The 468,366-nt window shown below is 61.4% G+C and overlaps 265 protein-coding genes and 2 pseudogenes across 265 annotated transcripts, besides 2 other annotated features; 135 read left to right on the forward strand and 132 right to left on the reverse strand.

Moving 5' to 3' along the window:
- Window positions 1–1,417: 1,417 nt before the first annotated feature.
- Window positions 1,418–4,405, reverse strand: OSTLU_40550 (predicted protein; the record flags this gene model as incomplete). Its single annotated transcript, XM_001421639.1, has 2 exons — window positions 1,418–2,179; window positions 2,318–4,405. Coding segments are annotated over 2 exons (2,850 nt in total), but the record flags the coding sequence as incomplete, so codon positions are not given.
- Window positions 4,406–5,027: 622 nt separating this feature from the next.
- Window positions 5,028–5,177, forward strand: OSTLU_27680 (predicted protein; the record flags this gene model as incomplete). Its single annotated transcript, XM_001421506.1, has 1 exon — window positions 5,028–5,177. The coding sequence occupies one exon, from the start codon at window positions 5,028–5,030 to the stop codon at window positions 5,175–5,177; it is 150 nt and encodes a 49-aa protein (XP_001421543.1).
- Window positions 5,178–5,357: 180 nt separating this feature from the next.
- Window positions 5,358–6,869, forward strand: SDG3519 (predicted protein; the record flags this gene model as incomplete). Its single annotated transcript, XM_001421507.1, has 2 exons — window positions 5,358–6,384; window positions 6,430–6,869. The coding sequence occupies 2 exons, from the start codon at window positions 5,358–5,360 to the stop codon at window positions 6,867–6,869; spliced, it is 1,467 nt and encodes a 488-aa protein (XP_001421544.1).
- An 86-nt stretch (window positions 6,870–6,955) lies between these two features.
- Window positions 6,956–8,613, reverse strand: OSTLU_27682 (predicted protein). Its single transcript, XM_001421640.1, has one exon. The coding sequence runs from the start codon at window positions 8,401–8,403 to the stop codon at window positions 6,982–6,984; it is 1,422 nt and encodes a 473-aa protein (XP_001421677.1). The 5' UTR covers window positions 8,404–8,613; the 3' UTR covers window positions 6,956–6,981.
- Window positions 8,614–9,126: 513 nt separating this feature from the next.
- On the forward strand, window positions 9,127–9,840 carry OSTLU_18241 (predicted protein; the record flags this gene model as incomplete). Its single annotated transcript, XM_001421508.1, has 1 exon — window positions 9,127–9,840. The coding sequence occupies one exon, from the start codon at window positions 9,127–9,129 to the stop codon at window positions 9,838–9,840; it is 714 nt and encodes a 237-aa protein (XP_001421545.1).
- Window positions 9,841–10,076: 236 nt separating this feature from the next.
- On the reverse strand, window positions 10,077–10,889 carry OSTLU_40612 (predicted protein; the record flags this gene model as incomplete). The annotated part of the gene is made up of 1 exon (XM_001421641.1): window positions 10,077–10,889. One exon carries the CDS (start codon window positions 10,887–10,889, stop codon window positions 10,077–10,079), a length of 813 nt encoding a protein of 270 aa, XP_001421678.1.
- A 270-nt stretch (window positions 10,890–11,159) lies between these two features.
- OSTLU_18243 (predicted protein) lies at window positions 11,160–12,203 on the forward strand (the record flags this gene model as incomplete). Its single annotated transcript, XM_001421509.1, has 1 exon — window positions 11,160–12,203. One exon carries the CDS (start codon window positions 11,160–11,162, stop codon window positions 12,201–12,203), a length of 1,044 nt encoding a protein of 347 aa, XP_001421546.1.
- Window positions 12,204–12,267: 64 nt separating this feature from the next.
- OSTLU_27686 (predicted protein) lies at window positions 12,268–13,059 on the reverse strand (the record flags this gene model as incomplete). The annotated part of the gene is made up of 1 exon (XM_001421642.1): window positions 12,268–13,059. One exon carries the CDS (start codon window positions 13,057–13,059, stop codon window positions 12,268–12,270), a length of 792 nt encoding a protein of 263 aa, XP_001421679.1.
- Window positions 13,060–13,165: 106 nt separating this feature from the next.
- OSTLU_27687 (predicted protein) lies at window positions 13,166–13,917 on the reverse strand. The gene is made up of 2 exons (XM_001421643.1): window positions 13,897–13,917; window positions 13,166–13,656 (listed from the first exon to the last, which is right to left on the reverse strand). Exons 1-2 carry the CDS (start codon window positions 13,901–13,903, stop codon window positions 13,238–13,240), a joined length of 426 nt encoding a protein of 141 aa, XP_001421680.1. The 5' UTR covers window positions 13,904–13,917; the 3' UTR covers window positions 13,166–13,237.
- A 467-nt stretch (window positions 13,918–14,384) lies between these two features.
- On the forward strand, window positions 14,385–14,818 carry RPS27 (Ribosomal protein S27, component of cytosolic 80S ribosome and 40S small subunit; the record flags this gene model as incomplete). Its single annotated transcript, XM_001421510.1, has 2 exons — window positions 14,385–14,569; window positions 14,689–14,818. The coding sequence occupies 2 exons, from the start codon at window positions 14,385–14,387 to the stop codon at window positions 14,816–14,818; spliced, it is 315 nt and encodes a 104-aa protein (XP_001421547.1).
- A 132-nt stretch (window positions 14,819–14,950) lies between these two features.
- Window positions 14,951–16,288, reverse strand: OSTLU_27689 (DMT family transporter: phosphate/phosphoenolpyruvate). Its single transcript, XM_001421644.1, has one exon. It carries the CDS (start codon window positions 16,118–16,120, stop codon window positions 15,044–15,046), a length of 1,077 nt encoding a protein of 358 aa, XP_001421681.1. The 5' UTR covers window positions 16,121–16,288; the 3' UTR covers window positions 14,951–15,043.
- A 457-nt stretch (window positions 16,289–16,745) lies between these two features.
- OSTLU_40730 (predicted protein) lies at window positions 16,746–18,617 on the forward strand (the record flags this gene model as incomplete). Its single annotated transcript, XM_001421511.1, has 1 exon — window positions 16,746–18,617. One exon carries the CDS (start codon window positions 16,746–16,748, stop codon window positions 18,615–18,617), a length of 1,872 nt encoding a protein of 623 aa, XP_001421548.1.
- Window positions 18,618–18,661: 44 nt separating this feature from the next.
- On the reverse strand, window positions 18,662–20,149 carry OSTLU_93753 (predicted protein; the record flags this gene model as incomplete). Its single annotated transcript, XM_001421645.1, has 1 exon — window positions 18,662–20,149. The coding sequence occupies one exon, from the start codon at window positions 20,147–20,149 to the stop codon at window positions 18,662–18,664; it is 1,488 nt and encodes a 495-aa protein (XP_001421682.1).
- A 50-nt stretch (window positions 20,150–20,199) lies between these two features.
- Window positions 20,200–20,973, forward strand: FBP17-3 (peptidyl-prolyl cis-trans isomerase, FKBP-type; the record flags this gene model as incomplete). Its single annotated transcript, XM_001421512.1, has 1 exon — window positions 20,200–20,973. The coding sequence occupies one exon, from the start codon at window positions 20,200–20,202 to the stop codon at window positions 20,971–20,973; it is 774 nt and encodes a 257-aa protein (XP_001421549.1).
- Window positions 20,974–21,081: 108 nt separating this feature from the next.
- Window positions 21,082–22,151, reverse strand: PRPL4 (Plastid ribosomal protein L4 large ribosomal subunit; the record flags this gene model as incomplete). Its single annotated transcript, XM_001421646.1, has 2 exons — window positions 21,082–21,594; window positions 21,909–22,151. The coding sequence occupies 2 exons, from the start codon at window positions 22,149–22,151 to the stop codon at window positions 21,082–21,084; spliced, it is 756 nt and encodes a 251-aa protein (XP_001421683.1).
- A 229-nt stretch (window positions 22,152–22,380) lies between these two features.
- On the reverse strand, window positions 22,381–23,106 carry OSTLU_27694 (predicted protein; the record flags this gene model as incomplete). Its single annotated transcript, XM_001421647.1, has 1 exon — window positions 22,381–23,106. One exon carries the CDS (start codon window positions 23,104–23,106, stop codon window positions 22,381–22,383), a length of 726 nt encoding a protein of 241 aa, XP_001421684.1.
- A 365-nt stretch (window positions 23,107–23,471) lies between these two features.
- OSTLU_27695 (predicted protein) lies at window positions 23,472–24,119 on the forward strand (the record flags this gene model as incomplete). Its single annotated transcript, XM_001421513.1, has 1 exon — window positions 23,472–24,119. The coding sequence occupies one exon, from the start codon at window positions 23,472–23,474 to the stop codon at window positions 24,117–24,119; it is 648 nt and encodes a 215-aa protein (XP_001421550.1).
- A 154-nt stretch (window positions 24,120–24,273) lies between these two features.
- OSTLU_18251 (predicted protein) lies at window positions 24,274–24,897 on the forward strand (the record flags this gene model as incomplete). The annotated part of the gene is made up of 1 exon (XM_001421514.1): window positions 24,274–24,897. One exon carries the CDS (start codon window positions 24,274–24,276, stop codon window positions 24,895–24,897), a length of 624 nt encoding a protein of 207 aa, XP_001421551.1.
- A 100-nt stretch (window positions 24,898–24,997) lies between these two features.
- Window positions 24,998–26,026, reverse strand: OSTLU_40586 (predicted protein; the record flags this gene model as incomplete). The annotated part of the gene is made up of 1 exon (XM_001421648.1): window positions 24,998–26,026. One exon carries the CDS (start codon window positions 26,024–26,026, stop codon window positions 24,998–25,000), a length of 1,029 nt encoding a protein of 342 aa, XP_001421685.1.
- Window positions 26,027–26,134: 108 nt separating this feature from the next.
- Window positions 26,135–26,553, forward strand: OSTLU_9603 (annotated as a pseudogene; the record flags this gene model as incomplete).
- Window positions 26,135–26,553: a sequence feature.
- Window positions 26,554–27,048: 495 nt separating this feature from the next.
- On the forward strand, window positions 27,049–29,976 carry OSTLU_27700 (predicted protein; the record flags this gene model as incomplete). Its single annotated transcript, XM_001421515.1, has 1 exon — window positions 27,049–29,976. One exon carries the CDS (start codon window positions 27,049–27,051, stop codon window positions 29,974–29,976), a length of 2,928 nt encoding a protein of 975 aa, XP_001421552.1.
- A 629-nt stretch (window positions 29,977–30,605) lies between these two features.
- Window positions 30,606–31,022, forward strand: PRPL12 (PRPL12; Chloroplast ribosomal protein L12; Chloroplast large ribosomal subunit protein L12; the record flags this gene model as incomplete). Its single annotated transcript, XM_001421516.2, has 1 exon — window positions 30,606–31,022. A coding segment is annotated over one exon (417 nt), but the record flags the coding sequence as incomplete, so codon positions are not given.
- Window positions 31,023–31,734: 712 nt separating this feature from the next.
- Window positions 31,735–32,147, forward strand: FTR (ferredoxin thioredoxin reductase beta chain; the record flags this gene model as incomplete). Its single annotated transcript, XM_001421517.1, has 2 exons — window positions 31,735–31,954; window positions 32,056–32,147. The coding sequence occupies 2 exons, from the start codon at window positions 31,735–31,737 to the stop codon at window positions 32,145–32,147; spliced, it is 312 nt and encodes a 103-aa protein (XP_001421554.1).
- Window positions 32,148–32,237: 90 nt separating this feature from the next.
- Window positions 32,238–33,889, reverse strand: OSTLU_51545 (predicted protein). The gene is made up of 2 exons (XM_001421649.1): window positions 33,878–33,889; window positions 32,238–33,464 (listed from the first exon to the last, which is right to left on the reverse strand). The coding sequence occupies exon 2, from the start codon at window positions 33,449–33,451 to the stop codon at window positions 32,318–32,320; it is 1,134 nt and encodes a 377-aa protein (XP_001421686.1). The 5' UTR covers window positions 33,452–33,464; window positions 33,878–33,889; the 3' UTR covers window positions 32,238–32,317.
- Window positions 33,890–34,401: 512 nt separating this feature from the next.
- Window positions 34,402–35,648, reverse strand: OSTLU_27704 (predicted protein). The gene has a single exon (XM_001421650.1). The coding sequence runs from the start codon at window positions 35,632–35,634 to the stop codon at window positions 34,594–34,596; it is 1,041 nt and encodes a 346-aa protein (XP_001421687.1). The 5' UTR covers window positions 35,635–35,648; the 3' UTR covers window positions 34,402–34,593.
- A 1,073-nt stretch (window positions 35,649–36,721) lies between these two features.
- On the forward strand, window positions 36,722–37,441 carry OSTLU_18257 (predicted protein; the record flags this gene model as incomplete). The annotated part of the gene is made up of 1 exon (XM_001421518.1): window positions 36,722–37,441. A coding segment is annotated over one exon (720 nt), but the record flags the coding sequence as incomplete, so codon positions are not given.
- Window positions 37,442–37,573: 132 nt separating this feature from the next.
- OSTLU_18258 (predicted protein) lies at window positions 37,574–39,127 on the forward strand (the record flags this gene model as incomplete). The annotated part of the gene is made up of 1 exon (XM_001421519.1): window positions 37,574–39,127. One exon carries the CDS (start codon window positions 37,574–37,576, stop codon window positions 39,125–39,127), a length of 1,554 nt encoding a protein of 517 aa, XP_001421556.1.
- A 172-nt stretch (window positions 39,128–39,299) lies between these two features.
- Window positions 39,300–40,567, reverse strand: lhcp2.1 (prasinophyte light harvesting complex, chlorophyll binding). The gene is made up of 2 exons (XM_001421651.1): window positions 40,472–40,567; window positions 39,300–40,021 (listed from the first exon to the last, which is right to left on the reverse strand). The coding sequence occupies exons 1-2, from the start codon at window positions 40,535–40,537 to the stop codon at window positions 39,386–39,388; spliced, it is 702 nt and encodes a 233-aa protein (XP_001421688.1). The 5' UTR covers window positions 40,538–40,567; the 3' UTR covers window positions 39,300–39,385.
- Window positions 40,568–40,829: 262 nt separating this feature from the next.
- OSTLU_27707 (predicted protein) lies at window positions 40,830–43,615 on the forward strand. The gene has a single exon (XM_001421520.1). The coding sequence runs from the start codon at window positions 40,992–40,994 to the stop codon at window positions 43,602–43,604; it is 2,613 nt and encodes an 870-aa protein (XP_001421557.1). The 5' UTR covers window positions 40,830–40,991; the 3' UTR covers window positions 43,605–43,615.
- Window positions 43,616–44,039: 424 nt separating this feature from the next.
- Window positions 44,040–45,753, forward strand: OSTLU_27708 (predicted protein). The gene has a single exon (XM_001421521.1). The coding sequence runs from the start codon at window positions 44,065–44,067 to the stop codon at window positions 45,646–45,648; it is 1,584 nt and encodes a 527-aa protein (XP_001421558.1). The 5' UTR covers window positions 44,040–44,064; the 3' UTR covers window positions 45,649–45,753.
- Window positions 45,754–45,813: 60 nt separating this feature from the next.
- Window positions 45,814–48,580, reverse strand: OSTLU_18262 (predicted protein; the record flags this gene model as incomplete). Its single annotated transcript, XM_001421652.1, has 2 exons — window positions 45,814–46,919; window positions 47,266–48,580. 2 exons carry the CDS (start codon window positions 48,578–48,580, stop codon window positions 45,814–45,816), a joined length of 2,421 nt encoding a protein of 806 aa, XP_001421689.1.
- Window positions 48,581–48,811: 231 nt separating this feature from the next.
- Window positions 48,812–50,116, forward strand: OSTLU_93762 (predicted protein; the record flags this gene model as incomplete). The annotated part of the gene is made up of 1 exon (XM_001421522.1): window positions 48,812–50,116. The coding sequence occupies one exon, from the start codon at window positions 48,812–48,814 to the stop codon at window positions 50,114–50,116; it is 1,305 nt and encodes a 434-aa protein (XP_001421559.1).
- Window positions 50,117–50,124: 8 nt separating this feature from the next.
- Window positions 50,125–51,237, reverse strand: OSTLU_27712 (predicted protein; the record flags this gene model as incomplete). The annotated part of the gene is made up of 1 exon (XM_001421653.1): window positions 50,125–51,237. The coding sequence occupies one exon, from the start codon at window positions 51,235–51,237 to the stop codon at window positions 50,125–50,127; it is 1,113 nt and encodes a 370-aa protein (XP_001421690.1).
- A 249-nt stretch (window positions 51,238–51,486) lies between these two features.
- On the reverse strand, window positions 51,487–54,094 carry OSTLU_19841 (predicted protein; the record flags this gene model as incomplete). Its single annotated transcript, XM_001421654.1, has 3 exons — window positions 51,487–52,203; window positions 52,522–52,892; window positions 52,950–54,094. 3 exons carry the CDS (start codon window positions 54,092–54,094, stop codon window positions 51,527–51,529), a joined length of 2,193 nt encoding a protein of 730 aa, XP_001421691.1.
- A 129-nt stretch (window positions 54,095–54,223) lies between these two features.
- OSTLU_18265 (predicted protein) lies at window positions 54,224–54,943 on the reverse strand (the record flags this gene model as incomplete). The annotated part of the gene is made up of 1 exon (XM_001421655.1): window positions 54,224–54,943. A coding segment is annotated over one exon (720 nt), but the record flags the coding sequence as incomplete, so codon positions are not given.
- A 497-nt stretch (window positions 54,944–55,440) lies between these two features.
- On the reverse strand, window positions 55,441–56,202 carry OSTLU_93763 (predicted protein; the record flags this gene model as incomplete). Its single annotated transcript, XM_001421656.1, has 1 exon — window positions 55,441–56,202. A coding segment is annotated over one exon (762 nt), but the record flags the coding sequence as incomplete, so codon positions are not given.
- A 182-nt stretch (window positions 56,203–56,384) lies between these two features.
- On the forward strand, window positions 56,385–56,999 carry RPL23 (Ribosomal protein L23, component of cytosolic 80S ribosome and 60S large subunit; the record flags this gene model as incomplete). Its single annotated transcript, XM_001421523.1, has 2 exons — window positions 56,385–56,397; window positions 56,590–56,999. 2 exons carry the CDS (start codon window positions 56,385–56,387, stop codon window positions 56,997–56,999), a joined length of 423 nt encoding a protein of 140 aa, XP_001421560.1.
- A 1,168-nt stretch (window positions 57,000–58,167) lies between these two features.
- OSTLU_40610 (predicted protein) lies at window positions 58,168–58,599 on the reverse strand (the record flags this gene model as incomplete). The annotated part of the gene is made up of 1 exon (XM_001421657.1): window positions 58,168–58,599. One exon carries the CDS (start codon window positions 58,597–58,599, stop codon window positions 58,168–58,170), a length of 432 nt encoding a protein of 143 aa, XP_001421694.1.
- A 161-nt stretch (window positions 58,600–58,760) lies between these two features.
- On the reverse strand, window positions 58,761–60,479 carry OSTLU_40662 (predicted protein; the record flags this gene model as incomplete). Its single annotated transcript, XM_001421658.1, has 1 exon — window positions 58,761–60,479. One exon carries the CDS (start codon window positions 60,477–60,479, stop codon window positions 58,761–58,763), a length of 1,719 nt encoding a protein of 572 aa, XP_001421695.1.
- A 520-nt stretch (window positions 60,480–60,999) lies between these two features.
- OSTLU_40454 (predicted protein) lies at window positions 61,000–61,902 on the forward strand (the record flags this gene model as incomplete). Its single annotated transcript, XM_001421524.1, has 1 exon — window positions 61,000–61,902. The coding sequence occupies one exon, from the start codon at window positions 61,000–61,002 to the stop codon at window positions 61,900–61,902; it is 903 nt and encodes a 300-aa protein (XP_001421561.1).
- A 47-nt stretch (window positions 61,903–61,949) lies between these two features.
- OSTLU_18270 (predicted protein) lies at window positions 61,950–63,014 on the reverse strand (the record flags this gene model as incomplete). The annotated part of the gene is made up of 1 exon (XM_001421659.1): window positions 61,950–63,014. The coding sequence occupies one exon, from the start codon at window positions 63,012–63,014 to the stop codon at window positions 61,950–61,952; it is 1,065 nt and encodes a 354-aa protein (XP_001421696.1).
- Window positions 63,015–63,758: 744 nt separating this feature from the next.
- OSTLU_5621 (predicted protein) lies at window positions 63,759–64,727 on the forward strand (the record flags this gene model as incomplete). The annotated part of the gene is made up of 1 exon (XM_001421525.1): window positions 63,759–64,727. A coding segment is annotated over one exon (969 nt), but the record flags the coding sequence as incomplete, so codon positions are not given.
- Window positions 64,728–64,878: 151 nt separating this feature from the next.
- On the reverse strand, window positions 64,879–66,564 carry AOX5 (Amine oxidase). The gene has a single exon (XM_001421660.1). The coding sequence runs from the start codon at window positions 66,561–66,563 to the stop codon at window positions 64,905–64,907; it is 1,659 nt and encodes a 552-aa protein (XP_001421697.1). The 5' UTR covers window position 66,564; the 3' UTR covers window positions 64,879–64,904.
- A 2,373-nt stretch (window positions 66,565–68,937) lies between these two features.
- OSTLU_40725 (predicted protein) lies at window positions 68,938–69,816 on the reverse strand (the record flags this gene model as incomplete). Its single annotated transcript, XM_001421661.1, has 1 exon — window positions 68,938–69,816. A coding segment is annotated over one exon (879 nt), but the record flags the coding sequence as incomplete, so codon positions are not given.
- A 336-nt stretch (window positions 69,817–70,152) lies between these two features.
- Window positions 70,153–72,090, reverse strand: OSTLU_89243 (predicted protein; the record flags this gene model as incomplete). Its single annotated transcript, XM_001421662.1, has 1 exon — window positions 70,153–72,090. A coding segment is annotated over one exon (1,938 nt), but the record flags the coding sequence as incomplete, so codon positions are not given.
- Window positions 72,091–72,281: 191 nt separating this feature from the next.
- Window positions 72,282–73,412, reverse strand: OSTLU_89244 (predicted protein; the record flags this gene model as incomplete). Its single annotated transcript, XM_001421663.1, has 1 exon — window positions 72,282–73,412. One exon carries the CDS (start codon window positions 73,410–73,412, stop codon window positions 72,282–72,284), a length of 1,131 nt encoding a protein of 376 aa, XP_001421700.1.
- Window positions 73,413–73,490: 78 nt separating this feature from the next.
- OSTLU_18275 (predicted protein) lies at window positions 73,491–74,738 on the reverse strand (the record flags this gene model as incomplete). The annotated part of the gene is made up of 1 exon (XM_001421664.1): window positions 73,491–74,738. The coding sequence occupies one exon, from the start codon at window positions 74,736–74,738 to the stop codon at window positions 73,491–73,493; it is 1,248 nt and encodes a 415-aa protein (XP_001421701.1).
- Window positions 74,739–75,268: 530 nt separating this feature from the next.
- Window positions 75,269–76,474, forward strand: OSTLU_18276 (predicted protein; the record flags this gene model as incomplete). The annotated part of the gene is made up of 1 exon (XM_001421526.1): window positions 75,269–76,474. One exon carries the CDS (start codon window positions 75,269–75,271, stop codon window positions 76,472–76,474), a length of 1,206 nt encoding a protein of 401 aa, XP_001421563.1.
- An 81-nt stretch (window positions 76,475–76,555) lies between these two features.
- Window positions 76,556–77,276, reverse strand: OSTLU_40654 (predicted protein; the record flags this gene model as incomplete). The annotated part of the gene is made up of 2 exons (XM_001421665.1): window positions 76,556–77,050; window positions 77,166–77,276. 2 exons carry the CDS (start codon window positions 77,274–77,276, stop codon window positions 76,556–76,558), a joined length of 606 nt encoding a protein of 201 aa, XP_001421702.1.
- Window positions 77,277–77,478: 202 nt separating this feature from the next.
- psbW (psbW, PSII-W, photosystem II polypeptide) lies at window positions 77,479–77,868 on the reverse strand (the record flags this gene model as incomplete). The annotated part of the gene is made up of 1 exon (XM_001421666.1): window positions 77,479–77,868. The coding sequence occupies one exon, from the start codon at window positions 77,866–77,868 to the stop codon at window positions 77,479–77,481; it is 390 nt and encodes a 129-aa protein (XP_001421703.1).
- Window positions 77,869–78,227: 359 nt separating this feature from the next.
- VDE (violaxanthin de-epoxidase, chloroplast precursor) lies at window positions 78,228–79,355 on the reverse strand (the record flags this gene model as incomplete). The annotated part of the gene is made up of 1 exon (XM_001421667.1): window positions 78,228–79,355. The coding sequence occupies one exon, from the start codon at window positions 79,353–79,355 to the stop codon at window positions 78,228–78,230; it is 1,128 nt and encodes a 375-aa protein (XP_001421704.1).
- Window positions 79,356–80,049: 694 nt separating this feature from the next.
- Window positions 80,050–81,336, forward strand: ZEP (zeaxanthin epoxidase (ABA1) (NPQ2); the record flags this gene model as incomplete). The annotated part of the gene is made up of 1 exon (XM_001421527.1): window positions 80,050–81,336. A coding segment is annotated over one exon (1,287 nt), but the record flags the coding sequence as incomplete, so codon positions are not given.
- A 393-nt stretch (window positions 81,337–81,729) lies between these two features.
- On the forward strand, window positions 81,730–82,881 carry OSTLU_27729 (predicted protein). The gene has a single exon (XM_001421528.1). It carries the CDS (start codon window positions 81,746–81,748, stop codon window positions 82,829–82,831), a length of 1,086 nt encoding a protein of 361 aa, XP_001421565.1. The 5' UTR covers window positions 81,730–81,745; the 3' UTR covers window positions 82,832–82,881.
- Window positions 82,882–82,898: 17 nt separating this feature from the next.
- On the reverse strand, window positions 82,899–83,816 carry OSTLU_93767 (predicted protein; the record flags this gene model as incomplete). Its single annotated transcript, XM_001421668.1, has 1 exon — window positions 82,899–83,816. The coding sequence occupies one exon, from the start codon at window positions 83,814–83,816 to the stop codon at window positions 82,899–82,901; it is 918 nt and encodes a 305-aa protein (XP_001421705.1).
- A 67-nt stretch (window positions 83,817–83,883) lies between these two features.
- On the reverse strand, window positions 83,884–85,365 carry OSTLU_40506 (predicted protein; the record flags this gene model as incomplete). The annotated part of the gene is made up of 2 exons (XM_001421669.1): window positions 83,884–85,002; window positions 85,069–85,365. 2 exons carry the CDS (start codon window positions 85,363–85,365, stop codon window positions 83,884–83,886), a joined length of 1,416 nt encoding a protein of 471 aa, XP_001421706.1.
- An 865-nt stretch (window positions 85,366–86,230) lies between these two features.
- OSTLU_89248 (predicted protein) lies at window positions 86,231–87,589 on the forward strand (the record flags this gene model as incomplete). Its single annotated transcript, XM_001421529.1, has 1 exon — window positions 86,231–87,589. One exon carries the CDS (start codon window positions 86,231–86,233, stop codon window positions 87,587–87,589), a length of 1,359 nt encoding a protein of 452 aa, XP_001421566.1.
- Window positions 87,590–87,775: 186 nt separating this feature from the next.
- OSTLU_18283 (predicted protein) lies at window positions 87,776–88,600 on the forward strand (the record flags this gene model as incomplete). The annotated part of the gene is made up of 1 exon (XM_001421530.1): window positions 87,776–88,600. The coding sequence occupies one exon, from the start codon at window positions 87,776–87,778 to the stop codon at window positions 88,598–88,600; it is 825 nt and encodes a 274-aa protein (XP_001421567.1).
- A 1,102-nt stretch (window positions 88,601–89,702) lies between these two features.
- OSTLU_51525 (predicted protein) lies at window positions 89,703–91,118 on the forward strand (the record flags this gene model as incomplete). Its single annotated transcript, XM_001421531.1, has 2 exons — window positions 89,703–90,315; window positions 90,409–91,118. Exons 1-2 carry the CDS (start codon window positions 89,739–89,741, stop codon window positions 91,116–91,118), a joined length of 1,287 nt encoding a protein of 428 aa, XP_001421568.1. The 5' UTR covers window positions 89,703–89,738.
- A 1,242-nt stretch (window positions 91,119–92,360) lies between these two features.
- OSTLU_27735 (predicted protein) lies at window positions 92,361–93,566 on the forward strand (the record flags this gene model as incomplete). The annotated part of the gene is made up of 1 exon (XM_001421532.1): window positions 92,361–93,566. One exon carries the CDS (start codon window positions 92,361–92,363, stop codon window positions 93,564–93,566), a length of 1,206 nt encoding a protein of 401 aa, XP_001421569.1.
- A 353-nt stretch (window positions 93,567–93,919) lies between these two features.
- Window positions 93,920–94,153, forward strand: OSTLU_40601 (predicted protein; the record flags this gene model as incomplete). Its single annotated transcript, XM_001421533.1, has 1 exon — window positions 93,920–94,153. One exon carries the CDS (start codon window positions 93,920–93,922, stop codon window positions 94,151–94,153), a length of 234 nt encoding a protein of 77 aa, XP_001421570.1.
- Window positions 94,154–94,242: 89 nt separating this feature from the next.
- Window positions 94,243–94,653, reverse strand: PRPS6 (Plastid ribosomal protein S6 small ribosomal subunit; the record flags this gene model as incomplete). The annotated part of the gene is made up of 1 exon (XM_001421670.1): window positions 94,243–94,653. The coding sequence occupies one exon, from the start codon at window positions 94,651–94,653 to the stop codon at window positions 94,243–94,245; it is 411 nt and encodes a 136-aa protein (XP_001421707.1).
- A 562-nt stretch (window positions 94,654–95,215) lies between these two features.
- OSTLU_93771 (predicted protein) lies at window positions 95,216–96,646 on the reverse strand (the record flags this gene model as incomplete). Its single annotated transcript, XM_001421671.1, has 1 exon — window positions 95,216–96,646. The coding sequence occupies one exon, from the start codon at window positions 96,644–96,646 to the stop codon at window positions 95,216–95,218; it is 1,431 nt and encodes a 476-aa protein (XP_001421708.1).
- Window positions 96,647–98,448: 1,802 nt separating this feature from the next.
- OSTLU_40626 (predicted protein) lies at window positions 98,449–100,092 on the forward strand (the record flags this gene model as incomplete). Its single annotated transcript, XM_001421534.1, has 1 exon — window positions 98,449–100,092. One exon carries the CDS (start codon window positions 98,449–98,451, stop codon window positions 100,090–100,092), a length of 1,644 nt encoding a protein of 547 aa, XP_001421571.1.
- A 70-nt stretch (window positions 100,093–100,162) lies between these two features.
- Window positions 100,163–103,378, reverse strand: OSTLU_27740 (predicted protein; the record flags this gene model as incomplete). Its single annotated transcript, XM_001421672.1, has 1 exon — window positions 100,163–103,378. The coding sequence occupies one exon, from the start codon at window positions 103,376–103,378 to the stop codon at window positions 100,163–100,165; it is 3,216 nt and encodes a 1,071-aa protein (XP_001421709.1).
- A 288-nt stretch (window positions 103,379–103,666) lies between these two features.
- OSTLU_27741 (predicted protein) lies at window positions 103,667–104,710 on the forward strand (the record flags this gene model as incomplete). The annotated part of the gene is made up of 1 exon (XM_001421535.1): window positions 103,667–104,710. One exon carries the CDS (start codon window positions 103,667–103,669, stop codon window positions 104,708–104,710), a length of 1,044 nt encoding a protein of 347 aa, XP_001421572.1.
- An 89-nt stretch (window positions 104,711–104,799) lies between these two features.
- OSTLU_93774 (predicted protein) lies at window positions 104,800–106,329 on the reverse strand (the record flags this gene model as incomplete). Its single annotated transcript, XM_001421673.1, has 1 exon — window positions 104,800–106,329. The coding sequence occupies one exon, from the start codon at window positions 106,327–106,329 to the stop codon at window positions 104,800–104,802; it is 1,530 nt and encodes a 509-aa protein (XP_001421710.1).
- A 77-nt stretch (window positions 106,330–106,406) lies between these two features.
- OSTLU_18290 (predicted protein) lies at window positions 106,407–107,456 on the forward strand (the record flags this gene model as incomplete). The annotated part of the gene is made up of 2 exons (XM_001421536.1): window positions 106,407–106,825; window positions 106,958–107,456. 2 exons carry the CDS (start codon window positions 106,407–106,409, stop codon window positions 107,454–107,456), a joined length of 918 nt encoding a protein of 305 aa, XP_001421573.1.
- Window positions 107,457–107,623: 167 nt separating this feature from the next.
- On the forward strand, window positions 107,624–107,992 carry OSTLU_27744 (predicted protein; the record flags this gene model as incomplete). Its single annotated transcript, XM_001421537.1, has 1 exon — window positions 107,624–107,992. One exon carries the CDS (start codon window positions 107,624–107,626, stop codon window positions 107,990–107,992), a length of 369 nt encoding a protein of 122 aa, XP_001421574.1.
- Window positions 107,993–108,139: 147 nt separating this feature from the next.
- OSTLU_27745 (predicted protein) lies at window positions 108,140–110,901 on the forward strand (the record flags this gene model as incomplete). The annotated part of the gene is made up of 2 exons (XM_001421538.1): window positions 108,140–108,286; window positions 108,489–110,901. 2 exons carry the CDS (start codon window positions 108,140–108,142, stop codon window positions 110,892–110,894), a joined length of 2,553 nt encoding a protein of 850 aa, XP_001421575.1. The 3' UTR covers window positions 110,895–110,901.
- A 26-nt stretch (window positions 110,902–110,927) lies between these two features.
- OSTLU_27746 (predicted protein) lies at window positions 110,928–111,749 on the reverse strand (the record flags this gene model as incomplete). The annotated part of the gene is made up of 1 exon (XM_001421674.1): window positions 110,928–111,749. The coding sequence occupies one exon, from the start codon at window positions 111,747–111,749 to the stop codon at window positions 110,928–110,930; it is 822 nt and encodes a 273-aa protein (XP_001421711.1).
- A 1,067-nt stretch (window positions 111,750–112,816) lies between these two features.
- OSTLU_27747 (predicted protein) lies at window positions 112,817–113,767 on the forward strand (the record flags this gene model as incomplete). The annotated part of the gene is made up of 1 exon (XM_001421539.1): window positions 112,817–113,767. The coding sequence occupies one exon, from the start codon at window positions 112,817–112,819 to the stop codon at window positions 113,765–113,767; it is 951 nt and encodes a 316-aa protein (XP_001421576.1).
- A 111-nt stretch (window positions 113,768–113,878) lies between these two features.
- OSTLU_27748 (predicted protein) lies at window positions 113,879–114,523 on the reverse strand (the record flags this gene model as incomplete). Its single annotated transcript, XM_001421675.1, has 1 exon — window positions 113,879–114,523. The coding sequence occupies one exon, from the start codon at window positions 114,521–114,523 to the stop codon at window positions 113,879–113,881; it is 645 nt and encodes a 214-aa protein (XP_001421712.1).
- A 308-nt stretch (window positions 114,524–114,831) lies between these two features.
- Window positions 114,832–115,551, reverse strand: OSTLU_10319 (predicted protein; the record flags this gene model as incomplete). Its single annotated transcript, XM_001421676.1, has 1 exon — window positions 114,832–115,551. A coding segment is annotated over one exon (720 nt), but the record flags the coding sequence as incomplete, so codon positions are not given.
- Window positions 115,552–116,120: 569 nt separating this feature from the next.
- OSTLU_27750 (predicted protein) lies at window positions 116,121–117,305 on the forward strand (the record flags this gene model as incomplete). The annotated part of the gene is made up of 1 exon (XM_001421540.1): window positions 116,121–117,305. Exon 1 carries the CDS (start codon window positions 116,604–116,606, stop codon window positions 117,303–117,305), a length of 702 nt encoding a protein of 233 aa, XP_001421577.1. The 5' UTR covers window positions 116,121–116,603.
- A 97-nt stretch (window positions 117,306–117,402) lies between these two features.
- OSTLU_25591 (predicted protein) lies at window positions 117,403–119,199 on the reverse strand (the record flags this gene model as incomplete). The annotated part of the gene is made up of 2 exons (XM_001421677.1): window positions 117,403–117,539; window positions 117,580–119,199. The coding sequence occupies 2 exons, from the start codon at window positions 119,197–119,199 to the stop codon at window positions 117,486–117,488; spliced, it is 1,674 nt and encodes a 557-aa protein (XP_001421714.1). The 3' UTR covers window positions 117,403–117,485.
- Window positions 119,200–119,820: 621 nt separating this feature from the next.
- OSTLU_18298 (predicted protein) lies at window positions 119,821–123,648 on the forward strand (the record flags this gene model as incomplete). The annotated part of the gene is made up of 1 exon (XM_001421541.1): window positions 119,821–123,648. The coding sequence occupies one exon, from the start codon at window positions 119,821–119,823 to the stop codon at window positions 123,646–123,648; it is 3,828 nt and encodes a 1,275-aa protein (XP_001421578.1).
- Window positions 123,649–123,708: 60 nt separating this feature from the next.
- On the reverse strand, window positions 123,709–124,122 carry OSTLU_93776 (predicted protein; the record flags this gene model as incomplete). Its single annotated transcript, XM_001421678.1, has 1 exon — window positions 123,709–124,122. A coding segment is annotated over one exon (414 nt), but the record flags the coding sequence as incomplete, so codon positions are not given.
- Window positions 124,123–124,749: 627 nt separating this feature from the next.
- Window positions 124,750–125,829, forward strand: OSTLU_27754 (predicted protein; the record flags this gene model as incomplete). Its single annotated transcript, XM_001421542.1, has 1 exon — window positions 124,750–125,829. The coding sequence occupies one exon, from the start codon at window positions 124,750–124,752 to the stop codon at window positions 125,827–125,829; it is 1,080 nt and encodes a 359-aa protein (XP_001421579.1).
- Window positions 125,830–126,031: 202 nt separating this feature from the next.
- On the forward strand, window positions 126,032–127,552 carry OSTLU_3943 (predicted protein; the record flags this gene model as incomplete). Its single annotated transcript, XM_001421543.1, has 1 exon — window positions 126,032–127,552. A coding segment is annotated over one exon (1,521 nt), but the record flags the coding sequence as incomplete, so codon positions are not given.
- Window positions 127,553–127,660: 108 nt separating this feature from the next.
- Window positions 127,661–129,103, reverse strand: OSTLU_27756 (predicted protein; the record flags this gene model as incomplete). The annotated part of the gene is made up of 1 exon (XM_001421679.1): window positions 127,661–129,103. The coding sequence occupies one exon, from the start codon at window positions 129,101–129,103 to the stop codon at window positions 127,661–127,663; it is 1,443 nt and encodes a 480-aa protein (XP_001421716.1).
- A 192-nt stretch (window positions 129,104–129,295) lies between these two features.
- Window positions 129,296–130,675, reverse strand: OSTLU_27757 (predicted protein). The gene has a single exon (XM_001421680.1). The coding sequence runs from the start codon at window positions 130,354–130,356 to the stop codon at window positions 129,310–129,312; it is 1,047 nt and encodes a 348-aa protein (XP_001421717.1). The 5' UTR covers window positions 130,357–130,675; the 3' UTR covers window positions 129,296–129,309.
- Window positions 130,676–130,971: 296 nt separating this feature from the next.
- Window positions 130,972–132,396, forward strand: OSTLU_1811 (predicted protein; the record flags this gene model as incomplete). Its single annotated transcript, XM_001421544.1, has 1 exon — window positions 130,972–132,396. A coding segment is annotated over one exon (1,425 nt), but the record flags the coding sequence as incomplete, so codon positions are not given.
- A 308-nt stretch (window positions 132,397–132,704) lies between these two features.
- On the reverse strand, window positions 132,705–133,679 carry OSTLU_27759 (predicted protein; the record flags this gene model as incomplete). The annotated part of the gene is made up of 1 exon (XM_001421681.1): window positions 132,705–133,679. One exon carries the CDS (start codon window positions 133,677–133,679, stop codon window positions 132,705–132,707), a length of 975 nt encoding a protein of 324 aa, XP_001421718.1.
- An 819-nt stretch (window positions 133,680–134,498) lies between these two features.
- On the forward strand, window positions 134,499–135,006 carry HTA3504 (predicted protein; the record flags this gene model as incomplete). The annotated part of the gene is made up of 2 exons (XM_001421545.1): window positions 134,499–134,660; window positions 134,779–135,006. 2 exons carry the CDS (start codon window positions 134,499–134,501, stop codon window positions 135,004–135,006), a joined length of 390 nt encoding a protein of 129 aa, XP_001421582.1.
- A 148-nt stretch (window positions 135,007–135,154) lies between these two features.
- OSTLU_27761 (predicted protein) lies at window positions 135,155–138,052 on the reverse strand (the record flags this gene model as incomplete). The annotated part of the gene is made up of 1 exon (XM_001421682.1): window positions 135,155–138,052. One exon carries the CDS (start codon window positions 138,050–138,052, stop codon window positions 135,155–135,157), a length of 2,898 nt encoding a protein of 965 aa, XP_001421719.1.
- Window positions 138,053–138,238: 186 nt separating this feature from the next.
- Window positions 138,239–138,763, forward strand: OSTLU_27762 (predicted protein; the record flags this gene model as incomplete). Its single annotated transcript, XM_001421546.1, has 1 exon — window positions 138,239–138,763. The coding sequence occupies one exon, from the start codon at window positions 138,239–138,241 to the stop codon at window positions 138,761–138,763; it is 525 nt and encodes a 174-aa protein (XP_001421583.1).
- A 1,048-nt stretch (window positions 138,764–139,811) lies between these two features.
- On the reverse strand, window positions 139,812–140,117 carry OSTLU_40769 (predicted protein; the record flags this gene model as incomplete). The annotated part of the gene is made up of 1 exon (XM_001421683.1): window positions 139,812–140,117. A coding segment is annotated over one exon (306 nt), but the record flags the coding sequence as incomplete, so codon positions are not given.
- A 1,322-nt stretch (window positions 140,118–141,439) lies between these two features.
- Window positions 141,440–142,975, reverse strand: OSTLU_10071 (ABC(ATP-binding) family transporter (Uup-like protein/duplicated ATPase); the record flags this gene model as incomplete). Its single annotated transcript, XM_001421684.1, has 1 exon — window positions 141,440–142,975. A coding segment is annotated over one exon (1,536 nt), but the record flags the coding sequence as incomplete, so codon positions are not given.
- Window positions 142,976–143,251: 276 nt separating this feature from the next.
- Window positions 143,252–144,115, reverse strand: OSTLU_27765 (predicted protein; the record flags this gene model as incomplete). Its single annotated transcript, XM_001421685.1, has 1 exon — window positions 143,252–144,115. The coding sequence occupies one exon, from the start codon at window positions 144,113–144,115 to the stop codon at window positions 143,252–143,254; it is 864 nt and encodes a 287-aa protein (XP_001421722.1).
- A 268-nt stretch (window positions 144,116–144,383) lies between these two features.
- On the forward strand, window positions 144,384–145,127 carry OSTLU_40512 (predicted protein; the record flags this gene model as incomplete). The annotated part of the gene is made up of 1 exon (XM_001421547.1): window positions 144,384–145,127. One exon carries the CDS (start codon window positions 144,384–144,386, stop codon window positions 145,125–145,127), a length of 744 nt encoding a protein of 247 aa, XP_001421584.1.
- Window positions 145,128–145,214: 87 nt separating this feature from the next.
- Window positions 145,215–146,663, reverse strand: OSTLU_1672 (predicted protein; the record flags this gene model as incomplete). The annotated part of the gene is made up of 2 exons (XM_001421686.1): window positions 145,215–146,103; window positions 146,254–146,663. Coding segments are annotated over 2 exons (1,299 nt in total), but the record flags the coding sequence as incomplete, so codon positions are not given.
- A 446-nt stretch (window positions 146,664–147,109) lies between these two features.
- OSTLU_13306 (predicted protein) lies at window positions 147,110–147,841 on the forward strand (the record flags this gene model as incomplete). Its single annotated transcript, XM_001421548.1, has 1 exon — window positions 147,110–147,841. One exon carries the CDS (start codon window positions 147,110–147,112, stop codon window positions 147,839–147,841), a length of 732 nt encoding a protein of 243 aa, XP_001421585.1.
- Window positions 147,842–147,995: 154 nt separating this feature from the next.
- OSTLU_27769 (predicted protein) lies at window positions 147,996–149,563 on the reverse strand (the record flags this gene model as incomplete). Its single annotated transcript, XM_001421687.1, has 1 exon — window positions 147,996–149,563. Exon 1 carries the CDS (start codon window positions 149,448–149,450, stop codon window positions 147,996–147,998), a length of 1,455 nt encoding a protein of 484 aa, XP_001421724.1. The 5' UTR covers window positions 149,451–149,563.
- A 1,107-nt stretch (window positions 149,564–150,670) lies between these two features.
- OSTLU_40695 (predicted protein) lies at window positions 150,671–152,962 on the reverse strand (the record flags this gene model as incomplete). The annotated part of the gene is made up of 2 exons (XM_001421688.1): window positions 150,671–151,972; window positions 152,018–152,962. Coding segments are annotated over 2 exons (2,247 nt in total), but the record flags the coding sequence as incomplete, so codon positions are not given.
- A 195-nt stretch (window positions 152,963–153,157) lies between these two features.
- OSTLU_27771 (predicted protein) lies at window positions 153,158–154,249 on the reverse strand (the record flags this gene model as incomplete). The annotated part of the gene is made up of 1 exon (XM_001421689.1): window positions 153,158–154,249. The coding sequence occupies one exon, from the start codon at window positions 154,247–154,249 to the stop codon at window positions 153,158–153,160; it is 1,092 nt and encodes a 363-aa protein (XP_001421726.1).
- A 694-nt stretch (window positions 154,250–154,943) lies between these two features.
- On the reverse strand, window positions 154,944–155,207 carry OSTLU_27772 (predicted protein; the record flags this gene model as incomplete). The annotated part of the gene is made up of 1 exon (XM_001421690.1): window positions 154,944–155,207. The coding sequence occupies one exon, from the start codon at window positions 155,205–155,207 to the stop codon at window positions 154,944–154,946; it is 264 nt and encodes an 87-aa protein (XP_001421727.1).
- Window positions 155,208–155,528: 321 nt separating this feature from the next.
- Window positions 155,529–156,500, forward strand: HDA3502 (predicted protein; the record flags this gene model as incomplete). The annotated part of the gene is made up of 1 exon (XM_001421549.1): window positions 155,529–156,500. One exon carries the CDS (start codon window positions 155,529–155,531, stop codon window positions 156,498–156,500), a length of 972 nt encoding a protein of 323 aa, XP_001421586.1.
- A 21-nt stretch (window positions 156,501–156,521) lies between these two features.
- Window positions 156,522–157,403, reverse strand: OSTLU_27774 (predicted protein; the record flags this gene model as incomplete). The annotated part of the gene is made up of 1 exon (XM_001421691.1): window positions 156,522–157,403. One exon carries the CDS (start codon window positions 157,401–157,403, stop codon window positions 156,522–156,524), a length of 882 nt encoding a protein of 293 aa, XP_001421728.1.
- Window positions 157,404–157,572: 169 nt separating this feature from the next.
- On the reverse strand, window positions 157,573–158,697 carry OSTLU_27775 (predicted protein; the record flags this gene model as incomplete). Its single annotated transcript, XM_001421692.1, has 1 exon — window positions 157,573–158,697. The coding sequence occupies one exon, from the start codon at window positions 158,695–158,697 to the stop codon at window positions 157,573–157,575; it is 1,125 nt and encodes a 374-aa protein (XP_001421729.1).
- A 190-nt stretch (window positions 158,698–158,887) lies between these two features.
- OSTLU_27776 (predicted protein) lies at window positions 158,888–159,559 on the reverse strand (the record flags this gene model as incomplete). Its single annotated transcript, XM_001421693.1, has 1 exon — window positions 158,888–159,559. The coding sequence occupies one exon, from the start codon at window positions 159,557–159,559 to the stop codon at window positions 158,888–158,890; it is 672 nt and encodes a 223-aa protein (XP_001421730.1).
- A 319-nt stretch (window positions 159,560–159,878) lies between these two features.
- OSTLU_27777 (predicted protein) lies at window positions 159,879–161,048 on the forward strand. Its single transcript, XM_001421550.1, has 2 exons — window positions 159,879–160,408; window positions 160,574–161,048. Exons 1-2 carry the CDS (start codon window positions 160,006–160,008, stop codon window positions 160,936–160,938), a joined length of 768 nt encoding a protein of 255 aa, XP_001421587.1. The 5' UTR covers window positions 159,879–160,005; the 3' UTR covers window positions 160,939–161,048.
- A 2-nt stretch (window positions 161,049–161,050) lies between these two features.
- OSTLU_27778 (predicted protein) lies at window positions 161,051–162,782 on the reverse strand. The gene has a single exon (XM_001421694.1). It carries the CDS (start codon window positions 162,778–162,780, stop codon window positions 161,137–161,139), a length of 1,644 nt encoding a protein of 547 aa, XP_001421731.1. The 5' UTR covers window positions 162,781–162,782; the 3' UTR covers window positions 161,051–161,136.
- A 443-nt stretch (window positions 162,783–163,225) lies between these two features.
- Window positions 163,226–164,548, forward strand: OSTLU_18317 (predicted protein; the record flags this gene model as incomplete). Its single annotated transcript, XM_001421551.1, has 1 exon — window positions 163,226–164,548. The coding sequence occupies one exon, from the start codon at window positions 163,226–163,228 to the stop codon at window positions 164,546–164,548; it is 1,323 nt and encodes a 440-aa protein (XP_001421588.1).
- A 650-nt stretch (window positions 164,549–165,198) lies between these two features.
- Window positions 165,199–166,914, reverse strand: OSTLU_40572 (predicted protein; the record flags this gene model as incomplete). Its single annotated transcript, XM_001421695.1, has 1 exon — window positions 165,199–166,914. One exon carries the CDS (start codon window positions 166,912–166,914, stop codon window positions 165,199–165,201), a length of 1,716 nt encoding a protein of 571 aa, XP_001421732.1.
- An 883-nt stretch (window positions 166,915–167,797) lies between these two features.
- Window positions 167,798–171,615, forward strand: OSTLU_13310 (predicted protein; the record flags this gene model as incomplete). Its single annotated transcript, XM_001421552.1, has 4 exons — window positions 167,798–167,935; window positions 168,072–168,097; window positions 168,256–169,165; window positions 171,526–171,615. The coding sequence occupies 4 exons, from the start codon at window positions 167,798–167,800 to the stop codon at window positions 171,613–171,615; spliced, it is 1,164 nt and encodes a 387-aa protein (XP_001421589.1).
- A 107-nt stretch (window positions 171,616–171,722) lies between these two features.
- OSTLU_18320 (predicted protein) lies at window positions 171,723–173,622 on the reverse strand (the record flags this gene model as incomplete). The annotated part of the gene is made up of 1 exon (XM_001421696.1): window positions 171,723–173,622. A coding segment is annotated over one exon (1,900 nt), but the record flags the coding sequence as incomplete, so codon positions are not given.
- A 3,135-nt stretch (window positions 173,623–176,757) lies between these two features.
- Window positions 176,758–178,323, reverse strand: OSTLU_27784 (predicted protein; the record flags this gene model as incomplete). Its single annotated transcript, XM_001421697.1, has 1 exon — window positions 176,758–178,323. One exon carries the CDS (start codon window positions 178,321–178,323, stop codon window positions 176,758–176,760), a length of 1,566 nt encoding a protein of 521 aa, XP_001421734.1.
- Window positions 178,324–179,268: 945 nt separating this feature from the next.
- Window positions 179,269–180,183, forward strand: OSTLU_18322 (predicted protein; the record flags this gene model as incomplete). The annotated part of the gene is made up of 1 exon (XM_001421553.1): window positions 179,269–180,183. The coding sequence occupies one exon, from the start codon at window positions 179,269–179,271 to the stop codon at window positions 180,181–180,183; it is 915 nt and encodes a 304-aa protein (XP_001421590.1).
- A 248-nt stretch (window positions 180,184–180,431) lies between these two features.
- Window positions 180,432–181,409, forward strand: OSTLU_93786 (predicted protein; the record flags this gene model as incomplete). Its single annotated transcript, XM_001421554.1, has 1 exon — window positions 180,432–181,409. One exon carries the CDS (start codon window positions 180,432–180,434, stop codon window positions 181,407–181,409), a length of 978 nt encoding a protein of 325 aa, XP_001421591.1.
- A 76-nt stretch (window positions 181,410–181,485) lies between these two features.
- Window positions 181,486–181,665, reverse strand: OSTLU_27787 (predicted protein; the record flags this gene model as incomplete). The annotated part of the gene is made up of 1 exon (XM_001421698.1): window positions 181,486–181,665. The coding sequence occupies one exon, from the start codon at window positions 181,663–181,665 to the stop codon at window positions 181,486–181,488; it is 180 nt and encodes a 59-aa protein (XP_001421735.1).
- Window positions 181,666–182,220: 555 nt separating this feature from the next.
- On the reverse strand, window positions 182,221–183,261 carry OSTLU_93787 (predicted protein; the record flags this gene model as incomplete). Its single annotated transcript, XM_001421699.1, has 1 exon — window positions 182,221–183,261. The coding sequence occupies one exon, from the start codon at window positions 183,259–183,261 to the stop codon at window positions 182,221–182,223; it is 1,041 nt and encodes a 346-aa protein (XP_001421736.1).
- A 467-nt stretch (window positions 183,262–183,728) lies between these two features.
- OSTLU_40543 (predicted protein) lies at window positions 183,729–184,583 on the forward strand (the record flags this gene model as incomplete). The annotated part of the gene is made up of 1 exon (XM_001421555.1): window positions 183,729–184,583. One exon carries the CDS (start codon window positions 183,729–183,731, stop codon window positions 184,581–184,583), a length of 855 nt encoding a protein of 284 aa, XP_001421592.1.
- A 218-nt stretch (window positions 184,584–184,801) lies between these two features.
- On the reverse strand, window positions 184,802–185,176 carry OSTLU_27790 (predicted protein; the record flags this gene model as incomplete). Its single annotated transcript, XM_001421700.1, has 1 exon — window positions 184,802–185,176. One exon carries the CDS (start codon window positions 185,174–185,176, stop codon window positions 184,802–184,804), a length of 375 nt encoding a protein of 124 aa, XP_001421737.1.
- Window positions 185,177–185,350: 174 nt separating this feature from the next.
- OSTLU_40667 (predicted protein) lies at window positions 185,351–186,349 on the reverse strand (the record flags this gene model as incomplete). The annotated part of the gene is made up of 1 exon (XM_001421701.1): window positions 185,351–186,349. The coding sequence occupies one exon, from the start codon at window positions 186,347–186,349 to the stop codon at window positions 185,351–185,353; it is 999 nt and encodes a 332-aa protein (XP_001421738.1).
- Window positions 186,350–186,907: 558 nt separating this feature from the next.
- Window positions 186,908–187,597, reverse strand: OSTLU_18327 (predicted protein; the record flags this gene model as incomplete). The annotated part of the gene is made up of 1 exon (XM_001421702.1): window positions 186,908–187,597. A coding segment is annotated over one exon (690 nt), but the record flags the coding sequence as incomplete, so codon positions are not given.
- A 675-nt stretch (window positions 187,598–188,272) lies between these two features.
- On the reverse strand, window positions 188,273–189,083 carry OSTLU_27792 (predicted protein). Its single transcript, XM_001421703.1, has 2 exons — window positions 188,920–189,083; window positions 188,273–188,815 (listed from the first exon to the last, which is right to left on the reverse strand). The coding sequence occupies exons 1-2, from the start codon at window positions 189,055–189,057 to the stop codon at window positions 188,336–188,338; spliced, it is 618 nt and encodes a 205-aa protein (XP_001421740.1). The 5' UTR covers window positions 189,058–189,083; the 3' UTR covers window positions 188,273–188,335.
- A 214-nt stretch (window positions 189,084–189,297) lies between these two features.
- On the forward strand, window positions 189,298–190,873 carry OSTLU_27793 (predicted protein). Its single transcript, XM_001421556.1, has 2 exons — window positions 189,298–189,743; window positions 189,910–190,873. The coding sequence occupies exons 1-2, from the start codon at window positions 189,414–189,416 to the stop codon at window positions 190,585–190,587; spliced, it is 1,008 nt and encodes a 335-aa protein (XP_001421593.1). The 5' UTR covers window positions 189,298–189,413; the 3' UTR covers window positions 190,588–190,873.
- Window positions 190,874–190,961: 88 nt separating this feature from the next.
- OSTLU_89274 (predicted protein) lies at window positions 190,962–191,774 on the forward strand (the record flags this gene model as incomplete). Its single annotated transcript, XM_001421557.1, has 1 exon — window positions 190,962–191,774. One exon carries the CDS (start codon window positions 190,962–190,964, stop codon window positions 191,772–191,774), a length of 813 nt encoding a protein of 270 aa, XP_001421594.1.
- Window positions 191,775–192,055: 281 nt separating this feature from the next.
- OSTLU_7521 (predicted protein) lies at window positions 192,056–192,691 on the forward strand (the record flags this gene model as incomplete). The annotated part of the gene is made up of 1 exon (XM_001421558.1): window positions 192,056–192,691. A coding segment is annotated over one exon (636 nt), but the record flags the coding sequence as incomplete, so codon positions are not given.
- Window positions 192,692–193,143: 452 nt separating this feature from the next.
- On the forward strand, window positions 193,144–193,545 carry OSTLU_7707 (predicted protein; the record flags this gene model as incomplete). The annotated part of the gene is made up of 1 exon (XM_001421559.1): window positions 193,144–193,545. A coding segment is annotated over one exon (402 nt), but the record flags the coding sequence as incomplete, so codon positions are not given.
- Window positions 193,546–193,680: 135 nt separating this feature from the next.
- On the reverse strand, window positions 193,681–195,723 carry OSTLU_40458 (predicted protein; the record flags this gene model as incomplete). Its single annotated transcript, XM_001421704.1, has 1 exon — window positions 193,681–195,723. One exon carries the CDS (start codon window positions 195,721–195,723, stop codon window positions 193,681–193,683), a length of 2,043 nt encoding a protein of 680 aa, XP_001421741.1.
- A 2,703-nt stretch (window positions 195,724–198,426) lies between these two features.
- Window positions 198,427–199,452, forward strand: OSTLU_27798 (predicted protein; the record flags this gene model as incomplete). The annotated part of the gene is made up of 1 exon (XM_001421560.1): window positions 198,427–199,452. One exon carries the CDS (start codon window positions 198,427–198,429, stop codon window positions 199,450–199,452), a length of 1,026 nt encoding a protein of 341 aa, XP_001421597.1.
- A 63-nt stretch (window positions 199,453–199,515) lies between these two features.
- Window positions 199,516–200,862, reverse strand: CCS1 (chloroplast cytochrome c biogenesis protein, Ccs1-like protein; the record flags this gene model as incomplete). The annotated part of the gene is made up of 1 exon (XM_001421705.1): window positions 199,516–200,862. One exon carries the CDS (start codon window positions 200,860–200,862, stop codon window positions 199,516–199,518), a length of 1,347 nt encoding a protein of 448 aa, XP_001421742.1.
- Window positions 200,863–201,375: 513 nt separating this feature from the next.
- Window positions 201,376–202,932, reverse strand: OSTLU_27800 (predicted protein; the record flags this gene model as incomplete). The annotated part of the gene is made up of 1 exon (XM_001421706.1): window positions 201,376–202,932. The coding sequence occupies one exon, from the start codon at window positions 202,930–202,932 to the stop codon at window positions 201,376–201,378; it is 1,557 nt and encodes a 518-aa protein (XP_001421743.1).
- Window positions 202,933–203,282: 350 nt separating this feature from the next.
- On the forward strand, window positions 203,283–204,683 carry OSTLU_25601 (predicted protein; the record flags this gene model as incomplete). Its single annotated transcript, XM_001421561.1, has 1 exon — window positions 203,283–204,683. The coding sequence occupies exon 1, from the start codon at window positions 203,310–203,312 to the stop codon at window positions 204,681–204,683; it is 1,374 nt and encodes a 457-aa protein (XP_001421598.1). The 5' UTR covers window positions 203,283–203,309.
- A 40-nt stretch (window positions 204,684–204,723) lies between these two features.
- OSTLU_40563 (predicted protein) lies at window positions 204,724–205,269 on the reverse strand (the record flags this gene model as incomplete). Its single annotated transcript, XM_001421707.1, has 1 exon — window positions 204,724–205,269. The coding sequence occupies one exon, from the start codon at window positions 205,267–205,269 to the stop codon at window positions 204,724–204,726; it is 546 nt and encodes a 181-aa protein (XP_001421744.1).
- Window positions 205,270–205,455: 186 nt separating this feature from the next.
- On the reverse strand, window positions 205,456–206,789 carry psbQ (psbQ, PSII-Q, OEE3, photosystem II polypeptide, oxygen evolving enhancer 3; the record flags this gene model as incomplete). The annotated part of the gene is made up of 4 exons (XM_001421708.1): window positions 205,456–205,725; window positions 205,830–205,937; window positions 206,202–206,327; window positions 206,679–206,789. The coding sequence occupies 4 exons, from the start codon at window positions 206,787–206,789 to the stop codon at window positions 205,456–205,458; spliced, it is 615 nt and encodes a 204-aa protein (XP_001421745.1).
- Window positions 206,790–206,961: 172 nt separating this feature from the next.
- OSTLU_18337 (predicted protein) lies at window positions 206,962–209,745 on the reverse strand (the record flags this gene model as incomplete). The annotated part of the gene is made up of 1 exon (XM_001421709.1): window positions 206,962–209,745. The coding sequence occupies one exon, from the start codon at window positions 209,743–209,745 to the stop codon at window positions 206,962–206,964; it is 2,784 nt and encodes a 927-aa protein (XP_001421746.1).
- Window positions 209,746–209,879: 134 nt separating this feature from the next.
- OSTLU_27805 (predicted protein) lies at window positions 209,880–219,379 on the reverse strand (the record flags this gene model as incomplete). Its single annotated transcript, XM_001421710.1, has 4 exons — window positions 209,880–213,578; window positions 213,641–213,731; window positions 213,791–214,086; window positions 214,163–219,379. The coding sequence occupies 4 exons, from the start codon at window positions 219,377–219,379 to the stop codon at window positions 209,880–209,882; spliced, it is 9,303 nt and encodes a 3,100-aa protein (XP_001421747.1).
- Window positions 219,380–219,920: 541 nt separating this feature from the next.
- Window positions 219,921–220,835, reverse strand: OSTLU_27806 (predicted protein; the record flags this gene model as incomplete). The annotated part of the gene is made up of 1 exon (XM_001421711.1): window positions 219,921–220,835. The coding sequence occupies one exon, from the start codon at window positions 220,833–220,835 to the stop codon at window positions 219,921–219,923; it is 915 nt and encodes a 304-aa protein (XP_001421748.1).
- Window positions 220,836–221,013: 178 nt separating this feature from the next.
- On the reverse strand, window positions 221,014–223,326 carry OSTLU_27807 (predicted protein; the record flags this gene model as incomplete). Its single annotated transcript, XM_001421712.1, has 1 exon — window positions 221,014–223,326. One exon carries the CDS (start codon window positions 223,324–223,326, stop codon window positions 221,014–221,016), a length of 2,313 nt encoding a protein of 770 aa, XP_001421749.1.
- A 1,094-nt stretch (window positions 223,327–224,420) lies between these two features.
- OSTLU_10581 (predicted protein) lies at window positions 224,421–224,765 on the forward strand (the record flags this gene model as incomplete). The annotated part of the gene is made up of 1 exon (XM_001421562.1): window positions 224,421–224,765. A coding segment is annotated over one exon (345 nt), but the record flags the coding sequence as incomplete, so codon positions are not given.
- Window positions 224,766–225,488: 723 nt separating this feature from the next.
- On the reverse strand, window positions 225,489–225,686 carry OSTLU_9930 (predicted protein; the record flags this gene model as incomplete). The annotated part of the gene is made up of 1 exon (XM_001421713.1): window positions 225,489–225,686. A coding segment is annotated over one exon (198 nt), but the record flags the coding sequence as incomplete, so codon positions are not given.
- Window positions 225,687–226,464: 778 nt separating this feature from the next.
- Window positions 226,465–226,977, forward strand: RPL21 (Ribosomal protein L21, component of cytosolic 80S ribosome and 60S large subunit; the record flags this gene model as incomplete). Its single annotated transcript, XM_001421563.1, has 1 exon — window positions 226,465–226,977. The coding sequence occupies exon 1, from the start codon at window positions 226,471–226,473 to the stop codon at window positions 226,975–226,977; it is 507 nt and encodes a 168-aa protein (XP_001421600.1). The 5' UTR covers window positions 226,465–226,470.
- A 125-nt stretch (window positions 226,978–227,102) lies between these two features.
- On the forward strand, window positions 227,103–228,314 carry TPR1a (TRP-containing protein; the record flags this gene model as incomplete). The annotated part of the gene is made up of 1 exon (XM_001421564.1): window positions 227,103–228,314. One exon carries the CDS (start codon window positions 227,103–227,105, stop codon window positions 228,312–228,314), a length of 1,212 nt encoding a protein of 403 aa, XP_001421601.1.
- A 25-nt stretch (window positions 228,315–228,339) lies between these two features.
- Window positions 228,340–229,086, reverse strand: OSTLU_13316 (predicted protein; the record flags this gene model as incomplete). The annotated part of the gene is made up of 1 exon (XM_001421714.1): window positions 228,340–229,086. One exon carries the CDS (start codon window positions 229,084–229,086, stop codon window positions 228,340–228,342), a length of 747 nt encoding a protein of 248 aa, XP_001421751.1.
- A 309-nt stretch (window positions 229,087–229,395) lies between these two features.
- CPN10 (co-chaperonin 10, mitochondrial) lies at window positions 229,396–229,996 on the forward strand (the record flags this gene model as incomplete). The annotated part of the gene is made up of 3 exons (XM_001421565.1): window positions 229,396–229,482; window positions 229,672–229,741; window positions 229,872–229,996. 3 exons carry the CDS (start codon window positions 229,396–229,398, stop codon window positions 229,994–229,996), a joined length of 282 nt encoding a protein of 93 aa, XP_001421602.1.
- A 621-nt stretch (window positions 229,997–230,617) lies between these two features.
- OSTLU_27814 (predicted protein) lies at window positions 230,618–235,258 on the forward strand (the record flags this gene model as incomplete). Its single annotated transcript, XM_001421566.1, has 1 exon — window positions 230,618–235,258. The coding sequence occupies one exon, from the start codon at window positions 230,618–230,620 to the stop codon at window positions 235,256–235,258; it is 4,641 nt and encodes a 1,546-aa protein (XP_001421603.1).
- Window positions 235,259–235,359: 101 nt separating this feature from the next.
- On the forward strand, window positions 235,360–236,938 carry RPS21 (Ribosomal protein S21, component of cytosolic 80S ribosome and 40S small subunit; the record flags this gene model as incomplete). The annotated part of the gene is made up of 3 exons (XM_001421567.1): window positions 235,360–235,645; window positions 235,826–236,573; window positions 236,873–236,938. Exons 2-3 carry the CDS (start codon window positions 236,391–236,393, stop codon window positions 236,936–236,938), a joined length of 249 nt encoding a protein of 82 aa, XP_001421604.1. The 5' UTR covers window positions 235,360–235,645; window positions 235,826–236,390.
- A 6-nt stretch (window positions 236,939–236,944) lies between these two features.
- OSTLU_27817 (predicted protein) lies at window positions 236,945–237,771 on the reverse strand (the record flags this gene model as incomplete). The annotated part of the gene is made up of 1 exon (XM_001421715.1): window positions 236,945–237,771. One exon carries the CDS (start codon window positions 237,769–237,771, stop codon window positions 237,334–237,336), a length of 438 nt encoding a protein of 145 aa, XP_001421752.1. The 3' UTR covers window positions 236,945–237,333.
- Window positions 237,772–238,576: 805 nt separating this feature from the next.
- OSTLU_5620 (predicted protein) lies at window positions 238,577–239,665 on the reverse strand (the record flags this gene model as incomplete). The annotated part of the gene is made up of 2 exons (XM_001421716.1): window positions 238,577–238,938; window positions 239,029–239,665. Coding segments are annotated over 2 exons (999 nt in total), but the record flags the coding sequence as incomplete, so codon positions are not given.
- A 306-nt stretch (window positions 239,666–239,971) lies between these two features.
- On the forward strand, window positions 239,972–241,313 carry OSTLU_40469 (predicted protein; the record flags this gene model as incomplete). Its single annotated transcript, XM_001421568.1, has 2 exons — window positions 239,972–240,127; window positions 240,237–241,313. 2 exons carry the CDS (start codon window positions 239,972–239,974, stop codon window positions 241,311–241,313), a joined length of 1,233 nt encoding a protein of 410 aa, XP_001421605.1.
- A 655-nt stretch (window positions 241,314–241,968) lies between these two features.
- RPP1 (Cytolic 80S ribosomal protein P1; Cytosolic 60S large ribosomal subunit protein P1) lies at window positions 241,969–242,283 on the forward strand (the record flags this gene model as incomplete). The annotated part of the gene is made up of 1 exon (XM_001421569.1): window positions 241,969–242,283. One exon carries the CDS (start codon window positions 241,969–241,971, stop codon window positions 242,281–242,283), a length of 315 nt encoding a protein of 104 aa, XP_001421606.1.
- Window positions 242,284–242,501: 218 nt separating this feature from the next.
- OSTLU_13319 (predicted protein) lies at window positions 242,502–243,221 on the reverse strand (the record flags this gene model as incomplete). Its single annotated transcript, XM_001421717.1, has 1 exon — window positions 242,502–243,221. The coding sequence occupies one exon, from the start codon at window positions 243,219–243,221 to the stop codon at window positions 242,502–242,504; it is 720 nt and encodes a 239-aa protein (XP_001421754.1).
- A 762-nt stretch (window positions 243,222–243,983) lies between these two features.
- On the forward strand, window positions 243,984–244,952 carry OSTLU_40647 (MC family transporter; the record flags this gene model as incomplete). The annotated part of the gene is made up of 1 exon (XM_001421570.1): window positions 243,984–244,952. The coding sequence occupies one exon, from the start codon at window positions 243,984–243,986 to the stop codon at window positions 244,950–244,952; it is 969 nt and encodes a 322-aa protein (XP_001421607.1).
- Window positions 244,953–245,189: 237 nt separating this feature from the next.
- Window positions 245,190–245,548, reverse strand: OSTLU_27824 (predicted protein; the record flags this gene model as incomplete). Its single annotated transcript, XM_001421718.1, has 2 exons — window positions 245,190–245,389; window positions 245,515–245,548. 2 exons carry the CDS (start codon window positions 245,546–245,548, stop codon window positions 245,190–245,192), a joined length of 234 nt encoding a protein of 77 aa, XP_001421755.1.
- A 258-nt stretch (window positions 245,549–245,806) lies between these two features.
- Window positions 245,807–246,940, reverse strand: OSTLU_27825 (predicted protein; the record flags this gene model as incomplete). Its single annotated transcript, XM_001421719.1, has 2 exons — window positions 245,807–246,545; window positions 246,714–246,940. 2 exons carry the CDS (start codon window positions 246,938–246,940, stop codon window positions 245,807–245,809), a joined length of 966 nt encoding a protein of 321 aa, XP_001421756.1.
- A 160-nt stretch (window positions 246,941–247,100) lies between these two features.
- OSTLU_27826 (predicted protein) lies at window positions 247,101–248,165 on the reverse strand (the record flags this gene model as incomplete). The annotated part of the gene is made up of 1 exon (XM_001421720.1): window positions 247,101–248,165. One exon carries the CDS (start codon window positions 248,163–248,165, stop codon window positions 247,101–247,103), a length of 1,065 nt encoding a protein of 354 aa, XP_001421757.1.
- Window positions 248,166–248,241: 76 nt separating this feature from the next.
- Window positions 248,242–249,282, reverse strand: OSTLU_89287 (predicted protein; the record flags this gene model as incomplete). Its single annotated transcript, XM_001421721.1, has 1 exon — window positions 248,242–249,282. The coding sequence occupies one exon, from the start codon at window positions 249,280–249,282 to the stop codon at window positions 248,242–248,244; it is 1,041 nt and encodes a 346-aa protein (XP_001421758.1).
- A 569-nt stretch (window positions 249,283–249,851) lies between these two features.
- OSTLU_18354 (predicted protein) lies at window positions 249,852–252,651 on the forward strand (the record flags this gene model as incomplete). Its single annotated transcript, XM_001421571.1, has 2 exons — window positions 249,852–250,218; window positions 250,451–252,651. 2 exons carry the CDS (start codon window positions 249,852–249,854, stop codon window positions 252,649–252,651), a joined length of 2,568 nt encoding a protein of 855 aa, XP_001421608.1.
- A 684-nt stretch (window positions 252,652–253,335) lies between these two features.
- Window positions 253,336–254,142, reverse strand: OSTLU_40450 (predicted protein; the record flags this gene model as incomplete). Its single annotated transcript, XM_001421722.1, has 1 exon — window positions 253,336–254,142. The coding sequence occupies one exon, from the start codon at window positions 254,140–254,142 to the stop codon at window positions 253,336–253,338; it is 807 nt and encodes a 268-aa protein (XP_001421759.1).
- A 169-nt stretch (window positions 254,143–254,311) lies between these two features.
- OSTLU_27831 (predicted protein) lies at window positions 254,312–255,618 on the forward strand. Its single transcript, XM_001421572.1, has one exon. It carries the CDS (start codon window positions 254,340–254,342, stop codon window positions 255,546–255,548), a length of 1,209 nt encoding a protein of 402 aa, XP_001421609.1. The 5' UTR covers window positions 254,312–254,339; the 3' UTR covers window positions 255,549–255,618.
- A 24-nt stretch (window positions 255,619–255,642) lies between these two features.
- Window positions 255,643–255,996, reverse strand: OSTLU_27832 (predicted protein; the record flags this gene model as incomplete). The annotated part of the gene is made up of 1 exon (XM_001421723.1): window positions 255,643–255,996. One exon carries the CDS (start codon window positions 255,994–255,996, stop codon window positions 255,643–255,645), a length of 354 nt encoding a protein of 117 aa, XP_001421760.1.
- A 167-nt stretch (window positions 255,997–256,163) lies between these two features.
- On the forward strand, window positions 256,164–256,976 carry OSTLU_18357 (predicted protein; the record flags this gene model as incomplete). The annotated part of the gene is made up of 1 exon (XM_001421573.1): window positions 256,164–256,976. One exon carries the CDS (start codon window positions 256,164–256,166, stop codon window positions 256,974–256,976), a length of 813 nt encoding a protein of 270 aa, XP_001421610.1.
- Window positions 256,977–257,020: 44 nt separating this feature from the next.
- Window positions 257,021–258,073, reverse strand: HDA3508 (predicted protein; the record flags this gene model as incomplete). Its single annotated transcript, XM_001421724.1, has 1 exon — window positions 257,021–258,073. The coding sequence occupies one exon, from the start codon at window positions 258,071–258,073 to the stop codon at window positions 257,021–257,023; it is 1,053 nt and encodes a 350-aa protein (XP_001421761.1).
- A 45-nt stretch (window positions 258,074–258,118) lies between these two features.
- Window positions 258,119–259,600, reverse strand: OSTLU_89290 (predicted protein; the record flags this gene model as incomplete). Its single annotated transcript, XM_001421725.1, has 1 exon — window positions 258,119–259,600. One exon carries the CDS (start codon window positions 259,598–259,600, stop codon window positions 258,119–258,121), a length of 1,482 nt encoding a protein of 493 aa, XP_001421762.1.
- Window positions 259,601–260,189: 589 nt separating this feature from the next.
- Window positions 260,190–261,509, forward strand: OSTLU_18359 (predicted protein; the record flags this gene model as incomplete). Its single annotated transcript, XM_001421574.1, has 1 exon — window positions 260,190–261,509. The coding sequence occupies one exon, from the start codon at window positions 260,190–260,192 to the stop codon at window positions 261,507–261,509; it is 1,320 nt and encodes a 439-aa protein (XP_001421611.1).
- A 276-nt stretch (window positions 261,510–261,785) lies between these two features.
- Window positions 261,786–262,640, forward strand: CMK (4-diphosphocytidyl-2-C-methyl-D-erythritol kinase, putative chloroplast precursor (CMK) (4-(cytidine-5'-diphospho)-2-C-methyl-D-erythritol kinase) (CDPMEK) (ISPE); the record flags this gene model as incomplete). Its single annotated transcript, XM_001421575.1, has 1 exon — window positions 261,786–262,640. A coding segment is annotated over one exon (855 nt), but the record flags the coding sequence as incomplete, so codon positions are not given.
- Window positions 262,641–262,713: 73 nt separating this feature from the next.
- PSBP4 (lumenal PsbP-like protein) lies at window positions 262,714–263,529 on the reverse strand (the record flags this gene model as incomplete). The annotated part of the gene is made up of 1 exon (XM_001421726.1): window positions 262,714–263,529. One exon carries the CDS (start codon window positions 263,527–263,529, stop codon window positions 262,714–262,716), a length of 816 nt encoding a protein of 271 aa, XP_001421763.1.
- A 221-nt stretch (window positions 263,530–263,750) lies between these two features.
- OSTLU_4127 (predicted protein) lies at window positions 263,751–264,968 on the forward strand (the record flags this gene model as incomplete). Its single annotated transcript, XM_001421576.1, has 2 exons — window positions 263,751–263,846; window positions 263,895–264,968. Coding segments are annotated over 2 exons (1,170 nt in total), but the record flags the coding sequence as incomplete, so codon positions are not given.
- Window positions 264,969–265,483: 515 nt separating this feature from the next.
- On the forward strand, window positions 265,484–268,001 carry OSTLU_27841 (RND family transporter: Niemann-Pick type C1 disease protein-like protein; the record flags this gene model as incomplete). The annotated part of the gene is made up of 1 exon (XM_001421577.1): window positions 265,484–268,001. The coding sequence occupies one exon, from the start codon at window positions 265,484–265,486 to the stop codon at window positions 267,908–267,910; it is 2,427 nt and encodes an 808-aa protein (XP_001421614.1). The 3' UTR covers window positions 267,911–268,001.
- Window positions 268,002–268,486: 485 nt separating this feature from the next.
- On the forward strand, window positions 268,487–270,169 carry OSTLU_18363 (predicted protein; the record flags this gene model as incomplete). The annotated part of the gene is made up of 1 exon (XM_001421578.1): window positions 268,487–270,169. The coding sequence occupies one exon, from the start codon at window positions 268,487–268,489 to the stop codon at window positions 270,167–270,169; it is 1,683 nt and encodes a 560-aa protein (XP_001421615.1).
- Window positions 270,170–270,663: 494 nt separating this feature from the next.
- Window positions 270,664–271,485, forward strand: OSTLU_18364 (predicted protein; the record flags this gene model as incomplete). Its single annotated transcript, XM_001421579.1, has 1 exon — window positions 270,664–271,485. One exon carries the CDS (start codon window positions 270,664–270,666, stop codon window positions 271,483–271,485), a length of 822 nt encoding a protein of 273 aa, XP_001421616.1.
- A 63-nt stretch (window positions 271,486–271,548) lies between these two features.
- On the reverse strand, window positions 271,549–272,702 carry OSTLU_27844 (predicted protein). The gene has a single exon (XM_001421727.1). It carries the CDS (start codon window positions 272,652–272,654, stop codon window positions 271,572–271,574), a length of 1,083 nt encoding a protein of 360 aa, XP_001421764.1. The 5' UTR covers window positions 272,655–272,702; the 3' UTR covers window positions 271,549–271,571.
- A 1,072-nt stretch (window positions 272,703–273,774) lies between these two features.
- Window positions 273,775–275,385, forward strand: OSTLU_27845 (predicted protein; the record flags this gene model as incomplete). Its single annotated transcript, XM_001421580.1, has 1 exon — window positions 273,775–275,385. One exon carries the CDS (start codon window positions 273,775–273,777, stop codon window positions 275,383–275,385), a length of 1,611 nt encoding a protein of 536 aa, XP_001421617.1.
- A 146-nt stretch (window positions 275,386–275,531) lies between these two features.
- OSTLU_40704 (predicted protein) lies at window positions 275,532–275,750 on the forward strand (the record flags this gene model as incomplete). The annotated part of the gene is made up of 1 exon (XM_001421581.1): window positions 275,532–275,750. The coding sequence occupies one exon, from the start codon at window positions 275,532–275,534 to the stop codon at window positions 275,748–275,750; it is 219 nt and encodes a 72-aa protein (XP_001421618.1).
- A 99-nt stretch (window positions 275,751–275,849) lies between these two features.
- Window positions 275,850–279,911, forward strand: OSTLU_27846 (predicted protein; the record flags this gene model as incomplete). The annotated part of the gene is made up of 1 exon (XM_001421582.1): window positions 275,850–279,911. The coding sequence occupies one exon, from the start codon at window positions 275,850–275,852 to the stop codon at window positions 279,909–279,911; it is 4,062 nt and encodes a 1,353-aa protein (XP_001421619.1).
- Window positions 279,912–280,347: 436 nt separating this feature from the next.
- OSTLU_40728 (P-ATPase family transporter: calcium ion) lies at window positions 280,348–283,438 on the forward strand (the record flags this gene model as incomplete). Its single annotated transcript, XM_001421583.1, has 2 exons — window positions 280,348–281,172; window positions 281,483–283,438. 2 exons carry the CDS (start codon window positions 280,348–280,350, stop codon window positions 283,436–283,438), a joined length of 2,781 nt encoding a protein of 926 aa, XP_001421620.1.
- Window positions 283,439–283,462: 24 nt separating this feature from the next.
- On the reverse strand, window positions 283,463–284,785 carry OSTLU_18368 (predicted protein; the record flags this gene model as incomplete). The annotated part of the gene is made up of 2 exons (XM_001421728.1): window positions 283,463–284,099; window positions 284,163–284,785. The coding sequence occupies 2 exons, from the start codon at window positions 284,783–284,785 to the stop codon at window positions 283,463–283,465; spliced, it is 1,260 nt and encodes a 419-aa protein (XP_001421765.1).
- A 166-nt stretch (window positions 284,786–284,951) lies between these two features.
- OSTLU_27849 (predicted protein) lies at window positions 284,952–285,764 on the reverse strand (the record flags this gene model as incomplete). Its single annotated transcript, XM_001421729.1, has 1 exon — window positions 284,952–285,764. One exon carries the CDS (start codon window positions 285,762–285,764, stop codon window positions 284,952–284,954), a length of 813 nt encoding a protein of 270 aa, XP_001421766.1.
- A 56-nt stretch (window positions 285,765–285,820) lies between these two features.
- OSTLU_27850 (predicted protein) lies at window positions 285,821–287,124 on the reverse strand (the record flags this gene model as incomplete). The annotated part of the gene is made up of 2 exons (XM_001421730.1): window positions 287,032–287,124; window positions 285,821–286,839 (listed from the first exon to the last, which is right to left on the reverse strand). The coding sequence occupies exons 1-2, from the start codon at window positions 287,081–287,083 to the stop codon at window positions 285,821–285,823; spliced, it is 1,071 nt and encodes a 356-aa protein (XP_001421767.1). The 5' UTR covers window positions 287,084–287,124.
- A 716-nt stretch (window positions 287,125–287,840) lies between these two features.
- OSTLU_40532 (predicted protein) lies at window positions 287,841–289,289 on the reverse strand (the record flags this gene model as incomplete). Its single annotated transcript, XM_001421731.1, has 2 exons — window positions 287,841–288,118; window positions 288,191–289,289. Coding segments are annotated over 2 exons (1,377 nt in total), but the record flags the coding sequence as incomplete, so codon positions are not given.
- Window positions 289,290–289,953: 664 nt separating this feature from the next.
- On the reverse strand, window positions 289,954–290,757 carry OSTLU_4304 (predicted protein; the record flags this gene model as incomplete). Its single annotated transcript, XM_001421732.1, has 2 exons — window positions 289,954–290,448; window positions 290,518–290,757. Coding segments are annotated over 2 exons (735 nt in total), but the record flags the coding sequence as incomplete, so codon positions are not given.
- A 647-nt stretch (window positions 290,758–291,404) lies between these two features.
- Window positions 291,405–291,872, forward strand: OSTLU_27853 (predicted protein; the record flags this gene model as incomplete). The annotated part of the gene is made up of 2 exons (XM_001421584.1): window positions 291,405–291,425; window positions 291,552–291,872. 2 exons carry the CDS (start codon window positions 291,405–291,407, stop codon window positions 291,870–291,872), a joined length of 342 nt encoding a protein of 113 aa, XP_001421621.1.
- Window positions 291,873–291,934: 62 nt separating this feature from the next.
- On the reverse strand, window positions 291,935–292,321 carry OSTLU_40633 (predicted protein; the record flags this gene model as incomplete). Its single annotated transcript, XM_001421733.1, has 1 exon — window positions 291,935–292,321. The coding sequence occupies one exon, from the start codon at window positions 292,319–292,321 to the stop codon at window positions 291,935–291,937; it is 387 nt and encodes a 128-aa protein (XP_001421770.1).
- A 1,211-nt stretch (window positions 292,322–293,532) lies between these two features.
- Window positions 293,533–294,315, forward strand: OSTLU_18371 (predicted protein; the record flags this gene model as incomplete). Its single annotated transcript, XM_001421585.1, has 1 exon — window positions 293,533–294,315. The coding sequence occupies one exon, from the start codon at window positions 293,533–293,535 to the stop codon at window positions 294,313–294,315; it is 783 nt and encodes a 260-aa protein (XP_001421622.1).
- A 636-nt stretch (window positions 294,316–294,951) lies between these two features.
- Window positions 294,952–297,270, forward strand: OSTLU_27856 (predicted protein; the record flags this gene model as incomplete). The annotated part of the gene is made up of 1 exon (XM_001421586.1): window positions 294,952–297,270. The coding sequence occupies one exon, from the start codon at window positions 294,952–294,954 to the stop codon at window positions 297,268–297,270; it is 2,319 nt and encodes a 772-aa protein (XP_001421623.1).
- Window positions 297,271–297,914: 644 nt separating this feature from the next.
- Window positions 297,915–298,664, forward strand: OSTLU_27857 (predicted protein; the record flags this gene model as incomplete). Its single annotated transcript, XM_001421587.1, has 1 exon — window positions 297,915–298,664. One exon carries the CDS (start codon window positions 297,915–297,917, stop codon window positions 298,662–298,664), a length of 750 nt encoding a protein of 249 aa, XP_001421624.1.
- A 520-nt stretch (window positions 298,665–299,184) lies between these two features.
- Window positions 299,185–300,312, forward strand: SDG3516 (predicted protein; the record flags this gene model as incomplete). Its single annotated transcript, XM_001421588.1, has 1 exon — window positions 299,185–300,312. The coding sequence occupies one exon, from the start codon at window positions 299,185–299,187 to the stop codon at window positions 300,310–300,312; it is 1,128 nt and encodes a 375-aa protein (XP_001421625.1).
- A 525-nt stretch (window positions 300,313–300,837) lies between these two features.
- On the forward strand, window positions 300,838–302,711 carry OSTLU_51596 (predicted protein; the record flags this gene model as incomplete). The annotated part of the gene is made up of 1 exon (XM_001421589.1): window positions 300,838–302,711. The coding sequence occupies one exon, from the start codon at window positions 300,838–300,840 to the stop codon at window positions 302,668–302,670; it is 1,833 nt and encodes a 610-aa protein (XP_001421626.1). The 3' UTR covers window positions 302,671–302,711.
- Window positions 302,712–302,752: 41 nt separating this feature from the next.
- On the reverse strand, window positions 302,753–304,034 carry OSTLU_27860 (predicted protein; the record flags this gene model as incomplete). Its single annotated transcript, XM_001421734.1, has 1 exon — window positions 302,753–304,034. One exon carries the CDS (start codon window positions 304,032–304,034, stop codon window positions 302,805–302,807), a length of 1,230 nt encoding a protein of 409 aa, XP_001421771.1. The 3' UTR covers window positions 302,753–302,804.
- A 170-nt stretch (window positions 304,035–304,204) lies between these two features.
- Window positions 304,205–306,239, reverse strand: OSTLU_27861 (predicted protein; the record flags this gene model as incomplete). Its single annotated transcript, XM_001421735.1, has 1 exon — window positions 304,205–306,239. The coding sequence occupies one exon, from the start codon at window positions 306,237–306,239 to the stop codon at window positions 304,242–304,244; it is 1,998 nt and encodes a 665-aa protein (XP_001421772.1). The 3' UTR covers window positions 304,205–304,241.
- A 376-nt stretch (window positions 306,240–306,615) lies between these two features.
- OSTLU_27862 (predicted protein) lies at window positions 306,616–309,624 on the forward strand (the record flags this gene model as incomplete). Its single annotated transcript, XM_001421590.1, has 1 exon — window positions 306,616–309,624. One exon carries the CDS (start codon window positions 306,616–306,618, stop codon window positions 309,622–309,624), a length of 3,009 nt encoding a protein of 1,002 aa, XP_001421627.1.
- Window positions 309,625–309,855: 231 nt separating this feature from the next.
- On the forward strand, window positions 309,856–310,461 carry OSTLU_27863 (predicted protein; the record flags this gene model as incomplete). The annotated part of the gene is made up of 1 exon (XM_001421591.1): window positions 309,856–310,461. One exon carries the CDS (start codon window positions 309,856–309,858, stop codon window positions 310,459–310,461), a length of 606 nt encoding a protein of 201 aa, XP_001421628.1.
- A 610-nt stretch (window positions 310,462–311,071) lies between these two features.
- On the forward strand, window positions 311,072–311,359 carry OSTLU_27864 (predicted protein; the record flags this gene model as incomplete). The annotated part of the gene is made up of 1 exon (XM_001421592.1): window positions 311,072–311,359. One exon carries the CDS (start codon window positions 311,072–311,074, stop codon window positions 311,357–311,359), a length of 288 nt encoding a protein of 95 aa, XP_001421629.1.
- Window positions 311,360–311,410: 51 nt separating this feature from the next.
- On the reverse strand, window positions 311,411–313,438 carry OSTLU_18379 (predicted protein; the record flags this gene model as incomplete). The annotated part of the gene is made up of 1 exon (XM_001421736.1): window positions 311,411–313,438. One exon carries the CDS (start codon window positions 313,436–313,438, stop codon window positions 311,411–311,413), a length of 2,028 nt encoding a protein of 675 aa, XP_001421773.1.
- Window positions 313,439–313,847: 409 nt separating this feature from the next.
- OSTLU_27866 (predicted protein) lies at window positions 313,848–323,439 on the reverse strand (the record flags this gene model as incomplete). The annotated part of the gene is made up of 1 exon (XM_001421737.1): window positions 313,848–323,439. The coding sequence occupies one exon, from the start codon at window positions 323,437–323,439 to the stop codon at window positions 313,891–313,893; it is 9,549 nt and encodes a 3,182-aa protein (XP_001421774.1). The 3' UTR covers window positions 313,848–313,890.
- Window positions 323,440–325,181: 1,742 nt separating this feature from the next.
- On the forward strand, window positions 325,182–325,967 carry OSTLU_40737 (predicted protein; the record flags this gene model as incomplete). Its single annotated transcript, XM_001421593.1, has 3 exons — window positions 325,182–325,298; window positions 325,356–325,457; window positions 325,671–325,967. Coding segments are annotated over 3 exons (516 nt in total), but the record flags the coding sequence as incomplete, so codon positions are not given.
- Window positions 325,968–346,902: 20,935 nt separating this feature from the next.
- On the forward strand, window positions 346,903–349,977 carry OSTLU_27868 (predicted protein; the record flags this gene model as incomplete). Its single annotated transcript, XM_001421594.1, has 1 exon — window positions 346,903–349,977. The coding sequence occupies one exon, from the start codon at window positions 346,903–346,905 to the stop codon at window positions 349,975–349,977; it is 3,075 nt and encodes a 1,024-aa protein (XP_001421631.1).
- Window positions 349,978–350,014: 37 nt separating this feature from the next.
- Window positions 350,015–352,507, reverse strand: OSTLU_25613 (predicted protein; the record flags this gene model as incomplete). The annotated part of the gene is made up of 2 exons (XM_001421738.1): window positions 350,015–351,126; window positions 351,334–352,507. The coding sequence occupies 2 exons, from the start codon at window positions 352,505–352,507 to the stop codon at window positions 350,015–350,017; spliced, it is 2,286 nt and encodes a 761-aa protein (XP_001421775.1).
- A 2,029-nt stretch (window positions 352,508–354,536) lies between these two features.
- OSTLU_27870 (predicted protein) lies at window positions 354,537–355,241 on the forward strand (the record flags this gene model as incomplete). Its single annotated transcript, XM_001421595.1, has 1 exon — window positions 354,537–355,241. The coding sequence occupies one exon, from the start codon at window positions 354,537–354,539 to the stop codon at window positions 355,239–355,241; it is 705 nt and encodes a 234-aa protein (XP_001421632.1).
- An 82-nt stretch (window positions 355,242–355,323) lies between these two features.
- OSTLU_40562 (predicted protein) lies at window positions 355,324–355,680 on the reverse strand (the record flags this gene model as incomplete). The annotated part of the gene is made up of 1 exon (XM_001421739.1): window positions 355,324–355,680. A coding segment is annotated over one exon (357 nt), but the record flags the coding sequence as incomplete, so codon positions are not given.
- A 603-nt stretch (window positions 355,681–356,283) lies between these two features.
- On the reverse strand, window positions 356,284–357,702 carry OSTLU_89316 (ZIP family transporter: zinc ion; the record flags this gene model as incomplete). Its single annotated transcript, XM_001421740.1, has 1 exon — window positions 356,284–357,702. The coding sequence occupies one exon, from the start codon at window positions 357,700–357,702 to the stop codon at window positions 356,284–356,286; it is 1,419 nt and encodes a 472-aa protein (XP_001421777.1).
- Window positions 357,703–358,017: 315 nt separating this feature from the next.
- On the forward strand, window positions 358,018–358,680 carry OSTLU_27872 (predicted protein; the record flags this gene model as incomplete). The annotated part of the gene is made up of 1 exon (XM_001421596.1): window positions 358,018–358,680. One exon carries the CDS (start codon window positions 358,018–358,020, stop codon window positions 358,678–358,680), a length of 663 nt encoding a protein of 220 aa, XP_001421633.1.
- Window positions 358,681–358,952: 272 nt separating this feature from the next.
- On the forward strand, window positions 358,953–360,167 carry OSTLU_40657 (predicted protein; the record flags this gene model as incomplete). The annotated part of the gene is made up of 1 exon (XM_001421597.1): window positions 358,953–360,167. One exon carries the CDS (start codon window positions 358,953–358,955, stop codon window positions 360,165–360,167), a length of 1,215 nt encoding a protein of 404 aa, XP_001421634.1.
- Window positions 360,168–360,634: 467 nt separating this feature from the next.
- On the forward strand, window positions 360,635–362,359 carry OSTLU_18387 (predicted protein; the record flags this gene model as incomplete). The annotated part of the gene is made up of 1 exon (XM_001421598.1): window positions 360,635–362,359. The coding sequence occupies one exon, from the start codon at window positions 360,635–360,637 to the stop codon at window positions 362,357–362,359; it is 1,725 nt and encodes a 574-aa protein (XP_001421635.1).
- An 82-nt stretch (window positions 362,360–362,441) lies between these two features.
- Window positions 362,442–362,798, reverse strand: OSTLU_8463 (predicted protein; the record flags this gene model as incomplete). Its single annotated transcript, XM_001421741.2, has 1 exon — window positions 362,442–362,798. A coding segment is annotated over one exon (357 nt), but the record flags the coding sequence as incomplete, so codon positions are not given.
- A 536-nt stretch (window positions 362,799–363,334) lies between these two features.
- On the reverse strand, window positions 363,335–364,252 carry OSTLU_27876 (predicted protein; the record flags this gene model as incomplete). Its single annotated transcript, XM_001421742.1, has 2 exons — window positions 363,335–363,706; window positions 363,980–364,252. The coding sequence occupies 2 exons, from the start codon at window positions 364,250–364,252 to the stop codon at window positions 363,335–363,337; spliced, it is 645 nt and encodes a 214-aa protein (XP_001421779.1).
- Window positions 364,253–364,597: 345 nt separating this feature from the next.
- On the forward strand, window positions 364,598–365,095 carry OSTLU_18389 (predicted protein; the record flags this gene model as incomplete). The annotated part of the gene is made up of 1 exon (XM_001421599.1): window positions 364,598–365,095. One exon carries the CDS (start codon window positions 364,598–364,600, stop codon window positions 365,093–365,095), a length of 498 nt encoding a protein of 165 aa, XP_001421636.1.
- Window positions 365,096–365,467: 372 nt separating this feature from the next.
- On the forward strand, window positions 365,468–366,952 carry OSTLU_40743 (predicted protein; the record flags this gene model as incomplete). Its single annotated transcript, XM_001421600.1, has 2 exons — window positions 365,468–365,627; window positions 365,676–366,952. The coding sequence occupies 2 exons, from the start codon at window positions 365,468–365,470 to the stop codon at window positions 366,950–366,952; spliced, it is 1,437 nt and encodes a 478-aa protein (XP_001421637.1).
- Window positions 366,953–367,109: 157 nt separating this feature from the next.
- On the forward strand, window positions 367,110–367,283 carry OSTLU_27879 (predicted protein; the record flags this gene model as incomplete). The annotated part of the gene is made up of 1 exon (XM_001421601.1): window positions 367,110–367,283. One exon carries the CDS (start codon window positions 367,110–367,112, stop codon window positions 367,281–367,283), a length of 174 nt encoding a protein of 57 aa, XP_001421638.1.
- Window positions 367,284–367,348: 65 nt separating this feature from the next.
- On the reverse strand, window positions 367,349–368,980 carry OSTLU_27880 (predicted protein; the record flags this gene model as incomplete). Its single annotated transcript, XM_001421743.1, has 1 exon — window positions 367,349–368,980. One exon carries the CDS (start codon window positions 368,978–368,980, stop codon window positions 367,349–367,351), a length of 1,632 nt encoding a protein of 543 aa, XP_001421780.1.
- A 41-nt stretch (window positions 368,981–369,021) lies between these two features.
- Window positions 369,022–369,712, reverse strand: OSTLU_27881 (predicted protein; the record flags this gene model as incomplete). Its single annotated transcript, XM_001421744.1, has 1 exon — window positions 369,022–369,712. The coding sequence occupies one exon, from the start codon at window positions 369,710–369,712 to the stop codon at window positions 369,059–369,061; it is 654 nt and encodes a 217-aa protein (XP_001421781.1). The 3' UTR covers window positions 369,022–369,058.
- Window positions 369,713–370,005: 293 nt separating this feature from the next.
- On the forward strand, window positions 370,006–370,605 carry OSTLU_40630 (predicted protein; the record flags this gene model as incomplete). Its single annotated transcript, XM_001421602.1, has 1 exon — window positions 370,006–370,605. One exon carries the CDS (start codon window positions 370,006–370,008, stop codon window positions 370,603–370,605), a length of 600 nt encoding a protein of 199 aa, XP_001421639.1.
- Window positions 370,606–370,653: 48 nt separating this feature from the next.
- OSTLU_51587 (predicted protein) lies at window positions 370,654–372,387 on the reverse strand (the record flags this gene model as incomplete). Its single annotated transcript, XM_001421745.1, has 2 exons — window positions 370,654–371,721; window positions 372,112–372,387. The coding sequence occupies 2 exons, from the start codon at window positions 372,385–372,387 to the stop codon at window positions 370,654–370,656; spliced, it is 1,344 nt and encodes a 447-aa protein (XP_001421782.1).
- Window positions 372,388–372,529: 142 nt separating this feature from the next.
- OSTLU_89323 (predicted protein) lies at window positions 372,530–374,176 on the forward strand (the record flags this gene model as incomplete). The annotated part of the gene is made up of 1 exon (XM_001421603.1): window positions 372,530–374,176. One exon carries the CDS (start codon window positions 372,530–372,532, stop codon window positions 374,174–374,176), a length of 1,647 nt encoding a protein of 548 aa, XP_001421640.1.
- A 102-nt stretch (window positions 374,177–374,278) lies between these two features.
- OSTLU_18395 (predicted protein) lies at window positions 374,279–374,758 on the reverse strand (the record flags this gene model as incomplete). The annotated part of the gene is made up of 1 exon (XM_001421746.1): window positions 374,279–374,758. One exon carries the CDS (start codon window positions 374,756–374,758, stop codon window positions 374,279–374,281), a length of 480 nt encoding a protein of 159 aa, XP_001421783.1.
- Window positions 374,759–374,938: 180 nt separating this feature from the next.
- Window positions 374,939–375,097, reverse strand: OSTLU_10632 (predicted protein; the record flags this gene model as incomplete). Its single annotated transcript, XM_001421747.1, has 1 exon — window positions 374,939–375,097. A coding segment is annotated over one exon (159 nt), but the record flags the coding sequence as incomplete, so codon positions are not given.
- Window positions 375,098–375,726: 629 nt separating this feature from the next.
- Window positions 375,727–375,963, forward strand: OSTLU_27886 (predicted protein; the record flags this gene model as incomplete). Its single annotated transcript, XM_001421604.1, has 1 exon — window positions 375,727–375,963. The coding sequence occupies one exon, from the start codon at window positions 375,727–375,729 to the stop codon at window positions 375,961–375,963; it is 237 nt and encodes a 78-aa protein (XP_001421641.1).
- An 82-nt stretch (window positions 375,964–376,045) lies between these two features.
- On the reverse strand, window positions 376,046–377,359 carry OSTLU_93811 (predicted protein; the record flags this gene model as incomplete). The annotated part of the gene is made up of 1 exon (XM_001421748.1): window positions 376,046–377,359. One exon carries the CDS (start codon window positions 377,357–377,359, stop codon window positions 376,046–376,048), a length of 1,314 nt encoding a protein of 437 aa, XP_001421785.1.
- A 155-nt stretch (window positions 377,360–377,514) lies between these two features.
- On the reverse strand, window positions 377,515–378,636 carry OSTLU_27888 (predicted protein). Its single transcript, XM_001421749.1, has one exon. The coding sequence runs from the start codon at window positions 378,470–378,472 to the stop codon at window positions 377,579–377,581; it is 894 nt and encodes a 297-aa protein (XP_001421786.1). The 5' UTR covers window positions 378,473–378,636; the 3' UTR covers window positions 377,515–377,578.
- Window positions 378,637–378,686: 50 nt separating this feature from the next.
- OSTLU_27889 (predicted protein) lies at window positions 378,687–379,194 on the forward strand (the record flags this gene model as incomplete). Its single annotated transcript, XM_001421605.1, has 1 exon — window positions 378,687–379,194. Exon 1 carries the CDS (start codon window positions 378,700–378,702, stop codon window positions 379,192–379,194), a length of 495 nt encoding a protein of 164 aa, XP_001421642.1. The 5' UTR covers window positions 378,687–378,699.
- Window positions 379,195–379,430: 236 nt separating this feature from the next.
- On the reverse strand, window positions 379,431–381,276 carry OSTLU_27890 (ZIP family transporter: zinc ion). The gene has a single exon (XM_001421750.1). It carries the CDS (start codon window positions 381,080–381,082, stop codon window positions 379,676–379,678), a length of 1,407 nt encoding a protein of 468 aa, XP_001421787.1. The 5' UTR covers window positions 381,083–381,276; the 3' UTR covers window positions 379,431–379,675.
- A 416-nt stretch (window positions 381,277–381,692) lies between these two features.
- On the forward strand, window positions 381,693–383,148 carry lhcb4 (possibly CP29, chlorophyll a/b binding). The gene is made up of 3 exons (XM_001421606.1): window positions 381,693–381,853; window positions 382,260–382,345; window positions 382,429–383,148. Exons 1-3 carry the CDS (start codon window positions 381,716–381,718, stop codon window positions 382,985–382,987), a joined length of 783 nt encoding a protein of 260 aa, XP_001421643.1. The 5' UTR covers window positions 381,693–381,715; the 3' UTR covers window positions 382,988–383,148.
- Window positions 383,149–383,586: 438 nt separating this feature from the next.
- On the forward strand, window positions 383,587–384,177 carry OSTLU_18400 (predicted protein; the record flags this gene model as incomplete). Its single annotated transcript, XM_001421607.1, has 1 exon — window positions 383,587–384,177. The coding sequence occupies one exon, from the start codon at window positions 383,587–383,589 to the stop codon at window positions 384,175–384,177; it is 591 nt and encodes a 196-aa protein (XP_001421644.1).
- Window positions 384,178–384,304: 127 nt separating this feature from the next.
- OSTLU_27893 (predicted protein) lies at window positions 384,305–385,474 on the forward strand (the record flags this gene model as incomplete). The annotated part of the gene is made up of 1 exon (XM_001421608.1): window positions 384,305–385,474. The coding sequence occupies one exon, from the start codon at window positions 384,305–384,307 to the stop codon at window positions 385,472–385,474; it is 1,170 nt and encodes a 389-aa protein (XP_001421645.1).
- A 25-nt stretch (window positions 385,475–385,499) lies between these two features.
- On the reverse strand, window positions 385,500–387,301 carry OSTLU_27894 (predicted protein). The gene has a single exon (XM_001421751.1). The coding sequence runs from the start codon at window positions 387,226–387,228 to the stop codon at window positions 385,528–385,530; it is 1,701 nt and encodes a 566-aa protein (XP_001421788.1). The 5' UTR covers window positions 387,229–387,301; the 3' UTR covers window positions 385,500–385,527.
- A 196-nt stretch (window positions 387,302–387,497) lies between these two features.
- Window positions 387,498–388,361, reverse strand: OSTLU_4851 (DMT family transporter: phosphate/phosphoenolpyruvate; the record flags this gene model as incomplete). The annotated part of the gene is made up of 1 exon (XM_001421752.1): window positions 387,498–388,361. A coding segment is annotated over one exon (864 nt), but the record flags the coding sequence as incomplete, so codon positions are not given.
- A 403-nt stretch (window positions 388,362–388,764) lies between these two features.
- OSTLU_27896 (predicted protein) lies at window positions 388,765–390,717 on the forward strand (the record flags this gene model as incomplete). Its single annotated transcript, XM_001421609.1, has 2 exons — window positions 388,765–388,968; window positions 389,239–390,717. 2 exons carry the CDS (start codon window positions 388,765–388,767, stop codon window positions 390,715–390,717), a joined length of 1,683 nt encoding a protein of 560 aa, XP_001421646.1.
- Window positions 390,718–392,125: 1,408 nt separating this feature from the next.
- OSTLU_27897 (predicted protein) lies at window positions 392,126–392,920 on the forward strand (the record flags this gene model as incomplete). Its single annotated transcript, XM_001421610.1, has 1 exon — window positions 392,126–392,920. One exon carries the CDS (start codon window positions 392,126–392,128, stop codon window positions 392,918–392,920), a length of 795 nt encoding a protein of 264 aa, XP_001421647.1.
- Window positions 392,921–393,071: 151 nt separating this feature from the next.
- OSTLU_27898 (predicted protein) lies at window positions 393,072–393,605 on the reverse strand (the record flags this gene model as incomplete). The annotated part of the gene is made up of 2 exons (XM_001421753.1): window positions 393,072–393,195; window positions 393,499–393,605. 2 exons carry the CDS (start codon window positions 393,603–393,605, stop codon window positions 393,072–393,074), a joined length of 231 nt encoding a protein of 76 aa, XP_001421790.1.
- A 442-nt stretch (window positions 393,606–394,047) lies between these two features.
- On the forward strand, window positions 394,048–396,090 carry OSTLU_93816 (predicted protein; the record flags this gene model as incomplete). Its single annotated transcript, XM_001421611.1, has 1 exon — window positions 394,048–396,090. The coding sequence occupies one exon, from the start codon at window positions 394,048–394,050 to the stop codon at window positions 396,088–396,090; it is 2,043 nt and encodes a 680-aa protein (XP_001421648.1).
- Window positions 396,091–396,263: 173 nt separating this feature from the next.
- OSTLU_27900 (predicted protein) lies at window positions 396,264–397,934 on the forward strand (the record flags this gene model as incomplete). Its single annotated transcript, XM_001421612.1, has 1 exon — window positions 396,264–397,934. One exon carries the CDS (start codon window positions 396,264–396,266, stop codon window positions 397,932–397,934), a length of 1,671 nt encoding a protein of 556 aa, XP_001421649.1.
- Window positions 397,935–398,025: 91 nt separating this feature from the next.
- OSTLU_27901 (predicted protein) lies at window positions 398,026–398,349 on the reverse strand (the record flags this gene model as incomplete). The annotated part of the gene is made up of 1 exon (XM_001421754.1): window positions 398,026–398,349. The coding sequence occupies one exon, from the start codon at window positions 398,347–398,349 to the stop codon at window positions 398,026–398,028; it is 324 nt and encodes a 107-aa protein (XP_001421791.1).
- Window positions 398,350–398,544: 195 nt separating this feature from the next.
- On the forward strand, window positions 398,545–400,288 carry OSTLU_40716 (predicted protein; the record flags this gene model as incomplete). The annotated part of the gene is made up of 2 exons (XM_001421613.1): window positions 398,545–398,700; window positions 398,891–400,288. 2 exons carry the CDS (start codon window positions 398,545–398,547, stop codon window positions 400,286–400,288), a joined length of 1,554 nt encoding a protein of 517 aa, XP_001421650.1.
- A 97-nt stretch (window positions 400,289–400,385) lies between these two features.
- Window positions 400,386–401,534, reverse strand: OSTLU_27903 (predicted protein; the record flags this gene model as incomplete). Its single annotated transcript, XM_001421755.1, has 1 exon — window positions 400,386–401,534. The coding sequence occupies one exon, from the start codon at window positions 401,532–401,534 to the stop codon at window positions 400,386–400,388; it is 1,149 nt and encodes a 382-aa protein (XP_001421792.1).
- Window positions 401,535–401,599: 65 nt separating this feature from the next.
- On the forward strand, window positions 401,600–403,908 carry OSTLU_27904 (predicted protein). The gene has a single exon (XM_001421614.1). The coding sequence runs from the start codon at window positions 401,605–401,607 to the stop codon at window positions 403,888–403,890; it is 2,286 nt and encodes a 761-aa protein (XP_001421651.1). The 5' UTR covers window positions 401,600–401,604; the 3' UTR covers window positions 403,891–403,908.
- A 14-nt stretch (window positions 403,909–403,922) lies between these two features.
- Window positions 403,923–404,552, reverse strand: OSTLU_27905 (predicted protein; the record flags this gene model as incomplete). Its single annotated transcript, XM_001421756.1, has 1 exon — window positions 403,923–404,552. One exon carries the CDS (start codon window positions 404,550–404,552, stop codon window positions 403,923–403,925), a length of 630 nt encoding a protein of 209 aa, XP_001421793.1.
- A 128-nt stretch (window positions 404,553–404,680) lies between these two features.
- On the forward strand, window positions 404,681–405,208 carry OSTLU_7390 (predicted protein; the record flags this gene model as incomplete). The annotated part of the gene is made up of 1 exon (XM_001421615.1): window positions 404,681–405,208. A coding segment is annotated over one exon (528 nt), but the record flags the coding sequence as incomplete, so codon positions are not given.
- Window positions 405,209–405,441: 233 nt separating this feature from the next.
- OSTLU_89332 (predicted protein) lies at window positions 405,442–406,293 on the forward strand (the record flags this gene model as incomplete). Its single annotated transcript, XM_001421616.1, has 1 exon — window positions 405,442–406,293. The coding sequence occupies one exon, from the start codon at window positions 405,442–405,444 to the stop codon at window positions 406,291–406,293; it is 852 nt and encodes a 283-aa protein (XP_001421653.1).
- Window positions 406,294–406,444: 151 nt separating this feature from the next.
- On the forward strand, window positions 406,445–407,527 carry OSTLU_27908 (predicted protein; the record flags this gene model as incomplete). The annotated part of the gene is made up of 1 exon (XM_001421617.1): window positions 406,445–407,527. One exon carries the CDS (start codon window positions 406,445–406,447, stop codon window positions 407,525–407,527), a length of 1,083 nt encoding a protein of 360 aa, XP_001421654.1.
- Window positions 407,528–407,569: 42 nt separating this feature from the next.
- OSTLU_25622 (predicted protein) lies at window positions 407,570–408,747 on the reverse strand. The gene has a single exon (XM_001421757.1). It carries the CDS (start codon window positions 408,615–408,617, stop codon window positions 407,595–407,597), a length of 1,023 nt encoding a protein of 340 aa, XP_001421794.1. The 5' UTR covers window positions 408,618–408,747; the 3' UTR covers window positions 407,570–407,594.
- Window positions 408,748–408,871: 124 nt separating this feature from the next.
- OSTLU_40498 (predicted protein) lies at window positions 408,872–409,807 on the forward strand (the record flags this gene model as incomplete). Its single annotated transcript, XM_001421618.1, has 1 exon — window positions 408,872–409,807. One exon carries the CDS (start codon window positions 408,872–408,874, stop codon window positions 409,805–409,807), a length of 936 nt encoding a protein of 311 aa, XP_001421655.1.
- A 101-nt stretch (window positions 409,808–409,908) lies between these two features.
- On the forward strand, window positions 409,909–411,420 carry OSTLU_93818 (predicted protein; the record flags this gene model as incomplete). The annotated part of the gene is made up of 1 exon (XM_001421619.1): window positions 409,909–411,420. One exon carries the CDS (start codon window positions 409,909–409,911, stop codon window positions 411,418–411,420), a length of 1,512 nt encoding a protein of 503 aa, XP_001421656.1.
- Window positions 411,421–411,508: 88 nt separating this feature from the next.
- Window positions 411,509–412,381, reverse strand: OSTLU_27912 (predicted protein; the record flags this gene model as incomplete). The annotated part of the gene is made up of 1 exon (XM_001421758.1): window positions 411,509–412,381. One exon carries the CDS (start codon window positions 412,379–412,381, stop codon window positions 411,509–411,511), a length of 873 nt encoding a protein of 290 aa, XP_001421795.1.
- A 688-nt stretch (window positions 412,382–413,069) lies between these two features.
- OSTLU_2524 lies at window positions 413,070–414,589 on the forward strand (annotated as a pseudogene; the record flags this gene model as incomplete).
- Window positions 413,070–414,589: a sequence feature.
- Window positions 414,590–414,919: 330 nt separating this feature from the next.
- On the forward strand, window positions 414,920–417,989 carry OSTLU_25624 (predicted protein; the record flags this gene model as incomplete). Its single annotated transcript, XM_001421620.1, has 2 exons — window positions 414,920–417,137; window positions 417,169–417,989. 2 exons carry the CDS (start codon window positions 414,920–414,922, stop codon window positions 417,180–417,182), a joined length of 2,232 nt encoding a protein of 743 aa, XP_001421657.1. The 3' UTR covers window positions 417,183–417,989.
- On the reverse strand, window positions 417,985–419,853 carry OSTLU_25626 (predicted protein; the record flags this gene model as incomplete). Its single annotated transcript, XM_001421759.1, has 1 exon — window positions 417,985–419,853. One exon carries the CDS (start codon window positions 419,851–419,853, stop codon window positions 418,024–418,026), a length of 1,830 nt encoding a protein of 609 aa, XP_001421796.1. The 3' UTR covers window positions 417,985–418,023.
- A 346-nt stretch (window positions 419,854–420,199) lies between these two features.
- OSTLU_27916 (predicted protein) lies at window positions 420,200–421,933 on the forward strand (the record flags this gene model as incomplete). Its single annotated transcript, XM_001421621.1, has 1 exon — window positions 420,200–421,933. The coding sequence occupies one exon, from the start codon at window positions 420,200–420,202 to the stop codon at window positions 421,931–421,933; it is 1,734 nt and encodes a 577-aa protein (XP_001421658.1).
- A 506-nt stretch (window positions 421,934–422,439) lies between these two features.
- OSTLU_40732 (CPA1 family transporter: sodium ion/proton) lies at window positions 422,440–423,612 on the forward strand (the record flags this gene model as incomplete). The annotated part of the gene is made up of 1 exon (XM_001421622.1): window positions 422,440–423,612. A coding segment is annotated over one exon (1,173 nt), but the record flags the coding sequence as incomplete, so codon positions are not given.
- Window positions 423,613–424,598: 986 nt separating this feature from the next.
- Window positions 424,599–424,904, forward strand: OSTLU_18417 (predicted protein; the record flags this gene model as incomplete). The annotated part of the gene is made up of 1 exon (XM_001421623.1): window positions 424,599–424,904. A coding segment is annotated over one exon (306 nt), but the record flags the coding sequence as incomplete, so codon positions are not given.
- A 114-nt stretch (window positions 424,905–425,018) lies between these two features.
- Window positions 425,019–427,274, reverse strand: OSTLU_40751 (predicted protein; the record flags this gene model as incomplete). Its single annotated transcript, XM_001421760.1, has 2 exons — window positions 425,019–425,498; window positions 425,550–427,274. The coding sequence occupies 2 exons, from the start codon at window positions 427,272–427,274 to the stop codon at window positions 425,019–425,021; spliced, it is 2,205 nt and encodes a 734-aa protein (XP_001421797.1).
- Window positions 427,275–428,346: 1,072 nt separating this feature from the next.
- Window positions 428,347–428,826, forward strand: OSTLU_40439 (predicted protein; the record flags this gene model as incomplete). The annotated part of the gene is made up of 1 exon (XM_001421624.1): window positions 428,347–428,826. A coding segment is annotated over one exon (480 nt), but the record flags the coding sequence as incomplete, so codon positions are not given.
- A 786-nt stretch (window positions 428,827–429,612) lies between these two features.
- On the forward strand, window positions 429,613–432,273 carry OSTLU_19853 (predicted protein). Its single transcript, XM_001421625.1, has 2 exons — window positions 429,613–429,890; window positions 431,074–432,273. Exons 1-2 carry the CDS (start codon window positions 429,878–429,880, stop codon window positions 432,267–432,269), a joined length of 1,209 nt encoding a protein of 402 aa, XP_001421662.1. The 5' UTR covers window positions 429,613–429,877; the 3' UTR covers window positions 432,270–432,273.
- Window positions 432,274–433,261: 988 nt separating this feature from the next.
- OSTLU_8959 (predicted protein) lies at window positions 433,262–433,669 on the reverse strand (the record flags this gene model as incomplete). Its single annotated transcript, XM_001421761.1, has 2 exons — window positions 433,262–433,436; window positions 433,494–433,669. Coding segments are annotated over 2 exons (351 nt in total), but the record flags the coding sequence as incomplete, so codon positions are not given.
- Window positions 433,670–436,008: 2,339 nt separating this feature from the next.
- Window positions 436,009–436,233, forward strand: OSTLU_9043 (predicted protein; the record flags this gene model as incomplete). Its single annotated transcript, XM_001421626.2, has 1 exon — window positions 436,009–436,233. A coding segment is annotated over one exon (225 nt), but the record flags the coding sequence as incomplete, so codon positions are not given.
- A 748-nt stretch (window positions 436,234–436,981) lies between these two features.
- Window positions 436,982–438,511, forward strand: OSTLU_1559 (predicted protein; the record flags this gene model as incomplete). The annotated part of the gene is made up of 2 exons (XM_001421627.2): window positions 436,982–437,563; window positions 437,633–438,511. Coding segments are annotated over 2 exons (1,461 nt in total), but the record flags the coding sequence as incomplete, so codon positions are not given.
- Window positions 438,512–438,633: 122 nt separating this feature from the next.
- Window positions 438,634–439,194, reverse strand: OSTLU_7611 (predicted protein; the record flags this gene model as incomplete). Its single annotated transcript, XM_001421762.1, has 1 exon — window positions 438,634–439,194. A coding segment is annotated over one exon (561 nt), but the record flags the coding sequence as incomplete, so codon positions are not given.
- An 859-nt stretch (window positions 439,195–440,053) lies between these two features.
- OSTLU_40699 (predicted protein) lies at window positions 440,054–440,416 on the forward strand (the record flags this gene model as incomplete). The annotated part of the gene is made up of 1 exon (XM_001421628.1): window positions 440,054–440,416. A coding segment is annotated over one exon (363 nt), but the record flags the coding sequence as incomplete, so codon positions are not given.
- A 620-nt stretch (window positions 440,417–441,036) lies between these two features.
- Window positions 441,037–442,410, forward strand: OSTLU_40656 (MIT family transporter: magnesium ion; the record flags this gene model as incomplete). The annotated part of the gene is made up of 3 exons (XM_001421629.1): window positions 441,037–441,416; window positions 441,531–442,015; window positions 442,058–442,410. 3 exons carry the CDS (start codon window positions 441,037–441,039, stop codon window positions 442,408–442,410), a joined length of 1,218 nt encoding a protein of 405 aa, XP_001421666.1.
- A 253-nt stretch (window positions 442,411–442,663) lies between these two features.
- On the forward strand, window positions 442,664–443,284 carry OSTLU_7494 (predicted protein; the record flags this gene model as incomplete). The annotated part of the gene is made up of 1 exon (XM_001421630.1): window positions 442,664–443,284. A coding segment is annotated over one exon (621 nt), but the record flags the coding sequence as incomplete, so codon positions are not given.
- Window positions 443,285–444,124: 840 nt separating this feature from the next.
- OSTLU_27929 (predicted protein) lies at window positions 444,125–445,667 on the reverse strand (the record flags this gene model as incomplete). The annotated part of the gene is made up of 1 exon (XM_001421763.1): window positions 444,125–445,667. The coding sequence occupies exon 1, from the start codon at window positions 445,319–445,321 to the stop codon at window positions 444,125–444,127; it is 1,197 nt and encodes a 398-aa protein (XP_001421800.1). The 5' UTR covers window positions 445,322–445,667.
- A 325-nt stretch (window positions 445,668–445,992) lies between these two features.
- Window positions 445,993–447,032, forward strand: OSTLU_27930 (predicted protein). The gene has a single exon (XM_001421631.1). It carries the CDS (start codon window positions 446,102–446,104, stop codon window positions 446,999–447,001), a length of 900 nt encoding a protein of 299 aa, XP_001421668.1. The 5' UTR covers window positions 445,993–446,101; the 3' UTR covers window positions 447,002–447,032.
- A 49-nt stretch (window positions 447,033–447,081) lies between these two features.
- Window positions 447,082–448,652, reverse strand: OSTLU_25632 (AAAP family transporter: amino acid). The gene has a single exon (XM_001421764.1). The coding sequence runs from the start codon at window positions 448,603–448,605 to the stop codon at window positions 447,202–447,204; it is 1,404 nt and encodes a 467-aa protein (XP_001421801.1). The 5' UTR covers window positions 448,606–448,652; the 3' UTR covers window positions 447,082–447,201.
- Window positions 448,653–449,076: 424 nt separating this feature from the next.
- On the forward strand, window positions 449,077–450,405 carry OSTLU_27932 (predicted protein; the record flags this gene model as incomplete). Its single annotated transcript, XM_001421632.1, has 1 exon — window positions 449,077–450,405. The coding sequence occupies one exon, from the start codon at window positions 449,077–449,079 to the stop codon at window positions 450,403–450,405; it is 1,329 nt and encodes a 442-aa protein (XP_001421669.1).
- Window positions 450,406–450,458: 53 nt separating this feature from the next.
- On the reverse strand, window positions 450,459–452,963 carry OSTLU_40456 (predicted protein; the record flags this gene model as incomplete). The annotated part of the gene is made up of 1 exon (XM_001421765.1): window positions 450,459–452,963. A coding segment is annotated over one exon (2,505 nt), but the record flags the coding sequence as incomplete, so codon positions are not given.
- A 1,111-nt stretch (window positions 452,964–454,074) lies between these two features.
- On the forward strand, window positions 454,075–455,511 carry OSTLU_27934 (predicted protein). The gene has a single exon (XM_001421633.1). It carries the CDS (start codon window positions 454,231–454,233, stop codon window positions 455,404–455,406), a length of 1,176 nt encoding a protein of 391 aa, XP_001421670.1. The 5' UTR covers window positions 454,075–454,230; the 3' UTR covers window positions 455,407–455,511.
- A 362-nt stretch (window positions 455,512–455,873) lies between these two features.
- Window positions 455,874–456,218, forward strand: OSTLU_27935 (predicted protein; the record flags this gene model as incomplete). Its single annotated transcript, XM_001421634.1, has 1 exon — window positions 455,874–456,218. The coding sequence occupies one exon, from the start codon at window positions 455,874–455,876 to the stop codon at window positions 456,216–456,218; it is 345 nt and encodes a 114-aa protein (XP_001421671.1).
- A 185-nt stretch (window positions 456,219–456,403) lies between these two features.
- OSTLU_40637 (predicted protein) lies at window positions 456,404–458,029 on the reverse strand (the record flags this gene model as incomplete). Its single annotated transcript, XM_001421766.1, has 2 exons — window positions 456,404–456,955; window positions 457,049–458,029. 2 exons carry the CDS (start codon window positions 458,027–458,029, stop codon window positions 456,404–456,406), a joined length of 1,533 nt encoding a protein of 510 aa, XP_001421803.1.
- Window positions 458,030–458,229: 200 nt separating this feature from the next.
- Window positions 458,230–458,532, reverse strand: OSTLU_27937 (predicted protein; the record flags this gene model as incomplete). The annotated part of the gene is made up of 1 exon (XM_001421767.1): window positions 458,230–458,532. The coding sequence occupies one exon, from the start codon at window positions 458,530–458,532 to the stop codon at window positions 458,230–458,232; it is 303 nt and encodes a 100-aa protein (XP_001421804.1).
- Window positions 458,533–458,613: 81 nt separating this feature from the next.
- Window positions 458,614–459,171, reverse strand: OSTLU_27938 (predicted protein; the record flags this gene model as incomplete). The annotated part of the gene is made up of 1 exon (XM_001421768.1): window positions 458,614–459,171. The coding sequence occupies one exon, from the start codon at window positions 459,169–459,171 to the stop codon at window positions 458,614–458,616; it is 558 nt and encodes a 185-aa protein (XP_001421805.1).
- Window positions 459,172–459,423: 252 nt separating this feature from the next.
- Window positions 459,424–461,042, forward strand: OSTLU_25634 (predicted protein). Its single transcript, XM_001421635.1, has one exon. It carries the CDS (start codon window positions 459,496–459,498, stop codon window positions 460,918–460,920), a length of 1,425 nt encoding a protein of 474 aa, XP_001421672.1. The 5' UTR covers window positions 459,424–459,495; the 3' UTR covers window positions 460,921–461,042.
- A 60-nt stretch (window positions 461,043–461,102) lies between these two features.
- On the reverse strand, window positions 461,103–461,288 carry OSTLU_27940 (predicted protein; the record flags this gene model as incomplete). Its single annotated transcript, XM_001421769.1, has 1 exon — window positions 461,103–461,288. One exon carries the CDS (start codon window positions 461,286–461,288, stop codon window positions 461,103–461,105), a length of 186 nt encoding a protein of 61 aa, XP_001421806.1.
- A 103-nt stretch (window positions 461,289–461,391) lies between these two features.
- Window positions 461,392–462,945, reverse strand: OSTLU_27941 (predicted protein; the record flags this gene model as incomplete). The annotated part of the gene is made up of 1 exon (XM_001421770.1): window positions 461,392–462,945. One exon carries the CDS (start codon window positions 462,943–462,945, stop codon window positions 461,392–461,394), a length of 1,554 nt encoding a protein of 517 aa, XP_001421807.1.
- Window positions 462,946–463,930: 985 nt separating this feature from the next.
- Window positions 463,931–466,066, forward strand: OSTLU_1175 (predicted protein; the record flags this gene model as incomplete). Its single annotated transcript, XM_001421636.1, has 1 exon — window positions 463,931–466,066. A coding segment is annotated over one exon (2,136 nt), but the record flags the coding sequence as incomplete, so codon positions are not given.
- A 585-nt stretch (window positions 466,067–466,651) lies between these two features.
- Window positions 466,652–467,830, forward strand: OSTLU_18435 (predicted protein; the record flags this gene model as incomplete). The annotated part of the gene is made up of 1 exon (XM_001421637.1): window positions 466,652–467,830. One exon carries the CDS (start codon window positions 466,652–466,654, stop codon window positions 467,828–467,830), a length of 1,179 nt encoding a protein of 392 aa, XP_001421674.1.
- Window positions 467,831–467,949: 119 nt separating this feature from the next.
- On the forward strand, window positions 467,950–468,099 carry OSTLU_27944 (predicted protein; the record flags this gene model as incomplete). Its single annotated transcript, XM_001421638.1, has 1 exon — window positions 467,950–468,099. One exon carries the CDS (start codon window positions 467,950–467,952, stop codon window positions 468,097–468,099), a length of 150 nt encoding a protein of 49 aa, XP_001421675.1.
- Between the last annotated feature and the right edge of the window lie 267 nt (window positions 468,100–468,366).

A 468,366-nucleotide genomic window follows, 5' to 3' on the forward strand; every position in this document is an offset into this window, starting at 1 on the left:
CCCTAAACCCTAAACCCTAAACCCTAAACCCTAAACCCTAAACCCTAAACCCTAAACCCTAAACCCTAAACCCTAAACCCTAAACCCTAAACCCTAAACCCTAAACCCTAAACCCTAAACCCTAAACCCTAAACCCTAAACCCTAAACCCTAAACCCTAAACCCTAAACCCTAAACCCTAAACCGAAACCCTAAACCCTACGCATGAGGGAGGGAGGCGCTTCGGGAGAAGTGCCGTAACCGACCGACTAGCTAATACTTATTACACCCAACCCTAGGTTCTCTGGATCGTACTAAACCCGAAAAGTCACTAGCATTCGCATCCGTCCTGTGCACCTTCACGACACCCTACGGCCATCACTCGTCGACCAGCACGGCACCGCAGACTTCCCCCTCGACGCTCCGGACGTCTCCGGACTCTTGCGTCAAAGTGCCTTCTTCAGTGTTCGTGTTGGGCGACAAACGACCGGTCGTAGTTTGTCCTCTGTGAAAATAATGGAACCCCAAGCACTCATCTTGCGTGACACACAGTCGATTTGGGTAGAAAGCCTGCGGAGGATCCTTTATGCCGCAAGCTAAACCCTAGTTTCAGGGAGGCGCGTTCGAGGGGCGACGCGCTGGGAGACGACGCGGGACGACGACGGCGCGGGTTCGTTGTGATATTACGAGAGAATTTCGACTCTCTCTTCGATTCGTATTTTTTTAGATTTTTCCGACTCATCTAATTCTCGCACATCCTCGGTGTACTCGCGCCGTGCGCGCTCGCTTCGCGCGCTCGCGTCTCGAGGGGCGAATCTCTTCAGCAGGACAGGCAAGGCAAAACAATTAATTCTTCTTCATGTTCGCTATCGTTGCTAGTCGCTAAATTCGAAACATCAAAGTGGTTCGCCGTCTTTCAGGCATTTGTCGATGTGCGCGTTAATGGTTTCGCTTTTCGCGCCTTCCGGAAACTGTTCGCCGCAGATGCAGCATTCTGCTTTCGTCCGTTTATTCGCGTTTTCAGTGAGATCGAAGAACGGCTTCTTCGGTTTGTCTTGTTGAACCGCGGTGACACCGACGGCTTGGTGAGATCGTTTTGACGAAGCGGCGTTTGTCGCCGGTTTCGCCTTCGCGGCGGCGCCGAAGAAATCCACAATCGTCTTCGTCTTCCGAAAGCACTTCGCCCTGGAGGCTGCGTCTACCGGGGTAGGTGCTTCGATCGACACACCTAAGATGGCGTTCATATTTTCGTCGCCGTCGCCGTCACCGCCATCCAACAAAGCGAGCGACTCCGGAGTGGAGAATTTTTCTGCCCATTGAACTTCGATGCTTTCCTTCACGTGCGCAAGCAAGGTCTCGGGATATCTCAAACCGATGACTTTGCGGCCAACTTCGTCGACGACACGCACCGTGCGCATGCCGCGATCGGCCTTATTAAACTTGTGCGCGTTTCTATCCAAAGTTCGTTCGAGCTCTCCCCAGCAAGGCACGACGGCGCCGCTGATCACGGTGCAGTCAACCGTGCGTTTGCCCGCGGTACAAGCGCCCATGGTTTGTCGAACGTGACAATTCACGCCGTGCATGCAATGCTTCTCGGTCAATTCGTGCACAAGATCCCACGGTTGTTTCGCCACGTCGGGCGTGCACATCATGTATTTGCCGCGCAATTCGTCGTACTCCATCTCGAAAAGACTTGCGCCGGTGTTCGGACGCCACAGCATGAACAAGTTTCGCGAACCTGGCTTGGTGATGGCCAGAACGACTTGCGCGCGCCCATACATCTCGCGCTTCATCTTGTAGAAGCCGTCTCGATCGTGATTCTTGCTCTTTTCCAAAATATCCAGCGCACGCTCAAACGAAATACCGCGATCTATGAAAACCTTGGTCGACACGAGTTTTTGTCCGTGGTACGGATCCTTAAGAATCGTCTTCGACTCTGGTTCGATGCGAATGGAAGAACCACCGAGATCGCTCACGCCCTCCGTGTACTTCCCCTCAGCCTTTGCTAATTTGATTTCGCAATCCAAGGTTTCAGCAAAGTATGCAAACATGATATTTTGCGTTCGCACCGGAAGTCCAAGTAGGCGATTGAGAAACTTGCGCACGTCGCCGAGATCTTTGTTGCCGTATCCAATTTCCTGCAGCAGCGTCGCTTCTTCGACCGAAAAGCCGTCATTTCGCAGTCCAACCTGCACTCCGAGCTCCAATAACGCTGAACGAAGTTCAAGCTTCAAATCCTGCCAGCTCGAGATGGGTTTCCCCTCGAGATCGTCGTCGTTCACATGCGACATGATGCCCTCGAGCGTGACGCCCGACGGGAGATTCGCATCGAGCGCGACGAGCGCCTCGTAGAGCTTCTTCAACGCGTGTCGCCCGAGTGACGAGTCGAGATTGCCATCGGATAAATCAATGCCAGTCGCCGCACGTCGATCACCTCTCGTCAACGCCCCGAGACTTTGCAAGCGTCGTGCGACGGCGGCGACGAAGCGTCTTTCGCCTCCGATATTCGTCGAGCACATCACGTACACTGGACCCGTAATCTGATTGGATCGATGCGTGCGACCGAGCTGCTGAATCGCCTTGTCCGCACTCCATGGAAGTTCTATCGTGACGTGCACGCGGCGGCGGACATTTTTCGCGCCTTTCGACGCGTGCAATGAAATCCCGGTACTAGCCGCGTCCGAAATTATGGCCACACGTTTGTCACCATTCATAAACGCGTTCTTCTCGGCGATGTTCACTCCGAGCACATCACCGTCGCCGCTGATGCTCGTTCCTTTTCTAGACGCCGTCGTGCCACGCGATTCGTACATGAGCCTATCGCCTCGACGCACGATGCGACCGCTTCTTCCCGTGAGTTCGGCAACTTCTGTCGGCCCTCCGAGCCCATCAATCAGAGCATCGAGAAAGTTCGGCGGTAACCTCAACTTGATGACTTTATTGATCAACTCTTCCTTAGCGTCCACGAGCTCTTCGTCGACCTTGGCTGGGGCATTCGTGTGAAAACGACCAGTGTAGCCTTCGCTCTCTACCTCCGCGCCGCCTGCACGCCTCCAATCGCTCGACCAATCGGAAGGCGCCGACTTTTCCGCCGCCGCTCCGTCTGAAGCGCCGTGGATTTCAGTCGGAAAGTGCACGTTCAAGAAATTGACGAGCATTTCGCGCGTCGTACTCAGGAACCCGAACTCCGTGACGTCTTCACCAAAAGTCAAGTTGGCTGACGCATCTTGAGACTCACCTGTCGTTTGCAACCCGATGACGACGCATTGCTCTCGCGCGAGCGCCTCGTTCGCCTTGGCGATGACCGCCGGAACTTTCATGCTGATGCACAAGAGCTTGAAGAATCTTTGATGGACGCTCCAATACGCACTCCAAACGCCTTTTCCATCGGAACCAGTTCGACGCACAGCTTCGATACACGCATTACGGATGAGCGACATCAAGTCGCACGCGTCATCGTACATTTGACGCTGCTCTTTGCTGAGCGCGATCGTGTACTGCTCAAACTCTGCCTGCCTAAAAGATAAACCTCGACTAACATACTTCCCACTTGCCTTCATTTCCATGGCGAGCATTTCTAAAAATCCTACACCGCGAGACTTCATGCTCTCAATGAACGTATCCGCGGATTTAAATGGCGTCCCTTTGCCCCAGAAACCGAGTCTGGCCAAGTAGGTCATGTGCCCAACTTCAGAGATACCTGTGGCGCTCGCGTACACAACGCGCGCGCGAGGACAGCGTTCCTGAAACGCAATCACAGCCGCCGCAACTTTACTACCCGAATCAGAAGACGCGCTAAAGTTCTTTGCCTTGTGGCACTCGTCAAAAATCACGACGCCCTCGGCGTCTTCGCCGCCGAACCAATTTACGATTTGATCGAGACGACTCTTCTTCTGCGTCTTGCTCACTAACGTGCTGTAGGTGGTAAACAACACGCCCTCTTGATACTCTTTCGATAACCCGAACGCGCGAGTTTCGCGATCGAGCTCTGGGCACGAATTAATAACCTTAATAGTGCTTCCCAAATCGCTCAAGTCGCGCTCGGCGTCTCGGTGTAAATCGCCCGAGCTCGATATCCAAACCGCTTTCCGACGGCCTCGCACGAAATTATCGATAATAATTCCACTAATTTGTCGTCCCTTGCCCACCCCCGCACCGTCGCCAATCATGAAACCCGAACGCTTGCCATCCGGCGCGAATTCGCAGTGCTTTTGACACGCGAACATGACACCCTCCAGTTGGAGCTTGCTCAGTTTTCCAGTCTCCACGAAATCGTCGCCGATGGCGTCAAATAAAGGATACTTGGCCGGTGGTAAATCGATGCTCGCCAGCGACGCGGCTTCGGCGATATCTCCCGGGTGTACGCGTCCTCTCTGCGCCCGTCGATGAAATAATATATGCCCAGTCAGTCGTCGGTTTTGAATCATCTTGCAAAAGCATCCGTCTCGACGCGAACGTGCGCGCGCGCGCCGTACCTCGATGGAGTGACACGTGTATCCGCTGAAAACTTCACCCACGACCTCGCTCACGGACTCCTGCGCCCCTAACCCATCGTTCCCGCGTTCGCTCGACGGAAGGCCGTCGTGCGCGCGCGATGCCGACAGCTCGACGTCGTCGCCACCGTTCGTCGTCGTCGTCGTCGTCGCGCGCGCACCGCCGTCCTCGCTGGACATGACGACGACGAGTCGCACGTTCGCGATTGAACCGTCGCCGCGGTCACCGCGCTCGCGATCACAGCGCGCGCGCTTCTATGTCGGCAGTCTGGGGCGCTGGCGTCATCGGCGTCCATCGGTCCGCACACGACGCCGCACACGTCCGCACACGACGCCGCCGTTCGGTGCGAAACCGTCGCGATAGACGACGACGACGACGAGGACGATCGTTCGTATGGGTTGGTTCACGTCTAGCGCGACGACGGTCGAGGGGTGTCAGCGAATCGCCAGCGCGTGCGCGCCCAAGGCATCCGCGTTGAAGCAGTGCGTCGCGATTAACGGCGAACGCGCGTGCGAGGGGTTGGCGAGCGATTACGAGCTGTGCCGAGCGACGCGAATGAAGGCATGCGAAGACATCGCAGAGGCGTTCGAGAAGTGCGGACGAAAGAACGTCCACTGGAACGGGCTTCCAGAGGACGCGCCCGATTGCGCGCGCGAGCTCAAGGCGATGCGCAAGTGTGTGCGGAAAAACTGGAGAACGGCGTGAGAACGACGGACGCGCGCGTGGGGAATTTATTTTTAATGTTAGATCTCATTAGTTACCGGTAGACGTGATCCATCGTTCCTTCGCCGCGAACGCCCTCGCGCGGACGCTCGACGCCGCGCAGACCGCACACCGCAACGCATGCGCGGGGCGATAGCGCGAGAGTCGCGTCGTCGTGCGAACATGTCCGACGCTCCCGCTTCGTCGACGGCGTGGTGGCGTCGTCGCGAGCTCCTCGCGACGCGCACGACGACGACGACGACGACGACGGCGACGACGACGACGACGGCAGAGGAGGAGCGGCTCGCGAATGATGCGAAAGCGCGAGTTCAAAGCGGCGTTCTGGCGACGTTCGCGACGTGGTTCGATCATCGAGGCGGAAAAATACACGAAAGGGTGCGCATGACGTACAGACCGAATTTCGGTTGGTCGCTCGAGGCGGACGGTGACATCGCCGACGGCGAGAGGCTCGTCTCTCTGCCGCCGAAACTCATGTTGCGGTGCGACTCCGACGACGTCAGCGAGCCGCTGAAGAACGTCGTCGATCGAGTGCCGAACGAATTTTGGAGCTCGAAAGTAGGCTTGGTGCTGCTTCGCGAGCGCGTGGCCGGCGCCCACTCGGCGTTTGCACCATATATCACGCTCCTTCCTGCGGTACACGAAGGCTCGCCCACGTTTTTCCCGCCGGACGCCGTTCGAGCGCTGGAATACGCTCCGATCGTACAGCAAATCAATAAGCGTGCGCGATTCCTCGGTACTTTCGCTGGAAACGCTCTAACGGTGGATGATGGCGAGAGTTACGTCGACGAAGCTCACCCTGGGCGACAGCGCGTGGAGATGACGATTGACGCGAACGCGCTCGGATGGGCCACTGCTTGCGCGAGCAGCAGGGCGTTCAAGGTTGGTGCGAACTCGGCTCCGGCGATGCTTCCGGTCATAGATATCTGCAACCACTCGTTCAATCCATCCGTCAGTGTGCGGGCTATCGAAGAAGGCGACAACGCCGGTGGCGTCGAGTTGATTGCTCGACGCGCGTTGACGTCCGGCGAGCCCATAGAGTTGAGCTACGGGAACTTGTCCAACGACGAGCTATTGCTCGATTACGGATTCATAGTCAAAGACAATCCGTTCGACTGCGTGAAACTCAGGTGGGACTTAAAGCTCATCGAGCTCGCTCGCGAAATCGGAGGCTTAGCCGCAGCACCGATCGGTGCGGCGACGAGCGAGTCGGCGAGCGAATCCGCGACGCATCTAGACACCGTCGCGAAGGTGGCGCCTTGGCAAGCGACGGCGCTTGAGAGAATTGGATTAGTCGGAGATGACCCGAACGTTGAGTTAAGCGTGTTCGGCGCGGGTCAAGTGATGGATAAAAAGGCGCTCGCGGGCCTACGCGTGTTATATTCGAAATCATCGGCGGAGGCTTCGCGCGCGGCGGACGCGCCGTTCGGCGAGATTGACGCAGACGTGGTTTCGAAGGATACGGAAATCAAAGCTCTGCGCACGTGCATGTCTCTTTTGGCTTTGGCGCTCGGCAACTTCTCGACGACGCTCGAGAAGGACGAAGAGTTACACGACGCCGCGACGTCTCCGCAAGTGAGGTTAGCCATCGCTTTTCGCATGGAGAAGAAAAAAGTGCTGGCGAAGAGTATGGCACGCTTAAACGAATCGATCGAGCGTCTGCAGAGAGACGAGTAGCGACATAGCGACTCATTAGAACAATTATCAAGATCTTGATGGATATACTGCGTAAACCTTGACATCTGGAAGTGAAATTTAATATTGCACCTTTCTCTAAACGTATCGGCAATTAGATGTCGCCGTAATCGATGACGACGCGGCTCTCAGTGACGGCGGCGTCCAAGTCCGTGTACCTAGCCATTCCCTTGATCATCTTCGCTCCGCCAGTTCCCATGGGAACCTGCACGAACTGACCGTCGGGTCCGGAGCCTGGGACTTGCATCATCATCACCCCTCCGAACCGCTTTTTGTGATCCTTTTTGTTCTCCTTGCGGTGTTCGTCGTACTTTAAGAATTCGACGACATTCTTGCGGTACTGTTCGTCAAAAAGCCGCTCTCGCATGTCTTCGACGTGATGCGCTTGCTTCGTCTTGATGTGCTTGATGACGAATTCTTCCGCGACAAAGAGCTTGGTGCTCAACGTGCAACCAAATCTTTGCTCGTCGTGTTTCACGACGCAAGATTGAATCCACTCGTCGAGCTTGCTCTCGATCTCAGACGTGCCGAGCTTCTTCACCTGGGGATCGCCCTCCGCGATGCGTCGCTTCACGTTCGCGTCGACCGTCGCGAACAGACGAACGGCGTACGGATTTTGCGCAATCGAGGAGACCGGGGTGTCCTCCGGCTTTGGATCGCGCTTCGCGAACGCCGAGGGAAGCTTTTCAAGAAACGTCACCGGTTGCATTTCGGAGATACGTCTGTAGTAATCCACGCCGTGCACGCGAACCAAGTAGCACAATCGCTCGTCCAACTTCTCCGGCGTGCTAGCCTCGTTTCCGAGCGCCTCGAGCGCGGCGACGTCGTCCTCGGCGGCTTCGGCGTCCATCCCCGAGTCTTCGTCGCCGTCCAACAATGGATTGTTGTCGATGCCCTTTTCCGCGTCCAAGGCGGCGATGAGTCGACCGGTTTGCTTATAGTCGGTTCCGAGGCGAGTGGGGTGCCACGCTTCGATGGGCACCATCGAGCGCCTCTTTTCCTGCTGGTGTTCACCTTGGTGTTCGCCTTCGCCCATGTCGGCGTCTTTTCCTTCCGCGTCACCTTCGTCGTAAATCCGTAAGCTCCCGTCCGCTTTCGACGCGAAGAACTCGTGCGCACGGGCGCAAGCGAGCTCGTCGCGTCTCTTCAGCGTCTCCACGAGCACGCGCGGATCATTTCGCGCGCGTTCGCCTTCGTCGTGCCTGTGATCTCGAAAGTACCTCTCGTAAAACGCCTCTTGATTCTCCTTCTTGTACTCTTCGTATCGCCTCTCAGCCTCCGCGGGCGTGGTGTCGTCGCGCAAGTACTTGTAGCAGAAATCACGAAACGACAGCGCGCCGTCGTCGCGCCGTCCTCGCCCTCGTCCTCCCCCGCCTCGTCCCCCGCCTCGTCCGCCGCGGTGGCCGTCGTCGCCGTACGGGTGGTGTCGATCTCCGCCGCGATCGCCTCGTCCGCGTCCTCTTCTCCGGCTTCCTCCCCCCCCGTCGTCGTAATACTGCTCCTGGTCGACGTCCATCGCGACCGGCTCGACCTCGACCTCGGTTCGCGTCTACCGCGCGCGCGCCGTCGCGCTCGAGATCAGATTCGCGCCGACGCGGGTCCGTCTCGTTGCCGTCTCTGCGTCGCGGCTTCGACGACGACGCGAGCGATCGACGCGCGGTTCTCGTCTCGATCGACGAGCGCGCGCGAGTGCCGAGCGCGCGCGCGTGACGTCGCGAACCGCGAACGTGTGCGAATGGCGTCGATTCTCGCGCCTGAAAAAACGCGCGCGATGCATCAACCTAGGGTTTCGCGCGCGTGTGTTTATTTTCGCGCGAACGCGCGCACGATTTCGTATTCGAGTGACGTTCAGACCTGCGTAGATTTCGACCGACCGCGTATGCGTCACGATCGAGACGTCGACTTTCTTCGCGCAACGCGCGCGAATAGACACGGCGTCACACACGCCCGCGATTGAACGCGATTGAACGCGCGCGGCGCGCGCGGGCGACGCGCCGACGTCGTGCCGCGCGTCGCGCCGCGGAACGAGTGCGTCGCGTCGCGCGAGGCGCGCGAGCACTCGACGCGCGCGCGCGTTCGAGCGCGGCGGCGTGGCCGCGCGCGGCGAGAGGTGGACCGACGCGCGCGCGAGCGCGCGAGCGCGCGACGTTCGTTCGGGCGGTGACGTTCGTTCGGGCGGTGCGCGCGCCGAGGCGTCGGGTTCTCGCGAGGTCGCACGTCACCCGCGCAGAGAACGCGTATGTCGACGCAACACGGCACGCGCGCGCGGGCGCTTGCGCGCGATCGTCGGCGCAAAGCGGTCGAAGGAGCAAACGCGCTCGACGTGAAAACGACCGGGACGCCGCGCGTCGCCGCGCGACTTCACACAGACGAACCGACCGATGTTGCCACGGCATCCGACGCGGAGAAGAACAGGGTTAGCTCTGCGAGCGCGGCGAAAGCGTCTTCAAGATCGAAACGTGCGAAGGGTGAACTCACAGAGTCGCCGACGTCGCCGAAACGCGAAGGCGAGTCGGCGGACGCCGAGGACGCGCGCGCGTTCGAAGACGAGGACAACGAAATGGACGAAGTCAGCTCGGGGGGCGATGAAGGACATATCGAGTCGATGCTCGCGACGGCAGGTAGCTCGCGAGGCGACGCGATGGATCCCGACGTCGATTTTTCCGCCGTGCTTCACGAAGTTCCGATTGAAATCAGAAGACGTCTCGCGCCCAACGAGTCTGGTTTCACGGAGTCGGTCACGCATTCAGAAGAGTCAACTTTTTGCAGAGGCTGTCGACGAACGCTGAGTGTGGTTCTTCATTTCGGTGTCAACAACAAGACGTGTCGCCAGTGCTTGATTCGACAACGGCTGAAGAGGAAGAGGTGCGCCACGAGGAACTCGGAGCAGTTCGGCAACGGAAGGACTACTGAGGCTCGAAAGGATAAAGCAATGAATCCGACCGGTCCATGAATAGCGATGGGTACGATCTACCCTATTAGTGAGATGCGCTCGGCGGCGTCGAGCGTTTCGGAGTTTAGTGATTTGCGTATTGAACGCTTCGGGTTTAGCCTCGTCGGCGAGCGCGAGAACGCGCGAGACGACAAATAGATCCGACCATACACCATCCAACGATTCAATTTGTATTATTACTTACTTTGCACGCATTCAGCACTTTGTGACGTTATCTTGTATTCATTACGAAACTTCTAAGCGAGCGAGAGCTCTTCGTCGTTCGCGCGCTTGCCCGAGACCAAATCGTTGTAGAAGTGGTGCGTCTCTTCGATGACGCCGAGCGTGTACGCTCTATCCATGCACTTGTCGTCCAAACCGAATTTGTTTTGTGGCTTACCGTCCGGAGTCTTGTAGTCACGGAACCACACGCGAATCTTTTCGAGTTCGCCCGGGAAGTGCTTTTCGACGTCGGCGACGTCGTTGATGTCGCTCGCCTTCGGGTCGTTGACGCTAATCGCGATCACCTTCCAGTCAAGCTCACCATCGTCAATCATGGCGTAAACGCCCACGGGTTTCACCGGCGTCACCGAACCCATGGCCAACGCGCTGGAACCGATCTCCACGACGTCAACCGGATCGTTGTCGCCCGAAACCTTCATCGTCGGGTGTTCGTGCTTGGGATCTTCCCACGTTTGCGGTAACATGCCGTAGTTCCAGTTGATGTTGTACGGATAATCGCGAAGCTTGCCCTTCTTCGTGTCTTGCTTAATCGGGGTCAACTTCTCATCCGTCGCCACTTCCATCTTCGCCTTCGTCTCCTTCGGGATCTCGCACAAAAAGTTGAACGTTCCGTCGGCGTTCTTGAGCGGAACGCCGTGCCACGCGCTCACGGTGTTCTGCGCCTCGTCCTTGATGAAGCATCGGAACTCCAGGCTCGGGAAATCCCCCACCTTTTCATTCGCGTACGCCGCGCTGATGACGCGCGTGCGCTGCACGCTTCGTCGCTGCTGATGCGCGCGCGCCGTCGACGCGCTCGGCGCCGGCGTCGATCGCACCGACGAACCCATCGCGCGCAAACGCGACGTCACCGCGCGCGACACCGCGCGCGCCATGAAAATCTGAGACGCCGAGGACATGTCGAGCGAGGCGCGCGGTCCGCGAGATTCGCGCGATCGACGGCGCTCGCGTGTCGCGCGCGCTCGAGTGCGCGACGCCGCGCGCGCGCTATCCGAAACGAACGCCACAAACACGGACCGTCACGTCCACGGACAGTCCGCGTGTGACTGACGATCGGCGCGTCCGTCGCGCCGTCGGCGGCGACGGAGCGCGACGCATCCATGGCGAGCGGGGCGCAGCGACGGAAGCGGAAGCGAGAGAGCGAGAAACGCGAGGCGTGGGTGCGATTCGACGCCGCGGGCGGGGACCTGAGCGCGTACGAACGCTCGTTAGAGGAAGATGCGACGGCGAAAAAGGCGCGCGCGGCGGCGGCGAGACGGGCGGCGGACGTGGAGGCGCTGAACGACGCGACGGGGTCGAGGGAGGCGGACGAACGAGGGCAAGATCGCGAACGGGCGTCGTCGTCGCTGCTGCGGGACGCGGTCGGCGTGCGCGTGCGCGTTCGCAAGGACTCGGCGCACGCGCTGCGCGTGCTCTGCCGAGCGACGAGCGACGGCGACTGCTTCTTCGCGTGCGGGCAACCCCGATCGTGGGGGAGACGAGGGATCGAGGCCGTGGTGAACGCGCTCGGATTTGGGGTTCTGGAGTACGACGAAATCACGCTCAGTAAGGCGCCCGAGCTGGCGGCGTGCGTGATTCGCTTGGACGCCGACGACGAAAACGCCTCCGTCAAGCGGAAGAAGAAGCGCGCGGGCGGTGTGGGAAGCGCCGTGGAGACATTCTTGGCGCGAGCGGAGAAACTAGTCGAGCCCATTCAAGCACCTGACGTGAGCGGGGACGAGATCGATCGCGACGGTGGTGGGCTCAACGCTTGGGTCGCCGCACACCGCCGCAAGCGTCCCGGCTCGGCGCAAGCCGTGACGGCGAGCATCGACGCGTGGTTTGAGAAGAAGGAAGCCGAGGAAGCGGCGGCTGAGGAGGCTGCTAACGCGGTAAAGAGTGACGATGGATGGACAAAGGTAGAAGCGAAACGTGGACGCAGAAAGACGACGGAGGAGTCCACGGGAACAACCATCGGAAGCATACGCGCCGCCACCGCGGATAGAAGGCGAAAGGAGCCAAAGAAAATCGCCGGCGAACAGTTTTATCGCTTTCAGAGCAAGGAAAAGAAGCGCAATGAGATTATCGAGCTCCAAGCAAAGTTTGAGCAGGACAAGCAACGTATCGCTCGTCTCAAGGCCGCGCGTAAGTTTAGACCGATGTGATTCTAGAAATAGTAGATGTGCCATAACAGACGACGAAAAAACTCATTCTATCGAGCCGAGCGACTCAGTGTCCGTGTCCGTGTCCGTGTCCGTGGTCGTGCTTCTTTTCACCGTGTCCGTGTCCGTGGTCGTGCTTCTTTTCACCGTGCCCGTGTCCGTGGTCGTGCTTCTTTTCACCGTGCCCGTGCCCGTGGTCGTGGGCTTCGCACTTTTCGTCGGAGCAGCACTTTTCACCGTCGGCGTGCGAGTGCCCGTGATCGTGCTTCTTCTCGCCGTGCCCGTGCCCGTGCCCGTGATCGTGCTTCTTCTCGCCGTGCCCGTGTCCGTGGCACTCCTCACCGCCGTGGTCGTGCTCGCACTTTTCGCCCTCCGCGTGCGAGTGCCCGTGTCCGTGCGAGTGGTGCGTGCCGTCGCAGGGTACTCCATCGTGCGAGTGCCCGTGCGTGTGTTCCTCTTCGTCATCCACTTTAGGTTTTTCCTTTAGCACCACCTCGCCATCGTTTGACATCGCTTCCGTCGCCTTCGTCGTCAAAGAGTACGTCGTCTTTTCCCCGCCGCTCGCCGTCACGGTCACCTCGATCGTCGCGTTCGCCGGTCGATTCGCCATGTTCCCGATCACGCCGTCGATCGCGATCGTGCACCCGGGTGCGAACGACGTCGCCATCACGTTCACGTGCGTCGCTCGAGGCGCGATCAAGACGTCATACGCCGTCGTAGACGCCGCAAACTTGGGCGACAACGTCGCGTCGAGTTTGACGAATCCTTTCGACGACGCGTCGTCGAGCGATTGCGCGGCGTCGTCCAAGGGGCGTCGCGCGTCGACTTTGAGGAAAGCTAGAGTAGGAGCGGCAGACATTTTCGCGCGTGCGTTCGCGCGCGACGGGGAAAAACGCGCGCGGAAGTGCGGGCGCGGAAGCGCGTCGGGTTGCTCGAGTCGCGTCGCTGATGGGGGGGCCGGTGTTAAGTTTATGTGTCTGCGTTTTTCATCAATCGCTTCGGGCGCATCCAAACCCGCGCCGACGAGCGCCGTTAATCTAAAGGAAATCCATGAACGCGTCGTCTTCTTCCGCCGCTTGTTCCTCGCCAAAGTTGAGCGCGGTGAACATGAAGTCCGCCTTACCCCCCGGGACGACGAGGCCCTTGAACGTCTGCTTCTTTCGCAAGAGCTTGTTCAACGCGAAGTGCTGCTCGTCGCCCAACTTTTGGTCGCAAATATAAAACACGGCGGAGATCTTATCGTTCTCGACGTCATCGACGCAGAAGATGAACTCTTCCTCCCACGTCGGGTCCAAGCCCGCGAGCTCTTCGCTCGTGTACTCGTGGTCCTTGTACTTCAACACGACTTTGCAGCGCGGCTTTTCGATGCCGTAGAACTTCAAATCGAGCTTCTTGACGTTGCAGCAGTTGACTTCGATCTTCAATTCATTCGCTCCCGTGCCGAGCTTCTTGAGTTCTGCGCCGCAAACGAAAACAACCGCGTCAGTCGCGTCGATCGCCCATCGTCATCGCGAACGCGGATCGATCTATCCACCCATCCGTCGTCGTCGTCGTCGTCGTCGTCGTCCGTCGGGCTTCCGTCGCCGCCGATCGCGTCGTCCATCGCGATCGGTGTGCGCTGTCGCCCATCGCGCGCGCTCGCGCATCGCGCGCGCGTCGTCGCTCGCGTCGTCGTCCTTTTTCACGTCGCACGCACCCGCCATCTTTTCGTCGTTCGCGCGCGGTGTGACGGCGGCGGCGCCGCGACGACGCGCGGTTTCGTCCGAATAAACGCCTCGACATCGCGCGTCTTCTAGCGATGCGCGCGGTCGGAATACGGGATCGGGACCACGATCGATTTCACCGATCGCGACTCGAGCGCCGCGGCGACCGACCGACCGCGCGCGCGCGCCCCGCGTCCCCCGCGTCGTCGTCGCGCGGTCCGTCTTTCCGCGCCGCACGAGAGTCCGATACGATGGTACGTCGCGCGGTGATGCGATCGCGCGAGGGCGGTGAACGACGCGCGATGGTCGTCGCGCTCGATCGCGCGGCGCTCGATCGCGCGTCGCGCGTCGCGCGCGCGCGCGCGTCGACGATGATGGCGCGCGCCGTGACCCTAGTTTGCGCGTCGACGCGCGCGCATCGCCGCGCGTGACGGACGCGCGAGATGCGCGCGGACGCCGACGCGCGCGCGGAACGCGAGGAATGTTTACGCACGCTCGATCACGCACTGACATCGCACGTGACGTCGCACGCGCCCAGGTTCTCGCTCAAGACATCGATCTTTTGAACCCGCCCGCCGCGCTCGAGGCTGGCAAGCACAAGCTCAAGCGATTGGTGCAGTCGCCGAACTCGTTCTTCATGGATGTCAAGTGCCAAGGCTGCTTCAAGTGCGTACACGGAAACGAACGCGCGATGCGACTCGATGCGACCGACGCGCGAGGCTTTCGATGGCGGTGTCTGAACTCGCGACTGACCGACGCGCTCGCTCGCTCTTCGTCTCGCGCAGCATCACGACGATCTTCAGCCACTCTCAATCCGTCGTCCTCTGCGGTTCGTGCTCTGCGGTGCTCTGCCAGCCGACCGGTGGTAAGGCGCGACTCACGGAAGGCTGCGAATGGCGCCGTAAGGGCGATTAATCGCGTTCGCCGCTTCCTGTAGTCTAGTATCAGAGGTTGTGAGAGGTTCTTGGCGACGCGGCGTTAGGGCGCGTGGTCGAAAAGAAGAATTTGTAGGTGTGTGAGTTTGTAACGACGAACGTTCGCATTATCTTAAACACGCGGTCTATTTTTCTACGTACGAATACACGAATACACGCAAACGCGTTTCACGCGTCCGCGGGGCGGGAAATAATTCTCTGCTCACTACGCGGCGTCGGACGCTCGCCGCGCGGAGACGTCGATGCTCTGCTTCTTCGCCTGCTCTCGCTTTTTCTCTCTGAGCTTGTTCAAATTGTACATGAAGACGGACAGAAACGCGATGACGTAGCCGACGTAATTCAGAAACGTCACCGGGTTACCGAAGAAGTGCTGCGAGGCGAAGATTAACATCCAATCCTTGATGACGCCCGCGATGTTCATAGTCAACGCGCTCGTCTTGCCGATGAGTAAAAACACCGCGAGGTTCAGCGCGAACGCGCACGTGGCGTTCAAAGTCAACATCTTCCAATCGAAAACCAACGTCGCGTCCGCCATCATCGCCGGGTACTCGACGAACATTAACGGAAACGCCAAGAAGAACGCGCACGCCGGGGAGACGTAGTACAAGGACTGCAGCGGATTCATCGCCATGCCTTGACGCGTGATTAATATTTGTACCAACATCAACCGCACGGCCTCGAACAACAGCGCGCTGAGCTGCTGCGTTACGCCTAGCGTGTCGAAGTTCAACTCCCCGTACGCCGCGATGCCGACGCCGATCGCGATGACGAACATGTTCATCGACGTCGTCGCGGTTAATTTTTCCATTCTAAAAAACACCCCCACCATGTACACCAACCCCGGCATCAGCGCCTTGGTCATCTGAATGAACGACACGCTCAAGTGCAAATACGCCGAATTACTCAACCACAGCGACGCGGCGTAAAAGAACCCGATCGGCATCACCTTGCGCGTGTACTCTTTTCGCGTCATCTTCAACCTCTTCGTCACCTTGAACACCCTGACGAGGACGGTGACGAGACTGGTGCAAAAAACCATGTGCCACATCGTCAGCGCCACGGGATACCGGAATCCGCTGTACGCCAAGATCCACTTGTTAAACATGATGACGCACATCGAGATCGTCATCCACACCGCGACAAAAAAATACGCCCTGAGACACGACCGCGCGATGGTTTGCTCGCTCGCGTTCGCCCTCGCGTCGTCGTTCGTCCTCGCGCGCGTCCCGCCGTGCGTCGCGCTCGGTTCCGCGAGCACCGATTTTGATTTCGTCGACGCCATGACGCGCGCCTCTTCGCCTCGCCCTCGCCCGCTTCGGCGCCAATCTCAATCTCGCGCGCGTCCGAGCGTTCGATCGCCGCGCGCGCGACCGCGCGCTCGCGTCGCGCGTTCGGTGCGACGCGCCCGTCGACGGTTCGTTCCTTCGCTCGCGCGTCGACGGTTCGTTCCTTCGCCCGCGCGCCGTCGTGTCGCGCTCGTCCGTCGCCGCAATCGACGCATCGAATCGACGCATCAATCCATCGCGCGAATGCCTCGCGACGGTCGCGCCGGGCGCCAGTGCGCGCCTCGCGATCGACGAGACGCGCGATGAAGTACACGGTCGCCGCGGACGCGCTGGCGAAGATTGAACACGATGGGAAGGAGGGACACGCGGGAGCGAAGCCGCGCACGGTGATCGAGGCGCGTCCCGACGCGCGCCGCGACGAACGACGATCGAGGGGGGCTCGGATTGGATTGGCGCGGATTGGCTCGGATTGGATTGGATTCGGACCCGTGTCGTCGCGCGCGAGCCGCGTCCGAACGATCGCACGACGACGACGCGTCGGCGAGGCGCGGAATGCGATGATGGCGTCACGGACGAACGACGACGACGACGCGGAAGACTGACGAGGGCGATCGACGCGCGATGCACCAGGTTTTCAAAGCCGCGAAGGAGAGCAAGCTTCGACACACCACGGCGTTGGTGGCGTGCACGGGGGAGAAATGGACGGTGAAGGAATACTACGACGATTGCGTGAAAACGGCGAAATCGTTCATTCATCTCGGATTGGAACGATACGAGTCGGTGTGCATTCTCGGGTTTAACTCTCCGGAATGGCTGATGGCGAACAACGGCGCCATCTTCGCCGGGGGGTTCGCGGCCGGGATTTACACGACGAACGAACCGGCGGCGTGCGAGTACATCATCGAGAACTCGAGCGCGCGCGTGGTTGTCGTGGACGGGCAAAAGCAATTGGATAAGATCTTGGAAATTCGATCGCGATTGCCCAAGCTCAAGGCGATCGTGATGTACCGCGAAGACTCCTTCTCGGATCCGGCTGGCGCGAAGGACGCGTCGCTCGCCAAGGTGTACACGTGGAAGGATTTCTTGAAGCTCGGCGATGCGGTGAGCGATGATACCCTCGAAGCTCGCATGTCCGCGCAAAAGCCGGGCAACTGCTGCACGCTCATCTACACTTCCGGAACCACGGGCAACCCGAAAGGGGTGATGATTTCCCACGACAACTGCACGTGGACGGCGTCGTCGAACATTTTGCACAACCCAACGATTACTTCGGGGCCGTTGCGTGTGGTGTCGTACTTGCCGCTTTCGCACATCGCCGCGCAAATTGTCGACATCCATTCGCCGTTGATGTGCATCGTGGACTTTGACAAGACCGCGGCCGTGTATTTTGCGCGCCCGGACGCGCTCAAGGGTACGCTCAAGGAAACGCTCATCGAAGCCAAACCGACGGTGTTCTTCGCCGTGCCGCGCGTTTGGGAGAAGTTTGCCGAAGGCTTGCAAGCCAAGGGTAAGGAAATCACCGGTTTGAAGGCCAAGATCTCCGCCTTCATGAAGGGTAAGTGCGCGGGCGTGCACGCGGCGTCTCAAGTCGGAGCCACCGTCGGCCACCCGTTCATGGGCGGCTTCGCGATGAAGTTCATGAAGAAGAAGGCTCACGCCGCTATCGGTCTCGATCAAGCGCGAGTATGCCTCACGGGCGCTGCGCCGATCATGAAGCACACGCTCGACTACTTCGGCACGATCGGCATCCACATTCTCGAAGTTTACGGTATGTCCGAAAACACTGGTCCGCAAAATGTGTGCAAGTCTGATTACTTCAAAGCCGGTTCTTGCGGCGTGCCGATTCCGGGCGTCGAGATCAAGCTCGACCACGTCAAGGGGCGCGACAAGGATGGCGAAGGTGAGATTTGCTTCCGTGGCCGTCACGTCATGATGGGTTACCTCAACAACTTGGCGAAGACCCAAGAAAGCATCGACGAAGACGCGTGGTTGCACAGCGGCGACGTCGGCGCCATCGACCCGGAGACGAACATGCTTTCCATCACCGGTCGCATCAAGGAACTCATCATCACCGCTGGTGGCGAGAACATCGCACCGGTTCCTGTCGAAGATGCCATCAAGGGCTACCTTCCGGCGATCTCTAACGTCATGATGGTTGGCGACAAGCGCAAGTACAACACCATGCTCGTCACCTTGCGTCAAGTTCCCGACGGCGAAGGTTTCACGGAAAAGCTCTTCGGCACGTCTCTCGAGGTCAACCGCGACGTGACGACCGTGAAGCAAGCGCAATCTGACGCGAAGTGGAAGGCTTACATCGAAGAAGGCATCGCCAAGTACAACAAGACCGCGGTTTCCAACGCTCAACGCATCCAAAAGTTCAAGATTCTCGACACCGATTTCTCCGTGCCGGGCGGTGAGCTCACGGGCACTCAAAAGCTCAAGCGCAACGTCGTCACTGAGAAGTACGCCGCTGTTATTAACTCGATGTACTAATCAACTATTCAAATGCTACGAGTAATCCTATGCTACTAATCCCATCAACTTATCACGCAACAGCCCGGCTGTTTTGACTCGTCGATTGACTGCGGCGAGCGCGGTTGCATTTCCGCGCGTTCCTCTCGCGCGTTTCGCTCGATCACCGCCGCCGGGGCCGGGACGACGCTCGACTTCTCGTTCGCGTGCGTCTCCGGCACAGGGGCCTCTTCCGCTTCCGCAACGGCGCGTTCCGGATTCGGCTCTCCCATCGGCGGCGACGGTTTCTTTGGCTTTGGCTTTGGTTCGGCGTTCGCCTCGACCGCAGGCTTTTCTTGCGGTAGCTTTTCTTGCGGCGCATCGCGCTTTATGGCGTCATACGCCTTGTTCGTCTCAGCGCACTCCGCGTAAGCTTCCGCCGCGGTTTCGGCGAGCGCCAGGAACTCCTTCACGGCTTTTTCACCGTTCGGCACCATCCAGAGCGGCGTCACCGGGGACACCCGTTTACCATTCTTTGCGTCTTTGATTTCGCGCTCGTCCGGAAGCGTTACGTTCACACACGTGTACGGCATGTCATGCAGCGCGTTCTCGCCACCGCCGCCGTAAATGTCCAAAAACACGGTGAGGTGGACGTTTGACGGGACCGCGTCGACGCGCAACGCCTCTCGAAACTCTTGGCGCGTGATCCTGGCCGTGGGGTCGCCCGGCGTGTCCGACGCGCACAGCGCGGTTTTATTCAAACCCTTGTACGCGCCACCTCCGGCGACGCTATCCTTGGTCGTCGTCGTCGTCGCCGTCTCGCTCACTTCTTGCCCGCGTCCGCTAAAGTAAAAGAACAGCGAATCCCCCGCGCGCGCGCCGTCGACGAGCCATCGACACGCTTTCAAAATCGCCTTCTTCGAGCACGAGCGATTGATGGATCCATCGTTCGTACTCGCTTCGCTATCTTCCAACAGCACCAGCACTTCGTCGTCCTCGTCGTACCCACAGTGCGTCTTTAAATATTCGCGCATTCGCAACGCGTCGCCCCCGCGTCTTCGCAACCGCCACCGCTCGACGCCGCACTCCTCGTAATTTATCCCCACAAACACCCCTCTTCGCCTACCCACGTTTCGCATCGTTTTCGAGAACGTCATCCTTTCGTGTTCGATCGCGATGCACCGCGTCGCGCGCACTCGTATCCCGCTCGACGTTCCCGGCGGCAGTCGTTGCATCGCTCGCTGTTTGCTCCTCAGGAATTGTCCCCACGACGCCGTCGTCGCACCGTTTCGCCGTTCGAGCGCGTTCAGGCACGCGCGCGTCAATAAACCACCCACTTGCGCGCACTCTCGCTGTCGTTCGCGCTTTCGCGTCGCCATAAAGATCCTCTTCGCGTCGTCCGTCGCGTTCATCCTTCGCATCGCGCCTTCGTCGTCGTCGTCGTCGTCATCGCGCGCCTTCGTCGTCGTCGTCGCGAGCGCGTCGTGCGCCGCGCGGTCTAGATACGATTCGCGATCGTCCCTGCTCGTCGCCACGAGCACGACGACCGCGTCGTCGCCCATCGCGTCGCCCATCGCGCGCGACGCCGAGTGTCGCGACACGGCGACGCGCGACGACGCGAACGATGCGCGCGACGGCGACGCGCGCGACGGCGACGGCGACGGCGACGGCGACGCGCGCTTCGACGCGCGCGCTTCGACGCGCGCGCGCCGCGACGACGGCGCGGCGCTTCGACGCGTCGAGACGCGCGGCGTCGACGTCGAACGATGGCGACGGGAGCGACGACGCCGACGCGAGCGACGCGACGCCGACGCGAGCGAAGCGAGACAAACCGCTGCCCGGGTCGGGGGTGAATCTGTACGACCCCGTGGCGACGGCGTCGAGGTTCCTGACGCGACGGTTCGGCATCGTCGGGGGGCTCGGTTTGGTCGCGCTCCTCGCGAGCGTGGAGGGCGGGGAAATCGTAAAGGCGTTGCTGGAGCGCGACGTGGACGTGTCGACGACCGCGGAGGAGTTCGCGGTGGAGGGCAACGCGAATGGGTTGCGAGCGCGGGACGTGAAGATCGGCGGCGGGGCGAGCGCGAAGCGAGGAGACTTCGTCGGCGTCAACTTGACCGTCGTCGACGCCGAGGACGGCGTCGAGTACTTGAACACGAAGAAGGCGAAACGACCGATCGCGTTCACGTACGAGAAGAAACCGTTGTTGGCACCGATTTGTGAAGCGATCGAGGACGGCGTGCGGACGATGAAAAGGGGCGGCGTGCGACGGGTGTTCGCGCCGAGCGCGGCGGCGTTCGGCGAACGCGGCGTCGTCTTGACGGATGGCACGCGCATCAAGCCGAATCGCGACTTGATCATCGACATCGTGCTCGAGGAGGTGTCGCCATCGTACGTGTAATATAATTCAAAGTAAGCGTTATGATTGGGAATTAACGATCAATTACATGGTCGGGTGGTTCCAAAGAAGCATTCTAAAGTGTTATACGTGTCCGCGCTCGCTCGCAACCTATTCCCACGCGGCGCCGTTCTCGCCGAAAAAGGAGGAAATGTGCGCCAACGCCGACGCTTCCACGATGACCTTATCCGCGTTCAAGATGTCGTACACGTTCAAGTGCGAGACGTCCGTCTGCACGACGCGCTCAATGTTCCGCGCGCTCTTCGCGACGTTTTCGTTGGCGTCCTTGGTGATGACGTACGCCTTCTCCGAGGCGCCGACGCCCCACGCCATCAAAGACTTGTTGAACGCGTTCGTGCCCGGGGCGGAGATGTTACCCGAGATATCATCAACGACAATCATCGCGCTCGCCGCCGATTGCAACGCGGTCGCCATCGCCAATCGACGCTCCTTCTTGTTCATCTTAATCGACCAGTCGCGCGGCTTCGGCCCGAACGACACGCCTCCGCCCGGCTTGAGCGGCGTTCGGCTCGAACCGGCGCGCGCGTTACCCGTACCCTTTTGCTTGAACGGCTTTCTCCCGCCCCCTCGCACTTCGCTCTTCGTGAGCGTGCTCGCCGTGCCCTGCGTTCGTAAGAAAGTCCGTCAGTCTCGCCGGTCGTCATCGTGGATAACCACGCCCGCTGAATAGGGTTTGTTTGCCCTCGAGCGATGGCGTGGGGTGGCGACGACGATCGCGACGACGTTCGCGACGACGATCGCGACGACGCCGCGAACGATAAATCGTCGCATTCACCGGCGTTCGTCTCGTCGTCGCCGCGCGCGTCGCGCGTCGCGTCCCGCGTCCCGCGTCCCGCGCCCGCGCCTCAGGGTTTCCCGGGATGCGCGCCCTCGCGGTGATGTTTCATTCGCGCGTGTCGCGTCGCGCGCGCACGTACCCTGCGAGCATTCTGTCGAACCATGACGACGTATTTATGCACCAACCCTCTCGCCACCTCCGCGCGCGCGGTCTTGAGCTCGAGCGTGGCGGCGGACGATTTCGCGCCGTCAAAGGTGACCGCATCGATCGCCGCCGCGCGCGGGACGACCGGGGCGACGCGCGCGTTGGCGCCGCGCTTACCGGCGATCGGTCGCGGAGACGTGATCGCGGTGGTGCCTTGGAGCGCCGCGCTCGAGCGCATGGTGAAGCCTTGCATCGCGTCGCACGAGAGCGAGTCGCGAAGTGATGACGCGCGTCGGGGCGGGGGAGTGGGTGCGTGACCGGACGTCACTGCCGGTTCGAGACTCGAGAGGAGTACCCCCTCGAGACGTCTCGCCGCGGGTGGCGAAGCGATCGCGCGCGCGACGCGTTTGGCTCGATTTCGGGGGCTAACCTAATAATATTACTCTCACGTCACTCTCACATTACGCTCACATCATCGTCATATTACTCTTGAACGCCTCGAAAAAACGCATCGTTTTGCCGTACGCGTCGTCGTCGATGACGTATTGCTCGAGCACGAGGGACACGCGCTCGGAGCCCGAGCGCGTCTTGTACGAGCGCACTTGGTGGAACGCGTCGCCGCGGAAATTCACCAGCATGTTTTCTTTCGGACGAATCTTCTTCTCCGGCGCCGCGCCGGTGTCGGGGTATCCATCGCCGTAAGGGAACAGCTCTAACTCTCCGCCGACCATGTCGTTCGGCACGCTGTTGTACAGCACCGAGACTTGGTGGGCTATGAACATGTGACGAGAGTAAATTCCGACCGTGGTATCCAAATGTAACCCCACCGAAAGCTCTTCTGCGTTGTACGCGTCGTAATCACCGAGCTCGCACAACAGAATATTCATCACGAATGCGTTGGCGTCGGGTAGCCGCAATTCGTCAAACACCGACGCGAAGCACTCGTAGTCTGGCGACGCCTTGAACTTATCCACGCCCTCGAGATTGAACTTCACCACGAAACCTCGCGTCTTGCTAAACCCGGCATCGTTTAACCCACCCTTGACGCGCAATTTGGGATGTTTCAGCGCGCACTCTTTGAGGTCGCCGTACCTCTTAAAATCTAAAAAGTCCTCCCTCGCCTCCACGAGCGGTTGCTCGTCCGTCGTGCTCAGGTATCGCGCCTCGCTCGCCGCGTACCACCGCTGGGCCATTCGCAGGACGATGAACACGAGGATCGCCGCCACGCCCGCGCGTTCGTTCGCGCTCTGCGCCCCGGCCCGCCGCGCCGCCGCTCGCTTCGCGTTCGCGTCGTCGTCGTCCTCGCGCGTCGATTCGCGCGTCGCGTCGTCGCCATCGTCGCGCGTCGTCCTCGCGTCCCGTCGTCGCACGCCCGCGCTCGCGTTCACCGGCGCCATCGCGCGCGTCGCGTCGTCGCGTCGTCGTCGTCAACCGCCCGCGCGATGTCCGACCGACCGCGATTTATCATCCATGCGAACTGTTTGCGCACACGAGGGACGGCACCCGAATTCGAATCGACCGCGTCGGCGTCGCGCGTCGCCGCACGCGTCGACGCGCGATGGCGACGACGCCCTCGACGCGCGCGCTGTGCGAGGCGACGTGCGTCGTCGACCGCGCGATCGCGTCGTGGCGCGCGCGCGACGGCGCGATCGACGACGCGCAGCGACGCGCGTCGCGCGCGTGCGAGACGCTCGTGGCGCCGTTCGTCGAAGCGCGAGCGACGGGCGAGGACGCGTCGCGCGACGCGAGCGAGGCGCAGCGCGCGGTGAAAGCGCTCGAGAAGCACCACGCGCGGTTGCGAGCGCTGGCGGACGCGCGGGTGAAGCTGGCGCAGGCGACGTACGACGCCGTCGACGACCACATCACGAGGCTGGACAAAGATCTCGCGACGTTCGAGCGCGAGCGCGGTTCGGCGCATCGCGCGGGCGAGCGCACGAAGTTTGATCTCGCGCTGGCGGGCGAACACGGATTCGAGGCGCTGACGAACGCGCCGAGCGCGTCGCCGGGATCCGCGCTCGCGTCGCCGGGGAATCCAAACGAGCCGAGATATTGCGTGTGCCGGAGCGTGTCGGACGGAAAGATGATCGGGTGCGATAACGACGATTGCGCGATAGAGTGGTTTCACTTCGCGTGCGTGGGGTTGAATCCGAACGCGGAGGTGAAGGGAAAATGGATCTGTCCGCCGTGTCGCCGGAAGAAGCGCTGATAGACGCGTTGTTAGAGAGTAGTCCACTAGGCGTAGCGCGCGCCGCACTCCTCGTCGCGCGAACGCGACCGCGACCGCGACTCCACCATTAACGCGCACCATTAACGACGCGCTCGTGCCGAGCGACGACGACGCCGCGCGCGCGAGCGTCGTCATGACGTCCGTTTCGACGCTCGCCTCGAGCGCATTCGCCGTCTTCGCATTCTGGATGGCGCGCGCGTACGTCCCCGCGGCGACCCTGTTCGCGTGGCATCCGCTGTGCCTGAGCGCCGCGATCGGACTGTGCGGCGCGGCGTCCGTGATCGGCGTGCGCGTCAGGGCATTCGCGCCTGGGCGCGAACGAGTGCGCGCGTTGTGGTGTCACCTGGCGCTGAACTCCGCGGGCGGCGCGGCGTGGGTGATTGGATTTTGGGCCATTTACGCGAATAAAAATAATCTAGGCAAGGCACACTTCACGAGCGCGCACGGGAAAGTCGGGGCGGCGGCCACGATGGTCTTGGTGGCGACGTACGCGCTCGGGTTGTTTTCGTTCAACGCGCTCGGGTTGCTGACGCGACTGGATATGAACCGCAGAGCGAAGGACGTCAAGGCGACGCACCGCGTGGCGAGTCTCGTGGCTATTTTCGGTGGAATACTCGCGGCAAGCATGCGCACGGGACACGACTCCACCGGATTCGGCGCCGCGGGGCGGGCGGTTGCGGACGTCGCGCTGTTCGCGGGCGCCGGCGCGCTGGCTTTTTTGGCGGCGACGACGCCCGCGTGGAAAATAGAACGTTAGTCCGTAGCGTGGTAAAATTGCGAATTCTTCATTACATAAGGTACAGTCTGTTCACATTAAACGTAAAAGTCTCGAGACCGCGTCCTGGTCCAGCGCGTCCTCACAGCGGCGGTTTGCGCATCGTAATCAGGTTGAATTTTATCGTCCCCGTCGCCAAGCCCGTTTGCATCAGCGGCATCACCAACGCGCCGCGTAAAGTCGCGGCGCCGGATTTAAGCAGACCGATCACACCCTTGAGCGTCAACGCGGTCTTGATCACGCCCTTCCAAAACGGCTTGACCTCCTCGCTCCAATCCTCGGTTTCGATGTCGACCAACCCGGCGTCCTCGGCGAGCGCCTTGTAATCGGCGATCGAGCACCACGCCGGGAGGTAGTACGCATCGCAAATGCGATCGAGTAAAACGCGCTCCGCCGGCTCCAGCGCGCTCTGCCCCGGCTCGAGCGTTCGATGACACCACGTGACGATTAAAATCCGTCCCCCCGGCGCGCACACTCGCGCCAACTCGTCGACGAATTTCTTCTTGTCCGGCATGTGTTCCCCGCTCTCCATCGACCACACGAAATCGAACGAACCGTCCTCAAACGGCATGTTCAACGCGTCCGCGACGCGATATTTCGCCATATTCTCGACGCCCTCCTCTTTCGCCAGCGCGTTCGCTCGCGCCGCCTGCACCGGCGAAAGCGTCACCCCCTCCGCCTCGCACCCGTATTTCCTCACCATGTGCCTCGACGACCCCCCGATTCCGCACCCAACGTCCAGCACTCGCTTCACCTCTCGCACTCCCGCCCAGCGCAGGCTCTCCTCGATCATGTCCACCTGCGCCTTCGCGTGGTTCACCGGTTCGCCGCGTCGGTAGTACCCGTGGTGCATGTGCGTCCCGTCCCCTCCCTCGCTTCCCCACACGTCCTCCCACACCCGCGAGCTCTCGTCGTAAAACTTCGCGATCCCCTCGTTCAGCGTCTTCGTCTCCGCGATCAGCGGTTCGACGACGCGCTCGAGCTCGAACGTCGACGTCGTTCGCTCCTCGTTCGCGCTCGCGGACGGCGTCGTCGCCGCGCGTCGCGCTCTGCGTCGCGTCGCGCGCGCACTCGGCGACGCGGTCGTCGGCGCGCGCGCGATGGACGCCATCGTCGCCGAGTGCGGCGAATCGCCGAAGAATGAATGCGTTGATGAATGCGCGCATCGCCTCGGCACACGCCGACGCGCGCGCGATCGACGATGAGCGCGTCCGAGGGGAAATCGCCCGCGGATTTCCTCAAGGCGATCAAGGGGAAGACGGTGCTGGTGAAGCTGAACACGGGCGTGGATTACCGAGGCGCGTCGAGACGCGTCGACGCGGGGCAAGCGAGATGAATGAATGAAATCGACGACCGCGGCGCGTCCGATCGAGCGCCGCGCGAACGCGAACCCGACTGACGGACGACGCGACGTCGAACCGACGCAGGCGTGCTGGCGTGCCTGGACGGGTACATGAACATAGCGATGGAGCAGACGGAGGTGCGAGAGAGGGAGCGGACGGACGCGCGCGAGAGCGCGCGAAGACGCGGAACCGGGACGAAGGAGGACTGACGAACGACGACGGCGCGCGATGGTAGGAATACGTCAACGGACAGTTGAAGAATAAATACGGCGATGCGTTCATTCGCGGGAATAACGGTGCGCGGCGAGGGATCGAACGCGCGAGCGACGCGCTCGAATCGGCGCGGCGAGAGGAGGTTTCAAAGGTTTCGATTCGGTTCGGTTCGGTTCGGTTCGGTTCGGTTCGGTTCGGTTCGGTTCGACTCGCGCGCGGAGGAGACTGACTCGGCGATCTCGTTCGTCGCGAAACGCAGTGCTTTACATCAGTGCGGTGAAGAAGTGAGCGCGGTGTAGCTGAGCTTGAATCTAGGCGACGACCGCGACGCGGCGGACGCGTTTGCTTTGTAACGTCGCGTCGCCGCTCGTTGTTAACTCGCGCGCCTCCCTCGGTCTAGAAAAGAACCCGTAACGACGAACACGAAACGACGCCGATGTCGCTCCGCGCGCGCGTTTCGCCATCGATCGTTATTCCGGGTGCGGCACTCTCGATTGCAACCGCCGAGGAAATTTTTTGACTCGTCAGCGCCTCTGCGGCACCGCGCGCGCGCCGCACATCGACGCTCGGCGTCGCGATGGCGCCGCCGTCGGCGCCGAACGACGAGCTCCTGTCGACGATACTGTTTTTGATCAACAATCACTACTGGTGCGCGCTGTACGAGCTCTACGTCGACGCGCGAAGGCTGAATGTGTTGGATGCGGATTTGCCTTCGCTGAACACTTTAAAGTCGTTCTTTAACGACTCAAAGCGGTTCCCCGACGGCGTGTTTCGCGCGGTCAACGACGCGTTCGACAGTGGGGTGTCGGCCGCGCGCGTGGTGGACGCGGAGTCGCGCGCGGCGGTGGCGGAGTACGAGTTGAGGTGCGCGCGGGAAGATTTGCAAAACTCGCGGCGAGGCGCCGGCGGAGGCGGAGGCGAGGACGGTGGCGAAGACGCGAGCGGGGCGAGCGTGCGGCGAGGCGTGGACGCGGATGATGCGTTTGCGCCCACGAGCGGTGATTCCGCGCGCTCGAGCGCGGATGACGTGGGTTTGGATGCGAAACTAGACGCGGCGACGTACGAGTACCTGTCTCGTCGCGGATACAAAGCCACGGCGCTTTCGATGCGCGACGAATCGTCCACAGCGGCGAAGTTGATGGAAAAAGATTTCGCGAGCGATGGAGAAAGAAGTTTCGGGGCGCTGCGAAGGATGTACGAGCGCGCGAGAATGACCGAGACGACGGCGAGCGCCCTGGAGAGCGAACGCGCGCGCGTCGACGACGTGGAGAGCGAGCTGATTCGCGCCCGCGCGCGAATCGATGAACTCGAACGCGAAAATACGACGACGACGACGTTGCGCGACGCGTTATCGTCGAAATTAGCGCTAGCAGAAAGTGAGCTGAGCGATTTGAAGGTTTCGGCGGCGCAGTGGGAGAAGAAGGCGACGGAATCCGCGAGCGAGGTGAATAGGCTGTTGTCTGAACTCGGCGCTGGGAACGAGGAATGGTCGAGTCGCGACGGCAACGGAGTGCCGCGAACGACGATTGAAGAGAACGATACAATCGACGCGGTCTTGTCGTTCATTTGCGCGATCGCGCCGAAGGTTTCGCCGGCGGCGCGGAAGGAGTTGCTGCCGATGATTTCCCGCGCGTGCGTGCGAGCCGCCGGCGATGAAAAACGCGCCGCACGGTCTTCGAATCTGTTTTTTGAGCTCTTCAAAGCCCCGAATGCAGAACAGAGAGATGCAATCGTCGACGCGATCGCGAACGTTGGCGAAATCGTGGGCATGAACGCCTTCGAGGGGACATTCATTCGAGGCTGCCTCGGATCCGAAGCCGTGGCGACGATGAACGAAGAGCGACGAGTGCTCGTGCTCGACGCCATCGCCAAGCTCGGCGCATCATCGTGGTTTACTTTGAATAATTTTGTCATGGATGGTTTCAAGCGTGCCGCGGTAGATCCAAGCGATGGTGTTCGAGCGGAGTGCTCACGAGCGGTGGAGCGTTACATCGCCGCAAACGCGCCGAGCGACGACAACATGGAAACGATTGAAGACGTTTTGATGACGCTCGCGTGCGACGGCTCCGACGAAGTTGCCGACGCCGCGCGAGCGACGCTCGCCCCCGCCGTCGCATCTTGGTACCTAGGTGCGAATCCACGACGGTTCACGGACGTTTTCGCGCGAAAGGTGCTCGACAAAGCCGCCGAGGCATTGCGGAGCGGATGGACCGGCGAAGGCGCCGAGCGGGAGTTCAAGGGTTGGGTGTCTCCAGAAGATGGTGATCGTCATCGATGGCACGCGACGAGCCTAGTAAAGACGTTTGAAGCGTTTGCGCGGCCGATTCGCGAGGCGTTAAGCGCGACGAAACCCGCGTCTATCGCAGACGGCGTCGACGACGCGCTGAGCAAAGACGCTCCAGATTCCTGGCCTTTCGCGCAGTGGTGCGTAAAAGAAGCCTCAGACTTGATTGTCCAAGTCATTAGCTCCACCGCACCCGATGTCGTCGGTCAAGAGTCCGTGAGAGAGAGCATATGCGCCGCCGTCGCGTCTTGGTGCGGCGTTCTCGGCGCGCTCGCCACGCGAGCGGTTTTGATTGGAAAAGTGAACGATGCTTGCTTGGTGAGTTACGATCAGCGTCGCGCGGTGATGCCAATATTGCTCGCGGGCGTGGTTCCTTACACCCCGGACGGTGGCGCCGTGCTCGGAGATTACATTAAGCGCCTGATTCAACAAGCCAGCGCGGAGTCGTGCGATGAAATCATCGACGCCGCGCGGTACCTCGCCGCGTTCGAGCAGCACACCGCAAACTTGCTCGATGCGTTGAAGCGGTGCGCGCATCCGATCGCTGAGAACCCACCGACCGTGCGCCTTATCACCGCACGTCTTCTCGCGGCGACGTCGGAGATTTTGCCGCTCAAGCACGTGCTCGAACACGTCTATCCCGCGCTCAACGTTTTGCGAGCCGATCCCGAGACGAGTGTCCGCCGCGAAACCGCTCTAGCGCTCGCGGTGTGCGCGTGCACGCACTACGAGACTATCGAACCGACGACGCAAACGATGCGTCAGCTCGAGTCGTTGATCGGCGACTCCGACGTCGGCGTCCGCGTCGCCGTCGTCGAGGCGATGTCCCTCGGCGCGTCGGTGCCCGGAACGTCGTTCGCCGTCTCCGCCGCCAGCGCGCTCTCAGCCATCGCGCAGCTGCCGAGTGAAGAACACGAGATCGCGCACGCGCTTTTCGCGGCCATTCGCGACATGCTCGGCGCGGATGGCGATTTGTTCCCTCAAATCTCCCCCGCCCTCGTCGCCTTGCTCGCGAGCGGAGGCCTCGACCAGGGGCGTCGCGCCCAAGTCGAAACCATGCTTCGCGACGGCGGCTGGTCCCCCGACACCGCGCCATCGAGCATCACCAACGTCACCGTCGACGCGCCCCACGCACCGGGACGCGGGAGGTCCTCCGCGTTCGATCGTATGAAGAGCGTGGGCCGTTCCGCCTTCGGCGGCCGCGGTCGCGACGCTCGATGACCCTCGCCGCGCCCATCGCGCGTCTCGATCGATCTCGGCGATCGATCGATTAGCACTAGAAAAATTTGTCGTCGCGAAATCTCGCACCGAGGTCCCGTTCGATTGCGCGAAATCGCGTCCTCTCTTCCTCGTCGTCGTCGTCGGCGTAACCCCGCGACGCCGCCCCAGCGAAATTCGTCACGTCGCGAGCGCGCGCCGCACATCGCGTCGCGCTCGGCCGTCGCACTCGCGCGCGTCGCGCACGACCTCGAGCGCGCCATCGTCGACGCCCCCGCGCGCGTTTCCGCGATCCTCCGCGCGGTGCGACGACGATGTTTCGATCGTCGAGCCGCCGCGCGATCGCCGCCGCGGTGCGATGCGCGCGCGCGCCGCCTCGAGCGGCCGATTGCGCGCGCGCGACGCGGACGATGCCGACGGACGCGAACCTGTCCTCGCCCGCGCGCGTCGGGCGCGCGACGATGCGTCGCGCGTCGACGATGGAGCGGGACGGCGAGAATCGCGCGCGAGGCTTCGCGTCGGCGTCGAACGCGACGCGTATGAGCGCGAACGCGGACGACGAGGCGAAGAACGCGAAGGACGATGACGTGGTGGTTGATTTGGACGCCGAGCTCGGCGCGCCGAAGAGCGCAAAGGTGGCGGAGATTGCGGATCGAGTGTGCGAGTTGACGCTGATCGAGGTGAACGAGCTGTGCGACGTCTTGGCGGAGAGACTCGGATTGGGCGATATGAGTGGGATGATGTTCGGTGGAGGCGTGATGCCCGCCGGCGGTGGGGGCGGCGGTGGCGGCGGCGGCGGCGGCGGTAACGCCGCGGCGGCGCCCGCGGAGGAGAAGACGTCGTTCGCGTTGAAGCTGGAATCCTTCGACGCGGCGCAAAAGATTAAAGTCATCAAGGAGGTGCGCGCCATCACCGATCTCGGGTTGAAAGAGGCCAAAGAACTCGTCGAAGGCGCGCCCGCGGTGTTGAAGAAAGAGTTGAAGAAGGAAGAAGCGGAGGCGTTGATTGCTAAATTGACCGCCGTGGGCGCGGTGGCGGCGCTCGAGTAAATTACGCCGGCGCGCCGGTTAGCGTTTCTAGACAGAGTTCAATAACGACATCGACGACGATCGCGTCGCGTCACCGTTCGAGATCTCACGCCTCATCGCGCGCGCGCGCGCCCGTCCCCGATTCTCGATTCGCGCGCCGCGCCGCGCTCGCCGCGCGCGCCGCCCGTACCCCCCGTCGCGCGCGTCGAAATTCCATCGACGCGGTCGGTTTCGATTTCGAAACCGATCGATCGACCGATCGATCGATCGATCGAGACGATCGATGGAGACGTTCGACGTCGGTCGCGCGCGCCCGCACTCGGCGACGACGACGATGTTCGCGCCGACGCAGGCTCGAACGATGGCGCCGACGCGCGTGACGATGGCGCCGACGCGCGCGCGCGCGACGCGCGTCTCGACGGTGACGCGCGCGAGCGAAGGTGCGCGCGCGACGACGCAATCGACGCGGCCTCGCGTCGTGGATAGGTCACGCGCGACGACATCGTTCGCGACGACGACGCGACGCGACGGCGCGCGCGAGCGAACGATCGCGACGTCGATCGATCGATCGCGCGCGTCGATGCCGCCGTCGAGAGATCGGTCGACGCGCGAGGGGCGCGGCGCGCGCGAAGACGATCGAGGGAGGGCGCGCGGGACGCGCGCGGGACGCGCCGCGACTGACGACGGAACGCGCGTTTAATCGTGAATAGCGTCGGATAAGAACTTGGAGGTGATGCGAAAGTTTTCTGAACAGTACGCGCGCGGGAGTGGGACGTACTTTTGCATGGATAAGAGCGTGACGGCGGTCGTGATTCAAGGTTTGGCGGAACACAAGGACACGCTCGGGTCGCCGCTGTGCCCGTGCAGGCACTACGACGATAAGGAGGCGGAAGTCGCGCAGGGATTCTGGAACTGTCCGTGCGTGCCGATGCGCGAGCGGAAGGAGTGTCACTGTGCGTGTGCGCGCGATGCGACGACTCGGCGAACGAACCGCGCGCTTTTCGAATCTCACGACGAACGCTCGTTTACTGACTTCGCGCTCCTCGTCGAACAGGCATGCTCTTCTTGACGGAGGATAACGACTTCGCGGGCGACGAGCAGACGATCACGATGGACGAACTGGTGGAATTGACCGAGGACATGTAGAGCCCTCGATCGGGACGAAACAGCGCGCCTCAATGTATTTAACTTTACCCATTTTCTTTCCAAAACTGAACCCGCGCGCCCCCCCCCCCAGCGTCGACGCGCGCGCGCGCCGAGCGTCGAATGTTCACTCTAATGTCGTTTCGTGCAGTGTTACAACTGAAAAGTATTGATTAGAAGCACTTACGGTGGACGATAGAAGGTCCGGCTTCGTTGTACTCGCTCTTCGCGATCCACATTTGTTGGAACGTGGACAAAGACGCGAGGATGGACCCGCCGATCCAAACCGAGTACTTGCGCTCGTGCGGGGCGACGACCTTGATTTTCATGGACGACGGCGCCAGAGCGGTGAGCTCCTTGGACACGCGATCGGCGATGCCGGGGAACATGGTAGTACCACCGGAAAGCACGATGTTGGCGTACAAATCGCGCCTGATGTCGACGTCGCAACGCATGATGGAGTTGTACGTCGTCTCGTGAATGCCCGGGGTTTCCATGCCGATCAAACTGGGCTGGAACAAAACCTCGGGGCAACGGAAACGTTCGTTACCGATCGTGATCATTTGTCCATCGGGAAGCTCGTACGACTTCTCGATCGTGGAGGAGCTTTGGCTCGCCGCCATTTCCTCGTCGAAATCCACCGCGACGTACGCGAGCTTCTCCTTGATGTCGCGAACGATTTCGCGCTCCGCCGACGTCGTGAAAGAGTGTCCGCGCTCGGTCAAGATCTTCACCATGTAATCGGTCAAATCTCTACCCGCGAGATCGAGGCGAAGGATGGCGTGCGGTAACGCGTAGCCCTCGTAAATCGGCACCGTGTGCGATACGCCGTCGCCGCAGTCGAGCACGATGCCCGTCGTGCGGCCCGAGGCGTACAGGGACAACACGGCCTGGATGGAGACGTACATGGCGGGCACGTTGAAAGTCTCGAACATGATTTGGCACATCTTCTCGCGATTCGCCTTCGGGTTCATCGGGGCCTCGGTCAAAAGCACGGGGTGCTCGGCCGGGTCCACGCGAAGCTCGTTGTAAAACGTGTGATGCCAGATCTTCTCCATGTCGTCCCAGTTGGTGACGATCCCGTGTTCGATCGGATACTTGAGCGTCAAGATCCCTCGCTTACTCTGCGCCTCGTCTCCGACGTAGCAATCCTTCTGCCCCATGCCCACCATGACGCCGTGGTGTCGCGGTCGACCGACGATGGACGGAAACACCGCCTTCGGGGCGTCGTCGCCCGCGAACCCGGCTTTCACCATCCCCGACCCGTTATCGCACACCAGCGCGGACACTTCGCCCTCATCCGCCATCTTTCTTTCGTTCCTACGAATTCCGTCCGCGTCCTCGTCGCGCGTCGTCAGTCCTCGCTCGCGCGTCCTCGTCGCCGATCTCGTCCCGTCGCGTCGCGTCGCGTCGCGTCGCGTCCTCGTCCGCGACGCGACTCGCGCCGTCCTCTCGCGCGCGTCTCGCGCGCGTCTCGCGGTTCGTTCGTCCACCCCGAGCCGTCGCGCCCGATCGATCGTTCGCGAATCGTTCGCGAATCGAATCGTTCGCGAATCGGGGTGCGAATCGAATCAATCAATCAATCAACGACTCGCTTTGAAATCGTTCGCGCATCCGTCGCCCGTTCGCGTTTTGTCGTTCGCGTCGCGCCCGCGCGACCGACGTCGAATCCTCGGGACGTCGCGCGCGCCTCGGTCGCGTCGGTCGCGCGCCTCGCCTCGCCTCGCGCGCACCGTCGTCCGTCGTCCGCCGCGATCTCGCGGTCGTCGCGAACGCAATCAATCGCGACGTCGCGGGCGCGTCGCATCGTCGCGGGCGCGCGCGTCGCGGCCCGGCGGTGTGTACCGTATATAAAATACGAAACAATCGCGTATACGTTAGATCCCAAAACACCCATATATCGATCAATCACACGACCCAGATGTGCCCCGATCGCGATCGCGCGGCGCGCGGCGCGTCGCCGACGGGGGGTCTCTCGTCTATATAAAATACGAATCAATCACGTATACATAACACCCCAAAATTGCGAGCTATACCTTATCAGTATGTATTACTTTCCACGTCCCTAATATGTGCGCGCCGTCGAAGTGCTAATAACTCGCGACGACGCTACAACGCGACGCGCGGCGCGCGCGGCGCCGGGATCTCGCGCTCGTGATCTTTTACTTTCCGCCGACGCGCCGTTCGCGCGGAACTGCGATTCCGAAGTGTGCCGCTTTCATGCTAGACGTAACTTTTTGATTTTAGATTTTAAGGATACAAACGAACTACTCGCGTGATTACACTGGGATACCGCATGGAATAGCGCGTTTGTGACCTAGATACAACTTCGGACAATGGTCTCGAATACAAAGTATATTAACACATGAAAACCCATGGGCCACGTCACAAGCACTGGCGTATCAACTTTCGTAGGACATGTGCCAAAGAAGTGTCAATTAATTGCCCATCAGCGCAGTGGCGTTTTAGAACCAGAAACTTTTTGCACATCTATATACTTGAGGTTTCCTATTTGGATGTTTCCTGCGGACTGCCAATCCCACTCATACAAAAGAATGCTAAGTACAGACTGATCGTATCGGTGCACAATATATTCTGTTGAAGGTGGGCCTTTGCGTGGTTTCGTCAGCTTACGACTGGATCCTGGAGGTGCCATGCAAGAAAGACAGTTATGCACGCCGCATGCTATCCAAGGCGCGAGAACTGTCTTGTAAACATCCGACTGGAGGTTCGCTATCCAATATGTGGCAGCTATCTCCGTAAAGTTTTTGAATTTCGTACGGTCGACGTTCAGATAAGCATAAGTGGCGGGGTGTGTGTTCACCCCCATACCCAAAGCACCCAAACGACCGGCGAATCCCACACCATCTTCGAGCACGTGAGACACCCACGTTTCCGGGTTTCCAAGGAAACGTGTTGAAGAATCTGCCCACATGAAAGCATCCAGGTCGTCAAACACACGTAAAAACATCTGCACTACACGTGGTTTAAAACAGTACGTGTCTAAACGCTCTTGCTCTTCTATCACTAACGTCTGCAACTTGATCTGCGCCTTTACTTTTTTCAATTGTAGCTTGTACTTTTGCAATAACCTGAACTCCGCATGCGCCATATCCAACGCGTCAACCTTGTGCATGTAGTATACAGAAACTATCCCACCATACCGGCTGTCTGCTAGAGAGCGCAGCATATCGAGATTTTCAGCGGCGTGGTTCGATGAGCACGCTGTCACTATTGCAAATCTGACTGTCTTGGCGCGAGTCCTGTGGCCGAGTCCTAAAATAAATTGAGGCCTGTGAAAAGCCAAATATCCCAACAATAACAGGAGCAGCGTGTTCAAGTGCGTACACGCCCTGAATTTCCACCGGTCTGCTTGGTCGTCGCCCCTGAATTTCCACCAGTCTGCTTGGTCGTCGCCCGCGAACCCGGCTTTCACCATCCCCGACCCGTTATCGCACACCAGCGCGGACAGTTCGCCCTCATCCGCCATCTTTCTTTCGTTCCTACGAATTCCGTCCGCGTCCTCGTCGCGCGTCGTCAGTCCTCGCTCGCGCGTCCTCGTCGCCGATCTCGTCCCGTCGCGTCGCGTCGCGTCGCGTCCTCGTCCCCGACGCGACTCGCGCCGCTCTCTCGCGCGCGTCTCGCGCGCGTCTCGCGGTTCGTTCGTCCACCCCGAGCCGTCGCGCCCGATCGATCGTTCGCGAATCGTTCGCGAGATCGCGAATCGTTCGCGAATCGTTCGCGAATCGAATCAATCAATCAACGACTCGCTTTGAAATCGTTCGCGCATCCGTCGCCCGTTCGCGTTTTGTCGTTCGCGTCGCGCCCGCGCGCGCGACGTCGAATCCTCGGGACGTCGCGCGCGCCTCGGTCGCGTCGCGTCGCGTCGGTCGCCTCGCCTCGCCTCGCGCGCACCGTCGTCCGTCGTCCGCCGCGATCTCGCGGTCGTCGCGAACGCAATCAATCGCGACGTCGCGGGCGCGGCGTCGCGGCGTCGCGGGCCGGCGGGGTGTTGTACGATATATAAAATACGAAACAATCGCGTATACATTACACCCCAAACTACCGATATGTCGATCAATCACACGACCCAGACCCCCCGCGATCGCCGTTCGCCCCGATCGCGATCGCGCGGCGCCGGACGCGCGCCGCGCGATCTCTCGTCTATATAAAATACGAATCAATCACGTATACATTATCCCCCAAACCACCCATATATCGATCAATCACACGACCCAGATGTGCCCCGATCGCGATCGCGCGGCGCCGGCGCGTCGCCGACGGTTTCCGCGGCGTCGGCGCTTTTTACGCGCCGCGCGACGCGCGCGCGTCGCGAGATCGCGCCGCGGTGGCGTCGCGCGGCGTTCGAGCGGACGCGGTCACGCGCGCGCGTCGTACACACATACGCGCCGACGCCACAACGCGCACCGCGCACGCACAACGCGCGCATCGTGTCGCCGTCGACGCGAAAAAGCGTCGTAGGTTTGTCGGATAACGTGACGCGGATCGCGCGCGAGCGCGACGTCGGATAACGAGACGGCTCGCGAGGGGGCGCGCGTCGCGAGATCGCGCGCGCGATGGCGATGACGCGCGCGATGGCGCACACCGCGTCGCACACCGCGTCGCATACGCGTCCGACGTCGCGAACGGGACGCGGGACGCGACGCGCGCGCGCGCGCGCGATTCGGAACGACGAGGCGAGCGACGCCGAGGCGGGCGTCGAACGAGGCGAAGACGTCGAGCGGGCGACGCGGGCGACGCACGCGGTGTACGTGGAGAATCCCGACGGTGGGACGAACACGTGCGTGCGCGTGGTGGGGCCGAATCGCCGGGGGGGGTTGGCGAAAATAATCGCCGCGTTGACGAATTACGGGTTGGACGTGCAGAGCTCGTTCACGCGGACGACGGCGAACGGGAGCAGCGTGGACGACGTCTTTTACGTCACGTGGGATCCGAGAGAGGCGGGGAAGTCATTCGATGAATCTCACGCGCGATTGGCGTCGCAGTTGGAGGAAGATCGATTCGAGGATTTGAAAAGGTTCATCGTCGACGCCATGACGCCGACGGAGACGCGCGAGCGGTACACGTCGCGCATGCCGAAGATTTACGGCATCGCCGCCGAATCTGAAGTTTTGGCGATGAAGCGACGATTGGATGACGCGATCGACCCGTCGAATCAGGAGGAGTCGAAGATCGCGCGCGACCCCGTCTTCATGGCGTCGCAGCTCGAGTTCGTCGCCGCCGAGTTGGCGAGCGCCACGGCGCGCCTGGTGCAAATCGACCGCGTCTACGCCAAGGTTGAATCTTGCGGGGTGGAGTATTTATGGGAACTCGAAGGCTCCGATGAAGAAGTCGTGAACGACGAGTGCGTCGTCATCGAAGCCGAGCGCTCCGACGCTCGCGCGATGTTTGAACGCAAGCTCGCCGCCATGGAGGCGGCGCTCGCCGCTCGCGACCGAGCGCGAAGAGGGCTCACGACATCATCGGACACCGCTTCGGGTGTCGCGGTGGTGCAACGGACCGATGAAGCGACGTCCACGCTCGCGAAATCACGCCAGCCTCTGAACGAAAACAACACCACCAAGGCGAAGCTTTCCAAGCTTTCCACGGATATGGCGCCGCAGACGCCGTTCGCCTCGCCCCTCAGTCGCCCTCTCCCTTCGACACCGTGCGGAAACGGTCGGGAACTCATCCTTCAAGGCTTCAATTGGGAGTCGTGCAACGAAAAAGCGAACAACGATCGATCTTGGTATCAACTGTTGAATGAAAAGGTTCCCGAAATCGCCGCCGCGGGCTTCACCTCCGTTTGGATGCCCCCGCCGACGAAATCCGTGAGCAAGCAAGGGTACCTTCCCACCGACTTGTACAACTTGAACTCCTTCTACGGCTCAGAAGATGAGCTGAGATCATGCGTCGCTCGCATGCGCGAGTACAACATCACGCCGGTGGCGGATATCGTCATCAATCACCGCTGCGCCGAGGCGCAGGACGACGCGGGGCGATGGAACAAGTACACGGGGAAGATTGATTGGGATGCGCGCGCGATCACGTGCGAGAACCCGCAATTCGGGGGACAGGGATCGCAAAGCACGGGCGAGGACTATCTTCCCGCGCCGAACATCGATCACACTCAACAGTTCGTCCGCAAGGATTTGAAGGAGTGGCTTTCGTGGATGCGCGACGACGTCGGATTCCGCGGCTGGCGATTTGATTTCGTCAAAGGCTACAGCGGCGTGTTCACTGGAGAGTACGTCGAAGAAACGCGTCCTTTCTTATCGTTCGGCGAATTTTGGGACGAATGCTCATACCGTGACGGGGTTTTGGAATACAATCAAGACGCGCACCGTCAACGAACGTGCGACTGGGTGGATTCCACCGGCGGTAACACGGCGGCGTTTGATTTCACCACCAAGGGTATTCTGCAAGAAGCAGTCGCACGCACCGAGTACTGGCGATTGATCGACACGAAAGGGCGCCCACCGGGTTTTTGCGGCATGTGGCCCTCTCGCGCCGTTACGTTCATCGAAAATCACGACACGGGCTCGACGCTCCAGCACTGGCCGTTTCCGAGGGATAAAATATTGCAAGGATACTGCTACATCCTCACCCATCCGGGAACACCCACGGTGTTCTACGACCACTGGGTCGACCCGAAGTGGTCGGAGGCCATCGGCGTGATGTTGGATATTCGCAAGCGCACCGGGCTTTCGTCCAACGCCGCCGCCGTGCACATCGAGCGCGCCACCGCCGGTCTTTACGCCGCGCACATCGGGCACGCGCAAGAGATGTACACCGAAGGGTTGAGCATGGACGTCGATGTCAAACGTCCGTCGATCTGCATGAAGCTCGGCGTCGAAGACTGGTCGCCAAACGCGGCTAAAGTTGGAAACTTGTCGTGGAAGTGCACGGCGAGCGGCGATGGATGGGCGATTTGGGAAGACAAGAACCATCTTGAAGACGAAGAAATCAGCAAAGCGAGGTGAAGGAGATCGCAAATTTAATCGAAACGCATAGCTCCACTGTTTCTTTTAAATGTAATGCAAAATTGACGCATTAAACACACCGGCCATCTGCGCGCGCCGACATCGTAGAATTCTGCGCGCCGGTTCGGGAGCGCTCTATCGAGAAAGATTGGCGAAGCAGAGGATGATTTAAGAGCAAGTAACATTGAAACGCATAATATTAATGAGTAAATTCGAGCGCCTCACGCGAAAACGAGTTCATCGCAGGAGGTGAACCGCTTAGTAGAAGCCGAAGCCCTTGGCCGCGTTGGTGAGGACGTTGGAGTGAACCGGGTCCGCAACGTGGGATTGCCAGTTGGCGATCGGGCCTTCTTGGGTGGCGAGCGCTTGGAAGATGCAGCCCAACCACGCGAACATGGACAAGCGGCAGTGCTTGAGCTCCTTGATCTTGAGTTCTTCAAGGTCGCCAGACTCGGCGAGGCCGAGCGGGTCGAAGCGTCCACCCGGGTTGACGTCACCGACGGTGAGGCCATCATCGAACGGAGAGTCGGAGATACCGGTACGGTACGCTTCCGCGGCGCCGACGAGAACGATCTCGATGATGAGAACGTTCCAGAAGGACGGGTAGCCAGAGCCTTCCGGCGCGAGCGGGGCGACGGCGCCCGGGAACTTGTCCGCAACGGCGGTGCAGTCATCCGGGGTGCACAAGGTACCCGCGGTGAACCACGGGATACCGGTGCCGTTTTCGGCGGCCCACGCGCCGGTGACACCGAGCATCGCCCAGCGGCCGTGGATCACTTCACGCTCGGCGTTCTTTTCGTCGCCGAACGGGATGATCGGGGATTCGCCACCGCCCGGGTAGGTACCGAATTCCGGGTAGATGTCAGCCTTGACCGTCGTGGAGACAGACTTGGCCTGCGATCGTTAAAAAGCGCGCGAAGCGAACGTTCGTCAGTCACCGATCGCGCGCGCGTCGTTTCACGCCGCCGTCCCGCCTCTCCGCGCGTCGCGCGCGAACCGCGAACCCAATCCACCGTTCACGACTCAGCGCCGACCCCCTCCCGAATCCCCGCGCGATAAAGATACGATACGGAAACCGCCACGAATCGCGTATCGCGCGCGTCTCGCGCGTCTCTCGCCCGCGCCCTCCCCCCCGCGCGGCGCCTCCGATTCAAATCATTTCTCTCCGCGCGTTCGCGTCGTCCCAGCGCCGTCGCCTCGCCGCGCGCGCGTCCCGCGTCGCCGCGCCCCGTCGCGCGCGATCCCATCCCATCGCGCGCGTCCCATCGCGTCCCGCGTCGCCGCGTCTCCGCGCGCCGCGTCCCCGCGTCTCCGCGCGTCGCTCGAAGGCTAAAAAATACGCACTTGGATCTTGGTCGCCTTGAAGGCGGCGACGCGGCCGACGAAGGAGGAAGCGAGAAGGGCAGACATTGTAGAAATGCGCGTGTGCAGGAATGCCGATACGCGTGGGCGCGATCGCGTCTTGGGATTCGCCCGCGGTCGGTCGCCGCGATCGTCCGCGCGCCGCGCTCGTATTACGCGCGTCGCGAACGCCGCTTAGTGTTCGATCGCGCGCGATCGCGCGCGTAAATAAAAAAAATACGACCCGCGATCGCGCGCGCGATCCGATCGGTCTCGCGGCGTCGCGCGTGCACACACGGACCACGCGCGCCACACCGTCGTCGCGCCGTCGCGCGCGCGATCGCGCGTCGCGAGAGCGCGACGCGCGTCGACGCGCGTCGACGGCGCGACGCGAGGCGAGGCGAACGCGATCGTCGAGGCCGCGCGCGTCGACGCGCGCGTCGCGAGCGTCGGCGCGGCGTCGCGCGACGCGGCGAGGGACGTCGCGAGCGTTGGGTGTTACGCGCGCGCGAGCGGCGACGCGATGACGCGCGAGGGCGACGACGGCGCGGCGGCGTGGCCGCGACCGAGCGCGACGTTGGTCGCGGTGGGATGCGCGGCGCTGGCGCTGGCGTGCCTGGGCGACGGGACGAGGGTGGCGACGAGCGGATTGCTGGGAGGGGCGTCGACGACGGCGCGCGGCGACGCGGGACGGGAGCGCGTGCTCGACGACGTGCCGTTCGAGGATGATCACGTGCGACTGGTGGTGCCGAGAGTGGAGCGAGATATCGCGGCGGAGGAACTGCGGGGGGAGGTGTCGTGGACGCGAGCGGCGACGACGGGGGTGTTCGACGCGAGGGCGAACGGCGGCGCGAGCGCGACCAACGGAACGGAGTATCGTCCCGTGGCGACGTACGCCGCGCTCGGGCGCCGACGGCATCACGGCAGAAAACATCATCGATACGATGATGACGAGGAAGAACTGGCGTACGAGACGAAAGGGGACGATTTCGAGCTTCCCGAGTTGTCCTCGGTCGAGCCCAAGGATTCGAAAAAGAAGGAGACGGAGACGTTCGGCGGCGAGCTCACCGCGAGTGAGGTCGAGTCCATCTTGGACAAGCTCCGAGCGCAGTCGCAAGCTTTAGAAACGGGATCAGACGCGACGAGTAGTTTAGGGGCAAAAGAAGCGTCGACGCCCGGCGAGCAGATTGACGAGCTCGAGAAGACGCTTGCGCGGGGCTCGTCTAATGCCGCGAACGAGATTAAGACTAAGAAGAGCTCGCTCTTGAGCTCGATCGAAGAAACGTCGAAAGATTTGGTTGAAGAGTTAGATTCGGTACCGGCACAAACGTACAAGCTCACGTTTCCGTCGCCCAAAGCTCCGTCGAAAGATGACAAGGCGCGCGACGAGACGTCCACCGCTGACGCGGATGCGCAACCTGAAGCAAACTCTGAAATTTCGAGACAGATTTCGAGCATGGCAAAGGGCGAATCGGATGCTGGAGATGCCGCGTTCCTCAAATCGTTGATCGAAGATCCGGAAACATCGGAGTTGATGTCGGAATCGATGTCTTTATCGTCGGCCCAGCCTACGTCGAAAGCGCCGACGCCGTCGAACACGCCGCTAACGCCGTCGCCGGCGACGGATGCGACGGTTTTGGGTGATAATGGGACGACGACCTCGCCTGTTGACATACCGACCAAGCCAGCCATTCTGCCAGACGTTGTGCGCGCGACTGGCGACGTTGCTAAGAATACGACAACGTACGACGACGCGTCAGATGGAAGCTCCCACGAAGATTTGGAGTACGGCGAAGGCTCTGAAGTCGCGCCGAACTCAAAACACGACGACGCAGAATCGAAATTGACAGAAACGGCGCAGACGGGAGAACCTGCGATCGAGTACAAGAAGAAAATCGATACGACAAACGACATAAACCTATACGAGAACGCGTTGCGAGGCGAGGCGCACCCTGAGCGATCTTGGGCACAGAAGGGTCTGAAACCCGCGGACGAGAGCGTTCTGACGGAAGAAAACATCAAGCAGAACGAATTAGCGGAAGACCAGTCGCTCACAGTTGATTTTCTCAATCGTTTCCCGGTACAATTGCCTAAATCGGAGCGAGAGACACAAAATTGGAGGCGTTATCAAAAATTGCGAACGCGCGCCGGCGCGAAGTCGGCGGAGGAGCAGTCGGAAGAGGACCGAGAAACGGTGGAGAGAGTCACCGCCGCCGCGGTTGAGCTCGTTCGCGCGGAAAAGAAGGGCGAAGATGACCGTAAAGAAAAATCGTGGAGAGATGTGGTGTTTTCTCTGTACTTCATGGGCCCGCTTGGTTTCGTAGCATTCGTCAGCGTGTTTTACGCCGTCGTCGTGCTCGTGGTGAGGAAAAGTAAAAAGTCGCCCTCGAAGACCGGTACCGATCCCGATGACGACGAGGCTTTTGATAAGTTTCTTCGCGACGTGACTGTGACAAAGTCAAAGACTCACACGAGACGAGAGAGCGACGGTGGATTGGCGTCCTTCCTGGGCTTTGTCAAGAAGCGAGTCGACGACGTGGATGAGTTTGCAAAGTACGCTAGCGCTCGATTACAGCGTACCGTGGACGAAGATGGTGAGGATGATGTCGACGAAGAAAAGGTGTGGCATCAATCCACGGTAAGCGCATCGGGTTTGGAATCGACCTCCATCTCTGGAACCTCGACGCCACGCGCGTCGACGTCGGCGTCGTCGCCGAATCGAGTCAATCACGATCCCGATCGCGTCTTGGATAAAGCGGTGGTGAATCGAAGTTTGCAGTCGATTCGTACGCGTGAGCTTTCATCGCCCGAACGCATACGAAACGTGCGCTCGCGTGCGGGGACGGCGGATCCGTCGCCGGCGACGACTCCTCGCGAAACATCGTATCTAACGCAACAAACCATCGATAGACTCGAGCCGGAACGACCGAAGCAACGGCAGCCGCAGTCGGATCAGGAACCACCGCAACGTGAACAGCGTGAGCGGCAATCGTCGCGAGCGAAGGCGAACAAACCGTCACCGCAAGTGTATCGCTCGCTCTTCCCTAGGGAACAAACCGAGCCGCCTCCCGCGCCGCCGCGCCGCCCCGGAGACGCGCCGCAAATAGTGCGTTCGATGACGACTAAATTCTACTAGATTAGATTACGTTGGAATTACACTTTCCTCTCGATTATATATACGCGCTCGCGCGCTCACCGTCGCGCCCGCCGCACCGGTCGGTCGCGCGCGCGGCGACCGACCGACTTATCCGTTTATCGCGACGCCGATTTTCGCCGCGCGCGACCAACGACTGCGCATTGTGAGCGCGCGAAGCGGTAACGCGACGCATCGCGAGGTGCCCTCGGCGGCGGCGGAAACCCGGAAACCCTCGACTGCCGGGTGTGTTCGGTTGCGCGCGCGACTTTGACGCGCGCGCGCTCGGACGCACGCGCGCTCGATCGAACGCGTCGACGAGACGCACCGCGAGAGCGCACGCTTCGCGCGCGAACGCGTCGACGAGCGCGCGCGCGCGCGCTTCATCGCGACGCGGGCGAACGGCGAGCGACGCATCGGACACCCGGGAGGATAAAGCGCGCGTCGAGCGCGGACGGCGAACATGGGACTGTCTCGAGGGGCGCGCACGGGGTCGTACGTCGATCTGTCGAAGGAAGCGACGCGTCCGGGGCAGACGGGGATCTTGGATAACGGAGACGCGGCGTCCGATGGGACGTTCAAGTCGAAGATCATCTGCACGCTCGGACCGGTGTCGCGAACGGTGGAGATTTTGGAGGAAATGTTGAGGGCGGGGATGTCGGTCGCGCGGTTCAACTTTTCGCACGGCTCGCACGAGTATCACCAGGAGACGTTGGATAATTTGCGCGCGGCGTGCGCGAACACGGGCATTCATTGCGGGGTGCTGCTCGATACCAAGGGGCCGGAGATTCGCACCGGGATGCTCGCGTGCGGGGGACCGGTGATGCTCGAAGCGGGGAAGGAGATCGTGCTCACCACGGACTACGAGTTCAAGGGTAGCGCGGAAAAGCTCGCGGTGTCGTATCCGGACTTGGCCAAGGACGTCAAGCCCGGTTCGAAGATTTTGTGCGCCGACGGTTCCGTCACCTTCACCGTGCTCGAGTGCGACGTCGCCAAGGGCGAGGTGCGATGCCGCCTCGAAAACAGCGCCAAGCTCGGCGAGCGCAAGAACATGAACTTGCCGGGCGTCAACGTGAACTTGCCCACGATCACCGAGAAGGATCGCCTCGATTTGATCGAGTGGGGGGTGAAGAACAACGTCGACTTCATCGCCGCCTCGTTCGTTCGCAAGGGAAGCGACGTCGAGTACATTCGCTCCGTTCTCGGCGACTTCGCGAATAAAGTTTCCATCATCTCCAAGGTTGAGAACATGGAGGGCTTAGATAACTATGACGATATTGTCGAAAAGTCCGACGGCGTCATGGTCGCTCGCGGCGACTTGGGTATGGAGATTCGCATGGAACAAATATTCTTGGCGCAAAAGCGCATGATCAAGCGGTGCAACTACGCGGGCAAGCCCGTAGTGACGGCGACGCAAATGCTGGAGTCCATGACGGGTGCCCCGCGCCCGACGCGCGCGGAGGCCACGGACGTGGCCAACGCTATTCTCGACGGTACCGACGCCGTGATGCTCTCCGGGGAAACCGCCGCGGGCAACTACGCCATCGACGCGGTCAAGTGCATGGCGTCCATCTGTCGCGAAGCCGAAGCGTACGTGGACAACGTGGCGAGCTATCACCAAATCCTCGAGCAACAGCCGATTCCTATGGGCGTCGAAGAGTCTTTGGCTTCGTCCGCCGTTCGTACCGCGCAAAAGGTGCAAGCCTCCATCATTGTATGCCTCTCTCGCACCGGCACGACTTCTCGTTTGATCGCCAAGTACCGCCCGGATGCGCCAATCTTATCTGTGTGCTACGCTGAAGAAGCCGATCCGGCGAGTGTTGCGCGCCGCTCGCTCGTCAGCCGTGGCATTATCCCGGTTATCCAACCGCCGGAGTGGGGTCAAGGCAACGCCATCGTCCCGCAAGAAGTCATGCGTAACGCCATCCTCTACGCCCGTGATACGCTGAAGATCGTCAAGCCTGGCGACGCTGTCGTCGGCGTGCACCGTCTCTTGGGCGAAGCCATCTTGAAGGTCGTCGTCTGCCCAGAAGGTAACGCCTTCTAAGGACTCAAAGAATCGTTCTTTTCCATCACACGTATTGTCGGCAGCACGCTCTGCACACACGCGCTCTGCACCCATCGCGCGGTAGGAAGTAATCTCGCCTTATCCGGCACATCACAATATTACACAAAACTATTTTCTCCAAAAGCTACCGCTCGACTGCTGGCGTTAGTCGTCTTCGTCAAAGACAGATTCCATCATGAGCTTGAACTCGTTCATGCTCTCGACGCCAGCGATGCTCGGTGTGGAGTTGTCGCCGCGCATCATGGGCGAAACAATCGGCGGTGCGCGCGGATGCAAGTCGTCACCCGCGACGGCGTTGGACCAGGAATCAATCTGATCGTCTTCGTTCGCGAGCTCGAGGATGGTCGCCGCGTCTTCCCTGGTGTACTGGTGCGTGAATCGTCTCTCTTCGTCGCCCGAATCGCCATCTTCGACGTCTTCCACGACAACCTCATCTTCTAATCGCGCAGTGGCGACGACATCCTTGTACAAATTCGTCGGAGCTCGAGTATACTCGATCGGTTTACTCTTCACTTTCTCCTCCAAATCCGCCACGAGCTTGAGCGTTGTCTCGTGCGTCAAAGACGCGTCGACGGGCAATCCCAAAACCCGCGCCTTTGGTGGCGAAACCGGCGTCGGCGGCGCGCTCGATCGCGGTCGTAATGCCTGTTCACGTCCGACGCCCATAAATGCGGCATACGGGTCCCACGGCGCGTCATCTCCGCCCGCGGGTTTCGGCGACGTCATCGCCGGCTCGAAATTCGCCTTCGCCTCCGGGCTGTCTTCGACGGGCATGGGTGTCAGGCTTAACGCTACGCGCGGTGTCGGCGTCGATACCTCCGCCTCATCACTTCTCCTCGTCTCTATCGTGTTCAACGGCGGCGAAGGTGCGCGCTCTACGACGCCCGGAAGCGCCGCAGCGCTCGCCGCCTTCGTCGGCGTCTCCACGACGCTCTGCAACGCCTCGTCCACGACGCGTTCACCCAACAGCTCGCGAAGCTCGTCCTCAAGCGCGCGCAAGCGTTCCAACGCGCTCCCCTTGGACGGTTCCCACGGTCGCCACGGTCGCTCACTGTCTCGCGCGTCTCTCTCTCGCGCGTCCCGCTCGGCGTCCCGCTCGGGCGCCGCCCCGCCGTCCTCTGCGCGACCCGAACCCGTCGTCTCCCCCTCCAGCTGCGCGAGCACGCGCGGTAAATCACGCATGAGCACTCGCGCTTGCGCGAGATCGATCTCGTCCAGTTCGTCGTCGTCGAACGCGTCCGACGCGACGTCTGGAATACCGCTCGAACGTCGATTCGCGTCGTCGCCGGCTCCGCGCTCGTCGCGCATGATCTCGAGCGCGCGCGCGCGCAGGTCGACGTCGACGTCGACGTCCGTCGGCGCGCCGCGCGCGGCGAGGGGCGACATCGACGCGCGATGGGCGCGAGGCGACGACTGAAGCGGCGGTTCGTTCGCGCACCAACCAACGTTTATTTATTTCTGCAACGAGCGAGACGCGCGGAACGGGCGGCTGCGGACGCGCACGCGCGAGGCGTCGCGCCGCCGGATGACGAGGCGAAAGTTGACGACTATCGCGATGTACAACACGGCAGGACGCGCGATGCGTCGGCTAAATACCATCTAAATCGTCGAAGATGTCGAATTCTTCCTTTTCCTCGTCGCGTTCGCGAGGATCGAGTCGACGCTCGCGGACGAAGAACGCGGAGGCGAATCGACCTTTGCGGTAGCGTCGAGCGACGACGCGACGCTCGGTATCGTCTAACATCGCGCTCGGTGGGCCTTGGTCGTAGCGACCGCACTCGACGACGAGTTGGTCGTCGACGGATTCGACGAGGACCCAAATGTGGTTGGGAAGGAACACCAACGGCGAGTTCCCGCCGAGGACGTACTCACCGCCCATGGCCCAGCTCGATGGGGACTTGACCGCCCACCACGGAACCACAAGCATGCCCTCGGGATCACGCGCCGCCGCCTCGATTTCCTCTTTCGCTCGTCGCTCCTCTGCTTCCCTCTCCGCCTCCGCGGCGCGCGCGAGCGCTGGATCGTTTGGTTTTTGTTCCGCAAGCTTTTGCGCTGGACCGACGTCTATCGGCGAAGACGTCGACGCATCCTCACCACTTGTTTCGCGCTCTTCGGGTACATCTGCTAGCGCTTCGAGCGCTATGAATGTCACCCCGCTCGTCGCTCGCCATTCGCCGACGCTCACGGCGTCTTCGGTTAAAATATCCCCCGTCGCCGGACTCGCCGCCCGCGTCTCGCATTCGCTCGCCGTCTCGTGAGTGATTTCGATTCCACACAACTCCCAGTTCCGCCTCTGTCCCGGTGCCGCGCGCACGCGAAGCGAGATCCGCCGCCGCTCTCTCGGCGCCTCCTCTTCGGCAAACGCAAACGCGAACCCAACCTCCGCGCCCTCGACGCACTCTGGAAGCGTCTTCGGCCCATCGCAATAACAACCTTGCACGATGAACATTTTAGCCATCTGTCCGCCCGCGCACACGTCGTGCGATTCCGCGAACGCAACGTCATTCTTCCCGTATTCGCACCCCGCTTCCGGGTACAACTTCTTCGTCTCCAATCGCAACCCATCGCCATCGCTCGTCTTGCCTCCGCTCGTCACGATTTGCCACTCCATGACGTCCACACCGTACTCCTTGAACGCATCGGGGACGTAATTACTCGGCAGCGGCACCGCGGCACCCGTGCGCGGATCGAACGTCGCGCTCGCTCCGGCGTATTCGCCCGCGTGCGCGGCGACGAAGTCATCCCAGACGTCCGAGGGCGGCCAATCGCGATTGGCTTCGAGCGCTCTCGACGCGACGTGCGCGCAATGACGCGCGTGAATTTTGAGTCGCGCCGAGGTCGACGTCGAGCGCGCGCACGCGCCGTGGCGATGCGTTTTCTGTACGCTCCAAAAAGTACACTGGGACGTCATTGCGCGCCTCTCGCGTCGTCGATGCGACGCAAAAGACGCCGAAAGCGCGCGTGTCGAATGACACACCGCGCGTTCCGTCAACAAAACTCGCTTGCGTCGTAAACGTCGCGTTTTCGCGTCGACGCGGGGTGAAATGGCGAACACATTGGGACAGCAGGTTGTTAACATTTGGCGAGTCAAAACTTGTGACGGTCGAACTCGTCGCACATCGAGGCGGGCGACGACGCGAGAATGCGCGCGCGGCGTAAACGGTTCCAAGTAATTGTCAGCGCGTGTTACGGCTCGCGCGGGGACGTGATGCCGTGTTTGACGATCGCCGCCGCGTTGGCGCGGCGGCTCGAAGGCCAAGCAACGGTGGTCGCCATGGCGAATCCAGTGTTTGAGAATGCCGTCGCGGCGAACGTGCGGTTCATCGGTGTGGGGAGTCGAGATGAATACGAGTGCGTGCAACGCGACCACGCTTCTAGGCGAGACGCGCGCGTGGTGGTGCGGTATTGGTTGGATCATTTGGAGACGCACGCGGAGCGTATTCTTGAGGCGCGCGCAGACGCTGGAAGGACGATTGTGTTGGCTCACACGCTCGATTTGGCGGTGCGGTGCGTGGACGAGCGCGCTAACGACGAATGTTTAACGTGTTACTCCCTGGTGCTCTCGCCCGCGCTGTTGAGAACGCCAAATCAAACGATTCCGCCGTTCGCGGGTGAGCGCCTTCGGTGTTTCGGGCGATCGCGTTGGGCGATGCGCGCAGCGGATTGCCTAGTCGATATCGCGTTCGCACCGCAGCTCAACGCGTTTCGCGCTTCGCTCGGGTCGACAAAACCAGTCAAAAGAGTGTTTGACGAGTGGTTTTTATGTAAAGCCGGCGTGTTCGCGATGTATCCCGAATATTTCGAGCGAGCCGCAGACGCCGGCTCGAGAAAAGTATTCCAAATAGACTTTCCCCAAGAAGGCGGCGACGTGAACGTGACTGGCTTGAATGCGATTCGCGTCGCTCGAGAGTTCATCGATCGCGATGACGCGCCGACCGTCGTTTTCGTATCAGCCAGTGGAAATCCACCCTTTGCGTCGCAATTTTTCGCCACCGCCGTGAAGGCGATGCGACGGCTGGCGGGCGCGAAAGCCATCTTGCTGACGCGTCATCGCGATCGGATCGGCGAGTTACCCGAAAACGCGATCCACATCGACTTTCTCCCTTTGCACCTCTGTCGCGACGCTGGCTTGAAAATCGCTGCGCTCGTTCATCACGGGACCATCGGGTGCTCGGCGACGGCGTTGCGAAGCGCATGGCCGCAAGTCGTCGTTCCAGCGGCGTTCGACCAGCCGTACAACGCCGCGCTCCTCGAAGCGATGGGTGCGGCGCAAATTATCCACATGACACGTCTCACGCGCACGCGGCTTGTGAAAGCGCTTAAAATTGTGTTCAAGGAAGAGGCCCGCGCGCCGGAAACCGCGCCGCGACGTCGAGCGAACGACGCGTCGTCACCTCAAGCGCGCGTCGCGGAAATCATCGCTAAGGAATTATTGCAATACGGCTAAATATACATCTACTCTACGATCACGTCGCTGTCGCTGTCGTGCATATCGTCGTCGCTATCATCGCTCACGTCGCTCACGTCCCTGGCCCACGATTGCACTCTCGCGCGTTCGACTTCTCTTCTCTCCGCCGACCGCAAGCGTCGGATCTTTTCAGTCGACGTCACGACTTCGCCGTCTCGCTCGCAATCACGCGAGGCGTGGACTCGAGGCGTCGTCGTTTCCGTCGCGGGTTCTCTCGCCGCGCCGGCGCCGATCGCCGCGCCCCAGGTGAGACGTTTTCCGCACCGCGCGCACGGCCCGTGGTCCGGGATCAATCGACTCGACCACGACAACGCCTCGTCCCCGGCGCGATCGAAAAAATGACGCGCCAAGCACACCGGATGAAAACGCGCGCCGCACGTCGCGCACCCGACGGCGCGATCGCTTCGAATCGCCTTCCCGCACGCGTCCACGCCGCACTTCAGCGCTTCCCCGCCCGGCCGAGACGCCGACGCCGACGCGCTCGGCGTCCCACTCACACCGACGTCCATCACCCGCGCTCGCATCGCATCATCCATCTCCTCATCCATCTCCTCCTCCTCCGCGTTCGCGCTCGCCGCGACGATCGCATCCATCTCCCGCGTCGTCGTTCGTCTCCGCTCCACGTGCGCCGGAATCGCGTCCGCGTACTTTTCAATCAGCCTCTCCCCGACCTCGCTCATGCAGTGCACCGTCAGCGGCATGTGTTTCCACGGCGCCGTGTTCAACATCCCACACATCACCATCGCCTTCTTCCCCGGCGCGCTCGTTTTATCGCTCACTCCGCGCTCCCTCGCCAACGTTCGCGTCGCTCGACAGCTCGCCGGTCGCTGCCACGCCCACTCAAACTGCAGCGCCTGCACCTTGTCGCTGAATCCCGAGACGACGAGCACCATGTCGCACGGTCGCAGTCGCATCGTGTACTTGGCCCCGTTCGCGATCGCGCCGTTGTGCTGCGCGAGTCGTCGCGGCGGGTTCGTCGTGAATCCGACGTACGACTTTCCCTTCTTGCTCGGATCGAGGCTCACGACGAGGTAACACGCGTAGAGCGCGCGCGCGGGCGCGCGGCGCGTCGGCGCGTCGCGCGTCGGGGGCGCGCGCATCGCGCGGCGCGCGCGACGGCGACGGCGACGCGCGATCGATTGTGACGGTTGGTGTCTGCGGTTCTTTTTTTCGCCGTGTGTAGTGGATTAATGATGGTATCCAGAATATAGGCCGTTTCGAGGAGTGTGTGCGGAAGGACACCGGACGCTCTTAATTTTTTAAGAGGTCGGCGTTGTTCACTTAAGCCTACTGCGTCGCGTTCGTCGCCTCGCGAAGGATGAATGATGAATGATGAATGTGGCGTTACAAGGCGCGGCGATGGCGAATAAAGGTGACGGCGGCGCGCTGCTACGCGATGGCGTCGTCGTCGTCGCGCGCGTTCAAGGCTTGCGCGATGAGACGCGCGTTTTCGGCGTTGTGAATGGCGAGCGAACCGGTCGCCGGCGCGGCGCTCGGCGGGCGGCCGACGAATCGAACGCGTCTGTTTTCTTCGTCGACAGACGCGCGGACGCGGGTGGCGCGCTCGGTTGTGGCGATGCGCGGAGCGACGAAAGACCAGTAACCCATGTTTTTCGGCTCCTCTTGCGCCCAGACGAGATGGGCGTTGGGATAGCGCTGTAATCGACGCGCCAGGGCGTCGTGAGGAAACGGGAACAGCTGCTCCAATCGAATGATGGCGACGTCGTCGATCTTCTTCGCCGCGCGTTGCCTGGCGAGCGAGTAATAAATCTTGCCCGTGCACAAAATCACGCGTTTGATCTCGCCGTTCGGTTTGAGCGGAATGTTTTCGTGACGCGTGACGTCGTCTCCCGCGTCGCCGTCGGCGATGACGCGCCGGAACGAAGACTTCGGCGCAAAGTCCATGAGCTTGGACGCGCAGTGCTTGTGATGCAGAAGCGTTTTGGGCGTGAGCACGACAAGTGGTTTTGAGTGCGGAGAGCTTATTTGCCGCCGAAGCGCGTGGAAGTATTGCGCCGGCGTCGATGGCTGCACCATCACGAAGTTGGCCTGCGCCATGACAGAGGCTCGCGCGCGGCGGCGCATGTAACGAATCCAGTCTCGCCTGTGCACCTTGCCGCTCGACCCGAAATACGCTTCGACGTCGTCCCACATCCCACTCTCTGCGGCATCAGCGCCGTTCGCATCTTGGCCTTGGCCGAACGTGTCCATCTTAGATTTACTCTCGGCGTCGTTTCGCGTCAAGATGGAGCGAATGTTTTCCAATTCCACGAAATCATTCTTGTCCGGCCCGAGCGCGTCGAATGTGCGTTGGGCGAACGCGAGATCGGCCGCGGCGTTCCCAGGGAGCGAGTCGCAGTCGTCGTTCGCCGCCGCGAGCCAACGTTCGGGGCGTGCTGTGGAGTGATCCGGGCCTTGACCCTCATACCCGTGCGGTAAGAGTAAAACGATGTCGCTTCGCTGACCCCAACGTTCTTCGCCCGAGCAAATATATTGGTCGATGATGACCTGCGCGTTGTTTGCGAAGTCGCCAAACTGTGCTTCCCAAAGCACGAGCGCTTCTTTACCCATCTCGGATGCGAAACCGTACTCGAATCCCAACACCGCGTGTTCGCTCAGTGGGGAATTCGCAGCGGTGAATTTGTCTTGCGGACCCATGTTCATATTGTCCAGCGGCACGTGTTCATGCGACGTGCGATTGCAATACACCGCGGCGTGACGTTGATTGAAGGTTCCTCGAACGCAATCTTGCCCACTCAGTCGAACGTGCGCGTGGGAGCCGATCGGGGGATCTTCGCCTTCGCCCGTCCACCACGGGACGTGATTTTCCCATCGCTTTTCGCATGGGTGCATGAGAAGCGACGCAAAAGCGAGCGCTTCGGCGGTCGCCCAATCGATTTGCCCTGCACCTACCTGGACATCGGGCTCCATGGCGCGTCGACGCGCTTCGAACATCGCCTTGACGTGTGGATGAAGCATAAAATCAGTGTCCTCGGGAGGCGTAGTGATGGAGTGGCAAATCTTCTGCAGCGCATCAATCGGCATCCCGGTGCCCGCCGCCGTCACGCGAGCTTCGCGACCGGATACGCCTGTAGAGACCGCTCGCGTCGACGCGAGCCACGATTCGGTAGTTCGAATGAAGTCTTGGTGCGTGGCACCTTCCGCGGCGAACTCCTTCTCCATCCCTCGACGCAAGTCGTCGAGCTCATCCTTGCTCAGGATGCCCTCCGCCACGCACGCGTTGGCGTAATTCTCCGCCACTCTCGGGGTGGCTTCAATTCTTCGAGACATGAGCGGAAGTGTGATGGATGGATCATCGAGCTCGTTGTGACCGAATCGACGGTAGCACACGTAGTTGACGACGACGTCGGATTGAAATTCAGCTCGATAGTCCGCAGCCAAGCGCATGGCGGAGACGACGGCGTCAGGGTCGTCGCCGTTGACGTGAATGATCGGCGCGCCGTAGGCTTTCGCGACGTCACTCGGGTGTGGACTCGAGCGCGCGCGTCGAGGCACAGTGGTGAAACCGATCTGGTTGTTCACCACCACGTGCACCGTGCCCCCGGTGGTGTAATCGGGCAAGTCTTGCAACTGCATCACCTCGCCGTTTTGTCCGAGCCCACAAAATGACGCGTCGCCGTGCAACAGCAAGGGCAGAACGTGCGCCCGCGCGCTCGCACCTTCGGTTTGTGAATCACGCTTGAACTGTTTCGCGCGAACCACGCCGCTGACGACGGCGTTGACCATTTCCAAATGACTCGGATTCGGCACCAGAGTCAGCGCCACTTGCTTTGCTCCTCGCTCGACGTCGACGTCCACAACGGCTCGCGCGCCGAGATGGTATCGAACGTCTCCGACTAGAAATGATGACCTATCGTCTACGATTTCCGCGCATATCGCTCCCAAGGGTTTGCCGAACACGTTGTGTAACACGTTCAAACGCCCCCGATGCGCCATGCCTAGAACGACGCACCCCACGTCTCGCTCCGCGGAACGCTCGACGAACGCTTGTAAACCCGGCACCAAGCTCTCCGCGCCCTCCAACCCGAATCGCTTCGCCGAAGGGAACTTTTCCGCGAGAAACACCTCCAATCGATCCGCCGTCAACAACCGCTCGAGCGTTCGTCTTCGCTCCGTCGCCGAAGCTTCTCGAGGGCCGCACTCGACTTGTTCCCTCAACCATCGCTTTCTCTCCTTGCTCGTCAAATGATTACACTCCACGCTCATCGTGCCGCAATACACATCTCTCAACCTTTCGAATAACTCATCGACGCGCCACGCCGTCTTCGCGCGCGCGCCGCTCGGATCCAGCGTCGCCGCGTCCTCGCCCAGATGAAACCTCTTCTCCGGCGCGCGACGCGCGCTCTCGCTCAGCCCCAAATACTCCCCCAAGCTCACCTTCGTCTTGCAGTCCTCCTTATAAAAGTGATCCGGGTACCCTTGCAACAGCGCGTGAATGTCTCGCGCGTCTTTCGGCGTCGTGGCCTCCATCGTCTCGTACCCTCGCACGATCGGCCCGAGCGAGCGCCCCAGCGGGTCCAACGCCGCCGTCAGGTGTCCCCGCGCTCGCACCGCCCGCGTGAGCTCCGTCAGCGCCAGCGCGTCCGTGACGTCGTCGAACCGATCGCCGTCGTCGTTCGCGCCCGTCGACGCCGTCGTCGACGCCGTCGTGGACGACGCGCGACGCGCAATCACCGTCAACGTCGGCGGATTACCGTTACCGCGCGCACCCCTCGCGCCGGCGTCCGCGGCGCGCGCGCGGTCGAGCGCGCGCGCGAGCGCGCTCGTGGCTCTTCGCGTCGACATGCGCGCGGCGCTCGCGGCGACGAGGACGCGAGCGACGCGTCGTCGTGTGCGGATGCGATTCGTTCGTGAATCCTCAGTCGACGACGCGATGTCGGACGCGCGACCGCCGCGCGCGCCGCGCGAGGACGCGCGCGCGGCGACGCCGGAGCACGTCGTCGTCGACGGCGCGCAGTGCGAGGCCGTGATCGCGCGATTGGCGCACGAACCGTCGCTGGGACACGCGTACGTGGTGTCGCACGCGAAATCCCGCGCGGCGTTCTTCGCGCGCGAGGCGCGCGCGATGGACGCGCACGCGTCGGGGACGTGCGCGAGGATGGCGAGCGACGCGACGAGCGCGATGGAGACGATCGGGGCGGTGGCGAGGGTGGATTTTGATGGGGTGATGGAGAAGATGGATCGGTGCGCGGCGGCGTTGGAGGCGTTGGCGAAGCCGTCGTAGATAGATTCGTTGCGTAGCGTAGCGTAGCGTAGATTATCGTTGATTTCGTCATTGTCTTTCATTTCGTGGCGTACAGCGCGATCATTCTCGAGAATCGCGCGCGCGATGTCATCGGTTTGAGGTCGGCGTCGAACAGAATCCATCGTATCACGTCTTCTGGCAAGTCAAGTTCGGGCCAAGCGCGAAGGAAGTGATTCACCGCAGGCGTGAGCTCGCGCAGCGACACGTACCCGTCACGTTGACGCGACAATGCGATTTGGACAATCAAATCTGTCGTACAGGCGCATATTCGTTGCCAACCGACGACGTATCGCGCCGATTCCGGCGCGCTGTGATCTTGCGCGTACTTCAAACACCCCAAACGTCCAGTATAGGCGGCACATGCGCACGTCTCCTCGTTCCAAGGACACCCGTGCTCGTGCGCGTACTTCAAACACTCCAAATGTCCATGCATGGCGGCAAATGAGCACGTCCACTCGTCCCAAGGACACCCGTGCTCGTGCGCGTACTTCAAACACTCCAAATGTCCACTATAGGCGGCACACCGGCACGTCCCCTCGTCCCAAGGACACCCGTGCTCGTGCGCGTACTTCAAACACTCCAACTCTCCATACTTGGCGGCAAACTGGCACGTGTACGCGTCCCACTCGTGCCCGCACTCGCGCGCCATCCGCACGAGTTCCAAGTCTCCCAGAAACGCCGCGCACGCCGTCACGCACGCCCCGTGGCCTCCCCCCAGCGACTCGTCCTCGAGCGCGCGCAGCGCGTCGTCTATCGCACGCGCCGTGAACCAACCGACGCTCCCTCTCGCCGACAGCAATCGCGGTCGCAACCGCCGTCGCAACCGTCGCCTCGCGCGCGCCATCCTGTCGATATCGACCGCCTCGACGGCGACCTCAACCGTCGCGATCGATCGACCGATCGGTCCGTGTTGTAACCCTCGATCGCGACACCCGCGCGCGCGTCGGCGTCCGCCTTTCCGCGCCGCGACGCACGCGCACGATGTCCAAGAGAGGTGCGCCGACGACGACGCGACGCGCGCGCGCGCGAACGCCATCGATCGATCGATCGACCCGCGCGACGCGCGACGCCGCGCGACGCGCGCGCTCGAACATCGACGCGCGCGCGATCGCGCTAGGGCTTTGACGCGCGCGACGCGAACGATGGACGACTGACGCGATGGACGCGCGCTTCGACGACGCGACAGGCGGCGGTAATGCCTCCGGCACGAAATACAAAATGTCCTACGGCGTCCCCGTCGGCGCGGTGGTGAACTGCGCGGACAACACCGGGGCGAAGAACTTGTATTTGATCGCCGTGAAGCGATGGGGCTCGCGACAAAACCGCTTGCCGGCGGCGAACCCCGGTTCGATGGTCATGGCGACGGTGAAGAAGGGGAAGCCGGATTTGCGTAAAAAGGTTTTCCCGGCCATCATCGTGCGTCAGCGCAAGCCGATTCGACGCAAGGAAGGGTTGATCATTTACTTTGAGGACAACGCGGGGGTGATTTGCAACCCGAAGGGCGAGATGAAGGGGAGCGCCATCGCGGGGCCGGTGGCGAAGGAGTGCGCCGATCTCTGGCCGCGTGTGGCCAGCGCGGCGAGCTCTATCATCTAGATCTCGACGCGATCGAGATCGAGAGAGAATCGCGCGGTTTGAAGTAGAAGTAGACTCGCCCGGTTTCATTCAATAGCCAAGGAGGTTTTGCCCAAACTTTCGCGGCGCGCGCGCGCGGTTTGTGTGTTTGCGTTCGTCGTCACGTCGCGGCGCGCGAATCGCGATGCGCGCCTCGATCGCGCGCGCGTGACGCTCGCGTCTACATCGCAGGACTCGCTCGCGCGAGCGCGCGGCATGCGCGCCGTCGACCTTTCGTTCGTCGTCCAACCGACACTAAAAAGTGCACCGCGGCTGCGGGCGACGTCCGAGCGCTGGCGGCGCGCGCGCGCGCGCGCGTCGCCGCGAGAAGGCGCCGCGTCATCGTCGTCATCGACTGATTCGTGCGTCACGACGCGCGATCTCGTGGATACGTCGCTGAAGTTTGCCTACGCGTGGGCGGCGTTCGGTTACGTCGTCCCGAGCGCGGCGCTCGCGGCGATGGTCGACGCGGACGATCTCGGCGCGAGCTTAGCGGTCGTGCAGCTTTCGTGCGAGAGCGCGAAAGCCGCGGCGACGGTGCGGGTGCTGGACGAGATAGATCGGGGCGTGGGAAGTCTGAGCTCGAGCGACGACGACGGTTTCGTCGCGCGCGGCGCGGCGTTCGGCGGCGTCGCCGTCGTCCTCGCGCGCGCCGTCGATGGATTAGTTTCGACGACGTCGACCGTGGACGCCGTCGCGGCTGCCGACGCACCGACATCGCTCATCGCGCACGCGGGTCCGTTCGCTGCGTCGTGCGCCGTCGTCGCGTCGTGCGTCGTCGCTCCCGCGCTCGAAGAGCTGTTCTTTAGAGGGTTCCTCTGCGAGGACATTCGTCGACGCACGTCCAACGCCGCGCTCGCGATCGGCGTTTCTTCGGCCATCTTCGCGCTCGCGCACTTTTCTTTGCCAGACGTCCCATCGCTGTTCGCGTGCGGCGTCGTCTTCGCGCTCGCGAGTCAAAGTCGCGGAGGCGTTCGCTCCGCCTTCGTCGCGCACGCGCTGTTCAACTCCAGCGTCCTCATCGAGCGCGCCGCGGTCGCGCGCGCCATCGTCGACGCATCATAGCTCGCGCGGGCGTCTGAGCGCGCCTCTCATCGTACAGTGCTGTGGTATTCATTCCATTCTAGTTTGCTACTTGCCCTCGCCGCGTCTAGTCCTTGATCCGCTCCAGCTCCGCCAATCGCTCCATGATCGCCCGCTTACTCGTATCCTGCACCTCCCCTCCCAATAAAAACTCATCCACGAGCAAGTACACCTTCTGGAAGTTGAACACCAGATCGAGTTCGCACACGTTGGCGAAGAAGTGATCCAGCATCTCCACGAATAAGTGAATCGATTCCAAGTGCGTCAGCTCGTTGTCGTTCAGGTCCACGCACAGCGAGAAGAACAACCCGGCGTAGCGTCTGTATATCACTTTATAGTTGCGAAACTCCACGAAGTTCGTGTGCTTCGGGTCGCGGTTGACGACGAGGCGGTGGACTTCGGATTCTAATTTTCGCTTTTCATCGTCGGCGAACGGGACGTAATACTTGGCCAAGCGCGTCTTGCCTTGACGGTTTTGGAGCAGGATGAAGCGTATCATCGATCGGTTTCGACGTCGGGCGGTGCGTGACGCGCGCGGTGGCGACGCGCGCGCGCGTGTGCGGACCGCGAAGGATGACTGAGGACCTGGGCCGTCTCGAGGCGTCGCGGCTTTGTACGAGGTGCAAGATTTCTGATTTAAAATTATTAATTGTGCTTGATTTATTCGGGAACGATGATGACTTTAAGCACGGCCTCGCCCATGATGCGATGGACGCCGACGATGGCGTCGCCCGGTTTCACTAAACCTAAAATGTCGCGGCAGTGTACGATGGCGTTGCGCATGACTTCTTGCGGGTGGCCGCTCTCGCCGCGCCACGCCGGGTTCTCCAAGAGAGGTACGAGGCCGCGCGTGATGAGCGAGCGGTGCACGACGTCAAGAGCGCGACCTTGGTGATCGGGCTCTTCGATGCAAACGTTCACGATGCGAGTCTCGGGTCGATACTTGGCGATCATTTGCGCCGTGTGACCGGTGCGAGACAACGTAACGATGAGCGCGGCGTTCACCTTTTGCGCGGTACGAACGGCGGACGAAGCCAAGGCTTCGGTGATGCCGAGCGGGATCACTTGCTGCTCGAGAATTTGGAAATAGCTCGCGACGTCATCGACGTACGCTTCGGCTTCGCGACAGATGGACGCCATGCACTTGACCGCGTCTATGGCGTAGTTGCCCGCGGCGGTTTCCCCGGAGAGCATCACGGCGTCGGTACCGTCGAGAATAGCGTTGGCCACGTCCGTGGCCTCCGCGCGCGTCGGGCGCGGGGCACCCGTCATGGATTCCAACATTTGCGTCGCCGTCACGACGGGCTTACCCGCCAAGTTGCACCGCTTGATCATGCGCTTTTGCGCCAAGAATATTTGTTCCATGCGAATCTCCATACCCAAGTCGCCGCGAGCGACCATGACGCCGTCGGACTTTTCGACGATGTCGTTAAAGTTATCTAAGCCCTCCATGTTCTCAACCTTGGAGATGATGGAAACTTTATTCGCGAAGTCGCCGAGAACGGAGCGAATGTACTCGACGTCGCTTCCCTTGCGAACGAACGAGGCGGCGATGAAGTCGACGTTGTTCTTCACCCCCCACTCGATCAAATCGTGGCGATCCTTCTCGGTGATCGTGGGCAAGTTCACGTTGACGCCCGGCAAGTTCATGTTCTTGCGCTCGCCGAGCTTGGCGCTGTTTTCGAGGCGGCATCGCACCTCGCCCTTGGCGACGTCGCACTCGAGCACGGTGAAGGTGACGGAACCGTCGGCGCACAAAATCTTCGAACCGGGCTTGACGTCCTTGGCCAAGTCCGGATACGACACCGCGAGCTTTTCCGCGCTACCCTTGAACTCGTAGTCCGTGGTGAGCACGATCTCCTTCCCCGCTTCGAGCATCACCGGTCCCCCGCACGCGAGCATCCCGGTGCGAATCTCCGGCCCCTTGGTATCGAGCAGCACCCCGCAATCGACGCCCGTGTTCGCGCACGCCGCGCGCAAATTATCCAACGTCTCCTGGTGATACTCGTGCGAGCCGTGCGAAAAGTTGAACCGCGCGACCGACATCCCCGCCCTCAACATTTCCTCCAAAATCTCCACCGTTCGCGACACCGGTCCGAGCGTGCAGATGATCTTCGACTTGAACCCAATCCTCTGCGAGTCTTTCGCCCGAAACGCCGCCTCGCTGTCGTTAAACGCATAGTCCTCGCTCGCCTCCCCCCCGTTCTCCAGCACGTGCGCCGCGCGCCAATCCCCGACCGATCCTTTGCTCGCCAGCGCGCTCAGCGCTCGCTGGCTCGACAGCCCCGCCAAGGCCACCGTCCGCCGTCGTTTCTCGTCCCCTCGCGCGTCATCGTGCACGATGGGATCCACGCTCGAGTTTCGCGCGTTCAGTCCCATCTCGATCGCCCTCTCGCGCGTCCCGTCGCCCTCGCCGCGCCGACGTTCGATTCCAAATTCCGAATGCGCCACCGATCGATCCGGCGGCGGCGAACGATCGCGCGTCTCTCGCGCGTCTCTCGCCTCGTCTCGCCCCCGCGCGCGCTCGGTTCGCTCGATCGACGCCTCGCGCGCGTTCGCTCGCGTCCGGGCTCGCGCGCCGCGGTCGCGCGCGTCGTCGTGTCGCGTCTGTGCGCGAACACACCCGGGATCGCCGCGTCGGCGCGCGCGATCGATCGCGCGCGCGCGCGACGCCGCGATCGTCGCGCGAGGTTCGACGCGCGCGCGTCGACCCTCGACCGTCGATCGATCGATCGCTCGAGCGATCGATCGATCGATCGCGCGCGCGCGCGGCGCCGCACACGACGACGGGCGACGCGCGCGCGCGCGCGCGATGCGCGGCGCGGCGCTCGAGCGCGCGTCCGCGGCGCGCGGCGCGGGACGACGCGCGATCGCGCGCGCGCGGGGCGACGGCGGCGCGATGCGCGCGCGCGGGCGCGCGATCGTCGCGACGCGCGCGAGCGCGGACGGCGCGACGACGCGCGTGATGGTGAACGGGGTGAGCGGAAAGATGGGACACGCGACGGCGTGCGGCGTGGTCAAGCGCGCGGGGTTCGAGCTGGTGCCGTACGCGCTGACGAAGCGGGCGACGGCGGCGACGACGGATGTGCTGGGGACGGAGGTGCGAGGCGTGGACGTCGGCGAGGAGGACGCGGGAGAGACGCTGGAACGCGCGAAACGGGAGTATCCGGGGTTCATCGTGGTGGATTACACGCAACCGGACAGCGTGAACTCGAACGCGGCGCTGTACGTGAAGCACGGGGTGCCGTTCGTGATGGGGACGACGGGGGGTGACCGCGAACGCATGCTCCGAGAGGTGAAGGAGAGCGGAAATTACGCCGTGATCGCGCCGCAGATGGGGAAGCAGGTGGTGGCGTTTCAAGCGGCGATGAAATTGATGGCCGAACAGTTTCCCGGCGCGTTCGAGGGGTACACGCTGACGGTGACGGAATCGCACCAGAGTAGTAAAAAGGATACGAGCGGCACGGCGAAAGCCATCGTGGCGTCGTTCAACGATCTCGGGTGTGGGTTCGATTTGAACGATATCGAGCTCGTGCGCGACGTGGAGAGCCAAACGGGGAAGATGGGCGTGCCCGAAGAACACTTGTTGGGGCACGCGTTTCACACCTATCGCCTGACGAGCGCGGACGGCACGGTTTCGTTTGAGTTTCAGCACAACGTGTGCGGACGAAGCATTTACGCCGAAGGTACGGTCGACGCGGTGGGGTTCTTAAAGCGCAAGGTGGACGCGAAGGATCCAAAAACGTTGTACGACATGATCGACGTCTTGAAAGAGGGCGCTATGGGGGAGTGGGTCAAGTGAGCGCCGCGCAGAACAAAATCTAATAAAGAAACAAACGTCATCTACTATCACGCTACTAGTCTACCTAAACGCACGAGACCGCGCTCGGCGTCGACGACTAACGCGCCTTGATTTCGCAAGACGGATAATCCAGCGAAGACGATGTGAAAATCGTCCCCGCAGCCCGGCCACGGAACGTCGATGGGGGTGACGACGAATAAACAATCCTCGCTCAGCTTGCACGTCCGCAGCGACGAGCCGCAATACTTTGTCTCACCGTTCGTGTCCGTGAACTTCATGTGCGTCTGGTACGTGCCGAGATGAAAATCGCTGTCTTCGTACAACTGCCGATCGACGAGCATGCCCGTGGTGCCGCTGTCGAAGACGACGTAAATCGGCTTGGACGTCTCGAACCGCTCGCCGTTTATCCACAGCTCGTCGCACGGCGTCGCGTAGTGGTACACCGGCGCCCCGATCGAGCGCAAATCCACCGTTCGCAAGACCCCGATCTCGCTCTCATCGACGAGCGAGTCCCGACTCAGCGTCAGCGTCTCGCGCTCGAAATCCAACGCGAAGCTCGCGATGTCCGTCTGTTGCAAGAAACTCGGTCGAATGCCCCGTTCGCGATTCGTGTACTTCACCAACCCCACGAACGGCGCCGCGTCTCGTCCTCGCACGTCATCCGTGACGCCGAACACCAAATCTTCAAACTCCAAGCTCCCCAGCGTCGCTCGCTTACCCGCGTACCACGACGTTCGTCCGTCCGCCTGCAGCCCGTACGTCTCGAACGTCGCGTCGTACGCCTCGAACCGCACGTCCTCGGCCTCGACGCACCCCCAACCCGCGCCCGCCCCGCTCGCGTCGCACCCTCGCCGCTGCGACGTCAGAAACGGCGACCCGGTGTCGACGACGCCTCGCAGCGTCCTCGCCGCGTCGCCCAGCGTCCACTCGACGGCGTACGCGCCGCCGCGCTCGAGCGTCATCGGCACCGTCGTCGTCGCCGCGTTCCGTCGCAGCGCCTCGAACGCGTCCGCGTACTGCGCGCGAAGCGTATCGCTCGCGCTCGCGTCTCTCCGCGTCGCGAGCGCGCTCGCGGACGCGCACGACAGCGCGAACGTCCGCCGCGGCATCATCGCGCGCGCATCGCCGTCGTTCGCGACATTCGCGCCGTCGCGCGCGCCCTCGCGCGCCCTCGCACGCGCCCGCGATCTTCGCACGCGTCGTCGCGGTCGCGTCGGCGTCGTCACTCGCCGCGACGCGCCGCGCGACGCCATCGAGTGGCGTCGCATCGCGTCTCGACGCGTCGCGCGATGATGCCGCGCGACGACGCGAATACCGCGCGCGACGACGCGTCGCGCGCGCTGACGACGCCCGCGACGACGACCGACCGCGACGATCGCGCGCCGCGCGTCGACGACGTGTTCAGCACGCGCAGACCGAAAGATCTCGGCGCCGGTCTGAGCTCTGGATTGCAGAGCGCGGCGAAATCGGTGGCGCTCGGCGCGGGCGCGCTGCTCACGGCGCCCGTCGTCGGCGCGCGCGAGGACGGCGCGCGAGGGTTCGTCAAGGGACTCGGATTGGGCGTCGCGAGCGCGATCGTGCTGCCGGTGGTCGGGGCGAGCGTGGGGGTGGCGCAAATCGCGCGCGGCGCCGCGAATACGCCGAGCGCGGTGGCGGCGCGCGCGCGAGGCGAGCGATTCGATCGGAAGACGCGAGAGTGGGTGGCGGAGGATCTGGCGCGCGATGGGGCGTTTTTGGGGGAGACGAGCGATGGGGCGATATTCGAGCGAGCGGTGAGGCGGGCGGAGACGCGAGGCGCGCGGCCGGGGATCGGAGGGATGCTCGAGGAGGCGGCGGGATCGAGCGGGGGGGGCGCGAGGGAGACGGAGTATTACGACGCCCTGGAGGTGTCGCCGACGGCGACGAGCGCGGAGATACGACGGAAATATTATCTTCTGGCGCGAAAGATGCATCCGGATAAGAATCCGAACGATCCCACGGCGAAGGCGCGGTTTCAGGAAATCGGCGAGGCGTACCAGGTGCTGAGCGACGAAAGTTTGCGACGCAAGTACGACGCGCGCGGGAAGGACGCGCTGGGCGACGTTCCGATCGTGAATCCAGCGGCGTTTTTCGGCATGTTGTTCGGGAGCGAGCAAATGGAAGGGTTCGTGGGGAGGTTACAGCTCGCGTCGCTCGCCATGGCGGGGACGGATTTGACCGGCGACGAACAGGATTTGCTGCAGAAACGCCGCGAGGCGAGGTTAGCGATCAAGCTCGCGGCGATGTGTGACGTGTACGTGGACATTGACTCGAAGATGGGCACCGAAAAAGAGCGCGCGGCGCAATTTGTGGAGACGATGCGCCCCGTCGCGCAAACTTTGGCCAACGCGTCCTTCGGGCAAATCATGGTGCAAAAGATCGGCTGGGTGTACGCGATGGAGGCGGAGAAGTTCCTGCACGACCCACTCGCGGGAACGGGGACGTGGCTCGATCTCGGCTTGAGATCGACCGGGGTGACGATGCAACAAAAAGCATCCAAATGGAAGAATAAGTTTTCGGCGCTCAAGGCGGGGGTGAACATCTTTTCTACCGTCCAAAGCTCGGAGGCAGAGGTGCAAAAGGCCACGAACGAGCAGCAGGCGAACGAGCTCAGGGCGAAACAGCAAAGAGACGTCTTACCGCACGTCCTCGACGCGCTCTGGTCGACTTCGAGCGTGGACATCGAGTCGACGCTTCGACACGTGTGCTCCAAGGTGCTTCACGACGCCAGCGTCGCGCAGTCTCGTCGCGCGGGTCGAGCGAAAGCTTTACTGTACTTGGGTAAAATGTTTCAAGAGACGAAATCAACAGATCCCAAAGCGAAAGACGCAGCGGCGGTGCTTGAGGACGCCCTACGCGCCGCGTTTGAACCCGAGCGCGGCGCCGACGACGCCTGAGCGCGTCTTTTCTTGTAACACAACATTCCGACAAATGCATGCATAAATGAATAAATAAATCAACAAGCAAGTGCTAGCTATGATACACTACGCCACGGATTCGTGCACGGGCTTGACGCGCGTCGTCGGCTCGACGCCCGCGAAGGTCTCGGCGACGACTTCGGCGGCGAGTTTTCCGGAGAGCACCGCGCCTTCCATGGACCCGAGAAACTTTTGCGACGTGTAATCACCCGCCAGGGTAAAGTTTTTGATCGGCGTGTGTTGACTCGGACGGAACTTGTTTCGTCCCGGAATCGCGGCGTACACGGAGCGTGGCGTCTTCACCACTGCAAACTTTCGAAGCTTGGCCCCCGACGCGCCGTCTTTACCCGCGCCGAGCTCATCTGGGAACAGCGTTTCGAGCTCTTTCATCGTCGCCGCGACGATGTCTTCGTCGCTGGCGCCGATCCAGTTCACGTCGGAGCCTGCGCGTTTGTCGCACGGCGCGAAGACGAGCTCGAGCATGGAGCGGTCGTCGTCCTTATATTCTGCGCAGCATTCGGACATGTCCGCGTACACGCTGAGCAACGGCGAGCGACTGAACACAAGACCGTCGTACGGGCGCAACTTGCGGTCGAACCAGAGGTGCACGTTGATGACAGGGATGCCTTCGAGCTCGTTCAACTGCCTGAAAAACGGCATCGCTTTCCAAACGTCGGGAAGTTTTAATTTCAACGCGTCCACGGGCATGGCGGACACGTAATGGTCCGCCGTCATGATTTGACCGTCGCGCATCTTCACCCCCTCCACATTTCCGTCGGCGTCGACGAGAATTTCTTGCATGGGCGCGTCGGTGATGACTTTGCCGCCGCCCACGCGTTCGATGTGCTCCGCCATGGGAGCGCACAGCCTATCCGGTTGGTTTCCGTCCAAAAACGCAGTCTTGCTCCCGTGCGTCTCGTTGATGAACCGATTCATCGCCGTCAAAATGACCGTCATCGAGAGCTTATCAGCGTCGATAAAATCCAACGCCTTGCCCATGGCGATGAACAGCTCGTCGCGCACTCGCTTTGGCATGAAATTCTTCTTCATCCACTCCTCGCACGACAACTCATCCTGGGCGTCGATGTAATCCTGTCCCCCGACCAACATGGGCACCAACGGCGCGCCCGTTCTCAATTTCTCGCTCCACGTCAACATCTTATCGTTCGACAAAATCGCGTAACCCATATTGAGCGGCGCGGGCAAAGCCGGCGGAAAGTAAAACTTCGTAAACTCCCCGGGATAATCCTTCATCGCGAACGTCATCGCGTGCTCCTTCCACTGCAATCGATCCTCTATGTCGAGCTCTCGAAACAAATTCATCACATTCGGATACGCGCCGAAAAAAATGTGCAATCCAGTTTCGATCCAGTCGCCGTCGTCGTCTCGCCACGCGCTCACCTTGCCGCCCAGCGCCTTTCCTCGTTCGATCACCGTGGGCGCGCACCCCGCGTCGGCGAGATACTTACCGCAGCTCAGGCCCGCGAGACCGCCGCCGATGACGAGCACCGTGGGCTTTTCCGGGGCGTCGTCGCGTCGCACGCGCGCGCGAAACGTCGCGAGCCTGGCGCTCTTCGCCTTGGCTTCTTGAAAGTTGGCGTTGGATTTGACGTCGAGGTCGGGCTTGGGGTAGTCGGCGCATCGCGTGCGAGGCGTCGCGGTGCGCGCGCGCGCGCCGGACGCGCGGGAGAGGGGGATGGGACGCGGCGCGAGGGCGGCGCGCATGGCGACGTGTGCGGCCGGGACGCGGCGGGACGGGAGCGACGTATAATACAATCGAGTCGCTGGGCTACGACACCGCGCTCGGGGGGGTGAGCTTGTTCTTGACTCTGAGAACGTACTTTTTTAACGTGTCGTCGCCGCGGCGCGCGAGGTCGTCGAGGATGGGTTTCAACTTTCTCGACGCGACGCGCTCGCGGCACGCGCGATGGCGGCAGACGTTGCCGAGGGCGTACACGGCGATCTTCACCACCTCGGCGTCGGCCGAGGGGTCGCCAACGACCTCGGATGGGGTGGACATCAAGTTGATAATGGCGTCGAGCGCGCCGGAGTTCACCATAAGATCGCACAGAATGCCTGAATTGCGAACCAAGTTTCCGAGCGCGGCGCACGCGTTCGAGCGCGTCTTCGCCTCCTCGGTGGCGTCGAGCAAGTGCATGAGCGGATCCACAGCGGCGGTTAGTGGGCCGTACAAAGCGTCGGAATGAAACGCTGCGTTTCCAATCGCGAACGTTGCAAACTTGCGCGTCGTTCGGTCTCGATCACCACATCGCTCGATGAGCTTTTCCAGCGTCTTGACGTCGCGGAATTCTTCGTAAAAGAAGTCGTCGTGGCGGCACACGTTTCCGATGGCGTTACACGCCCTCGCGCGCACGTTCGGGTCGTGATGATCCAGCAGATTCGTGATGCGCTCGATAACGTCTGCTTCGTCGATCAAGGGGTAGTTTTCCTTCTTCATGCGCGCCAACTGCATGATGACGATGAGCCAGTCGACGACGATTTGCGCGTTGCCGCGTTCGCCATCGAGAATCTTTGAGCACAGCGTCGGCTCTAAACCACCGTTTGCCAGGAACTCGCTCGCGAACACGCTCGGACCCATGACTAAGCGACTCAAGAGCGCGATCGGTGCCGGCCAAATCTCTCGCGGAGACGACTTCAAGCGAGCGATGAGCGCTTTCACGACGCCGCGTTCGCTCAAGATGCCTTGGTATCTTCGCATCGCCCGCTCCGTCGCTTCAGGGTCCATTTCGGGCGTAAGCATGTACTTGAACGGCAGGTGGAGAAGCTCCGACGCCGGGACAAGGGTGACGTCGTGAATGACGTCGCCGCTCATCTTCTTCCCAACCTTGGTGAACGCCGTGAGGGCCAAGCACAGCGCCTCGCACACGCCGACGTCGAGCATGGTCACGACGGGGTGCCGCGTGCGCGAGCTCAACAGGGGCTCCATGGCGCACAACACCGCCGCCGCTAATTTCGCGTTATCAGAGGTAATCGTCCGCTTTGAGGTTTCGTCGACGACTATGGCGGCTAATATGCGCACGCCGTCCGCGTCGATCGCCTGCGCTCGAACGTCGTCGCTCGCGTCGGCGACGAGTCTCAGCAATTTCGCCGAGTGCGTCTTCGTCGTCGCGCTCCTAATGAGCTTTTGCGTGCCATCTTTCTTCAGTGATAGCGTCGCGGCGACGTAAGCGGTCAATGGCCCAATTTCCGTCGCCGCAAACAACGCCCGACACGTCTCTGTGGCTGTCGCTTGCGTAGACGACTTCGCCAATGCCTGACACAACGCGTCGGTGACACCGCCGCCGCCCTTGGAACTGTGCGGCCCTAGAGCGCTGCGCGTCGCTGCGAGTTCGGCACTCAACCCTCGCGCTTTTGCGCTTTCTATGGCGTCTGCAATCGCTCGTGACGCCGTCGTCGCTACCGTCTCGCCGACGTCTCGATTTGTGTACCCGAGCAATTTGCCGAGAAATATCAAGTAACCGTTCAAGCCGAGTCCGCACCACGGTGACGGGCCGTCGGGAGACGCCATGGCGGATACGACACTGATGGCCAGCGCCAATAATTCGGGTTGCGGTGGATCCACCGCGTTCGCCGCTGTCGTGCACGCTGCGATGACTGCCGCGGGCATTTCTTTCGTCATCGCCGTTGATCCACCGCCGACGCTCATCAGCGTCGCGCGCGGCACGCGCATCATCGCCAACGTCGTCCTCAAAGCCGACGCAATATCCGCCATTTTCGTCGGCCTAGCTTCTACTTTCTTTGAGGCAAGCGTGCGGTTCGAGATGTAGCTCGGCAAAAACTTGCTGCGATACGACGTCTGCGGCTGAAGCGTGTCCAAGAGCTTGGTCAACGCCGCTCTGTCGCGTCTCAAACCCGCCGCGGATTCCGCAGACTGCCTCGCAGTGTTCTCCAACTCGCGCAAAACCTCGCTCACGTCTTCCATACTCGTCGCCGTTATTGTACCATTCGCGTCTGCGACTCTCCCGTCGCGTCGCCCCGCACCCATGGTGCTCTGTCTTTGGCGTTCACTTGTCGGCCTTGACGGCGTCCTCGGCGACACGTCATCCTCAATGGCGTCGGGCGCCGCTTCATCACCGCTCTCGTCGCCGTCCTTGCGCACGAACGGGTGATCAAGTACGGACGGCCAATTCAATCGCTGCTGCGGCTTCTTGTTGAGTAATCCTTGCAGAAACGATTTAAACGACGGGCTCATCGTGTCCGGCCACTTGACGTCCTCCTTGACGATTTTCTGAATCAACGTATAAATAGACGTCGTGTAAAACGGCGGTTGCCCGACGAACAACTCGTATAAAATCACCCCAACGCTCCATAAATCTACCGCATGATCGTACGGTTGCTCCTGCACGAGCTCGGGCGCCATGTACAACGGCGTTCCCTTGATAGAAGTCATCACCAACGACGACTTGCTCATCGATCGCGCCAATCCAAAATCGCACACCTTGACGCACCGATCGGTACCGATCAATATGTTCTGCGGCTTCAAATCTCTATGAATCACCCGATTACTGTGCAAATAATACAACGCATCGACGAGCTGCCGCGCGATCATCCGCACCTCCTTCTCCGGCAACCGCGCGTCGTGTTCCAACACGTCGTAGAGCACCCCTTGCGCAAACTCCATCACCACGACGAACTCCATGTTCGTCTCGAACGCGTCCAGCATCTTGATCACGTTCGGATGATCGAGCGTTTTCATGATATCGATCTCACTTCGCAAGCTCACCAAATCTCGCTCGGATTTCCCGTGTTTCGGGATAAACTTCATCGCGCACGCCCGTCCGCTGTATCGCTGCCGCGCCTGAAACACCTTCCCGAACGATCCCTCACCGACCGGTCGCAATATGACGTAATCATCCAGCGTCGTTTTGCTTCGAAGCGGCGCGCGACCGGGGGCGTTCGCGTCGCCGTTGCGCTCGCGGAGCGTCGTCGGCGACGCCGCGGTCGTCGGGTTTTCCATCGGTCGCGCGCGGGGGGACGTCGAGATTCGACGCGATCGACTACGATTTCAGCGTCGACGAGCGCGCGCGGGGCGATTCGCGCGCGCGCGAGCGCGTCGCGAGTCGTCGTTGACGCGTCGGCGACGTCTCGCGGTGTCGCGCGTCGGTCCCGGCGCGCGGAACGCGCGCGAGTGCAGATTGTCGCGGTGACAGCTCGAGTATTCTTTGAAATCGACGCCGCGGGACAAATCGCCGCGCGACACCATCGATGTGAACGCGCGAGACGCGAGCGCGACGGTGGGAACGGCCTGAAGAAAGAAGCGTTGTTACACGGTGCGCGAGGGCGGGACGGGTGATCATCGCTTGCCGCGACCGCGACCGCCGCGGCCGCCTTTGCCGCCGCGGCCGCCCTTGCCGGCGCGCTTGGCGGAAGCGCGTTCGCCGCGTGCGTCGGCGAGCTGACGCTTGTCGACGCTCGGGCCGCCGGCGTTGCCGCGATGATACTTGCGAGCGACGACGACTTTCCGAGGCTTTTTGATCGCGCCGCTTGTCGCTCGGCGCGCCTTGGCGAAGACGCGCTCGATTTCCTTGGCTTTGCTGACGTCGGGAACGTCGTCTTGCTCGATGATGGCGGAGGCGCGTACTCGGGCTTGAGAAATCTTCGCCTCCGCGCGTTTCTTCTTACGCCATTTCGCTTCGGCGACTTTCTTGATCGGGCGCGTGTTCACCGCGGCGAGCTGCGCCTTGGCCTCGGCGAGCTCAGCGGCGGTGTACTGCGGAATCGGCTTCATAAAGCGACGCTCGTCTTCAGCGAACCAGTCGGGCACGTCGTCGTCATCGAAGGCGTAGCGGTTGTACGCGTCTTCGATGAGTTCTTCGCGGTCCTTCTTGCGAATCATCTTCTTCCCTAAAGCTAAGATTCGCGCCCGAGTGTCGTCGGAGAGCTCGTCGACTTCGGAATCGTACCCGTAGCCCTCCGCGTCGGAGTCGCTATCTGTAGGCGGTTCCGCCTCGGCAGTGACGACTTCGAAATCGCCACCATCGACGGCTTTGCGTCTCTTTTGCCGCGTGGTGTCTTCATCGGATTCGTCGTCGTACGTGTCGTCGCGCGCGGCGCCCTTTCCGCCGCGACCCGATCCCTTCGTCTTCGCCTCCGACTTGGCTTTCTTTTCCTTTGCCTTGGCTCTGAGATCATCGAAATTTTCCTCTTCGTCTTCGGTCGCTTGTTTTTTCTTCTTTTTCTCCTTCTTGCTCGATTTGACTGGAACTTCCTCCTCGTCTTCATCGCTGTCTAAAGCTTCCGCGGGCGCGGCCTTGGCCTTCTTTCCGCTCGCAAACAAGTCGTTCGAGAACCACATGTCCGCAGCCTTGACGGCGTTTTTCTTTTGCTTAGTGCCGAGATCGACGACGAGCGGGTTTGCATCTTTCTTCGACTTGGACTTTTTACCTTTAGGCGCGTCCTCGTCCTCGTCTGCGTCGTCCCACTCGAGCTCGTCGCTGTCCGACTTGAATTCGTCGTCCGCGGGGTCGCTCGCGTCGTCGTCGTCTCCGTCTTCGTCGCTTGAGTCTTCGTCGTCCAACTCCCCCGCGCCGAGTTCAGTGCGCCTATCTCTACCCTTGCTAGCCTCGGTGAACTTTTCACCCTTTTTCTGTCGACGCGCCTTGTACATGTCCCACATGTCATCGACTTCTTTATCTAATCTTCGCTCGTCCTCTTCGGTGTCGGAATCGGCGTCCGAGTCGTCCTCTGGCTCCTCGTCGCTATCGCGCGCGGCGTCGATGCCCGGCGTCGGCGCCTTGGAGACGACGTCGAGCGCACCTTTGGTTTTGATGCGCGCGAGCGAGAACAAATCCATCTCTTGCTCCACGATCGCCTCGCCGCTGCTCGCCAACCCTCTCGCGACGCGAAGACGCTCCTTGGCTTTGATTTTAGCCCTCTTCTTCTTGTCTCGTCTGGCTTGGGCATCCATCGAGTTTTTCAACTCGCTCATCTCGTCCAAGAGTTGATCCTTTTCATCGCCGGCGTTTTCGTCATCGCTATCGCCAGCTTCTTCTTCTTCGCCGGATGACTCGTCGGAGGAATCCTCGTCGTCGTCTTCGCCGCGTTTGCCGCCTTTGCGAGCGTGCTTCTTCTTTTCGAGTCCCGCTTGCTTACGAATCGTCATGCGCCAACGAAGCAAGAGCTTGAAGTCAGCCTTTCCTAAAACACCAAGATCGCTCATCAACGAACGAATTTCATCCGTCGTCGTCGGGTGATTGTCGAGATCCATCCATCCTTCCTCGGGCGGTTCCAAACCTTTTCGATTCTGCGTCGAGAAAAAGTCAAATCGGTCAGTCGTCGTCGTCGTCGTCGTCGGATCCCAGAGAGAAAAAGTCACAAAAGTACGAGCGATCGAAAGCCTCAGATGGGTAAACGGCATTGTACTATAGGTTTGTTTCAGCAGGGGCTCTGACCTCCCTTCAAACAAACTGTGAAGCTGTATCTTCATAAGCTTTCGATCGCCGCGAGAAAAACGTCGCGCTCTTGACGACGCACCTTGCCGTCCAAAATAAACGTGTGATGACTCCCAAGCATTTCTCCCGGCTTTTCGTTCACGATGAATTCTTCCGCCGTGCATTCTTTGTACAGCGTGGACACGCCGTCTTCGTAACCGCTACGATTCCGCTTTCGCTTGCCGTTGTCCTTCGTGACGTCGAGCGGCTGAATCTCCGCCTCGGTGTCCGCAAACAAATGCCTCGCATCCAATAATCTTGGATCAATCTTCGTCGGCGCCAGGTACCCACTACACACCACGTAAATTTCAGCCGAGGTTCCGCGCGACGCCACGGGCTTGGTGCTCTCAACCTTTTTAAACAACTGTTGAAACGCGTACAACAACGCGTGATACTCGACGCTCCGGAAAACCTTCGTCACGAACCACCCTCCCGGCCCCAAAAACTCCGTCGCCAGCCGCAACGAATCCAACGTCAGCGCCGCCTGCGTGTACGACTCCTTCGCGAAGTTCCCACCGACGTTCGGCGCCCCATCGTGTATCACCACGTCGTACTTTAATCCCTGCGGCGTCACGCGTTTCAGCGCCGCGCGACAGCTCTGCGTCGTGATATCCTCCACCAGCGTCGTCACCCCTCGAATCGGTCGAATCGGCGCTAAATCCACCCCCACGATCGTCGAGCTCATGGGCATGTATTTCTGCGCCACTTGCAGCCATCCACCGGGCGCGGCGCACAGATCCATGCACGCGCGCGCCTTTGACAAAAAGTCATACTTCCGGTTCAACTGCACGAGCTTAAACGCCGCGCGCGAGCGGAACCCTTGCTCCTTGGCGAGGTAGTAGTACTTATCTGCGATCGATCGCGCGCATCTCGCGCGCTCGCGGGTCAGTCTGGCGCTCGCGCGCGTCGACGCGGCGTCGATTCGGTTTGCGGCGGCGGCGGCGGCGGCGCAACTCGCGCGCGGCTCGCGCGCGGCTCGCGCGTCGCGCGCGGCTCGCGCGCGGCGAACGACGTCGTACCTAATCGATGCTTCCCCTTGGCGCGTTTGCCCATGCCTGCGACGACGCGAGGCGCGAGGCGCGGAGTGCGACGCGACGCCCGGGATACTTTGACAAAAAGTCATGCTTCCGACAGCGTCGGACGCTCGAATGGATGGGAAAGGGCGATGCGCGAGCGATCAAAGGACATCGCGCGATTAATATTAAGCGTCGACGTTATCGGGCGTGCCCGGGGCGGGCGGGGCGTCGGGAGCGACGACGCCGAATTCTTCGGCGCGTTGCGCGACGAATCGAAGGAGGTCGTTGGCGCGCGCCTCGACGGCGACGGCGGCGTCGGCGTCGGCGAATGATTCCGGTGGGAACATCGTGGACAGTCGATTGAGCATGCGCAGGAGGTGCGTCGCGCCGTACGCCTCGCTCGGACGCGCGTAGACGGGGTTGTGCCATTCGTCCTTGTACAGCAAGGACGCGTCGAGCGCGGCGTTGAAGGACTCTTCAAAGCCTCGAACGATGGCGCGCGTGCGCGCGGCGGTGACTCGCTGCGTGGAGGTCTTCGTCCTCGCCGGATCGGCGCGATCGGCGACGAATCGGTCCAGAATGTTCGCGACGTTGACTCGAGGGGCGACGTACGCGCGCGGATCGACGCCGCGCGAGTCTTCGTAGTCGCGAAGGAGCGCCTTGCGCAGCGCCGTCGGCACGTTGACGCGAATCGTCCTCGCGACGCGCTCTTCCTCCGTGAGCTCCGGATCCGCCGCCGAGGGCTGCGCCTTCGCCGCACCGCGCGCCTCCGCGCTCTTCCCGACCGCGCGCTTCGCGACCGCGCGCGCGGCGTCGCCGCGTCTCGCGCTCGCGCCTCTCGGCGCCGCGTTCGAGCTCGCGCGCGCCGCCGTCGCCGCCGTCGTCTTCGCCCCTCCCACTCGCCCTTCCTTCCGGTGCTTCGGCGCGATGCTCGCCTTCGCCGTCTCGGCCAAACGCCTTTCCCGCATCCTTCGCTTCGAGACGTGACTCTGTTCATTCTTCCACAACCGCCGCCGTTCCCTCGCCTCCGCCTCCGTCTCGTTCGGCGTCGCCGCCGGCGCCTTCCTCCGCTTCCCCCCTCGCGCCTGCTCGACCGCCCCGTTCGCTCGCGCGCGTTTCCGTTTCTCCCGCGCTTCCGTCGCGTCGAGCGGTCGCAGCGCCGCCGCGTCGACCCACTCGTCGTCCCGTCTCGGGTGGTGGTACCCGCCGTACCTGACCAAGTACTCGCCTCGGCCGTCGTCTCGCGCCCGCGCGCCGACGATCGTCGCGTTCACCGCGTCGTCGCCCTCCAAACGAATCGCCTTCGCGCCGAGTTCAAATCCAGAAATCGCTTTCGACGTCGCGCGCGGCGTTCGCGCCGGTCGCGCGCGCGCGGCGACGTCCGGGACCGCGCGCGTCGCCGCGAGCGCCGCGGCCTCGGCCGCGGCGAGCATCGCGCGTCGAAAACGACGCGACGCGACGCGATGTGGAGATTTGAAATCTTTGAAATCTCGACACTCGAGCGCGCGCCGCGGGACGCGCGAGGCGTCGCGCGCGACGACGGACGCGCGCGCGGGCGCGCGGACGGACGACGCGCGACGCGCGACGCGCGAACGCGCGGCGCGAGCGACGCACGACGCGAATCATCGGAATCATTCATGACGGTTGGATAACGAACGACCGCGTTCGAATGGCGACGACGACGACGACGCGATGCGACGACGACGACGGCGCTCGACGCGCGCGGGACGCGCGGGGGAAATTACTGGACGCGCGGGCGCGACGAGACGCCGCGCGCGAGGCGGTGCGAGAGGCGCTGACGCGACCGAGCGCGACGACGCGGTCGAACGCGGCGACGACGACGGCGCTCGAGGAGGGACGACGACGGCGCGTCGGGGACGCGCGACGCGAGATCGACGCGCTGCGGGAGGTTTTGAAGATCGAGCGAGCGGCGCTGGAGGCGGCGCGGACGAGGATCGAGGCGATGGAGGCGACGGAGGCGGAGGCGTACGCGACGCTTCGGGACGCCGAGCGCGCGGCGCTCGAGGTGGAGGTGCCGTGCGCCATGGCCGAGGTCGAGCACGAGTTTCGCGCGGTGAGCGCGGCGAGGGCGTTGGAGACGCGACGGGCGATGGTGAGGCTGCGAGCGCTGCTGCCGGTGAGGATCGATGAGGAACGAGGGAGCCGCGAGGCGCCGCGAGGCGTGCGCGCGTGCGAGTGGCGAGTGCCGGACGCGATCGACGATCGAGGGTTCGACGCGCACGAACTCGCGGCCGGGTTGGGGGCTTTGATGCATTTCAGCGCGCTCGCGTCGCGGTATCTCGACGCGCCGCGATTGCACAGAGGATCGCACGCGGCGTCGCAGTCGTACGTGTGGGCGCCGACGAGCGCGTGGGACGACGTCGACTCGTCGGTGTGGGAGAATAAAGGCACGGTTCACGTTCGTGATTTCGCGGGCGTGAATTCAGAGCGTTTGGAGCTATTTCTACCGCGCGCGGTCGTCGAAGGATCGTGCGATCCCGCGTCGGTTCGCGAGAGCAGACTGCGGCTCAAGCGAGCGATTCGACTGTTGACGAGATCCGTCTCGGTCATGTGCGCGCACCAATCGCGAGAGTGCGGCGTGATCGCGCCGCCTAATTGGGGACCATTTTCTCAACTGTGTGCGCTCACTTCGGCGGTGGCGAAAGGAGAAGAGACGACGACGACGGCGCCGCAACGCGCGCCCGCGCGGCGACAAACGCCGCCACAAATTTTGCGCACCTCCACGAACGATCGCCGCCGCGAGTCCGTGGAGAGTTTTGAATCACGAGACATGGTTCAACCCGTAACAGACGGCGCGCACCGCGGCGATGTGGTTAAACGCGCGGTGTCGTCGACAATAGCGGAAATTTCGCGAAACCATTGGTTTTCCGCTCACGCGTCGACGCCGCGAGAATCCAACGCGATCGTCGACGACGACGAGTTGCTTTTTGAGACTTTAAACGCCGGTGATTTCTTCATCGATCACGATTCAGTGGACGATATCGGTGGCTGGGAGGCGATTCACGGCAATCGTTTGCGCCCAGCGGCGGTCGAAGACGCCGTCGCCCCAGTCTCGAACCGCGGCCTCGTCTTACCGCCACCACCCAGCGCGGTGGACGACATAGAGCATTGGGAGCGCGCCATGCTGGTGGATAATGCTGGTGGATAACCAGTCAAGTTGTTGAACGGCGCGTGCGATTGTAATTCTACGATGTACACTACATTTCACTCGCGCCGAACGAAGCGTCTTTTACGACTTCACCAGACTCAAAATCTCCTCCACCCGCGCCCGCGTCTGCGCCAACGAGCACGACGTATCGATCACGTAATCCGCCTTCGCCCTCTTCTCCGCGTCCGGGATCTGACGCGCCGCGATCCCATTAAACTTCTCCTCCGTCATCCCGTCGCGTTTCAACACGCGCGCCCGCTGCGTCGCCTCGTCTCCCGTGCTCACCACGCACACCGCATCCACGCTCGCCTCGTACTCTTTCTCGTACAACAACGGAATATCAAACACCACCACGTCATCGTTCGCGTGCGCCTCGACGAACGCCTCTCTCGCGCGTTCCACCAGCGGGTGCACCGCCGACTCGAGCGCGCGCATCTTCGCGTCGTCCCCGATGACGATCGCCCCGAGCTTCGCGCGGTCAATCGCCCCCGTCGCGGCGTCTAAGACGCCATCACCGAACATCTCGGCCACGACGGCGACGGCGGCGCCGTCGGGGGCGTATAAATCGTACACGACCTGCGCGCGGGACGACGAGCGGGACGGTTGGGTCAGCGCGCGGCTTCTCTCGAGTCTTCGACGCGTCGCGAAAGGGCGACGTCGACGCGAGCGCACGCGCGAAGGCTCGACGCACCGCGTCGGCGTCCATGACGGCCACACCGAGGTCGCGAAACATGGCGGCGACGGTGGACTTGCCCATGCCTATGGAGCCGGTGAGCCCGAGTCGCGTCGTCGAGCGCGACATGACGACGCGCGCGCGACTATGAGCGCGCGAGAGACGCGCGATGCGCGCGAGGGTTCGAGTTATGCGCGTCGTCGACGTCGTGGGCGCTCGCGATCGATCGGTCGAACCGACGCGCATGCGCCGAGCGAGGCGCGTTGTGGCGCGCGGCGGCGCGCGCTTCTCAAATCGACGAAATCATCACAAACTCAAAGCTCGCGCTAGTTTACTTCTTGGCGAAGCCGAGACCGTTATCCTCGGCGTAACGCGCCATGAATCGCATGAATCTGTCCCAATCTCTCTCCGTCTTCATCACGTATCGCGCCTCGATGCCGCTCGGTTTACCGTTGATGAACTTCGCGTTGACGTCCACCGTGCTCATCTCTCCCTCCTCGTCGTTCAGGAACATCCCCGTGATGTCACCTTGACCGTTTTCAAACACATCCGGTTCGGCGAAGATGAAGAACGCCGTGCCGTTGGAGCCGTCCTTGCTTCGCGTGAGTTTCACTTCGGGGACCGAGGTTTCGTTTTGACCCTTGACGAACTGAATCGACGTCGTCCCCGCGCGCGTCACCGCGCGCGACGCGCGAGTCGCGCGCGCGACGCCGCGGTTCATCGTGGACGGTCTGTGGGCGATCATCGCCCGAGAGGCGAGCGTTTGCGCGTGCATCGCGCGGTTCGTTCGCGGCGAATGGGACAAAGTTGCGTGACGTCGACGGTCGTTTCGACGGTCGTGCGGCGCGCGCGAGCGGTCGTGCGGCGGTTTCGCGGGCCGTGTGCGCGCGCGGAAGGTCGGTCGCGAAGACTGCGCTTCGCGGGCGAGATCGGCGGTCGTGCGAGCGCGCGCGTCGATGTGCGGCGAGTGGGCGCGTTATCCAGAGGCGTCTCGGCGCGTGGCGTCGCGGCGAAGTGATATTGAAATGAATGTGCGCGTGCGCGCGAAATTGCGTGAGTCGATCGTCGTCGATGCGCTCGCTAGTCGTTGCGCCCGTCGACGACGCCGGCGTCGTCTCTGAAATTATCTTGAAGCTTGTCCAGACGCTTGGCCACCTTTTCGAGCTGTCGCTGTTCCTTTTTGGTGAGCGTCGAGTTTTTATCATCCTTTGTGACGAAACCGGCGGGACGGCCCGGACCGGAGTTGACGAGACCGCTCTCGAGCCGTCGAAGCTTCTCTTCCAGAGTCACGGCCTCGGTGGTGAAGAAGGATTCGATCCGTTTGACGTCTTTTTCGATGTCTTTTTCGATCACCTCGGCGTCGTCGACGAGGGTGTCGAGATCCGTCGGCTTGGTGAGCTTGAGCTCGGGGGCGGGCTTGCACGAATTATCGGTGATGACGAAGTCGCTCCACTTCACGCCCACCTTTTTGGACGCGGCTTCGAGATCGGGGATCCACTCTGGCTTGAGATCGGGCGTCGTCGCGTACACCGTGGCGCCGCCGTATCCGTCCCACGCGTCGTTGGTACCGCGATAGTAAATGTACACCCACTCCCCTTCCTTGTACGCGGGGATGTACCAATCGTCTTGATAGTGCAACATCACGTTCCCGTTGTTGTGCAAGATGGCTTTACCGTCGGGTTCTTGGTAAAATCTCTGCACGTCGTTGCGTTCGTAGAATTGCCCATTCGGCCGGTTCACGCGCCAGTTAATCTTAATGTACATCTTCCCATCGTCTCCTTTGTCGAAAAAGTGTTCTTGGCAATCGAAGGTGTCAAAGTCCTTATTCAATCCGGCGACGATGTACCAGCGCTTTTCCTTCACCATGGTGTCGATCGTGAATCCATCCGCGAGCGCGTCGAACGGCGGCACAGGATACGTTCCGTCGTCCTTTCGCTGCGCCACGCACGACTTCTCCGTCACCGCGCACGTGTTGAACGTCCCGACCGCTTGCGAGGCGTACAAATCACCGCATCGAATCTGACAGTCCCCCTCGTCCGGCTGTCCGAAGCATCCCTGCAGGCACACCAAATCTTCCAAACACTTTTCATCCGTCACGCACTTCGCGAGCTCCTTCCCGCAGTTTTGCAACAAACACGCCCCCGTGTCCTTCATCTCCGCCTGCTTCGCCGCGCTCACCGCCAGCGCGCTTCCCGGCGCCACCGTCATCGCCGACGCCGCGATCGCGACGGCGGCGAGCGCGCTCGCCGCGCCTCGCGCGACGTCGCCCAGCGCCGTCGTCCCGTCGTCCCGCGCGCCGTCGTCCCGCATCGCCGCGCGCGCCCGCGAGATCGGCGTCCGCGTCACCGCGCGCGCCTTCGACCCCTTCCGCGCGCTCGCCGATCGCGCGCTCGCCGCGCGCGACCGCGAAAACATCGCGCCGTCGATCGCCCGCATCGCCGCGACCGTCGCCATTCGCCTCGTCCCTCGCGTCCTCGCGCCGCGTTCGACCCTTTCGGCGCGCCGACGCGCCTCGCGCGCGCGCTCGCGCGTTCCCGCGCGCGCTCGCGGCGTCTCGCGCGCTCGCGGCGCGTTTTGCGGCGCCGCGCGCGTCGCCGCGAACGGATAAGACGACCCGCGATCGCCGCACACGCGCGCGCGCCGTCGTCGCTCGCGCCGAGCGCGCGCGTCGCGACGGCTCGTCGCACGCGCCATGCGCTCGACCGTCGCGCCGTCGCGCGCGACCGCCGCGCGCGCGACGCCGGCGCCGTCCCCGCGCGCGGTGCGCTCGACCGCGGCGTCGCGTCCCGCGCGCGCGCCGCGCGCGATCGTCGCGCGCGCGCGACCGCGCGACCGCGCGCGAGCGCCGCGCGGACTCGCGCGCGCGCGCGCGGTCTCGGACGACGTCGCGATCGACGCGACGAAGCCCAAGGTGCTGGTCGCCGGCGGCGGGATCGCGGGGCTCGTCGCGGCGGCGGCGTGCCGACGCAAGGGCATGGAGGTCAGGGTGTTCGAGAAGGTGAAAAAGTACGAACCGTTCGGTGGACCGATTCAGCTGCAGTGCAACGCGCAGGGAGCGCTGGATTCGATCGATCCCGCGATGGCGGAGGCGGTGACGGCGAAGGGGACGATCACGGGCGATCGCGTCAACGGGTTGCTGGACGGCGTGAGCGGGGAGTGGTTCTATCGGTTCGACACGAGAAAACCGTGCCATGATAATGGATTGCCGCTGACGCTGGTGCTGTCGAGGTTCGAACTGCTGGACATACTGTCGAACGGGGTCGGGGCGGAGAACATCGAGATGGGGACGGTGGTGGAGAGGTACGAACACAGGGGCGAAAAGGTGGTGGCGACGCTCACGGACGGACGAGAGTTCGAGGGAGACGTGCTGATCGGGGCGGATGGGATTCGGTCCAAGCTTCGGGCGCAGATGCGCGGCGCGGATCCGGAGAAGCCGCCGCTCGCGTACGCGGGCTACGCGGTGTACACGGCGGTGTGCAAGTACTCGCAGCCGCATCGAGAGCCCCAGCACACGGACCCGAACAAGGTCGGCTACCAAGTCTTCCTCGGTCCGAAGCAATACTTCGTCTCGTCGGACGTCGGGAACGGCGAACAGCAGTACTATGCCTTCTTGGAAGTGCCTCCGGGCGGGGACGACGAGTTCGCCAAGTGCGAAAAGTGGGAAAACTATCGCGAGATGCTCATGGACCGCTTCAGCGGCTGGGCGCCGGCGGTCATGGAGCGTCTCGAGTGCACGCGACCGGAAGACGTCGAGCGCCGCGACGTGAACGATATTCTCCCCGATCCTCGCTGGGTCGACGGTCGCATGGCGTTGCTCGGCGATTCCGCGCACGCGGTGCAACCGAACCTCGGCCAAGGCGGCGGCCAAGCCATCGAGAGCGCGTACGTCTTGGCGGATGAGCTTTCCAAGTGCGAGGGCGGCAAGGGCGTGCAGAACGCGTTGATGGCGTACGCGTCTCGTCGATTCTTGCGCACGGCCTCCATTCACGGCTTGTCGCGATTCTCGTCGTTGATGAATACGTTTTACCGACGACACCTCGGCGACGAACCGTACGACTGGTACCCCGAGCCGGTCAAAAACATGTGGAACACCGTCGCCAAGGCGAAGATTCCGCACCCTGGCTCAGTGATCGGTCAAATCGCGCTCATCGGCACCATGCCCATCATTTTAGAGTACGTCGGCGCCGGTTACGGCTTGCCCGGCGTCTTGGGCGGCGCGTCGACGGGCAACGGCAAGGATCGCGTTCCGCGCTCCCAAGTCCCGGGCATCTCCGCCCCTCTTCGAGACTTGACCGCCGAAGATTTCAAGATGCGTGGCATTCCCGGTTTCGCCAAGTGATCGCCACGCACCGGCGCGATCGATCCATCGATTCGCCGCCGACGAAGAGCGACGCCTCGCGTCGACTCAACCCACACCACCGCCGCTGTACCATCAAACGTCACCATCTCACGTTGAAGAACGTCTGAATTCACGAACAAAGACATTTACCGTACTGAACTATTATTAATAACCACGACGACACATCGTATCGCTCGGCGCGCCGCTCGCTCGACGCGCCGCTCGCTCGACGCGTCCGCAGAGCGCGACGCCGATCCGCATGCCTCCTCTCCCGCGCCGCCGCGCCGCGCGCGCGCGCGTCCGCGCGCGCGCCCGCGCGTCCGCGCGCGCGTTCGTCCTCGCTCTGCTGTCGCGCGCGCGCCCGAGCGCGTCGTCGGCGCGAACGTCCAAGATCGGTGCCCTGCGCGAGTGCGTCGACGCGTCTCGCTCGCAGCGGCGCCTGTGCGGCGCGTCCGCCGCCGTGGTGCTCGGTCAGAACGTCTACGTCGCGTCGTCGCGCGCGGACGCGGTGACGGTGATCGACGCGAGCGATCCCGAGGCGATGCGGGTCGCCGGGAGCGCGGCGAGCTTCGGCGGCATGCGACGACCGACGGATTTGCACCTGCACGCGTCGCAGAGCTACGTCGCGGTGCTCGCGACCGGTGACGTGCAGACGAAAAAGTCGAGCGTCGTCGTCGTGGACGTGAGCGCGTCGAGGTGGTCGGCGGACGGGACGACGATTACGCCGACGATGGCGGCGAGCGGACACAACTGCACGGCGACGGAGAAGGGAGGACGGACGTTTTACGACGGATACCTGTGCGGCGCGACGGCTTTCGCGATCGTGGGTAATTTGGCGTACGTCGCGTGCGGAGACACGAATCGGTTGACGGTGATGTCGCTGCCGAGCGACGTCAGCAAGACGGCGCTCGAACCGGTGGCGGTGGTGGGGACGATTCAGAGCGAGGAGTTGACGAACGCGGAAGCCATCATGGTGGCGAATAATAAGGCGTACGTGCGATCGGATGGTGTTTGTGGGTCGTGCGTGGCCGTGGTGGACGTCACGAGCGCGTCTTCGATGTCGATGTTGGCCACGAAGGACATTTCTGAGATTTCATCCGACGTCCCGACGTGGCGATGGTCGACGGGATATTTAGCGCGCGGCGCGCACAGAGACAACGCGTCGTACCCGTACGATTGGGTAGTAGATCCCGTGAGTTCGAGCGTGACGAGCGTGGCGAGGGAATGCGTGAATGTGGCGCTCGCAATAGGCGATACGCCCGCGGCGTGCGTCGGACGGAACGAATTCGCTTACGACGCCGACGCCGAGACGAGCGCGTTCAATTTCGACTTGTTGACGTCTTAGGTACCGATAGCTATAGCTATAGATTTTGTAGATTTTGTTACAGAACGATTGTAGTATTAGGTGTGTTCTACGCGATTTTCTCCAAGAGCTCGGGCGAGGCGGCGCGAATCAACGTCGGGTTCGGCAGGAACAAAAGCCGCATCCCGCCGACTTCGATGAGCGTATGCGGCGCCAAAATGCACCGCTGCCCCGTGGTGAGCGGAGAGTTATTGCACCAAATCGGTCGTCTTCCGACGTTACGAAGCGCGAACTCGCCGTTCCAACGAAGCTTCAAGAAGGCTTGCTGTCGAGAAATCTTGCTCGCGTTTCCCTCCGACCCCAAGTCCACGTCCACCTTCAAATCCTCCGTCGACCGTCCGATGACGCAGTCCCGCTTCGCGATCTCAAACGTCACGTTCGCCCCCACGAGTTCCGCCAGCGCTCCCTTGGCCGTGGCCAACCGCGCCGTCGCCGCCTGCGCGCTCCGCTCCAACGCTTTGATTTTCTTCAGCGTCGTCGCGTTCGCCCCTCGCCCGACCTCCCTCTTCGCCTTCGCCTTCGTCTCCGCCGCCCGTCCCGCCTCGGTGCGCTCCACGAGATCGCTTCTCAATATCGCCTGCTCGGCGCGCGAAAACCTCGGCGGGGCGCCGTCGTCGCTCTCCGGCTCCGTCTCCGCGCCGCCGTCCCGGCGCCGCGACGTCCCCAGCCCCGCGCGTTCGAGCACCTCCCGCAGCGTCGCCCCTCGCGGCGCCACTCGCTGCGCGATCGCGCGCTCTATCTCATCGTCCCGCACCTCGGCGAGCCTTCGGACGCACGCGCGCGCGAAGGCGTCGTCGCGGAGCATCGAATTCCAGCGCGCGCGCACGTCGTCGAGCGTCCTCACCGACGCGAATTTCACGCACGAATCCGCGCCGACGAGCGATTCGAGGGCGACGCCGCTCTCGCACGCGAGTTTTAACAGGTAGTCATCGATCGCGGGCCAACGCGAGAGGTCGGGGTCGGGCATCGCGCGCGAGTGAGGGATTCGATGTGACAAGGACGCGCCGCGGGACGGCGACGCCGCGCGGCGACGGCTAGACGAAGAGAAACATCGGACGCTCGTCGTCGTCGATCATCTTGCGCGCTCTGGCGCAGCCGACGATGCGCTCGAGCTTTAAGGCGTCGAGCTTGCTGAATAAGGCGACGACGCCGGCGACGTGACCGACGACGGGGGCGCCGGCGACGGCGTCGGTCGCGCGCGCGCTCGCGGCGGCGGACGATCCGGCCAAGTAAGAGACGAGCTCTGGGTAAAAGTCCCGATGCTCGGGGAGGGAGTAGAAGCAAATCTCGCGGGCGCCTTTGATTCGACGCCTGAAATAAAAGTGCGCGCGCTCGGAGAGGAGCAACACGCGCTTGCGACCGTCGGCGAATAAGGTGCGAGCGCGAGCGGCTTCGCGAGGCTCGGTGTACTCGCTGTTCACGGCGAAGGAGACGTCTTCGGCGACGAGCAAGTTGCGAACTCGGACAAAGTCAAAGTACGAACTGACGAAGATCACGACCCCTGGCTCGGGGTTTTCACGTATGCGCGGTAAGACCTTCTTGGTGAAGTACTTGAACCGAATGTCGTCGGCGTCGACGACGTCGGAGGCTTTCATGGCGACGCGCTCGAATTGTTGACGCGTCTTCACCGCGAGCTTGCCGAGGACGCCTCGTTGAGGGGCGCGGAATCGGACTTTGCCCTCGAAGTTGACGCATCGGCGGTTGAACAACGCGTTGATTTCAGGGGTTTGGAACGCCGATAACAGAATCGTCTGCCTGAGATGACGCGCGTGACCGTTCAAGTGCGACTCGTGCACGCGTTGAATGTCGCAGTCGCGCGTGTCTTTGGGAAGCGCGTTCGTGGCGTCGACGAGCGTGGCGACGTGCGCCCAATTCTGCATCTGAATCACGTGCGCGTGATCGATGACCAAAATTTCGATCGCGCTCAAGAAATCCGCGGCGGATTTTTCATCCTGTAACGCGGTGACGATCCCGAGAGGCGAAGCGAAGATGATATCCGCGCCGAAGAAATCGACGTACAAGCGCACGCTCGCCTTCGTGAGCTTCAAACCGAGTCGGAAGTGGTCGTCGGTGTTACCCTTGAACAGCGCCTTGTGATCGTCTGGAACAAACGGCTTGTACTTTTTCTTCTTGTTTCCGTGTTCGTCCTCCACCTCGTCTTCGCTATCGCTCCCATCGTACGCTAAAAAGTCTTCCTCGATGCGTTCGAGCTTGTTCACCGCGTCGTTTCTGCCGTGCGCCGCCGGACACAGCTCGAGCAAGCGCATGATGGCTCGACCGGCGATGTTACGCATCGGGGTTAAAAATAACACTGTCGGTCGCACGAAGCCTTGATCGCGAGGGAGGTCGTCTTCGATCACTTTGACGCCCGCCTTTGCCTTTTTCGCCAGGGATTCGTTATTCTTCATCACGCGATTTCGCGTCCTCGTCACGTGATCGATGACGTGCAAGCACACCGCATCGAGCGTCTCATCGTTCAATTGTTGTCCCGCCGGTCCTTGGTCGGGAATCAACATTCTATTTCCGTGCTGTACGTCCACGTACGCGGCGAGCATGGAGTACAATCGCGCCTGATCCTCGCTCGCGAAGCCTTCGCTCCCCGTCACCGTCCTCCATCGCTCGCGTAATTTCGCGTTCACGAACCTCGGCACATCCAGCGTCTTCGGCGGCTCCAACCCGTTCGCGCCCTCCCACGCTCCCTTTTTACCCACGCTCTCCGCCGACGTCTTCGGGAACGACACTCTCTGCGTCTTCAAGGCCTCCGCCTCGGCGTCCGCGAGCGTCTCTCCGACTCTCAAATGTCGCGCGAGCGCGCCCTCGTCCTCGTCCATCCCACCACCCTCCTCCAGCTTCTCTCCCGCGCTCGCGCTCGCGTCGTCGTCGGCATCATCGTCGTCGTCGTCGTCGTCGCTTTCTTCGCCGCGGGCGTCGCTTTCGTCGTCGCTCTCGCTCGAATCGCTCGCCGCGCCGCTCGCGCGCGCCGAACCGCCCGCTCGAGCGTCCGCCGGCGGCGAATCCTCATCTTCCCCGTCCGACGCGCTCGACGTCGTCGTCTCGCTCCCCGAGCGCTCCGACGCGTCGGACGACGACGCGTCCTCGTCCTCGTCGCTCTCGCGCGCGACGTTCGCGCCGAGCGACGCCAACAGCGCGCCGTACGCGTCGCCGCCGGCGAGTTCGAGCTCATCCTCCGAGTCCTCTCGCGCCGCGTTCGCGCCGTCGCTCGCGTCGACGCGCGCCGTCTTCGGTCGCGCGCGATCGCTCGCGCGTCTCGAGCGCTTGCGCGCGTCGCTCGCGGGCATCGCGCGTCGCGTCGCGCGAGAGAGTGACGCGAAAAGCGATGCTCGACGCGCGCGTCGACACTTCGACGCGCCGACGCGCGCGATGTCGCGCGCGCTCGCGTTCGGCGTCGCCGTCGGCGGACGACCCGCGTCGCGCGCGATCCGGACGCGACGCGCGACGCGCGGACGCGCGCCGAGAGCGCGAGAAACGCGCGCGAAGGTTGACCAAACGCTCAATGAACGCGTCGCCAACTTGCAGCCGTCGAAGACGGTCGCGCTGACCGATCTCGCGCGCGCGATGCGCGACGCGGGCGAGGACGTCATCGGTCTCGCCGCGGGCGAGCCGGATTTCGCGACGCCGCGCGCGGTCGGCGACGCGGGGAAGGCGGCCATCGACGCGGGGAAGACGAAGTACTCGCCGAACGACGGCGACGCGAAACTGCGAAACGCGATCGCGCGAAAGCTCGAGGAAGAGAACGGATTGACGTACGATGGGAAAACGGAGATCGTGCTGTCGAACGGGGCGAAACAGAGCGTGGCGCAGTGCGTGATGGCGACGTGCGGACCGGGGGACGAGGTTCTGGTGCCGGCGCCGTATTGGGTGAGTTATCCGGAGATGGTGCGGTTGTCGGGGGCGGAGAGCGTGATCGTGCGGACGACGGCGGATGAGGGATTTTTGGTGACGCCGGAACAGCTTCGAAAGGCGATCACGCCGCGGTCGAGGTTGTTGATTTTGTGCTCTCCGAGTAACCCGAGCGGGGCGGTGTATCCGAAGGAGACGCTGGAGGAGTTGGCGAAAATCGTCGTCGAACATCCGAGATTGATGGTGCTGAGCGATGAGATTTATGAACACATCGTGTACGCGCCCGCGGAGCATCACTCGATCGCGGCGATGGATGGGATGTGGGAGCGCACGATGGTGGTGAACGGGTTTTCCAAATCCTTCGCCATGACGGGATGGCGTTTAGGATACGTCGCCGCGCCCAAACACTTCGCGCGGGCGATGAGTATGATTCAATCTCAAATCACGAGCGGGCCTAACTCAATCTCTCAAGAGGCTGCGCTCGCGGCGTTGGAATTAGGCTACAAGGGCGGCGAAGACGTCGCGGCGATGGTGCGAGCGTTCGAGCAACGTCGCGACTTCGTCTCCGCACGCTTAAACGCCATTCAAGGCGTCAAGCTCCCGAAAGTCGACGGAGCATTCTACGTATTCCCAGACGTCAGCGCCTTCTTCGGTGGGAACGCGTCGGCGGAAGGCTTCGGCCCCGTCGCGGACGTCGACGAGCTCTGCCGGTACATTTTAGAAAAGGGCCAAGTCGCCCTCGTCCCCGGCAGCGCCTTCGGCGTCCCAGAGTGCCTGCGCATCTCCTACGCCGCATCAAACGCGACGCTCGAGGAAGCGCTCTCGCGCATAGAGCGATGCCTATCGCTCGACGTCTTCACGCGAAACTCCCGGCGTTGAGCCGAGCGAGCGACGCGACGCCGCGCCAACCGATGGTTCGCGTCCTGGGCGTCCGAAATACGGCAATACGACGCAATCATCATTAGCGAGCGCGCGCGCCTCGAAATCCTCCCCCAGCTCCCGCGCCGCGCGCGTCGTCATCCGTCCCGCTCGCGTCGTCGCCGCACTCGTCGCCTCGCTCGCCGAATGTCTCGCGCCCGACCTCGCGCCACCCTCGACGACGCCCTCCGCGCGCGCGCGCTCACCGTCCTCGGCGCCCCCGCGTCCGCGCTCGAGTGTTCGACGTCCGCGAGCGCGCTCGCCGCGCTCGCGGAGTTTCTCGAGGACACAGTCATAAGAGCCCTGCCCGCGGACCAACGCGACGGTTTGCGACGCGCGCGAACCGCGGACGCGCGCGGCGTGCGCGACGCGCTCACGGCGTACGGCGAACACCTCGAACCCGCGATCGAGGCGCTGGGCGAGGGCGCGCTGGACGCCGTCGCGGACGAGCTGCTGGAGCGAGCGACGGCGCTCAAACACGCCGACGCGTCGCCGTCGGCGGCGCGGGACGACGTCGAGGCGATCGAACGGTCGAGCAAGAGGCTGAAATTGTTTTCGCGAGACGCCGATGAAGTGAGCGGGGCGCTGGCGAGCGACGCGGGATGGGAGGCGTTGACGCGGTTGGCGACGGCGCTCGGCGCGGAGACGAACGGGACGGGCGGCGGGAGGGATCCGCTCGACGCGTGCGTCTTGCTCGAACGCTGCGTGGTGGCTCAGGAGAGGTTTGTGACGGCGTTCGCGTCGGCGAGCGGGCGAGAGACGGCGAGAAATCCGCCGAAGCTGGAGGACATGCCGAGCGGGGTCGGACTGAACGGCGACGCCGAAGTGGAGCGCGCCGTCGCCGTCGCTCGGTTATTGCACGTGAACGATCTGCGGAGGTTACAGAGCGAAGTGGATGCGTTTTTAGTCGCCATGCAAGAGTACACCGCCGATCCCAAGACGGATTCTCGCATCGGAAAAGTCGGACGATAGTCGGCGCGTCGCGTTCACGTTTTAATTCACACGCCGTCGCTAGATAGCTAAGCTCGCTACGTCCTAACCGATCGCTACTTCACAGCATGAAATTGCACGAACCGTCTGTCCGGATCGACTTGCGCATCAGCACCCTGGGAGACTGTTTCTTCCCGCCGAACAATCCGCCGAGCGAAAACGCGCGTTCCCGCGCCACCTCGTCGTAACCTTCCCCCGAATACAACGCGTACGCCGCCGCATCGTCCGCGCGCACGTGCAACCACACATCACATCCACCCATATCCAAAACCAACGCCTCGACCGCCTTCAACAGCCCCCGCCCGACGCCTCGCCTTCGTCTCGATTTCGCCACGCACGCGTTGGCGAGATACGCCGCGTCGCTCGGCGGCGACACGCTCGCGTCCCTCTCGATCGGTCGCGTCTTCGCGCTGATGCTCGTCGTCACCAACCCCACGACCTCTCCCCGAGCGTCGCTTCCGTCCTCGACGACGTCCCGCGCGACGAGCGCCGTCTCCTCCGCGTCCTCGCCGTTCGCCAGCCCAATCAAATACTTCAACACGTACGCCCTCGGCTTCGCGTCTTCCGTGTCCCCGAACGCGTCGACGACCAAATCGACGCACTCCCGCACGTCTCTCTCGCGCAATCGCTCCACGCGCGCGCGTCGCGCGTCGCCGAGCGTCATCTCGCGCCGGAACGATTTCTGAAGCTCGAGCAAGTCGTCCCGTCTCGCGCTCGCCGCGCGCGTCCCGCGCCTCGCGCGTCCGCGACGCGCGATTCGCGCGCTCGCGCGCGTCCGCGGCGCGCGCGCGCTCGCCATCGCGCGCGCTCGCGTCGCGCCGTGGCGCGCGGCGCCACTCCGACGCGCAGTCGTTGACCGATCGCGTCGACGAATCGCGACGCCGCGACGCGACGCGAGGGACGGCGCGCGATGTCGACCAAGGACGAGGTCGCGAGGCTCGAGCGCGAGCTCGCGAACATGGCGCTGGACGCCAAGCAGGTGCGCGGCGGCGACGCGAGCGCGATGATTGATGATTTCGATCTCGACGCGACGACGACGACGACGACGACGACGACGACGGGATGACTGACGGGACGCGACGACGCGCAGCCGGGAAAACTGAACGAGACGCTCGATAAGATGCTGGCGCTGGAGAAGACGTACCGCCTGGCGGCGGACTTCGTCGCGACGCCGCGGCTGTGCGTCGCGATCGTCGACGTGCTGCGCGCGTGCGAAGACTGGGACGGATTGCGAGAACACGTCGCCGCGCTCACGAAACGACGGGCGCAGTTGAAACAAGCGATCGCGGCGATGGTGCGACGGTGCATGGAGTTCATCGATGAAGCGCCGGGGGCGGAACAGCGATTGAAGCTGATCGAGACGCTGTGCGACGCGACGAGCGGGAAAATTTTTGTCGAAGTCGAAAAGAGTCGGTTGACGCGAGCGCTGGCGAAGATGCACGAAGACGAAGGGCGCGTGGCGGAGGCGTGTGGGGTGATGCAAGAGGTGGCGATCGAGACGTATGGGGCGCTGACGAGGCACGAGAAGTTGTTCTTCATCGAGGAACAGGTGCGGTTGTGCTTGGCGAAGAAGGATTACCTGCGAGCGTTGATTTTGAGTCGTAAAATCAACCCCAAGGTGTTCGACGAGCTGATTGAGAAGGAGAAGAAGGACGCAGAAAAGGCGGCGCTGGCGGCGAAGAGCGCGACGGAGCTGAGTGAGACGGAAAAAGCGGAGCTCAAGGCGGAAAAATTGAAAAAGGAGGGGCAAGTCGAGCACGCCGAGGGATACTTTGAACCCACGGACAAAGGCATTCCTTCGCTCGAGGCGCTGAAATTGCGCTATTACGAGCTCATGGTGGAGTACTATAGTCATAGCGATGAATACCTAGAGCAGTGCCGGTGCTACCAGAACATTCTGGAGTGCGCCGAGGTGAAGCACGACGTCGCGCGGTGGGGGCCGACGCTGAAGAAAGTCGTGTGGTTGGTGTGCCTGAGCAAGCACGAGCCGATGCAACAGAGCATCTTACACGGCGTGAAGGGCAACTTAAAGCTGAGCGATTTACCCGCGCACGAGGCGCTCATCAAACAGTTTTGCACCAAGGAAATTATTCACTGGACGACGCTGCAAGAACGATACGCCGGGGAAATCGCCGCGGAGACGGAACTCTTCGGCGGCGAGAAGGGCGCGAAGCGCGTGGAAGACTTGAAGCTTCGCGTGATCGAGCACAACATGCTCGTCATCGCCGCCTACTACTCGCGCATGTCCCTCAGCAGACTCTCCGAGCTCTTGTGCCTGTCGCCCGAGGAGACGGAGAAGCACCTCTCCTCGTGCGTCGTCGACAAATCCGTCGCCGCGAAAATCGACCGCCCGGCCGGTCTCGTCAATTTCTCCGCCGCGAAATCCAGCGACTTTTTGCTCAACAAGTGGGTGTCCAACATCGATTCCCTGCTCACGTGCCTCGACAAGGCGTCGCACTTGATTCAAAAGGAATCCCAACAGTTCAAAGTCGCGCTTTAGTCTCAGAAACCATCGCGAAATACATACAACGCTCTTCTTTTTTACAATCCCGACTTCGCCGCTCGCCTTCGCCGCTCGCCGTCGCTACTCGCCGTCGCCGCTCGCCGTCGCTACTCGCCGTCGCGTCCGGCTCCCTCGCCTCGCGCCTTTTCGTCCCGCTCCAGCTCCGCCAGCCTCTCCACCGCCTCCCGCTCTCGCGCCTCCCGCGTCGCGATCGCCTGTTCGAATCGTCGCATCTCCTCGCTCCCTCGCGTCAGCGTCACCTCAAACTTCCCGTTCGCGTCCGCGCGTCTCTCGCACGCCTCGGCGCACGCCAGCGCGCACGTCTCCCCCGCGTCCTCGCTCGCCTCCGCCCCCGCCGCCGCGCGCTCGCACCCGCCCGCGCACGCTCTCTCGCACGCCTCCGCGCGCGTCACCCGCGGCTCGTTCGCGCCGTCACCGCGCGTCGTCGACGCCGTCGCCTGTTTTTCATCGCCCTCGACGCGGCAAAACACGCGCACGATGAAATCGTCGAATTCGTGCGCGTCGTCGTCGTCCTCGAGCGCTTCGGAGGCGTCTCGACGCGCGCGCGCGACGCCGCGGACGCGAATGACGCTCGCGCGCCGTCGCGCGACGCTCGACGCGTCGTCCGCGCGCGGCATTCTGCGGCGACGCGCGCGCGCGTCGAATTCGAGCGTTCGACCGACGACCGCGACAGAGCGCGGCGCGCGCGACGACCGGGCGCGCGCGAAGGGCGCGCGGGACGACGCGCGAGCGCGACGGCGCGTCGCGAGGGCGAGCGCGGGCGCGAGGGCGAGGGAAACGGCGCGCGAAACGCGAATGGGTGGGAATCGTGACGGGACGACGATGCGGGCGCGGGGACTCACGAGCGCGCTCTGGGCGTCGATCGACGCGCGCGCGCGCGACGGGGGCGCAGAGGGGGACGCGTTCGACGCGCGGGACGCGCGGGGGGGCGCGGCGACGACGAAGCGTGGATCGGGCGAGGTCGGGACGGCGACGACGGCGACGACGGCGACGACGCGCGAGCGAGAAGAGACGACGGATGATTTAGAGCTGTACGCCGCGCGGTGCGCGCTGGAAGCGACGCGGGCGATGGAAACGCGCGCTGTGCTGTGGGCGGCGATGAATCAGTGGAAACTGGCGATGGGAAGGAGGGTGAGGAACGAGGCGTTGGCGACGACGGCGCGGAGACGGAGGCGCAAGCGGGAGCTGAGGCGATGCTTCGCGCGGTGGTGCGTGCAGATGCCGATGCGGGCGGCGAACGATGGGTGGAATCGGTTCGGCGCGCGGTCGACGTACATCGCGGGGTTGATCGAGACCGAGGATGGGGACTTCGACGACGAGGAATTCCCGACGGATTATCGCGCCGAGTTGGAGATTCGGCTGAGTCAAATCGCGCGCTTGGAGGACGCGTTGAAGGACGCGAACGCGCGCGCGGCGGTGGCGAGACGCGAAGAAAACGTCGAGGCGCAGATGAGTAAGTTTCGTACGCACTTGCAAAACGTGCAGCGCGAGTTAGAGAACGTCAAGCGCGAGAGGGACGCGTACAAGATGAAATGGCACGCCTCGTCGGGTCCAGCCGAGGCGAAGACGCGCGAGGCGCGTCGGGCGAATCAGCGCACGATGGCGACGCAGACGACGTTTGACGACGACGAGAAGAAGAAAGACGCAGAGGTGGCGCCTTCAAAGAAGGAAATTCGCGCCGCGGAGGAAAAGTGGATGGAACAGGCGCGTCTCTTTGAACAAAAGTTTGAACGCCAAATGGAAATCTCCAACGAGTACGACCGCAAGTTGCGAGACGAGCGCACGAGGTTGATGCGCAGTGAGGCGAGATATGAGGCAAGAATCGAGGAGTTAACGACAAAGCAAGCCGAATTGATCGCCGAGTTGTCCGTGCGAGGCGTCGGGACGGCACCGACGAGCGAACAAACGGTGGATTTCAGCCGCAATCAATTCGCCGAGTACGCGAAAATCGGCGCCGAGGCGGCGACGACGCGCGCGTTCCCCGACGCTTCCCCGATCGCGACGCTCCATCCGCCGTCGCCACCGATGGAGATGTTTGAGTCGCCGTCAGCGAATTTCGACGACGCGGAAACCAAGTCCGATGTCGAAGTTGAGAAGATTTCCCCCGCGAAATTCGAGAGCGCGAAGAAGCTCAACTTCGCCGCGGCGTTGGATGATTTCTCCTCGAGCGACGACGAGGATGTCAACCGCAGACCGATGCCACCGCCGCAGATACCAACCACAAATAATATGCAGGCACCAACACCGCCGCTCGCGCGGACATCGAGCGCGAGGAAGCCTCTTCGTCTCACCGTCGCCGTGGCGAAAATCGTCATGCTCGGTTACTCGCAGCGAGACGCCATCGAGGCTTTGAAACACGTCGACGGCAACGACGTCCACGACGCCTTGGCCTGGCTCGAGCGTCGCGCCCGCACAGCCGCGTAGCTCACGCGTGTAACCATATTTCGCACACTTCGCCGCGCCTTCTTCGTCCTTCGCCGCGCCTCGTTCGCGGTCGCCTCGTTGACCGCGCGTCGTCACACGCCAGCGCGGTCACAGCGCGGACGGACGCCCCCGCTCGCCCGACGCGACACCGACGCACGGAACCGCACTCGCGCGACGCGTAGGCACCGCGAGACGTAGAAATCAGCCACCATGGTGCGCGAGCGACGCGCGTAAAGTTTGATTTCCGCCCGATTCACAACAAACTTTCACCGCGAAAATCGCACGCGTGACGCCCGCGGAGCGCGCTCGAGACCGTGACTGACGCTCGAACGCTTGCGCGATGTCTGTCGCAGATGATCAAAGTGAAGACGCTGACTGGGAAGGAGATCGAGATCGACATCGAGCCCACGGACAGCGTGGAGCGCATCAAGGAGCGCGTGGAGGAAAAGGAGGGCATTCCGCCGGTGCAGCAGCGGTTGATTTTCGGTGGGAAACAGATGAACGACGAGAAGATCGCGAAGGATTACAACATCGAGGGTGGGAGCGTGCTGCACTTGGTGCTGGCGCTGCGAGGAGGGCGGAAGTAGAGCGCGACGAGTCGACGAGACGACTGAAATGTTAGCCTAAACGCTGTAATGGTAACCTAAAGAATCGCTGATTTATCACACAAATTGAATTACGCAGTCTTCATGAACATCGTGCGAAGGACAACCTCTTCGCTCCCGACAGCCGGTCTCGCGAGTTCCTCGGAGGCGGCTTTGAACACCGCCGGCGCGCACGTAAAGTTGACGACGACTTGGTACGCATCCGGGTAACCCTTAATCTCGTACGAGTTCGGCTTCAATCCGTGCTCGGTTTGCTCCCACGCCACCAAACCTTCACCAAACATCGCCTTGAAATCATCCATCGTGGTCGCACGCGTGGCGTCATCGCAATCCGGGCGCAACAACATGACGCCCTCGTACGAGTTCGGCTCGTTCTTCTTCGCCACGGCGCGCGTCTTTTGGCATTCACCACGACGCGTCGTCGACGTCACGCGCGTCGGCGCGCGCACACCAGAGGTCACTGTGCATTCACAAACGCGCATCTTTCGTCAGTCATCGTTCGCGTCGTCTCGATCGAGCGTCTCGCCGCGCCGCGCCGCCGCGATAGGTTCTAGGGCAGCTTCTAGGGTCTCGCCGCATTCGACTCGTCGTCCGTCCCACGCGACGCCCTCGCGCGCGCGCGAACGCGCGCGAACGATCGCCCGAAATCCCTCGCATCGGTTTCGTCGCTCCGAGCGCCCGCGCGACGCGTTTCGCCCGCACGCGCGAGGGAAATCGCGCCGTCGGCGGGACGTCACCGCGAGCGTCGGCGTCGCCTATCCATCGTCACCACCGCGCGCGCGCGCGCGCTTTCGCGTCGCGCGTCGCGCGAGGTGGTGAAGAATATTCGCGGTCGTCGTCTACGGGCGTACCTCGAGCGATGGAGTGCATGTTCGCGCGTCAATGTGTCGCGCGCGCGCGGCGTGGGGTGCTTTCGGCGCGTGGGACCAGGGACACTGACTGTTTATAGTGTACATGACTGTTTGCCCATAGACGGATTGACATCGGTCGGTCGACGCCGGCGACGGCGACTGACGAGCGCGTCCTGCGCGAATACTAAGCGAGCTAAATCTCTAAATTCTTACCACCACCCATCGCGATCGGGTGGTCGTGCCAAGTGCGCGCGCCGCACTTGTCCACGACGTCGCGCGGCTCCGTCGCGACGCTCAAGCCTCGGGAGTCGGCGCCCTGCGGGAACGACCACGGGACGTCGGCGTGCCGCGCGGGATCGTACCGCACGACGTCGCGCACGCCCGCGTTCCAATCGAGAACTTCGTAACATCGCGCTTCGGCGTCCAGAAGACACTCGGGAACGCCCTCGGCGCGTTCGCGAAGCGCGGGATTGAAGACTATGGGAAGCCACGCGCGCTCCAACGTGTGGGCCCACTCCAAAGCGGCGAAGTACTCGAAATCGACCGCGCTCGTGAGTTTGCCGTCGCAAGCGACGAGTAAACTGAGCGCTTCGTAAAACTTTTGCGAGCGATGCTTCGCCATGTCGCGCGTCACGGCAAAAATCGCCGAAATGGGCCAATCGAGCCTCTCCCCGAGGTACCGCGACGACACGCGCCAGCCCGGTCTTTCGGATGCGTTCCTATCGGGCGCATCCGCGAGTTCGCTCGCCGGATCCTCGACGTCTTTGACGACATCGAAGAACGTTCGCAGAAGCAGCGCGAAGGCGTTGGTGTACATGTAAGTACCCACTAAAGGCTCTCGCGCCACGCTGTACGCGATGAACGTGTCGCCGTCGAAGTCTGTCGGCGCTTTTCCGTCGCGAGCGACCGAAAACTCTTTCTCCATCTTCCGCGCGCGCGCGTCGACCACGCGCGTAACCGTCCCGTCTCGCTCTCCCGTTCGCAACTCCTCGACGAACGCGCGCAGACTAGGCCAAAACGGCCTGTCGTCGTGCGCGAAGATGAAAATCTTCGGCGCGTCGCCGACGTACGTTTCGCGCAAAAACCACGCCATCGCGTCCACTTCGCGCGCTTGTGAATTCGGCATCTCCGCGCACATCCACGTCATCGCCCTCAAATCGTCGGTGAGCGCGTCGCACGCGCTCTCCGGCGTCTTCGCCGCGAAGACCAATCCGAGCGTCGTCGCCGCCAAACCGTCGAATCGTTTCGTCAAGTGCGCCACCGAGTTCCCGCAGCACCACGTCACGACGTACGCCACCTCGGGCACGACATCGCTTCGCCACGCGCCACTCACCGCGCCCCGCGCGAGATCCGCGGACGCCTCCGCGCGCGTCGCCGTCGTCGCGTTCGCCGCCGCCGACCCCAAATCCAAATCCGCCTCCACCGTCTCCACCGTCTCCACCGCCGACCCCTCCACCGCCGCGCGCGACGCCTCGCCCACCTCTCCCGTCCCTCCCGACCTCACCGCGCGCGTCGCGATGCCTCGCGTCGCTCGCGCGTCGTCGAGCGCGCGTCGCGTCGACGCCCGCGCCGCGCCCCGCCCCCTTCCCGCGCCGTCGCGCGCCGTCGTCCACGTCGTCGCCATCGTCGCGATCGCCGCGATCGCCAGCATCGTCCGCGCCGTCTCGCGCCGTCGCGTCGTCCGCCGCGGCGTCGCGGTCGTTCGCGCGTCCCGTCGACGCCGCGGCGAATCGCCATCGGCGTCGGCGTCGGCGTCGGCGTCGGCGTCGTCGCGGCGCGTCGCGGCGTCGTCCCGCGCGACGCGCGTCGCGGCGCGCGCCATCGGCGCGCGCGTCGCGGCGACGCGCGTCGCGATGCGTCGCGCGCCGCGCGCGTCAAAGATTAAAAGATTGAAAATCTGCGACCGCCGCGCGCGCGCGCGACCCGGCGTCGCGCGTACGGGCGTCTTTAAAAAAAAAGACGCACCGCGAACGCGCGACCGGGCGAACGTACGAACGCGGGTCGTTCGAATCGACCCCGCGCGCGACGCGGCCGTCGCGCGCGCGCGCGCGCGTGCCGGCGTCGCGCGACCGACCGTTTTTTCGGCGCGCGACCGACCGTTTTTTTTTTATCCACGCGCGCATTCGTAAGAACGCTCGAATGAACGCCATGTGCGCGCGCGGCCACCGCGCGCGACCGACCGTTTTTTTTTTTGAATCCACGCGCGTATTCGTAAGAACGCTCGAATGCACGCCATGTGCGCGCGCGGCAAAACCCGTAATCGATCGCGCGCGCGCGCCCACCGCGCGATCGATTACGGGTTTTTATCGCGCGCCGCCCTAGGTCGCGACGATCGCGCGTGCGCCGCGCGCGACGCCGCGACGCGCGTCACGTCGCGTCGATCGGACGCGCGCGCGCGTGGCGTCGCGTCTGATCGTCCGATCGACCCGCGGCGACGCGATGGCGCTCGGCGCGCGCGCGACGACGCGGGATTTCGCGACGGGCGCGACGCGCGTCGCGCGACGACGACGACGACGCGCGACGACGACGACGACGACGCGGGATGTCGCGACGCGGGCGCGCGGTGACGACGGTGACGCGCGACGCGTCGCGCGCGCGGCGGTCGGCGACGACGCGGCGCCGATGGCGAGCGAGGACGGGGCGACGGCGACGGGGTCGGCGAGACGCGCGCTGGGGCGAGCGCTGAGCGTCGACGACGACGACGCGCCGGGACGACCGTCGGCGCTGATGAAGACGCCGCGACCGACGGTGAAGCCGACGAAGGTGCCGCGGTGGTTGGCGCCGCTGGTGGATCAGTATTTCGTCGATCACAAGGCGCAGGCGAGGGCGCTGCGAGAGGGTCGGAGGTGGGACGGCGAGGCGGAGGATAGGGAGTACGCGGCGGCGTTTAAACTGTTCAAGACGGACGAAAGCGAGCGACCGGTGGAGATGACGTATCTGTTGGAGGATTACCCGAAGTTGTTGAAGCGGATGGGGAAGATGCGCAAGGCGCGACGGGCGAGTCGGGCGCAGCGGGAGGACACGTACCCGGATCCCGACACGAAGACTGTGAAATTCGGGTACCAGCGAATCGCGGAGAAGATGGGCGTGTACCCGCGCATCGATGGCGAGGCGACGTACGCGCAGTTTTTGGAGTACCTCGAACGACGCGAGGTGACGCGGGTGTTGCTCTACGAAGAGGGGAACATGGCCATCGCGGAGATGGGCGGTCCGGCGACGCACTTGGATCCGAACGTCGACGTCATTCGGTGGAAGGTGCAAATCCCGGGCGACGCGCACGATGAGGTGACGCGGGCGTGTCTGAAAGCGTTTTACACGAAACCACACAACCCGGAAGATTTGTTCACTCCGGCGCAAACGCCGTGCCACCTGTTCATGAACATCAAGCCTTGGAACGTGGGCGTGCACGGCGCGCGCAACTGGCTCATGGCGTCGACGTTTTTCTACCTCGCGGGTACCGTGTGCAAGGGGGTGATTCAGGCGGACAAGGATCCCGAGGTCAAAAAGCGACGCGCGTTGAGGCAAAAGATGAAGAACGAGCGCGCGGCGCTCGCGGGGCAGATGGGAAAATCCAAGGCGAAGCTGGTGAAGAAGAACCAATCCAAGGTGCGCTTCAAAGACGTCGCCGGTCAAGACATGGTGGTGAACGAATTCCAGACCATCATCGACGTCATGAAGGGCAATCCGAAATACAAGGGGCGTTACGTCGAGCCGCCGAAAGGGATCTTGTTGGAAGGACCGCCCGGCACGGGGAAGACGCTCTTGGCGAAAGCCGTCGCCGGCGAAGCCGGGTTGCCATTTTTTTACGCCAACGGTTCCGAGTTTGTGGAGATGTTCGTCGGCGTCGCCGCGAGTCGCATGCGCAACCTGTTCAAGCGCGCGCGTGAAAACGCGCCGTCGATCATTTTCATCGACGAGCTCGACACCATCGGTCGCGCTCGCAACGCTGGCGAACAGCGCGACTCGTCGACGTCTGAGCGCGAGCAAGGGTTGATGCAAATGTTAGTCGAGATGGATGGTTTCGACAACAAGGAGTCCGGTTGTGAGATCTTGGTCATCGGTGCGACAAACTTGGCGACGCAACTCGATCCAGCGCTGCTGCGTTCGGGGAGATTCGATCGCACCTATCACATCGGCGTGCCGCCGACGTCCGAGGCTCGCATGCCGATTTTGCAAGTGCACGCTCGCAACTTAAACATCGACCGCGGAGGTGACGACAAGTACGAGAGCGATGCCTTCTTACATCGCGTTGCCGATCTCACCACCGGCTTCTCCGGCGCCGAGCTCGCGAACGTGCTCAACGAAGCCGCCATCTTGAGCGTTCGCGAAGGCAAGGACTCCATCGATATCAACGACATAGAAGCCGTTTTGGAAAAGCAAGCCGTCGGTCTCATCAGCGCTCCGCTGGACGATGGTTGGGGGAAAGAGCACTTGGCCATCATCGAAGCGGCCAAGGCTGTGATTTATTCCGCTCGCCCCGAGCTCGGCCCGGAGCTGCTGCAAGTCTCCATTCGCCCTCGAGGAACGCAAATGTCTGGCCTCATCTTGACGGAGCGCTCGAGCGAAGCCGAAGCCGAGATTCGCACCAGGATAGGTCCGGACACGCTGGGTTTGTACATCGACGCTCTCGCCGTGACGTTGACTGGTCGATGCGCAGAGTTGCACTTTTTCGGTCCCGACGGTGTGTCCATTCGAACGAATGAAGAAGTTTCCGCGGCGGCGGAGATGGCGTTCGACATCGTCACCACGTCGGGTCTGTACCCGGATAGCAAGTTTGCGCCGCACTTCGATATGGCCATGGTTCACCAGCTCAGAATTCCTCGAGAAAATATGGAAAAAGGCACGCTCGATGTCATCCTTCGCGCGCACACCAAGGGCATGGAACTCATTAAGGAGTATGCGCCGCTCATCGAACGCGTCGCGAACGAGCTCATGGAGAACGAACGCTTGTACGGCTCCACGGTTCGCGCAATGGTGAAGAAATACCAGCAAGAAGAACTAGGCGGCAACTTTACGCGCACGCCGTCGTTCTACGAAAGGGCGGCGATGAATAGCGCATCCAGCAATTAGACACTAGCCTACGAATTAATACCAGTTCTACAACAATGATTTGCTATTTTCTAAAAGCAAAGCTTTTCTTCTACGCGGCGCCCCTCGTGTTGCGACGCACTTCGACGTAGTGCTCGACGGCGTAAGACACACAGTTTGGACACGCGACCGCGCACTTTTGCAATTTATAGTCGCTTTCGAGTAACATGGACGACAGGGGTAAATCCAGAATCTTCAATCTCGCCTTTGCGTCGTTGACTTCGCGCTGCAACTCTTCAGAGCCGTAGCGGTGTCCGCACGTGAATGCCCAGCACTGCGCACCGTCGACTGAAGTCAGAGAGTCCAGTTCCATCGCGTCGAAAGCTCGCGTTTGAACAAACTCGGGGGAATCCAGGCGAGATGCTAGATCTTGCTTGATTTTCAACCAAACGCTTTCGATTGTAGCGCCATCCTTCGAAGAATACTTTGACTCGTCCTCGGCTACTCGTTTCGTCGCGACGGCGAGAATGAATTGACCGCTGAATTGAAATCCGAGATCACTTTGCAGTACAACTTGCATAGCCTCTGCGTGACCTTGAGAGACGAGTACGTCAAGAAACAAACGTTCGAGTTCGTCGATAGGCAATCCATTCCTTTGCCAGCATCGTGCTACGTCTTCGATTGATTTCACTTGCGCGCGCGTGTCGACCACCCGCGCGACGTACGTCTCGACGCCCAGCTCGAGCTCAGCCTGTAAGGTTGACGGCGACGTCTCGCCCACAGCGGCGAGCTTTTGAACAGCGGCCACGTGGCACATAGCGGCGGTGGCAAAGTCTTCCATCTGTGACGCTGCCAACTCGGTGATGCGAAACTTTCGCTTGTCCAGACACTTGGACGCGATCCAACCAAACAACTTTGGATCGTCTTCCAACATGACTTCGATGCGCTCGGCAAGAGCGTTTTCGTCGTCCAAGTACAAAAGTATCGTTAGCTCGATTTCAGCTGCACCGGTGACGCCAAGATTTTTCGCCTCGCGCGCCATATCCGCGAGCGAGCGCAGCTCATCTCTCGTCAACATGTCGTACACAAGTTCCAAGGGCGACGCCTCGCACGTGTCCGTCGTGTCGCTGTCCAAACCGAGCACATGAACGATGTCGTACAGATTTTCCATCGTCTGCGTAGCGATGACGTAGTACGTGACATTCGGATCCCAAAACACGAGTGGTTTGGACTCCCAAGTACGCACGGTGCCGCCGCTGTGCTCGGCTGCTTGCGTCATCAAATTCGCTGTGACGCCACCGAGCATGTGCAAGCTCTCAACGGTGGATGATGAGGACAACAGCATGGTGAATAACGTTTTGATTCGATCTGAGTACTCGTTCGCCGCACACGACGAGATCACGGATGTGCTCACCGCGTTCGCAGCCTCGAACGCGACGACGGCGGCGCTCGCCGAGCACGCCACGTCGCGCTGCACGCCCGCGTCTTTGGTGGCTTCGATACCTTCACCGATGACGCGCAAAAGATCCTTCACCGCTTGTTCAGGGGAGCGTTCTTCTTTCAGGTTCAACTTTTGGAGCTTCGCTTGAATCGATTCTCCCAAATCGTGCGCGGCGGCGTTGTACGCGACTGCGTTCGACGCTTCGCACCACGCGTGCAAATGCGCGTGCGCGGCGGCGGCCGTCTTCAACCACGAAAGGTTCGCCTGTCCTCCGTACGCCTCGACTGATTTTCCGTGGAAGTTCGTCAGTGCTTGCGACGCCTCCCACGCCTCTAAGCTCAGCGAGATGAAATCTTTGAGTGGCTTTCCAGTCTTCCCGAATAAATCGCGCGCTCGAGAGAAATTTTGTCGCTTGAGCTCCTGGCGCGCAGCCTCGACGAACACGGGCATGTGATCCTCGTCCAAGACGTGCGCGACGAGTTTTAAGCGTTCGTCTTGGTCGAGATCTACGCTTAAAGCGTTGTCACCGAACTCGTCGCGTTCGATCGGCGCCCACGCGTCGCGGCGGGTCGAGGCAACGACCGCGTTCGGCGACATGAACGATCGCAGCGTAGACGCGATGTCGACTTTTGACTTAATTTCGTACACCCCGTACGATGTCCACAACATGCATCCGCACAGCGTCTCTCGTCTTCGCACGTACGTTTCCGGGAGCTCAGCCGCGAGGAACTTTTTTGGCACGCCCGCGGAGCGCGGCACGTGAAACGTCTGCAGCGTAAACGACTTGGAACCGTCGGTCCCGAATCTTCGCGCCAACACGTGCACGGACGCGGTGAATGAGGTTAAGTCTGCGAGATCTTCCTCACCGAAAACCGGTTCGCGCACCAAGGCGAATATTAAATCTTCAGTCACGTGCACGGCGACGGTGTGATTCGGCAACGCGTGCGTGGATTTTGGCTCGGTGGCGCGATCCACGTCGTACAACTCCAACGTACGGCGATCGATCAACGCAGCGATGAGCGAATATCCATCGCTCTCGCCGGTCTCTTGCACGCTCAGCGTCACCTGCCGCCCCTCGCGAACGCCGTACTCATCCTTGAGCAGGTGCGCGGCGAATCCGTGCGAACCCGCGGCGTCCGGTAACGATTCAGCCTTGGTCGTCGTCTCCACCTTGCCTTTTTCGCTCGTCGACGTCTTCACCACGCGCGACATTTTCTCCAGCATCAACGTCCAAACTTCGCCCTGAACACCGTTGATGACGAGAAATTGCTTCGTCGCGCCGCGCGCGAGCTCCGCGCTCGCGCACTTGGCGCCGACGACGCACGCGCCCAGAGGCGACCCCTCCTTCACGTCCCACGCCCGCACCTCCCCGTCCACGCCGACGCATATCCCCACCACCGGATCCTCGCGCTCGGGTTCGAGCGCGCGATACCACCACAGCGCGCTCGCCGGCTTCGGCCCTCTCGACGCCAACACCCGCATCGCCGGCGACGCCTCCGCGTCACGCGTCAACTCCAAAATCGGCACCACGTACACCCCTCCCGCGCTCGTGCAGCACAACAAGCTTTCCCCATCGCGCGAGTGCGCCATCGCGTGGATCCTCGCGCGCGATCCCTCGTACCACGGCGCCAACCGTTTCGTCGCGCGTCGTCTCGCCGCGATAAAATTTTCCACCTTGGCCGCTCGCGCGCTCCCGCTCGCGCCGAATCCGCTCACCGAGCACGCCAACGCGCGTCCTCGCGCGTCCGCGTCGCCCTCCTCGCCGCGCGCGCGTCCTCGCGCGCTCGACGCCGCGATGAATTCCATCGCCCCGTCGTCGAATTCTTCCCTCGCCGCCGCCTCCGCGCCCGCGCTCGCGCCGCCGTCCGTCTGCGCGTACCCGAACATGGCGCTGATGCTGAACGACCGCTCGACCGCGCCGTCGGGCGGTCGCGCGCGCGCCCGGCGCCGTCGGTCGACGCCGAGCGCGTCATCGACGACGAAGATTTCGCACTCCAATCGCGCGTCCGCCTCCGTCGACGCCCCGGACGCGTCGCGCGCGTCGCGAGCGCGCGCGTCGCGACGCTCGGCGCGCGTCTCGCGCGCGTCGGCGTCCATGACGCGCGACGCCGCGCCGTCGCGGCGTCGAGTGCGGATTCACCGTTGGCGCGCGAATCCGCTTCACCGCACTTCGCGATGCGCGACGCGCTCGATCGCCTCGCGTCGGACGCGCTGGTGGTTCTGAACGACCTCGGCGACGCGGTCGACGCGCCGAGCGCGTACGGGGACGCGCACGGGACGCGCTTGAGCGCCGCGGATGCGAATTTGTTGAAAAAGTTGTTTCGCGCGTTCGCCGCGCGCGACGGCGGGGCGCCGTGGCGACGCGCGAGCGACGCGGACGGCGCGCGCGTGTATCGCCGCGCGTCGGCGAGCGCGGCGTCGAGGGCGCACCAAGTGCTGGGGGTGACGGAGACGAGGGCGAGCGCGGATGAGGTGTTCGCGTTCTTTAGCGAGGCGAGCGCGTTCGACGAACACTTTAAGATTCTGGACGACATGTTCAAGGGAGGGGACGTGCTGAGCTATAGGTTGTACGACGACATGGTGAAGACGACGGGGGGCGAGGGCGGTGCGGTCGAGCGCGCGGGGGCGGGTGGAGGAGAGGGGGCGAAAACGCGACGGCGCGCGCGGGGACTTTGGAATCGAGGCGCGAATTTCGGCGAGTTGTTCGAGCGGTTGGAGAGATCGGCCAAGGCGAAGGCGCGAGACGCGAAGGCGCGAGGGACGGGGCGCGCGAGCGAGGGGAATCGGTCGGCGATGGAGACGATCGAGTCGGTGCCGCCGGAGCGGCCCGACGCGAGTAATCCGCTCGGATGTCGTCCGGGACACGCGATTTTGCGAGGGACGTTTAGGCTTCCGTCCATCATACGCGACCGCGATTTCGTGTGGGAGCAATTGACGATGAAGATGCCGAACGGGGCCGTCGTCGTCGCCGCGCAATCGATCGAAAATGGCGTCGTCAACGCCGTGGCGCCGCCGCTCGAGGGACACGTGCGCGGTGCAATTCTCGTTTCGGGATACTACGCCGTGCCGAATCGGGAGACCGGTGGATCGACGTTGTTTTACGTCGTTCAGGCCGACCCGAAAGGCGTGCTCCCGATGTGGGTGGTGAACTTGGTGGCGCCGGATCAAGCGCAAAACGTCGCTCGACTTCGTAACCACCTCGACGGGCCGAAGAAGTGAATAGATTATTTCGCGGCGGCTCGCGCGCGCGGGCTAGGAACGCGTAACAACAACGCCGCTAACGTTCTAATGTGTATCTCTAAGGTAATCTAAAACGCGTCGTCGACCTCGCACCCGAATAACGCGCGCGCCATTCGCCCGACGATCATCTCCAACAGCGCCGGTTCGCGCGCCGCGGCGTCGATGAAGCCTTCGACGTGGCGCAAACGTTCGTGGCCGTCGACGTCGACGTCGTCGTCGTCCGCGACGTTTCGCGGCGCTAATTTCACGCGCATCATAGCGCGCGTGGGGTTGACGTGCGCGTGCACGCACAGCAGTAGCGTTCGCACGGATTCGCGAAACGCCGCGGGAAAGTTTTTGTGCGACGCGCGACTCCAGCGCGTGGGATTGCCGACGCGCCAGCAGTGCGCGACGCCGCCGTCACACGTCGCGCCATACATCTCATCTCGAGCGGGCGTGATCGCGAGCAAGCTTGGAAGCGTTCGTCTGTGCCCGCTCGTGTCGTGAAAGTGCTGCGCCGGGTGAAGCGAGGTGATCAACGCGCCGTTGCCCGGATTGATGACCCAAATCGCGCCGTCGCGATGCGCCAAGAATAAGCTCCCGCCCACGCTGCACAGCGAACCGCAGTCGATGAAGACGTTGGACGCGCCGAGCCCTTCGATGCTAAACCGATTCACCTCCGCGCCGTCCTCGGCGTCTAAAATCACGAGCTTTACGGACGAATCCGGAGCCGCGTACGTCGTCCCGTGCACCATCTCCTCGCACGAGCACGTCGCCGCGCGAGACGACAACGTCCCTCCCCTGTCGATCACGGCCGCGCCGGCGAGAAACACCCCTCGTCCCGGCTCGCGCCTCGAGCGCCAAATCAACCGCGCGCGCCCGAGATCGTTCACCTCCACCGCCGCGACGCTCTTTTGATCCATCGACGTCGCGACGAATCCGTCGCCGCCCAACGCCGCGTACGCCGACGTCGTCCCCAACCACGTGCTCTTCGCCATCGACGCGAATCCCTTCGCCTCTCCCGAAGCCGTCGACGGCGACAGCGTCTCGACGTCCCACACCGCCAGGCTCGCCCCCCCGGAGCCGTGCCGCGCGACCAACGTCCCCGCGCGCCGCGCTCGACCGACGACGACCAGCCGCGCGCACCGCGTCGCCGACGCGTCCCGCGCCCGACCCCATCCCGCGTCCCATCCCGGCGGCGTCAGCGTCGCCACTTTACTCGCCTCCATCCCGCGCTCGCGCGCGCATCGATACACCCACACCGACCCGTCCGTCATCCCGACGGCGAACTCGTCCGCGTCGTCGCGCGTCGCCGCCGCGCTCGCGCACCCTCGCGCGCCTCGCGCGCGCCGCCACACCCCCCGACCGCGCCCGCGCGGCGCGAAGTACACGACGCCGTCCCCCGGCGCGCTCGGCGCGCATCCCGCGCACGCGACGACGCCGCGCGACGTCGCGAGCGCGTGACACTCGAACCGCGTCGCGCCTTCGTCGTCGCTCGACGCGTCGCCGTCGGCGTTCGAGACGCCGATCGAGACGCGACGCGCCGGGCGATCGACGTAGTCGTCCGCGGCGCGCTCGAGCACGACGGCGCTCCGCGAGCGCGCGCCGCGCGGACGCATCCCGCGGTGTGACGATTACACGCCGCACTCGCCGACGCGCGACGACGCGCGACGACGCGCGTGCCGGCGTTCTCGAGATGCCGGAAGACGCCGCGACAACCGACGCCGTCGCGCGCGCCACCGCGACGCTCGGCGACGCGCGCGCGCCGACGCCCGCGCGCTTCTCCGCGCTCTTCCAGCTCCGCGCGCTCGCGACGCCCGACGCCGTCGACGCGCTCGTCGAGCGGCTGCGCGCGTCGCGCTCGGATTCGGCGCTCGTGCGGCACGAGTGCGCGTTCGCGCTGGGGCAGATGCGCGCGCGACGCGCGATCGACGCGCTGATGGAGACGCTGCGGGACGGCGACGACGACGGGATGGTTCGACACGAGTGCGCCGAGGCGCTGGGCGCGATCGCGAGCGACGATGGACGATGCGCGACGGCGCTGAGGGAAGCGGCGGGGGATGCGCGCCGGGAGGTGGCGGAGACGGCGGCGCTGGCGCTGAGGAAACTGGAGATGTGCGGCGCGGGGGGCGCGAGGGACACGGGGAGCGCGACGGGGAGCGCGAAGGAACGCGCGAGTCGACGACGCGACGACGGAGGGACGACGGGGGGGGCAGAGGAGGGTAAAACGGAGACGACGTGTTTGAGCGTCGATCCGATCCCGGCGATGCCGACGGAGACGCCGTTCGAGCGATTGAAGGCGGTGGTTTTGGACGACGCGCACGAAATGTGGGAGCGGTACGCGGCGATGTTCGCGTTGCGGAATAAATCGTGCGCCGATCGAGAATCCAGCGACGCGTGCGCGGACGTCCTGGGCGAGGTTTTGAGCGCGAGCGGGAGCGCGCTGCTGAAGCACGAGGTGTGCTACGTGTTGGGGCAATTACAGAGCGCGAGCCCGGGGGCGCGAGACGCGTTGATTCGATGCCTCGAAGACTCGCGCGAGCACCCCATGGTGCGTCACGAAGCCGCCGAAGCGCTCGGATCGATCGCGCATCCGAGCACGCGAGGGTACCTCGAGTCGTTCGCGTCCGATCCCGAGCCCATCATCGCCGAATCGTGCGAAGTGGCGCTCGAAATCATGCGCCGAGAGCGCGAGGGCGAAATCGTCACCGCCGACGGCGCCGTCGTCGCCGTCAAACGCGACTGAGCGCCACCGCGCGATACCGCGCGATACCGCGCGCGTCTACGTTTTATAAAATGCGCACGCGCACGCATTCATCGCCGCGTATTCATCGCGCGCGCTCGAAGAGATTTCCTCGCGTCCCGACGCGCGTCCCGGTCGCCGCGGCGCAACCCTCCCCACAATCCCACGCCATGACCGCCAACCTCGCCTCCCGTCCCCTCGCCCGCCTCCCGCCCGAGGTCAACCGCACGCTGTACGTCCGTAACCTCCCCTTCAACGTCAGCAGCGAGGACATGCACGAGATATTCGGTAAATACGGCGCCCTGCGACAGATTCGCCTCGGGACGACCAAGGCGACCAAGGGCACCGCCTACGTCGTCTACGAGGACATCCACGACGCCAAGCAGGCGTGCGAGCACCTCAGCGGATTCAACGTCGCGAACCGCTACCTGATCGTGCTGTATCACCAGAGCGGAAAGGCGACGCAGAGCGTCGAGCGACGCGCGGCGGAGACGGCGCGTCTGCAGCGCGAGCACGGCGTCTCGGGAACGCAAACCTGACGCTCGACGCCCGCGAGCGCGATATTTTAGCGCGTGTAACGATAGTGATTAGCGTACTAGTGCCGAACGCGGCGCCGCGGACGCGGTCGGATTCATCGCGTCGCGTCGCGTCGCCGTCGTCGCCACTCGTCGCCTCGCGCGACGCGAATGCGCTCGAGCGCGCGACCGTACGTCGCGGGTGCGCTCATTTTGTGGGCCGTCGCGCTGCAGGCGCACGTGTGGAGCATCCCGGACGCGGAGTTGAGGCGATTGCGCGGAGATTCGCGCGTGTCTTTCGTCCCCAGCGCGCGCGGGGTGCATGCGCGCGGGGCGAGGCGCGACGGCGACGACGACGACGACGCGAGCGCGCGGCGACGCGATTAAAGCGAAACGCTCGAAGGTCGCGCGAACGACGCGCGCAAACGCGCGGCGAGTCATGGCGGGAGAGGCGGCGGCGATCGACGTGACGACGCTGCTGTCGACGTGCGTCGACGCGGCGGGACGCGGGTGCGCGGAGATACGGCGAGTGCAAAAAGCGCGCGATGAAGCGGCGAGCGACGATGAGAGCGCGTTCGTGGTGACGAGAAAAGTGGCGAGCGATCCGCGGTCGGCGCTGACGGAGGCGGACGTGGCGGCGCAGAGCGCGATCGTGAGCGCGTTGAGGGCGCGGTGGCCGACGGTGAAAATCGTGGGCGAGGAGGACGAAAACGACGACGCGGCGCCGATGAGCCCGAAGCGAGGGGCGCCGCTACGCGAGGATTTGTGTGCGGCGATTGAAACGTGCGATGACGCGCGATTGCGGACGATGCGGGTGAAAAGCGAGGACGTGACGGTGTTCATCGATCCCGTGGACGGGACGCGAGAATTCGTCGAGTCGCGTCTGCGCGCGGTGCAGTGCTTGATCGGAATCGCCGTGCGCGGACGCGCGGTGGCGGGTGCGATCGGGTTGCCGTTTCCTGATGGTGACGTCGCGTCGTCGGAGGCGTGCGTGGTGTACGGCGCGGTGGCGCCGGGGGCGAAGCGCGGCGCCGTGGGCGCGCACGGCGAGCGCGGCGCCGCTCTCGAGATACGATTCGACGCAGAGAACGCGCAGGTGCGCTCGGTGACGGGAGATTCCAAAAATGCGGCGTTAATCGCGGCGAAAGAGATTTTGCGAGAGACGGCGACGAAAAGCGGGGCGACGTACGCGCACGGCTCGATCGGCGGCGCCGGGAATAAATTGCTCGCCGTCGCGGAAGGTCGCGCCGAGTACGCTTTGATGCACTTCGGGACGTCGCTGTGGGACACGTGCGCACCCGAAGCGATCGTTCGCGCGTGCGGGGGGAAAGTGACGGATTTATACGGCGCGCCGCTGATGCATTACGAAGACTCGCCGGGGGGGTTGGTGAACCAACTCGGCGTCGTCGGTTCGTCCGCCGCGTGCGAAGGCGCGATTTCGCACGACGCCGTGTGCTCGGAGATGCGTGGAAACGAAGACTTGAAGAAGATGCTGAATCGCTTCACGGGTGGTGATAGCTCGCTCGCATTCGGCGGCGATGAAATTCAGGCGAGCGACGTCGCGCGGTGTTTGGGCGGCGGACCGTTGTCGGCGCGAGACGTCGGCGACCGCGTCGCGCGCGCCGTCGGCGCCGAAGGCGACGTCTCGCTTTCCGGATACTCCGCCCCCGAGCGCGACGCCGTGCGCGGTTTGATGAGCGATGCGTGTCGTATCTATTTCAAATGGTCCACAGACGACGACGGTCGTCTGCCCCGGTCGGCGTTCTACAAAAAAGTCGACATGGGCAATCTCGAATACATGCGCACCAAGCAAGTCACGCAACCGCTCAAAATTGCGCGCGACAGTAAATCGTACGCCGTCGAGGCGTCGTTTCTCGCCTCGGACGCGTGTAAGGCGCTCGAAGAAGCGGGCATCGGCGTACCGATATGCTACGCCGCCGACTTGCGACCGGTGCACGACGACCCGATCGAGAGCAAGTTTTCCCTCTTGCTCGAAGACTTTCACCCGAGCGACGGTTGGGAACAGGCGAAGATGCTTCGACCGGATCAAGCCAAATGCGCGCTCAGAGCGCTCGCGCGCATGCACGCGTTCTTCCTTCCGGGAAGTCGCTTCCGAAAGTCATCGAAAGCCGCGAATGAGGATCTTCTCGCCACGGTTTGGAGCTCGGGCGGATATTGGCAACCGAACATGCAACCGGACGATCAGATGGACGTCGTGGCGAGCGCGTGGGAGCAGCATATGTCCAGCTTCGGCGCCGCGATTGAGGCCGAGCCGACGATCGACATCGCCGTGGCGCGAACCGTCGGTGCGAGATTACAGTCGCACGCGCGTCGAATAGGCGCGGAGACGCACCCGTTTTCGGGATGTCCGGGCGCCGACGACGCGTTGCGACACGGCGGCGAGAGACTGGCGGCGCTGCAAACCGTCATCCACGGTGATCCGAAATCGGGTAACATTTTTGAGCGACGCGCGGGGGAGTCCGACGAATGGGAAATCGGTCTGATCGATTTCCAATGGACCGGGATCGGGCTCGGCGGTACGGATGTCGGGCATTTTATGTGCGCGTCCGTGGCGCCGGAGGGGCTGAGCGCCGACGGCGCCGCGGAAAACGCACTCGTCGACGTGTACTACGACGCGTTTTGTGAAGCCGCGGCGGAATTCGGCGCGGTGTCGAGTAAAGAAAACGCTGGCGAAGAGTTGCTCACGCGAGAAGAGTTACAAGTGCAGTATGAAAACGGAGTATTGGATACGATGCGATGCGTGTTTGGCTACCAGTGGCTTCGCGTCAAGGCGTCGCCCGAGTCGCTCGCGAAGAACGCACAGTCCATAGGGCGCAACAGTTACAACAAGTCGCTCCCGAACGCGTTGTGGATGATTCGCACTGCGGATTTGTATCTCAAGGCGCGCGAAGCGAGAGCGCATTAAATGATTTGTTGAGTAAGATATGAGTTGAAATTTTCACGCGCACACGCTCTTCTTCGATCGAAGCTCGACGGTGTATTTGTCTGGAATCGCGTCGCGCTCCATTTCTTTGACTTTACGCTCGCGAATTTGTTCAAGTAAAACGTGCGTTTGTCTTTCGCGCCGGCGCGCCTCTTCAGCCTCTTCAGCCGCGCGCGCCTCCGCCCGTCGTTTCGCCTCTTCGTTGGATTGCATTTGATGGATTAAATCGCGCTTGTGCGCCGCCGCTGCCTCGCGCCGCGCCTCCTCTCTCTGCCGCTCCGCCAGCAGCTGCGCCTCGTACTCTCGTTTCAAACGTTCGGCGTTTTCTTTTTCGTTCTCCTTCTCGATGCGCTGCAATCGCACCTTTTCTTCGTGCTGCGCCACGCGAGCGGCGGCTAAATCTTCAAGCATTTGGCGTCGCTTGGCGCGTTCGGCGCGTTCCTTCTCGCGCGTCTGTCTGTCGTACTCATCTTGCAGCTTTTGAGCGCGAATAAAGTCTTGCTCGGCGCGACCATCGATGTACTTTTCTTGCATCGAACGAAGACGCGCGGTCTCGAGTTCGCGCGCTCGGCGCTGCGCTTCCTCCTCGGCGGCTTTGGCGGCGTCGCGCTCGGCTTTCAATCGCAAGTACTCCATCACGCGTTCATCTTCCGCGCGTTCGGCGCGCTCGGCCTCGGCTTTGCGCTTGATTTGTTCTTCGTTTTCAGCGTTTATCTCGTCCAGAAGTTTCAGCGCGGCCACGCGCTTGCGCTGCTTGTCCGCGGCGTCCTCTTCGAAGGCGCGCTCGATGTCTTCGACGCGCTTGCGAGATTCCCGCTCGCGGCGTTCCTGCTCCATCGCGCGCGCGCGCTCGCGCTCCGCGATTTGCTCGCGCAGCGTATCTGCGCCGAGTTTCATCTCGAACCTACGCTCGCGTTCGCGACGTTCCATGCGCGCGATCGCGGCGACGCGATCGCGCTCCATCTCCTCGTCCAACCGTCGCCGCTCCGCCTCGGCGGCGATTCGCAGCGCGCGCTTCTCCTCCACCTGCGCGTCTCGCGACGTCATAACCTTGCCGTACAAAACCATAGAATTCATCTCGCGCACGTCCGCGAGATCATTCTCGAGCTCAGCCGCCGCGCGCGCTCGAGTCTCCCCATCCGTCTCCTCTCGCACGGTGCGCCTCGGCGCCGCCGCGTCGCCCTCCCGCGCGTCCTCCGCGCCCCGATTCGTCTCCGCCTTCCCTCGCGCGCGCGCAGCGTCCGCCGCGCGCATGCGCTCGCGCCGCGCGCGCTCGCGCGCCGCCGCCTCCGTCCCACCGTCGCCCGCGCCCGCGTCCGCGTCCGCGTCCGCGTCCGCGCGCGTCGCTTCGTCTCGCTCCTCCCCGCCGTCGTCCCACCGCCCGCGCGCGCGTCGCGCCATCGCGCGCGCCTCCTCGCGCGTCACGCGCGAAAACCCACCGCGCGCGCCCGCCGCCGCGCGGTGGGTCGTCGCCATCGTCGCGCGCCGGTCTCTCGCGTCGACGCGTCGACGCGTCGATTCGTCGATTCGCGTCGCTATTTTTAGCCGCGACGCGTCCGGTCGCCCCGCGCCCTCGCCGACGACGATCGCGCCCGAACGCGTCGCGCGATCGCGCGCGGCGGTATTATTTAACGCGCGCGTTTCGTTCGCGCGTCGTTCACGCGTCGTTTTCGCGTCGTTTCGGCGTCGTTTTCGCGTCGTTTTAAATCTTCAAGTCTCGAGACGCTCGAGCGAAACGATCGATTTTCGCGTCTGTGCGCGACGTTCGCGTCGCGTCGCGTCGCGTCGCGTCGCGCGTCGTCGCGATGGCGCGCGCGATACCGTCCGCGATGACGCGCGTCGACGCCGCGCCGTCGGCGAGCGCGTCGGCGCGCGCGTCGTCGGCGACGCGCCGACACGCGCTCATGTTCGCGTGGCTCGGATTGATTCACGTCGACGTCGCGGTGACGGCGCTGGCGGTGTGGACGCTGCCGAGCGCGATGGCGGTGACGGCGCTCGCGACGCTGGTCGCGGCGGCGGCGATCCCGCGGACGGTGGCGACGCCGAGGTGGGGCGCGCGGTTGGCGCGCGCGGTGACGAGGACGGCGACGGCGTACTTTCCGACGCGATTGGAATTCGAAGACGAGGAGGCGTATCTGCGAGCGGTGAGGAACGAAGAGGCGTGCGTGATAGGACTGGAACCGCACGGGGTGCTGCCGCTGAGCGTGATATCGTTCGCGGAGTATTTTATGCACGATGAGGAGGGGGCGCGGCGACGAGGATTGACGCCGGCGGCGAGACGAGGCGCGCGGGCGCTGGCGAGCGCGGCGATATTTAAAGTCCCGCTCGTGAAACATCTGTGGACGTGGTTGGGGTTGGATCCGATCTCGAAGGCGTGCATGCTGAGGATGCTGCGAGCGGGGAAGACGGCGGTGATCATTCCCGGCGGCGTCGCCGAGTGCATGGCGATGGAACGCGGCGTGGAGACGTTGTATTTGCGCAAGCGATACGGATTCGTGAAGATCGCCATCGTGACCGGAGCGAAACTGATTCCCGCGTACACGTTCGGACAAAGTCGGACGTACGGGTACTGGCGGCTCGGGCCGCCGATCGTGCCGAAATTCGTGGCGGATTGGATCGGGAAGACGTTTTCGTTCGCGCCGATTATTTTCTGGGGGAAATTTTGCACGCCCATCCCGTACGCGACGGCGCTCAACACGGTCGTGGGCAAACCGATCGAGGTTGAAAAAAACCCAGATCCGAGCAAGGAAGAGGTTCAGGCGAAATTGGACGAGTTTATCGACGCCATGCGTTCGCTGTACGACAGTCACAAGGCGAGATTCGGTTACGAAGACGTTCGACTCGTGATTTGTTAGGATTTGTTAGACACATCGAGCGGCCGCGCGATGTTAAATATAACGTTACAACGACGACAACGACGACAAACGCGGTCCGACGCGGCGCGCTATCGCCGCCTCAAACGCGCGCTATCGCACCGAACCAACCCGTTGCGTGAACAAAAAGTCCGGATACACCTTAGTCAGTCGCTCCAAGCTCGGCATCGTCATGTTCGCGATGATCTTCTCATTCTTCTCCACCAACGTCTTAAACTCCTTCATGGAAATCACCCCATCCTTCGTCAAATCGCAATCCTCGAACGTTTTGTTCAGCACCGCCTCCATCATCTCCTTCGTCAGCGTCATCGCCTTCGACTGTCGCAGCACCGCCTCCAACATCTCTCGCACGTCCTCCCTTTCGATCGCGCCCGTCCCGCGCAAGTCATACACCCTAAATGCAAACTCCGTCTTCTCGTTTCGCGTCGCTTGCGGATGAAACACGCTCAAGCCTTTCACAAATTCCTCAAACGTCAACTGTCCGTCCCGCGCGCTGTCAAAGCACGCGAAGATTCGTTCGCTAAACAAATCTCTCGTCTTCCCTCCGTTCACTTCGCGGCCGAAGAGCGCGAGTTGGAACTCATCCGCGTCGATCGCGCCGTCGGCGTCGTGCGAGCGGCTCACCTTGGAGAAGACATCGCGCAAGACTCGAATTTGTCCCGGTCGAAAGTGTGTCTGGTCGGCGAGGCGTTGGCGCTCGCGCTCCTCGTCCACGGGACCGGAGGCGACGCAGCCCATGCGCGCGGGTGACGCGACGTTCGTCGCGCCGATTCGATGCGCGGTCGGACGAGGCGCGCGGCGCGGCGCGGCGCGGAGTGAGGCGAGCCCCTGCGGCGGTTTGGAATTGGTTTCGCGGCCAACAAGAGCTAAAGGAAATCGAACAATCGCAAAATGGCGTCGAAGACGCCGACGGCGACTTTTTCATCCATCACGGCGTCGACATCGATGGCGACTTCGTCAGCCATGAGGGCGGTTTCCGCGATTTTCTGAAACGCGTATTGCGCGGCGATTAACGCCGCGATGGCGGCGGTTTTCGCGTTGACGGCGTTGGGAGAGCTAATGTCGGAATCTTCGCGTTGACACGCGTTCATGGTGTTCACGTGCTCGCCCTCGTCGTCGCGAATGTTGCTAAAGACGTCGAACAGCGATCTGATTTGCGGACGTCTCAAGCGCACCTCTCTCGCGGTTTGGAACTCGTCGAAAAGGTACAAATCGGCGGCTTCGTAATATTCGACGGCGATTCTCGGCGCGGGCATGCTCTTCAGGAGCTCGGCGTTTTGATCGACGAATTGCCCGTACGTGTCCACGGCGTGTCCCTCGATGAGCTCTGAGAAGTTATACGCCAACGCCGGAGATATGAGCCACAGCGCGACGAGCACGAAGTAATACACGATGGCGGCGTGCTGGCCCAAAAAACGATCCCGCCAACACGCGTCGCCGCCGAGCGACTCCATGACGAGCAGATGATGATACTCGTTCCATTCCTCCGCGAAGTGCACTTTACGAAGCTCCGAGCTTCGTCGCCACCATCCCAAGATTTCATAAAACGTCAGCATGGACGTGTAACTAAAGTACGGCATCCTCGCGACGGTTTCAAGAAACCAAAACCGTTGCACCGGCTGCGTCTCGTCGAACAATTTATCCAACATCACGCACAGCGCCACGTACGGCACCTTCAGTATCCAAGGCGCCGAAATCTCCGGCCTCGCTCGCTCCCGCGCCCAAATCGCGTCCGCGTCCAATCGCAGCGCGTCCATCTTCGCCCGCAACTCGGCCGGCATCGCGTCTCGCGCCTTCTCCGTCTCTGGCGTATTCGCGTCGAAATACGCCATCATCTCTCTGAGCTCGCGCGCGAAGTTCTCGGTGCCGCTCTGCAAAAACCCTCGCGGCACACCGTGTCGTTCGATGTCGATGTAGCACCCTCGCAAGCTCGCGATGTAGCCGTACGAACACGAAAACTCGACGTCGTCGTCGTCGTCTCGCGACGCCTCCCTCGCGAGCGTCGCCGCCGCGTACGCCAGCTCCGCTTTCGCCAGCGCCGCCTTCGCCGCGTCGCGAGACGCCCGCAGGGCGTCGACGTCGGTGTTTCGCGCGATCGCGGCCCTCGTTTCGCGCGTCGTCGCGCTCGCGAAGGCGTCGGCGACGTCTTCCGGGACGTCGGCACCGTCCTCGACGCCGTCGCGCGTCGCGCGCGCGCGACGCCGCGCGCGCGACGTCGCGAGACGCCGACCGCGCCTCGGTCCGTTCGCGCGCGCGACGACGCGCGCGCGCGACGGCGCGACGGCGCGCGGCGTCGTCATGACGCCGACCGCCGACGACGCGCCAAACAATGACGCGATGTTCGACGGCTCGCCTCGCGACGCCGAGCCCGCGCGCGCGCGCGCGCGACGCGCGCGCTCGAGCGGTTCGCGACGACGCCCCCGCGCGCTGGCGATGTCCGGCGTGCCTTCGACGGGGCGCGCGGGAGCGGTTGCGGTCGGAGCGGGACGCCAACTGTATCGACGGCGGCGATGAAAAACGCGCCGCGGCGACGTATCGCTGCGCGAACGGACACGCGCTCGACGCGAGCGCGTCTGGGTACGTGAATTTGTTCGTCGGGAAGCGCGCGCGAGGGGACTCGAGGGCGCAGCTGCGCGCGAGACGGCGATTTTTGGTCGAGGGCGGGCACTTCGGCGCGCTGAGCGAGGCGGTGGCGGACGCGGTGTTGGGACGCGCGGCGGACGCGCGCGATGGGGACGCGGAATTAGGGTTAGCGGTAGAATTAAGGTCTGGAGGCGATGCGGCGTCGACGACGGCGACGTCGCCACGAGCGAGACGCATGGCGCGGAAGCGGGAAGCGAGGAGCGAAGCGCGCGCGGCGAATCCGAACGCGGCGAACCCGAACGCGGCGTCGGCGAAGGTGAAGGCGAAACCGCTCCGAGTGGTCGATTTCGGGTGCGGTGAGGGCTATTATTCATCCGTCGTGCTCGAGCGCGCGAGAGCGCGGGATGACGTCGAGTTGGAACTCGCGGCGTTGGACGCTTCGAAGGACGCCGCCGATTTGTGCGCGGCGGCCATCGGCCGATTCGCGCGCGTCGCCGTCGCTGACGCGACGCGCGATTTGCCCCTGGACGATGATAGCGTAGACGTCGCCATGAGTGTATTCGCACCGCGTTCACCGACGGAGCTCGCGAGGGTACTAAGGAAAGGCGGTCGAGCCGTCGTCGCGAGTCCGGACGACGATCACATGGTCGAGCTTCGCGACGCGTTCCGGGACGACGACAAAATCACCGTCCTCGGCGTCGAGCCGAACAAGTCCACTCGCGTTGATGAAGCTTTTCTTGCCGCCGGGTTCGACGTCGTGTTCCGACGCGCGATTCGCGACGTGGTTCCGCTTCCCGCCGACGCCGTAGCCGATCTCGTCTTCATGGGTCCGAGTGGCTTTCACAACCCAGAATCAGCTATTCGCGACGCAGTCGGCGATGCCCCGCGTGTCGTGACGATATCGTTTAACGTTGTCGTGTACGCTTTGCTTCGGTGATGCTGTGCCCATAGACTCCCGTATCGTCGTGTTGTTTGTCAATCAAGCAATCAATTGTGTGCTCGCGCTACAATATCTAGTTAAAAATTCAAAGAATGGAACTGGTTTACTGATTGATGGACGCCATCGTGCGCACGACGACGTGCCCGAGTCCTTCGTCAAAGGCGATACCGTTCTGAGTCAACCAGCGCATGATGTCGCCGTGAATAACGCGTCCGCCGCGGCTGTGATTCCCTCGCCCGGTGATGAGTTTGATTGACCAGTCCGAACTCACCATTGGCGCTATCTTCAGCAGTTCGCGCTCGAGACGTCGAATCGCGTCCAACCTATCGTAACCGTGGAAATCAATGACGCGATTGAAGCCTCGATTATCGTTGTCCGCTGTCGAAGGTGCTACAACCTCGGTATCAATCGACTCGAGCGCCTGCTTCAATTTCGCCTTTTCGCCGAGCAACGCCGCGGCGCGTGTATCGCCCCTATCTCTCTGCACTCGCAAGCGCGACATTTCTTCAGAGAGCTCTTCTAGACGCGCGGCGTTTCTATCCGACAAATTTACGCTTAACCTCTGCGTCTTCGCCTTTGGACCTTGTAGGAACGCCAAGTGTTTTGCAGCGTTTATGATTTCCGCGCGCGCCCCGCTGACTTCCCAATTCGGCGTCGAGCTGGGCGGCGGCTTAGAGACCCAAGTCGTCCCGCTCGTGATTGTCACCTCTCGTCGGTCGGTACCTAATCCGGCGGCTTGGAGACGGCGCGTAGTTTCCTCATCACGAGCTTTCCGACGTTGCGCTTTCGCTTGTGCGCGGCGGATCTTCTTGCTCAGCCCTTTGCTGATTCCTTCCTTCTTGGAAGAATTGTCTTCGGATTCGGGTTCGGAGTCATATTCGGATTCGGATCCATATTCGTCGTCTTCCGTATCGTACTCCGAATAGTATTCATCGTTGTCGTACATGTCCTCGATGTCCGGCGCGATGCTGGCCAACAAATCTTGCGCCGTCGCCTCCATGTCGTAGCCAAATCGAATGAACGTCGTCTTCACAAACTCTGGATGATGCTCCTCGAACATCTCGCACAAGCTCAAGTACTCGCGTCGTATGTTATTTCGTCGTTTTTCCTCCTTCAGTGCCTGCTTTTTCGCCTCGGCGACGGCGCGTTCCGCCATTTCCTCCGCCGTCAACGGCCGCGCCTCCTCGCGCGCCTTTGCCTTCGCCTTCGCCGCCGCGATTTGTTTCTTCGTCATATACTCCGGTCGCGTCGACGTCGCGCGCGGTGCCGCCTCGCTCGTTCGCCCCAACGAGTGTTTGTTCTTAGTCGGACTCGCCAATCCCGGAATCGCCGACGAAGATCCCGAGTGCCGCCCCGAATCGCTCGTCTCGCCCCCGAATCCAAAATCGACGCTGCCGTCTCTCATCTTCACTCCTAGCCGACACTCCAACCGCAGCGCCTCATCGCTCGCGCCCAACGCCCGCAAATCCAACCCCTCGTCTCGCGCCAAATCCTCCGCGACGACGTCGCCCAGAGTTCTCCACTCCATCGTCTCCGGCGCGAACACCGACACGTGCGGCGTCGCCGGCGTCTCCAGCCCCGTCAGCTCGCGATCCATCTCGATCGACACCGCCATCACCATCGCGCGCGGTCGCACGCACGCGTGCGTCATCGTCACCGTCACCGCGCGCGATCGCCGTCGCCGCGCGAGCTCGAGCACTCGCGTCGTCGCGTCTCGATCCGGCGCGTGCGCGAGCGTCACGTGATCCGCCGACGATTTCGCGCCCGGCGGCGCGCACGACATCCCCAGCAGTCGGTGCGCGAGCGCCCACACCTTTCGGCGCGCGTCGGCGTCCAGGAACAGGCCGGCGTAGTGCGCGTCGCCGTCGCCGTCGTCATCATCGCGCGCCATGATGTGAAGCGACGCGCGCGCGCGGCGTCGTCCGTCGGCACACGGCGACGCGCGCGCGCGCGGCGTCGCGAGCGAACGCATCGCGCAAACCGCGCGTCGAGCGCTCGACGTCGCGCGCGAACCGCGACGCGAAATCGTCGAACGGCGCGCGAATCGTCGCGAATCGCGAGAGGCAACGGTGACGGACGAGACGACGACGCGCGGCGTCGCGCGACGACGGCGACGATGCTGCTGCGGCGTGGAGAGTTTGTGTTTCTAGCGGCGGTGCTCGTGGGGGCGTACGGCGTCGATCGAGGGATCACGGCGCTGGTGGCGGCGACGTGCGCGTACTACGCGGCGAGGTGGGCGACGAGGCGACGAGGCGAGACGGACGCGCGAGGGAACGAAGACGACGAACGACGACGAACGACGACGACGACGACGACGACGACGACGCGACTGACGGGAGGCGGTGGTGCTGCGCGACGTAGGTTTTTCTTGCTGAAGCGAGCGATACGGGCGATACGAAGATTGAAAGAGCTGCGCGAGGCGGCGATGAAGCGGTCGAACGAGCTTCGAGGGGTGTTGCTCGAGGAGTATAAGATTCGAGCGTTTCAGAGCGTGTCGCTGAAGTTGTTCGACATGCCGCATCAGCCGCGGCGAATGCGACAGGCGGTGCGAATTTGGCGGGCGTGGCGGGTGCAGACGAAGCTCAAGGCGAAATTAAAGGATATTCGCGGCGACGGGTTGAGCGTGCTGCACAAGACGGAGGAGGATTTGCGAGAGGCGATGTCGGCGCACGGATTGGCGACGATGCCGCCGAGCGGGGGAGCGATGCATTTAGATCCGACGTTGGAGGCTTTGAAGGCGTGCTCGGCGTGTCGTGGGATGTCGGAGAGCGCTTTGGCGACGCTTCGCTCGCGGGCGAAAACCGTCGTCGTGCGCCCGAAAGAGCGCGTGGGCGAATCGGTGGCGCGCGACGAGTTGACCGTGTTGGTCGACGGCGAGGTTGATTTGCGAGGACAGATAGAGATTGATGTGAGTGTGCGAGGAGACGTCGAGCAGAAAGCGATGACGACTTTGTGTTCGCGGCCGGGAACGTGCTTGAATTCTTTCATGGATATATTAGAACACATTCCGGCGCCGGCTGAGGCGAACGAAGGAGAAGACGCGGCGCGTGCGCTTTCGTCACCATCGGTTGACGGTTTGGGCGAAGAATCGACGCCAGCGATGTCACTGAAATCTCATGACGAGAGTGGAGAGCGCGTGCGCGTGCGTCTGACGTTTGGTTCGGATCACGAGCTTCACCGGCGCGATCGCGTGCGCGTCTCTGCGCGCGCCGCCAATCGAGGTTGCGTCTTAGCGGTGTTTCGCATGTCGGATTATCACGAGTGCGCTGGCACTGTGATTGGCACCCAAGGGGTGGCGCTGAGACTCGCGAGTGGGTTCGCGGCGGTGTGCAAGTATGTGGGCATGATGGGGGACATGAGATCGCTCTGGGTGCACGATAGAGGCGCCGACGAGCCGCAACCGAGCGACAGCGACGAAGAGGCACTTGTATGCACACACGCGTTATCTCGGATGCTGGACGCCAAAGTAGTGAGCTTGATTGATACGAGTGGCGTTATTGCTACGTTGGAGCGACATGGGTACAGAAAACGTAGCTCCGGAGCGGCGTCGAAGAGCGGCGGATTCTTCGCTAGGCGCAAGGAAAAGAAGAACGCTGAGCCAGAACCAGAGCCGACGTCGGAAGTCTCGGTCGAGACGAAAGTGTTTCCTCCTGGTGCGATCGTGTTACAACAAGGTGCTTCAGCCGCTGCACTCATCGTCGAACGAGGCTCGCTAGAAGCGCTCGTCGAAGCAGTACCATCCTCGAGACGAGAAAAGCCACCGCTACCGAATTCCTCGCCGCGAATTCGTCAGGCATCAGAGACGCCAATTTTCACCGCCAACGTCGGCGACATCGTTGGTTCACATTTGCTGTTGACTGGTCAGCGCAGCGGTCTGACGATTCGTGCTGGTTCGAGCGGTGCCGTTGTGGTTTTGCTTCCGTTGAGTACCCTGGCTCGCTTGGGCCGCACGCGCGCTGCCATAACACATAAGATGGTCGTGTCACTCGCACGAAGAGTGCGCGACGCACCGAGCTCACTGATTTGGGATCGATGTGGCGCTGAAATGGAAACGCTCGAGGCGGGTGAAGCTTTAAATGCGCGTGCAGGCGGCGTGCACATCGTCGTCACGGGTTGCCTGCGGGAACAGATGGAAGAACCCCACGGGCTATCGCGCGCGAATTCTTCGCAAAATTTGTTCAAGCGACGAAAGTCGCAAAGTGGTAAGTCTACCGCTGCGTACGTTCCAAGTGGTCCTGGCTACGTCGTGAGCCCTGGCGAGGCGACTGGAGAAGATTCGGTTCTCATGGAAACCACCGCATCGCGACCCATGGCGGCGACGCCGAGATCGAGACGGCAGAGCTTGATGGCACCCGCGGCTAGGTTCACAGCGCGTGCTGTGCGAGACTCGCAAGTGTTATGGATATCATCCGCCGGATTGGACACGCTCGCGTTCGCCGCGCCCACGGCATTCGTACGCCTGGCGCGCGGTTTGGGTTTGCGTCAGGCCAATCGTACGGCGGCGTTGTCCGGAACCGCGCACACGGCGCCTCTGATTCCTGGTTTAGTGCTTTCCCAGAAGGCGTCCAACGCGCCGAAGACAGTCTCAGTCATTCCCGTCACCGAAGGTGCCGCCGTTCATTTGGACGAATTTTGCTACTCCTTAGCCTTCGCGCTGAGTAAGATTTGTCGCGCGAGAACAGTGGACTCCGCGTGCCGGCTTGGGGAACTCGGACAAGCCGCTATCGGACCGCTCGCACAAGAAGCGACGGCGAATTGGCTTTCTCAACTTGAATCAGCGTATGACGTCGTGATCTTGAAAGGGGATCCTTTCCCGTCGCCTTGGTGCGCACAATGCGCTCGACACAGCGATACCATTTTGCTCGTCGCCAACGCAAACGATCAAGCGCCGACGCACGAGGAAGGGCAAACTCTACAAGATCGCCTTCTTCACGGTCTCGGTGAGACAAAATTTCAACGCGTCTTGCTTGCTCAACGAGAACTTGTGCTTTTGCACCAAGACGCCGATGTGACGCCCAAGGATACGAAATCTTGGCTCACGGCGTTCAGCGTCCAACGTCATCATCACGTCGCCATGCAGGCGTCTTCTGGTCTCGTGCCGTCGCATGCCGCGCGTCTCGCCCGCTCACTTCGCGAGTTATCCGTTGGTTTAGTCATGGGTGGTGGAGGTGCACGTGGGTTGGCTCACGTGGGTGTTCTCGCGGCGATGGAAGAAGAGGGCGTTCCGATCGACGCCGTCGGCGGTACGTCCATCGGCGCCATGGTCGGCGGCATGTACGCTCGCGACCCTAGCGCCCTTCTCGTTCGCATCATGGTGACGAAGTTTGCCAAGGAAATGTCTAGCGCGTGGGGACGCGTGATCGATCTCACCCTTCCCGTCGTCAGTTACTTCACCGGCTGGGGCATGAACCGTGCGCTCGGCATAAATCTCGGCGAAACGAAAATCGAAGACTGCTGGCTGCCGTTCTTTTGCTGCACGCTCGATTTAATCTCGTGCATGCCAATCGTGCACCGAAACGGTACGCTTTGGCGCTACGTGCGCGCGAGCATGGCACTTGTCGGTTTTTTACCTCCCGTGTGTGACACCGAGCAAGGACAACAGAAGAACATGCACGTGCTCGTGGACGGCGGATACGTCAATAATCTACCCACGGATGTCATGCGCGCGTTGGGCGCGCACTACGTCATCGCCGTCGACGTCGCGGGCGAAGGCTTGGATGGGCAATCGCTTACGCCTTGGGGCGATGGTATCAGCGGCACGTGGTTGCTTTTGCGACGACTCCTTCCGCGATGGCTCGGTGGTGGACATTCCATCCCGACCATGGCGGACATGCAAGGGCAGCTTCCGTTTGTCACCGACACCGTCAAGCACCAAACGCGCTTGGAAGACATCGACGTGTACATTCGTCCGAATGTCTCGAGCATCGGGATTTTGGAATTCAACAAGTACAGCGCCATCATTCGTCACGGTTACGACATCGGTATCAAGATGGCGCGCGAGTGGAAGTCTGAAAATCCCGACGTCGCGTTACTACTCGAGCAAGGGAGAAACATTCGTCGCGGCTTGACGACGATGCGGTCGGCTCGCTCGGGCAATCCGAGCGCGACAAACTCACGAGAATCCATCGCTAGCGACTCGGGCAGTGACGCAACCTCGGCGTACGGCAGCGCGGAGGATTTGCACAACCACCGTCACACCCTCAAGCCACTCAGCGAAGGTTTGCTGAGCGAATTCTCCGACGACGACGACGTCCATGTCCGCTCCCTGCTGCGAACCAATAGTTCATTCGCGAGCTGGACACCCGCACCGAAACAAAAACGGCCACCAGACATGTTTTAATTCGTGTACCACAACGCTGCTACGCTAGATAGATGTAAATTTACAATCATTTGTTTGTTTCTAAGAGTACGGTTTGTTCGAACGTGGCAGCTCCCCGCTGACGCGTTGGCGATGCCATTTCCCTTGAACATGTTCCGCCCGCTGCGCCTCGCTCGTGAACACTTTGCGACACAATTCACAGTGTGGTCCAGGAGGTGGTTTCACGTACCTCCGCCCACCAACACCGCTCGCGCCACCCCCCCCGGCAGCGCTTCGCACGTTGCTCAAATGCTTCTTCCCGCGCGCGTGCTCGGCGTACTGCGCGTCGCTCGTAAAGTCCATCTGGCACACCTCGCACCGCGGTCGATCCGCGCGTTTCGCCAAGCGCCGCTCGAGTTCATTTTTAAACGTCCCCGGCGCGTCCTTGCCCTCCCCGTCCGCGCGCGAACCAGCCGGAATCGGCGCGCCACGCGCGCCGACGCTCGACTTGCCCAAAAACGACCCTCGCGCCCCTTTCCCCTTGTAATCGTTCCCTTCCGGCAGCAACGCCGCGGGAAGCGGTTCTATGCGCGGTAAATCGTCTCCTCCCACGATGACCTCCACATCATCATCGCTCGACGCTTCCCGGCGCTTCCGTCGTCGTTTCTTTGCTTCCTTTTTTTCTTTTTTTTGCTTCTTCTTTCGCTTCTTTTCCTTTGACGACGACGACGACGACGCGCTTTCGCTCTCGCTCTCGCTCGGGAGCTCGGCGAGACGTTTTTCTAACGCCTCGAGCTCGGCATCGATCGCGTTCAGCGCCTCGCGCGGCATCGCGGGCGTGTCCCAGTGTAACGACTTTCACTGGGACACCGCATTGGGACACGCATGCGATCGCGCGACGACGACGATTCGGACGCCCTCGACCGGTCGTTCACGTGCGGAGGTTTACGTTACGTCGAGCCGTATCGCCGACGCGTGCGCGTGCGCGTGTCGAAGCGTCACGAAGGTGCTTTTCGTGACGTGCTCGTCAATCAAGTCTCAAAGTCAGAGTTTGCGGCGCGGAATTCGGACGATGTAGACGCGTACTGGGCGACAGCGCTCGCGGCGCGACGCGTGCGGTGCGTGATAGATGCGCTGCGAAAGATGCCGCGCGGCGGGGAGGCGACGGAGGAGATGTGGACGGAGATGGGTGTGGAACATTTGGACGAGTTCGTCCCGGCGGGGACGCTGCTCGAAATCGAGCGGTGCGTGCACGAGCGGTGCGTCGCGGATGCGATGCCAGAGATCGTGTTTGAGTGTGAAAAGACTGGGTTAGTCGTGGTGGAGAAACCTGCGGGCGTGCCGGTGCTCGCGGGGGCGGCGCCAGGGTGGCAAGGGTACGGGAATTTGGCGGCGTTGACGTCGGCGCTGCGGCGTCGCCGCGCGGCGAAGGACGACGCGGCGGACGAAACGCGGCGGACGAAACGCGCGCGCGCGACCGGCGATGCGGGTAAGGTCTGGGCTGTGAATAGGATCGACGCTCCGGTGAGTGGGATTTGGCTCGCGGCGACGTCGCCGAAATTGGCGGCCAAGGCGAACGTGTGGATGTCGAAAACGTCGCTCGGGAAGACGTATTTGGCGCTCGTTCGAGGCGCTCAAATCGAGTGTGGCGTGCGCATCGACTCGCCCCTCGCGAAAGACAAAGAATCATCGTTAGCCGTGGTTTCGGAAAAGGACGGAAAGCCGTGCGCGACGCGCGTCGTTGTCTTGCAAAGGCGCGAGAGCGAAGACGTCGCCCTCGTAGCGTGTCGTCTGGAATCGCACGGGCGCTACCACCAGATTCGCGCGCATCTCTCATCCATCGGGCATCCGATCGTCTTCGATAGTGCATACGGCGATGAAGACCCAGAGTCGTCTTACGCCGGTCGCGCGTACGCCGACGACGCCGAGACCCGGGTCGTCGCTCGAAAGCTCGCCGAGCGTCGAGACGCCGCGTGCGCCGAATGCGACGCCCTCATCGCCCTCACCGCCTCCGACGACGCCACCACCAAACCCCTCGCCGCCAAGCGCATCCATCTCCACGCCCTTCGATACCAATTCTCCATCCGAGACGTGAATTACGATTTACGTTCGCTTCGGCTTCCCGAATTCGCGCTCGACGCCCTCGGCGCCGCCGTCTCCGTCGACGACGTCGTCGCCCGCGTCGACGCCCGCGTCGACGAAATCGAATCCTCTCGCGAGTAGCGCGTCGTCCTGTGATTTATCTAGCGCTCGAGCGCCGGACGCCGGCGCTCGACGCCGATCCGCGCCGTCCGCGCGCGCGCCGTCCCGATGTTCCATAGTTAAGGCTCTAATCATCGCAGCCGCCAGGCGTCGCGCGCACTTCGCGCCGCGCGTCGCGATGTTCGGCGCGCCGCCCGCGAGCGATGGCGCGCGCGACGCGCGGAGCGTGCTGTGCTGCCTGTGCGCGATCCCGATGCACCCGAACCCGAGCGGCATGTGCGTCGAGTGCGTGCGCACGCAGGTTGACATCACCGAGGGCATCAGCAAAAACTGCGTCGTCACGTATTGCTCGCAGTGCGAGCGCTACCTGCAGCCGCCCAAGCACTGGATCCGCGCCGATCTCGAGAGCAAAGAGCTGCTGACGTTTTGCATCAAGCGCATCAAGGGATTGCAAAAGGTGAAGCTCGTGGACGCGGGCTTCGTGTGGACGGAGCCGCACAGTAAACGACTGAAGACGAAGCTGACCATACAGAAGGAAGTGCTGAACGGAGCGATACTGCAGCAGACGTTCGTGACGGAATTTGTGGTGGAGTGGAGGATGTGCGATGCGTGCGCGCGGAGCGCGGCGAATAGTGATCAGTGGAACGCGTGCGTGCAGGTGCGGCAAAAAGTGGAACATAAGCGGACGTTTTTGTTCCTCGAGCAGATGATTTTGAAGCACGGCATGGAGCGAGACGCGATCGGGATCAAGAGTCAGCCGGATGGGTTAGATTTTTATTACGGTCATCGATCGCATGGGTTGAGGTTTGTAGATTTTTTGGGCAGCGTGGTGGCGACGCGGTCGAGGGGCGACAAGCAGTTGGTGTCGCACGACGCGAATAGTAATACGTACAATTACAGGTTTACTTTCTTCGTGGAGATCGTGCCGGTGTGCAAGGAAGATTTGGTGGTGATTCCTTTCAAGCTTTCGAAGGAGTTTGGGAGCGTTGGGCCGGTGATGCTGTGCACGCGGGTGTCGAATTCTTTGCAGTTTACGGATCCGGTGACGATGCGACAGATTTGGATCGATCAGGAAAAGTATTGGCGCCAACCGTTTCGCGCGGCGGCGACGGCGAAGCAGATGATAGAGTACGTCATCCTTGACGTTGAAGTCGATCAATCCACGAGACAAGGGAAGTTGTGCATGGCGGATGTCGAAGTCGCGCGCTCAAGCGATTTCGGCGTCAACGACACGACGTTTTTCGTCAAGACGCACTTGGGGAATATCTTACAAGCGGGCGACACCGCGCTTGGATACGATTTGACAAATTTGCAAATCGTCGATCCAGAGATGGAGAAGTACTCGGGTAAACATCAAGGCGTTGTGCCGGATGTTTTCCTCGTGAAGAAGTCGTATGCCGAGAGTCGTCGACGAAGGCGCGAGCGAGGCGTGGCTAGAAATTGGCGTTTACAGCGCATGCAAGTGGAAGAAGACGAAGAAACGCAACAAAGGTCTCGCGGGAGCGCTGATCGCATGGCTCAGGACGAAGAGTTGTTCTATCAAGAGTTGGAAGAAGACGAGGAAACGCGAGCGCAAGTACAAATTTTCAAGGATGAAAACGCCATAAACGCCAACGTCACCGCGGCGGCTGGCGACGACGACGACGACGACGACGACGCACCAGAGGTGCCGATCGAGGAGCTTCTGGATGAGTTGACTCTATTGCAGCGCCAAGCTGACGACGAGGACGACGAGAACGATCTCGACGATCTCGACGATTCCATGCAAGAGTGAGAGAGTACATTGTAAAATTACATAAAGTCGGTTTATGAACAGAGTTTGTTAAAAGAAAGCGCCGGCCCGGGTCAATGATCACTCCGTGGATGTATAGTCTATCCAATCTCCTTCGTCGGCTTCCCAATCATCCTCGTCGTCGTCGTCATCGAAATCGTCGTCGTCGTCATCGAGATCGTCGAAAACGTCGCCGTAGGGGCGCGGGCTGTTCATGTTCATGAAAGATTTAAGGGGCATGCGCAAGCTTCGGATGTGGTCCTCCAAAACCTCTTGAACCGTGCTAAGGTCCGTCTCATCGGATTTGTGTTCGTCTGGCGACATTCTGTGGGTGTTGCTCCGTACGTCAGGGCGCCAACCTTCGAGATGTGACACGTGCGTGCAAATTATATTTGTAACATTTCGCACGGTATCCAAGTCGTTCGCGATCGCCTGCGCGTTGTACTCGGGCAAAAGGTATTTTTGCTTAATGCCGACGATTTGCGACCCTTGCGTTTTGCGATCACTCTTCGCTTGAACAACTTTCTCGTAGCACGATCTCAGCATGTGCAGCAAGGCTTCGACGCGATGCCGCAGCGTGCACCCGTGCAACATCATTCGAAGTTCCGGGCTCCGGCTCACAATCGTACGAACCATCGCAGTCGCGACGAACTCCATGCTATGAGTGTCGTCGTAGGGGGGTTGTTCATTGCCTTCTTTCACGTGCTCGAGAAATAGGGCTTCCAGCACTACGTCCACGCGCGGTGACCCGCTCGACTCTGCGAACGGCGGATACTCCCTCGCCTTCAACGTTCGCCCGAACCACTCCCAGCCGACGTATTTGTTCAGCGTGTACATCATCACATTTTCGTCCAAAACAGACAAAATGCTTCCCGGATCCCGCATTCCGCGCAGCATCGTGCGCACGACTTCCTGAAACTCGCTCGGAAACCGCGCGTGAATCTCGCGTTCGGGTTGCCACAACATCCATCGCACCCCGTACGACACCATCCCGACGAATCGTCGATCTTTCCTCAAACTCGACACCATAGTTTCATCCTCCGCGTACCACGGCGCTGCCTTCCCGAACGGCTCGTGACTCAGATGCGCGTATCCCGGATATATCTGCAACACCCCGTCGCACTTCGGCCGTCCCAGCACGTCTCGTTCGTCGTCGTACACCAACCCCTTATCGCTCCGCGCGTCCGTGTGCACGTACACCTGCACCTTTTCCCCCACTCGCAGCGTGATCGGCGCATTCAGCTTCAGCGCCACCAACTCGTCGTAGCTCGGTCGATGTTCCTCGTCGTACGCCGGTTCGCCCCACGCCTCGGCGTCCATCAAATCCGCCACGTTCGCGTCGTTCGCGCTGTAATGCCCGTACCGCTCGCTCACGTCCACCGGCGGCAGCGCGTCGTCGAAAGTCTTCAAGTGCACGTTTTTCGCGTACACTCGCACCCTGCCGAGGTTTCCGCGCACGGATATCGCGCTGATTTCGATCGAATCGATGGGCAACGCGGTGGCGCATCCGAGCGAGAAAAACATCCCGGAAAAGCTGTGATCCTCGCGATCGGGCGTGGGGGCGGTGAATTCGGAGTAGTGCAAGTCATCGCTCGCGCGCGCGAGCTCGCGGATGGGCATGGCGGGCGATGGCGCGCGCGACGATGCGCGGCGCGGCGCGAGGGCGGCGCGAAGGCTAACCGAAACGCGAGCGAGAGTCAATAATTACAAACGACGCGACGACGACGCGATCAGGACGCGGCGGTTCGATCGCCGGCGCGGGGGGAGGGGACGTCGTCGGTGGCGGAGGGTGAGCCGGCGCTGGGGCTGGGGGCGTCGGAAACCTCAGACGCGGAGGGCTCGGCGCGGACGCGCGCGGCTCGGGACTTGTCGCGCTTGACGTGGCGGGGAAGCGCGCTCTTGGGACTGGCGCGCTTCTTTTTGACGGCAGACGCGGCGTTCTGGACGACGCGCGCGCGGAGGACCTCCTCGAGCACGGCGACGTCTTCGGGCGCGCGCAACGCCGGCGTTTGGTTGTTCACCGGGCACACCTTGATTTTATACCCGTTTTCCAGCGTGTTGAGGGCCTCGATGTTCTCCATGCGCTGCAGCGGCGTCGTGTCGTTGGAATCGTCGACGAGCGTTCTCAAGTACATCGCGTCGTAACACGAGCAGCCGAGGACGTGCCAGTGCATCGCCGCCGCGTCGAGACGGTTCTTCGTCTCGCGCTTCGTCGGCGTGAGATCGAGCTCGCCCGTCATCGTCTCCCGCGGCTTCGACCCGATCGCCGGGATCACCGCGCGCGTCAAATATAACGCGAATCCTTGCTTATCGAACACGCATCGCGGTCTGGTTTCGCTCTCAAACCGCGCGGGATCCGTCGCCGCCACGCACGTCGACGCGACGCACCACTCGTCCGCGTTCGCCTCCATCTCCATCACGCACGCGTCCACGGAGTCCGCGTCGATCAAGCACTCGTCCACCTTCAACGTGACGACGAAATCCCATCCTCCGCCCGTCAGCTTCGCCGCCTGGCGCGCGTAAGTACTCGCCGTTCGCCTCGCGTCTTGCGCCACCAAAACCGTCTCGATTCCGTACTCCTTCGCCGTCTCCACGATTCTATAATCATCCGTCGCCACCACCACTCGATCCAATCGCGCGCACCTCTTCATGCTCTCCGCCGCCCTCGCGAACGCCGGCTTCCCGTGCACGATCATCAGCGCTTTCCCCGCGAATTGATCGTCCTCGCCGTCCTCGTACGGCGCCGAAACCACCCCCAGGACGAAATTCGCGCTCATCCGCCTTCGCGTCCCGCGCTTCCCGCCCGCCGCGCGCGCCCGCGCGTCGCGCGCGCTCGCGTCCGCGTCCTCATCGACCGCATCGCTCGCGCGCGCCTCGGGCCGTCGCCTCGCGCGCCACCGCGCGCGGTTTTTCCGCCGTCGAATGAATTTCTGAAGCTCGATCGTCCCGTCGCCGTCCGCGCTCGTCGCGCGGAACGCGACGACGAACGCGATCGCCGACGCGATCGCGCGCCATCGCGACGCCACCCTCGCGAGCGCGCCGAGCATGGAGGCGACGCGCGCCGTTCGCGACGCGACGGAAAATTCGATTCGCGCGACGACGAGTGACGACACACGGCGGCGCGGCGCGCGCGACGCCGCACCGGCGCGGCGCGCGCGATCGCGTCGCGAATGCCGCCGTCGACGCGTCGGCGTCGCGCGGCGCGACGGTGCGCGCGCGCGATCGGCGTCGTCGCGTCGCTGTTCGCGACGCGGTCCGTCATCGCGCGCGCGCGCGCGGCGCCGCGAGCGACGCGCGACGCCGAGCGCGAGGGCGGCGATGCGTCGACGCGCGACGACGCGACGCGCGACGCGTCGACGCGCGACGGGACGTTCTGGGCGCGCGCGCGCGCGGACGCGGGACGACGGGACGAGGTGAAGGCGGCGATGCGAGAGGCGTTCGGGGCGTACAGGACGCACGCGCTGGGACACGACGAGCTCGCGCCGCGCGCGCGGACGGGGCGAGACGATTTCGGTGGGATCGGGGCGACGCTGATCGATAGCTTGGACACGCTGCACATCATGGGGTTGCGCGCGGAGTTCGACGAGGCGCTGCGGTATTTGAAAAAGCCGGGATCGGCGTTTCGGGATTTGGTGCAGGGCGAGACGGACAGAGACGTGAGCGTGTTCGAGACGAACATTCGCGTTCTGGGAGGGCTGCTGGCGGCGCACGATTTATCGGGCGACGCGGACGTTTTAGAGCTCGCGGAATCCATCGCGGCGAGACTTTCGGCGGCGTTCGACACCCCGAGCGGAGTGCCGCACTCGTTCGTGAACGTCAAGACTGGGAACTCGTTTGGGTTACCTTGGACGAAAGGCGCGTCCATACTCGCCGATTTCGGGTCGATGCATTTGGAGTGGGCGACGCTGAGCGCGCGCACGAAGAATCCGGTGTACGAGGCGCACACGAATCACGTGTTCGAGACGGTCTCATCCCTGGGACGACGAGGCAAAAGTGGCGCTAGCACCAAGGGTTTGTTTTCCGCGCATTTTAACGTCGATACCGGAGAGTTTGCGGGCGGAGACGTCACTTTCGGTGCGCTCGGCGATAGCTTTTACGAATACTTGATCAAGTGTTGGCGTTCGCTCGGCGATTTAAAAGACGCCGAGACGTGGCGCGAGATGTTCGACGAAGCCATGCTCGGGATGAAAACGAGTTTGCTGCGAGACTGGAAAACGGACGAGGCGACTGGTGAGAAGTATTCGTACGTTTCTCCGATTGGAGGTTCCGGTGCCGGTTCGATGGAACATCTCGCGTGTTTCGTCCCGGGTATGCTCGTGCTCGGCGCGGCAGAGGCGCCCACGCCTACAACCGCCGATGAGTACGTGCAAATAGCGAAGGATATCGCGCGTACGTGTGTAGAAATGTATTCTTCTCAGCCTTGCGGCCTATCCGCGGATCACGTGCGATTCGACTCGGGTTCAAAGACCATCTCGAACATCAACGGCAAAAATATTCAACGCCCGGAAACGGTGGAATCTTTGTTTTATTTGTATCGCAAAACTGGAGATGAAATTTATCGGACACAAGCTTGGAAAATCTTTCAATCCATGAAGTCAGCTTATCGAGTCCCCGAAAGTGGCGGCTGGCAAGGCGTGCTCGACGTCTCGAAGACCCCGACGGCGGGCGACGACAAGATGCAATCATTCTTCCTCGCCGAGACGTTGAAGTATTTATATCTCATCTTCACCGACAGTGATACAATGCACTTGGATGAGTGGGTTTTCAACACCGAGGCACATCCACTGAGAATCACAAAGGCACGTGAACGACTGAACGATTGACAAACACGCCGAGCAATACGGAAGGTGGATATTTATCACAACTTTGTAATAGGATAGCATAGAAAGTAGAAGTAGAAACGGCGTGCGGCGATGCTGCGTATTACTGCGTAGTTTACTTTGAGCTTCATGCGTTGCTTTGATGATACGGACACGCTCGCTCGCGACGAAGAAGACGACTCCAGCGCTTTCCTCGCGCCAGCGAGACTTGAATGGATGAAACAAGAATTGAAACAATTGAAAGAATGATCGTCATTTGCGACGAACGTAATGAATTCGTTTGGAATCTTACCACGAATGACGCTCTATTCGTCGAATCGAAACGGTGTAGATTCCCTCGACGTCGTCCTCTCTTCGACGACGACCTTGGTGACTTTACTCTCGCCGCGCCGCGGCGGATAGAGATACTGGCGCATGTCGGCGCAAGTGTAAGAATTGAGCTTTAATTCGCGGTACGTAGACGTCGGTGATGCATCGATGAGCTCACTCGCGGTGATGCGTTTGGTGTGATCCTTACGCAAACACGCCGATAACAACGCGCGCAGTGCGTTTGAGACGGCGTCTTCGCCGTCGACGGCGCCGGCGACGTCGATGTCGTCGTCCATGATTTGTATCACCAACCCCAGTGGGCCGCCGTCTTCGATATCGAACACGTGCTTTCCCATGACACTTTCGAGGACTGTGAGACCCATGCCCCAGACGTCGGCTTCGGGCCCGCATCTCGCGGCGCTCGATTCCAAGCGTTCGGGCGACATGTACATGATGGTTCCGAGCGAGTCGTGCGCGTCGTCTTCGACATCGCCACCCGTGAAGGGCGTGCACAGACCAAAGTCGCTCAGTTTACACTCCCCGCACTCGTTTATCAACACATTGCTCGGCTTCACGTCGCGATGTACGATCTCGAGAGTGTCGTGTAAATACGCCAACCCGTTGGCGACGCACCTCGCCGCGCACATCGCCGCCCGCGGCGCGAAACGCATCGACCCGCGCAACCTCACGACGTCTTCCAACGATCCGAAATGCATGAGTTCGAGCGTGATCGACACCTCGTTTTTAACCGCATCGTACCCGAACCCAAAACATCGCACGAGCCCTTCGTAAGTCGGCGCGCTCTCCGTTTCCTCGTCGTCCTCCGCCGCCGTCGGGTCAACGCCGAGCGCGCCTCGCGCGGTCAACGAAGACCACCCTTCGACGTCCCCATTCCTATCGAACCGCGCGTTCACCGACGACGACGAAATGCGCTGAAACGTCCACATTTCCCGCTTCGCTTGCACCGCCATCGCGCGATCGTCCGCTCGGATGCGTTTCGTCGCTCGCCTCGCGTCTTCGCCGCGCGTCACCACGCTCGAGCTTCCTCGACCGAGCACGCGCGACGACCCCCCCCCCAGCGTCGACCCGCCGCCGACCGCCGCCGCGCTCGACCTCAGCGACGCGCTCGACGACGACGACGACACCGACCGCGACGGCCTCGGTTTCTTCGCGCGCGCGCCCGCGTCGTCGCGTCGTCGTCGCGCGGGCATCTCCGATAAAGCGCCACCCCAAAAAAGTGCATCGCCGTCGCGCGCGTCCTCGCGCGCGCCGATGCGCGTCCGCGCCGACGCGCGCGCGCCGACGCCACCGAAATCCAAATCATCGCTCGACGACGACGACGACGACGACGCCATCGCGCGCCGTCGACTCGCGTCGCCGCGCGCGACGCGGGTCGTCATTAAAGCGCACGGCGACCGCGCGACGTCGCGCCGTTCGTCCGAGTCGTCCGCCCGCGCGCCGCGCGCGGCGAGTCAGGACTCGCGCCGCGCGCGCGTCTCCGGCCGTTCGCCGCCGATTCGTCTACCGGCGACGCGCGGCGCGACCTTTGACGACGCGAGAAGACGAACCGTCGTCCGCGCGTCCGAATTTTCCGTATGTCCGAACCGACACACTGCCACCATACGAAAGCGTCCGAATTCCGCGTTCGCGAGGGGGTCGCGATGAGTCGGACTCGTCGCGCGCGTCGCGCGAGCCAATCGAAACGCTCGATCCGAGCGCGCGCGCGCTCGAGCGTGAGGCGATCGCGCGCGCGCGCGCCGGCCGGCACACGACGACGCACCGCACGAAAGATGTCTGGACGAGGTAAAGGAAAATCCGGCAAGAAGGCCACGAGCCGATCCGCCAAGGCGGGCTTGCAATTCCCGGTCGGCCGGGTCGCGCGCTACCTGAAGGCTGGCAAGTACGCGACGCGCGTCGGCGCCGGTGCGCCGGTGTACTTGGCGGCTGTCATGGTGAGTGGTTTTTTGAAATTTGAAATTTGAAATCGAGCGTTCGCGGCGCGCGCGGCGATGGGCTCGGGATGGTGGACGAAGACTGACGCGTTGAATCGTTGTGTTTTACGCCGCGTAGGAATACTTGTGCGCCGAAGTGCTCGAACTCGCGGGTAACGCCGCGCGCGACAACAAGAAGTCGCGCGTCGTGCCGCGCCACATCCAACTCGCGATCCGCAACGACGAAGAGCTCTCCAAGCTCCTCGGCACCGTCACGATCGCGGCGGGTGGTGTTTTGCCGAACATCCACTCCGTTTTGTTGCCGAAGAAGTCCAAGAAGTCTGGCTCGGCGTCCCAAGAATACTAAATCTTTTCTCAGATTTTGAATTTTTAGCGCCTCGCGCGCGCAAACAAAACAAACCAAAAAAATTACTTGGTGTTCATTCAACACCACCACGAGAAGAAAGAATGTTTCACTATGCGCATTACATCATCATAATTAATCGTTCGCGTCATCAAGCCGGCTGGATGGCTAAGCGCTCGACGACGTTGCTCCTGGAATCTCTCGCGAGCTTGTCGAGAGGGAACGCCGTGCGTACCATGTACTCGACGCCCTTGCGACCTTTTTGGTACGGACGCGCGATGCCCAAGAACTCCAACTCGGCCACGGCGCGAGTAAATCGCGCCTGAAGCTGCCATAATTTTTCTCGCGGCAAACCGAACGTGCCTTTACCGCGAGCCGCCGCCGCTGCATCGCCGCGTTTCATCTCCGACCCCGCTTTACTCTCGCAAAAACTTTGAAACCAGTCGTATATGGGCGCTCGTTCGCCGAATCGCGCGAGTAGGCGATACGCCGCGGCGGTGTCAGGCAACGTTTCCGGCACGCGTCGACCGTTCGCCAAGGCGTAGTCATCGTGACGACAGCACGCGCATCGCAGCAGCTCGCTCGGATCCGTGAGCGTGTTCTCCAACGACAAACGAGGCGACGCCTGAAGCGCGGCGCGAACGCATTCGACGTCGGTGACGACGAATATTCCGCTCGCATCGATCGATTCCGGTGGGTGACTCCCGTACTTGCGCGCGATGGCGCGAAGAATGTCGCAAAATTCATTCGCCGCCGCGGATTTCGCCGAGTCGAGTCGAGGTCGTTCTGGCTTCGCCGCCGTTGCCACCGTCGTCGTCACCAAAGCTAGGGCGTTGGCTTCACTCCTCGCCGGTGCGCTTCGACCGCGCGGTGGAGACTTAGGAAGTACCAAACCATCGTTCGCCGCGGCGTCTTCATCGCGCGTTGAAGTCCTCGGCGCCGGCGTGAGGCTCGTCGCAAACGCCGCGCCGTTTCCACGCCGTTTCCGTGCGTTTAAGATTGCCTCCATCGCTAGTCGCTGATCTTCCGCGTTCGTCTCGTCGTGCGCCAGTTTTTCAGCCGTTGCATTGGCATTCGACGCAGCGATGACGAGACCGCGCCGTTCGTCGCCACCTTCGTTCGTCGGCGTGGATGCCAAAATTGCCGCCTCTCGCCGTCGAGCGTCCTCCGCGTCGAACGAGCCGTCCTCTATGTTTGACAGTAAAAAGCGCAGCTCCGAACCTTCTGCCGACCGCATGACCTCATCATCGTCCAAGAATTTCAGCATAGACTTGACCAAATCACCGATTTCCGCCGTCGTGAACTCGTCCCGAATGCGCGAGAACGCGACGTTGAGCAACGTCCCGCCTTGACTCTTGGGGTTGAATTCTCCAGCACCACCAAAGTATCCTTTTCGCGACGCGTCGAGGAGTAAGTCTGCCATCGTCGTCACGCTCTTTTTGAACTTTTTCTCCGTCGCCGCGCACGCGACTTGAATGCAACGCAACGAGAGTGCCCACCGTCGCCGCAAGCGGTACACATCCTTCAGCGCCGCGCTCAGTTCGCTCTTCGTGTGCGTCGTTGAAGACGCGGAGTCGCCGTCCCCGTCTCGCATCGACTTTGCACCGAATCCGTGCTTGATGCGCGCGTACTCCACCGCGTTCGGATCGAGATCTCGAACGAATTGGTCGATGGCGTCGCCGTACTCGTCGTCGCTCTCGTCGCCGTCGGCGCAAGGCTCGCTCGAATCTTTAGCGAGCAGCGGCAACACCGCGCTCAGCGGCTCTGTCATGAAGTGTGTGATCGTGAGCAAATGGAGCGCACGACGCACGGCGGCGAGGGAAAAGTCGTGCTCTTTAAAGCGCGTGTGCAAAACGTTCAACACCTCGCTTCCAAACGCGGGCACGCGCTCGGGGCTCAACAGCACGCGCTCTTGCACAGCCTCCATCATTTGCCCGGGCGCCCAAAGCTGGAACGCCTGCGCGTTCATCAACGATGCCGTGGCGGCTGGTAACATCCCTTGAAGCGAACTCACACTCGTGGCCAAGCCCAAGAGGACGACGACGGGCACGCTCGAGACGAATTCCGAAACGCTTCGAATAAACGAATCCAACACGCGCACGTCGAAACTTTCCGTATCCTCGACGACGATAACCACCGGACAATCGCGACCTTGAATCACTGGATATAACGTCCTTTCGTCGTCGCCCGCGCGCTCCACGTCATCTCTCGCGCGCCGCTTCGACCGTCTCGCCGGCGACGTCGCGCGCGAATCTGTCGCCGCCCGCTTCTTCCCCCCCCGCGCGCGAACGTCGTCGCCCTCTCCCGATGCGCGCGAATCACCGCCATTGTACACCGTCAACGCGTTCCCGATCGGCGACGGCACCGTCGACGCCGCGATGAGCCCGTCTCGACGCGCCCCCGACGTCTCCTCGTGCCATCGCCGCAGCGCGCGCATGCTCTTCCCCCCCCAATGCCCCCCCGTGCGGTCCAACTGCCGCATGATCACCCCAAACGCCACCCCTAGCCCCCCGGTCCCGGCCCCCGCGCGCGCCTTCAGATCTCTCGACCGCAACAGCGCCACGTGCGCGTCTCCGCTCTTCCTCAACGATTTCGTCAGCGCCGCGAACGTCTCCTCGTGATCGTCGCTGTTCACCCCTCCCGCCAGCACCACGCCCACCGGCACGCGTCGATCGCCGCCGTTATTTTTTTCCTCCGTTTCTCGCGCGCGTTCGACCCGCGTCGCGCCCTGCTCGCGGACGAACCTCCTCACCCTCGCGAACGCCTCCGCGTTCGCCTCGTCGGCGACGCGTTGACAGTGTCCATCCAGCGCCTCCCACGCCCGCGCGCACGCCGCCGCGCGCCGCTCTCGCGCGCCGCGCGTTTCATCCCGCAACACCGGTTCGAACGCGTTCAGTCGCGACGCCTCGTCGCCTCGCGGCGCCGCGCGCGCGGATTTCAGCACGAAGACGCCCGACTTTAAACCATCGTTCGTCTTGAACGCCCCGATTTCTCGCGCGTCCGGCGCCGCGCGCGTCGACGCGTCGACCCGCTTGGCGCGGGACGTCATGCGTCGCTCTCGCGCGCGCGTCTCGCGTCGCGCGGCGCGCGCCGCGACGCGCTGTGCGGTCGAACGTCGTCGATGATTTGAATCATCGACGACGTTCGACCGCACAATCGAGCGCTCGCGCGCGAACGCGACGCGAACGTCGCCCCGAACGCGGCGAGCGACGCGGAACTCGTCATCGCGCGCGTCATGGCGCCGAAGAAACCGGCGCAGAAGAGCGCGAAGGCGCAGATCAAGGAGCAAAGAGATCAGATTCGGCAACAAATCAAAACCATTCGAGACGAATCCGCGTCGACGCACGTCCTGGACAGCCTGTACGACGCCGCGCTGGGGCTCGAACTGTGGCTGCGAACGAACTCGAGCGCGTTTCCGAGCGCGGCGGTGAAACAGAAGACGGAGCGACTGGGGGAGATCGCGACGCAGGCGACGAGAGGGACGCTGGACGCGGACGCGGCGTACTGGGAACTGGCGGGACTGTACACGATCATCCATCGCGAGTGCCAGAAGGAAGATTTGGGGTTGGTGTTTCCGTCGTTCGTGTTTCCGGACGGAGGGATGCCCGCGCTCGGGGAGGGGGACGCGCTGACGCTGGCGGACGTGCGAGAGGCGATCGGGTGCGAACTCACGGCGGAGGCGCTGGACGCGAAGATCGCGGAGTTGGAGGAGATCGAACGCGCGAAGGCGGCGCTGGAGGCGATGGACGCGGACGCGTGAGAGGGTGAGGGTAGAGATGGAGACGGTTGTAAATTACGGAGTGATGTTGACATCGATAAAACTAAGCGTACAGCGCGACGAGGCGCGGCGATTACGTCGAGCCTTCGCGGCGCGCGACGGCGGCGCGCATCAACTCGAGCGCGGATTTGAGAAACGTGGCGTTGGACTTGATGGATGAGATCGTGAACTCGGCGGCGGTGATGATGTCTCTCCACTCGTGTCCGCCGACGGCGACGCAGAGCTTGATATCGCCCTTGGCGACGGCGCCGACGCGCGCGGCGATGGCGACGCGGCTGAGACGCCACGTCGCGCGCGCGACGCCGGCGATGGTTTCCAACGCCATGGTGATTTCTTCGACGGTGATGGACGAGTTTGGTGCGAGCTCCGACGTGCCGGTTTCGGCGGCGACGGAGGTCAGCATGGAAACCTCGGGCGCGCCCGCGGCGGCGACGGCGGCTTGGCACTGCGCTATGTCGATGGCGCTCTCACTGATTTGAATGAAATCCACACACGTTTTCGACGCCGTCGTCGTCGTGGACGAGCGCGGGAGCTTGTCGAACTCGAGCGTGGTGGTGGCTTCTTCAGATTTCACCGCGCGAGATTTTCCGGGCAAAAGTCCCGTCGCCTCCGCCCGCGTCGTCGTCGCGTCCTCCGAGTGCGTCGTCGCGTCGTCGCTCAAATTCACCTCGTTCACGATCTTCTCGGTGCCGAACTGTTTCAACTGCGCCGAGAGCGCGACGTGGTTATCCATGTGTTCGTGCATGTGTTTCAACCCTTGCTCGATTTTTTCGCGCTCTTCGCGAATTAAGCGAAATTGCGAATTAAGCGCCGAACGACTCACGCCGCGTTGCTTCCCGCTCGCGTCCTCAGTCTTCGACGTCTTCTTCGCCGGCGCGCTCTTCGCCGCGCCATCCTGCTTCGCCGCGACTACTTTCTCTTCCGCTTCCTCCATTTCCGCCTCCACCAACGCTTTCGGTCGCGGGTGCAGCGTCATCTGATACTTTTGCAACTCGGTGAGCTTCCACGGTTCCGACTTCACCTTGCCCCACTTGCATCGAAGCGTCGCGTGCCAGTGATTCTTGATGGCGTTCTCCGGTCGTCCGGTCAAGAGCTTGGCGAGCGCGGCCCACTTCGTGCCCAGCACTTTGTGCCCCTCGACGAGGATCAGCTCCTCCTCCTTGCTCCACTCCCCAGTCTTGATTCCGGGTCGAAGGTGGTTCAGGTAACGATCTCGACACTGCTTTCCGCGTCTGTGACGCATTAAACTCGCGATGTAACTCCACCGTTTCGCGCCGTATTTATCGATCAACTGCAGCAACTCCTTGTCCTCGCGCACGGTCCACTGTTGCGTCATCCCTTTAAGTTTACCCTCGCGCATCTCCGCCTCGTACGCGTCGTCTTCGCTCGCGTCGCCGTCGCCGTCGCCGTCGCTCGTCGAGGCCAACCCGGCGGCGGCGCGCGCCGCCGACCGCGCCGCCATCCCCCGAACCGTCTCTCGCACCTCCGTCTCCACCGTCCCCGCCGTCGCCGCCGTCGATTGTCTCTTCATCGGCGGTCGCCCTCGTCGCGCGCGTTTCGTCCTCTCTCGCTCCGGCGCCGCGTTTTCCGCCGCCTGCGCGCGCGTCGCCCGAAAAGTCAACCGTCAGTCGTCGCGCGCGCCCTCGCGTCTCGCCTCGATCCCGACCTTCCCGCATCTCCCGTTTCGCGCGTCGCCTCGCTCGATCCCGCGCACCTCGACCAACCAAAACAACGATCCCGCGTCCTCGACCGCCTTCGCCTTGGGCGGTCGACCGCGTCGTCGTTTCTTCGTCGTCGCCCTCGGTTCCGGCTCTCGCCGCGCGCGCGCCGTCGCCGCGATCGCCCCTTCGTTCGCCCGCGCCGCGCCGTGCGTCGCCGCCGACAAGTCGTGTTCGCCGGCGACGTCAGTGTCGTTCATTTTCGCGTCGCCCGCGTCGCGCGCGTGGTTCGCGTCGTCGCGCGACGGCGATTCGTTCGCCGCGACGATCGTCATGAAACGCTCACGCGTTGACGATCGTCGCGCGTTTCCGTCGCGCGCGCGTCGTCGCGCGCGCGCGCGGCGAGGGCGACGTCCGGAGTCGCGGTTTTATCGACGCGTGTCGTTTCGCGCGCGCGTCGATCGATCGCGCGACGGGAACGCGCGGTCGACGCGCGGGCACGTGACGCATCATTGGGGTTTCGCTCGAGCGTTTCATTTTTTTCATTTTCGGCGCCGCGTGTGGACTCGCGCGAGCGCGAGCGCTAGAAATCGGCGTCGAAGGCGGCGACGCGAGCGACGATGGACTCGAGACGCTCCCACTCGTCGTAATAGAGCGCCTGCTTGGCGAGCTTTTCGTCCTTTTGGCGCTGAAGATCGAGGGCGCGAGCGACGTCGGCGCCGGCGGCGACGAGGTCGGCGTCGAGCGCGGCGATTCGGGCGTCGAGGACGGCGAGCGCGCGCTCGATTTTGTCGATGGTTTTGGGGGCGTTGGCGGCCTCTTTTTCCATCGCGCGACGGGATTTGCGGGCTCGTTCGTCGTCGGTGGCGTCGGCGGCGGCGGCGGCGGTGGGGGGGGGTGGACGCTCGGTCGGCGGCGCTCGCGCGGCGTAGTCGCCGACGCCGAGCTCGTCGCCGGCGACGCGCATTCGCGCGGAGAACGCGCCGTTTTCAACCTTGGCGACGATCGTGGGGTTGAGCGCGGCGGCGAAGGCGGGGTTGTGCGTGATTGCGATCACCGCGCCTTCCCACCCGCGCAATCCATCGCACAAGGCTTCGATGGCGGTGCCGTCTAAATGATTCGAGGCTTCGTCGAGGAGTAACACGTTGACCGGTTTCAGCACGAACGCGGCCAAGGCGACTCGAGCTTTTTCGCCGCCGGACAGACTGCCGATCGTGCGATCGACTGCTGCGGAACCAGTGATGCCGAGTGCGCCCAGAACGCCGCGCGCGCGCTCCATCGTAATCGATTTATCAACCTTGCGCGCGACGTCGAGCACGTGTGTCAACGCGTCCACCTCCGCGGGCAGCTGCTGCGCCAAGTCTTGCGAAAAGTATCCCACGACGCAACCCTCGCCGCGCTCGACCGTTCCGCTCATCTCGGGTAACTCCCCGCCGATCGTTTTCAGGAACGTCGACTTGCCGGCGCCGTTCGGTCCGATGACGAGTAACCGGTCGCCCTTGGTCACGGTCACGTTGACGTCGGTGACCAACGTCGAGCCGACGGCTGCGTAGCCGACGGCTAAATCTTTCGCGATGAGAATTTCTCTCGCGCCTTGCGGTGGATTTGGAAGTCTCAAGACGACTTTTTTAGCGTCACCCGGCCCTTCTCCCAGATCGCCTTCTCCCGCGAGTTCGGTCAAGTCTTCGATTTTTTCTTGCACCTTGTCGAGGGCTTTCGCCTTGGACTTCGCCGCGGACGCCTTCGTGGCCTTGGCGCCGAATTTCGTGATAAACTCATTCAATTTAGCCGCTTTTTGTCCCTCTTTCTCGAGCGACGAGAGCGCTTGCGCGCGTCGCGCCTCTCTCTCCTTGAGAAACCGCGCGTAGTCGCCCTTGAAATTGCCCAACTTTCCGCCGCGCACTTCGACTATGCGATCCACGCACGCGAGCAATTCCTCGTCGTGGGACACCAACACCACCGTGCCGGCGTACGATTTGATCCAATTCACGAGCCACGCCCGCGCGTCGCCATCCAAGTGATTGCTCGGCTCGTCCAGCAGCAACAGCCCGCCCTTGACGCCCGCCTCGCGAGAGTCTCCGGCCGGCGACAGCAGCGTCCTTGCGAGCGCGACTCGCATCTGCCATCCCCCGCTCAGCGTGTCGCACCGCGCCCGCATCACCGCCTCGCTGAACCCAAGTCCTTTCAGCACGCTCGACGCGCGCTTCTCCGCCGTCGCGCCGCCGACCGCGTCGTATCTCTCCCGCGCGTCCGCCAACCGCGCCGCCGCGCCCGCCTCATCCGCCGCCAACGCGCGCGTCGCCCGCTCCACCGCCGCTTCCGCGTCTCGCACGTGCGTCATCCTCGACGTCGCTTCCTCGAACACCATCAATTTGCTTCCGCTCGTCGCAGTCTGTTCCAGCGCGCCGACCGTGACTCCCATCGCGACGCCGAAGCCGACGCCGTTCGCGTCCCGCTCGCCGAGCAGCGCTCGCACGAGCGTCGTCTTCCCGCACCCGTTCGCGCCGACGACGCCGCATATCTCCCCCGGCTCCACGCGCACTGGATCGCCGTCGCGCGTGCCCGCGATGAGGTCGCGCGCGCCCGTCGTCACGCGCACGTCGGCGTCGAAAACGACGACGGCGCCGGCGGTTTCGCCGCGCGGGACGCTCGCGGGACGCGCGAGGTCGCGACGCGCGCGCCGGCGCGCGGGACCGCGCGCGCACACCGCGCGCGCGGTCGCGGGGCGCGTCGACATCGCGCGCGCGCGCGGCCGGCGTCCCGGCGCGCGCGCGGCGACGCGGCGCGAACTGAAGGTCGAGCGTCGAGCGCGTCAGCCCTCGGCGGCGTCCCGCTCGCGAAGACGCGTCGAGCTCAACTTGAGCTCCTCGCCCTCGCCGCCGCGCACGAGATCGACGACGACGACGCGCAGCGGCGCGAGACCACCGCTCGAACGCATGTCGTTCAGCGCCTCCGCCCCGGCCACGGTCTCGCGGCTGACGACGAGGCCGGACATGTCGCGAACCGTCGCCGCGAGCGGCGGCGACGCGTCGAGCGGACCCACTCGAACCTCGATCGAAGATTCCGGATCGCACAGCGCCAAGAACGCGCGCGCGTTCGCCGTGCGATCCGCGTACGACTCCACGAGCGCGCCGTACGCCTTATTCGCGAGCAATTCCGCGGACGTAACGCCGACGTACAAAACGCCGCCGCCGGCGACGGCGCGAGACGCCGACGCGAGCAACAGTCGGTGCCCGGCGTGCAAACGATCGAACGTCCCGCCCACGCTCACCTTATCCATCGTCCCATCGCTCCCGTCATCGCGCGTCGTCGCGTTCGGCGCGCTCCAGGACGCGACGCGCGCGCGCACCGCGCGCTCGACCTCCGCGTCCGCGTCGTCGTCTCGCGTCTCTTCGTCTTCCTCTTCGTCCTCGCGCGCGTCGCCCCGCGTCCCGACGTCGTCGCCGCCGCCGCGTCCCTCGAACACCGGGTACACCTCGCGCCGCGGATCAATCGCCGACACCACGTCGTACACCTTCCACAGCGCGCGAGCCGTCGCGAAGTCGTCGCTCGAGCGCACGGCGACGCCGCGCGAGGCGTCGCCGCCGCACGCGCGCGCGAGCGCGAGCGCCGACCCGAGCTCGTCCTCGCGTCGCCAGCGCACCTCGATCGGCGCCGGCGCGACGCGCGCGAACATCGTCGACGCGCGCGGACGTCGAGACGCGCCGCGCGCGCGTCGTCGCGACGCGAAAGCGTCGTCGTGTGACTGATTTCGAAACGAATCGCGTTCGCGCGTCGTTCGCGCGCGCGCGCGCGCGACGCGCGCGACGCGCGGCGACGCGGGACGCGCGATGGTTACGCGCGGCGTCGCGCGCGCGCTCGGCGCGAGTCGCGGCGTCGCGCGCGCGCGCTCGCGCGCCGAGGTGTGCGACCGACGACGCGCGCGCGGCACATCTCGACGCGACATGCGCGCGCTTCGCGCGACGAGCGCGCGCGCGACGACGCGCGACGGCGCGAAGCGCGCGTCGCGCGCGCGTCGCTCGTCCCGCGTCGCTCGAAACGCGTCGAGCGCGACGCACGAGCCGTGGGAACTCGGGCTGGGCGAATTGCACTTTTCGACGCGCGACGTCGACGCGCTCGCGGGCGCGAGCGCGCGCGACGACGCGCTCGGCGCGCTCTCGCCGACGTGGCGAATGCTGTTGCTGAGCGATGGGAGCGTGACGCGACACCTGAGCGTGCTGGGACGGGCGGAGAGGACGGAGGTGGAGGTGACGCGGCGAAGCGCGCGGGACGACGGGACGCGCGCGCGGGGACGACCGTCGCGACCGAGCGACGTGGAGGCGATGCTGCGGGGACCGATCGTGCGTCGAGAGGTGTACCTGCGCGCGGGAGAGGTGCGAGGCGCGGACGGGCGACCGGCGGTGTACGCGGCGTCGTGGTGGAACGAGGACGCGCTCGCGGCGTATCTGCCGGACGAGGACGCGTCGATGTGGGCGAATCTGCGAACGCGGCACGTGGAGTTGCACCGAGAGATTCGAGAGGTGTATTACGGCGAGAGCGAGGGTTTAGAGGCGGCGTTCGGCGAGCGCGGGCCGTTTTGGGGGCGGCATTATATTTTTTGGAGCGGCGGCGCGCCCATCACCGTCGTGTACGAAGTCTTCAATCCCGCGGCGTTTGAAAGGGCGCTCGGGCCTTTGAAGGCGGCGTAGCGCTAGGAAAAGTATTGTCGTATTCTTCATCTATGATTGTCTAGTCAGCTACGCGTTCACGCGCTCGAAGGTGTCGAAACATCTCGACATTTCGCTCGTGGTAAAGATGGACGTGAAAGGCTCGGCGCGACTGGCGAGCGGGACTTTTTTCACCCGCGCGTCCAACTCCTCCGCCGTGAGCGAGCCGTAGCTCGCGCCGCACAAATCGCCCATCTCTAATTCTTTCGTTTTCACGCGGTCGGTGAGGTCGCGCTCGAGCAAGGCTACCATTTTAGGGATTTGCGGAAAGTAGTGCGCTCGGAGCGTCTCGACCTCCCACAGCGAACTCTTCAACGCGTTCGTTTTGGCCGGATCGCGCTCGTCGGCGTCAAACGGGTCGGCGTCGATGAGTTTCGCCGCCTCGCCTTCGACGCGCTCGCGATGCACGAGCACCACGCACGACTTGTGCCGACGCAAGAGATTATGAATGAATCCGACGCACACCATCGCGCCCGCCGGCGGCGCCGACAGCGCCAGTCGCGCAAAGCGCTTGATGAAACTCGCCACCAAGTACGCCGGTAACGCGGGCGATTTCAAGAAGACATCCATGAGGGAGAAGAAACCGCGACGGTGATTGGCGTGAAAGCACGATGCGTCGAGCAATTCGTACAAACGGTTGTAAAACGTCGGATATTCTAACCCGTGTTGCGTCATGAGAATGAACAACCCGTTCAACGCGAGCATCCCCGTGAGGCCGCCGACGTCGATGGAATCGACGCAAAAATCGCTCAACAACTGCGGATTCACCATGTGCGGCATCACGTCCACGTGCAGGCGCATCAAAATTTTTCGGTAAATATCCTCGGGAAAATCTGCGCGCAACAGCGCGAGCCAGGCGTCGCTGAACGCGCGTCGATGCCGCGCGCCCTCGGTCCACTTTGGCTTGCCGCCGCCCGACGTCTTTCTCTTCTTTTTCGCCGCCTCGAGATCGATCACGCTCCCCTCGGCGTCCTCGCACCACGGTCCTCGCTTCTTTTCGCCTTCATCATCGACGCTCTCGCCGCGCAATTTCGCCAGCATCGCCGCGAAATCCGCGCGTCCGTCTTCGTCCTCGGCTCCCGCTTCGTCGCCTCGATAATCGTCAAACGCGCGCGGCGTCGCGTTGAGCACGTCGTACACGTTCCTCGCCACGTCCACCGCCGCCGCCTCCCCCTCGCCCGGCGCGTACGTCTTCAATTCCTCCGCCAATTTCCGCATCGCGCCGTACGTGTGATACCGCACGTCCACGCGCGTCAGATACCTCGCCTTGAGCGTCCCCAGCAGCGCCTCGCTCCACGATTTCGCCCGCGTCGCGCGCCGCAGCGCGTCCTCGTACAATTCATTCGAAAACTTCCCCGGCGTCTCGCACCGCGCGCACTCCATGATCACCCCGAGCGCCAGGCACCGCGCGCGCTCGTCCAGCTCGCCGTCCACGACGCACCCCACGCACCGCTCGACGAACACTCTTCGATGCTTCGCGAACCACGCCAAGTACGCGTCCCTCGCGTCGTCGTCGCCGCCCTCCTCTCGCCCTCCCTCGTCCCGTTTTCGCCGCGCCCGCGACTCGGCGAGCTCGCCCGCCGCCGTGCGCTCGCAGAAGAACCGCTCGAGCGCGACGAGGGCGTCCGCGACGTCCTCGCGCGGCCGCCGCGACGGATCCCTGAGCGTCCCGAGCAGCGCCAGCGCGCCGTTCGGGTCGTTCGTCGACGCGTTCAGCGCGATCGCGCCGTCTCGAATCCCGCGACGCGCCGCCGTCGACGCGACCGACGTCGACGCGCGCTTTTTCGGCGCCATCGCGACGAGAGACGCGCGCGCGACGACGCGCGGCGCGGAATGACGTCGCCGGTCGCCGCGCATCGAGTGGCGGCGGCGCATCGATCGCGCGCGCACTTCACCGCGCGTCGCGATTCATCGCGCGCGCGTCCGCCGGACGATCCGCGACCCCGTCGCGCGTCTCGGGCGCCATGGCGGAGCACCTGGCGAGCATCTTCGGCACGGAAAAGGACCGCGTGAACTGTCCGTTTTACTTTAAGATCGGCGCGTGTCGTCACGGCGATCGCTGCTCGCGGCTGCACAACAAGCCCACGGCGTCGCAGACGATCCTGCTGACGAATCTGTACCGTCCGGACGTCGAGGTGGCGGCGGACCCGCGGGCGGCGACGAGCGGGGCGGCGAGCCGGGCGGGGCGAGGGCAGGAGGGATTCGAGGCGTTCGTCGAGGACGTCTTCGAGGAGCTGGACGAGTGCGGAGAGATCGAGGGCGTGAACGTGTGCGATAACGTCACGGATCACATGATGGGGAACGTGTACGTGAAGTTCGTCGAGGAGGAGGCGGCGGGTCGAGCGGTGGAGAAATTGAGAGGGAGGTATTACGACGGACGACCGATCGCGGCGGAATTTTCGCCGGTGACGGATTTCAGGGAGAGCACGTGCAGGCAGTACGAGGAGAATTCGTGCACGCGGGGGGGGTACTGCAACTTCATGCACTTGAAACCGATCGGACGAGGCATGCGGAAGCGGTTGTACGGACGGTACTTGGGAGGAGGGCGACGCGAACGACGCGAGGGCGAGCGGAGTCCGGGGCGAAAGCGCGAGAGAGACGACGGGGAGGACGACGGTCGAGTCACCGCCAAGGGGATGTCGGACGACGCGCGACGGGCGATGTTCGCGTCTTGGAACGACGCCGACGACGAATGAGTGAATGAATGAATCCGCGAATCTGCGATTCTGCGATTGATTGATTCGAATGTAGCGCGCGTTGAAACGAAACGAAAGTTGATTTCTACACTGGTGCGTCGGTGATTTACACGTCAAACTAAACTATTTTTTCATTTTTTTCGTCCCTCACGCGTCAATGCGCCACCGCGAACGCGGAGCGAATCAAGAATGGGTTGTTTCCGTCGTCGTCGCTGTCCATTTCGTCGTCGCTATCGACACTGAACGCTTCGCGAGTGATAGGATCCTTCCTGTCGAAGATAATGCGACCGCTGCGACCGTAACGGGGTCGACACTGCTTGAGATTGACGCCGAGCGGAAGCAAGAACGTTCGCACCGCGGCCATGGATGGAGACTTGGTGAACAGCATCTCGATGTCTGGAATCTCCGGCGGCGGTTGATACGGCAACACGGGAATTTGGACTCTCGGGCGAGGCGCGTAACCGCCGAGCGCGGCAAGACCGAGCTCGCGACGACGCTTGCGTCCGGCGAGATCGCCCATGTCGTCGCCCAACACGACGTATTGTCCATCGGGTTTCTTGATGAGTTCCACCGCGCCACCGGCGAGGACGATGTTCTTGTTCGGCGGAATCTCCGGCGTCTCCGTCTTGAAGCGCTTCTTGTCCGCCTCCATGACTTTTTGCTCGATCGCCTCGAGCGACGCCTTGGGCTCGTGTCGAAGCTTGATTTGGAGTTTTTGCAGCTCCTGCTCGACGGTGAGCAACTCGCTCTTGCGTTTCTCACGCTTCACTACGAGCTCGAGCACGCCTATGGAAATGTCGAGCGACTTGCGCAGCTGACGAAGCTTGTCGTAGCTCGTCACGTCGTTCTCGCGACGTCGACGAGTCTGCGGTCTAGAAATCTTCTCGCGCGGCCGGAACACGTTGAACGGGTTACTGTCGTTCGGTGCCGGTGGCGGTTGTAACCGACGCAGAAGCGGCTTCTTCAAGCGCTGGCGCCTGTCCGTCCAGTACTCGTACACCGCCGTGAGAATGGCTTGCTTGCCACTGATTTCTTGAAGCAACTCCAACGCTTTATCTTTGGGTAGGTTTGTCACGACACCCAGCGCGTCCACTTTTTCTTGGTAGCTGATCACTTGCCCGCGCGCCGCGGCCATAGCCGTGTTCGCCTTCATGATCTTCTCGTTCGCCTCGGCGCACGCCAATTCCAACTTCCACAGCATCTCCTCGAATTTCTCCGCGCTCAGCACTTCGGAGCCATCGTTATAATTCTCCAACCAATCCTCATCCTCGTTATCCAAATCATACTCCACGTAACTCGTCGTCTCCGTCGGCGGCAGCCCGCACGTCAATTTTGAGCGCAAGTAATAATCCGGCTGCTTATAATTCGTCGGATAATCCGATTCGTACGACGACACGTTCAAAATCTCAGGAATAGGAATTTCACTCACCCCAGTCGTCGTTTCCTTCGTCAGCACCTCCTCGTTCTCTTTATCCAGCGCCTTGTGCGCGTGCGTCACCTCGCGTTGTACCACCTGCTCATCCTTAATCGCATCTGGATCGCGCAACAGGGCCAACTGCGACGTGATATCGATAGGTCGCGCCCTGAACGATGTCTGTCGAGTCGCCATCGCGCTTCGTCCTCGACAGCGCGCTTCTGTCGAGCGCTACGACGGCAATGCCGCGATTTCGCTTCAAATTGCCGAATGCGCGCGATCGCACGCGAGAATCTCGCGTTTACGCGTCGACGCGCGCGCACGAACGGTCTTGTGCGAGCGCAAACTCGAGATCGGACGTTCGCAGACGCGCTCGCGGCGTAAGACGCGGCGCCGTCGCGCGCGGCGCGCTCTGCGGCGGCGAATTCGCGGCGAATTGGCCTAGGTCACGCGAGCCGAAAGTCCTATTTAAAAGTCTACACTATGGAAGCGGCGCGCGCGCGAACGCGAAACAAAGCTCAGAAGAACTTCTTCACGAGATGACGCTTTAAAACCTCGGATGAACACGAAGGACACTTGCCAGGACCTTTTGGCTTGACGAGACGAAGCCAACAGGCGTAGCACGCGATGTGCTTGCAGGTGGACGCCTCGAAGGGCTTGTCGCACGTGGCGCCGCAGGCGACGCACGCGCGAGGAGGAGCGACGACAGCCAAGCCGGGAGGGGCGCCAGCGGCGGATTTCTGAGCCTTGACTTTTTCTTGACGCTCTATCAGAGCGCGGCGATGCTTTTCGTAGATGGGCTTGTGCGCCGCAGGGACGAATTCGCCGAAGAGGGCGTACAAGCCTTTCGGGTTCTCCGGCGCCTTGAGCACGCGACTGGCGACGCGAAGGAGGTCACCAATATCGAACGCCTCGGTCTTCACTTTGTCAAGCTCGGCGATGAGTTCGTCGTAGGAATCACACGAGAGTTCAAGACGCGCACGACGCATAAAAAGCTTGGTACGATCTGCGCTCGGCGGCGCCTCGTTTTGATCGCTCGCGCTCGCCGAGTCCTTCTCATTCTGCTGCCCACTCGTCTTTGAGAGCTGAAGGAGAAGGGTCGACCTTTTCATCGCCTCTTGCGTTTTTTTACCATGCTTTTCGCGGAAGATTTCTGCTGCCGTCGTTTGAAGCGGGACTTTTTGCTTTGACACAAGCATAAACTTTTGGCGAGCCACTTCGTCTTCGCCACCACCTTGGTCCTTCGTGAATTGACGAACGAGCGACGTGATCGACGTACCCGCTTGCGTGAAATCTTGTTTGTTCTGTGACTTTTTCACGAAAGCAGCGCCCGAGGTTTTTGGTTTCACCTGCGCGATATCGACGAATTTGGCGGGCGCGGCGGCTTTCACCTTTGCGCCCGCTCTCGCGTGCTCTTGGAAGAATTCCTTCAAGCCGTGCACAGCACTGTGAAACACCGAGTGCACTTGCACTGACGGTCGAAGCCAAAGTGAAAGTTGATTTCGCGCGTTTTCGTTCGCGAAACGCTCGTCGGCAAGGATAACGGCGCCGAAGTCATCCTTGTGGCGAATGACACGCCCAAGCGCCTGGTTCACTGCGCGCATCGCGGTTTGAGAGTACCACTCGTTCCCAGAGTACGCACCCCCGTTGTCCGCTTTTCGCTTATCCAAATACGTTCGCTTGTGCATCACGAGTGGATCCTTCGCGCCCGCGTACGGAATACCAGTGAGAATCACGCCACGGCACGCCTTGTCTGCGAAATCGATGCCTTCGCTCAGCTTACCCCTACACACGGCGAAGAACGCCGCACCGCGCCTCGAATCCTCTTCAAGCGCCTTGTTGTAGCTATCGTAGCACGCATGAAATTCATCTGCATTGCTTGGCTCAACCAAGCACGTTTTGTTCGTCTCGAGCTGGTTCCAAAGCCCAGTCGATCTCCAGTGATTGACGCACGAGTGCATGACGCCGTACGACGGAAAGAACACGAGCAATCCATCGGGTACGATTCTTGCCGTACTTAAAATCACGCTCCCTATCTCTGTCTTATACTCGCGCGTATCGCGAAATCTAAATGAGCTGTTCAGCACGCCGTTATTCGGCCCGTGCGTGACGACTCCGCCCCAAACTTGATTCCTTTTGATCACGTGCGGATTCTCCAAGCGCACGGGAAAATCCAATGCGAGCTCTGACGCGAAAGATTCCATGGGGGAGAGCGTACCAGAGGCAAGCAAAAATGTTCCAACGCCTTTATCGATCAGTGCCTTGAGGCAAAGACCTGGAAAGAAGCACCAGTACGACAACGTCGGCCCGGCGCGCGCGCGATTGCTTGTCTTAAACTTCTCCATATCCGGCCCAAGTCTCGTGACGAAATACTGCTCATATCGATGCACGAATATCCTCTCTATGAAATTACCGATTTCCATTAACGGTGTTTCGTTTTGTGTCGGCTGCGCCATGAAATCGCTCCCGAGTTGCACCGTCCGCGAAGCGCTCTTAATGAGCTTTGTGATGTGCTCGTAAGTATCCGCCGTGATGTTCAACTCGGCGAGAATAACGTAGATGAACGCGCCGTCACCAATACGCTCGCCGAGACCTCCTTCGTGCTTGGCGTTCGGCGCCTTGGCCGCCTCACGACAAATACTATCGAGCAACCCTTCGAGTTGCACCAACACGCCCGTTAACATTTTAAAATCTTCACCCTTGAACGCCGCAGCGTCCTTGTCCATCCCTCTGCTAAAAAGTTGCAAATCTGCCTCGCTCACGATTCCTTCCCCGCTAGTGTCTTCTAAAGTCAACTTTGTCTCGTAAGCTCTCTCCGATTCCTTGATGGCTTTCGCCAATTTCGCCGCGGTGAGGGAATAACTCATGCTATCAGAAGCGCTCGACTCGAGGTTGTGCGCCTCGTCCACGATAATCACCGCGTTCTCCCACGCGATTTCCAATCCTTTGCGCACGCTCTCATCGAGCAGGTAATTATAAGGCATAAAAATTATCTCCGCCTCCGCGCACTTCGTGCGGGCGAGATAAAACGGACACGGCCCCCTCGCCTTGGCCTTGGACACCAAATCCTCGATGTCTTGCACGCCGTCGCTGAATAAATCGAATCGCCCATCCCGCCCCTGCAGCGCCCGATCGAGCGTCACTTTCGCCCCACACTTTTGCTGCTGCACCAATTTAGCGCATCTATTTTTCTGTTCCGTCCCATTCAACGCTCGAACGTCGTCCCGCGCGCACGCGTGCCGCCGACTCGCGAGCGTCGTCGCGCGCGTCGTCGAATCAAACAATTTCAACTCTCGCACCACTTGATCCACCTGCGAGTGCGTCCTCGTCGCGTACACAATCACCGGCGCGCGCGTGCGCTCCTTTTTTTCCACGTCATCCACGAACTCCCGTCCCGACGTCCCCGCGACGTCGTCGGCGTCTCCGGCGCCGCCTCGCCCATCTCTCACTTCCTCCCTAAATTTCCGCTTCCTTGCCCGTCCTTCGCTCCGCACGAACGCCAGCGCGCTCGCAAGCAAGCACAGCGTCTTCCCCGTGCCCGTGGGCGACTCCAAGAGCGCGTGTTCGCCGCGACACATCGCCAAGAGTGCTTTTTCCATGAAAACGAGCTGATTGTCGTACGCTTCGAACGGAAAGTCAACCGTGAACGCGCGCTTGTGCGCGATCTTGACCCCGTCCGCGGGCACGGTGATGGTGTACGAGTGCATCGTGCCCATGATGCGGCCGAGCGCGGCGGACGACGCCGCGCGCGCCGCGCGGCGGAGTGATGATGGAGAACGCGAAGGGACGACAGCTGGGGCGCGGCGTTTGAAATCGAAAGCGACGGACATTCGGCTCGAACGGTCGATCGGTGCGGTGCGTTTCTCGATTGATATAGCTACGGTGAGTGCGAACGTGCGTCGCTAGAGGAAATCGGCGTATCGCGAGGTGAAGTCGCTCTTGCTGCGTTGGCACCACCCGCTCGAACTGCTGTCGCTCGGATTGACCACGATGTTGTTGTCGAAGTAGATGACGGATCCTGTTTCGAACTCTTCTTTTTCGTTGATGATTTTCGGACGGTCGAGTCTCGCGAACCACGTGCCGAGAATCTTGTGAAAACGCCACGAGGAGGCGTGGAGCTCGTTCGCTGCGAGCAATTTGAGTCTGTCTCTGCCGTAATAGAACGTGAAAAACAAGGCGTCGCTATCGAGACGTTTGAAGAGCGCCGGGTTGTCCAACTGGCATCCGGGCGGTATGTCTCGAGGTGATCGCGGATACGACGATGGCGTCGCGATTTTACTCTTTTGCGGCGCCGACGCGGATTTCTTTGCGTTCTTCTCGCTCGATAACCGCCAATTCGCATCCGCGCTGAGTCCTTCGCGCGGAAGCTTGGCGCACGCGATTTCGAGCAAGCGATGGCTGACATGTCGGTCATTTATAACGACGCCGCGAATCGACACGCCCGATGGAATATCGGCGTGTTCGAGAGCCATGGCACCGCCGCTCTCGGGCGAAATCTCACCGTACGCGTGTCCGCCGCGCGACAGTTCATCCAGGCTCAACAATCCATTCCCGGGTAAATCGAAAATACACGCGTCCGGATGCATCCCGGTCGTAACCTTCGCGCGCGAAGTCGACGCAGACGACTTTTTCGGCGACGTCGCCTCGAATTTCGCCTGCAAACGATTTACCGCCGCGCCTTCGTCGCCGCCGTCCTCCGAGCGTTTCGGCTTCTTCGCCTGCGCCTCCGCCGGGGTCGAAGGCGTCGACGTCCCCGACGTCGACGCTTCATCTACCGCCGCTCGCATCGCGCCGTCTTTCCCCGGCGTTTCCAAACGCTCGACGTCCGCCTCGCTCGCCTCGGCTCCCGCCTCATCGTCGCCGTCGCCGTCCTTCGTCGCGTCCGCCGCCAAAACGCTCTCAAACCACCCGATATCCGCCGCGCACTCCCGCATCGCGTCCTCGATCTTCGCCGTCACCGCGTCGTCGACGTCATTGTTTTCTCTGTATTCCATCAACTCCCGCACGAGGTCGCGCAGGCGCGCGATCTCTCGAGTCAACTCCGTCTGCCCGTTCGTTCGTCGATTCGACGCGATTTCTCTCGTCAGTCTCGTCGCCGTTGACCGACCCTCTCGTCACCGACGCGCCGCCGCGCGCCTTCGCGGCGACCATCGCGCGCTCGTTCGTCTCGAATCATCGTCCGCGATCGCGTCGCGCACCTCGGCGCGTCGACGCGCGGCGTCGTCGTCGGCGGCGTTCGTCTCGCGAATCAGCTCGACCGCGCGCGCGGCGTGTTCGCGACACCCATCGATGCGCTTCGTTCGGCTCTGTATCTCCGCCGCGTGTCGTCCGGGAAGCGTCATGCGCGCGCGATTCGGTCGCGCGCGCGCGCGCGCGGCGCGTCGCGGTCGGCGGCGCCGCGCGCGTCGATGAGTGGCGATTTTGACGCGCCGAGAGACGAACAGACACTTCGACGCCGACGCCGCGGCGCGTCGACCGGAACGAAGGGCGATATCATACAAATTTATCGTAACACTCGACGCGGGCGCTTCGCGAGACGCGACGATCGAGCGCGGTCGTCGTCGACCCGCGCGCGCGTTCGCGGCGTCAGCCGTGCGAACAAACTTTACGCGCGCGAGCGTCACCTCGCCGCGCTCGATCGTCGCGCCGTCGCGCGAGTCGCCCTTCGCGTCGTTCGCGTCGCTCGCGTCACCCGCATCCGGCGCCCGAGGACGCGTCGCCCGTCAACCCTAAATCATCCGCGCTCAGCTCGCGCTCGAGGGCCTCGATGATCTCCAGCGCGCTCGGCGGTCGGCCTCGCGAGAGCGCGCTGAACGCGGCGTCCTTCGCGCGCGCCCCCTCGAGATCCGCCTCTCCCGACCCATCGTCCAGGCTGTCGCACACCACCACCTCGAACGCCCCCGGTCGAGGTCCCGCGTCGCCGACGACGCGCGCGTCGTTGCCGTCCACCATCAATCGCGGGAACGCGTCCTCGACGGCGTCGGCGACGGCGAGAAATGCATTTAAATGCTTCCCTTCGTCGTATTCGACGTGAATCGTCCTCGGCGGCGCGTTCCCGAGCGCGCTTCGTCACGCGTACGCGCGGTAGACGACGCGCGCGCGAAGTCGCTCGCATCCGCGCCGCGCGAGCGCGCGGAGCGCGGACATGACGACGTCGAAGCGGCGAAACGTCGCGCAGTGACGCTTTATCCGGGACACCGCGACGTCACGATGACGCGCGTCGCGCGGCGGCTGCGACGCGCGAGCGCGACGCTCGCGCGCGCGATGACGTCGATGGTTCATCACTCCGCGACGCGGCACGCGCCGGGGGCGAACGGCGCGGTGCCCGTGGTGCATCACGCGAGCTACAGCAAACCAGTCATGCCGCGCGGGCACAGATTTCCGATGACTGTTTTCCAGCGCGTGCACGACATCCTGCGCGAAGAGGGCGTCATCGCGAGAGGGCAGACGAATTGCTTCGTCCCGGGACGCGCGCCGAGCGTGGACGAGCTGTGTCGAGCGCACGATGAAGATTACGTGAGAGACGTGCGCGCGAGCGCGCTGGACGCGAAGCGCGAGAGAGAAATCGGACTGCCGTGGAGCGACGCGCTCGTGGAGAGAACGCTGATGGAGGTTTCGGGGACGATGCTGACGGTGGATTTGGCGATGAAGGTGGGATTGTGCGTGAACACGGCGGGAGGGACGCATCACGCGCATCGCGATAGGGGGAGCGGGTTTTGCATCGTCAACGATTTGGCGGTGTCGGCGCTGAGGGCGATCGATTCGGGGGCGGTGTCGAGGGTGATGATTATAGATTTAGACGTGCATCAAGGCGATGGGACGGCGGCGATTTTAGCGAACGAACCGGGCGTGTTTACGTTTTCGGCGCACGCGAAGTCTAATTTTCCGGCGCGAAAGCAACAGAGCACGCGAGACGTCGAGCTGCCGCGCGGGATGACGGACGACGCGTACATGGCCGTCGTCGCGGCGGCGATGCGAGAGTCTCTCGAAGACTTTCGGCCAGAGTTGGTGATTTACGACGCAGGCGTGGACGTGACGTCGAACGACACACTCGGACATCTCGATCTCACCGTCGAAGGGCTGTATCGACGCGAGCGCATGGTGATGGACACCGTGCTCGGCGCCGGCATTCCCCTCGCGGGGGTCGTCGGGGGTGGGTACTCACCGGATATAGATGAGCTCGCGAGTCGTCACGCAGTCTTGCATCGCGTGGCGCGCGAAATGTTCGTCGATCACGGGTTGTAAACTAAATTAATAGTATCGTAGTCATCCGGCATCTGTGACCCGTCGCCGTTCTTCGTCGATCTCCGGTAGCAACGCGTCCACGCGCGCCGCTCTGTGCGCTTCGTCATACAGTCGTCTGTGCTCTCGCCAGAAAGGCAAGATTTCGCGAAGGGAGACGTGCCCGCCGTCGGCGTCGTGTCGATGCCGATGTCGAGAAAGTGCGATTTCGAGACCGATTACCGCGTCGGCGTCCGGGAGAATCGGCATCGCTACTTTTTCCCAGGTGAGTCGTAGACTCTGCGCGTGTGGATGCTCTCGCTCAATCAGGAAGAGTATGACTTCCATGTTCCCATTTGACATGGCACAAAAGTACGTCTTCGCGTCCCAAGGACACCCGTGCTCGTGCGCGTACTTCAAACACTCCAAATGTCCATAATTGGCGGCATACCAGCACGTCCACACGTTCCAAGGACACCCTTGCTCGTGTGCGTACTTCAAACACTCCAAATGTCCATTCTTGGCGGCATACCAGCACGTCTCCTCGTCCCAAGGACACCCGCGCTTGTGCGCGTACTTCAAACACTCCAACTGTCCATTCGAGGCGGCATCACGGCACGTCCACACGTCCCAAGGACACCCGCGCTCGTGCGCGTACTTCAAACACTCCAAATGTCCATAACGGGCGGCATTCGCGCACGTCTTCGCGTTCCAAGGATACCCGAGCGCGCGCGCCTCTACGAGAAGGTCCAACCTCCCCACGGCGGCGCACGCACCAGACACAGTTCCTTGCGCATCCTCTTCCGGTCGTATACCGTCGTCCAAGGTGGCGATAGCATCCTCAATTGTGTTTCTATACAACCAGTCCACGTTTTCTTCCGCGATTGCCACGAGCGCGGCTCTCAAACGCGCCTGAACTTCACTCATGTGTGTCTCGCGAGTCGATGTGTGAGGACGCGCCGCCGATAGTCGCGCTCGACCACTCGATGACATTTTCAAGCGCGATCGTATCGTACGACGCGGCGATTCAGTGACGATAAACTAAACTAATCGTAGGTAGGGAGGTGCACGTTACATCATCGCGTCGTCATCGTCGTCATCCGGCATCTGTGACCCGTCGCCGTTCTTCGTCGATCTCCGGTAGCGACGCGTCCACGCGCGCCGCTCTGTGCGCTTCGTCATACAGTCGTCTGTGCTCTCGCCAGAAAGGCAAGATTTCGCGAAGGGAGACGTGCCCGCCGTCGGCGTCGTGTCGATGCCGATGTCGAGAAAGTGCGATTTCGAGACCGATTACCGCGTCGGCGTCCGGGAGAATCGGCATCGCTACTTTTTCCCAGGTGAGTCGTAGACTCTGCGCGTGTGGATGCTCTCGCTCAATCAGGAAGAGTATGACTTCCATGTTCCCATTTGACATGGCACAAAAGTACGTCTTCGCGTCCCAAGGACACCCGCGCTCGTGCGCGTACTTCAAACACTCCAAATGTCCATACTTGGCGGCATACCAGCACGTCTTCGCGTCCCAAGGACACCCTTGCTCGTGCGCGTACTTCAAACACTCCAAATGTCCATTCTTGGCGGCATACCAGCACGTCTCCTCGTCCCAAGGACACCCGCGCTTGTGCGCGTACTTCAAACACTCCAACTGTCCATTCGAGGCGGCATCACGGCACGTCCACACGTCCCAAGGACACCCGCGCTTGTGCGCGTACTTCAAACACTCCAACTGTCCATTCGAGGCGGCATGCGCGCACGTCCACACGTCCCAAGGACACCCGCGCTCGTGCGCGTACTTCAAACACTCCAAATGTCCATTATTGGCGGCAAATGAGCACGTCGACGTGTTCCAAGGACACCCGTTCTCGTGCGCGTACTTCAGACAGTCCAAATGTCCACCATCGGCGGCATCCATGCACGTCTTCTCGTCCCAAGGACACCCGTGCTCGTGCGCGTACTTCAAAATCCTAAAATATCCAGACGAGGCGGCATTCGCGCACGTCTTCGCGTTCCAAGGATACCCGAGCACGCGCGCCTCTACGAGAAGGTCCAACCTCCCCACGGCGGCGCACGCACCAGACACAGTTCCTTCCGCATCCTCTTCCGGTCGTATACCGTCGTCCAAGGTGGCGATAGCATCCTCAATTTCTTCTTCATACAAAGCGTTCACGTCTTCTTCCGCGATTGCCACGAGCGCGGCTCTCAAACGCGCCTGAACTTCACTCATGTGTGTCTCGCGAGTCGATGTGTGAGGACGCGCCGCCGATAATCGCGCTCGACCACTCGATGACATTTTCAAGCGCGATCGTATCGTACGACGCGGCGATTCAGTGACGATAAAGCGCTCGTGATTCTATAATCTATTCGAACGCGTCTACTTCTAGTCCTTCCGGCGCGCCATCGTCGCGACGGCGCGTCTAAACCTCTACGTCTAATCTCGCGAGCAAATCGTCAATGCGATGCAACGCCTCGCTCGCCGCCGGCGGACAAAACTGGCGCGCGCGCTCGAGCAAGTCGCGTATCTTCTCCGTATCCGCGGGTTTCCGTTCGTCCGCGGCGGATTTCAACAACCAAACCGCCGTCCTGTACGCATCATCCGCCAACGACGCGTCCGTATCGCTCCAACCCGTCTCCGAATCGGCGCCTTCGGCGTCGTGGAACTCGTCGCCGGCGTCGTCAAAGTCTCGCGAGTCGTCGAACTCGTCATCATCGCGCGAAACGAATTCGTCGTCATCACCCTCGTCCTCGTCCTCTTGTTCCAGCAAAGCTCGCGTCTGGGCGATCGTTTTCAACAACTTTTCCTTGGCCTCCGTCATCGAGCGAGGACAGCACGACTCCGCGTACACAAATCTTCGCAACGCCTCGTTCAAATCGCCCCGTTTCAACGCGCGCACGCCAGCCTTAAACTCTTCATCCGCGATCACGGCGTCTTCATCGTCATCCCGCTCGTCGTCTTCATCGTCGACGTCCGAATCCCCCGAAGCCGCCGCCGCGCTCGCGTCGCCGTCTTCGTCCACTTCGCGCGCCCGTCGTCCCCACTCATCCTCCCCAGGTTTCGCCGCGCCGTAAATAACCGAACACGCATCCATCGCGTACCCTCGCCGCGCCCGCCGAGCCGCGTTTTCTTCAATCTCTCGCTCCGCGCGTCGCATCAAATCCATTGGATTCTGATTTTGCATTTGATTCTGCGCTCGTTTCTGATTCTGATTCCGTCCTTCGCGCGCGCGCGCGCTCGACGCGCTCGCGCCGTCGTCGCGCGTCGCGTCGGCGACGCCGCGCTCCATGTCGACGGACTCCCGCGCGGACGCGCGCGACGAAGTGACGCGAACGAATCCAATCCAATCCAATCCACACCGGTCGGTCGCCGTCTCGGGACGACATGGGGACACCTCTCAGACGGCACTCTGAGACGCGCCGCTCGCTCGAACGAACGAACGAACGAACGCGACCGAACGAAAAAAACGAACGAACGAAACCCTTCATGCTCTGCTCCGCGCTGAACGCGCGAACGACGACGTGCGGACGAACGACGACGATGCGAGGCCTGGCGTTGGGAAGACGCGCGGCGCGCGTCGGCGCGCGAGGCGTCGGGACGACGACGCGCGCGTCGCAGGCGGAATCTCAAACCGCGACGAGCGAACAACAACAGGGAGAACAATCTCAGCAAGGTGGTTTGCAGCGACAGCAAGAGCAGAAGCGAGCGCTGGCGCGGTCGCCGTTGTCTTCTATGATGGCGTTTCCGAGTCTGATGTCGGGCATGACGCCGTTCGGGTTGTCGAGAAGCATGCAGAGAGAGATGGCGAACATGATGAACTTGATGGATGACATGATGACGGGCGGGGCTCTGGCGCCGTTTGAGACGCTGGATCCGTTTAAGATCACGATGCACGCCGATCACACGCAAGGGGTGCCTCAACAAATCTTGAACTTTCCGATGGGTACGACGACGACGACGACGACGCGAGCGAGCGAGAGCAAACGAGAGCGGGACGAAACCTTGAATCACGAGCGAGCGAGAGCAAACGAGAGCGAGACGAAGCCTCGAATCACGACGTGAACGACTGACGTTTGACTCATCGTCGACCCTTTCCGCGCACCACCAGACGTGATTCAAAAGAAGGACAAGTACATCGTCAAGGCTGATTTACCGGGCCTGTCGATGAAGGATGTCAGCGTCGAGGTGGACGAAAAGAATCGCATCTTACACGTCACGGCAAAGCGCGAGCACCGAGCCGAAGAACAAGACGAAACCGTGGACAAGGGCGCGAAGTGGGTCGCGTACGAACGGTTCTACGGCAAGATGGATCGCTCGTTCGGCCTTCCCGAAGACGCGGTGGCGGAAAAAGACGCCATCAACTGTCGATTGGTGAACGGCGAGCTCACGGTGTCCATCAAGCGCAACCCGCCGCAGGAGGAAGAGGCCGAGAAGCAGGCGCCGCGCACGAAGATTCCGATCATGGATCACTAAAGCAGTGTGTGTGGTCGTGATCCAGGCCGGACAATCAAGACTTTGCGTTCGCGAATCGCTGGTTCGCGAGCGTCGATACGGTAGTCTCGAACTCATTTTAGTTTTGTCTTTTCATCACATCACATCACATTAGATCTCCGGATCAGATGGAGAATAACTACGAGCCATACTCTCATCATCGTTATCATAAACTACGTCCTAGCACCACTCGATCGTCGACGGAGGCTTGCTACTCACGTCCAAGACGACGCGATTCACTTCCTTGACTTGGTTCGTGATGCGCGTGCTGACCTCCTTCAAGAAATCGGTCTCGAACGGGAACCAATCCGCCGTCATGCCGTCGGCCGAAGTCACCGCACGCAAGCCGATGACGAAGGAGTGCGTCCGTTGATCGCCCTGAACGCCGACGGTGCGAATCGGCAAAAACACGGCGAACGCTTGCCAAATGTCGTCGTAAATCCCGAATTCACGAATGGTGTTGATGTAAATCTCGTCCGCGCGTCTCAAAATATCTAACGCGTTGTCCGCGGTGACGTCACCGAGGATGCGCACCGCGAGCCCCGGTCCCGGGAACGGGTGGCGCGCCAAAAACGCGCGCGGCACGTCCATGATGGCGCCCAACTTGCGAACTTCATCCTTGAAAAGCATGCGAAGCGGCTCGACGAGCTCGAAACCGAGTTCTTTGGGCAAGCCGCCGACGTTGTGGTGCGACTTGATCGTGTGCGAGTGCTTTTGATCGCTGCCCGGGGGCGGACACGACTCGATGACATCCGGGTACAGCGTCCCTTGCACCAAAAACGTCGGGCGCACGCCCGTGCGCTTTTCAATCTCACCCTTGAAGTTTTTAAAGCACTCGATGAACTCGGCGCCGATGATTTTGCGCTTCTTCTCCGGATCAGTCACGCCCTTGAGACGCGTGAGCATTTGCTCGGAGTGATCGACGCAATCCACGGGGAGGTGCAAGTTGTCGCGAAACATCTCCATGACGCGCTCTTGCTCCTTGTATCGCAACAACCCGTTGTCGACAAAGACGCAGTGCAAGCGATCGCCGATGGCTTTGTGCACCAGCGTCGCCGCGACGGCGGAGTCGACGCCACCGGACAAGGCGCAGATGACGTGCGCGTCCGGGCCGACTTTTTCCTTGACGATGGCGATTTGTTCCTCGAGCACGTTCGCCATCGACCACCCGGCGCTCACGCCCGCGACGTCGAATAAGAACCTTCTCAGGGTGTCCAACCCTTTTTCGCTGTGCGTCACCTCGGGATGATACTGCAACCCGAACAACTTTCGCTTCGGGTCCTCGATGGCGACCACCGCGCCCGCCTCTGATTTCCCCACGCACGCGAATCCCTCCGGCAGCTTCGTCGCCTCGTCCCCGTGCGACATCCACACCTGCTCGCGCTCGCCCGCCTTCGACCCTTGGCCGTACAGCACCGAATCCGAGCTCTCATACACCACCGGCATGCGTCCGTACTCCCCCTTCCCGCGCGCCGCCTCCACGACGCCGCCGAGTCGCTGCACCAAGAGCTGCATCCCGTAACAGATCCCCAGCACCGGTATCGACTCGCGCGCGCAGTACTCGAAGAACCCCTCCGGCACGCTCGGCGCATCGTCCACGTGCACCGAATTCGGTCCTCCCGACAGCACGATCACCCTCGGCGCGTGGCTCTCGATCCGCTTCAAATCCGCATCCCCCGGCAGCAAGATCGAGTACACGCCGAGCTCGCGCACGCGTCGCGTGATCAATTGCGTGTACTGCGACCCGTAGTCGAGGACGACGCACGCATCCACGCCATCGGTCGCGGTCTTTCGCTTCTTCGCGCACGTCGGCGACGGCGCCATCGTCCGTCGGTGTGTGTCGCCGTCGCCGCCGCCGCCGTCGTTCAAATTTTTGTTTTTTTGAAAAAAATTCGCCAGCGCGGGGCGCGGCGTCGATTATTGGTGGCGCGCGCGTCGCGCGGGCGCGACCGACGGTTCGCGCGGTCGGCGGTTCGCGCGCGGCGCGGCGATCGGACGGCGCGCGACGCGCGGCGTCGCGCGAACGAACGCGGCAAAAAATCGCCAAACGGCTTTAGGCGCACGCGAAGAAAAAGCTTCGAAACTGCACGGTCGAACGCGACGCGCGTCGTGGGTCGGCTCGCGCGGCGATGGGCGACAGAGTTACGGTTTTTTCGCCGCGAGGGGGACGAAGCGACGAATCGTCGAATCGACGCGAACGACGCGCGCGGCACACCGCGACGCGCGACGCGAGCGACGCGAACGACGCGAACGCTTCGCGAACGAAACGATGGCGAGCGCGACGACCAAGGCGACGCGTCGACGGTTGAGCTGGCGCGACGCGCTGGACGAGACGCGGACGTACGACGACGACGACGGGGACGGCGCGAAGGACGGATGGGCGCGGCGCGGTGGCGCCGCGGACGAAGAGAACGCGACCGCGCGACGAGCGAAGGGTCAAAAAACGAGCGCGTCGCCTCGGAGAGCGCTCGCCGCGGTGGATGCGAACGCGACGATGACGTCGCCGACGACGCGATGCAACACGTTTTTGGCGGGGTCGACGCCGGGGGCGATGAGCGCCAAGCACGCGTCGCGGGTGCGCGCGCTCGTGGAGGTGGATGAACCGGAGGAGGAAGCGGAGGTGGCGGAGATTTCGTTTGACTTCGAGGACGAGAGCGCGATGATGTCGCCGGCGTCGGTGGACGACGCCGAACTCGAGTCGGATTCCACGGGCGACGTCACGGTGGTGATGTCGAGCAAGCGAGGAAGGCTGTCGCGCGTGAACGAGACGTTCAACGTGTTCAAATCGCTCGCACAGCTGGCGATATCGCCGTCAGAGTTGGACGTCTCCAAGCGACGCGCGCCGACGCCGATGAACACGCCGGCGACGACGTTGACGTTCGACGACGACGTGGATTCGCCCGTCGTGCAAGCGAGAACCGAAGCCGATTTGCGCGACACGGTTGAGAAAATTGCCAGCTCTTTGGTGGACGTCGAAGACGTGATGTCGTCTTATACGACCAGAGTTCGCGCGCACCGCGTCGCGAAGGCGCTCGGGGCGGCGATTTTCATGCTCGCCATTTCCGCTCGATTATACTTTGCCTGGAACGTCGCCATCGCGGCGTTCCGTCCGCGGTACGCGATCGATGGAACCGCGTTCGCGTATCGTTGGTTTTGGCGTTCACGAACGAATTGGAACGTCCCGTTCGCGTTCGCGGGGTACGCTTCGTACGGTGAGTTTATGATTCAAAGGGCGCTCGACGTCGAGTCGCGGCGAGCGATGACGCGCGCGGCGGCGTTTCGAGCCGCCGTGAGCGCCACGAGGCGCGTCGCCGTCGTTTTGGCGTACATCAGCGGCGTTTTCGGAATTTTTGGGGTAGTCGCGAAGGCGAGCGAGGACCCCCATCCGGGCGAGACGACGAAGCGCGGCGCGACGTCGCCGTTCGTCTTCGTGCCGAAAGTCATGATGATGATGACGACGACGACGGACCCAGAGCGGCCTCGGCGGCCCTCTTTTGGTGCGTCCGCTGTTTTGGATACTTCCGATCGCACATCATCGACGCACCGGGAAATGGACGGCGAAGCCGACGAGTTCGCCGTCGTGCGCGTGTAAAATAATTTCAGATTTCAGACGTGGACTTCTTTTGTAATAAAACACACCACACGAAGTGAAGTCAAGTCAACACGTGGATCGCCGATGCACGCATGGACTGACGGGTACGAAATCAGTGAGGTGAATAAATCAAAAACCAAAAAGAAGAATCGTAAGAATCGTTTAAGTACCAGATATCAACGCACAAAACGTGTACGAGCGTTCGGCGCTCAAACGCAGGCTGGTGGAAATCACAGAAAAGAACCCGAAAAAGAACAAAAGAACAAAAGAATCAAAAGAATACCGGCGCAGGGGCTCGAACCCTGGACCACAAGCTTTCGCTACGCGAAACCTGAGAATGCGATTGGGAGCGCGAACTCCCCGCTTCGCTCGGATTTATTTTTTCGGACCCGATATTCATCGGGAAACCTCATATATTAAGAGGCTTGCGCTCTACCAACTGAGCTACGTCGGCTAATGATGACAGAAATAAGCTAAAATCGTCCCCACCGATCGTCGCGCTGGCGATCGATGTTTGTTATGGGTTGAAGCGTAGTAGACGTCGGCGTCCAGAAGAAGCGCGCGGTCATCCCGCGACGTCGCCGGAACGAACGCTCTCTCAATTCGAATCGACACTGGATTACAATCAATCAATCAATCAATCAAAACTACTACCCGCAGTGCGCCTCGACGGCTCGAACGATCGCCCTTGTCGTCTCCTCGACGCGCGTCTCTTCGCTCGCCTCGACGTAGACGCGAACGCAATCCTCCGTACCGCTCGGACGCACGAACGCGCGACATCGAGCGTCGTTCGACGCTCGCACGATGGCGTCGATGGCGTCCTGGAGACCCTCCGGCTCGGCGACGCGGCGCTCGGCGTCAAAGGTTTGAATCTTCGTCCTGTCCGCGACGACGACTTTGGTTTGTCTCGAGGGCAAATCTTTGTAAAACGATCCCAAACGAGGCGCCTTGACGGTTCGCCGTAATATGGCCTCGACGAGTAAGATGCCGCTCATGGCGTCGCCCACGGAGGGATTGATGACCCGCTGCGCGTTCGTCAACGCCAAGAGCGCCTTGACGGCGGGCATGTCGCGAGCCACCAGCGCCTCCACCGTCGCGTCCTCGATCGCCTTGCTCGCGCTCGGGGAAAACAAAGCCGTCCCGTGGCCGTTCGATTCGAAGTACACCCCTATGTCGAATTCCTCCGCTCGATGGTGCAGGTGTTTCACCCCCGTCGGCACGCACGCCGGCGCCGCGCCGAGCTCGCGAGTCAAAAACTCCGTCGACGCTCCGTTGGCGTACGCCGTTTGCACGACGCCCACGGTGATGTCATTCAAATACGGTGCCGCTTCTTTGACGCGCGCGTTCATCCAGCACGCGATGAGCACCGCCAATTGATCGCCGTCGACCAAATCGACGCCCCCAGCGGCCGTCGTTTGAAAATAAACCAGTCGGTCCGCGTCGCCGTCGATGGACACGCACCGCGTGCCCGCGGGCAAGTTTTCAAAACCTCCGCGGGTCGGGATAGTTTTTCCCTTTTGCACGAAATCGCTACCGACGCCGTCGTTCAGCGACGACGTCGGCTCGTCGCCTCGGTTTCGCAAATCAAACGCGAGCCCGTACGGCGCCACCGCTTCGCCGAGCGACGACAACTTCACACCGCCCACGCCGTCCGCGCAATCGATCACCACCGTCGCGCCGTGATCGTCGTCTTCGTCCTCGTCTTCGTCCCTCTCCGTCAGCGCGGCGTATCCCGCGGACAAGCGATCGTAATACGCGCGCTCCGAGTCGTCGGCGCCGACGTTCGCGCAATACACGTAATAGTGCAACTGCGGCGTCGTCGCGATCCCGCGATCGACGGCCTCGACGCCCATCGCGTGCACGCCCGCCAGCGTCGCGTCCGCGAGCGCGCGTCCGCTCTCTCGCGTGTCTCTCGCCACGAAGACGCGCGCCGACGCGTTCGCCGACGCCGCGTCCGCCGGCGCCGCCGTCGCCATCGCCTCTCGCAGCGCCCGCACCTGCGTCTCCGCGTCCCCGTCCTCGGCGTTCGCTAACATCTCCGCCACGCCCTCGAGCGCCATCGGCAGCGTCCCTCCCGACGGTTCCACGAGCTTCACGCCGTTATCCGACGCCGGGTTGTGGCTCGCCGTCACCACCATCCCCGTCGTCTTCCCCCCGTGCGCCATCGCTCGCGCCGCGGCGAACGCGCCCGCTCGAAAGCACGTCGATCGCAACGCCGTCGCCGTCGTTCGGAATCCCGCCGTGCCGTACGCGAACCGCGTCGGCGCCGATCGATCTCCATCGTCTTCGCGTCGCGGCTTCGCGTGCTTCACCGTCGCCTCGGCGTACGATCGCGCCCAGGGCTCGCGCGCGGCGTCCGCGGACATCGCTCGGCGTCGCGTCGCGTCGCGGCGCGCCGTCGTCGCCGCGCGGCGTCGCGTCGTGCCGAATCCACCCATTCGTCCATCCATCCATCCATCCATCCGTCGTCTTCCGCACAGCGCGACGCCGCGCGCGATGGCGACGGCGCGCGCGACGGCGCGCGCCGACGCGCGCGTCTCGCCCTCGCGCGCGCGCCGCGCGACGCGCGCGACGGCGACGACGCGCGGCGCGCCGGACGATTCCCGCGCGTTGGCGCCGACCGCGACGTTCGCGACGACGACCGCGTCGACGCGCGACGACGCCGTCTCGCGCGCCGCCGACGCGCTCGCGAGCGTCGACGCCGCGACGTGCGCGACGGCGCTCGCGCTCGCGTTCGTCACCGCGCGGTGGCGCGCGGCGACGCGAGAGCGGAGACGCTGGCGCGACGAGGCGCGACGACTCGACGAGGCGAACCAAGAGCTCGAGTGGCGACTCCGCGTCGCCACCGCGGAGAGCGACGGCGCGGACGACCTTCGCCGTCGTCGATCGACGCCGCGAGCGAGGCCCGCGAGCGCGCCCGCGACGTCGCCGCCGACGGACGCGCGCGACGTCCTCGTCGACGGTTTGCGCGCCGAGACCGAGGCGCTGCGCGCGGCGCTCGCGCAGGCGCGCGCCGCGCAGAAGTAGAGCCGTAGCTTAGTCGAAAATGTAGACACCGGACGCGCGTTCGGACGTCGATCGCGACGCGTCCGACCGCGGCGTCGTCTCGCGCGCGTCGAGTGAAATAAAACGCCCGCCTCACTGAAAACGCATACGTAACATGTGACCAAATCGGGACGGGTTTTCGTGACCGGCGCGCGCGCCAAAGCCCTAACGCGCGTGCGCGATCGGCCTTTCGCGACGCGCACGATGCCCGCCGCGCTCCCCGTGGTCTCCGTCCAAGGCGGCAACGGCGCCACGAGCGCCCTGCCCGAAGTCTTCCTCTCCCCGATTCGTCCGGACATCGTCAACGCCGTGCACACGGGGCTGAACAAGAACAACCGTCAGGTGCGGCGGAGCGCGACGCGACCGCGCGATGCGAACGAGGGCGACGCGTGGACGCGCGCGCGACGCGAACGAGGGCGCGGGAACGAGAGAGCGACGACTGACGAATGTGCGCGCGTCGTTTTTGCGATCGCGATAGGCGTATGCGGTGTACAACCGAGCTGGGTGCGTCGACGACGCGAACGCGCGATCCATCGCGACCTCGGCGGGCGTCTGAACCCTCACCAGAGAGGGTTTCGGAGGCGCGCGACGACGACGACGGCGCGGCGCGGTGCGAGCGAACTCGAACGAGAGACTGACGAAAGATCGATTTAAACGAACAGGCACCAAACTGCGGCTGAATCCTGGGGTACCGGTCGCGCCGTGTCTCGTATTCCGCGCGTTCCGGGCGGCGGTACGCACCGCGCCGGTCAAGGGGCGTTCGGGAACATGTGCCGCGGCGGTCGCATGTTCGCGCCGACCAAGGTGTGGCGCCGCTGGCACCGACGCGTGAACTTGAAGGAGAAGCGATATGCGGTGTGCTCTGCGCTCGCGGCGTCCGCCGTGCCGGCGCTTTTGCTCGCGCGCGGTCACCGCGTCGAGGGCGTTCCGGAGGTGCCGCTCGTCGTCGACGACAGCGCGAGCTCCATCAAGAAGACGGCCAAGGCGGTTGAATTGTTGAAGCAACTCGGTGCGTACGCGGACGTCGAAAAGGTCAAGGCGAGCCGTAACATTCGTTCCGGTAAGGGTAAGATGCGTAACCGTCGTTACGTCCAACGCCGAGGCCCGCTCGTGGTGTACTCTGAGGACAACGGCGTCACGCGCGCGTTCCGCAACATTCCGGGTGTGGAATTGTGCTCCGTCGACCGCCTCGGTTTGCTCACGCTCGCCCCGGGTGGACACGTCGGCCGATTCATCATCTGGACCAAGAGTGCCTTCGACAAGCTCGACTCCATCTTTGGCACTGCGTCCAAGAAGAGCGCGTCCAAGAAGGGCTGGAAGCCGCCGACGAACATCATGGCGCAAACCGACTTGGCGCGTCTCATCAACTCTGATGAAGTTCAAAGCGCCGTCAACGCGCCGAAGGTTGGTGCTACGCGCGCGCACGCGCCGCTCAAGCGCAACCCGCTCAAGAACAAGTCCGCCATGGAACGCCTCAACCCGTACGCCAAGGTCGCTCGCGAGATGCAAGCTCGCGCGCAGGAGGAGCGCTCCAAGGCTAAGGCGAAGAAGAGCGCCACTGCGCGCTCGGCGGTTGGCCAAAAGTTCTACGAATCCATGAAGGTGGACTCCAACTACGAAGGCGAACTTTTCGAAGATTTCGACGACTGGCTCACCCGCGGCGCGCCCGTGGTGCAAGGCGGCGACGACGAATAAGCGTCTTAGCAACGGACCATTTAGCTCGTTTGTCATTACGAACACACACCCTAATGACCCTAATGAAATTAAGAAACAGTCGCCAGCAGGCTGTGCGACCGCGCTACTTTGACTAACTCTCTAGATTATGCTACAAAAACCGTGCTACTACTAATCGCGGCGAGAAGACGGCTCAACTTCTCATCGCTCTATAACAAACGACGCGTTTGTCATCGGCGTTCGCGCCCCGGTAGCGCGCGAACGCTCGATCCGAGTGCGCGTGAGAGTGCCCTGAGCGCCGACGCCACGGAGGCGCTGGATGAGGATGTTTTCATCGCCTCGGGATCGAGCAGGAACGTCACCGCGGCTTCGATGTGTTCGACGCGCCGCGATACTTCGTCGCGCGCGCGATCATCGGTGGATGAAGCGCACTGCGCGAGGAATTTCGTCGCCGCGACGAGAAGTGCCCGCCCGCGTTCGCTCGCGCTTTCTTCCACGTAGAACGCGTTCGGCGCGAGCGCCGGCGTCGACGATGGGTCACCCCAACGCACGTCGCCGAGATCACACGACTCGCGAACGACGGCGGTTTCCGGAAGCGGCGCGAGCGCGTCGCTCAATGCGCGTTCCGCCTCTTTGCGCTCGAGAGCGACGGATTTGTCGTTCAGCTTTTGCGCCGTGGCGAGCACTGCCTTCAATCGCTCAATCTCAAGCGCGCGAGGCGAGCGATCTTTCGATTTTGAGAACAAATTGACCGACACTTGATTCTGCTCTCGACTCGCCGGCGACGCCAGAGCGGCGCGAACGAGAAACGATACCGATGCCGCGGCGTACGCTCGCGTCACGCGCCACACGGCGTTTGAATTCAACGCCGCGTCGAGCAAAATCGTTCTGTCCTGAACGTTCGGCGCGGTTCCGGTCACGGCGACAGAGATTGATGTGGGTACGTTCGTCACCGGTCTCCGCGGCTCCTGCGGCAAATCTTGCGCGCGCGCTCCGGGAAACGGAAAGCGCGCGCGAGTCGACGACGGTTTTTGCAGCGGTCGAGGATGAGGTTGCAATCGCTCCTGACGTTTTCGCTGCTTTGACACCGTCGTCGTCGTCGTCGTCGTCGAAGACGAGGTCGCGGATTTGTTCTCGACCTCGCGCGCCGCTCGTCGACCCCCAAATAGCGGGACCAAAATATCCGTCAACACTGCGGCGACGCTCGCCGTGGCGTGATGGTCGCCCGATCTCGTCGAGTCCGTGGCCTCGTGCACCATGACGATGAGCGGAAAGGCCATCGAACTCAACAACATAGAAGGCGCGATGGCGTGGCTTTCGTCTTCGTCGTTCGTCATCAAGTCGCACATGAATTCGACCGACGTGATGACTCGTCTCGCCGCGCACTTTTGCGGCGCTCTGAGCGCAGAGAGGACAAAGTGTGGAAGATACCGCCTCATCGCAACATCGCCGACGACGCCGAATGGTTTGTTACCGATTCCCTGTAACGCTTTCGCGAGGGATTCGACGAGCGAGCGCTCGCGCGCGCGTGAATTTGGAGTCCCAGTGATGGCTTCGAGGACGCCGAACGTGGCGATGGCGAGCTGTCGCTGTGTCACCGCAAGGACGCGCTCGTTTGAATCTCTCTGCGCCGTCTTCATCGCGTCATCGATGGCGCACAAATGCGCGCGAAAGACGTCTCGCTCGGACGCTTCCAAGTTCGTCGCCAGGAGCTCACCCAGAGGCGAACGTTCGTTTCTCGAACCCCAAAACCACGCCGTCGACGGAGGCGAGGGCGAAAGACGAGGAAGCGCGAACGTCGTGTCTTGATCACGAATATTTTCCGCCGACTGCGTGTCGGCGAGAAGAATTATCGAGGCACAATGTGTGGCCATCTCTCGAACTAAAGCGCCAATGATGCGCGCGTACGGCGCGTTTGACTCGTGTGAGCCGTCGCGTGCTCGAGTTTGCCGCTTGTACAGCCCGACACAGTGAGCAGGCAATGCGAGGGCGATGCGACGCATGGTAGAGACTACGCGCACGTCACTTTTCACATCCGGCTTGTTGAGCTCTTTCGTCACCAGTGTTGCGACCGCAGCGCGAAAAATACCCTCTTTCGATGTCAAGAGCGCTCCCGGTCGCTCGCCGGCGGCGACGACGTGAGATTCGCCGCCAATCTTCGTTTTCCCGCGTAACACCGCCGCAACGGCGGCGCCTCCTTTAGATTGCGACCAACCTACGGTCGGTACTGGAGAGGCTTGTTGATTCATTGTCAAAAGCTCGCTTCGCGCGCACAACGCAACGGCCAGCGGCGCGGCGCCGCCGGCGACAGAGTCCGCCGCAAACGCCAACCACGAGCACAACGTTAAGTCGAAGTCTTTCAAACCGTACTTATCCGAAAATGAACCAGGAGAATATATCGTTGCGAGAGACCTTGACGTGAACACGCGCTCTCGCCAATCACTTGACAGCGCACGCTTGTCAAGCGCGCCCAGAGTTTCGAGCCCCTCGTTTCTGCATTCGGTGGCGGCGCAGCCGAGTACAGCGAACGCCGTGGCCCATGCCGCGGACGCTTCGGCGATCACCGCTCCGTCGGCAAACGCGTGAGTGGTCCCTGGTATCGATGGTTCGAGCGCTCCCGTCATTTTTTGACAGTCGGCCAACGTTGTCATTGCTCGAACTGCTTCCTCTGCTGGTTTCGCTCGGCCCCATTCGCTGCTCGTCGCCCCGCGAGCAAGCCAAATTCCGAGGCATGTCGTCACAGCGCGCAGTAAGATGCACCGGGGTGCGGGGTCGTCTCTACAATTGATCTGCGATGCGAGCGAGGTGAAGATTTGCTTCAAGCAAAGCATGGCTTGATCATCCAGAGAAGATTGCGCGCAAGCGCGAAACAGTTCGATGTGGACGCTTGCGCGATGCTGGAGACGCAGCGCCGCTGGAGACAAAGGGAAGGTGTGTCCTCCCAATGCCCTGAATTCATTGTCGCTATTCTTGTACGCACACACTTCATCCGTGATTTTGCTCAAGCGAGCGTCGGGAAGCCATTTGCCGAGCTCGCGGCGTAAAACCTTGTGCTCGCACGCGCACTTTGCGAGATGATCGCCGAGCGCGCGATACAACGCCTCACACGCCGTACCAGTCACGAACCGAGCGTTTGCAGCTTTGAAGGACTCATCATACGGTCGCCACACCAAGGGCATGCACGCTTGACAACACGCAGCGGACTTTCGTGCCGTCAAGCGCCAGTCTTGCGCGGCGCCTGAATTCACACTCGCGCCGTGAACGAGTTTCCACAGCACTCGCACTGGATGTCTATCCGCCGTGCATCGCGGCCACCACGCGACAAGCTCTGCGATGCGCTCGCAAATCGCTTGCGTATACTCTTCCTGGCTGAAGTGTGTAGGCGGCACGATCCCGCTCTTGGGCTCTACTGGAAAGCTCGCGACGCGAGATTCGTCCAACAACCAACCGACGACAGCCCACGCCTGCGTTGCCCAATCCGTGCCCACTGCGTGTTCGAGTTGATAACCTTTGCTGTACCACAGCTTTGCGGCGATAAAGGTAAGTTCCCACGCCACCTCGAGCGATCTTGCGTGACTGCTGTCGTCGAGAAGCGTGTCTCGCTCGAGCTTGGCAGCCTTTCTAATCGTCTCGCGTTCGGCCTCCACCAATTTCGGTAAAGTCTCTCGAAGTCCCGTCCAAAGTCCATCAGCACGCTCGAGAAGTGCCATCGCGTGTCCCCAACCGTCTATTTCGTCCAGCGTCATCTCATTCGAGTCGCCTGGCGTTCGCGCTGATGCGCCGACGCGACCCACGCTCCGGCGACTGACGAAATCCTTCATCGCCTTTTCGAGCACGCGCAAGCCTTCTACTTTTGCTTCTTCCACCGCCGCAGTCCACTCCAAATCGTCGTCGTTGGAGCGTTCGAATGCAGCCAGCGTGGTGTTGTCAGCCGTCGTCGTCGGAGCTCGATCGCCGAAGACACGATGATCGAATTTCCACGGCGCCGCCGCCTTCGTGAACACCGTCGTAATTCGAGGTTGCGTCGAGTTGTCGCGAGCGAGCGCCGACTTGTTTATCTCCCCAAACGTCTGCGTCCGCCGTCCCGTCGAGTTGTCGCGCACCAACAGCACCGTCGGACTCACCGCCTCGCTCGGCGGAACGGCGCGACGCCGTCTCGCCGGCGACGCCTCAACTTCTCCGACGACGACGACGCCCGGTGACTCGCTTTCACGCACCGGCGAAGACGCGTGATCATGTGCCTCGTTCTCATCGTCATCGTCATCGTCATCAAAATCATCTTCATCCCACGAAACCGCCGGTCCTCGGCTCAAAACGTCCTCCACCGATTTTCCAAACGCCGTTCGTCTCACCATCCCTCGCTTCCCCTTACCGAATCGCTCGTTCACCACGTCCGCCACAGCGAACGATTTCACCCCTCGCGTCCGATCTTGACTCGATTCGCTGTGCAACGACACCTCACCGTCTGATATTTCAAATCCTTCCTCGTCCTCGTCGGCGGCGCGTTCGATTTCGTCGTCGCGTTCGCTCGCCGACCCATCATCCGTTCGTCCTCGCCCATTCGCCCGCGATCGATGCGCATCGATGAGCATGGTCGTGAGCGCGCCTCTCGACGCGTCGTCGTCGTCGTCCGCGTCCGTGTCGCTCGCCGCGACTTTCCAACGCGCCGCGGCGTCGTCGTCGGCGTCAGCATCGTCCCATTCGTCCCTCACGCGCCGTCGTTTCGCGTCCTCGCGCCCGCGCGCATCGTCGACCGCGTCGGCGAGGAACGCCTCGACGTCGCGCGCGTCGATTTCGGCGCTCGCGCGCGCGTTCGTCGCGTCGCGAAGCGGTTTTTCGCCGTCGCGGTGCCGCCGCGACGACGACGACGCGACGGCGCCGCCGACGCGCGCGTCCGCGCGCGCGCGCGAGGACATCGACGACGACGCGCTGGACGCGTTCGTCGCGCGTCGCCGCGAGCGACTCGCGAGCGAGGCGCGGTTTGAGGACGGACGGGCGCGGCGGGGACGCGGCGACAGCTCGGCGGCGTTTGAATCGCGGCGGCGAACGCGCGACATCGAGACGCGCGCTGTGCGCGCGAATGGACGCGACCTTGCGCGGGATCGGGTACAGAAACTTTGCGGTGCGTCCTGGATGTGCGATGGCGCGCGCGATGGCTGGGTGTTGATGATACATGAGGGACGCGTCGCGCGGCGCGTGGCGCGCGCGAATCAAAAGACGAAACCGCCGAGGATGATGAGCACGGGCCCGATCACGGGGAGGCGCTGCTGGATGCGTTCGAGTAAATCGTCGTCATCATCGTCGTCGCGAGATCTCCTCGCGACGGTGCGGGAAGGCTTCGATTTGGGTTGGGGTTTGGACTTGGCCGGACGCGCCGCGACTTTCGTAGTCGGCTTGGCGTGGCGCGCGGGCTTGGGTTTCGGTGCGCTCTTACGCGCTGGCTTGCGGGTGTCGGCTGGGCGACGATTGAGCCTGGGCATTCGCGCAGCGGCGCGGGTGAAACCACCGATTCCAGCGAGCGCGCCGCCTTGTTTGCGATCGATCGCTGCTGCGCCTTCGAGTCCGCCTTGACGCTTGGTCAGATAGCGGCGCCACACCGAGGCTTCGCGCCACGCGCACTCGGCGTGGGATAAACTCAACATGAAGACCAATTGTGTCGCCGCACGGACCTCGCGGAAGTTCATCGTGACTCTGTTCGTCGGTGGAGCCAAGGTGAAGCTTAAAATACTCGCGACAATGAGCGCCAACGCGCCGTTCTCCGCGTGCACCTCGCCCGTGGACATGAGCTCTATGGAAGCCAAGATGGCGAGGGCGTTCGTCGCAGGGTGCAATCGTCGCAGGATGCCGTTCACCCACGGAAATGCGTCGAGGAAGACGTCGTGGTTGATCATTCCATAGTGTTCGTGCGGAGCGCCGACGATGGCACCGCCTGGAATCGGCCACAAAGCGCCAATGAACGTCGCCAAACTCAGCGGCGGAACGATGGCGGCGGCGGCGTTGGCGATGACGCCTCGCGCACTATCAGTGTCGGTTCTTCCCATGGAGGCTAGGGTGGCGGGAAGCAGCAATGGTGCGGCACGACGAGCGATGGCTTGGGGAATCGCCACGCGTCGCATAAACTCTTCGCCGAGCTTCGCAGAGAGCGACAAGACGACACTGTGCGCCGCTTGAATACCGGCGTTGGCACACAGCGCCACAATGGCGAGTTTTGCACCACCACCGTGCGCTTTCTCGACACGCGCGCTATCTAAAGACTTCATGAACGCCTTTACGTGTCCAACCGCCACGGCTAAGCGATACATCTTCGCCCCGAATCCTCGTTTGGCGTTGAGCACTTTGTTGATGCCCTTTTCGTGTTGGCGGCGACGAATGAGCGTGTCCTCACCCGCCGCCCAAGCCGCGGCGCGACGCATCTGCTGCTCTAAATTTTTCCGCGTGCGTGCGCTCGCGGGCGAATTCGGGGGAATCCTCGTTCCGAGCGGCGTGCGCACGGGCGAAGGAGACCACGGCGCTGGCGATCTCGTCGACGCGCTCGACGTCGGCGACACGAACGGCTCGCTCTGCTCCGGCGACGCCACGCGCGCGAATCGAACATCTTGCTGCACCTCATCGCGCGCTTCGTCTCTACGATCGGCGACGGGAAATGACCATGAATCTTCCTTCTTCGCCTTCACCGCGACTTTCTCGCGCGGCGGCGGCGAAGGTTTCTTCGGCGTCGAATACGAAGCCTCTGAAAAATTTGGCGACGCCGCGGCAAACGACGCCTCGGGTACCGCCACCGGCGCCACCGGCGCCGTCGCCCCGACGCCCACACGCGTCGTTTCAATCCCGATCTCTTTCTCGCGCCAATTGAAATCGTACTCCATCGCCTCCTTTCGCCTCGCCTCTCGCGTCCCGACGTCCGCCGGCGCCGCGACGTTCCCGGCCGCCAAGGTCCCGATCGCCCCGATGCTCGTCACCACGTCCCGCACCGGGCTCCCACTTTCGGGCGCGTCCCAGTGATTCGCGTACCCGTGATTGAACGTCGTCTTCGGCTCGTACCGCGTCGCATCACCGATCGTACCGCCGCCGCCGCGTCCAGCCGCGTCTCGCCGCAACTGCTCCAAAAACGTAAACTGCGCCCCATCGCTCGTCGGTGACGACGTTTCGAACCGCGTGTGCGTCGTGGGTTTGTAATCAAACGTTCTCGACGCCGTAGACGCGCTCGGGGAGCTCGACGGGCGCCACGCGCGCGAATAATCGCTGTCGTTGTTTGTGCCGTTGGAATCCGTCGGAACGCCGCCGACGCGCACGGCGTGAGCGTTCGACGCCGTGTACGGCGACGCGCGATTACCCACGTGCGGTTCTCGCACGTTCTCGATAGTCACGTCGTCCGAGGTCGGCATGGCGACGGGCGCGGCGACGAATGACGCGGGGGGACTGAATCAATCCAAGAATGCAAAATTTGGCGCCGCGAATGAACGCAAAAGGTTTGATTCGACGCGAATGTTCTACGCCAAGGCTACGAAATCGCTAGAGCGGCGGGAAAACAAACGCATGAAATTTGATTTCGCGCGATTGAGCGCGTTTCGAAGCTCGCAGGCGAGGACTTCGAATAAAAGGACGCGACCTTCGCGCTCGCGGAGGGCGTCGAGCGCCACGCGGAATCGAGGCGTGGAGGCGAGCAGGGAGACGTCTTGGAGCATGGCGAAGAGCATGTGGATGGAGAGCGAGCGCGTGCGCTCGTCTGTGGCGAGCTGGCGGATGACTTTACGAATCACGGGCGAACCTTCGGGGTTGGCGAGTAATTTCTTCATCGAGTACGGATAGACCTCGGCCAAGATGTTGAAGTTCGCGTCGGCGGATTTTGCCATGCCTTCGAGCGTGCCCAACGCGCGTGCGTTGTTCAAAAAGTACGGCGGTAGGACGAACTTGAAGCGCGGAACCAAGGCGACGAGAGCGCCGAGGAGTTGGTCGAAACGCACGTTCGGGACGCCGCCGCCCTCGGGAAATTTCAGCGTGGCGTTTGCCGCGTCCTCGAGCGCCGACTCGAGCGCGCGCATCTCGCTCTCGTCCTCGAGTACTTCGGGCGGAATGAGCATGAGTTCGCCGAATAGTCGACCTACCGCAGCGTAATTGCGGCTGAAGATCAACAGCGCCACGGCGGCGACTAAACCATCGCGCACTTGTTGCGGCACCGTGGACACGAGACCGAAATCCAAGTACGCCAAACCGCCGTTGGGCAATTTTAAAATGTTCCCGCCGTGCGGATCGGCGTGCATCACCCCAGTCTCTATCAGCTGGCTCAGCGTGCACGAAATACCGAGCTTGACGTAGTGCAAGTCGTCCGCGTTCACCGCGCCCGTTCGCCCGGCGGTTAACTTTTCGCCTTCAATCCATTCCATGACGATGACGCGCTCGCCCACGCCGTACTTGTCAATCAATCGCGGCACCACGATCCCGGGCTTGGGCAACGATTTCGCCGCGCTGCCGTTCTCACCGTAAAGCGCGTTGAACTGCATCAAATTCGCCGCTTCGCGTCTGAAATCCATCTCTTCGTATAATCGCGAGCAAAATTCATTCACGGCGTCCAGCGCGCGCGCCTTCACCTTCCCCGTGCGCTCCACCGCGCTCGCTCCGAGCCGTAACAACGCCGCATCCGCGTCCACCATCTCCCTAATTTCAGGTCGCTGCACCTTTATCGCCACCGTTTCCCCGTCTAACGTCGCCTTGTACACCTGCGCCAACGAAGCCGCCGCGCGCGGCGCGCCCGCCGCGCGCACCGCCTCCGCGACCGCCTCTCCCTCCGCTCCCAGATCCTCCCGCACGATCTCCACCGCTCTTTCATCGCTGAACGCCGGCATGTCATCGCACAGTCCGCGCAGCGCTCGCGCCAGGTCTTCGCCCACGATGTCGCCGCGCGACGACAGCGCTTGCCCGAATTTCGCGTACGTCGGCCCGAGCGCGCCCACGGCCTCGACCAAACCTTCGCTCCTCGACGAATCGCTCGCGACGAACGCGACGCGCGCGCCCGCGCGTAAGATGTCGCCGACGCGCGCCAGCATCGCCGTCGGCATCGCCGTCGCTTCGCGCGTCCGATGTTTCGACGCTCGCGTGGACGCGTCCCGCCGATTACGTCGACTTCTTCGTCCGTTTTCGCGCGAGCGCGACCGCGCGCGCGTCGCGACGCGCCGTGACGACGCGACGCGACGCGCGCTGCGTCCCGCGGACGCGCTCGTGGACGCCGCGAGCGCCGCGCGCGCGCGCGCGGGCGCGAAAGCCATGACGACGCGACGCGAAGTGACGCGCCGTTCGGCACTCTCGCGCGCGTTCGCGCGTCGCGCACGGTTCGTCGCCGCCCTCGCGCGCGCGCTCGAGGTGGACGCGTAACGCGCGCGCGTCGTCGATCGACGCGCGGCGCGGACGGCGCGGCGCGGACGGCGCGGTGCGCGGATAAAGCGACGACGATGTTGTCCCGGGGCGTCGGCGGCGGCGCCGTCGCGCGCGCGGCGGCGCGCGGGCGAGCGAACGGCGCGCGAGGACGCGATACGAGACCGTGCGCGCGAGGGTTCGCCGCGGACGAGCGCGCGCGCGAACGCGCGGTGGTGGTGGCGGCGAACGCGGACGCGACGCGGCGCGGGACGAAGGTTATCGCGCGCGCGGCGAACGCGGCGACGAGTGGAAAGATAAAGAAGGCGGAAGAGGCCAAGGTGAAGACGAAGACGAAAAGTTTGATGAAGAAGGCGCTGCGCGTGGAGGCGGTGAGCGCGGTGGTGGAGGCGGAGGTGGAGCGAGAGACGGCGTCGACTCGAGGGTCGGCGGCGAGCGCGGGGATGGAACCGAAGCCCATGATCGCGCCTAGGGTGAGTAAACAGGCGAAAGCGAAGGATGGAGTGAATGGGAAGAACGGTGAAGGGGCGACGAGCGGTGAGGGGACGACGCGGCTGACGAGACCGAAGTTTGCGGACGAGGCTTCGTTTACGCGCCGGCGTAAATTTCCAGTGTTGTTTTACAGTAAAGAGATGGAGCCTTTGGCGCGAAAGGTGGCGGAGGAGAGCGATCACATGGTCGAACTCGGACAGATTGATTGGCGCACATTCCCCGATGGGTTTCCAGACTTGTTCATCAACGACGCGTACGATGTGCGGGATCGGCACGTGGCGTTTTTAGGCTCGTTTCACACGCCCGAGGTCATCTTTGAGCAGTTGAGCATCATATACTCGCTGCCCAAGATGTTTGTCGCATCGTTCACGCTCGTGCTGCCGTTTTTTCCAACTGGCACCGCCGAGCGAGTGGTACGCGAGGGCGAGGTCGCCACCGCGGTGACGTTGGCGCGGATTTTGAGCAACATTCCGCCCTCGCGCGGGGGCCCGACGAGCACCATTATTTTCGATATTCACGCTCTTCAGGAGCGATTTTATTTCGGCGACAGCATCTTGCCATGCTTCGAAAGCGGCATACCGCTCTTGCTCGACCGTCTGAACGAGCTCGAAGACTCGAACAACGTCGTCATCGCGTACCCAGATGAGGGAGCGTACAAGCGATTCAACTCCTTCTTCGCCGCCGCGGGTTACGAGTGCATCGTCTGCACCAAAGTCCGCGAAGGCACCAAGCGCATCGTCAAGCTCAAGGAAGGCGAACCGATCGGGCGCCACGTCGTTATCGTGGACGATCTCGTACAATCCGGTTCCACCCTGATCGAGTGTCAAAAGCTCTTGCACCGACTCGGCGCCGCCAAGGTGTCCGCCTACGCCACTCACGGCGTTTTCCCCAATGCCTCCTGGAAACGTTTCACCTCCACCGGCGCCGGCGGCCAGGGTTTCTCAAACTTTTGGATCACCGATTCGTGTCCACAAACCGTCGAGGCCGTTCGAGACGCCGAGCCGTTCGAGGTATTATCCCTCGCCCGCGCCATCGCCGACGCCCTCGAGGTGTGAGATCCGACGCCTCGTTTCCTTAGCAATCACCCCCTCATCGTTCCCGTTCGCGCGTCGCGCGCTCGCGCTCGTTACATATTCTTATTCGTGTCATTCGTGTCAATTTCACGCATTTATTAGCATCACGCGTTCGTTTCGCCGCGGCTCGTCCGTCGCGTCGCTTCGTCGGTTGGTTGGTGCTTTTGCTGACGAGGATTCCCGATCGCGCGTCGCGCGCGTCACACCCGCGCGTCGCGCTCTGACGCATCATGCGCGCGACCGCCGCGCGAATCGAACCGTCGCGCACCTCGTCGCGCGTCGCGAACCGCGCGCGCGCGCCGCGCAGGCGTCGCGCGCGCGCCGCCGCCGCGTCAACGATCGGGGACGCGAACGAAAGCACCGACGCCGCCACGGCGTACGACGTCCTGGGCGTCCGGGAAAACGCGACGAAAGATGAGATACGACGAGCGTTCCTGCGAATGAGCAAGACGCATCACCCGGACGTGCGACAGACGAGCGGTGATGACGACGGGATGATGGCCAAGGTGAATTCGAGCTACGCGGCGTTGTTCGACGACGACGCGCGAAGGAAATACGATGCGAAACTGCGGGAATCGAGGAAAGGAGATGCGAAAATGAAACGCGCGAGCGATGGGGTGACGGCGACTTACGAAGGGTTGGTTGGACCGATCGTGAACGATGAGATGGCGTCGCTCGACGTGTGTAAAATTGAAGAGTGCGCGGTGGACGCGGCGGCGGAGATGATCGATTCTATACGACAGTGGGCGAGGACGTTGGCGTTTACGAGCGAATTACCGTTGCCGTTGCCGGTGAGTGTGGACGATTTGCCCACGGGCGCGCGGCTGGCGTTCATGCGGTACGATTCGAGCCAAGGATTGCGAGAGGCGGGAGCGTTGAGACTCGAGGTGCTCGAAACGAGCGAGGGCACCAAGGTTTCGGTGTCTCGATCATTCGCGAAGGCGTCTCGCGCGGCGAAATTCGAAATTCCCGGCGAAGGGCGTGTGATGTCAGCATTTATGCAGGAGTTTAAGTTTCTCCTCGGCGAAGACGAGAAGAGAACGAGGAAAGTCGACGAGGCTTCAGACGACGACTTTGTGAGCGCTTTTAAAAGCGCATTTGCGGCGTTCATCTTACCAGGTTTGCCCATGTTTGGTGCCACTAAGAGCGCGCCGGGTGGCGCGTATAACGCGTACAATTTAAAGCACGACGCCAAGCACATCGATTAAGCCAGCCAGTACAGTAGTTACAACAGTGTAGAGCGTTTTTTCAATCACAGCGCGCGCAAATCTTTACCTAAAAATGTCACCCACGCGTCGTCATTTGCACCACATCCGCCACGACGTCTTTGTACTCCCCGTATTTATCCAGCGCTGTCGATGCCGCCTCTTTGAGCCTTTTCCTCGTCGGAACTGGCCCCCAAAAGTAGCCACCAAAGCCAAGGAACGCGCAACGGTCGCCAACGTAGACGACGCGCGCCAGCATCCAATCCTCGCTCGTCACCGCGCTCGTCCCTCCAGCACCTCCAATCGCCGACGTCAACTTTCCCCACACGCTTTTCGCAGCTTTACTCGTCCCAGCGGCGACGAGGTCCTCGCCGATTGTCGCCCGCGCGAAGGCGCGATACCACGCGCCGACTCTCCCGACCGTCCCGCGCTCGTCCGTTTCCCGTTTCCGCAGTCTCTCCAAGTGTCGCTCGAAAAATCTCGAGAAATGCTTTTCGCTCGTGTACGGCTTCGTCGCCGCTGCGAACGCGACAGCGCCCGCGGCGATGGCGAGAAGTCGCGTCTGCGCGCTTCTCCTGATTATTCCGAGTTCGTTCACAAACTCCCTCGTTATGGCGCGCGAGCGAAGTAACATCGCCGAAGAGACGACGTCGAGCTCGGTTTTCACCTTGGTCGTCGCCAACGCGAGCGCCAAGGCGAAGGCGATGCGATGGTACGGCGCAAGATCGTCTGGCATTGGGTCGCCTCGGAGTGACGCTACGCGGCGACGCGCAGAGCTAGATGTTGATGAATACATAATGCGACCGGCTAAGGATTACAAGCGCTTGACTGAGGAGAATTCGACGCCGCGATCGGTCCACTGACTGCGGAGCGACGCGAGCGTGCGCTCGAGGATATCATCGTCTGGCGCCGCCGACGGGCGGAAGACGCGCTCGCCGTGCGCCACGGCGACGGCGGCGCTGAGATCTCGAGTCGCGCTCGCATCGATCGTGCCCTCTGGACAGATAACTTTTTGCACGAACGTCGCTTCGTCGACGAAGTCAAAGTGGCCGGCGCCGCACGAGATACCCCAGGGTGGGTGGTCGCGCGCGACGGCGCCGCTCGGCGATGCGGCAAAGAATTCGGCAAAGTTTGACTCCGCGGGCGCGCATTCGCCACCGTTCGCGCCACCCACGATCGCCACGGGCGGTACGGCGGATGGATTCACTTTCATAGCCGCCAACGCGCTGGGGTAGCCCACGCCGAGCGGCGCGTACACGGTATTATCGACGGGATCGAGCAAGCAAATCGCCTTAATGCGTTTGTCTCGCGTCGCTTGGAGCATGGAAATCTTCCCTCCTCTGCTGTGCCCGATCAAGTAAACCGCCTCGGCGTCGGCGTAAGGCGATATCAGTACGTCTGACCCCACCCAAGATATCAAATCGTCCAAAATCGCCGTGCTCAGTTCGTCGTCCAGCGACCCTCCCGCGACGGATTCCGTCTTCGTGTACGTCACCACGACGTAACCCCACGAACACAATCTCCGCGCGATCGACGCGTACGCGTCGCCATCGATCAAGAACCCAGGGGTGATTATCGCCACCGGATACGGCGCCTCCATCGCGTCGTCCTCAGCCCGCGATCGCGTCGCTCCGCGCTCGACTTCGCCCAGCGGAAACAGCGCGTCCGGCGACACCTCCACCCTCGGCACGTACACCTTGATCCTACTCAGGCAGCTCAGCCCCGTGCACGATGGAAAGCACTTCGCGCACGTGTGTTCGAGCTGCGGCAGCACGCGCACGCGGTACGGTCCAGGCAGCGCGTAGTCGACCGCCGCGCTCGTCGCGCTCGCGTCCTCGTTCGCGTTCGTTCCCATCGGCACCAGCGCGCTCGCCCCCATCGCGAGCGCCACCGCGCGTCGTCCCAGACGCGCATCATCCGCGCCCGCGCGCGACGACGTGGACGCGCGCGCGCCGCTCGTCGTTCGACGCGCTCGACCTCGGTCGTCCCGTTCGCGAGATTCGTCTTCAAACTCCTCGCGCGACGCGCGCGCGCGTCGCGACGCCGACGCGCGACGTCCGCGACGCGGCGAGCATCGCGCGCGAACCGTCGACGCGGTCGGGCGCGCGCGCGACGCGACGACGCGCGACATCGAGCGCGTTTCGAAGCCGCCGCCGATGAGTGACGACTCGTTCGTCACTCTTCGCCGCGATTGCGTCGATATCGAGCGAACGCGATCGCGCGCGTCGAAGCGAGGCGATAGGTATCGATCGTCGACGTCGATTGGCGTCAGAGCGAACCGCAAAGGCGCGCGCGTCGCGAGAGAATCGCGGTTGAAGCGCGATGCTGTACCTCATCGGCCTCGGCTTGGGAAATGAACGCGACGTCACGCTGCGAGGGCTGGACGCGATCAAGCGCTGCTCGAAGGTGTACTTGGAGGCGTATACATCCGTCTTGGGCGTGGACGTGCGAGCGATGGAGGCGCTGTACGAGAAACCGGTGCGAACGTGCGATAGGGCGTTCGTCGAGCAGGGCGTCGACGCGGTGCTGGACGAAGCGTTGAGCGAAGACGTCGCGTTCTGCGTCGTCGGTGATGCGTTCGCGGCGACGACGCACTCTGATTTAGTGCTGCGAGCGATCGAACGCGGAGTGGCGGTCAGACCGGTGTATAACGCGAGCATCATGAACGCGGTGGCGGGCACCGGGTTGTCGCTGTATAATTTCGGCAAGGCGGTTTCAATTTGTTTCTTCACGCAGACGTGGAGGCCAGACAGTTTTTACGATTTGATTCGAGACAATCGGAAGAGTGGGGCGCATACACTGTGCTTGTTGGACATTCGAGTGAAGGAACCGACGGTGCGAGCGCTGTGTAAGGGGATCGAGGAGTACGAGCCGGCGAGATTCATGACGGCGGCGACGGCGGCAAAGCAAATGTTAGAGGTGGAGGAAAGTCGGGGAGAGGGCGTGTACGGTGAGGACACCATGTGTGTCGCCGTTGCGCGCATCGGTCAGGATGATGAAAAGATTCGTGCGTGCACGCTCGGGGAGATGCGTCGCGTGGACATGGGCGCGCCGTTGCACTCGCTCGTGCTCGTCGGCGACGTCATGGAGATCGAGTCCGCCATGTTAGCCACGCACGCCGTCAAGCCCGAAGACTTTTACGACGGAGATGCACCGTGTCAAATGCTCGACGGGTAGCGCACACTGACCGATTGTAGATTAGCCATTCTTTTGATATTCAACAATTCTCTCAACGACTCGCGACTAATCACATCTTATTCGCTGTCTCGCGTTTAACTAAACTCACGCCCACTGCTGCCCTCCTCGCGCGCGTCGTACACTCTCTCGCCTCATTACACTATAATTCACATCGTTCGTTCCCTTCCCTTACGTCTCTGCTCGTCCGTTCGACCCAATCACGGCGTGGACGTCCTTCCCCGCGCGCATTCGCTCGCGCATCGTCTCAAACACTTCTCATTCCATCCTGGCACCCCGTGTCCCGCCGTGCACGCCACCCGCGCGCACGCGTCGACGCATGCGTCCGTCGCACTCATCCCGCACGTCGTCACGCACGTGTGCATGAGTTCCGCCTTGCCCAAACCACCGAGCTTGGCCATCAAACGATCGGACGCGCAGACGCGCTCGCACGCGAACGACACCTCGTTCTCGTCCACGACGCCTCGGCGAAGCTCTTTTTGCGAGTTTTGACGCGTGTTCAAGAAGGTTTTAGTCGCCACGGCGACGGCGGTGGCGGCACCGATGGGAGCGGCGATGAGGGCGAGCTGGACCATCGCGGCGCGGCGCAGAGTGCGGCGAAAGTGAAGGAAGAATTGAGGACTCGGGCGCGCTGATTCGGGCGTCTGCAAAGAGGCGAGTTAGATAAAATTACATGTCGACCGCGTGCGCGGTTCAACGGGATTTTGCGAACGTGGGGGGATGGAATCGTTCGTACGCTGAGCGACGGTTTAAAGGATGCCGTTCAGAATGCGTTGGTAAAAGTCGTACTGACGCGTGCTCCAGGCGTCGATGGAGTCTGAAATCATGCCCAGTACCGTTTCCACACACTGTTCTTCGCTTAAAGCGAGGTTGAAGCGTCTTCGGAGTTGCTTGATGACCTTCGGTCCGGCGTTGAAGCACGGACAACCGCTGGCGCCCATCATTTCGACGAGCAATACGATGCGCTCGGCGTGTTCGCGAACGGCGAGGTAGCCCTGGATGCACAGAGCCTTGTACGCGTCGAACGCGTCCGAACGGCTGCCTTCAACATCGCTGTCCATGACTTCCAAGTATTCTTTCGTGAGCTTGAACGGGCTCGATTCAAAGTTTATGCCGCCGGGAGACGTGGAGAGCATGAAATTGAAGTCGATGTGTATCAAGTGTCCATCGTCGTGCAGCAAAATATTGCCGTTGTGACGATCCTTTACTTGCAACAAGTAGGTAAGGATGGAATATCCCGCCAGTGATTCGACGAAGTTATTCTGCGCCTTGCGGAATTCTGGCGTACCAACACCAAACTTTCGCTCAAAGTGTTCGCGCAGCGTCGTGCCGCGTTGCGATCGCGACTTCAACGCGTGCACGCTCGGCGCATCCGTCACCGCTTCAATCAACGCACTGTGCGTGTTCGTGGTCAAGATGTCAAAGTCTCGAATCCAGCATCGAACACCGGCGGTGCGATAGATTTCTGCAAACGTACGAACGAGTTGCAGCGCCAGTAATTCTTGCCTGCAATTATCGCCGGCCTTTATGATGATGGGCTTTAGCCCCCATCCAGGCAGATTTCCATACGGTGATGAGTGTCGAATACGCTCGCGCTTGTCAGCCCACAATTCGCCCAATCCACCCGCGCTGCGCTTGTGCGGGGAAGATGTGAGCGCTGCGCCCACTCCAGTCGCCGTGGGAAGCGAAGTGACGTCAAAGGCGTCCTTCTCCGGAGCCCACGATGTGCGGTTCACCTGAGCTGCCATCTCAATCAAACCAATTTCTGATGGTTTACGTTGGTGCGGTGATTGCGTAATGTCCATGTGACCTTGCGTGGCGACGACGTGCATGACGACGCTTTCGCTGTGCTCATCCGCCGTGAGGACGACATTGACGAGCTCGTCCGCGAGAGAGTCCTCTGTGCTAAATGAATCAGTCCCCGCACCGTCTATCGTCGGTAAGTCCCCGTAAGCTTTGTCTAGCGATCTACGAATACGTTCGCGCGAGTTGATCGTGAAATCATCTCCCACAGGATAGAAATCTTCAACGGTTGGAAGGCCCGAAGACTCGGCAGACGATGTAGCGTTGTGCATCTCTTCTTGCGTCGGATTGGAGCTCACGACTTCTAAACAGACGAGGTACGGCGCCTTCTCGCGACTATTCAACAGCACAGCCTCTTCCCACGGTACGCGAATCACTCGCTCCATCTCGCCGTGGCCCATCGGAAACAAGATTCCGGTACCCTTGTCGGTGTGGCGAAAGCGCTTGTTCATCTGCGCCAACTCTCGACGCAAGATACTTTGACGATTTTCGAGCGGAAACACCTTCGACAGCTTCAACGAAAGCTCGCACAAGTCATCCGTGAGCTTCATCGTCGCGTCGAACGTTTTCCTTCGAAGATTCAACGCCTTGGCTCCATCCTCAGCCGGTAACCCCTTCGTTCCGCACACGCCAAAGAGCGACGACAATCCACCCGAGGGTGATCGTAATCCCGCATCTTTCGTCTTGCCCGGTGACTTCTCTTTGTCTTTGTGATGATCTCTATTCTTCTTGCCCGAGTCTTTTCGCGAACCGGAGGGAGAAGACCGAAAGGAGAGCGCTCGCGAGACGCCGGCGAGGAAACCTCCCGCGGCGGGCGGCGACTCCACCCTCTTCCCATCGAAGCCATCGCTCGATCTTCGCCCCGGCGACTTCGCCATGCCGAATATTCGTCTCGGTGGCGTCACGGGTTCCGGAGTTGACTCCGCGGGCGCTCCCGTCCGCCCGTTCCTCGGCGGACTTCCTCCTCGCTCCGTCGTCGCCGTCGCCGCCTCCGTCCCCGCGCTCTCCCCTCCCATCGGCACCCGCTCCTCAAACGGCGCCGGCCACGTCCCATTCTTCACCGCTTCCCTCGCGCACTCGTCCCTAAAATCCAACACCGCCTTGGACTCCGCGCTGTCCCCCGCCGCCGCCGCCAGCAACCAGCATATCTTTGTCGCCAGCCGCAGCGATCGTCGACTCGTCATCACCATCATCCTCTCAAAGCTCGCCAGGTGTCCCGCGTCGCTCCCGCGCTCGTTCGTCTTATTTTCCACCGCGTGCACCCACATCGTGACCATCTGGCTCAGGTACCGCTCCAGCGCCTCGTCCGACGTCTCTCGATACAGTCTCGCGCACAGGTAGTCGCTCACCCCCGCGTGTTCGCGTCGCTCCCACAGGTTCGACACCGCGATCCACGCGTCGAATCGCTCGAGGTGTTGAAAGTAATCCAGCAGCACGCGCGCCCGCTCGCGCTCGCGCGCGATCGCGCTCGCGTCGTCGCGCGAGGTCGTCGAGACGCGCGCGCCCGAGTCCCCATCGCGCGCGACGCCGACGCGCGCGTCGTCGTCGTCGCGCGCGCGCGCGAGGGCGTCCGCGCGCGCCGCGCCGCGCGTCTCGCTGTCGACGAAGCGTTCGAGGGAGTCGGCGAGCCAGGCACCGCCGCTCTCGTGCCGGGCGTGCCGCGACGCGCGATCCATGGCGACGCCGGCGAGTGCGGAGACGCGAACGCGATCGAACCTCGATCGCGCGCGCGTCGATCGCGTTTGAAATTCAATCGTCACGACGTCGATCGACGATGGACGCGATCGAGGTTCGATCGAGATCGAGAGGTCGAGACGCGAGAGCGACGCGACGGAGACGCGAGAGGCGCGCGAGGCGCGCGCGGGAAGGGCGGGATTTCACTGGTGTTACAGGGATGATGGGTTCGGTGATGATCGTCGCCGGCGAATCGATCAACCGGGATAGGTCTCGGTGAGCGCGGATAACGTCTTCGGTAAGCCGACGAATTTCAACTCGCCCCACTGTCGCCACGCGAAGGCGCACGTTAAACAGTTGAGCACGATGGTCGCCGCGGCGAAAATCAGGGAAACCAAACTGTAATCTGCGTTTTTGCACACGTAATAATCCGAACTCAATACCACGGACGCGCACTCGGTGATGGACATGACGACGAACGTCGCCATGGCCGCGGTGAACAGCGCGTAGGACGCGAACTCCGTCCCGGGCGGCGGCGCCTTGCGAATCACGTACATCGCGATCAAGATCACCGTGTACGCCCAGAATCCCGCGTACACACCGACGACGCCCTTAAATTGATAAAACTTCGTGAATCCACACCCCGCTTCACCGCAGTCGTTCAGCGTGCTCAGCTCCGGCCCCGCCAGTCCCTCGGTTTGTTTCGCCATGAACGAAAACGTCGTCAACGCCATCAACTGTTCGTTCGTCGTCGTCGTCGCGTCCTAGGTCAGTCTCCGCGCGTGCGAGTTCACCGTCGCGTCGCGTCGCGTCGCGTCGCGTCGCGTCGCGTCCCACGCACGCTCTCCACGAGCAACGCTCGAAACTTTGGATTCTTCATCAGCCTGTGATTCATCAGCGACGTCCCCTCCACGCTCGCTCCCACGCGTTTCAGCAGCGGTTCCCGCGCTTCGTCCGACGCCCCGGGCGCGTCGTCCATCGTCTCATCGCTCGCCATCCCGCGATATCCCTCGTCGTCGTCGTGTCGTCGTCTGAAGCGACGGCTCAACACCTTCGAGGTGTTGAGCCGTCGATCCATCGATCGATCGATGCGCGATGCGATCGACGCTTTGAGTTTCGTTTCATATCGTCGATCGACTCCGCGAGGTTCGACGCGACGCGATTTCATCGTTCGACCGCTCGAACGTTTGCGGCGACGGCGCGGCGCGCGCCGCACACCTCCGCGCGCGGAGGCGTCACCGCGCGCGCGCGTCGTCGATCGCGCGCGAATCCGCGAACGCGTCGCGCGCGCTTCCCGACGCCGCCGATCGCGCGCGCGGCGCGGCGTCGCGTCGAATGCCCCCGTCGACGACGCTGCTCCGCGCGCGCGATCTCGAGCGCGCGCTCGCCGAGCCGTGGCCGAACGCGCGATGCGCCACGGCGCTCGACGACGCGATGATCGACGCGCTGAAAAATCGGTTCGCGATCATGACGCCGTTCGCGAGGCGCGGGGCGGTGTGCGCGGCGATGTTGGCGTCGAAACGCGCGACGAGCGCGCGCGCGATCGCGACGTGGCGGGACGTCGCGGCGGGAGACGCGGATGAGTGGGTGCGAGCGATGGCGCGGGCGATGGATGAAAGCGGGGAAAGATTCGATTGCGACCGATTCGCGACGGATGTGCCGGTGGTGCGTGTGCGAGCGATGCGCGAGCGAGGGGAATGCGACGAGAATTCATTCGGGAAGGCACCGTGGTGTGAATGAACCCTAACGCGAAGGACGCGGGAAACGACGCGGGAAACGACGCGGGAAACGATTACTGACGAATGAACGCCGCGGTGTTTGGTAAACTTAGGTGAATACCGCCGTGCGGGCGATAAAGGAGACGATTGCGAACGCGGGGGAGGATGGGATGACGCGAAGACCGCGCGCCGACGCCTACCTGACGATGAAAGAGCCGACGGCGCATGGACACTTCACGCTGAGAGAACGGCGCGAGCCGAAGAAGCGGCCGATGAGTGCGGGAAGTCGAGGTGCAACGATCGCGGGCGATGGTTCGTCGCAAGTGAATCGCGCGCAGGCGAACATCTTTGCGCCGTCGCGCAAGCCGACGGCCAGCGGAGGCGCTTCGTTTTTGCGCGACACGGGTCGATCTGGCAGTGTCGGTGCCGCGCGTTCGCGAGTCGGTGGCGGCATTCCTCGTCCAGGGGCGAAGACTATGGTCATCGACGTCGCCGAAGCCGCGCAACTCGGCGCTACTTCGCAAATCGACGATCCTCTCCGAGCGCAAGCGCAGGAGGAACGCGATCGCAAACGTCAACGAGAAAAGGAGGCCAAGGAGCAACGCATGCAGAGATTGATGCAAGAAATCGAGGCAAAGAAACAAAGGGAATTGACGAGAAAACGCGAACGCGACGAAGAAATTTTGGAGAAGAAGAAGGCTTACCGGGCGGAGATTGAAGCAAAGCGCGCGAACAAGCGCGTCGCTTCCATCGCCACGCCGTCGCCCACGGACGAACCGGCGACGTGGTGAATAGTGACGGAATAGTAACAAAAAAGACACAGAGTATCCGCTTGCGCGCATTCGTGCGCGCAGCGCGCTCACATGACTGCGCATTCGTGCGTGGTTTGTACAAAAAAAGCCGACTCCCGCGTCGGAGCAAAAAAAATTGATAAGCGCTCGAGCGAGCGCGACGAAGAAGCGAGCCAACTTCGTCGTTCGAGCGTGGAGTACACTACGATAGCTACCCCCTAGCGAACGATCGTCTCGATCGTTCGATGAAATTCAGAACCAACCAGGAAACCGGAGAAAAATCAAATCGTCCCGCGTCTCGCCCGCTCGAGGCCCCCACGTCGTCGCCCGCGCGCTCCGGTGACGTCACTTCAACGCGTCATCTTTCGTTCGCCATGTTTCGCGCCGCCCTGCGACGCGCGTCGACGCACGCGAGCTTGAACGCGCGCGTCCGCGGCGCGTTTCGCGCGCTCGCGACGTCGGCGACGCAGAAAACCGGCGGTATTTACGAAGTGCGCACGTACGACATCGAACCGTCGCGACTGGATGAATACCTCGCCATGTGCGCCGACAGCGCGAACGAACGCAAAAAAGTGACGAACGAAGGTTTCGTCGGATTCTTCGTCACGGAGCTCGGCGGTGACGCGCACGAGGTGACGCACGTGTACCGATACGACGATTACGACGCGCGAGACGACGCGCGAAACGCGATGAAGCGGAGCGAAACGTGGACCGCGTTCCTGAAAGCGTCGAAACCGATGGTGAGACGACAAAAGAGCGAGATATTCTTAGAGGCGACGAAAGCGACGGCGAGCGCGGGAATGGAGGCGAACGATGTGCTGCGACGGGCGCGCGAAGGGAACGGAGGACGCGCGGACGGCGTCTTCGAGTGGCGGCGGTATCAGCTCGAGTTGGGATACAACCCGATCCCGAAGCTCGTCGACGCGTTAGCCAAGGGACTGCCGTCGAAATTAGCGAGCGATCGAGACGGGCGCGGGGAGTTGGTGTGGATGGGATACAGCGACGTGGGGAAATTGAACCAATTCGTCGAGCTGTGGCGATACGACTGCTATCAGGATCACATAAAGGCGCGCGAAGCCGCGCGGTCCGCCGATGCGTGGCGCGCGGCGATCAACGAGATCGCGCCTATGGTTCAAATGTTTGATACGCAGCTCATGCGACCAGCGGCGGCGTCGCCGATCAAGTAAACCGTCGTCGTTGTAATTTTTAATTCGTTCGTTTGTCGTCGCCTCGACGCCGCCGTCGCGAGCCGTCGGCCGTCGCCGCGCGTCACAGCGCGGCGCTCCATCGCATGCGCGCGACGACGCACGCGACGACGTCGATCGCGATGCAAGGAACTAACGGCGCGCGCGACGCGACGGCGACGGCGCACAACGGCGGCGCACAACGACGCGCGGCGACCGCGCCGGCGCACGCACAAGATGGCGAAACCGCGACGACGATGCGGACGACCGAAGGCGCGCGGCACCGCGTCATCTTCTTCGACTGCGACGATTGCCTGTACAAGAACGATTGGCGCACGGCCAACGTGCTGACGGCGAAGATTGAGTCGTACACGACGCAGAGGTTGGGTCTGCGAGACGGCGACGCGTACGCGCTGTACAAAAAATACGGCACGTGCCTAAAGGGATTGATGGAGGAGAAGTACCTGGACACGCAGGAACACTTGGATGAATTTTTACACTACGCGCACGATATACCGTTGGATATTGAGCGAGACGAGAAGCTTCGAGCGATGCTGCTGAAGATTAAGACGCCAAAGTGGGTATTTACGGCGTCCGTCGCGGCGCACGCGCGGCGGTGTTTAGAGAAGTTAGGAATCGATGATTTATTCGAAGGAATCATAGACGTTCGCGCGGTGGGGTGGGAAACGAAACATTCGCCTCGAGCGTACGAAGCGGCGATGCGAATCGCGGGCGTGGACGACCCGTCCGATTGTCTGTTTTTGGACGATAGCGTGAGCAATATGCGCACCGCGCGCGAGGTCGGATGGACGAACGTGCTGGTCGGTACGCACGCTCGAGATGGAGGAGAGCTCATCACGTGCGATCATGCCGATCACATCATCGCCACCGTGCACGAGTTCGAGGCGCTCATGCCAGAACACTTTGACGAAATCGAAGACGCGGCTCCGGGCAAGCGCGAAGAGGACGCCGTGCCTGGAGCGCCCAACTGACGTCGCAGACGAACGAGCGACTGAATGAGTGAGCGACTTAACTTACTAAATATATTTGAATTGATAACAAGAAGCCATGGCGGTGCGCATGCCTTTCGCACCTCACTCAAGCGCGCGCCTTCCCAAAAGTCCGCGAGCGCGACGCCGCCGCACTTCACCTCGCGCCCTCGAACGTGCCCCACGCGCGCGCCTCGACGATGGATTGTTGCGCACGCGTCGACGCGCGCGTATCCGCGCGCGAGGCACCCTCGCACGCGCGAACGCGACGCCTTCGTCCTCGCCACCATTTTTCGGCAAGCTCGACTTTGACGCGTCGCACGCGCGCGCGCGTGGCGTTCGCGCGCGCATCGAGCGACGACGGCGTCGCGAGTGACGTCGTTGGAGTCGTCGTCGTCGATCACGGCTCGCGCCGCGCGGCGTCGAACGAGCAGCTCGAACGGTTTGCGGCGCTGTACGCGACGGCGACGGGACGCGCCGTCGTCGAGCCGGCGCACATGGAGCTCGCACCACCGACGATCGCAGATGCGTTCGAGCGGTGCGTCGAACGAGGAGCGAACGTGGTCGTCGTGGCGCCTTTTTTTCTGTCGCCGGGACGACACTGGCAGGAGGACATACCGAGACTGGTGGACGAGGCGGCGGCGGCGCACCCTGGGGTGAAGTATTTAATCTCTGCACCGATAGGGTTGCATCCGCTTATGGCGGAGGTGATCGATTCGCGTTTGAGGCATTGTTTAGCGCACGTGAATGAAGGTGGACCAGAGTGTGATGTTTGTGCGGGGTCAAAGTTTGGGTGCGAGCTTCGGCGAACGAGTTAGCGAGAGCAGAAATAGCCGACGGCGTTTGTCGTTACATGTTCTTTCCTAGTAAGCGTAAGCGTAGCGCAGATGTACAAAAAAGATGCGAATTTATTTTTTTTTCTATTTTCTTGCCGCGTGGTACAGCTCAATGTAATCCAACGCGGGTCTGTTCCATGAGAAATCGCACGACATGCAGTTTGCTTGCAAGGCGTGGAATTTTTCTATGTCGTTGTAGAACAGATCAATGGCACGGTTCAACGCGTAGTCAATATCGTGCGCTTCTGTACCGTCGAACTGAAATCCATTCGGTGTCATTCCTTCCCATTCAGCCTTGGCGTGATCGTGATCGTAATCAAATACAGTGTCCGCGAGACCGCCCGTACGACGAACGACGGGAACGGTGCCATATCGCATCGCAATGAGCTGAGATAAACCACACGGTTCGAACATCGACGGCACGAGAATCATATCGGAACCAGCGTAGATCAGGTGCGATAACGGTTCGTCAAAGTACAAGTGCAAGGCGGCATCGTTGAAATGGTTCTGTTTCAAAGCATTCGCCATGTCTTCAAACTCGCGCTGCACGTTCGGATCCGGGGCGCTTCCGAGCAGCACGACCTGACAACCTCGCTCGAGCGCTTTGAAAATGGCGTGCTTGATCAGATGAATTCCTTTTTGATGCGTAAGACGCGTTACGACGCCGATGAGCGGTACGTCGCTCTTGTTTGAAATGTTACTCCTCGAGCACAAAGCTGCGCGACAAGCCGCCTTGCCTTCAGCAACTGTGTCTATCTCATATGATACCGGTAAGCACTTGTCATTCGCTGGATCCCAGATATCGGGATCGATCCCGTTCACCACGCCGTGGAATTTTTGGAGTTGATGAGAGATGGAGTCGTGACCTGAAATCTCTTGCGCGTACGATCTCGACACCGTTGTCCCAATTTGACTGTAATCCATCGCCTCGCGGATCAAGCTTTGACCAAAGTCGAGGTTGTGAATGGTGAACACCACTCGAGGGTTACCTAAGCCATAGTTGTGATAGTCTTCCCAGTACACCTTGGCCACGGGTGCGGTTTGCCAATCGTGACAGTGAATGATGTCGGGCTGTCGACCGCTTTGCAACATCCATTCCAAAGCTGCTCGACTAAAGTATCCAAATCTCTCGGCATCCGTCAAAGGAATCTCCAAGTAGTCGGTACCGTAAATCATGCCAACCTTGAACATACCATTGTCTGGATCGATGAAGTAAGTCTTCACTCCCTCTACGGTACCGCTGAAAACGTGGTTGTAACAGCCACCCCACTGAAAGCCTTCCTCCTCCTTCAAGTCTTCGATGAGATCGTACTTGAGGACGTCGTATTTCGGAAGAACGACTTCAACTTTGTGCCCTTCCGCTTGAACAGCCAATCCGAGTGATGTGACAACATCACCAAGGCCACCAACCTTGGCGATTGGAGCCATTTCGACGCTCACGCTCACGACGTGAAGCGGCTTCTCCACCACGGCGACACCTTTTTCATCCTTGCCTCCGATCACGGGAATGTGATAGTCCATGTTGTTACGGTTATCGTAGTGAGCTCCTTCGTGGTTTCCGTTGGAGAACACGAAATCCATCATGTACGCGTCGGTAGGGATGTTCAACTCAACTTCCATGCGCTTTTCGCCCTTGACAAGAACCTCAGTCATGGGGAGTTTGAAAGTCTTTTCGTGCGACCATCTGTTCCAACTCCCCACGATAAACACGCGCTCAGACCCTTTGAGCGACGTGTTATTGGGATTATAGAACAGCTTCATGATTTTGCCTGCCTCCAACTGACCCGGCTCTGTGAAAAGTACATGCTCTTGCTGCTTGAGCGTCACCGCTTGCGCCTTCGCCTTTGCCTCCGCTTTCGCCTTATCTCGCTTGTCCTTCTTGATCTTATCAGCCTTCTCTTTTGCGTGTCGAGCAGTCGTAATTTCTTGAAATCGTTGCAAAACTGAACTCATTCGCGCAATCTCGAGTTTTTGCGAAGCGTTGCGAACCGGAGCGTGGAAATCTGCGCGGTCGGCGTTGTCGTAAATGGCACCGCCGTCGCTAAAGACAAAATCCATCACAGCGGCAGTTGCAGGCACATCGACCGTCGCGATGAATGTATCATCAGCGCCAGTAGACTTTTCCATTCGCACTTGCTCGGCACCGGTCCAGTCATTCGAGCCGTAGTGCATAACAATGGTATTTTGGCCGTGAAGAACTCTGTTGGTGGGGCAATAGCGCACCGTGACGGGCATACCGACGACTGGTACCGCAGGTTCAAGACTCCAGAGGTTGGCATCGCTCGGTGTCGAGCCGTCCAAGTGTCGCGAAATCCCAGAAAACTTGGCTGATACTTCATTCGTGGCGATTTCCCAGTCCTTCGCGGCCATCGGGATCGCCGCCGCAAGTTCCTTCGCCTCGTCATACGCGACTTGCAGCTCAGCGGATAATTCCTGTTCCATACGGAGCTCTTCATCGAGTTCGATAGTGGAGACCGTGTTCTTTTGACTTTTGGCCAGTTCTTCGGCCGCGAGGGCTTGAAGCTTGGCTTCGGCAAGAGCAGCAGCCTTGACCTTGGCTTCGGCCTCTGCCACGGCCTTTGCCTTAGCCTCCATCTCAGCAGCGGCGGCAGCTTCAGCTTCGGCTTGAGCGGCGGCAGCTTCAGCTTGAGCTTCGGCTTGAGCGGCAGCAGCTTCGGCTTTGGCTTGAGCGGCGGCAGCTTCAGCTTGAGCTTCGGCTTGAGCGGCAGCAGCTTGAGCTTCGGCTTCGGCTTGAGCGGTTGCGGCTTGAGCTTCGGCTTCGGCTTGAGCGGCGGCAGCTTGAGCTTCGGCTTCGGCTTGAGCGGCAGCAGCTTGAGCTTCGGCTTCGGCTTGAGCGGCGGCAGCTTGAGCTTCGGCTTCGGCTTGAGCGGCGGCAGCTTGAGCTTCGGCTTCGGCTTGAGCGGCGGCAGCTTGAGCTTCGGCTTCGGCTTGAGCGGTTGCGGCTTGAGCGGCGGCTTCTGTGTTGACGGCGACGTCGATGATATCTTCATCAGTTTCTTCAACTTGCACGGTTCCCATTTCGCTAGTCTTTGTCGTAGACTTGCTCAATAAGAAGGCTTTCTCAGCTTTCTCTGCCGCTCGAAGTCTAGCTTCCAATACTTCGCGTTCTTGTCGCAACTTTTTCTCTTGCATGAGAAGCTCTTTGAGAGCGGCGCTCGCTTCATCTTTTCCGCTCGTCGCGCGCTCTTCAACTTCAGTAAACTCAACGGGAGCGGGTGGCGTCTCCACAACTTCGGAGACGACGGGCTCGCATGCTGGCTTCTGCGGATCTCGTGCCTTCGCTCTCGCCTCTGCATCTGCTCTTATCTTTGCCATCTTGGCATCCACCTGCGCTCTCACTCTGGCTCGCGTGTCTGCTTTCAACTTCTCCAACGCCGCGGCTTTCTCCTCTGGTGTTTTGGCGACAAATTTCGGCGCAGTTTTCTTTGCTTTTGCGTCTTCTTTTGCCTTGGCTTCCGCGAGACGCCGCTCCTCTTCGGCGGCCTCAGCCTTGGCGGCTCTTTTAGCTTCCATCGCCGCGCGAGCTTCGCTTTCAGCCTCGGCGGCGGCGCGCGCCTCGAGCTCTCGTTGCTCAATCGCCTTTCGAGCCGCAGCCTTCTCTCGCTTCTCCCTCAACTGTCTGTTCTCCTCCTCGAGCGCTCGAAACGCCATCAAAGACTGCCGCTCCGCCTCCAGTCGCCGCAATTCCCGCTCCATCTCAGCCTCCTCGTCGCCCTCCGCCGCGCTCGCGCTCGGCGCCATGACCACCTCCATCTTCTTCGGCACCACCCCCTGCACCCCCCCGAACGCCTCTCGCGCCCGTATCTCGCTCTTCAGCGCCGTTATCTCCCCCCGCAGCGCGCGCACGTCCGCCGCTCTCGGCGCCCCCCCGTCCTCGCTCGGCGCCAGCATCGCTCGCAGCGTCGTCTCCAGCCCCTCCAACCGCGTTCGCAGTTCCTCCGTCGCGCTCCCTCGCGCGTCGTCCGTCACCGCGCGCGTCATCGCCCGCTCCCGTCGCCCGTCGTCGCGTCGTCGCGTCCCCGTCGTCGCGCCTTTTCGCATCCATCGCGTTTCCGTCGCGTTCGCGCGCGTTCGCCCCCTCGCGCGCGCCGTCGCGACGGCGTCCGCGCGCGTCGCGATCGCCGCGCCGAGCGCCATCGCGTCGAGCGTCGCGCGTCGCGCCTTCGCGCGTCGTGCGTCGCGCGCGTCGGCGTCGCGCGCGTCTCGTCTCGCCCGGGTGTGTGGTGTGGATAACGCGGCGTCGCGCGATCGCGCGGCGTCACTATACATGGGCGTTCGTACGGCGAATCGGGCGTATAGTAACATAGCGCCGCGTCGCGCGTCGTGTCGTCAGTATACATGGGCGTTCGTACGGCGAATCGGGCGTATAGTAACATAGCGCCGCGTCGCGCGTCACATCGCGCGATGGCGCGCGCGTCGCGCGCGGAGCTCGCGCGGCGCGCGGTCGCGATCGCCGTCGCGGTCGCGGGCGTCGCGCTCGCGGCGACGCGCGCGAGCGACGACGCGCGCGCGACGGCGACGGCGACGGCGATCGCGACGCCGACGGCGCTCGACGCGCGATTTCTGCGATGGATGGACGCGCGCGCGCTCGCGGCGACGGACGACGCGCGAGCGCGCGGGATGGTCGTCGCGCGCGTCGAGGATTGGGAAGACGAACGCGCGGTGGGCGCGAGGCGAACGCGCGGGGCGTTTGGCGCGCGGGGAGGGAAAGGGGAGGTGGAGACGAGGATCGCGCGGGACGCGGCGCTCGAGCGCGGGGCGACGACGGCGGGCGCGGGGAAGGATGAGTGGGCGCTGGCGATCGAATTGATGCGAGAGCGAGCGAAGGGAGGGGTGAGCGCGTACGCGCCGTTCGTGGAGTCGCTGTACGAACACACGCCGGCGAGGGCGGTGGAGACGTCGAGAGCGGCGCGCGCGCGGTTGGAGGGACACGCGGCGGCGGAGACGATGAGAGAGTACGAACGAGACGCGGAGGATGGATGGCGAGCGGCGCGAAGGACGTTTGAGACGTTTCCATCGATTTTTTCCGTTCATGAATTCACGCGCGCGGCGTTCGAGGAGGCGTTGGCGATCGTTCGCGCGAACTCTTTCGAGGCGAGGAGCGAAGACGGGACGCGCGCGCGCGCGCTCGTGCCGATGGCGCATTTGCTTTTGCACGACACCGGGAGCGAGGTTCCGTGCGTGAAGATCGTAGACGGTGTGTTCGTCATAAACGTTGACGAGCACGAAGAGGGAGACGAGTTGTCGTGCAGTCACGGTGATTATTCCGACGCCGAGACGTTTGCACGATTCGGCGTGAGCGCGTTTTATTCAGCCGAGAAGAACGCGAGAAATAAGATAAAGTTTGCGTTTCCGAGCGAAATTTATTCCATGAAAAGCTTAGATCGATGTGGATCCGTCGAAAATATCGCATTCACGGACGCGGGTGCGACGGAAGAGTTTATGTGCGCCTTGAGACTCGCCTCGGCGAATGAAACCGAATGGGCCGCAATCTCAAAGTCTAAAGCCAGCGTTCGAGCGCTTCGTAAGAAACCGCTGAGTGAGGAGAGCGAGATAGCGGTTTACGAAGCATTATTTGCCACGCTCACCGAGTTACTGAACTCCTACCCATCGAGCGATAACGAAGACGAGCGATTATTACAAAGTCGGACGCTGCAGTCGGCGCCCGACGAGGAGCGCGCGGTGACGATTCGTCTTCGAGAGAAACGTCTCGCGCTGAGTAGTTTGAATGCTGTCCAATACGCCGGTCGTCAACAACTCGGCGGTTTGTTGTTCGACAAGCATTTTGCCGACGTGTTACCGTCTCCTGTCAACGTGCGGCAGACAAACGGATGACGCGTGATCGAGTTGTGTTTGTAGCATAAAGATTGTATTGAAAGAATATTTTTACTGTACAGCTTAATCGACATACTCAGGTACTGAGTTTAGGACTTCATCGAGCTCGGTTCTAAACTCTTCCTTGGCTCTGTTCGTTTTACCGCCGACGACGATGGCGGTTTCCTCCTGAATGGCCCATATTTGCGAATGCGAGAGCAAGCTGAGGAACGACGTCACCATCAGCCCGGCGAACCCAGCGTATACGAGTGGAACCCCTGGATCAGTTTTCAACTCCAAGCCCGTACTTCCCTTCACGTCACCGAGCATGAGCTTGATTCCATCGACGACGATCGGTTTCTTGCTTTCAGGACGGCGGACGCCCGCAAACGCGCCCTTGCTGTCGTAAATCGCCACGCTTTGGAAATCCCGAGCGACGAGAGAAATGCCTCGCCGCTGGTCATCGTCGAAACTTAATGGTAAAAACGTGCCCCATATTCGGCCCTGAAACCCTCCTTTGCCTTCTAAAGACGCCATAGGAAGGACGTATGTGTTTTCAGTTTCTGTCTCGCCATCTGCGCCGGGCTTTGCGACAGTGACTTGCATGGATGAAAGCGCCCAATCCGTTTGATACATCGTCACCCCGCCCGCTCTCAATGGAACATTCACTGATATCGTCTTTCTAGACATTTCTTTACCGTTGGGATCGACCACGCTCAGATCGGAATAAAATTGCGACACCTGCCCGTTCGGAAGGTAGTCAATCGTGAAATCGTTCACCTGAACGCTCGATTTCGCGATGCCAGGCATGGATGACAGCAGCGAACCGCGTGTCAAACCGGAGGCGATTTCAAATGAAGATCCATCTGGGACCATCACCGATCCACTCAGTCCTCCAAGACCGCTGTACGCCGCTCCGCCGAGGGTGAACAACAACGCCGCGTGCACGCCGATGGGCGCTAGTCGCCCTATCAATCCCTTGAACGCATACATTTTCTTCCCTTTGATGAAGACTTGATACCCGCGATCGGCTAATAAATCGCTGAAATCGCTCAGTCTGGCTCGAGGAACAGATTCTGCCTCTTCCATGGCGAGCAAAGTCGCGCGTCTATCCAAAAATTTCCATTTGGCTGAAACTTTCCAAACGGGCCACTGCCTCGTCACCGTGCACGCCGTCAACGACGCCCCTAAGAGGCCTAATAATCCTAAAAAGTACCACGTCGTGTAAATGTGATCCAATCCAAGGTCGAGAATCAAAGGAAAGTCTATGAAACCAAGGCTCTTATTCTCCGTGGGATAGTTTTCGACGTACCACGCAAACGACTTGTTCTGTTCAATCACCGTCCCGAGCGCAGAGAATCCCGCGATGACGAGCAATTCTCCTATCGCGAGTGGCAACGACGAGAGTGATTTCAGCGTCTTTTTCCCCATCGACGGCAGCTCGCGCTCGAACAGCCATTTCGAGAACGCCGCGTCGTCGCCGTCGCCGTCGCCGTCGCCGCGTCCCGGTCCGGGCGACGGCGCTCCCTTCGCCGCTCGCTCCGTCGTTTCCGGCCTTCGCGCGTTCGCGAGCGTTCGCGCACCGCGTCTCCGATCGACCGCTCGTCCGCGGACCGCGGCGCGGCGCGCGGGCGCGCGGTGCGCGGCGTTGAGCGGCGGCGACGCGAGTGCGCGACGACGCGCGCGCGCGGCGACGGCGACGACGACGGACGACGACGACGCGGGCGACGCGTACGCGCGCATGTTCACGACGTCGACGCCGAGGACGCTCGAGCTCGCTCGCGGCGTCGCGCGTCGTCGTGTGCGCGTCGTCGCGCGTCGGTGTCCACAACCCTGGCGCGCGCGCCGAGGCGAAACGCGGGCGCCGGAACGCGAATGAAAGAATGAGAAATGAATTCGATGAGGAGCGCGCTAGGAAACTATGCATCTTAATCTATCTAAAATCTATCGCCGCGCTCGCTCGACGTGGGAGCGAGTGTGTGGGGTGTGGTACATGCGCGCCCAAGCGGCGAGGGCCTCGCGTCGGAACGGCGGTCGGTCCACCGCCGTGTCGCCGCCGAGCAAGAACGTGGCCAAACAACGCGATCCTTCGTCATCGTGACGGCCGCCCCACACTGCATCAATGCCGGTGAGTGCGAAAAAGGCTTCTCCTGGAGGCGGGGCGCCGTTTGGGGGCCAGTCTTCTCCCGACCAATACGAAGAATCGCGACCGGCGTCTGGAAAAAATTCAAAGCCGCAATGTGCCCCACAGCGCGGGCACAAGATCGGTAGCCATGCGTATCCTTCGAACCAAGAAAACTCAGGATGTGGCTCATCGGTATCCAGGACGACATCGGTGGTTCGATCGAGGAGCTCGTACGGACTCGTCGACCAAAGCTCGCGCAAGCTTTCATTTTCGACAGTGCTCAAATCGACGGCGTTGCGCGCAAAGACCGCGTATCTATCGTACCAACCTCCGGGATTGAAAAAGATTTTACTCCTGACCGCAGTCGGAACAGTGTCTCGCAACTCAACAGAATCGGTGCGGAATCCGTCGATGTTTGAAAATTGCCGCATCATTCGAGTCGTCGTCAATACGAAGCCGCATCGATGCGTCACCGGAACGTGATTTGGCGGCATGACGGCTTCGAGCTGCAACCTGCTTAAAATCAAAGACAGACGAGAGTACGCGTCATCAATCGAGAGGACGAGCCAGCGAAACTGAGTGTCCAAAGCGATCGAAGGTATGGCATGAAGACACCAAAATGAAAATTCCGAGGGATGTCTGGCGCCGACGGGAAGCGACTCCTCGACGACTTGACGCAATGCCTCTTCCTTCCACGCGACTGCGTCCGTGAACTCGCGTTTGCTTTCGCTCAGGTAATCTAAAATTTTTCCCATCAATTTTCTGCTATCGTGCACTCGATTATCGCGCTTGTGCACCCCCAGAGTATAAACGTTGATGCCGCTCGGCGCGAAGACGTCGTCGAGCGCGACGGGTGGGAACAACGACATGTCGTGCATGCTGTTGAAAGCGTTCTCTCGCGCCTTTGTCGTGTCGAAATCATCGGGAAACTCGCACCAAACGATGTTTAACGCGCGGAACTCCACGAAGCAGGGCGTCCGATGAATCCATTGACACAGCGTCCCGACGCATCCAAACGTCGCCCCTCTCGCCGGCTCGTGCCCCTCTTCGGTCACACCGGTCGCATTCGACGCATCGAGCGCGAACACCACCAATCCCGTCGAGCGTCGCCGGACGGCACCGTCATCCCCATCATCGAGCGAGCCGTCTCGAAACGCGTCCTCGGGCGTCGTCGTCTCGCGCGTCCCCTCCAACCCCCAACCTTGCTCGACGCCATCGCGCGCGTACGCCACCAACTCTCGCGTTCGTCTCGCCGCGCTTCGCCGTCGCCACAACCACGTCGCGCTCTCCGTCGGCGCCTCGATCCTTTCTCCCGGCACTAATCCCGCGAGCGCCGACGTCGCCTCGACGAACGCGCACGGCGGCGCCGCGTCCATCTTCGACCCACCGCCTCGGCGTCCGCGGTCGTACCTCCACGCGCGCGCGCGCGCGCTTTCGACCGCTCTCCCGTACGTCTCGAACGCCCGCTTCGCGTCGATCCATCGTCGCGCGGCGTCGCCGTTCGTCTCGAACGCGTCCACCGCGTCGTCGTTCGCGGCGACGCCTCGACCGAGCGCGGCGACGTCGGCGCGATCGCGCGCGCCGTCGCCGCGTCCCGTGCGCACGGTGACGCGCGGGTACGCGTCGTCGAAGAGGTCCATGCGCGGCGCCGCGCGACGACGACGACGACGACGGCGACGCGCGGCGACGTGCCGGTAACACTATTCGTTTTCATCACTCCGCGACGCACGACGACGGGTGTTGCGCGCGCGCGATGGGCGCGCGCGCGCGATGGGCGCGCGCGATGGCGGCGGTGACGATGGTGACGCTCGCGACGTCGATCGCGGCGGCCGAACGCGTCGAACGGGAGGACGCGGTGCGAATGTATTACGTCAACGCGCGCGGTGCGACGACGAAGCGATTGGAGATGGAGCGCGCGGTGGTGGCGCTGGACGCGCGCGCGCGAAGGATCGAGCGCGTGGACGCGAAGAGACGATCGACGCTGCTGATGACGTACGAAACGGCGACGTGTGGACGCGGAAGATTCGCGCCGAGCGCGCACGCGGAGCGACGAGAACGATTCGGCGAGGAGTACTTGAACGCGCTGGGGACGTCGCTGTCGCACCTGGAGGCGGTGTACGCGGCGTACGACGACGGGGCGAGCGTTGCGTTGATCATGGAGGACGATGCGCGATGGGACTTGCTGCCGACGTGGTCGAGCGATTTGGAGAAATTCGTGGAGCGGTTGCCGGAAGACTGGACCGTGACGCAGTTGTCGGCGCTCGGCGATTACGCCGAGACGACGAAATTGTTTTACGATTGGCAGCGCGAGCGAAAGAATGCGCCGGGACAGAGTTTGACGACATTACCCAAAGGTTCGCGGCGTTTGAGCGGTACGCAGGCGTATCTGATCAGTCGTAAGGGGATGAGTAGATTAGTGAAGGCGTATCGATCGCCTGCTGGAAAAACGGATGTGTGTTCAATGACGTGCGTGGAGCTCGAGGAGTGCGTCTTGGCCGACGGTGTGCACTTGGATGAGAAGTATAGAGTCGCCACGCCGCCACTATTTGTCGAACGCTCCCCAAGCAGCGACTTTCTCGATTCGTCGCGAAATATGATTCTCAGCTGGGCCGTCTCGCTGTCGCTGACTCAAGGCAAGGCGGCAAATTTGCGCATGGACGGAGATATGATTCGCGATGTTTTGGCGGAAGGCTTGAAAGTTCCCGAACACTTGAAGCCCAACACGTTCATGGAGCATTTCAATTACCATTGCAAGCTCAATCACGGCGGTGGTTCAAAGTGTTCGATCAAAAAGGCGTACTTGGTCAACCAAAAGCCGCCACGGATGGAAGAGCCAGCTCTGGCCGAAGAAGCGCCCGTAGACGCCGAAGAAAATTTCCGAGGTCACAATGCATCCGCATTAGGTCGCGTGGTGATGTCTCGTCGAGATCTCGCTCCGAAAGAAACGAGTATCTGGTCCGAGTATTCCAAATCGACGCCCTTCATTTCGATGTTCGTCTTCGGCGCGTTGACGACGTTTGTGCTCGCGGCGAGCTTCGTGTTCGCCAAAACACGCCCCGAGTCGTCCAGGGACGAGTTACAGACCATTCTCCCTATAGATCCGCAAACTGAGGAGTATTATTCCTAATAATAAATCTTTGTTGTATTAAAGACACCTAGCTATAGCTCTATTCGTCCGACTCTGGCGGTTGCATTCGTTTCGCGTTTATAATCTTGTCCTTCAGCTCGGTGTAGTCCCCGGTGAAATCGAAAATCAACCCGAGATTGTCCACAATCTGATGCCACACCTCGCACTCACCACACTGCACCCACATCGTCCCCCGTTCGAGGACCTCAGGGTTGATCATCCGCATCGTTCGCCCCTCGCACTTGTTACACGTAAACGTCATCTGCACGCGCCGTCGCGTTCGCGGCAGCTGCACGCTCGCTCGCCCCTCTTCTTCGCCCTCGTCATCGCTTGACGATGTACCACCGTCACCCAAGACGTTGACGCGCGCCACCGATCGCGCGCGCGCGAGCGGGACGTCGTCGCGACGTCGCGCGAAGAGTCGCGTCGAGAGCGACGGCGCGCGCGCGAGGACGACCGAGGCGGCCCGAGAGCGACGCGCGACGCGCGAGGACGAGGGCGTGCATGCGGATGTTGTGCTGCGCTCGCGCGCACGCGCGAACGGCGACACGCGCCCCGGTCGGGCGAGGGTGAGGGCGAAGGACATGACGCGCCGCGCGCGCTGCGTTGTGACGACGAGCTCACTCAGATGTGATTGATCGTTCTGGTCGCATATGAATTACATAACTCGCTATACATTCGGAACATCAATCACTGCTAGCAATCGTAATGACTAAATCCGTCGTCGTTCTCCAAGCGCGTCATCGTCGCGCGCGTCGTCGCTTGCGCGAGCTTACGCGAGGGAGGCGAGGAGGGCGCTGGCGGTCTCTTGGACATCAGCAAGAAGCGCGGTGGCGGCTTCTTGGTCCTTTTGGCGGATGGAGAAGTCGAGGTTTTCGAGCTTCTTGTAGAAGGCCTTGGCTTGCGCGGCGTCCGCACCCTTGATTTCGACGAGGTTGTTGATGTCGAAGCGGAGGGTACCGACTTGGCGGCGAAGCTCGTTGGACGCTTGGGTCCAGTACTTCTTGCCGACGTACTCACCAACATCCTTGTTGATGCGAGTCTATAAATCGTAAGTGGCACATTGCATCGTCAGTCTCTCATTCGTCGTCCTCGTCACGTTCGTCGTCGTCATTCGCCGCGTTTCGCGTCGAGCGCCGCACGCACCACAGACTCCGTCGCGCGCGCCGCGGTTTCCTTTTGCGAAAGCTTTTGGAAAGAGAAGCGGGACGGGCCATCGGATCGCGGCTTTTGGTCCAATTCCAAGTCACGAGCCTTCGCGCGCACGAAATTTGTCAACAGTCAGTCTCGAGCTCTCGCGCGCGTTCGCTCGCCTCAACCACCCTCCACTCGCCCGATCGATCGATCCGGGCGGATTCGAGCGAATCTCGCGAGATTCGAGGGCGCGACGCGATTTTACGCGTAAATAGCGCTTCGAGAGCGTTGAATACGGTATTCGACCCCCCGAATGGGTTTTCCACGCTCGCATCGATCGACGCGACCGGCCCGGGTTCGACCGGTCGTCCAGGTTCGACGCACCTCGTAGATGAGCTGCAACCCGGTTTGGTTCTCCACGCGCTTGTCCGTGAGCTCGATGCCCGTCGCCGCGAACGCGGCCGGGGTCGCGCTCAAGACGACCGCCGTGACGGCGGCGAGGGACACAGCCTGTGCGCGCGCGATAAAATCCAGCACACGCGCGATCGCGAGTTCGCACGCGACGCGCGCTCGAGCGTCGGACGACGCGCGCGCGCGCGGGATGACGATCGATCGCGAATGCGATAGCGATCCACGCCCCGCGCGAATGTGCGCGCGCGTCGACGTCGAGCGCGCGTCGGTGGACGCGATCGCGCGTTTACGGAGCGGGGCGATTCGGTCAGTCGAAATTCATTCGATCGTTCGCGCGCGTCCCGGGCGTCGAAAGCGCGTCGGACGCGTCGACGCGTGCGCGATAGAATCGCATCATCACCATCGTTCGCGCTCGTATCAACCATCGATCGCTCGATCGCGGGTCCGTACCTTGTTCGCCGAGGCCTTGACGACCGTGTTCGCCTTGACGGACTTCGAGGTGGTGATCTTTTGGGCGATGGCCTTACCGGTGAAGGCGGACGTGGACGCGGCGACAGACATGGTCGAACGTTCGTGTGCGATGCGAAGTGCGGGTCGCGCCGGGCGCGCGCGGGATCGGATCGAGGTCGCGGCGGACTCGAGGTCGCTCGGGGGGGGGGGGTCGGCGCGAGTCAGGATTCGACGTGTAGGGTTTTCGACACGAATGTCACAACATTAGGCGCGACGCGCACGATTATACGGGCGTACCGCCCCGATCTCGATCTCGATCTCGATCTCGATCTCGATCTCGATCCGCGGACTCGCGCGTGAAGCCGTCTCGACCGTTCTCGTTTGGGCAATACTTTGCCACGCCGTCGTCCGAGATGGGCACGACAGATTGTTCGCCGGCGTCGTAACTGATCGACGGCGACCACACGAGCTGGATGGTTTCGCCGACGTTCTCGAAGGAGTGAATCCAACCGCACGGCATGAATAAAATGTCGCCCGCCTCGACGACGGCGCCGAAGCCGCGCGAACGCGCGATTTTGGGTTGTTTGTCCAAGTCGACGTTGAAGGCGTTCCCCAGATAGACGGGATTGTACAACTCTTCACCGCCGACGCGCGCGGAGAGCGGGTAGAGGTTTTCCTCATCGGCGCGATCCCAGACGACGGCGCGTTTCGAGCCTTGAACCACTAAAACCATCACGTGAGCCGGTTTGGCGTGATGATGCGCGTGATACGCTCGAACGCCATCGCCACTGGCGAAGAGCATAAACTTTTTGAACTCCGTAGGTCGCTCGCGAAAGAGTATCTTGGAGATATACGACCAGTCTCCGCGCAATTTCGTTTCGACAGCTGCTTTGACGCGTTCGGCGAGTGCCGGACATTGTTCAATAATGTGCCACGAGTGTACGCTCGGTGGCCATAAATTATCCGCTGGGTGTAAAAAGTCCACGCCGCGTTTTCTGGCTATTTTGGATTCCCCCATCAACTCACTATCGAAAAAATCTCTCAGTGTTTTAATCTTTCCTTTGCCTTCGAGAAAATCCAACGTTTCATTCAGCGTCAAACCTCGTGTCGTTTCGAGACGTTCGGAAAGATCTCGCAAAAGTTTTTGATGCGTCGTTTTCGTCATAGACTGGAACAATGGCACTATTTTCGACCCCAAGTCGGCGAATGCATCGCCGCATAAATCTAAAATGAGCTCTCGCGTCACGACGCTTCGTAGCACAGTTGCAAGGTTAGCGTTTTCGATCACCACTGGTTGCCCTTCCTTGACGTATTTCCGCTCGAACGCGTCAATTGATAGTGTAGATGCGTCAACGCGCTCGATGTTGTTCCACTGAAAACTCGGATCGCTCGACGACAGCAGCAGCGGTATATCATCATGTTGCGGCGCCTCGACCGTCGGCGCGCGTTTGTTTCGTTGATGATCCTCAACTCTTTCGCCACGACCGAGGTTGGCTTGATCATCTTGAATTCGAACTAAAGACTCTAGGAAAGACGTAACACTTTGGGCATCGTTCGGTCCGATGAAACTCTGTGCGATCGCATTCAACTCCTTATGATTTCGCACATACGGCCCAAAGTGTGACGTTTTCATCTCGCGTCTGGCTTTTAGTGACTCTTCCACGGGCCACGGACAATTTAATGGATCGCAACACGGCGCATTAATGTCATACTGACTTTCTGCTTGAAGCAAAGTAGTCTTAAGCGCACCCTCAAAGCCGTAACGATTCAATAAAGTCGCGCGATCTTTCAGAAAGGCGACATCTTCTTCGGCGATGCTGTACTTTTCCATCAACTCCTCTATTGTTGCGTCAGTGACTTCCGCCAAAAACGCGCTAAACGTGGAAGGAAACGTGCGGTGAATGGCACCCCCCTCCACCCAACATCTGTAATCTAAGATAGCTCCGATAGTCGGTGACCAGTTTCCGTTTTCAAGCTCCACGATGCACGCCGGTTTAGTTTCGTTGGCAGACTTTGCGTGGCACCTTTCCATCCACGGCAAAGTTTTTTCTTTCTCATAGATCACATAACCTGCAACATAGTGCCAGTGATGGCGCGTCCCGGGAATGCTCACTGTGCTGGTTTCGTCCTCACGTTTCAACATGTCCTCGTTGTCTATCAGCATCAACGACCCTTTGGCTTCGTCGATGAAGATGTTGAATATATTTCTGTCGTGGTTACCAAGGAGGAAGTCCATCAGAGTCATCCCTATGACGTCCTCTCGCTTAAGTCGCGATACAACGAGAAAAAGTTCTTTCGTCATCATGTTCTGGCCTGGTCTGGCACCATTGATATCAGTTGGCGCGATTCCCTTTGCCCAGTCTGTGACGAGAACGTGAGTGTTTTGCTTTCCACCAAGAGAACGTGTGTCGCGTGGCGTGAAAAACTTCAAAGTCTTTGCCTCCGTAGGCGACACAAGTCGCCCGAACCCCATTGTTTCGATCAATCGATGGATGGCTGATATCCTTTCCGGGGATCGATCACGCTGACTGTGGAAACCGCCACACGTTTCGTCAACCGGCGTCGCGTTTGCGTGTTGACGAAATTGTCCACGAATACCGCACCAAGCCTTGACGCTCACCTTTTTCCCTTCGCTCGTAACTCCTCGCAACACCATTGCCTCAGATTTGCCGACATACCTCCCTGGATTTCCCGCGTCGATGCGCTCAACTTTGACGTCGCAGTCGCAGCGCTCGCACCACCCACGCGAGTCGACGACGTCGTCTTCGCCCAGCTCGGAATGAGGCACGCATGTGGAGCAAGACGAACACGTCTCAAAGCTCGCGCGTGTACGCTTGTGATTTGTGTCTGCCCCGCGTTCATCGTCACTATCTTTCCGCACGTCGGCGTCGGCGTAATCAGCGTCAGCGACACCATCGGCGAGTTTCAGCGCTCTAACAGCAATCGTCTCGCGACGCGGCGACGTCCTCGTGAGTGCGACGGTGAGCACGCACACGAACGCGATAGAATAACACGGTGGTTTCCACCGCGCGGGCCTTCGACGCCTCTTCGTGGCGTGATGCCACATCGGAGGCGCGGAGTGACGTCGGGACGGCGACAAGCGAGAAGGCGTCGTAGAACGCATGGGAACTAAAGCGACGCGTGCGTAACGAATGCGCTGCTTCAATCACGATAAGTCTATCTATTGATTATTGCTTAATACTATTTTGGGGATTCCCGCGAGTTCGTGGAGTGCGCGGTGAGATGGCGCTCGTCCAAGGCGATTAAACGTTCGCCGCGTCGGTGTGTTCGAGCTTTCCAGCGCTCACGTAAATCTTGCAACTGTGAGCTCAAAGCGCCGTGTTGCTGGCGAATAGTAATCGTAGAGTCAGCCTTGATCGTTTCAAGTAAATCGTCGTCGGCGAAAGGAAGACGTTGACCAGTCATGCTTCGAAGTTGGATGCGTTCGCTTTCCTTTGCCATTTTCTCTTGATGAATGATCTCTTCGTCTCTCTTGGCGTCGAATTCGTCGACAATCGCCTCTTCAAATTCCAAGTCGCGAATAGCGCGCTTGATGAGGCCTTCTTCGCCCTCTTCGCGGAACTGGCGAACCAACGTTCGGGCAAAATCATACCATGCCCATGCGTGCAGGATGAACAACAAGGCCGTGATGAGATCGACAAAAGTCGAGCCTTGTCCACCTTGTTCGCCTGATTGTTTGAAAATCAGTCCGCCGGTGAATGTTGCCATAGTAGCAAGTAAGCCATGTGTCTCGATCTTTGCGTACTTTTCGCCGGCATACGGTTTTGCGACGATGTGGAATACAAAGAAAAGTTGCAACATACAATTCACCGTGTATCCACCAATGACTGCACTTCGTCTAGATACGATCACTATGAAGATCAGGATGAATTTTCTCGCGAATATGACCCATTCCCACCACCACGCGGACTTGACATTGATTCCCTTGAAGAGCAAACCGAGACGATATTGCACCATTGCTGAATCGTGCTCGCCGACAATGTCTTCTCCGCGAGCGAGCTGCAGCAAACCGTATGGAATACCGACGATATACAGTATAGCCCAAACGATGACCATAAACAAGTAAAGTGAGTAGGCGGTGCCCCGGCATTGGACCGAATAGTCGGATACAAAGTGTCGATCGCTGTCGCCAGACGTACCAGTGCACTGCGTGAACTCAGCCAAATATTGAACAAGGGTGGGATAGAGAAGCCACAGAGTCGCGACGAGCCATGATATTACTATGTCGTAAGCTCTGATGTTTCGCACTTCTTCAAGACCGACATCGTGCTTGTTCACTTTATTCGTGTTACCACTATCGATGGCGTTTGTTTCTTCATCTTCAGCAGAATCATTTGCCTTTGTCTTCTTCGTGGCTTCCACTCTAGCTTGGGCCGTTGCCTCTCTCAACTCTTCGACGTACTTGATAACCGTGAAGATGATGAACAAGAATATCATCAAGCCTAGTGGGAGCAACTCGTGAAACAGTAGATTTCCGTAAAACTTCCAGCCAATGGCGCACTTTGCTGACGCCGACCGTATGTCAGGTAACGAAAGCTTCTCGGCGATAAGTAAGAATGCTTTCATCGAATCCGGCCATGCGAGGTCTAAATTTTTCGCCAACGCTGTCATTTGTAAATAGGTGACAAACGATTTTATCATGCCGACGACTTGTGAACTTCGGCGTTGATTGACAACCCGAATGAGCCACACCAGCAACAATATCCAGAGAAAGTTGACGACGACGATCGGAAAGTTGAGCACTCGATATGCTCCTGCCGAACAATCGTAACATTTTGGTGGATATGCTTCTCGAATGGCGTGGTACGCATAACCATTCGCACAAGCTGCGCACATAGCACCAGTGTACCCTGCATCAAGACATGTGCTGTTTACGCCGCCTAGGCACGCGTCAGGGTACGGACACGCGCGAAATTTCAGCGTTTGTCGGTCAAATCTACTGAAACCAGGAAGCGCTTCGACATTTTCGAGCTCATCACCGTAACATTTTGCACCTTTCGGGCATGCCATACATTTGTAATCATCGAGTGGGAGTTGTCGATAATAGCTCTCGAATGGGACACTCGTTTGAGAGATGCAGTGGCAGGAACTCTTGCTCACGTGACCAAGGGCGCCTAAAAGTTGCACTCCTGACTGTGCTTGATATGTTTGCCTCAATCTGCCGTCAACTCGCGAAGTATCCATGGAGATTGGGCACGACGTGCATGCTCCGTCACCGTGCGCCACTTTGTAGAAGCCATTCTTGCACGGCACACACATGCCATACGGGTGAAGAGCATCGAGCCATCGAGATGACCCAGATGTAGCTGTCTTATATAGAGTTATATTCGTTTCGACATAAATGGTATCGATATCTTCAGTATATCCCGTGCCTCCACTAATGTCGGCGGTGAAGCCAGGAATGCACTCGCACACGCCAGAGCGAAGCACGCTGTTCGGTTTGACTGTTGAGCAATTCATGACCGTCGTTGGAGTTGAAGGTACGATACTCACATTCAACGTTGAAGCCGAAAAATTCAGCTCATAGGCATTCGCGCGCTCACCGATGATTGTGATTGAATCGAATTTCGCCAAGCCGTTCACCATCGCCGCCTCTGTCCCTGAAATGCTCGCCACAGCGGGCGATACACTGACCGTAAGCGTCGTATTGATATCGACGCACACGTTTCCTACAGAATCGATCGCCGCGATGACTGGTGCAGGCGAAAGTGCGAAGTCATTTTCGTTTATGAAGGGAGGTGCCGTGACGACGGCCAACGCTGTCGGCGCGCCAGGGACTACGGTGAACTCCAACATGTCAGTCTCCAGCACAGGATAGAGCGCACCAGGACATCGACTTGAGCCACATGATGAAGCGAATCGCAAGCGATAGGTCCCAGCTAATGCATTTTGAATATGCAGACCGACATTATAGTGTGTGTCGGGCGCAATACCACTATACCCAGCCTCCCTGCAATATGATGGTGCGGGGTTGGTGTACACCACTCTGTACGTGTAAGCACCAGTCGTGGGATTACTGGAGACCACAGTCCTCGGGCTAGAGTCAAGTGAATCTTTGCACCATCCCACTCCACCATTTACTGCGAGAAGAGATCCATCCCATTCGGCTTGCAAGGTTGGTAGCACACTTGCCCGTGGTTGATCCTCCGCTGGCACGAAAGAAAATAGCTCAACCGTGATGTTACGCGCTTCGGTGTCCCACATCGAGCCCACATGATAACCGCCAGGATCAGTCATTTGCACGACAAAGTCACGAAGATCCAGGGTTTGCGCTGCGATATATTGTGCAGGATCCCGACACAAACCTCGGTCGACACGTGTGAACGAGTTACCGGTGCACGTGTCAAGCGCCGCTGGGTACCCAGCGCTGTAAGTCAGTTGTGTGGAGACCGAATCGAGACCCGCTGTAGAAAACGTCAATGAGTACGTTCCGGTGCACGGTCGATAGAATACGATATCATCAAACACCGCTGTGCCCGCAACGATAGTCTGAGGTGTGTATGATACATTCGTCTCAAAGTTGCAAGCGCTCACGACCACGCGCTCCGCCTTTACAGAAACTTCGTAATTTAGGTTGAGCGCATTCAAGCCTGCATCGACCACACGAATCTGAATCATACTCAATTTTACTTTTTTTGCCGTGGAATACGCAGTCTGCAACGCGATTGCTGCACCGCTGGCAGGTGACGTGAAAGTCTGAACAATTAATCCACCATTAATATTTTGCATGAAAAAGAAAAAATAAGTAAGCCTTACCGGTGAGATGAAAAGCGCACTTGCAGTGCCAATCGTAATCGTAAATGTACGAGTCGCGGGCGCAACGCTGAGCCCTAACGCGGTACAATTGTCGCAGTTGAAAGAAATCACATAATCCCCGATCTGTAATTAATTGTGTGTGAGGATGAAAGTTCTAATGAAATCTGTCATCAATGGGAGCGTACCTCTGGGGCATTGATCACTGTGTCACGAAGTAGTGTACTGTCGGTTCCCGCCGCTATGACGCCATTTCTCCCGCTCGTCGCAAACGTATGCCTACATTTTGAATAAAATTAATTAATTCCGGTTATGAATTAATTAGAATCGAAACGTACCTTTGACCCACGATACTGGCGATAATACTGTACTCGTGAGTGTTAAGCGACCCGAAACGATTACCTGCGTCATCTGCGATCGCAATTTCGAAAGGGCCGAGGGTTGTTGATGCCGTCGCCGGGTATGATCCTTGTGGTGAATTTGCCACGACCAGTTTAGCTGGATCTCCTAACGCCACTGTTACCGCATAAGTCGCAACGGCCTTGCCGTTGAGATAAAATACGATATCGTGCTGCTGCGCAGTCGGCGCGAGCAGCACGAGGTTCTTAAACTCAACGACGCCGGGTGTGCCGCCCTGTGTATTTAAATAAGTTAATTAATTGTTCTCCGTGAAATAAATAATTCATCGCGTTCGAGCATAGTTGACTCACCTGAGTTGCACACGTCGTAGTGCTACCACACGATATCGCAAAAGTTTCCCCTCCTATCAAGGGATTAATTCCCTGTGGATAAGCCGCCAATTCGGCGGTTTGGCAGACAACAAATATTTGTGCCCCGGTCGGCGAAGCCGAAATAAAATTCCCTCCGCCATCGTAAAGTCGCCCAACTAGAGGACTAGAAGCGTTCGCAATCGATGTTTCTAGCTTAGATTTGAATGTTCCACTACCTTGTGTTTCGTCGAGGATCAATTGTGCCGCATTTCCCAAAGTCACGGAAAAGTAGTACTGTGCACCCAGCAGACCCGGCGAGTGGATGTCGACGGCGTACGTACCGATGTACGGCTTGGCGATGTGTAGTCCATCAAAATAGCTTCCACCAGACTCAGTGTTGGCTTCAAAAGTCGCCACTGATGTACATGATACTCCATGCAGTGTCGACGATGTACTGGCAAGCCCAGCACATTCGCATGCGTTGCCTTCACCAGTTCTTCTGCACAAGGTGACATTTTGCGGCGATAAGTGCACACGTCTGCTAGGACATGTCTCGCAAGCTTTCGTTTCAAGATCATCGACGGGATTGAAAGCTCCGTCGAGAATAGTCACCACGACTGGGTACATTGCAACGTCCGACGCGGCGCGATATTGATGACAAGTGCAGTTGACATTAGTTTGGCACGCTCCGTCGACTGTGGCGCAGTACGGCAGTAAGCCGAGGTGATTGGATCGCCCTGCCGTGATCTCTAAATCCACGCTTGCAGACCTCAAACTCGAATCGGACGACACGAAAGTCAAATTGTACGTTCCTTTCTGCGGCTTGACGAGATGCAAACCTGAGAACGTCGCAGTCCCAGCGCTCGAAGTGGTTTCCACAAGAGAGCCGGTCCTCGGGTACAGTGAAGTATCTGTGTATACAGTAAGTACCGACGTTCTTGCGATTGTTGTCGCATTTGCACCGAGTATGAACGGATGAATTTCGACGTTTGTGTCATTCATCATCGCCGTCAACGTAACTCCGTTCGGCAAAGTCCCCGTCGGCGACTCATTTCCCGCCCCATCCACCGGTACGACGACGAAGTCATCCAGAGGCACAGAGTGCCCGGCTGAGTATGCTGTTGCCTCGGATAGTTGGATGCTTTCAGTGAATGATGGTGAAAATTCTAAGACTTTGGGGCTGGTGACCTTGAATCCGCTCACGGCTCCAATCAAAACGCTCACCGTGAGAACTGTACTTTGTAGCTTTCCCACGCGCAACTCGCCACTCACTTCAGCGCCAGTCTCAATGACATTAAGGGTGTGCGTACCGACTTTCGGTGAATTTGCAATCAAACCCGTGAAAGAAACTTGACCGTTGCCATTCGTGAACATCGCAGTCGTTCCAGAAAGTTTCAAAGTTTCGCAAGTCACTTGAATGGTACGATTTGGCGCTACTGCATCCGTGGTTGAGTGACGATCCGCGGTTCCCATTGAATTGCCGAGCATATCTTGAACGTATACCGTGAACGAACCCAATCCTACAGATTGATCAGCTGTTACCGATGATAATATCGATTGACTCGAAGCTAGTTCATATCCAGCATCTCCAGCTAGCACATTCACCACTTGGAGAACGGGTGTTAAATCGCCAGACGAGAATGTCAATCCGAACTCCCCGACGACAGGTCCGACTACTTTGAGATCAGAAAATCGCCATACACCGCTGTCGTCTCGTTTTACTTGCAAAGTACCATCCAAAGTGATACCAGCCGATGCATGTACGGTCACAGTACGCGGCGTAATTTCCGCCGCACCGACAAAGTTATTCCCCCCGTCGTATGCGCCAATGATAATTTCACCTACGGATTGCTTGGGTGCCTCGGCGTAAACTGTTCTCTTACTATACGTCCCATTTATACGAAGGTAAGACGGTTCGCCGATCTCCATTTGCATAATTGAATGCGCGCGATATCGAACTCCATTCAACGTCGTCGTAAACTGAACAATGTACTTTGAAGCCTCGCCAAAGTCTCCTCGTGTGGCATCGCTATACGTGATATCGTCCGTGGATCCTACAGCTCGTGAACCAGAAGGTGGCATAGCGACAAGTCTGAGATCTGAAAATGATACTCGACCATCATTAGTCGTCTTGTTCAGCGTTCCAGTGAGCTGGGCTCCGATACTTCTCTCTCTGTAGTCTTCGTTGCTGTTGAGTGTACCCGTCACGAGTGACGCTTGTACGGTGACGTCATCAAGAGATAGCGTCTGAAGCATACTTCCACCGATGTCAACGATGTCGACTGTCAAATGTCCGATCGATACGTTTCGGGCCGCGTCGAGCACGACGACATCTGTTGGAAATAACGTAGCACTTGATATCATAGAATTCTCCGTCGCCGCGCCGGGTGTCACCTTCAAACCACCGCTCGAACCTGGTGTTACGGATAAATAGGCGTGTGCAAGTACACCAAGGTCATCACTACATGCACCATCATCATTGGTACAATCGGTTGCGGTAAAAGTGATCACGTATTCCCCAGCGGTTGGTATCGAGGATAGCTGTGGAGTGAATGTTGCGATGCCGTCCGAAGTCTGCACTGATGACGTTGCCTCGGTGATAGCGACCTCTGACGGCCCAGAAATACTCGCCGAAATTGTGTAACCTTTCGTACCTCCTTGACCACGGTCATAGTTGATTTCAGTTCCATCGATATCCACAAGTCCAACCTTGAACGTTCCAAGTGAGAAATCTGTCGCGGCAACTCGAGCTTGATGCGAATCCGGTCCACTCAAGAGCTTAACTCCAACTGGTGGTCCATGAAGCTTCAAAATCCCTCCACTAACGTAATCAATACCGTTCAGTGCAACTGCGACCTGCGCATCTTGCGGTTGTCCGTTCGTAAGCCATGGAAGCGGACTCCCAACTGGATTGGCGCACCTTCCATTGACTACATTGCACACAGGACACTTGATTTCTGACGAACTAACGAACACCGCACTGGTCACACTCGTCGTGTTATCGTTGAACTTACATTTTAAATCGGGCGAATTCAGAAACGGACCTCCGAGTATGCGAAGCAGTACTGGCGCGAGATCGGCATCCTCGCCTGTGAGAAGAACCTTGGCGTCATCTGAACCAATCTTTGTACTAATTATGACGGCTGGATCGTGATAACGTAGATATATCTGACCAGAGTTCCACAGCGAGTTGGTCCAAATGCTTGTTGGATCGCTCGAATCGGTTGGTAATCCATCGAACGATATTTGGACTTCGCTATAACCTATAGTGGAGGAGTTTGAATTTGACGCCGACGGTGCCATGCATGAGAGCTCTGTCGCCGAAACATAAGTTGCTGGCGACCAAGATGTCTTCGAAAACCCATTATTAGCGTCATAAGTGTGTCCAAACCTACATGAAATCGAATGACTCATTCCACTGGCAAGGGTAGGCGAATAAAAGCCAGATCCATGAATTTTTATCGGCGTTCCAGACGTGAGCGCGCTGATGTGAGTCGGCTCGATCCCCGAAACGATCACCGTGGAGTACTTTGTGTACGTCGTACTCGCCGCAGAACTCACCGCGAACACGCTGCGCTCGCCCGGTACGGCGCTGATGCCACCGATGGTGTGGCTTTCTTCAAATGTCCCCACACGCTTGAAACAACCGCTTATACAAGCACTAGACGTGTCCGTACCCCCTATTTCGATCTTGACGATCCGACTCTTACCGCTTTCACGCGATCCCACGGCCCAGTACATGAAATCTTTTTCTCCTGCCGTCGCTCCGGTTTGAACGGTAGCGCTCAGAGCATCACGCTCTCCGAGCGCTGCGTCAAGAGCAATCACGGCGAGTGGACTATCGCCTTCAGCAAAATTCAAGTCAAACATGAAGATGCATGCCGCGCGATTTTTACACCCCGGACAGTCGCCGTCTCGACCTGAAGTGCCCACGTATCCATAGCCGTTGTGCTTTGTGATCGCAGTAAACGTCGAAAAGCGTCCTTGCTTTGAATCGAGCTGCCCTTCGCACGCCTCGAGCACCTTGACGTTTGTTGAGTCCAAATACATTTCAACCCCATCGCCGTCACGAGTCCCTGAGTTTGTATTCACCTTGAACAAAGTAGGATAAAAGGTTTTGCCATCGGAGTCATCCAAGAGGGCAGATCCAGCGAAGATGACATAGTTGACACCTGTTTGAGTATGCGCCACACTCGTCTCCAACCTCATGGCGTCCGGGGCAAGCGAACATGTGGGGCATTTAGTGCTCAGTAAACCCGGAGCTAAGAAGTTTATTCCTTTATCGTTCAAACTGCCGTCGACGTGACCAATGACGCTTCGCGACAGACCGTCTTCGTGCGTGGCCTTGTACACTATCATGCCGTTGGCTGGGTCTGTGCCCATGGCATCCAAAATGTACTGCTCTTTTGAGAAAGTCGCACTCGCCTGACCATTTGTCAATGAACTGAGAACGCAGTTCGCCCACTGCGATGAATCTGATGAGCATGTAGTACCGACATACTTGAAAAGCGAAAATCTAAACTGATTTGCCGTGGTCTGATGCCACATGTTCACTGGCACGACGACGCCCGTCAGCGCTGTCGACAAATCGGCAGCCATTTTAGCGTACACTCCGTACCAACCGCGCGACTTCTGAGGATCCACATGTCCATATGCTCTCGGATGCTTCGCTGCGCACCCGCTCGAGATCCCAATACCGCAAAAATTTGGCAAAGGTGTTATCGACAATGGCACCGCGCCCGTTGTCTCTCGTCTCGGTCCGTTCGTTTGTCCCCAACCTCTCGCCGTCACTGCGTTTGAGGTAAAAGTCTCCGGATACCTCGGATCGACTTCGATCACTCGCGTTCCATTAGCATCTTGCGCGTAGACGTAAATTACGTTCTTTCGCGTGTCTACCATGACGTCTTCGACGTACTTTTCGTCGTACGCCGTCCCGGCGGTGTCGTACTCGTACCCCGCCGTCCCATCCAAGCGCGACTCTTTCACCACCGATGGCGTGGGAACATCGCACGCAAGTCCTGCCCATCCTGCCTCGCACGCGCACACGCCGTCTAAGCCGCATCGCCCCTGTCCAGCGCTCGCCGAGCACCCGCGCTCGCAACGATTGAACGTCAAGCCTTGACATGAGTGCGCCAACGACGCGATGACGACGACGAGCGCGACGGTGACGAGCGCTCTGAACCCTCGGCGCGAGCTTGTACGACCGTTACCACCCATCGTCGCGCGGCGAGCGGCGCTTGAAGTCGCGCGTTCCCGCACGCTCACCCCGCGTCCCGCGCGATGGCCGCGGCTTCCGACTTCACGAGACGATGCGACGCGCGCTCGAGCGCGTCGTCGGCGCGAGCGGCATGGACGACGAAGCGAATGAGCGCTGAGACGAAGTTTGTGTGTTATACACGCACCGCTCGGCGTCGACGCGGTGGAGTGACGCGGCGACGCGTTGACGCGAGACTCGACCACCAACGACTCCAAGCGACGAATGGAATCGTCGCGGCCGCCTCGGCGACGCGGTCGTTGGTTCGTTTGTGAGTTTATTTTCGTTTCAACGAGTTTTTACGCTTTGAAGAGTAATAATGGACTATTATTTTAGATATTGAAAAAGGAAAGTTGCAAACCCCAAGTCATGTCGCGAATCGCCCGTCTCGGCGCCCAAAGGCGCTTTGAGACGACGAGGTCGAAGACGCTAAACGTGCGATTTTGAGACGACCGCTCGATCGCGTGCGACGAATTTGAGTGAAACTTTGAAATAATTTGAAATTCACGCCTCAAGTGACGCTTGAGAGAGGTTTCTATACATTTCCAGAGATTTAACGGGATGGTACAGCGCGTCGCGGCGAATCGGCGCAAGTCTGGGTACCGCGTCAAAGTCAAAGGCCGGACGCCAGCGCATGTAAGCTACGTCGGGACCCAAATCACGGAACGAGAATGTGTCGGAATTCACCGTGAGGAAAGTTGGTAGGAATGCCTCGTGATGTCCGCTGCTTCTGGTAGAAGTGGAGAGGTGCGCCACCGCGGCGGCGGCAAAGTTTCGCGAGATCCGAAACGCGGGCAACAAGGCACTTTGCTTGCACCAATTCGGAAGGCCTCGACAGTACGTGCAAGATGGCCAGTGATTCCATGCCGTCTTGTTTGAGTACCGAAATGTTGTGTTGAAAGCGATGAGATCACTCGAATCTGATTCGTATTTCTCAAAAAGCGTTTGCCACGAGCCGGTGAAAACCACGTCGGGCTCGATGATCCAGCCGAAGTCGATCCACGCTTGATCTGGCTGCGTGAGCCATCTCAAGGCTCTTGGCTTCACTGAAGCACCGTATATTCCTGAGAACAACTCGAACGAATGACTTCCGTAACGCAATCGTTCCACCTCCCGAGAGGCTTGCACGACTGTCGCGTCGTCGGCAGTTGACGTGTTGAACCAAGGGCGAAACTTGCCTTCATAAACCAACACTTGGGCAGAGATTCGTGCAGAGCGAGTGTTCGAGAAAACCGTGTCGCGAGCGAGGCGGTGCAGATCGTCTAGTTTCCTGTCGTTACCAACCGTCAGAATTACGACTGTGTGTACGCTACTTTTTGTTTCTGGAAGGGGGTAGAGAAAGGCGAAGAGAAACGAACCACACACGAGCACAAGGAGCAGCCAACGCTTAGTCAGTTCACGAGCCCGGCGCTTGCGCATCTAAACGCACAGATTCAATAATCGACGCGGAGTTTTTTGTTTACATCAGCGTGCGCGCGCAGAGGTGCCGTTTTAGAAGTGCCGAGGCTCGAGGGCGCGTCGCGTCGCGTCGCGTCGTATCGCGTCGTGTACCGCGCATTCTACGTTTTCTATTTCACACATTCCCTTCTAAGTTATCTTAATCGAGCGCCAATGGAATATCCCCTTCTTGCAACAATCTTCCAATCTGTGCCATCCGATCCCTGTTTGCCTTCTTCTCCGTGGCCATATCTAAGAGTAAGCTTCGCATCTCGTGCTCGACGTCGTCGACTCGCTCGTACGCTTCGCGCACGATGGCATCGCTTTCCTCTCTGATGGCGATTGCCCGCGTCTCATACATACTGGCCTTATCCCTCGCGATCGCCAGTTGTTCACTCAGCTCCTCCAATTGGTGCTGCAATTCTTTACTCTTCGCTTTTTCGATACTATCACTCGTCTCCAGAGTCTGCGTCAACCGCTTGATCTGGGATTCCATGTGAACAATTATGCGGTCGCGTTCAGCCACGGCATTATTTGCTTTGCTGATCGCGTGCTCATACGATGCGTGATCGACCTCGGAGTCCGCGAGAGCATTTTCTAGCTCTGTGATGTTCATTTCCATCGACTCTACCTGTTGGACCAAAGATCGACACTCTTCCGACATCGCATTCATCCTTGCTTCCGCCTCCACCATTCTCGCGTCGTGCGTCCTCAACGATTCCGCTTTTTGTTCGCGTAATCGAACAGCTTCATCCTTCAGAGACTTAATGAGCTGATTCTGGTGCTGAAGCATATCGTTCTTGATCTTTGTGCTCTCATCTGCTGATTCGAGCTTCAATTGAAGAGCCTCGACGTCCCGGATGAGTCGCTCGGCGAGCTCTTCTCGCTCGCGAGCCTTCTCTTCTCGCGCCGCGGCGGACCTCTCAGCCTTCAACGCCGCGACTTTGGCGCTCTTGATCGTCGCATGCGTGCTTTCCCTATCTATCACCGCCCCACGGGCGCGCTCGAGCTCTTCTTCCATGAGAACAACCATCTCACGCGTCTTGGCGTAACCTTCGAGTTGATCGCGTTGACTTTCCACCACTTGCGCCAATTCCTCGTTGAGTGTCTCAGCCTCGGCGCGTTCGGCACACGCGACTCGAAGTAATTCTCGCATCTCACTGAGACCCGCTTCTTGGGCAGCAATTTTCTCGTTACTCGCGATCGCGGCTTCTTCGTGCGCATGCTGTTCGCGTTCCATCGACGAAATACGCTCCTTCAAGCGCGCGTTCTCCTCGATGGCTTGCGCGTACACCGTCGATTCCTTACGAGCTTCGTTCACGCGATCGTTTAGCAACGCGTTTTGCTCGTCCATGTACATGGCTTTCAGATTTGCGAGATTCTCCGCAGATTCCGTCCTGACTTCTTGCAATATCGTCTCCAACTCACTGACTCGCAGTTGTGCTGCTTCCTCGTTTCTCGACGCGCGCTCGATGGCTTGCGAGGCTTTGGTCAACTCTCGGCGGAGAGTTTCGACTTCTTCACGAAGGCGGCGCTCGCTCGCGTCGTCGATCGTCACGTTAGACATCGCACTCTTCTGCGTCTCTACGTCTTTCATCAAAGGTGCCTCCGTTTGACTCGACTCTTCCCGAACGCGCCTGACGACTTGCTGATCAAAATCGATGGCTCGCTTCGCCGCATCCCCGTTGACCTGCACGCCGCGCGATTTGACGCTCTCATCGGCGGCTTGGAAGGCTGTTTGTCGTTTTTCACCCGAACGGTCCCCGCGTTGAGGCGTTCTCGAAAACTGCTCTGCGTGGGGAGGCGTCATGCTGCTTCGTCCGGGAGCCGTCGTCGCAGACGCGTCGAGAGTCTTTGTCATCGCCTTTGTGCACGTTTCGACGCTTAAAACCACACCATCTAGGTGCGTGAGCCAAGGAACGAGCGATGCCATCGTAATTCTATATGACGGCACATCGCACATCCCGTTCGTTTCTTTCCCGATCACCGATCCTTCTTCCATTTTCAACCGAAGCGATTCCAAGCGCGTCAACTCGCTGAGCGCTCGCGCGGCTTGGAAACTTTCCAACGCGTTCCCTCGCGCGTCGAGCGCGCGAATGCCCCACTCCGCCCCGTCACTCCTCGCAAACCCACTCAAAGACTTGATTTTATTATTGGAAATGTTCACTCGCTCCAGCGTCGTCGACGCTCGTTCGAATCCCCTCGTCGACTCGAGCGCGTTGCTCGCCAGATTCAGCGTTCGCAGGCGAGTCAACTTTTCCAACCCTCTCGCCTCCGCGATGGCGTTCGACGACAGATCGAGTTCTTCCAACCGCGTCAACACCGCGAACGCTTCGCAATCCATGCTCGTTATCTCGCACGCGTGCGCTCGCAGCGCGCGTAAATTTACGAATCTCTCCAGCGATTCGATCCGCTCCGGCGTCCCGAGCGCCGTCCCGTACGTCGCCAGCTCTCGCACGTCCTCATCCGCCATCGTCGTCGACGGTCTCAGATCGATCGTCCCTCGACCTCCCGCACCGCGCGCGCCCGCGTCTTCTACCTCGCGCCCCGTCGTCCCTTCCCCCTCCCGCGCGCGCGTCCGCGTCCCGTCCCGCCCCTCGCGCGCGCGTCCCGATAACGAGGCGTCGTCGTCGCCATCGCTCGCGTCGTCGCCATCGCTCCCTCGGTCCTTCGCCCGCGTCCCGACCGCGACCGCGACCGCGCGCGCGGAGTCCTCTCGATCGAGCGTCGCGCCCTCGCTCGCGCGCGCCTCCCGCGCGCGCTCCATGCGCGCCGGCGCCCGAGCCGTCGCGAAGTCGCGGTCGACGGACAGACATCGCGCGCCGGAGACGCCGGGCGCGTGCCTTGATTTTCCGGGTGTGCGGACCCCTCGCGTCGACGGGTCGCGACCCGCGACGGGGGTTCACGGCGCGCGATCGATCGAGATCCGCGAAAAAGGCGACGCTCGGCGACGCTTGGCATGGCGCGTCCGAACGTCCGAACGTCCGAACGTCCGAACGTCCGAACGTCCGAACGTCCGAACGTCCGAACGTCGACGCGCGCGCGTCCGAACGTCGACGCGCGCGCGGCGCGATGCGGGCGCGACGGGCGGCGACGGCGGCGACGACGCGATCGAGGGCGAGACGAGACGAGGACGGACGACGCCTCGAACGGGCGTCGCGCGTCGCGACGACGACGACGACGACGACGATGGCGACGACGACGACGACGACGACGACGACGGCGACGACGGGAAGGCGACGGCGCGCGGAGGCGTCGGGCGGCGCGGTGACGACGGCGCGCGAGGGCGCGCGCGAGGGATGGGGCGCGAACGCGCGGGGGTTCGCGTGCGGCGCGCTGGTCGTCGGGGCGGCGACGGGGGAGGGGGGGTGCGAGCGGCGCGGGGCGGCGGCGGCGGAGGCGGCGCCGACGTCGAACAAGTCGACGGCGCAGTGGCGAATATACACGGATATAGGACGAGGATTGGTGCAAGAGGGAAAACTCGACGAAGCGCGACGGTATTTACAGCGCGCGCTGGTGGAGGCGAAGAAAGGGTTCGGCGAGGACGACGCGCACGTGGCGGCGGCGCTCAACAACCTCGCCGAGTTGAATAGAATCGAGGCGAGGTGGGAGGATTCGCAAGCGATGTTCGAGGAGGCGCTGGAGATATTGCGACGGAAATACGGAGAAAATCATCCAGCGGTGGGAACGGCGTTACACAATCTCGCGGGGTGTCGACTCGCGCAGGACGACGTCGACGGAGCGTACGATTTGTACGCCAAGTCGCTCGCTCGCAAAGAGGCGACGCTCGGGACGAATCATCCAGAGTACGCGACGACGCTCTATCACATGGCCGAGGTGCTGTGTCGAAGCGATCGTAAAGAAGATGCCATAGTGCTGCTCGAAAGATCGATCAAAGTGAGCGAAGAGATCGGTGCCGCGCACACGGACGCGTGCGCGCGGCGCATGAAGCGTCTCGCGCAACTGCTGTGGGAGTGCGAACGATTCGAGGACGCCGAACGCGTTCGGCGCCGTATTTTAAGCACTCTGGAGCACATGAATGGGATAGATCACGTGAAGATTGCTGGTGCTTGCGAATCGCTCGCTCTCGTGCTCATGAAGCTCGGTCGTCTGGCCGAAGCGACGTCGTTGCTCGAGCGCTCGGCGAAGATTCTCGCTCGAGTGCGAGGAGACGGCGGCGCGCTCGCGCTCGCCTCGACGCGTCTGCATCTCGCCGAGGCCGCGCAGGGGATGGGAAACGACGACAAAGCGCTTAAGTTCTGTCGTCTGGCTCTCGAAATACTCTCACCGAGCGCGCTCGACGCGGTTCGTCGAGATGGTTTGCGTCCCGAGATTCGCGTCGGCGTCGTCGTGCAGCACGCGCGCGCCGCCGCGCTCCTTTGTGAACTCGCCCCTGACGACGCGACGGGGGACGAGCACGCGAGAAACGCCGCTCAAAACTTAGTCGCGGTGAAAGCGGTGCCCGGAATCGATCGTCGAGTCCTCGACAGCATCGATCGCGCCGAGTTTAATTTAACGCGAGCGAGCCGTCGCGTTCGCCAGTGATTAGTTCTCTGGTCTCAGAGTTGTATTTCTAAGCGCGCTATTCTAGTCTCTCTATCCACGTCGCCCCATCCCTCACGCACTGGCCGCATCTTCGTCCAGTTCCGGCAAGTCTTCGGGGTCGTAAATCACCAACAACACCAACGAGCACGACGGGCAGTGCGCGACGTCCTCCCCCGCGCGCAATTCCTCGAGCGTGATTTGGAAAAAGTCCCCGCACGGGCACTGATACGTGTACGCCTTGAGGTCATCGCGCCACTCCATGTCCTCCAGATCGACTTCATCGTACGCCCCGCTCATCGCTCGCGCGCCGACGCGCGCGTCGTCGCGCGCTCGGTGGTCCGCCGCGTCGCGCACTGCGCCGCCGACGCGTCCTCGCGGCGCCGTTTCCCGGGGCGGGCTGGGGTTTAGCCAATATTTCGCGAGGAGGGCCACGAGACTCGTATTCGAACACGATTTAAGTCGATTCGAGACACGCATCACGAGACACAAAGCACGACGCACGCCCACCGTCCTCGAACGCGGTCGCTCGCGACGCGCGCGTCGTCGAGGCCGTCTCTTTCTGACGCGCGTCGTCGGTCGTGTAGTAGGTGCGTCCGTCGAGGCGACGCGAACGCGCGCGGAACGCATCGATGCCCGCGATCGCGCGTCGGCGCGCGGTCGAGCGCGACGGAGAACGACGGCGCGGACGTCGAGCGCGCGCATCGATCGCGGGCGTGACCCTAGGCGGCGTCGCGCGCGATTCGCGGGAAGGCATCGCGCGAGGCGTCGACGAGGGGATCGAGCGATCGATGCGTCGGATGCAGACGAAATGTTCGCGTCGTGCGCGCGTCGTGTCGCGCGCGCGCGCGGGATGCGCGCGATGAGGCGTCGTGACGCGTGTTCGATCGCGTTCGGAAGCCCTAAGGCGGGAGGACCGGGCGCGACGCGCGGGCGCGCGGACGAACGCGAGCGTCGCGGGGACGCACGGCGCGAGCGAACGTGGAAAATATAATCACTGTTTGCGTCCGGCGCGCGAACCTTGGACCTCGAACGATGAAACTGACCAGAACGCCTCCTTCCTACGCGCAGATAGATGGGTAACCAACGCGCCCGATCGCGCGGTTTGCGCCACGGCACCCGCAACTTGTTCTCCCGTGGTCACCGTGAGCATGGTACTTTGAACACGACGACGTACTTGCGTACGTTCCGTGTCGGTGATTACGTCGACATTAAGGTGAACTCGGCGCAACAAAAGGGTATGCCGTACTTGCAGTACCAAGGCAAGACGGGCATCGTGTGGAACGTGACGCCGCGAGCTGTGGGTGTGGAGATTAACAAGACCATCGGTGGTCGCATCGCTCGTAAGCGCATTCACGTGCGCGTTGAGCACGTGCAACACTCCCGATGCCGTGAGGATTTCATCGCCCGTCGTGCGGCGAACGACAAGGCGCACCACGAAGCGAAGTTGGCTGGAAAGAAGATCGTGACCAAGCGTCCGGTCACTGGCGCGCCGCGCACGGGGTTTGCGCTCGAGAACGTGAAGTCGGAACTCTTGACTCCGATCCCGTACGATATCTTGCGCGAAGGCATGAAGTACTAAATCTTAGCATACGAATCGGATTGGGTTTGTAAACTGTAGGTGAGACCTGCTTAAAAATTTCAAAGCTCCCGTCGCGTCGCTTGGCGTCCTCACTATCACGCTCTCGCGCGTCTCAACGCGTCACCATGTCGCTTCCTCCCGAATTGCTCGATTTCTGCGTGTGCAAAGGTCCGGGGGACACGATTTCTGAACAGCAGCTCGCCGACGCAGGGGTGAAGCGCGCCGTCATTCACGGAGACGCGGCGCTGGATACGAAGAATGCGCTCGCAGTCACGTCGTTGTGCAAAGTCAGGTTGAAATGGAAGTTCGACGATGAAGAGTGCTGGAAACAGGATGAATTCGTCGTGTACGATGGAACAGTACCGAGCGGTGTCGAACTGGCGATCATGAATCTTCACGAGGGCGAAAGTGTCGCCTTCAACGCGCGCGGCGAAGCGGCGCTGACTGATTTCGAGCCGCTGCCCAAGGCGGACATCTCACAGGTCTTTCGGTCAGGTCAAGCGGAGGTCTTGGATGTCAAACTCGAGCGTAAGGATAAGTTTGACATGAGCGCGAGCGACAAAATCGCATTCGGCGAAAAAATGAATGAGATTGGCAAGAAGTTGTTCGCGAACGGTCGACTGGCGCGCGCCGCTGAGGTTTGGAAACGAGCCGCCGAGGTTTTCGCAGTTTTAGAGCCCGAAGACGAGGACGTGAATCCGAACGGGATGAAAAATAACGAGGCATGTCACGAAGTAGCTCGAAAAGTCTACCTGAATATGGCTCTCGTCATGTACAAACTCGAAAACTTTACTGAATGTGAATTGTATTGCTGCGATGTATTGGACACTCGCGTCGATGAGCCGACGTACTCCCAAATCAAATCGAAGGCGCTGTTTCGACGAGGTTGCGCTCGACTGAAGCTCAGAAAAGTTTCGCTTGGATCTAGAATCACCGCTGACACGGCTGAGGCGGATTTCTTCCTCGCCAGCGAGCTCGATTCTAGCATCGACGTCGCCGCGCATTTCGACGCTTGCACGGAACTGCGAGAGCAACTCTTGGCGTCTGGAGTTGAAATCCCGTCCGACGACGTCGAAACGCCGAACGTCGAAGATGAGATGAATCATTACCCTACCGATATCGAACACGCTTTGCGCCAAATCCGACGCGAAAATTTACACGACGGGTTGGCGTTCGAACATCCGCAGAAGCGCGCGGCGATTCTTGAAGAGCGCATGCGCGTCTACAGGCGACTCATGGATGAAACGCCTTGGAGCGCGCTTCGAGGAACGATGTTCGATGCGGACTCTGAAGAGCTGCAAAAAACCGCCACCACTGCGCGCGAGGTTGATACATGATTTATAACAAACAACAACGACATTATTAACTGTTTCTCATTTTCGAAGCCGCGGCGTCGTCGACGATCCATCGCACGTCCCCGGTGACCAAGGCGGCGGGCACGGAGCCATCTTGCGGCGCCTCTTCCAATATTCGAGCCGTCATTTCGGCTTTTCCCGCACCGGAGGCGACAAAAACTTTCGCTCGAGCGGCGTTCACCAAGGGCAAGGAGAACGTCACGCGTTCCGGCGGCGGTTTCGGCGAGTCGGCGATTGGTAAAATCCATCCCTCGGTCTCGCGCAACAGCGCGTGGTTTGGAAACAGCGAGCAGATGTGACCGTCGGGCCCGAATCCGAGCAAGAGCATGTCGAACACCGGCAATCCATCTTCGTTCAACTCGATCACGTCCGGCGTCAGCGCGCGTAAATCTCTCTCGTACGCCTCCGCGCACGGCTTCGCCGCGCCCTCGTTGCGTTCGCACAGCGTCTCGTCGACGGCGTACAACCGTTCTCGCTTCACGCTCACGTCCCCGAACAGCGCCCGCATCGCGCCTCCAAAATTCGATTCCTCGTCGTCCCACTTCACGCATCGCTCGTCCACCCAAAACACTCGCCATTTATCCCACTCCACTCGCCGCGTCTCCTCCCGCAGCGCTCCGAGCGCCTTCGCGAGCGACCCCCCCGCGAGCGCCACCGCGAACGTCCCTCGCTTCTCGATCGCTTCTCTCGACGCCGTCTCCACCGCGTCCGCCAGCGCCTTCGCGCACGCGTCGTTATCGCGCACGCGTTCCATCGTCACCGAGGTCGCATCCATCGCGTCCCGACGACGATGTCCCGCGCGACGACGATGTCCCGCGCGACGTCCCGGTCGTCGCTCGAGCGGTCGACGCCGCGCCGCGATCGTCGCGCGCGAGTCCGACGCCCGCGCGCGTCGCATCGGATCGATCGCGCGCGAACCACCGCGTCGCGCGGTGCGCGCGTCGTCGCTCGCACGGCGCGCATCCATCGGTCGATGCGATTCGATTCGACGCGACGCGCGCGCGCGCCGCACTCGACGACGCGACGACGGCGGATGGCGACTCGACGCGCGCTCCGACCGCTCATGGACCGCGTGCTGGTGGAGCGCATCGCGCCCGCGACGAAATCCGTGGGGGGGGTGCTGCTGCCGGAGAGCATGACGGGGAACACGGTGCGTCGACGACGAGGACGAAGGCTCGCGAAGGATGGTCGGCGGCGACGCATGCGCGCACGCATGAATGAATGAATGAATGAATGAATGAATGCGCGCGCGCGCGCGGACATCGACGACGGTGGCGGACGAAAAAACAAAGGATGAAAGACTGACGCGGAGAATCGCGCGATGACGACGCGGACGCAGATGAACGAGGCGAAAGTGATCGCCGCGGGACCGGGACGAAGAACGATGAGCGGCGAGCTCGTGCCGTTGGGTGCGAGACGCGACGCGCGCGCGCGATGAAACGCGAAACGGACGCGAAACGGGACGAACAGACGACGGTGACGACGATGACGACGACGATGACTGACGAAGGAATCGATGACGGTTCGGACGAGGCGCAGAGATTAAGGTCGGGGACGTCGTCGCGCTTCCGGAATTCGGCGGCGCCGCGGTGAACGCGGGCGACGGCTCGGGGAAGGAGTACTTTATCTATCGCGAAGAAGAGATCGTGGGCGTCGTGGAGTGAGCGCACCGCGCGTGACGCGAATTTAGCATCGATCGACGCGCGCGACGCGTCGTTTAATCCGACATTACGGGCATTCATTCAAAGTCGACGCGCGCGCCTCGCCCCGGCGGGTTTCGACGCGAGCGACAATCGACGTCGCACAACGCGACTCGCGGGTCGACCGCGCGCGCGATCGCGCGTGATCGCGCGACGGATTCGTTTACACGTCACGTCGCGCGCGCGCGAAGCGCACGCGCTCGTACGCGCCGCGAACGCGCGAACGGTGTCGATTCGATTTGAACTCTCGACGCGACGGGATTTTGACTTTGAAACGCGCCGACGCGCGCGATGACGCGCGAGGAGCGAGGATCGTCGGCGAAGAAGAAGCGTCGAACGTCAACGTCGAGCGCGAAGGGCGAGAGCGGGGCGACGCTCGACGGACAACGCGAGGCGCGCGCGCTCGGGCCGTGGTCGACGACGGCGCGCGCGCGAGAGGAACGCGCGCGCGCGCGCGCGCACGCGAGCGCGAGCGCGAGTGGGAAACGAACGAGGGAGGAGGAGGAAAAGGGATCGTTTCGTGGATTATTCGTGGATTGTCGGACGGTGGACGATGACGCGGCGTTCGAGGCGTGGGAACGGGAGATGCGGGCGGTGGGCGAGGCGCTGCGCGAGTGCCCGTGTACCGAGAAAGACTGGGAGAGCGTGGGGGCGATGGAGAGTGCGCAAGGCGAAGGCGAAAGTGATGCGTGGGAAAGCGAGAAGATTTGGCTTCATAAGATGTCACGCATCGCGTTCTACGACTCGCAACCGCTGAGCGAGACGAACGCGTGGCCGTTCGCTTCGAGAACGAAGAAGGACGCTACAAAGTCGACGGTGGCGCTCTTCAAGGCGAGCGTCTCGGCTTTCATCGCAGCGAAAAATACGCAGCGACTTGCGGAAGTGGACTGGAAATTACAAGAAAATAAATTAATCAACAGTTGGAAAGAATTGCTTATGACCCACACGCCTCGTCCGGGAGGCTTGGCAGACGTGTCGTGCGAGTTCAACGTGCACGTCACAGCGCTCGAGCAAGAGTTGGCGAAGAGACAAAATGAAGGTGATAAATCGGATGAATTTGGACGGCGCATCAAACACATCAAAATCATGATACAGGTGTTGCAAAGCATAAAGGCGAGCTTCCAGTACTGCGCCACGGCGCTTTATGACACCGTGTTCGCGCCTCTGAGAGCTTTTTCTTCGGCGTCCATTACGAGTGAAAATTTCGAATCCGGCGTGGAGTTCGTCTCATGGGCCAGTCGCTCGGTGATGATCGCATCCGAACTGTGCCAAACGAAAGATTCATATCACGTTCGAATGACGCGATACACCAAACACGAGTTTTTGAATTGGTCACGAAAACTTTTGGACTTCTTCTACCACCACCTATCGTCCGTGAGAGGTTCGCACATTGTCGAAACACTCGGGTCAGGTAGTGATTGTGCAGAATTAATGCAGCTCATCAAGTGCTTACCCACCATGCGTCTGACGCTACCGTGCAAAGGGACTAGCCGGCGTGCCACCTATCTTTCGGACACAAGATTTTCGGACAAATTTCAACGAAAGCTGACACGATTCGCTCTCACGGTGATCGGTGCTGCAAAGTCTCAACTTTCGCAGCACACACAAACGCACAAATTAGGCAAATTTCTGTTCCCGGAGTGGATCGAGCATCTCGTCGATACCATCGAGCACAATAAGAGTTACACAGTGAAAGAGCTAGCCCGGGAGATTCTTCTCTCGTTGGATATTGCCAACTTGCTCGCAACTCGTGTAGAAGTGCTCAGCGTAAAATCTCTCATAAAATTGTCTGACGATGAATTGTCTGTCGACGACGAATTGTCTGTCGACTACGATGACGACGTAAAAGAGCTCAAAGAGTTGTTATCATGGCTTCGCTCAATATTAAGCGTGCATCCATCCAAGTTGAGGAACGTGGCTGACTTGGCGAAGGACTTGATTTCCGTCTTTGGATTCTGTCGCCTCCGACGCGAAACACATGGTGACAAAGTTCAAAAAAGTGGGCATGATCATAGTTTAGAGTCGGACATATGCAGTATCTTTGCGTGCCTCGCCGTCAGTCGCGATCACGACCTTGACGATGAAGAGAAGCTCAAATCTTGTCCGTGTGAGATGGTCAAGTTGAGATCTGAAGACGCGAGAAAAATGATTCAGCAATTGGTGATGCATGAAGATCATCTCGACGATGTCGAGGCGGTGATTTTGAATATGCTAACGCTGGATCGAACGAGCATGTCAGCGAGCGATACAACCATCCCTTCCGCTTTGGCCGCGCTGACTATGTTGGTCCGAAAAAATTGTGTCCTCAGGGAGCGATTTTTCAAATCGGGCGACACCACCAACACGTTGTTGGAGATTCTTGAGTGCAAGAATGCGAACGTAGCGCGCATCACCAGCGCTTGCATTCTGTCATTCGAAGAGCATCATCGGCTCGTGACTAGTTTGTACAAACCGAACGTGATCACCGATAAAAAAGGCGAGCAAGTGACTGAAATATCTGGTTGGGACGTTGACACGATTCGTCAGTCGCTCAGAGCCATCTCTGCGCTCGTCAAAGACTCTACCGTGTCTTCAATCGGTTTCGATAGCGCCATTTTGGAAGTCATCTGCACTGATAGGCGAATGCTTGTTCTTACGAACAAGATCAAGGCGACGATAGAAAAGAAGATTAACAAGAGTATGGATTATCCCAACTCCCGGCTCTGCTTCCCAGAAGCTCTGCTTGAAGAATGGGTGTTCGATCTACTCTGCATGAGAAGCGATCTTCTCACTCAAATGGCCACTGCGGTCACAAACGGCGGCGGTGACCCGTGGAAAAACTTCAAGCCTAAACATGAAGAGTTCGCGAGTTTCATCAGTCGTGAGTTTGAAGTCGCGAACACCGACGCGACGATACCACCGGAGGCGCACGCAGAATGGTTTCAAGAGGTCGTGACATTGGTGACAACTGTGCAAGAAAAACTCAAGAAAGACGAGGAAATCTCCGACGTCTGCAGTATTTTGATGGATGGAGACACCGATGGTCCATCTTCCCGTGTTGGTATCGTAGTCCCCATCTTAACTCTGTTACACAAATGTCGCATCTTGCAGGAGCACAATTTGATTTCCGAGCTAGAAGTCGAGGGCATCAGCGATATTGAAAAAGAAGCGTGTTACGTCATCGGCTTATTAGCGAGTAAGCAAGGAATTCAAGATCGTATCGCAAGCTCTTTCCTTATCGAAGGCAAGAACGGAATCGAGCAATTAATTCCGCTCTTGCAACGATACCAACCCAGTGCGAAAAACGCCGCGAATGCCAGTGTTGCGAGACGCGCATCGGATGCAATCACAAACTTAGCACACGAGAACAGTCGCATTAAAACGATGGTTCGAAATGCGAATGGCATCCCTCCTCTGGTCAATCTATTGGAATCGCAAGAGAAAAAAGTCCAGAAGGCTGCCGCTAGTGCGCTCAGAACTCTGGCTTTCAAAAATGGTGAAAATAAAAACCAAATTGTCGAGTGTGGCGCACTTCCGAAGCTCATTTTCATGGCTCGTTCAGAGGACGTAATGATTCACAAAGAAGCAATTGGTGTGATTGGAAACTTGGTTCACTCTTCGCCGCACATCAAACGACGCGCCCTCGACGAAGGAGCGCTGCAACCCGTGATTGAATTGCTCAAGTCTCAGTGTTCCGAAACGCAGCGTGAGGCGGCGTTATTGCTTGGTCAGTTTGCCGCGCGCCTTGAGCCTGCAGCGCCGGGTGATCCAGACTATCGGACAAAAATAGTCCAGCGTGGAGCTGTAGAGCCGTTGATTAAAATGCTCGGCGGTCAATTTGTCTATCGTGAACCTGGTCTTCGAGAGATGGCAGCCTTTGCCCTCGGTCGACTTGCGCAACACGGGGATAATCAAGTCGGAATCTGCCATTCGGATGGATTACGGCCGTTGTTGACGTTACTCGAATCAGAGATAGAAGATATCGCCGAAGGACTTCGTCATCATAGCGCTTCCGGGAAGTCTGATCACGAGATCGATCTAGACGCCAAGCGCTTTGCTGAAAATTTGCAGCACAACGCTGCGTTTGCACTCTATGGCCTAGCCGCGCATCAAGACAACGTGCCAAAGATGCTCAAAGAGAACGCCTTCATGCGGTTGAAATTTTCTCATCTCATCGCCGAACAGAGCAAACAATGTGTGAATAAAACGTTAAAGCGGCTCGAGGACGGAGTCAGCCGCAGAGATGTCTTGACTTATCTCGGTTTCGTCATAAGCACTGGCAAGCCAGTCGAACGTCAAAGAGTAACGCTCGCTCTGGCTTGGCTAATCAGGAAAGAAAACCAAGACTATCTGAAAGACATGCGCGCGGTTTTCATAGACAAAGGTGGTCTTGACGTCCTTTCTGGCGCTTTACTTGATACGCCGGCGGAGCCCATAGACTTTTCTGGGCATACGAGTGGTCTCGCCGGTGGCAAACGCATTGTAAACGTGATAATGGAGGCTCTGAGAGAGATTAAGGACAAGCTGGTGTCACAGGTTGTGGTGGAATCTCACATGATGCCGCCACCCTCGACGCCAACGGCCGAGGAGCATATGCCAGCGAACTTCAATGACCCCGAGCTTTCAGACGTGACGTTTATTGCTCGGGATGATGAAGGTGAAAAGCGAGAGTTCAATGCGCATAGAATCGCTTTTACGCACGCCTCTGATGCGTTCTTATCAACGCTCGAAGCGGGTAAAGCTGATGTCGACGTTTATCCCGCCACATACAAGGTTGACCTCGAAGACGTTTGTTGGAACGTGCTTGAGGCGATGATGGATTTCATTTACACGGGCACTGTCGGACCGATGTCCAGCCTCCGAGACCAGGCGTTTCTCCAGCATAGATGCGAGGACGTACTCTCCGCCACGACACGCTTCGACCTTCCCGGGCTCAAGTATTTGACCGAAAAACTTTTCATCGATAACGTGAAAATGGATACTTTCACATTCGCGAGAACGTGTGCATTGTATCGCGCCGCCGTGGAGCACGACGCCGTGGCGATCCAGGACCACGTGCTGGGCTATGTTCTCGACAACTACGACAAACCTTGGATTGACGACGATGTCACGATGAATTGTCTCACTTCATACAAAGCGCGCGTGAAAGACATCGTCGAATGCTTCGGGAAAGGCTTGGTGAAATACCTTGACAAACTGTTGCGCCGAGAGCGCGTCGCCGTCGTCGCGGACGCGCAAGACGAATGATGACAGCATTTGCACGCATCCTAACATTGTAAAACACACACGAACGATTCATAGTAGTGAATCTAGAACAACGAATTGAAGCAAATACTGCGTCTGATTACACAATTGGACTAAAATAATCTGCCGTCACCGCGCTACCTAAGGTTCGTCTCGTCCCGCTTAAGAAATGATCAGCGCCTTCTTGAGCAAAGCACCCACGGTCTCCGACGGTTGCGCACCCTTGGCGATCCAATCCTTGATCGCCGGCGCATCCAAAGAGGATTGCTTGCGGATCGGATCGTACCACCCCAACTGTTGGATTGGCAAACCGTCGCGGCGCGCGCGCGAGTCGATGGCGATGATGCGATAAAACGGTTCCTTCTTGCGACCCATGCGAGTGAATCGAATCTATATCGCGTCGTAATCGCGCAAACTCGTCAGTCTCCCGTTCACACTCCCGTTCACTCCTCGTTCTCGACTCTCCTTCGCGTCTTTCGCGTTCGAAATCCCCATCCTCGCGTTCGTCTCCCCGAGGTCAAGCCCTGAGGAAATAGGGTTCCTCCCTCCCTCGCATCTCGCGCGACGTACCGCAACTCTGTTCTCCACGCGCAGCGCCGCGCGAGCGCCCGTGATGGTTCTCTTTTCAACCTATCGTCGCGCGCATCCACCGTCCGTCGTCAGTCGTCGCGTTCGCGTCCTCGTCGTCCGCCGTCGCCGCGACCCCACCCATCGTCGACGGCGTCGCGCGATTCGGTCGTCCCGCGTCCCGCCGTCGCGCTTCGCGCGCCGCCGCGTCGTCGTCGTCGTCTCGACGATTCAATTTTACGCGACGCTCGCGCACCTTGCTCTGCACGCGCGCGCCGCCGACGAGGGCGGCGCTGAACGTGAACGTGCTCGCGCTCATGACGGACGCGGTGTGCCGCGACGACGCGCGCGGGGGCGCTCGACGCGCGACGGGCTGTTGGTGGCGTGCGATCGCATCGCGCCCGATGCGCGTCCGTCATGGGATCTCTCGCGCGCGGAATACGCGATCCCGACGCCTGCGCTCAAAAAATGCGAAAACGAGACGTCACACGGACCGCGAACCCTCGCGCTCGAGGTCGCGCGATCGCGCTCGACGCGGCCTCTTTCGTCGACGCGCGCGCGACTCACGATGATCAACGCCGACGGTGAAAATGTGGACCTGTACATCCCGAGAAAGTGCTCGTGGACGAACCGCCTGATCACGGCGAAGGATAAGGCGTCGGTGCAGCTGAACGTCGGGCATCTCGACGCGAACGGGGTGTACGACGGACGGTACACGACGGTCGCGCTCGCGGGTTACGTGCGAAGCAAGGTGCGTGCGCGCGCTCGATGCGATGGGGAAGAAATGTTTGCGTCGCCCGGGCGCGGGCGGCGGCGATGGGGGTCGACGATGCGCGCGCGACGCGGCGATCGCGCGGTGGTCGAGCGAGGCTAGGGCTTTTGAGCGCGCGCGCGGGCGACGAGGCGGGGCGCAGGACGTCGAGTGGGGGCGACGAGGCGCGTTTGGGATGGTTAAGGCGCGAAGCGGAGAGATCGCGCGCGTGGTGCGCGTGATGCGTCGTGCGAACGCGTGTACTGACGAATCGACGCTCGTTTGTTTCCCGCGAATAGGGCGAATCCGACTCCGCCATCGACTTGCTCTGGCAAAAGAAGAAGGCGGCCATCAACCAAGCGTAAGCGTTCCTGAATGCGTGCTTCATTCGATGGTTAGCGGAGGGTGTGGCGACGATGATAGACGAGACCAGACCGGCGACGAGCTGGATATAGACTTTGCAAACCAATCACAGGTTTCTTACATTTGAGCGCGGAGACGGCTCCTCGCATCGCGACGAACGCGCCTCCTCGCGACGAACGCGCTTCGCTTCGCTCGTCGTCATCGTTGTTCGCATCACGCGTGCGTTATTTTTCTGTTCCCACGTCATTATTACAAGTTTTATTTGCCCCCATTCTCGTCCCGAGCCTCGTTTCGAGCGCGCGCGCCGCTCCGCGCGCGCTCGCGTCCGTCGTCGCCTCGACGTCGACGCACGGTCGTCGTCGTCGATCGAAGTCGTCGATGTCTGTCATCCCTCGACTCAGTCTCGCTTCAACATGTTCTTCAATCCCCCGGTCGTGCTCGTGCCCCAGAGCAACAGCGCGACGTTCACGGCGACTTGCAGCTTCCAGGTCTGCGCCACGAATTCCACCGTCTGCCGCCTCGCGTACGTGACGCGCGCGCAGTCGTAGAACATTTTCAGCGTGAAGGCGTGGAACGCGTTGCACTGCTTGGCGAACACGGCGTTGGACGTGCCCAAACGCTTGCCCAGGACGAGGATTAAAAATCCGAGTCCAGTCATGCGGGCGAAGAACCCGCTCTGCGTCGTCGCCGCGCCGACGGCGTTGAAGTAACGCAACGGCATGACGCCCGCGGTGGCGCTCCAGAATTTGTCCGGGTTGAGAAACAGCGTCACGCCGAACAGCGTGAAGTAGTGCTGCATCGCGGTCGCGTACTGATCGACGTTACGGAAATTCATCGTTGTTGTTCGTGTCGGTTCCGAGAGCAAGGGTGCGACGGTGCGTTGTCGCGCGACGTGGAATGGCGACGCGGGAATCGAATCGAATCGCGACGTTTCGTTTTCGCGGATCGAGATTATAAACTTTTTTTGATGGGTGTTTCATGATGTATTATGCGCGTTTGTAATCACTTTTCGTGTAAAGCTCGCACGAGGGGAAAGACGACGACGTGGCGCCGAATGCCAGCTGGCACCGGGCCGCGGGTCGAAAGGTTCGTGTTTGAATCGTGTCTGAATGTTCCGACGCGTCCATCGCGTCGCCCGTTCGTCACGGCGAAGGGCGCGCTTTTTTCGCGCGACCAGGCGAGAACATGCTCGAGAGGAAATTCTTCCTTCGCGGCGGCGTCGTTCGGGCGAAGACGTCGGTTTTCGCCGCGTCTGCGTCGATGGGTTTCAACGCGACGTCGTCGTCATCGATTAAATCGATCGTCAGCACATCACGACTGTCGACGGCGTTTTCGACGGCATTTGAGATGGGGACGGCGTCGACGTTGACGGCGGCCAACGCGTCGTCGTCCAATTCGTCATCTTCAAACGTCGGTGCTTCAAAGACTGGTTTTTTTTTGGGTGAAACAACTTTCGTCAAGAAGTTCATCATGAACGAACGCTGCGCCGAGGTACCTTGAGCTGCCTTGCCTCGCCTGTCGCCAATTTTCAGCGTCGTCTTCTTCGCCGCTCGCCGTGGCGATTCAATCTTAAATTTCTGGCGGGTGATAGGGTTTAATTCACCTTCCGCTATGCGCCTCGCTTCATCGTCATCGAATTTCGGCCCGAGAAAACTCAAATCGTTCGCGAACTCGCAATGCTCGGGAACCGGCGTGAGGTGTCGAAGCGCGCCGGCGTGGGGGTCCCACACCAACGCGTGCTTGAAAATCATTCGTGCCTTTCTCCACTCCACTTCGTACCCTTCCGCGATCAAATCCTTAATTTTTTCATTCGCCCTCAATTCGGCGAACACCGCGTCGACACATCGATGTTTGTTCAAAATATTGTACATTTTTTTGATACCCAAGCCGCGAATGTTGTCCAAGAAATCGCACCCCGACAACACGCACAAGCTTAGAAATAATTCGTAGTCCCACCCAGTGAAATCCAGCGGCGGCGGACCTTTGCTTTTCGGTTTATTCGCTCGCCCGATCGCGTTGTCGTCGACGTTTTCATCGCTCGGCGTTTCCGTAGTCGTCGTCGTCGTCGCGCGCGCGGCGCCTTCAAACAAACTCGCCAACCTCAGCTCCTTCGCATCGCCGGATTTTTCCAACTTAAACACTACGCGCGGACACCCGTACGCCACGAGATCGGAATCTTCCGTGAACACTAAATCTACCCCCCCCCGTTCCTTCGCCGTGAGAGCGAGCGACGCAATCGTCGCGTCAGCCTCGTACGGCGCGACGACGAACTCGAATTTCTCCCTCTTCAGCGCCACGATCAGCTCCCTCGCCATCTCCGGCGTCACATCGATCGCCCCCGAAAACGCCCGAAACGCTCCCTCCTTATCGCCCGCCGCGCGCGCCCGCTCTCCTCGCTCCAACAGCGCCGCCCGTCGCTCGCGTCTCGCGCGTTCCTCGCCTCGCTTCGCCGGCGCTCTGTCGCCGTCGAACACGATCACCGGTTCGATCCCGTGATGCCTCAGCATGTTCGCTCGGTGCACGGCGTATTTCACGTACGGCGCCGTCGCGCCCGGTCGTCGCTCCCACGCGCGATCGCCTCCGGGCGCGAGCGCGTCGACGCACCCGAACGCGCCCTTGTGCAGCCAGCTGTAGGCGTCCACCGCGCATCGCGTGCCGGGCGCGTATTCACCGACGTGCACGCGCTCGCAGTACGGCTCGAGGACGGCGGGCAGGCCCTTGATGCCCATGCGGCGCGTTCGAACGCGCGCGTCGCGCGGTGCCGACGACCGGCGTCGCGACAGCCGGGACGCGCGTTCGAACGCGCGACGCGCGAGAGATATTTCGCGTCGGACTGTTTGCGCGTACGTGCGGTCGGTCGCCACGAATCCGTCTCACGTCGCGCAAAATATACACACGGACGCAAACGCGATTCCGCCGGCGGCGGCGCCGCGCGCCTCGCGACGACGCGCGACGGACGCGCGCGCGCGCGAACGCGGCGCGGATCGCTCGATACGCGAATTCCGCGACGTCGATAACGCGGCGAGGCGCGAAACATGGCGAAGACGCGACGGAGAAAGCGACGAACGCACGTGGACGCGGACGCGGGCGGCGGGAGCAAAGGCAAAGACGCGGACGCGCCGCGGACGTTCGTGTTCACGCGAGGACGCATGGCGGACGCGGTGAAGGATCTGAGCGAGGATTTGCGAAAGGTGCGGGAAATCGGGGCGAGAGGAGAGGACGCGATCGGGGGAGATGGGGACGCGAGCGCGGCGAGCGAGGAGGAACGCGCGGACTGACGAGCGACGACGCGCGACGCAGGTGATGGAACCGCACACGGCGCGGAATTTGAAGGAATCGAAGAGCAATAAGTTGAAAGATTTCGTGCAAGTATCCGGACCGCTGGGGATTTCGCACTTTTTGATGCTCAGTTCGTCGGACGCGTCCAAGTATTTCAAGATTTGTCGAACGCCGAGAGGGCCGACGTTGACGTTTAAGATTCATTCGTTTTCCCTGTCGAACGAGGTCGCAGCGACGCAAAAGAACCCGAGGAATCCAGCGAAGGCGTTTTTGTCGCCTCCGCTCGTGATTTTAAATAACTTTGGCGATGAAGCGCATCAAAAGTTGGCGACGATTACGTTTCAGAATATGTTTCCGCCTATCAACGTGCGCAAGGTGAAGCTTTCAACGTGTCAGCGCGCCGTGCTCGTGGATTACGACGCCAAGACGAAAAGATTTCAGTTTCGTCACTACAGCATCAACGCCGCGCCCGTGGGGGCGAATAAAAAATTGAAGAAGCTCTTACAGTCGAGAAACGCGCCCGATTTGGGGGACACGCAAGACGTGAGCGAATTTTTCGACAAGAGAGTCGGCGACGCGAGCGATAGCGAAGGCTCCGACGACGAAAGTCGACGAGTGCACTTGACGCAGGACTTCAATCGCGTCGCTCACGCCGACAGCACGTCCAAGATTATCCTCAACGAAATCGGTCCTCGCATGGAACTCGAGCTCGTCAAGGTCGAGGAAGGCATGTGCGACGGCCGCGTGTTATACCACGCCTACGTCAAGAAAACCGCGGAAGAGGTCAAAACTCTCGAGCAGAAAAAGGTCGAGCGCGAAAAGTTACGAAAACGCCGACGAGTAGAGCAAGAAGCGAACGTCAAGCGCAAGGCGCGCGAGAAGGAAATCAAAGCGGACGCCGAGCGCGCCCGTCAAGGCAAATCCAAAAAGAAATCCTCCGCCGTGGACGAGTTCGGGAACGTCCGCGACGTCGAGGGTGAGGCAGAAGACGACGCCAAGTGGGCCGCCGCGTTCGAACGCGAAGAAAAAGAATGGCGAGAGGGCGACGTGTACGACGAGCGTTCCGGAAAGACAAAGCGTAAACGCCACGGCGACTAGCGCCGCGACGCCGCCTCACCGTCACCAGTGTGTTGTAAACGTATCCATTAGCACATCGTTCCATTTCCCAATTCACCATCTTTAACGATTGCGTCGTCGTCGTTTCGCCGTCCATCTGACCGCCCTCGTTTCGCTTTCAATGCTTAGGGTTTGAGCTGGAGTTTTCCTACGAGAGCGCCCGCGCGCGGTGCGATCGACCTCTTTCGTCGGCTCGATACGCTAAGGCGCGAACACACGCGCGGCTACGAAACAAGCACACACAAGTAAACAAAACGTACGTTCACGCGCCCGCACGTGCGTCGCGCTGCACGCGTCGCACGCGCGACGCCGAGGCGAAGATCGCGCGCGCGTTGAAAACCCCAAAACGCATCGACGAACGATCTTCGTCGCGCGCTGGCTCAACGTTCGCGCCCTTCGACGGCGTCGAGCGATGACGATCGTGACGATATATTTCGTTCGCGTTCGTTCGCGCGCGGTGTCGGCGATCGCGCGTCGCACGGCATAGAAAGCGAGGACGCCGCGACGTCGCTATGGGTGTTCGAACCGCGACGTCGAGGGGGTCATCGAGGTCGACGCGCGAAGGCGGCGCGCGAGCGATGGGCTTGAGAGAACGAAAGACTGACGAAAGAATGTGTTTCGCTGGAACAGAAATAAAATGTCTGGTGATCTCGCGTGCACGTACGCGGCTCTCATCCTCCACGATGACGGTCAAGAGGTGACGGCTGACAAGATCAGCGCTGTCGTCTCTGCGAGCGGGTTGGAGCTCGAACCGTACTGGTCCGGTTTGTTCGCCAAGTTCCTCGAGCAAAAGTCCGTGGGTGACCTCATCTCCAACGTCGGCGCTGGTGGCGGCGGCGGTGGCGGCGGCGGCGCGGCTGCGGGCGGCGACGCCGGCGGCGACGCGGCTGCTGCTGCTCCGGAAGAAGAAGAAGAAGAAGAAGCCGAAATGGACTTCGACTTGTTCGATTAATCTTCTGAAACGTCACACGGCGATGAAGCGACCGGCTTCGCTGATGAACGATTTTAGGCTTAGCTCTATAAAGGCTTTCACGCTTTCCGCGACGCGTTTCGTTGTAACGGCGTGAAATCTCAAATCGTTTTAACCTCTTTGCGCCACACGTTGAGTAAAATACTATTACAATCGCTGAAAAGATGCGTGGGTGGCGCGGTACTAGTGTACAAAACCATCTATTCCTCGCACGTGTCCGAGCACTTGTCGGACGAGCCAACACACGTGCCCACGCTGCAACCGCGAAGCGCGTTGACGATGTTGCCGTCGTGCGCGATGTTAAATACGACGACTGGGATATCGTTCTCTTCGCAAAGCGTGATGGCAGTTTGATCCATGACGCCCAAGCCGAGACGACGGACGGTTTCGTACGTCAGCGTCTTGTAGAGTTTGGCGTTGGCGTTCTTCTTGGGATCGCTGTCAAACACGCCGTCCACCTTGGTCGCCTTCAAGACGCACTGCGCGTTAATTTCCGCCGCACGAAGCGCGGCGCCGGTATCGGTGGTAAAGAAAGGGTTCCCCGTGCCCGCACCGAAGATGACCACTCGACCCTTTTCCAAGTGTCGAATCGCGCGACGGCGAATGTACGGCTCCGCCACTTCCTTAATTTCGAGCGCGCTCATCACTCGCGTCGGCACCCCTTTGGACTCGATCGCCGCCTGCAAGTTTAACGAGTTCATCACCGTCGCGAGCATCCCCATGTAGTCCGCGCTCGCGCGATCCAACCCGTTTCCTTCCTTTTCGGCGCCTCGAAAAAAGTTGCCTCCGCCGACGACCACCGCCACCTCGATCCCCGACATCGCCGCCTGCGCCACCTCGCTCGCGATCGACTTCACCACGTCCGGCGAGATCCCAAATCCATCCTCTCCCGCCAGCGCTTCCCCCGACACCTTCAGCATCACTCGACGCCACTTCCACCGTTCGAACCCGTCCTCGTCCTCGTCGTTCGCGCTCGCCTTCTCCCCCTTCCCCTTCTTCCGTCCCTCGCTCCTCATCGCCGATATCTCCAGTCCCTCCATCGCCGACTTCGCGTCCTCGTCCTCGCGGTCCACGATCGCGCGCGCTGTCGTCGTTCCTCCCCGTCCCCTCGCGTTCGTTCGCGCCGCCGCAATTCTTCCCCTCGGCGCGTTCGCGCGCGCCCTCGTTCGCGTCGTCGCGCCCGCGCGCGCGAATCCGCGCGCCGCGGCGTTCGCTCGCGTCATCGCTCGCGTTCGCGCGCGCGCGCGTCGTCGGCGTCGGCGTGTGCGACGCGCACGACGCGCGACGCGTTCGACACCGTCGGCGCGACGCCGCGCGTATGCGCAAACAGTGAGAGACCGCGCACCACCGCGCGCGCCGGCATTCCGCGGTCGCCCGATCGCGCGCGTCGCGCCGCGCCGACGGACGAGCGCTCGAGCGCCCGCGCGATGCGCGCCTCCGCGTTCGATCGACGCCGCGCGTTCGCGCGCGCGCGCGCGCGCGAGGACGCGCGACGAGACGCGCGCGCGTTCACGGTGCGCGGCGGTTGCGCGGCGCCGGCGGCGCTGACGCTGACGACGCGCGCGACGCGCGGGCGCGCGCGCGACGGCGCGCGCGCGGAGGGGAGACGGGCGAGTAATCGCGCGGTGCCGGACGTCGCGGCGAAAGCGAACGACGCGGGACGAAAGTCGCGGAAGAGGGCGATGACGTGCTACAGGCTCGCGGCGGAGCGCGATAACCCTATAGCGTGCGCGACGCACCTGGTGAAGCCGGCGGTGGCGATGTTCCTCGCGGGCGGCGTCGCCGGTGCGCTGGCGAAGACGTGCACGGCGCCGCTGGATCGGCTGAAGATCATCATGCAGACGTCGGGGGCGTCGAGGGCGAGCGCGGCGAGCGTGGCGGCGGCGGACAAGGGGTTGTTGGCGGCGTTCGTGGCGATCGGAAAGACGGAGGGCGTGGCGGGATATTGGCGAGGAAACGTGCCGCAAGTGGTGCGAATTTTGCCGTATTCGAGCGCGATGCTGTACTCGTACGAAGCGTACAAGAAAAAGTTGACGAATAAGGAAACCGGGGAGTTGGCGGTGCCGGCGCGTTTGCTCGCGGGCGCGGGCGCGGCGTGCACGGCGACCATCGTGACGTACCCTCTCGATATCATTCGCCTTCGATTGAGCGTGGACACGAGTGCGAAGAGCATGGGCGACGTCGCCCGCACCATCTTGGCCAACGAAGGGCCGCTCGGGTTCTTCAAGGGTTTGCGAGCGACGTGCATTTCCATCGCGCCGTACAGCGCGCTCAACTTTTGCGCGTTTGATTTATTCAAAAAGGCGCTCCCGGAAGAAATTCGCAACGAAGCGCAAGGGATCGCCACGGCATCGCTTATGGCGACCGCGTTGGCCACGGGTTCGATGTATCCGCTGGATACTATTCGTCGTCAAATGCAGCTTCAAGGGAGCACGTACGCGAACATGCTCGACGCCGGTCGCGGCATCGTCGCCGCCAACGGCGTCGGTGGTCTCTTCCGCGGTTTCATCCCGAACGCGATGAAAAACATGCCGAACAAGTCCATCCAGCTCACCACGTTCGACGTCCTGAAGAAGGGCATCAGGCGTTCAGAGGTGGAGTACGCCAAAGAGGTCGCTATTTTAGCCGCCGAAAACAAAAAAATCAAGTGATCGTTCGATCGCATCTTTTTCCATTGACCCCCCGACACCGACACCGACTTCTTCACATCGCGTCTTCGCTCTGGCACTCCCATACGCGAGCTGCTCCCGATTCTCGTTCGGTTGTAACACTACGAGAATCCGACGGATTTCTGGAACGCGAGCGCGTCGCGTCGCGTCGAATCGCCTTCGAACGTTCCATCTTCGCTCACCGTCGCACTACAAAATTACACGCGCTCTCGCGCTCTACTACTTACAATCATCCCTGTACTCAAACAACCCGCAATCTCCTCCCCAGGGAAACTGCTCGCGATTGCGAATTCTCAGGTACGAGTACGCCGGGTTCTCGTGCCCGTGTCCGTGCGCCGCGTTGGACAGCGTGTACACCCCGAACCCAGCGCACGCGGGTATGACGAGCATGGAGACGGCGCGCCATTTATTCATCTCCGCTGTTTCATCGCGTCGATCGCGTTTCAGCGCGTCAGTCGCGCGCGCTCGTCGTTTTCGCGCGCGCATCGTCGTCGCGTCGCGATCGTTCGGTTCGCGCGTTCGTTCGTTCGCGCGCGCGACGCACCGATCTCTTCCTCGACGCTCGCGCCGGAGCTCATCGAGCGGGCGCGGGAAATTTGTTCGACGCGTTTGGGCGATCGCGCGGCGCGCGCGACGAGTCGGGCGAGCATGGCGAGCGCGCGTGTGTGCGGGCTGGGGTCGCGCGCGCGCGCGCGGATCCCCGGGTGGGAATCCGAGGTGGGGTGATGGTACAAACCTATGACGAGCTATGGGATCTAATGACGACGCGATCGCGACGATCGCGCGAGGGTGAGAGGGAAAGGACACGACGCGTGACCGGGGACGACGGCGTGGGGCTACTTTTGGACGAGCGACGCGCGCTCGGCGACGTCGACGTCGTCGCCGCGCACGCGAGCGATGACAAAGGGACCGGCGGCGCGCACGTGCGCGGCGGTGCGATATCCCTTGTGCTGGTGGAACTTGAGACAGACGAAGAAAATCAACGTCGTGGCGAAGAAGACGAGGTTGTGCCAAGCCAAACTTTCGAAACTTTTGGCGAAATCAAACATGACGTACACGGCTTTGCCCGTGGCGTAGAATCGATACCAGCAAAAGAAGACGTACGCCTGAACGAAGAGGATGGACCAACCGAAGTCTCGTCGACGCATGGGTAAGGCGCCGAGTAAAAACTCAAGGAGTAAAACGACCATATTCCCGGCGTGTTCGACCAGGCGGTACCACTCGAGGTAGCAATCGGGATAGTTGTCCACGCCCTCGAGCGCCCGACACATCGGAAACGCGAAGAACGAGTACCACGCTCCAGCGCTCGATAACACGTTCGTCGTCCACGCAACGCCGTACGCGATCACTAAAACATTTGTCAAACCGTCTAATTCCCCCTCTTCTCGCTCAGTTCTATACATGTTCATCCCCAGCGCTCCCTCTAAGACGAACAACAATAAAATCGTCCAGTCGCTCAGGTAGTCGAACCCATCCGTCTTTCGAACCTGCATCGAGTGCTCGTAAACCATGTGATAGCAGAAGAAAAACACCCCGAACGCGAACGTCCCCATTCGTAACGCGAACAGCGCGGCCCTGGTGCGGAGGAAACGCGCGCGAGTCCGTCAGTCAATGTCAATCTTCAAACCGCGCGCTTCGCCGCGGAGGCCAACACCAAACGCGCGAGGCGAATCCGAATTCATCTTCCACGAGGCAACGCGCTCGCTCGCGCGCTCGCTCGAGAAAATGCACTTCACGACGTACTTTGGAACGAATCGCGACGACGAGGAGACGCGCTCGAAGCTCACGTTGGCGACGCCGTCGATTTTCGGCATGGCGATCACGTTGTGCGCAGCCAGGGCGCCCCAAGCGACGACGCTCGTGATGGTCGCCGTCGTCGTCCACTGCGGTGGAGGCTTGCGTATGCGCAGATCATCGAAATCTATGTCATCTTCCTCGAGCTCGGCGCGATCGGGCGCCGCGCGAGGCATTGGAGCGCGGACGCGAGTCGCGCACTGCGGCGCGCGGCGCAGCCGGGAAGGCGGTTGAGGCGTAGGACGTCTACGAAGGCGGTGCGTTCGTTCGCTCGCGTGCTGTGCGTGCTGCGCTAGATAATTAATGATGATGCTACGTCGAAATTATGGTCATCGATCACGCGCGTAAGACCTTGAGCCAGCGGTCGACGACGGCGTCGCTTCCGTACCAGTGAAACTTTGACGGTTCGTCAAACGTGCCGACGGTGGACATCGAGTGCCAGCAGGCGTCGATGACGATCATTTCGGCGCCCTCTAACGCAAGTGCGGCGCAGTTTGGTACGACAGCGTCGCCTTCGACGCCGTCTCCGTCGCCACCGGCGACGACGGCGTAGGAACCGGCTGCATATTTGCCGATGGTTTTCGGCTCCGCCGACGCGTTTCCGACGACGGCGCGTCCCGTGACGCAGACGTACTGAACATCCGGTTCAAAGTACGCGCCGGGCCAAGTATCGTTTACCCATTTAGATGCCCCGCGCGTTGGATCTGACTTCGCATCCTGCGCGTGTGGCGTCCCTAAGCATATCAAACGTCGCACACGCTCGTCCCGCTTCAAGAAATCTCCGGAGCACTCTACCTCGCTCGCATTCATCGCCAGTGCGCCGCCGATGAACGCCCGCGCGAGCCACCCACCGGCAGAGTGCGCGACAATGTCAACGCTCGTCGCTTCAGGGTTCGCTCGCAACGCCTCTTTCACGCACGCGTCGACGCGTTCTAAATACCACCCGTAGCTCTCTCGCGTCGTGCACGCGTTCATCCAAAACCCCTTCGTGAAGATCCCTCGCAAAATCCCCACGAACCAATCTTTTCGCTCGACCTCAGCGACGTGCACGCTGAACCCTCTCGAGCGCAGTGACTTCGCCAGGCTCGCCTCGTCGTTCCCAAGCGCGTCCTCGTAGTCGCTCGAGCAGTTCCCGAACCCGCTCAGCACGACGATCGGATTCGCCGACGCCGACGCTCGCACGCGCGTGTCGTCGCTCGATGCATCACTGACGTCGATGACGTCCGCCGATGCGCGCGTGAGCGTGAGAAACGCGTCCGAACGCGACGCTTTCGCGGCATCCAGACTTTGTCCCAGTCCCAGCGGCGCGAGCCTCGCGAGGGGCGGTTTGCTCGACGCGCGCGCTCGTAACGGCGAGAAAGCGGTGCGCGCGGTCGAGGACAACGCGTCTGACGCGCGCATCGCGGTCGATGGACGCTCGCGCGCGGTGGCGTCGAGCGTCGGCGAGTGAGGTCGGAGTGAAATATCTAAGACTATTTTAAGACTGCGCGTTCAACTGGGCCAATAATTTCGCTTTCTTCTCCGCCAATAGCCGCTCAAGGTCGATGACTTCCTCCTGATCCTCGATGGATTCCTTCTGCTTCTTAGTCGCCGGTTCGTCAGCCTCGGACGCTTCCGGTTCCTCCGCTTCTTCTACGTCTTCATCTGACTCGACAGCTTCGGGCGTCTGTTCGCGTTCGACTTCCACGCGCACGATGTGATTACCGATCTTTTTCCCGTCCTTGATCCCCTTCCCGTCGAGCGTCTTCGTATCCCCACTCTTCGTTTCTTCGTCGAAATACATCGTTTCCACTCCGTGCACGGTCTCGACCTCGAAAAATCCGCCCTCGAGCGCGTCCTTTGCGCTCAGCCTCAGCGTCGACGTCACGTTCAAACCATCTCTCGAGAACACTTTACTAGGCAAAATCCGCACCCTCACGTGTTGCGTGCGACCACTAATGGGTAATCTACTCCCATCCAACACTCCCGCCGGCACATGCACGCGTCCATGAAAGAAATCATCCTTGACGCCGTCGCCGCCGCATTTTCGGCACGTCTCGGGCTTCCCGAATCCCCGTCCATCGCACGTTCCACACGTCCCTTGGCTCCCCACCGCTGTTCCTCCCCGATTTGCACACCCCTCGCACTTCAAACACGCCATCCCCACGCCTTGACAGCTCGAGCACAGCAGCTTAAACGGTATCATCGCCAACTTTGTCGTCCCCGTCACGCTCTCCTTAAAGCTCACATTCACCAGCACGTCGTCCCTCTTCGCTCCGTTCAGCTCGCACTTTTGATCGTACGCCGCGCGTGAGACTTCATCCTTGAGCACTTCGTACGCGTTCGCGACGTTTCGAAACCGCACGCGCGCCTCGTCGCGTTCGGCATCCGTTTTCGTCGTTCGGGACACTTTGTCCGGGTGCAATTGCAGCGCGAGTTTCTTATACGCACGCTTGATCTCATCCGTCGTCGCCGCGCTTTGCACGCCCAATATTTCATACGCGTTCATCCCGCTCGCGCCCGCGCTCGTCGACGCCATCGCGCGCTTCGGTGCGTCGATCTCTGCCGACTCGAACGAAAAGCGCGGTCCCGCACACGACGACGCGCGGCATGGCGCAACCGAGCGCGCTTCCGATCGCGAGCGCGGACGTCAAGCGAGAACTCGCGTCGAGCGATGATCGCGTCGTCACCGCCGCGGCGTCCGCGCTCGGTGCGCTCGCCGTGCGCGTGCAGTTGCCGACAGATTTCGCAGCCCTGGTGGATGATTTAATGGACGCGCTCGAACGCGATGGCGCGAAAACGGGGAAGAAAGACGCTAGAAAACTTGCGAGCGTGCTAGCGGCGCTGAGTGGACTGTGCGCGAGCGTAGATGGGGCGCGGGGAAGGGCGCTGGATCGAGGGGCGGCGGCGACGGTGACGCGAGAGGCGCTCGGCGCGAACGAGGACGGTGCGAATGATGAAGAGACGGACGCCGTGCGCGTGAACGCGCTGGATTTCTTTCGATTCTTGCAGCATGATGACGACAGGCGAGGTTTTGAGGCGGTGCGAGGGGATTCGAGATGCATGGCGTTCGTATTGGCGTCGGCGCGCGAGCGAGGGTCGCGCGAGATGGATTTTATGAAGCGCGTCGGCGGCGTGGATTTAGTGGTGAATTTTGCACAGCAAGTGGCGGCAGACGACGAGAAATTTGATGCACTTATTCGTGAGGGCGCGTTTGAGGTGTTCACGCACGCGTTGCTCGCAGATGAGGACGAGGTCACCGTTCGCGGGCTCATCGGACTCGCTTGCGCGCTGCCGAGACGACGGGCGCTGCGCGTCAAACTCGCTGAAGACGGCGAGTGCGTGCGACGGCTCGCGACCCTGATGGGATCATCCACGGATGAAAGTCTCAAGGGCTTCGCCGGGGGTTTGTTCCGAGCCTTAGCGCTCGATCCCGAGACGAAAGGTTTAGTCGAGAAGGCGCTGCGAGAAGGCGGTGCCGGCGTGCTGCAAACAGCTTGATAAACATCGATCCCGGCTCGCCGCCGCCCGATACCGCTCGTATTTGATGTAGTATTCATTTGCCATTGTCTAGGATGTTTCCCGTCGTCGCGCGCGCGTCATCGCCTCACTTCGTCTCTCTCTCGCGGCTTCACTTCACTTCGCGCCTCGCGCTCCGCGCTCGATGCCTCCTCGACGATCGACCCGATCGCGATCGCCCTCGAAAGAGGCGCGAGACGCGATCAACAACGCCGCCGTCGCGTCATCCGCGCGCGCGCCCGCGGAAATGCGTCAAGACGACGCGCAGAATGAAAAAGAAGGCGGCGGCGCGGTGGAATCCATGTCAATCGAAGCGACGAATGCGATGCGTTTAAAGCTCGGTTTAGCGCCCTTGCGCGAAGGAGCGTCGAAGAAAACCCATGACGCGGACGCTTTACGTCGTGATGAGGCGAAAGCGGCGGAAACGGCGGCGCTGGCGGAGAAGATTGCTGCGAGGAAGCGTCAGAGGGAGATTGAAAAGTTGAACGCGGCGACTACAAAGCTCGGCGACGCGGACGATGAGGAGGAAGACGCGGGAGCTTGGTTGGCGAAGAGCAAAACGAAGATGGCGACGAAAGCGCAGGAGTTGGAACGCGCGAAAGCGGCCAAAGTTGCGGCGATGTTCGCGGAGAGGGATGAGGACGCGGAGGCGAGCGCGTCGGAGGAGGAGGACGAGGGGGCGAAGAAATCAAAGTCGGCGGCGTACACGTCGAAGGATTTGCGCGGACTCAAGGTGAGGCACACCGCGGATGAAATTAATGAAGGTCAAGAGGTGGTGTTGACGCTGAAGGATACGAGCGTGTTGGATGATGAGGATGATGAATTAGAAAACGTCTTAATCGCCGAGCGCAAGTCGCGTAAAAAGGCGAGAAAGGAGTCAACGAAGAAGAGTGACGACCCTTTCGGGGAGGGCAAGGATGTGGAGGCCAAGAAAACGGTGTTAGGAAAGTACGACGCTCATGATGAGGATGCGGCAATGGAACTCGACGGTGAGGGTGGCCTCGACGCGGCTGAGGAGAAGCGAAAGGCAGAAATCAAGGCGCGACTCGCCGCCGAACTCTCGGGATTGAAGGGTAAAGCGGAAACCGCGGAAGTTGTCAAGGGTGAGCAAGCTGATTTTCACACCCAAGAAGAGATGCAAGCTAAGTTTGTGAAGCGCGAAAAGAAGAAGAAGATGCGCAAAAAATTGAGAAAGAAGCATATCGATGCTGCGGAGCTCGAGCAAGACGCGCTGGCGCCAGAGTCGAGCGATCTCGGTTCACGACGCTCGCGCGGCGAGTCTAGTGCCGAAGCTAAGGCCACGACTAATGAGAAAGACGCGAAGTTCGCGAATGCGTTGCAAAAAGCTCGTGAAGTGACCGATAAGAAGATTCTCGCTGAACTCGCCGGCGAAGCAGAGGAAGAGGAAGACGACGAGCTCGCTCGTGCGCTCGCAAGGAGCCGGAAGATGGCAAATATTTCGAACAAAGCAGCGCGCTCGGCGCCGGCAGACGTGGTCGCGCAAGTGGCGGCGCGTCGTCAAGCAGATGAGGCGAAGGCTCGAGAGAACGCCGCGAATGTCGCCGACGAATCTCTAGTTTTTACAGACATGTCTGAGTTTGTTCAAGGCATCAACACTCAAGACGGCGCGCTCGATGAGGTCTACGACGAAGACGCAGACACTGAGGAAATGCCAGACGTACCGCCGCCGCCACCACCGGGCGGTGAAGACGAGCCGATGGACGATGAAATGCCAGATGTGCCGCCACCGCCACCGCAAGAGGAAGTCGACGCGCACGTTAACATGCCCGTACTCGCGGAAAAGCACGTCGTGCAAAAAGGGTTGGCGAGCACACTCGCTCTTCTCAAAGACAAGGCTCAACTCGATGATGCGCAAAACACGCGCTGGAGTGGGCGCGCCAACGACATGAAGGATCGATTCGACAGACAGCACGTGCTCGAGGCGCACGCCATAGAAGAAAAAGCCGTCGACGGCTACAAGTTCGGTTTCAAGCTCGATAAGTTGGACGAGTTCGGACGGAAGCTCACCCCGAAAGAGGCGTTTAGAGAGCTTTGCCATCGTTTCCACGGCATCGAGCCTGGCAAAATGAAGCGCGAAAAGCGCCTGCGACAATTCCAGGAGGAGCAACAGCGTCTCAAGGCGTCAAGCGTCATGGACGACCGCATCAAGGACGTACAGCGCGATCAAGCGACGCCTTACGTCGTACTTAGCGGTCACGTGAGGGCTGGACAGGCGAGAAACGCTGATCCGGTGGCGACGATGAAGCGCGAACAGGAATCCGCGCGCGCCACCCCCGCCGCCGCGTCGCGCGGTCCATCATCGGCATCCGGTCTGAAGGCTTCCAACGCGACAAAAGTCTCGTTTGCGATGAAACCATCGAAGAAGTAATCCGTAGCACGCGTCATTAGAATATCACGTGTAGAGCAATTAGTTTGACGTCGCCGCGCGCGCGCCGAGATCGACGCTTCACTCTTCGCCTCGCTCCGATGCCCGCGAAACCGAAATCGCGCGCCAAAGAGCTCGCCGCGCGCGACGACGCAGACGATGGCACCGTCGACGCCGTCGACGCCGGCGCCCTCGATCGCGCGTGCGCTACAATCGCAGAAAAGGTACAACACGCGCGCGGTGCCGACTTTCAACATTCTCACGACGCCGTAGGTCCCGAACGCGCTCGCGAAAGCGCACGATGCCGTCGAAACGCGCGTGGCGACGTCGCTACAAACAGCCGAGGCGGAAGAAACGGAGGCGACGCGCGCGTTGAAGCGAGCGAAGAAGGCTTTGGAACTCTCTCGTCGCGTGTCTGGGAAACTGCGACGAGACGACGGCGTCGAATCGACGGCGACGACTGTGTCAAATGAAATCATAAGAGATCGCTTTGGACACTTGGTGAGCGATTTAAAGGAGAGAATTGAGAAGCAGGTGCGCGCGATCGAGGTTCGCGTGAAGGAATTAGATGATGATTAATGTAGAGCCGCGTCGCGGCGTCACGATCGATGCGTGTGCTGTACGATGGAACCAACAACTAAATTGAAACGCTAGCAAGAACTCGCCGCTATTGTCGTGATCTAAATACTATTGTGCATGCACCTTTGTCGCGAGAGGCTCGTACCACACCGGCGTGAAGCCAGCCTTGGCTCTGGCCTCGTCGTTGAACGGCGGTTTGAGCGCGCCGTGAAAATACTCACGGACAATCTCATGGAACGCCTTCACCACGCCGCTCTCCTCTGTTTCTTCACCGACATCACCGCCGTCGACTTCCCGGGCGTGCAAATATTTAAACCAGCGCAGCCCCGAAGCGCAGTGCGTGATCTCCTCTGGATAAATGACGGTTTCCAACAACGTCGCCGACGCCTCGTCCCCGTTCCGACGAAACTTCCCGATCGTCTGCGGCAAAACATCCAAACCCCGCGCTTCGTGCACGCAGTGCTCCACCGCGAGCCTCGCCTCGAGCGAATGCGCCGTCTCTTTCGCCGTCCGCCACAGCCCGTCGTGCGCCTCCAGCTCGCCGAATCGCACGACGCCGCACTCGTCCAATCTTCGCGACAACAGCGCGAAATGCCGCCCTTCATCCGCCGCGAGCTCGACGAAATCATCATAAAACTCTTTCGGCATATTTCGAGCCACACCGAACCGCTGAATCGCGTCCCAGGCCAAGAGCATCGCCCAGCTCTCTATGCTCGCGAGCGAGTGCAAAATCGCCGAGCGCGACTGCGCCGTCCCGCCGTTCCCGATCCGTCGCGTCTGCCCTGGATCCACCACGCGCGATATCTCTCGCACGGGATCATCGACGACGTTCTGCGTGTCCTCACGCGCGTACGACGTCGTCGTCGTCGCGTCGTCGTCGTCACCGAACCACCACCGGTGCGTTTCCGCCGTCATCACCGCCTTCTTCGCGCACGACGGCTCGAGCATCACGCACCGCGCGCGATGCACGAGCTCGCGCACTCTGCGCGCTTCGTCCTCCGTCATCGCGCGCGCGGTCGGCGCGCGGTCGGCGCGCGGTCGGCGCGCGTCGTCCAATGGCGAACCCGTCGGCGCCGCTTCAAATCGCGACGCGTCGACGCGCGCGACCCGAAATGCCGCCGCGCGTGAAGAAAATCAAGCGCGAGTACGCCGACGCCGATGCCGGCGACGCGGACTACGACGCGGTGTCCTCGGGCGAGGACGACGCGGCGGAGATCACGATGAAGATTACGAAGAAGAAGCGGGCGCCCAAAAAAGTTAAAACGGACGACGGCGACGCCGAGGGCGGCGCGCGGGTCAAGGCGAAGGACGAGAACGCGCCGCAGAAGATCGGTTTCGACATCACCGCCGGACCGATTCAGGACGAGGGCTTGCACGCGAAGTATAACGCGATGAATCTGGACGAGCTGAAGCAGTACATGAAGATGAATCGAATGCCGAGCAGCGAGGTGGGACAGAAGAATAAACGAATCGTGTATAAAAAGGCGGATCTCGTGGCGCACTGCGTGGATGGGGAGAAGTGGGGACGGTATCCGTTGTGTCCGAATTGTGGGAAACGAGGGACGACGACGCTGCGGGTGACGTATGCGGATGAGAATCACGGAGGTCAGGGAACGTGGAAGTGCGTCGGGTACTACGATACGGTTTTGCAGAGCGTGACGCGGTGCTCGTTTAATTACAAGGAAGATAAGGATGCACCGCGGGAGCGATTGCCGTGGCGTAAGCCCGGAGATGAGATGTCGGACGACGAGCAAGATGACGTGCAGGCGGGGATGGACAAGCCCGTGGTGTTTCCGGACGACATGCACGCGATGGCGCCGATGGAGATGTCGAAGAAGATGGTGGAGATTTGCCGCGAGCACGGGTTGCAGTTACCCAAGGCGGAGAACGAAGCTTTACGAGAGTGCTACACTAAGCTCCAGGCGTCGATGAATTACGACGACGAATACGACATCAAAACTGCGTTCAATTTGCTTAAGGAGGCGTACCCGCCGTTGACCAAGGAGCAACAAGCCGGCGGCGCCGACGCGAAGAATCCCGCGAATACGAAGCTATGCCAAGCGCTCGAAGCCATCTTCCAAGCCGCGAAGACCTCACCCGAAGAACCGATGAAGTCGGCCTCGTATCGCAAAGCCGCACAGTCCATCCGTGAGATTGATTTCGAAGTCACGAGTGGCATCGCGATTAGCAAAGGCAAACTCAAGGTGCCAAACGTCGGCCCGTCGCTCGGCGCGCAAATCGAGTTTTGGATCAAGAATGGCTACTTCGAGCGCATGGAATACTACGAACGAGGAGAAATCCCGCCGTCGTCGAAGAAATGAACACGAACATGACGCAAAGCGCGCGCTTTACTCTACAATACGGTACAACAAAAATCTCCTAGCGATGAAACGAAACGAAACGAGTCCTCGACCATCAAGCGCCTCCATCGAAACTCTTCGCCGCGTGCGTCCTCAACATCTCCAATCGATATTGGGACAAATCGACGAGCAACGACTTTTTCATCTCATCCCAATCGAATTCGTCGCCAAACTCTCGTCGCACCTCGATGACTCTCGTCGCCGCCAGTCGCACGTCCGCGTCCTCGCTTCGCATCAAACTTTCGATAAACTCGCTTCCCGTCCCCACCAGCGGCGTCGTTTCCATCTGCTTCAGCATCGCCGCCGTGACGGAGCTCTGATTGACGTCCTCCGAGCACTCGTTGCCCTGTCCGTCGAGCTGCGCCATGACGATTCTGACGCCCACGAGCGTGTGCAGCCTGGAAATCATCTCCTTCGCCTTGTCCCGCGGGTCGTACCCGCACGCCGTCGCGTACTCGTCCGCGCTCGAAGACGCTCGCGCGCGGCGACGCCTTCGCGCGCCGCGCGGCGCGACGACGACGCGCGCGGCGGCGGTGGACGCCATTCGCGCGCGCGTCGAAGAGTGTCGTCGCGCGCATGTCCCGCGCGTGCGCGTCGTCGCGCGTCGCGCTCGCGCGCGCGTCGCGCGCACCGACGCGCAAACGCGCGCTCGACCGCTCGACGCGGTCGCGCGCCGTCGCGACGCGCGACGACGCGCGCGCGGACGTCGAGAGCGACGCGTCGGCGTTGTCCCGCGCGCTGGAATCGATTCGCGACGCCGACGTCAACGTCGTCGTCGTCGAGCGCGACGACGCGCGGAAGCGGTTCGTCGAGCGCGAGTCGCTGGTCGAGGCGCTGCGCGCGTCGGCGGCGTTCGAGCGCGCGGTGACGTTTCGAAAAGCGCCGACGGTGGAGGAGACGGCGCGCGCGCTCGCCGTCGCGGATAACGCGCTGGCGAGGGACATCGCGACGTGCGTGAGAGCGTTCGTGAACGTGGTGCCGGGCGCGGATCGGGGGGTGAAGGTGACACTGAGTCTGTTGCGCTCGACGCTGTGCTCGCGATTACACGTCGACCACACGAGCGCTCGAATGATGGTGACGTTTTACGGCCGAGGGACGGAAATTTGCGACGCGCGAACGAGCGCCGCGATCGCGAAGGCGAACGCGGATGGTGGAAATTTTGTGACCGATGCGTTGAAGACGTTGGCGGAGAAGTTTGCACCTCCGAGAGAGATAAGTACTTGCGACGTGGCGCTGTTGAAGGGCGAGCGATGGACGTACGCAGACGGCTCGACGTCAAAAGGTAAAGCCATCGTGCATCGTTCGCCGCTCATCGACGAGAACGAGTGGCGATTGACTTTGAAAGTTGACGTGGTAAACTTTGGATGTGAATGCGAAGAGGAGCACTAGAATAGGACTAGAAAGAATTTGATGTACAACAAACGCGGAGAGCTTCAGAAGAATTGCGGCGCCGTGAATCGCAACGCGGCGCTTCGAAACACGTCGACGTGCGCGTCTAGACTCGGCTCGATGGGCTTAGAGTACCCACCTCCCATGGTGATCACGAGAGGGACCTCACGGGCGATGCACATCGAATACACGGCGTTGTTTCGTCGTAGTAACCCTTCGCGGCTCATCGCGAGTCGCCCGAACGAATCCTCCTTCAAAGCGTCGATACCAGCTTGGAAAAACACGATCGCTGGGTCGTAATCATCGAATAACTTCGGCAGCCACTGCTCGAGAAGGCTTAAATATTCCTCATCCTCGCAATCGTCCGGCAATTCGACGTCGTGCGTCGATTTCTCCCGCGTCTTGATGGGGTAGTTCTTTTCGCCGTGCATGGAAAACGTCACCACCTGCGCGTCGCCCTCGAAAATTTTTGCCGTGCCGTTCCCTTGATGCACGTCAAGATCGATGACTAATATTTTACGATCTCGCAGCGAGTCCGCGAACTCGCGTCTGGCGACGTTGATGGCGACCGCGACGTCGTTGAACACGCAAAAGCCTTCGCCTCTGTCCCTGTACGCGTGGTGCGTCCCCCCCGCGATCTGCGCGCTCGCTCGCGCACCGCTCATCACCTCTCGCATGCACGCCACCGTTCCTCCGGTGCTCGCCAACGAGCGTTCGACGTTCTGCTGAGCCATGGGGAAGCCAATCTTTCGCACCTCGTCCTCTCGCAGCGTGAGCGTCAGCACCCGCTGCACGTACTCCGGGCAGTGCGTCAACAGCAGCTCGCTCTCGATGTCCACTTTCGGAGACTCCAGAAGTGTGATCTTGTTCACCAACGCCGCGTCGCGGCGCAGAGCTTCGCGCGTGCGCGCGTACTTGTCCATCGGAAAGCGATGTCCGTCTGGGAGGTCCACCCGCGCCCAGTCCGCGAAAAACACCGAGAGCGGTCTGGGCGGCGACGCGCGCGTCGACGGAGACGCGGAAGCCGCGGTAGACACCGCGCGGTGCAGGCTCGCCGCCAGCGCTTGACCGCGCGGGAAAAGAGGGGCGGGACGCATGCCGCGAGGCGGCGTGTGCGGCGCGACGACTCCGAGTCTTGGATTTCAATCCACGTCGGTGACGTGACTCGCGTGTAATAAATCCGGTAAATTCGTGAGTGAGTGCTTTTTGGCGTATTCCCGGCGTACGGCGTCGATCGCGGCTCGGGCTGATGGGGAATCCTCGCCGAGGACGCACACGACGCCGCCGGAACCGCCGCCGGTGATTTTGGCGCCGAATAACGCGTTTCTTTCCACGTCGACTTCGCGAACGAGTCGCACTAAATCATCAGTAGCGGTTGAACCTAAGCCGACGGAGCTGTAGGAGCTGTGGCTGGCGAACATGAGATCCCCGAGTCGTCGGCCAAGTTGTCGAACGTCGTCGTCGGCGCAAACGTCGTCGCTCGGCCAATCTTCTAAAATACTCAAAAATTCGCGCACGCGTGCGTGCTCGCGTACAGCGTGACTCACGGTTGCACGCAAGGTATACGTTGAGTCGGCGTCGATGGTGGTGTTCGGCTCGTCGTCGTGGCTGATGTATCGCGCGAGGAACGATTTGCCCGTCATTTCCTCGTCTACGTGCTGCGACCACGACATCGGACTTCCAGCGCTGCCCTCGTCCCACTGCCGAGCTGTGATGACACCACACAGATCCACTTTACTCGGCACGACGTCTCTGTTCAATCGCGCGTTCATTTCGTTGATGAGGATCTTTTTGCCCATGAACGTGCCGCATCGCACGCGCGCGTAATCTGAACCGCCCGAGTTCGAGTGTCGCACGCCAGAATCGATGCCCCACACCCGCAGCTTTCGCGGCAATGGCACCAGTCGATATATGTCTTCAGCCCCGTCGTGTGACGTGTTGGCCAAATCGCAATCGATGGCGATGAAATTTCCGCGCGACGCCGAATCGACGGAGTGAAAGCACGCGTACTGATCCATGAATCCGCAAGGCGCCCCGACGACGTCATTTTCCGCGGTTTGACAATACAGAGGAATCATCGCCACATGCGCGCTAAACCTTCGAGCGGCGTCGTCTTCGGAAACCACGCCAGCGCGCAGCGCGCTCGCCGCCACGGCTCTCGCCACGGCGATTTCCACCGCCGCCGAACTCGCCACGCCTTTCCCTTGCGGCACGTCCGAGCGAATCTCAATCTCGCAATCGCATCGCGCGAGCTTCTTCACCCACGCTCGCGCGCGTTTATTCGACGCGTCCGCATCGCTCGATATCGCTCGCAAAAACTCCCCCATCGCGCCGGCGACGTACGCCGCCCATCGCTCGTTCGCCGCGCTCGGCGTCCTCTCAAAATATTCCCTCGTCTTCCCCGCATCGAACGTCTCCGCGTCGAACACCTCATCGAATCGCGCTTCAAAACATCGCGCGTCCTCTTCCTCCGCGCCGCGCGTCCCGATCGTCACCGTTCGCGCTCGAAACGTCCCGCTCGTCCCGCTCGCCGCGTCTCGAAACCGCGCGCGACACTCCGTTCGCCGCCCTCCGAGCCCCAACTGCGCGACCGTCGCGCCGGAGTAATCCGCGATCCCTCCCATGACGTCCACGCGTCCGCGTCCGACGCCGACGCCCGCGCTCGCGCCGTCGTCGTCGCCACCGTCCTCGAAAAATCGCGCGATGTCCCCGTCACCAACGAACTCGCGCGACGTTTTCGTCGTCGTCCGCGTCGACGCGCGCGCGAGCGCCGCTCGAAGCGCTCGCGCGATCGCGTCGCTACGCATCGCGTCACCGGCCGTCGCGCGCGTCGTCGTCGTCGTCGTCTGACGCGCTCGACGTCGCGATTCGCGTCGCGAGCGCGCCTTTGCGGTGCACTTTTTGAGCGCTCGATCGGCATCTTATCCGTCGCCCGCACACGCGCGCGCGTCGCCACGGCGCCCGAATCGCGCTCGATCGACGCCCGAGATGTCGACGCGCGTCCGCGACGCGCCGCGCGTCGCGACGCGCGCGCACGCGCGGCGCGTCGGGCGTAAAACTCGAAAGAGTGGGACGTCATCGTCCGCGGGACGGCGACGTCGCGACGGCGTCGCGCGGTCGACGGCGGACGACGGCGAACGATCGACGGCGCGCGAGGCGCGCGGCGCGCAGTCGCGTCGCGAGGCGCTGCTGCGCGCGGCGAGCGCGACGGTGATGGCGACGACGACGACGACGGCGGACGCGGCGCGCGCGGCGGCGGGCGCGGCGCGGCGACTGCAGGAGACGTACTTCGCGGCGACGTCGAAAGCGATCGCGCCCGAGCGGTGGTACCCGTACTGGTGGGCGCTGCCGCTCGCGCCGTACGGGAGCAAAGCGACGGCGCTCGCGGAGGCGGTGCCGGGGGAGGTGTGGACGTTCGATCAGTTGCAAGGATTGCTCGACGTGCTCGTCAACGTGCGAATGACGGTGGCGCGACTGGAGGGGGGGGGGTTGTGGGTGCACAACCCGGTGGCGCCGACGAAGGAGCTGGTGGGGATGGTGAAGGAGCTGGAGAAACGATACGGCGCCGTGAAACACATCGTCGTCGGGAGCGCGGCGATCGAGCATAAGATTTACAGCGGGCCGTTCAGCAAGGCGTTTCCGAACGCCGACGTGTGGTTGCCGCCGAAGAATTGGACGTTTCCGGTGGACGTGCCTCTGGAGACGTACGTGCCGTTTTACCCGCAAGGGTCGCCGAAGACGCTTCCGATGCAATCGATCGGAGGCGAACAAAACGTGCCGTGGGCGAACGAGATTGAACACGCCGTGCTGCAAGTCGGCGGCTCGTCCCTGCGCGGATTCAAGGATCCTTGGTTCGTCGACACCGCGTTTTATTTGAAGCGCACGAAAACGGTCGTGCTCACGGATGTCATGGAAAAGGTGAGCCAACAAGCGCCGCCGGTGTGTCAAATCAACCCGCAGCCGCTCTTGGTGCGCGCGATGGATGAGCCGGACAAGGTGCCGGCGAACACATCGCAGGCGAGAAGCGACGGGTGGGGGAAAACCGTCTTGTTTGGTTTGCTCTTCAACCCGAACGCGGTGGAGTTTGAATTTAGCGGAGACATCGCCAACGATTTGCTCGATGGGTTCAAGTGGGATCCGAGCTGGCGCGCCGATTTCGACGCCCTCGTCGCCAAGCCGATGTTTGTGCCGCCCATTTTAGCCGTCTTGGCGTTCCCGCGTCGCCGCGACGAAGTCAAGCGTTGGTCGAACATCGTCACCTCGTGGGATTTCACGTCCATCATCCCGAGCCACCTCGACGGTCCCTTCAACGCGACGCCGGATGAATTCACCGCCGCCATGGACTTTGCCTTGACGGCGACGCCGTACGAGCAATTCGGCGCCAACGCGCAGAGCTTAATCGACGTCGACAAATTGAGCGTCGATCTCAAGTCTCTCGAAGTGCCCAAGCCGTTGAGTCCGGAGCTCATCACTCCTCCCAAACCAGCGCAGGAAGCGGTGGAAATCGTCCTCGACGCCGCGTCGGAGCAATAACTAGCGAGTCTCGCGTTTTAATCAAACCGTCGCGAACTACGGATAAGACCTCAAACCTCACCGCGCGCTCCCATCGACGCGATGCTCGCCCTCGCGAGCGCATCGCGCGCGAGCGCGTCACACGCGATGTCGCGCACCGCGCGCGCGCCGCTCGACCGCTCTCGCGCGCGAGCGCCGTCGTCGTCGTCGGTTTTCACGCGTCGATCGAGCGCGTCCCGCTCGACCACGCACGTCGTCCGCGCCGCGTCGGACGAGCGCGTGGAGACGCACGCGTTCTTCTCCCCGTCCAAAATCAACCTGTTCTTACGAATCACCGCGCGAAGACCCGATGGATTCCACGACCTCGCGTCGCTGTTCCACGTCATCGACCTCGGGGACGACATGACGTTTGCGAAGTCGTCGAGCGAGACGAAGGACACGCTGATCTGTAACGACCCCACGATCCCGACGGATTCGTCGAATTTAGTGATCAAGGCGTTGGATTTGTTCCGCGCGAAGACGGGCGTGCGACAGTACTTTTGGATCGAGCTGGATAAAAAGGTGCCGCACGGCGCCGGACTCGGCGGCGGGAGCGGAAACGCGGCGACGACGCTCTTCGCCGCGAATAAGTTGTGTGGATCGCCGGCGACGGAGGCGGAACTGTTGGAGTGGAGTGGGGAAATAGGAAGCGATATTTCGGTGTTCTTTTCTAAGGGCGCGGCGTATTGCACGGGGAGAGGGGAGATTGTGGAGGACGTGGAGCCGCCGTTGGATTTAGCCACGAAGATGTTGCTCGTGAAGCCGCCGATGGGGTGCTCGACGCCGGCTATATTTAAGGCGCTCGATCTCGATGGACGCTCGAAGGCGGACCCGTTAGAGTTGTTGAAACGCATCGGCGTCGATGGATGCTCGGAGACGGTGTGCATCAACGATCTCGAGGCGCCCGCGTTTACGGTGTTGCCCGAACTCGCCGAGCTCAAGGAACGGCTCAAGGCGGCGACGGCGGATAAAAAGACGGTGGTTTTCATGTCTGGTAGCGGTAGCACGATCGTCATCGTCGGCGACGATGACGTTCCCGCGTTCGTGGCGCGAGACGACGCCCTGTTCAAGGCGCCCACGCGATTAATCACGAGAAAGCCCGGCGAGTGGTACGCGCCGACGCTTCGCCGAGCGTAAACGTGAATGGTAATAAAATCTCTACGGCATAGCGACAACTACTGAACGACTACTGGCCGATTCTCAGCCCGATATAACTGCTCACACTCGGCGTATCCGCTTCGAACTGCCTGAACGAATCCACCATGACGTCGAATATCTTGGAATTCTTTTCGTACGAAGCCGTCGGCGACTGCAACCGCAATTCGTACAGCTTCCCGTTCTCCGTCCCGAGCGCGCTTCGCAGCGTCCGATCCCACTCCAACGTCTGCGGTCGATCCTCCGCCGTCAACCCGTACTGATTCCTCGCGCTATAACTCGAAATCCTCACCTCCACGTCGTAATACACTTTCCCATCGCTCTTCGTCCTTCGCCTCGCGTTTAAAATCTCCTTCTCTCGCCGCACCCCCAGCCGCGTCGACATCAGCTCGCCGACGTACTGTTCCAGCACCCTCTTCGCCGCGTCCTCCGCCGTTCCCAGATCTTCCACGCTCTCGTACGCGCTGCTCGACGGCGAGCTCACCGCGACGAACGCGTTCGTCTCGACCTCGCTCGCGTCTCGAAAAAACACGTCGTTCCCGCTCCCCCTGACCTCGACCCACGCGCTCGGTCGATCGAATCCGTACCCATCGATCGCGTCCGTGTACCGCGCGAATCCGATCGGCGGTCGTTCGAACGCGCGCGCGGGCGTCGCGATCGCGACGCGCGCCAGCGCCACCGCGCTCAGCGCCGCGCGCATCGCGTCGCGCCGCGTCGTCGTCGTCGTCGTCGTCGATCGCGATCGCGCGTCGCATCGCGCGACGACGGCGCGTTGGATCGCCGGCGCGCGTCGCGGCGTCGACGCGGGCGTCGCGCGATGCGTCGCGATCGACGACGCGCGCGCCATGGCGCGCGAACGACGACGACGATCGTTCGCGCGTCGAGGATTGCCGACGACGATCGATGCGTCGATCGCGCGCGACGCGCGCGCGACACTCGCGCGCGCTCGATCGCGCGATCGCGCGACGCGCGCGCATGTCGCGCGCCGGCGCGGACGCCGCGCGCGCGTCGCCGACGCGCGGGACGCACCGCGGCGACGCGATGGCGGTCGGTGACGACGCCGCGCGCGCGCTCTTCGCGTGGGGGTGCGGCGAGGACGGGCAGCTCGGGCTCGACGACGCGCGGTCGACGGCGCGCGAACGATGCGCGGCGTCGCCGCGGCGCGTGGCGCTGGAGGCGACGACGCCGGCGTCGGCGTCGCGGCGGGGCGAGGCGACGCCGCGCGCGCCGGCGTGCGGGTCGAGAAACTCGATGTGCGCGACGACGACGGGGGAGCTGTACGCGTGGGGGTGGAATTCGCACCGAGCGCTGTCGTTCGGGTGGCAGGAGTGCGACGCGCTGTTCGTGGACGCGCCGAGGCGAAGTCGACTCGAGGTGGGCGAGGGGGGGAGGCGGTTGGAGGTCGCGGCGGCGGCGAGCGGCGGATGGCACGCGCTGTGCGTGGACGCGGACGGCGCGGTTTGGGGGTGGGGTGGGAATGAGTACGCGCAAGCGGGGCGCGCGGACGCGGAGGCGGAGGCGCGGAGCGCGGCGATTCCGGATCGAGACTGGGCGCCGGCGCGGGCGTTGATTTCGCCGGCGCGGATGATTCCGCTCCCGTTCGCGGTGTCCGCGGTGTCGTGCGGAGGGATGAGCTCGTTCGCGCTCTTGCGCGACGGAAGGGTGTTCGAGTGGGGTCTGACGAGCGAAGAGGAGGAACCGCGAGAGGAACCCGCGCACTTGCCGACGCTCGATAAACACGTCGTGGAGATCGCGGCGGGGAGCTTTCATTTGCTCATGCGCACGCGTAACGGCGAGGTACTGTCGTACGGGAACGGAATGTACGGTCAGCTCGGACTCGGGGCGTTCAGCGCCGCGGATAAGCCTCGCGTGATTGAGACTTTCGGCCGCGTCGGCGTGGCGAAAATCGCGGCCGGCGGTTGGCACTCCGCCGCCGTCACCGCCGGCGGCTTACTGTACACTTGGGGACGCGGTGAGTACGGTCGACTCGGGCACGGCGACGACTGCAAGGACAAGGTCGTCCCGCAACTCGTCGACTTGGGCGAAGACGAATCAAACTTCATCGCCGACGTCGCCCTCGGCGGTTCGCACTCCTGCGCAATCACGTGCGAAGGTCACGTCCTCAGTTGGGGGCGCAACACCTTAGGACGTCTCGGTCGAGTCGTTTCCGATCCATCCCCATCGTGCGGCCACCCCGGTCGCGTCGTTTTCCCGCCCCTCCCCGGCGGTAGATTTTGGCGCGTCGACAAAATTTCCTGCGGCGGCAGGCACACCCTCGCCGTCGCCGTCGCCGAAAACCTCCCATCCGCCGCCGCGTGATCGCGCGCGCTTCTCTTCTCCGTGTAATCACACGCGCGCGCACAATTTAGCCCTCTTTTTTGCTCGCCGTCGCGCTTCTCCGCGCCGCGAGCGTCCCGCGCCCTCCGTCGCGTCGGCGTCGCCGTCTCCGGCGCGATCCACCGCCTCACCTAAGAAGGTCGACGTCACGGCGTCAAAAAGCGCCGCCTTCGTCGCCCCTTCGTCGCGCGACGCGCGCGATCGCGGTCGAAACGCTCGAATCGAGCGAAACGCGCGCGATGGCGTTCGACGACGCGTCGCGCGTCGCGCCGCAGCCGCAGCGCGCCGAGCGCGACGGCGACGACGCTTCGGTCGTCGGTCCGGGACGAAAAGCGCAATCGCTCCAAACGAAGGATTCGTCGAGCGAACGGACGCGAACGGGCGTCGCGAACCGAGTGAATGGGTACTTTGGCGCGAAGTTTCATCGCCTCGGGCGATTGAGCGCGTCGAGACCTTGGACGGTGATGCTGTGCTCGATGTTGTTTTGCATCTTGTGCGCCGTCGGCTTGGGGGCGCCGGGATTGAAGAATGAAAAGCGCGGCGATAAGCTTTGGGTGCCGACCGATACGCCGGCGCAGGGGGATAAGAATTACGTCGATGCGAATTTTGGCTCGGAGACGCGCTTCGCGCAGGTGATTTTACGATCGACGACGAACGGGGCGAACGTGCTCACGCCGACGGGGTTGGCGGCGCTGGAGAACGTCGCGGCGCGAGTGCGGAACGCGAATATCGCGTGGGAAGGTGCGACGTATACTTATGCGCAACACTGTTACAAAATGGGGGCGACGTGCTACGAAAAGAGCGTGCTGAACGCGTTTGCGAACGCCACGGCGTACGGGTCGCAGTCGCTAATCGACGCGGCGCTGAGCGCGTCCCCGTTGACCAGCGAGAACCCCAACGATGGATCTACGGTGTTGTTGAAGAACGTCGCCGGTGGAATAACCATGACTGGTGCCGTGCCGAGCGCCTCGGCGATTTCTCTGACGTACTTGTTCAAGAATAACGACGTGCTGAGGAACGGAGATTACGTCGATGAAAAGGGCGACGCGTTTGATAGCGTCGTGCTCGATATTTTCGCCAATCCTCCGTCCGGTTTCAGCGCTTCATACGTCACCGAACGATCATTTTCCGACGAATTTGGCAGCACAATTCAAAGTGATTTGCAAAAGCTTCAAATCGCGCTGTTTTTGATTCTCGCCTACGCCGCGCTCACGCTCAGCAAATGGAACATGGGATGCGTCGGCTCTCGAGTGGGCGTCACTCTCGCGGGTATCGTCTCCATCGGCATGGCCATCGCATCTGCGTACGGCATCGGTGCTTATTGTGGTCTCTTCTTCTCGCCGTTGATGAATGTTCTGCCGTTCTTATTGCTCGGCATCGGCGTCGACGACATGTTTGTCATCGTAAACTCGTACGACAACACGGAGGCGCGCGTCGACCCGGTCGAACGCATGGGGCGGTCTTTGCGAGTCGCCGGGATGAGCATCACGGTCACATCGGCCACGGATGTCATCGCCTTTCTCATCGGTTCGTCCACGTCGTTGCCAGCGTTGAAGAACTTTTGCTTCTACGCGGCGCTCGGCATCTTCTTTGACTATCTCTACCAAATCACCTTCTTCACCGCTTTCTTGTCCATCGACGAGCGAAGAAAGAGCGAAAACAAAGCCGACTGCTTCTTTTGCTTGGACTGCCCTCCCGAGGCGTGCTGCGTGTGCTGTACGCCGAAAAAAATGCCGAAGTCATTGCTGCAAATCGCTTTGGGCGATGGTCTCGGTAAGCAACTCGGAAAGAAGCCCGTCAAAATTTTTGTCCTCGCGTTCTTCTCCGCCATCACCGTCGGCGGCATCATCGGTTCGACGAAGATGCAAGTCGATGCGGACGTGAACAATTTCATCCCAGATGGATCATACTTGAAGAACTGGTTCGCCGACACAGACGCGTACTTTACCGAGTACGGTGACGCGGTCGAGATCTACTCCAAGAGCACGCTCGATTTGACGACGGAAGATTCCATCTTGCGCGCCGCCACGGCGGCGTTTACGGCGAATCCGTACGTCATCAACGAATCCGTTCGTTCTTGGGTTGACGACTTTTACACATATCACACCACTACCAATGGCGTGACCGTGACGTCGCTCAACTATATCCCATCGCTCAAGACCTGGCTCAGCACCGCTGCTGGGTCTCAGTACAAAAACGACGTCGTGTTTGACGACGAGACGTCGCCGACGGCCATCGTCAGCACGCGAATTCACGGCAACCACATAAAGACGGACAAGTCGAACGTCAACGTGCAGGCGATGGATACGTTGCGCGCCGCGATTAACGCTGTCAGTGGTAACAACGGTCGAATTTTCGCCTTTGGTAGTCAGTGGTTGAATTACGAGCAGTACAAGTCGATCACGAGCGAAGCCATCAGGAATATTTCCATCACTCTCGCGGCGTGCTTCGTCATCATCGCCATGCTCGTCATCGAGATTAAAACCGTCGTGAGCGTGTCCTTGGCGCTGACGATGATTTTTGTCAACATCGTCGGTTACATGCACTTCTGGGGTCTCACCATCGATTCCGTGACCGTCATCATGCTCGTCATCGCTCTCGGACTCGCCGTCGATTACTCGGCGCACATCGGTCGCGCGTACTTGGAAAAGACTGGCACCCCGGACGAACGCATCGTTCGCACGCTCCAGGACATGGGTGTCGCCGTCTGGAACGGTGCGATGTCCACCTTCATGGCTGTTCTCATCCTCGGCTCCTCCGATTCGTACGTCTTCCAAACCTTTTTCAAGCAGCTCTTCCTGTGCATCGTCCTCGGCTTGATGCACGGCTTGATCTTCCTTCCGGTGGTGCTCTCCATGTTGCGTCCCGCCGCGTACGCCGAGGCCACGTGACCGAGCTCACCGAAATAATCTTATTCTTTCGCATGCTTTCGTGCAATTTGTTCCGTTATCTCCGTGTAAAATCACTCCGACATATAGAACGACCTCACCACTCGCGCTCGCTCGACGACCGACCGACCGACCGACCGACCGACCGACCGCGTCACTTCGCGCCCCACGGCGTCGGCTTCGTCGCCGGCGCGCGCGATGCGCACGGCTTCGTCGACTTCGTCGGCGTCGCGCCGCGCGTCCCTGTCTCTCTCGCGCGCGTCGTCGGCGACGGTTCGCGCGGCGAACCGACGTTGCGATCGTCATAACGGTGTCGTTCGTTCGCTCGAACGCGCGCGCGGAAGCGCGCACGCGACGCGCGCGACGCCGCGATCGGGCGATCGGGCGACGTTTACGGATGCGTACGCGGTGGACGCGAGCTTCGGTGGCTCGCTGGACGCGTCGTCGGATCGATGGGACGGAACGGCGCTGTCGTGGAGCTCTGAGATGGATTACGACGAGGAGTTCGGCGCGCCGTGGTGGACGCCCGAACGCGTCGCGCGCGTGGGACGAACGATAGAAAGCGCGGTGAATGACACGATGCGAGAGTGGCCGGACGAAGGGTTGACGGTCGAGAGATTGGTGGAGACGCTCGTGTCGAGAGGGGCGCTTCGCGCGGATGAGCGCGCGGCGCTCAGGCAGCGCGCGAAACGCGTCGGCGAGGATTGGACGCGGTATGCGCAAGCCGAGGATCGCGCGGTCTTAAAGCTACGAAGGAAGTTGGTAAAGGGCGAGGACATTCGCGCGAATGCGTTGAAGCTGCCGAAAATCGACTCGACGTCGATAAAAGATTGGACCAAGTCGGATTGGGAACGCTTCTTCAAGGTGGTTTTGGCGTCCGTCATCGGCGGTGCCGCGTTATTTGCGAGCGGAGGGACCGCGACACCGGCGCTAGTGGCGGCAATGCACGGACTCGGGCTCGGTGCTGAAGCGTTTTCAGCGTTCGGTGGTTTGCAATGTATGCTCGGCGTCACCGGCGCGTCGCTGTGCGCGCAAAAGATGGCGAATCGCACCAAGACTGAGCTTGAAAACTTCGACCTCATACCGCTTCGCGGCGCGCATAAATCGTATGCCATGCATATATTCGTTCCTGGGTTTACGCGCGACGACCATGACTTATTAGGCGCTTGGGGTGCGACGAACAACCAATACGTCTCCGTCGTGCCGGAATCCCGTTCCGTCGTCCCCGACCTGGGCATCGAGTTCACGAGTGGCGCAGATGGATCGATCATCGTACAGGCGAAAGACGATTCAATCGCCAAGCGTCATGGTGTTGTTTCTGGAAGCACTCTGCTGTCTTATCGATCGGTTAAAAAACCTGGCGAGCCGAGTGTCGTGCTCTCCGAACTCGTCGACATGCCGACGTCTGACGAATTGTCGCGAGTGCCGCGCCCAATCGAGATTCGACTGCAGCTCCCCGATCGCGATGATGAGCTGAAGAAAGAAATGAGCGAGCTCGCGAACGAAATCAAGTCTCAAGTCGGTAATCATAGCAAGGAAGAACACTTGCCGACCGCTGAAGCGGCTATTCGACCCGAGCAACGGCGCTGGGGCAATCGCACGGGCGAGCAACTCGTGTTGAATTGGGAGCCGTCTACACTCAATGAACTCGGCGCGTGCATGACATCCTGGAACGAGACGTGCACCGTCAACTTTTACTTAACGCCCGCAGCGTTGGCTAAGACTGCGCTCGGAGGGATCGCTGACGCTATCGCTTGGCCGGCGACGCTTCTCTCGAGCGCGGGTTTCATCGACGATCCTTGGGCTTTGGTCAAACTGCGCGGAAAAATCGCGGGCGAAGAACTCGCGCAGAGCTTGTTAGATGGCCAGCATGGTCATCGACCGGTGACGTTCGTCGCGTACAGCGCCGGTGCTTACGTCGTTCAGAGCTGCTTGCAAAAGTTGTACGAAGCCGGCGACAGAGGCAAGAACATCGTCGACCGCGCAATCTTCATCTCGGCGCCGATTTCTACGTCCAAGGACGTTTGGCAGCCGATGCGTGAGGTCGTCTCCGGTCGTCTCGTTAACGTCCACTGCCACACGGATTGGATTTTGCTTCTCATGTGGCGCTTCAACATGCTCGATCCCATGACCAGACTCGCGGGCTTGTCCATCGTCAAGCGCGTGCCGAGCGTGGAAAACTACAACATTAAAAATCTCCGTCACGCGCATCTCCCCGACGAAATCTCGCGCGTGCTCGAGGAAATCGACCTTCAAGAGTAAATATTCCTGTAATTCCTGTAATAACGATGCACTGACCCTCGCCGCCGCGCGTTTCGCTTTGCCTCGAGTCGGCGTCCGCGGCGAGCCCACACTTCGTGCGGCGTCCCCACACTTCGTGCCGTCGCGCCATGCCGCGAATCGTCGGGCTCGGCGACCCCGTGACTGATGTGGTGTATCACGCATCTCGCGACGCGATCGTCGCGCTGTTGCGCGACGCGCACGACGCACACGACGCGGATGAAGTTGAAATCGGCGGCTGCGTCCCAGTGTCCGCGCGCGAGCTGCGCGCGCTCGTGCGCGCGATTCCCGAGCGCGACGCCGTCGTGAGCCCCGGCGGAAGCGCGGCGAACGTTCTCAAAGGCATCGCACAGTGCGCGGCCGACGATGCGAGCTCGACGACGTCGTGCGTGTTCGTAGGGACCGTGGACGGGCGGGACGACGTCGGCGCGGCGTACGGGGACGCGCTGCGACGCGCGAGAGTTGAATCGGCGCTCATGGCGTACGAAGGCGATGATGCGAGCGATGCAGAGGGAGAAAATGGAATAATTGGAAGCGCGCGATGCGTGTGCTTGGTGGACGATCGAGGGCAGAGAACGATGCGGACGTATTTGGGGGCGTCGGCGAAGACGCGAGCGGACGATTTGCCGAGCGAGGCGTTGCGCTCGGCGGATGTGTTGCACGCGGAGGGGTACGCGCTGTATAAACCGGATGTTTTAGCGCGCGCGTGCGCGCTGGCCAAGGAAAACGGCGCGCTCGTGAGCTTAGATTTGGCGTCGTTTGAGGTTGTGAGGCACTGTCGAGACGCGCTGCGCGAGACGCTCGAGTCGGGCGTCGTCGACGTGATATTTTGCAACGAAGACGAGGCGCGCGAACTCGTGCGTGGAATCGACGACGACGGCTGCGCGCGCGCGCAGGAGTCGCATCCGCAGTTGAACGGGCGCGACGTCGAGCGACCGAGCGAGGAAACCGAGTTGGCGGCTTTGGCGTATTTATTGCGTTACGTCAAACTGGCCGTGTGTTCTCGCGGCAAGCGCGGGTGCGTCGCGATGAACGCTGAAGGCGAGCGAAGCGAATCTCGCGCCGAAGGCGTGGAAGCGATCGACACCACGGGCGCGGGAGACACGTTCACGAGCGGGTTCTTGCACGCCTATCTCGCCGGTGGATCGTTGCGACAGTGCGGCGACGCCGGTTGCGCCGCGGGGGCAGAGGTCGTTCAAGTTCGCGGCGCGGAGATGGACGACGATCGCTGGCGTCGCGTGCGCGAAAAGATTGCGATAATTTTAGGCAAGGAGCGCTCACCGAGCGCGACGATGTAGCGTTAGCGATAAAAATCTGGTTGTCGTGTTGTTATTGATTCATCATCACGAAATTCGGCCCCAAAGTACTTCACGCGTTCTCTCGTTCAGATCGCGAAGGTGCCGACGGGTTCTCGTTGTCGATATTTGCGCGCTCGAAGGTGCCTCTGGTAGCACGCCGTGCACACGGTGTGTTCGCCAGACTTGCGCCACTGCGATGATTGCTTCGTGCGGTCGCACGACGGACAGTGCCGCGGCGGCGCGGAGCTCGGCTTTTGCGCCTTTTTCCCGCCGTTTTTGTGCGGCGGCATGCGCTTGCGAGGCGCGCCGGCGGCGTTCAAATCCGGGTGATTCGCGCGGTCGCTGAAACACTGGTGACACGTCCACACGGGTTCGCCCTCGGGCCCGGTTTCTTTCGATCGGTACCATCGCACGTCGGGCTCGGTGCGCTTCGCCTTTCGGCAATCCGCGCACGTTCGTTCGTCGCGCAGTTTCCGCATGCGATTCTTCGTTCGGTGATAGCACTTGTGGCAGCACTTCCCCCCCGCCGCCGCGTCCTCCGACGGGTCGCTCACCAACAGCATCCCGTTCGCGGAATTCCCGCACTTTTCGCACCGCGTCAGCGCGCCCTCGTTCTTTCTCCGCTCCTTCCGCGCGCGCTCGTAGCACTTCGCGCACCGCGTCCCGAGCGCGCCGCCCTCGCGCCCCGTCGCCGCGGTCCCCCGCGCGGGATCGTCCGCCGCCACGCGCACCCACTCCCCCCTGCACTTCGTCTCCCCGCACTCCACGCACGCCCGCACGACGCCGTCGACGACGTGCTCCGTCGTCGCGTTCCTCTTTCTCCGCTCTCTCTGAAAGCACGCCTTGCACCGAAACCGCGTCGCGTCGCCCCCCCCGTCATCCATCCTTCGCCATCTCGACGTCTTCTCCGCCCCGCACGTCTCGCACGCCCGCCCATCCGTCGCCGGTGGTGCGCGCTTCTCCGTCCTCTGCCCCGGCGTCCCTCGCGCGCCCTCCGCGGTCGCCGCCGGTCGTTTCCGCGGCGTCCCGGTCGCGCGTCCCGGTCGCGCGTCGAGCGACCCGAGTCTCGCCGTCGTCTCGCGCGTCGTCGCCTGCACGCGCGCGCGATCGTCGCTCGGCGCGCGCACCGAAGCGACGAGCGAGCGCTCGCGCGTCGCGCGGCGCGACATCGTTGTCGACGGATCGCGCGCCGGGGCGTCGAGAGTCGCGCGCGTCCGTGTGTGGATCGCGCAACGGTCGAATGCGATCGATGGATGCGATCGATGCGATCGATCGATCGATCGACGCGAGGCGACGGCGCGATGCGGATGATTCGGACGCGCGAATCCCATCGTTCGCGCGCGCGCGCGTTCGCGCGTTCGCGCGTTCGCGCATTCGCGCGCATGCACTCGCATTCATCCGAGGGGGACGACGACGGACGACTGTGTCGTTGTATCATCGGGTACGAAGCCCTTGGTATATGACCCAGTGCGTCGTATACGGTCACGGTTTTCGCTATGTATCGAAAATCAGGGTTACGAAGCCCTCGGTATGTGACCCAGTGCGTCGTATACGGGCACGAATATCGCTGTGTATACGGACACGAAAATCAGGGTTTAGGGTTTAGAAGATGCCGCCGACGCGCGACCGCGGCGACGCCGACCGTCGCGCGCATCGCGACGCGCGACGCGCGACGATCGCGCCGTCGCGCGACGCGCGATGGCGCGGGCGTCGACGCGCGACGCGCGCGACGCGCGCGACGCGCGACGGCGCGACGGCGCGGTGCGTCGACGCGGGAGACGCGCGGTGACGGCGATGACGACGCTCGCGATGATGACGCTCGCGGTGACGCGCGCGCGCGCGGACGGCGCGACGACGACGACGACGACGACGACGACGGATCGCGCGAGTCGCGAGAGCGCGATGGGCGACGCGGGAGGGCCGAGGGATGGGATTCCGCACCCGGCGGCGGCGGCGGCGCGCGAACGCGAACGCGAACGCGAGGACGAGGACGCGGCGCGGACGACGGGCGCGAAAACATCGCGAGTGGACGACGAACGGAAAAAGTACGTCGATGATTTGCTCGAGGAGGAGTCGGTGGACGATCGAAGGCGGGCGCGGTCGGCGAGCGCGTCGAGGGCGTCGAGGGCGCGAGCGAGACGCGCGGCGGCGGAGTGGATCGAGGCGTACGTCGAGGGCACGGCGACGAGAGACGCGAGCGGGTGGGACGACGGCGAGGCGTGGTTCGCGCTCGGGCACGCGCGCAGGTACGGGTTGATCGAGGGACGGGAGATGGACGAGGGGGGGGCGATGGAGTGCTTGCGGCGCGCGGCGGAGCTGGGGGACGCGGCGGCGCACGACGAGTTGGGGTTCACGTACGCGAGTGGATGGGACGGCACGCCGCGCGATGGCGCGAAGAGCGTGCTGCACTATTACTTCGCCGCGAACGCGGGGAGCGTGCGAGCGATGATGGCGCTGGGGTATCGACACAAGCACGGCATCGACGTTCCCGAGTCGTGCGAGACGGCGGTGTTGTACTATCACGAGGCGGCGAAAATCGTCGTGGAAGAGGCGGCCAAACGCACGCCGGGGGTGCTGCCGTTTCAGATTGAAAAACACCGTCTCAGCGCGGAGATGAGCGGGAGTAATCTCGCGGCGAGGCGCGAGCGGGATTTGGTGCAGTATTATCGTTACAGCGCCGACATGGGCAACGTGGACGCGCAGGTGACGATGGGTCGGTTGTACTCGCTCGGCGCCCGCGGGTTGCGCAAAGACGTCGGCGCCGCGCGTAAATACTTGACGGACGCCGCGAACGCGGGAGACGCGACGGCGATGGCAAATTTAGGAAACATGTACGCCAACGGGTTCGGCGTCGACGTCGACAACGCCACGGCGTTGCACTGGTTTCGCAAGGCGGCGAAGAAAGGCAACGCCATGGGGCGGTACGGGCTCGGGTACATGACGCTCGCCGGTCACGGCGTGGCTCAAGATCACGCGTTGGCGGTGCAGTACCTGAACCAAGCCGCTGAGCAAGGGCTTTCCGACGCGCGATACTTTCTCGGCGTCTTGCACTTGCGAGGCATCGGCGTCAAGCAAGATTTCACAAAGGCGTATCATCACTTCAACATCGCTTCGCACGTCGGGCACGAGGTTGCGACGTATAATTTGGCGATGATGCAGTTGAACGGCATGGGGTTTCCGTCGTCGTGCGCGTCCGCGAGCGCGTTACTGAAACAACTCGCCGAACGAGGACACTGGGCGACGCCGATGGAGCACGCGTACGCGGCGTACATGCGTCGTGACTACCGCGGCGCGCTCTTGCGTTACATGAAAATGGCAGAGATGGGAATCGAGATCGCTCAAGCCAACGCCGCGTTCTTGCTCGAACAAAGACTCGGTGACGAAGGTCGATTCCGCGAGGACACTCAGGTGAACCCAGAGGCGCCGAGCACGGCGACGCGCGCGCTCCACTACCATCGACTCGCGGCGACGCAAGGTAACGTCAAGTCGCTTCTTCGCATCGGTGACGCGTATTACTGCGGCAAAGGCGCGAACGTCTCGCTCACGAAATCTATCGCCGCCTATCGCCAAGCGAGCGAACAGAGAAATCCGCACGCGATGTTCAATCTCGCGCACATGCACGAGCACGGCATCGGCATGCAAAAAGACTTGCACCTCGCCAAGCGTTACTACGACATGATCCTCAACAACGCCCCAGACGCCACCATCATCGTGCACCTGGCCCTCAAAAAGCTCGTGCTCCATCAGTGGATCATCGACAACAAGGACACCATCTTGCGCGTCGCCAAAGAAATCCACGCGAGTCCGACGGCGCAATTCGTCGACTTCGTCGTCGTCGTCGGCGCCGCGGCGTTGCTTTGTTTCGTCCTTCTCCTTCGCGTCGGACTCGCTCGCGGGTGAAAACGACCGTCGCTCGCTTTGTAAACCATTCGTACGACTAGCCATTCCGCCTTCGCCTCGCCTTCGCCTTCGCCTTCGCCGTTCGCGCCGTCCCCACACCGAGTCGCGACCGATCGCGCGCGCGCTCGTCCGCGGCCGATCGTTCGATGTCCGCGCTCTTCGACTTCAAGTCCTTCCTCACCACGCTCCTGCTCTTCATCTGCGCGTGCACGTACGTCAAACTTCGCGCGCCCGGGTTGTTGGATTCTCACCGCACCGGGTTTCGAGGTGTTTTCTGGAAAGCCGCGCGCGTGGGCGAGCGTCTATCGCCGTGGGTCAGCGTCGCGTGCGCGTACATGTCAGTGCAAACGCTGTTCGGGTGGTAGTCGTCGAGAGAGGCGGCGCTGAGGCACGCGGGACGGTTGAGCGGGGACGAGCGGGACGGACGAGCGCGCGCGGAACGACGCGCGGCGAGGCGAAGGACGATGAGCGCCAAGGCGAGCTTGATGAAGACGCTCAAGGCGGCGAACGAGGCGTTGAAAGCCGGGGACGCCGCGAGCGCGCGAGGTTTGGCGAAGGAGGCGATCGAGGCGGACGGGGACGCGTACGAAGCGTGGGTCATGGATGGAAAGGCGGCGAACGCGCTCGGGGCGCTCGATGACGCGGTGAAATCGTACGAGCGTGCGATTGAGATCAGAAGCGAGCATCCAGCGGCGTATCAAGGGTTGAATGAGACGTTCGCGGCGAAAGGTGATGTCGTGGGGCGGTTGCGCGCGTTGCGAGCGCTCGTCGACGCGCATCGAGCGAGCGGGAAGGTGGACAAACTCGTCGAGTTTTTGAAACAAGCGTGCGCGTGCGCGTGGGAAAACGCGCAATGGTCGCGCGTGATTGAGTTCTGCGGTGAGATGGGCGAGTTTCGCACGGGAGAGGTGGACGAAGTGACGCGCGTTGAGTCGGTCAAACGCGCGTGCGACGGCGCGTTGGCTTTGCGCGACGCGCGCGCCGCCGAGGCGGGAGAGGCGGCGGTGCAAATGCTTCGTTCGAAGACTATTGCGAGTAAGGCTGAAGAAGAAGCTGTGCGCAAGTTGGGTGCGCGAGCGTCGCACGCCGTGGACGACGAAGACTTGGCGACGACCCTGCGAGCTTGGCTGAGCGAAGACGTCGCCAACGCGTCGTACGATTCACGGACGCACGCCGCGGAATTGGATCGACTCGACGCCCGTCTGGCTGCTGCGCTTTCGGGATCGGTCGACTGCGACTTCGATGTCAGAGCGTGCGCACGTGAGGCGCTGACTGAGGCTACTGTACTCATCGATCGATGGGGCGAAGTCGTCATTGATCTCGTCGAGCCGCTGTGCGTGGAAATCGTCGCCGCGCTCGAACTCGGTTTAGATTGCGAAGAAGAGGGATGGGATGATAACGAGGTCGAGGATGAAGATGAGGCGAAAGTCATACGTTTGCTCGAGCGCGTGCTCGCTTTACGGGCGAACACGATCGCGTCAGGCTGGCTCGCGCTCAGGGACTCGCGTCGAAGCGGCGCATTTACGCATTCATGCCGTCCCGCGACTCCTCCTCGAGAAGACGCCAGAGGTTTGCTGACGCCGGAGCTTCGGGACGAAATTGTAACCACGCTCAATCGCGATGACGAGTCGAAAGTGAGCCATGCGTCCGCCGCAATCGGCTGGCTTGCGTTGGCGGAGTCCATGCTCGTCGGCGGCGAGCGTGCGGACGTGCACGCGCTTCAGGCCGCGACCACGGCGATGAAAATCATGCGCGAAGACATCACAACAGATGCATTACCGAAAATGTCCCGACGGGTTTTGATGGTGCACGCTGAGGCTATGCTTCGCGTAGGGATGTTTCAAGAGGCGAGGGCTGCGTTTGTCGTGCTTGAAGGTCCGCGAGCGGCGCGAGGATTGGCGACGTACGCGTTCAACGCGCACCCTCCCGATTACGAGCGCGCTTTGCAGTTACTCTCCGACGCCGCCGAGACTTACCCTAACGTGCGACGCGTGGGCGTTGAGCTCGGATGGCTCATGACCATTGCTGGATCTTCAGAGCGTCGAGCCGAGGGGTTGGAGACGCTCGAGCGAGCGTGCGGCGTAAAGTCAGGTGAGCCGTTGTCGACGACGACGCCCGCTGATGCAAGTGCGCGACTCGGAATCGCTAGATGGCGCGCTCAAGTCTCAGCGGCGAAGGGGCCAGGGAGCGCGCACGAGGCGTTACTCATCGGCGCCGCGGGCGATTCGGCGCATCGCGCGGCGGCTTTCGCGCATCTCGGTCTTTCGTGCGGTGCAAGCGGCGATGACGCGCGCGCGCAAAAGTGTCACGCGCGTGCGCTGGCACTCGACGCTGCGGACCCGACATCTGGGCCTGTGGCGTTTACGAACGCGTTGGACGCGAACGACGACGCCAAGGCGACGTCCATTTGCCGCGCTGCGCTCGCCGTGGATTCGCGGTGCTCCTGGGCGGCGAACAGACTCGCGCCAATGTGCGCTCGTATCGGTGATCACAGCGGTGCCATTGGCGCCTTACAAGTAGTCTTGCGTGTTTCTCCTCGAAACGCCAGCGCCTGGGAAGCTTTAGGTGCGTCGTACAACAGTCTCGGTAGGCATTCCGCCGCGCTCAAAGCATTCGAGCGAGCGATGGAGTTGAGCGATGAAGCGGGCGAGGGAGTTCGCTCATACGCGGCTTCGCAAACAGGACACATTTATTTGGCGCTAGGATCCTCCGCAGACGCTATTGAGGCTTACGACAAAGCACTAAGCGATGGCGTCGATCATTTAGCCGCCTTGTTTGGTTCGGCGAGCGCTCACTCGTATTACGCCAAAGGCGCGTTGCGCTGGGGCGCTCCGGGACGCGCCGCGGTATCACTAAAAGCCGCAACAAAAGCAGGGAAACGCGCGGTAGAAATCATGGGCGACGGCGCCACCGCAACGGTTTGGAAGTTGCTAGGGGACATTCATCACCTCGCAGCGCAAGTCAATGATCCAGCGCTCGGGAAGGACTTCACATCCATGCTTGCCGCGCGAACGACCGAAGCTCGCAGCGCGGTCGAGGCGTACGGAAAGGCATTGAACCTAAAACCCGACCGTCCCGGTCGATGGCGTGACGTCGTTGCTGCGCTGCGATTGCAAACCGAGATTCACAAACTTTCAGGCGACGTCGCAGCTGCGGAGGCGAGCGCGGCAAAGGCGTGGGAACGCGCCGCGGGCTACCTTCGAGTCGCCCCAGGCGACCCGTTCGCCTGGTTCGCCGCGGCAGCGATCGATGATCCTGCCGTAATTTCAGACGCTGTGCGCACTGAGCGAAAAATCACCGCTTTATCTCGCGCCGTCGCACTCAATCCCACGTTTGCTCAAGCGTGGTGCGCGCTGGGCCGTTTGTATCTATCATCGGGCGACGTCGGCGAGGCGACTTTATCGCTTGACAGCGCGCGTATCGCCGACCCAAGCAGTGGTGATGCGTGGACAGCGACTGCAGCTTTGCACATAGCCACTGGTAAATTAGCTGAAGGACGCGGCGCGTTCCGTATGGCGGCGGCGCTTGGCGCCGGCGCGGAGGCAGATTTGGGATGTGCGCTCACGGCGTGCGCTTCTGGGTTGACTTATGCCAAAGATGCTTACGCGGCTGCTCGTCGGGCGAGTGAAAGTTTACCCGTTGATTCTACAGCGGCGATCGCACTCGCCCTTTGCGCCGAATGCCGAGGGTTGTTTGAGGAAGCCGAAGATGCAGCGGCGCACGCAGTGGCGTCGCTCGAAAACGTCCCTGCGCTGGGCGGCGATCCAAACGTCATACGAACCGTCGCAGAAGAATGCCGCGCTCGAGTGTCGCAAAGACGGTTGGACGATTCCGACTCAACCGCATCCACGAGTGTTGATGGAGACTTTGAGAACACGCTTGAACGCGCCAAACTTTTGGTGCATGCGCGACCCGGAGATTTGAAGATGCAGGACGCTTTGACGCGCGTGGCGTCGTGCGCCCCAGATCACCAAACAGTCGTTTCGGCCCTCTCTGCATGCCCACCATCTTCACCAAACGGTGACTATCGCGTTCAATCTTCGCTCGCGCGCGCTGCGGCGGCGTGCGCCTTGAACGCGTCGACCGTTGTCGGCGACGCCGAGGGCTCGGCTCGAGCCAATCGATTCGTTGCGCGCGCGACGATGCTCGATCCATCCTCTACAGAGTCCCTCGAACTGCTCAACATCGTTCTCGATCGACGTAAGGGCATCGTTCGAGAAGCCACGCAATCGGAAGCACACGAGCTCCACGCCGCGCTCAAGTCTGCCTTGACGCAGAGCGCCGCCGGCGATTCAGCCTCCGCCGAAGCCGCCGCGCGCGCCGTCGTCAATCGCGAGCCCATCACCGACGCCGCGCAAGCCGCCGCTCGTCTCATCCTCGCTTCGTTTCTCATCGAACGCTCTCGACGCGACGGCGACGCCAAACCGGCGAAGGAGGCGATCAAGGTATTGGCGAAGATTCCATCCGAAGCCGGCGCTCGAGTCGCCGATCTCGCGGCGGCGCTGGCCGACGCCGTGTCGGGATGATGCTGCGTCACCGTCGCACTTCCGCGCGCGCGTTCGTCAGATGTCGAGAACGACGCACGTATGTCTCGCGCTCTCACCGCTCGCGGTGCGATCGCACGGTCGACACCGCGTGCCGACGGTGCATACCGCGCGCTCGCGCGTCGGGACGCCGCGGCTTTGGCTTCGGGACGCGCGACGTCTCGCCTCGCTCGCATCGCGCGATGAAGACGACGTCGTTCTCATTGAGTCACAGAACGTGAATGATGAACGTGACGAGAGCGCCGCGCGCGTCGCGGCGACGCCGGTACCGCCGCGGTGGGATGTCGCCGTCAACGCGGAGACGCTCAAAGAAATCGTAAACTTTGGCTTTGAGCGATTTGGATTTGAAGATGACTCGGATGCGTTGAACGCTTTGGCGCGGGCGTTGAACTCCAACTGCGACCGCGGTTTAGAAACGATGGGTGACGTGGAAACGAACCGACGCGTATGGGGCGCGAACACGACGCGACCATACCCGACAAAGTCGATTTGGGATTTTGCGTTCGAGGCGCTCGAGGACGTCACGTTGCGCGTACTCGTAATCAGCGGTGCGTTGTCGCTCGTGTTGGAAACGTCCATCGGGGGCGATGATTCAGAGTATAGTTGGGCGAATGGAGCTGCGATACTTCTCGCGGTGTGCATCATCGTCGTCGTGGAGTGCGTGAACAACAACGAAAAACAGAGATCGTTTGTCAATCTCAACGCACGAAGCGAACAGACAAACGTCGCGAGCATTTTACGCGGTGGGAATCGTGAGCTTTTGAGGAAGAGTGAAGTCGTCGTTGGAGACGTCGTGGAGCTGCAAGCGGGAGACGTTGCACCGTGTGATGGCTTAGTGATCGAGAGTGCGGCGTTTTTGGTCGATCAAAGTCACATTACCGGCGAGAGCGATGATATTGAAAAGAATCGTCAATCGATAATTTTCGCTGGAAGCAAAGTCACGTCTGGACGCGGATCGATCCTGTCGATCGGCGTCGGTGAGAATTCGTCTAGTGGACAAATTGCAGAGATGATCAATGTCGGTGCCGAAGAGTTCACGCCGCTGCAGTTGCAACTGCAGGCGCTTGCCGTCAAAATTGGTCGCTGGGGCATCAGCGCCGCATTGGTCGTCGGTTTCATTTTAAGCTTTACGCTCGTATTTGACGCAATTCAAGGGACTGGTCCGCCCATCGAGGCGCTCGGTTTGGATTTCTTGCATATCGTCATCATCGCCATCACCATCGTCGTCGTATCGGTGCCCGAGGTGCGTGGGAAAGCGTTTTTCTTTTTTTCGTGCTCGAGCGCCGGTGGTGTTCTGTGATGATTGAGTAAATTTCTCTGAATTCGTTGACGAAACTACTCTGTCTGCCGACTTCCCTCTGAGAACGCCACCGAAAAGCTTTGAGCGCGCGACTTCCATTCATTTCTGTGATGATTGAGTAAAGTTCTCTGAATTCATTGACGAAACTACTCTGTCTGCCGACTTCCCTCTGAGATTTGAATGGTCGTGACGCGGATTGACTTTTTCACGCGCAACCTCGACTGACAATACCTCGTTTCCTTTCGCAACACAGGGCTTACCACTCGCCGTGACGCTCGCTCTGGCATTTTCCGTCAGGCGCATGCTCGAGTTGTCCATGCTCGTCCGCGTCCTAGGCTCCGCCGAAACCACAGGCGAAGTCACGGCTTTGCTCATCGACAAGACTGGGACGGTGACTGAAAACGACCAACGCGTTAATCGCGCGTGGATCGCGGGTGTAGATATCGGACCTCTAACGAGCAAAAGCGTGACGTGGGCGAGTGAAATTGCAAACAAGACGCGAAACGAGCCAACGCTCGATCCTCGCGTGGTGAAACTCCTGTCGATTTTGCTCGCAATGAACTCGACCATAACCTACGATGCCAAAGGGCAAATTTTGCGAGGAGCAAAGGCGGAAATCGCGCTGTTACGATTCGTTAACTCAATGAACAACGACGAATTGTTCGTCGCTACGATTCGTAAGTACTTCCCTTTGGTCAAGCTCTTTCCATTCAACACTTCCAGAAAGCGCATGTGCACGCTCTTCACACTTCGCGACGGCATCAACGACGACGAAATGGGAGACGTGATCGTTCGTGCGGTCACGAAGGGCGCATCTCAAGACATGTTGAACTTGTGTTCATCTGTCATGGACGAAAACGGCGCCCATCATCCACTCGACGCCGCTACGAAGGATCAGCTGTCGAAAAAGTTTCTCGAATGGCAAGATGACGCGGAAAGGGTATTACTCGTCGCGTATAAGGACATCGAACGCGATCTCATCACAACGCATGAAGCGACGAATATTTGCAGTCGAATGAGCGCCAGCGACGCTGAATCCGACCTCACGCTCGTCGCAGCAATCGGGATGTGCGACCCTTTGAGGCCAGAATCCACGAAGAGCGTGCGTTTATGTCGCCGCTCTGGCGTCGCAGTGAAGATGGTCACTGGGGATTCGTTGTCCACCGCTACCGCGGTGGCAAGGAGATGCGGAATACTCGATGAAAAAGACATGAGCACCGAAGCAACGATGACGGGTGAAGCGTTTCGAGAAGCAATTCGTGGAGAAGAGGGTCAAGAAATCGATCAATCGAAACTCGATGCCATTTGGCCGAATTTGCGAGTGCTCGCTCGCGCGTCGCCACAAGACAAATTCATCCTTACCGATGGTATACGCAACACAAAGCTATCGGGACGAAAAGAAGTTGTAGGGGTTGTAGGCGACGGCACAAACGACGCGCCCGCACTTCGACGCGCCAATGTCGGTTTCGCTTTAGGCTCGGGGACGGAGTGCGCCAGAGATGCAAGCGATATTGTTCTTCTGCAGGACGATTTTTCTTCCGTCGTCGACGCCATTCGTTACGGCAGGAACGTGTTTGAATCAATCGAAAAGTTTATCACGTTCCAACTGACGGCGAATTGTACGACAATCATTCTGTCCACCGGCTGCGCACTTGTGTATGCGAAGAGCCCGCTGAACGCCATCGAGCTATTGTTTGTCAATCTTGTCATCGATTCGTTGGCAAGCTTAGCGCTCGCGACGGATGAGCCGAGCGACGACGTGATGCGACAGCCTCCGTCAGATGCGAGCAACCTCATCACGTCAACCATGCGGCTCAATATCTTCACCCAAGTTTCGTATCAGCTCGCCGTCATGGCGTACTTGCTCAACGAATTCGGCCCGGAAGACACCCAAATCTACTGTTGCTTCGTCTTGCTTCAGCTCGCGAATCAAATCAACTGTCGCAAAGTTACCACGGAGGTCAACGTTTTCAAGGGTGCGACGAAGAACAAGCTCTTCGTGAGCCTCTTGACGAGCGAGATTTTGCTCCATGTCGCCATCGTGCAAGCGGGCGGCGCGGTGTTTCACACCTCTCCGCTCAATGCGGGAGAGTGGCTGCGATGCACCGCGTTCGCGCTCGGGGCGATTCCTCTGCGCGCATTGTTCGTGACATTTTTTGTTTCACTCTTCGCCGCGTTTCGGGAAGAGGACGCGTTGCACCATCACTAGAATTTTTAGATTACATCAGAACTTTCACGCCGCGTCGGCGAACACAGGTAACGCACAGCGCTTCCAATGATCGTCCCACGTTTGCTCTCCCCATTTCGCCGCGCCGTGTTTCAACGCTCTGAGCGTGAGGCGTTCGTCGCCACGGAGAAGTTTCGCGAACATCGCCGCGAGTTCGGTGGCGTCGGCAAAGAGCACGCCGTTGACGCCCTCTTGCACGAGCTCTCCGATGACAGCGTACCGCATCGCGGCGACGGGTAACGATGCCCCAAACATATCCACAATTTTCATCGGTAAATCTAAACCGCTGCTCGAGGTGTGCAGGGAGACGCCCAGGTGCGCGTTCGCGAGCGCGCGCGGATAGTCAGCGGCGTCGAGCCAGACGGTTCGAAACGCCACGTGCTCGAGCGCGAGTTCGTTAATCTTCTTCTCGTACATCGTCTTTCGTGGGCCTTGACCGGTGATAATTATGACGATGTCAGGGTACGACTTTGACGCATGATCGCCCTTCGCGCGCTTGCGCGCGTCGTACGCGACGGCGGCGTCAAGCAAAACGCCAAAGTCTTCATCCGGCGTCCACGACGTCGAACTCACGATGAACCTCGGCTTATTCTTCGTCATATTCTCGTGCGTGCCCCGCAAAAACCGATCGAGCGCGTCCTCACTCCGCGCGACGGGCGAAGCCTCCAGCGCCGAGCGCGCGGGTTCGCTTCTCCAAAATTCCAACGGCGTCGTCGCCTCGCGCGCCGCCTCTCGAAATCGCTCCGCCGCGCGGTCTTCCACGACGCGCGCGCCCTCAATCTTCCATTCTTTCTCCAAAAAGTTTCCCATCGCCTTCGTCACGCACACGTGCGCGTCTCCCCACATCTTTCCCTGCGTCCGTTCGTACCATTTCAACATTCGCGTCGTCGCGCTCGCGTCGCCGCGCTTCATCCCGAACAGCGTGTACGCGAAATTATGCCAGTCCACCACCAACCGCGTCCGTCGCGCGCGACACACGATTCCGCACACCAAAAACGTCGGCACGCACGGCGGGTTCTGTATCAGCATCTCTTCGCACCGCTGCATCGTCATCAGGATCCAAAACAAGTGCGCGCACTGCGCCGCGACGCGCGTCCCGAGCGCGAGCGCGAGCGGGACGCGCGTCAACCACCGCCACCGACATCCCACGACGTAACGCATCGTCACCGCGTCTTCGCGAGACAGCGCATCGATCGGAGGCGTGCCCGAGTAACACACGACGTCGACGGCGCGATCCGCGTCGCGCGCGAGCGACAGCGCGTGGTATTGCATTCGAGGCGAACGACCAAAGTCGCCCAAAACCACGAGCGCGGTGCGTCGTTTCGTCATCGCGGCGCGCGCGCGGGCGCGAGCGGGCGCGTCGAGGTCGCGCGCGCGCGCGGGCCGCGTCGGGACGCGGCGAAGACGCGCGGTCGCGCGCGGCGAGAAGTGCGGCGCCGCGCTCGCCAGTGGGCGAGATATTATTGATAATCTTTCGCATCGTCGCGCGCTCTGGTCATCGACGGGCGAACTTACCCTTACCGCGTCCGCCGCCGCGTCCGCCGCCGCGTCCGCCGCCGCGTCCGCCGCGACGGGCGTCTCGCGCGTCTTCAAATTTGGCCTCCTTGGCGTTCGCCTTGCGCTTGGACCCTGGCAACGCGTCGCTGTCGTCGCTGCTGTCGTCGCTGCTATCGTCGTCCGACGCATCGTCGGATTCAGATTCTTCTTCGTCTGAATCGTCCTGTTCGGAATCCTCGCTCTCGCTCTCGCTCTCGCTCTCGCTCTCGTCTTCGCCTTCGTCTTCGTCTTCGTCGCTCGCCTCGGCTCGTCTCGCCGCCGCCGCCGCCTTCGCCATCGCCTTCGCCTTCACCATCATGTCCTCCTCACCGTCGCTCTCACTCTCGCTATCATCGCTCTCGCCGTCTTCTTCGCCGTTACTTTCGCTGTTCTCTTCGCTCTCATCGCTCGAATCGTCGCCGCCGAGCGACGCCGTCGTCGCCTCGACCCGCCCCGTGAGGCACACCTCCGCCTCGCGTCCGTTGTGCGACACCACCACTCGTTCGCCGTCGCCGAAGCACAGCCCGGAGCCTCCGATGGCGAACTGTTCGCGTCCGGGCGCGTCGCTCACGCTGCCGAGCGCGATGGCGTCGGTTTTCCCGTCGCCGCCGCCACCTCTGGTCGCGACTTGGACGGTGATTCTTTCGTCTTTACTCGCGCGTTTCGGGCCCTCGCACGTCAGGGCGACGTGGGTGAGGACGACCATGGACCCGCGCGACGGGGTGAAGGCGCGGCCGGCGCCGGCGGGGACGCGGAGTTGGAAGAGTTCCATCGCGGCGGCGTGTGCGGCGCGAGGGCGAGCGCGAGGCGGAGACGCGCGTTACATAATTATGCAAATTTAGTGCGCGCGACGGCGCCGGCGAGGAAGGCGGCGACGACGGTGGCGATGCGCTTGATTTTATCGTCTTTGCCCGCGCGTTTGGACGATGAGGCGTCGATGGCGTAACGCATGGACCATTGGACGCCGTACGCGTCGAGCATGACGGCTTGCGTGAGACGAAACAAGTCGCGGGCGGCTTCTTTTTCGTTTTTGAAGATGCTCACCGACTCCACGGAGACGCCGAGGGGAACTTTGGATTGTTTCGTTTCGGCGATGATGCGCTCGCACATGGCGACGAGGATTTCCACGGACTTTTGCGCCGGGTTGTCGGCGCCGAGAATTTCGGCTTCGACGGCTTCCGGGACGGAGCACCCGAGCCACTTGATGAATTTCATCGTTTTTTCGCGCCCACACGGGGCAAACGTGAGCACGATGCGCTTGGGTTGGATCCCCCGCCTCTCACACTCCGCACCGTAATCGTTCACGAGCTTGATCGTCATATCAGCGTCGTAAATGGCTTGAGAAATAAACCACTCCGCGCCCGCATCCGTCTTGGCGCACAGCGTCTCGTGCTCGTTTCCCTTCTTCGCGTGTCTCTCCGCGATCGTCACCCCACCGAACGCGCATCCCCTCTTAGTCTTCCTCAACATTTCCGCCGCGCGCTGAATCGTCGGTCCGGCGTACTCCTGACTCGAACTCGCGCCTCCGACGAGATTATACGCGCTCGTCTCTCGCGTGGCTTCGTCGAGCCACGACTGAAATTCGCCCTCGCTCTTCGTCTCCGCCACGCACTTGTACACCACGCTCTCCGTCCCACCGCTCGCCTTTCGCAGCGCCGCGGCGAACGCGCCCGGATCATCGAGCTTTCGAAACGGAAACGGTCTCGCGTCCGCCGTGCGTCCGGCTTCTTCTTGAATATCGTACACGATGTACCCGTCGCACGCCAACCCGCGCGACTTTTGCACAAAGTTATCCGCCGCGTCCGCGATGGCGTCCGCGGACGATCCTTCCAGCGGCGGCGTCACCCCTGACGGCGCGAGCGCGCGTGGCGATGCGCGTCAGTCGCCGCGACGCGCGTTTCGCGTTTCGCGGTCGATCGCGCCGATGTCGAACGTCGACGCGCGTCCCGCGCGCGGTTGAAAAAGTGATCATCCACGGCGGCGACGCGAATCGCGTCGCGCTTCGCGAGCGGCGCGACGCGACGGCGAGCGCGACGCACCGAACAGGAACACGGGTCGCGAGGTGTCTTTTAAGGCGTCGACGAGGGTCATGGTGCGGGAAGGCGCGAGTGGGGCGGTGGACGGCGCGTCCCAGTGTGAGGTTTGGCTTCGGGACGGGACGAGGCGACGCGCGGCGAGCGAGCGAGCGAGCGAGCGAGCGAAAGGAAGAAATGCGTCATTTGATTGAAATGCGATGCGATGCGATGCGATGTACGAATTATGCGGGCGCGAGAGGAGGGAAGGCGTCGTCGTCGGCGCGCGCGGGTCGGCGGGTGAAGGTGGCGGCGAACCTGGCGCGGAGGGCGTCGAGGGCGCCGGCGAGCGCGGCCCAGGCGAGCAAGCCGACGATGGAGAGGAAACCGAAGACGCCGCTGGGGGCGGAGAGCTTGGATCGGAGGAGTAAAACGGCGATGCGTCGTCGTCGACGGTCCATTTGGGCGTTGCAAGCGGCACGCTCGGATCCTTCGTAGATCTCGCACGCCACGTTCTCGGGGCCGGCGCCGCTGAGCGCGGCGCGAGCGAAGGCGAACGAGGCGGCGAAGAAAGCTCGGAAGGAAAAGTTTGCCATAGAGCGGGCGAAAGATGCTCGAGCGACCTTGACGAGCTGTGTGCGAATGCTCGGCGGAGGCAGCATACCTTCCGGACGCGCCTTCATCGCCAAACGTCGCAACGCGCTCCCGGCGGACGAGTCCACTAAGTCGTTCATCAAGCGATTGATGGCGTCCTTGGCGTGTTCGTCGGCCGTGGACGCCGCGGCGCCGCTTTCACCTTGCTCCGCCGCCGTGTTGGCCTGCGCGCTCAACGCCACAAGCTTGGACCAATTCACGTCCCCATCTTTATCCAATAGCATTTGTTCCAACGCCTTCTTACCGCGATCCGTTCGCGGCGACAAGGCGCGGAAAATAGCCGTCGGCGCGGCGACTTCGTACATGTTACAGTTGGTGCGCGCGGCGGCGAAATCCAACGTCGTGAGCGATCGAATGACGAAAACCATGTACGGCGGAAGATTGAACCGATAGGCCGTGGAAATCTTCGTCAAATCCAACACGAGCTCGGTGAAGTTGGCTCGCACTTTCGGGTTACCCTCTTCGCCGTCCATGCACACTTCAAACGCGCGCCGGAACTCGTCGTCGGAGATGACTTTCCACGACCCCGGACCGCCTTGCGTGTAATCCGCCTGGTTGCCGTTTTCATCTATCCACATCTGCGGTTCTTGAGGTAACATATCCATTATTCTCAAGTTATCGATCAACTCCCCCCACTGACTGTTCAAAATGTTCAAAATACAATTCGCCATGGCCTCTTGCTGGTCGTCGTCGACGCGGCAAATGAGGCCAAAGTCGAGCAACGCGAGCTTACCGTCGTCGGTGAACAACATGTTCCCTTCGTGCGGGTCAGCGTGCACGAGTCCGGTGCGAAACAACTGCGCGGAAGAACACTCCACTCCCATCTGCACCATGAGCTTTTGCTCTTCCAAGCTGAGCGACTTCATCGGTCGACCTTGAATCCACTGTTGCGTGAGCACCTTCTTCGTCGTCATGTTCGCGTGGTGCCTCGGGACGAAGAGGTAGTCCAAAAATCGCAAAGACTTTCTAAACTCATCCGCGTTGCGCGCCTCGATTGTGTAATCGAGCTCCTGAAAGATCCCGGCGCCTACTTGGTCGACAATCTTGTCCAAATCCTCCGAGCCGTTGAGCCCGGATTCCTCCACCCAACCGAACCCGAGGCGAATGATGTGCAAATCCAACGCGATCCTCCTCGCCATCCCCGGTCGCTGCACCTTCACCGCCACCTTACTACCATCATGCAACCGTCCAGCGTACACTTGCCCGATGCTCGCCGCCGCGATGGGCTCCGGGCTCAATTCCTTGTACAAACTATACGCCGGTCCCGGCTTGCTCGCGTCTCGCTCGCAAACCGCGCCGTCCCAACTCAACTCTCTCTTAATGATCGCGTGCGCCTCTTCCGTAGAAAACGGCCCGACTTGATCTTGCAACACCATTAAATTATCCGCCGCCTCCTCACCGATTATATCCGGTCTCGTGCTCAGCGTCTGCGCCATCTTTATAAACACCGGTCCCAACCGCGCGATGCCGTCCCGCAGCTTCTTCCCTCGCGTTCGCCGCTCCAAAGGAATCCCCATCCGTTCCTCGTACTGCCACGTCGCGTACACCCTTCCGATCACCGACAACACCTCCGCCATGCGTCCCGCGAGTTCGGTCGGGCTCTTCGAAAAGTACGCTCCGATATCCAGCATCTTTCGCGTGAACGAGTAGTCGCCGCGAAAGTCGAGCACGACGCGCTCCAGCTCGTCTCGCCCCTTCGCGCTCGTCGCCTCCACCGCCGCTCGCGCCTCGCGCTCGAGCGGTAACAGGGCATCGTTCGCGGCGTCTTCCGACTCCGCGCGCGGGTCCGCGATCGTCCGCGCGCGCGTTTTATCGCCGCGTTTCGTCGCGAACGACGGGCTCGAGGTTATCCTCTTCGGCGCGCGCGTTCGAGGCGCGCGCGCGCTGACGCGGACGTCTCGAGGGCGCGACGCGGGCGCGCGGGCGCGCGCGTGACGCGCGCCGGGCTGGGGCGGCGCGCGCGCGCGCGCCGGAGGGACGTGCGCGCGCATCCGTCGCGGTCTGACGAAATGTGCAACGTCACGCGCGGTGCGAGGACGAATTGGAGGCGAAATCGACGCGAGCGCCGACGGCGGGCGCGATCGATGCGATGCGACGATACAACGGCTAAGGATCGATCTTAAGTTTTTTTGGGGTGTCGAAGACGGCGTCTGATTCGGCGTCGACGCCGGCGGCGGCTTCGCGGGCGGTTTTGGAAGACGGCTTCGACGCGTTTGGTTTCGATTTCGGCGTCGAGCGAGGGGTGGCGACGCGCTTTGGCGTGCGGAGCTCTGCGGGCAGGGCGTCTCTGACGTGCTTGAGCTCGGCGATGAAGAGAGCGTTGTGGGCCCAGCCGCAGTAAGGGCCGAAAATTTCCTTCATCTTGACCTCGATCGAGCGCATGACGCGAGGGGTGACGGATTTGGCGTCGCGTAATTCTGGCATGTAGTGCTCGACGGCGAATTGCCACACGTGCGTGTCCACTGGGATCGCCTCGTGCTTGTTCAGGGAGAACAAGCACACGCAAGCGGATACTTTGGGACCGATCCCCGGGAGCGTCATCAGCGCGGCGTGGGCGTCGACGTACGGCGTTTCGTCGCGAAGCGCGCGCAAGAATTCGTCTGGAGAAGAGCCGACGGCGTCGCCCGCCTCCCCCAAAGCCGCCGCGGAGCCGACGATGAATTTGGCGCGATAACCAAAACCCAACGCTCGTAATTCCTCCTCCGTCGCGCCGTCAAGAATCTGCGCAACGCTCGGAAACGCATAAAATTTCTCCGCCTCGGCCGCCGCCGCGGTCTCTTCGCCGCCGTTCTCGTCTCCATCATCATCATCCTCTTCTAAATCCCGCGTCGTCACCGGCAACGCGTCTCCGTAGTGTACACACATCTTATTCACCATCCCGTGTATCCTCGAGATGTGATTATTGCTCGAACAAATAAAACTAAACAAGCACTCGCTCGGATCCTGCCTTAACATCCGAGCGCCGTCCACGTGCGCCGCGAGCGCTCGAAACCTCCCATCCTTCGCCGCAAACTCCTCGTACAGCCTCTCCAGCGACACGTCCGCGTTAAAATATTCCCTCATCACCCTTCGATCGTCCGTCGCGCTCTCCCATCGCGGTCGACAGTACACTTTATATTCCACCTCGCCTCGCTCGCCGTCGTCGACTTCCCGCACTCGCACCACGCGTCGTCCGACGACGCCGACGTACTCTCGTCCGTCCTCGCGACCTCGCGCGCGCCAACGGAAGCTCTGTCCCGTGGGCAGCGTGTGCTTCAGCCGAAGTTCGCGCGTCGCGAGTCCGAGCGGCGTCCAGGTCGCGTCGAGGCACTTCGCCACGTCGCCGCCGCCGTCGCCGTCGCGCGCGTCCATCGTCGTCGCGCGCTCGGTCGCGCGCGACGCCGCGCGGCGACGCGCGCTCGGTCGCGCGCGCGCGATCGACCGGGCGAGCGCGAGCGGCCGCGCGCGCATGCGCGTCGGCGTGTGCGACGCACCGCGGTCGCGCGATGAATCGGCAACGGAATCAGCCCGTCGCGACGATCGCGCGCGCGCGTCGTCGTCGTCGCGCCGACGCGATTCGGAACCGACCGAGACCGCGAACACAAATTTTCGCGAGCCCGACCGCGCGCGCGCGCGCCGACGCGACGCGAGGGCGGTGTTAACGCGCGCGCTTTCGCGAGCCTCGCGAAAAGATGGGAAAAACGCACGAAACGGCGCGCTCGAGACGACACACGGCGACGCGCGGTGCGCGACGACGACGAGAGACGATGCCGGTGGCGCAAATAAAGGTGCGCGCGCGTCGTCGAGCGCGCGTCGTCGAGTGCGCGCGCGTCGTCGTCGACTCGGTGGATTGAACGCGCGTCGTCTCTGTGCGCCTCGAGACTGACGATTCGTTTCTCGCGAAAATATCGCAGATGATTCACGCCGGACCGTGGGGCAAGAGCGGGTCGATCATTCACGTGAACGTGGAACACGACGATTTTAAGTCGGACATCAAGCGCAGGGTGTCGAACGCGACGGGGATTCCGGTGCCGGAGTTGAAATTAATCATGGCTTCTCCCACGCAGATCGCGGCGGGGAGCAAGAGATGTCCGGGGTTGGCGTACGGAAACTGCGGCGTCGTCGATAAGGTTGGCTTAGCCGTGGTGCAGGCAGAAAGCGGGGAGAACCCGTTCGTCCCGAAGTTGTCGCCGAACCGCGTGGACAATAAAGGGAACTGGACGAGCGTTGATTGAACCGAGGCGTCTTATTCGAAAGTAGATTACATCTCGTCCGTTTGCGTTCGTTCGTTCATCGTCTATTCGTGATCGTACTGGTAATCTTCAAAGTCATTGTACATCAGCTTCCCATCCACGTCGCAATGCACGGCGTCGAAGCAAAGCTTGCAGAAAAAGCTCGGGCTCTCCGCCGCGAGTTTGTCGCCGTACGTGACGTGAGAGCTATCGAACACGCCGCACACGGAGCATCCTCGTCTATACACGCGCCCTTCGCGAATGACTAAAGGAAACATTTCGTTCCGCGTTTCGTCGTCCGAATGCGGCATGCGCACGTCTCGAACGCGCCATTTGTGCTCGCATTTGCCTTGATGCGTCATCACGTACGGGCGCCCAATCGTCAGCGGCACTTGGCTGAACTTCACCCCTTCCATGTCTCGCGCGGTGAACCCCTTGCCCTCGTTGTTCATCTTAACCGGCGCTCCCGGCGCCATGAGCGCGTTTTTCTTTTGAAATTCTATGAGATGCTCGGAGTAATCAGTCGCGCCCGGCGTCCGCATGTCGTTGTAAAACACGCCTTCGATGAAGAGAAATCCATTCTTCGACGGCGGATGCCCCTCGCGCGCGGCTTGGACGTCTCTGAGGCAGTATATCATATCCTTGAACGCCGCCAACGGCGTGGACCCGCGCACGATGACGTCCATCAGCAAGTATCCCTGTTTGACCGGGTGATACAGTTCGATCCAAATCATCGCCTCCTCCCCCGTCGGCGTCGCCGCGGCGTCGTGGCGAACACCGCCAACCTCGCAATCAAACAGCTCGCGCGCCTTCCACATCACCTGCGTCACGTCCACTTCTTTTCGCAACAGCGCCCGTTTGTAATCTCTCGCCTCCAATTGCTTATGTTCCAACTCAACCTCCCGCATCGACGCCAACGGTGCCATGGCCGTCTGCTCGCTCAGATGCTTCGTCATCAACCGCGCTTTCTCCGCCTTCTGCGCCTCCTCCTGAAACGTCAACTGATGATTCTTCGCCCCCGTCCCTCGATGATTCCGCGCGCGGCCCGCGTCCTCCTCCACCGACGGCACGCTCGGCATCAACGACTCGATCGCCCGCTCCAGCGTCACCGCGCGATGCGTTTCCATCTCGATATCATCCTCCTCGATCGCCGTTCGACGCTTCCGTCCCTTTCCCGCCTTTTTCGTCCTCGCGCTCGCCTCGCGCGCCGCGCTCGACGCCTCCGCCGCGTCCCGCAACCGTTTCACCGCCCGATGCGCCTCCTCGCAGAACCGTTTCGCGTCCTTCGTCCGCTCGGCCGCTCGCCCGATCGTCAGTCTTCGCTCGCGTCGCCTCTCCGCGTCGCTCTCGCGCCCTCGCGCGTCCGCGAGCCGCGTCGAAAGATTCGAATTCGCCGTTCGGTCGTCGCACCTCAATCTCCTCTCCCGGCTTCGCGTGCGGCGCCTCGGGCGGGCAGTGCCGCGCCAGCCGCGCGCGCGACTCCGCGTGGTGTCGCAGCGCGTCGCTCGGGGTGACGATGGTCGTGTCCGCGATCGCGCGCGACATCGAGCGCGTCGAGGCGTGACGATCGATGGTCGACGCGGCGCCGATCGTCACCTCGCGACGCGAACTCCCGTCGACGACGCGCGAGCGACGCGCGACGCGACGCGCGACGACGGCGCGGATGGACGCGAGCGTCGTGCGCCTGGACGCGGCGATCCGCGCGTGGGTGCTGCTGCCGATCACGCTCGCGATGTTCCTCGTCGGCGCGCTGCGACACCACGCGATGCGACTGACGCGCGACGGCGGCGCGGCGGACGTCGTCGCGCTTCGCGAGGCGAACGTCGCGCGACGCGCGGAGCGGTGCCGGCAGTTCGCGGGATACCTGCGACCGGGGGCGTTCGCGGCGAGGCGGACGTTTTACTGCGCGGCGGACGGCGGCGCGCTGCGAAAGAAGAGCGAAAAAGCGTCGCCGCACGCGGCGATGCTGAGCGATCCGACGGTGATGACGAAAATGATGACGAAGAATGCGATGATGATGGCGCCGAACATGCTGACGGCGGCGTGGGTGAATTTTTTCTTCGCGGGATTCGTGGTGGGGCGGACGCCGTTTCCGCTGACGCAGCGGTTTCGGGGGATGCTGCAGCGAGGGGTGGCGCTGCAGAGCCTGGACGTGACGTACGTGTCGAGCTTGTCGTGGTATTTCTTGAATTTTTTTGGGTTGGGGGGGGTGTTTCAGTTGGTTTTGGGGGATAACGAGTTGGACGACGCGGCGGCGATGCAAAACGCGTTCGCGAGCGGGCTCAACGCGGACAAGGCGTTCGCGCACGCGTTGGAGGGGTTGGAGGCGTTGAAACACGAGTACATGATGCACATCGCCGACGCGCGCGCGACGGCGATGCTGCGCGCGCTGAACGAGGGTAAGAGTCCGCGCGAGGCGAGACTGGCGGCGGCGGCGGCGCGATGAAAATCCCAAAGGCTACACTCGCGTCTCCGACGCGCGCGCGCGGCGCGATCGCGAGTAATCGATGTAACTTAGTTTAACTCCATCCATCGCGCGTCCGTCGATCGTTCGTTTGGAATCTGTCGCGTCGCGCTCCGCGTCCGCGCCTCGCGCCGTCGCTCGCGCCGCAGTCATCGACGCGCGGCGTCCGCGCGCGCGCGACGGTCGTCCGCCGTCGTCCGGCGACGCACCGTCGCGGCGTCGATGTCCGACAACCCCGACGGCGCGTCCGACGACGAGAGCGCGCGCTGTCCGCACTTTTCTTACGCCAGAGCCAATCCATCGCTCGCGCAACAATCCGCGTCGACGAGCGCGAAAGACGCGTCCGTGACGCTCGTCGTCGCGCGAAACGATCGCTGCGTCATCGCGTACGACGATGGGTGCGTGCTCGTCGCGAGCGCGCGAGACGCGCGACGGGTGATCTGGAGGACGCGAACGCGGCGCGCGGCGTCGGCGTTGGCGACGGACGGCGCGAGCGCGCACGTGCTCGTCGCCGACGCTCGAGGCGAGATCGCGGTGCACGAGCTGCCGATAGACGATGGAATGGACGCGAGCGAACGCGCGGGCGGGGCGCGCGGGCTGGGGGACGGGTGCGAGGTGATGCGGACGACGCACGCGCGCGGCGTGACATGCGCGGCGCTCGAGCGCGACTACGGCGCGCGCGGACGCGGAAGAGGCGGCGTGGCGTACGGAGACGATCGCGGTGGGGTGTACGTGCGCGTGAGCACGCTCTTGGGACATAAAACGTTGACGCTGAGCGCGGCCGGAGGGAGCGATCGCGGGGCGGCGCGCGCGATGGAATGGAGCTCGCGCGGCGTCTTGGCGTGGGCGTGCGACGAAGGCGTGAAGCTGTACGACGTGGGACGGGATGAAAAGGTGGCGCTCGTCGAGCGACCGCGAGGAAGTCCGGCGGCGGGGATGTACGCGCCGCACTTGACGTGGAACGAGACGTCGGACATGGGGAAGACGTTGCTCGTGGGATGGGCGGATTGCGTCAAGGTTGTTAGGATTCAGAAGCAGGACGCGCCGGATTCGAGCGTCGCGGCGAAACTTTTGCGAGATAAGCCGACTCGCGGCGCAACGCGCGAAATTACTCGGGCGGATTCGTTTGCGAATGGGGGCTCGAGCGAGGGAGATAACGCGTCGGCGAGCGAGGCGTCGTCGGCGAGAGTTTACGTCGCGCGCGTGACGTCGATGTTTCAGACGGAGTATTACGTCGCGGGCATTCAACCGTTCGGGGATTTATTGGCGATTTTAGGTTGGTCCACGGATGGCGATCGCAAAACCGGGGCGCATCCGGAGTTGCACCTCGTCACGCACGCGAATGTCACGCAAAATATCGACGTCATCGCGACGCGAGACGATCCGACAACGCTCGGATGCAACGCGTACGGGTTGGCGTGCGCGCAACCTATGCTCGATAACGGGAGCTTTGATCGATGTAAACACGTCGGCGATCATAGATGGTGGAAGATCGGACTCGAGCCACGATTTTACGTGTACTCTCCGAAAGATCTCATCGTGGCCAAGGCGACGGGCGCGAGAGAGTCCATCGATTGGTTGTCGAAACAGGAAGACTACGTCAAGCTGCTCGACGTGTGCGAGTTGGCGTCGCGATACGGCCACATCGATGGGAGTGTGCGGGATATTGGACATAGTGTTTTGCAGCGCACGTTTGACGAGCGAGATTACGCGCAAACGGCAGCTTTGTGCTCGAAATTGTTGCGCAAAGACGCCGCCGCGTGGGAAACGTGGATTGAAAAGTTCATGCTGGCTCGCAAGCTCGCGGAGTTACAGCCGTATATTCCCACGGATGACCCGACGCTGAGCGTGCACACGTACGAAGTGGTGTTGAACGCGTTTCTAGCGGAAGCAGAGCATCATTCGCGCTTTCTCGCCTCCGTCAAGGCGTGGCCGGCGCGTTTGTATTCGCCTCAGTTTCTCATACCCGTCGTTAAGAGCAAGCTCGCGTCGTTGAACACCAACGCGGGAAGCCCGTCGGTGGCGTCATCGGTGTCATCGGTGGTACTGAAAGAAGCGCTCGCGGAGCTGTATCTCAACGATGGTCAACGCGAACGGGCGTTGAACTTGTACCTGGACATCGGTCGGCCGTCTGTGTTGAGCTTCATCGCTCGTCACGACTTGCTCTCTTTCGTCGCTCGCAACAAGCTTTCTCTCTTGGCGCAACTCGATATTGACGCGGCGATGTCGCTTTTCGTGCAGAAGCGAGAAAGCTTGCCGCCGCGAGTCGTGATTCCCGAGCTTTTGGGTCAAGGCGGCTTCGGCGCTCGAGAGTTGACGCACGCGTACATGTCGGCTCTCTTCGACGAAGACCCGACGTGCTTCGAAGAGTTCCACGACAAACTGTACGAGTTACACCTGGAGTTCAACCCAAAGGCACTGATGAACTTTTTGAAGAAGAGCGCGTCGTATGACGTCGCGCGCGCGTGCGCCTTACTCACGGGCAACAAAGCGCTCATCTTCGAGCGCGTGTTTCTGCTCTCCAAACTTGGTTCGCACGAAGAAGCCGTGCGCGTGCTCGTGACGGACGCCAAGGACCTATCGGGCGCCATAAAGCTTGCGAGTGAGCTGGACAACCCCGTCGAGCTCTGGAACGTCATCATCAAAGTCTCAACCGACTCGAAGGATTTCATGGCGACGCTTCTCGCGCACGCCAAAAATCTCGCCGGCGACCCCAACGCCATCGCCCTCATCCACGCCCTGCGCGAAGGCGTCTCCATCGACAACCTCAAATCTCGCCTCGTCGATCTCATGGACGAAAACATCGCCCTCACGCGTTCGCTGCGAACGTCGTACGCATCTGAATCCAAGCGCGCTCGGGAATCGTACGAGCGCAAAACCAAAGTCGAAACGCGCGCGCTCCGCCGCCATCAAATCCACGTCAGCCGCAAGCGATGAGCGCGCGCGTCGAGTCAAATCCATCGTTCGTGTCTTTCAATAGCCGTAGCCATAGTTTCTAGCCGTAGCGTGTAGATCGAATTCCGAATTCGAGAACGCGTCTCGCCGCGCGTCTCTCGGTCGCCTCTCGACCTCCAGTCACGTCGCTTTCACCACTCGCCCGCGCGTCGCGCGCGCGTCACGCTCGCGCCGACCCGCGCGCGCGACGCACCGTCGAACTCCGCGCCCCTGGCCGCGTTCTCACGCGCGCGCACCCTCACCGCGCGCGAAAATCCGCCGTTCGTTCGAGTCCAATTCGCGCGGTCGAATCGAGTTTCAAAATGGTTGATAACGGCGCGATAAAAACCATCGGCGACGTCGAGACGGTCGTCCTGAGCGCGCTGGAACTCATGGAAGATAAAGTCACGCGATCGTAGCGCGCGCTGGAGAAAAAACTGGAGGAATTAGAGCGGGAATGCGCGAGGAGACACGAGGAGTTGAAGCAGTTGTTGACGGGGAAGCGCGCGAACGACGCGACGGCGACGAAGAGCGCGAAGAGAACGTCGAGAGACGACGACGCGGTGGCGACGATAATATCGATGGATTTATCGCGACCGACGCCGGCGACGGCGGAGAAGCAGGCGACGCGTGAGGGGGTACGTGAGATGAACGCGCGCGCGCCGCAAAAGAAACTAAAGGCGAGCCCGTTGGCGACGGCGTCGATGAACGCGAGCCTGCAAAAGTCGGTGAAGAAGAAACCGTCCGCGGCGTCGCCGGAAAAATCGAAGCGGAGTAAGAATAGCGCGGATCTCTGCGCGCACATCACGGATTTGACCGCGGACGAACGGTTGCTCGTGGAGACGGGCAAGGGGCGGCGAGGCGAGCCCATGCCCACGCCTCTCGGCTGGGCGTATTGGACGGCGACGAGCCACGAGACGCTGCGCACGATCGGCAACAAAATTGGCCTCGAACCGTTGACGTTATACAGCATGAATCGTTGGCACCATAAGCTCAAGAATTACGACATCGATCAAGAGTTCACCGCGAACTCCAAGCTCAGTCTCCCGGTGCCGCCGTTTGAGGACTGGGAGACGGAGTACATCGCGGCCGACCGCACAAAGATTTTCACGCGCCTGCTCGACCGCATCGACGAAGTCTGGCCCGAGGTTTTGAGAAACGCCGAACCTCTGCGTTCGCTGAAGAGGGAGCAGTTGAAAACGTACCCCGACTCGGGCACGTTGTATCGCCAGTTGCGCGAGACGTTGGACAACGCCGAAGCCGCCGCGAAAAAATTCAACGACGGCGACGAGACTCTCCGGGACGTCCAGCAGTGTCGAAAGCAGCTCGTAACGCGTTGGCATCGCGACGGGTTCTTGCTCCCGGACGAGATCGCGTTCAAAGCCGACGACCAGTAGCCGGATGTAAACGCAACGAGCGAACGCGACGACGGTCGTCGCGCGACGCGACCCCCAACCGTCCCGCACACTCGGACGCATGCTCGCCGCCGCCCTCCGCGCGTCGTCCCGCCGCGCGCGCGTCCCGTCAACGTCGACGTCGACGTCGCTCGCGCGCGCGCTCTCGTCCGCGTCCGAGGCGTCGGACGCGAGAAAACCAAAGACGAATGCAGAAATCGCCGTGCTCGCCGTCGGTTTCGCCGGTCTCGCGCTCGGCGCGTACACCGCGGACGACGCCCTGCGCGCGCGCGGCGGCGAAGCGCGCGCGCGAGATCCCGCCGCGGACGCGTGCGCGCGGGACGACGCGAACGCGCGCGGGAGACGGTTGCGGCGGTGGGCGGAGACGCACGGCGCGACGTTCGCGAGGAGCGACGTTCGGGACGGCGGCGCGCGCGAGGGCGCGGGCGCGTTCCACAGGGAAAACGATGGCGAGAGCATCGCGCCGAGAGGATTGCGATTGCGAAAGCGCGAGAGGGCGCTGATGACGATACCGGACGCGGCGGTGGTGAACTGGAACACGGCGGCGGCGCACCCGACGCTCGGATCGACGTTCGAGTCGCTGTTGCGGCGAGGCGTCGTCGACGAAAGGTTGGCGGTGATGTGTTTCTTCATGATTGAGCGGAGACGCGGGGAGGAGAGCGCGTGGAAAGAGTACATAGACTCGTTGCCGCGCGCGTACGACGCGCCGCTGAGCTTTAGCGATGAAGAGTTGGAGAGGGAGTTGTCGGGGACGACGGTGTACGCGCCGGTGAAGGCGCAAAAGGCACACGTGAAGAAGATGTTTGAAGAGTGCGTGCGTCCGGCGATGCGAGAGTTGACGCAGGCGGATAACGCCGCGGGATCGTCGTTGCACATGCTGCCGGACGTGAGCGAGAAGGAGTTTGCGTGGGCGTTTCAGACGTTTTGGTCTCGCGCGCTGGCGATTCCGGTCGGCGCCGGCGGTTCTGTGACCGTCGATAGCGTGGTGCCGGGCGTGGACATGGTCAATCATGCGCCGCGCGCGCGTGCGAACGCGAGATGGGAACACGTGGAAGATTCATCGCGTCCGGATGGTGGTTACGTCGCGCTCGTGTCGGCGCCGCCGAATCGCACTATGAAAGATGGCGAAGAAATTTTCATCAATTACGGCGACAAGTCCAACGAGGAGCTGTTGTTCACCTACGGCTTCGCGTTGAAAGATAACGCCGTTGAAGAACGAATGGTATTCTTTCCGCCCTGGGCGGGCGACGCAGAGCATTCGGAAGACGTCACGCGCCGGATCGAACTCCTTCGTGCGAAGGGACTGCCGCAGCACGTCGTCTTGCCCACGACACCACCGAAGCGGGGCTTCAGAGACATGGATGCTACGGTCCAAGAAACGTTACGAATTTGGTGCGCAGACGTTAAAGATTTAGACTCTCGTCGCCGCGTCGACGACGCGACGCGACGAAAGATTCACAACGTCTTACGCGCGTCCATCGGCGCGCAATCGCACGCACTACGCGATGTCGAACGCGAGGTTGATCACTCCATCGCGAGCGCGAGAGAGATCGCGTGCGATGTCTACCGACGAGACATTCGCCGTTTGTACGACAATTACATCGAAGCCGCCGCGCGCTGGGAGTCGTGAACGTCAGCTAGCAACTTGTATTATATACATCGTCGAGCAATCGACGAGCGAGACTAAATTTGATCGTAAATTTTATCGCGGTGGTATTAAAATAACTCTACACTGGCGGATTACCCCTTTAAATACGTTATGATCCACGCACTAAATATACGATATAGTGCTAAAGTACCCTAGAATATGATAAATTATAAAACCCTAGGAACAAAAACAGCCTGGCGAAAGCCCTGGCTGGCGACGCGACCGACGTCACTCGCGCGCGCACGCGTGCGGCGCGCGCCTCACTCGCACGCGCATCGCACGCGACGCGACGCTCAGACGCCCACGATGCGACGCACCGCCGTCGCGAGCGCGCCCGCGCGCGCCCCCGCGTCGCGCGCGGCGCCGCGGACACACGCCGCCAATCGCAGCGCCGCGTCGACGAAATTCGCGCGCGCGCGCCGCGCGCCGCGCGCGGTTCGCCAGCCCGACGCGTCGGAGTACGTCGATCCGTCGCAGTTCACCGAACTCGAGCTGTCCACGGCGCAGATGACGGCGTACGCGAGCAAACGACCGAGAGGGCAGTTCGCGTCGAGGTTCGCGGACGACGAGCCGCGCAAGGGGTCGGACATCCTGGTCGAGGCGCTCGAGCGCGAGGGCGTGGACTGCGTGTTCGCGTACCCGGGAGGGGCGTCGATGGAGATTCATCAAAGCCTGACGAAGAGCGCGACGGGGATACGGAACGTGCTGTGCCGACACGAACAAGGGGAGGTTTTCGCGGCGGAGGGATACGCGAAGGCGACGGGTAAGGTGGGCGTGTGCATCGCGACCAGCGGACCGGGGGCGACGAATTTGGTCACGGGGTTGGCAGATGCGCTGTTGGACTCGGTGCCGATGGTGGCGATCACGGGACAGGTGCCGCGACCGATGATCGGGACGGACGCGTTTCAAGAGACGCCCATCGTGGAGATCACGAGACAGATCACGAAGCACAACTATTTGGTGATGAACGTCGAGGAAATTCCGCGAATCGTGCGCGAAGCGTTCTTTTTGGCCGCTTCAGGACGTCCGGGCCCGGTTTTGATCGATATTCCAAAGGATGTGCAGCAGCAGTTGGCGGTTCCGTATTGGGAGCCCAAGGTTTCGCTCAACGGTTACTTGAGCCGTCTGCCCGCGCCGCCGACGTCGCCGCAGCTCCAACAAGTTTTGGATTTGATTAAGGACTCAAAGCGTCCGGTGGTGTACGCCGGCGGTGGATGCTTGGACGCCGACTTAGAGCTGGTTGAATTCTGCCGCGCGACGGGGATTCCCGTGACGAACACGCTCATGGGTCTCGGTACGTTCCCGCAGAGCGACGATTTGAGCCTGAGCATGCTTGGCATGCACGGTGCGGTGTATGCCAACTATGCGATCGACAGCGCTGATTTGTTGCTCGCTTTTGGCGTGCGATTCGACGATCGTGTGACCGGTAAGTTGGCGGAATTCGCCAAGCGCGCCGCCATTGTGCACATCGACATTGATCCGGCGGAGCTCGGTAAGAACAAGAAGCCGTTCTGCTCCATCTTTAGCAACATCAAGCCCGCGTTGAAGACTTTGAACAAGTTGATCGCGCTCGAGAAGGATATGCCCGATTTCTCGGAGTGGCGCGCGGCTATTGACGTGCAGCGCAAAAAGTTCCCGTTTCCGATTCCCGAGCAAGTCGGCGACGTCATCGCTCCGCAGGCGGCGATCGAGCTGTTGTGCAAGATGACCGAAGGTAAGGCGATCATCTCCACTGGTGTCGGTCAGCACCAAATGTGGGCGGCTCAGCACTACAAGTTTGACGAGCCTCGCAACTGGCTCACGTCTGGTGGTTTGGGTTCGATGGGCTTCGGCTTGCCCGCCGCCATCGGCGCCGCCGCGGCGCGTCCTGGCGATCTGGTCGTCGACATCGACGGCGATGGCTCGTTCGTCATGAATATTCAAGAACTCGCGACCTTGCACGCGGAAAACTTGCCGGTGAAGTGCTTCATCTTGAACAACCAGTACCTCGGCATGGTCGTGCAGTGGGAGGATCGATTTTACAAGGCGAATCGCGGTCACACGTACCTCGGCTCCCCGAATGACGATTTCCAAGTCTCCAAGGAAGAGGCGCACATTTTCCCCGATTTTGTCACCATCTCACAGGGCTTCCGCGTCCCCGCCGAACGCGTGATGCGCATGAGCGATCTCGAAGGCGCGATCAAGCGCATGATTGAAGCCGACGGTCCGTACTTGCTCGACGTCATGGTGCCGCACGTCGAGCACGTGTTGCCCATGGTCCCCGGCGGCGGTACGTTCGCCGACACCATCACCACGGGTGACGGGAGAAGCCCGGAAGAGAAGGACATGAAAACCTTGTAAGATGTTTATGTTACGACGTATTAGCAACGGGCGCAAATATTTTAATGGATGGCTAAATTCTCAACAACAAAATTCTGAACAACGCGCGAAAACTTAACCAAAGAAGACAACTAAAGATTCATCAAACACAAACATCAAGGAGCGGTTTCTTCTCCTCGCTCGATCACCTCCTCGTCGACCACCTTCCGCTTCGCCGCCTCGGCCGCCGCGTACCGACCCGTCATCCACGACAGGACGCCGTTCCAGGCGATGCCGATGGCGTTCATCCACGGAATGGTCAAATGCTTCGGTACTACGGCAAAGTTGATCGCCTGCGCGGGCACCCACACCAACCAAAGCGCAGTCATCGTTTCCGGCCCAGTTTGTTTCCACTTGGCGAATATTTCGCTCGGAAGATCTAACAGACGCGTCCCGCCTTCGCTCACGACGCGAATGCCGAGAAACGTGGGCAGGTAGAGAAACGGCTGCACGAAGGCTTGGTCGATGGCGACGACGGCGCCCGTGGAGAGCGCCAAGCCGTATTTTGGCCGCCAAACATCATTCAACGGTTTCAACCAATGATTATACAAACGATATTGAAACGCCCCCACGTACGTTACGCCGAGGACGAAGAAGGACGCCACGCGATTCCAATCCAACTCAAAGAAACTCTTCTCCTCCAGCACCATCTGGACGAAAATATCCGAGCTCACGCACTTGGTGACGGACGAAAACATCGCCGTCGAGAACGGATGCCGCACCACCGTGCGCACGTACGCGGCAACGACGCGCGCCCAGTAATACTCGCGCACCTTTTCGTGCGTCAACGCCGCGAATCGACTCGCCCCCGCGTGTCGCAGCGACCCAAACGGATCGATGACGTCCCTCGCCTTCGCCTTCGCTCTCGCCTCCGCCGCATCGATCGCGCCTTGCCTCAACCACACCGGCTGAAACGGCCTCGCCAGCGTCTTCCCGAGCTGCGTCTTAAACTCCGGATGCGTCAACACGTCCAACCACGACCCTCCGGCGTGTCGCAGCGCCGCGCTCGGCGTCACCGGCGCCTCTCGCCGCCACCGCTTCAGCGTCGCCCACGCCCGTCGCGCCGCCCGTCCCGGCGCCCGAGGAAACCGCGTTCCTATCTTCGCGCCCGCCACGAACGCGCTCGCGATCTCGTCTCGCGCCTCGCGCTGTTTAAACACCTCGTACCACGTCGCGCCCGCGTGTCGAAGCGCGTCCACCCTCGACACCCCGCGCGGCGCCTCCTCCCGCGCCGTCCCGCCCTCTCGCGCGCGCGCCTGTCGTCGACACGCGCCGAGGGGTTTTTGCCGCGCGTACGACCGCGCGTGTCGCGCCACGGCGCCCGTCGCGCTCCCGCGGCGTCGCATTTCTCGTCGAATCGCGCGTCCCGTCGCGGCGACCCACATCGCCGCGCGTCGCGTCTCGGTCGCGCGCGCGTCGACGCTCACCGCGCGCGCGCGTCTCGCATCGTCGTCGCGCCTCGGTCGCGTCGGGATGTGCGCGCAACGATTCGTGGGTGTTACAGTGTAGTCGTACTTTGGAGGAGCGAGAAAATTCGAAAGACGCGCGCGGACTCAAGCGGCGACGCACGTGCGACCGGTGAACCAATTCCTCTCCGTTTTGACCGCGCCGCTTATTTCGGACGCCACCGCGCCGCCTTCCGCCCAGCCGCCGGTTTTAGAGACTTGGAGCGCTTTGAAGCGTCCCATGTTCGCGCCTTCGACGCCGAAAGCCGCGGGGAGATTACCGGTGAAATCGGCGGCGCGAGTGGGCTCGCCGTGCGTTTTCAAGGAGTGACCGATCCATAACGATGTGTCGCCGGTTCGCCTGACGCGAAGGGTGAAGGTGACGTTGCGCCAAGCGTATCGTCCGTACGGCGATCCAGCGCTACCGAGCCACGAGTTGGCGTTCATCCACTGCCCGTTCGCGCTTCTGTAGCCAACTTGTGTTCTGAACCCCGCATTAGCGACGAGATCCGCCGCTTCGGGGCTACTGCTGTCTTCCACGACGATGGAAATATACACCGTTTTACCGTAGGCCGTGCAACAGCTACCGGCGCCATCCCCATTCACACGGTCGAAGGTGCAGTATCTGCCCGCCGAATATCTGTCGAGTTGACATCTATCGTCCATAGTGGCGCCTATCCAAGCCTCGTTCCAATCATTGGCGTCGTCCAATGCAGGGTGAAAGACATCCTCCGCGGCGGCGGTGCCGGTGACTCCATACCCGTGTCCAAAATAGATCATGGGGTAGCCATTTTCAAATACTGGTTGCGAGTACCTCGACAGCGCGTCCTCTGACGTGTCGAACTCATCAAAGTCACTCGGCTGCACGTTCACCAGACGTTTCGAGCCCCCAGACCGAAATCCACTCGGGCACGCGGCGAGACACTCGCCATTGTGAAGGAATTTCCTGTTGGTACACTCAGTACACTGACCGTTCAGACACTTGTTGCAGTTAGTTGGGCACTGCGTGCACCGTCGCGTCGTTGGAGTCGACCCACTACCGCCGTAACCCGGCGGACACGCGAGAGAACACGTGCCACCCAGATACCAAGAGCCTTCAGGGCACCAAAACTCGGGAATCGGGCACGAAGCAGCGCACCCACCGAAGACGTACGAAATGTCTTTCGCGTTGCGTTCGAGCGTCACGATTCTGTTCCAGAACGCGCCGAACTGTTGGGTATCGTGACATTTTCTTTCAAAAAGTGGAGCGCCGTTACCGCCGATTTCGTACAGCGCCTTTCCATTTTCACTCTTCACAACGAATCCAAACTCATAGTTGAGACCCCTCGTAGTGACTTCGAAGATGCCATCTGAAGTCGGGCAGACGAGTCCCAGCTTCGTAGAAACACATTTCAAGAAATTCACGGCGCCGTTGATCATCTCTTCACCTTCGTGAAGTTCAAAGAATCCGTGGTTCGGATCGTTATCGTGCATATTGTGGTGAACGACGTACGCGTGCGTCAGCGTCTCGTCGGGGCCAAAAATTTCGGGCCACTTGTTCCTGATTTTGGCGTCGATGCAGCTCGTGTGCAGCGTGAACCTCCGCTCCTCGCGTCTCTCGCGTCTGCTCGGCAATCTCGCGACCGAATAGTCCCACTTCCCGAGGCGACCGACCCCGGGCGAACGGTACGCGCTCCGATTCACTGGATTCAACGCGGCGGTTTCCTCGCTCCGCGCGACGCGGCGCGGCGCGAGACGGTACGTCCCCAGAGACGTCGGCCCCGGCTCGACGACGTTTTCTCGCCCCAACGCCGCCGAGCTCGCGGACGCCGGATCTGCTTCCAACGCATCCGGGCAGTGATGTTGTATCGCCTCCACCACGCGCGTGTCCCCCGGCCCGCACGCCGGTTCCGTGAACACGCACTGCTGTTCCTCCGTCGTCTGAATCGCCGCGCAATCCATCGGCTCCGCCTCGAGCGCGCTCACGAGCGTCGGCGTGGCGTTCCGACACGCCTCCAGGCACGCCACGGGAACGTCCGTGAACGCCCCGAGCGCGGCGCGCCCCGTCGCGCCGTCGCCGCCGACCAGCGCGAGCGCCGCGACGCCGAACGCGACGCCAACACCCATCGCGAGCCACAGCTTCGACTTCGCGCCGCCGCGCGCGCGCGCGCCGTCGCCGTCGAGCAACCGCGCGCGCTCGGCGTCGCGCATCGCGCCTCGATCCATCGCGCGCGCGCTCGAACGCGCCGCGCGCGTCGCAGTCGCGTCGCCGCGCGCGCGAAGGATGGCACGATCGATCGACGCGCGTCGACCCTCGCGCCGTCGATCGATCGACGCGCGTCGACCCTCGCGCCGTCGATCGATCGCGCGCGTCGACCCTCGCGCCGTCGATCGACCGATCGATCGATCGACCGATCGACGAAAAAGCGCGGGAAAAGGCGATTGCGAATCGACGCGACATTCGCGCGCTCCGGGACGCGGCGCGCGCGCGTCGACGACGGTGATGTCGACGATCGATCCGACGGCGCGCCTGGACGCGCGCGGGACGCACGCGAGAGCGGATGAGGTGCGAGCGCTGGCGAAGGATTTGACCGAGACGGCGACGCGGACGCGAGGGGCGAGCGCGGACGCGGACGCGGACGCGGTGAATCGCGCGGCGAGGGCGTGCGGGACGTTCGCGGCGCTGGGATTGGTGGACGCCGAGGACGTCGTGAGGGACGGGAAGAGAGGCGGGGCGGTGGACGCGGCGGCGCGCGGCGCGGGGGACGTGACGGCGATACTGGAGGAGCACGAGACGACGTTGGTGGCGGTGTTGGACGCGTTGCCCGAGTTTTTAAACGCGGCGGCGCGCGCGCTCGCGATGCGATTGCGCAGTCACGCGCCCGCGGGATCGTCGACGGTGGCGGAGGTGGAGCGTGTGTTGAAGATTCGCGAATTGCGCAGCGCGTTTGCGTTTAACAAGGTGATTGCGAAGAAGTTTCACGAGTTTATGCGCGTGCATTTCGACGCCGACTCCCCCGCGGGCGTGGCGGTGGCCAAGCTCGGGTGGGCGCTTTACGTGTGCGCCAAGTGCGAGTCTTTACCGACGTTTCCAGATTTGTACTCGTGCTACCACTTGCTCGTCGCCGTGGAGGCGTTTTTGTTAATCAACGCCCCGCGAGAGTCGTTGAGAACGTCGCTGAAGAATATGGTGAGCATGACGGCCAAGGACGAGACGACGAAGCTTCCAGATCCGCTTGCCAGTCTCAGTTTGGCGTCGAAAGCCAAGAAGGATACCGTGCGCGCGATGTCAGACGCCGTGCTCAAGGTGGTGAAAGCGTCGTTCCCGGAGGCTACGATGGATGCGTCGAAACACTTTGACGACGTCGCGCCGAGCGACATGTGCGCACAAGGCGTCTTCGACGGCGAACGGGACGTGTCTGCATCCGTCGTCGAGCGTTACTCTCGCGTCGCGTCGGAAACGTTTGGCCGTCTCGCCGTTGACGAGACGTTGTACTTGTACACGGAGATGACGAGCGCAGAGTCGCGAGGAAGGAAAATCATCGGCGATCTCGCCGATTGCAAGACGACAACGACGTACGGATCGATGGCCACGCCCGCTCGTCGCAAGCGCGTGGCGCCTTTCTCGCCAATCAGACCGAAGAAAATTCCCATACACGGCGTCCCGCCGAGTCCGATGCACTCGTTGCGCGGGATCATGGCGAGCGGCGTTGGCGGCGTCGCCGCGACGCCGATTAGTCAAGCCATGGCGAGCGCATCGTGGTTACAAGACGTCGTGTGTGGCAGCTCAGATCTCGAGACGAAAACTGCAGAGTTACAACGCTTCGTTCCGGACAATCCCGAAATCGTGCAAGCGTTGAAGAAAAAAGTCACAAACTTTGGGCAAAGAATAGGACAAGCGATCCGCGAGGACGCGCTGGTGACGACTATGCGCACGGACATCAGTCCGCACAGCACGGTGATGGATGAGTTAGTCAAACAGCGAACATCCGAGGTGTCGCACGTCTTCTTTTACTTTTTGAATCGCATTTTGAAGGACGAACTCGAGCGAATCGCCGGGGACAAGAAGGATGTCAACTTTACCACCTTGCTCGCGAGCGACCGCTTCACAAAGTCGTTGGTGACGTGCTGCATGGAAGTCGTCGTTTCCACGTACAAGACGTCCACGTTGGCGTTTCCGGCGACGACACACTTGATGGGAATTCACCCGTTCGATTTAGCGACCATCATCGAACCCTTTGTGCGCGCAGACATGAGCATGCCGCGCGAGATTCAGCGACACTTCAACTCGCTCGAGGAAAAGACGCTCGAGCGCCTGGCGTGGTGCAAGGGATCGACGTTGTTTGAGTTTTTGAAAACGTTTCACGAGAGCGCGCGTGGCAGTGGTGGAGCGTCGACGGCATTGCCGGGACGAACGGCGCCTAGGTCACCGCAAGCGCCCAAACGCGTGAGCACACCCGTCTTGAACGTGGCGTCTGTGGCGGAGGTCGCGGCGATTGGCGGCACCGAGCGCGAAGGCTCGTCGGGCGATGACGCAGACCTCGTCATGGCGCAGTGTCAATCGCCAGTGCGACGCGCACCGACGAGCGCGTTTTCAGCGTTTTCGTCTCCTTTGCGTGGTGCGACGACGCCGCGTCGGCGGGTGTCTCGAGGCGAACCGTTGCCCGTGCGTTTCGCCGCCGTTCGAAATCACACCGTCGAACAGCCGAGTGGGTGCGACGTGTGTGCGTTCAAGGCGCTCCGAATGTTCTTTGCCAAGGTTATGCATCTTGCGGCGAGACGTTTAGGGGACTTGGCGTCGAGATTAAACTTGTCAACGGACGTCACGCGCGACATTTACGCATTGATTGAACACGTCGTGTACGAACAGACTAATCTCGTGTACAACAGGCACATCGATCAAATCATCTTGGTCTCGGTCTACGGTGTGTGCAAGGCGAGCGCTGGGATTTCCTCGAACTCGCTGCAGTTCAAGGATATCATATACCAATACTCCAAGCAGCCGCAATCGAGCGAAGAGATATTCTGGGCCGTGGTGTTGGAGCAAAACGACCCCGAGCTCGAAGTCGTCAATCGGGGCGACATCATTTCCTTTTACAACAAGGTCTTCGTCGGGCGGGTTAAGGAGTTTTTGTTGACGCTCCGCGAGCGCCCTGCGCGAGATACGACCAATCTAGATACCGATGGTGGCGAGCAAGGAAATACCGTGAGCGTAGACGACGCGCTTCCGTTTGGGTTGTCGTCGCCTCGGCGGCGTTTACCCATCGACAACCAAAACATTTACGTGTCGCCAATGCGTCCCGAACGCGTTGCCAGCATGCTCCACGAAGGCGCACCGCCAACGCCACGCACGCGAAGCCTGTTTGCCACTATCGGTGAGAGCGTGTACGCATATACATCACCGTCAAGTGACTTTGAAGCAATCAATCGCAAGCTACTGATGGACAAGCCGAAACCGCCGAAGGGACGCTTCGCCCCGAACGTCCCGAAATTCGGTGAACACGATCGTTGAGGTTTTGTCTCTTGAATCGGAGTTGTTTTAGAACTGTACAATACACGTCTTCCGTAAACACAATCGCCCTCGAGTCTTCGCTCTCGAGCGCTTCGTCTCGTCCTCGTGTGACTGTTCACGTTCCTCGGGCGAGGAGAAGTGTCACTCGCCACTTCACCGCGCGCGAGCAGACGCAGAACGAACACCATGAAGCTTCAAAAAATCGCATTGACGACGTGCGCGACGCTCTTGATGGCCACGAGCGCTATCGGCGCCGAGATGCGTGGTACGACGGCTTCGAGCGCGCGGCGACTGCTGCAACAAGCAGAGACCAACGACGCCGACGCTGATTCTCAAGCGCGCATCGATCGCATCAATTGGCTCGGTCGCGCTGTGGTAGAAAATGGCGCGTTCCAGTTTTGGACCAAGAACGCCTCTGGGTACTACACCGCCGTCAACGACTACTATGTCAAATCTTTCGAGCTCGAATCCGACGCCGACGTCGTCGGCAAGACGGACGTCCAACTGATCGTGCTTGTCGCCGGCGATCGCACGATCGAGGACTTTGAAGACGCCAAACCCGATGAAACACTCGACTCCATCGCTTCTGCGTACCGCGAACACGATATGATGGTACAGGAAACCGGAAAAGCGACTCGATTCAACGAGCGCGTGATCGCGGACGACCGCGTGTACGACGTCGTCGCCATCAAAGCTCCATTCGAAGGCGGGACGGTCGGGATCGCTATCCCGCGCAACGCCGATGACGACATCAACGTCGTCGTCACGAGCGAATCCGACGACGACGAATCCGACGACGACGAATCCGACGACGACGAATCCGACGACGACGACTAGTCCAGTCGCCGACCGACGCGCCAACCGTCGCGCCGGCTCGATCGCGCAAGACTCTCGATCGCGCTCGCCGCTCGAACGAATCGAATCGAATCACGACGAAATCAATCCGCGAGATCTCCGCACCGCGCCTCGCGGCGTCTTCGCTCGTCGTCGCGTCGCCGCGCCGCACACCGCCGCTCGCGTCATGCTCGAAACCCTCGGCGTCGCGCTCGACGCCGACGCGCGCCACCCGGCGCGCGCGCTCGCCATCGTCGACCACCTGGACGCCCCCGGGACGTGGCTCTTCGCCTCGTTCGTCGCGTACGCGTGCGAACGAAGCCCGGTGGTGGTGCTCTGCGTGGAGCACCACCCGAGTGAAATCACCGCGCTGGCGCGTAAAATCGCGCGCGGCGCGCGAGATTCGGTGTCAAACGCCCTCTCGCGCGGCTCGTGCGCGTTCGTGGACGCGTTCACGACGGCGAGGACGACGACGGGGGACGGGTTGACGGGGACGCTGCGGGACGTTCGGGACGCGGCGGCGGCGACGACGCGCGCGGCGGGATCGGGACGCGTCTGCGTCTGCGTCGATGGGCTCGATGGGCTGGTTATGAGCGAATGCGCGGATGATGCGATGGAGTTGGAGCGGTTCTTGGACGCGGTCTCGCGCGAGGCGGGGGAGGAGGTTGATTTGGTGACGCTGTCGCACTGGGACGTCGGCGCGGTCGAGGCGTGGTTGGCGGAGAGCGCGGATTGTGAGATTCGCTTGGAGCCTTTGCGTACGGGGAGCGCGGAAGACGCGCAGGGAATGTGTCAGACGACGCATAGGAATAGCGCGTGGCGTGCGAAAGGGGCGGCGAGACGCTCGAGGGCGGGATTCGCGTTGACGGAGCTCGGCGCCAAGTTGGAGCGTCGGCGTTGATGTCGTCGTAGTGTTGTAAAATACAAGCTGTAGGAATTCGTTTGCTAGTGATTACGCTTCTTCTTCTGCAGCCTCGGGTTCGACGTTTTCGTCCGCAGCAGTCTTCGAGGGCGTCGCCTTGAGCACCGAGGGCGGCGCGTCGACGTCCATGGGATCGTCGTTCATCTCCAACTCTTGGAGCGGCGTCTCTTCTCGGGCATCCAACTCGACGGGTGCGGCGACGGTGGCCGGTTCTTCGACGACCTGCGACGTCGTCGTCGTGGTCGTGGTCGCTTCGGCAGCGTCGTGTACTCTAGTGAAATCCGTGTTCAATTCGACGACGTCCTCGAGCTCGCTCACGTCGAGCGGCGCCTCTTCGACGACTCGCTCTTCTTCAATGGACCTCGCACCCTCCTCTTCCGCCTCGGCGGCGGCCTCCGCCGCGAGCTCGGCCGCTAATTCACGCTCTACTTCCGCCACGGCTTCATCCGCTTCGCGCTCGGCCTGACGTTCCACTTCGTCGTCATCCAATTCTTCCGTGGCGACGACGACCTCCGCCTCGATGACATCCTTACTAGCTTGCGCCTCGTCCTCCGCGATTTCTTCTGGCGAGCGGTTGGCGGCGATGACGTTGCTCATGATATTCGCCACCGTTGACGCGACGAACGCTTCGTTCGCGGCTCGCTCTTCAGCCTCCTTGATAGCCTTTGGCTTGCGTCCGCGTTTCTTTTGCTTCTTTGCGCCGCCGCGAAGAGCGTCTTCGTCGACGTCTTCTTCGCGCATCAAAGGCACACCGCGACCAGGGGCAGGAGCAATGCTCGTCGACAGCGGATTGATGCCGTACCTCTCCGCCCACGACGCTGGTGGCGGCGGCGGCATCAAGCCGTAACGCACGCCGCGACGATCCAAAGGCGAGGGGTCGGGAAGACTGCCGCCGAGATCGCGCAGCGCCTCCGCCGGGCGAAGTCGCGACACGCGGAACGGTTGCGAAGGACCACCCGGGGTCTTACGCGGCCAAATCGGGTTTGCCGTGCGTCGTTCGATCTGCGTGACCGTGGGCAAGGAGTTGTGGACTCGTTGGTACACCTTGGTCTCTCCGCGCCAATACTCGAGTGGCTTGGATCGTTGACGCGTCGATCGTCGCACGCCACCCTCGGTTGCTTGTAAACCGGCCAAGGCGAGCGACTTGCGGCGCTCCATCTCGGCGCGAAGGCGCTTGTGCGGCACACCTGCGGTGGTGCGCTTGCGCGGCGCCGGTGGTTCGGGAAATCCGTCGTCGTCGTACGCCGCGACGTCGTCGTAGCCGAGATCCATATCCTCCTCGCCGTAAAAGTCCGCGAGCGGCGGTTCGTCGCGCTGCGAATTGGCGAAGTGTGACACGCCCTGCATCTCTTCCGGCAACCCCTCGGGGTATTCGGCGTGCATCATCATCGCCAACGCCTCGGCCGCGTTCGGCGTACCCGCGCTCGACAGCCGTCCCGCCTTTGACTTGGACCCGTTCGGCGTCGCCGCCGCGTCGTGCAAAATGTGCGTCGACGGCCTGAACATCGGTCGCGGGCCGTCCATCGAACCGGTGTTCACCGTAAACGGATTCACATTCGACCCACCGCTGCCGCTACCGCTCCCCGCGCTCGCGTGCGAATCCTCTCCAATCTCCACGATGCTCACGCCGTTCGGCGCCGAAAACGCCTCCCCGCCGCTCCCGTTCGACACGTCCATATCGCTCGAACTTTTCTGCTTCATGATCCCCGGAATGTTCACCCTGATCACGAACGGTCGCGCGCGCACCTCCCGCCCGGTTCCACGTCGCAACCGCAGCCGTTCCCGTCGACTCGCTCGCGGCGCGTACGCGCCCGCCGGCTTGCCTCCCGCCGCCGCCGCCGCCGCCGCCGCCGCGCGCGCCGCGCGCAACTGCGCCAACCGCGTCGTCGTGCCTACCGCGCCATCGCCCCGCGCGAGCGTTTTCGTCAGTCCTCGTTCCTCGCGCTCGTCCCGCCCCGTCGCGTCCGTCGCATCGTTCTCCGCACCATCCTTCGCGCGCGTCTCGCCTCGCGCCGTTTTTAAATCAACGGTCGGCGCCACCTCGCCCCGGTCATCCATCGTCTTGAACGACACCCGTCGCGGCCGCGACGCGCGTCGCGCGCGCGCGTCGTCGACGTCGGCGTCGAAACGCTTTTCGCGCGTTCCCGCGTCGTCGCCGCGGGCGTTCGCGTCGCGCGGCGCGAGCGGCGTCGACATGAAGTCGGATCGTCGACCGACAGACGGGTCGAATTCAAACGTCGCGCGACGTCGCGCGCGCGCGGTGGGAGGCGCGAGGGCGCGCGGGCGCGTCGGAGACGCGCGGCGTGGCGTCGCGGATCGATGCGCGACGCGGGACGCGCGACGCGATGGGCGTCGAGGTGTGGGGGGCGACGACGCGACGCGCGGCGCGATGGGAGGGGAACCAACGGAATCGCGGAGGACGAAGCGCTCGCGCCGAGGAGGTTGATTTGGATTAAAACTAAGGTGGCTAAGGGCGCGAAACGCGCGATGTGGGCGAGAAATAATGTATTTTATTCGCGCGCGGTCGAGGACGAAGCGCCGCCGAAGCCGAAAAATTTGCCCAGACGGGACGCCGAGGAGGCGGCTTCGGCGCGCTCGCGATCGGCTCGGCTGGGAGCGCGCGCGAACGCGCGAGGTCGGGCGACGCTTTCGTCGTCGACGACGGTCGTGGTGACCTTGCGGACTCGAGCGATGCGCTCGCGCTCGGGCTTTGGCGGCGGTGGCGAAGATGGGGTGAAAGCGCGTGGTTTGGCGATGGGCGCGTCGTCGTCGACGCGCCTCTTGGTCACCTTGCGAACGCGAGCGACGCGTTGGCGTTGCGCCTTCTCAATTTTGGGTTTGGTGAACGCCGGAGCGGACGGGTAGTCCTCATCGTCGATGTCATCGTCGAGTGCTTCGTCGGGGAAGCACTCGGCGCAGTAGACGTTGCCGTCTGGACCGGGCATGACGTCCTCCGGTTCCATCTCACGCGAGCAGTTCGGACACTCGAAGGGCGCCGGCGCCTTGGACGAAGCTTGTCTTGGCGCTTCGTCCATCTCAGGTTCTTCCTCGGGTACGCACCGCGGGCAGTAATCCTTCCCGCCTGGACCCGTGATGATATCGTTCAACGTACACGGTGCGTCGCAATTCGGACACGTGGGGATTGAGCGTTTTCGCTGTGGCGACCAACATTTCGGACAGAATTGCCCACCGTCGACCTTGATGACGTCTTCGGGCTCGCACGGCGTCTCGCAGTTCGGGCACACGAACGGCTCCGGCGCGCAACGCGGGCAGTGTTTCTTGCCGTCGACGTCGCTGATCGCGACTTCTTCGGGCTCGCACGGCGTCTCGCAGTTCGGGCACACGAACGGCTCCGGCGCGCAACGCGGGCAGTGTTTCTTGCCGTCGACGTCGCTGATCGCGACTTCTTCGGGCTCGCACGGCGTCTCGCAGTTCGGGCACACGAACGGCTCCGGCGCGCAACGCGGGCAGTGTTTCTTGCCGTCGACGTCGCTGATCGCGACTTCTTCGGGCTCGCACGGCGTCTCGCAGTTCGGGCACACGAACGGCTCCGGCGCGCAACGCGGGCAGTGTTTCTTGCCGTCGACGTCGCTGATCGCGACTTCTTCGGGCTCGCACGGCGTCTCGCAGTTCGGGCACACGAACGGCTCCGGCGCGCAACGCGGGCAGTGTTTCTTGCCGTCGACGTCGCTGATCGCGACTTCTTCGGGCTCGCACGGCGTCTCGCAGTTCGGGCACACGAACGGCTCCGGCGCGCAACGCGGGCAGTGTTTCTTGCCGTCGACGTCGCTGATCGCGACTTCTTCGGGCTCGCACGGCGTCTCGCAGTTCGGGCACACGAACGGCTCCGGCGCGCAACGCGGGCAGTGTTTCTTGCCGTCGACGTCGCTGATCGCGACTTCTTCGGGCTCGCACGGCGTCTCGCAGTTCGGGCACACGAACGGCTCGTCTTCCGGTACATCCTCCCGCAAGCACTCGTTGCAATATTCCAAATCATCCGGACCGATGACGATTTTATTCGGCGGCTCTACGGTGATTCCGCAATTTGGACAGTTGACATCCTTTTTGCGAGGACAATTTGGCGCTTCATGATCCGTCATACCGCAGATGGAGCAGCGCGAATCCGGCATGACGAGGTTCTTGCGCGCCAACTCATCGCTCGGCTCTTCGAGCACCGCATGCACACTCGGCGACTCCGCGAGCGGTTTTCTCTCTTGTGCTTGTTTGAATTGTGCTTGAAGCGCTTCCGATGGCTTTACGGTTGGATTCGCGCGGAAGCAGAAATCGCCAAACGCGAGCATAAACTTCTTCGCGTCCAGCCGGCTCCCTTGGCAGCACAAGTACCCGTCAGGTTTTTCATCGATGGCGTGCACCCAGCCATGTCGAGCGCCGTGGTACACCCAATCAGGAGTCGACGTTGAGAAATCGCTGTAGGTTCGGAAGACCAATTCACCAAACTTGTTCAATGGACTCTCGGCACCGACGGCCCACATTGTTGCAGCCTTGAACTCCATCACTCCCATGCCATCCTTGTCGGTGAAAGCCTTGTACACAGTGCTCACAGCGCGGATGTCCTCGTCAGACGATTTGCCTTGCTTCTTCATAGCCGTCGCAAATCTCGCTTGTGCTTCGTATGCTTCGACGATATGATGCGCCTTAGGGCGAAGTATGCGTTCAATCAGCCAGCGCGTTGCGCGAGCGACGCCTCTATCTGTCAATGGCACGCGATGACCGTAGATGATCCAAGCCATGAAGACGAGGGAAGTGAGGAATTCATCCAGGTGCATTCCCCAAGCGTGCTTGATACGCAGCTCCAACCTCGGACCTTCGCTCGGACATAGCGATCCTTCAACTGAGCCAGTCTCTCGATCGAGTGTGAGACACTTGGCGAGAAGCTCGGGCGCCTTGACGGTATCGAATACCGATCGAACGACGGCTGAGAGCTGATTGTACTGCGAGTTCGGTAGTTTGTCCTCAATCTTGCAACTCGAGATGAGGTACATGAACTGACGGTAAGACATGAGCAAGTGATCATCCGCACCGACGCGCGTTTCGTTGTCACTCGGACCAGACGGAATCGACGCGTATGTTTTGAACAAACCCTCCAAAAATGTCCAGTGATTGCGAATCTCGCTCCAGACGTAATAGTTGCCATCTTCGGGCTCGAAAGAAGTCAGCACATGGTTCGGTTTGCTGATACCCTTGCGAGTAAGCGGAGCGGCATCTTGGATGAGCTCCTTACCATTGTTGCGGTAACGCAGAATCGTTCGTTCAAGAGGTTTTGAATTGCTGTCCGCAAGCATTCTGCGCAAGTCGAGCACCGTCATTTCCGGATTTTCGTGAACAAGATTAGATTGGAGCACCGGTTGCGCCAACACTGGCCCTTCTTCAATATCCGGTCGAGCGTACATTCGTTCATCTTCATCGGGATCCCTTGCCTCTTCTGGGTCATCTTGAAGAATCAACCACGCTGTCGTCTTGGCCAAATTACCGCGGCGGTTCTCGAGCTGCACCTCCGCCTTCCATTGAAGATTCTCGAGCTTCACTGTGTTGTGAGTGTCGAGCAGCTTGCCTTTGTGCGAGATATCAAATTTACTTCCAGTGACAGCAGGAAGCTCGTCTTCACCTGCGAACTCGCCCCGATCGCGCATGTCTCGCAATTCTGTGGCGAGCTTGGTGTGAACGCTTGAGACTTCCTCCTTGAGACGAACGGGGACGTACACGTTCCATCCTAAATCTCTCGATCGATCCGGGTCTTCTTCCTGAATGATGATGGTTTCTCTCGTACGGAAGTGTCGTTCTCGCTCTTGTTTAATTCGCGACACCTCTTCGTCGTCTTGCTGGATGACGACGTACAAGTTGCCGTGACGAGCGCAGCGCTCTCCGGGCTCGCATTCGCAGAGGCAACAGAAATCGTCGTAGACGTCGTCGAGGTCAAGGTGCCACGGCAACACGTCACCGTCTTCATCCTGCGCCTCTGCTTTCGCTTTTGCGAGACTTTCATCGTAAGCATCCCAATCAGGGTGAATATCACCAAAGTAACCCTGGAACCGAACAAAGTGCGTGCGTCCACTGACTTCGGATGTTTGGAAAAAGAGCTCCTCTTGGTCCAAGTCTGCCGCGTCGTTCACATCCGTTTGAAAGGCTCTTCGAACGTTGTCAGCTTGTTGAAGTACCTCATACTCAGCGAGTTGCTTCTCTTCGTCCTCCTTCTCTTTCTCTTGCGTAGCGTGCGACTTCGCACGGGCGAGAGTGGAGTCTCGAAGTAAAAAGCGTTCGACCGACGGGTTGTGAGCGCCTGAGACGCCGCGTAAATCTTTTTGAGCCTGTCTGTAAAACTTGCGATAGAAGTTGTATCTCTTTTGAATCATCTTATTCTCGATGAAGAGTTGCACTTGTCGATTCATGTCCCGATTGTCCACCGCCGCGGCGCGAATCAGGCTTTGACGCACCGGGCGCGAGAGCATCTTGTAGAAAGATTTGGCTCTGTCGTCATGGGTACCCAGAATGGTCTCCACAGTCTTGTGTCGCCAGAGCGAGCGAATTCCTCGAGCGAATTCCATTCGCAGGTGCATGTCGAAATTACCACTGAAATACAATCCTTGATCACCTTCCGCGGACTCAAGCTGAAGAATCGCGCCCGCACTGGGGTTGAGCAGCGAAAGTGTCGGTTTCCATTCGACCCACTTGCGTTCGCGTAGCCACTGCGATGAGCGGTGCTCACTCACGACAATACTGATGACACGAGCGATAAAATTCTTGTAGGCCCGTCGAAGGTGCCAGTCAGCTCTCTTGAACCATTCCGCGCTGCTATAGGCTTCGTAAAAAATCCCTGCGCAGAAAACAAAGACAGCCACCGCAATGGTTTGCCACACGGCATTTCTGGCGTTGTCCTTTGTCCTTTGGTTGATGATGTACGACACCGGCGCTATTGAAATGACTGAAAGCATCAGTACGAGCACCATGGCGAGCAAATGTAAGCCAAGATACCGTTTTGCTTCGCTCGTTTTAAAAGGTCGCAAAATGACGGTCGCGAACGACACAGATATTACGAGTAGAGCGGTGAGCGCCTGCACGACACCGTTGCCATTTCTGAGCTCGTAGCCTAGAAGTTGAATCAAGCACAACGCCAATATTCGTGCCATCTCGTTCACACGATACCAAACGTAGTCATCTGTGAACTGGAACGTTGCAAATCCAATCAAATCTCGTTTCCACAGCTTTTCCCATCCTCCCATGGCGTACTTTATTACCCAATACATGATGGCAAAGAAACCGATCGGGTACAGAAGCAGGGCGATCAAGGCGAGCGGGAACAGCTGTTGCCATTTCGTGCTTCCAGTCGTCGATGAGAAATATCCGAATCGCAAGTTCGGCTGCGCACGAATGTACCCAAACTTGTCCGTCACTGAACGATGAAATATGAAAAAGTCAAATGTCGCGATGATGACGGCGACATAAGTAATTTGAATGACGTTCAAAATACTTCGAAGCATTAAAACCCATCGCCTTTGACCGTTGCGAACCACCTCGACACTCGGCTGCGTTTTGATGTAAAATTTACCCCAAATGTAGGCGTACAGCTGTGCGATGCCGTACATCAGCGCAAGTCCAATCGCCGGCATGGCCATTAATGAGTTCCAGCGTGCCACAAAATCGTATTCAGTCAAACATTCGAGGCCGATGACTTCGGGGTTGAGCTGCAGTATGTAGCATAGCTGTAGCAGCAAAGTCAAGCCGGGATAATCGTTCCAGCCAAGATTGTATCTCCCAATAATCCCAACTTCTTGCAGAAACACAACGAGCGATAATATACGACAATAGACGATGTATCGAAAGCTCTGCTCGTCGATGAGCCAGGGCATCAAAATCGCCGAAAGCATCACCAAGCCGACGCCCGCACCATACAGCGTGTGCCCCAAAGCAGATCCGCACTTCAAACACTGACCATTGAGACGGTAGTAGCCCGTAACACACGTCTCACACGCGTCGTGAACATATCCCTCTGCGCACTGCACGGCATCCGCACTCGATCCGCCCGCGGCGATGGCGTCCACTTGCGCCGAGCCAGCGATGCCTTTCACACCGGGACACGCCTTATGGGGGAAGCACTGTCGCATGGAGATGGGTTGCTTGTACGAGCGCGTTTCAGGAGACACGACGTAGAAACCAGGCTGCGGATAAGGCACCGTGAGATTCGTCTCAGCACAATACGTCCAACGTTCGGGCGCTCCGTAGGAGTCGCTGTACTCTGGGCAAGGAAAGCAATATCCCGGCACGCCGTACCAACCGATGTTGCAGAAACATTGGTCCCTTGACGTTGCGCCTTGAACAGAGGTACTCCCAGCGGGACATGAAATGCAAGTTTCAAGTCCCGGGGTGTCGGAATAATACCCATTGCTGCATCGGGTACAGAAGCCTCGTTGCACGGTTCCGCCAGCCATACCCACCGGGCAGGCACGACAGGTGTGCGAGTTGATGGCGTCGGTGACTTGACCAAGCGGACAAATCGTGCACGTGCCGTAAGTCTTTGCGTTTGACGCATCACCAACGGCGCTTGCTGACTCTGTTGTGTAACCTAGCGCACAACCAACATGAATATTCAATGTTGCCTCCGCACTCACCAGGCTGCCGTCGTCGACTACGCGAATCGCGTACTTCTCTAAAGGATTCTGCCGAACCAACGTGGTCGACGGAAAGAATCCGTAGAGTAATGGCGGCGCCAAATAATAAAGCGTGATCGATGTCCCGTTGTTCAGCAGACCAACCTGATCGAGCGTTGCTGCCGTAATTTCGTCCACCGGTCGTCCAAATCTGTCGATTGATTTGTACCATCGACCTCTCCTACGCGTCGCCCAATCGCTTTGTGTGACGATCGGTTTCCACGTCAAGAAAAGTCTAAAGTATGGACCAGCGTCGACGTCGTAAGGCGAAAACGTAATCGGGGTCAAATCTGCATCTCCTAAGTCATCCGCCGCTCGGTCTCTATTCATCACCGCGTTCACCTCCATGTTTGCCAAAAATGGGGGGTCATTCACAGGTCTGATCGTCACGTTGACTGAGGCGGACGCCGCGAGAGTCGAGTCGTAACTGGACACGATAGAGAACTCAATACTGTCGGTCCCGGTGAAATTCGCGCTCGGCGTATAGTTGAAGTACTGAAAATTGAGATTTCCGTCATCAGTGTTGACAGAACAATTCCACCAATACTGCACCTCCACGTCATTGCACAGCTTTGTCACGGTGCCATTCTGCACGCCCGCATTCGTTACGGTGTAAGTTAAAGTGCCGGCATACTCCGAAGCCATGATCGTTCGCCCGAATCGACCCGTCATTGTCGTATCTTCATCCACCCAATAGTGCGAGACTACGCCGACGGGCTTTCCGGTGGCGGATCCGACGGCTACGACGACGCTGGCCACGTCGTACAAAGTCGTATCGGGCGTGTTATCCAAACTGTCATCCACACTGTAAATGAAATAATCATACCCAGTAAAATTAATGTCTGGTATATACTCGAACGTCGACGAATAAGCGACGGGACCGGCCGGAAGCTCGAGGGTTCCGTGCGCCGGCTGTTGACGAATTGTCCACGTGAGTCTGTCGCCGTCGATATCAGTCGCCGTCATAGGGCGGCTCAACTTGCTGCCCGTCGCGGTCGCATCAACCTGCGTACGCATTGGAATAATATCAGCCGTTGACTCGTAGCTCAATATTTGCTCACCGCCCGCGGCGACTGGTGCGTCGTTGCGTTTCGCGATATCCACTCGCGCCTCCTTGATATCCGTCGTGCAGCTATTGTCGTACAACGCCAGCACGGCGGGACTACAATCGACTGTGCCATCGGTGTCGAGACCGAGCGCTTGTGCGACGGTATATTCAACCGTTCCGCGAAAGGTGAATACGTCTACGCCGTTTTCATTCGGTTTGGGTTGATACGACACGACGCCGTATCCGGCGTTCATCTCGACTTGGAAAGTAGCCTCGACTGCTTTCCGAGGATCACAGACGGTGAATATGTTCGCCACAAACGGAATACCCGAGCGACTCGTGAACAAAGGGAGCTCTCGCTGCCAGAGAGGCCCATCTTCGTACGTGTAAAAGTTGACTACGTTTCCGGACGAGTTGCTCGTCACCGCCAACTGCGTCGCGTACGTCACCGTAATCGATTCTAATGCTAGTATGTCCGTCGGTATGTGTCCTACTTGATCTGCGCCGATGAACGTGGAGTCCGTCCCGAACGTTGCATTCGTGTTCACCGTGTTTTGCGCGTTCAGTAAATCAATCCATGCCGCTGGTGGCGGTGGTGGATACGCAGGCGACGGCGGCGGGCTGGGTGGCGGTGGGAACGGTGGCGGACTAAAGGGCGTGGGTGATGGTGGCGGCGGTGGTGATGGAATCCCCGAATCATTCTTTCTATCCCACGACCAAGTCGACGCACAGAGCGATAACGAAAGTATGAAGAAGAAATACAGGCAGAAGATGATGACGTTGTCGCTGAAGATGTAACGCAAGCGCTTCAGTGCCTTCTTCTTTGACGTGTACTTGTGCGTCTCATGGTTGCCGCGAAGCTTCAGGTGCACGTGACACGTCTGTGCAACGTTGATTCCATCGCCTAAGCGCCAACCAGGATCGACGAGACATCCCAAATAGAACAAATCCACGCTGTCCGGATCCGGCTGATGTTTCAAGCGCCGACAAACCATTCGCTTCACCTTTTGGAAGTTGTCCGTCAACTTGCAAGTCAAGCTAATGGTCTGCATCTCGTTCACGTCATCGATGTTTCGCATGAAAAGTGAATCTCGCAACCGCACGATAGTGGGCAATCGGACCACCACGGTGCACGTCGGGTCTGGATGTCCTGAAATCGCCGCGATGATCGCGGCCGATAAGTACATGCCTAGGAAAAACAACAGCAACCCCAGGAACACCAAAAACCCATCGTCTCTGCTCTCTACCGGACACTTCGTCGTATCCGCTGGCGCTATCACGCATTGTCCGGCGTTCAGCGACCCCGATGGACATTCAATGTAACTATACGGGCAACAGCCCGTCTTGTTCGTGTTCAACAACGCGTCCGGATAAGGATAACTCACCAAAGATTGCGACAGGCACGAGCATGACTCTCCGGCGAACCCTAAATCGCACACACACGTGCCATCTCGCTCGGAGCAATAGCCGTTACCGTTGCAATCCACCGACGGCGAACACGAAAATTTGCACCGATTGTCCCCGACGCCCACCCATCCTCGATCGCACACGCAATCCTTCGCCGTGGCGTCCCACGTCCCGTGTCCATTACACGCGTCCCGACCGTTGTTCGTCGTGGTGTTGAACTGGCACAGACTACCCGTGAAGGCATCAGGGCAAATGCACTCCTTGCTCGTCGCCGCGCACACGCCGTTATTCTCGCACCCGCACGTTGCGCACCCATCCCCAGTCATCGCCCCCACGCACGTCGGCGTCGGCGCACTGTACGTCCAATTATACGCACACGTTCTACACGGTCCGTTATACACGCTTCCGCTCATGCACGTCGACGACGCCGCGCACCATCCGCAGCCGTCCGCTTTCGCGCAGTGCTCCGCGTTCCCAATCGCCGCGCACCTCGGATCGCACGGTATCTCAATCTCATTCGTCACCGCGTTCACCACTCGCGGCGCGTTCATCACCGGCGGCAAATGCGACACGCACAGCGCGGCGTCGAGCAAGGAGTAGCACGTCGGGTTGTGTCCGTCCACGTCGCGCGAGTCGCACCACCCGCACCCGACCTCCTGCACGCACTCCCCGAACACCGCCCGTCGCTGGCACCGCAGCGGGCTCACGATGCTCTCATCGCTCGCGTTCCACGCCGTGAGCGCGTCGTCGTGCGCCGCCTCGGTCGTTCGCACGCCGAGCGCGCGTCGCGCGTCGCGCGCGCGCGCGCCCCGAGCGCCCGCGGCTTCGCTTCCCGGCGCGCTCGCGCTCGAGCGCGGGCTCGGCGCGAGCGCGAACAGCGCGAGGGCGACGCGAACGAGCGTTCGCAATCGCGCGTCGCGCGCGCGATCGCCGACGCGCATGGCGCCGCGTTCTGCGGTCGACGCATCCGCGGTGCCGTTCAAATCGAGGGTGTTACGCCCTATAAATATACGTGATACCTTAAAAACACACACACTACTAGGGTTTAACGCAGACCAAACGTTTATTTCAAACGCGGTCGAACGCGGTCGGCCGCGCGCGCGCGCGTCGCTCGCACAACTCCGCGCGCGCATCGCCGCGCCCCGAACGCGCGAGCGTCGCGCGACGCGGCGCGATCGGCGCGCGCGCGATGTCGACGCGGCGCGTCGACGCGCGCGCGACGACGACGACGCGACGACGACGACGACGACGACGACGACGCGAGGTGTTGGACGACGCGATGGCGACGGCGACGGCGCCGACGCCGACGCGAAGCGCGCGAACGCCGAGCGCGTGGACGCGGACGGCGATGATCGCGATCGCGCTCTTCGCGGCGCTCGGCGGCGCGACGCCGGGCCGCGCGGCGTTCACGGCGGACGTGTGTTACGGCGCGTCGTGGGAGCCGACGGCGACGGCGACGAAGGCGTCCATAGGGAAAACCGTCAAACCGGTCACCGCGGTGCCGAAAGAGCACCCGCTGTTCGTGGACGCGTTCGCGAAGGCGTGCTTGGACGTGGGGAACGCGGCGGGGAACACGTCGGCGGCGACGACGGTGCGATTGCCGAAGCGGACGAACGCGGGGAACGAGACCTATTGGTCGAACGCGGCGGGGGCGTGCGCGACGTCGCCGACGGTGAGCGCGGGACAGTTGTTTTATAATCGAGCGGAGATGGGATCGACGTTGTCGTACGCGGATTCGAACACGGGACTGGAGAAGGATAAGACGGTTAGGATTGTGTTCGTGAACGACGACGGAAAGGGCGCGCACGTGGTGGTGTTGGCGGGCGCGAGGGCGGCGACGGGGTCGAGCTCTCCCGAGGTTGGGCTGATGATGGAGGGTGGTTCGTTGAAAAACTCGGCGAACGTGGTGATAGAGGAACCTCGGGGATTGACGAACGTGGTGACGAGTGGAAGCGGATGCGACCCGTCGGTTTCGTCGGCGAGCGATTGCTACGAGTTGGACACGGATTTGGGTCTTGGCAAGTTTCGCTGGGGATCGGGATCGGATCAACGCGGTATCGTCATCGGCCACGTCGCCGATGTGAACTCAGAGTTTGCGATGAAGTTCACGCTGCTCGAACGCATCGATTCGGTGGAGATTGGGTCGTTTGACGACGCGACGTTTGCGATGTCGTGGGAGACGATTCCGACGGCGAGCGCGTTGAGAGGTTTCAAGATTCGCAGCGCAACTTGCACGAATCACTGCGCTTTGCACGCAACGTGCGCGTCGTGCGCCACGGATGACGCGTGCGGGTACTGCTCGGCGACGAAGACGTGCACGAAGATTGATGGTTCGTGCTCGAGCGGCTTCGACGTCATCGGCGAGTGCCTCGATACGTGCGGCGCGGCGTTGACGTGCGGCGAGTGCGCCGATCAGAGCGGATGTGGGTGGTGCCACACCACTGGTCGGTGTACCGCGGCGCAGCTCGACGGTAGTGCTCCGCAAGATGGTAATTGCTCCGCGTTTAGCGTGGGATCGAGCGCACAGTGCGCCACGTGTCCGGGCGCCGTCACCTCAACTATGTTGCCCGCTTACGTAGATGTCGACCGCGTCAGCGCGTTTTGCAACGGCAGGGGGACGTGTGATAACATCACGCGCACGTGTACGTGCTCGAGCGGTTACGGTGGAGACGGATGCGAGAAGATGTGCCCCGGCGGCGCGAGCAATCCGTGCTCGAGAAACGGTTTATGCGACTCGGCGTCGGGAAGTTGCTTCTGTAATCCTGGCTACGTCGGCTCGCGATGTAACGCCGCCACGATAGTCGGGACGTGCGAATGTGGCTCAGCGCACACATACTTGAAGTCGGACGGCACGCAGCAGCGCGTGTGCTCTGGTCGTCTCGATTCGAGCGGCTCGTGCGTGTGCCTCGAGGGATGGTCGGGTGTAAACTGCACCGTCGCGTGCGCCGGCACCTTGACCGTCGGCACCGAGGTGTGTGGTGGACACGGTACGTGCAATGTTGGAACCGGTCAGTGCGATTGTGAGCCGTGTTATTCGCGGGACGCCACTTCAGGGCTTTGCGTGCAAGACACTTGCTCAACGTGCGACTCTAGCAATGGAGTGTGTTCGTGCGTGAGCGGAAGTATGCAATGCGCCTGTCGGGGCGCCTTCGATGGGTACGCGTGCGATCAGTGCAAGTGTGGCGACCACGGTCGTTGCAACGCACTCTCGGGCGAGTGCGAGTGCGACGCAGGATACGCTGGCGAGCTCTGTGAGCGACTCATTGAGCCGCAGCCGACGTGCGCCAACGGCGGCACCTGGAACGCGGCCCTCAAGCGATGCGAGTGCGCGGGCGGATACACGGGCACTCTTTGCGATGCAGCGTGCACGACGAACCCGTGTAATGATCTTTGCAGTGGGCATGGTACCGTGAACGTCGATGGGACCTCGTGTACGTGTTTCACTGGATTCTCGGGGAGCACTTGCAACACTTGCGCCACAGGCTACGGCCCGTATCCCAAGTGCGGCGCGACGCTTGCAAACGGAGAATGTACAGATAATATCGTAGCTTACACTGGGACCACAAACGTGACGATTTCGGGCAAACAGTGCCAGTCGTGGTCGTCCCAATCGCCGTTCGCGCACACGTACGCGTCGTCTTCGGGATCGACGAGCAATGAGTGTCGTAATCCGTCGTCTGACGCGCACCCGTGGTGCTACGTCGATCACACCGCCATCACCGGGTCGTACACCCGAGGCGAACCTCGATGGGAGTTTTGTTCAGTACCGACGTGTAAGTCGGCATACGTCAACCCACAGAAGATTTGTGGCGTTTTCGGTGGTGAAACAGTCGTGACGTTTGACAAGGACTCCACCTCGGGAGCGCTCAACGCTGTCAGCCAACAGGCGCTGACGACGACGAACGACGCAGTGGACAAGACGAACTGTGGCGCAATGAATCTGACTAATAACGATATCACCTTGCACGCGAACGCCGCGGCGCATGGAGACTTTGTCGCTCGGTTCGCCGAAGACTCCGGCACGGGTTATGCGAGACGCATCATCACGCACATCGGTCTCAAAGCATCCGTTTCGCCGGCGCACGATAGCGTCGAAGTGCACGCCGATGGCACCGTGAAAGTCAACAGTGTTACCAAAACGAATGATCTGCCATACTCCGACGGCTCCACTGGTGTTTTGTGCGTGTCTGACTGGATGCCCGTGAGCTCGGGCTTGGCGAGCACGGAGCTTTTACAAATAACGATTTCAGAGACGACGGTGGCAAACATCACCAAGTTTACCGCTTGCACGGGATGCGCGGCGCAGCTCATCGTGGTCATAAGTGTCCCAAATAGTGTTACATCGACAGGCATATGCGCCACGGCGGGCTCGGCGACCAGCGTAAACTTCGACGAGAACGCAGAAGGAAGCGCGCCGTGGGGCGTCGGCGCGGCGCTCAACGCCGCTTGCGGGACCGACACGCACGACCCTGGTAGCGTCTCAACGGTGCAAGCGAAGTGGTGCGACCAGTGCCAGTATCTGGGTGAAGTGTACGATTCGTGCGTCGCTCAGATGGCGAACGAAGGGTTCAACTTTGCCCGCGCCGCCGTAATAGAGGGCTGTCGCATGGCGTTTGTGGCAATCTACGGATACGACCGCACGATTCCCTCATATCTCACGGCGACGGCGTCGACGGGCGCCACATTAGCGGACACCGTGTACCCGTATAGAAGCTACACTCCGTCTGATGTGCAGTTTAAGTCACTCTCCGACAATCGCTTAGCTTTTGACGTGCTAGACGTCACGGAAACCTTGCCGGAATACATCGTCGGTACGACGAGAACGGATGGGTCGCGCACGCGAATGACTGGTTTGCCACGAGAGTTTACAGGCGAGACCGATACGACGCAAGTGTTCCCGTTCCCTAGAATTGAAGACTCGTGCAGAACCGCGAGTGATATAGGATCAACATCTGGGTATCGCGTGTACACTATGAATTACGCTTCGGCGACGGATGAAGCTCTGGAGATTACGATGTGCGGCTCCGCCACGGGAACCAACGTGGGCGTCTACACAAAAGACTTTGTAGACATCCCGTCGGCGGATTGGACGCACAATACTACAAGTGCGAATGGGAATATCACTTTCACATTCACCCCGTGGATCGATGGCTTGGCCACGTATGAGGCTCGTTTCGAGTACTCTTTGGCGTCCACCAAGAAAAACGTGACGTTTGACGTCACTCGCACCTCTGCAAACGTCAACATTGGCTCGTTTGAATTCTACCCGCCGACGGCGTCGGATTCGTACGGCTCTGTTGGCTTTGAGTTTAGCGTTCCCAGTGCGGAAGCCGCCGCCACGGTTTCGTTCACAATGTCACCCACTGGCACTGGTGACTCAACGGCGGCGAACTCTGCGTTTATCTCGCTTACCGCGGTTTTCATTCACGCGAAGAACTACGCGCAAGCGAGTTTGAATTACCCGCCATTCGGTGGGTTCAAGCAAGTCTCGTGCGCCAACTTCCAAGCGGCATCCTGTGGGTCGCTGAAGTTCACGGCGACGCAAAAGACATATTACATCGTCGTCTCTGGACAAAAATTCGTCTCGGGGGCGTACAGCATGCAAATAAAAAAGTTGAGCGCGGATTTGACAACCGTGTACACGGTGAGCAGCAACGCAGCGACGTCTTTGGTGAGGCCGTTGACGGGATTGGATGGCGCAGCCGATGGCACGTTGACGCCGTACAAGGTGGCAAAGTATGGCGATAATATTCGCGTCGTCGTGCGCGCGTCGCACGCAATAGATAGACCAAGAATCACGTTGGGCAATTACGCGGTTCCGAGCTCGAAGATTGTCTCTGCAGGTGCCGGCGCGGAGTATTCAGCGACGGTGACCGTCAGCGCTAGCATGGCGACTTCTGGACACATCACGGTAAAGGTTGAGCAGGCGAGTACGCTCACCTCAGCATCGTATGGGTTTAAGACGTCCACTCATCCGTTGGGTTCTGACATCGCGCTCGTCGTGTTGGACAACACCGCGCCTACTGTCAGTCACGCCTGGGTCGTCAATCCATCCTACATGCTCGCGCCGTCGTCGGCGCCATCGTCCTGTACGAATCTTACGACGTCCACGGGTAAGGATGTAAACGTTACGGCGGCAAAGTACGCAAAAGCGGGAGATTACATCGCCGTCATCTTTACGCCGTCGGAAAACGTCGCCACCATCGGCGGTACCATCGGCGGTCAAGCTGCGACGAAATGGGTGCGAGCAACCGCGCCGCGCGACGTCACGCTCGCGATCGATGCTTATAAAATCACGATGTCCGCGGCCTACGTCGATGCCGCGTACGCGCTCGTCAATGACATCACACTCAGCGATGGAGTTTTACCGTTTTCCATTACGTTTACGGACGCCGTTGGCAACGTCGGGACGACAATTAACTCGGCGATCAACTCCCTGACCGGTGTCACCGCGAGTTCACCTTTGGCCGATCGACTCAGCGCCGCTCGATTATTGTATGATAAGTCACCACCGCGACCGGACTCATGGTCACTGAGGTACGCTAGTTCTTCGGAGATGACTGGGAACCAAGGTTCCAAGCCAGTGTATTATCACGGCTTTGACAACGTGGCCTCGAGCGCCAAAGAGTATCGCATCGGTGACACGCTCGTATTAACTGGCACTTGGACCGAATATGTCTCTCGTCCGTACGGCGCGTACATGCGCTCGAGCGCTTCAAGTGGCGTGCACGTTCCGCAATCAGCCATTACGATCACGGAGCAAGGCGGAAAACTCACCGGCAAGTTGGAGTGCATGGCGAAGGAGTTCCGTCCGCGAGCGCAAGAAGCCGTGAGCACCGCGCAAGGTTTCGGTGGAACCAGTTACGTGACATCGACATATCACAAATCATGGAAAGTGGAAGCGAACACGATCGATCCATGTGATATCGTCGGTAAAGGTGCGTTGGCGTGGAGCGCTCGCGCGGATTGCCAAGCGGAGCACTACGCCGGGAACTCGTTGTGGATTCCTCTCTGGTCTGCGTGGTGTCGTCACGGTTGGGGTACCTTGGGTTACGCCGTACTCGGAGGCGTCGACCCCGCTGGTAATTCGGCGACGGCGTTGCGCCAAGTGAGCAAATCTCCGAACAACGCCGACGCTACAGTTGTGATTGCCTCGTCCGCGGTGGCGGGCGACGCGATTATTCGCACGCCGATTCCCATCGCCGGGAAGATTGTGCCAAGCTGGATGAACTCAGTCCCTAGAGGTGACTGGACCGCAGACCCGAAGGTGATTGAAGTGTACATCGAGCCGCAAAACGTGAGATGGAACGAGTATAGGCGCGTCGTCAAGGTTGGCGACATGCTGCAGATTCAATTCTACACTGACCAACCGGTGAAGGGCGTGCGCGCGCTCATCGGAGACGATAAAGCCCTTCCGCCTGCGACACATTCCGAAGTCGCGAGCGCCATGAACGTCGAGCGACCGTGCTCAAGCGATCCGGACATGCAAACTTGGCTCGGCGCGCGCGGCTTGCTCGCGCTCGCCGCCGAAGAGTACAACGACGGATCGCAGTTTTCGAACGACGACGATTGGTTCGATTGGTTGGTTCAGACGTCTTACAACTATCGCCAACCCGTGCCCAATGTGCCGAATTACCCCAACGCCGCTGTTACGTGCACTGGATTCTGGGTCCAACGCGGGTTACGACCCAACGGTAAGCGTTATTCGGTGCGCCGTTTGTGCCCGAATAGGTACTACTTGCGACGAAGCTCGTTCGCCGCTCAGGCGCCGCTTACGTGCTCGGATCCAAATGATCGAATCTACAAAGCCACAGACGCGTACAACTATTGGGTGATCAACTTTAGATACGTCACATCGCATCAAGTCGTCAATGGCGACGGAGCGCTTCAAATCAAGTGGCAGTTGACCACGATGGACGACCGCGTGTTGCCGACGGGTGGCGGTTGGCAGACCTCTGCAGCCTTCTTCACCTCTGCGGACACCTCTGCGGATGTCAATCATCTCAAACCAACGTCAACTGATGCCGTCGGCGCTGCGTTTGATCCCGCGATTAGCTGCGGGCGCAACGCGGATACCGCGTTCAATCAAGCCGGGTCGGCAGTCTGGGCCGTCCAAGATACGCTGGCGCCTTCGTGCGCGAGCTTTGTCACGGATGGTTCGTGCGCGAGCACGACTGTCGCCCGTGTCGCTAACAGTAGCGGTACGACGTTCCCCACCGTCACGAATCCGGCGACCAATGTCGCCGAGCACGTGGCCGTCGTTGGTGATTATATCACGCTCATCATCACTTTTGACGAGCATATTGCAGCTGGAGTGTACGTGACTTTGAACGACGGGGTTCTCACCGCTCGAGCGACGAAAGTTGACAAGTACTCGGCGACGTTCACCTTTGAGGTGACGCAGACGCTCGCGGCTCTGAATACGTTTTTGGAGTACAAAGTGTACAATCTGAAGGATATTCAGGAAGCGAACACGGCGACGGCGACGTTTACGACGAACGTCTTCAACGCTGAAAAGATTCGGTTGCAAAGCGCGAGCGAATTGACGGCGTTTTCGCTCACCAATGGCGCGTGCTCAACCACTAGTAACAACGTGAATAATCAGTACGCCAAAAATGGGAATACAGTCAACGTCTCAGTGACGCTGCCGCTGCCACCGAGTAGCGCCAACACCGTGCTGACCATCCACGAATCCAAACTTGCGGGCGTCTACGTCACGCCGCCGACGCCCACATGCGTGGGTACACCGAATGCGTGCACGATAACCATGGCGCGTACGGTTGACAGTCTCTCAGCGGACTTCGTCGATGGTAGCGTCGTGTCTTGGTCACTGGTGGTTATCGGTACGACCAAGTGTGCGCACCACGCTTCAAGCTTGTGCATCACACGCTTCAAGCTCACGTCGTGTCGCCCGACGTTTGCGTCTGAAGTCGTCTTGGATTTTACGCCGCCGTCTCTGACTTCGGTGCGTTTGAGCGAGCCTGTCACCTCAGCCTCGCTCGTCAATGGCACTGGTCAAGTGAAAGTTGACGTCGTATCGAGCGAACAATTGTATACGCTGACGTACACATTGGATACGCGAGGCCCCCTGTGCACGTACGACTTTGGCATGGTCTCCGCCCAGTCGATGACGTTGACGACGGATGGTACTCTCACGGGTACGCACACAAAAACCATCACCGCCACGTATAACTCCGCATCGCTTCATTGCGTGCTCGAAGTCATCTGTATCACGTTTGTCGGCGAAGATATGGCTGGACACAAGCTCACGAATCCGACGACGTGTCGAAGCTTTTCTCCGACGGATTCCGAAGACTATCCAGGATGGTTCATGCTTCACAACGTCGGCACGGGCCCAAGTTCTGTCTCGCTCGCCCGACCTCTCGGGTTACACTGCATGGATAGTTCCGTGGACACGCAGGCATGCGCTAACAGCGCAAGCGTGACTTCGACGACGCTCGAGTACGGGAATTATCTCGCTCTCGACGTGTCGTCGGGGTACCCTATCGGCATTACTGACATTTCCGTGGACGGCCATTCCGTCTACGCGGCGACTGGCTTTGGCTCGTCTACGTTCCAAAATGATAACGCGTGGACGATCGATTGCTCTGATTTGGTTCGCGACGACTTGTGCGTGCGCTTTGCCACGAGCGCGACGTGCCAGGCGTACTTATGCCCGACGTGCCAGTACGCCGGTATGTGTGACTTTTCGTGCGGCTACTGCGATAGCCGTCGAGCCTTCTCGAAAACTCACAAACTAACGCTGAAGACGACCGATTTCGGATTACCCGCGACCGATTTCACTAACGAAGTCGTCACAGTTTCGTATCGAACGAATCCGGCGATTGCGCCGGCGGCGACGATGAACTCGACGGATACTCTTACGTACACGGCGCCCACGACGAGTTCGTGTGCTGGTCGATGTGGAGGTACAGCGCCATCTGGCTGCGAATGCAACCCGACTTGCAAATCTCGGGGCACGTGCTGCGCTGATGCCGGCCACTGTTGTACCGTCGGTTTGCCGTCCACAGGCGCTCTCAACGTCGACGGTGGATGTCTTCGACCAAACGCCGTGACGCTCAGCGTCACCAAAGAGTCTTGGGGGGTGGACACGAAAGGCGTGCGAAAATCTAACGTTAACCGATACTCCACGATTTACATTAAACTGACTGGAAACAAGCCGATTGACGTGCGACGTGTGCTCATCGGTGGCGTCCTTGTTCCAGATTCGGACGTCGCCATCGAGTACAACTCGCAGACGTCCGCGCGACAGTCTCTCAACGAAGCGCTCGTGGCGTACGGCAACGGCAATGATGCTCAGTTCACGTCGAAGAGTGCAGCGTTCGCGGGGAGTCTAGCGACCCTCCCAAGCGCTGCCTATTCGTGGGATGGCAATGAGTTTTCAATAGCGTTCCCGGACATTCCAAGTACGCTCGTCGCCACCATTCGCGTCAACGGCGCAAACCTGGTTCCGCAACCTGACGGCGCGTTGACGTATGAGGTAGTGTACCGCGAACGTTCGGGTGCGCCTTACTTTACGGACAACACCGAGCTCACCCTCACCGGAACTGGTCCGACGTGGTTGAATCCGCCGTCCATCTCAAGTGTCTCTTACGTTCTCTTGAACAGCAGCTCGACCTGCGACTTGTCCACTCCGGGCACACCGGTGACCGCGGCAGGCAACGGTTTGACAAAGATTGAAATCGGTCATCAACTCCGAACCGTAGTGACGTTCAGTTCGCCGGTCGTCGTTCGCAAGTGGACCGTGGAAGGTGCGGAAACAAATTGCTACGGCACGTGTCATCTCCACGGATTGTGCAAACTTGACCCGCACATTTTGCCGCCCGACGAACACGATGAAGCTGAATACATCACCACCTGGACGAGCTGCCGTACTTTCGATGCCAAAGAAATGACCACACTCGAGAATCTTGAATGTGGTGTTCGCGAATTCATTCGCGCCGTCGACAGGTCAGGTAACCTCGTCATGGGTGAGCGATGGAACAACTTGTATTGCTTCACATTGCCGCCGGCGATTCCGAGTCAAGGTTTGATAAAAGTACGCGGTCTAACGTCTTGCTACCGAAGTACGACGACGAAAAAGTTTGGCCCAGGTTGTATCGCTACCATCCACATCGAAGCCGACGGCGAAATCATGGAGCCAACGGTGAAGTGGTGGAACACAGCGACCAACGCGTACGCAAACTTTCCTTCTGCGTGCGTCATGACGGCGACGGATCCGACGTCTCCAAGCTCGTTGGTTTGGACACTCACATGTGCGGGTACAGCCGCGGCGACATTCCCACCCAGTAACTCTTACACGTTACAGCTTGAAGTCAGCGACGTGCGAGCCACGGACGAGTCAACCTTTACGGGCACGGCGCGAGACACGGACGACGGATACCTAGGCTCAGACAAGGACCCGATCATCGTCGATAACCTCGCACCCACGCCGACTGCCACTGTCCCGCTTTCGTGTGCGTTAGTCATAGGAAGCCAATCTACGATAACCGTCACGTATGCGGTGGAACCATCATGGCGCCCGACTGTGAGCGCGTTTGGCGCGCAGGTTGGCGGCGTCATTGCGCAAACCGGCGCGTTGAGCGGATTTCACACCGTTTGGATTGCACCGATCACAGTCCCCTCCGACTGGTTAGGCGGTAGCCCGATGCCTTTCGTGATTACGAACGGCGAGGATGAGTACGGCAACATCGACACGACGTCGCACGGGAACTACTTGTCCAATGACAACGTGCTCACTGGGGATGTGAATTGTTCAGTGAATGTCGATGCGCCGCGAGTCACGTCTGCGACGTGCGCTAGCCCGTCACCGAGGGTCGTCAAACCAGGCGGAAGTGTGACGGTTGATTTCTCCACCAATGTTGCAGTGACGATTCCGTCGGGTTGCGTCAAGATTTCCGGTGTCACGGTGACGCCCACGGATCTGGGAGGCTCGAAAAAGAGCTGGAGAGCCACGGCGACCATTCCGTCAGACCCCCCCGCTTGCGACGGCGAAGTCGCTCTCAGCATCTGTGCTGAAATCACCGATACCGGAAATAACACCGGCGTTGAAGTAGTAACGCAGTTTTTTGGCCCCGAAAGCGAAGCTTGTCTCATCGACGGCACAGCGCCGGTGCTACAGTTGATTGATTTCACCAGCGACAACACGTACGATTCAAAACTGGCCACCGTCGGTGACACTGTTCGACTGTACTTTGAAGCGAGCGAAATGATCACCGCGCCTACAATTACGCTATTCGCGACCGCAACGCCGTCTGCAACGGCGGTTGAAACATCGGGACCGAGTCGTCGACGATTCCCATCGACGGTGCTTAATGCAGGAGGAACGCAGTACGCGACAATATGGACGGCTGAATACGTCGTCGACGGGACCACGCCGGTAGGCGCGCTCACATGGGATGCGACTGGATTCATGGATCGCGCGACGAATGATGGCACTAAAAGTGCGTGCGCGGATTGGAACCCGCCATCTTGTTCAATCGTGCACGCTGCGCAGACGACTGCGCAACGAGCTCTCGAACCAAGTATCAACTTTGTCGGCGACGTCGTTCAAACGTTCAACAACTTTTTGACGACGTCACCGAGCGGTAACGTGTCCACACTGTTTTCGTGCTACGCCAACTCATCATCGACATCGCTGTCGGCGTTAAATCTGGCAATCTTGAAGACAGATTTGTCGCGGCACGATATCGTCGCTGGTGGGATATTCCAACATCATCTCATGACGGCTCAAGATTTGTGGTGGCAACGCGGTGGCGCGTGTGGCACCGCCAATGGTCTCATGTGTCGGTCGACATGCGGACGGTGTAACGATGCCGCCGTCGTGGTACACCGCACGACAACCACGCTCACTGTTGCAAACGTCACCGCCGGTGGTACCGCCATTCCGGGAGACCAATGTCCAGGAGGTGTGGGTACGTGCATGTGCAACCCAACGCTCGGCGATCAATCCGAAGCCCGCTATATCGTGAGCACCTCGGCCCGCGATCTTGTCTCGAAACCAACCATCAGATTTAACGACACTAGCGGCACGGTGTATACCGTACCCGAGGCCAACATCGTGGCGGTGAGTCCTGTCATGTGGCCCACGCTCCCGACGGTGGATTGTCTGTCCGAATCGACGGTGCGCGACGGCGTCTGCGACCCATCCGCCACGTTGAACAATCGCGACGGATGCTGGGACGGTGGCGATTGCTGCCAAGACACGTGCCGGCAAGTCTTTAGTGACGGCGCATATTGCCAGGCGCAAGATTGCCGGGATCACTCAATCTCACCAGTGACAGGGCGACCGACATCTGGGTTCTGGAGCTCGTACAACGCCAAGGCGCTCGTCGCTCGGGAACTCTCTGTGGAGTGGAAGGTGACGTTTCCAGTAGATGACACTCTTCCGTTGATTGATGGCGTTCTCACCGGTACCGCGTGCTGCATGCAAGACAAGAGCGGCTTGGACGTGTTGCACGCAAATAAGGGTACATTCGTCGCGGGTGCGCCGTGCCTGGACGCTGTCTTGACTCGCGACACGAGCTGTTTGCTTCGCGCCGCGCTTACGGCGGACAACGGCGAATTCGTCGTCAAGGAAAACCAGCCCGTATCGCTTACGCTCGAATTTGAAGGGAACCCTCGCGGGATGAATTGCACAATCGGCGGCGAATCGGTGACGATGACGCAGACACGCGCCGCGAGCTCTGGCGTCACCGCGCTGTGGTCAACCACACGGACTTCGGTGAATGCAGTCGACACCGCGATTGCGACGCGCATTGCGGCGTCTGAGGAGCAGAAGCGACGTCACGAACTTTTGCCCGAGGTTTTCGAATTAAATCTGTGGGCGAATTGTTCACGAGGCGTCACGATTCCGTTTGAGTGTTCCATTTCGGATTGCGGTGGCAACTTGTTTGAGATTACCGACGCCGTCGACCCGACTTCAGATGTGTGCTTTGACTACGTGCGCCCGGACGCGACCAGCATTGGGCAGACGAGTTCGAACACGTGCAGCAACGCATACGCCAAAGTTGGCGATACGCTGATACTCAACGTTACGATGGATGCGGACGTTTCCAATCCCACTGCGTACACCCTCGCTGGCGAAGCGTGCACGTTGAGAACTTTCGGTACGAATGCGTTTACGTGTGACGTCGTCGTGTCGTCGACGACGATTGAAGGACCCGCAAACTTCACGTTTGACGGCATCAAAAGCTCTGTGCCCGCGTATCTCGACGCCGTCAACACGAGCTACACTGAACTGAAGACGTTATCTCCAGATGGCGTCGTCACGCTCGGTGGGGATCGCGTCATCATCGATCGGACTGCGCCGACTTTTGACTCTTTGGCGATGTACAGCCTCGAAGTCGCTAACAAGACGTGTCAGAAGCGGTGTACCGTTCGCGTCGCCATCGACGCCGCGGAAGAGTTGAGTAGCTGCACGGCAACTATCGGTGGCATCACTGCAAACATCACCGGCACGGGCTCCGAACGCGTGGCGGAGGCGTACATTGATGAGAACAGTGGTATAGCGGCGGGCGAGATTACCTTCTCCGTCATCTGCCTGGATCTCGCGTGCAACTCGGTGACGACATCGACGCTCGTTGGTGATACGGACGCCGTGATTTATTCTTTAGACCGGGACATTCCATTGGAAGTCTTGTTCTACAGCGATCGACCGGGGCACTTGGAAATTGGGAACGAAAACGACTGTCTCATGATGGAGATGAGGTTTCTTCTCGCCGTCGAACTGAAAGCCATCGTCATGGGCAATATTACGAACAACGCATTGAGTCTGTGGAACATCACCACAACCGGTGGCGCCTTGGTAGTCCCGGGTACGACCCACACCTATTATCTCATCACTCACTGCATCACGGATGCGTGGGGTACGGAGGACTGGCCAGTCGTTCCTTGGAGTTTTACGTACGACGATGGATTGCAAGACGTTGTGTGGAACACGACTTTTACGTCTGACGTAAACTTTCCGCGAGTGGTCCGACTCGATTTGGAAGACCCAGTCGCGACGTACGTCTACGCCTTCACCACTGGCGCTAATGATCCATCGGCTGGTCTCGGCGACGCGCTGTACTTGGATATCATCGCCAGCGAAGCAGTTGTGGCGCCGACGGTGACGTTTGGCGGCGTAACGCTCAACGCCACCGATGTCTCGCAAGTGGGTACGTCTAGCGAGTGGCGCGCGGGTCCCTACATCGTGAAGAATTCGACGGATGACCCGAACATTCTGAAGGATATCAACGATTGTTTCTTATTCAGCGTGACGCTGAAGGACTTAGTCGATCACACATCCATATTGTACTCGCAGCAAGTCAACGCCACGGGCTCGCTCAATTGCGTCACGCAACGCGTTGACATTGATCAAGATGCGCCCACCATCGTTTGGTTGCAAACTGAGTACGTCACCGCTACCACCGTAGACTTTACCTTTGCCGTAGACGAACTCTCCAACGTCAGCTACGTCGTCTTGCCGAGAGGTGCGGTGGAGCCGACGCCTTTGGAAGTTCAAGCAGGCACCGGAGCAGCGGGTACTGGCGCTGTGGCCAGCGGTGTTAAGGAATATCTTGGATCATCCACGCCTTCTCCGGGAGCTGGTGCGGGTGGCAAGGGCCAAGATGTGTTAAACATCACTGGTCTTCTCGCGGGTACGAACTACGACGTATGGTTCGTGCCTTTCGATCGATTCGGCAACTCCCAAACCGAGGCGCAAAGTCGATGGATACGAACCGTTGGGTTGGACATGCTCATCAACTCGCTTGCGACGCAAGAGGGCGGTTACACGGATGTCATTCAGGTGAAGCTCACGCAAGTCCCGACCGCAGATGTTTCGGTGACGATCAGTGAACGCAGTGGTATCGGGAACGTCGTCCTCGTTGATCAGGCGCTGAGTCTTACGGATTACGTCTCCTCGGTGACGCTAGTCTTCACGCCCATCACGTGGAACGTAGCGCAAGAAGTCGGTGTCAAGGCGGTTGATGACATTTATGTCGAAGATCAACACACAGAAGAGTTGAAGTTTGACGTACGATCGCTTGATGTACGCTATGACGCGCTCGTCGATCCAAACCGTACGGTCGTCATCGCAGATAACGACGAGTGTGGCGTCATCGTGTATGACCCCAACAATCGACCCTTGGAGCGCACTCTCTCGTGCAGCGCGAATGCAGTGATCGCTTTGTTGAACTATTCCGTCGCTGAAGATACGACGGTATACGCAGATATCTACTTGCAAGCGGCGGTGCGAGGCGATGACGTGCGCGTGACGCTGACGAGCTCTGATTTGACGCAAATTTCATCTCCAGCGTCCGTCACTCTGACGTTCAACGAAACCAACTACAATTTGGCGCAACGTGTCCCAATCATTCCGGTGTATTCGTGCGTCGCCGCGCTTGATCGCTACGTTCCGATCGCAGTGAGCGTAGAATCCGCGACGACGTGCGGCGATCTCGTCGTACCAGAAATTCCTGTGTACGTGACAGATTTGCAAAAGGTTGGATTAGCGTTTACCAAGGCGCAAATCACCGGCCCCCCCGGGAGCAACTACGAGTTTGACATGTATTTAACGTCTCAACCGACATCAGACGTTCAAGTGTCCTTAGCAACGCTACCAGACGCTTTCGGAGCCGACTTGTACGGCAGCGCGTCGTTCAATTGCGGTGCCCAAGGTCCTGTTTGGACGTTTAGTGCTGATGAGTGCTCGGTGCCGGTGACTTGCATCGTCACGCTCGTCGGCGACGACACCAAGTGCGGAGATGTGACGTTGCAAGTTGGCGCCAAAGTCACTTCCTTGGATTCAATGTACAACGGCATCTCGAGTTCGCCGCCGAATATGACCATCCTCGAAACCGCCAACGCCGCGGGATGGTACATTCGAAATGCTGACAACACAGAATTCATCGTGACGCCGCCAGATGCGCCAAACGGCACGTTGCCGCTCGAACCGTGGAAGGTGAATGAACAGATTGAAACGGGTATTTACACCATCACACCGACTACGGCGTTGTGCAAAACAGTGACCCTTCGACCGTATATTCCAGACACAGATTACGCTCGATACGCCACCATCTCTCCGAGACAGGTGACACTTGAGGCTGGATTCTTTGGTCCGACGAAGTTCAAAGTCATCTTCCCGCGTAACTACAACGTGCCCGTGACGAACGACATCGTTCAAATTTGGCACGATGTGGTGTACGGCACTGATGATCCGGATTACCTCGCATTGAGCCCGAATCTCGGTGGTAGTGCCCTGCCGGTCGAAATCGTCGAGTACGACGTCGCCGGTTTATTGCTCGGCAACGGCGCGGAGAACACTGTTCTCATCGATGAGCCGTGCTCGACAGATGTGACGACACAGGTCTCATCTTTGGGATTCACGCTGTCAAGTGCACCCTCTGCAACTGTCGTCGTTTCGCTCAGCGAAATGAATTACAACGCGACTCAACTCGCGATTCTGAAGGCGAATAAACACCTTGTGTTGGGGACAACGTCGCTGAGTTTTACGCCCAACAATTGGAACATTCCGCAGCCGGTGATGGTCTCCGCCATCAGCTATGACAACCTGACGGAAGCCCGCACGGCATATGTATGTGGAGATATGACTTCAGATGATGATGTGTATCAAGCACTGAATCAAACGTGCTACCCCGTGCATATTTGTGATTGCTCCGGTTCATGCGGTCTCATCTCGTTTGATGATCACGCGAATTGTACTTTCGCCGCTGACCAATTAAACAACACGGAGATAACGTTCCCGCCTAGTATGAAGCAACTTTCATCTTGTTGGAACATCAGTGCCACCTGTGGCGGTATTCAGGTCGCGAGTTTAAGCGCTGCCGGTCACGATCCGGTCATGACGAACTTTACGACGCTGCCAGATTCTGAAGCGTACTCGGTGAGTTTGGACAAAGTACAACGGTTATTTTACACCACGCAGTGGTCTGTCATCGATAAACTCGAGCTACCGCTATCGCTAATCGATGGTGGTATGCAAGGCTTGACGGACGCTTCTGGTACCTATTGCCTCGGTATCTCATCATCGAGCTTTGTCGTCAACAACACAGCCAATGGTGGCTTGTTTGTTGAAAAGGCCGCCCCGATGAGCGCCTTTGCGAATTCTTTCGAAATCCTCCCGGCAGCGGCGAATACATTTGATTCGGACGTGTACATCCTTGAGGTGAGAGTTCTTGCCGGTGCATCGCCGTTGACTGATTCGTATTCGCTCAATTGCACGGATGGAGGCAACTTCTCTGCACCAGGCGGATGTATCATCGGTCCCAGTCTTCGAGGGTATTTCAATAACGCAACGCAAGTCATGACGTTCACGAACACGGCATATCTCCCGGAAGCAGATTTGGCCAACGCAGCTGGTAGAAAATTACTTGGAAAGTACCCATACCCATCACAACGCCGTCGCCTGTTGCAGGCACCGGCTGCACCGGCTCCTGCATCGACTTCTCAATTTGTGTGGGCTGTGAACAACATAACGTTTTCGGACATCAGTCTAGATCCCACCGGTGCGACGCGAATGATGAACACTCGAGTGGTGGATCAGTTCGGGGCCATCGTCGAAGGACCAATTCTAAATATCGATACCGAAGGTGTGAACGATCCACCGATTATCGATATCGACTTGCCGCTCATTTACACAGAGAAAGAGAGTCTGACGCTCAACGCACCGCTTCAAGCCTATGACGTTGACAATTATAATTGGACGCAGTGTGTCGTGAACATCACGGATATCGCAAACAACTTCATGGCTGGAGATACATTCTCGTATAACAAAACGGCAATCGTCGAATACTATCAGTATTGGAACACATCTTTGCCAGCCGGTTTCGTGGACATTGACGCCACGTTCACCGACTCTCAGCGTACAGTGACTTTCGCCGGCCTGGCGCCGCCGGCGGCGTACTTGCGTGCGATGCGAAACCTGGTGCTGTTGAATGCTGGACCGGCAATGACAGCGGATGATCGATACATCATGTTCTGCTGTCAAGATCCGGAAGCGCTCAACAACAAAGGGTGCGGTTTGCAACGTGTTGTGTTCCAACCCGTCAACGACCCCCCGCTAGCTGAGAACAAGATTGTGTATCTTGCTGATCCTCGCGTCGGAGGGTTAACCGGTGAAACTGTTCCAGGATCAGATCCTGATGGCGATACGTTCACGTTCAATATTTCATGCTTACCGAACAAGGGTGACTTGACGTTCAACACCGCCACCGGACAGTTTGATTATGCCCCGTATCCAAACATGATCGGCGACGACAGATTCGTGTACTTTACGTGGGATGGATACACCGGTCCAAACGAACGCCCGTTGCAGTCGAAATACGCCACTGTAGAGATTCGCATCGGCAACGGCGAGACGAATCCCGTGGCGCAAGATATTAACGTCGATGTGTGGGAGAACTCTGCTGAGTATTTCACGTTCAGCGCCACCGATGCAGATTCCACCAACACGGAGATGACGAACGATATTCTTCGATATCAAATCTTTGAAGAACCGGAGCTGAATGTTGCGGGTATTCAGCTTGACACTCAGCAAATGAGTGGAGGGAAGCGATATTCCGAAAATGCAACGTTCCAGTACACGGCGTTCTCGAGTTCTGATCTCGTCAGGCGCGTGTCAGAGCGTATGGCGAACTACGGCACCAACTTCGATTTCAACACTCTTGCGCGAGAAAATCATCCGGGATTCAACGTGACGTCCTTCAAATATGTCGCTATCGATTTATCTGGTCGCGTTTCCAACGTCGCAAACGCCTGGGTCTGGGTTCGACTCACCTCAGAGACGAATTCTCGACCGAGTGCCAACGCGATGACGTTCACCACGCCTGAATCTGTCGGCGTGGCGAGCAATTTCGACACGGCGGATTCCGAATCCCCGTTGCAACTGAGACACACGCTCCCATCGCTCGCGTTACAGCCGACGCTCGGCGTCGCTGCGCAAGTCGGTATCGCTGCCTCACCCTACGGCAAGGCGTTCACATATGAACCGTTTCCATTCTATTACGGCGTTGATGTGTTCGAATACCTCGTCACCGATCCACACGGGTCTACTTCTGATCTCACCACTATCACCGTCACGGTCTCGCAAGTCGATCAGCCGCCACAAGGCGCATGCGGAGTGAACTCTACTCTTAAGTCCTCAGCCGATCCGACGTACGATCTCAAAGGACGAACGGCGGAACTGAGCGTGCTCATGGGTTATCAAATTATCCGCGCCAAGACGATGCGATATTTGATCAATCCCGAGCGAAGAGACTTGGAGTTTTACAATTACTTGCCCTTTATCAATGATTTGTCCAAGTTTGACAGCGTCATCGATCATCAAAATATATTTTTGTCATGTGGGTCGACTTCAGCTTTGACAACGGCTGCTATTTATCACGACCAAGTGACCGCGGTGGCGCTCTTGGCGTACGATGTCGACCAAGCTGTGAACGACACAATACGGTACGTACTAAGTGAACTGCCGACTATAGCGTCGTCAGATGCAGCACGAGGTACAGCTGGGTACGCTGGTACTCTTTATCGATACGTCGCCCCGAATGGCACATATTACAACTCCACCGGGACGACAGTGTACTCTTACACATCAGATTCCGTCACCGGACTCACGCCGCTCGCCGCTGGTGATACCATCGGTGACGCCGCGAATGGGGCTGTAATGCTGCTTTTCAAGCCTCGAGAATACATCCACGGACCAATCACGTTCAAATGGCATGCGGTAGATACAACGACGTCGGCGCGAGGCGACGACGTCGCGATGACAATCAGTGCCATGTGCAGAGGAGGTGAAAGCGTCAACGCTGACCATGGAGAAACGTGCGATTTGTGCCCAGTTGGTTCATTCAACTCGGCGAACATAGCCGATCAACAAAGCTGCGTGCAGTGCCCGGCGGGGAGTTACACCTCCGCCACGGGCTCGACTATTTGCGTGCCATGTCCCGCGGATACGTACGCGAGCACCGCCGGATCGCAAGTCTGTACACCATGCCCAGCGAACACGCGTTCACCATCAGGAAGCGACGACGTTTCAGATTGCCTGTGCGATATCGGTTTTGTCGTTTCGAACAGCCCGCAGTGCCATCCTTGCGCGCTCGATCGCGTCAAATGTACCGAACTCGGTCAGTACACACCTCTTCCGTACGATGGATTTTGGCAAGATAGCACAAATGGAAAACGAAACCTCACCTGTATCCCGGGCTTGGCTTGTCAAGAGAAGTTTGATAAGGACGAAGTACGCACTGGTGCATGTGCGCAACCTCGGTTCTACGCCAATAATGTGACAAATTCTCCCGCGTACGTCGGAGATGGTTGCTCAAAGTGTGCGAAAGATCACTATCGTTACGCGTCCTTCTGCGAAGCGTGTGACCCAGTGCAAGAAGTAAGAATCTTCTTCGTGATACTGGCGTACTGCGTTGCGCTTTACGCCATGTTCGAACTCGCAACACACCCAGCTATTCCTTCTTTGACGATTTTGCTGTCATTCACGCAAATCACTGCTCAAATGCAGTACTTTGAAATTCCGTGGCCGAAAGCGCTCGCGCGTTGGATGCAAGTCGCGTCGCTCGCCGTGGCAGACTTACAAATCCTTGGTTTAGATTGCGTTTCGACCTGGGACTACTTCACGCGATTCGCGACGACCATGTTCGCACCTTTTGTTTGGGTGTTCGTCCTCGGCATCGCCATCATTTTACGCTGCTGGAGAGAGATTGCGAATCAAGCTTATGCGAACGTGCAGCGACGGCGACTGATTGAGCGTCGAAGACTGCTCCACGAATTTGACGTCGACGCCAAAAAATGGACTGATCTCGCCATCGCTCGCGATGGGTTACCGTTTGATCGCCCCGATTTGAAGGGCAAAGGAGACGACTACAACGCACTTGAGCTGCATCTGTACGGCAATACTAAAAACGAAGGGTTGCGAAAAAGAGTCTTCAAAGAGGGCGTCGAAGAGTTACGCAAGGCGGATTTGCGGGCGAAAAGCTCGCAAGAACAGTCCAAGACTGAGCGAAAGCTGAGGCAAACCAAGGATGAAATAGAAGAGCTCGAAAAGCAAAAGGCTGTGAGCGCCAGAATCATCCGGGATAACGTCAACCGCGCCATTCCTTCGCTCGTCATCGTCATGTGGTGGGGTTACATGCTCTTGAGCCGCACCGCGATCGAGTACTTTGAATGCAAAGATAACACTGAGTCGGTGTTATTGGTGGCGGATCCACAGATAAGATGCAATTTTGATAAGCACTTGCAGTGGAAGCCTGTTGCGTTGATTGGTTTCATTCTCTATCCGGTTGGTTTGTTCCTTGCCGCATTTGGCTGGCTTTACGTCCATCGATCAAGCTCAAAGACGCGACCGCGCGTGCACGTCTTGGCCACGAGAGCGTCTCAGATTGAGAAGGCTCGCGCCGATCAGGTTGAACAATTCAATGCACGTTACGGTATGATGTACAACTGCCTTCGTCCACAATTTTATCTATGGATATGTGTTGACCTAGGCAAAAAGTTTTCCATCGTTGGCGTCAAGGTTTTGTTCCCGAACGACATTTTGTTGCAATCATTCGTCTCGATGGTTGTCTTCGTAACTTTCGGGATCATGAGCACGAGGAATCCTTACGTGAGTGTGAACTTGAACGTAGCGGAAATGCTTGCGACATTCATGAACTCAATCACGCTCATCGCAGGGTTCTACTTCCAGCTTGGTATCATGGATGACGTGTCTACGCAGATCGCCACGTACGTTATCATCAGTGGTTTGGCTGGCACGACGATTGTCTTGACCGTCATCGTCGTCGTCGAGTTTTTCCCATGGATGAAGCGCTTGTTTTTCTTGCTCAAGTACAACACGCAAACCGATATTTACAAACCAGATAAAATCGGCACGCACGAAAGTGGACCGCAAGGAACTTCGTGCTACATTTTTGCTTCAGATTCAGCGTTCAGATACTGGTGCTGGCGCACAGTTCGTCATCCAGTTTTTGACCGTCTCATCACAGCCACCGTGATGATGAGCGTCGGTTGTCTCATTTCGGAGTCTGTCTTATACGACGAAACTTTCACGTCATCTGCGTACGTGCGCATCGTGTGGTTCAATTCGTTCATGAACGGTATCTTTGTTTTGGAAGCTGCCGTGAAAATCATTGCCATGGGTTTCATCCTTGGCGATGGCGCGTACCTGCGCGATACTTTCAACTGCATCGACTTTTTAGTCATCATGTTGCAGTTCATTCTCTTCGCAGTGAACATCACGACGAATGTCACCGGTGCGAGAAGTGCGAGATTTGTCAAATTCGCGCGCGTGGCGAAGGTCAGAGTCATTCGCGTCTTCCGAAGATTCCTGCAGTTTAACGCCGTCCGCGGCGAGAAATTCCGTCTGATGCTACTTGAGGCGAAGGCGGAGGACACGCCCGCGCTCAGCGAGAGCATCGAGCGACTTCGCGTGGTTTTTGAACCACGCAGTGCCGAGACGATGGAATACAACTTGCGGGTGCTACAGCCCGATGTTTTGCGCGTCGCCCAAGGACTGATTGACGAGCTTTACCAAGAAAAGTTTGATCCTGAATTGGTCGCCGTGTACGAATCTCAAACCGACGCCGTGCATCAGATGGTGCAGAAGCAATATCACGACATCGTGTACGAATGGCTCGCTTTCGTGGCAGAACCTGGGCAAAAGCGCGCATTTTTGGCCACGCTGAAGAACATCCGAGACGTCGCCCTGGATCTCGGTCCTGAGGGCATCGCCAAAGAAATGCTTCGTCAAAAGTACGACATCGCCGCCATTCTCAACACGGCGTTGTACAAGGTTCCAGCCGATGTCAAGACGGACACGCGAGCGTATAAACGAAAGATTGCGAAAGACGCCAAGTCATTCACCAGCACAAAGGCAACCATCAGCAAACAATTCAACGCCTTCCAGGCTTCCATGCAAAGTGACGACCGCGTCGAAGATGCACTCAACCAGTTGCCGCTGCACTCGGTGGAGGAAGACAGCGCTCTCGCCAAACGGCGCGCCGAGAACGCGAGCGTGCGCATTCGTAACCGCTCGCTCAATGCGAGTGCAAAAGAGAAAATCATCCAAGATGATCTTCAACAGAAAACCTCAGGCGCGGGCGAGCTCCTCGCAGCGGCGTCTAGCGTCGTCGCTGAAGACGACGTCGCTCCCGCCGCGCCGGCACCGGTGAAATCGTCCGGATTGTTGGCGCGTTTCCGAAAGAAAAAGACGTGATCGTCATCAAACAAAGTTCAATTATTAATTTACCCCACTAGCGGCGCTTGGGATCACGACATTAGCGCCTTGATCCTTGTTATAACGCACCACAGTTATACCGCGCCGACGCGCCGCACACGCCGCCTCGCTCGACGCACCCGATGGCGTGAATCCCGGAATGTCGCCCCCCACGCTCGACGCCGCGCTTCGTCGCAACGCACGCGAGCGCCCGAGCGCCATCGCGTGCGTCCTCGTCCCGAACGCGCGCGAGAAGAACCGAAAGTGCTTCTTCACTTGGGACGAGTTACACGGCGTCGTCGACGCCCTCGCGCGCGTCTTGCGCGCCGACCGCCATCCGCGCGTTCTGAGCTTTTGTCGCGACGGCGTCGAGGCGTTCGTGGCGCTGCACGCGTGCGCGCGGGCGCGGAAGAGTTTGGTGAACGTGGACGCGGCGACGCCGGCGAGCAGGATTCGGGACGTCGCGCGGGACGCGAACGCGACGACGTGTCTGTGCGCGAACGACGGCGATGAAGACTCGGTAAAATCGGTGTTAGGAGAAGACGGTGTCGCGGTGCGCGTGTGGGAGGTGATTAATGCGGGCGCGGAGGCGATCGAGGCGGAAGAGGACGAGACGCGAGAGGACGACGAAATTTGGATTGCGTACACGAGCGGGACGACGGGAAAATGCAAGGGCGCCGCGGCGACGCATCGACGCGCGATGGCGTACGCACGGGCGAAGTGTGAGGTGGAAGAGATCGACGCGTGCTCGCGGGTGTGCTTGGCGTCGAACGCGACGTTCGATTTGTGGCACGGCGACGCGTGCGCGGCGGCGGCGGCGGGCGCCGCCGTCGTCGTCGCGTCTCGCGCGACTTTTCAACACGATTTCGCGAGAGTGTTGCGAGAGGGCGAAGTCACGCACGTGTGTTGCACGCCGACGATGTTCTCGCTGGCGCGACTTCCGCGTGGGATCGTGGACGCACCGAAGTTGCGATGCGTATCGCTGGCGGGGGAGCGCATGCGCGAGAGCACAATCGCACTATGGGCCGACGACGTGGCGTTGTACAACGTGTACGGTGCCACGGAAACGACTGTGGTGCAAACGTACGCAAGAATGCGCAATGCAGAAGACGAAAGCACGAATCGGGCGGGGAAAGCGTACGAAGGATTTGCCAGCGTGTTCGTCGTGGATGAAATGCGCGAAGGCGAATTGGCGGTGCAATCCTTCGCGCAGAGACGCGGCGTCGAAGGCGAAGTTGCCATCGGCGGTATTTGCGTCGCAGACGGGTATTTGAACGACCCCGAACGCACGGCACGTGCGTTCGTTCACTCACCATTCGGTACCGTCTATCTCACGGGCGATCGCGGGTACATCGATGACGCAGGCGATTTGTATTTGCGCGGTAGACTCGATCGCCAAGTCAAGATTCGCGGTCATCGCGTCGAGTTGGATGAAATCGAAGCCGCGCTTCGTTCGTGCCCCGCACTATGCGACGACGCCGTCGTGTTCTACGATGCCAATGAGGGAGTGCTGACTTCCCACGCACGAGCAGCTTCGCCGACGTTCGACGCGTCGAGCGATGCAGATTTATACGCGTTCGCGCTCGAACGCGTCGTCGAGCTACGATTGCCGCGACACATGGTGCCTCGTCGACACGTCTTCATCGAGCACGCGCGATGGCCTTTGACTTCGAGTGGAAAAACGAATCGTCAGATACTGCTTCAATGGTTTGCGAGCGGCGAGACGAAGGCGTTTCGACCTAAGCGTGAGAAACCGCAAGCGGGATTGGAAACAGTCGTCGCGAACGCTTGGGCTGTCGCGCTGGGGCACGGCGACGCGAGCGATATCGGCGCCCTCGACGCGTTCGATGCGCTCGGTGGAACCTCACTCAACGTTCTCGCAGTTTCAAAAGCGCTGGCGAGCGACGACGGAATCGTGCGCTCGCGCGATACCGCGCGTGGCGAAATTGTGCGCGAAGCGCGAATTGGTTTACGCGACGGCGAAGCTGCGGCGCTGCTCAACGACGGCGAAGAACCCGCGGCGTGCGCGTTCGACGTCATCGACGGCCCGTTCGCACCGTGCGAAATATTCGCGAGACCCGTGCTTCGCGATTACGTTGATTATTTGCGAGCGCAAGGTATAGACGCCGACGTGAACGCTCCCGCGTCCACCGCCGTCGAGCCACAGCGAGATACATCTGCGAATCGTCGCATGCTCGCGGCGTGCGGTCGCGGCGTCGCCCCCGTCGTTCGCGCTTTGCTCGCGACCGGCGTCGAAGCATCGGGCGAGCACCTTCGAGCCGCCGCCGCGAGCCTCGCCGACGAAGCCGTGGACGTAGTGCAAACTTTACTCGCCGCCGGTGCGGATGCAAGTTCATCATCCGCCACAGCCGGTACGCTCGCGACGCACGTCGCCGCCGCTCGCGGGAACTCTGAAATGTTAGAAATGTTGCTCGCCGCCGGCGCTCCAGCGGGAGCGAAGGACGCGGATAAGCAAACGATTTGTCACTTAGCAGTGCGGAGCGGGGATGTGAGTACCGTGCGCGTCGCGGCAAACGCGTGTAAACACTTGAAGACACGCAAAGGTGGCTTGGAGTCGTGGGATCGTTGGAAGCGCACGCCCGCAGCGTGGGCGCTCGTCGCGGGATCGAGTGAAATTTTAGCCGAGTTGCGAGATGCCGGGGCGAATTTAACATCGCTTGAAACTGACGTCTCCAACGCCTGGGTGCACGGTTCGCTGAGCGCAAAGAGCGAGGTGCAGTTGGCGCATCGCCCGGTTCGCAAGCGAGGTGCCGCGGCGGAGGTGTTGAGCGCGCTCGCGGCTAGATTGGACGCCGCAAACGTCGAGAGCGAACGTATTGAAGCGGCGACGGCGATTCGCGAGCTCGTGTGCGCAAACGCAGAGAATCGAGAAAAGGCGCGAACGATCGGTTTGGTGCCAAAACTGTGCGAACTCGCGCGCGATCGTCACTGCGTTGAAGCCATCGGCGCGTTGAGAAATTTAGCCACCAACACGAGCGCGGCAGGGGCGGCTGGCGACGCCGGAGCTATGGAAATCCTCGGTGATGTCATTCGCGCTCGTGCTAAATTAAAAGACAGCGAGCTGAGTGCTGACGATAGGCGAGTAGTGTACGCTGCGGCGAGCGCGATGCGCGCGTTGGCGGTGAAGCACGACGCGAATGCCGCGCGATTGCGCGCGTCGAGAGACGTCGCGGACGTCGTCAGTCGATTGTGCGAAGGCATGCGATTAGAGTAGATATATGTAGCGAAACTATAGCGTCTATTGAAACAATTTAGCAAATTTGCGCACGCGTTTGAAGCAAGACGATGCGATCGCCCACGACGGCGCCTTCGATGTCTTGCGGCGAGCCTCGATAGCTCTCCACCGACTTGGCGATGTCGGAGATTCGTCTAATCATCGCTTCGCGCGCGAGGGAGTTCCACACGATAGACGACGCGGTGTAGTCCACCACGCGTTCTTCCGTAGGCTCGGCGGTGATGCTGTCGTAGAGACCAGCGCCGGCGAAATTTTCCAAGTCTTCACCGTTCGAGTCGCTTCTCGCGATGACGGTACCGCCGGATGGCGCAAAGTGCCCGCAGAGCTTACTCGGAAGCGAACGAAGCGTGACCTCACCCGTTGTCTTGCTCACCGTAAATCCGAGCGCACTACCAGCGTCGTTACCGACCAAAGTTTCCCCGAGACCGACGCAAATCTCACCAAAGATTTCATCCGCGTCGCCGGTGACAGGGTTGGCGGTGTGCACCACGAAGGCGAATTCGGCGTCCACGAGTTCCATGAGAAGCACGGCGACGTTGAGATCCTTGTCGTCGATGCCGCAGGATTTACGCGACAACCACGCACGCTCTGTCCATTTTGACGCCCATACACCGCAAACGGCGTCCCAGAGTCGCGGGAGGTCGACGGATGGTGAAAGCTTCGCCGCCGCTTCGTCGAGCGCGGATTCCAAACCTTGCGGGCACACGAGACGGGTGGCGATGATTTCTCGCGCATCCGCGAGCGCCGCACGGCGGTCTTCGGCGGTAGTCGCTGTCTCAATGGCGGCAACGGCTGCTTCGAGCGCAGTACGAGTGTCGACGTCTTCCTCGAGGGCGCGTTCAAAGGTGCCAAATGGAAGCGCGTACGATCCTGGCACGTCGACGTTCGCAATGTTCATTGCGGCGAGTTCCTTGGCCATTTCCGAAAGACTGTTGCTCTTGCCGCCGACAATATCGCTGCTGTACGCGTCAGGAGTAATCAGCCACGCGTCAGAGGGCTTGTAAGGGGCGATAGACACCTTGGTCGTCGCCTTGGCGCTCGCCGTCGTCGTCGCGTCGGAGACGTTGGCTTTATCAATCTGCACATCTTCACCCGCGATAGAGAATCGCACGTTTTCACCCGCCATCTCTAGGACTTTGTTCCAAAGTACGTCATCTGCGACGCTCGCGAGAAGCACGTTCGTGTTTCTCGCTCGAATGGCGATGTGACTGAGCAGATCGACCGGCGCCTTGGTGACGACGGCCTTGACGCCCGCGGGAATGTCTTCCAACCCACCGAGCGTTTCGGTGAAGCAAACCATGGGAGTGGACGAAAAATCTTCGCCTTGAATCTCACTGAGCGTTTGAACTTTCGCCATCCCGGCGTACGTCTCGAGGCTGGCGTCGCCGACGCTGACAATTTGCCAAGGCGAGCGACCCGCGGCGGCTCGAACCGCCGGACGAAGCGTCGAAATCAATTGCGAGACGACAAACAGGCTGTGTGAGCGCACGTTTTCTTCCCCAAAGTTGATCAAGTACTTGGGATCAGCCTTGGTGGACTTAGACGCGATGATATCTGCAGCGTTTTGCGTAGCGCGGCACAAAAAGTCCATATCGCTCTCCATGGCGAGAGCGCAGAAATCGAGCGCGGCGTCCATGGTCTTCGACCAGTCCGCGCCCCAGCGTTCGCCGTGACCGTCACCCATGGCGACTTGGAGAAATTTTAAGCCCTCGCCGATGCGCGTGGACTCGTTCGTCAGCGCGACGTTCGTCAAAGAAAGCTCGAGAAGCGAAAGCAAATCATCCGAGGACATTGCGCCGTAATCGACGGCTTCCACCTTGGTTCTGAAAAACTTTTCCAACGTCGCGTCGAGCATGACGACGTCTCGGTTCGGGCTGTCGTGTTGCCAAACTCCGAGAAGCTTCTTACGAACTTCGATAATTTTCCCCGGCACCCACCACGCGTCGCGGTTTTGCAGCAAATCGTCCACCTCCCACGCCAAGTCGCCGGGCAAACCGTTTCTGGCAAAGTTCATGGCGCTGTCCACGTCCCCGCCCGAGTGCGTGGTCTTTAAAACCCACAAGTAATGTTTGAAAGAATCGATCATTTGCGGCATGTGGAACGCGGGGCCGTGGATGCCGTCCGAGCGCCAACCCGCCTTCATACCGGCCAAATCTTCTCGCGTCAAGCCGGCGTTATCCCACAAGTGCGCCCAGAAATCGTCCCAGTTACCGGTGTGCAAAAAGTGCAGGTATGCCTCGCAAATCTTCACATCATCGGGCGTGGTGTTAGAGTGAAGCTTTTGATGCCACTGCGCGATGAACGGATCCTCGATTCCCGGACGATGTCCCTCTTTGATGCCGTGCGTTCGCATGATGTTCAAGATGCCCATGCGAATATCGTCGCCGTTGCCTCCTCCGCGCGGTAAGAATGCGAGCGAGGCGCGCATGAGTCCGCGCGACGTGGCGTCCGGCGCCGTCGTCGCCGCGTGCGCGATGCGTCCCGCCAAGCGCTCTTGCTTGCTCGCCATGTCCTTGCCCTGGTAATTGTTCCCGGCGTACCAGTGCAACTGGCGCAGCGAGCTCAGGCGCAACCACGCGTAGACGAGCGCCGCACCCTCGGGCCCGATCGCCAACGCGGCGTCCAGGGCGTCGTCAACCATGCAAAATCGCGTGAACAAGTTCACGCTCCCACCCTCGTGCTCGGCGGCGCGTCGCGCCAACGATTCCGCGCCCGCCGCGCCGCCGCCGCCGCCCGCCGCGGATTCTCTCACCCTCATCTCCACGTCCCCGTCCTCCGCGTGCGCCCAAAACTCTCCGCACACGACGATCCCGACGATCGACCCAACGTTTCTCAACCCCTCGACGTCCCCTTCGCTCGCGTTCGAGCAATCCATCTCCAACGTCAGCGTCCCGCTCGCGTCGAACGCGCTCCTCGACGCGATCCCGTCCCCGAAATCCCTACTCCCCGTCCTCGCCTCCAGCCCGCGCGGCGCCTTCGCCCACGACCCATCGCCATCGACCGCCCGCGTCGCCCAGTGCAGTTCGACCTCGCCTCTCGCGCACCGCTCCAGGAGCGCGTCGTCCGCCGCCCGCAGCGTCGCCGTCGTCGTCCCGTTCGCGCGCGTCCGCGTCTCCACTCGCACCGCGTGCCCCCCCGCGAGCGCGTGCGTCGTCTCGCGGACCACGTCCGGGACGTCCGCCTTTTTTTCGCGCGCGCCGGCGCCTCGTCCGACGCGCGCGCGCGTCCCGGCGTCGATCGCGCCGCGCGCCGTGGATAGCGTTCCTCGCGAAGATCGCGTCGCGCGGCGCGCCGTCGCGCGGTCGATCGTCGCGCGCGCCGCGTCCGCGCGCGCGAACGTCGCGCGCGTCGCGTCGCGCGCGAGAGAGACGCGCATCGCGCGCGCGCGCGTCGTCGGTCGCGGTGTGACGATTCGCTTCGACGAATCGAATCGTCAGAGCGCGACGCCGCGCCGCGCGGACGCGTCGACGCGCGGCGCGACGCGACGGCGACGCGCGCGGTCCTCCGCGGCGTTTCGCATGTGCGGCGCGTGCCGCGCGCGGCGCGCGAGCGCGAGAGAGACGACGACGCGCGCGGAATTCTGCGCGCCGTGTCGCGACGGCGCGAGAGCGACGACGACGCGCGCGACGCGCGTCGCGGACGGGGCGTCGTTCGACGTCGTCGTGTGCGGCGCGGGCGCGGCGGGGACGTCGTTCGCGCGGACGTACCTGGAGACGACGGCGCGGGGTGGCGACGGCGACGGCGACGGCGACGGCGACGGCGACGGCGCGCGCGGCGCGAGGCTGCTGCTGCTCGATCGCGGCGGATGCGCGAAGACGGTCGAGCGCGTGGAGCGCGTGACGCGGCGGGCGTCGGTGTACGGCGCGCGGGAGAGCGCGCTGGGGGCGCTGGAGGCGCTGGGGGCGCGGACGGCGACGGCGAGCGTCGCGGCGTGCGACGCCGAGTCGAAGACGTTGACGCTGGACGACGGCGCGCGCGTGCGGTACGGCGCGCTGTGCGTCGCCACGGGGGCGACGCCGCGATGTCCGCTGCCGGAGGCGAGCGATGGAGCGGTCGACGCGCACGAGGTGCGAGACGTGGAGAGCGCGGACGCGCTGGCGAGACGGTTGAGCTCGATGACGGCGACGGCGAGCGCGGATTCGGATTCAAAGACGAAACGGATCGCGATCGCGGGGAACGGAGGGATCGCGCTCGAGCTCGTCGACGCGCTCTGTGTGCGAGGTTTGCGCGCGCGAGGGTTGGAGGCGTGCGAATTGGTGTGGTTGGTGAAACACGGCGAAGTCGGCGACGCCTTTTTCGACGTCGACGCCGCGGATTTCTTGCTGCGCGCGCTCGACGCGAGACGGCGAGACGGCGAGGCGAAAGACGACGACGGCGCGGACGTGGACTGGGACTCACCGACGCCCGAACGCGGTGCCGGACGATCGACGAAGAAGCGCGCGCGAGGGCGCGAATCAGGCGCCGCCGCCGGTCCGGATTGGCTCGACAGATTTAGAGCGAAGAGCGCGGCGGACGACGCGCGCGCGCCTCTCAGCCGCATGAAGCTTCGCGTGCTGAAAAATGTGTGCATACGCGAAGCGCGTAAAGACGCAAACACCGGCGTCAACGTATTGACGCTGAGCGATGGGACGACGATCGAGGTGGACGCCGTCGTCGCCGCCGCGGGCGTCGAGCCGAGATGCGATTGGCTCGACGAAGTCGCCGCGCCGAGGTCGAAATCAGACGGCGGTATACTCGTCGATGCGTGCATGCGCACCGTAGGACCGTACGGCGACTCAATATTTGCCGTCGGCGACGCGTGCACGATGTCGGCGCGCGCGTCGAACCCAGAGACGCCGTGGTTTCAAATGCGACTGTGGAGCCAGGCGGCGCAAACAGGCGCCTTCGCCGCGAAAGTCGCCGTGGGCGTCTGCGACGCCGACGCCCTCGGATTCAATTTCGAAATCTTTACCCACGTCACCAGGTTTTTCGGTCTCAAAGTCATCTTGCTCGGGCTGTACAACGCCCAGAAGCTCGACGACGTCCCGGCGAACGAGGTGACGACGTACCAGCGCGAGTCGCTCGCCGACGCGACGTACGTGCGCGTGCTCCTCGTCCGCGGTCGCATGATGGGCGCCGTGCTCGTCGGCGACACCGATCTCGAGGAAACTTTCGAAAACCTAATCTTAGACGGCGTCGATCTATCGCGTTTCGGTCCGAGTTTACTCGATCCCGAGCTCGACTTGGAGGATTATTTCGACTGACGCGACGCGCGAGACGAGCGAGAAACGAATGAAATCAAATGACAATCAACCCTAGACAACTACCACCGTCCGACGCCCGCGCTCAGTGCGGTTTCGGCACGAACCCGTCCACCGCGAAATTCCGCGTCGCGCGCGGTAAAATCACGACGCATCCCTCCAACGCTCCGCGCTCCAGCGTCACCTGACACCCCAACCTCGACGTCGCCGTCAACCCGTACGCCAAATCTAACATGTCGTTCTCGTCGTCGCACGCCTCCGGCAGCGTCTCGAACACTTTTTCGTCCTCGAACACGACGTGGCACGTGGAACACGCGAGCGAGCCCTCGCACGCGCCCTCGAGCTCGACGTCGTGCCGGTGCGCCGTCTCCAGCAGGTTCTCGCCAATCAATCCGCGCACCGCGCGTCGCTCACCGTCGCGCTCGACGAACGTCACCTCGATCGAGTTCTCGGGCGTGAGTTTCGTCTTTTTGTCCGCGCCGTGCGCGACCGTGATCCCGGCTCGTCCACGTGGCGCGTACGAATAAGAATGAGAATGAGAATGCGCGGCGATCGAGCGTCTTCGTTCGCGCGGTCGCGTCCCCGCGCTCGGCCGCTCGTGCGTTCGCGCGCGTTCGCGGTCGAGTCGATCACCGGACGACGCGTTCGTTCGCGCGTCGTCGAGTGCGGCGACCGAGGGCCGTCGCGCCCGGTGATGCGATGTCCACGTGGGATCGTGGAATATCTGGCTGTGTGCGTAAACAGTGACGGGGGGCTTCTCGGATCGACCCCGCGGCCCGTGGGGAGAGGGGCATGGTGTTGGATGGTGTGTACGCGAAACGTGTGTGCATCATACGTATATTGACCCAAAGGTATCTATCACGTGTAAAGGTACTAATGTGTGTGTGAAATTCAATGATGGGTCATGACTCGAGAACGGGGGGGGGAGGCACACCCGGGATGCGCGCCGATTCTTATCGACAGAGGAGGACGAGGAGGACGATTGGCGCGCGCGTCGCGTTCGATGGAAAACCGATGTCGTATGACAAACAGATAAAAACGTTATTTAGTGCGCGTGCCCGTGCGAGTGGCCGCCGCCGCCGCCGGCTGTGCAGTGCTTGTGGTTGAGGAGCACGAGACTGACGGCGACGACGCCGACGACGAACGTCAAGAGGCTCGCCGCGCGAAGACGAGACGTAGTGGCGCTCACCGAAACTCGCGGCATACACTCCGCGGCAGCGATTTGTAGATAGATTCCAGCGCCAAAGGCGAGCAAAAGTCCGTGCCAGAAGTCGTTGTTACTTCCAGATCCAACGCTGATGAGAACGCCGAGGATGACGCTCACGCCGGAGATGAAGTTCATGAACAGCGAGCGAAACGGCGTGAGATCGCCCTGGAAGGGATCCGTGAGTACCAAATAGTCGGCGAGCTCTTGCGCGATTTCGTGATAGACGGTCGCGGCGGTGATCGACCATCCCATGGTCTTTCCACAGTTCAGGAAACCGAATCCGATGAAGATGCCATCCACGAGGTTGTGCATGAAATCTCCGAGGATGATGCCGCTTCGAACGCGATACTTGTGCGAGTGGCACGTTTCGCAATCTTCTTGAACGCCTTTGATCGCGTTCTCCGCGTCGATCGTCTTCGTCTCGGCTAAACGAGAAGGGAACGCGATGGAGATGCCCAAATCGATGATGTACGCCACGAGAAAGCCAAAGACGGACGCGGACGCCCACCACGCGGTTTGTTGCGACTCATCCGAACCGGCGGGTTTGATCAAATGCGTGGCTTCGTACAACATCAGATAGAACGCAGCCGAAAGAAGTGCACCGGCGGCAAAGGAGTTAATGATGCAACTCACGAATTCGGGGTACGCTTTCTGCTTCTTCGCGAAGCTCGGAGAGAGAAAGATGACGCCGGAAAGCGTGACGATGTTGACGATGATCGCCGCCCCGATGGCGTCGGACCACGGTTTTGATTTCTTTGTAGTCACCGTTTCGGGAAGCGAAGCCACTGGCTCCACGTCATCCCCGTTGACATCCTTGAGATAGTGCGTATCGCGCTCGAACTCGGTGGGAACGTGCTCGGCGAAAATCGAGACGGCGGCGACGCCAGTCGTATCAATCTTAAACGACGACGTGTGCCAAGCGTTATCAAATTGAAGTTTGACGCATCCACTCCCGGGCGTCAAAACGCTGTTTCGCGTTTTAACCGTCGTGCACGCCGTCTCGAGCGCGGCCTCGCCCGCGTCCTCGCGAGCCTCGAGCTCTTCGTGTCCGGCGGCGGTTTCGGCGTAGATGACCATCTTCATGGTCGCGTCCGCGTACTGGTCCTTCACCTTTTCCGCCTGCCACACGTACGCATCGTCCGGAGTCTCAAAGATCCCCGCCCATTCGAACGAGTGCGCGTGCGCGCCGGACGCGAGCGCGCCGCGCGCCGCGAGCGCGCTCGAGACGACCGCCGCGCCTCCGAGCGCGGCGCCCATCCTCCATCCGCCTCCTCGTCGTCGTCGTCGTCGTCCCGCGCCCGCGGTCGCGTCTCGCGTCGTCATCGCGTCGCGCATCGTCTCGTCTATCGTCTCGTGCATCGTCTCGTTCGTCGTCGTCGTCGTCGTCGCGCGTCGTCGAGTGCGGCGACCGCGCGCGCCGGCATCGCGACGAGACGACTCGAACCGGCGCGAGGGGGGTACTTCTCGAGTCATGACTCGATATTCATGAGAACACCATGTGTCGACACCTCGCGAGGTGTCGACACGCGTGTCTTCGTACGTCCGCGCGCGACGACGACGACGACGACGAGGATGACGACCGTCGGCGGCGCCGCGCGACGTGACGATCGAGGCTCGGCGTTGCCTCCGCGATGCGTCGAGATCGCGCGCGAGTCGCCGTCGGCGTCGCCGTCTCGAAGGAAAACGCCCGCGAACGATCGCGCCGTCAATCGCGCCGCCGTGCGACGGTACCGCGAGCGCAAACGAATGGACGAGAAGGAGAGAATCGAGGAGTGCGAACGGTTGCGCGGGGAGAACGAGACGTTGAGACTGGCGTTGGAGACGTCACGAGCGGAGTTGAAACATTCGAGGTGGTTGTTGCGCGTCGTCGCGTGGAAGTACGACTTAGACTTGGCGGATATTCCGACGGAGAAACCGTCGACGTCGACGATGCCGCAAGGGAGGGTGAGAGGAAGCGATGCAAACGCGGTGTTTCCCGCGGGTGGGGTCCCCGCGCGGAACGACATCGCGCGACCGTTCGCCGCGCGCGGCGTCGCCGAGACGCGGCCTCGGAAAATTCCTCGCGCAGCCGACGACGACGCGAAACCGGCGGGCGCGCCTGATGAACTCGAGCTCAAAGATTTCTTGGAGGAATACTTCACGCACGGCGACGCGTGCCCGTGCTACGAGATCACGGACGCGGACGCGCGCGCGGCGCCGACGCGCGGCGCCGACGCGCGGCACGCGTGGTTCTAGGTATGACGACACATTTACGTCACACGGTGAAACGTTTTACGCTTCTAATATTATATTATAAAGTTAGTCAACCTATATAGTTACACGCACCACATGATGTCACACGTGATGTGCACACGCGTATGTATTCGTACTGTGAGTACAATAAGCCTAACATTGTGTAAAATCCCGTGCCCACGATGATCGCGCGTGTCGACACGAACAGACGGTTGGCCGAAAAGGCGAAAGGGTCGGCGGCTGTCGTCATCTCTCGACGAACGTTGGCGCTCGACATGGCGGACGAGCAAGACCAGACCTCGCGCGTGCCGGTGACCATTCTCACCGGATTTCTCGGTTCCGGGAAGACGACGCTCCTCAATGAAATCTTGGAATCCGAAACGCACGGATTGCGCTTCGCGGTGATTGAAAATGAATTCGGAGAGGTGGGCGTCGACGAGAGGATTCTGTCGGAGAAGGCGGACGAAGAGATCATCGAGGTCATGAACGGTTGCATCTGCTGCACGGTGCGCGGTGATCTCGTGGTGGCGCTGAAAAAGCTCTACTCGAAGATCGCGCAGTTCGACGCCGTCATCATCGAGACGACGGGTTTGGCGGATCCGGCGCCGGTGGCGCAGACGTTCTTCGTCGACGATGACATTCGAGAAAAGTTTGTGCTCGACGGAATCATCACGGTCACGGACGCGAAGCACATCCTCACGCGGCTCGATGATGAAAAACCCGAGGGTGTGGAGAATGAAGCCGCCGAACAGGTCGCTTTTGCCGATCGGATACTCCTCAACAAGACCGACTTGGTGTCCGAAGACGAACTCGAAACCATCACGGGCCGGATCAAGCAAATTAATCCGAGCGCCGATATCTTCCGATGCCAGTATTCCAAGGTTGATCCGAAAAATTTGATCGGAATCAATTCCTTCTCGCTCGAGAAGACCTTAAAAATGGATCCCGAATTCCTCAACACGGAGGGCGAGCATGAACACGACCCAACCGTGTCTTCGACGAGCACAAAATTCTCTGGGCACCTCAACATCAATAAATTAGAACGCTGGATAGGCGAAATAATTCAAACAATGGGTGCGGACTTGTTTCGGTACAAGGGTGTTCTTTCCGTTGCGGGCATGGATCAAAAGTTTGTTTTCCAGGGCGTCGGCATGCTTTTCTCCGGCGGCTTCGTCGACGCCAAGTGGGGAGCCGACGAGGAGCGCGAATGCCGCTTCGTCTTCATCGGTAAAAATCTGGACAAAGACGCCCTCATCAACGGTTTCATGGATTGCAAGTGTTCCTCGAAGCTTCGCTTCAAGGTGGGCGACGCGGTTCTCGCGCAGGTGGGCGCCGCCGACAACGACGGCTACTGCCGCGGCACCGTCCGTAAGACGTGGGACTCGGGCAACCCGTACCAGATCGAACTTGAAGACGGTAAAAAGACAAAAGTGTGGGGACCCGTCGACGAAGACGAGTTCGTCAAAGCTTCGCTCAGCGCCACCGCGTAAATGTCGTTTTGTATGAAATCAAATCAAAATTTTGACCAGTCATGAACCTTCGTGTACACACTCCTCCTTTAGCGCGAACACACACGCATAGTATAGATACAAAAAGACAAGGTAAAACCCATCCAACGCACTCGCACCGGCTCGCCGGCTCGCCTCGTCCGACGCGCGCGCGCGTCCCGGCGTCGATCGCGCCGCGCGCCGTGGATAGCGTTCCTCGCGAAGATCGCGTCGCGCGGCGCGCCGTCGCGCGGTCGATCGTCGCGCGCGCCGCGTCCGCGCGCGCGAACGTCGCGCGCGTCGCGTCGCGCGCGAGAGAGACGCGCATCGCGCGCGCGCGCGTCGTCGGTCGCGGTGTGACGATTCGCTTCGACGAATCGAATCGTCAGAGCGCGACGCCGCGCCGCGCGGACGCGTCGACGCGCGGCGCGACGCGACGGCGACGCGCGCGGTCCTCCGCGGCGTTTCGCATGTGCGGCGCGTGCCGCGCGCGGCGCGCGAGCGCGAGAGAGACGACGACGCGCGCGGAATTCTGCGCGCCGTGTCGCGACGGCGCGAGAGCGACGACGACGCGCGCGACGCGCGTCGCGGACGGGGCGTCGTTCGACGTCGTCGTGTGCGGCGCGGGCGCGGCGGGGACGTCGTTCGCGCGGACGTACCTGGAGACGACGGCGCGGGGTGGCGACGGCGACGGCGACGGCGACGGCGACGGCGACGGCGCGCGCGGCGCGAGGCTGCTGCTGCTCGATCGCGGCGGATGCGCGAAGACGGTCGAGCGCGTGGAGCGCGTGACGCGGCGGGCGTCGGTGTACGGCGCGCGGGAGGACGCGCTGGGGGCGCTGGAGGCGCTGGGGGCGCGGACGGCGACGGCGAGCGTCGCGGCGTGCGACGCCGAGTCGAAGACGTTGACGCTGGACGACGGCGCGCGCGTGCGGTACGGCGCGCTGTGCGTCGCCACGGGGGCGACGCCGCGATGTCCACTGCCGGAGGCGAGCGATGGAGCGGTCGACGCGCACGAGGTGCGAGACGTGGAGAGCGCGGACGCGCTGGCGAGACGGTTGAGCTCGATGACGGCGACGGCGAGCGCGGATTCGGATTCAAAGACGAAACGGATCGCGATCGCGGGGAACGGAGGGATCGCGCTCGAGCTCGTCGACGCGCTATGTGTGCGAGGTTTGCGCGCGCGAGGGTTGGAGGCGTGTGAATTGGTGTGGTTGGTGAAACACGGCGAAGTCGGCGACGCCTTTTTCGACGTCGACGCCGCGGATTTCTTGCTGCGCGCGCTCGACGCGAGACGGCGAGACGGCGAGGCGAAAGACGACGACGGCGCGGACGTGGACTGGGACTCACCGACGCCCGAACGCGGTGCCGGACGATCGACGAAGAAGCGCGCGCGAGGGCGCGAATCAGGCGCCGCCGCCGGTCCGGATTGGCTCGACAGATTTAGAGCGAAGAGCGCGGCGGACGACGCGCGCGCGCCTCTCAGCCGCATGAAGCTTCGCGTGCTGAAAAATGTGTGCATACGCGAAGCGCGTAAAGACGCAAACACCGGCGTCAACGTATTGACGCTGAGCGATGGGACGACGATCGAGGTGGACGCCGTCGTCGCCGCCGCGGGCGTCGAGCCGAGATGCGATTGGCTCGACGAAGTCGCCGCGCCGAGGTCGAAATCAGACGGCGGTATACTCGTCGATGCGTGCATGCGCACCGTAGGACCGTACGGCGACTCAATATTTGCCGTCGGCGACGCGTGCACGATGTCGGCGCGCGCGTCGAACCCAGAGACGCCGTGGTTTCAAATGCGACTGTGGAGCCAGGCGGCGCAAACAGGCGCCTTCGCCGCGAAAGTCGCCGCGGGCGTCTGCGACGCCGACGCCCTCGGATTCAATTTCGAAATCTTTACCCACGTCACCAGGTTTTTCGGTCTCAAAGTCATCTTGCTCGGGCTGTACAACGCCCAGAAGCTCGACGACGTCCCGGCGAACGAGGTGACGACGTACCAGCGCGAGTCGCTCGCCGACGCGACGTACGTGCGCGTGCTCCTCGTCCGCGGTCGCATGATGGGCGCCGTGCTCGTCGGCGACACCGATCTCGAGGAAACTTTCGAAAACCTAATCTTAGACGGCGTCGATCTATCGCGTTTCGGTCCGAGTTTACTCGATCCCGAGCTCGACTTGGAGGATTATTTCGACTGACGCGACGCGCGAGACGAGCGAGAAACGAATGAAATCAAATGACAATCAACCCTAGACAACTACCACCGTCCGACGCCCGCGCTCAGTGCGGTTTCGGCACGAACCCGTCCACCGCGAAATTCCGCGTCGCGCGCGGTAAAATCACGACGCATCCCTCCAACGCTCCGCGCTCCAGCGTCACCTGACACCCCAACCTCGACGTCGCCGTCAACCCGTACGCCAAATCTAACATGTCGTTCTCGTCGTCGCACGCCTCCGGCAGCGTCTCGAACACTTTTTCGTCCTCGAACACGACGTGGCACGTGGAACACGCGAGCGAGCCCTCGCACGCGCCCTCGAGCTCGACGTCGTGCCGGTGCGCCGTCTCCAGCAGGTTCTCGCCAATCAATCCGCGCACCGCGCGTCGCTCACCGTCGCGCTCGACGAACGTCACCTCGATCGAGTTCTCGGGCGTGAGTTTCGTCTTTTTGTCCGCGCCGTGCGCGATCCGCGGCGACGCGGAGACGCCGCGAGCGACGTAAAGCTGGGCAGGTTTCTGGGACGCGCGCGGCGCGGCGTCCCGGGGACGCGACGCCGACGCGCGCGGGAGGGCGGTCGAGGCGAAACACGCGGTCGACGACGACGACGACGACGACGACGCGCATCGCGCGCTCGCGGCGGCGCACGCGCGCGCGAGACGGCGAAACATCGGCGCGGTGGGACCTCGCGAGGCGCGAAGTGAAGCCGAGGCGAAGACAAAGTTGAAAGTCGAATTGCAACGCGGCGGCGCCTCGCGGCGGCGCGAGGGCCCGCGCGCGACGTGTAAGTGTTAATGTTGGTTAATAGTCGGTGGATCATTCGTCGACGTCCAGGGCGCGCGCGCGGTTCGACGCCGCTCGGCCGAGGTTTTGTTCAAACAGACGCGAAGAGCGGCGCGAGCGCGACTTCGCCGCTCGCCCCCCCTGCGGACGAGGGCGTCGGGCGCGCGTAAAAGAATCATTCGTTCGGGTAAAGTTCCCTCTCAAACTCCTCCAAAGTTGCTAAATCGCTCGGTTTGAGCTTAATGCCCTTGTGTCCGCGCGGGTATCGGCGCTCCAGCGCCCGCATCGCGTCCTCCAATTTCCTCCGCTCGCTATACATCAGATACGCCACGGCGACGCTCGGCGCGCGCGAGTGCCCGCTCATGCAGTACACCAGCACCCTATTCGGCACCCCAGCCTCATCCGCGCGCTTCGCCTTGACGTGTAATTGCTCTAACTTCCTCACCGTCTCCCCTAAATCCAATTTCGTACCGTCATTCGCGTTTCGCGGCGCCGTGAAGACGTCTATTTGCCTAGAGCTACAGCACGGCGTGCACTGCGGCACGCTCTGTTCGTTCGCGCGCGTCGCGCCGTTCGTCAGTCACCGCGCTTCGCGCCCGCCGATCGCGTCCACCCATCCCACATCGTCCCCAAACCGTCGTCTCGCGCCTTCGATCTCGTCCCCTCCATTCGCGCTCGCCTCCTCCTCGTCTCTCCGCGCGCGTCCCGCTCGCGCGCGGGCCCCCCAAGTCCCGCGCCCTTCCCCGCGCTCCCGTCCCGTCGCCTCTCTCTTCCCGCGCTCGCGTCGTTCGCCCGCCGCGCTCGCCCGCTCGAAACGCACGTTCATCACCGTTCGTATCCCGCACGCCAGCAGCACGTCCTCCTTGCTCGTGTGTTCGAACGCGCCGAGGCACAAAAACTTGTCGATGACTTCGATGATTGGTTCGTCGTGCCCCAATCGCGGTCTCGGGAGGTCGTCGAGGTCGTCGTCGACGCGTCGGTGGTGGCCGCAGACGCCGCACGTCGTGCCCGGCGCGTGGTCGTGGCCGCACGCGCGGCACCAGGCGGCGCGCGGCGGCGGGGCGTCGTCGTCGCTGTCGACGACGTGCGGCATCGTGTGCGCGCGTGGGGGGGTCGGGGGCGATGCTTTGCGTGTGATTGTCGCGCATTCGGCGTGTCTAATACGGGGTTGAGGTGCGTATTGGGGGGGGCGTTCGCGTTGATTAGGTTAGGCGATTTTTGTGTCCGTGTTTTTATGGAGGTGATTGATTCTTTGGGTGCGCGCGTCCCGGATTCGGCGTGTACAATACGGGGTTTAGGTGCGTATTGCGGGGGACCGTGATCGGGCGATTTTTGTGTCCGTGTTTATATGTAGTCTCACACTGACCTCGGCGGTCGATCGCGCGCCGTCGTCGGTTCGAAACGCGCCGCAACGCCACGCGCGTCGCCATATCGCGCGATGCTCGACTTGATCGACCACGTCGATGAGCGCTCGGTGGAGTGCCTGAACGCGCTGACGGACGAGAGCTGGCGCAACGCGCTGTGGCCCGGACCGCGGGATCGGGCGTCGTCGACGCTCGTGAGCGACGACGACGAGGAGCTCATCCTGCGCGTGGAGTTCACGTCCAACGTGCGACCGCGCGCGGTGAAAATCGCGGGCGCGAGCGCGACGCACGCGCGCGAGGACGCGAGCGCGCCGCGGGTGGTGAAGATATTCGTGAACGCGCCGAGTCTGAGCTTTGAGAATGCGGCCAAGCGGCGCGCGGCGCAAGTCGTCGAGCTCGACGGCGACGACGAGGTCGAGCTCGACGTGACGGCGTTTGAGAACGTGCGCGTGATGACGTTTTACGTGGAGAGCAACGTGGGCGGGACGGCGCGGACGGAGATCGGGAGGATCGATATCAAGGGCGAGCTCTCGGGCGAGCTGCGAGACGTGTCGGAGCTCAAGCCGTGCTGAGGACGGTAGGATTCGTCGTCACCGACGATGGATCCGGCCCCGAACGATGCGGTTACGATACGACTGAATGTTTTTACGCGCGTCGGTGCCGGGCACCGACGGGAGCGGTGGATTTTTACCGGGTCAAGGCGTCGGCGGCGCTCGAAACGAATTCGAGCGCCGCCGACCCGCGTGACGACGCGCGGCGAAAGCTCGCACCTCGAGCCGCCGCGCGTCCGATTTTCCGGTTCAAAAATGCCATTCACGAATCAAACCAACATACTAGACTATAGCGTATAGCCTCGCGCTGTGTAATATAGAGCATGTGTACCCGACGCCGCGTCTGTACCCGACGCCGCGGCGCCGCATTGACCGACTCGCGCGCGCGCCGTCATGTCCTCCGCGCCCGCGCCGCCCGTGCGCGTCGGTCACGCGCTGAGTGGGATATTCGTCATCAACCTGCGCGGAGACGTGCTGCTGATGCGCGCGTACCGCGAAGACATCGAGCGACACGTGTTGGATGCATTTCGCACGCAGATCCTGAATCCGCGCGGTGGCGCGCGACGCGACGCGCGATCGACGCCTCGACGCGGACGCAAAGACGACGGATTCGCCACGGAAGCGCCGGTGCGAAGAATCGGGAGCGTGACGTACATGATGAAACGGTCGAGAGACGTGTACGTGGTGGGGATCGCGCGCGGGCAAGGCGAACGGGGCGGACCGGGCGACGCGAATTTAATGCTCGGATTCACGTTCCTGGGACACGTCGTGCGGCTGTGCAATCAATACTTTGGCGCGTGCGATGAAAACGCGATCCGTGGGAACTTTGTGCTGATGTACGAGCTGCTGGATGAGATTTGCGACGACGGGTATCCGCAGATAACCGCTGGGGAGACGCTGAAGACGTACATCACGCAGAAGGGTTCTAAACTTGAAGGTGCGATCGGAAAAGAGGCGATGGAACGGAGCGCGGCGGAGGACCAACGCCGGGCGATGGAGGCGGCGAAACAGGTGACGAGCGCGGTGCAATGGCGAAGAGAGGGGTTATCGTATAAGAAGAATGAAGTGTATTTGGACATCGTGGAGAGCGTGAATCTGATGATGAGCGCGGAAGGCACGGTATTGCGAGCGAACGTGCAGGGTTCGATTTACATGAGGACTTTTCTGAGTGGGATGCCAAACCTCAGCGTCGGGCTGAACGATCGCCTCGGGGAGACGACGCGCGTGACGTCGCGCGGCGAAGACGCCGAGACGAGCGCGGCTCGCGATCGAAGGCTGATCGACCTGGACGATTTACAGTTTCATCAGTGCGTGCGACTGGATAAATTTAGCGCGGAAAAAGTGATCGAGTTCACCCCGCCCGATGGCGAGTTCGAGCTCGTCAAGTATCGCGTGTCGGATAACATCACGCTTCCGTTCAAGCTCATGCCCGTAGTGAAGGAACTCGGTAGAACGCGTCTGGCCGTCACCGTCAACCTACGCTCGCTCTACGGTCCCACGACCGTGGCGAACGAAATTAAAGTGCGAATCCCCGTCCCCAAGCTCACCGCGCGGGCGACGATCAACGTGAGCGGGGGCAAGGCCAAGTACGTACCCGAGGAGGGCTGTCTTCGCTGGAAAATCAAAAAGTGCGCGGGTCACGAGGAATACCAGCTCGACGCCGAGGTCTTACTCGCCAACACGCTGGAGGACCACAAACCTTGGGTGCAACCGCCGATAAACATCGCGTTTCACGTCCCGATGTTCACCGCCTCGGGCTTGCGAGTGCGCTTTCTCGAAGTCAAGGAGGCGTCCAACTACGACGTCGTCAGGTGGGTGCGATACTTGTGCCAGAGCGGCGGTTCGTCGTCGTCGTCGTACGAGATTAGATGCGCGTGAAATGTCGGTTATAATTCACATCCCGCTTTAGCCATCCCGTCACCGCGCTGTTTTTATCGTCGCGAAGCTGTCGTCCCGCTCGCGTCTGGGACAGACTCCTCAGATACCGCCTCGCCGCCCGTCGTCTCGCCACCTCGCGCGGTACCGGCGTCACGCGATGTCCATGTTTACCACACGCGCGTCGAGCTTCGCCGTAGGCTTCGCCGTGGCTTCCGCGGGTGGCTTTTACGTCATCAAAGAGGAGATTCAGAAGAATCACGAGGCGTTGGCGCGTGAGTGTTCGACGCTGTGCGATCGCGTCAAGGCTCTCGAGGCGCGCGTGGGGAAGTAATAGCATAGCCGATGCCACCGCATCGTTGTAGTAGCGCACGGATATCACGTCGTGTATCTGACAAGTCACCGCGGTTCCACGGATGGCGTCGAGAGAAGCGTTTCGCGAAGCGTCGGAAACGCGTCGACGCACAGAGCGCGGTGCGTCGGCCAGGATAACCTCTGACACGCGGATGAACAGTAAATCTCGCTTTTGCATCGCGCGCAGCGTTTCGGCGACGTCGTCAGACGGAAACATCCCGCGCACGTCTTCGGCTTTCGAGGAAGCTGGGCAAGATCGAAGTGCCGCGCACAGAGCGCAGAGGCGGCACCGATGGCGCTCGCGATGTCTGCGTCGGTGTCTCGTTCGCGCGTGCCTAAAACGTCGCCTCTTTCGATCGGGTCGGGCCATGATCGATGTTTTCGGGGTGTGTCGATGCTCGCCGCGAGAAGCGCCTCGCCAGATTGGCCGTCATTGTCGACGATTTCCCTCACGACGCGGATGACATCGAACTCTTTCAAAACTTCGAGCGCCTCTGTCGCGTTGCGATGACACGCCCAGTGGTACGCCGTACGCCCGCGCGAATCGACAAGTGCGGTGAGTTTCGCCGGATCTTTCGCTCGTCGTAAAATCATTCGAGCCAGCGGCGCGTTGGAGTGCGCGCACGCGAGCATCAACAACGTTTGCCCGCTCGAACACCGCACTTCGTCGTCTCCGTCGTTCTCATGCGCATCGAGTGCGAATGTCATCAACTTCATGCGGCTCGCGAGCATCTCAGTGGCGCGTCCTGGTTGTCTGACGGCGTCGCGAGTCATGCTATCCGCGAGATAGTGCACGGGCAACCACCCGTGGGGTCTACAACGCACGTTCAAGTCGCCGCCGGCTGCGCACAGAGCTTCTACCGTTCGTAGCTCTACTCCGAATCCGAAAGCCGTGTGAAGCGCGAAATCGTCCACCCTGATACCCGGGGTTCGCAAGAGCGCTTCTACGATAGAATGCCGGCCGATCCTGCAAGCATGCTGAAGCACGCTGCCGTGCGCTCCCTTCGCGTTGACATCGGCGCCAAGGTGTATCAGAAACTCGACAAAATCCACATCTTGTCTACCATCGATCGCGTACATCAGCGGCGTCCTCTGAAGACTATCTCTGCGATTGACGACGCATCGCGCCGATTCGAACGGTTGCCGATTTCCGACGAACGCCGCGACGTGCGACGTCGATCGGTCGGCGTCCCCTACTTCATCCAATATACTTTCGATCCACGTCTCATTCCATCGATCTATATCCATCGCAAACGTTGCGTTCGCGATGCGTCGACGAACGGGCGACCCGATCGTTTTCTCGCCGTCGGCGAGTCGCATCAAGATGTCACATCGTTGCCATCGCGCCGCGCAATCCACTAAATGAATCTGCTTCGACGGCGTGTTCGCGGCCCTCACGACCGTCTCAACGATCATATCGGATGTTTTTGCGTCGCAGCACACGAGCATGGCGGCGGAAACACCGATGGGTGAGACTTTGAACGCGTCGCAACCGTTCGCGAGCAACCACAGCGTCGTGCTCGGCGAGGCGAAGGGAGAGAGCACAGAAACGGAAAGCGCATCAAGGCCATCCACGCACGCCAGCGCGGGATCGATCTTCCCTTCCAACGACAGCGCTATGACGTCGTCCAACTGGTCGTGATAAACCGCGATGAGGAAGATTTTATTGATGGACATCGAGAGGCGAGGCGAGGAGTGGAGGTTCGTTCTTCGTTTCGTACTACAGACTAAAGTTAAAGTGTAAAAAGCGTCGCCCTAGTTCATGCTCGCCATGCGAGCCGCCACGTCCGCCATCAAATCTCTTCGTTTCTTCAACCGATCGGTGGCGTCGTACACGATCGTCTCGCACCCGTTCTTATCGACAATCTTGACCAAATAATCCGTCGGCGCGGTGACCAAGCGCTCGCACACCTCGCCGACGCACAAATCCACCAAATCCATCGCCTGCGCCCTCGACATGTTCGGCACCCAGTGCTTATCGAACAACGACAAGCAAAACATCCCCCCGTACCCGTGTCCTCCGGTGTTCACCCGATGACACGTCGCCAAGTAATCCATAAAATGCAACTCGGGTTCGTTTTTCAATTTATCAAACCCCGCGAGCAAGCAGTTCACCTGATACGGTCCGCTCCTCAGCGCCTCCGCGAGTTCATTCCTCGCGTAATGCGCCGTCGCGCTCACGTCCAACTCGTGTCCATATTTCAACCGGTACAACCGCACGTTCGCGCGCAGGTACTCTCCGAACGCGACGCAGTCGCCCTTCGGTCCGCTCAGCGCCATGATCTTCGTCGAGTCCAGCTCCACGATCTTGTCCTCGTCCAGTTTTTGCACTATGATTTGCTGCGTCGCCGCGCGGTCGGCGACCAGCACGGCGAAGTCGTATCCCACGAATCCGAACACCACGTCCATCGCGCGTCGTCGTCGTTTCTATTCGTTGAATGAATGAATGAACGCTCGCGCGCGATCGATCTGTGATTCGCGACTTTAACCGTCTCCGCGCGCGCGCGATCGCGTCCCGCTCGACCGCGTCCCGCTCGACCGCGTCGCGCGCACCGTTCCGCGCTTTCGGCGCTCGCTCGCTCGACGCGCGGACTCGACGCGTCGACGTGTGCGGCGCCGAAAGCGCCAATCGTCAACGACGCGTCAACGACCGACGCGCGGCGACACTTCGCGTCGCGCGCTCGCGTCGCGCCGCTCTCGACATGTCCGCCGAGCGCAAGCGCTACGCCGTGGTGTGCGCGGCGAACTTTAACCGCTCCATGGAGGCGCACAAGGTGCTCGCCGAGCGCGGACTCGACGTCGCGAGTTTCGGCGCGGCGTCGCGCGTCAAGCTCCCGGGGGCGTCCCGGGACGACCCGAACGTGTACGATTTCGATTCGATCACGTACGAGGACATCGCGAGCGATCTGGAGCGACAACCGCGGGAGACGGTGGAGAATTACGAGGCGAGAGGGATGTTTGAGATGCTGCGGCGAAACGCGAAGATCAAACCGGCGCCGCAGCGATGGCAGACGCACAGCGATCGAGAGCGGTTCGACGTGGTCGTGTGCTTCGAGGAGAGGGTGTTCGATCTCGTGATGGAGGATCTGCGAGCGAAGGGAGGGGCGCGGGAGGGGGTGCTGGTGGTGAATTTGGACGTGCGAGACTCGCACGATTCGAGCGTGGACGCGGCGCCGAGGGCGTTGCGGTTGTGCGAGGCGTTGGAGGCGAGCGAGGATTGGGAGAGCGAGGTGGATGAGATCATGAATGCGTTCGAAGAGGCGGAGGGGATGCGACCGTTGTACGGCGTGTGTTATTATTGATGGATGATTGTACAGCGCGCCGGCGACGCGCTCGTATTTTACAACTCGCTAACGCAAAAGGGTGTAGATGACGCTGTCGCACACCTCTTGACGCGCTTTCGGGGACGAAATAGGTTCACCGTTGAAATCGGTGAGTAAAAATCTGTGCACTTCATCTTGGATGAAGTTCTCGACCGTGCGCGGGTCGATCAAAATATCCGCCTTGAAAACCATGACGTTGAGCGCTTGCAGCGCCTCGGTGACGTCGAGCAACACGCGAGGTCGGGTGTGGCCGGAGATATCCAGCGGCGCGACGACTCGAAGCTCGCTCGTCATGCTCTCGCCTTTGTGACACAGCATCTCGACCTTGAGCGGACGATCGACGTGTTCCTTGTACTTGGCGCAGAGGTATTCCATTTGCTCTTCGTTTTCGATGTTTCGCGTGAACAGGGCGACTTCGCAAATGGAGTCGTCGACGATTTCAATCTTGGCGTAGCTCACGGAGACTTTCAAATCCTTCGACACGCGCAAGCAATCGTACAACAAGCCTTGCCTGTCTCGAGTGCGGATTTGAAACACCGTGTGCGCGGGACTCATGAGGTTATCCACCTCCACGGTTGTTTCGTAATCGAACACCGGCGGTTTGGCTTCGGTGACGATCATCCCGGACGACTCGCGCAAGGTTTTCGTGCGACCTTGTCGAGTGACGAACGACGGCGCGGGGTGAACCAATATATTGACCCGATTCAACGCCTCGGGCGTTCGCGCGACGACGGGTTTGACGCGTCGGGAAATATCGCCGACGCGCGACGGATTCGGCAGCTCGTGTAAATCATCCGTCACGTAGAATAGATCCACCGCCTTGCCGCACGGCGCCGTCGTGACGTGCGCGCGATGCACGGTGAGCTGAAGCTCCCACAACGCGAGCGTGACGTCGTGCAACAGCCCCACGCGATCGTGCGCCTCGACTTGTAAAATATACAGACTCTGATTCGCGTGCATCTGCTCCAACATCTCAAACGACTCGACGGATGGAATCGTGCTAATCGTGCTCTTGTGCGGACACAGCAACTCTAACCGCTGCCTCAGCAGCTCCCAATCCACGACGCACGTCCGAGGCGCTATGGACTCCTCGAGCTCGGCCAACGCCGCGTTCCCGCCGTGCGCGCTCCCCTCGAACCGTCGCAATTTCGGCGAACTCATCGACGCCGGCATCGGCGACCCCGTCGCCGCCGCGCGCTCCCGACCCAGCCCCCGGTCCACGCTCGCCCCCCTATCCCCACTCCCACTCACCCCACCGTCTTTCGCGCGCCCATCTCGCCCGCGCGCCCCTAACCAAGCCTTCCTCGCGACGTCGCCGACGCGTCTCGCGATTTCTCCCGCTCGCCTCGCGACTCGCCTCGCCACTCCTCCGACCCCCGTTTCCTCGCTCGCCGCGCCCGCGCCCGCGCCCGCGCCCTCGCGCGCCGCGTTCTCATCCATCAGCGATCCGTGGCTCACGCCTCGATCGAGCGCGCCCGCGCGCACCGTGAGCAACACCAGCGCCCACACGCCGTCCGTCGTAAAGTCGCCGCGCGTCACCACGAGCCCGAATTCAAACACCACCCTGCAGATGTCCGCCCCGAGCCCCGTCTTGTCCGGGCACGTCACTCGAAACTCCGCGCACGGCACCGCGTCCGCGCCGTCGTCCAGCGCGGCGTACGCGACGCACCGCTCGTCGTCCGCCGCGTCGTCGGCGATCGTCGCCGCGCGCGCGCGCGCCGACGCGTCGCGCGCGCGCGGCGCGGACGGCGCGCGCGACATGCCGGCGACGCGACGAACCGCGGGCGCGACGCTCGACCGACGCGTCGGCGCGCGCGCGACGCCCCTCGAGCGCGCGCGGCGCGTCGATGAGTGACGCATCGCGATGGCGAATCGCGATCGCGAATCGCGTCGCCACAGCGCGATGCGCGCGGTCGCGCGGTCGCTCCTGCTCTGGCTGACGCTCGCGCCGACCCTGGCGCGCGCGTCGGCGCACGCGTACGCGCGCGACTCGCTGTACGCGACGAACGACGCGGCGATCCTCGTCGCGGGCGCGGAGGGCGTCTTCGCGTCGCGCGTGCGCCTCGAGCGCGAGACGACGGACGTCCGAAAGCGATGGCTCGGCGCGAATCCGCGCGTCGCGGACGGGCGCGCGTACGTCCGACTGGACGCGCTGACGTTCGAGCGGCCGCGGGAGACGGCGCGGGCGAGGGGCGCGACGGGGGGGGCGAGCGGCTTGGTCGAGGCGGCGACGTTTAAACGCGAGGACGTCGATCGGATCGGCGTGTGGGACGACGAGGCGGGCGCGAGGAAGTTTTGTTGCACGGGTGACATGGCGAAGCGAGGGCTGTGCGAGAAGGGAGAGGTGGGACGATTGGTGGTGCGAGGGCGGGGCGACGGCGGCGCGACGGCGCCGTGGAAGACGGAGATTTGGTTCGAGGGCGACGACGTCGAGGCGAGGAGCGATGTGCAGGCGGTGAGCGTGCGGGAGACGGGGATGTATTACATGTGGTTCGTGGTGTGCGATCCGGAGCACGCGGGGGTGACGGTGAGCGGGAGGACGCTTTGGAAGAATCCGGATGGATATCTGCCGGGGGCGAAGACGGCGCTGTTGCCGTTTTACGGCTTCGCGGCGATGGCGTACCTCGGGTTGGGGTTCGCGTGGGCGATGGCGTACGTGGGGAATTGGCGACACGTTTTAGAGCTGCATAATTGCATCACCGTCGTGCTGGCGCTGTCGATGTGCGAGACGGCGGTGTGGTATTTCGATTACGCCAACTGGAACGCCACGGGCTATCGCCCGTACGTGTTCACCGTGGTCGCCGTCTTGCTCGGCAGTCTTCGCACGACGCTCAGTCGCACGCTCGTGCTCATGATGTCCATGGGGTACGGCGTCGTTCGCCCCACCCTCGGCGGGTTGAACGCCAAAGTGGTGTCGTTGAGCGTTTGCTATCTCTTCTCCACCGCCGTCAAGGACGTCGTCGAGCACGTCGGATCGGTGGATGACTTGAAACCCGGCGCGAGGTTGTTTTTGGTGCTGCCGGTGTCGGTGTTTGATTCCGTGTTCTTGATTTGGATCTTCAACTCGCTGTCGAGGACGCTCACGCAGCTCGTGTTGAGACAACAAAAGCAAAAGCTGTCGCTCTACCGCGCGTTCACCAATCTCTTGGCGGCGAACGTCGTGCTCTCGGTCGGTTGGCTCGCGTACGAGATGTGGTTCAAGAGCACGGACATGATTGAAGAGAAGTGGGAGTCGGTGTGGATGTTGACTGCGTTTTGGCAAGCGTTATCCTTCGGTTTACTCGCCGGCATTTGCTTTTTATGGCGCCCCGCGAGCGAGTCGACGCAGTACGCCTACAGCGAGCTCGCGAACGACATCTCCGAAGACGCGTGGTGGGGCGAGCTCATCACCAACGACGACATCGAGCAATTCGCGGGGTCGTCGAAAATGTCCAAGTCACCGCGCGTGATGAATAGTGCGAAGAAGACGCGAGCGATGAACGACTTTTCGCTCGACGCCGACGACGACTCGGCGGCGGAAATCGAAATGGAAATGGGAAAGATTGACTGATTGATTGAATCGATCGACGCACGCGTCCTTCGCTTCAACGCTGTAATTTGAATTGACACGCAATCGCGCGCTCTCTATTTGCTAAACGGCAATCACCGTACTTTACTTGCGTCCGCCCTTTCGCGACGCCCCGCGCGCGTCCGAGAGCGCCTGCAGCGTCTCGTCAAAGTGCCCGAGCGCCTCTTCGCGTTTCACCGGCGGCGGCGAATCCGGTTCGTCGGTGAATACTTTTGACTTGTTCGCGCGCGCCTTGAACGGCGAAAACAAACCTCCGCGCTCCTTCGCGGACGCCGACGGCGGCGGCGGCTCCGCGGCTTTGGTCTTGATCGCCCTCGGCGCCTTCGGCGTCTTCGGCGCCGTTTTCTCCCTATCCGGCGCGTACGCCTCCGGCAGCCGACACAACCGACACACGCTGGTGCGAACCTGAATATCGCTCCCGTCCTCCCCCCGCTCTATCGCCGCCGCCCTCGCGTCCGCCGCGATCGCCCGCTCCGCGACGATGTACTCGTACGTCGACATCCGCCTCCAACACAGCGTCGCGTGAAACGCGAACAACTCCCCCACCACGTACAACAGCCCCATCCCGAGCGCCACGTACGCGCACACTCCCACGATCAACGACGCGTGCGTCACCCCGTTCCCCGCGTACCGCGCCCGCTCGTTCACGTACCTCTTCGCCTCGTCTCCGTTCGCCGCCAACCACGCCGCGAGACACGCGCCGCACGCCGTCTGCCCCCCGATCTGCACCGTCGCGCTCGTCACCAGCGCCAAGAACGCCCCGTAATTCCGTCCACCGACGCAATTATTCAACCACTTGCAGTGATGATCGAAATCGTCCACGCACTTATCGCAGTCCCGGCAGTGCTTCGCGCGTCGCCCGACGCTCGCGTCGCAGCGCCCGCAATACAGCGCCGCGTCGTCCGTCGCGCGCGCGCCCGGGTCGATCGCCGTCGCGCGCGCGAACGCGCACGTCACGAACGCGCACGCGCACGCGTACGCGATGATCGCGCCGCGTCGCGAGCGCGCGTCGGCGATCGACGGCGCGAGCAGCAGGTAAAATCCGAGCGCTTCGCACGTCCACACGACGATCGCCGTCGTTTGGTGCGCGTTGAGCGCCGCGCGCCCGCGCGCGTCGACGAATCCGTTGCGCCGCGTCGGCGGCATCGTTCGTCCGCGCCCGCGCGCGATCGAGCGCGGTTCGGGCTTCGCGCGGCGTCGATGAGTGTCGAAAACGACCCGCGCGGATTACCATTCGCCGCAGAAATCGCCGCGAATTCGCGATGCGCGCGCCCGCGTCGGCGCTCGCGACGACGGAGACGCGAGACGACGCGTTGGCGCTCGCGATCGCGGACGCGTCGAACGCGCCGGACGATCGCGCGCGGCGGGAGGCGGACGCGAAGGTGCTGGAACTGAAGCTCGGCGCGATTCGCGACGACGTCAGGGCGTCGACGCTCGGCCGCGACGTGCAGGGCTCGCAGGCGGGCGCGGGGTCGGGGGAGTTTCACAAGTATCGCGAGCGGCGACGGCGCGAGCGCGCGCGGTTGGAGGCGATGGAGGCGGCGGACGCGGCGCGGGTCGAAGCGGAGGCGCGCGCGCGGCGAGCGGCGGCGGCGAGCGAGGCGAGCGAGGCGAAGACGGCGAAGAACAGGGCGAAGCGAGCGAAGGCGAAGGCGAAGCGAGCGGCGAAACGGCGACGGGGGGGAGGGGGGGCGACGATCGGGGAGGCGAAGGCGGACGAGGAGGAGGAGGAGGAGGAGGCGGAGGCGACGGCGACGGCGCTCGATTGACGGGACGCGCGCGATCGGTGGGCGCGCGAATCGGTGGGCGCGCGAATTATAATACAATCTCGTGATGGGTTCGGCGGTGGCGTCACGCGGCCGGGGTGGTGGTGGTGGTTGTGGGGTCTCGCGCGTCGTCCGCGGAGGCGTCGTCGGCGTCGGTTTTCGACGCCTCGGTCTTCGTGTCGGCGAAGACGCCGGCGAACTTGTCCGCGATCGCTTGTTCCATCTCCATGCGCTCGGGCGAGCCTTTGTTGATGATGGCGTTCACGAAATCCTCGGGATCGACCTTGAGCAGCTGGAACGCGAACAGGATCAGTAACGGCAAATCGCTTCCCGTGGCGAGCGTCGCGCCGAACGCGACGAAGCCGACGATGAGATTGACGCGCTTCTTCCTCTTCTCCTTGGCGATTTGTTCGGGCGTCTTGTTTTTATCCTCCTCGCTCGTCTCCGCGATCGGCGCGTCGTCGAGCGTGTTCGTCCACGCGCGCGCTATGGCGCGCGGGAGCAAACACGCCGGCGCGACGTAAAACACGTACGCCATCGCCATCGCGAACGGGCCCAAGATGAATCCGACCGCGCCACCGCCGCGAAGCGCGCCGAGCGCCTTGGTCAACGTCGTCGACGTAGACAGCAGCAGCGTCGCCAATCCGACGACGCCGAACACGACCACGCACGCGCGCCGCGCCGTTTTGAAAATCTTCCCTCGGCGTCCGCCGAGCCATCGCAGCGCCATCAAAATCGGCGCCGTCATCACCCACCAACTGCTCCCTTCGCCGCCGTACGCCCCCGCGGGGACGAGCAACATGTAACCGACGTGAAAATCTAACCACGCGCTCCGACACGCGCGATTAAACGCGAACGGTCGATGCTCCCCTTCGTGCCTCGGCGACGTCTTGTTCTCGTACCACCACCGCCGCAGCGCGTACAGCGCGCCGAACGTCGGCAGCACCACGAGCAACAGCCACTGCGCGCCGATGATCGGCGCCTCCCTCGATTCCCTGAGCATCGCTCCCGTGTAGAACAGCAGCACGGCGGTGAGCGGGTTCAGCCGACCGAAGAACGTCGGCACCGCGTCGAGCGCGCGCGGATACAGCGCGTCGCTCAGCGGCGCGATGGTGTCCTCGAGCTCCGGGCGCGCGTCCTCGCCGTCGCGCGCCGCCGGGTCCTCCGACGACGCCGTCGCGCGCCGCCGCGTCGACGGACGCTCGCGTCGCGCGCGGGACGCCGCGGGGCGCGCGCGCGGCGACGCATCGCATCCGACCGCGGCGCGCGCGTCGGCGAACGATCGCGCGCCGCGACGTCCCGCGGACGCCTCGACGCGCGATGACGCGCGTTTGAGACGCGCGCGATGCCCGCGATCGATCGCGCGCGGCGCGAGGGCGCGCGCGGCGAACGCACGCATCGCGGCGCGCGCGCGAGTGAGGACGGGACGCGGAAAATATCTTTCGGGACGCGCCGACGCGGGCTTCGCGAGACGCGCGAGGGCGAGTCGCCGCGCCGCCGCGCCGCCGCGACGGGATTTCGATGGAAATAAATAGTGATGGATTAAACGCGGGTCGAACGCGCGTGGGCGCGAGCGAGGGACTGGCGCGAGAGAGACGCGCGGTCGGTCGGTCGGCGACTACAAGCCGTCGAACGCGGGCGTCTCCGCGCCTTCGGGGAACAACATCGCGAGCTTGACCGCGCCGAGATCGTTGACGACCTTGCTCGCGCCTTCGCCCATGAAATCGGCGCCGATGTTGCTGCCGCACGGGGTGATGAGACAGGCCATGTCGGCGCCGACGGCGGCGCGCAAGCCGACGATGGAATCTTCCACGACGAGGCACTTGCTCGCGGGCAAGCCAACCTTGTCTCTGGCGAGGTTGTAGATCAAGGGATCGGGCTTCTTGCGCGTGACGTCGTCACCAGCCATGAGCACGTCGAGCTTGCTCAAACGCTCGACGCCGACGACGGAGTTGACAACCTTTTCGAAGCCCGCCTTGGTCGCCGCGCTGCAAATCCCCACCGCGATGGAGGGATCGGCGATCGCCTCGTCCATGAGCGCGAGCACCCCAGGTCGCGCCACAGCCACTTCTTCGACGATCTTTTTATAAATTTCCGTCTTCTTGTCCTGCAACGCGTCGATGAGCGCGTCTCGATCCGCGTCGCTCGACGGCGCCTCCGCGAACATCGTCGACGTCGGCCACGCCTTTTTATCCTCGTTAAAATGCCATCGCATCTTCGGCTTCCCCCCGCCCACGGTATTTTGCAGCACGTCGTAATATTTCACCACCCACTCCACGCCCTCGCCGTCGATTTTCAAATCAAACGCCTCGAACGCGCCGTTGTACGCCAACCGGTGCAGCTCCTCCGTCTCCACGATGACGCCGTCGCAATCAAACAAAAGCGCGAATCGCGCGTTCTTCGTGTTCGATCCCGCGTTCGCGCGCGTCGTCGTCGCGCGTCGCGTCGTCTTCGTCGTCTTCTTCGCCGCCGTCGTCCTCGCGCCGCGTTCAACGCGCGTCGACGTCGTCATCGCCGTCATCGCCATCGAATCCGTCCCTCTTATCGATGACGCGTCTTTTTCGTCGTCGCGCCGGCGTCGCGCGTTCGCGCGTCCGAAACGCCGCCCGAGCGCGTTCGACGCGCGTCCGCTCGCGAATCCGAGAGCGCGTCGCCGTCGTCGCGTCCGCGTCGCGGTGTGCGCGTCCCGAATCGCGCCGTCCCAGGCCCCTCTTCGTCGCACTTCGCCGCGCGACGCGAATGCGCGCGTCGCGCGGCGACGACGCGCCGGCGCTCCCGGGACGCGCGGTCGCGGTGGACGAAGACAAAAAATCGATCGACAACGACGCGAACAAGCGCGCCGTCAAGCGCTACCGCGATCGTCAGCGCGACGCGAAGATGAAGTTGGAATCCGAAAACGCGGCGCTGCGAGTGGAGACGACGCGGTTGGCGACGGAGCTCGCGCACGCGCGATGGGTGCTCGACGCGGTGGCGTCGCGGTGCGGGATGAAGCGACGCGCGACGGGGCGCGACGCGGACGCGGCGCTGCGCCGAAGCGTCGCGCGCGTGATCCACGGCGCGGGGTGCCCGCTGGGACATCAGGGGCGGGACAGGCCGTTTCGATTGGACGCGACGGAGGCGAGGCGACGCGAGGACGAGGACGAGGACGAGTTGGCGGCGTTTTTGAAGGAGTTTTTGGTGCACGAGGACGGGAAGTGTCCGTGCCCGGGGCGCGCGCGCGATGGGGGCGAGTAGAGGATAGTTGTGTTGTATGAATAGTGATGTGGCGTGACGAACGGATGCGTGTGATCTGCTGCCCCTCAACCGGTCTCTTGAGTCCGTACTGTAGCGCGGAAATTTAGTAATTCAGAATGAATTAACTGTCTCAACGCCTGATGCGTTCAGCGTTCCACTGCTAAGCGTATCTCTACCTGATGGGGTCCGAGGCCTCGAAGTCCTAGGCCGAAGGAGATTGAAGGCAATTCGCGTGCGATTCGTGAAAGCAAATGTGCGTCTTATAAACAACCCCGTCGGTAAGGGACGGGTCTAACAAGTGACGCGCGCAAAGGAGCAGTTGCGCGTGTCGTCGCTTTATTTGCTGACATTTTTTATATAGCGTAATTGGAGGTATTCTAGTACCTCAGAGTTCATATAAGGACGATGCGTATACCTATTTACCATAGAAATGGCTAAGGCCCTTTCGTCAGCGTGCGCGACGACGCGCGCCGCGGCGTTACTAGTGCGCGTGCTCGACGCCGAGTTGCGCGAGCGCGATGACGAGAACGCCGGCGGTGTAACACACGAACTTGTAAATGCGCATGCCGCGCGCGGGCGCTTCGTGCACGGTGTGCGTGTGCGGAGCGAGTTTATGGTCGTGACCGTGCTCGTCTTCGCACGATTGCGTTTGCGTCTCGAACTCGTCGCCGATGACTTCCACGGTACCGACGTAAATGAACGTACCGGCGGCGATGCCCTCGAGGACGGCGGAGACGGCTGGGCTGTGTGCGCTTTCCGCCGCGCACCCGATCAAGATCCCGATCGGGGTTATGAACGAAAACGCCGTCATGAAAATGAAGAGCGTCTGCGGATTCGTCATGCCGCAGCGCAAAAACGCGCACCCGATGCTGAACGCGGCCGCGGCTTTGTGCGACGCGATGGCGGTGAAAATCGCGTACACACTGTTTCGATCGCTTTGAAGCCCGAGGGAGACACCCGCGAGAGAGGCGTGCAACGCGACGCCCGCCATGAAGAGCAAAGCCGTTCTCGTCTGCGCGAAGATGGACACGTGACGACCCTTCTCGTCGTGCGCGCACGTGTCGCACGCGTCGGTCGACGCCTTGTCCACGACGACGACGACGGCCGCATCGACGTGATGTTCTTTACTTTGTCCGTGTCCGTGTCCGTGTCCGTGGCCGTGCTCTCCGTCGCCCTCGCTCTCCGTCACGTGCGAGTGCGTGTGAAACACGACGCGTTCGACGAAGAACGCGATGAGAAATCCCAGCATGACCATGACCATGGCGAAAGGATACTCCTTCGCCGTACCGATGCGTGCCTCCGTCGCGCTCTCGAGCGCGTGCGGGACGAGGTGCACGAACCCAGACGCGAGAAACAATCCCCCGCTGAACGCGTTCATAAACTCCAACGCGCTCTGCATCTTCGGCAGCGTTCTCACGAACAGCGACGGCAACATTCCTCCCGCCAAACCTTCAAAAAACACAGCCACCATGAGACCCATCTTGAGTTTGAAATGCTTCAACCCACCCGTCGCCGCCGCCGCGCTTTCCGCCTCGCTCGCGATGAACGTGCACGTCGACTCGCTCAGGCACCGCGCCGCCAAACTCAGCGCCGAGAGCAACTCGGTCTCGTTCAACTTTTGATCCGCGCCCGCGTACGTCGTGATCACGTCCGCCGACGACACGTTCGTCAGCGTCTCCTCCGCGCTCGCGTGCGCGTGTCCAGCGCTCGCGTGCGCGTGTCCAGCGTGCGAATCCGCGCCCGCGCCCGCGCCGCTCGTCCTCGCCGCGAACCGCTCGAACAATTCGCTCAGCTCGTGAGCGTCCATCGTCGCGTCGTCGTTGTCGTCGTTGTACGTCTCCAAGATGTGATCCACCGGCGTCTCGTCGCCTCTCGCGACGCGCGCCATCGCGCACGCGCACGCGCACACCGTCAGCGCCGTCGCGAATCGCGCGCGCGCCCGTCGACACCGCCGCCGGTCGTTCGCCGTCATCTTGTCTCGCGCCGTCGCGAATCGCGCGCGCGTCGAGTCCCGGTCTCGACGCCCGCGCCCGGTTCGCCCCGGTTCGAGCGCGCGCGAACGAGCCGAAGAGGCGTCGCGAAGTGCGGCGATGCGCGCGCGTCGTGCACGTGTCGACGATTCGCGTCGTGCACGTGTCGAGGATCGTCGTACGCGACGCCCCGCGAAGCCCATCACGGATCGCGTCGCGACGCGCGTCGTAAACATGTCGACACGCATGTCGACATATTTACCCACGCGCGTGTACGCATTGAACCCCGTGATGCATCTATATACGAAAAACGTCTCGACGCACATGTCGACATATTTACCCCACGCGCGTGTACGCATTGAACCCCGTGATGCATCTATATACGAAACAGATAAATGCACGAAATACACGGTGGTAAACAGACCCCGAATGCGATGCGCACGGACGTTCGAGCGCGCAAAAAGCGCGATCGAGCGAGCGATCCGATCCGCGCGCGATCGCTCGCTCGATCGCGCGCGTCGCCACACGCCGACGACGCGCGCGCACTCGCGATGTTCAAGACGAAAGCCCCCGCGCCGAAGACGGCGGTGAAGAAATCCGCGCCGGCGAAGAAGGCGCCGGCGAAGAAGGCGCCGGCGAAGAAGGTCGCGGCGAAGAAGGCGCCCGTTCGCAAGGCGGGCGACGACGAGGTGCGACGCGAACGACGACGATCGCGACGACCGGGCGCGCGCGACGACGCGATGGCGCGCGCGACGACGCGATTGAATGGGAAGAATATTCGCGGCGCGCGTCGGGCGGGGACGGCGCGACGCGCGGCGGGAGGGGAGACGGGAAGGCGATGGATGCGCGGACGGGGACGATATCCTGGAGATATGGTTTGACGCGCGCGACGCGGGCGCGAGACGCGAGGGCGGCGCGCGGCGCGAGACGGTCGCGAACGATCGAGAGGGAGAGAAATCGTGGACGCGCGCGCGGTGCGGGACGGATCGGCGGGTCGACGCGCGCGGTGGGCGACGCGGGAGGGCGCGACGCGAAGACGACGAGACGACGCGAGACGGAGGACTGACGGCGAACGCTCGCGTTCTCGCGCGATAGCTCTGGCGTCCGGGTGCCGTGCGACCGGCGTGGTTGGATGGCTCTCTCCCGGGTGACCGTGGATTCGATCCGTTCAACTTGTCCAAGTGCGTGTGGCGACGTGACGCGATGCGACGCGAGCGCGCGAGACGCGTCGACGAATCGCAGACTGACGGCGTTTGTTTCGCAGGCCGATTGAATACGTTCAATTCGATCTTGACGCTCTCGATGGCTCCGCCGCGACGAACCCGGCGGGTCGGGTGATCGGTAAGCTCAAGAAGACCGACAACAAGCCGAAGGCGCGCGCGATCGTGCCGTACGACGAGTCCTTCGACATCATGCGCTTCCGCGAGTGCGAACTCTTGCACTCTCGCTGGGCCATGCTCGGCTTGGTCGGCGCCACCGCCGCGGAAGCCGCCACGGGTATCTCCTGGGCCGACGCCGGTAAGGTTGAACTTGAACAACCGCAATACCTCGGCTTCCCGCTCCCGGGCTTGTCCGTCGCCTCCTTGACGGCGATTGAAGTGCTCGCGATGGGTTACCTCGAAGTCGCCCGCTCGGCGGAGCTCGACCAAAACAAGCGCATGTACCCGGGCGGCGCGTTCGACCCGCTCGGCTACGTCGCCAACGCCGACGCCGAGGAGGAATTCCGCCTCAAGACGGCTGAACTCAAGCACGGTCGCTTGGCAATGGTGGGCATGTTGATCATCTCCATCGAAGCCGCGGCCGGCCACGGCGTGCTTCCGTAAGCGAGCGATGTGAGCTGTTGAACATCGAAGCGCGCGACGATTCAAATCCGCCGAAACTCGCGAGGGTCGACGCCGATCGCGACGCCGCGCGCGTCAATTAGCGAATCATCATCATTTACCTTAGCACCTTCGTCATGTATCGCAGGAAGACGCACGATTAATCGCTCGACGCTTTCGCTCGTCGCGCGCGCAAACCTCGTCGTCGCGCGAGCTAACCCTCGGCGCGCACGCCCCGCACACCCGCGCGACGCACCATGCTCGCGCGCGCGTGCGGCTTCCCCCGAGCGAGCGCGCGATTCTGTCACCGCGCGTCCGCGTCGTCCTCGCGCGCGTCGCGCGCGCGCGCGCGCGTCGGCGTCGCCGTTTCCGCGCGCGTCGTGGCGAACGACCGCGAACGACGCGCGTCTTTCGACGCCGATGACGCCTCGCGCGACGGCGCGCGCGCGACGCGACGGCGCTCGAACGAACGACCGCGACGACGCGCCGTCGCGCGCGCGGCGAGCGGGACGGACGACGAGCCACCGGCGCCGCTGTACGTCAAGATACCGCTGGGCTTCGCGTACGCGGCGCTCACGTACGCGGCGGCGTGCAACGCCTTCATGTGGACGCTCGATCTGAGCGCGCCGATCATCGAGGGACCGACGAGCTTGGTGGTTGGACGACTGTGCGTCGCCCTCGGGGCGACGCTGCTCGCGGGATTGAACTTTTGGCCGCAGGCGGAGAAACAGTTGGGACGGTGCGCGCGAACGTTCGCGTCGAAGGAATCGAGCGAACGATTAAAGGCGGACGCCGCGAAGTTCGCCGCCATGGTCGCGATGAAGATGGGGTTTGAGTTTTACGCGTATTGGAAGGCGCTGACGTCGTTCACGCCGTGCAGTCAATCGCTCGAGTTGCCGGCGTGGTACGGGTTGGCGTTCGTCGGGCACGCGACCTTCGTCGCCGCGAGCTCAAAGATTCTCGGCCCGGGCGGCGCGTCCACGGAGGACGTGCCGTTACAGATGCGCAAACTCATCGGCGGGTTCGATGTTTTGCTGGCGTTGGCGTGCGTGGGGACGAGTAAGCTCGCGATGGCTGGGTACGGCGTTCCGAGCGCGGCGCTCGGTTTCGTCTTCATGCTCGCCGCGACGTACTTTACGTTTGAAAACAAGCTCCCATCCAAAAAGACGCCGAGTTCCGGCGCCGCGGCGTGACGCCCTTCGCGAATCTATTCGCGCCTCGAACACGTAGCACACCATTGTTAGAACACCCGAGACGATCGTCTTCTCGCGCGTCTCGCCCGCGTCGCCGCACTCGCGCGCTCGCCCTCGCGTCGCCCCCATGCGCGTCCCCAGCGCCGCGAAAAACATTCGCAACGCCGCCGCCCGGCTTCTCAGCGCCGAACCACCGCCTTCGGTCGCGTCCTCGGTCGTCGATCCGTTCGCGCTCCCTCCCGTGGACGTCGCCTACGACGTCGAGAGCGCCGAGCGCGCGCTCGCCCTGCGCGGCTTCGCGCCCTCCGCGGCGCCCGGAGCGCCGCGTTTCATCGGTTTCGACGTCGAGACGAAGCCGAATTTCACGAAAAACGTCGCCAACGTCAACGCGCCGGCGCTGGTGCAGCTGGCGAACGAGCGCGGGTGCGTGCTGGTGCACCTGGCGAGCATGCGCGGGGAGACGCCGCCGACGCTGCGAGCGCTGTGCGAGGACGCGGGGTCGATATTCGTCGGGAACGGGGTGTGGTCGGACATGCGGGACGTCGACTGGGCGTTCGGGACGAAATCGCGAGGGTACGTCGACGTGGGGGTGATCGCGCAGACGTTTGGACACTCGAGACACGGGTTGAAGGCGATGAGCGCGAGATACGGATACGACGCCGAAAAGCCGAAATCCGTGCAGACGTCGAATTGGGAAAAAAGCCCCCTGGAGGCGAAGCAGATCGATTACGGGGCGAAGGACGCGGCGTTGGGGTTGTGGGTGCTGAAACAGTTGTACGCGGAGTACGCGGGAGGGGAGGTGTCGCTCGAGGATTGGGCGATGGCGTTTGGAAACGCGTCGCAGCCGAAGGAGGCGTTTCGGTCGGCGCGAGCGAACGCGAAGACGACGCCGGAGTGCGTGATGAAGGCGTTCGAGAGATTCGATCAGAAGAATCGAGAGTTGGTGAAAGAGGCGTGGTTGGTTCGTCAGATGAAAAAGGCCCAGCGCGTCGTGAAACAGATGGCGGAGGGCGCGTTGCATCCGGTGAGCGCGACGCACGCGTTGATGGATATTTTGCATGCGCCCAAGTCGAAGCGCAAAGTCGTCGAGTGGGTGGGAAGTGGTAGTAAAGGTGGCGGACTGTTCGAGATCGAGCTCAAACTGGGCTCGTCCGTGCGCGCGCGCGGTGAAGGGCGCACGGTGAAGGCGGCGAAATTCGAAGCCGCTCGAGGCGCGTTCGCCGCCTTAAAAGACGGGGACGCCGCCGACGCGACGATTTGGATCAAGCGCGAGTTAGAGCACGCTTGGTCGCAGTAGAAGTGTTGTAGTGGCATTTTGTACAAAACTATTGAAACTATTGGATGAACGCGTTACACCAGTGAGTTTCCATCCGGGCGACCGTACATCATCGGCGCGTTCGGCGTTTGGAACACGACGCCCGGATCCGACCGGGCGGTCGGCGGCGGACGCTGCGCTCGCTGCGCCGCCGCCACCGCGACGTCGGGCGCCCTCGTCTTTTCCGTGACCTCGTCGTAGATGGCGACAATTTCGGGCTTGGTGATCATGTTCTCGTCCTTGTCTCGGGCGTAGCAAATGAACACGGCGTCGATGCACGTCAAGAGGACGGAGAACAAAAATGACAAAATCACAATCGAAGAGACGCCCGCGCACGCGCCGACAATTGCACCGACGTTGTGAGCCAAATCATCGTCACCGGTTGATACTTGCACACCTACGTGCACGGAAATCCCCACGACGACGCCGTAGAAGATGGCGAAGAAGAGCGCGGTCATGTTCAAAATCATCTCCGGTAACCACCACACGCGCAGGGCGCTCAAAAAGTTATCCTTCAGCAATCGCGTGACTTCGCGACCGGATTCCAACAACGATTCACCCGTGATGGCGCACTGGATGGTCGCAAACTTGGTGATGGTTTCAATGATTTCGGCGATACAGTCCATGACGGCGGTGACGATGCACGCAAGAATAGCCATGAAGCCGCGCGATTCGCGTCGCAATCTTTCATTCAAGTTGCGCAAAATGGTCACACCTGTCAAAACTAACCCGCCGAACGCCAACGAGCCGAACGATGCGCCGAAGGCGTGGCCGATGAACTCGCGCGTCGTTCCCACGAACGCCGTCGTTCCCGCCGGGGCAAAGTACCAGCGCGAGATTGACCCGCCGATGACGAATGTGCGCATCTCCGCCGCGATCATGTGTGACCAGAGCCACACGAGCAAGGCGAAAACGACGTACGGGCCCACCCAGCTGTCGGTTTGCCATTCGCAACACGGAACGACTTCCTCGCCGTAGTAGCATTTCCCGCCAGTGTAGTGCTCGTAATCGCTCGGCGCGATCGAGCCGTTCATGTACGCCCCCCACACGCACGTGAAAAACATGATCGAGGACACGATGACGGCCAAACCGGCGAAGACGCTCGTGGTGATGAGATGAGGATTATCCTTCAACGCCGTCGACGCGGCGCCGAGAAGCTTCGCGACGAGCTCCACCCGGTCGCGCGTCGCGTGCATCCAATACGCGAAAAACGCAGCGAACAACGCGAACAGAATACACGGAAACGCCATCCTTTCAATCGCGAACGCGATCGACAACGCGAAGCAACTTCCGATTTTCACGTAAATCATCGACCACGTGGCGAATCGAGGGTGTCGCTTAAACGCCGTCAAAGCCAACGCTCCCATCGCGCACGCCCCGAGCATCGCCATCACGACGTACGGTCTCGCCTTCGTCAACGCCGTCGCCGCGTCTTCGTCCGCGCCGTCCTCCAACAGCGTCCTTCGTCGCGCGCCGACGCCGTTCGCCGCGTGACAACTCTCGTACTTGTTCAGCGTCTCCGCCTCCGTCAACACGTGCGCGTCCGCGGAGACGCGCGAGAGCGCCAAAAGTCCGCACAGGATCGTCACCGCGAGCGACGTCGCGAACGCGCGCTTGAACGCGACGTCGCGGTGCGGTCGCGCGGCGAGATTTCCGTCGTTTTCATTCGCGATTTCGTGACGTTCCGACGACGTAAAGAGCGCGCTGTCGTCGTCCTCGCGCGCGTGGTCGGCCATCGCCGCGTTCGACGTTCGCGGTTCGTTCGCCTCGCGCGCGGTCGCGACGAGGCGCGACGCGCGCGGTCGCGACGAGGCGCGAAGTGACGCGAGGGCACCAGATCCAGAGTCGCCGGCGCCGCGGGTGCCGAGTTTACGCAAACGCCGCGACGGCGCGTGGATTACAACGTCGGCGCCGAGGAGGAGCGCTTTTCTAAGAACGGCGCGGTTTCGCCGAGCGTCGCGCGACGCTCGGCGAGGTGCTCGCGGACGGTGATGTTGTCTAAAGCCTTGGCGTGATTGAAGGCGACGAAACCGGCGGTGGCGACGGCGTAGCCGACGATTTCGGTGACGCTCACCTCGTCGCCGTATAAGAACATGGCGGCGCCGATGACGGCAACGTTCTTCAATTGTGACATCGTCTTCACCATGAGCGATCCCGCGTGTTTGACGACGCCGAGGCAGACGTAATTGACGGCGAAGCCGAACGTCGCGCAAATAAAGAATAGGTACCAATACCGGGTAAACGTGGCGATATTTTCGGTGCGAAACAATTCCTCGCGCTCGAAAATCAAGCTCAACGCCATCAAAAACACTAACGTCGCCGGGGAGAAGTAATACATCCCGTTGAACAGCGAAAACTTTTTGTTGCTGATCAAGTATTGAATCCCGACGCTCCTAAACGCCTCGGCGATTTCCGCCGTCAGCATGCACGCCAAACCAAACATCGTCACGTGCGCCTCTCCCCACGCCGCGATGAAACATCCTATCATCACCACGCTCAACGTGGCGATGATTCTGCCGCTCCATCGGTCTAAACCGAACGCCACCAAAGTGAAATAGCACACCACCGGCGCGAACGCCTTGAGCATCTGAATAAACGACAGCGACAAATACGAATACGCCACGTTCGCCGCCGCGAGCGACAGCGCGGTGCAAAACCCGATCGGCAGTATGTTCGCCGTCCACTCCCTCGCGCTCAACCGGTGCGACATGCGCTTCGGGTCGAGTTTTATCGCCGCCGCCGCGACCCCCCAGCCGAACCAGCTCCCCAGCGAGCTCACGAACACCGGGCAGTTGAACGACGTCTCCGTGATCAGGTGCTTATTCGCCAGGATCAACACCGTGGCGACGAGCAGATACGCCACCGCGTACGCCATCGCGTACGCCGCGCCCTCCTCGCCGTACGTCGACAGTTCCATCGCTTCGTCGTGTCAACACCCTCAGCGCGTTCGCGCGTTCGCGCCGCGCGTCGATCGCCGACGATTCGCGCGATTCGCGCGATTCGCGATTCGCGATTCGCGTCGTCGCGTCGTCGCGTCGTCGCGTCGTCGCGTCGTCGCGACGCGCGCGCGAGTGTCGATTCGCGTCGCGTTTGACGCGCGCGTCGGTGCGCGCCGAACCGAATCGTCAGACATGCGCGCGACGCCCGCGATTCGCGCGCTCCCGTCGGCGTCGGCGCGCGCGTCGGCGAGCGCGTCGGCGCCTCGCGCGGTCGATCGCGCGCGACGCGCGGTTCGATCGACGGCGCGCGGCGCGAGAGACGGCGCGCGAGCGATGGCGGCGGCGACGCGCGTGTCGCGCGCGACGGCGCGAGAGAGCGCGAGAGGTGCGCGCGCGCTCGCGAGAGGGACGTGGGACGACGCGCGCGCGATTCGCGCGCTCGCGGGCGACGAACGGCGCGCGGGCGGCGCGGGGAGGGGGCGCGGGGTGGTGAGCGCGAGCGCGGCGAGCGGCGCGAGCGGCGCGAGCGAGCGAGAGGTGCGAGAAGGAGGGGGAGAGCGATCGCGCGCGAGATCTCGAACGCCGATGATGCTTAATACTGCGTTATCTTCCTTATTAGAGCGCCGCGACGGGTCTCTCGGGGCGCGGGCGCGGCGAAATCTGTGAGGCAACTCAACAACTACCTGAGGCGTTTGAGGTCGAGCGAGTTTTGATTTTAAGTTTTTTTTTGTGTTTTGGGCGGTCGAGAGGCGCGGACGAGGCGCGCGCGCGCTAGAGACTGACGATTCGCGTGCGTTTCTTGCGCAGATCGCTTCGGCGCAGACGGTGCACGCGAAGGTGCGGTGGGCGCTGAAGAATTTGGGATTCGAGACGCTGACGGAGATTCAAGCCGCCGCGGTGCCGGCGGCGGCGGAGAACAGCGACGTTGTCATCGCGGCGGAGACTGGGAGCGGTAAAACCTTGAGTTATTTGATTCCGATTTGGAGTAATCTCCTCGAGCGCGGCGTCGGAGGACGAGACGACGACGACGGCTCGCGCGAGACGGGGGCGTTGATTTTATGCCCGAACGCGACGCTGTGCGAACAAGTCGCGCGCGTCGCGAATTCGCTCGTCGACGAGGGCACGGGCGAACCGCTGTTGCGAACGTACGCGCTGACGCCGGAAACGGGAACGCCGTTTCACGCCCCGGACGTGTACGTCACCACGCCGGCGCGCGCGGTGGACGACTTGTTACGATTTCGCGAGGGCGCGTGGCGACGCGGCTCGTTCAGTCCGACGGCGCGCACGCTTCGGCACGTCGTCTTCGACGAGGCCGACATGTTGTTTTCGGGAGGGTACTTGAAACCGCTCCGCATGTGCTTCGACGTGCTGTATCGCGAAGAAAAGCTCGCGAGCGAGGGGTTTTACCTCCCGGGCACTGGGAACGAGGACGCCGCCGCGGAGTGGGACGGCGACGTCGATCGCGACGCGTCGTCGTTCGAGCGGGATTGGCGCAAAGACCACGACGGCCCGCGGAAGCGTGGACCAGCGCTCGGAGGCAAGGGTAAAGTTGGTTTAGGTGACGGTAGAGACTTTAGACGACAGTACATCTTCGCCGCGGCGACGGTGATGAGCAACGGGAAGAAGACGCCGGGGGCGATGATCAAGTACGGCTTCCCTGACGCCAAGTGGATCGAGGGACGACGATTACACCGCTCCGTGGAGAGCGTGAATCAGACGTGGGTGGAAGCGACTTTGGAAACGCGCGCCATGGCGCTCGCGGACGCCGTCGGATTGACGTCCGCCGGCGCTTCGGCGGAGAAGACTATGATTTTCGTCAACACCGCGGCGGCGGCGGATGAAATCGCTCGCGAGTTCAACGCGCTCGGCTTGCGCGCCGCCGCGTTCCACGCCGACATGGCTTCGCACGAACGCGCCATGCGCCTGAAAGATTTCGCCGACGGCGTCATCACGGCGTTGGTGTGCACGGACAGCGCGGCTCGAGGCGTGGACATTCCGGGCGTGACGCACGTCGTCCAAGCCGAATTCGCGGGCAACGCCGTCGATTATCTCCATCGCATCGGCCGCACCGCGCGCGCGGGCGCTACCGGTCGCGTCACAAACATATGTTTACCCGGAAGCGCCGATCTCGTACGCGCCGTGCGCGACGCCGAGGCGAACGGCGATCCCGTCGAGAGCGCGTTCAGCCGAAAGCGATCGTTTCGCAAAAAAACCAAAAAATACGGCCCGTCCAGAAAAGGCGTCGCCGATCTCTCCCTCAGGCGCGCCCGCGATCAACGTTCGTAATGATTGTACATTTTATTTTCCGACGCGCCGCCGACTGAAAACTCCTTGAACGCGCCGACCGCACACGCCCGCGCACCGCGCCGCGGAGATGCCCGCGCGCGCGCCGCGCCGCGCGATGGACGTCGACGCCCTCGACGTCGATCTGCGCGTGCCGGACGATCGCGAGGTGCGACGACGACGCGACGGGACGCGACGAAACGCGACGCGACAGCTCGAGACGAATTTGAATTCGAAATTGAAACGAACGACTGACGACGCGATGCGACGCCGACGACAGGGCCTGACGCGACGAGCGAAAGAATTGCGCGAGCTGCGAGCGACGCTGGCGCGGGAACTCGCGCGGCGACGGCGAGAGGCGTTCGGGGAGGATGACGAGACGGCGGCGCCGAGCGGCGCGAAGGAGGAGGAGGAGAACGACGACGACGACGACGTGAGAGGCGACGACGCGCGCGGTGAAGAATGCGTGTTCGAGGATGATGATGCGACGGTGCCGAACGCGCGATCGTTGTCGGATGGGGAGGAGTACGCGGCGGCGGTCGCGGCGGCGCTAGAACCGACGATTCCGCAGAGCGACGATTTCGCGGCGGCAGGCGACGATGGGGGCGACGATGGCGTCGACGCGCACGATGGGGGAGGGCGTTCGATACCCACGGTGCTCGATGAAGACGATGAGGCGTTGGCGACGCTGGAGGCGTTGGGCGTGGCGAGCGAGAGCGAGACGCGCGGGACGGATTCGAAGAGGAAACGCGGGAGGATCGAGGAGACGCCGATGGCGGTGGGCGCGGACGAGGGCGTCGATGCGCGCGATCGCGTCGCGGAAAGCCCGGGACGGGTGTTGCGATTCAGCGTCGGGGCGAGTTTGGGGTTGGATGATGACGATCTCATCGCCGCCGCGGAGGCGCGCGAACGCGCGGCGGCGACGCCCGCGAAGGACGCGTCGATGGCGTACGTGCGCGCCATGACGACTCGATTCGACGGTGGTGCGCCCGTTCGCGTCGTGTTTTCGGACACCATGCGCGGTGCGAACGCGGCTCAGCACTTGGTCGTCGTCGTGGAGACTTCGGGCGGCGCGTCGATGGACGCGTTGGTGTTTCGCGTCGACGTCGACGAGGCGACGTGCGTGGGCTCGTGTTCGCTGCACGAGACGCGCAGTTCGCCGAGTCAGCGTGCGACGCGCCGGCGTCCGTCCATCGGCGCCACCGCGAGCGCCGCATCGGCGCCGCCGAGCCCGGACGCCGTGCGCGTGAGTCCGAACGGGCGTTTCGTCTTCGCGGCGCACGCCGAAGACGGCGTGCGTTTGCTCGCCGTGCGCGACGGCGACGCACCCGCGTCGAAGAACACGTCGACGTCCAGTGACGTGGTGAAACATCTGGGGTGTGGGTTCAAAGTGACGCGCGTGGCGACGACGATGGGGGAGTCTGGATTTCTTCTCGCCGCCGCGGGCGAACCGGGACGATGCGTCGTGTGGTCCTGGTCGGTGAACGACGCTAACGACGACGAGTTCTTGCTCAAAGAACACGTGACTTGCGATGAGATGCCCGCGATGAACTATCGAGGCGTCGTGCCCAAGCCGGGCACTCCCACGAGTCTGCAGTGGCTCGACGTCGATCGCAATCCAAAAATCGTCGCCGTCGTCGACGAAGGTTTGACCTACGTGTGGAACGTCTTGGAGAAGGCGCGCGATCGCTCGTCGTACGCGATCGACCACGGCATTCGATCATTGATTCCGGTTCACTGCGAAGGCGTGCCATCGCGTGGCCCCGCCGAAGACGAGCCCTTGGCCGCAGTGGCGCTCGCGCGTCGCAAGCGCGCGCCGCTTTTGGATCTCGAGTCGAAAGACTCCTCCGACGACTCTCTGTCGAGCGAGCGCGGAGAATCGTGCGCGATCGGTGCCGCACTCATTCGTGTTCACGGTTTATCCATCGGCGAGTCGTTATTCGCCTCGGAGTCGTCCACGGCGGTATCGTTGGCGTGCGCGGGCGAAGACGCGTGCTTCGGCGCGCGAGACGGCGCGTTCGTCGCCTGGAACATAGCCACCGGCGAGTGCGCGCTCAAGGTGCTGCTCGCCGTACCGGCAAGTGGTGAACTCACCGACGACCAGGACCTCGCCGTGCGCTCGGTGGCGTGCGCTGAGAGGCACGTCGCCGCGTGTTGCGGCGACGGCGTCTTCGTCTTCGCCAAATCCGCGCCGCGCGCGAGCTAACGCTCGAGCCGACGCGCGCGAGTCGTTCGCGCGCGAATCGATCGATCGGCACCGCGTCGCCGTTTCCGCCGCCGCGATGGCGCAGCTCGTTGTATCTACAGATTTCGATAGAATTACACGCGGTTCCTCGTTTCTCCGCTCGCTCGCCAGCCTACCACACCGGCCGTCTCCCCGGCACGTCGTCCCCCGTCTGATTCGCGTCCGCGTACGCCAACTGCGACTTCTCCCTCAGCCAATACCGATCGCTCTTCGTCGGCTGATCCCAATTATCCTTCCTGCGCGCGAATCCCGAGCCGCGATCCCTCTCGTCAGTCGCCGTCCGCGCCGTCGTCGCCGCAAACCCTCGCGTCGTCGTCGCCGCGCCGCGATCCCGCCGCGTCGTCCGCCGCGCGCTCGCCGCCACGGCGAGTCCGCGCGCGCTCGCCGCGCGCGACCGCGTCGCGATCCGGAATCCCCGTCGACGCGCCGCCTCGGCGTCTCGCGCGCGCGCGCCGTCGTTCGCGCGCCGCGCGATCGTCATCGTCTTCATCGCGCGTCGGCGTCGTCTTCATCGCGCGCGTCGCGTCGCGCGCACGCACAGCGTCGCGCACTTCGCGCTCGTCTTCTCGAGGTGCTTCTCGAGCGCGCGCTGCCGCTCGACGCCGTCGTCGATGCCGCTCGCGATGAATCGCGTGAGAAATCCCATGGCGCGTCGGTCTGTGACGGCACAGCGTCGCGCGATGCTCGACGAGGCGCGCGACGCGCGCGCGAGCGTCGACGCGCGCGTTCGCGCGTGCGCGGCGACGCTCGAGCGGTGCGCGCGCGGCGACGACGAGAGCGACGCGCGATGGCGCGCGCGGTGTCGAGACATTTGTGAAAAAATGACGCGCGCGTGCGCGCCGACGACGCGCGACGACGGCGAGTGCCGCGCGAGGATGCTCGAGTGCGCGTTCGCGGCGTGCGCGGCGACGGGAGGGCGGTGCGAGCGCGGGCGCGCGGCGGTGGAGGCGTTGGCGGCGGCGGCGCGCGGGGACGGCGAACGCGCGAGCGACGCGCTGGACGCGCTGTCGAGGACGACGATCGGAGCGTGGGACGAGGCGAGCGATGCGATGGTGCGTCGAAGCGTCGCGGACGCGGCGTTCGGGGCGATGGAGACGGCGATCGGGGCGGGCGGGAGGACGTGGGCGCGGGCGACGAGCGCGCTGTGTCGAACGGCGGCGCGGTTGGACGCGCGCGATACGGAGGATGGGAAACGGTACCTCGACGAATCGTTGCGGCTGCTCGAGACGAGGGAGAGCGAGCGCGGGAGTGGGGACGCGGACGCGCGCGCGAGAGCGGCGATGTGCGCGCGATTGAGCGGCGCGCGGGTGTTGGGATCGATGGGCTCGGCGGCGAAGGAGAGCGCGAGAGGCGCGTTCGACGAGACGGGCGCGCTTCGAGGCGAGTTCTTCGCGCGCGCCGTTCCCGCGCTGTTGGAACATTCGTATAAAGATAAAGCGGGAAGCGTGCGGCGGGCGTGCGCGGAGGCGCTCGGGCGCGTGGGAGGGTTGAAGACGACGGACGTTCGCCAGCTCGGACGCGCGTTGGGCGATAAGCGCGACGACGTGCGAACGGCGGCGACGCGGTCAGTCGGCGCGCAGGGTGGAGTGGCGAAGTTTTTAGTGCCCAAACTCGTCGAGAACGCGAGGCGCGATGATCCAGAGTTGCGTCAAACCACGTGCGAGGCGCTGGAGAGCGTGTGGAAAGGACGCCAAGGCGATCCCGCGCAAGACGGTTCGGAGGACGTTCTTTTGTTTCAAACCGCGGAGTGTATGGGCGAACTCACGAATGATGCAGACGCTGGCGTGCGCGCGGCGGCGACGAGGTGCTTAGGTCACCTTCGAGGCGCCGCGGCGGCGAAAGTGAGCTTGATTAACAAGCGCGTAGACGATAGCGATGAAGGCGTGCGAGACGCCGCGGCGGAGACTTTAATCAAGCTCGGATTCATCAATCCGAGCACGGGCACGCTACGAAACAAGGGCAACTACCGCACGTCAAAGTTTTCGGCGAATAAAAACTTATTCGCCGTCCTGACTGGCAAGCAAGATTCCCTCGCGACGACGTCGCGCGTCAACGTTCCCGCGGGAGCCATCGTGCGCGTGTGGTGGCCTCTGGATGAGTGCTACTACGAAGCAAAGGTCAAGGGATACGACAAGTCAACGCGCAAGTACAGGCTTCTATACCTAGACGACAACGTAGAAGAAGAGGTGAACTTTAGGAAGGAAAAGGTTGACTTGAAGCACAAGCCGACGAAGAACGCCAGGGCGACGTGGATCCCGTGCGGCGCGGTGCAGCGCAAGCCAAAGTCGAAGGACAAGGATCAACCAAAACACAAAATAGCGCGAAAGCGATCGTCGGCGACGAGCGCGTGGGTGGATTACGACGCCGAAGAGCAAAAACGGATCGGTCGCGAAGCGCTCGTCGGTCGTCGAATGAAAGTTTGGTGGCCAGACGACAAGGCGTGGTACGCCGGCGAGATTCGTCGCTTCAGCGCCGACACGGGCAAGTATACGGTGTTTTACTTCGAGGACGGCGAAGAGGAAGATTTAGATTTCGACAAAGAAGAGCGCGCGCCAAAGATTTACGAACCTGTTCAAGACGAATCCGCGACGCCTACGATTCACGGTTTGGAACCGCGGCGACTGCCCGTTCGCTCTGGCGAAAAGGACGCGCTGTACGAACCGGGATGTTTCCGCGGGAGCGAGTGCTGCAGCTTCGTGAACGAAGAGGGCGAGAAAACAACAATGTTGTGCTCGGACTTTGACAAAATGTACGGCGGCGGAAGTCGCTGGCGACGTTCCATCGTCGTGACTTCCGAAACCGGCGCCGAGCCGATTGACACCTTCTTCCGCGTCAACGGCGAGCGCTGGGGGAACGCCGTCTTAGGTTATGAGTTCGATATGGACGTCGCCGTCGACATGCGAGACTTTCCCGTCGATCGACAGCCCGTCGAACCGTCTTGGCAACGCGTGAAAATCATCTCGTACAACCCGACGAGCGGCGAGCACCAATGCGTCGACATCAAGGACGACGGCGAGCCCGATCCCAGTCGCGCCGTGTGGCTTCCGCTCTGCATGCAACGCACGCGCGCGCGCGCCGCCGCCGACGACGACGACGGTGAAGATTCGATTTCTGACATCATTAGTTCATAGAATTTTGTAACTCTGCGCCTCCCGCGAGCGCGTCGCCCGCACTCACCGACGCGACGTCTTGAAACCGCGACGCCGCGCGCGCAAAGCTCAACGAAAACGCATCCGCGCCATCGGCGTCGCGTTTTTGGTCGTTCTCGCCGCGCGCGCGCCGCATTCCCTCGCGCCGTCGCGTCATGCACAAAACCTGCGCCTTCCAACGAACGCTCGCGCGCGGCGTCCTCACGGCGCGCGCGCCGCGAACGAGCGCGGACGCACCGCGCTCGAGTCGTAGAATCACCGCGCACGCGCAGACGCGCCGCGAGTCCCATCGGAAAGTCGATGGGAACGGTGGCAAGGATTACGCGCAAGTCCGGCACCAACCAGATCCGAGCGCGCATCCGACGCACTTGATTCCGGATGATTTACGCGCGCCCGACGTCGACGACGCGCGGAAAAAGAAACCAGTGGCGATTGTTTTGGCGTACGTCGGGCAAGGGTACAAAGGGAACACGCACAACGCGCAGGCGCCGCGAGGGACGACGGTGGACGACGTCGTCGAGGACGCGCTCTTCGCGTGGGGCGGGATTTTAATGCCAAATTATCGCAGTCGCGGGTTGCAGCGGTTGAAGTGGAGTCGGAGCAGTCGCACGGATAAAGGAGTGAGTTCGTTGTGCACGGTGGTGAGTTTGCGGGCGGAGATCGATCCGGAGGTGTGGACGAAGGACGTCGAGGCGAGGGAGACGGCGAGAGAAATCACGAAACATTTGCCAGAAGACGTGGAGTGTTTCGCGGTGTACAACACGCCGAAATCGTTTCAAGCGCGAAGAGAGTGCATCATGCGCACGTACGAGTACTTGCTTCCGGCGCGGGTGTTAGATTTAGAGCGCGGTGTGCTCGATGCGAGCGATGCCGAGCGATTGGAACTGTTTTCAAAGGCGCTCGCGGCGTTCGTCGGCGCGCACCCGTTTCACAATTATACGAAACGGAAGCAGTACACGCGAGAGGCGATAGGAAAGTACAGCGCGAAACGGCGAGACGCGCGCGGTAAGTTGGCATGGAAAGGGCAAGAGGGTGCGGTCATGGACGATGGATCGGACGAAGACGTGGAAGGGGAGCACGGCGAGGAGGACGAGGAGGAGAACGTCGTCGCGTCGACGTCCGCCGCCGAACACGACGACGGGTTTCCAAAACACGTCGGTGAACGCAGGCGAGGCACGTATTGGTTGTACGAAAGCGACCCGAACGACAAAATCGGCCCGTCGCACTTTCGAAGGATTCACAACTTTACCGCGGGCGCGGATGTCGAGCGTATGGAAATCACGAACGACGACGGATCGAAGACGACGAGCGAACCGTTTATTCGCGTCTCCGTTCGAGGGGAGTCGTTCATGCTGTACCAGATTCGCAAAATGATCGCCAGCGCCGTGGCGGTGAGTCTCGGTCATTGTCCACTCGAGTTCCTTCCCGCGTCGCTCTCTCGACCGTGCCGCGCGGCGATGCCGCTCGCGCCCGCGTCCACGCTCTACCTCTACGACGTCGAATTCATGAAGTTTCGCGTCAATCACGACCCGTCGCAGCCGAACCGTTTAGAACGGCTCGAGCCGTCCGAGAGCGTGCGCGCGGACTTGGCGCGTTTCCAACGCGAAAAGCTCGAGCCCGCGCTCGCGCCCGCGCTGCTGAACGACGAATGGGACGACTTTAAGGAAAACTTGAAGCAAGGCAACGTCACGCCCGAGCTCTCGCGCGACATCTTAGCCGCGTACGAGACGTACAAGGCGAACAGAGACGAGGCGCGCGCGTTACAGGACGCCGAAGAAGCCGCGGCGGCGGCGGCGGCGGCGGCGGCGGCGGCGGATTCGCCATGATAAAAGCGGCGCGCGCGGTACACATTAATATTTCAACATCGCTCTCTAGCCGTCGACGAAGCGACGAAGCGACCGACTCCTCGACATCGCTCTACTGCAACACCGAGTCCAGCGAGTGATTACCCGTGACGACGACCCACAGCGCCCCCAGCGCCGCGCTCACGATGATCGCGTCGAGCCACAGCGGCACCTCTTGCCGAAGCGCCGTCGTCACCAGACGATACGCCACCAGCGGCGAAGCCAAATCCACCGCCAAATCCGGCGTCTGATACGCGTAATCCTCCTCCGCGAACGACGGCGCGCCCGCGAATCCATCGCCGCCGCCCACCGCGAACGATGCCGCGCCCGCGACGTCCGCGTGCGCCAGCGCGAGCGTCGCGAGCGCGCACGCGCGCGTCACCGCGCGAATCTTCATCTTCACCGCCGCGTCCCGGTCGCCGTCGGGCGCCGCGCGCGCGCGCGTCGCGCGCCGACGACGCGCGCGCGTCGTCCGGCGCGCGCCGACCGACGCGCGCGCGTCCGCGCGGCGCGCGGCGAGCGCCATCGCGTCGCGAAGTCGCGCTCGTTGGATGCCGGCCGCGTCGCCATCGCGCGACGCGCGGCGCGCGTCATGTCGGCGACGCAGCTCGAGCACGCGCGACGAGCGCACGAAGAGATCGAGCGGCTGGAGCGTCGCGCGGCGCGCGCGCTGAGCGACGGCGCGCCGACGACGCACCGGGCGCGATTGACGCAGAATCGAATCGTCGACGCGATTTTAACGGCGAGCGTCGACAGGGCGAAGCGATTGGTGCGTCGATCGAGCGACGCGCGCGTCGGCGCGGTTTCGCGCGCGCGCGCGGCGTTCGGGCGCGCGAGACGCGCCGGGAGGGGTGAAAGACGACGGATGGGGCGTTAGGGCAATTTGGACGCGCGAGCGCGACTGACGAACGAACGCGAACGCGAACGAACGCGCGCAGCGACGAACGTACGCGGACGACGATGGATCGATGCGGGAAGAGGCGGAGAGCATGGGCGACGGTGAGGACGTCGAGAGGGCGCTGCGAGGGTTCTATGAGGCGGTGAAGGAGACGCGGCGGTCGCACGCGGCGCGCGCGGGGGCGGTGGCGGAGGCGGGCGGAGCGTTCGCGGAGGAAATCGTAGAAGAGGCGGAGCGCGCGGTCGGTGGGGTGTTTAGTGGAGAGGAGAATAGTGGGAGGTATTTGGATTTGCACGAATCGCACATGACGTACGCGAACGCGACGTTCGGGGAGAGGTGCGATTATTCAGAGTATTTGGAACGGTGCGGGAATTTCGCCGAGACGCCGAGGTCGAAGAAGTTTTGCGCGGCGTACACCGATTATTTGGACGCGTTGTTGGCGTACTTGCGATCGTTTCATGAGCGCGCGATTCCTCTGCAGTTCGTTCACAAGGCGTTAGCGCAAGACGCGGAGGAGTTTGAGCGCCGATGGAAAAAGGGCGAGTGTCCGGGGTGGGAAGACGGCGGCGTGCGCGCCGTGGACGAAAAGACCCTCGAGTCGAGCGCGGTGGATCTCTCGGCGTTCAAGTCTTTGAAAGACATGGAAAAGGCGCTCGACGTCGATGCGATCAAATCCGCCCTCGGGTCCTTGGGTCTGAAGGCGGGAGGCACGCCCGAGCAGCGCGCCGAGCGATTGTGGAGCGTCAAGGGCAAAAAGCTGAGCGACATCGACCGAAAGCTCTTCGCCAAGGGTGTAGTCCTCGGTTCTGCGTCGTCGACGTCAAAGAAGAAAAAGTCACAAAACGGTGAAGACGGCGACGCGAAAGTCAAGGCTGAAAACCGCGCGCGCGCCATCGCCTTCAAAGAGAGCCAGTGCGCGCTCGTGTTGAAGCTCCTCGGCAAGCAACTCGACGCGACGCGCACCAACGTGGAGAAGAAATCCACGCTTTCGCTCGCAGAGCTTCAAGCCGAGGCCGAGGAAGACGATGATTTCTCCGACGCGGAAACGGATGAGGACGAAGAAATTTACAACCCGTTGAAGTTACCGTTGGGGTGGGACGGGAAACCGATTCCGTACTGGCTTTACAAGCTTCACGGTTTGAACATGGAGTACACGTGCGAGATTTGCGGTAATTACTCTTATTGGGGACGACGCGCCTTCGAGCGCCATTTCACCGAGTGGCGACATCAGCACGGCATGCGGTGCTTGAAAATCCCGTACACGAAAGCCTTCAACGAAGTGACGTCCATCGCCGACGCCGCGGCGTTGCACAAAAATTTGTCCCAACGCGAGGTGGGAACCTTCAACGTCAAGCTCGATGCCGAAGTGGAAGACGCACAAGGAAACGTGTACAACAAGAAGACGTACGAAGATTTACAGCGTCAAGGCTTACTTTAGCGCGTCGCGGTTGTGATTGAACGAAACGTCGACAAAACGACGTCGTCGATGTGCGAGCGCGCTCGCATTATAAGCTAATCGCAGCTAATACTACTGTTCACCGTTTGCGTTTCTTGTGCTCGTCGTGCGAAAGCTTGAGCGCGGCGCAAATTGTGACGTACGCGCCCTCCGGGATATCGCGGGCGATTTCGTCCAGCGCCGACATCGCGTCGTCGAGCTTTGATTCTTCCGCGTCTTTCAGCGTGAGCATGTACGTCAGGCACGCGGTAAAGTGCAATCTACGCGCGGCGTCGATGCACTGGTCTTTGTCCCAAGGACACCCGTGCTCGTGCGCGTACTTCAAACACTCCAACTGTCCATCATAGGCGGCATCACGGCACGTATCCTCGTTCCAAGGACACCCGCGCTCGTGCGCGTACTTCAAACACTCCAAGCTTCCACTCCCGGCGGCACGTGCGCACGTCTCCTCGTGCCAAGGACACCCGTTCTCGTGCGCGTACTTCAAACACTCCAAATGTCCATTCAAGGCGGCAAATGAGCACGTCCTCTCGTTCCAAGGACATCCGTGCTCGCGCGCGTACTTCAAACACTCCAAATGTCCATTCGAGGCGGCAACCGCGCACGTTTTCTCGTCCCAAGGACACCCGCGCTCGTGCAAGTACTTCAAACACTCCAACTGTCCTTTCCAGGCGGCAGAGATGCACGTCTCTTCGTCCCAATCACACCCTTGCTCGTGCGCGTACTTCAAACACTCCAACTGTCCATTCGAAGCGGCATTATTGCACGTCCTCAGGTTCCAATCGCATCCGTGCTCGCGCGCGTACTTCAAACACTCCAACTGTCCATGCGAAGCGGCAGCGTTGCACGTCCCTTTGTCCCAAGGACACCCGTGCTCGTGCGCGTACTTCAAACACTCCAAATGTCCACTATAGGCGGCACATGCGCACGTATCCTCGTGCCAAGGACACCCGTTCTCGTGCGCGTACTTCAAACACTCCAAATGTCCATTCGAGGCGGCAGACTTGCACGTCCAAGCGTTCCAACGACACCCGCGCTCGCGCAAGTACTTTAAACATTCCAAATGTCCAGTCGAAGCGGCTTCCGCGCAGTCCGGCGCCGTGAACGCGAGCGCGAGCAAGCGCATATAACTTTCATGTCCATTCAAAGCGGCTTCCGCGATGTGCGACGCCGCGAACGCGCGCTCGCGCAAGCGCGCCAACGCGGTCGCCTCCTCGCTCGACGCCATCGGCGCCGATCGTCGCGCCTCACCGTCGCGCGCGCGTCGGCGTCGACGCCGCGCGTCACACTCTGCCGCGATGGTCGAGCGCGCGCCGCGTCGTCGTCGCGCGCGCTCGCCCGTCGCGCGTCGCGCGCGTCGCGCGCTCGATCGATTCCGCGATGAACTCGGCGGTCCCGCGCCGTCGGCGTCGATCGCGACGTCGCGCGCGGCGCCGAGCGACGAGGACGACGCCGACGCGGAATCGCGACCGCGCCGGGACGACGCCGCCGCCGACGCGCGCGGCGCGGACGTCGCGGCGCTGCGAAGCGCGCTGACGTGCGTGATCACGAACGCGCTGTTCGTGGACCCGGTGACGACGGCGTGCGGACACACGTTCGAGCGGGACGCGCTCGCGAGGTGGCTCACGCGAGGCGAGCGAGAACGCGCGGCGGGACGAGACGGACGCGGACGCGTCGCGAGCGGGGAGGCGCCGGCGAGCTGCCCGCAGTGTCGATCGCCGCTGTATCACGAATTGCCGCACGAGTGGCCGGTGAACACGACGGTGCGGGAGTGCGTGGAGGCGACGTTCGGAAGGGAGGCGGCGCTGGGAGAGGCGGAGGCGAGACGCGAGGCGAACGCGCGAGGCGAACGCGAGGACGATCGACGAGGGCGCGACGGCGGCGAGGGAACGAGACGACGACGCGCGCAGGATGAGGCGTGGGTGTCGACGCGAGGGAACGTGAACGTCGTGGGACCGACGTACGAGCTTCCGATGTTTTTTCTCGAGGCGTTGGTGCCGGGGCAGGAGGTCACGCTGAACGTGTTCGAGGCCAAGTATAAGGTGCTGGTGCGACGATGTTTGAGCGGATCGAGGAAGTTTTTGATGATGACGAACGAGGATAGCAACGAGGAACATTATTTGGAGGACTTGGAAGACGACGACGCGACGGCGGCCGTCTCTCGAGGCGTGGCGGATGGGTACGGATTGACGGATGTCGATTTGGCGCAGTTTGGGCGATTTTGCGCCGAGTGTCAAATCGTGACGTGTCAAGAGCTCGTCGATGGGCGGTTTTTGGTGCGCATTCGCGCCATGCGACACGTCTTCGTGCACAGCGCGGTGAAGGATCCATCTGGGTTCATCGTCGCCAGGTGCTCGCGCGTTCGCGACGAAATCAACGCGGATCTGAGCGTGCTCGACAACAGGGGCTTCAAAGACGACAGCGAACTGCGGAAAGCCAACGCGGCGGCGGTGAAGCTCGAACTTCGCATAGATCGCGTGCTAGAGCTTTTCGACGTGTGGGTCGCGATGACGATCGGCTCGCGTTGGTTGTACAATTACGGCGGATCGATGAGCCAATTGCTTCAAGCCGTCGGCCCGTCTCCGCGCAGGGAATCTCCGAGCGATCTCGCGTGGTGGATCGTGCGCGTGCTCAATCCACTGCCGACGATCGACGGCACGATCGAGATGCGATCGATTTGCTTGAACACGTCGCACATCGACACGCGGTTTCAAGTCATAGCGCAAATGCTGATTTATTCGCTCTCCCTCGTGCAGCGCATCAACGTTCGCGACTGGACCAAGCGCGAGCACGTCGTGGCGGTGAGCGTATGCAACGAATTATTCGCGGTACTCAGCGAATCACCCAGTGATGCCGCCGGCGATTTACGTCGCGAACGATTGGTGGAGGACATCTATGAATTGCTCTACGACGTGGACTTTATCGAGCACGAAGCGTACGAAGGCTTACGCATTTGCCCTCCGGGCTACGACGACCCCCAAGGCGTGGCCGCAAAATCCTTTCTCTTAGAAAAGAGCAAGAGACCGGATCCATCGAAACAAACCGATAGCAAAAAGGCGCAGTCTGAACAGACGAAGTGGAGCGATTACCCTCCTCCGGTGTTCGACGCAGTGATGGACCGCTTGATATGGGAGCACGGTTACGGCGCGTTGGCGCTCGCGGCGTGGCGCGCGCTGTCGGATTACGAGTGCGGCGACCCCAAACTCAAGCGATGGAACGAGCGCCTTCTCGCGCATTGCCCGAGCAGCATCAATGTCGGGACGCACGTGAAGGACACGAACGAGCTGTTGCGATTATCCCGCAAGTTCAGCAAGTGTCTTCGCCGCGACATGCGATGCGGCTTTTACAAATTTTTATACCTCTTCGACTTGTGTCGAATGCTCGTCTATTTAGTCTACCGCGTCCTCGTGTTGGTCATCTTCGCCCTCGGATTCTTGTTCGAGCTCGCCTTCGACCGTGAGTTCCACGGTGGGCACAGAACCGCCGCACGCGGGCTCTTCATGGCTGTCGCAATCGGCGCGGCGAGCGGCTTGTTCGCTCGAAGCTCGCTCGACGCGTACTTGGGTCGCGTTCGGAGCGAATGAATGAGTCATTTGATGTAAGCATAACAGTAAATCTACCCCCGCTTCTGGCGCTTATTATCCAACACCGCCTTCGTCGCCACCACGCGCCCGCTCCGACCGTACCTCCACCGCTCGTACTCCGCCTGCGCCATCCTTCCCGCGTCCCAAATCCTCCGCTCCTCGCGCGACAGCAACCGCTCCGTCTTATCGTCGTCGCCTACCCTTCCGATCGAATCCACCAGCACTTCCCGCCACCGTCGCTCCAACGCATCACTTATCTTTTCCTTCAACTCGATCACCGGTTCCATCGCCTCCGCGTCGTCTCCCGCGTCTCGTTCGAGCGCGTCCAACGTCGCCCTCGCGAATCCAAAGTACGACTCGCACGTCGTCCTCAAGTTTGTGATCTTCGCCCCGTCCTCCGCCTTCAACAGCGCGAACACGTCGTCCGCGAACGCCGCGGGCGTCTCACAAATGTACACGTCCTTCGCCATCTCCCCGTCCAGCCACCACAGCGGCACGGGCGCGCGATGCTCCTTCGGGACGTCGGCGCGACCGTTTGAATCCTTCTTCGCCTTGGGACCGATGACTTCCGGGCCGACCGTCGCCGCGCCCCACGCGAACTCCACCGTGACCGCGTGTTCGCGCGCTAAGAAATCATCGATGTCGTAGTAATCCCGCCGCATCTCGCCCGCGCGATCGACGCGCGCGTCGCGAAGTGTCGCCGAGCCGTCGCGCGCCGTCCCGAAAAGCGCACCGGCCGCACACGATGACGCCCGCAGACGTCGAAGCGACGTCGTTCGACGACGTCGACGCGCTCGTGTTCGACTGCGATGGAACGCTGATCGACACCATGGGATTGTTTTACGTCGCCGACGTCCGGGCGTGCGACGAGGTCGGGGTGAAGATGTCGAAGGGGACGTTTTACGAGCTCGCGGGCGTCCCCATACGGGACATATTCCGTAAACTGTGCGTCGAACAGGGCGCGGCGAGCGACGACGCGACGCTGGACGCGATGGTGCGGTCGTGCGGCGCGCACGCGCGCGCGCTCGGGCCGCCGAAGGCGATCGAGTGCGTCGTGGAGGTGGCGAGGAACGCGAAGGCGCGCGGGAAACGCGTCGCCGTGGCGTCGAGCGGCGTCAAGACGACCGTGCTCGAGCACCTCGAGCACCACGGATTATTAGATTTATTCGAAGTCGTCGTCACGTGCGAGGACGTGACGCGCGGGAAGCCCGCGCCGGATCTGTACGCGCTCGCGGCGGAAAAATTAGGCGTCGCGCCCGAGCGGTGCTGCGCGTACGAGGACGCCGTCCTCGGCGTGGAGAGCGCGCGCGCCGCGGGGTACAAGCGCGTCGTGGACGTTCGCGCGATGTCTGGGTACCATCCGACGGATTATTTATGCTCGAACGAGCCGTAGCGCGCGCTGTATTCTTTCCCTCGCGTCTCGCGTTCCTTCGTCGGCGGCACACCTCGACGCGAGCGATGCGCGCGGCCGCGGCGTCCGTCGTCGCCGTTCGCGTCCTCGCGCGCGCGTCGTCCTCGCGCGCGCGCGCGTCGTTCTCGCGCGCGCGCGCGATGTCGCGCGCGTCGCCGACGTTCGTGGACACGCACGCGCACGTCGACGTCGTGCTGGATAAACTCGGCCTGCCCTCCGCGGATGCGTACCTCGAGTACGCCGACGCGTTCGCGCGCGAGCACGGCGCCGCGGCCGCGCTCGAGGCGTGCGTCACGATCGGATGCTCGGAGAAGAGCCTCGCGAGCGCGGCGGCGGTCGTGGACGGGAGCGAGAGAATGTTCGGCGCGTACGGGTGTCACCCGCTGAGCGCGCGAGAGTGGACGAGGACGAGGACGCGCGTTCGCGAGATGTTGACCACGGGCGCGCGCGTCGTCGCGGTCGGAGAGACGGGATTGGATTATCACAGGATCCGCGACGACGCGGAGGACGGGGAGGACGCGGAGGCGTACAAGACGACGCAAAGGGACGCGTTCGCGGAGCAAATGCGCTTGGCGACGGAACTCGGGCTGCCGCTCATCGTGCACACGCGAGAGGCCGAGACGGACACCGTCGCGATGATGAAGGAACATTTACCCGCGGACGCGCGCGTGCACGTGCACTGCTTCACGTCGAGCGTCGGGATGGCGATGGAATTGTTGCGCGCGTTTCCAAATTTGTGCCTCGGCTTCACCGGCGTATCGACGTTTAAAAACGGGCAGGACGTTCGCGACACGATCAAAGAGGTACCGCTCGATCGCATTTTGCTCGAAACCGACTCGCCGTACATGGCGCCGGTTCCATTCAGAGGGCAAACGTGCCACCCCGCGATGGGCGAGCGCGTCGCGCACGCCGTCGCCGCCGTGCACGAAGTCGACGTCGAGGAAGTCTTCGCGCGATGCCGCGAGAACACGAGGCGCGTGTACGGCATTTAAGTGTATTCCTAGAACCATCAGCCATTGCATCCGATTCATCATTAACCGTAATCTTTCGCCGCGTCCCGCGTTCGCGTCCCGCGTTCGCGTCCCGCGCGGCATTCCGCGCCCCTCGGCCGTCGTCATGCCGCGCCCGCGCCTCGTCGAGACCATGCTCGACGCCGACAACGCGTCCACGCGCGCGCGCGCCTTCGAACGCGGCGCGACGCTCCAGCCCGAATACGATTCGTTCTCTTGGCTCAAGACTGCGCTCCTCGCGACGCCTCGCGCGCGCGGCTTGCGCGCGTTCGCCTGGCCCTGGCTCTGTATCAACGGCGTGAGCGTGTTGTGGACGTCGCTCTACGAGCTCGCGCTGCCCAAGCGGACGTCGTCGCTCGGAAGCTTCGGCATGGTGTACCAGCTCGTGTTCTCGACGATGGGATTTCTGTTGGTTTTTCGGTTGAGCCGAGCGGCGGTGCGGTTCTGGGATTGCCGCGCGGCGTTCGGGAACTTTAACGTCGGCGTGCGAAGGCTCGTGGACGTGGCGCTGGTGCACGGGAAAGGACGAGACGCGCGGGCGCTGGATGATGTGTGCGCGTGGGCGTGCGCGTTCGTCGTGGCGAGTAAACAGTTTTTGCGAGGCGTGAAGACGATTTCGGCGGAGGAGGTGATGGGGATTCTGAGCGACGATGACCGGAAGCGAGTGGAGAACGCGAGACATCCGCCGTTGTATTGCGCGTCGATGCTCAGACGGGCGATTCATCGCGCGTTCGGGGTGGATGAGAAAGGCGGGACGACGAGCGATACGATTCGACTCGAGTCGCGCTTGCGGCAGTTGCACGAGCAGTGTGATTTTTTAATCACCAACGAGGGCGCGTTAGAGCGATTGCGAGGGACCAAGTTGCCGATGATCTACGTGATGCATTTGAGAACGTTTTTAATGGCGTATTGCGTCTCTATGCCGTTCGTGTTCGTAAACCAGTGGCGCTGGGGGACAATCGTCGCCGTCGCCGTCGTGTCCTTCGCGCTGTTGGGCATCGAGGGCGCGGCGACGGAGTGCGAGATTCCATTCTCTGCCGACCACGCGAATCACTTGCGGATGGATCAGTACGCGCAAGCGTGTCTTTTGAGCGTTGGTGCGTACTTGGCGTGGAACGAGCGGCTCGAGGGAGCAAACGATTTCGGTCATCGCGAGGGCAACGTCTCGTGCGCGTCGCTCGAAGATTTAGTCATCGACGTCGATACGAACGTCTAGAGCACCTGAATGTCGGTAGAAGTATACTTATTATTAAACGCAAGAGCATGCAAGAGCGCGCGCGCGATCACTTGGCGAAGCCGCCGTAGATTTCTTTGACGTTCTCGATCGCGTACACTTCGCCGTGTTCGGGGAGGACGCCAAAGGACAAATCAAACGACACGACGCCGCAGTTGACGATTTTCTTCTTCTTTCCCGGGCACGTCGAGTCGAAGGGTAAATACGTCTTGAAGAACTCGCGGAACCAGATGGAGTGACCGCCGGCGATGACGACGTCGGCGTCCTGATTCATCACCCACGCGGCGAACTCTCGCATGGAGTCGCGGCCTTTTCGGTTGAGCTTCTTCTGACCGGCGTTCGACGACGCGTCGAAGAGTTTAGCTTCGTCGACGCTGGACACGCCGAGTTCTTTCGCGAGCGTTTGTGTCGGCACAAAATCGCCCTTCTTACACGCCAACGCATACGTGTCGACGTTGCGCGCCATCTCTTGCAAAGCGCTGTGAATGATTATTTTATCGTTCGCCTTCGCGTTCGACAACCGGCACCACAGCGCGTGCGCAGTGGTGTTCACCGCTCGCCGCAAATTACTGCTCGCGATGACCGATTTACCTCGAAGCCCCAACATGACGTCCACGACGTCACCGACGTATCCTTTCGTCTGGCTCTTCGCCGCGCGAGACGCCGATTCCGTCGCGAAGTGCGCGCGCAGCGCCTGCGCCTGCGCCACCCCCGTCGCGCTCAGCGGCGAATCCAAAAAAAACGAATCTCGCGCGAAAAACTTCCCCAGCTCCGCGATGACGCCCCCGATCAGTCGCACTGGAAACGTGTGATCAAACTTTCGATTGAACACCTCGTTCCACGTGCTCTCACCGTGTCGAATGAAGACGACGGTGCGCGTCTTCGTCGCCCGCGTCGCCAGCGTCTTCGGGTCCACCTTCGACCGCTTCCATCGCTTCTCATCGCTCGCCACCAGGTGCGCGTTCGCGCGCACCGCGTCGTGCACCTTTCGCACGCCGCGTTTCGCGCGCTTATCGACGAGCGACGCGCAGAGCAGGGCGCCGTACGCGGTGAGCAGCGCGCGCAGAATCATCGCAATCGTCGCCGCGCGCGCCCCGCTCGTCGCGCTCGAGCCCGCGTCCGCGAACCGCAGCGCGCCGAACAGCGCGTCCGCGAGCGCGCGCGCGATCGAACGCTCGATCGGCGGCGGCGCGCGCGAGAACATGCGCGTCGAAGAGTGCCGCGGTCGTCTGCCGTCGTCCTTCGTCCTTCGTCATTCGCCGACGGCCGTCGACGCGACGCTCGACGGTTCGCGCGACGCGCGCGACGCGCGCGCGGCGACGCGCGATGCCCGAGCGACGCGCGGACGCGCGCGGGCGGCGCGCGCGGACGATTGTATCCGTCGTTCGCGATGGCTGTCGTCGCTTCATCGCGCGCGCGCTCCGCGCCGGCCCGATCCCGCGGCACGTGGCGGTGATCATGGATGGGAATCGTCGGTTCGCTTGCGCGAGCGGCGTGGCGCTGGCGCGCGGGCACGCGCGCGGCGCGGACGTGCTCAGGGAGGCGTGCGCGTGGTGCTTCGAGCTCGGCGTGGAGACGCTGAGCGTCTACGCGCTGAGCACGGAGAATTTCAAGCGCTCGGAGCGCGAGCTCGAGGCGTTGTTCGATTTGGCGTGCGGGGAAATCGGAACGCTGATCGACGACGAAGGGTTGCGACTTAGAGAGGCGCGCGTGCACGTGAGCGGGGATTTGGACGCGCTGCCGAAGCGCGTGCGAGACAAGGCGAAGGAGGCGATGGAAAAGACGAAGGATAATCGAGGACCGATGTTGAACGTGTGCATGGCGTACACGGGGCGAGAGGATATCGCGCGCGCGGTGATGAAGACGCGGGAAGACGTCCGGGGAGGAGCGTTGGACGCGAGCGAGGTGGACGAACGCGCGGTGGCGTCGCGATTGCACGGCGCCGAGCGGGAAATCGAGCTCGGAGCAGGCATGCCGGAGGTTGATTTGCTCGTGCGCACGAGCGGGGAAACGCGGTTGAGCGATTTTATGCTCTTCAACGCGCGATTCGCGAAGTTGGTGTTCGTGGAGGTGTTGTGGCCGGATTTCACGTTTATGGATTTTGTGCACGCGGTTTGGCAGTATCAGCTCGGGGCGAAGGATTTGAAACGGTCGAGACAGGCGTACGGCGACGCGAATGCGATCGAGGCGGAATCTGCCGTCGTCGCCGAGGTTCGCGTTCAGCCGGGGCGCGTGGCGAAAGGGGCGAAGCGTAGTGTGTAGTCTAGTTTGTGTGCAATTGTAGTTGTTAGATGATGATTCGCGACGACGAGGGATGTACGTGACGCGCGAACCCGTCGCACTCGTCGACGCGCGCTCGGTCGATGCGCGCGAGTCTCTTGCGCGCGACGACAGTTGTTCTCCTGTTATATGCATCGACCGTGGCGAACGCGGCGTCGCTTAATGCTTTCGGTCAGGACGGTTTGTTTGAGTTCGACACCGTGACGGTTGCCATCCCATCCGCGTCGGCTCGCGAGGGAGGGGAAATCGTCGTCACGCATCCCACGGGCGTGATGGATGAACCCGCGCCGCTCGTGCTCTTCATGTTTCCAATACACGGTTTTCCGTTCTCGACATGGCGAACGCTCATGGCGAACGTCATTCGCGCGCTTGCGTCCAACGGCTTTGCCGTCGCGACGCCGGCGAGTATCGACCCGAACGGGAATCGCCCGATCCAAGGAGGCATGTTCCCAGGAACCACTTCGACGGTGAGCGGCATCGATCTTCGCGAGATGGCGACGCGCTATCTGAATTTTTTCACGCACGCGAGCAGGTACTTGGTCGACCTCGCGCAGTCGGATCCGAGCTTCGCGTTGCACGGCAAGCTCGATACGTCTCGCATCGGCACGATGGGCTTCAGCGTCGGCGGCGCTCTATCGCAATACCTCGCTCAGCGGCTAGATGCGGAGCTCCCCGGAAGAGTGGTAGCAGAAGTCGCGCTCGCGCCTACCATCGGCACGGAAGTTCCCTTCACAGGCGTCGACGACATCGGCGCCGAATTGTTTCGCGAGTTCGCGAGCTCGATGACGGTCCCAACCGTCTTTGTCGCCGGAGAAAACGATGGAATGGGTGGTCTGCGAGATTCGGCGATTTACTACGACCAATCGCGCGCACCGAGAGTGCGTGTGACTGCTGGTAATGGCGCCACGCATTGTCACGCCATCGTGCCGATGAGCGAATGCGATCTCGTTCAAGGCACCAGAGGTTTACAGAGCTTGGACTCCATCATCGCGCACGCGATGATGACGCTGTATCTTCGGCCAGACACGCCACGTTGGCGCGACGAACGTGAGTTAGCGACGGAAATCATATGGCGTGATGGTCTCGAGGCGCTTCACGCGCAAATGGTGACGCCGCTCGCGCCGCCGAACCGCGCGTGGGAGATTAGAAAAGTCGAACGCGATCCCGAGTTGTCTTTGACGATGAACGCGTATTCGGTCGCCGCACCGCTCGCGCCGCAATCGGTCGAGCTCATCGCTGTGGTGCGTTCATCGTCGCGCGCCGACGAATGCGACGAAGTGCAGGTGACGGTGGAGAACGTTCCAGTCGGCATCGAGGCGACGGTGACGCGATTATCGCCGACAGAGTTTGGAGTCGACGTGCGATGGACGACGGTGCCACAGCGCGCGCGCGGCGCACAAACGCGACAGTTTCTCGGAAACTTGCTCAACGCGAGATCAAACAGGCGTCCAGTCCAGGTGTCGAGCGAGTTCGGACCTCGCGTCGGCTTCGCCGCGCCCTCGCAGAGCGTGTTGACGATTCAGGCGAAACACGCGTGCGTGCGATCCGGCTTCGCCTTCGCGGACGTCTTCGTGAACCAGCCGTACGCGTATTGATGAGACGCAAATGATATAAAGTGGCATCACAACATCATAATTTCACACGCGCGCGCCGCTCGCCTAACGAATGTGGTGCCTAAAAGACTCAATTATCGACGCCGACTCGCCCGTCGAATCCGTCGAGCGCCCCCCCCCACGAATCGACCGGCGGTAACTCCACCGCGAATCGATTGAACGGCACGCGCCCGGTGCCCGACGAGCGCACTCGACCGTCCATTCGCAACCCAACGTAAACCCCTTTATCGTCGCTCACCTTTGACATCTTCTTCTGTTCCGCGACCCACTCCAACCAATCGTTCGCGCGCAGCGGCGTGCATCGAAACTTGCGATCCTCGGCGCTCGGCGCCTCGATCGCGCCGTCTCCTCGAATCACCGGCACCACGAGCACCCCGCGCTCGATCAACGCCTCCCTGACGTCCTCCGCGTCCTCCAGCGCGGTTCGCGCGTACGCCTCGTCCCCGCTCACCACGACTACCCTCGAAAACGACCGCAAATCCTCCAACCGCACCGTCTTCCCCCCCGCGAGCTCCACCCGCAATCGCCCCAACCTCTCCTCGCGCCCGATCCTCGCCATCTGTCGCTCGCGCGCCGCCTCCTCTCGCGCGTACAGCCACGCGAACGTCGCCAGCGCCGCGCCGTCGATCGCCAAATTCTCCAGCGATCCCTCCAGCGGCGGCGCGTTCGGCGCCCCCGCCGCCTTCGTCGCCGCCTGGATCGTCGCGATCCCGAATCCGATCGTCGCCGACGCCGCGCACGCGCCGTAGAGGAACTGTCGAGCCACGCGAAACGGCGCCTGCGCCTCGCTTCGCAGTTTCGTCTCGTTCGAGTACCGCGCGTCGTCGTCCTCGAGCGCGCGTCGCGGCGTCGTCGTCGCGCGTCGCGCCGGCCGTCGCGCCGCGCGTCGCGCCGTCGGTCGCGCCGCCGGTCGCGCGCTCGACCGCGCCGGCGCCGTCGCCATCGCCATCGCCGCGCGTCGTCGTCCCCCGTCGACGCAGTGCGCGGTCTTCGAGCATCGTACCCGGTCCGTGTTTTTAATCGACGAACCGCGAGACTCGGGTTCGAATCCCACGATCCGCGTCAGCGTCGCGGACGCGCGACACCGCCGCGACGACGCGACGCCGCGACGACGCGCGCGCGCGACGCGACGCGCGCGCCGACGACGACGACGACCGCGACGACGACGACCGCGCGCGAATCTCGACGCGATGGCGCGCGGCGCGGCGACGACGCGCGGCGTCGCATCCGACGCGGCGACGACGACGGGACGCGCGCGACGCGCGCGAATGGCGCGGCGCGGCGTCGCGCGCGCGACGCGAGGACGCGCGGCGATGACGACGACGGAGGACGAGGACGCGCGCGCGGCGCGGTTGGAGGCGCTCAGGGCGAAGTCGGTGGAGCTGCTGGAGAAGCGGCGCGCGCTGACGGAGAGGTTGGAACGGCGACGCGCGGCGCGGGAAGAGAAGAGCGCGTACGGGGGGGGGGGGAAGCCGGCGTTCGAGGACGCGTCGGCGTTCGTGGAGCGCGCGGGAAGCGGGGGGGGTGGGACGGCGTCGGAGGCGGCGGTCGCGGAGGCGGCGGTCGCGGAGGCGGCGGTCGCGGAGGCGGCGGCGGTCGCGGCGGCGGCGGCGGAAGCGGAGGCGGAACGTGAAGCGCCGGCGGCGCCGAAATGTCGAGAGCGGCTGAACATCATCATGGTCGCGAGCGAGTGCGCGCCGTTTAGTAAGACTGGCGGTCTTGGTGACGTCATGCAGTCGCTTCCGAAGGCGCTCGCCGGGCGAGGCCATCGCGTGATGGTCGTCGCGCCGAGGTATAAAGAGTACGAAGAAGTGTACGACACCGACGTTCGGTTGACGTTAAACATTCTCGGGAGTCAAGTGGAGGTTGGGTACTTTCACTCGTACCGCGATGGGGTGGATTTTGTGTTCGTCGATCACGGCGCCTATCACTTTGTGCGCGACAACATTTACGCGGGCGAACGCTCGGACGCGATGTTTCGCAACGCGATGCTGTGTCAAGCCGCTTTAGAGGCGGTGTGGCACGTGCCGTGCGGAGGTGTGCCGTATGGAGATGAAAATTTAATATTCGTCGCCAACGATTGGCACGCGGCGTTGCTTCCGGTGTACTTGCAGGCGTACTATCGCGATCACGGCAAGTTTGAGTTCGCGCGCTCGTGCTTCGTTATTCACAACATGGCGCACCAGGGTCGCGGACCTTTAGTCGAATTCAACAACTTGCAGCTTCCAGATCATTACAAGCACCACTTCTTGCTCGACGATCCGATGGGCGGTGAATGCATGAACATCATGCAAGCCGGATTGCGTCTCGCCACCAAAGTCATCGCCGTGAGCGAAGGGTACGCGTGGGAGATCACGACGGACATGGGCGGCTGGGGGCTCGCGCCGACGATTCGCGAATTCGGCGAGCACAAGCTCAGTGGCATCGTCAACGGCATCGACTTGAACGAGTGGTCGCCCGACATTGATCATCATTTGGACGGCGACGGATACGCGAGATACGAGCCGCGCGCCGGCGCGTTTGAGGACGGCAAGCGCGCGTGCAAACTCGCGCTTCAGCGCCAACTCGGGTTGGCCGAACGCGAAGACGTGCCTATTTTAGCATTCATCGGGCGTCTCGATGACCAGAAAGGCGTAGACTTGATCGCCGAAGCTGAAGGATGGTTGATGAGCCAAGACGTGCAACTCATCATGTTGGGCAGCGGGCGGGGCGATTTGGAAGACGCTCTGCGGGGGATGGAGAGCCGACATCACGACAAATGTCGCGCCTGGGTTGGGTTTTCGGTGCAAATGGCGCATCGAATCACCGCCGGGGCGGACATTCTGTTGATGCCCTCCCGATTCGAGCCGTGCGGATTGAACCAACTGTACGCGATGCGGTACGGCACCGTGCCCGTCGTCCACGCCGTCGGCGGCTTACGAGACACGGTGAAGCAATACGACCCGTTCAATGACACCGGTAACGGTTGGACTTTTGATAGCGCGGAAACGAACAAGCTCATCGACGCCATGGGCCACGCGATTACAACCTATCGCGATCACCGGGACGCGTTTCGCCGTATTCAAGCGCGCGGTTTCGAGCGCGATTTGGGTTGGGATCGCGCCGCCGAGCTCTACGAAGACCGTTTCATCGACGCCAAGTACTCGTGGTGATCACGTCGTCTCGTTTTACCCTTGTAACGCACGCGACAGCGTTTCTAGCCACGCGTCTCGTTCCGTCGCCCGACGTTCGCGTCTCGCTCGCCTCCGCGCGGCGTCAACCCTCCGCGCGGCGCGTGCCACTCCCCGCACACGCCCGCGCGTCCGTCGTCGCACCGCGCGCGCGGTTCGGCGACATGGAAGACCTTCGCGCCGCACTCGCTGGGTCAGTGAGCGCCGATGAGGGCACGCGCGTCGCCGCCGACGCGTTTTTAAAATCCGCCGCCGCCCGCAGCGGCGCCGCGCTCGGCCTTCTCGGCCTCGCGAGCGACGCCGCGACGGAGATGGGCACGCGGCAGAGCGCGAGCATTTACTTCAAGCATCTCGTCAATAAGTCGTGGACGCAGCGCGAAGGCGCGACGGCGACGACGGAGACGAATCCGATCTTGGACGAGGGCGACAAAGCGGCGGTTCGACGCGTCGCGCTGGAGGCGATCGCGAACACGCCGAGCAAGGTGCGAAGTCAGCTCGTGGAGGCGGTGCGAGTGATCGTTCATCATGATTTCCCCGGGCGTTGGCCGGAGGTGGCGAATCAGGTGCTGGATGGGTTGAACGCCGCGTCGTCGAGCGAGAGCGGAAAGCTGTGCGGGACGGTGTTGGTGTTGCACGCGCTGTGTCGAAAGTATGAGTTCAAGGCGGTGGATGAGCGAGCAGACATCGAAGAGATGATACGCGTGGTGTTTCCAAAGTTGCTGGAGATTTTGAAGGCGTTGCTTGCGTATCAAGGCCCGCCGGACACGGAATTGGAGGAGTTGAAGAAGGCGATTTGCAAGACGTACTTGAGCGCAACGTATCTTAACGTCGGACCGTCTTTGCGCGAGGAAGGGACGTTTCGGGAATGGATGGCGGCGTTTCACGCGATCATCACCGCGCCAGTGCCGACAGAGAATATGCCGACGGACGATAAGACTGAGTTGAAACATTGGCCGTGGTGGAAGACGAAGAAGTGGGCGATGCACGTCGTCAATCGGATGTTCAATAGATACGGCAACTTGAAAAAGTGCCAACCTCACGACAAGGCTCAAGCGACGGTGTATCGTGACAAATACGCTGGACACTTTGTGACAGTATACATCCAATTACTGAGCTCCCTCGCCACGGGTGCGGTGATGCCCGACCGAGTCGTCAATCTCGCCGTGCACCATCTCTCCACGGCGTTGGGGGTTCCGACGATGTACAAGCACATGGAGCCGCACCTCGATGCAATCTTCCAGCAAATCGTATTTCCAATGCTATGTTTCAGCGCTGAGGACGACGAGCTGTGGAAGGATGATCCCCAAGAGTACGTTCGAAAATCACAAGATCTCATAGAAGACATGTATTCGCCACGAACCGCGGCGTGCAGTTACACACAAGAATTGGTGATTACCGGCAGGCGTCTGAAGGAAAACTTGCCAAAGGTGTTAGGCGCGATGGTTCAAATATTCACCAAAAACTCTTCCAGCGTCAGATCCGGGCCGATGGACGCTAGAGCGCGATACGAACTCGATGGCGCGCTGCTCGTCATCACCACCCTGTCGCAACTTTTATCCACGCACCCGGATTACGCAAAGGAAATCGAAGGTATGCTCATGACGCATGTTGTTCCGGCATTTGGTTGTGTACATGGTCATATTCGCGCCAAGGCGGTATCGTGCGTATCAAAGTATTCGGATATCACGTTCCGAGACCAGAATAACTTTATGCAGCTGTTTTCGAGCGTCGTAAATGCGATGAAGGATCCCGAAATTCCGGTGAGGTTCGAGGCAGTCGTTGGGCTCGGAGCTTTTGTGCAAGCCACAGACGACGTGAGCGCGCTGAAGGGTATTCTACCACAGTTGTTAGACGAGTTTTTCAAGCTCATGAACGAAGTGGAGTCGGAAGATGTTGTGTACACGCTTGAAACAATCACCGAAAAGTTTGGCGAAGACATCGCGCCCTTCGCTTTGGGCATGACGCAGAACCTCGCCGCAGCGTTCTGGAAGGTTGTGCAAGAAGCTGAAGGAAAGGATGACGATGAGTACGGCATGATGGCATGCATGGGATGTCTGCGCGCCATGTCGACGATTCTCGAATCCGTTTCTAGTTTACCGCACATGTACCCCGAACTTGAAGCCGCCGTGTTCCCAATTTTGCATAAAATGATTAGCGAAGAAGGATACGACGTGTTTGAGGAAGTTTTGGAGATATTGTCCTACCTAACGTATTTCACTCCGGTCGTGACACCACGCATGTGGGAACTCTGGCCGCTGATGATGCGCATGATGGATGACTGGGCGCTGCAATATTTCGAGAATATGCTCATTCCGCTCGACAACTACATCAGTCGAGGCACGGAGCACTTTCTCACCCCTGGCTCGAGTTACGTGGAAGATACGTATAAGCTGTGCGAAAAGGTATTAGGAGGCGATTATCCCGAGCCCGATTGCTTGCCAGCGCCAAAGTTGATGGAGTGCGTGATGACGAATTGCCGCGGCCGCGTCGACGTCGTCATCGAACCGTACGTGAACATTGCACTTGCGTGTCTCGCGACTGCGGAGTTGCCACACTTTAGGGATTGGCTCATGATGACTTACGCGCATGCACTTCATTATAACGCATCGCTTGCGCTGGCAGCGACGAACCGAACTGGCAAAACGAACGAAGTGTTCGCGTTGTGGTCGAACATGCTCGCCGAGCGCAGGAAGAGTGGAGAACGTAAAAACTTCACCTCTGAACACGCCAAGAAAGTTTGCGCGTTGGGACTCATGGCGCTTTTGCAAGCGCCGGCAGAGTCGTTAACACCTGAGATTCGAGGTGCGCTCGGAGGTATTCTTGACACGCTCATCTCTTTACTCGAAGATTTGCGATTGCAAATCACGGAGCGCAAGTCGGATGAAGCGAGCGGCAAGAGTAGGCATCAATGGAATGGCCTTGGCCTCTTCGACGGCGAAGACGAATACGAGGAACACAACTTTGACGAAGAGGACGATGATGGAGAAATGCACTTTGACGCGACGACGCTCCGCGCGTTGGCGAAGCAAGCGCAAGACGCTGATCCGTACTCTCGCGCCGGCGACGTCGACTCAGAAGACGACGAGCATTTCTTCTTCGACGACGATGACGATTCGTGCCAAAGCCCGCTAGACGACATTGACACGTTCATCGTATTTTCGGAGTGCATGAATCAGTTGCATCGCACCGGTAGTCTCAATCCGAGCGCTGAATCTCATTCAAAATTGCAGGAGTTGATCAATCACGCCGCGATTCGTGCCGAAGAGTTCCCTCGAGAGCGCGCGGAGGCGAAGAAGGAATCACACGGCGTGTCTGGTAGTTGAACGAGTACCAGCATACCGGCGGTACGTTAGACTGATAATTATGTGAATATACTTAGTACAACAAGTAGCTAGATCGTACGTTTTTTACCTCGTTATTCGTCGAGATTTATTTCGTTGAGAATGCGAGACATCTCGTCGGGGATGTTCGCGTGCTTAAAAGACATTTCAAAGTTTTCGACGTCATCTCTATCGACGCGCTGTAACCCAGCCAATCCGAGCGTCGTATCAACGCTCTTGAGTCTATAAAAGAACAGCAGCATCCAGTCGTCGGGGACGTACACATTGACCAGTCGCCCCGATACCACTTCTCGCATCGGTTCCCAGACTTTATTCGACGTAGACATCGGCGCCGAAATGAACACGACGCGCTCGACAATTTTCTTTCCCTTTTCACCAGCGGCGTGGAGCTTCATCAGCGCGCTCTGAACCACAAACGCGCCAGAGCTGTACGTCACGAACGTCACGGGTCGTCGACCGTGCTGCTGGGTGAGCAAAGCGTTGGCGATTTCCTCCCCGGCGATTTCCGCCTTTGCTCGCGCAATCGTCCACGGATTGTCTAGGTAGCACGCGCAGCTGAGGAGCGTCACCGGCCAAGACACCGCGGTCGTGATCGACGCGAGCGCGGTTCGAGCTAAAACTTTCGGCGCGGCGACCGTGATGGCGTACTTACCACCCACGAACTGCATCGCGGTGCCGAGTTCGGTGAGCGTGGACGGCTCCCAGTTCAGCACGTATTGTTCGCCGGTGTGATTTCCCCACTCAGGTTTTGCCGCCGGCGCTTCGGCGTCCTTCTCGTCGATCGTCTTCTCCAGCACGACCTCCCTCATCTTTTCCACCAGCGAGTCCATTTTTTTATCCAACGCCTCGTCCTTGGTGAGTTGCAGTCGTAGCTCCAACGGCCGCGGCATGGCTTCCAGTTCCTCAATCTTCGGCGTCTTGCCCTTCTTGCTCAAGATTTTACTCGAACGCGAACGCGCCAACTCTTGCGGATCGATCGAGCGGTAAGAAACCAAGATACTCCCAGAGATCACCCCAGCCAGAGACGCCGCGCCCTTGACGGTCTGCTTCAACGCGTCGGTGGTTTGCACGATCAAATAGCCGTCGTCGTCGCGCTCGAGCGTCATCCCGAGTTCGCCCGGATCATCGATCACGACGACGTATTGATTCTTTTCCGCTCCCCACGCGCGGAGTAAATCGCGCTCATCGCGCAAAAATCCAGGAACGAACACGTGCAGCGCGAATCGTCGCCCGACGCCGCGCAGAGGAATGAACTGAAACTGTTCCATCTCCGTCGACGTTCGACGCAACATCGCGTACCCAGTCAGCCCCGCGCCCGTGGCGCCGAACACGGCGCCGACGCCGCCCAGCGTCGCCAACACCCCCGTCGTCGCCGCGCCTATCACGCCCAGCCCGCTCAACGACGCCAGCACCGCCGGCGCCGCGACCCCCCCCGTGACGAACAACGCCGCCCCCCCGATCGCCGCCGCTCCACCGATTTTCACCGCCCGCGTCCACGACCACTCCCCCTCCGCTCGTTCTTCGCTCTCCGATTCGCTCCCATCGTCCAACGCCGCCGCGCGTCGCATTCGCTCCGCCGCGCCGTCCTCCGCCTCCGCGAACGTCCTCCACGACTCGCCCGCGCGCGTCGCCCGCGTTCTCAATCCCGCTCTCGCGTCCGCGTCGTACGTCCCGCTCGCGATCAGCGCCTCCGCCGCGAATTCCACGCTCATGCGCTCCATGCTCTCCTCCTCGTCGCCGGATTCGTCGTACGTCGCCATGCGTCCCGCGCGTCGCGTCTCCGCCGCCGCCTCGAGCGCGCGTCGAACGCGCGCCCCCGTCTCTCGTCGCCGTTCGCGCGTCCAGTGCGCGCGTCCCACGTCCGCGTCGAAGTCCACGACGGACCAATCGATCGTCGTCGGCATCGCGTCGCCGTCGCTCGAGACGCGCGTCGGATTCGGATCGGAATTCGCGTCGCGCGCGACGATCCGCACTCGCGAGCGCGACGCGCGCGCGCGTCCGAGCGCGCGCGATGGCGAACCCGTGCCCGACGCCGTACCCGGAGCGGTGCGCGCGCGTCCGAGCGCGGCGCGCATGCGAGCGCGCGGCGCTCTGACGAACTCGACCGCGACCGTTGGAGCGCGACGATTCGAGCGCGATTCGAGCGCGGCGACTGACCCGCGCGCGAACGCGCGACGCAGGTTTCACGCGGCGACGCGCGTGGGGAACTCGAGCGCGGCGCGGTCGTTTTTCAGCGACGAGACGCGATTGATGCTCTTCGCGTTGGAGCGACGCGCGACGCGCGGCGCGTTGACGACGGTGCGCGAACAGACGGGCGCGTCCGACGCGGAGGCGCTGGCGGAGGACGCGCACTTGGCGGAGGGCGACCCGCGGGCGCTGCGAGCGATGGCGCGGGCGTGGGAGGCGCTGGACGCGACGCCGGCGAACGAGGCGATGCGGCTGTACGTCAAGGTGCTGGACGAGGAAAAACCGAATTGGTGGGACGGCGCGGCGACGGAGGCGCGGCGAAGCAATCGTGGGATGCACGCGAAGGGCGGGATGGAGGCGCTGCCGGAGGCGATGCGCGTCGAGCGCGGGAGATGGGAGTTTTTGGAGTACGCGGGGACGAAGCCGACGGCGCGGTTTCAACACGCGGCGACCGTCGCGGGCGCGAAGATGTACGTCATCGGGGGATCGTTTCGCGGACGATTCATGAACGACACGCACGAGCTCGATTTGACGACGTCGACGTGGCGGCGGTTGAAGACGAAGCCGGGGACGAGCGCGTTACCGGCGTGCGCGGGGCATCGGGCGGTGACGTGTCGAGGCGTCGTCTTCGTCGTCGGCGGCCGGTTCAAGGGACCGGAGACGAGCGCCATGTCGGTGTACAGGATGGAAACGAAAGACGATGGATTAGACGAAGTGGAATGGGTCAAGATTGAAACCGGCGGAGACGAAGCGCCGTGCGCGCGTCGCGGCGCCTCGGTCACGATGGTCGGCGAACACAAGTGCATCGTCTTCGGCGGCGAAGACGACGAGCGACGATTTTTGAACGACGCGTGGATTTTAGACATGACTTCTTTCGTGTGGCGCGCGGTGAAGGCACCCGGTGGGCACCCTCCAGAGTCTCGCGCGGAGCACACTGCGACGATGTGGGGCCAAGACACGCTGCTCGTCTTCGGCGGTACGGGCAGATCGACGAAATGTTTTTCATCACTCTTTGCGCTCGACTTAGTGCAACACAAATGGATAGAGGTGAATCCTCGCGGCGCGGCGCGCGTCGAGCCTCGCGCGGGTCACGCGGCTGTCTTGATCAAAGACGGTCGGTTCTGGGTCCTCGTCGGCGGAGGCAACAACGAGCGCGGGCTCTCAGAGTGTTCGATTTTAGATTTGGAGGAGATGGAATGGGTCGATCGGAACGATGCATTTCTCGCACCGCCGATCGTGGGAGAAGGCATGACGTTGTGCGCGCTGAGCACGCGCGATGGTATGGAGGACGCCGTCGTCGCCTTTGGTGGATACAACGGAGCGTGCCAAAACGAGACGCAAATCTTGCGCGTGCCGGAAGATTTCCCCGAGCACGAAGCCCTGGCGAGCGATGAAAATCGCGCTCCACCGGTGAGCACGAGCGTTCTGCGCGATGACAAGTCGATCGAACGAGACGACGAACGAGACGACGAACACGCGTCCTCCCCGGCGTCGGCGCTTATCGATTTCGCTAGTCCGGACAAGCCGGCGGCGACCACCTTCGCTTTCGGCACCGACGCGAGCGTGCAGGCGTACAGAAAAGAAAACGTCGAGCTCCGTCGCGCGTTACATCGCATGCGGAACGACGCCCAAATCGTCGCCGACGCACACGCCGCCCTCCGCGTGCGATGCGAGGACCTCGAGCGCGGCTTGAGCGACGAGCGCCGCCGCAACGAAGACCTCGAGCGCAAAGTCGCCGCGCTCGCGGAGCAAATTCGCGGCGGTTTAGGTGCCAGCGGTTCATTCTTCTCTCCTTGATTTCGTTTAGCGTTTAGTGTTTAGCATTTCACCGCACATGCATCGCGTTTCAGCCGCGCGCCGCGTCTCCTGGCCTCCCTCTCCTCGAAAGTGACGCGAAGAGTCGCGCGCGCCGCAGTGCGCGACGCGCGCGATCGCCGCGCCCGAGAGCGCCACGAACGCGAACGAACGCGAACGAACGCGTGATGGGGCTTCATCTGCGTCAGCGCGCGCAGGAGTTGGCGCGCACGGTCGCGACAACGCGCGGCCGTCCGTCGCGCAGTTCGTCGCGCAGAGACGCGACGGAGAGCGAGCACGAGCGCGCGAATCGCATCGTGCGCGAGCGCAAGCTCAACTACGATCGATTGTCGTTCTGCGTCATGGCGTGCGCGATGTGGGCGATGCTGCGGTTCGCGTTCGGGGAGGTGATGGCGCCGAACGGGGCGAACGTCGAGCTGAGCGGCGGCGGCGTCTGGGCGGTGGCGCTGATTTGGGCGTGCGCGCACGTCGGTGGGGCCGCGGCGGTGATGTGTGGGCTACCGTCGTTGACTGGAATGTTGTTGTGCGGGTTGCTGCTGAGAAACGTGCCGGGAGGCCTGGTGAACGATTTGCCAGAGCGGTGGTCGAGCGACATTCGCGCCGCCGGTTTGAGCGTGATTTTAATGCGGAGCGGGTTAGAGTTAGATTTGGACGCGTTTCGCTCGATAGGATGGATGGCGAGTCGATTGACCGTCATGCCAGGGCTCTCTGAAGCGATCGCGTGCGGGTTATTTTCGATGCTGATATTTAAAATGTCGTTCCCGCTCGGGATGTGCTTGGGGTTCATCCTGGGCGCGGTGTCGCCCGCGGTGGTGGTGCTCGGCATGTTTGAGTTACAATCGCTCGGTTACGGCGTGGCGAAGGGAATTCCGTCGTTAGTCGTCGCGGCGGCGTCGTTTGATGACGTCGTAGCGATCACGGGGTACACGATCTTCAAGTCGTTCGCGCTAGGCAGCAAGGGACACATGGCGTGGACGATTTTGCACGGTCCCGTGGACGTGTTGGCGGGTCTGTGCGTCGGCACGCTCGGGGGGGTTATTTGCGGTATGACGAAAATTTGGAACGAGCGTTGGAAGAGATCGTCCATGGTTATGATTTTAGGGTTGTTTACGATGTTCTTAGGTCGACATTACGGGTTCAACGGTGGTGGCGCCATGTCCGCGCTCGCTTTGGGCATCTCGGCCAATAAGTGTTGGCGCACGAACAAGCCGCACCCGGCGCTGACAAACGGACCTTCCGACGATCACGCGCACGGTGTGGAGACTGATTTGGCCAAGTTATGGCGTTTCATATTTCAGCCCTTGCTGTTCGGCGTCATCGGCACGGCGGTGAGTTTCAAAGACGTCACGCCGTCGACGATTCCCAAATCCATCGGTCTTCTCCTCATCGGTATTTGCATTCGTTTGCCCATGGCTTATGTAGCCGTGGGCGGCGGTGAGCTATCGCGAATCGAGCGCGCGTTTGTGTCTTTGGCATGGATCCCCAAAGCCACCGTCCAAGCTGCGCTGGCATCTGATCCGCTGGATTACATCATAGAGAAGAAAAAATCCGCCGAGTACGTGTCGTGGGGCAACGACATTCTCACTACGGCGGTATTTTCAATCATTTTAACCGCGCCGCTCGGAATGGTCATCATCGCCACGCTCGGGCCGAAGTGGTTACAGAAGGATCAGAAGAACGCCATCGTGAGCAACGTCGAGCCCGGAGACGACATTGTCAAAAAAGTTGAGCTGGTCCGAAGAAACTCAATTGAAACTGCGGCGCGACGAACGAGCGAGGAACGTCGCGGCAGTTCCGTCGACGGCGGTTCGCCGTTCAGCGAACGTGTTGCAGACTTCTGGCGCGATGATGGCGCGTCATCTCGTCGCGATCAACGCGAAGGGAGCGTGATTTCAGAAGCTGACTCGCCAACCGGACTGAAGGGCGCGTCGGCGAGCGAAAAGCTCGTCTATCACCTCGCCACCCTTCGCGATTTCGCCACGGATTCCGCAAACCTCGAACCTGAGGACATGAAGCTCATCCAAGACGCTTCGGACGAAATCGAAGCAATCATGCGCGAGCATTTACCGCGCGTGCGCTCGGTGGACACTCCGGGTTTGTTCTTCCGTCGAACGTCGGCGACGTACGCCGATTTAGACCTTCCCGCGCCCGAGGAATTCATCGAAGCCGACGTCGAGGTCACGGACCCGCGCGTCAACTCGGACGAAGCAGTGTAGACCATAGATGTCGCGCAGCTTTCGCGGTCGACGTCCTCTCGATATCGATGTAACGAAGAAACCGCCCCGCGGCGCCGCACACGTCGACTCTCCGTCGCGCCATGTCGCACGCCGTCGCCTCGACGTCCTCGCGCGCGCCGCGCGCCCACGCGACGCGTTGCCGGCACCGTCGCACGCGCGCGCGCGTCGTCGTTCGCGCCTCGGCGGCGCCGAGCGACGAGGAAACGCCCGAAAGCGTGCTCAGAGTGAGCCGACGAACCTCGTTCGAAGGTCTCAAAGCCGCGCGTCGCGTCGAGTTACAGGCGGCGCGCGACGCCGGCGACGACGAGAGAGCGGCGAAAGTGGAGTGGGCGTTCGATGCGCTGATCGCGCAGTCAAAAACGTTCTTCGAAGAGCGCGTGAAGACGGATGAGAGTCCAGAGAGTCGATTCATGTTGGGCAACTTTTATCAAACGCTGGAAAAGTTTGACGACGCGGAGCGGGAGTATCGACGCGCGCTGGAGCTCGGGACGAACGTGGACGCGGCGAATAATTTAGCGATGATATTACAGGCGCGAGGAGAGTTAGATGAGGCGGAAGCGTATTACTTAAAGGCGTTAGAGCCGGATCCCGATTGCGTCGACGTGCTCTTTAATTGGGCGACGTTGAAGCTCGAGTGTCGAAAAGACTTGAACGCCACGCGGATTTTGATTGAACGCATCGTTACGATACAGCCAGATCTTAAGAAACATCCGCTGGTGAAGGCGTTGAGGGACGACGACGACGACGACGACGACGAGCCGTTCATTCCGCCGATTTAGTTTCGATTTGTGAATGTGAATTGAAAATTTCGAGCTGCAATAGTTTTGCGTCTACACCTCGATCTCGAACATCTCTTCCGGTTCTTCCTTGGCTGGGGGTGGTGCACTGCGCGTAGGCTTAAGTTTTGGAATGTTCGGGGGCACTTCCCAACGAAGCAAACCCCAATTGATGGATTTGAAAAATGGGTGTGACTTAATTTCTTCGGCACCGCCGAGCGTGCCCAAGCGATTTGTCGTATCGTGCTGCAGTAATTTACCGACACAATCTTTGAAATCGTCGCTCATGGGAACGTCATCTGGGAACGTCACTTTCCCATCCGAGATTTTGTTGAACGTCTCTTCTCGCGTCGCCGATTTGAACGGTGTCGTGCCGTACGCCATCTCGTACATGAAAATGCCCAGTTCCCACCAGTCAACCGAACCGGAGTGGCCGGTACCGTTCAAAACCTCTGGGGAAAGATACTCTTCCGTGCCGACAAAAGAGTTCGTGAATGTGAACGGTTCCGCCATAAGCATGGGATTGGAACCGTTCTTTGGCAGTCGCGGCGGCTTGAGTGACTTCTTTGACGACGCTTGCTCGACGGCTCGCTCGCCGGCGATCCAAGACGGGTTCCCAGGTTGAATATTAATGTGCGGTTTGCATGTCGCGCAAAACGACAGGTCGAAATCGGTGATAACGATGTGCCCACTACGACGTAGCAAAACGTTCTCCGGTTTCAAGTCTCTGTACACGAATCCGAGCAAGTGCAGGTACTGGAGCGCCACGAGTACTTCCGCCGCGTAAAACCTCGTCGCATTTTCGCTCAGACGCCTGTCTGGAATCTTTTGCAGGAAGTCATATAGCTCGCCTCCTTCGCAATACTCCATCAAAAAGTACACGTGAGTCGCGGTTTGAAACGACGCGAACAACGTCGCCACGAATGGGTGGTCGACTTCGTTCAAAATCGTCGACTCAGTGTGCAAACGGTGAAGCTTGTTGCGGTCGATGATTTCCTGCTTGGTCAAAATCTTCAATGCGAACGTGATATCTTGCTGTTTGGCGAGGGTAACCAAGTGCACGGTGCCCACATCGCCTTGTCCAATGCGCTTTACCGGCACGAAGTCGTCGATCGTTAAAGCTCTGGTGCCATCGTTCGTCGCCTTGCGCAGCGCCTCCCAATGACGACGATTTTCAATTTGATGAGGCTTGGGCGTGAGCATTTTCCCGTGCATGCGCACCCACGGTGGCTCGAACTCTTTGTCTTTTGCCGTCGCACCGGCGACCATACTCGCCGCGCCCTTCGATATGGCTATGTTCTCTTCATCCGTGCCCTTGAACGTGATCTCCGCGATCGACTCGTCCTCGGTGCTCGGATCGTGCGCGGTGATGTCCACCTGTACGCCCGCAAAAAATCGTACAATTCCCTGGTCATCACGCACGGGGGCCAACGTGAACATGTTCCAAAACTGCTTTCCGCTCTTTGTGTAATTCAATAATCGCACCGTACACTCTTCCCCGAGCTCGATCGCCTGACGAATCTTCGCCACCGCCGCTCGATCCGTCTTCGGCCCTTGCAAAAACCGACAGTTCCGTCCCAAGATTTCATCCACAGAGTATCCAGTAAAATCCATGAAACCGTCGCTCGCGAACACGATCGGATGATCGGGCAACGACGGATCGGTGATGACGAACGATTGCTCGATGCGCTCGAGCGTCGAGGCCAAATCCAAACCCACGCGTCCCTTCCTCGCGCCCGCGTCGTCCACGCCATCCTCAGATAACCCTTCCGCCGCTCGCACCGCGTTCTCCACCTCGCTCACGCGCCCTAGCGACACGGCTGCCGCGCGAGCGTCGTAGCGACTCGGCACTGGCATCCCTTCCTCATCGAAATCGATCCCTCGCTCGCCCGTCGTCGCGTCCTTCACCTCCGTCACGTCCACCTGCACGCCGATGTACTTCGCCACCGTCCCATCCGCCAGTTTCACCGGCGCGACGACGAGATAATTCCAAAACGGCGTCCCATCCTTCTTATAATTCAACAACCGCACGCTCCATCGATCGCCCCGCTTAATCGCCTCTCGCAGCTCGCGCACGTCGTTCCCATCCGTCGCCTCTCCCTGCAAAAATCGACAATTATGCCCGATCACCTCGTCCGCGCCGTACTGCGTCATCCGCAGGAACCCATCGCTCGCGTACACGATCGGACAATCCTCCCTCGTCGCGTCGCACACGGTGAACGTGTGATCGAACGCCGCGAACGCCCTCGCGACCTTGGCGTCCAGGCTCGGCGCGTGCGCGCCGCCCTCGATCGACCTCGCGCGCGACATCGTCGCCGTCTCCTCGCGACGTCTCCCGCGTCGTCCCGCGCGTCGTCCCGCGCGTCGCCCCGCGCGTCACCGCGTCACCGCGTCACCGCGTCGCGCGTCGCGCCCTCAAGATAACGAATGCCCTCGCCGCCGCGTCCGCGCGCGTCGACGCGCGTCGACGCGCTCGCGCCGCGCGTCGCGCGTCGCGCGTCGCGACGCGCGTCGCGGTTCCGCGCGTCCGTCGCCGCGCGTCCGTCGACGGGCGCGCGTCGACGCGTTCTGGCGCGACGGGCGCGCCCAACCGTCGTCGTCGCACTCGGACGCGCGCGCGACGCGCCGACGACTCGACCCGCGCCGACGATGCGCGCGCGCTGACGACTCGACCCGCGCGACCGCGACCGCGACGACGCGCGACGACGCGCGACGCGCGACCGCGACGACGACGCGAATGGATGCGACGACGACGACGACGCGAATGGACGCGTTCGCCGCGGCGCTGGGCGCGCTCGACGCCGTCAGGGCGGGATACGCGACGGGCGCGCGTCCGCGATGCCTCACCGCGATCGTGGACGCGTACGACGACGTGGCGGTGGAGGGGGCGATGCGGACGCTGAGCGGACGAGACGACGCGGCGGCGGTGGCGGCGCTGGCGAGACGACGCGCGAGGTGCGACGAGGGCGCGGCGAACGCGAGGGCGAGCGATCGGGACGATGGAGACGATGGGAAAGACGCGAAAGACGCTGGATTCGCGCCGACGCTGGATGTGGGGCGACAGGGCGTGGATGAGGAAAGCGGGTGGGGCGCGATGCACCACGCGGCGCATTACGGCGCGTTGGCGTGCTGTCAAACGCTGTCAAAGACGTGTCGAAACGCGGATTGGGAGCGACCGCGCGATCGACGAGGACGGGGGGCGATAGATTTGATCAGTGAAAAGTTGACGAGGGATCGGGCGAGGAAACGCGCGATCGGGGGTGGGGGAGACGAAGCGGCGCGAACGACGTTTGTGCGTTCGTTTGGAAGCGGGGCGAATTATTGCTTGGGGACCGGGAGCACGGAGACCGAGCGCAAGCCCGCGCGCGTGGAGGGGGCGCTGATGAAGGCGAACGTGTCGCGGGTGAGCACGTCCAAGTTTCACGCGCTCGCCGTGGATGAGAGCGGGAGCGTGTACGCGTGGGGGTGCGCTCGAGACGGAGTTTTGGGATTCGGACGCGAACGCGGAGACGAGGCGGTGGTATTTCCGACGCTCGTGCGTAGCTTTGGATGCGACGTGCGCGTCGTGCGCGTTTCCGCGGGTCTCGCGCACAGCGCGGTGACGACGGATGCGTTCGAGACGTTTACGTGGGGAAACGGAGCGCTCGGGCGATTGGGATACTCCGTCGCCGTCGACGATTCGGCGTCCGACGACGAACGCGAACGCGAGCGGAGGTGCACACAATTCACGCCGCGTAAGGTGCCGAACATGGCTGGCGCGCGCGCCGTCGACGTGTCGTGCGGCGACACCTTCACGGCTGTGCTCGACGCCGACGGCGCGGTGTGGACGATGGGTTCGAACGCTCGAGGGGCGCTGGGATACTACCTCGGCGGCGGCGGCGACTCGCGAGACGGGCCGCACTCGAGCGTCGCCAAGCAGGTGGAATATTTAAAACACCGTGACGTCGTCGTGACCGGTGTGTCGAGCGCAAAACAACACGTCGTCGCGTGCTCGTCCGCCGGCGACGTGTACTCGTGGGGCAACGGATCCGTCTCTGTTCGTCGAGTTGTCATCCCGAAAGCGTCAGCCGACGGCACGCGATGGCACGAGCTCGATCAAAAGATTATCAAGGTTTCTGCGGGTGCCGCGCAAAGCGCGGCGCTCACCGCCGACGGTTGGGTGTACGTCTGGGACAGCGCGTCTGAACGCGTCGAAGCGCGGTTGCTCGCTGACGGCGACGGACCGGGTGGACGCGCCGTCGACGTGTCGTGCGGAGCGACGTCTTCCGCCATCGTCACCGACACTGGTGATGTGTACACGTGGGAGTCGACTGAGCTCGAAGTCGTCGACACGGCGTCGAAGAACGTGCTCTCGTCGGCGTCGCCAAAATCTTTCGCGAGTTCCGGTGAATTTGCGGCGAAGCGACGATGCGGGGCACTTCGTCGTGTCAGCGGATTGAAGGGTGTCGCGAGCGCGTGCGTAGGAGACGCGCATGTGTTGGTGCTGCAAGCGATTTCGCGTCCGCAATTTTCTCTGGGGCGGTTGGATCCGCGGCGAAAGAAGGCGTCTGTAGAATCCGAGCTCGATCGCTTGATTCGCGACATCGGTTCCGTCGTCGTGTCCCCGCCTCGACCTCGCGACGAAGAAGACGTGGAAGAAAGCGAGGAAGAAGAGGACTTTGAAGACGATGAAAGCGAGTTCCCGTCTTTGAACGTGTTGGCGCAACACGCCGTGGCGAAATTCATCGAACCGAGAAACGTGTTGAATGTTGTGCAGCTCGCCGATCAAATTAACGCCGTGGCGCTGAAGCGGTTCGCCATCGAGTACGCGGTGAAGAACCTCGACGTCGTTTTGTTGGAAACACCGAAGGCGAGTTTCGATTCGCTCGAGGAGGAGACTTTGGAGGACATCACCCAGGTACTGCGTTCGGGCGATGTCGTCGGCGGGTGGACGGAAGCCGCCACGGCGACGCGAAGCGTGGGTCGTGAGCCGGACGATGAAATCGAGCGTGCGGCAAAATTAGCGCCTCGTGCGAGAGCTCAACCCAAAGTGCACGAAGAAAAGGTTGACGTCGGCAAACCGCCGCTCGCGTCGCAAGTCGTCGCGAAGGCCGCACCTCGAACGCCGCCGTCGTCTTCTTCCCGCGTCAAGGGTTCATTGAGTATGTTTCTTTCGGGTGAATTGGATAAAGACACTTCGACGCCGAGCGCACCATCGAGCAACGTCGCGTTATCTTTGCGAGACATCCAATCACAGCAAGAGCGAGCGGCGAGTCGGTCGAAATCGCTCGAGCCGAGCGGGGCGGCGCCGGCGCCGATGTTCTCGCCGTCGCCCTCAAGCCCGGGTGCGTTCTCTCTCGGTGATCTCTTGAGACGCACCGCGGCGTCGTCATCGTCAAAGAAACCAGCCTGGCGACCTCCGAAAAGCGCATCACCGACGATGCGTGAGATCATCGCCGCCGAAGCCTCCGCGCAGGCGGCGGCGTTCGCCACGACGACGGGTTTTGACGTCGCCCGCGCTTCGCCCACCGACCGCTCGTCGTGGTACGTCGCCGAACCTAGCGACCGTAAAAAATCACTGCGTGAAATCCTCGACGAAGAGCGCCAGCGCTCCGCCGAAGAGGCTGAACTCGCCCTCGCGCTCGAAGCCATCGCTCGGCTCGAGCGCGGCGCCGGCGACAAGAAATCCGCCCCCAGGCGTCGCCGAGGCGGCGCGCGCGGCAAAGGCAAGGCTGTCGAGCCCACGAAAGCGAACGCGCGCAGAAAAAACACTAGCCCAACGTAGTCCAGCCGTAGCGAGCTTAGAAGTTTAGAAATTCCACTTCGCGCCGGGTCGCGGCGCGAGCCCCGGACCTATTGAAAACCCTCGAGTTCAACAGCCATTGTGTCACACGCCGCCTCGCTCGCCGAGCCCGCCGTCCCGCCCCCCCCGAACGCGCGAAGCGTCTTCTATCGTCTCTTCCTCACCCACCGCGCGCGATGCACGCCTGCGCCGTCGCGCGCACCGCCGCCACGACCGTCTCGGCGAAGACGCTCAAGACGAACGCGCCGCGTCGCGCGGTCGTCAAGCCCGCGCGACGCTCGAACGTCGTCTCGCGCGGCGTCGGACCTTCGGGTGACGTGAAAAAAGTCGTCCTGGCGTACTCCGGTGGCCTGGACACGTCCATCATCCTGAAGTGGTTGCAAGACACGTACGGGTGCGAAGTCGTGACGTTTACGGCGGACCTGGGGCAGGGAGAAGAACTCGAACCGGCGCGCGCGAAAGCGGCGCAATTCGGTGTCAAGGAAATATTCGTGGATGATTTGCGAGAGGAGTTCGTGCGGGACTACGTGTTCCCGATGTTTCGAGCGAACGCGTTGTACGAAGGGACGTATCTGCTGGGGACGTCCATCGCGCGACCGCTCATCGCGAAGAGACAGATTGAAATTGCGAAGCAAGTTGGCGCCGATGCGGTGTGCCACGGGGCGACTGGGAAAGGGAACGATCAAGTTCGATTCGAGCTCGGATATTACGGCTTGAAGCCGGACGTCAAGGTGATCGCGCCGTGGAGAGAATGGGATTTGAACTCGCGAACCAAGTTGTTGGCGTACGCCGACGAGGCGGGGATCCCGGTGGCGCAATCGAAGCGTCAAGACGCTCCGTACTCCACCGATGCCAACTTGTTGCACATTTCTTACGAAGGCAACGCTTTGGAGGATCCGTGGGTTGAATACTCGGAAGATATGTTCACGCGATCGGTGAGCCCGGAGAACGCCCCGGATAAGCCGACGTACATTGAAGTCGAGTTCGAAAAGGGTGACCCGGTGGCCATCGATGGCGTGAAATACTCCCCGGCCGATATGCTCGCCAAGCTCAACCAGCTCGGTGGCGACAACGGCATTGGGCGCTTGGATATTGTTGAATCTCGCTTTGTCGGCATGAAGTCGCGAGGCGTGTACGAGACGCCCGGTGGGACGATTTTGCTCGCCGTCCGCCGCGCGCTCGAAACCATCTGCCTCGATCGCGGTGAGATGCACTACAAGGATCAAATGATGCCGCAATACGCTGAACTCATCTACAACGGTTTCTGGTTCTCCCCGGAACGCGAAATGATGCAAGCCGCCATCGACACGTGCTCCGAAAGCGTCACCGGTACGGTGCGCGCCAAACTCTACAAGGGCAACGTCATCGTCGTCGGTCGCAAGGCTGCCAACACTCTCTACGACGATCGTCTCTCCACGTTCGAAGAAGACGGTGGTGCGTACGACCAAAAGGACGCTGCTGGTTTTATCAAGCTTCAAGCGCTTCGCTTGCGCACCCTCAAGGTTGCTCGGGAAAAGAAGTAAACGCATTCGTCATGTAATCAATTTATTGTCGGTGGACATCGTTTGCCTAAGTCGAGTCTCTATTATTATATTGTCTAATCGCTACGATGTGCTAAACGTGACGAGATCTACGGCGCGCGGCGCCTGTCACTTTCGACGCGCGAGAACGCGGCAGCCTCAAACATTTTGATGACGTCGGATGGAATCTTCATTCCGTCCGGTGGTGGTGGAAGGAGCATCGGATCGTCGCAACACGCCGCGTACGCGCGCGCATACGCCGGTACTAAGTCCTCAGGCCACTTGAAATCTCGAAGACGTGACTCGATTGTTTCCGCGAGCGACGTATGAAATGCCATTTCTTTGTCAGACGCGGCGACGACGGCGGCTTTCTCTCGTGCGCGCACCAATCGACGCGCGCGCGCGTACGTGGCGTCGTAGTACAAACGCGCGTGCACCTTCTCTTTCGCACAATCTGATTCTTCGACGACAGGCCTCTCCGCAGGTTCTTCACTCGCAACATACACGCGCATGCGAAGATCAATTGCGCACACGGGTTGTTTTTCCTCAACCAAGGCGAGCCAAAACGAACGCTTCGCCCCTCCGTCGCGCTCCGTGAGTAATCTATGAACGGAAATCTTGGCACATCCCATGAAGAGCGACTTACCTTGGCGATTCAAGTGGTAGACACGTATCGCGACCACATCCGCGGCGGACGATTTGCGTTCCGTCGCGACGGTGAATTTCATCGCGTGATTCCACACAGGATCCTTCGTGCCCGCGCGTGGTGCCGTGGCGTGGAGTTGTGTTCCGCACATCACCTCGGCGTACGCGTTACTCGTGCCAAAGACGTCGCCGGCGCTGAGGTCCATCGCACGCGCCGCAATGATTCGCAAGTCAGTGCGCGCGTCGTCTTTGAAGTATGCGATCACGTTCATCTTACCCAGACACTCGAGTTTTGTCGTCAATTGTCGCCATTCTACGTCGCGAATCGCAGCGTGAGTATCCATCGGTCGCGCCGCCTTGATTTCACGCACGCGCACCGCGTATTGACTCAGTAAATCGTCGTCGCCCACCATGTCATGATCCCACAACTCAAACGTCACGTACGATTCTGAGCCACGATCTACGCGCTCAAACTCAAAGGTCTCGTTCCACACCGGGTCGAGCGTTTTCTTCACCGTCTCCGTTCTGAACGAGTCCTTCCCGGCATGATGGCCGAACGCATCGCCGCTCGCGACGGCTAACGCCTTAATTTTGGCCGTCGACTCGTTGACGCGATGTAACTTGACAACGACGTACGGGTCAGACAGCCCCGATAAATCGGATCCCTTGATCCCGTGCGCGCTCACCACCTTCACTCGCAACATCCCATCGATTTCGTGGTCAAAGTAACACTGAAATTTTAGTCGCCCTAGTTTCTCCGGCACGCGAAGCTCGTGATTCAACTCGATCCACCGCGCCGGTTCGCCCGCCTCGATCGTCGGCACGCGCCTCGCCAAAATCTCACACGTTCCCAGCGCGTATCGCATCTTTACGTCGTTCGTCTCCCCTTCTTTCGCGCCGCTTCCCCGAAACACGCTCGCTCGCACGACGTCGTTTAAAGAAACATCCGTCACGTACACCTCAAACGTCGTCTTCACCGCCGCCTCACGCTGCGCATCCCGAACGACGCCGCGACTCTTTTGTCGCTGTCGCTCCATCGCGTACCGCACCGGCGCCTCTTCGTACGACGTCGCGAATCCGTGCGAGCTCGCGTTCGCCTTCTCGCTCGGCTCGACGTTCACCTGCGAGTGACGCTCGCGCGCGCGCTCGGTCAGCGATACGAACGACGGCGACGCGACGACGACGCGACCGCGCGATGCGAGCGCGCGAGATTCCACGACGCGTCGCGACGCACCGTCGCGTGCACGCGGTGGACGTCGCGCGGTAGACCGCGCGCACCGTCGATTTCGACAACCAACTTTAACGGTTTCGGACGGTCGCGCGCCGCTCTCGCCTTGGCGCGCGCGCGGCTCTCGTCGACGCCGCGCGCGATGACGCGTCCGACGGCGTCGTACTGGATCTCGCGCGACGGCGCCGACGACGGCGCGGCGTCGACGTCGGACATCGCGCGCGGCGACGCGAGGCGACGTGTGCGGCGGAAACGCTCGCGGAGGAAACGCTCGACGCGCGAGAAACGCGTCGCGGAGAAAAGAACCTGGGGAATGAATCGACTACGCGAACGGCGCGCCTCGCGCCGCGATCTACGGGCTACGCGACGCGGTGCGCCGCCGCTCTACGCGACTCGCGTCGCGCTGCACGCGAAGGCGCGAAAAGCGTCGCGCGCGTGGCCGCGCGCGGCGTCGGCGAAAAGAAACGCGGGCTCGCGCGAGGCGGCGATGGCGCTCGTGACGTCCACGGGGTGCAGACGCGCGCGTTCCAGCGCGTCGATCAGGACGTCCATCGTCGTCGCTTGACGCACGGCGCTCACGACGAACGCGCACGGCGTTCGAGCGTACCGGTCTCTGATGACTTCTCGGGCTCGAGACGCCTCGAGCGTCTCGAGCGTCGTCGGCGCGCTCTCGTCGTCGGCGCCGCGAGCGCGCAAAAGCGCGCGGAGCGCTCGAACGAGTCCTGGAATGAGGGTCGGGTCGTACGAGCAATCGGCGGCGAGAACAAAGTCCGCGTTCACGGCGCCCAAGACCTCGACGGGCGCGCGCTCCCAATCTAAATCGCGAACCGACACGACGAGCGCTTCGTCCGGCGTCGACCGCTTCGCGACGGGCGCGTCGAGGGCGTCGAACACCACTCGCGTCGCGCCGTCGCCGTCCATATCTACGTTGAGCCGCACGTTGTCGCGCAAGTTTTCCAACGTTTGCGCGTCGCGATCCGTGAGCACCAACGCCGCGGGCGCGCACCGCGCCATCGCGACTCCCGCGACGCCAACACCGCTTCCGAGCTCTACGACCGCGCGTCCGCGCACCAGCGCCTCGCTCGCGAGCCGCGACATCACGAACTCGCTCGCGACGAAACCCGCCGGCCACGCGAAAGCTCCCGTGCTCCCCGCCAACGCGTCGCTCTGCGTCCTCGCTCGAATCGCGTCGACGTCGCGCGTCCCCAACGCCGTTCGCGCGTTCATCTCTCGCGCGTCGATCGCCCGCGACCGCGCGTCGTCCTCGCACCGCGTCGCGCGTTCGTACGCGTACACGCAGTCGCGCCATCCGTCGCGCTCGCGCTCCCACGCCTCGTCGTCTCGCGCGTGCAGCGCCGCGGCCAGCGCGTCGTCCAACGCCAACCCCGCCGCGGCGATCGCCTTGCACGCCGCGCGCGCGACGCGCACGGCGTACGACTTTGAAAATTTACTCGAAATTTCCAGCGCGCGCGCCAATCGCGCTTGCGCGTCCTCGTCGAGCGTCACCGCGCCGTCCGCGCGCGCGCACCGCGCGAACAATGTATCGCAGTCTCTCTGCGCCAGCGCCACGGCGAGCGCGCGCGCCTCGGCGTGCGCCTCGTCGTCATCGCTCATGCGCCGCGGAGTGATGGGCGACACAAACCGTCGCGTCGTCGTCGACGCCGGACGCGCGCGCGCGACGCCGTCCGGCGCGCGACGATGCGCGAGGCGACGCTCGCGTCCGCGCCGCCGCCCGCGCCGCTGCTCATCGCGCGCACGCTCGTCGTCGCGGTGGTTTTGTACTTTATCGCGCAAAAGTTGAACGATCGACGACGACGCGCGCGCGCCGTCGCGACGCCGTCGCGCGCGCCCGTCGATCGCGCGACGACGTACTCGAGAGAAGACGTCGCCAAGCACGCCGCGCGCGACGATCTGTGGGTGATCATCGACGGCAAGGTGTACGATTTGACCGAGTACGTGGACGAACACCCGGGCGGCGCGGACGCCATCGCGCGAAACGCGGGCGGAGACGCGACGACTGGATTCAACGGGCCGCAGCACCCGTCGAGAGTGTTCGACATCGTGGACGATTACTTGATCGGCGCGTTGAAGTGACGCGGCGATCGGGCGACGCGCGGGGTCGTTTCGAGTCGACGCGCGTCGACGCGCGGCGGCGACGGCGCGGCGGCGGCGCGGCGGCGGCGCGGCGGCGCGCGCGCGGCGCGGCGACGACGCGCGGTCTCGCGCGTTCGCGCGTCGGCGTTCGCATCCTTAGCATTCGTAGCGTTTTCGTGTCCATCACGGACGACTTTAAAGATCGCGCTCGCGTCGTCGTCGCGTCGTCGTCGTCGTCCCGCTCGCCGCGCTCGGGACGCCTCGTCTGATCGACGTCACGCTCGCCGCCATCGCGTCATTCGCCGACGCGCGTGTGGACGAGCGTCCGACGCGCGCCTCGTCGAACGAACGCGCGAGAACGCGCGCGCTCGACGCGATGCGCGCGATGGTCGCGCGTCCCGCGCGCGCGACGACGACGACGACGACGACGCGACGCGCGCGCGCGGATAAGATGAAAAGCGCGCCGATGACGACGACGACGCGCGCGCACGTCGTCGCGCGCGCGATGCCGGCGCGAGCGCGCGCGGGTGATGGTGCGCGATGCGCGGTGGTCGCGACGCGGGACGCGGGACGCGGTGACGGCGTCAAGGCGCGCGCGGCGTCGAGCGAGGATGAGGGAAAAGACGCGAGCGACGGCGGCGAGTCGGGGGACTCGGAACTCACGCAAGGGATGATCGACGCGATGCAAGCGCGACGGGCGCGTAAGATGGCGAAACAAGAGAGTAAGGGACCGGCGGGATTGGAGGACGTGAACCCGGTGAATCTCGGACGGAAGTCGCGGGCGGCGTTTGAGAACGTCTTCAAGCAGCTGACGTCGTTGACGTCGTTTCAAAAGTCCACGGCGCCGACGAACGCGAGAGAGTTTGATCAGGTCTACGACGCGGATTTGCTCAGTGGGAGCTCGGTGGGGGAGTTCGAGACGCCGAACGCGAAGTTTACGACGGTGTTGGTCACGGGGGCGACGGGGCGCATAGGTCGCGTTTTGATTCGCAAGCTCTTGTTGCGCGGATACACAGTCAAGGCGCTCGTGCGTCGCCAGGAAGACGTCGAGAAGCTTCCGGGTTTGGTACAAGTCATCGTCGGGGACGTCGGGGAGAAAGAAGTGATCAAAAATGCCATGATTGGCGTGAACAAGGTGATTTACTGCGCGAGCGCAAAAACCTCCGTCACGAGCGACTTGTACAACGTCGCCGACCAAGGTGTGAAGAACGTGGTATCGTGCATGCAAGACTACTATCACATGCTCGCTTCCCGTCGCGCCGGTCGCAGCGCCAAGTCCAAGGTGATGTTGACCAACTTCAAGCACCCGACGGCGTACGAGGCGTGGGACGTCGAAGAGATCGAAGCCGACGCCGGCGCCGGCGCCGACGGGCGATGGGCCGCCGCGGCGGAGATGCAGCGTGTGAACTTCGATCCGCTCTACCCCGAAGACGAGGACAAACCTTTCGAATTCGCGACGTTCAACGGTTTCATCACCTCTCGTACGGGTAAGGCTGAAGTGAGCTCAAACGTCGAAGGTTTGCAAGCCGACGTCGACTTTTCAGCCAAGGAAGGTTTGTTGTTCCGTTTGAAGGGCGACGGGAAGCGCTACAGCGTGATGCTCACGCAGGACGATGGTTCCAAGTTCAGATTTTCGTTCAACACCACTGGGGGATGGCAAGTCATTCGTATGCCGTTTCACAAATTCGTCAGTGAAGGGAAAACTTCTTGGGGAGACGACGGCGACGCCATTCTCGACTTGACGAGAATCGAGAAGATTGGCGTTCGCTTCGATGCGAGAAAGAACCAACGCGAGACGACGATGTCAGACGTGATGAGTGGGAACAATAACATGTTCAACTTGACGCTCGAGTACGTCAAGGCGATTCCCAAGGGCGAGGAACCCGATGTCATTTTGGTTTCGTGCTTCGGCGCCGGTTTGGAAGAGGGCGAAGAAAAGGAACGTATCCTGAAGATAAAGCGTGACGGTGAACGCGTGCTGCGCAACTCTGGTGTAGGATACACCATCGTTCGCCCGGGTGAGCTCGTCGAAGAGGCTGGTGGGGGCAAGGCGTTGGTTTTCGATCAAACCGAACGCATCAACACGCCGATTTCTTGCGCCGACGTCTCCGACGTCTGCGTCAAGGCGATGCACGACGAAGAGGCGCGTAACAAGAGCTTCGATGTCGGCTACGAGTACGAAAGCGAGCAAGCCGAGTACGAGCTGATCACCCAAGTCAAAGGCAAATCCGACAACTACCTCACTCCGGCGTTGAAGGTGCTCGAAAAGAACTCGTAATCCCAGTCGCGGCGAGACGAAATACTAGACCACGCGCGGTGCTGTATGTAAACGACGAACATTCATTCATTCATATGTTCTACCTAAACCTGCGCCGCCTCCTTCAGCAGAGGCCTGACTATGGAGAGTAGCGTCTCGTTGTCCGAGGCGTAGCGTTGGAGTAACCGCTCCGTCGCCGCGTCCGCGAGCTCCAACGCGCCGTTATCTTTAAACTCTTCCCCCCTCTTCGACGACATGATGCGTAACTTCTTCACACATAAAATGACGGCGTAAAGCGCGCGAATATCTTTGCCATTGGTGAAATCAATCGCCGCGGCGAAGTGATGCTTCGCGTCGCGAATGTTTTCCTCGCCGCCCATGGTGTAGAGCACCTCACCCATTCGCCTGTGCGAGTTGGGATCGAACGGTCTCGCGCACAGCACTTCTTCGTAACAAAACAACGCCTTCTCGTACTCACACCGCTCGGCGTACAGCTTCCCAAGCTCCAGCCACGCCTCGTCGTCCGCGCCAAAGTCTTCCAGATACTCCGTCAACGCCGCGACGGCGCCCGGGACGTCGCCCTCGCTCTTCGCGCACGCCACGCGCATTTTTCGCAACCTCGCCTCGCCTTTATTTTCCTCCAACATTTCATCCAACATCTTTCGCGCCTCCGCGGCGCCGCCCTCCTTTCCGAGCGTCGTCGCCGCTCGCAGCGCGCGCGCTCGAATCGACGTCGTCCCGAACCGTCCCTCCAGCGCCTCGCACAGCTTTTCCGCCGTCTCCGCGTCGCCGTAATCCAGCGCCGCGTACACCGCGCGTTCACATCGCGCGTGCGCTTCCCTCGCGCGCGCGCCGCTCCCTCGCAGCGACGCGAGCGACGTCGACGAGTTCGCGAACGCCTTCGCCGCGCGCGCCCACGACGCGATCTCTTTCCCACCGCCGCGCCGCGTCTGTTGCGCCGCGTGCGCCGGCGCGTCGTCGCGCGACGCGCGCGCGTGCGTCGACGCCGCTCGCCGCGCGTCGTCCAGCGCGCGCTCGTGCTCGCGCGTCATGCGCGTCGCCGAGTCGCGTCGATCGCCTCGCCCGATGCGCGCGCCATCCGTCGCGCCGCACACACCGACGCGACGCGATCGCCTCGCGCCGTCGCGCGCCGTCGATCGAGCGACCGCGCGCCGATCGCGGCGCCGCATGAAGCGCGTCGCTGACGCGCTCGCGCGCCGCGCGGCGCGACGGACGCGCGACGGGGTTTCGACGAGCCTCGGCGAATCCGCGCGCGCGCGCGCCGCGTCGACGATGTGCGTCGCGCTTCGTCGACGACGCGATTCGCGCGTGTTGAATTCGAGCGTCGCGACCGCGACGCGCGGCCGCGGCGACGCGTCGACCGATCCCAGCCGACGATCGAGCGACTGACCTCGCGCGCGTCTCGCGCGCGTCTCGCGCAGGACGAAGATATTGGACGGGAGCGTGTGGTGCGTCGATCGCGACGCCGAGCGATGCCGACGACGAAACGATGCGTTATTTGTAGTCGCGCGCGACTGACGACGACGACGACGACGACGACGCGCTCGCAGGCACTTGGAGTCGCGCTCGGGCGAAAAGGTCGGCGAGGACGAGCTCGGAAACGCGTACTACGAAAACAAATCGTATCAACAGGGACGCTCGCGATGGGTGGTGCCCAAAAACCTCGACGATTACTCCGCCGCGAACATTCCGCGCGAGTGGCACGGTTGGTTGCATCACATCAACGACGAACCGGGTCTTCCGAACGCGACGACGCCGATTTACGAAGACGCGTCGCCGTACTTCGTCGCCGGGAAATCGAACGCGGGGACGTACTTACCGAAGGGGCACTTTCTCCGTCAGCGTCCGTCCGACGCGGGCGTGACGCGGAGTTGGGCCAAGTACCAACCGTGGTCACCGCCGTGAGTAGATTCGTCCGTTTGTAACACCGTGTTTCGTCTTTCGTCGCCTCGCCCGGCGCGCGCTCGCGGCGCGGGGATCGTCGCCGATTCCACGTCGCGCCGAATCGTCAAACGTCGACGCGCGACATGGGCCGTCGAATCGACGCGAACGGTGGCGCGTCGAACGGTGAAGCCGACGCGTCGCGCGCGTCCCCTCGCGCGCGCGACGACGCGGTGTCGCGCCTCGACGCCGCGACGGTATCGCGCAGTGGGACGCCGCCGCTCCCGCCGCTCGCGCCGTCGCAATACGAAGCGATGCTGCGCGCGCAGTACGCCGCGGGGGTGAGCCCGGGATCTGGGTTCGTCCCGGACGACGCGCGAGCGTCGGATGAGGAGGACGGCGACGACGAAGGCGCGAGGCGGCGGTCGCGGGGACGAGCGAGCGGGACGGAGGAAGACGCGAAGACGAAGACGAGGGACGAAAACACCGCGGAGGGGCGCGCGGGGGGGCTGGTGAGGGATTTGATGGGAGGGTACGGCGACGACGCGCGCGGTACGGTGAGCTCGAGCGCGACGGCGGGAGCAGAGGGTCGACGCGAGGCGAGCGCGGCGCGAGAGGCGGCGACGAGCGGATTGCAGACGGTGATGGTTGGTAAACCGCCGCGTGGGGTTGGAAACTACGATAAACCGAACGGCGACGATATCGAACCCGTCAAAGCGGTGCCGGTGTCGACGTCGGGGCGTGCCAAGGTGGGATGGGTGCGCATCAACACTCTGGGCGTTGTCAACCGGTTGTCGATGGAGAAGACAAAAATCGCGACTTTGCTCAGGGTACCGCTGCGGGATTTGCGCGTGCTCGAACCGACGACGGCAGATTCGTACTCCGCCGCGGTACTGTGTCGTGAGCGCGCGATCGTGGTGAATTTGGAGCAGATTAAAGTGTTGATCACCGCCGAAGAAGTCATCATGACGGATTCGCAAACGAGCACGGTGACGCACTTTTTGCCCGAGCTCCAAACCCGGTTGTTGCGACGAAAAAGACTGCGCGAGAGAGACCCATCGCTATCGACGCTACCGCTGAATTTATCTGCCGCAGACTTGACGAATGTGATGGAAGGTCAAGCGGAGAAGGCGAAGAGCGAAACATCGCCCGAAAAAGAATTACGCCAGGCGCAGCCCACCACGGATGAGTTCCCGTTTGAATTCGTAGCCCTGGAAGTTGCGCTGGAGATGGTGTGTAACACCCTGGAGGTAGAGGCGAACAAAGTCGAGCTCGACGCCAAGCCCGCGCTCGAGGCGCTTCGTAAGCGGGTCGACAACGTCAACCTCGAACGCGTGCGAAGGATGAAGACGAGACTCGTGCGCGTCGCTGGTCGCGTGAGCAAGGTTCGAGAAGAGATTCAACGTTATTTAGACGATGATTCCGACATGCGTGACATGTATTTGACGCGTAAATCGAAACAACAGTCGGAATCACTCAGAAGGGAGGGCTCCGTGACGTCGCCTCCGCCCAACGGCGCGGATGGCGGCCAACGAGGCGCGACGGCGCACTATCAGCTCGAGCACGCATTGAGTGCGTCGAGCGGACGATCTCCGCTCGGTGTGCACGGCGTGCACACACAAAGTGGCGAGGCACACAACGCATACTTCGACGCCTACGATGAAGACAAGGATCTACAAGAGCTCGAGGATTTACTCGAAACGTACTTTACCCACGTCGATTCCACCCACCGCTCGCTCAACGGTTTGAACGAGTACATCGATGACTTGGAGGATTTGATCGAAATTGAACTCGATTCCCAGCGTAACCAGCTCATCAAACTCGAGCTCATCCTGACCACCGCGACGCTGTGCCTGACGTGCTTCTCCGTCGTCGTCGGCATCTTTGGCATGAACATCAAAAACAACGTCGAAAATGAGCATGGCATGTTTTTGTTGGTCGTCTTGCTCGGTTCAGCGGCGACGATCGGCATGTTCATCATCCTGTTGCGCGTGTGCCGATATTACAGGCTCTTCTAGCGACCGCCCTTTCTTGCAATTAAATCATCCAAACACCGGGAGCCGCTCGCGACGCCGCACTCCATGGTGTGGCATGGCGCCGGTCGATTTCCGCGCCGTGCGCGCGAAAGCGTTGATGCGCGAGTCAACGACGACGACGACGACGACGACGCGCGACGACACCCTTTCGTTCGCCGCGCGCGGTGGATTCGTCGACACAGATGTCGATGACGAGATTTCATCTTCATCGTCGCCCGACGTCGCGAAACGCGTCCCGGGGTTGGCGTATTGTCGTGAATTCATCGGTGCGCGCGACGCCGAGTTCGTCGAAAGCGCGTTACTGCGCGAGCCCGCGGCGTGGTGGACGAAAGGACGCGGTCGAAGGGTGATGAACGCGGGCGGGACGTCGCCTTCGAGGTTGTATCGCGAAGGCGATGACGAGGCGATTCCGACGTACCTGCGCGAACTCGTGGAGGTTTTGGTACGACGGAAAGCGAGCGAGCGCGCGGCGAATCACGTGCTGGTGAATGAATACGACGCTGATGGATTCATTTCGCCGCATTCAGATGGGGACGTGTACGCGCCCGATGTGCAAATTTTGACGCTACGGTCGAGCGCGTTGATTGAGTTTTGGCCGGCAGAGGGCGCGACGGCGGGAGACTTTGATGAGTGTGACAATATCGATGCACCGCGGCCGGTCGTGAGCGTGTTGCTTGAACCTAGAAGCTTGTTGATGTACCGCGGCGAAGCGTATCGCTTACGTCACGGTATTCGCGCGCGAGTAAAAGACGTAGTGGCTGCAGAAACGGCGAACGCACGCGAATTAGGATTAGAAATAGGCGACGTCGTCGAACGTAATCCCGCGGGGCGGCTCAGCGTGGTGTTCGTGCGAAAGTACGCGGAGAGAAGATGTGAGTAAGAAACTAGTTAGGCGAGAGCGTCGAGAATCGGATCGAGTCGACGAGTCACCTCGTTTCGAATCGAAATCGTCTAGGGTCGTCGTCGTCGTCGTCGTCATCGGACGGGTGCCTCGATGTGCGTCGTCGAGCCGACTCGCGTAGCAGTCGCGCGCGCGCGAAGAACTCGTCGGCTTGATCTCTCTTCGCGTGCGCTCGTCTCGACATCTCTCGAGCGCGTTGGCGAAGACGGCGATGCGCCTTGGCAAACATCGCATCGGCGTCATGTTCGAGCTCTTCAGCCATTCGTCGCAGCTGTAACGCTCGACTTTCGAGATGCGCTGGCGATGCGTTCACGTCGTCGCCGCGCTCTTCCATTTCCATTTCCTCTACCATCATTTCACGAAAGAGACGTTGCATTCTCGCGTCGCGCTCGGCGACACTCTCATCGTCCAGCGCAGCGTCGTCTTCGATGTTCTCCGCCGACGAAAAGTCGTTCGTCGTAGTTTCGTTCTTCGTATCGCTCTTCGTAGTTTCACTCTTCGTGTCGTCGCTCGACGTCGAAGACGTGCGAGAGGACCACAGGGCGCCCATCTTTGGATTTGGCTGCGCGCTCGCTCGTTGGGGCACCAAGAGCCACGGCAAGGATGGTTTCACAGGCGATGGCGACGACGGGAAGAGCGATTTTTTTGCGAGTGTTCGTAGCAGCGACGCACGCACGGCGATCGTGGATCGAGCGAGCACGAACATGTCGCGTCAGTGTGTGAAGATTTTGGACGAGACGAGACCAGACGAGTCGACAATTTGGCGCACGCCCAATATCTACAATATCTACGATTTCACGCGCGTTTCTGACGCTTGAGTTGAGCGAGCGTGGGCACAGCTCGCGCCATCGCGACACGCACGGATGTGGCGAACGTATCCTTCACACCCACGTCTCGCGCTGCTTTGGAAGATTGCAAGACGAAGACGCACGTGTCGTACGGCGACGCTCGATAGGGATCGCGCCGTTGATGCGAAGCGCCGTCGCAATATCCGTGGTCGACCGCGGCGATGAGTACGTTCGCTCGAAGAAACGCGCTGTTTGTGAGCGCATCGAACGCGCCCGTCTCTTTCCATCCCGGCATGATGAAGACAAACGTGAGCGCGTTTTGTGACTTCTCCGCGCGTTCGAGCAACGCCTCGCACCAGAGGGCGGCCTCGTCCAAGACCTCGCGCACGAAAGGTGGATTTACCTCGTACGACCCTCTCGACGGTTGAAACGCCGCGAACGAGCCGATGCTCCCGAACGGGGCGTCGACGTCGCCGAAAGCGCTGCAAAATCGCGCGAAGTACGCGTTCATGGGCGACGCGAAGCACTCCATCGTAACCTTCAGATCATCGTGCAACACGCGGAAGACGTCGTGCGAGCACGCCGCTTGGAATCCATGGCCATGAATCGTTTTGTACCTAAGCAACAGCGCGAACATTCTGTCGTGCACGTCGTCGTCACCGTCGTCGTCGCCGCCGGCGCGCGAGTGCTTTTCGTAAAGCGCGCGCAACTTGCCGTACGCCTCGTGCGTCAACTTGACCAAGTAATCGTCGCCAAGCGTCAAATCTCGCGAGTGTTTATGTATCGTCAATTTCGTCGCCGCGAGCTTGGCCAGACCGTGCGCGCCACCGTCCACCAGTTTCTGTTTCATCGCCTCCAACGCGACGACCTCCTTCGCCGACGCCGCGCACACCGACGCCTCAATCTCGATGGCGATCGCCTCCGAGACCCCCGCGCGCATCAAATCGTTCGCCATCGTCCCTTTCGTCGCGCCGTCGTGCGCGACGTTCGGAAACATGGCGTCCGTGTTCTCCCCCACGAGGCCGCACGCGCCTCGTCTCCGCCGTTTCGTCTTTCCCTTTCCCGCCGCCGCCGCCGTTCGTCCCCGCGCCTCCTCCGCCAACTTCGTCGCGAACCTCCATCGCTCGAGCGCCAGCTGCGGCGGCGCTTCCAGTCCCCCCCTCCGTTCGCACGCCGCTCGAAACGCCTCTCGCACGCGTTTCATCGCCTCCGCGCGTCTCGCCTCGCAGTGCGCCGCCGCCCGCGCGCTCCGCGCCGTCGCCCGCGCGCACGCCGCGTCCACGCGCACGACCGCCGCGTCGTGTTCGACCGCGAAGTCGTACGATTGACCCATCGCGCGCGTCGTCGTCGTCGTCGTCGTCGCGCGTCGTCCCGCGTCGTCGTCCCGCGTCGTCGCCTTCGCCTTCGTCAGCGCGTGTAACGGTCCCGCCGTCCATCGTCGTCGCGGCGTCTTCGTCGTCGTCGTCCTCGTCGTCGCGCGCGGCGACGGCGTCTCTCGCGTCGTCGTCGTCGTCGTCGCTCGCGTCGTCGTCGGCGGCGGCTCTCGCGTCGTCATGAAAGGTTCGCGCGACGACGCGTCGCGGCGCGCGGCGGTCGACGCGCGGCGGTCGCGCATCGTGGCGGTATACGGCGCATTTCGTGGCGGTGTACGGCACACTCGATCGTATCGTAAGGCTCGTGGCCCCATATAGCGCGAAATGCGACGCCGCGCGCCCGCCCGCGCGTCTTTGGGTGCGATCGCGCGATCGATCGATCGCGCGTCGCGAAACGCGATCGATCGATCGCGTTTCGCGCGCCGCGATCGACCGGTCAAAACCCTAGGCCCGCGAGGTCAATCGCCGCCCGGGCCCTCAATTGTCCCCACTCGTCGTCGTCGACGTCGTTCGACGCGATTCGATCGCGCCGCGAACGCGAGATCGACGACACCGACACCTTTCGCGTCGTTGAACGCGCGCCTTGGCTCGATTCGCGCGTCGCGCGCGACATGAATGCCGACGAAATGATCGCCGACGGCGACGCGAACGGCGTCGACGTTCGCGCGCTCGACGAGGCGATGGCGATGGACGACGATCACGCGAGCGCGCGAAAGAGCGCGTCGTCCGCGCCCGCGAACGCGAACCCGCCGCTGCCGCCGAACGCGCGACCGCGGCACGAAGGGCGAGGCGGGGCGAACGGACACGGCGGCGAACGACGACGAGGCGGCGGCGAACGAGGCGGAGGACGAGGCGGTGGACGTTTTCAACAGCGAGAGCGCGCGCCGACGCGACCGGGGTGGTTCGCGACCGGGGAGGTGGACGAGCACAGCGGAAGGCCCGCGCACAGCGGACAGTGCGAGGGGTGCAGGGTGAGCACGGTTGTGAATTTCAGACCCGTGGTTGGCGGCAATCCACCGTTGTGCGGAGTGTGTTTGGATTCGTTGAAAGCCGCCACCGCGGGAGGATCGGTGGACGGCGACAACGCGTCGGGCGGACCGAATCGTGGGCGACGAGGCGGGCGCAATGGGGCGATGATGATGATGGGGATGCCGCACCAAGGCGGGTTTCAGGGCGGCGCGAGGTTTTCGCCGTACGCCTCGGGCGGGCAGATGGTGATGATCGATCCACGGATGATGGCGGCGTACGGTGGAGGTCGTGGAGGCGGTATGATGGCGGCGTACGGCGCCGCCGGCGCGGGCGGCGGCGGTGGGCGCGGTAAGAACAGGACGTGGACGAGAGAAGGCGGAGACGCCGGCGCGGGGGTCGGCGGACAAGAAGACGTGGACACGTCGGGCATTCCGTGCATATTCTTCCAGCGCGGCGCGTGTCGCGCGGGGGATTCGTGTAAGTATTCCCATAGCGGTGAAGGCTCGGGCGCCGCGCCGGCGGAGATGAACGTTGAAATGTGAGCGAAGGCGCCAAGTTTTGTAAATATACGTACGTCGGTCTGCGACTTCGAGCGCGGCGCGCGGCGTCGATTTCGCAAGCGTTCGCTTGTATTACACAAAAAAACTCCCCGAATTCATGACGCGGAGCGAATTCGTGACGCGAAGCGAATTCGTGACGCTTCGCATCGATCACACTCAAGAGATATCGTCACGTTCGCCCCTTAGAGGACGATAGAAAGCACGATGCACGTGACGCCCGTGACGAAGACGCCGCCGATTCTCGCGAGCTCGAGCGGGACGATTTCAGCCTTGACCTTCTTTTGCGTCAAGTACAGAATCATCGCCGGCAAGACGAGAGAGAGAATGGAGCAGCACACACCACCGACGTAGCCGAGGACGACGCCAAAGTTCGGGACGTTAGCTGCGGTCCAAAGCGCGCCCGCGGTGAACGCGGTGCGCACGGCGAGCGCTTGCGGCGCGCCGATGGATCCCGGCTTGTCGCCTTCGAGCACGTTTTCGCAAATGCGGAGCGCGGATTGCGCCATGATCGGGTACGTGGACAGCAAGTTCAAGCACAACAACAGTTGCACCGCGATCCCCGACGGGCCCGTGAGCATGGTGACGACGACTGAGGAGACCCCCGTGCCGAAACCCGCGGCGCCGGCGACGCCAAAGAGCCCGGCGATGACGGCGGCGCCCGTGAACGCCTTCACCGCGGCACCGAAGAACTTATCCGGTTGCGGCATCGCTTCCTTAATCCCGAACAGGGTGAAGTGAATGAAGAACAAAAACGCCACGGTGCCGAAGAATCCCGGAAACGCCGCAAAGTTGGCCACCGGCAACGCGCCGAGTTGCAGCGGGTTGGACAGCGCCGTCGCCGTCGTCACCGCCATGCCGACCGCGACCGACGCGGTGCCGACGGCGGAAATCACAGCCACGCCGCTCATCTCGCGCAACCACGACAGCGCGATCATGAGCGGCCCGACGAGCGCGAGCATGCTCGCCGTCGTCGGCGACGCCCCGAACGCGCTCACCCCGAGCGCGGGCACCACCACCTTCATCGTCTCCGCGATGAAGATTAAATAGCTCACCGTGATCCCGAAGCACGTCAGCACGTTCATCACTCGGCACGCCGCGTCTCCCGCGCGTCCCATCGCCGCGTTCGTCAGCCCCGCGTACGTCGCCACCTCGCTCGCCGTCGACGCTCCCGCGCCGACGAGCGCGTCCTGCGCCTTAATCAGCATTCGCAGCGCCTCGAGCGCGAACACCAGCGACGCCGCCATGCACGTCCCCACGAGCGCGATCCCTCCCTGCGCGAACGCCCACGGCAGCGCGAACCCCCCCGCGCCGAAGATCGCCTTCACCGTGTTCACGATCGCCGCGTTTTCCCCGCTCGCGTCGCCCGCGGACGCGAAAGTTCGCGTCGCTCGCGCCTCGCGCGTCCCGCGTCCCGCGATCGTCGTCGCGTCGTCGCGACGCGCGCGTCCCGCGTCCAACGGGACGCGCGCGAAACCGCGTCGCGCGCGCGCGCGTCGCTCGATCGCGACGCCGCGTCGCGTCGGTCGCGCCGTCGCGCGTCCGGCGACGCATCCGCGCGTCGCGCGCGTCGCCGTCGTCGTCGCCATCGTCGTCGTCGTCGTCGTCCCGCGTCGCGCGCGCGTCGCGACGCCGCGGTGTGCGGACCGGGAGAGCGCGTCGTCGCGCACGCGGGTGTTTGCGTCCGGACCGGGAGAGCGCGTCGTCGCGGTCGTGTTCGCGCGACCGCGACGCCGCGCGCGACCGAAACGAGACGTGCCGAACGGCGCGGCGACGCTCTTCGTCGCGACGACGCGCCGAAGTCGTGACGACGACGACGACGCGCCGACGCGACCGAGGCGAGACTTTCGGCGCGCGACATGAAGCGCGCGCGCGCGACGCGCGAGGACGGGCGCGGATTCGACGCGCGCGAGGCCATGCGCGCGTGGACGCGAGGCGCGCGGGAGACGACGCGCGAGGCGACGCTGCGCGCGTTCCACGGCGGCGACGTGACGAAGATTCTGCGCGAGTGTCGAGACGGGAGTAACGAGGCGTACGACGACGACGACGTCGAGGCGGCGATGGAGGCGCTGACGCGAGACGGGACGACGATCAACGCGCCGTTTTGTTTCACGGCGGGCGCGATCGGGCTGAAACGCGCGCTGCATCTCGAGGCGTGGGCGCGGCTGCGCGGCGGCGAGTTTCGCGGACGCGACGGGGAGATTTTCGGCGTCGCGGGGGGGTGCGTCGGTTACGGCGAGTGCGAAGTCGGCGTGTACGCGTCGAGGGCGAACGGGGACATCGCGGAGTGGCATCGGGACGCGTGCGATAACGCCACGATTCAACTCGTCGGCAAAAAGCAGTGGGAGGTGGAGGTGTACCGCGACGCGCGCGACGGCGCGGAGCTCCGCGAGGAGCTTCGAGGCAAGTCGCGAAACGCGTCGGCGAGCGACGAGGCGACGTGCGGCGCGGATTACATCGAGCAAATTTGGACCGAGACGGAGATAGTGACGCGCGTCATCGGACCGGGGGAGACGATTTGCGTGCCGCGAGGGCGAATGCATCGCGTCGTGCCTTTGGGGGAAGGCGTGAGCGTCTCCGCGGACATTCGCATGACGACGATCGAAAGCGCCGAAATCGCGGCGGAGATCGCGTATCTCAAAGCGATCGCGCTCTACGACGAGCGAAGCGTCTCGAAACGTCCCGTCGAATTGCCTCCGATTCATTGGTTGCCGTTTGAAGAGGAATTTTCCGACGGTTTAGTGCTCGGCGCTCGATTGGAATACATCGTCGCCGCCGCGGCGAATCGTTCGGGGACGCACGACGACGCGACGACGTACGAACCGGTGCGGCGGACCGACGGCACGGAAAAGTTGGGGGTCAGCGCGCGCGCGGAAACGTTGCGGCGCTCCCCGACCGCCGTTTTACATCCGTCGTGCGCGTGCGCGGTGCGCGACGACGACGAGCGCGGGGATTATCACGTATTCAACGTCAAAGCCACGTCCGCGCTGACGAATAAAGATCTCATGAGCGAGTTCAACATTTACGTTCGACGCGATTCCGTGCGCGAGGGAGAAATGCGCGCCTTCAACAGCCCCGTCGACTTCATCGAAGCCGAACTAGGCCGATTGGAGCGACAATCGCCCGATCGCGGGAACGACCGCAGGCTCGTGGCGCGCGACTCGGGCGAGTTTTCCGACGCCGTCTCGTCGCTCAGGGGAGTTCTTTACGACGCGAACATTTTGCTGCCTCCGGGCAACGATTGGTGGTTCTTTTGGTGTAACACTTCGAAACGTTTGTCCGACGCGCACCCGTCGGGTCTCGCGCGACGCGACCGCTCGCCGGCCGCCGTTCGAATCCCCAGCATTCAACAGTCGATCGGGCTCCGCGCGATCGCTTCGCAAAACTAGCGCGTTTCAATCTCTACTAGGCGTTTGACAATTTCTAGCAATTCTAGTCAATTCTAAGACGCGCCGCCGCTCGCTCGAAGACGCGCGCGTCGCGCCCTGCGCCGTCTCGCGCGCGGCGCCAGCAACGCGGCGACGACGCCAAAGGCGACGACGTAATATCGAACGTTCGACCCGTCGTCCGCGCGATCCGTCGCGACGTAATCTGTTTTCACATCGAGCGTCGTGCGTGAATCCTTCATCGGGCGCTGTGGAACGGTCGTCTTCAAAGACGTCTTCTCCGACTCGGACACTTTCAATCGCCCCGGAAGATCGCTGTACGCCGCCTTGGCGTCGTGACGGTCCAAAGGAGCGTTGGGGCCGCACGTCATCGAACCTTCGTTCCCAGGGTGTCCTCCGAGAACGGTGCTAAACCGTGAAAAGTCCACGTCTGTTCTTCGCGAGGGAAGAGGCTTCGAGTCCGACCACGATTCGGCGAGACGCTTTCGATCGTCGCAGTGCGCGGCGGCGCACGAACCGCCGACGGCGAACTCGACACCTTTTCGCGCGAAACCGAAGCATTGACCGCGCATGTGCGAGCTGTCGACGCAGTTAGAGTCGACGAACGCGAAGATTCTTCCTTTACCCGCCTCAAAGAGCGATAAAAATGCGTAATCGCCCTCCGCCTTGCCGCGCTGCGTCATGCGTTCGCTGTGCAAATACGCGCCCGCCGGCGCGCGCGTGATGTGGGTTCCGCTCGAGACGATGACTTGGTCGTCATCGAAAACGATGCTATCTTCCGTGACCTCGCCCCCGAACTGAATGCCAAAGTCTTTCAAAAGATCATTCAAAGCCGGCACGTTGGCTCCACCCGTGGCGGCGTGCCATTCGTAGTGCGTGTTGTCGTCGAAAAATTTCAGGCTTTCCATCGTCGTCAAATCGTACCAATCGGCGAAGACGACCAGCCCCAATCCTTCTTCGCGAACGTCTCGAGTGAGTTTGGCGATTTCATCGCTCGCGTACTCCTCTTCGAGATCGATGAGCAGTAGCGCCCCGTAATTCTTCGCGTCAAAGCACGTGAACGGCGATCCCAAGACTTCGACAAAGTAACCCGCCCGCGTCAGATCATCGTACCATTGGTGGAAGTTCGTGTGCGGGTGATCGCCGTGCCAATCCAAAACGTCTTGCTTCATGTCGATGTTATCTCTCGGAATGTATCCCGGTGGATACCGCACGTTGTGAAATTGGTCCCACAGCAATCGCTTGTCGCGACTCGGCGTCGGCACGACGTTGACCTTGAGCGTCATCTCAACCTCCGACACGCGCAATTTCGTCTCTCCGCGCGCGCCCGACGAAGCGACGGTGAATCGCACGCGCCCACTCGCGACGCCAGACTTGGTCGCCGCGTCGTCCTGGACTCGCACGTACAACGCCAAGAACCCAGAGTACGGCCAAAGCGTCTCCGAAAACGCAAAGCGAACGTCGAGGTGCGCGCCCAAGTCGCCGTCGTTCGGGATGAAATCGGGCCCGCTCACAATCTCCCCGTGCGTGCCGAGACCGTTAACGATGGTCGCGTTCAACATCAGCGGCATCATCGTGGCGTAGATTCCTTGTTTGCAGTGCGGCCACGCGTACGGGCACTCCGTCAAGTCAAACGTCGCCGGAATCACCGAGGCGCGCGGCGTGTACGTCTTCAGAATCTCCGCCGATTTCAACAAATCCAGCTTCCCCGCCCCCTGCTCGTAGCGATGTGCTAACGGTATTCGCGTCGCCCCTTCCACGAGCGCCTGTTTCATCACCGCTGGATTTAACACCGACCATCGCTCGCTCTCGGGTATGATGGAGCTGAGCAACACCGCCGCGCCCGCGGCGACGGGCGACGCGACGGACGTCCCCGAAAGCGCGCGGCAGCCATCGCCAACCTTACTTCCCCAGATACCGTCGCCATACGTCACGATATCGGGTTTCACACGGCCGTATCCACTGGGTAGCTCCATCGTGGTCATCCCGCGCGAACTAAAGTGCGCGATGGCGTCGGCGTCGGTGATGCCGCCCACGCCGATGATGTCCAAGTTATCCGCCGGGTTGTTCAACGTTCCGTACAGCGGCCCATCGTTTCCTATCGCGCTAATCATGATGATTCCCGCCGCCGTGATCTCGTTGATCTTGTCCGTGAACGGGCGGTCCAAGTAATCAGGCCCGCCGATGGAAAGATTTAAGACGTGCACGCCCGTGGCGATGGCGTAGTTGAACCCGTCGAGAAACCACGACGTGTACGAGTTTTGATCGTTCGTGAATACGCGAAACGTGTGTATGAGGGCATCAGGCGCGAATCCCGCGCACTGTTTCGACGTTCCCGCGACGACGCCCGCGACGAAGCTCCCGTGTCCCAACCCGTCGTGGAGTTGGTTTTCGTTGGTCCAATTCGTGCGTTCGACGATGTGCCGAAAGTGCGGATGATCTTCGGCGATACCGGTGTCGAAGACGGCCATCTTCACCCCAGCCCCGGTGTACCCTTGCTCCCACAGCGTCGGCGCGCCCATGCTCTTCGCGATGCTCACGTCTCCGAGCAACGAACGCCGACCCTTCGCCGCCGCCGCGTCGTCTTCGTCTCGTTCGCCCAGCGCCGACCGCCGCGTCAACCTTTGTTCCCTGTGCACATCCTTCACCACGCCTCGAAGCGCCGCGCGAAGCGTCTCGAGCACCGCATCACCCTTCACCGCTCCCCGCGTCGCGCCCGCGCCGTCGTCGACGCTCTCGACGACGACGAAATCCGTCGGAAACCGCGTCGCCGCGACGTTGTCGCGAGACGCCACTCGAAACGTCGCTTCGCCCCTCCCCCGACGCGCGCGCGCGCGCCCACCGCCCTCGCGCGCGTCGACCGCTTTCCGTACCGCGTCCTCGTGCGTCGCCGCCGTCGCGTACGTCTCGAACCGCGCGATGAACGTCCCGCGCGTCGTCCCGTCCGCGCGCACGCGCTCGCTCGCCCATCCCGCGGTCTCGTCGTCGTCCCGGACGCGCGCGTTCGAGTCCCGGGCGCGCGCGTCCGAGTCCCGGACGCGCGCCGTCGCGCGCGTCCCCGTCGTCGCGTCGCACGCGTCGTCCACGCGACGCGCGCCGTCGCGATGCGCGCTCGCGACGACGCTCGCGACGACGCTCGCGACGACGACGACGACGACGACGACGCGCGACGCGATCGCGCGCGCGCGTCGCCTCGCCATCCGCGACGGACGCGACGGACGCGACGGACCGTCTTCGCGTCGCGTCGTCCGAAGCGCGTCGCCCAAAGCGCGCGCCCGGTCCCGCGGTCGCGCGGTCGAGTGACTCGGACCGACCGCTCGACCGACCGACCGCGCGACGCCAACACGAATGCGTGCCCGTCGCGCCGTCGACGCGCGCGACGGCACAGCGCGTCCGACGGCGTCGCGAACGCGTCCGACGCCGCGGATGACGACGATGGACGCCGACGCGACGCCGCTGCTGCCGCGCGGCGCGCTCGAGGACGACGGCGCGACGCGCGAGCGGGACGAGCGAGGACGACGACGATGGCGACGCGGCGTCGCGATCGCGGCGCTGTTCGCGCTGGGAGGGTGCGCGGCGATCGCGAGCCGAGACCTGGGAGGGCGAAAAGCGACGACGGACGCGACGACGCGCGATAGAGACGCGAGCGAAGCGACGGGGGGGGAGAGAGACGACGCGAGGACGAGGACGAGGACGGAGACGCGCGCGGGACGAAGCGCGGGACGAAGCGCGGGACGCGGGACGCGCGACGGGACGCGCGACGCGGCGACGGCGACGCGCGACGCGCGGACGACGGCGACGATCGCGTCGACGACGCGCGAGCGAGGGATGTGGGTCGACGCCGTGGAGCGCGTCGTCGCCGCGGACGCGGAGGACGACGCGGAGGGTGTTGAGACGACGGCGGCGACGCGAGGACGATGGATCCCGACCAAGGCGCGGGTGGGGGGAGATTTCGACGTCGGCGAAGAGAGCGACGATGCGGAGCGCGAGGACGCGGAGGCGTCGTCCGACGCCGACGACGCGTACGAAGCGAACGCCACGCTTCGCGCGTTGGACGACGAGGTTTGGATTGAAAATTACGGGCAAGCCAAGCGCAGGAGGGCGCGCGCAAAGTTTCTGCGCGCGCACGGCGTCGATCCGAAGACGACGTCGGGCACGGCAGCCTTCGCCGCGCTCGGGGCGACGCGAGATGACTGCCCGGCGGCGTATTTCGCCCCGAAAGTGGGCGCGGCGAGCCTCGGCGGGCCCGGCGCGAGCGAGTTACCCGAGCACTTTGCAAAGTTTTCCGTGCACGCCACGAAATTGGCGGCGTTGGCGGATCAGATTTACATCTTGTGCACCGAGTGTTCTTTAGGCATCCCCGAGGATTGGCGGGCGAAGACGTCCTTCGTGCACGGGTTTAGAATCGACGAGTGTCTCAAGACGCAGGGAATCGACCACTGGCACAAGGCGTCGTTTTCGCACGCCCACGCGTTGATGGATGCTCAAAAGAAGCAGCACAAGACGGTCGCCATCATCGAAGAAGACGTGATCACGCGAGATTTCGCGGACGGCGGCGTCGGGTGGCGCATGCTGTTGGACAATCTGGGGCACGTTCGCGATACGATGCGTTTGGAGAAGGATTGGCGCACGATTCGCGTCGGCTATCGCGCCATGTTCATCGATAGATCGATCGAGAGCGTCAGCAAGCTCGAAGGCAAGGAGACGTGTCCGAAGGATTGTCGCTGCGAGAAGAAGAACGCCTTCACGTGCATCATGCGCCAATCCGGGTGCGATATGCGTTCGAGCGATTTCTACCTCGTTCGCGAAGCCGCGTACCAGCCCATCATCGACAAAATCTACGAAGGCTACACCGTCGATTGCGAAGCGTTGCGCGAGGTGCCGAATCAAATCTACATCACCCCGCAGCTTTCGTTTCAAGGCACGCTGGATTTAAAGCTCCAAACCCAAATCCAAATGGGCGAAGAGTTTATGCAAAAGTGCGCCGTCGGCGCCACGGCGTGACGCGCGCCGTCGACTTTCGCGCGACTGGCGCGGCGCATCCTAGGTAGATAGAGCGCGTGGAGCGCATTCATCTGCGCGACACGTCGACGACGTCGACGCGCGCGTTGATTTTGTAATCGAAACGACCGCGCGGACAAAGTGTCGGTTCTTCTTTCGCTCGCCCGCTCGCTCGCTCGTCGGCGACGGCTCGACAGCCCCGCGGCAGTGCGCGCCTCGACGTCGACGGCGCGGTCGAGTCCGTGGACGCGATCGCGCGAGAACGAGCTCGTGGACCCGCGCGGCACGGCGCAGGGCGAGATCGACGCATCCGCGCGTCGTCGCGGTCGTCGCGTCGTCGCGCCGTTCGTTCGTTCGCGCCGTCGCCGCGCGCGACGCGTCGAACGCGTGCGTGATTGATTGATTCATCTGTTCGGTTTTATTCGCCGTCGACGAACGCGCGAGCGCGAGGCGAGAGCGAACGATCGGTGATGTTGCTCGTCAAGCTGTGGATCGCGAAAAAGCTCGCCGTGCTGCTCGCCGTGCGCGCGTTCGGCGTGAAGAGACTGTACCGACGAGGATTAAAGCTCTCGCGCTACGCCTTTGGCGACGTGGAGGCTTCGGAGAACGCCTATCGCCGGACGACGGAGCGAGTGCTGTGGCACACGTGTCACGCGGCTATGATAACCGAACAGTGGCTCGTGCGACGGGCGACCGCGTTCACGGAAAAGGTGTTCACGAACGCCGGGTTCAGCGCGCGAGGGATGCCGAGCGGCGGGGAGGCGTTTGGCGGGACGAAGGCGACGCCGAAACCGCCGAAGACGAAGACGCCGTGACGACTTCGAGCGACGAGCGATGGACGTTCATCATAGGGAAACGGGAACGCGCGCCGGCGCACCGAAGCACCAGAACACGCGCGCACAGACACACACACACACACGCAGCAGCGATTATTACGCACTAGCGCACGCGGTACTGTAAATTATATTCTTCATTCATTCTTTCATAATACAAGTGAGACTCACCAAAGTTTCGGTTTCGGCACGCCTCTTCGAGGCACGCTCGACAGGAATTCGTGCTGCATGTCGCGAACCTTTTCGGCGCCGACGAGAGAGGCGCCGGCGAGACAGGTGGCGATGATGGCTGGCGCTTCTTGATCGAACGCTGCACCCGTGACGGCGAGGAACAACCCGCCGGCGAGCAAGTACTTGCTCGCGGCGACGCATCGCTCTTCGAGCACGCCGAGTTCGCTGAGCGCCGTCTTACACGCCACGCAGTGCTTGGTGTGACGATGGTACCGATCCAGCTGTTCGGCTTCGGATTTCACCTTCGACGCGTCGTCGACGACGCCCGGCGCCCACGCGACTTTGCCTCCGGCGTGCTTGTCCATCCAATTTCTAAACGCCGACACTCCAGCGTCGGCGGGCGTCGGCAAATAATACGATTGTTTCCACGGTTTGTTTTGAAGCTCCATCTCGACCTCAACTCCGTGCATGGCTAAGATATCCTGGTCCCCCAAGTTGTACGCGCTCGATCCCGGCGGCGTGCCGTGCGACAGCCCTACGCGCACGAGCTTTGGGTCGCTCGTAAAGTTGTCGACGTAAAAGTCAAACAGCGACGTCGCGGGAGCGGTGACAAGGGAGTTGATGCGATCGGCGGGTGAAACCTTACGCGCGCCCGCGCCCTGCACCGCGCTCGCCTGGTGGGCTTGGAACTTTGTAAACATGAGCGTTCGTCCGGGCTCCGTCGGCGCGTAGAGAATCGCCGCCGAGAGGTACTTTTTACCCTTGGCGTCCAAGTATTCGCTTCGACTCGAGCACGGCGCGGTGAACACGCGCGATGCCGATACGCCGACGTTCGACTTGTTGTATCCACCGTGCTCGACCACGAATCCATCCTTTTGCATCGTCCCCTCGCGAACGCTGAACTCAGTCATGGCCACGAAACCCGCGTTCGCGCGCTCGTCGAGCTGTCCTTCGGCGTCGTACCTCGCGTGCAACCACTCCGCGTGAGACGGGTCAAACTGATTCTCGAGCGCCGGGGCGTAACCCACGGGAAGCTCCACCATGCCCCACTCCCCGGGAAGCGTGCCTTCTCGCGCCAGAGACGTCGCGCACGGCGCGCCCGCGCTGGCGAGAAGGCCATCCGCGCCCGCCGTCGGCCACACCCAGAGAATTCCGTCTTCGACGCGGCTCGGATAGCTCGTAGCGCAAGATCGCGGCGATGCGCACGCGGTCTTTTCCGCGGCTTCATCGACGGACATCGGGATGGACACGCACGAGCCGTCCTTGCCGTCAAACGCCCAGCCGTGGTACCGGCACGCCAGCGTGCCGTCTTTTTGAACGTATCCCAGGCTCAAAGGCGCACGTCTGTGCGGACAGCTATCCTCCAACACTCGCCACTCCTTGCACGTCGGGTCGAGGTAGGCGACGAGCTTTTTACCGAGCACGCGCAGCTCGTTCGGTTCGTTGGCATCCAAAAAGCTCACCGGACGAAGGGGATACCACGCGCTGGACCAATCGAACGACTCCCCCGCCGCCGCCGGCGGCGCGTTCGTCTCCGCAGTCGCCGCCTCGGACGTCGCTTCGAGTCGCACCGCGCTTCGGTGTCGTCGAACCGTCGCGGACCGAGTCGTCCTCTTATCCATCTTCCGCGGCGTCCCTCGCGCCGCGCCCCTCGCGATCGCGCTCGACATCGCCGTCGCCGCCGTCATCGCCCGTCGTCGCCACCGTTTGTCGCTCGTCCACGACCGTCCGGCTCAGTCGTCAGCGCGCGCGCGACCGACTGTGCGCGCGCCGATCCCGCGCTCGTTCGAGTGCGCGCGGCGGGACTTTTGAAAAATCACAATCACTCGTCGCCGTCCTCGTCCATCGCTCGACGCCGTCGTTCGACGAGTTGACGGAGCCTCCGCGCGCGCAAATCGCAATCCTTGACGCCCACGACGTCGCGGTCGGCGTGATTGGCGTACGCCCTGACGTCGCGCGCGATGGACTTCGTCAACTCGTACGACAGCTCGCTCAACGCGTGGGCGGTTTTGGGCGTCAACGACTTGTCGTGCGAGCGAGCGACGCGCTCGGCGACGCGGACGACGTGTGATTTGAGGTGCTCGAATAAATTGGCGTCGCCGTCGCCGTCGCCGACGTCGCCCATCGTCGTCGCCGCGAAGTGCGGGCGCTCCACGGCGTACAACTCGCCTACGCTACTTCTACTTTGGCGACGCGCTGATTTACTTTACTTTACTTTTACGCAAATCAGCGTGTCGCCGCGCGAATCCCTCGACACGCGCCGCTCGTCGTCCACGTACACGTTTTCGAACCATCCACTGCCGACCGGGGGAATGGGAATCGAAAACTTGTCCCTGAACGTCAACGAAGCCGCCGTGAATCGAAACTTCATCGTCGCGCGAGACGACTCTTCGACGACGGCGTCGACTTTAAACACCACCTCCCCGTCGTTGAACACGACTTCATTCGACAGCGTCTTCGCGTCTTCGCGAAGCGTCTGAAACGCTCGCGTCTTCGAGCGCGTCTTCAGCCCTAGCAACCACAGCGTTTCCTTCTCCGTCGTGTACGCGAGCTCCCACCTGGCGTACGACTTGGCGTTGTTCGAGCGCGCGTCGTCGCCTTTCGCGCGCGTCGTCGACGCCAACGCATCGATCGCGCGCTCGATGTCTCGTCGCGCGTCATCGTTCGGCGCCACACCGACGCCTCGTCGCGACGCGTCGACGAGTTCGAACAGCGACGACGACGACGACGACGACGACGCGCGCGATGACGACGCGCGACGCATCGCGCGCGACGCGCGCGACCCGCGCGCGAACGACGCCGGAGACGACGCCGGAGACGACGATTCGAACGACGTTCGCGCTCGCATCTCGAACGAGCGATCGCGCGTCCGCGCGTGACGCCGCCCTCGACCGGGCGCGCGCGACGCGGACGGTCGAAACGGCCGACGCGGACATTCGGACATTCGGACATTCGGACATTCGGTCGAATCGCCATCGGCGGGCGATTCACGATCAGCACGCATTGATCGACGCGCATCGCGCTCGCACGCGCGAAGACGGGGCGAACCGACGCCGATACCGCGACGAATACCTAAACTTTAAGCGACATGGGGCCCTGCATGAGCGTTCTCGAGGCCGCGGGCGTGAACCTCGCGGCGTTACCGCCCACGGGACCGTACGCGATGTCGAGCGAAGAATCGCTGTCGTTCTTGACGAACGCGGCGACGTTCGACAGCAACGGTGCCGGGAAACCGTTCGGTAAGCTCGTTCAACTGCGCGGCGGATCGCACACGCTCGCCAAGGCGTTCGGACTCGCGCCGGGAGGGACGCACAATTGCTTCATGTACGTCGACAAGGCGGAGTGCAAAATATCTAAAGACGCCAAGCCCTTGAACGGGGCCACGATCGACGTGAGCGACGGTGAGCTGCAACTGTGGTACTGCCAAGGCGCCGCGATATCGATGCCGGTGGCGTGCGTGAAAGTCAACGGCGGCAGCGCGCGAGCGATTTTACCCCGATTGCACGCGGTGGATTTGTACGTCGAAATCGACGGCAAGGCGTACGCCGACGGGCACGTGTGCTACGGCAGCGACGCGAACTTGTCGCGCGACAAGGCGATCGATGCGGCGGTGAAGAACACGTTTGAAGGTGAACTTTGGATGAAGGACTTCTTGAAGAAAGGCCCATCCGATGGTTCCAAGCCGTGGGCCACCATCGTCAAGGATGAGCGTTGGGGCGACGACGACGGGTACGTGTACTTGCCGCTCATGGCTAACGATGTTGACAACGCTTTGATGGGCGACGATAAGCTCACGTATGTGCACAGCTTGATGTCCAAATGGGCCCAGCTGATGGGCAAGATCGGCGCCGGCGCGCACAGCTTCACCGTTCGCATCCGTCCGCGCGGCGTTATTTACAAGGACGAAGACGGCGCGCCCATGTTCGACTCCATCGGCGGTGGTAGCGACGATAACGACGCTGTCTTGGGAATGTGCGGGCAACATCTCACCGATCCCAACGCGCCGGGCATGAGCGCGACCTGGACTATGACACTCGACGCCGCGCAGGCGAGCGGCAAGGGACCCGTTCGCAAGGCTCAGGAATTCACCAACTGGCCGGCGGGCGAAATCGAAGAATGCATCGAGATGGCGATGGATTTCGCCAATAAGGGTGTGTGCGGTCGAAAGGCGGCTGAGATGGCGCCCAAATCGAAGTGCTGCCACATCATCTTGTCCGACGGCGATCAAGGGTCGGGCATCAAAACTGCGCGGTACGGCAACGGCGAGCGCGAATATGACTTTTTCTGCGCGTGGGCGTTGTTTAAGAACGCCAACGGCAAGCCGGATTCTCTCGGCGCTCAGATCAAGTTCGTCGTCAAGAAGAAGAAGATTGTCAATTTCCGACCTGTGGACGAGGACTGGCATTCCGCCGGTTTCGAAACCGCGGCCGTCGGCGTCGAAAGCGTCACTGGTTTGACGATCACCAACGCGGAAATCGACGCCGCAATCGCACGCGATGCCCAGTACTACTGAAACTGCTGACGCGACTTCAAGACATGTGCCCACCATCGCTGGCACAACCCCTCGCATATCCATACTATAATCCACGCTTGAGTCATTTTGATTAGCACTTGATCGCTCGCGGCGCTAGCGCTTTTGTGTAATATAAGGTTGAAATGAGATTGAAATGAAAGCTTACAACACTCGCGCTGTGATTACGCCGCGATCTGTCGCGTCTCCGAACGAAGCGCTCGCTCTAGCGCTTCAAAGGCGCGACATTTTTCATCGAGCGAAACGTCCTTCGCGAACGCTGGTCGATTGCATGCCAACGTTCGAAGCCACACATCTTCCTCTGCCGCATCTAGCTCGCGACGCAGATTCGCGATGCGCGTTTGTTTCATCGATAGTATCGCGTTCATCTTATCGCCGCGTTCCGACTTCGCGCCATTATTCATCTGTTCTTTATTCTCGCTGTTGTTCCTAGTCGCTATCTTTTTCTTTCTATTATTCCACGACGGTTTCGTACGACGTCGATATTCCGATGAGTTTCACGCGGTGGCCATCACCACTCGTCACCTCGATGCGCACGTCGCACGTGTTCGATCCATCGAACTCGACGCTCTGCGGTCCCGCGTCGAGGCTGACACCATCTATAGTTATTGGAATCGAGTCGGCGTTCGTGAGACTCACTCTGCGTTCCCATTGCGTGCTTACGACTCGCTCCTCACACGAACACCCGTTCGAGCAGGATACGGCGATCGTTCCGTAACCAGACCACGAATGCAGCGTCGAAACCAAAATGGTGACACCTTTGACTTTACCGAACGGTTTACCGAGTGATTGACGCACGACGATGTACGCGCCTTTCTTCGTCGCGACGTACCCTGGTTTGTGCGCAGTTCGCCCGCTTTCTTCGCGTTCGACGTACGTCCAGTCCGGTGACTCGTCCACTATCGGAGGCCACGCGAAGAAGCCGCTCGATTCGATGTCATCGACGACATCGCCGCCGTGCGTCAGCGTTTCTTTCCCAAACTCGTAACATTTCGAGACAATCTGCGCGGTTTTCGACGACGACAGCATCGGAGGCAACTTTCCGGGCGCCGCATCTTTCGGTGGCGACACCGCGTCGTCTCTGGCAGACCAATACGCGGACGAGACGTATCGACCTTGTTCGTCCGAGTCTCGCGCTTCAACCGACACGAATGTGAAAGGTGCGTACGATGTCAAAGGCTTTCGTCCTCCCTCGTCGGCGTACGCCAAACGCGTCGCGTCGATGGCCATGCGCAAACCATTGACGAAGTAGCTACCAACGATTCGTGTAGCATTCGGTTGCGTCGGGTGTAAGCCGTCGCGCGTCCAATCTAAAAGAGCAAAAGGCGCGCTCTCGTCTTGCGTCGAATCGCGCATGACGTCAAACATGCCTCGTCGCAGGTTGACCACGGGGATGCCGTAGTGCTCGGATAAGCGCTCGTACACATCGAGTACTGGGTGATATCTCGTATAAGCGTCGCGGATCGCACTTTTCATCGCTTCTTTTCGCGGAACGTCCAAGTTGTAGCCCTTGAAAATGAGCGAATCGGGCAACTCTCGGCACAATTGTCGCGTAGCCGCGAAGGAGTCCCCCGACGACACTTTCGCAAAGCGTGGCGAGCACCAGTTCTGAGCGTGCACAATCATGAACGCTGGCATGTTTCTCTTCTCCTCGGATCCCTCTATTATTTGCTTTCGCTGCGTCAACTGGTGCATGATTGTCTCGAGTTCGTGCGTCAGACGCGCGAGGTGTACCTCCGCCACAGAGCCTTCATCCATGAGCTCGAGCGTAGCCGAGAACTCAAAAATAAAGAGATCGACGTTTTCTGAGTCGGGAAGCCATTTATCCAGACAGCTCGCAAAGGAGTGAATCCCACCACCCGGACGCGCGATGTTGATCCACTCGTGCGAAACGTTCGGGTTGTTGTACAGCGGTTCGACCTTCGACAGGTCTACCGGATACGTTTCCTCGAGCCAATCGATGGCGGGTCGCAACCATTCTCGAGCTTCACTCGGCGGCGCGTACATCCCAGCGCCGCAACATACGTCTCGCTTCCCGACCACTTCGCACATATGGCGAAGCGGGCGCGCGGTTGACGTGCAACCGCCGTGGACGCCCATTACGCTCGAGCCCAGCGCGACGATGCTCAGTCGTTCCCGCGCGTCGAGTTTACGGACCAGTTCACGCCAGCCCTCAGATACTGTGGAAATTGAGGTGGCATCGAATAACGCCTTGTCGACTCGCCGCGTCCAACTGCCCGACCGCCGGCGGTCGTCGACCGCCGGCGCCAACACCGCCGTCTCCGAACGCGCGCGCTTCTCGTACCGCGCCGGCGATGTCGCAGTAGTCGACGTGCGCGTGCGCGTTTTCACCGCGCTCGCGCTCGCGAGTGCTCCGCGCGAAAGCACGCTCAGCGCGACGAAAACGACCACCGCGGTCGCGTCCACCACGCGCGCGCGAGAAAAAGAGGCGCGCGACGACGACCTCCCCGTGCATCCGCTCGCATCGTCGCGCTTTGTCTCCGCCATCGTCGCGTCGCCTCGGAAGCGACGCGACACCTCGTCGCGCGACACCTCGTCGCCATGCACCGCACAGTGCGGACGAACGCCTCGGACATCGCGATCATTCGCCGACGCGCGTCGCCGTCGCCGTCCCGCGCGCGCGCCTCGAGAGCGAGCGATCGCCGACGATTGATACGCCATGATCGAGCAGCTGCGCCGCGCGGTCGAGGCGAAGCCCGCGCTCGAGCCTTTTGCCAGCGGCAGACGAACGATCGACGCGAGTGGAACGGCGAACGTCGCGTCGTCGTCGTACGCGGCGAATAACATTCGAGCGTGGTTGAGCGGGGATGCATCGACGCCTTCGACGACGAGCGCGAACGCGACGAAGGAGGACGACGACGCGTTCGACGCCGTCGCGTACGCTAGAGAGGCGTTCAGTCGCTCGCGACGAGGCGGCGCGGGGAGCGGTGGAGACGCTCTGGATGACGTCGCGTTACTCGCCGATGGCGCACGGACGATGGAGGCTTTGATCAGGGACGAAGTGATCGGGAAGCGTGAGACGTTGGAGGAGGCGTTGCGCGGCGTCGAAGAGGCGGAGGCGACGATGAAGACGATTCGCGAGGGCGCGAATGAAATCGCGGACGCGATGCGTCGCGTGGCGCGCGAAATCGGAGAACCGCATGAATCCGTGGAGGCGTCGACACGGACGCTCGAGCGCGTGATGGCGACGGGGGAGACTTTGCGGGGCGTCGTCAAGGTGTTGAAGCTGACGAGTAAATTGCGCGAGTGTTACGGCGGCGGCGACGACGAAACCAGATCGAGAGACGCGAGCGAGTTGAGTAAAGCAGCCAAGCTTCTGGGAGAGGTTAAGCTCACGTTGAAGAGCGCCGGTCGCGATTTCGACGGTGTTGACGTCGTGGATGAGCAAATGGTATTTATTCAAGACTGCTCCGTAGCCGTCAGTCGCGAGGCGAACGAGGCGCTGGATCGAGGCATGGAGACCGCATCACAAGCTGACGTCGGCGCGGCATTGCAGGTGCACTACAACTTGAATGAGCTTAGCGCCGTCGTGGATGCGCGCGTGGCGAGTTACACGAACGCCGCCGTCGACGCCGTCAAGGACGCCGTCGACGCGGAGAGCGTAGGCAAGACGGCGACCGGCGCGAGCGGCGACGGCGCTCGACGCGGCAGTCGAGGTCTCGTGGCGCCACCGAGTGGAGCCGAGCACGCGTGGGAAGATGCTCTGTGGCGTCGCGTCGACGTCGCCATGGAAACCGTGCAGGAAAATGCCATGGCGGTGTGGCATCTGCAACGCGTGTTGGCGAAGAAGCGAGATCCCCTCACTCAGACGCTGTTTCTCGATGAAGTTGTCGGTAAAACTGCGTCGACGCAAGCGCTTTGCGATCGTTTTTGGGCCGTGTTTGCCAAGGGCGTGAGCGAACACCTGTCTCGCACGCACGCCGCCGGGGGATTTGTATCGCGCGCCTTGCAAAAGGGGTTCCCAAGTCTCATCGGCGCTCTCGAAGACGCCGTCGCCAAGTGTGCTCGAGACGCGGACGCGGCAAAGGGGGCACCAGGATGTACGCGTAAAGACGGCACGACACGCGCACTGGTTTTGCGTGCGTGCGAACCGATCGCCGCGGCGTTCTTCGCGCACTCTTCCTCGCGTCTGAGCGACGCCGCAAACTATTGTTTCGCGGATGGGCGCGTGATAGACGAGGCGAGCGCCGATCGATTTCTTTCTCGCATTCGCGCTGAAATCGATGTCGTCGCAGAATACGATAATTTGCTCAACAACGCGTGTGGAAACGCGAGTTCTGCTTTGAAAACATTGGCTGACCGGGCAAAGCGGTCGATCGGTCGATCGATCGAGGCTTCGAGTCTAACCGAAGAGGCCACGCCGACGCAACGCGCGAACGCGCAAATCGCCGAGCAACTCGCGCGAGCGCACGGATTGATGAGCAAAGTGTTGCCATCCTTCGCGCCGACGCCGAAGCGAGCGTTGGAGGTTGGACTCGAACACATCGAGTCTGCGGTGCGCGAAGCCACCAGACCGCTCTTCGACGCCGTCGGCGATTGGTGCGACGCGAGATTTACTCAAATGCACAACACCGACTATAGCTCGACTGCGTCGGACGGGTCTGCGAAGCACATCATAGCGGTCACCTCTACACTCGGACACGTGGCTGATTCGCACCCAGGTCTTTTCACCGCCGCTCGCGGACCGTTGTTTGCGGCTCGCGTCGCGCTCGGCGATCGAATCCTGCACTCTTTCGTCGTGCACGCTTCGCTCATTCGCGATTTCGATCAGGGCGGGAAAATGCGTCTCGTCAAGGAATGCGGAGAGATCGAACTCGCAGTGGTGAAGACCCTGCGTCTGGCTGGGGCGGAAACGGAATCCATGGAGTTCAAATCCATCAAGGCGTTTAAATCGCTCGTTCTTTTGCCGACGGAGAACATCGAAGCGTCTCCGTTGGTTCGAGATGTGTCGCGGCGAGCGCTGCTACATCACTTGTACAGTCGCGCGCCTGCCGAGTTAACGACGCCCGCTAATCGTGCATCCCTCAGTCAAACGCAATACGCATCGTGGTTACTTAAAAAAGCGAGCGACGCCGAGGTGTGGCGCGGTGTCAAGGGCACTCTCGACGTCTTCACGGACGTCAACAGCGCAAATGCATCACACGTCGCCGTAGCGCTCATGCGGAAAATTGGTGAGAGCTTTGGTAAATAAAGTAGCAGTCTCGGCGTAGATTGAGAGCATCGTTTGCGTTGTAGAGATTGTAGATATTATTAGACGGCGAACGGTGATCCAATGCGCGAGCTCAGTCAACTCGATGTGGAAGACCTCGGGCGTCCTCAGAGCGAGGCGATCATGCGCGCGAACGACTTGGACACGGCAAACAGCGATGATACGGCGAACGGCGATGACGACAATGCGCGTCGTCGCGTCGCAAAACGTCGCGCACGGCACGATCGCGCGATCGCGAACGCCTTTGGCTCGGAAAAAGCGATTGGTATTCTGCTAAAATTATCTGTGCCAACGCACGCGCGCGAGGGCGCACGCGTTGACGCCGCCGCCGCCGCCGACGACGATGATGATTCGCGCGAACGCGCGTTGCGCCCGTCGCGCGACGCTGCGGAAGCCCTGCGCGCCGACGGCGATGCCTTCGGCTGCATCGAGCGCGAGACGACGCGGACGCTTCGCGCGGAGAGCGGAAATCGATTGCGGACGATGGCGGCGCATTCACGCGAACGCGAGGAAGCGCGCCGAGAAGTCGTTCGTGAGACACGGTATTCGTTTCGGTGCGACATGCTCGATGATGCTGAGACGAGCGGGGTTTTGAACGACGAACTCGTTGAGGCGTGGAACTCGCTTTTGCGAGAAAATCATATTTCAAAAGACGACGAGACGGGAGATGGCTTCGGCGCACGCGACGACGACGACGAGGACGGCGATCGCGTTGATTGCATGGATCTCGACGCGCGGTTCCGCGCGCACGTTGATGCATGTAAAACCGCGCTCGAGCCGAAGGAATCGCTCGCAGCTCGGTTGAAGGCGCATTTAGTTGCCGAAGTCGACGCGCGATTCGACGATGCGATACACGAGCACAGACTCGAAATCGGCAAAGCTCGACGACTGGCTGCAGAAGAAAGACTCACGCGCAAAAATGCTGTCGAAGAAGTCATTTCGAACACGAAAACGACCTTTGGCGAGACCTCGACGCGTCGAGACGCTTTGCGCTCGGAAGCTCTCGCCGCGACCGATCGCTCAGCGGCGGCTGAAGACGCGGATTTATCTGCGCGATCTCGGCGCGAAGCGGACGCGCGCCGCGCATCTTTGATAGAAATCAAACTTCGGAACGCGAGTGAGGTGTCAGAACTTCGCGCTTGCTTAGAGCACCGCGTGAGTGAGGCCTTCTCCCGTCTCCAGTATGCCATCGCTCGAGCGCCTCTTCGAGCCGAACGGCTGCGAGACGCGATGAAGCGGCGACGGGGTGACGAGGCGCGAAGGCGAGCGAGGGAACGCTTGGCGTCCAGAGCGATGAAAGACACGCGCTTCGAGCTACAAGAAATGAAGAGATGCTATACCGAGACGGAGCGAGCCAACGCCGGGCGGGACCGGAAACTACGACTGGCGACGCTGAAGACGACGTCTCGCGTCGGCTCGATCGAGAGTATCGGCGCGAAGTCGGAACGCGGCGATAAGATGAACGCGATACTATCGATGAAACAAACGCGCATCGCGAATCTGCGTCGCGAGCTAGATGCGGCAGAGGAAGATGTGTGGCTTCGAGCGTTGGCATGCAATCGACCAGCGTTCGCTAAGGACGTTTCGCTCGATGAAAAATGTCGCGCCTTTGAAGCGCTAGAGCGAGCGCTTCGTTCGGAGACGCGACAGATCGCGGCGTAATCACAGCGCGAGTGTTGTAAGCTTTCATTTCAATCTCATTTCAACCTTATATTACACAAAAGCGCTAGCGCCGCGAGCGATCAAGTGCTAATCAAAATGACTCAAGCGCGGATTATAGTATGGATACGCGAGGGGTTGTGCCAGCGATGGTGGGCACATGTCGTTTGTCGTCCAACACGAACACTGAAGAAGGAACTTTGACGCAAGAGTCCGGCGACGTCCGGAGCGTCGAGGGGGAAGTCTGCGGTGCCGTGCTGGTCGACGCGTGATGGCCGTAGGGTGTCGTGAAGGTGCACAGGAAGGATGCGAATGCTAGTGACTTTTCGGGTTTTAGTACGTCCCAGAGAACCTAGGGTTAGGTGTAATAAGTATTAGCTAGTCGGTCGGTTACGGCACTTCTCCCGAAGCGCCTCCCTCCCTCATGCGTAGGGTTTAGGGTTTAGGGTTTAGGGTTTAGGGTTTAGGGTTTAGGGTTTAGGGTTTAGGGTTTAGGGTTTAGGGTTTAGGGTTTAGGGTTTAGGGTTTAGGGTTTAGGG

The sequence above is a fragment of the Ostreococcus lucimarinus genome, chromosome 15, assembly GCF_000092065.1.
Source record: "Ostreococcus lucimarinus CCE9901 chromosome 15, complete sequence".
In the NCBI taxonomy this organism is placed as follows: domain Eukaryota; kingdom Viridiplantae; phylum Chlorophyta; class Mamiellophyceae; order Mamiellales; family Bathycoccaceae; genus Ostreococcus; species Ostreococcus sp. 'lucimarinus'.

Bases quoted from the DNA above. Each gene is read 5' to 3' on its own strand.
- OSTLU_27682 (XM_001421640.1), bottom strand. From the start codon at position 8,403: ATGGACGTCGACCAGGAGCAGTATTACGACGACGGGGGGGGAGGAAGC.
- OSTLU_27689 (XM_001421644.1), bottom strand. From the start codon at position 16,120: ATGGCGTCGACGAAATCAAAATCGGTGCTCGCGGAACCGAGCGCGACG.
- OSTLU_51545 (XM_001421649.1), bottom strand. From the start codon at position 33,451: ATGGCGGATGAGGGCGAAGTGTCCGCGCTGGTGTGCGATAACGGGTCG.
- OSTLU_27704 (XM_001421650.1), bottom strand. From the start codon at position 35,634: ATGGCGGATGAGGGCGAACTGTCCGCGCTGGTGTGCGATAACGGGTCG.
- lhcp2.1 (XM_001421651.1), bottom strand. From the start codon at position 40,537: ATGTCTGCCCTTCTCGCTTCCTCCTTCGTCGGCCGCGTCGCCGCCTTC. The intron at 40,022-40,471 runs GTGCGTATTTTT...TAACGATCGCAG, and splicing joins TCAAGGCGACCAAGATCCAA to GCCAAGTCTGTCTCCACGAC.
- OSTLU_27707 (XM_001421520.1), top strand. From the start codon at position 40,992: ATGACGCGCGAGGGCGACGACGGCGCGGCGGCGTGGCCGCGACCGAGC.
- OSTLU_27708 (XM_001421521.1), top strand. From the start codon at position 44,065: ATGGGACTGTCTCGAGGGGCGCGCACGGGGTCGTACGTCGATCTGTCG.
- AOX5 (XM_001421660.1), bottom strand. From the start codon at position 66,563: ATGCGCGCCGCCCTCGCGCCGCGTCCCATCCCCCTCTCCCGCGCGTCC.
- OSTLU_27729 (XM_001421528.1), top strand. From the start codon at position 81,746: ATGCCTCCTCTCCCGCGCCGCCGCGCCGCGCGCGCGCGCGTCCGCGCG.
- OSTLU_27757 (XM_001421680.1), bottom strand. From the start codon at position 130,356: ATGAGCGCGAATTTCGTCCTGGGGGTGGTTTCGGCGCCGTACGAGGAC.
- OSTLU_27777 (XM_001421550.1), top strand. From the start codon at position 160,006: ATGCGAGGCCTGGCGTTGGGAAGACGCGCGGCGCGCGTCGGCGCGCGA. The intron at 160,409-160,573 runs GTACGACGACGA...GCGCACCACCAG, and splicing joins AATCTTGAACTTTCCGATGG to ACGTGATTCAAAAGAAGGAC.
- OSTLU_27778 (XM_001421694.1), bottom strand. From the start codon at position 162,780: ATGGCGCCGTCGCCGACGTGCGCGAAGAAGCGAAAGACCGCGACCGAT.
- OSTLU_27792 (XM_001421703.1), bottom strand. From the start codon at position 189,057: ATGGACGACGCGCCCGGGGCGTCGGACGAAGCGCGGGAACCGCTGCTG. The intron at 188,816-188,919 runs GTGCGTGGGACG...ACGAACGAACAG, and splicing joins GAGCGTTGCTCGTGGAGAGC to TTGATGGCGTTGACGACGTT.
- OSTLU_27793 (XM_001421556.1), top strand. From the start codon at position 189,414: ATGCCCCCGTCGACGACGCTGCTCCGCGCGCGCGATCTCGAGCGCGCG. The intron at 189,744-189,909 runs GTGCGTGTGCGA...TGGTAAACTTAG, and splicing joins TCGCGACGGATGTGCCGGTG to GTGAATACCGCCGTGCGGGC.
- OSTLU_27831 (XM_001421572.1), top strand. From the start codon at position 254,340: ATGCCGCCGCGCGTGAAGAAAATCAAGCGCGAGTACGCCGACGCCGAT.
- OSTLU_27844 (XM_001421727.1), bottom strand. From the start codon at position 272,654: ATGTCGCGCCGCGCGACGCGCGAGCGCTCGCTCGTCGCTTCGGTGCGC.
- OSTLU_27888 (XM_001421749.1), bottom strand. From the start codon at position 378,472: ATGACGACGTCGACGCGCGTTGAACGCGGCGCGAGGACGACGGCGGCG.
- OSTLU_27890 (XM_001421750.1), bottom strand. From the start codon at position 381,082: ATGGCGCGCGTCGCGAGAGGCGACGAGACGCCGGTGGATCACATCTTG.
- lhcb4 (XM_001421606.1), top strand. From the start codon at position 381,716: ATGTTCAAGACGAAAGCCCCCGCGCCGAAGACGGCGGTGAAGAAATCC. The intron at 381,854-382,259 runs GTGCGACGCGAA...CTCGCGCGATAG, and splicing joins GCAAGGCGGGCGACGACGAG to CTCTGGCGTCCGGGTGCCGT. The intron at 382,346-382,428 runs GTGCGTGTGGCG...TTTGTTTCGCAG, and splicing joins GATCCGTTCAACTTGTCCAA to GCCGATTGAATACGTTCAAT.
- OSTLU_27894 (XM_001421751.1), bottom strand. From the start codon at position 387,228: ATGGCCGACCACGCGCGCGAGGACGACGACAGCGCGCTCTTTACGTCG.
- OSTLU_27904 (XM_001421614.1), top strand. From the start codon at position 401,605: ATGGTCGAGCGCGCGCCGCGTCGTCGTCGCGCGCGCTCGCCCGTCGCG.
- OSTLU_25622 (XM_001421757.1), bottom strand. From the start codon at position 408,617: ATGATTCTGCGCGCGCTGCTCACCGCGTACGGCGCCCTGCTCTGCGCG.
- OSTLU_27930 (XM_001421631.1), top strand. From the start codon at position 446,102: ATGAATGCCGACGAAATGATCGCCGACGGCGACGCGAACGGCGTCGAC.
- OSTLU_25632 (XM_001421764.1), bottom strand. From the start codon at position 448,605: ATGGCGACGACGACGGCGACGCGCGCGACGCGCGGATGCGTCGCCGGA.
- OSTLU_27934 (XM_001421633.1), top strand. From the start codon at position 454,231: ATGTGGGTCGACGCCGTGGAGCGCGTCGTCGCCGCGGACGCGGAGGAC.
- OSTLU_25634 (XM_001421635.1), top strand. From the start codon at position 459,496: ATGGGGCCCTGCATGAGCGTTCTCGAGGCCGCGGGCGTGAACCTCGCG.